The sequence below is a fragment of the Polyodon spathula genome, chromosome 10 (assembly GCF_017654505.1).
Source record: "Polyodon spathula isolate WHYD16114869_AA chromosome 10, ASM1765450v1, whole genome shotgun sequence".
Taxonomy (NCBI): Eukaryota; Metazoa; Chordata; class Actinopteri; order Acipenseriformes; family Polyodontidae; genus Polyodon; species Polyodon spathula.
Window position 1 is genome coordinate 41972449 of NC_054543.1, and position 576716 is coordinate 42549164.

Genomic DNA, 576716 nt, shown 5'->3' on the forward strand with positions numbered 1-576716 from the left:
CTGAATGAATCCTTTAGATGCCAGTAGTATCTTGCAGAAGGCAAGCCAGACAGTTTTGAGTATGCTCTGACATCTCGGATAGAGAACAGTACCGCTCATAAATAAAGGTGACAGGGATCGAAACCACGGACCAATTGAGAACAATGGGCTGTCTCTGAACGAGATTAACCAATAAGAAACACCCCATGTGGACTCGGGCACAGCCCAAAATAAACAAACTGACCAATCACAGGGTGGAAGTGAGAATCATAAAAGCAGCCGTGCAACTTTCAAAGGACGTGTTGCCCATATGCGCTTCCCACACTAAGCAAGCTCCCCACACAAGGAACAGGGCTCCAGGCAAGAGGGAAAAAAAAGTTTCTGAGTCATGGGAGCATAATTGCTCGAATTCACAGATGGCGAGGAAGAACCAATGTTCTGAAGAATGGCTAAAATGAGCTTTTAAGAGAACCCTAGCTCTTTGCCCTATGAGAGACTGAAACAGTAAACGGGATACTGCATTAATCGGAAAGAGGGTCTTTGTTTCCACGTAGCTGCACGAAACAAACTGAAGCAAAGCCATCAGTTATGCTATTGGAAGATCCCAAGAGAATTGCAACAAGAACACTTATAAACTATATAACTGTTCAATTGCAACGCATTATCTGAACTGAGTTACGTCTGATCAACTGAACTATTCCCAGTTGAAAAACTGTTGACAACAAAGATAATGTTGCAAGACTTGGAGATCAACAAGCTTATCTTAATTTGAAAAGAACTATTTGACTATTGCGAGCCTATGCAATATAATACGTTCAGCAAAGTACCATCTTCTTTTATTGGAATTGCAGATCCATAGAGCTGCAGTATTCATCTACAAAGATTGACTTCTTTATATGAAAATCGATAAGTATTCAACATATCAAATATTAAATACTTTATGACTCGAGAAAGTAATTGTAGTAAATGCTGTCAGGTTAGTGGATAAACTGTTCTAGGAATAGAATATAACTTCCTGTTTTAGACTGTGTAAGAAATGTATTTTTTTTGTTGAAATGTGCAACTCAAAGGAGTTGCCACGTAAATGCAGATAATTTGATTATCACACCATTAATTTAAATATATAATCAACTGAGGCTGATGTCATATTATTAGTTTGTTTTGTTTACATCGCATCTAAACTAAGTTAACCCGGTAAAACTAATTCGTTAAATTAGGTACTGGAATGTTGGATTCTGTTCTGAATGGGAAGTTGAACTAATTTTTGTGCATATTGGCATGATCGATTACAACGAGAAACGGGAATTGAAAACACTAGTGTAAAGTAGACACTTTGTGTGATAAGCCATATTTAATATTAGTAGATTAATCATGTATGCTAATGAGTTTATGGTCGTTGTAATCATTTGACTATGCAATCAATAAAATGTATATTCTTCACGCATATATCTAACCAATAGCCTTTCCTTTCTGCAATATATATATATATATATATATATATATATATATATATATATATATATATATATATATATATATATATATAAAACATGAATTAGAAAATTATGTTTCCTAATCTAGATGATGACAGTGTACATGGGGAACCCTCCTGTTACGTACAATATGTATATCATATAGTATGAGTCTCACCTTGGGAACGAAAGTTGTTTCACTTGATACTCTGGAGATGACTAATCCACTGGCCACGGGACATGACCTAATCCTGCAACTCTAATAACATGCACTTATAAGTGATGCACGTTTTTAAAAACAATAATTGTTTTGATGCAAAGGAAGACATAAACTAGTGATATCCCAGTGGAAAAGGGCATTAAAACATCAAAGGACTGTGCGTTTAAAAAAAGGCAAGATACACAAAGGATCTCGTAAAAGTGGCTATTTAGCCGAGTGAAAAGACTATAAATATCCAAGCAAAACTAAACATTTTGCTCTCCACATCAAATGCTAAACAAAGTGCTGTCATTCTACTGTGGGACCTGAAAACCTGAAAACGAACCCAAGAAGAGGAAGCAAACTGCAAGAAAGTCACTACCACAACACTACCGCCATGGCTGAAGGACTACCGTAAAACACTGATTAGCTTTGTTCATTATTTAGTTTACACACTTTGCGTGTGAAATAACTTTCAGTAAAACTTGATGAAGTAACTATAAGCAAGCTACCTCATATTGTTGTATGAAGAATTTCTTTAAAAGTAAACTTGCCATATCTTTAACCCTTTGCAGTCCTATGTCGGGCCAGGTCCGACATTAAAATTTTTCCTTTCCGGTCCGATCAGCGTCAGTCACAGGTCACTAGTCATTATTTCTCTGGAAAAAGCAGAGAAAACATTTCAATGGCTGAGAGAGGCCAAGAGAAGCTGAGAGAAGCAGAAAACAAAAAAAAACAAGGTGGTTCTGAGCAATACACATAATCCCTTCACCACAGACAACCCAGACATAAACAAACAAGATAGCTGCTTCCGCATCCAGTGCTCAAAGAAAATCGTGGACATTTGCCAAACTTTTTGAAGGCTAAATCAGGAGTCAATGATTCTGTGAAAGCAGCAAACCAGCTTTCAGCCTGAAAGACTCGAAGACTGCAGTAGTCTCGAAGCTGTTTTCCATAATACGCTCAGATACTAATGGTTTTAATCCCTCGGTAGGTGGGACTGAGGGCGTCATCCCAGGACGGGGCCTATCGGCAGCTCTGGTATAGAGAGCTACCAGTAGGCAGGCATATCCCATACCTAATGTTGTTGGTGGTCGTCTTCAAATTGAAAGGGAACTAAAGGGAACCAGTTGAAAACCAAGAACCAAGAAAAATATTGTGCCCCAAAAGTAAAAATGAATCGTGTCGAAGCTTGTTTTAATTCACCAAGACCTTGTAGTAATGTAAACAGCTGTGTGTGTAATTTTTACCATTTTATTTTAAGAGTGAACTATATTAAATATTTGCTGATCTTTCTACGGAAAAGAAAATCCTCCTTAAATCATGAAACCATAATTACTACATTTACTAATTTTATTGTTTTCCTGATGTCTGCTCTTATTCCGAGGGTCAAATTTTATTTAAATCTCAGTCCATTAGGAGCTCTAAAAAAAAAATACACATTTTCAAATTTCAGATAAACAGAATCAGCAGGGAAGCCTCTTCAGGCAGGAAATGTTACTTTATTTTCCCACAGACTTTGGTTTTATGTGATTCAAATGACAGGTATATATAATTCTCCTTTTGCTTACTTGGGTGTCTCTTGTAACAAATAGAAAGTGTTGACAGTTTGTATGACAAAACTAGTAATCAAGAGAGCAGTATTGTGAAGGCCATATGGATGGAAAGAATACAATGTAATGTGCATCTACAGACCTCCGAGGGGCCCTAATTCAAGACATTCAAGACCAAACCTTTCATTTTCTTTTACTTTAAGTGGTGTCTGTAGAAGATTTTAACCTCTTTTTTTATTAAAAATAAATAAAATAAAATAAGCCATAGTGAAAAATTTTGGCAATTTCTGAAAGAAAATTGGGCTATATGTTGGGATAAAGCTAACTTTTCAACGGTACAACAAGAAGACAAATTGAAACACATCTTTTAATTCCAATATTGTGTAGATCCATCAAGGAAAGCTGCTTGAATTCAGTCTTTCACTGAAGAGGCCTTCCAAGATACTCCACTGGTAGTTCATGATGTGATCGATTCCTTTGTGTAGTTGGAATGACACTGATCAATGAGTTGTACTATACATTTACTACTGTGTGCATCTGCTCGCACAAAACGTTTTCAATCCTTACAACTAGGTTGCAGTTCTGTTTTTCCCTACTGGTTTTATTTATGTGCTTCAATATACAAAGGAAAAGTGCCAAGGAATTCATTTCTATATCCCTAATTACAGACTGCTAAGGATCTTTCAGACAATTAGAGAGCACGTTTTGGCTGTTGTATTCCATCACAGAAAAACTCAATTCATGACTTCAACCATCCCATTTTCAGTTTTTATCTTGCAGTATTCTTCATATCAGCACTGTTGATGTAACCTGATTTTTAAAAATCACTTTATGGAGCCTCTCAGTATTCCATTCAACTGCAAAGTACATTTAAAACGCCTACATCACAATCGACCACCTAACTGAGCCACTTAAACAGTATTATCTTGCTCAGCCTTTTTCCCCTTTTCAATGAAAATGACAGTGGAATAAATAAATGTTGGTATTGGTTAGAAAACAAATATAGCTGGATATTTTTAACTAACATATTAAGAATAAATAAGCATATGATTTTCTTGTAGCATGTAAACACATCTCAGCTTTCAGCTTCGGTCCATTCACCCCTACTCACGCTGATATTACCCACATACACAGATGTTCGGGATACATGATTGGATTTGAAAACTGCCCGGACAGGGCATTAAAACAATTTGAAACATCTTGAAAACTGTACTCAGCCTCTGCACATTAAAAGCATAATCATTAGATGAGTTCATACTTCTTTTATTCATGTTGTATGGTAAGATGTTTCTGTTTCTCATTGATTTAGTATACTGTCCTGATTGGTTTGTCTTGGTCTGGGTACATGTTATTGATCAAAAAAAATATGAAAATGCTAATTATTTTTAATACATAGACTACAGTGACAGAGTAGTTGTGTGATATGGTTTTTAAGACATTTCAAATTGTTTTAATTCCAAATCTTGTTGTTCTTACTCTTTAATTTGTTTCCCTTTCCATACAATAGTCACCTAGTATTATAATATCCTTTTCAGAAAAGTTGTGCTTTTGAACACTTGAGCCATTGTCTCACCTCATAAGCAAATACACCTGCATTAATTGGGTGTTCTCTGAGTTGCAAATTATTCCCTATTTACATTAATGCATTAATTTCCACAGCGCTGAGATCTTAGAAATTAACCCGTAACTCTTTTGAATTTCACAGACTTGCAAATACACAAGCACAGTTGCATAAAAGTTGCATATATTTGAAGAATCTTTAAATATCTGGCCCTATATTCCTTCTGGTCTGCAAATCTTTTTTTGTGACATGTATGGTTTCATTTTGCTGAGCTTGATCTCTGCTTTAGATGTTGGAAAGTATTATTGTGTTTTAGATCCATTAGTTTTGAGGAGAATAATGAGCAATGTAATTTTAAACTGCACATCTTGATGGGATATCAAATTATTTTGTAAGAATGATAAAACTCTCTATGCTGACATATGATCATGAAACAAATCACAGTAAATCAATCTAAACCAGACTAAAAGCAAGAATTTTTCTGATTATATCAAATGTGTTGAGTCTAGATAAGAAAAATGAGCACAGTAGACTTTATATTGCTGTAATTTGGCAAATAAAAACACTTTATTTGTGGGAAAGATCAGAGTATATATGCAGAAAACACTAACACATAGTTATTCTATGACATGATATGTTTAAAACAGAAAAAAATATATATTATGGTGGGAATGTGTCAACATTTTTTAAATGTTCTTACCATCAGTATTTGCTTTTTAGTCTCTGTTCAGAAGGTTTGATGGACACATGTAAAACAGAGAAAGGAGCCTGCACTTAGTGTTCTGTATACTGCAGTATGCTGTATATGAGTATGTACAATATGTATTCCACGCAGTGTATTTGCATGCTTTGCAATTCCTCTAAAGCTCCCTGTTATCATGCACCTTTGGTATTATGCTCAATACTGAGCGCCAGTTAGTAGCGTGCATGGGTGGATGTCCCATGTAAACAAATGAAGGTCAGCGTGCATATCTGTCACATTGAGGATTCCACCAGTACGCTGCATACTGCAAGACGTTTAGTATTCTGTGTACTCTACCACCTAGCAAATACATCACATTCATATTTTGAATATATATTTTTTTATTTTTGTTTTTGAAGTGAAAATTTCTCACCTACTATAGATATTTTTTTAAATGCTCTCATGACATTTTCTACAAATTCATCCATATTATTTTTTGTTTTTACCAAGCTGTATTCTCCATATGAGCACAGCTGATGTCAACTGCTCAATCACAAATGTGAACCACTATGAAGTGATTCCCAGTACATGAAGTGCAATGTTAATCCACTAATAAAGCCCTTTCCACAAGGTTTTCATTCATGTGTTGTCTAAATAAAATTAAAAAAAAGAAAAGTCTGTTTTTGTGAATTAAATGTTGGTTGATATTGATTAAACTGTTTTATGGTTATATTTGGAATAAATACTGCAGTATATGATAGGATTTGTAGTTAGGGGAAAATTGTATTTTTGGATTTTTGCTCCACGACTTGCTACAAAGCTATAAAATAAAGAACTGAAGAACTATAGTTTCTCTTATGAGATTCATATTGCCATTTTATCTCAAGCAGCCAAGAATCTTTCGCCACACATTGTTAGGTATTAAGAATAGTCCTTTAATGTTTGGCAGGTCTTATTGTGGCGATGCAAACTACACTCCACCCTCATTGTAACATTGTCCTTGAAAACTGAAGGAATATCACAATGAGGTTCATGACATTATAAAAGGGAACTGAAAATAAGGTTTAATATGGTTGGGAGTCAAAATATAACATTCTTATATTTGCTGTAACAGTGGTCTATAATCTGGGAGTGCTGTTTTTAATATAAGACTTGAAAAACGAGCCCATGGTACACAGTCTACTTAATCTTCTAAACTGATTTCGTGTATCCTCTAAACTGTGAACTGACAAATGTGGTTTCCCTGAAGTTCTACCCTGACTTTAATTTTCCAATAATGCAGTGCAGCACATTATAAGACAAAATAGTGCCCCAGTAGTTTCTAAACTGCTTCGTCTTGTACAGTAACTATTCATCTGGGTTGTGAGAGTGGTCACCTAAGGATTAAAGGCTATACTCGTAAGCTCTGTTTTTACCATTTCTATTCTTTGACCAAAAGCTCGATTCACCAGAGACCTGGCATTAACATTGCTAGCAAATGAAAAACAGATTATCCCTGGATATGAACTCCCATGTTCTTCTGTGCTGGATGGCTGTACAAAAATGAACAATAAGCAGTTGACTTAGTGTCCGTTGCTGGTATCATCTGTAGTAGTAGATTACACAGAAAAGAAATAAGATAAGTGACTTCACAGAGCCATTATAACACCAGCACTGTGTGTAGAAAACAGAAATAACCTCATACCCAACAAACCCGTTAAAGACATGTGAAAATGCCCCAAATGTAATCATGAATGACACTCCTTCAGGACAGCAGACCACAGCCTATAAGGGACATCCTTTTGTGAATAAGGTTCAGTTGACATGTTTGATAAATTCCACTTGGCAGTCTAGAGGTTTAACAATATTTTCACTTTGGGCCGTAAATGCATGCCAAGTTCTACTGCATTCCTGTCGCTCATTGAATTTCCTAAGCTGGTAGCTTTCCTTCCATGCTCTTAACATTACTTGTTACTGGGCCTCCAGGCTGATATTTGTCCAAATAAGGGACATATCTTCATTCTCCAGGTACAGAGATATGTTTGACTCAATGGCAGTACATGGTCAAGATACACGTATAGTACCATACAACCTACAGTATGTCCCAATCATTTTTTGAGGGTAGTGTCATTGTAAAACACTAAAGTAATATTAGGTCAGATCCTACAGAACAGTTTACTTATCTCACTTTAATAATAATATGTACTATTTCATGAATGTTAAGTAATTATGAGTACTGCAGTCCTGTTTAAAATTTTCAGATTTTTTTTTTTTTTTTTTTTTTTTATGCAGTGCTGAATCGCTGTAGCTCCCACAATGCCTAAGTGCAAAATGGGAATGAAAACTGAAGTTCATAAAACAATCACCAAAGTATACCACTTTTTTTTTAATTTTAAGCAGCAGCAAACCCTCAAGCTAAACATTTTCAAATAACAAAAAAACTATGTAAAGCATAAAAATAATCTGAATAATTGGAGGTCAGGGTTAAGGGGTTTAAGTACTGTTTATGTTTATGTGAGTTTGTGTCTGTGTGTGTAACATCTTTTAAACCAAGTGACGGGGGTGCAACGGGTCGGAGCTGTGGTCGATCCTCCCGATCGCTGGTGGCGTTGCATAAAACGGGAGGAGACCGGCGAAAAGACAAAGGTCGAACCGTCTGGGAATTCCAGAAATATCGCTCGCTCCGCTCGAATGCAGAAGTCCGCGGCCGCCGAGCCACGTACCTCAGTCGGAGTTACTATGTAAGCCGATTGGGTACAGCGGCGACCGGGGCAGAGGGCTTATGGCGGGGTCGAATAGTCTTTAAAGGACGGTACGATCTAAGCTCGGTTGCTCAGTCCTGGGATCAGAAAAGGAGACGTGTTGCTGAATGGTGATTTTGTGAACAAAAAAGTGTGGGGGTTTTTTTTGTTTTTGTTTTTGTTTTTGGAGTCTGGAGATGCGTTCTAGAGTGGTACCCGGAAGAACGACTGGGACCTCGCCACTAAAAAAAATATAAAGGAGCCCCCTAGAGACCAGCGCGGGAACGCCAATGAAATTTATGTTTATTTGTTTTAATTTTTTTATTGTGTGCGGGACTTCATTAATTGTATCCTTTATTTTAGACCTCCTCCTTTATCATTGTTGATATTGGTGGGGGAATTTATTTTTGATTATTTTTATTTTCATTACTTTTGTTCTACTTTCTTTTTGATTGAATTACTGGTCGGTGGTCATTTTCTTTTCTTTTTTTTTTAATAAAACCCTGCTGTGGGGAGAACTAAAGTCAAGCCTCCTGAGTTTTTTTTCTGTCAGTTCCATTTGACTCAACCCACTACCTTCTTACAAACTATCATCTGCATTTCAGAATATTTACAAAGAGGTTTATAGCCTGGTTATAAAGAGTATACAGACTATATTGTGGCCCTGTAATCCAATTCTTCTTCTTCTTCTTCTTCTTCTTCTTCTTCTTCTCTTCTTCTTCTTCTTCTTCTTCATATTGTTATTATTATTAAGAGAGTGACTAGTTGCCTTGGATACACATTTTTCTTAAGCAGCTAGATGTTTAGGTTTCACTGTATTTTTAAATATTATAGTGTTCTGATATATTGTTAGCTTAGCACACTCTGATGAGTATTTTGTATTGTAAACTATGGTATCAGAACGATATTATGTTTTCTATAAAACACATCTCTCTCTATACATCACCCCCTTTCATTAGTTCTTTTAGAGCTTTTAACCTCATGTCATCTCACCAACAGGGGACAGAATCTGTAACAGCAGTGTATCACACAACACTGCCCATTACAAGAACACCATCAGTCTGTTGATATATATTGACATTAAAGAATTAAAAAAAGAAAGCTATAAAAAGGTTAGTCAGGAAGAGCCTTCAATCCTGTTCCTGAATTTCACGTTTGTTTTTACAGTAATTAGTCTCATGCTAATCTTGTCTGATTTTTGCACAAACAGGCGATTGAAGGATTGATAGGTCTAAAATAAATCTAATGGTACAGTGCTAATGTAGCTTTTAAATCATGTTAGCCACAATCAGTGCATTATAATTAACAATTTATTGAACGTGCAGTATAAATGAACGTCACAATTACTTTTTAAAGCAGCAGAATAAAATGACTAATAAACAGACTAAGCTGGACAAATTGTACCGTAATAGAAATTTTCTAAAGATTTATGGAGTGTAGAGAGATGAGTGTGCTATTAGCAAGAAGACAAATCCTTTTTTGCGTTTCTGCTTAAACTCAGTTGCCATCCATGTGAAGTCTGAGTAAAAAGTTAACTGGTTTATCTCATAAAAATCTGCTCAACAGAGGATTTTGAAACTCCTACCATCTTGCAAATGAACCGTTGTTAAAACTGCCTCCTTTGGCAAAGATGACAATAACAGAAAAAAATACTAATTATTTTTTAAACATAATTCTAAATAAATGCTTTGATATGCTGCTTTATTCAAGTGAGGATTAAATTGTGAATATATACTTCATAAAAGTATCGACCATAGGTATCGCAGATTGGTTCAATTAAAATTGTGTTTGTTCTTTGTGTTCATTAAAGTATTGTCCAAAACCCAAACTAAATATAGTTTTGTTTAGTGAAAGTCACCCAAGTCGAAAAATTCACTCTCACGTTACAGCCATATTTCCAGGAATTTCACTTTTATGTAACCCATATATCATCACATCCAAAGGAAAAGCTGTGATTTAAAACCCATGGGAACCTGTATATTTGAGGTTTTATTCCATTTTGTGGTTTATATATATATATTTTACTTCAGTTATAGTGTAATTATACTAGTGTGGTAGTCCAATTCAATTGTGACTCTTATGGAGGAGGTGTACTTAATGACATCTTTTTGTTGCAATACAGCCAAACAATATCTGGAAAGTCTGCCAGCCAGGGAACACAGCAAGGTTATGAGAAGTGAGCACTTCTATAAATAAAGGAAAATAGTTAACATACCATCAGTATACTAATAACATACCGACTTGTGAGCTTCAAGGTTTGAAATTTTGGGAATATAAAGGGGCTCAAATCCTATACTTATTATTGTATACTTGTGACTTTTTTTTTTTTTTTTTTTTGGTAAATGGTATAATGCACTAATAGTGTCATTTATCGTTCATTTCCCCTGAGACCTCATTGAAAATTAGAGTAGTTCTTCATCTATCTATTGTGCATATCTTAGAACAGAGCCATCTACCTCAATGAAAACATTTTCAATTGTAGTTAATAACGGAATAAGGAATGGTACAGGTGTTACAGCCTGTACAATAGACATAAATGGCATGTACTGTTTAGGCCTGAATGGTGTTCCCCTAAATGTACTTTTCAAATGTGGGCCATGGTGTTGATGAACATTTGATAAGTGATTGTAACATTTTTAATAGGATATTCCTTAAATACTTAGTGAAGACTCATTTTGGAGAGACCTTGTTCTTGTAAAAGTAGTTGAAGATTAGCAGTAATATGAACATTTTCTATTTCTGTATTAAATAATGATCTTTCATGGTATGTTATGATTTATTTGTTTTCTCCAACAGATTAACGTGTATTGTTTAAGTGATATTGTAAAGCAATATATGTACCGGTTTTTAAATAGTAAGTAGCGGGGTTCTGATAAATATAGTGTTCCTTACGTGTTGCTACAACTGTTTAAAAAACTTATCTGTAATTTACACTTATAACTTTGAAGTCTGTTTCAAAGCTCTTTTCAAAATGTCCACTCTAGTGCACTGATAGTGTAAGGACTGTTGCCCACATTCTCAAGCACGTAACTCAGCAATAACGATCCATACTGTGGTACGGAACAGAAAAGCCAGAGCAACGTTTTGTTTTGTTTTATTTTGTTTTGTTTTTTTAAATCGCTCGACAGCTTTAAAGTTATGTGAATGTTAACAATGAAAAGAAAAATTACAGGACATTATTTAAACAGTTGTAGCAACACGTGGGGATGTATAACGTTATATTTTTCAGAACCCCCTACTTACTCTTTACGCAACATGAATCCCTACAGACTTTGAACTTGGGACTTGCTATGATTTAGAAGACAGATCTCAAACCCCAGTGCACTAGAGTGAACATTTTGAAAAGAGCTTTGAAACAAACTTTAAAGTTATAAGTGTAAAAAGTTGTCAAGATGTTAACAATGAAAATAAAGGTCTGCGTTATTATTCTTGGCACTTATTCAAAATAACTGCAAAAGGTTTCTCATTTTATCAGTAGTGTAAACTGAATTTCACTCAGAAAACTTAGAGAACTCTGTTTGGGTCTTGACAACTGTTGCCTTTTAGAACAAGACTGAATTAATTAAACAAAATAAATTGCATTGTGCGGAGAAAGAATTTAATCCATCCTAAAGAACTTTTTACTTGCTGCCAAATTTATGAAATATAGAGTGAATACAGCAGGACACAAATCAGTCCGTTTTAAACATGTGCAATAAAGTTTTAAGCCCTCATTGAATTTGTCATCAGAAAAATAAATCTGTGTAAGACAATACATAAAACAACCTTTAGCTAACTCTATCTTTTATATACACAGATAACGTATCGGTTCATGTTTCTGGGAAGGAATAGTTGTAGTACTCAGGAGTTGAAACAATAAATATATAATTTGCTTCTAATTTGTTTTAAACTATCCACCCTTTTGTTATCAATTTCTGTAATAAACCGGTGGGCTTCAAGTGTGCATCCCTAACTTTAGTGTTTCAAAGTGATGACACAATAGCTTAGCTCCCTCTAGTGTTATCTTTCAGTTTAAAGCCTGCTAGTTCTCACAAAGCAACCTTTGCAAACATAAATAACATTTCAAGGTGCGTGCTTAAATTGCAATTCAATAAATAGTAACTGCACATTTTTAAAGAATATTTTAATTAACTGATATTTTATTTTACTTTTTAATCTTTTTCTTCATCCTTATTGACCGACCTGGCTGATCAAGCTCAATGTATGTTTGCATGTTTGGTACCGCAGTATATCATCTTGCAGATATATAACAATGTATAGAACCTCTCAGATCACCAAAATGTTGATTGATATTGGCATGAAAAGGCAGACTGTGTTGTTGGCCCAATTACAGTTCTGCTAATGAAACATTTTAGTGACCTCAGCTAAGCATCTTAGAGTGCCACAGTCCCCCGAAACATTATCCACCCAGATTTAATCATTTCGTAGACATGCTAAAAGGCTTTATGCTGAAACCAAAAAACACTTCCCTGAGTTCCTTTGAGTAATGCATTCAAATTAATCAGCTGATATATACTCTTTTAAGCCCAGACAGTGACGAATTCTCTGAACTCTTTTGCAAAGTTGAGAAGACAATATGCTCTGTGCACTTAATTTGTCAACAAAACAAAAACAAAAAAAGCTCCATTTTGTTGACAAGAACCTTTGGTTTTGGATATCAGTCAATCCCTTAAAAAAATTAATTAAATACAAAAACAATTTGAGCAAACTCATTCACAGTGGTTCGACAAAAAAATAATGACACCTGGCATAACTTTGTCAACTGGGTATAGAGCGAACTTGAGCAGCCAAAATGCCACGAATTCTACATGACAAGTCTACAATGGGTTTAAATATGGAGAGATACGTGACTATTGATCAATGAATACAGCCTCTAGTTCCATCAAAGGAGTTTGCGGTGAAAAACTGAAATGAAGTCTGTTTTCCAGATGGCCCATAATTACTTTTGATACTGTTCCCCATGAAACATCTGTAATCCATGCAGTCTTGAAAGCCCCTACCAACTGAGTACCTATGATCAGCCCTCTATATAATTCTGTCAGATCTGCTTTATTGCTCATCTTGACTTAAACTCACTTGCAACAAGAGGATGCACCTTTTACATATTAAATACTACAAGTTAATCCTGTGAGCTCAGTCACACATGTTTATTTTTGTCTAACTCTTTAAAAGTATATTGGATATCATTATGCAAATAAAAACAGATATGTAACATTTTAGTTTGAGGTTTGCAAATCAAGCTTATTTACATAGAATTAAGGAAGAATTAACACTCAATATCACACACACACAACCTCAGCTTATGATACTTTCATTTAACTATGCATTAAGCCTAACAGTGGATGACGTTGTGGAACACTATAAAAGAAAAGTTGAATAATCTGTAATTTAAAGATATACTTGTTTATAATGACAATAACGGCCTTGTTTACCAGCCATAACACTATGATTGAAGGGCATTACTGTACCTTGGTAGTTGACTGCATCTGTAATGTAAGAGTTGGCCAAATTATAAGGTAGAAAAACAAATCCCATAACAAAATGTAATGTATAAAGTTACATATTTAAAAACAAAAAGGTGATCCACTTTTGCTTGGAGATATTATAGCTATGGTAACAATAATATCATTGAAATACCCTCTACTACTCTGATTTTAACATAAAGAGACAAGGCATGACAGCTGTTGGCCTATCGGAACACTGTAACAGTCACATTGTTTAAGACTGTGGTGGGCAGTGGATAAAGACAGGAGCAGTGAAAGGAAAGTTGGAAGATGAAGGGTGATAAAGGCCTAGGGAGGTGACCTTGGATAATTCATTACAGGAGCTGGGGCACAGAACATCATCGAGGTCCAAAGTGAAGAATTGCAAAGGCTGGCCTCTCCGTCTTCTACTGAACCCTGAGATTGATATATTAGGCAGAGATGGTATAAATGACCTATCCCACAAAAGCATCCATTTTGTCTTTTGTCAAAGTCAGTTAAATGGGGTGTTTGCTGTAATACCTCTAATGTCTGACTGGGGGCTTTTAATTATGCCACATAACGGACAAACAAGGGGACTAAATCACCCCCTGGACCAGGACAAGTCATTCCTTTCCATACAGAATGAGGGGATATATTGTGGAGATTCCTTTCACTGCAGCTGCCCATCTTACACATATACAGTGATGTTAATTCCTTTGTTCTTAATAGGTGTATGTTTTTTCACTGGAGAATGGTACTAAACTCAATGTTCCTGTCTTGGTAAAACCCTCAGATTACAGACACATATATTCCAGTTCCCAATGATAGCTTTTTGCAGTACACAAATTGAAATGTTTTATTCCAGTCAAAAAAATCAACATCCTGTAATTGCCCCGAAGAAGAATGTGCAAACTGTATCATTTTTTTGGCAATTTTGACTAATGATATTGTAATAAGATGCCTAGCAATAGACTTCAAATGGAAAATATAATTACATGCATTAGTTTGTATAAGCATTTACAGGATCACATATCCATCAGTTTTTCAGAGCTCATCTTAAAATCCATACATCACTGTCAAGATTAGTTTGGTGATGGCAAATGTGTTCATTTGTTAGCTTAGTTTAAAAGATGCGGCTCAAATTCATTTAGCCTTTAATAGGGAAAAGTAGCTATGACAGTACCATTATGAGGTGCAAAAGCCTTAGACAGTATGTTTCTCCAAACCAACTCTTCAAAAGACATCACAGCATCTCTATATTATCAAGAGTTATAAAAATCCAACCTCAACATTTCGACGCATAAGATTAAATTGTGATCATTTAAAAAATATGAAACTAAAAGTATGGTGCATTGGTGGTGAACAACAGGGACATTCGGTCAACCCTGTCCATTCTCCACATTGGTAAACACAAAAAAAAATATTAGAAATATTGTCAATTTAAGTATATGCTGTAGAATCTATAGTGGGCCTAATAATAATGTGCACATAATAATGATGTACAATAAAGCCTGGAGAGACTGATGTTATATGGGCTATACATATATCAAACCCCCAAACTTCCTGTTTACCTTTTTTTTCCAGGCTAACGTAGTGTCCCAAAAGACACCAGCTTCCTTCTGTTCCCTCAAGGTGTCATTCTTTAACCTGGAGCAGGCTGTCCATTTGAGACCTGTATCATTCAACAGAACCAAATGGTTTAAACTTGCATATTTTTGTTTGTGTGTGTGTGTGTGTGTGTGTGTGTGTGTGTGTGTGTGTGTGTGTGTGTGTGTGTGTGTGTGTGTGTGTAAATGTACAACTCCTTTACTAATTATGAATAGGACTTCCGATAACTTGGATTTACGCCTCGTTTTTAAACTAAACCATGAAAATGTCTATGGCGTGAATAAAACGAACTGTGACGTTTACCTTGAGTACTGTATCTAAACACCATTGGTTATGGGAAAAAAATCACTACATAATATTATGAAGATACTGTATATACGTGTTGACATATTTGTGTCATAGTTACATATATACTTGGATAATTTAAACATGGGATAGGTTTCACTAGGAAAATTAAAGTCAACCTTAAACCAGTCCACTATAAAGCAAAACAAATTCCAGCATTAGGACAGAATTTTAAAGGAAGAAGCTTCACAGAAGTACTAAATCATTCACTGTTAAAAAAAAAAGTTACTTAAACAAAAAGTGTAAAAATAAAAACCTAAGTTTTTAAACCTAACTAAGTGTTAACCTTGTGCAATTGGTTGGGTGTGTGTTTTGAAGGATGATGTATAATGTTATGATTTTCATCTTTATCTGCTGGGCATATATATATATATATATATATATATATATATATATATATATATAATATATATATATATATAAATGGAATTTCTTGATAAATCATGAGTTATTGTGTTAACTTGAAGCTTGACAAGATTTAACAACTTTACCATGATGTTGGCCTTATAAGACAACCCTGTTTAGACTTGTATTTTATTTCATGTATATCCAATAACCATAATTGACAAGTTTTGATGTTACAGTCTTCCACCATAAAACCTGGTGTTTTGAATGTAATATGTTTAATAAATATTTTAATACTGTCTAGAACTGCAGTAAAACATTGTCTCATACCATTACATACCAGTGTTCATCTTTAGAAATGTATCTTATCTGTCAAATTGGAACGCCTCCTTCTTGAAATGGTTGGGAGAGTGCTCTCCCTTCTGGCTGGAATTAGAAAGAGCATTTTAATGTCTGATCCTGAAGACCAATTTTTCATATAATAGTTCCCCAAGTTCATGTAAAAAAAAAAACATCAAATGTAAGGACATTTAACACAGACAGTGTTTCAAGTACAGTGTATCTTGCCATGCAGGTGATGCCAACAAATATCGACCCACTGCAGTGTTAATGCTATTTTTGGACAAATTACATTTTAGCAGTATATTTTATGGTATTAAAAGGTTACTGTGCCCAAAATGCAGGACTGCATTACAATACAGTGTATTGTTATATTACTGCATTATAGTTTTGTAAGGGCCCACATTGTATTAACATCAGGTCATCAGTTTTCAAGGTTTCAGTGTTCAAAATGTACCAACTATAGGCATTGTTTAGAGCAAATGACACAGATGTCAGGGTTAATAATGTTAGTGTTTAATTCATATCAATTCATAATTGATGATTTATTATCTTACACATTTTTAGTTACCCACAGTGGGGAAGGGGGGGACGTCTCATTACAAATTATTAATTATTATATATCTGACTCTCAATTAAGAATCTCATTTTGATAGTAATAGGTTTTCACATGTTTACAATAATATAGTTATTAGGCTATGACACAGTTCACAAAGACATGCTTCAATAATATTTTTTAAATGGGCTATTGAACTGCTCGATTTTTATTTGTATTTAATTGAAAACAAAGCAACAATGCAGTATGAATTGATCTTCTATATACCAGTGCTTACACTTAAAAAAAAAAAAAAACATTCACAACAAAAACTCTAACACAAATGTTAATCTGTGAAAACAACAAAAGTAGTGTCTTCTCATTAATGCGCTGTGACTATTGAAAATGACAGTGGATCCACCCTCGTTTATTTTCCCAAATATGAAAAGGTCTACCTGGATTGGTCCCCTGACCCTAAATAAATAGTGCATTCCACCTGCAGTCTAGCCGTGCTGCAGATACTTTGAATTTCTGTGGATTAACATTAAAGAAGCATCTTAATGTGTGTTACTGTACATCACAATAAGGCATGCGTGTGAATCTGTGTCTTCATCAGTGTAACTAGCAGAGAAGGTCAGGGTTTCTGGTAAAGGGTCCACTGGTTCCAGAACCAGGAATCTGGCCAATAGGATTTGACACCGGCAGGTTGAAGGGGTGGTTTCAAACATCATAAAAAGCTAAGGGGGCAGTATTAAACTTGTTCAAATGTAATTTGAAGATGTTAAGTATGTGTGTTGCTAAATGTCCAGCTTCGCCAATGGATGCAAACTGCAAACCAGTAAAGAACCTTGATAGTATCTAAGCTGTGAAACAAAATTAAATGGTAGAAATTACAAAAATAAAACCTTTTACTGCTCTTTTCTAGAACTGCCCCGGGACGTTATAAAGACTAGCGAACAGTGTAAAAAAATAAAAAATAAAGAGAAGCTATAAAAAAGGAGTTTGTTTTCTTCATCACTTATTGGAAGCAAATGCCAAGGTGTAGCAAATGGACTGAAAGTATGGCCTTGTGTTGTGGCCTGGAACATACAGTACTTTAGTGATGCCCCAGCTGAGAAAGATACACAGGTTCCTGGCCAAGGGGAGTTTTTAATGTATAGTAAACAAGATTACTTCTGTTTTCAATTCTACTGTTCATTTTTAAAACATTAGAATGGTTTATTCTAATACTAATTTCTATATGTTTTTAATAAATTGTAAATGTTTATATGTTGCATTGTATGCTTAATGGTGGAGAAGTAATCCCAGTATCCTAACCTATTCTTAATTGCTAGAACTGGTCAAGTGTGAAATGAGAAATGTAAAATATATGATTACAATTTTGATTTATTAAGCACCTTTAATAAGCAAGCACCCCAAACGCACTTGTAAAAAGACATCTCCTTATATTTATCAAAACGGAGCTAATGTTAAAAAGATTTTCTTCTACATCAGGCAATTAGTGGAGCAGCTATTTTTGCCATTAATGAGATTAGCAAATATCAAGAAGACTGAAGGACTAGAAAAAATGTGCATTAGATAAAACTTTTGTGACCGAGCTTACTGAGTGCCCGAGTGACTCATCCAGTAAAAGCACTCCGCATGTTCACAGGTTTCGAATCCACGCTAGTCATTGCTTACCGTGACAAGCGGTTTCTAGGGGCCACCGCACAATTGGCCAAGCGTCGCATGTGAAGGGAGTGCTTAGCTCGGCAGGGCAATCCACGGTTCACCGCGCACCAGCGACCTCTGGCTGATAGGGTGCTTGCAGGTCTATTGGCAGGAATGCGTTTCCGTGGACCTGTGTTTCAGCCTCCATTTCAGCCTCCGTTTCCAAAGTTGCCGGGGGGGGGTTGCGGCAGTGAACCAGGATAAAAAATAATAATTGGGCATTCCAAATTGGGGAGAAAAGTCAGGGTAAAAAAAATTAAAAATCCCAGAATTCAAACACGTGGACATACTGCTTATAAACTAATACTTTAAAGGGTACATAAGGACCTTTTATTGTGTTACATGTTCCAGTGTGTTGCTACAACTGTTTATGTAAGGTGTGTGTATTGTTTTTGTATTTATTTATTTATATTTTGACCATACCATTGTACCCTTTAATATGAATCATGGATTTCTTTTTAATCATGTTTTTTTAACAAAAAGTCACACAGAAATAATTGCGTTTACACACACTAGTTCACTGCTCTTGATCATTATTAATTTTCAGTTCAACTTTTAATTTGCATCCTTGCATCTAGAACACCCAATTAGTAAGTAACTGTTGAACATATAAAATACACAGCAGATGTAATAGATAACAAAGAACAAGCTTTTTAACAATAAATCAGAAAAAATATTAATGCATGCTAGGACAGGAGAGGATGGGGAGCTACACTATGCATGCATGTGTTGGGAGGTATGAAATATGGGTCCCTAATAACAAAAAATGCAGAAGAGTTATAGGACAAGAAAAAGTAAAAATGTAGAACAATGGAGTCATTTGTTCAACCCTACCCATTCTCCACATCTCCAAACACAAATACTGATAATTAAGTACTGATAGTTTTAAGTACTGATCATTTTATTTCTCCACCTTTCATCTTATTCAAAATAAAGGTCTTTTTTTAAGGCAGTAATTTGAACTGGCTTATTTCTTAGCAATTCAGTTTGGCTTTTCTCCTGATATAGGGCTCCTCCCAGGTTAACATTTCTATAAGGAAGTGGCATTTGCCATATGTACAAGCAGCTGCCATGTGTACAGTATTCACTGGTAGTGTTTATTACAGCTAATTTATTGAAATCGATTTCCAGAGTCTATTACAGTGCATAACACTTTGTGGCAAACTATAAACTGTAATTCTATTATGAGGAATTAAATGTCCTGCAGTTAAAGACCAGAAGTATGTTTTAAGCTGGTTTCACTTTTATGCAGCATAAAACAACATAAAGAACTGATCAACATACTCTTCTGATCTGAGCATTAAAGCTGGATTGGACCAAGTGTTGATCCATGTCAGCAGATTGCTTCAAAGTGATTAAGGTCAAACTTGCTGAAAATATTTTCTATAATCACAGTTTTTCCTTTCTGATATATGCCCTAAGCTCATATTATGACATTAGATATCATACACAAAGTCATTTAAATCACCATGTGCAATCACTTCAATTAATCTCTTCAGATATGAATCACATATTGTAATAACTGAAACATGGGTGATAATGGACAACAAAAATTAAATGGAGAAGTGTGTGACAAGAAACCTTCTCAAGCTATTTTCTCTCTCAGGAGGAGTCTTACCATTACCATTAACCAGCACTTCCATGTCAGCAAGTATCTTTTTTTTTGGTAGCTCCGTCTTGCATGATTCATGAAAGACTGGTAAAAGGCTAATTGTTCAAATTAATTTGCGTAAACGACTAAGGAAGAGATAACAGAATTACATCTGCACTTGTTTGGCACAGATTCAACAGCGAAGGACCCCAGACTGCCAGCTGCTTCAAGACAGCATCCTTGCCAGAAATGAAAAGCCACAAACATTAATTAATATACTTTTTTGTTATGTTATTAATTTGCACTGAAAGGTTCCAGGGTGCAAAACTGCTGAGAAGATGAACCAGGATAATTAGAATTAATGGTGTGCATGCACGTTTTTTGCAGCTCATTTTTTTAAAAAAAAAAAAAAAAAAAGCATGAATGGGAGGGGGAACTTTGTTTTGACACCCCCATAAATCTCCATGATAATGTAGTGATTAGAATTAGAAGGATTAAGTGCTATGGTTCTGCTGTTATCCATCACATGACACGGACCACCCCATCTGTCATTGCTTTAGTCAAAATGGCAAGGCTGTCCTTGAGGATGCTGTGAGAATACTCTGGGAATTGTAGTTATAAGTGTCAGAGGCTATGAAATAAATCTCTTAACCCTCTTACGACCGAAAGGAAGAAACAGACAGTACTTTGTACTTGTCAATTTAGTATGTTACCACCTATACTGTAAGTGGTAATGAGTAACCGAGACTTATTAGTGTGGGGCTGTACAAAGTATTGTGAACATCATTTGTTTGCTAATAAATAAATAAAAAAATCAAACTGCCAGCTGTTTCTAATTATCATTGTTTCCAGTTGAATTTGGATTAGATGTTAAATGTTAAGTCCCCAAGCTTTGTCTTGAATTTCATCATTCTAAAAAGTTATGTGACATTGTGACATTTGAACTCCATTGATTCTGCCTGCTCTATATTATACTTAGGTTTCGTCTTTTTTTTTGTTTTTTTAATGTAAATCTGTTTTTTTCAGGACTTTTGCTTTTTATATATTGTATGATTTTCTTACGTTTTTTTTTTTCCTGTCACAATATGTATTGTAACTTAACAGTACTTGCACAGTTCAACTGTACCTTTTTTCATTTGCTGTCTTCCACAACAAAATCCTTATTCTTCTGGGGTAAATCTAGCAAGCGTGTTACAATCCTCCAATAGAAATGTAAGAATTTGCTGCCACTCAGTAGTTGGGGTGGGTTTAAAGTATTCAAAATGAATCAATAATAATGTGAGATACAAGTCAGGAAGAAGGGACATTGCCCAACTGCACTGGGAAATTATTATCTTTTTTTATTTTGTACAGTAGGTTATTTTATTTTATTGTATTTTATTTTTTCACAGGGACAGGGGTCAAGTCAACTTGAATTGAGTTACCACTTCCCTGTTTTTCCAGTGTTCATTGGATATATACCAATTTTATTTGTTTTGTATCTGGGGTGTTTTATCATGTTTTATCAGTTAAAATAAAAAATCTGAGCCCTAATTATATTATATCTTTAAGAATAGGTAAACATGGAATTGGTATGCGTCAATATCTTCCATATACAGTGACATTCCAAAAATCACATATATGGGCTGTATTTGTTATATAACCAAAACCTCACAGGATCGGTCATTTAAAAATGTCATGCCTCATCTACAAAAAGGGTCACATTACAAAATAAACGGGGAAATAACAGCTGTCAATTTTGTTGTGATGAATGAAATGTTGAAAGTTAGCTACTCTTGTCTTGTTTACATCTACTGTAGTAACTGTTCTTTGCTGTATTCTTTATACACCTGATTACTTTTTTTAACTTTTTTTTTTATTTTTGAGTTATTTTATATCTTTAAAATGCTTAATACAGGTAATTTAAGAAAAACTCTAGCTGGAAGTGTGATTCAGACATTGCAATGTTTTAAATTAATGTGCTTATCTTTATACCAGGACTCCAAATGTGCTATTAAAATTAATAATGATCTTTTTTTATTATTATTTATTTGTTTCACAGAAAGCAAAGTGGAATGAAAAAATACATGTTTAACTGGGTGCCAATCGAGGTCACTATTATTTATTTTTCACATGTCGGGGACAACAGCTGTGGGAAATGCACACTTTTCTTTAATGAGGATATTAAAGATGCTTTATTAGTCATAGAACTATTTGCCTTAAATTAGAAATGTACACAATTAACTTGTTGACTAGCATGCAGTCGTTTGGAATATGGCATCCCTTAAAGAAAATCTATTCTCCAGGTATACTGCTTGGATCTTCTTCCAGAACAGATATACTGTACAGTTCTCTTTGTTTAAAAGCTACGGTACTATTTGTTCTTAGCTTTGTATGCCAATTAGCTGGTTAGGAAACAGCAGTTCATCCATCAGTCTTACAGTTACTCCGTGCAAAATCTAATTATTTGGTGAACTAGCAAAAGGACCATTAATTGTTATAATGAAGTTTCGCCTGAATGATTATCAAGAGCTTCAGTTCCCTATTCATTTTATTTATTGCATTTAGCTTTATCTTCTACCAAAACTACTGCCATCTTATTTGCCGTGACTTATATGTAAGTAAACACTGGGTCTTTTGGTCTTTTGGTCTTTTATTCTTATGCCACACTTCATGTTTGAAGGTTTATTTTTCCTGCTTCATTGGACAAATATAAGATATATCTGAAAGCCTCGGTACAATTTATTCTCTATAGAGTCTTCAATTCATTTTCATGCCACCAAGAAGACAGCTTTAATAACTGAAATGACAAATAAACTGGAAATCATTCCAGGTCTTTTCTATTAACTGACAAGTAGAACACTATTCATAATGAGCCACGGGTTTCACGTTTTCTCTCCGACCATAATAGGTTCATTTAAGAGCGTCAGACCTTGACACTTCATCATTTATCTACATTATTTCTCATCTTCTTTCAAATAAATTACTGAATACTAGAGTGCACACATAAAAATAAACTGACTCCTTAGTTGTAAACAGCAAGATAAATTGTTCAGAAGTTTTTGGTTTTTTTTTTTTCCTCTTTGGCTTCCTGGCAAGTGGCTGAGTTTACATTTCAAACCAGTTTTCTGCATTGTACACAGTCATATAATCCTTTCTGACTTTTGGCTATTGTGAAGTCAACTTGAAAGTCTTTTGGGAGCAACAATGACCATCCATGGCATCTGAATTTGAGCAACATGTAGAAATGCTACATTCAACAAGCTACTGTATTTTCCATTCTTCTGATTAACACACATATGCATCTGAAGGGATACTAATTGTGTTCCTCAGGATGTTTTGTTTCTAATATGGTCCTAAAATCCATTATCTTGTCTCCAGCAGGGAGATGTTACCAATAACACAAATCAAGCAAGACCCCCCCACCCCTACTAAACAAACAAAACCAGTGATATTATGTCTTTCTACCACCAATTAAATATCTTCATTTTATTCCTATTACTGTCTCCTGTCCATTTTTGTTTGCACAGTTGCTTCTTTTTCTAACTAGCCACCAAAGATTAATAATCTCCCTCTTCTAGCTATTTCAACTCCTAAGAGATATCTAGTACAAATTTGCCGGAGATGATGGTAAGCAAATATTAGTATATATTTTATTAAACAAAACGAGGAGCCCAGAAAATGCCGCAAGAGTACTTGTTAAATCTCACTGGTTATATTGCTTTACAACAAGTAAAATTGTTCATTTTATCTCTAATCATGCCATTCATCAAAATACTGCTCAAGCATATCCATACGTGCTATATTACTAAAAGATTTATTGAGAACAAAGGCAAACTTTACAAGTTTAGTGGTCATTAAATGTGGCTTCATAGGGCACATGCTGTGCTGTTGACAAGCATTATCTTCCCTATTAATTAGAGGCTGTATGAAGGTAGCTTCTTTAGATTATGAATTATAAAATGATAACTGCCAGGGTGTTTTATAATGCAGTTACCCATTTCAGTTGCTACATAAACAAATTACCTGGAAAAGACCTGTTAATTTATGTATTTTTTTGTATGTATGTATATATATATATATATATATATATATATATATATATATATATATATATATATATATAGATCGATAGATAGATAGATAGATAGATAGATAGATAGATAGATAGATAGATAGACACACACACACACACACACACACACACGCATGGGCTTTTTTGTTTTTCATTGAAATTGATTAGAATATAAGGAACCACGTTAGACGCTATTTCAGTGTATTGCAACTTGTATATGTGAAAATGCATGTAATACATATGCTACCAGATAGTGTATGGCCTGATTAAGTGTTTTGGATAATGCTGACCCTTGCGGCTGAACATTGTTATTAGGTGAATAACTACTGGTGCAAATTAGTCTGACAGTTTTTGTATAGTATATTTAGATAGGGTATGATAATATACAAAATGTCATTACAAATGTAGAAACATAATCCTTACTTAACCAGTTTATAGCTGTGCTCTATAGTGGTATGGATTACAGAAATATAGTCAAACCCCTACTTCATCCTAGTAGCAAATGTATATTCTAATATTGTGCAAGTGGATAATATAAAGTAGATTAATAGTGGAAGACTGTTTAAATAGAAATAAGAGTGCTGGCCTCTGCAGAAACCATGCAGTCCCTGAATTGTGGAGAAAACAATAAGCACCATAACTATTATTCATTTTTAACACAATAGGAATGTCATCTAGTTACATAGTTGCCTATGGACCTATATTGTACAGCTGGTACTCACCATATATAGATATATATATATATATAATATATATTATATATATAGATATATATAGAGAGAGAGAGAGAGAGAGAGAGAGAGAGAGAGAGAGAGAGAGAGAGAGAGAGAGAGATAGAGAGATAGATAGATAGATAGATAGATAGATAGATAGATAGATCAGTGGTTTGCAGGTTTGCAGAAGTATTCACCCCCCTGCAAAGATTTTACAATTTGTTGGCACCTGAGCGTACTCCACGACTCTTTCAAATTAGACTTTACATGTAGAATCTACACAAACTACTCCTCACTGATAAAGTAAAAAAAAAAAAATCTATATAGAATATAAATAAATATGATTTACAGGGAAACACAGATTAATCTCAGTTGCATAAATATTCAACTCCTTCCCTACTGCAACCCTAAATCAGCTCAGGTGCAAATGATTTGTTTGAAAGGTCAAAAAATTAGTGAAATGGTTTCAGCCCATGTGTACTCAAAGTGATTTAATGTGTAGATAATTTCCCTAGATGTGTAGATAAAGACTTTCAAGCTGCATATTTTTGATGGTCATACATTTGATGGTTCTAAAAGTTCTAAAAAAATATAGAATAGAATTCTAATTTATCAAACTACTTATTTTAAAATTTAAAAAATGAAAGTAAAATATAAAAAAAGATTTAGAAGGATTGATGTTTATCAATGTTCTCATGTTCTCAATACAAGAAATATTACATTATTGTGCTTTTTTAAAAAAAGTGAAATAACTGTTTTCCATTATGTGTTATCACAAACACAAAACATGTAATTATCCAAATGCATTCAATGCAAACAAATTAAGATAAAAAATAAATCAGTTCATTTGAGAGAAAGATTTATAGTGTTTCGATGAGACAAAGTTTTTTCAGTCAGTCTCAAGAGGATAGATTTGTCATTTTTGACGAAACATGGTGCTAAATGTCTTTCCACGACTGCTCCACTAAAAAAAAAGAAAGTCCTAACATGTCACCTGTTGTTCTCATTGTTTCTAATTTTCAAATTCAATTCCATTCTTTGCCCTGAATTATGCTGCACTTATATCATGAACTAGTGTTAACAATTACAATTTGACTGGAGCTAACCTGCGAGTCCCGTAAATTAAACCAAGTAGTGTTTTATTAAAGTGCCCTGTTAAATCAATCTAAATCTAAGCATAATAAGTCCCTAATCAGGTAGTAGGAAGAATAATAGGTTGTCATGCATGAGAAAAAATAGGCAATCATGGAATGTTTTCTTTAATTAGGCCCTTTAAAGTGAAAGGGCTGAGTAAGAACTGGCAAGACATTCATCATGAGCAAGGTGGGAAATGATTTCAATTACTCAGAAAGGAGAATGGAATGTGGTCGTGTGAGTTATGTTAACATAAGGAAAACAGCAAACTTGCATCACTTTGTGGGTATCAGTATTCTTTAAGATGGCACATCAATGCCAAAGTGTACCTGTGAGAAGTAAGCCACACACACATTGCATATATTCTTCTTCACTGAAACAAAAGCATGTCACTTAAAAAGGTAGAGTATCATAGCAGATGCCAATGTTGGTGAGTTTCTTAGTTTATAAAGATCTCTTCAGTGAGGTGTGGAAAGTGCTAGCTTTGAGTGGTTTTAAAATCAATAACACAGAAGCACATATGCTGGACCGCAAATGCCTAAAATTATATGTGTTGCTTTGCTGCTTGGGTCAACAGACCTGTGATAGTATTTTGTTTGAGGTCTTCAGGGCATGACAAGATAAATAACCTTCAACACTTATTTGATTTATGGGTCCAATGAGAAAAATACAGACTGACAGAACCACTCAGTACATAAATATAGAGATTATTGGTTTTCATGACTGCAATTTTAGAGTCTGAATGCGCCTAGCAATATAAGCAGAGCTAAGATCTTGACTTAAAACCACAGAGTACCCATTTAGATTCAAGTTGTAGTCAATAGCATCATTCCATAATAATGTTTAATCACTTTGCTCTTAAAGGAACTTAAACTATATTACTGTATTTGGCTATAGTATTTTTTCTTTTTTGTTTTGAGCTGAGCAGATTTAGAATTTTTTTCTTAGCTTTTTTTTTTTTAGATGAAGTGTGTGTTTTAAGATTGCAATACAACTGCTCACTCTGTCACAGTTGTTAGTTATTCTTGAACCCCAACTCATTTAATTGAGAATCCATGGGATGAGCTTCCTACTTCTCTGCACCAACATTCCTGGTAGAATTGCATGCTACACAGATAGACTGATGAAATGGAATTCCACAAGATATCTACAGTAACCGTGTGACATATACATAATCTATTAATAAAGTGGGACAATATACCAATGATGGGTGCTCTGAATATAGTGTCCAAACATTTCTCAGTTGTGAAATTAATTGGTGATGGTAAAAGTAAGACACTAAAGATAAGGCTTTTTAAAGAGAGGAAATATCTTCAGTATACTGTAATTCTGCAATATAAAACAAAAAAAAAAAGAGGTTAAAGATGACAGACTGAATAGGAGGCCCACGTTTGAGGGACTTTCATTTTAGGGCAACCTTAAACTAGAGAAAAATAGCTGTGGCCTGATGCACATGGGAAATTGGCATAAAGAATGCGTTTTATGCAAATTTTCAAGATAAGATCAATACCCTGATGGAAATAACAGTTCATCTTTGTTATTTAAATCTATTAGTGGAAATTGACCCCTGTCCCTGAGAGCTTATATCTTCATTACTTGTGCTTGTCAGAAAGTATTAAAAGTCACCCATAAAGGGATTTCTGAAAAACAAATGGCCAAATGAGGACACCTAGAGCTGGAGAGCCACAAATGTAGAGGGATTAAAACATTCTTATTAATCTCAAATCAGTAAAACAGGCTCAGTTTCACTTCATTACCATAGACTGATTGCAAGCAAGCAGACAAGGTCTGTTTGATTTAGTGGTTCGCAGACTTGGGGCAGTAGAATGACTGCTAAGTCTGCTTCATCACTCATGAAGAACAAGTCCACCAATCACCTGTCAGTAACCTTGATCTACCTTGTTTCAGGTGGTTTCCCTTTTGTCTATTATTCTGTTACCCATGGAAATTAAATACAGACTTCACCCAACCCCCTTTCACTGCTTCAGTAACTCACAAGCTCCATCATAACACCACTGAAACATTAATAAATCATTTCAACTTTCATCTATTGTTATTGATGAATGGGCAATTATTTGTCATCTAATATGCTGAAAATGATGACCTAAGAAATAGATCAACTTTTTTTTTTCTTCAGTCAAGGACAGCATTGATGGATTGCATCCTTAAACTGTTATTACACTTATAATGTGGTGTGCCACAGTGACAGCCCAGCCAGCTTTTTAATCATTTCCATTGTAGGCAACACAGAACAAATATGAGAAAGACTCAGAATTTGTGTTCTTTTTTTAGGGTTTTGGCAGTGAAGCGAGATGAAAATGTTTGTATTCCTTCTGAACAATTTTTACCTGACTAGTCTGAAGATTGCTGTTAAATTGTAAATAAATTGTTGTCTGGCGAGCCAAAAGTGAAGGCTGTCAGATTAAAGTTTCTGGCTTTTTTAACAATCTATTTGAGTGGACGAGGTGCTGGGAAAACAAAATATACTTACCGTGATTGCCTGAGTATAATTCCCCAGTATCTCTTATTGTCTCTTGGGTAAATACATACAAAACCCATTTTACCAGCTACTCCATTAACTGAATGTGTAGGACACTATTACAGAGCTACAGGACTACCAAATTCTTAAATGTTGTAGAATCATTTTGAGGTGTACAGCAGTGGATTTTTTTTTCTTTTTTTTCTTTTATTTTTTTACATTATTAAAGTACATTATTAACTGAATACTATACACTACATGATGCATGTATGACTCTGAATTTTCTGGGCAACTATATTTGAGACTGTATCTGTCCTCAAAGACCAATAACCTAACTGCTGTGCTCCCTTTCATACATTTTCCATATAAAAGGACTCAGAAACAGCATGCTGTCCAGTGTTTATTTGCTTCTTGTTTTCATTTCCCTTGGTGTTTAGGGCTATATACATTTATTTAGTTCATTATATGTAGCAAAAAAACAACATATTTGCAATCAGTGTTTGATATATATGTACATGTGTATGAAAAAACTTAATTAAACAAATGCAAATTCTACATTGGTATGCATGTTGTAAATTTACATATGCATTTGATGTTTTAAAGGAAAATTAAGGCTGTATTTAGTACTCCAGGGGCTATAGCTATTCAATTATTAATAGTATACCCTAGAATCTGTAAGCGCAAAAGACTGAATAGCCAACTGAAATGTTATCATATTATATTTATAAGGCTCTAATAATTATATAAATACTGTTAGATTGTTACTGTATATCTGCTTAATAAGGGACTTTTTCGACCTGAAAAAAGAAACAAGGACCAGGTGTCACAAGTAGAGATTAGATAAAGAGGCATTCAGAACAGAAAATAGGAGGCACATTTTTACACAGCGAATCGTGGGAGTCTGCAACCAACTCCCCAACAATGTTGTTGAAGCTGACACCCTGGGATCCTTCAAGAAGCTGCTTGATGAGATTCTGGGATCAATAAGCTACTAACAACTAAACGAGCAAGATGGGCCAAATGTCGTTTGTAAATTTTCTTATGTTCTTAATACAAATATAGTTTGACAACTGTAAATCATGCCTAATCCATACATTTAATTATTGACAGGACTGAACATAGTTGTTGCAACTTCACCTTTTTAAGCCAGCCATGTACTATGTGGTTTCATGAATGCAACAGGGAATCGGACTACACAGACTGTTGCATGCAATTTGTGACTTGATGTACCCATACTAGGTGTATTGCATTGCCTGTGACTTTTTGCATAAAGGAGAAATGTAATGCATATCAGTTCACACTAATATGTTCACAGCATAATGGCTGTGCTCATTGTTTTTCAATTGTAAGAAACACATGCAAATTGGTAACCTCATTCAAGTCCAAGCTTACGATAACGGTTTGAATAATTTTTAATGCCTGTAAAAGAGCAAGACAATGACAAAAAAAAAAAAACAGCAGGGGCTGACAGTGAACACCCAGGCATAACTATTACAGATGCTACATTGACAACTGTGGCATATTTATGACATCCCAGAATAACTTGCAAGCAACTTGTATGAGACTTTAAAGTACCTAATAGTGTATAGTTAACCAATCAATCAAGAAGCCATGCTGTGTAGTCAATAGGATTTTTACTGCTATGCCTTCAGTTACATAAGAGAGAGGTACACAACCATACTGAGGTGTAATGGTATGAAAACAATACGAAACAAATGTTTTATCCAGTCTAGGACATCAATAAAAATGAGACCTTGGCCTCAGTGTCTTAAATAAATAAACCAGATTACGCTGATGTTGTAGGCTTGAGAGAGTACATTGAAGCTCTCTGTGTTTCAAAATTAAAACATGTTTTTATTCAGATCTGTTACTGTTTTACAGGACAAAAATCCAACCTAATAGTGTACATGTTCATGTCTGTCAAACAAAGCTGTATGTTTCTGGTCACTGTCCACCTAGATTGACTATCCTGTCTTTATATATACGATACAGCTATATATATCATATATATATTAATATATATATATATATATATATATATATATATATATATATATATAGCTTTGTTTATTTGTTATATATATATATAAAAAAAACTTATATATTAGTGCAGGGATTCTAACATATATATAGCATACAGCTTTGTTTATATATATAAATATAGCGCCTTTCACAGGCGACCACCATCACAAAGCACATTACAAGATACGAGACTAGGGTGTGTGAGTATGAGTCAAGAGTGCCACACACGCCATGCAGTACTTACCGTCAGGAATCTCAGCGAAAGACGGAAGCAGTTGTGTTACAGGAGGTTAAGTGACTTGCTCAGGGTCACACAATGAGTCAGTGGTTGAGCTGGGATTTGAACCAGGGATCTCCTGATTACAAGCCTGTTTCTTTAACCACTAGACCAACACATTGTGTTTTTTAATGAACTGTATAATAATGAAGTGGATGAAACAGAACAGTATGTCCGCCTGTCTTCTGGCCTGACGCGGAGTCTTCTATTCCAGCACATTTTACACTCTGGTAAGGTTTAATACAGAAGCCATTGACATTGTATCTGTTGGAAATATATCAGTATTCCATTCAAATTCTCTTGATTTAATGAATTACGCTGATCAAACAGATATTAGTCGTTTAGTGCAGGGATTCCCAAACTTTGTTACCTGAGGCCCACCTGTTCAGTTGCATTAGGCACTGTGGCCCACTATTAGCACTCTTTCAGAAAAACAACAAATTAAAAACAATTTCAAACCTGTAACACTGTAAATTAATCTTAAACTAAATCCTTCTTTTTAATTTGAATCTTATATTTTCTTCATTAGTATTGTGACGACCTGAGCTCTCAACAGGATAGATGACACTGGAGACAAGGTATTCAGGGCTTAGTGACAGTAATTTATTTCTGACCAGAACTCACTACCGTCCTGAGTCCCTAAGTAAATGGTACTTCCCCGTTCCTCACACGCTCTCCATATAACACAGACCACTGATCTCTCTCTCTCTCTCTCTCTCTCTCTCTCTCTCTCTCTCTCTCTCTCTCTCTCTCTCTCTCTCTCTCTGTCTCTCTCTTATCAGTCACACAACAGGTTAGGTAACCTCAGTTTCTCATTCTGTTGCTCTGTCAGTCAATGTCGCTATGTGTCTCTCCCACTGTCTCTCCCACTCTTTCCCTCTGTTTCCAGCGTCCCAGGTAATTATACCCCTGCTGCTCTCCTCGTCTTTCTCCCGTCCAGCCAATCGCAGCTCCTCCTTGCATACAAACACACACAAGCGTGCACACACACACACACACACACACACACACACACATTCCCGCTAGCTAGGTGGCATGGTCTGACCCTAACAATACACAAAACACCAAAGCACAGGACACACAAACAGGACAAATAACCAGGACAACACAAAAGTCCAACAAGGTCACCTTCAGTTCGCCGGGTCACTACAGTATTTTATTGTTGCTTTTTGTTATTATATATCTAAAAAAAATACATAGAATGTCGCTACTTCCACGACCGACTCAGAAATGGGTCTGTAGTTTGGGAAGCCCTGGGCTAATGTATACTACACTGACTTATTTAAGCTTTGTCAATGGGACCCACAGTTTGGAAACGCCTGGTGTAGTGCACACATTAGAACTTCAATGTTTAATAAAAAATGTGTAAAATAGATAACTAACTGGGAATAAAAATGTAATAAAAATACTACTTTCTTCCCTCTTTATTTATCATTGTTAGCTGTGGAACAAGAACAAATTAAACAGAGGTTTAGATCACAACTCTGAATAACATTGGAATATAAAGTCAATATATCAGTATGTATTGTAGACTGCAAGTGAATGTGACCATTCAAAGTTGGGAAAAAAATCTCAATACAAGTTAAACCTAAGAACCAAATCATTACACAGTGTAGATATATAATAATATATGTTTCTTCTGATTTATAATATGCATATTTTCCTTATGTGTAAAACGTAAATGGGTTGAATTTTCTTTTAATATTTAATTGTGCTGTCAAGCCCTGCAGAAACAAAAATGAAGTAACCAAAACTTAAATAAATTAACAATGAGGGCTTTACAAGTTTTACATTTTAATTTGAGCAACACTTCAAAGGATTGTGGAAAATTAGCAGTGACAAACTGCATTTGGCTGCTGTTATCATGTGGAAAGTTTAATTAAACATTGCAGCTGTTTATCTGAGTGCTGATTAACATTTCATATGTAAATTATGTTAATGAAAATGATGATGCTCGAGTAAATGTTACTTGTCTTTCTGTTTTTTTTTCTATTCTGCATTAGAGCGTATTTTGTGTTATGTATATGTCTGAAAACATACAAATATTATTGAACATTTAAATTTATTATTCATAATACAATATGTGCCTCTATAATTCAGCCAGTAGCTATGTTTCCATCAAACACATTTCTATAACATTTCGCACAAAAATATATGCAAATTGTATTGTACAAAAAACAGGCTTCCATCAGAGTGGATGCTAGTGAACAAACAGCTGTAGGTAATGGCGTCACGAGTTTAAAAAACATGGTTATCACCTACATTTTCTATTAGCTCACTAGACAAGGGTATAAAGTCTAGCAAATAACCAACCAATACACACACACACACACACACACACACACACACACACACACACACAGTGGTTTGCAGAAGTATTCACCCCCTACCAATAACGTCACATTTTGTTGAATTACAAATAATTTCTGCACAGTTTTTCAAAATAACTTTTTTATTCAAAACTGTAGTGGTTAAACTGGACACTGTTATATGGGGAGGAGGTTATATGTCAGTAAAACTTGCAAAGAAAATGTACAAAATGAAATCTACTGGCTGCATAAGTATTCAGCCACTTAAGTAAGTACTTGATAGAAGTACCTTTGACAGAAATTACTGCTCTGAGTCTTTTTGGATAGGTCTCTACTAGCTTTGCACAGTAGGATTGCACATTCTTCTCGGGACAACTGCTCCAGTTCTGATAAATTTTCGATTGGATTCAAGTCAAGACTTTGACTGGGCCACTCTTCTTGTTCAATCACTCCAGTGTGGCTTTGTGCTTCAGGTCATTGTTCTGCTGAAATGTGAATTTCCTTCACAGTTTCAGAGACTTGGCTGACTCAAACAGGTTTTCCTCAAGGATTCGCTTGTACTTTGCACCATCCATTCTATCCTGACAAGCTTCCCAGGCCCTGCTGAAGAGAGGTATCCCAGTAATTTGATGCTGCCACCACCATGCTTGACAGTTGGGATGGTGTTGACTGGGCGATGTGCAGTGTTGGGCTTGCGCCAGACGTAATGCTTGGAATTAAGACCGAAAAGTTAGATTTTTGTCTTGTTTGACCACAAAACCTTTTTCCACATGTCTGCAGTATCATCTACATGCTTTTTGCAAACTCCATACTTGTTTTAAGATGTGGCTTTTTGAGTAATGGCTTCTTTCTTGCCACCCGTCCATACAGGCCAGCTTTGTGTAGGGACCAGCTTATTGTTGATATGTGAACACTGACTCCCATCTCAGAGACATAACTTTGCAGATCTCTCAAGGTTGACAAGAGTGACATCCCAAACTGGTTTCCTGCTTTCCTGGCTGCTCAGTTTTTGATCTGTGTAGTGTCTGGGTGCTATGATGCGCCTTCCATTTCTTAATGATGGACTTCACTGTGCTGAGAGGGATAATCAGAGCCTTTGAAATTTTGCTTTGTTGGATTACTATGTGAGTTGCAGCTTGAAAGTCTTTATATACGTGAGGGAAATTATCTACATGTTAAACCACTTTAAGTACGCACAGGCTGAAACCATTTCACTAATTTTTTGACCTTTCAAACAAATCATTTGCACCTGAGATGATTTAGGGTTGCAGTAGCAAAGGGGTTGAATACTTATGCAACTGAGATTAATCTGTTTTTAAATATAAATCTTACTTATTTATATTCTATATGATTTTTTTTTTTTTTTTTTACTTTATCAATGTGGAGTAGTTTGTGTAGATTCTACATGTAATGTCTAATTTGAAAGCATTGTAGAGTACACTCAAGTGCCAACAAAATGTGAACATTTTGCAGGGGGTGAATACTTCTGCAAACCAGCTTTATAAGAGGTGCTCCTTTAAAATCAGCTCAGGTGTAAATGATTAATGATATATATACACCTTCCTTATTAATACAACTGGGACTGCATGTTAGAAAATGTTGCTTAATTAATATGAGGGATGCTTAAATACATGCTTTATTAAATAAAGGTAAAGCTCTGAAAATGGAGATGTTAAATAAAGCTTAAAATAAGATTACTTAATTAATACTGTAAAAGTGTTTTGGTAAAATAGCAATTTGGCATGTTTTGGTAAAATAGCAAGTAAAACTTTGCAAGTTTAAACAAATGAACACAGAATACCCCTCATTTTCTCTCTTTTTTTTTTTTTAAAGGAGCACCTCTTATAAAGCTTTCTAAATCGAAAAGTGTGCAAGTTAATATAATATAAATGAACAACTCCCTCCAAATCAGTGGCTTCTTTCAACAGTAAAAAGTAAAAAAAAAACCCTGCCTCCAAATGTAAATCAATCAATTGGAGAAATGTCATTGAAACAAAACCCTGCCTTCTTTCCATAGTAAACCAATCAAATTGGAGATGTGTTATTCTGCCTGCGGGGCAGATCTGCCACCAGAACAAAATTCATCACAAATAACTGAACTGAGCTCATACAATTAGCTTGGAAAGTATTCCCTTTGCATGTATGGCAGGATGGTTTGGTGGTGACATCACAGAACAGGAAGAGACAGACCACTACTGCGGGTTGAAGTGATGTGTGCGTATTTATCAAGTAACAAAATAAATGTTTAAACAAAACAGTTCTTCAAAACAAAATGGCATGATGGACAAAACAAACAGACAATACTCTTTTAACAAGCAACTATCTTCTTTTAACTTAGATCGTTTCACTTACCTGTGAACAACTCAATCCCGGTCAGCAAAAGCTGCTGGTTTTTATATAGTGGTCGAGGGATTAACTGGCTATCAATTACCTGGTTTCTCCCTCGACCATATTCTGCACAGACATTCTCGTACACATGGTTGACAATTTGTCAATAACTCATCAGCTGTCGACCACGCATTATGACAAGGTTATTGTTTGGCACAGATGAAACGCAAATCTCGTCCCTGCCAACCTACATTAAAACAAACACATTAAAACACACCTGAATGACAACAGTAAATAATAATAATAATACAAAATAAACACAGGGGTGGGAGTACCCCGTCACAACCTGTCATAACACTGGTGTATCATGTGTTGGACCTGGCAATGCAGTGTTTTGCTGTTTCCCTTCCCTTTATAGGAATGCTGGTAACTTCAAGCTAGAAAATGCAACCCAGACCACTGAAGATACCTCAGCCCCTTTAGAGCTGCATTATGACCTTAAATGGCAATCATAAAACAGGGAAATAGTGCAAAAACTGCATTTAAATGAATCCAGCCCTTGGTGGGAATGACAGATGTGTTCTTTATGTGTTACTCATGTGTATCAATATAAGAGGCAGTCGCATGGACAGGGGTTTTAGTTGGGGAGCGTTTGACACAGGCAAATAAGAGAGAACAAGCCTGGGCAAGGGTGGTTGGGTCTGTATCTGGAGAACATATCTAGAGACTTACAAATAAAAGTGAAATTACTGGTATATATTCCTTTCTTTTTTCTTATTTCTGTGCATACTACTGCTTTGTATATTATGTGAAATATGTGATTGTAAACTTGTAATACTAGTGCAGTACTCTTTCACATATGATTTTCAATGTGCGGTTCTTAAGAATGGTATTATTGTCATTGCTTGCACCTCGGCACCTCTTGCTGTACAAATGAATTACTGGTTGAGTGGATATCCATCACATACCCCCATTTGCAACTCTTCTGATAAGAGGAAAAATCCAGGCTATCCATTCAGCTCTGGCAATGTGATGATCTCAAGGGGAACTGCTTGCTGAAGCCTATCTGTTCAAATTTTAATACTGATTCTGCTATCATATTTTGTCAGTCTGTCTACCACATTTAATATTGTGGATGAAAAGAAGCTTGGAACGCTTGGATAAGAAATGGTTTATTTGAGGGTCATGTCACATTGAAGCCTTTATTGCATTAATTTATTGTTTATTGTCAGTGCGATCAGTCAAAGTCTACCTGTTTACTCCAGGGCCCTATATTCTCCACTAAGTTGCCCAACCCACAGTACATTTGCACAAAGTGGAAAACCGGGCCCCAGGTGTCTACTGTGCTTAAAGATGGTTAACTTGGGAAATTCCTTTTCAAGGTTTTTAATTTGTCTTTATGTCGTCTTTTCTAAAGGATAAGAATAGTCTCGTTACAAAATACAATGTACTTGATAATGCAAAGCTGTTTGTTTCATGGATCAGCATGTGATATGTACCAAGTGTACCTGACAACTGAACTTGGCAATAAGACTGGGTATGCTTGACTTCTCTTGTGCCATTGCCTCTGAAGACAGTTCTGTTTGGTGCTATGCAACTGTATACTGACAAGCAGGTAAGAGTGTCATAGAAAAATCCACTGTGCCTAGCTAAAACAAAACACTGAGTTTAAAATAAAAAGTGTCCACTCTCCAATAATCTGAGAATTTACCGTAGTCACAGTGGTGGTCTATCAAAATTAGATTTTCCTCTGGGTTGATTTATATATGTCTGTGAGTTGCTGCCATCCAATATTGATTTTCTTATTAAAAAAGATTTGATTGAGATGATTCTGTTGAAAGTACAGCAGTTGGCTATCTATCCATGTTCCCCTGTAGGATGTTTGCACTCTGAAGAAAGCTGCTCTACAGTTCAAGTGGTCAGCCATACACTTATGTAACATAGCCTTTATGTTAGTAAGTGGATGTCAAGTAATTGCAATGAGAACCACTGAGTTCAAGCATCATAACACTGTAAGGGGAAAGAAAAAAAGACAGATATGCCACTTTAAAATGAGGAAAGCACCCATTTTTAAAAGTGAATCCAGTATAGCACTGTAAGAACTGTTTTCAAATTCAGTCTGTAGTTTTTTGAAGGAGAAAATTTTAGAAGACAAATAGATAATCAAGCTGAAATCCCCAAATGTAAACACTCAAATCAATGCCTATCCAAGTCACACATGGCAATGAGTTTAGAGTTTAGAGTTCGCATTATTTCCCACATTTAAAAATGCCATTAGAAAGAAATCTCTCTAATTTGACATCACATAACTGTGGCAACTTGTGATCCATGGGAATACAGGTCTGCAGCTTCATTTCCAGGGGTATTGTTTGGAAGAACATACATAAGACATACAAAATACTGTAAATACTATTTTCAATTTGTATTCTCTAACAAAGCAATTATGTACATTAGCTGATTTTTTTTCTTGTTGAATTGAAACAGATGATATATATATATATATATATATATATATATATATATATATATATATATATATATATATATAGAGTTTCAGACATTCTGATCTTTATTATGTTTTCACTAACAGCAAAAATAAACAAGAGAACTGATTGGACTGCAGGACAGTACTGAGTGCCACAAGATGGCATCAGACCCATTCTTACTGAAGTTAGAGCTCACAGCTTTGATTCCTTGGATTAATTTAGCAGATAATTATACTTTTCAATCATTGCATGTTAAATTTGCAGCGTCCACCTCATGTAGTTTAAAACTGCATATGATCTTAACAGTAATATTTTCTTTGGCAGATTAAAACAGTTGATTGCTTATTGCCTCATTTACTTGCATTCAGAAATAGAAAGTACAGGTATTACTGTATACAGTATTCAAAATCTTATTGCTTTACTTGCTTTGTGTATACATAAAATGACCACTAGAGGGCAAGCTTTTATTATTATTATTATTATTATGATACCTTTTGTGTTGCAATATCAGAATATAAATAATAATTAACAAAGGCTCGCCCACCTATCTGGTAAAAAGAAATGTACAGCTATTGCCAAAGGTTTTGTATCACCCTTTGTAATTATGTCTCAATCATAAAATTATAGGTGGTGCAAAACTTTTGGCCATAGCTGGATCTCTTCTGCCTGGTCTTGCAACTAAGCACAAGTACAATTTGCCCTTGTAACATTAAATGCATCTATAAAACAATGTTTGGTGGTTTGGTTTTTTTTGTTTTGTTTTTTAATTGTGATGTTGGTGCCAACACCAATCAATCGTTTTAATTAAGATACATTTTTGTGCCATTTTCATTGCTTTATGTTTACTTTGAATCAGGTGACAACAATGTAGACGCCGTGTAGCAAGAATTAGGATTTCACAGGATGTCATCTATTGCCCTACAGTATACTAGCTGCATAAGGAGTGGATCTACAGTTGTAGGTTAAATGATAGACAGGAAACCTGTTATGCTAATGAGAGGAAAGCATATGGCATTTATATCATTGGATATTACTGGAGAATCTAGTACAGTATAATTTGTAAGGTTTCTATTTTGTATATCTTTTTCTAAATATACGGTAGAATAAAAATGCGTATGGAATCCTCCATTTAAAAACAGATTTGAAAAAAAGACAAGGTTCTATAAACACAGTATTCTACTGAAGTATTCTGGATTTGTTTTGATCCAGGTTTAGACTACTTGGACAGAATGAACCTGTTCTTTTTGGATCAAATGAAAATGCTCTACATGAAACTCCCTTTACACTATAAAGAGGCTGTGTACATGTTTGAAACAGAAATGCTATTTAGCCTCCAACTGAATTATTATTATTTCTTCTACAAACCTGCTCAGCTCAACTTCAAACGTGGAGCGTGGAGCTCTCCTCCTCCAGCTGTCTTTGTTGATTTCTCTGCTTTTATAGTTTGTATGTTAGCAATGGCAGGTCTCACAATGTAGAATTTCTGTGCTAAAAGCAGATTCAGGTATAAGCAAAAGTCTTGCACATACAGAAATATATTAAGTTTCCTGTTAAGGTGTTTTTTTTTTTTTTTTTTTTTTGCTTGTTTTTATCTTTCACTTGTTATGTACTGTAATTACCTCCTAGTTCTCAGAGTGGTCAATTATATTGATTGAATTGCATTATTTATTATCAGTTTTTATTTCTTACTGTTTATGCCTGTTTTAAGTTTAATAGTCATCAACCTATTTCAGGCAGCTCAGGAAAATGTGTATTTGATTTTTCTATTCATTCTCTCCTATTTACATTTCTGAGTTTGTGTCTTGTTCTGAATTGTGTAAGAACCCTATTAAAGGGTGTAATCCATAGAGTGGATTCATCTTTCATTTACAGGTAATTAAACTGTAACCACTAAAGGAGTACCTGTCTGAAGTCTTGTGGTGGCTTGGTTTCAGGAGTAGCCTCTTTTAATAATGCATAATGAATTTCATACTAATTCAGAAGAGTAATACTTAAATGAGTCACAGTTATCAATCGTTGACATTTGTATTATTATCACGTTAAAGGATGAAAGCACAGTTGATGAATGAGTGTCATTAGATAGTTTGACAGTGTGTTTAAATGAACGTAGATCCCTACCAGATGTAGACTTGCTGACAATGCATTAGGGAGTGTTTTATGCTAATTACTTTCTCAAGCAGCAGACCTCTTTGATTCTGTAAATATTTTTAAAGATCAGTGGGATACTAGAATCATTTGTTTTTCCATTTTGGACGCTTTCGGGTTTTTTTTACATACTGTTATGCTGCAACTTGTCTAAAGCAGTACTTATTATATGTTCTAATATATTAGTAATGATTAAATAGTTGCATGTAAAGATTGTTTAACTATATACACAACGTATATAGATAACAAGCTTCAATGTATTAAGATCAGTCTTGTCACTGTTGATAAATGGTCTAATAATCCCTTAACAGAGTAAAGACTTTTAATTAGTAAGTTTCAGAAATCTTAGTTTCAAAATCAAGTGCCTGCTTTTTAACGAAACCCCTCCTTTTGAAATGAATGAACTGAGGAATGTAAGTGCTTGAGTGTCATGATCTCATCTCACTATAGGTGTTGTGGAAGGGGTGTCTGGTCTAATTAATCAGTCATATTACATTGCCAGTGATCGAACCGCAACACTTTGCTGGAGAACTTTCTTTTACAGCATCCTTACAATAATATAAAGTAACGTATGACCTCAAACGCATTGAGTAGTAATGTAACGGTTAGAGTTACTTTAGTAAAGGCATAGGACAAAAAGCATTTATTATCCTCGACACTTGTATTGCATTACACACTGTCGATATAGCACACATTAACCTACTTTAGTTTCTGCACTGAGCTGTCAATGGCTGTATCTTGCAAACCACTTCTTAGAAATTTATAAAACTCTGCAAATATTCCACAATCTATCAATTATACTGATTATACATTTCAACAATTCCAGCTGGTGCTAGAGTCATCTAGGCTGGCTTTAAAGATATTCTTTGAAATTCTTACAACTGGTTTCACAGAACCTGATTAGCACTAATCTTGGACTACCCTACCCACAGGCACACACTGTATCTATAGCACACACTGTATCTACATCAAAGATTGTAAATATGAGTCCATGCCCTTTATTTAAAAAGTACTTGGGCCTTCCAGTGCCTCTGAGAATAGAACATGAACCACAGTGTAAATAAACACCAGGAGCTCCCAATGTCAATCAGTTTAAAATAAATATGTGAATTTCAAAAACAAACACCAACAAATGCAGAAGTGCTACTGCAATGTATCTAAATAGAAATGTGGCTTTTAAAATAACAGTTGCCAGGAGCCAGGGGTCAAACCTGACACAAAAACAGACATCAGGAAATAGCAGCAGTGATGTAACCTGGCCCAGTTTCAAACAAGCTGCTTGTGATGATGTGTGGCGCCAGCTTGACTTCTGGCTTTAATGTTTGTTGCTGGCTGAAAACAGCTTTTGCCTCCCAGTGGAGGCTGTTCACTCATAACAGCTAATGATCTTTTATGATGCTGATAATAATCTTCCAAGCACGAACAGTAACCCACTTGAAGCTTATTAATATCACAGAAATAAAAATACAAATACAAATACTGTTACTTTTAATGGATCGAATCGTTAATACCTTGTATTTAGTTTTGCCAGAGAGTTTATTACAACAAAATATGACTGCTTAAAAATAAAAATAAAAATCCTTTCATTGGAAACCTGTTTGTTGTATTGTATTTTGAACACACACATATATATATATATATATATATATATATATATATATATATATATATATATATATATATATATATATATATATACTATCCAGTGGTGGTTCTCCAACGCCAACACTCATGTGGTAGGTGTGGGTATTACACTCCTGCACAACGGTACCATATGAAATGTTTGTATGGTTAATATATAATTGCATGTGGTGAATTATGTCAACTAACCCAGTTATGTGCGACAAACTACTACAGTTGATGTGGGGAATAGAAACAAACATGAGCAGTGCCTCTGCGACAAAGCCTCAAGCATCATAGTATTTTTTCATTTCCATAGAGGAATATGGAGAGACTGGCAGCTGTGGAGTTCATAGGAAATCCGTTGTTGTGGAGACTGAGCCACAGCCAATAAAGCTCTTGATACTGTAGCATGAACAGCACCTGCCATTCAGTTGAGGGATTCTCTTAGGCTGAGACTGACAATGTGGCTACAATGTGTGATGGTTTGGATGTGTACTAATGTCCCATTTTACTTGTGACCAGAGCAAGATTTGGAACCGAGTTTCTACAGTGACACCTATGATAGCCTTCACATTATACAGTATGTGTGTATATATATATATATATATATATATATATATATATATATATATATATATATATATATATATATGTGTGTTTAATGTAATAGGGATACATCCATGCTGTTTATGTGGCTGAAATGGCCAAGCTGGGTAGGATTTGTATTTAGACTTGAATTTACATTCTAAGGCAACAAACCTGTCAGTGCTGTCAGTCTACTCATTTAATGCAGAAACTTTTAGTTCACTTTTAATTATAAACACACTTATACAGCATGCAGCCCTTGTATAAAGTAATTGCTTTTTCTGTTCAGGTTGCATACATTTCTTCATTGCTCTTGGATCCCCACAGTGTACGATCCTTTAAAAAAGATAAAATGTGCACAAGTATCTTATGTTGTCAGGGAAATAAAAATAGTCAAAATGGCTGTAAAATCTTTCAAATCAATTTAATTTATTATTTTTAAAAATCAGCATTAGCAAGGTGGCAGTCTACATGTTTGCTTTATGTAACACCAGTGCCTTCAACATCAGCCTTTTTTTTTTTTTTTTATGTGTTTGATATAATTACAAAGTAAACCATGTTCTTCTAGTAGTCCAAGGTCTCACTGTTGCAAAACCTTCCAGTTCACAGGGCAAGATGATATACGTTTACCATCAAAAAGAGAAAAGTGTATGAGCAGAAATGTGAATAGAGCTCTGTCTTCTTTATATTGCAAAGACAGGCATAACTGCTATATGTGTCTTGCCACACTGATTTAAGAGTTTTTTTTAGCAAAACTTTTTGAATAACTAGGGTTGTTGTTTTAGTGTTTTGGGTTTTTTTTGTTGTTGTTTTTTTTTTTATTAACGAGGCACAAAATAGTGCAATAAAGCCCTCATAATTTAGAACGATGTACAGTATTTTAAGCTGACTTGGGTTATTTACTTAAATATACTATTAAAACCTGTTAATTGGGCAGCAGACTGGCAATGTTACCTTTCATGACCAGCTGAAACCCACAGGATCAATGGGGCAGGAGCCAGGTCAGCAAACAAGCTACAGTGCGTGCCAATTATATCCAACACCCGCCTTGTTAAATTTACAGCAAATCAGAAAACATCTAGGAAGCCGCCCAAGGTAAATAATGGAAGACTATGCCAATAATCGAGGACTGAAAAACAGGAATCACAAATTTATTTGTAACAGTGAAATTATGATTTTTTTTATTATTATTTATTTATTTATTATTATTTTTTGTAGATTCTGCGTGAAGGATGTGTTTTTAATTGACATATGCAAGGGTAACTCACATTCCTGTTGTTAACCTGGATATATCTGTCTGTATTGCATTACAACAGCTTTTATGATCTTTCATAAAGAACCACAGTCTGTTCCAAAAAAAAATATTTATAAAGGTGATTTACTACCATATTGTGTTTGCTCCTCATAAAAGAAAAAACTTCCAAAAAATAAACCTGCAGTTAACATAGTATGCGCCACCTGCTAAAGTATCTATTCCTAAAAAAACACATCATCATAAAACAGTCAGTGCAAAGGCAAAGACAGATATTATGAGTTACTAGTTTTAAATCATACCTATGTTATTCCCCTCTGAAATATTTTGTTTGCTTGTGTACTTCCATACGTGTACAGATTTCCCCCCCCCCCCCAATTTCAAATTCCCAAAACAAATTCAACAAACACTACTGTCAATCACTTGTAATTCATCTGCCAAACCTAAATAACAGGAGTTGCCAACTCTGGATGTCTCTGCCTGGCCTTGTCAGACACCTGACCAGTAGGGGTCATTGTTGTGCTATAAGGTAAACTATCCCCAAACCAGTGCAGCCTTCCCTGTAACCCCAGGCCAAGATCAACAGATTATTCAAATGAATATTAATACACTGTTGCATTTCTGATTCCTCAGGCTGAGTCATAAAATCAAAAATGAAATATGTATATAAATCAAATTTTGTTACAATGAAAAGCTATGTAGGAGTTCCATGTATTTTAATAGTGGTATCCAAGGAGACTCGGGATCTAGATGCTGTTGGGAATATTGCTCCTATGTTGGGTTTCTATGGTTATGTTTCTATGATAATATTTTAATTTGTTTACAATTGCATGTATATGTCTGTAGTACATAAGTATTTACATTGGTCAATTTAAAATAAAATAAACATGTTATTGAAGTTTTTTTGATTATGAACAAGAAATAATGGTTTATAACAATAACATTTAACCATTAAAAAAAAAAACAAAAAAAAAATGTTATATATATATATATATATATATATATATATATATATATATATATATATATATATATATATATATATATATATATGAATCAGTGCTTGGAAATGCTGGCCTGTGGTTGATTAAAACATCATCATAGGAGCACAAATAGATGTAACAATTGCCTTAAAATCCCTACACCACAGGGCAATAGTCTCCCTCTGACATGTGATTGCAACAGCCAGCAAACCTGTCTCCAGTTCTGGTTCCTCAACAGGAAGGTTCTTTCTGAGCTATTCCCCACTGCGATGATGGTCTTCGCAGTGCCTGCATCCAGCTCTCCCGTAGAACGTGTTTTTAGCCATGGGGGAATCATAATGCGGCCTCATGGGGCAAGACTCTGTGACAGAGTTCTATCAAATGTAATATTCTTGAAATATAATACCCTATAAGTCTCTTTTTGTTTTGCTTAAGAGGTGGGGACTTTTAGCTCAACTGCTGCAAGTGGATGAGCTTATGTCATACCGTGACGACTGTCTGTCTGCAGCTTTGTCTGTAAAGACAGCATATACCACCTGTGGCTATATCCTGCTCTGCAAATAAAGCATGTTTTCAAAGTTCACAATAATACGTGAAGTTTCTGTTGCACTTTCTTGAAGTTGATATATTGTATGCGTATGGTACAGACTTGACACTTGACCATTGTAACTTGAGACTTGACTTAAGGCTTGACCTTTGTGACTTGAGACTTGACTATTGGGACTTGGGACTTGACAAAAATGACTTGGTTACAACTCTGGCGCCATAGCACCAAATTTGCACCACTGTGAATTACAGTCAACACCGCTTTGTTTCTTAGTAAAACAAAAATAATGAAATCACATCACATTATGATTAAATGTTAAATATATAATCAGAGTCAATGTTCTTTTTATTCCTAAACAAAATCAATTTCTTCATGAAATGAAAAAGAATGAAATCACATCTTATCACAAAGTGAGGCTCCTGCGATGTTAACACGGCAACTTTTTGTTTGCAACAGCATCCTGAGGAACCACGGGCAACTCCTCCTTCAAGAGCTCAACGTGGCTAACGCAATTTACGCAAGTCACAGTGTAATCACGTTCTCACGCAACCTGACTTATTCTAAAAAATTTCTCTGTTCATCATTTGAAAATACCGATTCCCAATTAAATTGAGTGACGTCCCATAACATAAATAGCATTGGGAATAACTGCCTCCCAGAGTTGTATCCCATTTAAGCAGAAATCCTGACTATCAGTATCCCAATTAGGCAGTGCTGACTGTACAAATATACTCTGTTGAATTCTGATTAGGTAATAATGAGTTCATGATACATTTCACACTTATTAACATATCACATATATTTTAAATGAAAGAAACACAATGGCTTCCATAATAACATTTCTTTTAGTTACATTGCTGCTAAATGTGACGTGTCATACCATGTCCAATACAAGATCTCTGGGGTCAAGCTGACGATGTCACCGATCAGGCATTTCATTTAGACTTTGGAACCCCACTAACATACTTCAGATGGTCAGTGTAGACACATAACCATAGGACAGTCACATTAATCTTTCAATATTTAATAGAAAATGACTAGGTGAGCTAACTAGAATGATTAAACAATGTTCTTTATTTTATCCAGCATATGGAACATTTATGTACTTTCATACAAATAAAGAAACAGAATTATAAAATTAGACATTGTGATTTGTACCCTATCCCTTAAGAGGAATTCTGATATCCTTCCTAAATGTCTTCTGCTGGGAGAAGGCTTCCTTGCAGCTAGTGCCCTGCCAGGATACTTCTTTGTGCTCAGCAAGCTGTGTAGTTGGCAGCCGTCCCCAGGAGGAAAACCACTCTCCAAATGGCCAAGGAGCATGACTTAAAAACAGATTTATTGCATCATTACTGGACTTGTTTTTATATTCCACCCTAAGTTCACAACCTCTTATCAGTTACATACAACACCTCAGGACAACAAAGTTAGTGATGGACCCAAGTTATAATAGTGTGAAATGCTTCAATACTTTCCAAAATTAGCCACAGCTGGACAATAAGTGGGTTCCTATTTGTCAATGTATATCTGTATTGACTGGTTCATTGGGCAGAGTGATGGGCTTAGGGCAGAAAGTAATGGAGTTAGCTGTGACACACAGCATGCCAGAATCTGAGTTGCTCTAGTAAAGGGTAAGCAAAATCCAATATAGCTGTAAAGTGACTCAAAATACAGTTTAATATTCCTAAAAGTGGGGTCCCCAAATGGCTCACCTGGTAGAAGCACAGCCACATGGTGTGCCTGATGAGTCATAAAGCACAGGTTCACATCCTGGCTGGGCAAAGTGGGGAGGTCCTTACTGGGGACTCCTTATTGCACCACAGCAAACCTGGCTGGCCAGGCACACAGTGAACTTAAAAGTACACACAAGCAGGGCTGCCTTTGTCCTTCAGAGCTCAGGGAATTGCTGCAGTGAGGGTTAAAAAGCTATTGGGCATTGGTTTTGGTAATTGGGATAAAATCAGCAGTAAAATAATAATTGGACACAAAGACAAAATGAGGAAAAACATCTATTAATTGCAAAACTCAAAATAATCAAATCAGGGGTTTTGTCGTTTGAAATATTGAGTATTTGTTTATAAATTGTCCCAAGTTAAAATGTTAAATGAACCAGAAATGCTTTTCAAGATAAGTTTCTTGGATTTACAGTACCTTTTCAATAGCAGTCAGACCCTATTACTTGGCCTTTCACTTGATTACTGAACTTAGATGACTTTTATTTTTAAGGGTTAAAGCAATCTTACATTTTTATTTAAACACACACACACACAACCTGGTTTTAGGGACAAAAGGAGCCACACTGGCAAAAACAATTACCTGAAATCCCCTTGGTAACTCATAAACTACCATGCACCATCCTACACAACATCCCAGGGCTACAAGAGAATGCAAGACCCCTGCAGTCTGATATTTGGAAATAACAATAAAAAATAGAATTTATGTAATGTATTCATAATTACATCTTCAAAGCTAAAATAAAGCAATTCCTTTACAGATACTTTTATAAGTCCAGATTGTATCACCTCCTTTGAAAGAGCAAGCACAAACAAGGTCAGCTTTGATTGGAATTGGAAAGATTTAGTCTGTAATTATTTTTTTTATTATTATTTTATGAGAAACTTACTGTTGGCAAAGGCCACATTTCATCTTTTGTGTGTATATATATATATATATATATATATATATATATATATATATATATATATATATATATATATATATATATACTCAAAGCATTCCTGTTTTGCATGACACAGAGATAAAGTTACATATTCTTTCCAAAGAAGGTACTCTCTTCCCCTCAGGTGAGAGAAAAATAGAACTGTCAACCACATAGCACGCCCTTTTTATAATTATAACTTTCATGGAACAACGTGGACTATTCAGCTCAAATCAAAAGTGGGTTTTGGTACAATTAAATACATAGGGTACTGGAAGCAACCTGTCTGTCAAATGTGCACATGAATTTGGAATGAATTGTGGATTCGTTTCAACCGGTCCTATTTTTCACCATGCTGTAATGAAAAGGTATTACTGTCCAGTGGCTGAGTAACAGTCAATGCAGCTGGGCAATTGCACAGGGCCCACACACTCAGAGGCCCTAGAAAGGTCCAAAAGTTTTTGAGAAAAAAAATGAACAGTGATAACATCCTTCACATTTATATTTGTAGATGTCACCTCCATATTCATAACATTGTAGCTACCAGTGCCAGCAATTATGTTTTTTTTCTCTCTCGTTTCATCAGATACTGCTATTCATTTAGTTTTTTTATTATTATTATTTGAATTACAATTAGCTTCCTAACTTTTGAGTTTCTTCTCTCGTCACTGTTTTTGCATGGAGGCTGGTACGTACTGTGTTTTATGTTTCGTTTTATGTTTGCGTCTCTTTTTCGAACTCCGCTACCTCTTGTACTTTAGCCTAGCGGTCTCTCAATTTCGCAAAACAGTTTCCTACTGTCTTCATGGGAGGTATTGGGGTACTGTTCAGCAGTCTTTTGCAGTTATATTCTGTGTGCAAGATTCATCTGTTCATTGAAGCTGTTAACTGGTGCTGCTGGGCACCAAAATAAAGTAAAGCAAAAGAACATGCATGTATTTCTGACTGGAAAAAAAAATGATTGCATTATTGGAAGTTGCACTCAAAATGCAATTCAAGTAGCTGAGTAGAAAAGCATGTAGTTATATACTGTTCTATACATGCTAACATTCTGAGAATAAAATATTTGAAAATATTGAACACTTGACTTGGCATGTTTTATGGTCAGGGTCCACATCATTGTCTTCCTCCGCCACTGTTACTGTCGTCCACTTTATTCACAGGTTTTGATCATGCATTGTTTAGCTAGTGCAAAGAAGTTATTGTTTTGTTTAATGGTTCTACACCCAATCGAGCAGTTGATTTGCATTTTGAAAACCTGAGCGCAAATAGCTGTTGATAGTCATGTTCAAGTGTAGAATGCTGTCATACTGTAGACAAATTTTCTCATTTAGGAAATTAGTGTGAGCAGCATGTTTTCAAAATTTCTCCATTCAATTACAGAGTGCTCACTTTGTCATTACCAGTGTCTTAATGTGATGTCTAATTAGTGTAATTACAATTTACTGCTAATTGCATCAGTCACTTAGACGTGATTTTATGTATTAAGCTCTTTCAATCCCAAATTCTTATTAAGATGTTTATTCAAACAGGATTAAGTCTTGTTGCAGATGTCAAACCGAAGATTATATAAAGCGTTGCATGCTGTTATTAGTTGTGTAGTTATGACACTGAAGACTCACAAGTGAGCTCTTTCCATAGCTGCACTTGAATTAAACAAAGAGGAGAACATGACCTGCAGAAGAGATTACTACAGTACATGCAAAAATGTTTGCCAAAAATGGGTAATTAAAATAAAATATTCAATGAACTGAATGTATACTTGTATTTTCATTAACATACTTTATAGTACAATAGGTAAATCATTTCAGTAGCTAAAACTCCCAAGAAGCTGTATGAATATGCCACTTGAAAATGGCCTTCACTTAATAAAAAAAAATTATAACCCCTTTTATCTGTAATAATAGATTTGTATTGTACCGAATTGATCCATATTGCATTAAAAAAAATGTAAAAAATCAGGTTTACGGTTTTCATTTATTGCAAGCTCATATAATTCAAAGGTAATTCATGCTGAGGTTAATAATGCATTGTGTAATTTTAGGGCCTTTGTTCAGTGAACATCTTTTCAATTGACTGGTGAAAAGGTAATAATAGCTTCACACAGCGATTTATATTTCAGGTATTCATAACTGTAAGAAATGCAGAAGACCTCATTCCTTAGCTAATAGCTGCTCATTTAAATAATTATGACTTTTTAAAGTCAGATGCATACTACTTATGACAATCCAACATGGCAAATCCTTACTATTTTCAGCATTCCATAGCTTACCACGATTGCACTTAGAGCAATACTCATTTTGACAATTATTTCACATATTTTTATCTTATAAATTGTACTTGCAATTATGGTTTCTCATAAGTGTTGGAAAGCTGTAAATGGTTCTGAAAAGTTTTGAAAAACTTCTGGTAGTTATCCAAGCTTTATAAGAGCTTTCCAAAATGTGTTGATTTATTTTTTTTTTCTTAAAATTTAAAGTGACCAATTATTATTTGGATTTATTTTCTTCAAATTTGGAATGTGTAATTATATATTTTCTCCTCTCCGCAGTGAGTCCCCACACAGCACAGACATTCTGAGGGCATGTGAGCGTCTACCTATCTCACAAGTCTAAATCCAGAATTGCTTTTAGGCGGAGCTATCCAGACTGTCAGAGCCCATGTGACGCCTCCTTTGGACTCCCCAGCAGAGTTCGGCCTCATTGGAAAGCCCAGACACGAACTGGCGCCATCCAAGCTGTGTGACTCATCCTGCACTCCCAGCAGCAACGTTTTAACTGGGTGAGCCACTCAGGGATCAAAATGTGTTGATTTTTAAAACACCGGTACACACCGGTCAAGATTTGTTCTGGCATACCTCATTTATGTGTTGTATGGGAAGCCCCACCTTTTTAGCTTTCCTTTGGCTCACATACTCTAATAGACTAATAAGGGGTCTGGGTCTTTCATTATAACTTGGGCTTCTGATTTTCGGTTTTAACCGATAAAACCCGATAAAACACCACCAATACAAAAAAAATTAAATCGGTGGATAGCCAATAAACACCAGAAAACACAGAAAAAACTGTGGAAATGTTTAATCAATTCATGTTGACTTTACCCTTTAACCATTAAAAAATAAAACCTACTATAAAAATAATTATAATAAATACACTCCCCAGTGCTACTGGGCAATGTCCCGCCTTCCTGACTTGTAGCTATCATTGATTCGTTCGGAATACTTTAAACTCGCCCCAACTACTGAGTGACAGCACATTCCTACATTTCTATTGGAGACTAGAATTGCAATAAAGAATGGAGGCTTGTTAGTGGGATTTAAAGATGTATTACAGTTGAACTACGGGGGATTTAAAACAGAATTGTGGCAAAATGTAAAAAAAATGCCTACACACAAAAAACGCAGAAGAATTTGCCTGTGACCATCAGAGTTGCCAGATTTCTGCAGAGTTTTTAACCCAAAGTCATGTCAAAAATAGCCAAAAAAATAGCACAATTATTTGTTTTAACTGAAAGCAAGCTTATTATTAACACATAGACTGATGCATAAAAAACAATCAAAAGCTTTTACAGCCAAATTACAGCGTGATCCCTTTATTGAAATATTAATGCTGGTACTGTATCCCAAATAATATTGCGAACATGAAAACAGTTCAATCATTTAAAGTTATACCACCAATCTAATTACATTATCAACCCACGACTCCTTAATATTTCCTGCGGCTGTGTTTTTAAAGTAGCCCAGTTCCGCGGGAAAACCACAGAGCTGGTAACACTGGTGACCATAGAGATTTTGTTGTGGAAGACAGCAAAGGAAAGACGGTAACTTAAGTGTGCAAGTACTGTCGATTGTAAAGACCAGCTATATATGGTAAAGCATGTTAAAAAACGTAGCAAACCAGGGTGAACTATGATCAATGCACAGTATAACTATGTAAAAGCATGGTAAAACAGCAAAATACTTTACAACAACAGCTTGCTAAACATGTATACCAAAAATAAAGTAATTTTTTTTTAATTGTATATAGCCATGCATATATAGCCATATATATATATCATGGGAACCTAATGGCCCGTTTTCACTTTTAACTTTCACAAAAATTAGTAACTAGGAATTCCCACTCTGCTTTGTTTCACCCATTCCTGACAGAGTCCTTTCCCTTGTTTCAATCTTTGCCTCTAGTCCTACTTCATATCAAAATATCTCTGCTCGCTTTAGAATGCCACTGTGGTATGGTAAAGTAAGACCCCCCCAATAAAGAACTCACCGCCAAAATGATATTTCTGACAGCTCTCAACGACAGCCCACAATGAAAGTTTATTAACACTCTGTTTCAACATTTGATAGATACTGTAAGTAAAATACTTTCTTATAAGTAACAAGAGGCTCATTCCAGAAAGTGTTTTCAAAGATCTGGGATATTTCTTTTTAACAACACAGAAATAGAATTACAGGAAACATCTGAGTCATTTTTTTTTTATTGATTTATTTTTATTAAGTATTCAGTTCAATATCTGACTCTAACAAATTTCAGTATACAACAGCCCAGCAAGTGGATTTGGATGACGAGTCGACATGGTAAAGAATAGTAACATGGTCCACAAAGTTGACTGAAGGGCAGAAGATTTCCAAAACAAATGTCCACCTCTACTGAAGCTTGTGATGCATTAATGCATGCTCTTTTTTTTATTATTTTGGTTGAGCTGTTTGGTGAAGTCATGTCTAAGAGCCTTAGTCTTTGCACAGCTAACAAAAATCTCCAAGATAACTAACATAAAATAGTTGTTATGTGATGCAAGTCATAACCAGTTTCTTTGTGGGTTGCACCTAAACAGCCCTCCAGCAAATTGTCAAACTGATGGATTGCTTTGAACCTGGATTTATAGCACCTTTTTCTGAAAGCATACCTTTATGCTGACTGGGTTAATTACACCCTACCTTTCAAGGCCTAATCTAAAGATAAAGTTAAGAATCACTGCAAAAAAAAACAAAAGTTTAAAAAATGTATAAATAAAACAGCTGATCAGTTAATAAAATCCATTTTATTCCAGTATATATAACAAGTGACAGAAGACATTTTTGCATTATGGAAAATCTGGACCCCTCTTGTAAAAAACCTAGGAATAAGAAGCGGGGAAGTCCTGAGCAATTAATGCATTATACATAACCAACGTTTCTTAAAGTTCACCTACATTAATCATTTACTGTATTTTTACATATGAACACTATGTATCATTTTAAAATGAAAAGTTGCTGATAATTGGTTTCCACCCAGAGTCTGTACTGAACTTTCTGCATCTACTTGTATTGGGCATCAAGAACAGTACCTTAAGAAATAAGCAACGTAAAGTGTGTTTTTCACTACACTTTACTCATTTGAACAACATTCTATACTGTAATGTGGACCCAAAGCTGCAGTTTGCATTGTAACCAGAAGATGGCGCTTGGAGCAGAAGAATGTCAAAATGCTGACTATAGTACAATTTACTGTTACAGTTTAGTATCAACTTACAGGAAATATCAAACTGGGACTGGTGGTAATACAGTAGCTTGCTGTATGTTTGTATGGTTGGCAGTCAGCTGTATTCTTGTGTAATCAATTAATCGTGTAACAATTCTGACGATACATATCTTTTTAAACAAATGCCAGATGTTTTCATAATTTTCCATCTGTTGAAGCTGCAAAACAGGCTATCAAAAGAAGGATATTTTAACTTGAGCATGCTGGGTTAGAACAAGCATGTGCAGCAAGCGTTTCGCTAGCACAGCTTTGGAATGCAGTTCCATTGAATCCAGCATTCTTCAGGTTATTTTCCAGGAGATACAGATTAACAGATGTTTGTATCCTATTCACCAGTCGTCTGTCCCAAGAGCATCAATTCCCATTTCTCTTTATCTCCTCCAACACTTACTGAGAGACTCAGAGATAAGAAGACAGAGCTTCCTGCCTGTAAATTCATGTTTTAATCAATAGTGTTTAGTGGTGCTGGAATGGAAAGTATGGATAGTGTATTGATCTCAGACCCACTCCCTCTCCCAACCAAATATTTAGGTCATCACTGGGGAAAGTGACCTCCTTTCAAATCCCAGCCCATGCAGCCTTGCAGGGATGCTCACTCACAGGCTGTAAACACAAAGACATGAGGTCATCACGCCAGCTAATGAACCATAGCTAGGAAAAGAACAATGGAGGTTCTTGAGGTAAAGCACTGGTTTCTGCAAGTTGTCTGTTTATATATTTTTACTGGGAATATCACTATTTCTCAGAACATTAGTTCATGTACTTGTTGGAGGTTATTGTTGTAAACTACATTTTGTGGATGAGCTGGATGTCCACTGATTATACAACATATTAACGACCCTGGTGATATATATATATACTTTGCGTGAACCCCGGCCCAAACAGGGTTCCATTGTGTTATTAAAAAAAAAATAAAAGTACGTGGAACCTCATCTGGTCTCCCCCGAGTCTGTCTCACCCCCATAGCACAAAACGCTACAATATATATATATACTTAAGTACGACCAGAGGGAGCTCAGACAGAGTGGGGGTATCGTGTTTGCGGTGATATATATATATATATATATATATAGTATATGCTGTAAACTGTATATAAAATGAATACAGATATTGAGAATAAATGTATGGTACATACCATTCTTATTATTCAGTAAACATAATAATAAAAAGTCTTTAAGAGACTAGAACTTGTTTATTTATTTTTGTATTTATTTATTATTTTTATATATTGGCAAAGCTTAAATAACTCACTCTTTTAAGTCAGTGTAGTATAACATTAGTCTAGTTCTCACCCAATAAAGCTTGAACCTGTCACATTTCATTCTAACTGCAACAACTGTTGTGATTCCCTATTGACATCATCATAGCACTTATTTTCTGGCTGTCTTAATTCCAGTACTGTGATTATTTATTTCTTGTACCACTATATATGATATACAACATGTCGCTGTGTATAACATGCTTGGATATATAATATCCACTTTGGTAATACTTTAATTATTTCCATGAATTTCTCTTTCATACAAAATGTTCCCATCAATTACCTGTATTTGTTATTCCTGGAAGTAAAATGTATATAATGGACTATATGATATAAAAAAGGGTTCATTTTATAAATGAGCATTTATGGTAACTTATTATTGGAGCGCTACATACTGTACCAACAAAATAATGTACCTGTCTGGGAAGACAGTAATTGGGACTTTTTAATATCTGCTTGTGTTGTTAATAGCACTTCTTTGTAAAAATAAATAAATAAATAAATGAATGAATGAATCTCCCTTTGCTCAAGTGTTCTATTGATGCCTCGTATGGGGTTGTCAGCAGTGCCAAAAGCATGGATTCAACTCCTTGTTAATAGCACTCAGCTCACAGCACATTCTGTAACTGTTAATGTGCCTCCAACCAGTTTTGGGCAACAGCATAACTGCTATACTTGGCTTCTCTGTATTCACACAGGGCTATGTTTGGACATGTGCCCTACAGTTTAAAGCAGCTTTGTTTAGAGGAAGCAGCAAGGTGACAAAGGGAGATCAATGGAGGGAATAGGATTGAGGGGGTGGGGGTTTGTGACTAGAATAATTTAGAGCATGGTACTGTGCAATGCAAAGTTGTTTTAGTCGTATGATAAATTGCTATTTTAGAATTTTCTAGAATGTGGTTGTCTTCTTTATCAACAGCATTAAACAGTTTTATAAATATTAAACTACAGCCACCTTAGTTAACTCGACTGGTGGATAACTCGACACTTTCGCTAAATTCTGCAAATTTTTCTGTATAAAATATATGCACCTGCCTCTTAATTTTTTTATTTGACTCCACGCTTTACTCGTAACTCGACACTTATTATCGGTACCGAAGAGATAAAAACTATTAAAAAGTCTAGTGGGTAACTCGACTGTCGTTTCACGTGACTGACCTCTGACTGGAAATGGATCGTTCGTTCATTCAAATTAGACAGTACAAGCCAGTACCTAAAAGTGTAGTCAACAGTTTGTGGTTGGATTGTTCTCACAAAAATAACGTTGTATTTATTTTATGAGTTCTTATTTCAATCAAACGTTATGAGTTGTACAGAGTGTGTACAGTACTGTATACTGTAATTGATTCATTCACTGCAGTTCTTTCAACCATTTTCATAAGTACATTTATCCAAAAATATACTTGGAAATACTGTAAACATGTGAGTTCTGTTACTTATATGCCTATTAATGCCATGGCTCATGTGCACCCATGGTTAACACCTTGGATAAGTCAACACTAAATGACATCCCCGTGGGGTGACGAGTTAACCAAGGTTGATTTTCATTCATTAAAACACAGCTATGTGTACAGGGACTTTATATCCACACACACACACACATATATATATATATATATATATATATATATATATATATATATATATATATATATATATATATATATATATATGTCTCTCAGGAGAGATTTCAATCCTAAAAAGCTTTCATAGAAAGTATGGTTGAAACATATCTATCCAGATGAATGGGTAGAATTGGAGTAGAACTGGAGAATGTATTCAACTATGGAGCTGGCTGTTACTTCATATTGATACAGACATGATGCAGATAATGAGATTACTCACAGTCTGCTGCTCTCAGCCTTTCTCACAGTGCCAGGGGTGAATGTGCCACACGTGGAGGGGTTAATACAGTGCCAAGAAGACAGTGTGCCAAGGGCTTTTAAGTGTAAACAGATTGCACCCTTATCTTACACTGGAAGGTGTATACATGCCAGGAAAAGAAAGTTTAGCTAAGTAAAGTTTTTGACAAAAAAGGGACAATTGGGATTCCAATAAAGGGAATCTAGTCATAGTTGCGTGGCAGTTTATAGGCATTTTATGTTTATTTGAATTTTATTTTTTATTTACTAACTTTTGAATTTAACAGTATCTGTAGAGCTGTTATGTATTAGCCACAGAATATTTGGAAATTGTTTTGACAAACTGTTGTGACCAAAATGTTTATATAAATTGAAACCTCATTTGAGCATCTTATTTGAGTAGCTCAGTTAATACCAGTTGGTTTAAAGTTTCACTTGTTTAATTGTATTCTGTTTGAGTCTGCTATCTCTTCTTATTAGATTCCCAATATTTTTAGGGCACCGTTTCATGGTAGCTATCTAAAAATATATAAATGTTGTGTTATCAATCAGCAAAATCTAATCTTAATTTATATTCAGGAACAAAAAGGTATCTCAGATTAGTCTTGATTATTTTATTGTACTGAACAGCACAGAAAATTCATTTATATATACAGACACACACAGATATGTATACTGCTGGTATACAGCTGGTACTGAGGAAGAATGTTTTACTGCAGCAGTATGGCATATTAGTTTCCAGACTTGCCACGCACATATTTTGTATTTTTCCTTTTCTGTTAGTGTTAACTTAAGTATTTTACCATTAACCCTTGAGACCAATAAACCTTGAGAGACTGCTTCTGGAGAGGCAGGGCTATAGACCACTGACATCCTTTTTGCCAATGCTGATGAGCAGCTAAACAGATTCAAGGATTTGTGGGGAGCATGTATTTTAAAGGCTATGGGACAGAGTTACTATGTGCATTTTTAAAAATGACTAGAATAAAATACAAAAGGATAGATAGATAGATAGATAGATAGATAGATAGATAGATAGATAGATAGATAGATAGATAGATGTGTGTGTGTGTGTGTGTGTGTGTGTGTGTGTGTGTATTAAAACACAATGCCCTTGAATTACATTTTGTGATATTTTGTTTTAGTACATGGTATTTATTTTGCTGCACTTCGTTACCTTCATTCATGCCTTTCAGGAAAAGTAAAGAAACCATTGTTGCATTCACATGAAGTACAAAGAGGTGATGGTTCACAAGTAGCACCCTTTGTAGATATGTTTTCTGTTGATTTAGTTTGATTTAAAATGCATGTTTTTGTTATTTATGAAAAAGTTGTGATCTTTGTAGTAGCCCAGGTATCAGTTTTTGTTATATGTAGCACATGATTTTACAGGAAATACAAAAATAAAATAACTGTATGGGGCACTACACATTGCAGTATTGCTGTGAATGTTGTTGTTCTCAAAGAAAAGAAAACTACATGTCACAACAGGCTCAGCATGGACATTTTGGGAAAAAATGTGCTTAGCACTTACAAAACTAAGGAACAGTTGTTCCATATCACTGTGCTTTGGCCTCTGCTGGCTAACATATATTAACTTCCTATAGGTAACAATGCGACATGACGGATGATATCTGATAGTCCAGAGAAGGTTAAGTGCATTTTGTGTCAGCAACATCAGGTATAATTGAAGGTACTTTCAGGAGGATGCAATAATAAGAGATATCCCCGTAACTGTACTTGAGAAACAAAAAGGGGAGGGGAGCCTGAGCTGAGTCCCTATGGTACTATAAACCCATCAGATTTTCTGCTCCCACCTGTGGCCTCTATATTGGGGCATGTGAGCTGGTATTCTCTGGAGAAAAAAAACAAAGCCTGTGTGGACATGTTTGATTCCCTGAACAAAGCAAGGATGAAGAGAGGCATATGTTCAAAATCATGTGTCTTTGTATTTTTATTAGAAGATAACAATCATATTAATTATTTTTATAATAAGGCAGGGGTTATTGAAGGGAAAAAACATGACATAAAAATCTTATAAAAAGAAAGAATAAATAAGAACAATATTTTACAATACAAGGAGGCTTGCTGGCCCTATATTTTTGCACTGCGTTTTGCAGCCTCACATTTCAAACATGAAGCACAGCACCCCAACAATTTTAGTGTTCAGTTAATGTTTTATTCTTTTATATTGTACCGGTAATTTCTCTTTTCATCTACAATCTACAATCACTTATTTGAGCCTGTCTGCACTATGCATCAGATTCAGCTTGAGGGCAAGGCAAAGTATTGACATAAATTCGGCTGAATTGCATACCAACATTTGAACGGGACGCTCATCGCTGGGAGGTCATACGCATCATACACATGGGATGAGTCATAAGTTAGTGATCAGCAGATGTGTCAGCAGCACAAAAAGCACAGCGTGTGGTTTTCACTAACTCTGCTTTGCAGAATAAATTTTTTTTTCTATCGGTAATTATCAGAACCGTCTTCCTATGCATTGGGAAGTGAGAAGAAAAAAGAAATCCATTCACTGTGCCCAAAAATAAATAGCAAACTCTTCACCTTCTAAATTACTACAATTCAGCAGGTGGCTGTGCACCTGAAATTGCCTCACATGGAGAATTTCAGTATCACCTTGTTACTCACCACTAACAACAAAAATGTATTGGTTTCATTTTAGTCAGAAGTGACTCGATGCCACTTTCTGACTACATGTGATAATGGTTAGGAGTTCCTGACAGACACAGTATAGCAGTATCGTAAAGCCGTAAAACAGCTCAATAGATTTGCTCAGTTATTTTTGCTGATGTAAGACTCTGGATTTGCTCTTTCACTGCAGGGTCAGCTTTGTAAAACTAGCAGAAATATGTTTCTTTTAAACAGGGCATTTAGTTTTTCCATACATTGATCTTGCATGACAAGTACAGATTAAAGGTGTAAAAAAAAAAAAAAAATTACCAATATAAATGACATTTTGGAACATGCATGTCATTATTTACTGTCAGTCACCGAGCACAATTACTCCTTAAGAAGTTCTAAACCCCAGGATTAAGTTCCCGAAATACAAACTGCTAATGCTTTTTAAGCAACCGAGCAGAATCAAGTTGAAGATACAGTCACTGATTTCAAGTATGTTCTACTGTGATCGGAATTGAGTTGTGTGTGTGTGTCAGGGGTTATGTTTGGATGACTTTACATGTAAATATATATTTTTATAATAACCTTCTCTTCTATACTCCACATGTTGTTTGGATCTCAGACTGACCACCAGACCACTCCAGGAACCACACAGACATGTGCGTAAAACGGTTCTTTATTGTGTCAAACAAAAACAAAAAAACACACAGAAGAGCTGTTTTTTTTTATGAAGAAATGTCAACAACAAGAACACTTATACCCCCTAAAATAACAATGGTTTTCCTAGGGGTGCTATAATTTAATATCCACACAGTAAGTATTCAGGAAAGTAAACAGTATAGTTTAGTACCACTGGAGGGTTTCAAAATGTCCCACACTGTTTAGAAGGTAGATCAATTATGTCCACAATACCATTATAGTGCTGACCTTCAATGGCCACAGAGTATCTCGTTCCTCAAAGGACAAAAAGAGATCTTCTCCAAAGTGGTCTTCTCCATAATGCAGACACTTTAATTTGCCCACGAAAGTCCAACTGGCTCCTTGCCAATACTTTGCATCCAGATCCCACACCCGCCTCCAGGGGGTGCTTCCTCCCTCCCTCCATGACATTGATCCTGGAGAAACAATAAAAACAATCTGTTGTTAATACTCTCTCTCTCCCCTTCCCGTCTCACTCTGAGCGGGGCTAATTCACACACCCCCTGCATTCGGCCCCTCCCTACAAGAGCATTAGTCTTCCAACCCGGCCACTGATACTTAACTCTGGCAGGCGAGAGCCTCGCTTATCGGGGTGTCTGCAGGTAATACAGCAGTCCGTCTTCTCTGCAATCCTTCTTCTGGAACAGAGGGAGAGAGAAGGCAAGCCCTGAAGACAGACAAAACTACAACCAATACAATCAAGATATCTTCCAGTCCAACAGTATACTTATTCCATTCACAGTCCCTTTGTACTATGAATTTGTTAACAATAACTAGAACATGAGCATCCATCAAATGGGACGCTTACATAAGTAACACAAATTCCACTCGCAGTCAGTTGTGAAACAGTATTCTCTTAGTCACAACAATGCAAAGAGCACTTAACTTTCTTTTCTTTGATGTAGAGCCTTCAGTGCATTATAGTTGTGCTGTTTTGTTTCCTCCTGCTTCTCTTCAATGCAATGGTTGTTTAGACTCCAGTGCTGCTTGTCTTCTTTGTCCAAAATGGCCACAGTCCAGTTTCAATGTGTTTTCTTTCCCTCCCTCCCCCCCTCCCATCCCATCCCATCCCATCCCATCCCATGTTCAATCTCTCTGTTCTTTTGTTTACAGTTATATAGGGGAACTAATCAAGGGGTGCTGATGACTTGCACCCGACTACATTAAATGGCCGTGTTACTTGAGACCATGTTAAAATAAAAGGATAAAACACACACATAAAACTCCTTATTGGGGTCTCCTTTTGGGTACATAAAACATATAACTTTAACCCTATAATGGAATCTCGCTTTGGGTATAAAAATAAATAAAATACACAGCGTAAATAGCGTGACATAGTAATGACAAAAGAATCGAGAAACATTGTATATGCAAGTAAGCCAAGAAAAACTAATTTAGTAATAACTTATCAGTTGAATCTGGTACTATTCAATTCCATCAACAGATGGGCTAATTATATATTATGGGCATTTCTTAAATGATCTGTAGGGGCTTGCAAAGCATAAGCTTTAATCACTGCTGTGATGAAATTCAGTATGCTTAAATGCAAGATCATTATTCTGATGTCAAAATTAATAATGTAATTAGCCCAGGCATACATTTCCTTTAATTATACTGAAAAGCAAGCTCTCATAGAACTAGGAGAACATTCCTCTGAGTCAGCGAAAGGCTTCTACACACACTCTGGAAAACTAATTACGTGGAAAAGGAGACGAAGTTAACCCTTATTTATGCCCCCTCTATACTGTATGTACCATTTAAGCAAAAGATATATTTTCTTCTTTGAAGGACCAAACTTTTTTTGTATTTGTTTTTTTTTTAAATCTAACAGCGTTCTGTGTATAAGGATAATGTAAATGTACACAGGCCTAGTTTTGATTAATGTTAAAAAAAAAATGGAAGGCAATGTGGAACTTCAAGAGTTCTTGCGTTGCATCCTGCCATACCTCCCATGTTGTGAATCTGAACAGATCAAACAAGGGACACTGGTGCTATTTGGTTAGAGCTGGCCTATCCTTAGACGGTGGGAGGTAAAAAGGGTTAGTAAATCAAGAGAAACTGACTTTTCTTTAATTGCATTAATGCTATTATTATTGTAATGTCATTTTTCTTTTTTAAATGTTTGCACATATTAAACCCGACACAAATTGGATATGTGAATATAATAAAACAAAATTTAAAAAAGTCTCAGTGATATATATCTGAATCACTGATGCTTATGTTCTTGTTCAAGAAATGTAATATTCAAATAATCCCCCCACCCCCACACAGCAGTATCATCTGACCCTGTATAACAGATTCATCCTGGCAGACAGCTCTGTAGCTGTCCAGCTATGTGATTTTCATTACAGAGTATGCGGTCATCAGAATAAAATGTATTCTGACTCGTATAGCATTGTATGCTCGCGGACATCTGACAACTTCCTATATATATATATATATATATATATATATATATATATATATATATATACATATCCTGACCTCAGTTTTCACAGAAGTGCAGTGGGGAATAGACCTCAGCTGACCCACAGTTCATGTTTGACCACTGATGTCCTGTATAATCCAGATTGATGTTGCAATTTGGTATTCCCCTTGCAAAGACCACGGTACTGTATCATTGAAATGCTATTACACAACCATATCACTTTCACTCCTTATAAGAAACAAAACACATTTACCCTGTTGTGCTTGCTTTGCGTGAATAGGCAGCTTCTGTCTTGTTGCTCTTTGACAGGTTTCAGAAAGTCTGCGGGAAGTATTGTGCAGTTGTTTTGCACATGAGTTAAAACAGATTCGTGGTTTTCATTAGCAGAAATAAGCATTTTTAGCGGATTTAAGCGTTTAAGTCATATTGAAAGCGATCAGTCATTGAAGTTCATCTGTTCCGGTTTTGTTTTGCGTGGCGAGAGCAAGAAGGCAAGAAAAAAAATGGCACGTATTTTGGCAAGGTGTCCCAGGAGACTGCACAGGAGTTTAGAGATTCCAGAAGGAGATGATTTCACCAGAATCATCACCTGAACTTTCATGATGGGAGTCTGAAGTGAGTGTTTTCCGGTATGGTAAAATACCAAAAAAAAAAAAACCCTCTAGAAAACTATCCAACAAATTAGACAACAGAGGTGATGCAACCCCCAGAATCACAACATTGGTATTTGTCATTTAGGGAGATCCAGCAACATAAAGCAAAGCAGAAACCAAAATGTATCCTGCAGTATAAGAGTGACTCTTAAAATTTATTTAATTTAAAACCACCAAAAAATCTATAATTTTTTAAATAGAACCAGGTCTTCGATTTGATAAAGATACTACCCCTGCCTCACAAACAGAACAAAAAAAAATTCACAGAGCAAACAAGCAATGTCCTAATGGAATCCTACACAACATCTTGTCTTATTAAATACATTTGGAAGATGTGCTGTAACCATACACTGAATCTGCATTATCAGGAATTGGTAACAAGAGCTGTCTGACCATGTTTTTACGAGCCATAGGAGAGATACTTTATTGTACAATTTGTATTCTGGTAACATACACCTAAATTAGAATTGACCATGTGAATACCATTTACATGTGAACATTAGGTCAATTTAGATTTAGCGATTATCATAAAAATATATTAAAGTTACTTACCAAGGCACTTTACATGTAACCTGAAAACACAGTCTTAGATCTCTAAATTGAAAGGAATTTACAAAGTGCTCCTAATAGTGAGATGGTCTTGATATGGTGCTGGAGGGAGGTTTATATATTAACCCTTTTAAGCTCTAGCCCCATGAAAGCAGCTTAAATAATAAATGTTTACAGTAATGCATTTAACAAGAGCTGGTTTCTTAGAAAATGGAAGTACAGTAAAGCAGTATCAGTGGAATTCTTAGGAATGCAATATATGTTTTGTAAACATCACAAGACATACACAAGGTGCGTTTACACTTGCTTGCCGGAATCCGGATGATTCCGGAACTATCTGTTCCGGAAATGTGTGTTTACACTTGTATGAAACAGCAGGGAGTGCTACTTGGGGTACTGACTCAATGACTGCATCCAACATTTATCACTTGGCCGCTTTTAAAATCTTCTTTTTTTTCTTGCTGAAGGGAATACAATTAATATTTCTAGCCAGAATACCTGGTAAACAGTGATTTGTAAAGAAAAAAGGAAACCAAAGGATAAATACTAACTGTCATCAGAATATGAGTACTCCAGTTTGGTCTTGAGGATATTTCTGTCTCAGGGGCTTTTCAAAATGCTATAATCTGTGTGACTATAGAAGGAGATGGATAGCAGCATCTATAACTTTGATAATGACTAATGAGTGTGGCTTTGTTTCAAGCTACAATATAACATGTGTTATTTGCTTTTGTACCACCATTCAGCCAAGAACATATGATTAGTTAACATGAATAAATGTGCATACTAGTATGGACAAAATCTAATATAATAAGGGGACTTTAATATTCATTTTTTTTTTGAGATAGTGTGGTATGGTAGCTTTTATGTTGCGCGTTGCACTGTAATCAAAATGTTGTCCTACATATTAAGCCTGGTGTTAATTTACACAGCTAACACAGTGATCATTATCACACAATTAAGCATTTGTTTCTTAAATGGTAGAAATGGGGAAACAATTGTATTTGCCTCTCTAAACTATGACTAATGAGTGCTCCAAATAAAAATGAAGGCCTCTCTACCTTAAATGCCATTAACTCATCACCTTTTCAAAACCAATACCAAATGTCAAACTAATAGGCAACCACATCTCACTCACAATTCATATTTATGGTAAAAGTGAGGGGGCAATTGATTTAGCAACATCTCAATACTGTACTTCAAATGTGTTTGTGTGATTTGTGTACCCCAAGAACAACGATAAAGTAAGAGTGATTACTACAGTTATGATACGTACACAAGGTTTGTAATATTAAAGAAATAATGTGTTCTTATCATGTACCAAAGAAGCCCCACAGTCCCTGTCAGATATATGGATAAGGCCAATGTTTCCACTTCTGCATAATCATCACATTCTATCAAACTGCCACAACCTTAACATGGATTACCTGCCTATTGTTTTAGGAAGAAGGAAGATCCATCTTCATCATCATGATTTAACTCAATGCTGTTGTATTTTAGGAACCATTTTAGGAACCATACAGACCTGTCCCATCTGCATATATGCTATTTGAGGCTAGGCCCCCCAGATAACAATTTCTTGAAAATAAATACTACATGAACAATGTAGTCGACTCTGAGGATGTCTGAAAGAGCAATTTCCTAAATACATTACCAGTCTAAAGGATTTCTTTATTACGTTTTCCAATGTGGTCATTTCATTGACTACTATGTAGCATACATCATATTTCAGTGCTCCACCAAAATGACTTTCCACATGCATCACTGGCAAAATATAATATTCTGAATGGGAATTATTTCAGACCAACTGTATGTAGACAAAGAACACTAAGCAATTATATGAACAGGAGAACTACTGAACATACATTTGTGGTATACTTACTGTATCCCAATATACTTACCTGTTGTTAATGGCATATCCAACATGGCTTAAAGATCAGCATGGGCAAAAAGGCACATCACTGGATGTTTTAAGGGAAAGGGGTTCTATTGGTATGATCAACTTCACTTTAGTTAACGCTGGCTAACACCACAATGTATTGAACCACAATTTATAGGACAACAGCCAAGCAGGTTACTTACTACACTATCTATATAGCCAAACACTTTATTGTCAGTTTTGATGGCTTTGGCCAAATTGGCAGGCAATCATCCCACAACTGCCCTTAAAACCCTCAATATTGTAGGTAAACAGTAGTAGTACTTGACTGTAGAACACTGTCACACAGTGGATAGCACTGAAAAAAACATTATTGTCATTTTACTGAAGACTGAAGAGTTTGAAGTAATGGAATAGATCCTATCAATAAAACAATTTAATTTTAAGTTGTCTCAATCTTCTGAATTAACAATAAAATGGAAATATCTTTTTAAATCTTTTGATTTTCAAAAACATGCTGATGGAGGTTTTTTTTCTACTTAGCTTTCTTTTGCTCTTTCTTCAGGTTCTAATTGATTTTCTTGACATTTCTGTAGTCTGGTATTTTGCCTGCCTAAGTAGTTTGCTTGATTTTGTATGGGCTCTTTGCCAAGTATTGATCATCCTCTGCAATGGCCATGTTGTGCTTCCAAAAGGCATATTACACCAGCCGCTAACCTACAGGAAGGCACTGACTGCATGTTTTTGATTTCTTGCACAAATTGACCAGCATGGCTATATGTATATAACATTATATTAATTATGCTCTTTTTCCAAAATTTATGGGTGCATGTATAAATACAAAAAAATAGATGTGGAATCAACACAAAATTTAAAATAAATGTAAAAAAATACTCAAATGTAGATCCAAAATAATACTTTCTCTGTTACTTTAATTCAGAAAATAAAATCATAAGAAAACCCTCAATCACAATATATTTTTTCTCTTATTTAATTTGATTACTCTGTCGTCCTCTTCAGCTACAGTAATATTATAAAATACCTTATTATTTATTAATAGTGTTCTTGAAAGCCATGTAAATATGCATGAATAGCATTAATATTGCATCATGCAGCATTGCAAGGTCATGACAAACTAGGAGAAATGAAGCACATGTGGGGCCACTTTTATTAGGTAAAAGGGGCCCTATGTTACATTGAGCTGTAATAAGACAAGTTTAGTAAGGTAAAAAATGTACCACTTTATATGTTCCTCTTATTCTTAGAGTACATTTATTTTCATAGTGCATGCCCATTAAACTGAGATTAAGGAGCAAAGGAGCTGAGCTGTGACATAGAAGGTGGCTGTGCATTATGTAAGGAAGAGAACAATTAGCTGTTAGTTAGTTGCAAAGAGTTTGAAGGGGCATGACAGTGGGTCCCTAACAAATAGGCTGCAATCAGGAAACCAATGAGCACTGCATTAGGTATTTTTAAGAAACAGCAACAACTCATTAATCTACGTGGGGTTCAAATCAGCAGCTGAGTGAGGGAAGAGGGTTGAGACTTGTGCTGATCAATAATCAATACCTCAGCAATGAATGCAAGCTCGGCTGACCAGGGAAGTAGACCCCAGGACTTGTTCAGAATTGAGTTTGTTTCAGGTTTAAACATCTCCTTTTTTGTATTCTTGTTTCATGCTTGCAAGAAAATGTACAAAATGTATATTAAACAAGTATGTGACATTTATCTCCCACCTCTGTGTGTGTTTAAGATAAATACTTTCATCTACATATTAAGTACTGCTACTTTTATGACCATGTTATAAGCAATTCATCTTGTATTTCTAACAGCCCAATTCAATAAACTTTTAGCTGGGTAAAGGGTTTCAGGAAATACAAATCTATTCAATAAACAGAATTTTGATTCATCATTGATGGGGTGTTTATCAAATCAGAATTGATCCTTACTACCTAGGTTTATTGCATTCATTTAAATTTCCAAAAATATCTTTCCCTGGTAAGGTTCAATGAATTGCGCCCTCAGTTTGATTAAAAACTAAACATCCACAATTCCAAACATGTACGTTTGCTGTAACCAAAAGTGCACATTGTTAATGTTCCTATTATTATTTCTATCGACTCAGCAAACTGTTCTCTACTCTCTTTACAGGAACTGCCTCTTGGCACTTTCTTCAAATCTAACAAGTCTTACTGTTGGCCTTTTAACTGGATTAACTGAGAATTGTCTGCATGCAGCTAATTCCCTCCAGCATCTGTCTAGAACAGTTCCAAAATGAAAACAGCTGAAAAAGAAGCCTTCTCCTCACTTGTGTGGGTCGCCAGTATTAAGTGTAAGGGGAAGCACGGCATGCCGACAGTCTCCTGGGCATGAAGGCCTGTTGTATTTAGTATCTCTCACAGGAAACATGAAGAAGTTGTTTATGAGAAACTGATGCCAGAGTGCTTCAGTGGGGGCTCCCAGGAGGGGGTGGGATTTCCTCTCAGGGGAGCCTGGACTATGAGCTTTCAGGCAAATGCAAGATAGCTGCATTAGCTCGTCTTTAGAGAAAAGGAATATTAAATTACATAATGAGAGCTTAGGGTTATTGTCAGGAGTATGAGTTTCAGAGATTTTAGGTTTTACGTGGGATTAGTTCCTCCAAAACAAAATTTGATGAAGGTGTCACTTGGATAGGTCAGAGTGTTTTTTTTTAATAAGAAAAAGGTATGACAATGTAACAAGAGTGTTAGAGGTGGATAAAAGCTGGATAGAAGGATCATCAATAATCATTGATGGTTTATTTTCCATCTGATATGCTTAAACAAAATATAACGCTGCAATCCATCATCAATAAATGGTCCTCACCAGCTTAAATCGACAAAAAATATTTTCCATGATTTGGTAATAGGATATTTCAAAAATATAAAACATCTTGAATGTTGTGTAATATATGGTATTGGAACTTTCTGTAAGGAAGTAGAACTCATTTCAAATGAAGGTCTTCTAGTCCTGCCAGGAATGAAAGTTTGATTGTTTAGCACCATAAAATAGAGAAGAAAAACAAGTCATAAAGCGGCAGTCGTAGGAGGGTCTCTGGTGAAGTGGTGAGTACGTGCAGATGAGTGCAGTGCAGAACAGATTAATCACACAGACAATGATTCACAGGTGCAAGAGTGTTTATTAATGATTATAATGTCCAGAACCTTATGGCAAAACCTGTAAATAATAATAATGAGGGAAGTGGTACAGCAGCGAGTATCACTTCTGTTTTTGTAAATCCCACGGGTTTGACCCGCAACCAAAAGTCACCCACGCAAAACACAAACACAGACACAGTTCTTACAGTGTGTGAATTGCATGCTTGTGGTGAAAAGACTCAGTGAAAAAAGTGAGTGGTGATATCTGGTTTGATGCTGGCCTGCGGCTGTAGCTCCAGATCGTGTTAGTAATCCTGAAACAGACAATGCAAGACAAACAGCGTTACAAGACAAACTAACAAACACTCACGGTTACTTTCACAGTTCATGGTACTCCTTCTAGGTTGTTTATACAAAGGAAAAGATCACTTTTGGTACACCACCTATTTATACCCTCGCTCATGACTCCTAGACTAATGAGCGCATCCACTCCTCCAATCCTCGGATGCCACACTGTCTCCCGTCCGAGTCGTTGAACTTGGGTGCTATAGTTCAGCCCCTTTCCTAAATGACCGACTTCCAATTACCCTAAGGAATAAATTGTCGTGCCATTTAGTTAAGGGTACTCCGTTCCTTTTACATAGTGCCCTCACAGGTCGGAAAGGAGATCTAACACCAAGAATCGTTCAATCTTTGTCACAGTCTCCCATAGAACCATGTGGTTCATTTTAGTGGTAATTAGCTGCACTGGCACCTGTATTTTGCGTATTAGTTTCTAAAGGTATAAGGAGCTCCTCTGTAGAGGTTGTTCATCAAGCTGTAACTGCATGTAGCTCTTGTTAAATTGAATTCCTGCGGTTTTCTGTGGTTATCATTTTTTATTTTTTTACAGTTTAAGAATGAGCGCTGTGTGCTATGCCTGTGAGGTCAGTGCTGATTTATACTAGAGCAAGGCAGTGTCAGTCTTTAACATTTAGACAAGATACAGGACTTTACTAGCTCTGGTTGAGCACTCAGTCAAGCTGCCTGCTGGGAAACGATAGGGGTCCATGCCTTTCTCCAGCTGTTGTTTTTGCAGTGCAAAATAATGTAAGCTCCCGGGGTGGAGTGCTCCATGGCAGGTGTGTGAATACAGCTTCGCCATCCTTTCATTTGTCAGCTTGCTTTACTGAAGCCGGTCTCCTGGTTGTGGGGGACTTGTAAACAATTCCAGTTTCTTGCTGAGTGAGTCTACCCTTATGTGGACTACGTAAACAATACAGAAGAAATACCCCTCAGGCAATATAGCAGTGTGCTCCTGCATTGATAATGATGAGGAATCAAGCTTTACTGCTAATAGAATTAACTGTTTTTAGTAAACCATACCGTATGTGCTTTTTAGTTCATATTCTCACTCGTAGTAGCTTTCAAGCTTTCGTTACTTCTTGTGGGTCAGAAGTGAGATTATCCTCTCATCTTCAAGCGTGTCTCCAGACAGCCCATTAACTGAGGCATGCTTATTATCTTCAGTTTCACCTGAGCTGATGAAAGATAAAATACAGAGCCTCTGGTTAGGGAGCACCCTGAAACTTTTCAGATAATAAATCAAATGAAAAATATAGTATTTTTCACATTCATAGGTGGAACTGGAAAATATGATGAATGGCCAAGCAGAGGATAATAATTAGTGGTGGCTATGAAGGCCTGGCTCCAGGGACTGGCTTGGTTGATAGCCCTGATAGTACTGATAGTACTGGGGGCACACGTCACACTCTTGCTGGTGCATGTGTTGCATTGGTGGAGTTCTGGAAGGATATCATGACAAGCTCATGTGAAGCATTTGTGTCTATGGCCTTAGGTCCTAAATAAGGCTATTTAGTAATTTAGTATAATAGTAGGCTATTTAAAATGAAACACACATATCGTTCCTATTGAAACAAAAAACATTATGGCAGTACCCACACAGAAAGTGATATTCTACAGTGCAATCTCTTTTCTGAAATCATTAATGTTTTAAGTGCTTCGCTCAAAGATGATTTTTTTCAGATGCCTAAATGGGTGTGTTTACCTGAGTTGTACTAAACATCCATTAAAGTTTCATATATGATTTTTTTCATATATGATTTTTCAAAGTTATACATTCTTGTCAAAGTAGCATGTTATAACCTCTGACACTTACTTTCTTTATAAAAGTATATATTGTCACAATTTAGCTCACTGAAATATCATTATTGACCTTATCCCCAAGAAAAAAAATCAACAACAACAAAAGAAACTGTAACTGCTTCAGTATTTTGAGTCGATACCTTCTACCAAAGACCATCAATTTGTTCTTGTATTCTTTAACCTATTGAAAGCCATCAGTGAAATCAGTTTCTTTAGTGATCAGATATTTAGTTAGTATTTGAATGTACAGGTAAGATTTTCATTTTCAGATCTATAAATATAAAGTCAAACCAGTGGAAATGAATTACAGCTGCAGTCCCAGAACTTTACCAAGTGAGAATACTGAGACAACAATAATTGCAAGGTTTGAAGAGCAGAGACAGCAGTGCTTTATTGGGCAAACTTAAACTCTGGTGCTTTCAGTTTGGTCTACTGTCAAGACTTATGTGGCCACTCACTGTGTATGACGTTTCCTTGACAACAGTAGAGAAGCTGGAAGCATTAATCAGTTCATACATAAGGTTCCACGCTGCCACATCCGAGTGGGGCTGTATGGTAAAGGGATACTGCAGCTGCTAGTCTCAACTCTAACCAAGGGGTTTAAGTGCGCCAAGGTTCGATTGGAAATTACATTGGTAGTCACACTACGAATGTGTGAGGGAGGCATCACCTGTGTTGAAAACTGGAAGAAAGTGGGTGGCAAAGGAAGCTGTGGAAGATGAAATGGCTGCCCAAAGGCTGGGGCAAGTATAGCATGGAAGAAGAGGCCTTGGTCTCAGGTCAACACCTCCTAAATGGCACAAAACAGCCCCAGTTCAACGGAGGAGGCTGATAGTCAGTGAGGAGCAAAAGCAGGAGAGGATGCGGTGCATAAAGATAGTTCCCCAGGCCAAGCAGGGAGAATGGACAAGATAGGAGAGTGTGGAACAATGCAAGATCGACTGGTGAGATCTATGGACAGCGAAACAGAGCACGATCAGTTTCCTCATCAGGCCAACATATGATGATCTCCCATCACCACAGAAACTTAATCTATGGATAGGATGTTGCAGGTGTGCATTAGCACTTTTTTATTGATTTATTTTTACTCTGTTGTTGTTCACATGTGTGTATTTGTATTGTTTTTGTAATTTCACTTAGTGATGTATTTAATGTAGAAGCTCATCTCCTGTTGTTTTTCACTGGCTGAAACAACATGTGTATTAAAGCTCCTATATTATTATTATTATTATTATTATTATTATTTATTATTATTATTATTATTATTATTAGCGTTTAATTTCATATTTTGAATAGGCTACTCTACAGATTTTGTGTCTCTGCAAACTTATCTCAAATTGCATTATTTAGGATTAGGAATAAAAAAAATCAGTTGGAAACATTAGTTGTATGTTTAAAACAAATGAAATCAGCTCTTGCCTATCTGTTCCACTGCTTGACAGACCTCAAGGGAATGCAAACTAGCTGTTCACCTAAACACCATCATCCCTTACTTGTCTCCTATAGCTGTGGGCTCTTTAAAACGTATTTAAATACCAGTGTTTACAGTCATTTTGTATTAACTCACACAAAAAGGGCTTAAAGAAACAAACCTGATCTGTTCAGTGAGAAATAAATAAATAAACTAAACAGCCACAAGCATTACAAAGCATTTTCAACAAACAACAGTATGCACTCTGTCCTGAGTAATTTGTCAAAACACAGTGGGATTATTTAATTGAAGTTACCTGTTGATAAGCTGCAACATGCTGTTAATGTACAACCTGGAGTGTAGTATTCGACATATCAAGACAGATTTACATGTCACAGATTTGTTTTTATTATTATTCTCAAGGGCATTCTTGCATTCATAAGCAATGTGTCCTTCAGAGCATGGAACACTCATAAATCTAACAGGCGGGGCTATTCATTTTATAGTTAGTCCATTTGCTAGGACTTTCTTCCTCTCATGTTTGTTTTTCTTATGCATGCTGTGATAAATCAAAATGTTTGCCAGGCTGTCTTGGGTTCTTCATCGAAACAATGAAACCTCTTAATTGTGTTTTTAATATGATAACTGCCATCTTTTGGGGGGCTCATGTTGAATAGCAAATCAGAAAAACTTACAGGATTAGACCACCACAGGTCTTTTTGATTTACTCTAAGCTGGTAGGCATAGACATGAGCCCCCAACGACAGATCCTCTTTGGAGAATTGTCCCAATAAAGCAGGTGATAAAATAGGAGTACAATCCAACTTTACTGCCATCCATTCAGTCAGCTGATCCGAGACACAGATCACATTTAGATCCCTGGTTGTTCAATGAATACATTTGATGATCTTTTAATCTATAACCTCAAAGCAAATACAAATACATTCCCCTATAAAGTGATTTATTACAGTATTTTGGACACTCAGAATTAGACACTAAAAAAAAGTTCCAGACCTAATTCGTCCCAGAAACACTGGTTAAGCATGTGCAGCTAAGTATTTCGGTATTCATTCACTTCAAGACCCTTAACTGTTCAAGGTAACCCCATAAATCAAATTTATTAAGCTAGGGTTTTTTTTTAAAATGCAATGCATAGACAGCTCTTTGTGTGTGTTGATAGAAAAAACACATTAGCCGTCCAGATCCATCACTCGTCAAAATCATGAATCATTAATTGTTTCTGCTTTAATGTACAGAAAGTACGTAATTTAAAATTGTAAGCTAATGCAAGTCTTTCATTGACACACATTATTAGAGCCATCTAGCTCTTGTATGCACTTGAAGCCAAAATGAAGATGCAGGTATTGTGATTTATTTATTTGTTTATTTGTTTAAATATTGCATCACTTTCAGGTAGTTTCACAAACCATGATTAGCATTCAACAAGGACTATCGTACTGGTAGTCCAATATTAGTGCAAAATGGGACCTGTGAAACCAGCTGATAGACTTGTTGAACTATGATTGCTTGGTGAAAGAACTCTAGTCATTCTTCAATAGTAGATATACAATTATTTGAATATCATCATGAATGTAATAGCATATGGGGAACTGGTTCTTACCTTCTATTTAAAACAACATTACTAAGAACCAAGAATTTTGTGTGTCTTACCATGAACTGAACACTAGTATGAGTAGGTGTGATTCTGTGTACATATGAAGCCACTGAACTTGAATTTAACTACAGATGCATGTAATAACAAGAGAGAACAACAGTGATGTAGATTACTAGATCCAGGGAAGCTATATACTGTATTATACAAAAATTGTGTATACATATTTGTGATAATGTTGGAAAAATTATTGTATCTGTGTTGGCTTTGTGTCAAAATCATAATACACATAATCCAAGTGATTTAAGAGTCATTCAAATATGCTACAGCAGAAGTGTGACTTGCATCCTTTGTATGCACATGTAAACGTCTAAGTTTGACATACACACAGATGCCTTCATATACTCCCAGATTCTGATTCTCTTAATAATCTGTGCTAAATAATTTCCTTTTGAAGTTTAATCATAAGTGGAAAAATAGGTAAAAAATGTAAATGTGAAATACAGACAGGCAGTTGGACAGATAGCCTCGATAAATTATACAGCTGTATAGCGCGAGATTCAAATAACTGAGTAACTAGTGCTAAACAATGTTCTTAGCAGGTTTCAAAAGGGTCTCTACACAAAACAAATACACATGTAACAGACAGAGAGACAGTGCTTATGTCTCAGAGAAAAAAAAATCACCAAATAAAAACTAATTTGAAATACACAAACTTTAAAAACATTCTAGTGTCAGATTGATAAATGGCATACATTTAAGTATGGCTGGCAATTAGGCTTCATGAAATGTCTGCATTTGCAAACCCTAATTCATTTGAAATCAAAAGCGATTTTGAAGAACAGAGTAATAGATAGGTAATATTTCACCTCTGCCTCAATCCTACTTTTAATGTACGGTAATATAATGTGGCAGGCTATGAATAAAGCTATTAAAAGTTATGATGTGATCGGAAGATCTTTGCTCAATAATTCCGTATGTGGTTCACAGTGCTTTAGTGTTAGGAACACATTTTTAATCTGAACAGTTGGACTATGTTGAGCACTGACCATGAATTGAAAGCAATGTCAAATGAGTGTTATATTTTTATAAAAAGTCATTAGCTTTAATTTACAAGTTTGTTTCTATCCTCAGATAGCCGGTGCCATCTAGGTCAATGGTCTGTATTTCAGCAATGCAAAAATAAACGTCATACATGTTCACTGGTATGCCTATGGCAGAAACTCCAACACATGAGCACATCCTGAACTGAGGTCAAATGAATTGTAACACAGAAATACAAAAAACAGTTTAAAAAATAAATAGCAAAAAGAACAAGTAAAAATTTTTTAACATAATTTTACTCAAATTTAGGTAAAAAAAATTAATCCCTTTAAATACCCTATTTATATGCACTATAACTACTAAATCCAGATAAAAATCTAAAAAATATCATGATGAAAATAATTGATTTACCTTTTAGTATATATTAAATTTTAAAAAGGAAAAATGCTGTGTACCAAAATGTGCAAAGTCAAAAAGAAAAAGGTAATGTAGGTACACAAAAATGTGAATAATTGATACGGAATCAATTATATCAGGATGTTTGACTACAAGCCCTTCTTCAGCTGGATGGAAAAAGGCTTTCGATTTATTAATTATTCACATTAGCCACTTATTTTCTGCCACTTGGACTCCACAGTAACAACTGACCTGCTCCTTTGCAGTATTTATAGTGATGTCACTTAAGGATAAACAAGCTCATTTACACATGAAATGCGTATTTCCATGCAAAACTGGGCGTGCATTTTCCTGTGATTTTCATTATTTACACGTGTAAATGAGATTCACCTGATCCTTCTTTTTGGCCATTTGTCTAAGCCACAAACCTGATTTACCCGACTTATTCTCCCAGACATGAACGCACATCGCCATTTCACATGTAAGTTGCCCTGCATGGAAACCCCATGACTGACTCTCACTATATTTGTATTTACTATTTCTAACTCCAATCAGACAAACCCCCCCCAACACACACACACACACACACACACACACACACACACACACACACACACACACACACACACACACACACACACACACACACACACACACACACACACCATAAAACTCAACAAACAATGAGACTTAACAAAGGGAGAAAAATAGCTATGTGCTCTTTGCATATTTTATGTTTTTCCCCTACTGGCCAACTATGTGATTCTAAAATAAATGCTGCATTTCAAGTCCTTCTATTCGATCTTATTTGAATATCTTGGCAAACGCTAATGCCTTCCACTCCCATGTGAAAGGCATGCTGTGGAAAAATTTAAGCAAACACCCGCTCAGAGCTTCTTGGTGGTCTAGTCAGAGTTTTACATTTCAAAAGAGCCAAACCGATGCAGATTCGTGGTTGCCTCATAACACCAGCTTTTCAAAGAGCCCTTCAACACATCTAAAGACGCCAGACTTTACTGTTCATTACCAATTATTACAAAACAGAAGGGACTATTAAACCTGAAGTATTTCAAAAGCCTTGGATGTTTTTCATTGCCCATTTAACTCGTATGTGCTTCTATGGTTTAAATAGTTATTATGTATTTTAGAATTATACACAGCATGTAAAAGATGGAATGTTGTGTTTTTAAAAAAATATGTTTAGAATATACAAAAATTAGCATATATATTAGCTTTTTGATTTATTTATTTGAATCTTTGTAATGTCACTATTTTTGTTTTCTTTTAGTTAAACTTTATAATGTCTGTAATTTAAGTGTTATTACTTATGATCATGTAAATGAATTATTATTAAATTAAAATGAAGTAAAATTATATATATACCACCAACATTAATTAAAATATCGTCAATATTATGTCATTATTAGATGTACCCTGAATTGATGGTCCCTTTACAAGAATTCAATAGGAAATATATTAGTTCATACATAATTATATGTTTCATATCTTTCACAATATCTGCTGGTAACAAAGTAGTGTTTATTTTCATTCCTTGCCAAGTTCACAGCTGCCCTTGGCTCCTTTACATCTCACACTTGCCTGACTTTCAATGAGAACTGTGTATGGCCTGTTTTGTAAACTACATACCATTCTCCCAGGTTTTGTTTTTTAACTGACTTCTGCTATGTGAGAGAGGAAGATGTTCTTTAAAGAGAACATTTAACACACTGTATTGTCAAGAAGAATACTACATTTATCATAACAATCATATTTTGAAGATACATATTGCAACATGGTACAAACTGGCTAGTTTGTTTTGAGGTGTAGTGGGCACTTCCCTTATTTGGTAACACTTTACATGCATCATGAGCCTAAAAAAAGAAGCAGCATATATGCTTTCACATGCATTAGTCATTTTCTTTAGAAATGTTGAATAGCTTTAATGCACACATGACCATTTACATAGCTTTACATTTATCAGAATTAGTAAAGCTGTATGGGGTATGATAAACAATTGTGGCCATCTGTCTGATAATCACTGCTAAGTGCACATTAAAGGCTTACTTAGTGAGGGCCAGATATATCAGAGTTATAATGTATGATTCTTGTTGTTTATAAATTTGTATCAGTTTCTATTTCAGTGATCACATCCTGGTGACTTTTTAAAACTACACAATTTATCTTTTTTTTTTTTTTTTAATGCTTTTTATGGAGTCCGTTTGGGTCAAAAACGCATTATAATTTTAATTTGGCCAATCAGACCACTAAAAATTAAATAATGAATTTAAAGAAAATAGTATGTAAATCTAATCAGTGCTACCTCACAGATTTATTTTTTTATTTTTTTTAATGTATTTTTACATTATAATGACTGTGAACTTTACAGATCAGTTGCTTTTATTGTTTTCACCAAGAAGAGAATGAAGCTGAGGAAAAATGTTTCTAGTTTTTTTTTTTTTTATTATTCAACCTCTATTCATTTTGCATTCAAGTCTGCATGCTAGCTGTGCTTTCTACTCCTGGAGCCTCGTGTACCATTCTCTGCTTTTGTTTTTGACATTGCTGCAGACCCTGGGACTGGAATCTGATCCCCTTGTCAAACTCTAGTGCTAAAAGTCTGGTTTCCTTAGTCATCCCGAGGGCTCCTTTGTGGCTCATTAGACACATTTACTTTTGGCTCATAAAATCCAAAAAACATATATATATATATATATATATATATATATATATATATATATATATATATATATATATATATACGTGCTAAGAAACATTTCAGCAGAAGAGGGGCTTTTTGAAATAAAAATGACCATTTGTGATTTGTGTGAAGGGAACTCTTTACTGACTCCCTATACGGAATTCTCTCTCTCTCTCTCTCTCTCTCTCTCTCTCGATACATGCATACATACATACATACATACACACATTTACTATAGGGAATAAGCACTCCTTGATAATGTCCACAAGATAAACAGACATTCTTATAAGAACAATATACTTCCAAATGGCTTGCTGGAATATTGATATATTGATACTGTAGGTCATGCAGTTGGTCCAGGTTATCCAAAGCATGTACCGTACATGTGCAAACACAACTGAGCCACAAGACCATGGACTACAAGATTGTGGTTAGGTGGAAAACTTGATAGCGTTTTGATTTTTCTATTCCAGCTTGAAAAAATACTGCCAAAGTCACGATGAACAGATGGCCCTAAATGAGCCCAAGTAGATAAATTTTTTCTCTTTGGCACTTTGACACTGCCTAGATTTATCACAAGTTTTAGTACAAATTACAGCTTTTTCATTCTACAGTTGGCTGGAAAAGCATAAAGGGCAAATCACAATCCTACCCCAGAAAGGGGCTGGCCTTCAGGTCAGAGTTGTGTCTGATTATTTGAATAACAATGGAAATGTTGTTTTTAAACCCTTTGCTAGTAATCTTTGCTTTTGGTTACAACTGAGGGAGATTAAACCCATGACCAGTTCAATCTCTTTCAAATATTTGTAGGTGGTTATTTATGTTGTTTGTTCTCTATAATTTAAGTGTAAATATTTTTTTGTTAATCTTTTTAAATTGTATATATTTGAATCTACAGAGTCCATCTAGATTTTCCATTGAATTCACAACGTAATTATTTCCATAAATGAATATGGTTAATTATGGAAATAGGGCAAAAAAACTAAGAAAAGATGAGCTTCACTTCTTTGGAGAATTACTTTGGTAGTAAGAAAATCTCACACATTGTGCCATGGAGACTGCTTGTAAGTGAGAGTAATGATGTTGGCAGGGAAGCCAACTGGCAGACTTGGGCGTCAGTGCAAGTACAAAAGAGTGAGTGATAAGTGAGAAAACAGGAGGACAAGCAGGCCTTCGTGGGAGGTGAACTTTCAAAGAACTCACTATTAAAAAATGTGTGAGCTGAAATAATAAACACAGTAATCCTCGTTTAAATGACACAATGTATTTGAATGCATTTCAGCTGTGAATTGAAACCAGCTATATACGTGGATTTGCAGACAAAACAACATTGGCAGCTGGGGGCAGATGGCCAGACCTTAAATTTTTGCAAGGGTCTGAAATAGTGAAGGTTGTCTGAATACTAGATGGTTCAAAGTATCACATATGAGTTACTGGTATGCTTGGAAAATCAAAAAGAAAAAGGTAATGCAGGTACATAAAAATCTGAATAATTGTTTATATATATATATATATATATATATATATATATATATATATATATATATATATATACTTACCAGAAACGTAGGTTACAAAGCACTCGAGTATGTGACCGCGGTCGATAGACTAGCCCTAGAATTTTTAATCCAGATCTTAGGGGGTGGGATCTTAACTATCCATGAATTTCCTGAGCGAAGTCGAGGCATGCTGTAGGCTCACTTTACACTGTACTGCAACTAGAGATGAGTGCCCACACAGGGAAGAAGAAAAAAACAACCATTTCTGGCTTGTTTTTCCTGTTGAAATCATTTTGATGCAAAGCTTGGATTTCACCAGAAGCTGGACAGAAAGGGTATGACTGCTCAATTATTTAAATTGGTATGCCCTGGGAGTACGTGTTAACTCATGTTAACGTTCTGTTATTGAATGTTTCATAGTTCCTTTGTTGACTTTATAAAAAACAAATATTTCTTGCTCATATTTTTTCTAAGCCTTTCATGTTCCAAATTTTGGCAAAATTACATGGTGTCAAGGGTGAACAAAACTGAAATGACATTAACAATAAGTACAGTTCCGTACAAATATATATTTTGTAAATGTTAATGGATCATTTAAGAGTGGGGGAAAAAAACATTCAGAATGTTGCGCACATAAATTATGCAGCTCCATGAGTGGTATGATAGAAAATGCTCCTTTGTGTTAGATATTTAGTAAGTAAGAAAAATCATGTGGTCTTAGAAATCATCTTAGTTACAATACTGCAAAATTGATGTCACTGCTTTTCTTATCTGATAGTGAAACAAAGTGGCTTACAATTTTAAGTGAACCATTTACTGAATGTGAATTCAATAATGGGTATGGGAAGAGCAAAGTGTCTTCAAAACATTACAGTGAATGTAATCAGTAGGCAAATCTGTCACATACCATATATTATAAGTCATTGCTCCATAATATACTCAACAGAGGTTTATAAAGCCATTATTCTTAATGTGTTTTTCTCATTAGCTGACATTCCCTGAAGCTATACAAATCAGTTATTAGGCCATAGTTCTTCCACAAGGCAATATTGTTGTTGTTGTAATCCTTGTGTTATAATTACAAAACCTTCCATGAAATGAAAGCAATTTACTAGACTATGAACAGACTAAATGGATAATGAGATACTGTGACATGATGGTTAAGTGGTGACGTCACAGACCAGGAAGTAAACATACAGGCGAGGTACTATGGGTGAGTTGCAAATGTGCTTTTTCTTTAAATTATACATAAAATTCTTAAACAAAACATAACAAAACACTGCACAAAAAACACTGCACAAAACAAAACTGCATGGTGAGGATGGGAAATTTTAACCCTATCCGTGCTGTAAAACAATAATAACAAAACATCTTGTTTTTAAACTCCAAACAATATCTTTAAATCATAATAATACAAGAAAAGTACAAATTACCACAGGGGCAGGGTGTGCCCCATCACAGATACCTTTTCAGAAATTATTGTTTGCAAGTGCACTTTATAAAACATTTAATTACACATTAAATCTATTTTCTTTGTTTTGTTTTTTTGTAATTTGCCAGACAATTAACTTCAAAGATGTACTGAGCTATACTTTCTTTGAAAAATATTTGCATTTACCAGGTTGCTTTGAGGCTGTTAGTCAGAAGATACTGTTGCTATACTAGTAATGTTAATCAACCAAGCGCTCTAGACAAACCAGAAATTCAAGTAAACGTTTATAAAAAGTGCAGAAAATGCAAAGTGTGCTTTTTACTCTCATTTGCCCTAACAATGGACTAATTTTGATGGTGCCCTTCATTTCCATGACATACACAGGAAACACATGTGTTCTCATGGTACTTCACCATGAAATCTCAAGCAACACACAAGTCAAAGGTTTGAATGATAATCTTATTTATCACAACCCTGGACACACCTTAATAACTCCTACTGTATATGCTTACCATCATACTTTTTACATTGAATTGGGGGTTTTAGTAACATAAACAGAAATTGATTTGTGAGTGAGCATTCTGAATACAAGGAATATATGTCAGACGCCCCACTTCCCCACATGATGAATAGCTTCAATTTAACAGCATGCTGTTGTTTTTTGTATGATAATTACAAGTTTGAGAAGCGTGAATATACCCCCCCCCCCTTCAGCTTGCCTTCAGTTCTCTCAAAACTGTACTATATTAATTTCATTTCTATAAAACATCCATATATTTATTCTTATTTAAATTGAAGAAAGATATAAATATTTAATCAACGTTCTTTTGACTGTGAGTTTCTATTTACCAGCTGGAAGGAGGTGGAATTTAACGGCATCCCTATCCCTATCCGTAATGCTAACTCTTTCCTGATACAATTGTGTACTTACATAGATTGTGCAAGAAAACATTAAGTACATTGTAATTGTAAGTTCACATGCATTTACTAAGTAACTACTATGGAAATACACACTAGTTAGACACTTAATACACCCACTTAATACACACTTAATGTAAAGTGTTACAAATTGTTTCTTAATTATAAGAACTATCACATTTGCATGAATGTATATTCAGAAGATAAATAAATTAATATTGTCTATGATGGTCCTCACTGCCAGGAAGTGCTTTTCCTTCTGCATACCCTATTCTCAAGCAATGAGAGAAACTGTAGCTGTTCACTTAGTTATATGTACATTATTATTTAGTCATTTAGCAGAAGCTTTTACCCTAAATGACTTACTGAGACTTGGGGGAGGGGGGGGGGGGGGGGGTAAACTATGCATCATAAATTCTGCTTACAATAGGACCTAGGTTTTACGTCTCATCCTGAAAATTTTGCTCTGTTTTTAATAATTTTATTGTGTGATATTCCCTGTGAAAATGATGGTATTTGTGATATTTCTTTTTTTTTTCACATTCTCAGTGCTGGGGCTTCTAAAAGTGAAAAAAAAAAAACACAATGTTCACAATCTTTACTCTGCTATTAACATTTTTTTATTCCTGATAGGGAGATATTTTTTACACCCTCAGCCGCACTAAGTGACAATTTTAAAACTAAAACAACATACCTAACAATGGAAAAAATTAATGGAAACATGATCCAACTCAATACAGGTTCATGCTGCCTCAACTTTCTCAGAAGTGATTTAAAAAAATGCAGACAAATAATAGCACAGATTGCAGTGGAAGAAGTAAGATGCTAATGAATAGAGAGAGCTACCAGGACATTTTGATCATTTATCTTTCTTTTGACAAGCCTCAGAGCTAAGTCCCAGCCTCTAATGAATACTGTTGCAGGGTGTAATATATCATGCTTACAGTGAAAAGACAGCTCCCCACCCTTCACCAGGCCTATTGAGCTTTCATAAAAAGAACAACAAGCTCAGAGAGGCTGGAGAGGCTATTTTTCATAGGGACGGAGAGGGTTAAGTCTGATTTTAAATATAAAAGTGTGCAACAAAGCCTGACACAAAATGCTGTGTCTGAATGTACTCAAAAACCATTAACATGTATCAAGGTCTGGGTAATCTCTACAAAGGCCCTATTTGGTTGGGTTTCAGTACATTGCTGTCTGCGACTTTCACTGTGTGCATAATGGAAGCTGCAACTGAATGCATTTTTTGTTATAGAAATGTATAACAGATGGAAGGACTTAGAGAACAAATAACTGTGGGCCTGTGTTTGCAGACATCTTTAAAGCCTATAATAAGGTGTATATGAAACACACTTCTTGGTTAGGTTTTAAAAGTGCAGTGTCCATTTTGAGGGTTTTTGTGGGATAAAACAGAAGCAAATTGGCTTGCTGAGAATTGAGGAATTCTTAAAATCAAAATAGCACGGACAGGACTCTGATAACATTCCAATGTGACTGACATGCCAGCCCCACTCCCCTGTCTGTAATAACAAAAAGCACCTGTTACATAAATCCACATTGCCAGACATTGGCATTCACTTTGTTTGTATTCATTGCCATAGTATCCCAGAGAATTGCTCTCCAGACTGTTTTCATTAAAAAGTTATTTTTGCAGTGTTCACTGCAAATCTTTGATAAACAAAATATTGGTACCATCTAAAAAAAAAACAGTTTCTTACATAGTATTGTTGTATTTCCATTGTACAATATAATAATAATGCAGTGTTTCATACGTGACACAATGTGGCATGGACTTCAAATGGTCATACCTGAAGCACATATTAACCCACATTGCATCAGGCATGACTGTACTTTTGTAGTTTATTACATGTTCACGTTTAACAAATGCTGTTCATTCTATATTAATAATTAGTATATACACCCTCTAATAAACAAAAAAAAGATGTAATTTGCTCAATATTAACATAGCAGCATCTTTAAAAGTGCCTTTAAACTAATTTGACCTAATTTCTATCATATGATAAATTGATAATCTGATGAAGGGATCTGATTTTTGCTGAACTGTTTTCAGCATTTGGAAATATATTAAGTAGTTAGCTGTCAACAGAGAAACAAACAAACAAACAAAAAAACCCTTTACTTAAAATAAACCATGACATTTAAATGACAAGAAACCTCTCGGTTTCTGATGAAAGCAAATATTTTAAAAACCATCATACCTCTAAATAAATATTTCATCGTCTCTTGCTTAAAAACCACATGCATAACTGTCAACACCACCTCAACAAGTTTCAGCTGGAGTCAGAGTCATTTCTGAAATAGTTTTTTTGGTGCTAGAGGCCTAAACCAGGTATTGTAAGACAAGAGATTAACATTCTTTGACGGACTATCACGCTATTTGCACAGATATTGGTTAAGGAAAGAAAGATCTACAGGCATCCCCTAATGTAGTTTTGCACTACCTTTATTTTCTCAGCCATGTGGCAACTCTTCTTACAACTTTTGTGATCTAGATATTGCTATTAGATTTTTGAATCGTCATAGCTTCATTTAAATTCAGATCACTTGACTGGTGTAATATGCATATTTATTTAGACTGGTGTCCAGTTGCACTTGTGTCTCTCTGATCTAACCGTAAAATTATTTGAGACATGTTACCAAGCCGCTGTTTGAGCCGCTGGCTGGAGCTAAACTTACAGCTGTGGCTAAAGGTTTTGCATGACCCCATAGAATTTTGCTTCATAAAGTTGAATGAAACCTGCCAAATAATGTTACGTTAACATATTGCTTTGTAGTTTACCATATACTAATCAAAAAAACTGACAAAAATTGAAAAATGTTACATTTTTTAATCTAACAGGGAATACTGCACCACTATTATGGCTTCCAGTAGACTTTTGTGGTATCATTCAACAGTGCCTTTGATTAGATGATGTTAAATACTAGATGATGTTCATATAGTTTTGTTTGTTTGTTTGTTTTTATGATGGGCATTTATTCTCAATATTAGATTCTGGAGATATATTCTCTACTAACTTATGCCAATAGCAAGTTCAGTCACAATTAGCTGATCAGCCATTTTCCAAAAATAAGGAGTAATATTGTAGCACTGGATGAAATTGCTGTCCCAAAAAGAAGGCAGTCTTGACAACAGAGCACAGTTTAATATCCAGCAGGCTCTTTATTTGCAGGAACAGGTTCACCACAAGTAACACAGTTCAGAGCACACGATTGTCCACCCTCTGAATCTACCCACACTCACACAACTGATGCACCCTCTTTTATCCACCCATACAAAAGAAAACAGAAAGTTACAATTATGCAAGTCTCGACCAATCAGCATCCACTGACCTTTAACTAACAACAAGGAAACAAACTAAAACATTCCTCTCCCAATTAGAGTCCTGTACAGCTGCATGGGGTTCACGTCAACAGCTCCTGGTAGACTGCCTGATCCAGCGCCAAGTCCCAGCAACCTGCCACATGGTGCAAGCAATCAAGTCCCGCAAGTTAACAGTTCCAGAATGCAATACAGCCACAGACATAGCCAGTCCGCCTGCACTACAATATAAAGGGTGACATGTGCAGGTATGCAGTGGATAATACTCTTACACACAACAGTCTCCCTTTTCTTATTTTCTTTTTAAAAGTCAAATGGTTGTTGTCATTCTCATATTTCTGACCTGGAGATCTACCTACTTTAGCTTGTTATATTAGTACGCAGTGTTGCCAACTCTTGCAAATTCTTCATGAGACATTAAATTTCTAACTGGAACGAAGACCTGCTTACAATCTCATGATAGTACTCCCAGATCTCAGGATTTTTCTCTTTCCTTTCCAATGCCACAACTGAGATATATTAATCATGTCAGAAAATCAGAAGAAACGGCGCCAATACAGGTGCAAATACAACCCAGAATGTAACAGTTGTTTTCGGGTAAAAAAAAAAAAAAACTTTCACATGAATGTGTTTTACGTCTCGTCTGTTCTGAATACATCTGCTTTGGGAATTCTGGAGTCAATAACCTCAAGCAGCACCTTGAATCTTCCAAGCACATAAGTCAAGCCACAAACCAACCGCAAACTCTAACCAGAATTTTTAACCCAGCTCAACAGAACTTATCTGAGAATGTTACAAATGCTGAAGTACTAGTTTGCCAAGCAATTGGAGAACATGGTCGCCCCATTGCTTTTTCAGGTCACTTCACAAAGTGCATAAAGTTACTGTTTCCGGATTCAAGTACTGGAAAGGAAGTTCTCAGGGATATCTATGTATTACTATTGCCGTCCTAGGCCATACAGATATTAAGACAATTTGGAAGTTGTTTGTAATGTTTAATTGGTCATTTATTATTTTTGGATTGACTACTTTTGTTATGCATTTTGAGATGCAGTAATAAAAATTATGTAAAGCTTTGAGTGTAAAAGTGGCAATATAAGTTATTAATGAGGTTTTGAAACTAACTCACTGTATTGGTTGTCTCTTAGCATTGAAATATTGGTTTCTATTTGGAATAGCACCTTGCGATTTGTACGCCAAATCTCTTGAGTTTGTCTCATGATTTCTGTAACATATTATGTGACATGATATACTTGGAAATAGTTATGAAGTGTTTCTGAAGTGAAAATGTGGTTCTATGTTAATTATTTAAGCAATATCCAAATAATATTGCTCTTTGATATGTTCATCCGACTGATATTTTATATTCTTCACTAACAGTTAAATGCATAATGCTTGTAAATACATGTAAATAACAGGTTTTATCTAAATAGACATATTTCTTAAAACATAACAGGAATTACAATTGCTTGCTTCATTGGATTTATTAAAGTCTGATACTGTTTTGAATTTCATACATGAACTTATGATAACAAGTGTTCTTCAGGAAGTAAGAATTGTATAAGGGTATGTGGCAAAGTGGTTTCAGTGTGCAGGTGTAGTGGAGATGTGATTACAAAACAAAAGACAGACAACAAAGTTCATGATCCAAACATGTTTTAGTTTTATAATCCTGGTCTGGTGACCACAAATAATAATCCCAGGCAATACACAGCAATGTGTACTGCACTGTTCCAAAACAACAGGTTGCAGTCCCAAAATACTAAGACACAGTTCGTAAATAACAAACACAGTAGAACACACACAAAGACACATACGTTCACAAGTCCAGAGTGAGTGTTGTGTTGTCCAGGTTTAGTGCTGGCCTTAAGCGACAGTTCCGAGTCGTGTTAGCCATCTAATAATAACAAGTAGATTTTTAGACACTACAAAACAAACAAAACACTCACTGTAATTCACAGTACTCCTTCCGGTTCAGCTTAATCCTAAATAAAGGAACAGATTACCTTGCCAAGTCCCCTTATATACCGTCAGTCATGTCCCCTTAGTTAACGAGTGCAACCGTTTCTCCTCCAATCCAAGGTTGCCACATCGCTTCCCTTCTTGGGTGATGACTTGGTGTACCATAGCCCCCCTTTCTAGATGGCTAACTTCCACCTAACCCTGGGAATAAATTGTCAGACCACCCAGTCCAGAGCACTCTGTTCCCTTTACACAGCGCCCTCACAGGTCGGGAGAGAGATTTAAAACCAAGGTTCATTCTTTCTCTGTCACAGGGTATTTCACAGTATGAGAAAACACATTCTACATGTCCAGAAAATTGGACAAATTTTTGCAGTCCTGTAGATTAAACAAGTTTTATAGGATACATCATTATAATTGTGTAAGTACGGTTGTGTCAAGATAAGATAAAGGTTACAGCTTAACTGTGGCTGTTTGAAAGATAACAGGGGATTTTTTAAATTATTTTGTAACTTTATTTGTATCAACTGAGTTTAATAGTTAAATGTTTTTATAAAGTGTATTCAACATTTAAATTGAAATTATACTTTTATATGCTATGACAGTGTAGCAGGGTCAAAGCAGGGAATGCGGCTGGAGCTATAAATTGAATAAATGATTAATTAACGTGTGTTAGTTTAGAATAATAGTGAGATTTAATGTTGGTGATAGCTGGCGAAGGTGTGTTTTGTGGTGTGTAAATATTTATGAAGAATTCTAGTTGGTGTTTAGGGGATTTTCTGAAGCTGTGTTTATTTGAAAGCGGTGGCTTGACCTAAAAATGCTATGCCTTTAGCTATGTCAAATTTCAGTAAAGTTCCTTTCCTTGATGTAAAAAATGCATCCACAAAACTACACTGTACTTGTGTTACATTGTTTAATTACTGTATATACAACAAAAGAACATGATTATTTTAGAAAATACATGGTAATATATGGGGTTTCATCCTCACAATGACATAATAGTTGTAAATATTAGAAAATGTTAACTACAGTGCAACAGAGTGTAAATTACCGGCATTGTGAAATGTCTCCAAGCACTTAGCTAACATTATGTGACCTTAAGTATATACTGTATTAGAAAACAATTGAATGTGAACAGCCAATCAGCTCTCAGATCTAGTGGGCTTCTATTTTGGATAGATGCCTGCTGGAATGTTGAAGTGCTTAACTGTGAATTAAATTTTAAATCAATCAGCAAATCAACATTAAAGACACAATTGGTCCACAATTATGTCATCAGCTGGATCCAAACAACACCCTCCCTCAAAACCAGCCAGTCAAAGTGCCAGCCCTGTTTCAGTTCTTTCCGCACCAGTCAATCCACTCTCTGCCAGCTTGAATGATGCTCCGCAGTTGTACATGTCCAGATAAGTTATACTAAGAAAGAGTATGACCCCAATAAATAAATATGTTAGCCAAATAATAATAATAATAATAATAATGGTTTCTCTGCATGTATGTCATTTTTCTATTCTAATTATGTTAGGGACTATTTTCCTCAATGGAAGGTTACCCAGCGAAATATCAGAAGTTCAAGGTAAATATAGATGCTAAAGTTTTGTTTTTTTTAAGAGGAAATAAAGAAATAGATTGTTTTCTAATAGAAATAGAGTCCTCTTGATGTGGGCTCTATCGTGTTGTAGATGACCTTGACTTTCGTACAGATGACAATAACAAATTTAGTGAAAGCCTACTTTGTAGATTTAAAATTTAGTTTTTCAACTTCAGAATTTAGCATTACATGGCAATGCCTAGAAGTTGGAATACTTGCAGGATGTACCATTTATCCACTGGCTTTTTCCATGGCAATAGAAGTAATTCTTAGCGCATCAAAATAGGTAGTGGCACACCCAATGTGATAGGAGACTTCCCTCTGATTGGTCACTGGTCAGTTCCCTTGCTGTCACTGGTCACTTCCCTTTTTTTGTATAATTGTGTTGTTTCAGGCAATTACTTAAAGAAGAAGGCTACTCATGGAACCAATGATTAATTTCTGCAGTTTTGTAAAATCGTATCTCTGTAATTATTGTAGCTTCAATTAAGGGGTGCATTGAAATGGCAATTTAAAAATACTGACACTGTATGTGCTTAAATTGTCATCTCCTAGTTTGACAATACTACCAACTATATAATATATATAATATAATATATATATATATAGATTATATATATATATATATATATTATATATATATCTGTATATATATATAATATATATCTGTAGCTTATTGTCAAACTATATCCAGACATTCGGATACACTTTACCATTAGATAATAATGGCTCACTATTATATTGATTTTGAGTTATACATTCATTTCAGTGTAGTTATTGACCCAATTAGATGTGCATGCCAGTAGTATAATGGAAGGGGATCGTCGTAGAGTCATATATACTGTAGCTACCAATAGAGAAGGGCTATGGATTTCCATAACACCGGATGACAGCATCATACAAAAATACATTCAGCATAATAATCCACAGCAGTAGATGGCAACAGTGTGCCAGAAAAAAAAAAAAAGTTCACTCTAAAATATGTATATACTAGCAATTGTATTATAGCAGAGCAAAAATTCACAGCAGTGTAGTTCAAGTGACTTTAATAAATCCAAAGTGACATTTTACCTATCTGAAGACAGGATTGATCAATGGAACTAGTGTCCAGGGATGTGGTTTCTCAATTGGGAAATACTTTTGAATATAGTTTACCACATAAAAAAAGTATTTTTCCAGGAAAATTTGACATTTAATTGGTGTTTATAGACCATCCCAAATGAAGTTCCAAAAGGCTGACAATATATAATGACTTCCTTAACAGAACACTTAATGGGATTGGAGCATGTTTTAACCCTAACCCTTACCCTTACCCTTACTCTAATCGTAGCCCTAACCCTAACCCTTACTCTTACCTTAATCCTAGCCCTAACCCTAACCCTAACCCTAACCCTAATCATAGCCTTCAACGTGGGCACCATTATTGATCTGTAAACTATGGTTATGATTTACAAGCTTCAAGGGGCTTACATTAGGTTTATGGGAAACTTGAGATCCTACCCACCCAACAAAGAGCCTCACAAAACAAGTACAGAAGCTCAACAATTAATCAGATCAAATGGCGTGATCAAGTTTTCCACCCCTGACCCCTTCACATCAATGCATTCTTTGATGTATTGAATCTGAAATGACCTCTATAGAAATATAGTTTGAAGCTCAGGAAAGAAATGAAAATGAAAAAAACATTTGACCAGATAACATGATATTCTATTGTGCCTAACCCTGTAGGGAGATCTCTGCCATTGACAGTAGGATATCAACACCCTGTCTCCACGGCTTTTGTTTTTTATTATAAAACTTGATTTGCCAGTTTTCTTTAGTTTTTTTTTTGGTACACAATAAATTGTATAACCCAAAAATAACAGAGGAAGCTGTTCACTGTATTCTCATTGTTCATTTTAAATGACTAAGATAACTCCAACACAAAAATAGGAGGAGTGGCAAACATTGTTGCAGCTGCAATGGTCATTCAAAATGATCTAGACAAGATTCAGAACCGGGCAGACACATGGCAAATGACATTTAATATAGAAAAGTGTAAGGTACTGCACGCAGGAAATAAAAATGTGCATTATAAATATCATATGGGAGATACTGAAATTGGAGTAGGAATCTATGAAAAAGACTCAGAAATGGCTTCATCTAAACAATGTGGGGAAGCTATTAAAAAGGCCAACAAGATGCTTGGATACATTGTGAAAAGTGTTGAATTTATATCAAGTGAAGTAATGTCAAAACTGTACAATGCATTAGTAAGACCTCATCTTGAATATTGTGTTCAGTTCTGGTCACCTCGCTACAAAAATGATATTGCTGCTCTAGAAAGAGTGCAAAGAAGAGTGACCAGGATTATTCCGGGTTTAAAAGGCATGTCATATGCAGACAGGCTAAAAGAATTGACTCTATTCAGTCTTGAACAAAGTAGACTACGCAGCGACCTAATTCAAGCATTAAAAATTCTAAAAGGTATTGACAATGTCGACCCAAGGGACTTTTTCAACCTTAAAAAAGAAACAAGGACCAGGGGTCACAAATGGAGATTAGACAAAGGGGCATTCAGAACAGAAAATAGGAGGCACTTTTTTACACAGAGAATCGTGAGGGTCTAGAATCAACTCCCCAGTAATGTTGTTGAAGCTGACATCCTGGGATCCTTCAAGATATATATATATATATACACACACACAAACACACACACACACACACATTAAGGAGATCACTTTTTTATCTTTCCCCGTCTAAACGTTTTCTGTGTATGATTACCGATTTAAGGAGATTAAGGGAAGCTCCCAACAAAATCTTGCGGTAAGAAGACACTCATTTCTATTCGGAAATTGGGATAGAACAGATGCACGTGACTGGTAGAATAACAAACCTTGCACTAAACTTTAAGTACTAACTAGCTAGCATCATCATATGTGATGCCTGAACCCATAATGCTTCTTAAAGAAATCTAGTGTCTGATAGTTTCCTAATGGGATTAGGGCAAGGCAGAGCTCAGTAGAAGAAACCATCCTGTTCGCATCTTGTTTGATATAAAACAAAAAGTGTAAAGCATAGGGGCCATTTCTAAAAAGACATATAGAAACATGGCTATGAGAAATGGTGAAGTGCTATTTTATCATCTCTCATATTTGATCAAATCTCTGGACAAATGACAGCAAGCATCCTGCCTTTACAATTAAACTGACTGGTCTGCATACTTAGCATTTATATCTAAGTGACACAACTTAATACTTCATAGTGACTGCATTTAACATCTCCTCAGATTAATTTCTTAATCAATAGTTAATCTGGCAAATGGATTTACAGAGAATGTACAGAATGCATACTGTATTCTTTTGTAATGTAATTATTGTTATATTATATTTAGTGACAGTTGTTGATGCCATTTTATGCTTGCATACCTACTCGGCGCATGTGAGACCAACAGGAATCAATAACATTTACAAGGTCATTCTTGACAAACTTTGGATTAAATGATCCATGTACAACTCCCCATTTGATAATGAAGGAACCCATTGTTTGTTTTTTTGTTTGTTTACCTAAATAAAACATATTATTAGATAGCTATACATAGAAGTACAGTAATAACACAACTGACCCTGAAAGGAGAGAAGGATTTTATCCCTGTTGGAGGGGATTAAGAAATATGGTTCAGATTAGCATTTCTACTCAGACCATAGGGCATGGTATTACGTGTGGTAGTCCCCGAGTTCAAAGGTTGTTTGTATTGTAAGCGGGACATTAAAAGTACATACAACCGGATCCTAAAAAGGTATTTAAAAAAAAAAAATCAGAGTACATAATAGCATTGCACAATGATTGTTTTAACAATATATTTTAGTGTAGTATTATTGGCTAAAAGAATAGCAAAGCCATGTAAAGCATTGTTAAGCAAAGCCAAAAATGATAAAAGATTGAGCATGGAAATACATGGTAAACTACAAAATGAATGTGCCGATTTAACATAGTTTTATATTGTGTTGCATAATGTCATGTATCTCTGTATTTAAGCAGTCCAGTGGGATATGTTCTTGGCCTGTTGTACAGTGTGCTGATGCCTTTAACAATGAATAATGCATTTGAAACTGTAGTGAGGAAGCATATGTGTGTGTGGCTGTGTAATACACAGTTACTGGAGAACTTTCACATTCAAAATCAACCACTAGTGTCAAATATATTGTAAATCCATGCCTGTGGTTCACAGTAATATGAGGTCAGACCCCAAATACGTGGGTGGTTTTCTTTGTCACTAAAACCACAATTAGACATCTGTCAAACAAAGGTTTTTGTTTTTTTATAAACCCGATGGTAACATATCTATACATATATACTGTATAGAGAGATGCCAGGATTTTCCATGTATAGCAGTATGGACAAGTGGTTTCCCAATAGTGCCAGTTTGTCCTATGTATCCAGTGCAGAGATGCATGCATATATATTCTAGTTTTCACACAGTAAAAAGTCCAGTTTTTTTAATTTTTTTATTTAGTTCTTCATACTAAAGTGGGAATGGCCACATACATCCCTTCACCTGGCCCCACAAATAAAGTTCAAATTGTCATGCAAGATCACACTTTGAAAGGCACACCACCATCTGTGATTTTTAAATGAAAGAAGATACCCGTCCATAAGTAGCATCTAATAATAACTGGTGCAGCTGTCCAGTGTCTCCAGTGAGAATTATGGGAGATGCATTGAATTCATGGAATGGTTTTACATGCCTTTGTTTAGATAACATTTGTAACAGACTTCTTGACCATTCAATTAGTGAGCGTTAATGAGAGCTGGAAGGATGTACACAGGGTCGATCTGCCTACTCTCGTCCAGTTGGTTTCTGCCCTCTGGAAAGACACCCTCCTGACTGTTTTCACCACCCTCCATAACACTGTCATTGTATGTTTTTTTTTTTTTTTCCTAGAATGCCACTGGCCCTGTTTTGTGAGGAGCTTGTTTGAAATATTCTTATTAACCATGTAATAAATCCTGATTCACTACAGAACTTTGTGTTTATTTGCTGATGGAATTAACTCTAATATACCTTTCCCCAAAAGCTGTAGGGGGAAGTGGATTACCACTGCTGATCATGTGTGAGTATGTTAGTTATATTCACATGCACACTAACCCGACTGCAGCTCAACAGCTGGAGTTGCGATTCTGGAATCTTTGATAGATACTGTACATAACCACGCATCAAACTGGAATCCATCACCCCCGCACACACACAGAACAGTCTTTAGGCTGCGTCCTTACAAAAACAAGATTTTAAACACTTAATTGAGGGCAAAACTTCAGTTGGTTTAACTTCAGTTTCTAATACTTTATCAGTTGAATTTTGCAAACCAGTTTAATCGTTATGGTAGTACCAGCATACCATAATATTACAAGGATATAATTCCATAGCTCAAATAAAAATACATAACCCTTACCATTTTAAAATGTAAACATGCATGTTCATATAATAAGCATGTATGTTCATATATAATTACCTGTATAGAGGAACAGTTCCATGGTCTGTAAATCAAGTGCAGATACAGTATGTATGTATAAAATGCTCAAACTGCATTTTTAACAATAAAAGGAAAAATGTAATGCATACATTAGCAAATGCCATACAAAGATAAAGACAATCAAGAATACAGAATTAGGTTCCCAAGTGTCCACCTAGATCACACAAAGCTGTTTAAAGTGGAAGGGGAGTTATGCCATCTTGGTTCAAACCCTGCTCGCTGCAAGTTGCTAAACTTCGTGTGTAGACACAGGAAGAGCTGGGCAAGGGCTTTATGGTTTAGAGTTACATAACTCTATCTCATCTCCTCATAATAAGCATTACAATGTATTGGAGGTGTAGTTTAGGACAATGTTATTAGAATGTTCTTTATTTCAATTTGAAATATTAATTGTTTTTTTAAAATAAAACATTAAAGAGAATTGAAGAGGTTAAAACCAGAGACACAGCATATAAAGATGGGCACTGTCAGTTAAAGATTTAGCTTTGGATTCAAGACATTTAAAGTAACGAACCCGTCATGATATTTATCAACCACCAGGGGGGAGTTCATTACATTCTATCTCCATTACGAAAATGCTTGCCCTTGAATGTAATCAAGGACATACATTATCTCTCTTGCCAAAATCCCTTATTCTCTGTCTAGAAAGTCGACGTCATGACAAACAAACATAAATAACCGTCTAAGGTCAGAATTAAGTCTCTCTCTCATATATTATATATATATATATATATTATATATATATATATATATATATATATTAGAATATATATATTATCATTTCAATAATTTAAAATATCCACAAATATTAGGACCAGCTCTCTATTGTATTTACTTTGTCTCTTTGGTGGTCATTGTATTGCATTATCAAGGAATGTGTGCATCTTTTTTTTATAAAATGAGGTTATGGTTCCAACTGAATTAAGAGACTGCCCCCTGCAACTATTCCCTTGCCCTCCTTTTGCTATTGTGGACTGGCAGTGCCTGAGTGCATTATTAGGGTTTAATAAGGAAATAGCATATTTTACTTTACAGCAAGGTCCTGGCACAATCTCTTCTACACCTGATAACTAAAAACAATTGTGGTTTTGCACTTGGTTATAAATAGTATTTCTTGGAACATTGTCTCTGCTTAAGTGTTTATCTAATTGTATGTACAATATTAAAAAGTTGTGGTTAATAGGCTTATTACAGTAATGCTTTGGCGTGACTATTTTCGGAACCTGTTTTACAACTTGCAGCAAATAGACAATTCAAATGACATATATTCCTGATCAAAGAAAACGGGAGATGGTAACATTTAACTGAACTCCCCTGTTATAGCGGTTTAGCCTAAAGCAATGGAATATGTCTTAATGAGCAATAATTGTAATACTACTACTCTATTACTTAACTTATTCAGTGTGTACTCCCTTTTAAAGAGATATGCAAATGCATCCTTCCACTCTTAATTTCAACATGCCAGTTTTCTTTGTTATGAGGAAAGTTGATGTTATCAGGACTGGTGGGAAATTGCTGACACTTATTTTCCACATCATCATCTTAGTCTGTATCGGGAACACTTTGGGCCCCATTTAGCTTTATTTAGTAGTTTTCCTTAAGTTAGGCATGTGTAGCTCACCTTCGAACAGTGACCACCGTCGCTGCCATTATTATAAATGCTTTCCTGACACATTACTATATACTACCTGATGCATATGCATTGATCTTATATATATTCCACACCCTCATTATATATATCGGGAATCATTATGGCGCTTGCTCAAACCCAGTATTTAGCTAGCTTTGACTTAAGTTCAGGAATCTGTAGCTCACGTTGGAACAGGGACCTGTACCGTCAGCTTCCTATTCCCCAAACCTAGTATGTAAACTTCCATCTGTAGGTGACAGCATCTCGCTTCCCTCAACCTAGTAACTTTCATCTTCAAGTTCAGCATTCTACATATATACGGATGGTATGCCCTGCAATCCTAGGTAAATGGAGGCCCTTCCTAGTAAGGTTCAGCATCTGCTTCCCTCAAACCTAGTAAACTTTCCTCTGTAAGTTCAGCATCTGCTTCCCTCAAACCTAGTAAACTTTCCTCTGTAAGTTCAGCATCTGCTTCCCTCAAACCGTGTAATCTTTCCTCTGTAAGTTCAGCATCTGCTTCCCTCAAACCTAGTAAACTTTCCTCTGTAAGTTCAGCATCTGCTTCCCTCAAACCTAGTAATCTTTCCTCTGTAAGTTCAGCATCTGCTTCCTTCAAACCTAGTAAACTTTCCTCTGTAAGTTCAGCATCTGCTTCCCTCAAACCCTGTAATCTTTCCTCTGTAAGTTCAGCATCTGCTTCCCTTCAAACCTAGTAAACTTTCCTCTGTAAGTTCAGCATCTGCTTCCCTCAAACCTAGTAAACTTTCCTCTGTAAGTTCAGCATCTGCTTCCCTCAAACCTAGTAAACTTTCCTCTGTAAGTTCAGCATCTGCTTCCCTCAAACCTAGTAAACTTTCCTCTGTAAGTTCAGCATCTGCTTCCCTCAAACCTAGTAAACTTTCCTCTGTAAGTTCAGCATCTGCTTCCCTCAAACCCAGTAAACTTTCCTCTGTAAGTTCAGCATCTGCTTCCCTCAAACCTAGTAAACTTTCCTCTGTAAGTTCAGCATCTGCTTCCCTCAAACCTAGTAAACTTTCCTCTGTAAGTTCAGCATCTGCTTCCCTCAAACCCTGTAATCTTTCCTCTGTAAGTTCAGCATCTGCTTCCTTCAAACCTAGTAAACTTTCCTCTGTAAGTTCAGCATCTGCTTCCCTCAAACCTAGTAATCTTTCCTCTGTAAGTTCAGCATCTGCTTCCTTCAAACCCAGTAAACTTTCCTCTGTAAGTTCAGCATCTGCTTCCCTCAAACCGTGTAATCTTTCCTCTGTAAGTTCAGCATCTGCTTCCTTCAAACCTAGTAAACTTTCCTCTGTAAGTTCAGCATCTGCTTCCCTCAAACCTAGTAAACTTTCCTCTGTAAGTTCAGCATCTGCTTCCCTCAAACCTAGTAAACTTTCCTCTGTAAGTTCAGCATCTGCTTCCCTCAAACCTAGTAAACTTTCCTCTGTAAGTTCAGCATCTGCTTCCCTCAAACCTAGTAAACTTTCCTCTGTAAGTTCAGCATCTGCTTCCCTCAAACCTAGTAAACTTTCCTCTGTAAGTTCAGCATCTGCTTCCCTCAAACCTAGTAAACTTTCCTCTGTAAGTTCAGCATCTGCTTCCCTCAAACCCAGTAAACTTTCCTCTGTAAGTTCAGCATCTGCTTCCCTCAAACCTAGTAAACTTTCCTCTGTAAGTTCAGCATCTGCTTCCCTCAAACCTAGTAAACTTTCCTCTGTAAGTTCAGCATCTGCTTCCCTCAAACCTAGTAAACTTTCCTCTGTAAGTTCAGCATCTGCTTCCTTCAAACCTAGTAAACTTTCCTCTGTAGGTTCAGCATCTGCTTCCCTCAAACCGTGTAATCTTTCCTCTGTAAGTTCAGCATCTGCTTCCTTCAAACCTAGTAAACTTTCCTCTGTAGGTTCAGCATCTGCTTCCCTCAAACCGTGTAATCTTTCCTCTGTAAGTTCAGCATCTGCTTCCTTCAAACCTAGTAAACTTTCCTCTGTAGGTTCAGCATCTGCTTCCCTCAAACCGTGTAATCTTTCCTCTGTAAGTTCAGCATCTGCTTCCCTCAAACCTAGTAAACTTTCCTCTGTAAGTTCAGCATCTGCTTCCCTCAAACCTAGTAAACTTTCCTCTGTAAGTTCAGCATCTGCTTCCCTCAAACCTAGTAAACTTTCCTCTGTAAGTTCAGCATCTGCTTCCCTCAAACCTAGTAAACTTTCCTCTGTAAGTTCAGCATCTGCTTCCCTCAAACCCAGTAAACTTTCCTCTGTAAGTTCAGCATCTGCTTCCCTCAAACCTAGTAAACTTTCCTCTGTAAGTTCAGCATCTGCTTCCCTCAAACCCAGTAAACTTTCCTCTGTAAGTTCAGCATCTGCTTCCCTCAAACCTAGTAAACTTTCCTCTGTAGGTTCAGCATCTGCTTCCCTCAAACCGTGTAATCTTTCCTCTGTAAGTTCAGCATCTGCTTCCTTCAAACCTAGTAAACTTTCCTCTGTAAGTTCAGCATCTGCTTCCCTCAAACCGTGTAATCTTTCCTCTGTAAGTTCAGCATCTGCTTCCCTCAAACCTAGTAAACTTTCCTCTGTAAGTTCAGCATCTGCTTCCCTCAAACCTAGTAAACTTTCCTCTGTAAGTTCAGCATCTGCTTCCCTCAAACCTAGTAATCTTTCCTCTGTAAGTTCAGCATCTGCTTCCCTCAAACCTAGTAAACTTTCCTCTGTAAGTTCAGCATCTGCTTCCCTCAAACCTAGTAAACTTTCCTCTGTAAGTTCAGCATCTGCTTCCCTCAAACCTAGTAAACTTTCCTCTGTAAGTTCAGCATCTGCTTCCCTCAAACCTAGTAAACTTTCCTCTGTAAGTTCAGCATCTGCTTCCCTCAAACCTAGTAAACTTTCCTCTGTAAGTTCAGCATCTGCTTCCCTCAAACCTAGTAAACTTTCCTCTGTAAGTTCAGCATCTGCTTCCCTCAAACCTAGTAAACTTTCCTCTGTAAGTTCAGCATCTGCTTCCCTCAAACCCTGTAATCTTTCCTCTGTAAGTTCAGCATCTGCTTCCTTCAAACCTAGTAAACTTTCCTCTGTAGGTTCAGCATCTGCTTCCCTCAAACCGTGTAATCTTTCCTCTGTAAGTTCAGCATCTGCTTCCTTCAAACCTAGTAAACTTTCCTCTGTAGGTTCAGCATCTGCTTCCCTCAAACCGTGTAATCTTTCCTCTGTAAGTTCAGCATCTGCTTCCTTCAAACCTAGTAAACTTTCCTCTGTAAGTTCAGCATCTGCTTCCTTCAAACCTAGTAAACTTTCCTCTGTAAGTTCAGCATCTGCTTCCCTCAAACCTAGTAAACTTTCCTCTGTAAGTTCAGCATCTGCTTCCCTCAAACCTAGTAAACTTTCCTCTGTAAGTTCAGCATCTGCTTCCCTCAAACCTAGTAAACTTTCCTCTGTAAGTTCAGCATCTGCTTCCTTCAAACCTAGTAAACTTTCCTCTGTAAGTTCAGCATCTGCTTCCCTCAAACCCAGTAAACTTTCCTCTGTAAGTTCAGCATCTGCTTCCCTCAAACCTAGTAAACTTTCCTCTGTAAGTTCAGCATCTGCTTCCTTCCAACCCTGTAATCTTTCCTCTGTAAGTTCAGCATCTGCTTCCCTCAAACCTAGTAAACTTTCCTCTGTAAGTTCAGCATCTGCTTCCCTCAAACCTAGTAAACTTTCCTCTGTAAGTTCAGCATCTGCTTCCCTCAAACCTAGTAAACTTTCCTCTGTAAGTTCAGCATCTGCTTCCCTCAAACCTAGTAAACTTTCCTCTGTAAGTTCAGCATCTGCTTCCCTCAAACCTAGTAAACTTTCCTCTGTAGGTTCAGCATCTGCTTCCCTCAAACCTAGTAAACTTTCCTCTGTAAGTTCAGCATCTGCTTCCCTCAAACCTAGTAAACTTTCCTCTGTAAGTTCAGCATCTGCTTCCTTCAAACCTAGTAAACTTTCCTCTGTAAGTTCAGCATCTGCTTCCCTCAAACCTAGTAAACTTTCCTCTGTAAGTTCAGCATCTGCTTCCCTCAAACCCAGTAAACTTTCCTCTGTAAGTTCAGCATCTGCTTCCCTCAAACCTAGTAAACTTTCCTCTGTAAGTTCAGCATCTGCTTCCCTCAAACCTAGTAAACTTTCCTCTGTAAGTTCAGCCTAGTAAACTTTCCTCTGTAAGTTCAGCATCTGCTTCCCTCAAACCTAGTAAACTTTCCTCTGTAAGTTCAGCATCTGCTTCCCTCAAACCTAGTAAACTTTCCTCTGTAAGTTCAGCATCTGCTTCCCTCAAACCTAGTAAACTTTCCTCTGTAAGTTCAGCATCTGCTTCCCTCAAACCTAGTAAACTTTCCTCTGTAAGTTCAGCATCTGCTTCCCTCAAACCTAGTAAACTTTCCTCTGTAAGTTCAGCATCTGCTTCCCTCAAACCTAGTAAACTTTCCTCTGTAAGTTCAGCATCTGCTTCCCTCAAACCCAGTAATCTTTCCTCTGTAAGTTCAGCATCTGCTTCCCTCAAACCTAGTAAACTTTCCTCTGTAAGTTCAGCATCTGCTTCCCTCAAACCCAGTAAACTTTCCTCTGTAAGTTCAGCATCTGCTTCCCTCAAACCTAGTAAACTTTCCTCTGTAAGTTCAGCATCTGCTTCCCTCAAACCGTGTAATCTTTCCTCTGTAAGTTCAGCATCTGCTTCCCTCAAACCTAGTAAACTTTCCTCTGTAAGTTCAGCATCTGCTTCCCTCAAACCTAGTAAACTTTCCTCTGTAAGTTCAGCATCTGCTTCCCTCAAACCTAGTAAACTTTCCTCTGTAAGTTCAGCATCTGCTTCCCTCAAACCCAGTAAACTTTCCTCTGTAAGTTCAGCATCTGCTTCCCTCAAACCTAGTAAACTTTCCTCTGTAAGTTCAGCATCTGCTTCCCTCAAACCTAGTAAACTTTCCTCTGTAAGTTCAGCATCTGCTTCCCTCAAACCTAGTAAACTTTCCTCTGTAAGTTCAGCATCTGCTTCCTTCAAACCTAGTAAACTTTCCTCTGTAGGTTCAGCATCTGCTTCCCTCAAACCGTGTAATCTTTCCTCTGTAAGTTCAGCATCTGCTTCCTTCAAACCTAGTAAACTTTCCTCTGTAAGTTCAGCATCTGCTTCCCTCAAACCTAGTAAACTTTCCTCTGTAGGTTCAGCATCTGCTTCCCTCAAACCGTGTAATCTTTCCTCTGTAAGTTCAGCATCTGCTTCCTTCAAACCTAGTAAACTTTCCTCTGTAGGTTCAGCATCTGCTTCCCTCAAACCGTGTAATCTTTCCTCTGTAAGTTCAGCATCTGCTTCCTTCAAACCCTCTGTAGGTAATCTTTCCTCTGTAAGTTCAGCATCTGCTTCCCTCAAACCTAGTAAACTTTCCTCTGTAAGTTCAGCATCTGCTTCCCTCAAACCTAGTAAACTTTCCTCTGTAAGTTCAGCATCTGCTTCCCTCAAACCTAGTAAACTTTCCTCTGTAAGTTCAGCATCTGCTTCCCTCAAACCGTGTAATCTTTCCTCTGTAAGTTCAGCATCTGCTTCCCTCAAACCTAGTAAACTTTCCTCTGTAAGTTCAGCATCTGCTTCCCTCAAACCTAGTAAACTTTCCTCTGTAAGTTCAGCATCTGCTTCCCTCAAACCTAGTAAACTTTCCTCTGTAAGTTCAGCATCTGCTTCCCTCAAACCCAGTAAACTTTCCTCTGTAAGTTCAGCATCTGCTTCCTTCAAACCTAGTAAACTTTCCTCTGTAAGTTCAGCATCTGCTTCCCTCAAACCTAGTAAACTTTCCTCTGTAAGTTCAGCATCTGCTTCCCTCAAACCTAGTAAACTTTCCTCTGTAAGTTCAGCATCTGCTTCCCTCAAACCCAGTAAACTTTCCTCTGTAAGTTCAGCATCTGCTTCCTTCAAACCTAGTAAACTTTCCTCTGTAAGTTCAGCATCTGCTTCCCTCAAACCGTGTAATCTTTCCTCTGTAAGTTCAGCATCTGCTTCCTTCAAACCTAGTAAACTTTCCTCTGTAAGTTCAGCATCTGCTTCCCTCAAACCCAGTAAACTTTCCTCTGTAAGTTCAGCTTCCCTCAAACCTAGTAAACTGTAAGTTCAGCATCTGCTTCCCTCAAACCTAGTAAACTTTCCTCTGTAAGTTCAGCATCTGCTTCCCTCATAAACTTAATATCTGATCCCTCAAACCTAGTAATCTTTCCTCTGTAAGTTCAGCATCTGCTTCCTTCAAACCTAGTAAACTTTCCTCTGTAAGTTCAGCATCTGCTTCCCTCAAACCCAGTAAACTTTCCTCTGTAAGTTCAGCATCTGCTTCCTTCAAACCTAGTAAACTTTCCTCTGTAGGTTCAGCATCTGCTTCCCTCAAACCGTGTAATCTTTCCTCTGTAAGTTCAGCATCTGCTTCCTTCAAACCTAGTAAACTTTCCTCTGTAAGTTCAGCATCTGCTTCCCTCAAACCTAGTAAACTTTCCTCTGTAAGTTCAGCATCTGCTTCCCTCAAACCTAGTAAACTTTCCTCTGTAGGTTCAGCATCTGCTTCCCTCAAACCGTAATCTTTCCTCTGTAAGTTCAGCATCTGCTTCCCTCAAACCTAGTAAACTTTCCTCTGTAAGTTCAGCATCTGCTTCCCTCAAACTAAACTTTCCTCTGTAAGTTCAGCATCTGCTTCCTTCAAACCCAGTAAACTTTCCTCTGTAAGTTCAGCATCTGCTTCCCTCAAACCCAGTAAACTTTCCTCTGTAAGTTCAGCATCTGCTTCCCTCAAACCGTGTAAACTTTCCTCTGTAAGTTCAGCATCTGCTTCCCTCAAACCCAGTAAACTTTCCTCTGTAAGTTCAGCATCTGCTTCCTTCAAACCCAGTAAACTTTCCTCTGTAAGTTCAGCATCTGCTTCCTTCAAACCTAGTAAACTTTCCTCTGTAAGTTCAGCATCTGCTTCCCTCAAACCTAGTAAACTTTCCTCTGTAAGTTCAGCATCTGCTTCCCTCAAACTTAAACTCCTCTGTAAGTTCAGCATCCATTATACGGTTATACCTCGACAGAGGTCGTGGGGTTGAGCAGCGGTGTCAGTAACATCAAACCTCATTCAAAAGATAAACACTGGAGATCATGCTAAGGTTTTATTTTTTCACAAAACACATTTAAGCACAATCTTTGTTTGAACAGGAGTGCAATCCTTCAGTCATAGTTTTCTCAGCTACTTTAAATGAAATCTTTTGAAAGGAAAACATTGTTAGATCGTACCCTACTTACAATAAAACTTTTGCTTTCTGTTATTTTATTATCAAAATATAACACAAATATAACACATTATCACTGCAGTTAAACACATATGCTAATATCTGATTTTGCTTTTTTTTTTCTATACAGCAAATGTTATTGATCATACTACATCCCTTATCTCTATGTTAATCCCAGTTGTGTTTGCTCCCAGGAGTGATTGACTGACCCGCTTATTAACATGGGATTGGGATGATGCATGTAATGAAGCAGGTTTATGAGTTCAAGGGCAGCAGAGTTTAAATCCACCACTGTTTACTATTGATCAATAAAATACACTGCTAAAACTATATTGTATTTTTATGTTCTTTTCACAATCATGGCACAAACCAAGGATTTTCCTCTGGCAACACACACTGCTGCTTTATTATATAATGTTCAGGGCTCAATAGTGCAATTATTAAGGTCACTAACGTAGATTTTTATTTTTTACTTATAATATTTATAGGGTAAACGTAACTGTAATTTGAAGAGAAACCTGCCATTTAAAAAAAAAAAAAAACATTTTAAGTGTAGCTATTTTACATGTACCTCTGATCAAAAGCCCAAAATAATAATAATAAAAAAAAGAATCCACACATAGGCATTATGGTTATTTTTCAATGTGCTTCATATATCTTTTATGGTTTTCAGATGTGTAAGCGAAGCTTAGTTCTCTAGGGAATCATTAGCATAACACAAACAACCGTGCTATTGTATGCATCCACATGAAAAAAGATTTTCCTTCGAGTACACTACATGAATCCAAACAGAATACAATAATAAATTGAAACAGAATGCAGATCTCAAAAAGTGTTTGCTTTTTTATCTGACAAGATACCTGATATAACTACATTTGTCTGCCAAACTCTGTTGTCCTTAACCTTTGGAAACAGTCAGGTTTGTAGTGTTCCTTACAAGAGCAAGTCATTATATTATTTACAGGCCTATATGTACAAGAGCGAATATTAACTCACCCTAATATTAACACTAATGCACAAAACCCTAACCCCTTCTCTAAGGCCCCAATGTTACAAAAATAACAGCTATAATAATAATAATAATAATAATAATATGTTTATGAAATGCATATGAAATTATAGCCTTGAGCTTTATTAAGTTTATATTTATTCCAAGTTTTTCCATTTTAATATATATATATTTTTAAGAGGTTGATTCACTTATGCTCTTGGCTTACCAAAAAGCAATTGCAAGACTTCAGTATCTGTATCTCAATTTAAAATTGTAATAGGCATTTCATAAAATGAATTAAATTATTGCTACTTTTTTCCTCCTTTGAAGTATTGTGTTTATTATATGTTGAAATCAGAATCCTGTTAACTCACATATTTTCACCAAATATTTGAATCATTAAACTTAATAAACATTCTCAGCAAAAATGATAATGGCAGTTTTGTAACAATCTGTATTCATGGCTGATATTGTGAAGTCATATTTTATTGAATGTTTTAAAAATAAAATGCTATTTGGTGTGTATCATGCTTTTTTAGTTGCCTGTAAACAGGAGTACATGTGGTACTGATTGATATACAATGTGAGCAATGTAGGGTCAACACAGGGCATTCAGTGACATCATGTAAACTTGTTATTCCCTGTCTGCCGTGACCTGACGCCATATTGATTGGAAAAAGAAGCCATTTGATTACCAGCACGTCATTTCAGCAAGGAGAAAGAAGTTATCCACAAGTCAGGGAAGTCACACCTTCACAGGAAAGCTGCACACATCTTTATTTCATTACACATTTTAAGATTCTAAAAGCCTTTACAGGACAATGGTATTTAACCCTTAAACTGCTGTATTAATGTTCCCCGACAATGCACTTACTGATTCAGCTCAAACTATTCCAGAAGACAGAGCGTTCAGCCTCTGTTCTGACAAAGAGTTCATACTGCATATCCTTCACAATGTCCTTCTGATTAAAAGTAAACCTATGCAAAGTAAAAAGTGACTCCCTGCTGGTATAAATATATGAATCCTGAACCTAATGTTTCACAGTCTGTCAGATTTTGAACATTCGGATTGGGAGGCTTGTAGCACTGCCTATTTACATTTATTTTTAACGACAATCTCTACTGAAGGCATTTATTCCAAGAAATATTAGATTTGCATATTAATCAATCCCATTCAAAACATAAAAAACACACAATATAAACAATACCATGCCACAAAGCATATAACAAATAAAAAAAATATGTATATGTACAGCAGAAATTATTAGGTTCTGGTATGTCAGGTTTTTTGTTTGTTTGTTTATGTTTTTTTGTTTTTTGTATTGTGTGTTTTTTAGACCTAGAATTTAAATTCTAGAATTTCTCCAGATGCGTTATGTCTAGTTTTTGTTTCATGTCTAATTATGTTAACTTGTATTTTGTAATACAGTGGTTTATCATTATATCAAATTTATTTGGCAGACACCTTTATCCAAGGCGACTTACAGGTGTTACACAGTAGTACAGCACACAAGACAGTAACTACCTCAGTGTGCACTTTTACACTAAATGGGGATTAGTTCTGGCCAGACCTTTTTTTTTTATCTTGAGATTAACACCATTAAGTTAGGCAGGTTTGCAAGCTTTGGCTATCTCCTTAGCGTGACTAAGGCAGGAGGTGATTACAGGGATGGGTGTTGCAAGAGCCCAAGTGAAAAATAACACACCTTCTTCTTGTGGGTCGTGGGTGTTTGACACTTTTACCATGTTTCAGAAAAACAGCATAAAATATGTCTTATATGTGTTTTTTTTTTTTGTTTTTTTTTTTTTTTAAAAAAGCTAGGTTTTACCTGGCTAGATGTATACAGCACTTCCGTTTTTTATATATAAAAGTTCCCTATGGATTCTTTTTTAAAAGCCATTGTAATGTTTGTATCCATTATGCTTTACTATTATTATCTCTTTTGCTAGCTCTTTTCATAAAGATTAAATCATTTAGGTAAACTACACCCCGCTATCCACCGTCAAATTCAATGTATGCATACTTGTGAGATCTTAAGGAACAGTCTGACTTTCTTATTACTATTTTTGTAAACAATTTTATTTTTCAAAAACAAACAATGGTACACATTTCACAGTAAATCTGGCCCAGCCCATTAGATATAGGCATTGTGCCAACCAACCACTTAATAAAGACATACAAAATAAATAGAAGTGGTGGGCATAAACTCATGTTATTATTATTTTATTACTTTTAAGTGGAATTCATTGCCATATAATTCAAGGAATTGAATTCATGCTCACATTTTTATGGGTCAAAAGATAAAAAAATACATACATTAGTCTATGTAATCAACCAAAATAAAAATAATAATTACATCTTCTGTGTAGGCAAATGGAAAGTAACCTTGAGCCTGAGGGGAAAAGAGACATACTATTGAACATCCTGTTTTATCCAGGCATGAGTAATACCAGAAAACTTGATACTGTGAATCCTGATGTGTCAAGTTTATAATGGACTTAATCCTGAGGCTATGTATGTGTTAGATAAATCAATCTGCACAATAAATGATGAATCTGAAGTACAATTCATTTGAAATACAGGGTCCAAAATATCAGATTCTGCTTAATAGCTTATTTTGTACCCACGCTGTTAATCAGGACTTTTGATGCCAGAAACTTGATGCACTTTTAGAGGTGCTGGGACGTATTTGTAAAGTATTTAGAAAAACTTCTAAACTAGAACCAAACAACTAAGTGATATATTTCAAGGCCTCGACAGCACTTTTTAAAGATTTTTTCAAAAATTGGAGTTAACACTTTGTCCTTAGCAAGGTAAAGAAAGGTATTTTATAAGAGATATTTCTATGCATAAATCTGGCCAAGGCATGCTGGACAATATTTCTTCTCATCTTCCCTGTAGCTTTGGATTTTTGATGTGCAAAATGCACAAGGACTTCATATATCACTGTGGCACCTTCAATTTGTTAGACATACTGTGGATGTTTATTGGGAGTATTGCCAGATACTGATTTTAACAATGTCTTCATTTAAATAATATCAGTTCTTTAAGTAACCATCCTTACATACTTCAAAGTGACGAATGCTCCTGCTTCTTGTTTCTCTCAGTTCATTCAAATTATATATTGCTAAATTATGACATCATTTGACATTACCGGCAAAGCAGACGCCAAGGACATATGAGCAGATATTGTGTTCTTTAAGGACATTTAATGCATGCTAAACTGCAGCAGTACAATTATTTAAATTGACAAGTGGAATGGTCCTGTTTGGGAGAGTCAGAAGCATACAGTTGCTAGCTCTAAATTATTATTATTTTTTTTTTTTTTTTTTTTTTTTAAATGAATAATTCAAAGGACAACTATGCTTTGTTTCTATTAACCACTGCAAATGAAAGCAAGGAAAAAAAGCTGAGTTCACTGGGAAACAATGGAATGTGGAAAACTAATTGTTCAAGCTTAATTTTAAGTTCCATTTTACAAACAAATTGAAAAAAGGAAGTGTTTCTAGAAGCTTTAGATAAGCAAATAAGTGGGCTTTTGAATATTTGGGGTTTAATATGTATTAGTGTGGAGTGCAATATAAATTCATGTTAATGTTAAATGAATGCAAATGTAAGTAATTGGTAGTTTGTATGTAGTTGCATTGTAATAAATAGAACTTGAATTACTGTATTACAGAAACTAATCACCAAGGTGATAAATGCACAAATTAGAAAGGTAGTATGATTAAACTTTAGGATCGTTATTGTTTCCATTAAAAATCATGTATCTCAGTAAAGGAATGTACTAGAAGCATGAAAACACATATGTGTGTGTGTGTGTCTGTGTGTGTGTGTGTCTCTGTGTGTGTGTGTGTGTGTAGGGATCCATGCTGAGCATTGAATTAACTGCAATTTTACCATGTTGGTAACTTTTACTATCAGCCCTCTTTCATCTATTTGAAACACACCAGTTTAAAACAGATGTGTTTTCTTTCAACTGGAGTAAAAGAAATGAGAGAGCATTCCAAAAATGTTGATTAGTAGATGCCATAAGACTGAAATATAAGACCCTCTGGACTTGAAAGTCTTTTGCCGTATAGCTTACATTTTCTTTTCTAAAGGTTAGAAGCAGGGATTCATTTATTTTACTAAGAGTGCAAGAAATCATTAGACAAAGTAACAGTCAATACATTATTTGGTACTCCATGAATGAAAGGATACATACACACTGTGCCAAGCATTAACATTAATGTGATTTAAGAGATCAGGCTGTAGTATGATTTACAGAAGCTTAACCACAATGCTTGATGAAAAGAGAGGAGCTGAAACCAGAGAAATGACAGAAATGTGGTTCAGTATTTAGAGAAAGAGACGTAGAGGGAAAGGATGTGGTTCGATTTACGCAACTCTGAGTTTATTTCTTCCCGGAAACTGTGACATGGTTTTGAACATGTAACTCTGTATTTATAGATACCAATAAAGGGAAGGGTTGTAGGGTGATTCCCAAACATCTGTATATGACAGATTTTGTCCAGTGCATTTTTTGAAACTACATAGTCTCATCGTGGGGCACAACACTAAAATATCCACTGTATGATTAATAAACTCATAAATACTGATATATTTAATGGCTTCTGCATGCTAGACCCAAAAATCTTTTAGGTAACTTTAAAATAGAAACATTCCTTGTCACAACTAATTATATAAAATTAGAGCTAAGTTTGCCATACTTACAGACAGACAAACAAATTACTCTACTTGTACATCACCAGAGTCTGTAACAATACAATGAATGGTTCTCGAGATATATGGAAACCTCTAAAGCAGAGGTTACAAACTCATGTTTTGATGCAAGTATATCCTAGGGGGTCCTCAAAATGATTAGTCTTGTTTCCCCCGCTCCACCTCCCCCACACCCACACCCACACACACACACAATCCTGCAGCTATTTGTCCATCTGTTCAGGTCAGGATAACAAACTTATCATGCTAGAATTAGTCAGTCACTGCTAGACTGTAACCATGATTTTTACAGCTTATAGGCATGACAATTATATCGAAATAACCTCCTGTATTGTACATATAGTGTGTAGTATTAAGGTATATTTTTGGTTTCATTGGCTGTAGTCCACGGAAACTTCCCAAACACAGAGGTAGTCTTCCCCTTGGACAGGGTAAAATGTGAAATACGTCAGTTTAGATCCCCTCACAATATCCCTATTGCAGGGGATTCTAACCTTTTACTCAGATACTCATTTCTTATGCATTTCAAACTGTTTAAATGTGCTCTAAAAGAGCTGGGAACTATCAGTGTCATGATATTGCCTCTGGACTGGCACTTAGCCCTACAACCTAATCCTTTGGCATAGTCCCCCACTAATCTAGTGTAAATTAACCCAAATTATATTCCTTCAAATTACTTAGCTATGTGCATGTTGGACTGTTTCTTCATTTTCAATGGCAGAAAAAAATCTCTAATGTGTTGTCTGACTCTGGACAACCTGGGTGTTTGAGAAGACATATTGCTCTACAGTACAACATCTAGAACATTCCACCAAAGAAAGGAATACGTGACAAACTGGTGCACATGAACAAAAAACAGCAAAAACATCAGAAATGTGACTATGTGAACATTTTGATTACTGACTGTTTTACTGTTAGGAGTTGTAAGAGATTTGTGATTTAGGATAACTAATACCTCCTGTGTCAGGTTGAGAATTGTCTCATTTAACCACACCACATCTACCTTAGTATTTTGGCTCTCTAGAACAGTTTCCATTTAATCTGTGATAGGGGTATGTTCTGTGTGGAATGAGTGTTCTTCAGAAAGCATTAACATTCACTTTCTCTAAAGCACTTAAGCAGTGCCAGCTAAAATTGTATCCACTGAGCCAAGAAAATGCAAGATTTGTCATGCTGCTCTATGTATTTGTTTATATATCCGATTCTCTTTTCTGTTAATATAGAATGTGTGGCTGTTTGCTGTTAACTGTTTTATTGTTGAAAATGAACACTAAAGTGTTTTATATAATTTTATTTATATAATTATTTAGAGAAAGTTAGTTTGGATTTACAGAAGACATGTAGACTAGAATACTGCTATTTTATATTTTGGTTAACACACTTGGAACACCTCTGTCATACATAGCATATTGTACTCCTAATGGAGTTCTACACAGCTGTGTAGTGAAGCGAATCTATTAAATGCTGCAAGGCCCAGATTAATGAGAGCCGAGATACAAAGTAAAATTAAACTGTATTTGGAAATGCCACTTGCGTCAATTCAAGGACAAGAAATGACAAAAAGCAGGACTAAGTTTAAACAGGTGGCCTGTCTGCCTTTTGACAACTGCTGTGAAGCTTAAGTATTCTTTGAAACCCATATTGATAATCTTCAGAACTTTTAGAACTTTGATTAAAGGTTTATGAATGGATGTAGCATAGTTTGGAAAAACAATGTAAAGAAGCCAAAGAATTTAAAATGCAACTGACAAGTGATGTTTCATGACTATGGTTGAGGGTACAATCATTCCACCATGTATTTATTTTATTCTGACTCACGGTGTTGTCATAATGCAGGTGTAAGCAACCTTGGGAGAATGCATTTCAAAAGACAGGTACAGAAATAAAAAATGAAACTTAATCAATTATTTTAGTTATTTAGTTATGTACGTGGAAGCAGACACTAAATCTCCCACAATCTGTTTAACCAAAATGGCACTAGTCCAAAGGGCTTACAATGCAAAAGGAAACTTTCTTCTCCAATTTTAATTTGGTATTTTTGGCTAAAAAAAAGAGAACCAATGATCACTAAAACATACTGATAGCATGATACAGCATTACAAAACTAAAACAAGGAACAAAAATGCATACATAACTATAACACTGGATTATGTAATACTGACAACCCAATATGTTTTACAACATGTGTGGCTTATTTTATAAGGCGTTTCAAACAGAATATTTTATGCATTATGCATATGTAAAATGCAGTACTTTTTACATCTGCATAGCAGTACAGTACGGTAATAAAAAGGTCAACCAGTGCAAATCTCTTCTTGAGATCTGCTGATGTTTTCAAATCTGTGTGCATGTTCACATAATTGTGTTGGTTTGGTGAGACGTTAAGGCCTTAAAAAAACCACAGAGGTTAGTCCCTACTGATAGACAAGCATTCAAACTACTCTTTAGTGCTGGAAACAAACCTCAACAGTATGCTGTGTTGAGGTGGAATACAAGCTTCTTGCATCAAACAGCATACAAAAGGGGATTTTCTGGGGAAGTGATTAAGCGATACTCAAGTCCCAGTGAATATTTTCATAAAAAATAAATAAAACTTAAAATGTGTGAACAAACTGAACCTTGATCTGTTGTGACACTACATGCTAACTATACCAAGTACTAACACTCCCCTGGTGAGACCAAACACTTTGAAAAGCTTATACATTAACTAAAACAATTGACATAAAAAGCAAAGTGGACTACCGTAGGCAGCTTAAGCCTCAGTTCAACAAAACGCTTTTCTTTGCATGAATAAATCAAATCAGAAAACACCTCAACCCCACTTAAAGTGATTTTTTAAAATATAATCACAATTTTCATAACATTTAATTTCTTATTTATTATGCATGTTCTCTATTGTTGTTCCTGCTTAGATTGTCATTTACCTCACTGACTAATAACCAGTACAGTAAACATTAGCTTCTACAACCACTGAGTCTGCTTCTTAAAGCTGAATTTTTTAAGTGAGATGTTTTGAAAAAGTATTTCAGTGATTTTGTGGAAGAAATTTCTATTTACTATCTCACAGCTGCACATGCCTAGTGGTCATTTCTAAAACCACTTCTCTCATAATAGTATATTAAACATATAAGAAATTAAATATTATAAAAATGTAATTGGTGAAAAGTATCCCTTTAACACAGAGTCTGGCTCTTTTAAAAGAGATGTTGATCTGTAAGGATGAGGATGTCCATTGGATAATAAGATCATTTTCTGTATCATATGCCTCCCTTGTCCAGAAAAAGGTCAAATCTAGACTTTTAATAATGACCATTATCAAATATTTAAACTAATTTGCAGCCCATTCCATTACAGCACCTTTCTAATCATGAAAAGGAATCGTGAATAAATAAACCTGTAGCTCTATTCTTTCCCTTCAGCCTGTTATGGGTTGCTGTGTGGAAATCCACTGCTTTTGGAATTATTACAGGAAGGAAATAGAAGGGTCCATCAGTAAAAAAATGCTAGAGATTGAAAAGACTAAATCATGTTGCTCTAATGGCTCTGAGTGGCCACTTTAAAGTTGAGATAAGCAGGCTTGCTTCAGTACACTATACATCACAAAACCACAACAAATTGGACTAATTTGGTAATCATTGCTCTGAGAGATCACAGTATGTTGACTGAGGATAATATTCACTGTGGGGAAAAGGTTATGCAGATGAATAATGCAGGGTTATAATTGCAAGCTCAGCTTATATATTTACTAACTGGGGTATTCATTAAAGAATGCCAAAAGGTCTTTTTACTATTTTATGCAATATTTAATGTTTAATGCAGTATACTACATATATACTATATGTTATCAATACAATCCATTAAATAATTTACTTGTTTGAGATGCATTTCCCATACAGAGCCTTCTCTTTTAGACATTAATGAGAACCCCACTGGAGTTATCAAGTTACAACCCAGCAACAGTACCAGCTTTCAAATGACGCCAGGTCTGAGAGCGCATTGAACAGAAATACATAGCTAACATTGCATGTAATGCTCTTTTTAGGACTGTGTTAATATTCACTTTGTATGCAATGGACTGTTAATTAACAGGTGATAGAATATATTGAAAACAGTGAGTTTGTAGGTTATGTCAAGCATCAATATATTTTTCTTAATACCAAATGATTGAAAGTGTCTTAACTAACTTTAATTTGAAAGTGTTATAGAAATAATTTGAATATCTAACACAGTTCAATCACACTGACACAACAATGGCGCATTCATTTTTTACAGCTTCGGAAACATAGTGAGCCAGAATTGAACATGTGTGAAAGAAAACGACTGTTAAGCAGTACACAGCGTGTACAGACAGGGCCAACGTCAGGGGTGGGGGGTAGAAGGTGTGCACCCTGGAGTAAATATTTAAATTGTTTTTCTGAACAAACTTTAATAACTAGACATAGAAAATACAGCGGTATAATCTAATGCAAAAGACCAACGCCACTATGACGTCACAAATGTAAACAACCATTGCATTATGGGATTGATTGGGGGAAATCAGCCTCAGTAGTTGTTTTTTTTACCGATGCATTTATTATGAGCAGAGATTACAGAAGTTACTATATCAACGTTTACAGCCATTTATAAACATGCCTAAAGTTAGTTTCCTATTTATTAAATATTCAACTAACTACTTAATTCACAGTCTTGTGTTCATAGTCTTGAACACTGTGTCTGTTGCTCAGCTCTGGGTTTATACAATATACTTGTCAAAGCCACTTTTTTGCATATCTTTTACTCTGAAAATGACAAAGGAACATATGTACAAAATCAGGCCTTTCTTTCACACTATATACAACTTTAAAAAAATTTATATCACTAAGGGCTGAGTTACTGTCCCAATATAAAGATATATTTACTATATATCCTATGAATTAATATACACATTAACCCGCTTAATAAAAAAAAAATGTACAAGATGTCACAAAAGTATACCGAAAGGCCACATAATAATAGTACAGTATTTCCTGCTGGATTTCACAATGTCACATTTTTTTAATTGTCCGTTTTTCGTTAAGCATGGAAACCTACAAAGTGTTTTGATTATATTTCAATATGTTAATGTAACATTATTCAGCAGGCTTCGTTCGACAATGAAGCAGAATGATTGCCATAGCTGTACTGCTACTTCACTGTAATCTATAGGTAAATTACACAACTGTATATGCAATACTGGCAAAATAAAATAAACAGAGCCTTGATTTACGATGGTCTGTACTGTCTATACAGCGAGATTTGTTATACATTTGACAATAATATTAATGTTCTAGTTTAGTACATGTAAGAACTACTGCTTGGAACTTTCTGCCTGAAAAAAAACACAGCACAATGCACAAACTGCATCCCCAAATCACTATCAGCCATAATGCTAGAACAGATAGGCCTACGGAAATAAATGATTTAGCGAACAGGCTAAAACCTGTTCCATTTCCACATTGAACAAGCTGAACTTGTCAGTGTATCCGCCTCACGAAATTCCAGCTTAACAGATGGTAAAAATTCAGTTTTAAAAAAATGACATGCTTTTAGGATATTCATTTGTTAAGGGTGGCGTAATGGTTAACGCTGCTGCTTCAGCGCTCTAGGGTCCTAAGTTTGATTCCGGCCTAGGGGTCTGTCTGTGTGGAGATTGCATGTTTTCCCCATGTTCACATGGGTTTTCTTCAGGTACTCCAGTTTCCTCCCACAGTCCAAAGACATGCTGTTCAGGTTGATTGGTCACTCTAAATTGCCGTCTGTGCTGCCCTGCAATGGACTGGTGTCCCAATTTTGTTTTGTGTTTGATAACATTAATTTAAAAATCCAACTGATTTCTACGATTAATGCATTTTGTGAACATAAGAAAGTTTACAAACGAGAGGAGGCCATGCAGCCCATCTTGCTCGTTTGGTCGTTAGTAGCTTATTGATCCCAGAATCTCATCAAGCAGCTTCTTGAAGGATCCCAGGGTGTCAGCTTCAATGTTTGGATATACTGTTGTTTGATTGATTACTGTATTGTTCACAGTCATCTTAAAATAACGATAGAATATGTTTTGTTGGGAAAAAAACAATGTTTTTGACTGACTTGATGTATTTATTTTCAAAAGGTTGTAACATAATATAAAATAAAAGATGAAGTAGCAGTTCACTTCAATATACACATTGTTACACACACACACACACACATATATATATATATATATATATATATATATATATATATATATATATATATATATATATAGAGTTAGGGAATTCGTTCAAAAGATATGCAATGCACACAATGCTGGTGCCATATAATTTATATTCAACCCATGTGGATAGGATGTATATACTGGTACATGCAGTTAAACATATATAACCAAGCTAGACCATACAGCTTTACCTTTCATAACTTGTCAATTTATGCTAAATGTTTATTTATTTATGTTTTTCTCCTGTAATGTTTTTTTTTCTACAATGTTTTTTCATGGCATACAAACAAAGCTTTTGTTCTGACAACAGATATTTTGTTTTAAACTTGTCTTCCTTGTTCAGTAGCGACAGCCATGCATAATTCCATTGTGTCTTTTTACTACATTCCATTGATTCAAGAGCATATAAACTAGGCCTTGAGCATTAAAAAAAAAATATGATTCTTTCTCATGGATGTACTGTGTGCAGTTCCTGAGACTAACAGATGAACAGCTGAGGCTTTCTTCAGAAGTATTTGTAGCTGTCATTTTACTTTTCCAGTTTTCAAACAGTCTATTCTGTAAAATCTCTTTTATAGACAAGTAAAGAAGCTGTAACTGGAATCAGTTAAGTGCCAGGTGCTAAACAAAAAGACATTGTTTTAGGGTAATTTTTTATCCCGCGGGCACCACAAATGGCATGAACATGGCCACACATGTCAGTGGCAAGAGTTAACACGTACAGAATTATATATAACTTCCGTTTTTGTTTGTCTGTGGCCAACGTTTGTTTGTTTGTTTTTGTTGTTGTTTTTGTTTTGTTTTTTTAATGTCCGTCACCACTCGACATTGTGCCAACCCCTGATCATGACAGAAAAATAGTGCCTCCCTGCTGTGAGCGTGCTAACGAAAGTCAAGGTCATCTACCACACGACAGAGCCCACATCGAGACGGCTCTATCGCTATTCGAAAACGATTTATTTCTTCATTTTCTCTATAATAAAAAAAAAAACAACACTTTAAAACCTATATTTACCTTGAACTTGTGATATTTCGCCAGGTAACATTCCGCTGGGGAAAATAGTCCCTAACATAATTAGAAAATAAAAATGACATACACACAAAGAAAACACTATTACTATTATTAAAATTATTATTATTGCTAACATGTTTATTTATAGGAGTCTTACTCTTTCTTATTATAATTTATCTGGACATGTACAATTGTTTAATACTCCATGTAGCATTGACTCAAAACTTGTTGTTGGAGGCGGGGCGTCATTCAAGCAGGCAGGGAGTGGATTGGCTGGTGCGAAAGAGCTGAAACAGGGCTGGCACTTTGACTGGCTGGTTTTGAGGGAGGGTGTTGTTTGGATCCAGCCGATGACAGAATTGTGGACCAGTCGTGTCTTCCCTGTTGATTTGCTGTCCAGTAACTGCAAATTGAGCCTTCTTTACGGTGTCCTACAAGACATGATTTCCCTTGTCTCTAGACCAGCGACAGAAAATATGTTTAATTAGCTTTTTATGTTATCAGATTAGTTGTAGATTAGAATGTTAAGGGAAAAAAATTGTATTTATGCGCAGATTGATTTCAAAATGTAATTCACAGTTAAGCACTTCAACGTTCCAATGGGCATCTATGCAAAATAGAAGCCCGCTAGATCTGGAAGCTGATTGGCTGTTCGCATAATATATATATATATATATATATATATAATATATATATATATATATATATATTGTATATACAGTGCCTTGCAAAAGTATTCAGACCCCTGACCAATTCTCTCATATTACTGAATTACAAATGGTACATTGAAATTTCATTCTGTTCAATATTTTATTTTAAAACACTTAAACTCAAAATCAATTATTGTAAGGTGACATTGGTTTTATGTTGGGAAATATTTTTAAGAAAAATAAAAAACTGAAATATCTTGCTTGCATAAGTATTCAACCCCCACACATTAATATTTGGTAGAGCCACCTTTCGCTGCAATAACAGCTTTAAGTCTTTTGGGGTAAGTATGTACCAGCTTTGCACACAGTGTCGGAGTGATTTTGGCCCATTCTTCTTGGCAGATTTGCTCCAGGTTGTTCAGGTTGGTTGGACGACGCTTGTGGACCGCAATTTTCAAATAGTGCCACAGATTCTCAATGGGATTGAGATCAGGACTTTGACTGGGCCACTGTAGGACATTCACCTTTTTGTTCTTGAGCCACTCCAATGTTGCTTTGGCCTTGTGCTTGGGATCATTGTCCTGCTGAAAGGTGAATTTCCTCCCAAGCTTCAGTTTTTTAGCAGACTGAAGCAGATTCTCTTGCAGTATTTTCCTGTATTTTGCTCCATCCATTCTTCCTTCAGTTGTAACAAGATGCCCAGTCCCTGCTGATGAGAAGCATCCCCACAGCATGATGCTGCCACCACCATACTTCACTGTAGGGATGGTGTGTCTTGAGGCATGGGCAGTGTTAGGTTTGCGCCACACATAGCGCTTTGAGTTTTGGCCAAAAAGCTCTATCTTGGTCTCATCTGACCACAAAACCTTTTCCCACATCGCAGCTGGGTCACTCTCATGCTTTCTGGCAAACTCCAAACGTGCTTTCAGATGGTACTTTTTGAGTAACAGCTTTCTTCTTGCCACCCTCCCATACAGGCCAGTGTTATGCAGAGCTCTTGATATGGTTGACTGGTGCACCATTACTCCACTCCCAGCCACTGAACTCTGTAGCTCCTTCAAAGTGATTGTTGGCCTCTCTGTGGCTTCTCTCACAAGTCTCCTTCTTGTTTTGAGGGACGGCCTTTTCTTGGCAGTGCCTGGGTGGTGTGATGCTACTTCCACTTCCTGATTATTGATCCAACTGTGCTCATTGGGATATCCAAACACTTGGATATTATTTTGTACCCTTTCCCTAATCTATGCATTTATATAACTTTATCTCTAACTTCTGTAGAATGTTCTTTGATCTTCATTTTCCTTCAGATTCACAGCCTTACCAGTGATCCTTCAACAGTGGGGTTTTTATCCAGAAAATGTGACAGCAATTTGAATGATTTACAGGTGGAGGCCAATGGTAAGGTAATTGTGTCCTCGTTAGGCAATTTCTTTCATCGGTGCAAACTGGGAGCTTCCACAGCACAGGGGTTGAATACTTATGCAAGCAAGATATTTCAGTTTTTTTTTTATTTTTCTAAAAAATATTTCCCAACATAAAACCAATGTCACCTTACAATAATTGATTCTGAGTTTCAGTGAATAAAATATCAAACAGAAGAAATTTCAATGCACCATTTGTAATTCGGTAATATGAGAGAATTGGTCAGGGGTCTGAATACTTTTGCAAGGCACTGTATATCATTTTGGGAGATAGTCCTAAATGTTCTTTGTCAGCCCAGCCCGGAACATGACTTGATCCTTTAGCACTGCCTGTAGATATACCCAGTACATTTTTAAAGCTGCATTCAGTGTCTTTCCCTATACATTCCCTTTTCATTTTTTTTCATTTTTGAAACTGTTGCTTGTTAAAAAAAAAAAAAAAAAAAACTATCCAAGCTATTAATACAGGTATGTGTTAATGCGACTAAAATGTATTATTATCAATTCCTAGACAAAGTAATCCAACCTGGTCCACTTTTGTTGGGGATTATACATGTCATAGTTTTCACTTACATATAAAGAGCAGGATAAAAAAATTAATGCAAACTTCAGTAAAAGGTAAATCCAATGACAGCAGTGGGCTATGGGCTAATGACCTTGGAATAAAATATTTATTTTGAAATGTGAGCCCTTCGATCAGTCTTAATGCATATACAAAAAAAAAAAAAAAAAAAATGCTTGCGGAGTAATATGATCGTTAGAGAAGCAATTGCTAATAAATAAAATGCTGAGGTGGCCATAGGATTAAATTTTTTGTTGTACTCACATTTCACTTGTGGTTGGTTTGAATTTCATCCAAAAACAAATACTGAAAAATAAAAAAAAATAACACAACCCTCCAATGGAGAATGATTTATTTAAAGGGTACACGCATGTAAAACCGGTTTAGATGATAAAGCACTTGAGAATACAAAACAGTATTTACTGACTGACAACTAAATGACAGCAGTGGCTTTACCCTCACAGACTGAAAGTACATTTTATCTCAGTTGACCTAAATGCTGTACAAATCATAGAACATTTGTTTTTACCCTACAATTCTTAGTCAAGTCTAACTGCAGGAATTAATAAGGAGTTTTTAATTGGTTTACAATTTGCATTAGCAAGAAGTGAGCTGTGGGCTTTGAAGTCACGTTTTTACTGCATCAATCTCAAACTAAAAAGTGAAATCAACAACAACAACAACATAACACCGTAGTACTACTATCCACATTACACATTCTCACTGAGTTAAACAGAAAGCTGGCTTATCACACGACAGATCATACAAAGCAGTGACTATCATTTCGCATGCGATAGGACATTGCGCCTATCAATCAGAAACTGTCTTTGAGTGACATTTGATGCCTCGGTGCTTTCTAAACATGTCCTTTGTGCGATTGGTTGTTTCCATGCCTTCTGGCGGCTGGTGTGGTTTTTTTGCATTTCGATTTGACGTGCGGTGATGTCAGTCAAGGGTGTTCGCTGCAGAATTGCAGTTTGCTATCCGCGTTGAAGGTGGAGAGGAGAAGTGGAGGAGGAGATATAATAAACAAAAACAATCCGTGCTGGTCGCCATCTTGAATCTGGTCAGTTTCGCTGAATGAGAGAAAAAAAAAGACAGGAGGAATAAGAAACTGTAACACCGCCAAGTAGATGACAGCAGTAGCGTTCATCAACTTCCCATTCAAAAACAAAACAACCTCGTATTCAAAGCGTACACCTTTTGACCATTTATATTGTGCGGTTTGTTGTATCTACAAGAATAAAGTTACTGAGAGTGGAGTTTAAAGCATTTAATTTAGACTTGACAACCAAGAAGTCGAGACGAGAGAGCGACATCAGGAATGTGCGGTTTTTTTGTTTTTGTTTTTGTTTTATCTTCTAACACAACAAAGGAAAACCAGCTTTCGCTTTTTAAAACGATGAACCCTTTGGTTTTCAATGATTGCGATATGTTTTTTTTTTACTCGTAACTTGTGAAATTGCGGACTTGACAGCAAAAAGAAGAAACGTTTTTCAGGACAAGGACCTCTCACGGATAAAGTGGATTTTGAAAGTAATCTCTTCCAGACAATTATTTACACAAGAAGTGTATCCAGAATTCATAAATGTGAATGTGTGTTGTTATCACCTTACATTGATTAAAATGATGATGTTACACTAGTGTCAGAATCCATTAGGAACTCGGGATATGAAATGCAAATCCTAAAATGCCACCGGACTGTACGGAGATGTCTTTTTAATCTATATTGCTGCTGGAATTAATTCAATACAAAAAAACAAAAACAACAACAAAAATAAAAATAGAAAAAAAAAATGTTTGTTTATTAATGCAATAAAACATTCACCGAATAAGGTGTGTTGTGGCATATTTTGAACGTTTTCTTTTTGCTTGGTTGTATCATCGATTTCGTCTATTTGTAATCGTTGGATGCAACAAGCTACGATGTGTTCTGCAAACGATTCTATCTAGGTAGTATACATGTATTTTGAATCTGTGGATTTGTCAACATCTTGCAATTTGAAAGGGGGGATCTTCAACAAGTGTATATCTGAGGATATTTTAAAACATGCCCAAAATGCTAATGCATTCATCCAGCCAAATGACACATGTCTTTTGAGTTCATTTCTGTGCAGAGAATCCAGAAGGGGGCCTTTCTTGCAAGGACCTGGGCTTTTGCCAACGTCAACTTATTTGTCAAAATATTTTTTTCTTAGCATTGTTTGGATTTGTGGATTTTAAGCGTGATATTTGCATAAAGAACACATGTACCCAGTTAAATTGAAATAAAAACATTGAATGCGGATGGACATCCTTGGCTTTTGAGGGTGATATCATTTTTAGGATTTTAAAACAAGGATTTGTACCGGCTTGAAAATGGGAGCAGCTACAAAACTAGCCTTTGCAGTGTTTCTCATCTCGTGTTCCTCAGGTGGGTGCAGTTTAAATGATTTGCTGTAGTTGGGTCCAGATTTTTTTTAAATATATATATATTGCACATGCAACATTTGTTTTCTTGTTGTGTAGTCAGCACTGTGTGTTATATTTCTAATACAGCTGTTCATTTATTTCACGGTACAGTTAACAAAGCGACGATCGAATTTATTGGCCGCTTACCAATGGAATGCAACCGTCTCTCTCGGGGCTTTGATTACAGATGGTGTGCAGATAAACCTTGAACGAGTTAAAATGTTTCGTAAACGGCGTCTATTTGGAAACTTGCTCAATTTTTACAATAGCATTTGCCGTTAATTATATATATATATATTTATATATATGAATATATATATATTAATATAAATATATTATATATATAAAACTATATAGTAGAATACTGACTGGATTGAGTTTGATTCTAAAGGAATAAAACAGCATGCCATATACAGTCAGATCCTTTGCCTTATATTTAAAGATAATATTTGTTTATTTGATTTAGTTTACCGGTATTTTTCTCTTTTTTTTCAGGAACACCGATCAAATTATGTCAATACAAACCTGCTTAACAGTATTGTGCATATTGCAATAACCGTAACTGTTAGTTAGCCTCAGCGTTCAGTAGAATGCGTTTTGTTTAACATTATACTGTAAAACAAAATCGGTAACGCTAAATTGTTATCTGACCTCAGACTAATGGCACATAGTGTATTTTACTTGTTTTCAAGTTGAATTCTAAAGGAGAAAGCCAAAGAAAAAGCTGTTACAAAATTGATCAGAAACATAATCTTGACTGAAGCCGCTTTATTGTAATAACCCCGTTTTTTTAAATTGATTTAAAGTAACGTTTTTATTTCAAGGCTTTATATGTGTGTGTGTGTGTGTGTGTGTGTATGTATGTATGTATGTGTGTGTGTGTGTGTGTGTGTGTATATATATATATATATATAATATATATATATATATATATATATATATATATATATATATATTATTACAGACAATATTATATAATGTGTGTGTGTGTGTGTGTGTGTGTGTTGAGAGAGATTGATGAAAAATTCAGGTTTCAAGTGAACTGGTGAGAAGTTACCATTTCAGGCTAGTATAAGAAGCGAAAACAAACATGATTTCTCGGTGGTCTTGTTGCATTTTAGGTTACAGTTTGGGTTAAATGATATGTTTAAAATGTTCAAAAATGGGGAGCTTCCCTTACAGAAACAACAGCCAGACCAGTGTATTATCAGTGGTCTTGATCTGCTTTTCCTATTTAGAATACAGCAGTATGTTGTGAAATGGCGAGCAAAGCCAGGTTAGCCCGTAAAAACACGCACTACTTGTAAGGACGGTGGAGAGATCTCATGGTAAAACTGTATTCTGATCCCATTGACGTTAATATCTCGTGTAAGTGCACAGCGATGACACAGGATCTTAATATTAATTATTCCTGAGCAATTTGACGTTGACTAACTCCCAATGTATTAAGTTGCTTTGTAATTAAGAGCTAAAAGTATGAGGCAAAAAAAAAAAAACACGTTAAGAACATCGGCGAATGATTTTGGTAGAAAATAATACAATTTGCTCCTTAATAATGTATTTTTTAAAACTTATATAATTTTATGATTTTATATGGAAAACAATATGATATTCTGAAATGTCACCGAAGAGTATTAATTTCATTGTGTTCAACCATTGTATCAGAAAGGCCCCATGATAAACCCTGAAGCTTATACATTAAACATTGAAATGTTATGTTAATATGGGGGTGGGGAATACTAAAATGTATGATAACAGTATTCTATATCAGGAGGTATTACAGTACATGGCACTGTGTTGGACACTTAAGGCAGGATACTTAATACGGAGAAAAATCACAGCGTCATGTAGCCACTGTAGATGTATTGCTTTTTATTATTATTATTATTATTATTATTATTATTATTATTATTATTATTATTATTATCAGTTCTGATCATTTTGGCCCTAAAAAGTAACCCTAAATAACATACACATTAATTTTGTTACTGTTGTTCACCTAGGGGCAGTTACTGTACATTAAGTAATTTGTTTTCTGAAGTTCTACCAAGCCTGTGCCTGAAGAATGTTATAGTATATAGACTCTGGGACTAGCTGGTGGTTTAACATCCTGGACATTATCATTTCTGCTACAGGGTCCACATCTAATGTTGACTCTACAATTATATCTCAATGTTGTTCCTTAAAATGAAACCCTGCAATGAATTTGCTGGTTAAACAGTCACTCAAGTGAAATAATGATAATTGGGATACAAATACTGTTGAGAATGCTCAAGTGCAACGAATCATATAGGGATGTTGACTGCAGACATACATAAAATAAAATAAGTTGTTCCATTTTAAATAGAGGTTACAGTATTACCTTTTGTACTAGACAATAATACACACAAGTCTATACAATTAATGTTTTTTGTAATAGTTGTACAATATAAACCCTGTGTACTGCAAAAATAAATACAGTACATTTGTAATCTCTTTTTGTTTTTGGTACAGTAAGAAATATACAGTAGTGCACCATTTTTTTATAGAAAAATGGTACAGAACATGTACTGTATATTTGGCATTAGGGTTTTTTTTATTTATTTATATATTTATTTTATTTTAATTACCATACTGGGTTAAAGTATTTTAGGGTGCAAATGTGGCACTTGATGCTAACTTACTGTTAAGTGCTTAACAATGATTTGACAGTTTTTAGAATTGTGCAGTGTACCCCAGTTTGAGTTGCAAGCTGTTGTGCTAATCCTGTATATCTTTCCTTTTTAAATCTAATACAAAATGGTCAGTCAGGGTTGTCCTTAGAAGTCAGGGTCCAGGATGTCACAGTACCACTTATCTTTGAGCTGCATTTGCTCTAGGGCCAAACTCTTGTAGTTAATATCTTAAATGGAACTTGTTTTTATTTATTGTGTTCATTTAGCAGCATATTTTGATTTTTTTAAACAATGTTTTTTTGTATATTTTCAATTTAATTAGTCACCAAACCTTGATGTGCAAGATGAAAAAGACTGATAAAAAGCATATCGAATGCCATGTTAAAAACTGGGCTTTTTGTTTTGTTTCTTTTATTAGTTTCTAAGCTTATTGTACCTCTTGAGAAAGCACTATTTTAAATGCTGGCTGTACACTGCAGAGCACTGTTCCGAGACACTAAAGCTTAATTGAAGACATTGTATTATTAAAAAAAATATGAACAAGTGTTATGCCTTTAAACTGTTCATGAGATATACCGATTCTACTGTTCTGTAAATTCAGTTGTGCAATTGGATTGAATTAGTAGTTCTACCCACTCAAACTCTTGATTTCAGTGCCTACTATACACTCACTTGGTTTGTGTTTGTGTAATTGCAAGCAAAGAGCACAGTCTTTTATGTTTTAAAGAAAAACTGGACGATGAACAGTGAATCCTGAAATGTGCACATCAGGATATATGTGTGTATATATGTGTGTGTGTGTATTAAACTTGAGTTCCTCTTAGCCAGGGAAGGTGAATGAAAGTCTGTCTTGACAACATATGTCTTGGCTAAAGTATTGTAACTGGTTCAGTAAATCCTCAGGACAATCATCATAATGCTACAGTTCAGCCAAAGATTTAAGGATTCTGTATTGGACAAAAATGGTTTTAGTTAAACATATAGGCTGAGCTGGTCAGTTGGACTTTGTATTGCTGCTGTATTGTGGATAAGCCATTTACTTCAGAAAATTGACTACTTTTTGGTTATGGTTGAATAGTGTTTCCCAAATTGGCAAGTGCTGTGAACACAAACGTCACATGTATTTCCATTGTAAGCCAACTATGTTGCTGAGAGGGATTTCATAAGGTTTATACTTCTGACAGATCTGGACTGCATTAGCTGCAAACTACTGTAAAATTAATCTTACTTTGTATTGTAGCTGTACAGTTAACTCTGAATTGAGGTACATTCAATTGATTTAAAAAGCAGTGGTTCTAAATACAGAGAATTTAAATTTGTGTACCAAGGTTGTGAACGCCTTGCAATGCACGCAAGCCTCTGTAGTGCTACAATATTTTCTTAGTCATAACAATCATTTTTAGTTTTTTGAGTAATTTGACGCCATTTTGGATCAATTGAATAGACCACATTATCTTTTTTGTAATGGTGGGAGTGTTTTCGCTTGTTATTGTTTTTTTAGGGTTTTTTTGTACAAAGTTCTGCAAAAAAACAAGCATGCACCTGCTTAATATGAAGCTGCCCAGCTGAAGGCTGTTTAGGTTTTTCCAGGAAAAAACGTCCAAACCTTACAGCATGCTTTTTATTTTGAATGCATTTCTTTCTTTCTTTATTTTGAGTGACCTGCATGTCATGTACAGTACAAGTTGATTTACACAATTGATACAGCCAGCAAACTTACAGTCTTGCAGTAGTTGTGTGTGCAGAGTTGGGATCAAGTCATGTTTTTCAATTCCATTTGTAATTCCTTTTTAAAATCAATGTAAATTCATTTGAATTGATATTTTAGAGACCTAATAATTGTTATGATTGTTCATTTCTAAAAGAGCTTTAAACTGACCTTAAAGTTATAAGTGTAAAACATTGTCGAATGTTAACAATGAAAAGAAAAAAAATTGCAGGGTCATAATTGAAACAGTTGTAGCAACACGTGAGGATGTATAAAGCTTGTACTTTTTTAATTTAAGTAATGCGTTGCCACTGTGAGAAGGTTGTTTTAAAATAATACAGTTAATTGCAATTTAGATCAGTGATGTGATGGAATCGATTAAAAGGGAATTGGAATTGGGAATTGATTTAAAAAAAAAAAAAAAAAAAAAAAAAAAATATCAAAATGGAATTGGAATTGACCACAACCCTGTTTGTGTGTTTAATTTTTTTTGACTGTTCCTTGAAGCATTGCTGTAGATGGCTTTTAGATGAGAGTTTGGCATCCTAAAAGCAGAAGACTGCCAAAAATGGTGTGTGCCAGTTCTACAAATGTTCAAAATGTTTTCCACTTGGCAGATGGCTTTGCTGTGCATTACTTTTTATGTAAATAAGAACACTTGTTTGAGTAGCCTACATAACATTGCAACAGCTCTCATCACTGAGAGTCCTATCATGAAGGAGATCTGTATCTGATCACAGCTACCATCTGTCTAAACTGTCCAATTACATTCTTTAAAGATTTGGTGTTAATTTTTTTTTTTTTTACAGGAAAGAGTCATGCTTGTCACATGCTATAGAAATCACAGACAAGAGAGCATTAATAACCGCATCTATAGACTAGCACCAAACCTGCCTCCACAAGTGATTTTTCTAAATAGACCCTAGACTGAGGGGCTGCATTTAAAAAGAGACGTGTCTTCAGTCTACATTTTATGTAAATTTTTCAACAGATCCTGACCTTTTTGTTGGTTGGCTCCAGCCCTTTGGGCAGATGGCAGGGTAGGAAGACCCTGTGCTATTGTGCATTTATCATCATTTGCTTTGATACTTTTGAAAGCCAGAATACTGGGAGTTAACATAGAAATATAACTAATTATCTCAAAAACACAAAATTTGAGAAATAAAGAAATGATTAGTGATCCAGTGGAGTAGCTACTGTATTTGTATTTATTGACAACTAAATTAGTCATGGCCTAATGCTTCAAACAGTCTGAGTTCAGTGAGCGTTATTACCTTTACTTTTTATAATATGTTTTAATAAACCTGGTGTGTTTTTACTGTAATTTGCAAAATCTACAACTATCTCTGACTAATATTTATAGATTTGTCAATTAAAAATAACAGATAAAAAATAACTTACACTGTAGGCATAATGTAATGAAATTCATCTGACATGTTTCATTACTGTAGGATTTTTCTCTTAAAAGGAAAGTCAAATTCACTTCACTAGAAAAGTATAAGCTGCAACACAATTGAGTTAGGAAATTTGCAAGTCTTTAATAAGAAAACTACAGTATTATTAATTAATTCAGTGTCTTTATTGCAGCAATAAAGCACTTGAAACACAAAAACAATATTTCACTTGTTATAGTATATATATATATATATATATATATATATTATATAATATATATGATTAAATTGTACTACACTAACATACAGTTGAAGTACTGCAGTATGGTCTGGAAACACTGCTTTGTTTCTATGATTTCTGTTTCTGGAGAAAACGATGTTTTTTTTGTTTTTGTTTTTTTTTTCAAACCCCACAACTTGGTACTGGTGAACAGCTGTCCTTTTTAAATACAAAAACTGTACCATACTGAATGGATCCTGCTACTGTAAATGTTAATTTAGATGGTATTGAACTATAACGCTGAAATCCCCCTCATCTGCCATGGATAGTAAAACAGTCCTTTAGCAACTAGAATGATTTTCACTTTATCTGGCCTACATGCAGTAGAGCTTTAAAGACTAGAATAACTGTTGTTCTCATAATATACTGCAGTAGCCTATCTTACAGTAAACTAATATAAGTTACTAATATATATATATTGATTGCAAAACCTAATACACATACAACTGTATAAGTCTATGGTGGGAAAGTTGTTGTTTCTCCTTACTTAGTACTGCCTGTCCCCTCCAGCATTACACAAATATACAGACGGTTACATAAGCACAGAACAATGGGGACTAGGCTGTGTATGCTACTGTACTGTAATTAAAGTTGTGGTTGAAGTACAGTATGAGGTGGAAAGATCAGCATCATGATTACATATTTGATCTTCAGGATTTACAACAGAAAGAAATAGAAAGCGAATGTTTCCATAGAGTCAGGAATGCCTGTTTCTCTTCATACTGTAAGTGCAAGACTTGCTGGGTCTGCATTTAATACCCTACGTTTGCAGTGACTGGTAAGCACTTTAAGGGGCAAGTTCAGCATGGAAGTGGGGGTCTTGGTCTCAGTTCAGCTGCTCTTACATGGCATAAGGCAACCCCTGCTCAACGGAGGAAGCTGGTAGTCAATGAAGTGCAAAAGCAGGAGGAGAGGATGAGGAGTGTAAAGGTCGTTTCCAGGCCAAGCAGGGAGAATGGATGAGATGGGAGAATGTGGAACAACGCAAGATCTACTGGCAAGGCCTAGGATCAGTTTCCTCATCAGATCAACATATGATGTTCTCCCATCACCACAGAACCTAAACCTCTGTGTGGGTGAGGATCCCTCATGTCCTTTATGTTCATCACCTGAAACATTAAGGCACATTTTGACAGGATGTAAGGTGGGCCTTGGCTAAGGACGATTTATTGGCACCGTGACCAGGTGCTGCAATTTTTTGGCAATAGCATTACACACAAAAGACAATACTCCTCTGTCCAGGAGAGCAACCACCAAGAAAAGGGTCTTAAAACCAAGCCTCGCCTAGGACAACAGAAAGTTGCTAGAGACTGGAAAATGCTGGCAGATGTTGGTCAACGGCTTATTTTTCCACCTGAGATTGCCACCACTAACCTTCGACCAGGCATTGTCTTGTTCATCTGGTAGAGTTAACAGTGCCATTGGAAGATGCTGTGGATGAGGCGTATGAGAGGAAGAAACTTCGGTATACTCAACTAGCTGCTGAAGTGGAACAGCGAGGATGGAGGGTCCGGGTTTATCCAGTGGAGGTGGGTTGTCGAGGATTTGTGGCATTCTCTACGACCCGGTTTCTCAGAGATCTCGGGTTCAGTGACCAAGAGTTGCATCGCACAGTGAAGAACTTATCTGACGCAGCAGAAAGGAGCAGCAACTGGCTGTGGTTGAGACGGAAAGATTCTAGCTGGGGATCTCAAGCACAATCGAAAGAAAGCAACGCTGATGTACAGGTAAGTAAGCTGGGATGAGTTTAATGGGGAACAGATGGACGTCAGCATCACTGTCGAGCCCTCTTGAGATATCGTGGTCTAGTTGACGAAACACCGAGGATGGAAGTTGCCCACTTGTAGACCCCAGAGATGGATCCTATTTAGCGCAATCCAGATGGTTGTCATGCTGATGCACTGGGGAGTCGACACGTTGATCCCCAGAGCCAGCATCGCAGCCGTTGTGTGTGCTGATGTGCTGGGGAGGCAAAATAAGCTGATCCCTGGAGCTAGCATTACACTTCAGCCATCAACGCCAGGTAGAAGGATAGCTACATAAGCACTGTCAAACTATGTTTTTGATGGTGCTTATCTTGCCGAGAGCCGAGTTGAAATGAGCATGAAGTTTTAACACCTACTCTTATGTGATGGAAATCATGTACTGGGATGTTTTGTTAATTGTTACTCAACGCTGCAGGGGAACTGTTGCCACAGCTCATATAGTATCTCACATGCCATAAGAGATGTGCCTTCATAATTAATACAACATATTTACACTGTCATATCCTCATATCACGGAGACCATAGGAGGTACATTACTGACTTTATATCTACGGGGTTATACACTGCAGGTTAATGTGTGAAAAACCTTGGCATTAGCCTGTGACAAAATGGTGACTTTTAGGTTTCTGGATGATAGGGACATCTTGCTTTGAAATACTGTCTTCATATTAGATATACAGTTGCATTATATGATTCCCTCAATCCAGTTTTATTACTGGTTTGTGAACAGACTGACTTATGTGGTGACATCAGGCCAGGAAGGAGTAGCACACACAGAGACAGACTGGAGTATGAAGCCGCTGCAGCACGCTTTATTAATAAAATGTTTAAATAAAACACTTATACAAAACAAAAAGGCACGTTGGTCAAAACAGATAGACAAACAGACACAGAACACACACGTATCGCACCAGTATAAACCCAGCACGGATAGCAAGTGTAATGATTTAGCTTCTCTCTCACTCACGTCTGTTTCTGCCACTAAACACACTCCCCGATCAGCCAAAGCTGTGGGTTTATATACATGTGATCGTCTACAAACTAATAATAAATTAATCAATCTGGAAACGGTCATGTTCTGCATGCGTTTAGCATGGATGGGAAAGTTTATCCCAAAAACAACAATAACAAGTTATTGTGTTTTATATAAATCAAAAATACATTTTAAATAATAAGACAACAAATACAAAATAATACACATGGGGGGGATGTGTACCCTGTCACGGTGTTTTCAAGTAAAAAAAAATGAACCTCCATGCTTGCAATGCAAAGAACTCTGGAACCAGGCTGTAGACTTGTTCCAGTTTTGCTCAGCATATTTTCTCTAAATAATAAATGTAAAGTAAAGCTCAGGGGAGTGGAACTGAATCTGATTATGGGTGAATCGATCCACATGTTAATGTGTGTTCCAGCTTCTGAACCTAAAATTTCACAGTGAGTTTTAAGACGAGAGCAAGGTTAAGTACAGTACTATACTGTGTACTGTATTCTTAATTGTAATTTTTATCAGATGCTCTCACAGTATTTTGAGCATTTACAGTGTCTATTTTTTGCAAACACTGTAGAGATGAGGTGTCAGGAACATTGGCATTAACTGAGTCTTGGCTCAAACTGCTCCTTTACAGTAGCAGTCGTGGGTCACATGCTTGAGCTTTGTATGCTGGTTAAAGTGGCTGCTGCTCTGGCAAACTGAGGTGGGGGTGGGGATTTGCAAAGTACATTTAACAGCAAGGATTCCGTTTTCCTGGAGAGGGTTGCATGTCCAGGGACTGTATTATGAGGACTAGAACTGTACAGTAGTTGCTGCCTCCGTGAGAATGTATATAATGGTACTTCCTCTATATAAGCTGGCTTACACTAACATAAATTTTGCCACTGAGTTATTTTCACCAGCATGTCATTTCCTTTGTGATTGCTAAAGCTTAATCCATAGACCTAGAACATTGTTGCTGTTGCCATCAAAAAGTAATATTAAGTTACAAAATATTAAGAAAAAGCAATATTATAAAAATATCTTTTTGATCAAGATTTAAAAATAACAGCTGAGGGTGAATCTCTAATAGAAGACGGTATAGAGTTCCAGAGTGTGGGAGCATTAAAACAAAAAGCAGCATCAACCATCCTTTTATGATTCGCCATCGGAATACACAGGAGGCCAGCATCAGCACATCTAAGAATGCATTCTGGCTGATATGGAATTAGCATGTCATTCAAGTAGTCTGCAGCTAATGCATTGAATGCTTTAAATACTCGTAATAAAACTTTCAAATCAATCCTATAAAACACTGAGTTATTCAAATGAAATATTGTTTAAAATTGGAGTGATTGACTATTTTTATCTTGTGGTTGTGTAACAAAATGTGAACAATACTGGTGAAGGGTTTTATTGTACTGTGATAATACTCTTTACATCAGTATTGTACCTTACAAGATTTCACATACTGTGCTATAGCAATGTATCATAACAATTAGCAGTTGTAAAATATATTTTGCAAACAGTTATTGATTTGTTTAATTTATGTTAGGCTTTCAAATTTCAAAACATTGTGAAAAATCACCACACCTGTACAGTATGCATTGGAAAATTATGTTAGACAACAGATCATGTTTTCAAACATTCAGCTTGAAGCATGCAAGTAAACCTTTAGCAATCTCATTCTTTTGTATAGTACTGTATGGTGTGAAATTACAATATACTGTACATGCATGTTTCATGGTCTGCTCCATATTGTAAAGGTGCACATGCTTCCATAGCCCCTCCCAAATCCAGTAACTTTTCAGTACCTGTTTGTTACTGTCATTACTATTTACAAGTAATAATATAATTTTTTCTACGGTGTAGTACTTGTCATAAACTATGACGACGTAATACATTTTAGTGAAAGTTTCTTAATGTACTGGAGCCCCAGAAGAAAGGACTGAGTGTGATTAGTGTGCCTTGCAGATGTTGTTTTATATGCTACAGAGGCTTCCTGAAGCAGACTCCAGTCTAGACAGTGTGGCTGCGCTCTACTCCTGCTTTGATCCTTGATTAAAACTGGTCATCGTACATTTATCATATTCTCGTTTTAAGTCTCACAAGACTTTTAACTTTGGCCTGTTTTTTGTGTGCTCATATGTTTTATTTATTTTTTTCCATTTTTGTATTTCAAATGTTTTGGACAGTAAAAAATAAAATAGACTTAGTTATTGATTACATTATAAACTTGGATGAAACAAATTAATATAAATCGAGACTGATGGACTGCTAAACATTCCACCACTGATTGAAGTATCAGTTTCCATTCCTGCATTCTATTGTTAGAATGCATTTGTGGAAAATTTCCTAAAGGTGAAGTTGGACAGTAATAACATTAGTTGGAACAAAATTAGGATCCTGGTTTAGGTCTCACAAAGCTTGGCAATTCAATACCTGTTCATTTTTTGTTTCCACAAGCCTTGCCATTGTAAAGTACAGTGAAAAAACACCCAATGAGCGAGCTTAGGCTCTTTCTCTCCTCTTTAAGTTTTAACCAACATTTAGAAATCTATTCTCTTAGACCTTATTAGCACCAGCAGTATTATCACTGCCCCTGCTTTTCTTCTTTTGAAGATCCTTTTGGTTCTTTGTTTGTATTTTATACTTTGGTTTGAAAAATATAGGCCTAGTATTTCAACTGCATGGGAAATACTGTATGGGATTCTCACTAGAATTTTTTTTTTTTTCATAGCCTCTTTGCTTCAGACCCGTAATCTCTACCTCTTGTACATTTTTAGTTCCTTAATATACTGTATCTGCCAATTTGTGTGTATTTACAAATAAGCAACTCATACTCTAAAAGTATAATATTATTCAAAGCTGTCCAGGCACTGGGTTTCTTGTTAGACCTAGTAAACTTGTTCTGTTATATAAATTGTATTAGTTTACTTTTAAAGAACTGACAGCAATGACATATCCTATTGTATAAAACACCACTGCAGTATCTGCTGTGACAGGGTGATAAGGGAAATAAATCCCTGATGCACTTTTTGTCGTAGCAGATTCAGTCAAGTTTACAGAGACATCAGTTAGCAGCATCGGACGATATTTTTTCTTTGCAAACAAATGCTTTGTCAATTTCAGTTAGCAGTAATGTTCTGTAGGGGTGTAGATTGTGATTAATTTCCTTAACCTTTGAACTTTAATAAGTTAGGCCCTACATGTCTGTCTATGTTGGGCATGGATTTATTTTCTGCAGTAAATTTCTTCCTGCAAGTTAGATACTGACAGAGCCATTTCTCCATGATTTGCAGTGCAGTAAATACAAATACAGTGAGTAGAGCCAGGGTATGAAATTGAGGATTCATGAGTGAAACATGCAGATGGTGAGTTCCTGCAATAAATATTGTTGAATTTGAGTTCAGAAACTATGTACGAGTGACTCAGAGTGTACAAATAAATGAAACTATGACTGCTGATTGATAGTGACGGGGACAATGAAATGCTAAATTTGTAACTGCAGGGTAGAGTAAAAGAATGCAGTGTTAACAAAAAAAAAAAGTAGGGCGTATTCATTTTTTTTTTGTTTTTTTTTTTTTGCCAAAATATTTTAGCAGCACATTTCCATACTACAATATTTTAATAAATGGTCAGGTCACATTTAATCTTGAAAGAAAATGTTGCATTGATACAAAATATGATGGAATTGCAGTTTTGTAGAATACATCCACAAGAACATGGTGAGCACAGTCCAGTATCATTTCACAGCAATGGCCATTGCCAGTAATCCTCTAGTCATCAAGTGTGTACTGTACGTGTAATAATTAGTTTTGTTGTGTTTATAAACAAATTACTATATAGAGATACTGTAAGTACTATACTTTTGTCACACTCAGACCTAAAATGAAACACACATTAAGTTTGCTTCCATCGATCTAAACAGTGGCTGATCTAAATGCTGCCATCATTTAAATCACCATTAAAATGGGCAGTAAAATATGAACCTTCATTTTTTCAGATTTTTACAGAGATCAATCAACCAAAGGACTAATACACACTGTTGGATTATGTCCATAGCCTTGGGCACTTCATTCATTATTTAAACAGTGGTGGTATTTACATCAGTCACTGTTTAGATCAGCTGAATAGACCCCATTGTCTTAATGCTAACACATGCCATGACAGCTGTAAAAAAAATCTTGATGCACTATTCTAAGTTGTGTATTTCTGTAACTTCTGGTAAGCTTTGTGCTGTTGCCAGTTACATCACTGTTGTTCTGGCTTGTAAATATGATTACTACCTCCCTCCATCACATTTGGCAACAATACAGCAAATGGGTGTGTAGGGTTAATGGCTGGAACAGTGGGGTAAGTCTGCCAAGTCTAGATTCTGTGGAGTCCATGTCATTGTCCTGTCAGTCTCAAATGCCTTTATAACTTTTAGACATTTGTGGTAGCAGTGAAGCATTTTCACAACCCAAATACTAATTAATATTTTCAGCAGTAGTGTTTGTTTTAGGGCACTGAAAAAAAAAAAAAGAGTGTTTTTTATAGTGGAAAGAAATCTATAAAAAATATGCTTCTGAGAACGGTCATGGTCTGTTAGCCTTTCTACGGTACTGTAGGACGATTTGTATATTCAGTATAATATTCTGTATAGAAAGTTTTTTTTCAGTGTCCAGTGAGGGGAATCAGTTTTTTTTCCTGTTGTATTACTGTTTACTGCACAGTTTCACAGTTGTAACATTTTCAAAAAAGCTTGTAGCACTTTTATCATGCTCTAATATTAATACTTCATCTTAACCAAAATTAGATGTGCCTTATTACCCAAATATTGAAGGGATTTTTGAATGCACTATGCACATGAAAAATTTGACTTTGCCGAGCACTCTTTTAAAGGTAGCCAGACAGTCTCACACAAGAGAGACAAGAAATCGAAGTATGACAGTAACAGCAACTGAGATCCTTGCAGTAAGTCTTTGGCACAACCCAGCCATATAAATATTTAAACGTGCTGTAGCCAGCACCTATACAGATGCAGTGCTGAAACTTTAATTGATGTCTTTTTACGCTTCTGAATATACTGTAACCGTGCTGTCAATTGTACTGGTAGTATTATTACTGTATGACCAGCAGAGAGTAACCCTGAAGCTATAAAGAAAGAAATCAACACCTTTTTTGTTCACCAGCAGATGCTGTTTACTGATTGTATTATGTACTTTAGGTACTGTTGCAAATTAAGTTCAGTTGCCTTCAACTGGTGGATAATTTGTAGCATTTTAAAGACTGAAATTTGGAAGAAAAATGTACTTTTTGCCTCTTGTCTTTACAGTGACCGAGTTCATCCCCATCTCACCCCCACATTATAGAGCAGAATTAAAGGATTACTCCACATTAAGGCAATGTGAGAGCTTATTCTTTGAAGTAGGATTGCATGTAAAGTGTTTTGTGTTAATAATGTTTGGTCACATTTGCAAAATGATAACTGCAAATGGTATAATTATCAATCCAAATGTTTGCGTCATAACCTTAATCTATTGTAATATGTGTTTTGTTACAGAGTAAATGCATTCTTTTAAATTGTTGTTTTGGCTAACCACAATACCAATTCAAATTGCAGGGATTTGCAGTGCCATAGTTGCTTAAGGCAGTACAGTACATAATAAGTAGAACGATTCTTGGTGTATTTATTATACATTATAAGTCTGTAGTCTAATAGTTTGCATTTGAACAGAAAGAAATTAACATTGCTGTAGTTACTGAAAGCCTACAGTATTTTGTATTTTATGTTTGTGGTTTTTTTTTAAACAGCAAAACAAGAATTAAATCAACAGATCAGTTTTCTTTAGATAGGCTTGAATTTAAATAGGTTTTTCATAGATTTTTATTTTTTACTCTGATTGTAGTCTACAGGAGTGTGAGTGTAGACTACAATATGTACTATACAGTGGCATTATTTAAGTGATAGTGCTTGTCGATGAAGGCTCTACCATGTGGTAGTTGACTTCGACATTCATTAGCGCCTTCGCCTTTGGCGATTTTTCTCATTTTCCAAAAAAAACAAAAAACCTTTAAAACCTACATTTACCTTGAACTTGTAATGATTGTCGGGTACCCTTCCACTGAGAAAAGTTTTAAGAAAATAGTCCCAATGTTTTTTTTTATGAAAGATCACACATAATTACACTGGAAAAAATAACTAAAACTAATTAAAGAAATAACTGTTTTACTTGTCAGAGCTGTTTGTAGTTTATCTGAACCTTGCCAGATTATGTGAATAGAACAATATTACTGAACTGTCCCTGTATCGGTTTGTTGTTGTTGGAAGGTGCCCTGTCTGAGCTGTGATTGGTTGACTTTGACAGTTACAGGTACAGGAGTGGTTGCTTTTGTCAGTGCAGAGTATTGATTGGCTGGTTTTGGTGAATAGTAAAATACATTTGGACCAAATGTGTCTTTGTTTAGTGTTTGCTGTCCAGTAGATGTGACCTGTGACCTGCTGTAAGCTTAAAAACACAGCAAGTCAGAATGAAAAAGCTGGTGCTTGCACGGATTGATTTTAAATTTGATTAATAAGTGATGCGGTGACGTTCCAGCAGTCCTCTACTATGTATTAATGCCTGCTATAGCTGGAAGCTGATTGGCTGATGATACTGAATAGTTTTCTAATAAATTATAAATATACTCTAATACATGTTTTTTTTTTTCATGTTCTTTGCATAATGTGGACACAATAAGGTATGGTACTGTAGTATACTCAAATTTACCATAGATCTTACTCTCCTGTGGAGATCTGCAAGAAGCAGAAGGATAATGACCAGGCAGAGGACCAACATTAGAGGTATTAAAGAGCTGTTGCAGGGCTTGACACTAATGGTTGCCCGGTGCAACCAAAATTCAGCCTCGGGCAACTTGAAAATGGAGACAGAGAGAATTAGTTGCCCGAACCGGCCAACCACAATTGTGTTCATTATCAGATCAGAAACTATCTAGATATAAAAATAAAACTTAAACTGACTTCTGCTGCTCCTCTCTCGCTCCCCATGTGGACGATCTGATAATCTGATTCGATTAGACATGCAGGACATTGACGGAAACACAACATTCTCACGGTTCCCTCCAGTATAACCGTGTATGTAAAAAAAAATCAGAAGAGGCTTTTTCAATTTGGATTCACCCCTTCCAAAAAACAAAGGAAAGCGGTGAGCAAGAGTATTGTATCCCCTCGACATCATCAGTCTCTGCTGTGCCACAGGCTGCCGGTAAAGGGGATGAAGGCGATTTCTTATGTGGAGAAACAGCAACACAAATTCCAGGTTAAGTGGAAAGATGAGTTTTCGTGGCTTGGATACAATGAAGACGATAACAAAATGTTCTGCAACATGTGTCAAAGCTATCCTACACTGGCAGAGATTGGAGGTCCGTTCTTGAATGGAACCAAACATTTTAGAAAACAAAATGTCCAAAAACACATTCAGTTGTATGAAGCGAGTGAAAAGTGACTGGAGGTGGACCAAGCCAGAATAAATATGACGCTGCAGGTGCAGTTAACACATGTTGGAGAGCAGGGGAAAGGGCTTGTCGGCCAGACTATATGAAAGTCTGAACAGATGCAATGTATATCTGTGACTGAAAGTGATGCTTTATATGTTCCGTGTTTGTTGGCCTGGATAAGGGTGTCTGCTTGGTAAATAAACATTTTCAGAAAATAGCAATGTTGTTTTTTTTTTTTTTTTTCGGGCAACCTAAATTTCACTCTGGGCAACCTGGATTTTCTTTCTGGTTGCCCCACAGTGCGGATTGGGCTGGTTATGGATTGGTGCCAGAAATGTGTGCAGCCTTTCTGCAGGAAATGACCCAGGCCAAAGCAGGGCAGACAGGTGAATTAAGAGTTCAAACATCGGTTGAGTGAACACTTTTGACATGTGCAAGTTTTCTGATGGACTATTTTTAAATGGTATCTAGAGACCAATGTTGAATTAAAATGTATTTATTGTGCAGCAAGTCTGTTTTGCTTATTGGCACTGTTGCTATGTAAGTACAGTACAGCAGTGCTGTTTACAGTGTGATGTTGGGGAGCTGTGTTTATGTTTACGCTTCCCCGCAGAGAATATATATATATATATATATATATATTTTTTTTTTTTTTTTTTTTTTATGAAATGCATTATACAGTATTTATTAATTGTGTGTAGAAGTGTTCAACTCAAATCGTATACAATTAGCAAACCACACAGTTTATTAGTGATAGAGTAAGTCTGTGTTACAGTACAGTATTGGCAATAATGCTAATTATTTGTATTTAACCACATCTACTGTACTTTAATTTTTTTTTATTTAAAAAAGAACCCCACTTGTACAGTATCAATTAGGCCAGTATAAATTTGTGCGTCAAAATAATGGGCACTTTATGACAGTCAGTAATATTTACAGAAATACTGAAAAATGCACTCTATCTTATGGTATTGCCCTATGGTAGTGCTTTAAATAGAGTATGCTTTTTATTGAAGCCTTGTTATCTTAGTATAGTGATCTCTTGGACAAGGGTCAGGGGGTTTATTCTACCATCTGTTTAATTAACAGCACAGTACTGTAATATGTTAAAAAGGCAATGTTCCTATAAAAGCAATGCTGTTCATCATGTTACAGTGTTGAAACACAGCCACTGAACTTCTATTTAAAGACACAAACATGTATTCAGATGTTTTAAAGGGAAACTGCAGATCTTCTACAAGTGCTACATAAGAAATTATTTTGGCAGCAATGCCCCAGTTGGTTAATACAAATATCAAGGCTGCTGTGGTTTTGTTGCAGTGTTATAGAATTCATGGACTCTTGTACAGTCAATGTGGATTTTCTCAAGAAGAACTACTGTACAAATGTTGACTGATCCGTTTATTAGGCAGCACCCAAAAGATTCTGAGTTCAATTACTACTCTTTTGCCACCAAGAGTTAATTACAGTACACATTCATCTGCTCTGTGGAGCAGAATAGGAAATATTTTCTGTTAATGATTACTGATGGACCTTGTCCTGTACGTGTTGTGCTTTAGCGTGTGACACATCTTAACCACAGTGGAACTGTTTCTGGGAGCAGTGCCAGAGGGTGTGTTTGGCTTCAGTTCATAGCAATGTCAGCTGGACAGATGAAGGCGCTTTGATTTAGAAAGGCAGGCCATGTGAATATAGTGGAACAGCGTGCATGCTGGGACATGGTGTTGTACATTAAGATCAAATATAGTTGGCATGTGTGAACAGTAAAGCATGCATAATAAAACAAAAAAAGAAAAGTATTTTGGTTTGCCCTTATTTTAGGCCATATGGAAGTTCAAATTAGTCTCTGTCAATGGCATTTAGTACAACAGTGTTCATTTATTAAAATGCATTTCATCTGGTGCAGGTGCATTTATTAAATCAACTTGCATTGTTTTTTGCATCCTTTTTTCAGTGCTTGAATTAATTCAATTTCGATTTCTGAAATCAGTTGAGGGTTGAATTACAGTAGCCAACTGTAAGGAAAACAAACAAGTCGTTTACTTTTATTTCTAAAAAAAAAAAAAAATACTTATTAAAATATTTAGTGGTAGTATTTCCCAAAAGATCAAAAGAGCATCACAAACTTACTATTTTGATTTATAATCTTTCTTACCATATGTTGACAAGACTTGCTTCTAGATAATGCACTATTTGCATTTGTTCGTTCATTCGTTTTTTGATTGGATTTTAATGTACTTCCATTTGTGGGTTACTGCTGTACTGTACTTTACTGTCAGACTAAAAAACAACTTCCAGGGCATGTTCGAAGTAAAAATCAAATACAATGAAATGCAACTCTGTACAATAATATAGAGCATGCTTGATAACAACATTTGACAACATTTCTCTGTGGGTGATTGTTTATTGTTTCATACTGATGAGATGCTTACTAATTCATCATTTTAAACATGTACGTCACTGTGACATTTAATTTCGCATATTGTTATGGAGCACAATTTAAAATAATAAAAAAATACAAATTACTGTATTTGTACATGTGTACAATTACTTTGTTTGTTTTTACATTATGTAGCCTAAAAATGACCTTAATTTTCATAACATCAGATGATACAAGTCTGCCAATTCTTGTTACAGTATCTTGTAACTGGCCCATTATTGGTGTCACGTTTAGTTAACCAGTCAAAGGGAAAGGATAATGCACTAGTCACTTGAAACACAAAACATTTTAATGTTTACATTACTACCCTTTTTTTCTCCTTGCTTATAGGTGCAATCCTTGGTCGATCAGAGACACAAGAGTGTATTTTCCACAATGCCAACTGGGAGAAGGACAGAACAAATCGCAGCGGCATTGAACCTTGTTTTGGTGAGAAAGATAAAAGACGACACTGTTTTGCTACATGGAAAAACATTTCCGGATCTATTGAGATCGTCAAGCAAGGCTGCTGGCTGGATGACATCAACTGCTATGACAGGTTCATTTTTTATTACATGTAGCTAAGTAGTCATGTTTTTGTCTTATTAATGAAATACTCTATCTGTATACTCGAAGCTTGATCAAACATGTTTTAAACAGCTTAAAAGTGCATTGAATTAGATGTGAAGTAAGTGTAATAATAATGTATTTTGTAGGCTTGGTACAGTTTTTTCAATTAATCGATCGATTGCTTTTCGTAAACGCAACATACAGGCTGGAGGTACACATTTACCATTAAGCAAGTGTGTACAGTTGGATTGTCCAATAACTGAGTAGTAGCCATCATACAGTAGGTCCTTAAGGCCAAACTCAAAAATTAGGATGGGATTTAAAATAGAAAATCTTTCTAGTTTGATATGGAAGGAGTGTGGTTCAGCCTTCCTTTCTTTTCAACAGACTACCATACCAATGAAAGAATTCTTCATATAGGGCCTAAATAGAAAATGTTGATAAATATACTAAAAATCCTCAAGCAGATGCATTGCTTTGCTACCGGTACAGCTGTACTGAACAGTCTTAGAAGACATGGAAACTGTAGGACTTAGAACACATTTTTGTGGTTTAGTATGTAAACATTACAAAAAAACCCATAGGTTTAAAGTATTTTCTGAAGTGTAACTTTGGTATCTTAACATTGACAGTTTTAACGTTGGTTAGCAGTGGGGTATCCAACAACATCCATGAAGGAAAAAGTATGTTGTTTTTTCTAAATATCCGAGTGAAGTGCTAGTTGTTCAAGAACTTTAGTAGATCCTCTAGCAGGAAAGCAAGAAACCGATCGCACTACTGGAACCTTTTTACTCCAGCAATACATTTGTAGCAAAAGAAAATTTGAAATGTATTTTGCAAAAAAAAAAAAAAATGAGTACCAGTAGTCTGTTTTGGGGTAATCATCTTGAGTACTGCTTAATTACATCTCTTAAACTTTTACAGAAATGACTGTGTGGAAAAGAAAGAAAGCCCGGATGTGTTTTTCTGCTGCTGTGAAGGCAACATGTGTAATGAGAGGTTTTTTTATACCCCAGAAACTCTGGGCACTCAGCGTAAGTTTCAAATTCTCTTATTTCAGAATCAAACTGCATGGTTATTTTAGCACTCCTTAACAAAGACATGTTGTATACCTACAGTAACATGAGTTCAAAAGTTGGGGATCAATACATTCTACTCACTTTATCTATTTTAAGACTTTCCCATAACTTCAAGAGAATTAGACAGTATTTAAAAATACTGTACTGATAACTTTTCTATAAAAAAAAAACTCTACTTACCTGATATTACAACCTTTTAAATAATGTAAAAGTAAACATGAATGGTGCACAACTTACATTATAATCTGAAAAGTAGATATGTTGAGTCTCAAAAGTGAAACCGCTACTGTACTGTAACGTTCACTGTGTTGTACTGACGCTCTAGTTTGCTGTAATGTGATTGGCTGTTAAAATGTCTGTTCTGATTGGGTCATGTTCAGGTGTAGGGCCAATAGCAGGTGAGTGGGGTTCCACACCATCATTTGCGTATTAGGGGGTGGAACCAAGGGAATAAGAAGGGGCTGTGCCTGCCAGTTTGGGTCTTTGTTCCTGGAAGCAGTGTTGCTGTGAGAGTTGTGGACTCTGAAACTGCCTCTGAGAATGGCATAAATAAAAGATTGTCTCTGCTGATTTTCTTCTGCCTTGCCGACACGCTACAGAACTAATAGATTTATGCAAATATGTTTTGTTATGTTGCCAAGTCTGCCTTTAAGATAATTACCATAAAGTGCTTGGTATTGCCAATACAGTCAATTTGCTTTCACTGCTGATTTACTCTACAGCATATTTCAGAAATCAGTACTTTCTTTATACAATCATATAATAGTCATTGTAGCTGGCATTACCATCCATGAATAAAATTACTGTATACTCATTGTTTACTTTATTTGTGTTTTCTCATCTAGGGGATTTGTTAGTGCAAGCTTTATGTCCAGTGTGTGTATATCAGTGTTGTTTTGCATTTTTGTGTACCTGCACTAACTTGCTCAAAAAAAACCATTTAATAAGTCAACAATTATTTACAGTACAAAGTTAGTTATTGATTTTCCAACAATTCAGCAAAATACAGTATTAAACATTTGGGGACTGTTGAATATTTTGGCTTGTAATATTTTCCTGGCCTTTCTGGTTTTTAGTAATGATATCTTAATAGTTGGTTTCACGTTGCATTCAGTCACCTGTACTGTATCTTATTATAATGGCACATTCAATTTAATCCTACATTTAGATTTAAGGAAAAAAAGTGCACTTTTCTGATGTTACCTAGTTGCATCTTTGTATTCTACTGTCAAGTTCACTTTTAACAAATGCATTATTATTATGTGTAGCGCTTCCTTACACTGACAGTGTTAAGAAGTTTTCATTGATCAGGAACATTTTGTGGATGATGAAGAACCTGACCTAAATTCTGAAATTTTATTCTCTGCTCCAGGCGTATCATTTTATGTTTAATTCAACTTAGTCAGCAGTAGAGAAAAAATACCTGCCATTTCAGGTATTAACATATTAGAAACGCTGTATATTTCTTTCATGTAATAATGTTGCTGGGACTGGGACTGTTAGTTCAATGAGGTGCCATCATTTCTTGCAAAAAGATCTAATAAAACGCTCAAACAATCATCTGGATATTTTTCTAATGATTCTAAACAGTGGCCTTTTCCTCCCCGAAATGCCTTCATGTTGTTGTTTGTTTTTTAGAACCTTTATTGCTGATTTTTGCCTGTAAGGAAAATCAAATTACTGTACTGGTTTTATGTGAAAGGTAATGGGATCGTTTTAAATAGAGTTAACATTCTGCTGTGTATGTGAGAATATTTTAAAAATGCTGACTCCACTGCCCTTGAAGGGGTTCTTATCAATTAATGTCTTAATCCAAATCATTTAAATATGAATACTGTGCATAAAATATGAATTTTCTATCAATTATGGATCATTTTCATGAATACCAAAGAAGTGCCCTTCAGTTTGCATAAAAACGGTGTCTGATTTATGATGCCATTAATCATTAAATATCTCTGAGGTATATTTATGATGTAAAATGAGTAACTTGATACTGTAGTTTTGTGTTTTTCACAAATGCAGTTTATTTTTTTGTTTTTCATGAATGCATTCTGTCTTTGCCGCATACTAATATTAATAATATAGATTTCATATACTGTAAATATCTTGTTATATGTCAATTAGTCCTTTTCCCAATTTGATTAATAGCAGAAATTGCCAGTGTTCTCTCACATTGCCTTTTTTATCTAGAGTGCAGAAGGTAGCATTTACTGAACACTATCTGAACTATCTGTAAAAAGATTGCAGACCATTTTCTGAAATTACATTAAGAGAAAAAAAGCTGATATGCTAATAATATTAGTTTACTTCATACAGACTTGTGCAGGTAGTCATTTTAGGTGTCACCCATTGTATATACAGTAGTTTAATGTGATTGAATTACCAATTTGTTTTTTTTAATATAGGAAGCTGCATGATTAATCGAATGTGTTTTTATTTTTTTATTTTATAGTAAACATTGAAACTGATTTTGTATTGTATTATTTTTTTTTTTTTTTACTGCCTCTTGACTGCTGTATTAGTTCTCCATACAGGTAGAGTGTCTTGGAGTTAGTTTCAGCAAATGGTTGACAGCCCACATTGCAGTAAATAATGCCAGATCAAAGTTCTCTCCACTGCAACTGAAGTTGCAGACCTGTTGCAGACTTGGCCTCTTTTCAAAGCTGGCAAATATGAAAACATAAAATCCATTACTTACTGCCTGTTTACAAATCCAGTTAGCGGAACAAGAGTAGAGATGATATGCACCAATTTCTCAGTGAAATCTGGGATAAAATAATGTGATTGTGTTTTAAAATTCTTAAACCCATTACACCGTGTAACACATTTTTTTTTTTTTTTTTTTTTGTTCCTGGGTAGTAAGTGTTATTTCCTAATTGCTTATGCCTCAAAAGTATAGAAAATGGCTATTATTACCCACAAACTTTGCTTTTGTGACCAGGACAGTGATATTTTGAAATGTACCTATTTTCCAGAACATTCCAGATAGATTCAGCGCTGAGTAAACTTGGAGTAACTTCTAGAACTTTCCAGTAATATAAATATTAGTATAAATACAGGGGCCTTAAGCCCACCAGTGGAGTTTAGTTCCAGCTGCCTAAGTGGATACATATCTGCATTTTTCTGAGATGGCATCAAGAGGCTGCAATGGTGGCATTCCTGATGGGCCTCAGAGGAGGTTTTACCAAGTTTCCCTGCTATCTTTGCCTTTGGGACAGCAGGGACACCAAGGCGCACTACCACAGGCGGGACTGGCCACAGCAGACCGAGTTCTCTGTGGGGAGGAACAACGTAAAGTGGGAGCCACTGGTGGACCCCCGGAAGGTGCTGATGCCACCACTGCACATCAAATTGGGCCTTATGAAACAATTTGTCAGAGCTCTAGATAAGGAGTTGGCAGCCTTCAAGTACCTTCAAGACTTCTTCCCTAAGCTGTCTGAGGCAAAGGTCAAAGCCGGTGTCTTTGTCGGACCACAGATAAAGAAGATCCTGGAGTGCAATGAATTCCCCAAGAAACTCACTAGTAAGGAGAAAGCAGCTTGGAACAGCTTTGTCGCAGTGGTTCGGGGCTTCCTGGGCAATCACAAGGCCGAAAACTATGTGGAGCTGGTTGAGACTCTGGTGAAGAACTACGGCACAATGGGCTGTAGGATGTCCCGCAAAGTCCATATCCTTGATGCTCATCTTGATAAATTCAAGGAGAACATGGGAGCATACTCGGAGGAGCAAGGCGAGCTCTTCCACCAGGATATACTGGACTTTGAACGCCGCTACCAAGGGCAGTATAACGAGAACATGATGGGAGACTACATTTGGGGGCTGATTCGTGAAAGTGATTTACAGTATAATCGTAAATCTCGAAAAACTACTCACTTCTAAATCTTTTGTAGTCATTTTTGTATTACTTTAGTATAAATACATGTTAATTTGGATTCATGTGTTGTTTGTTTCTGACTTTATGTGAACGAAAAGACACAAAGTCGCCCGTTTTCTCATTGGAAATAGGTAAATTTCAAAATATCACTGTCCTGGTCACAAAAGCAAAGTTTGTGGGGAATAATAGCCATTTTCTATACTTTTGAGGCATAAGCAATTAGGAAATAACACTTACTACCCGGAACAAAAATTGTGTTACATAGTGTTATTAATGTGAAGAACAGATTGATATATCATATACTGTAGATTGCATAATCATAACTGCTCCAAATGGAATTGGTTTTATACTATACACTGTACTCCCACTTAAACCCTACACTTAACCAGAATATTGGAGATTAACTACTGCTGTAAGAAATGTAATAGTGCTGTAGTTTTAGCTTAGTTTCCAATGCCTAAGTTATCTTTCTGGGATAAATTAAACAACACTTAAATTGTGTTGTAAATAGCACTTGTCTGAGCCAGTCCTATGATTCTCTTTAATAATCTTTATTATACACATCACAGCCTTTACAACCGATCAGATTATTTCATTGTCGTAGGACATGCCATGATACACTACAGCTTTTGATTACTGTATTATAAGTCACATATCAGAAATCAACCAATCAAAGTAAAATATTTGCTAAAATTCCAAAAATGTGTACAGATGTCAGCTTTGCTTCACGGTCCTGCAAACGGCACAAGATGACATCTCTTATACAAAGACTACCACAAACAGAGAAAAGTAAAACCCTAAAATTTTATTCTAGATTTATTGAGGTATCAGAACAAAGAAAAAATCAAAACAAAGTAATCTGAATACATTTTAAGTTACTTTTCTGTAAAATAATGGTGTATAACAGCGATGATTTGCTTTTAGGTACAGTAAAGTCATAGGTAAACATTCCATATTCAACATTCAATAGGCAGGCCTCATTGTTTATTACAATTTGGAATGTTTACCTCCTGGTATACTGCCCTTAAAAACAAATGATTACTGTGTTACTACTGTGATTACTATTTTATTTATAAACAGTATCCCAGATTATTTGTAATCCTTCATATTTGAATGCAGTGCATTCTCAATGCTAGATTTAACATCACACGAGAACTTTTCTTCCCTTCTGTTTAACAGGACTACAGTTTATCATCTGCCTGGTGGGATTCCTTCAGTAGTAATGTCAGGTTGCCAGTGTCTTTTCTCAGTATATTGCTTTGAAATAAGTGTTTTCAAACCTTGCATGCTGGGATTGAAATAAAACAGCAGAGGGAAATGTAGGGCCTACATTATTTAGTTATGCGCCTCACTGGGGATAGTCAGTTCTGTTTTTAATATAAATAATTATTTTTAAGGTAGAAGTTAATTGAAATATTAGTGTGTATATATATATATATATATATATATATATATATATATATATATATATATATTTTTTTTTTTTTTTTTAGAGTATTATTAAATGTGTAACATACTAGATGTTTAAAGTTAACGTTAAACACATTTTTCCGATGGTTTAGGAAACATACTGTACAAACTGGTGTGTTTTGTGCATATTTGAAATAAAACAAATATACATTCCATTGTGACTGACAACAAAGCACATCTCTAATCCCAGTGTTAAACATAGAACATTTACAAAAGAATATCTTATGCTGCTTATTTTGTATTGTTCTGTCGATATCTATTTTCAAACAGCATCTGCATGTTACAGTACTGGTCAATGAAAAACCCACCAGGGGATTTGTGGGGTGCGGGTGACTGCTACAGTAGATAAAGCACCGCGAATGGAGCAGTGCATAGATTCGATTTTGGGTTGGTGTTATTGATGGCTTTACACAGCTTCAGGTCAGGAGGGAGATGTTGCAGAACCCTGCCAATACAGTACTTCCAGGTTGGACCTTTTAATATGGAAGGTTCCAGAGTCATTGAATGTTCTCTGTGTGTATATAGGAAAAGACTATCTGTAGTTGTAGTTATGTCAGACCTCAAAAGTGTATGCTGTACCATAAATGAATAGCATACAAATGTTGATAAACTTTATTGTAATATACTGTGTGTATAAAGTATTATATGTATATAGATTATCTGTGTAAACTATGGGAAAATGAGAATATACTTTTAAGGGTACTTTAGCATGGTTTTTATTTAGATGGCTTAATTTTCTATCTGTATGTGAATAAAAATGTAATTTGCGTAAATCCTTGTGTTTTTACAGCAACATCCAACCCGGTTACACGGAAGCCCCAGCTGTTTAACATACTGCTGTATTCATTGCTGCCCATCATGGGGATAGCCATCATTGTCATTTTCTCATTCTGGATGTACAGGCATCACAAACTGGCATATCCTCCAGTACTAGTTCCGACTCAAGTAAGTGCCTCTCTTGTTTATTCATGCATTTATTTTACCAAAAATATTAGCGTTTCAAATTTTAAAATATTTATGTTTAACATTAAATATTTTAATATAAAATACTGTGTGTAAAAATATGAGTGCATAAGTAGCTTTATAATGTCATTCTGTAGCTAAGAACTCTACTAATATACTTCCTAGTAATAAAGTACATGAACATCAGTCTGCCAAGAAAGGGAAAAAAGCCTAACAAGTATTTGTCTTGTGTGCACTAATACTTCATTTTACATAATGATGTTCAGTTTACTGCAAATAAAACATGACATATACATAACATTTATAATGAAGCACATTAGTTTAAAAAATATATTATTTTGCCGTTAAACTATTATTTAAAAGGGCATTGTTTATTTGTGAATGTGAACAAAAAGGCTTTTGTGTGTTATTGTCTTCATCAGTAGATTCACGTAAGGCTATTTGGTTTGCATACCTGTCAAGTCTCCAGATTTGACCAGGACCCATCTCCCAGTCTCCCGGCCGAGACTCGCTTAATATTGGGACCCGCTGTTATGATTCTGACATCAGTGACAGAGTCTTGAGTGACTGCAAGTCTGCCACTTATAACATGCACCACAAAACCAAGAATCAAGGGTGCCAATGGTCATCTCAAAAGACACCAGAATGCATCACTGAGCCTCTATATTTTATAAAAATTTCCAGACCCCCTTGCAGCAGGTGGTTCACCCAGTCCTGCACCCTCCCCCCGTGCCTCGTTACTCGCTTAACACTATCCGTTACACAAAATCTCCTGGTCAGCTGTCCTGGGATCTTGACAGGTATGGGTTTGATGCACTGATTGTTTGTTTATTCCATCAAATAAACTACAGCACAGTATAACATATAGAAACCTAATTTTATGCATGTTTTATGCATAATAACACAATAATGCTTTACAAGTTTGTTCTCTGTTTTAAATTGAAAAGTTGAAAAAAATACCATCTTAGAAGTATAATTGTTTCGTAGAAGAGCACAGTAAATAAATAGAATTGTAATGTGTATCCTGACCGAACCACAAATGTGAGGTTATGAGTTATTTACAGTATGCCTTTTTGTTGTTGTTTTCTCAAACTAAGTTTGGACCTTGCAATTGTAAAGTATGCTATGATTGAATTAGATAAACACTTAAAATGGCTGTTGTTGCATTTAATACCCAAATTGAATTTAACAGCCAAAGCTGTTAAAGTTGTTTGTTATGTTAGTGATATCAGGTTTACACTAACATTTTTTATAAGCATAAGTTTAATAATATTCTAGTCACTAGTGTCTGAATGTGAGCGTAGTAAACTATAATTGAACTTCCAATATTCGGGTAGATAACATGATGACTACAATACCAGTGCCAAACAACAATACTAGCCCTCACAATATATTCTGAATTGTTATTTCTAGTGTTTTGAGGACCATGCAGACCATTCAGCTGATACACAGTATTTCATGTTTTGCTGATTTTTTAGTCAAAGTTTTAACTTACCAAACAGGTGAGATCAGAATTGAGATGTACATGCTTAACAAACCATTTACATTATTTAATGCATGCGTATACATCCATATTAATGTATATTACTGCTTGCAGTAAAACATTAAACCCATGCAGAGCATTCAAAAGTAGCAATAGCTGCATTCCCATCTGAAATGATTATAAGCACATTTATGAGGGTGTGTTCTTAGTTAACAAAGACACAGTATTATGTTTGGTGTGGAAACAGCCTGTCTCTAATGCTGTGAAATATGTAGGTTGCGCCTGACATTTTAATAGCTCCAGGGAAAATGGAGGTTACAGAACTATATACAAAGAAGCTATTTGTTAGCAACACTTTTACAGATATAGCCTAATGTATTCCAGAAAATGTTGCTCTGTCTGTTTATTATACTGTAATATGCACTTTTCAGAAAAGAAAGAGGGAAGGGGATCCTTGAGTTCTTTTAACTTCAACCTTACTTTATTTATGAGACAGTTCAGTTCAGAATTACCTTTCCACAAAGCTTTAACTCATTCTATTCTTTAACTGATACTATTTAATTAGGGTAGTCATTTTCTGCAGTTGGGTAAAATATAGAGGCTCTGTGAGCTGGATGGCTGCAGGGGTGACGTCAGACCAGGCAAATTAAATCAAAACAAACAGGTAGTGGCAGGGCAAGACTGAGACGCTACGGCGCTCAGCGTTTTATTAACTAAACAAATAAAAGAGTTAAACAAAAGAAAACTGCATAAAACCAAAGGCACATTGCCAAACAACTAAACAGTAAACAGCAACAAGTAGTATGCTGGTTGCAAAACCAGCATACGTAGCAATTGTTCTCTCTGTTTCCTCCTGTCTCCACTCTCGTTCTCAACTCCGAACATACTTTCCATGAACAAGAAGAGCTGCAGGCTTTTATATTATAGGTTTACAAGCTAGTAATTATCTTATTACCCCTCAGCCATAGTCTGTACGAGTTTAATAACTGTGCGTGACTTTCAGCTAGTTAAACAGTCGAGAGCTGATCAGTCATGCATCTTCACAAGGTTTTTAAAATAAAAAACAATAATAATGTAACAATAACAAATAATGTGGCGGGCAGCACCTCGCTCGTCCTTGCTAAAATAAATCAAAACATGGTGTGGAAGGGTGTGGGTATTCACTGTCACGGGAGACAGAAAAGTGTATTTGTAAACACTGCACATGTACCTAGTTTTATTTATTTATTTTTCTTTTTTAATGATTTGTTTTAGCCTGCAGAGGGCGCTGTTGTCCGTGGCCTGAATACCAGCAACGGTACAGGTCCACAGGAATACCAATTTTGGTAGACAGTTCAGTGCTGGCGCACTCACAGGTGCTCTAATAATGAAACCAAAGATGAAAGAAAAAGGGAAAATAAAACACAGTACTAAAACTACAAAACAGAAGTGCTGCTCACGTAATGCCTTCACTGCCGCTATGCCAGTCTTCTTGGGTCTCCACCCTACGCTCGGCTATTGTCTATACACTGGGGTGGCCAGATTTCCGTGTGTATCTACACACGTCCCCTTGAGTACGTAATACTTTATTTTAATTCTTATTTTATTTGTTTAAGGCGGGCTGTCTTCCTCAGCCGTGCTTGCCAGTTTCGTCCTCTCTTCAACCGCTGGCGTTCCTGCCTTGTCTATTTACACTGACTTCTTCCACCAGTGTCACGGGGTATCTGCCCTCTTCCTGCAGAACCACACATGCACCAGACAGTCAGCACAAATCTCCTCCACTACACATGGCTTCTCGCCACCATATATAATTTAAATCATAATACAAATACAAAAATAATACAATAAATCATACAAATAGCACACAAGTATACATAGGGGCAGGGCTCTCCGTCACCCCCTCCCGTTTCTGACTCTGTTTTCTTCATTTTCTGGAAACCGTGGTTTAAACGTCCTTTGCATTAGGTAATGTCAATGCATTTCTGAAATAAATAAAATAGTATAATATTGGTAAGAGACTTGTTTGTTGCATATATGAGCAGTTTGTTTACTATTCCAAATAGTTTTTGCTGGTTTTAAACTATTTTAAACTAACATGCTCTGGGTTTAGGCTCAGAATCGGAATCAGTCACTGACATCTGTTGATCACTTACACATACAGCTGAGATACATTATCATAATACCATCCTTTTTTAAATCCAACTCTACACAAAAGTGCAACATATTGACACACACCAGTGCCTGTACTATGCTTTATGTCTACAGAGCGAACTACTATAATGCACTGCGATTTTTGAAAGCAGTTACAGTGAATTTAAAATTAGTTTTGTGTATAAAACTGCACAGAAGAACCCTGGCAGAGCTGCCGATGTTTGATAACGTGTGCCTCACTTATCTCTTTAATCTTAAAATATTCAGACTCTCTTCTAACAGCCACACAGAGTGTGGTCTGTAAACCGGTTCCCCTGTATCTTCATGGCTACAAACAGAATATTGCTAAAGCGACAGATATTCACCCAGGTTGGCTGAATAAATGTAAGTAATGAATGAATTGCACAGCTTGTCAGATGGATATTCTTTAAGCATACAATGTATTACTGCCCCTGCTGACCAAGTTTTCAATTGTAGAGAATCAAATATCATCATACTTGTAAGATATGGGAACTATGTACACTACTAGACAGTGGCATAGCTAGGGAGGTGGTTTTAGGTGTTTGTTTCCCCCCAAAATTAAATATTCAACAACGTGGGACAATAAAAAATATCAGCTATATGGAAAGATTCTCAATCCATCACCAGCAACCCAACCCCACTGCAAAACAAAATCCTGGTGATCATTCACCAGACTCACCACCCCGAGCACAGTGTTAGCTTTCTCGTGAAGTCGTGTTGCATTGAACAGTAGAAATTGTAAATTATATTGGAAAGAGTCTGCCTTGAAAGAGTCCGATTTCTGGAAATTGCAGTAATTGCTTCATTTGTTTATTTTATTTTATTTTTATTGTATATATGAATTTCCAACAGATTTCAAATGTCTATTGTAATTTTTTTTTTTTTTTCTCAAAGGTAAGACAGCTTTCACACCGTCTTCCCAGTAGTTCACACAGAATCTCTGTGGAAGAATATATCAGTGGAGCTGAAGTTCCCGTAGCTTTATCTAAGGGTTTACATTTCGGAATTTTTTAACTCACTTCTACTAAGATTAATGTTGAAAGGATTTTTAATAGATATTATGTAAATAATGAGACCAGATCAACAAGCAGTGTCAAACATATATATGGTAGGAAGAATATGATGCCTTTAATAGTTTGACAGAATTATTTATAGCTGTTTTACCAGAAGCAATATTGAATATATTTATTTATAAGCATGGCAACAACCTTTGAAAAAAGGGTATTTCAAAGTACAGTACATTAAAAGTGAGAGTGTAAATCAGATGGTTTTTGGCATGAGGGGGTGGATGTGTAGTATAGAACAGGCTATTTAAGCAAAAGGTCATTCATGGGGTTTTTATTTTTATGAACCCTGCACTTTGAGATGTTATTGTTGGATACAAGGCAAAAGGATCCATCATAAGTCATGGGGTTGGGTTGCTGGGGAAAAAAGAGCCAAGGCAAGACTTTAATTTAATTACTTTAGTGGCTCTGCAGCAATGTTGTTTACATGCCGATTTGAATCGAATTGTAGCTTGAAAGTGGGAGTGGGGGTCCTGCATGTAACCCAAGTCGAGGTAAAATCCAAGTGCCGTGGTAGAAGTGTATAGATTGTTTTGAATCCGATTACATTGGGCATTTAGCCAGCTTTTAGACTGGTTTAGATTCCTGGAATGTACGAATCTACGAATCATTCTAAGCTAGGACATCAGGGCCTTCAAAGCACTGCATCATGTTACGCATTGTACCGTGACCTGCATACCGTCACACGCATTGTATTGCAAGTTCAGTGTAGCACTACACCAGTAACAAATAAATAGGACTTTAAAATGTCTATACAGGGAAGTCTGGATTGAACGGTCACCAAAGGGACTGAACCTTTGTGGCAGCACGGTACAGGTGGCGGCTTATTGAAGGTGACTCTGTCATTCACAAGTATTTCACAGGTTATTGGCTGGAAAGAGCAAGTGGCCGCAGTGCAGGTAACTGGGAAGACTGTATATCCAAGGAAGAATATCTGTTTGGTCAATGGCCTGTCTTGTATTGTACATATTGTATTGCTACTTTTTTGTAATCTTTAAACAGCAACCAATAATATTTTTTTAGAAACAACTTTCCAGACATTGATTTCATAAAGGCAACATACAACTTTATAAATGGTCTTTTTTTAAGTGATAAAGAGCATGGATTTATGGCTCTGTCTAAAATAAGATTAAAACACTTTATTCTCCATCTTTCATTCAGTTCTGTGTGTCACTTCTAACAATATTCTTTTCTCCAATGCATCACATTAAGCTGTTTTTCCTGTGCATCTACAACGAGGCTGAGATATTTGTCATCGTGTTTCAATTTTTCATACACTAAACTGGGGTCAGGGAGTTGGAATTGATTCAGTCGAAGACTGTTTCCAACCCAGCTCATCCATCATCTACCTAAGCCATTTTAGCTACCTTAATTTCATCCTCACTTGAAACAGTAATTTCTTTTGCCTCTTTTTTTCCTTCACAAGCACGCCTTTCATATAATGATAGAGGTAAGATAAGTTTAATTAACTCATGCACTTTTCAGTGGGTTTGGGAAGCCTTGATAACCTGGCTATTGCATTTCTTCTGTTCCATTATTTTCTTTATAGACCTGTCTCCTTTACATTTGACATTTTTTCTTTTCTATTTTATTGAAGCAATTAATTTTTTTGTTACGCTATTTGCATGGATGTCTTTTAACCCTGTGTACAATAGACTGCAAAACATAATTTAAAAAATGCATGTAGAACTACAGAAACGGCTTTGTATCCCAATACATTTGTGGCATGGTTTATAGTCGTGTACGTTGTACACTGCACTGCATTGTTCTGTTGTTCATGAAATTAAGAAATCTGGGTACTGTAGTAGTTTTATGAAGACTTGGATGGTGATGATATATTAAAGGATCATCTACTGATGTGTACTGTATATGTGTTGGGTATAACTAGTCCCCTTGCAGCTCATCTTGAAGCAGTGACTGCAAAGTGGAGTGATGTGCTTGCTTACGCGGAGGAAGAGAGGCTGCCGTATTAAAAGGAAACTGTTGATAGATTTTTTTTTTTCATTTCCTGTGTGTATCGACAAAACACAATGTTCCATGACGGTTTCATTGCTTGATTAAAAAAAAAAAAAAAAATGGGCTGGTGACATTTTGATTGCCTACCTAAGTCAAGTCTGAAGTCAATTGCCTTTAACAGTGTTCGCATAAGCCTGCTGAGAAAGAAGTTTAGACACTATTAAATTAAAGTGAATGTGCTTTTGGGATCTTTCTATGGGACTGGCCTTGGCTTACTCCCATGGCAAGTGACTTTGCACTGCTGTCAAAAAGGAAGAACTTTGATTAGGTCACAGCCCACCACACTGCCCAAACTTTGTAAAACAGAGCTGTTGTATTGTAATTCTTCCTTCATAGGTCAAATCATGTACATTTAATTTTATATTATTATCTTTGAGCGAGATCTGAATATCAAAGGCTAATGGGGAGTATTCACAACTGTTTAACTGATGAGTTATTTTATTGAAGGCAGTTTTGATTAATTAGCTAGTGTGCAAATTGTGCCTAATGGATATCTTATTTCCATACATGTAAAGCATTATTATTTAAACAGACGAATAGATTTTTTTTTTTTTCTGTTTGCTGTAGTTGAGTTATTTGAGTTCTGAGTTACAGTTTTACTCTAGACACTACATAATTATTGTGATACTATTATATAGGACAGAGTTCTACAATAGACTTGTCACGATAATAAAAATATTTTTTATCCAAAAGTATTGAAGACTTAAACTTAAAACCTATTATGAACACTCGCTACATGTGTCCACTTGCATCCTGTAGTGTGTTTGTACGCTAAGACTTCAGGACAGCAGCTACATGTCTTGGAAATAAAGACAACTACACTTGCTGTAATGAGTTACACTGTGTGGCATTTCTTATTTATTCATTTATAGACAGTTGCTGGTCACACACACTACATATATATAGAAATCTTATGTATGTGTGTGTGTGTGTGTGTGTGTGTGTGTGTGTGTGTGTGTGTGTGTGTGTATATATATATATATATATATATATATATATATATATATATATATATATATATATATACAAACACAGACACTACCAGCAACTGTCTATAAATGGATAAATAAGAAAATAGAGAGAACTTGGTTTATAGATTTGTAGAAAAAACAATACATTCTCTGTCTCCAATTCCCAAACCATGGATGTTACACATTAACATTTTCCCTTGAAGATTTTGGTGATTCTCATGTATGATATCCTCATGTAAGTATTCTATTTAAGCTACTTAAACTTATCTGCTACATCCAGAATCCGTAAGACTGTGAAAAACGTTTCTATTTAACTTACCTGACTATCGAGGGGCTCGCTTCTTCATACATTTCTGAATTAATTTTACCCTACCGGTGTTCCTGATCTCTTCACTCCTCGAATATGGGTTTGCTATGTGAGCCCAAACCAGGAGGTGTATGCAAGGCAATAGGGCATTCGAAAAAACCCTGCCACAGCCTATTAGGGAGTCTGAGACCGTGTCCATTTTTAAATCGCATCTTAGTACATATTTGTTTGTTTTAGCTTTTAAATAAAATGTATTTGTAAATCTTTGGGATGGCCTTGTTTGTGAAAGGTGCTGTGTAAGTCAAGTGTCAAGAGAAGTACTGTATTGTCTGGAAGTACTGGCCCTTTTTCAGTAAACTTATTGTATTAAAAACATATCCTTCTATTCTGTTCCAGGATCCAGGGCCACCACCACCTTCCCCTATACTCGGACAGAAGCCATTGCAGTTACTGGAGATCAAAGCAAGAGGGCGCTTTGGCTGTGTCTGGAAAGCACAGCTATTAAGTGAATATGTGGCTGTCAAAATATTCACAATTCAGGTACAATAATGCTTTTTCACTTAGTATTGTCATATTTGTGTAACTTGAGCGCAATTAAATGCCATTAACATGCTTAGAAACCCTAACGTTAGCAGTAAAAAAAAAAATTTAAAAAATGGAATTTTCATACATAAAATTTAAATATTGTAATGTATATTCATTATTATATAAAACATGCTCCGTATTGCTTTTCTGTGACATAATACTGTATTGTTAAAATATTCTACTGTAAAAAAATGTAAAATTTCTGACATCTCTGGTTTGTACCATTGTTGCTGGCCAGGATAATGCCAGCTTTACTTCAAAATATTATTCGGTTGTGTTTCCTTTGTGATTTTAGGATAAACAGTCATGGCAGAATGAATATGAAATCTACACCCTGCCTGGAATGAAACATGAGAATATCCTTCACTTCATTGGTGCAGAAAAGCGAGGCACTAACATTGACGTGGAGCTTTGGTTGATAACAGCTTTTCATGAAAAGGTACGACTGCACAATTATTAAATAACTATGAAAGGTGCATACATAAGAAAGAAGGTTCTTTCACCAAGAACAAGTAGAAGAATGCTGAGGAAGATTATTAACAATCCGAGATTGTCTTCCAAAGATATTCACAGTGAATTTGCTGCAAGGGGGACTGGGGTTTCCATTTCAACCATAGGTTGAGTATTGCATGGTGAAGGTCTCAATGGTCACAGGTCAAGGAAAAAGCCACCTTTAGGAAAACACCACAAGGACAATCACTTAAAAGTTTGCAGAACGGCATTTGAATGATGGATATGAGTTCTGGTGAAAAGGTTTTGAAACAAAAATCGAGCTTTTTGGTCACACAGATAGTCATTACGTTTGGAGAAAGTCTTGTGAGTCGTACAAAGAAAAGAACACCATACCTACAGTCAAACATGTAGGTGGTATTATCCTTCTGTGGGGCTGTTTTTCCAAAATTGCACAGGACATCTATTTTCAATACATTTAAGAAATGGATTCCATAGCATACCAAAAGATATTATATGGTTTTTATTATATTTATATAATATTTATATATATATATATATATAATATATATATATATATATATATAATTGCACATATATATATATATATATATAATATAATTTGAATTCATAAGAGTACAACATGAAAAATGCACATACTTTCACATAATCTATTTCTGTACATGCTTTTTCTTTTAAGGATTTGTAGGACTCAAACATTTTTTTCCTTAGGGGATTAGTTTCTTCCATAGTAAAACTTTGTTCTTATGTATATTTCATATTAGTTATGTATGATTTTGTAAGTTAAATTTTGGTATTAACCTACACACACATTCTACATAAGTTCGAGTACGGTAAGGTTGGGTAAATCTGCCCCCTGGTGTTTCCTCGTGGTATTTGGATGAGCAGTCAGTGAGAGAGCCATAGCTGCATCCAATTGCATGTTTTTTTTGTTTTTTTTTAACATAAAATAATAAGTAAAAATGATAATATAATGTTATCTTCCTACAGAGTTCATTGACTGATTATCTTAAGGCAAATGTTGTCACTTGGAATGAGTTGTGCCATATTGCTCAATCCATGACAAGAGGACTATCTTATCTTCATGAAGATATACCAGGCCTAAAAGAAGGGCACAAGCCAGCCATAGCCCACAGGTATGTTTCAGTTTACAGTACCTAACCACTGAATAGTCCTTTTGAATCTAATGTAGTTAATATGGTTTGTATGGTTCATTTCATTTTATTGAACAGTGCAGTACAGGTAGTATCGTGTATTAAGAGTATTTTTTTTAGTGATTTAATTGTTTTTCAGGCATGAACCTCAGTAAAAATGGCATAATGGTTAATACGGGTAACTTAATGTCTCAAACGAGTTATGTAAGCAGGCGAATCCAACATTTGTGGATCATTAAATAACCCTATTTTTGGGTGCAAGATTACATTCCTGCCAAAGTGTTTAAAATTAGTTTAAAAGTTGATTTAAATTAACATTTGAACCGTTTCTCCGTTTCACTTTCTGTTTAAATTGTAAAGCCGCCTTTTGGATTTGTATTTTTATACTTCTAAAAATAGGGACATCAAAAGCAAGAACGTGTTGCTGAAAAACAACTTGACAGCCTGTATAGCTGATTTTGGGCTGGCTTTGAAGTTTGAAGCTGGGAAGTCTGCTGGTGATACTCATGGTCAGGTATGAAGCTTTTGTTTTACAGTCTTGTTAATCATATTAGGTCTGGGATTGATAGAAGATAATCAGCTTTATAGTTTCTATTCTGGTACAAAACAAAGCAAGAGACTGTTGTCCTTTATCTGCTTACTGGCTAATACAAAGAGCTTCAGCTCCTTACAGCACTGTTGATCCAAGTGGGCTACTTCTTCAAAATCACTTCCATCTTTGGAAATTTCAGTGTGAACTGTTTAGTAAGGTGAACCAGTGAAATCTCAACTGAAACAATCTGTAAAAATAATATTCCTACAATTAATTCAGATATATATATATATATATATATATATATATATTTTTTTTTTTTTAAAAAAGAATACTAGCCATTATGAAATTACTGTCTGGTGTACAGACTTTTCTTCACTTCTTCTTCTCAGGTCGGCACTCGCCGATATATGGCTCCAGAGGTACTTGAAGGGGCAATAAACTTTCAGCGGGACTCTTTCCTAAGAATAGACATGTACGCAGTGGGTCTGGTGCTGTGGGAACTGGCATCGCGATGCACAGCTGCTGATGGTTAGTCCAATAGTGTAAACAATAGAACAAAAGCTGAATGAATACAATTGGAGATGGGTGTGATACTGCTCATCTGTAAAACATATAGTATTAATGCGTTTTAAGGCATTTTTACATGTTGTAACCTATGAATAAGTTTGTGTTTGTCATAACATCTGTAATTAATTAACATTGTTTTGCTTACAGGTCCTGTTGATGAATACATGTTGCCATTTGAAGAGGAAGTGGGCCAGCACCCATCTCTGGAAGATATGCAGGAGGTTGTGGTTCATAAGAAAATTCGACCCATATTGAGAGAGTGTTGGCAGAAACATGTGGTGAGTGAGTTTATTGTAATTCATTGTAAAGCAAAGGTAATCTTCTTCTTAAAATTGAAGCTAAGGTTCATATGCTGTACAAGTTTGTGGTGTTTAAAATAAATCTAAATCCATAATGGAAGGGCAATATTTCCACTGGTGCCAGCAAAAATATGAAATCTCTGGAAGGTAAGTGCAGCCATGCTAAGGGAGATTTGGTATTTTACCATGGGCTCATTTTTAAATACTAAAAATATATTTTCTCTAACATAAAAGTCGGCACAAATGATCACTAATTGTAATATGTGTTAAATGTGACATAAACAGCTAATAGAAGAAATAATAATAGCAAGAACATGAAAACTATTTAGTACATTGCACAGATAAGAGGCTTGGTACGTTGGCTATCGCTGCATCTGATACAGTATTACCATAGGAGTCAGCCTAAATGTTTGGCAGTCTCAGCAGTAACTTCACTCTTTCTTTTCAGGGATTGGCAATGTTGTGTGAAACTATTGAGGAGTGCTGGGATCACGAAGCTGAAGCCAGGTTGTCTTCTGGCTGCGTTGAGGAACGAATCATTCAGATGCAAAGACTGACAAACACCATTACCCCAGAGGACATTGTTACAGTGGTCACTATGGTGACAAATGTAGACTTTCCACCAAAAGAATCTAGTCTATGATGGCTGCAGTGGTCAAAACAGAAGTATACCCTGACCAATCAGACTCTAGTCCAGAGCTGCTAAACTAACTCAGCCGGTTACCATTATGACTTAATATTGTGTTCTTGTGTGCAGCACAGTACTTCAGCCAGTGCAGACTGAGGGGGAAAAAAAAGAATGGAGACTTTTCTACAATGGAATAGCACCAGAAAAACATGTTTGCAGTTGTGTGTCTGAAGACTTACACTTGGGTGCTGTAAACCAGGGGGGAAATCCATTCAGGATCCTTTAAATAAGAAGGGCAAAAATGGCCATCGCCTGCATTGCAAGGACCTTGTAATTTAAATAAAGAAACTGTCTTCAGATATTATTTTGGTATCTGACTAAAAAAAGACTTCATCAAATGGACAACTGCTAGTTTTTTAAGAAAACAAAAAAAAACGAAACAAAAATAAAACCACCACAGATCATTTCATTTCAGTATAAAAAGGACAACTTGTTTTTGATGCATTTGCGGTTTTGTGTTTATATAAATGACTATTGTAATGCCAATATGAAACAGCTTGTGAATGTTTAGTGTGCTGCTGCTGTACGTATATCAACAAAAATGGTAATTAAGGTTATTTGGTGGGATTTGCTTCTAAGCATTACTTTAAATAACCATAAACCTCCCTCAACAAGGTATACCTCAGTTCCACATCTGACGAATAGTAATCTTGTTAACACTAAAACAATCTGAATATATCAGTTGATCTCTGTTCGGTATTTATGCATTAAAAAAAAAAAAAAAAAAAAACACATTTTAAAAGAGTAAGCTATACTCTTTGCCAACAGAAAATGGCCATTCATACAACAGTGTTTTTGCCTTTTTTTGTTTTAGCTTCTTGTATATTAATTTGCCCTGCTGTTTCTAAATAATTATTTCATTTGTGTTTGTTTTAGTCAAGTATATTTTTTAAATTCCCCTCAATTTAACTTAAAAAAAGTTGTGAAAGCACTTTCCTTTTTAGGTTTCCTATGTCTGTGAAATATTTAAGAATACGTGCATGCCTTTCTTTTCATCCCTTGTGAGCTGTGACAGCGATATTCCTAAATGTTTTTTTCTTTGTTTTTAAGTCGTTCCTTTTTTCCTACTGTTGGTGTGTTGCTTTTTCTCTACCTTTTACCAGATTCACAGTTAAAGGTCTTCTGGTATCACTGTATCAAATACACCTCAGGAAGCTTTGTTTCTAAAACCCCTCTCTCTGCTTCGAGCTACAAGTGACTTTTTGGCACGCATTTTGATGCCAGTAAACATTCAACATCTGTGGTGTAAATTATACACAACAAATGCATTAATTGATGGGACTAGAACTGGGGGGAGGGGGGGGGGGGTACACTTGTGTGTGCTTGTGTATTGAAAACTGTTATTAGAGAAACCGTCAAACTCATCTTTTTAAACTTAGGTAGAAAAAGAAAACACAACCTACGGAAAATATAGGAGTGTATCCAGAAACATGTTCATTAGCAGTTAATATACTGCATTTTATCACATTTAATACTTGCAGAAAATCCTTTTGTATTTAAAGTTTGGTTTTTTTCCCCCCACAGATGTTCTACATTGCTTTTTTTTTTTTTTTTTTAAAGAAGTTCAGGGATACAATACTATGCTTTACTAAGTTAATTATATGCAATCAATGCAGGTACAACAACACACTGACATTGCCAGTTTGGCAAATTTGACAAAATTGTAGCATTTTTAAATAATAAACTTTCAAGTGCTGTTGTCTTTATTTCTAGACAATAACATTGCCAGGTCTGAGAGGTTAGGAGCAGGTGCCAACTTTATTGTAAATGTACACTAACACTACATCTGCTTTTCTTTTTTGACAAGATCCGGATGTAAGAAGATAGGTGTGCTTATTTGCATTCAGATAAAATAACAGAAGGTAGTTATATTTTAAATGTGGGTCGTTTGTCTCAAACAGTATTCATATAAATGAAAGGGACAAAGTGTTTTTTCTCAATATCAACAAATATAATCTTAACTGTGAATGTTTTTGCATATTGCAAATTAGCAGCTTTAGAAAAAAATCAGTACACTAAAATAAGTAAATATATACTTACTGCTGAAATCTGTGAGAACATTTGTAAAATAGGTCACCAGACTCCAAGCAGGGAGGGGTGGAAGGCGTATATGCAATTGCCTATGTATTACACCTGCCATTGTGTTCACTGTAGCTATGTGACTCTACCCTATTTCAGGTTACTGGTACTACTGGATGTGATTTGTCTCCATTATAAATATTAAAAAAAACAAAGGCATCTTAAATACATCAGAGTGCGCACTTAGCTGTTTTGTTTGCAGTTGTTCATAGGGTTAGTCATCTTTTTCAGCCTCAGGCATCAGATTTTAAAGTTGGCTCTTAATCTAAGCAACTTTGTTGTGTGAAGAATTGCACAACCAAGTTTTCTAGCAACAGCAAATAGTACACCTGGAAAACACCCAATCAGGCTGAAAGAACCCCACACTACTCAGTGCCACTGCTTACAAAGAGCAGGAGCACAAGCGGGCTGCTCATAACTAGCTGCACATCCAAATGACATTGGTATGGGCCTGGCTTTAGAAAAACATTACTGTAATTGTATAAAATCACACTTATTTCTGGTATTATTTAAATTAATAAAAGCCAAACCCTTAACAAAAGACTGTCACCAGAATTTATAGATAATGCACATTATGTAAATATTGATTTTGTTCTAGAATGTGGATAAGCATGAGTTTTTCAAGTTAGCATACAGAAATAGCCTGCAGTAGCAAGTACATGTTTTTTTCTTTTTTAATAATGCATTTGTATACATTTATCTTTAAGCTCAAATATTGTCACCTCGTTTTTTCAGTATAAGGTTATTTTTTTAACTTTTGGACAAAACACTACAATTGACACCTTGGATCTTAACATTGTTTACCTCAGAGATCTGACCAGCAGTGTTTTATAATGCAGTTTCAGTTCATGTGACACACATTACCTCTCAATATGCCAGAAAGCTATTATATTAGCTTTAGTCTATGTATCTCTGCTGATGTTTTATGTGTCTTGGGCACAAATGACTGTACTACTGTCAAAGTGTACTTGCCGTATTCTGCAAGTATTAACAAATGACTTCAGAGGCTTGGTTGGAAGTGATTGTTAAATATTGTACAGATAAATCATATGCTACCCCCCTTAACAATAAAGTATAGTGAGTGCTCAATGTTTTTTGTATCATTCATTGCTACATTTGGTTGTTCCAGAAAGCATCATGGAAACAGAACTGGCACAACTCTCCGTCAATATGACTTCAGTGTCTTAATCCTATGATGTGGACTGTATGAATATTGCATGTACAGTAATTCTTTAACAAAGCTAGTCAAGCACGGACCTCCCAGAACTACGTTTCCCATCATCCTCCTGCGCACTGGTAAATCCAGCTCGTGGATGATGGGAAATGTAGTTCTGAGATGTCCACACAGATACATGGGAAGCTATCTTGAGGCAGGGAATGCAATTTAGAAGTTGAAAAAGTGGTCAATGTAAAAAAAAAAAAAAAAAAATTAAAACAATACAAACACCTTACGTAAATAAATAATTGTAGCAACACATGGGAACATGTAACAATAAAATAAAAAGGTCATTATGTACCCTTTAATTGTGCTTATCAGCTAACAGCGAGATAGCAAGAGAACTATAGCAATGACAATCAATAAACGCAAGACAACAAATTGACCCATAAAAAAAAAAAAAAATGCCAGATTTGTTCAGTCCTTTTTTTTTTCTTATGACAGATTCTACATATGAAAAAGTATAAAACTAACGTTTCGGTTAGTTTCATCTTGCCTGCAATTTTTGCAGGACCCTGGTAAAGTTATCTTTGCACATGTCTCAGAGTTTTCTGAGTGTACAGAGTGACTGAAATGCTACTTAAAATGTAAAACAGGAGAAACGCTGTGTGGAGTACTAGCTGGGGGAGGACCTGCCACAACACACGGCATGTTCTTACAGAGGCTCCTTCCATTGGCTTTATTAGTTCTAGCTGGTGTAAGTGCTCAAAAGCCTAACAGACAACAGGAAAACATATTTAGCCCAACTGTTCTTTAAACACAATACTTCTTACAATTCAACATAAAATAGGCCAAATGCATACTACTTTGCTCCAATGAAAATATTTTTAAGAGAGAAATGTGGTTAAATTTCAAAAGCAGGACAGCTGGGTGCCGATAGTTCTGATGTAAAACATTTTCACCCTGTTATTTTGTGAGGCAACTGTTTGTTTTGAAAATAATAAAAAAAAAATTTGGAGTGTAAGCTTAGTGGATCAAAAATAACTTATACTTTTTTCCAATTTCTTTATACATTTGTGTAAAGAAAAGTGTTTAATTTGATAAATATTTCTACATAAGGGTATACAGTATATAGTAGTATTCTATAGTTCAATTCCAATCAACGCATGTGATTTAATTACCAGCAGATGGCAGCATAACACCATTTACTCATCTCAAGTTCAGGCTGTTCAAGAAAAAAGGTTGGGCCTTAAGTCATACTGAAATGATTCATTTAAAACGAACAGTGCGCGATACACATATTCTTGACAGTATACTTGAACCATATAACAAGTTAAATTGGGTTTGAAGATAACTTACCTTAATAACTACAGGCTTTTCAAAGTTATGTACTGAATGTGACTTTCTCTGAATGAATTTTAGGAATTCTGCAAGGGAACAAGTACATTAATTTCAGGAAAAAAATGGTCAGAACCAATACTGACCGATGTATATGGTTTGGGACGTTTGAGAAGTCTGGAACCACAGGAACCAGAAGGCGAAATGGAAAAACATGTTCTTCACAAATCATTCATAAATGTTCACAATGCTGCACCCACCATTTAACATATGTGTAAACAGCAAGGAACAGAGGGGGCTGACAACAGATTTAAAACACCCTGTAAATAGAGAACAATTCAGGCCCTAGTGCTGGAGAACCTGCAGGCCTGTAAGACATCATGATTTAATTGGACAACTATACATATTGTATAAGTTGAAGTAGATGCACCAGTATTTCCTCATTTTCCACACACACACACACACACACACACACACACACTAAACTGCAGTGAATATTTAACAAAGGAAGAATGCTGTGGCACTGCATGCCATGTTCCTCACTATGATTTATGCAGTCAGATTTTTTTTACCGAATTTTAAAAAAATGAAACAAGTTCTATAAAAGTGTAGACGATTGTTCACATCACAGTTTCTTTAAGACTTTACAGTTATTTAAAATGTGAAAAATGTTGAAACAGCATGATTTCCTTACCATTATGGACCATTTGAAAATTGAAGGGCTCCCCATCATAAATGTCACTTAAGTGCTTCACGCTATAATCAGACAGAGCCCCAACAGACAGACAGACCTGCACCAAAAAAAAAATGTTATAACTACTGTACATTTAAAATGGTAAAGCAACACACATTATTTCTTGATTTTTTTGTTTGTTGTTCATTTCATGGCTTTGAGTCATATGAAGGTTTACAGACCACTGATACAAGGTCTCTGTGTTTTCTTTACAAACAAGGTAATTTACCATGTAGAATGTTGGCTTTGGAATCCATAGTGCAGAGACGGCTGGCTTCCAGCAAATCTGTCGGTTTGATGGCTGGGTGAGATACTGTCACTCAACTCAGGGCAAGCATCTAGAAAACAGATTTCCTTCAATAAGTAGATTGGGCATCGATACAGTGATCTTAACATGCATCGACCCACAGAAGAAAGAACCAGGTCTTCCCAATAAATAAAATATTGGTTGCACATGCTGTTTATGGTACAACAGCTTTTTTTGAGTTATGTTTTTTATGAATAAAATACTGTTTGACATTCGTGAAACTGTGATTGGCTATTATTAAAGAAGCCAAGGATAGTCTTTGAAAAAAATGTATAAATACAAAATAAACACTACACATTTAAAATCAAACAATATGAAAATGAAAATAGTACACATAAGCAGGCATCCTAAAACACCAGCTCCTGCAGCTATAGTAAGGAACACCACTTATTATCAGATACTGGTGACTACTTTGGGGCCCATGTTTTATAGTACATTGAATTCATGTTACAGCTTTCAACAGCAACTACATCTGATCTTTTGTATTCGGACAATCATAGTTGACAAACATATTCAATATAGCAAAAAGATATGGATTATTACCGAATTTAATATGTCTCTACAAAGCTGAACCGAAGGACCAGTACCAAAAGAATATTAATCATCCAAGATAATCTTACCAGCAGCACATGCAGCAATCGGAAATCTTTACTGGAACAAAAATGTTTCTGCAAGATATCTTCCACAGATCTGTCTTCACATAAAGACTGTAGGGAAAGAAACAATAAATACAAATGTTGTAAACAAATGCACGTCTTTTATTGCTAGGAAATGTTTCTCAATCCAGAAAAATCTGCATTTTTTTTTTTTTAAATGAAGCGTAGAAAATAATGAGATTTTTCAAGATGATTTCCGTGAACGCAGCTGGTATTGTTAACTCACCTTAATGTTTTGGTTCCATTCTTCAGCAAACCTCCTGTCTGTAAAGTCCTCGGGTAAACTTAACTGCATCTCGAAAATCTCCAGATACCTTGAACCTAAAAGAACCGAGTAAATGGATCTGCCTGTGGGAGAATCTGGACTTTGCTCTATTTATCAACAGCTCCAAGACATCCTGGAGTTAGTTCACAAGACATTTTATTTTATTCCCTGCATTTTTGTGATAACTTATTCGTATTTTTGCTTTAAAATAACCAGCCTATTCCCAGTTCAAAAGGCAAACAATGAATACCCACATTGTTGTATTCAAGTCAAAACAAATCTACTTTATGCCCTCAAACACTAAAAACACATATTCTCAACTGTTACAGTAATCATTATAATGGTACATTATATAATGAACTATACAGTTGGTCATCACAAAGATGTCTTATTTTTCACTTCGGTGCTCATTAGTGAAAACATCAAGAATTATAGCTCCCTCTAGTGGACTCAACACCAACAAATGTTTGTCAGGGCGTATACACTCTTTTTGTCTTTATCAGTCAAATAAGCTAACTTTCTATTATATTCACACAAGTCTAGGCTTGATGACAGGCCACATTCCAGATATTTAAGGCACTGAATAAATATGCACTTACACTATACTGTACAATAAAAGTTTAATCCCTGTGCCAATTTGTCAATCAAGAATGGAAATCAGCCCCCATTGCGTAGCAGTTTGAGTCATGGCAGGATTTACTGTGAGTTTGAGACTTTTTATTCCCTATGGTTTGCCTTTAACAATCTTGTAGTAAAATCTGCTTCACACAAGGGTGAAACTACAGCCATTTTTTTTTAAAATAAGAAATAACAGTGCTCCAAAACCACATGGTTAATATCTCAAACTGCTACGTAAAGGGAGTCTTATTCCCTGCCCTGTCAGTAGACGTAAATACAGAGTACAATTTAAACCTATTAATTATTATAGAGTGTGTGCCTGCAATGGCATCCTTAATAAACACAACCACTGAAATCTGTGGAATTGCAATGGAAATAATAAATGGCTGGCTAATGGTAACAATTACAAGTCAACATGTGAGTCCGATCACAGCAACAGGAGTCTGGGCTGACTGGGAGACGTCAAACAGGTTGTAAAGAAGAGTCTGGTTCTTGTGGTGAGCAAACAGATCAAATTCATCCAGAATGAACATCACCGGTTGGCTGCTGCTACGATCACCTAACAACAACATAAAACAAACACAAATATGAGCTGCTTATCAACGCTGGTGCAGCCATGAGCACACATTAGCACACCATGTTTTCAATTTTCAAACAATACAGGTTTAGGTTATCAGATAATACTCTCAAAGCAAAGAAAATACATTTGGGGCTTAACTGTGAGAATTATTAAGCATAGAAAGGCTTAGTGCAACTAAGCTCATAGAAAAACCTACAATTGCTTGAAGCCCTATGCAATGGGACTCTGGTCTGTTACAAAACCACAAGAAACACTGCTAATAGTACAGATGGTTTTAGCTGAAAGGCATGTCTACTTAACTGTATGGCCTGGTTATGTAATTAGTTGCACATAGTGCCATGTACAATAAACAAATTAGCAGAAACTAAATATTAAGATTTATTGTAGGGGGAGAGCCTACAGCTACTGCCAAGAGAAAAACGTCTGCCACTGAGCCAAATGGGCAATCCAACTGAGAGAAGCTCGACTGCAACTAGGAATATAGGAATCTGGAAATGCCGATTTCTCAGGAAGTCATCCAGTCCTGCTGGGTCCCAAACGCAACATCTCAGCTGATTATTCAGATCTCAGTAAATCTCTGATATGGTTAACTCCTTTCATTCTCACTGCAAGAAAACAATATTCTGACTGCGAGTTTAAACATACAACAACAAAAAATGGCTTAAGACCTTAATTCTAAATATGGAAAAGGATGAAGTAATGTAGCTATCAGTTTGTGACAATACAATTGCATTTGCAGGTCACATTGGCACCTGTGGACTCTCACTAATGTGGACCCACGAGGCTGAACTGGCCATTAATCCGAACCACTATGATAATGATAGCAGCTGTTGAAACAGAATGTCCACACAGGTGAATATCCATATTACAAGAATAGAACAGCACAGGTTATCAATGGAAACATTTACAGTCATCTTTTTGTTTCCCCCCTCAAAAGGTTTAATGAAACATAAGTTAGGAGAATATTTAAAAAACAAAGACTAGACCATGCATTTGCAGTATGGTACTGATTACTACCAATACTGAACAGGGTCTGCTCCCAAATGATCTGGATTACTTGACTACCTTTTTTCAAAGCTTCAAGAAGAAAGGTAAGATTTTCTGCAAAGCTCCCTTAAGAAAATAAAAGTGTAATTGAAAATAAAGGTTATTTATTATTTGTGTATATATAAAAATGTCCCATTGCTCACTTGCAGATAAGAGTAGTAATATTAACTTTGATGAACAGGCTAAAATAAACAGTGCGTTCCTGTAAATTAGGGTTATGTTTGTGCTACCTAGTTAGAAGAGCCTGGTATGCTTGGATATTGAATGTTTAGTTCTTAATGCCATACTCACACTCTCTTGTAAATGTACTGGGAATCTCTAACATTTATATCATATCCACATATATGTTAAACTACTGGATACATTTAAGCAGAATTGATTATCCATGGTTACCACTGTACAATATGAAGGGTGTGGTGAGTATTGTTTATACTGTATTTTATAACAGGCATAGTGTGGTGGAGCAGATGGTCTTAGACATGACCTACATAATTTAATAGAACAACAAGGCTTTCAATGGTAAACAATACAGAGTCAAAGGCAGAACACTGACTATCACAAAGCTTCTGCTGACCTACATACATCATGTACGAGGATAAATACAAAAAAATTCTTTGTCATATTACACACACACACAACAGAATACTACCAACTTACAAAAACTTTGTCCCCAACAACATTTTCCAGCTACAGTTGCCTAGTAATTTCTTTCAGAGCAATTCTGTCATCAGTCTATAATAAACCTACAGCAGAAAAAAATAACATTACAAGCATTTAAAAAAAAGAGAGGGGGGGTTATATGTTTGTTTGTTGTATGGTCTATTCAGCTAATCTAAATGGTAGCAGATCTTAATACTGCAGTCATTTACTTCATTTAATCAGAACCCACCCTGGGGTTTTACAAATAAATGTACCAAAGAGACTCCCATGCACCGCTGGATTTGCACTGTTGAGTTTCTTTGTTTTTCAAAAACTTGCCATTTAATTGAACCTGTAAAACATTCTCCTGCACATGTTTTACTTCCAGTAGCTCATTCAAGACACAGTTCAGCAGCTGCAAAGAGAGCAGATCATCATTTAAGAACAGACAGGCAGTGAGGTACTACTGTAAAAATACATTACATTGATTCACCATACTAACACAATCCATAAAACATGGAAAATAATCATATTCCTTTAGCACTTCTGATTGAAGTCATTTTTAGTAAACTAAAATAAGTTTAAAACCATTTGAATTGCATGATTTTTAGATCTAGTACCTTCACAAAACTCCTCAATTAAATCCCATAATTCTTCCGTGTGAATGTGGAATCGAGTCAAAGGCAGGGGAAGTATTGATTCACACAAGGGTGAAAATACAACCACTTTTAAATATTAAAAAATAAATACATGTGTAGCTGTTACACTGCTCCAAAACCACAAGATGTCAGATGTGAGTCACAAGATGTGAAAAAAGAAAATGTACGAACAAGGAGGCCACTCATTTATGCTCATCTGGTTCCAAGTAGCCGATTGATCTCAAAACTTTGTCAAGGATCCATGTGATTCGGCCTCAACAACATGACTGGGTAACCCATTCCATACCCTCACCATTCTGTGCAGTCTATCTGTCCCAAGTCTAGCTCCACTTAATTTCCAACAGTGTCCTCTGGTACTGGTTTCTGTACTGCGCTCAAAGTATTGGATAAAGTTAACTTTGTCAACTCTCATGATTTACAGCACTGTATTTATAAGCATGCTACCAGTTTTATTTCAATAAGAAAAACTAACACAAGTAAAATGTTTAAGCAGGAATGATATGTGCATTATTTGACTGACTATTTGAAATATGCAGGAACATATGAGAAATATGCCATTGCACTATTAGACACCACCTGACTGATATGGTCTTGAAGTGTATGTTACAAGAAGAGAATCAGAGACAAACAATAGATCTTTAGAAGTCATTAGACTGAGTGTTTCATTTCCAATTGATTATTATAATGCTGTAGAGCAAAGTACTGCATGTTAAGGAAGACTACCATTCTTTATTTATGCTCTTTTCAGTACGGTATGCAAATTAGCCATGTGCTTTTGTAGTACAGATGGGCCAAGTATCCAATGCAGGGAGTTAATGGCAGCTGAATCTGTACTTGCACGCAACAAAATGTATTATGCATATATTATTTGACTTTCAACTTAGTTATACGGTACACACATATTCAGCCACAACAACACATGACTACATGTTAAAATAAGAGACTAGCTGTCACTAAGTGTTGCTGGTACAGCAGTTGTTTGTTGGACAACTGGACATTTTCATGAGTGAAAAGAGTATATGAATTTGAAAAGCGCAGCTGAGATTACACAGACCTTCAGGGTCACATTCACTCTACCCTGCAGTTGTGGCTCCTTGAAAACCACAATTTGAAGTGATAGTCTCCAGCAACTGAGTTGCCGCTCCAGACAATTGCATGCATATTCTATTGAGTTCATGAACAGGCTCTGTGAAAGTTAAGGCAGTGGGTTTAGTCTGCCAGCTCTATGCATTTCAGTGTTGGTCATTCTAAGAGTGGTTGCACTATCCTTGCAGCGGGTGCTGCCCACTTAAACTAGTCTGGTCCACAAGATGAAGATACAACTGGGAGCATTTCGACTTCATTTGAACACCACAAGCTCAGTTAAGACACCATAGCCAAAGGCCAATGCAAGAAGTGCACAGAAGAAACTAAACAAATACATATTTAGCCTCATTGAACAAATACATGTAACAACTGAACAAAATGCAAGACTCAGAGGAGTACTTCTATATACTGTCTCTAGTACACTATCTGAATTTTACATATTTATTTTTCATTACTTGTAAATGTTTACTATCTCATGACATGTTTTTTTTATTAATACATGGATATTTAGTATGTTTAATAAAAAGTCACCTGATGTTCTATCCTTGGATCACTCCCAGAGCAAGTCTGAACGCGACAGCATTTCTGTAATGTGGGCTATAAGAATTGATCACTGGGGAAATATAGAAATATATAAATAAATAAACCAAGTAATTTCAGTACATTGTACCTATGTATTACCATCACTTTGCAGACTTCACATTTTTTTTGTATGAAACATGTACATATTATACTAAACGTCTGTTTGAATAGTTTTTATAGCAATTAGTGAACACAAAATTGTCAACCTTCTGTTTCTAGAATATAGCTGCATTTCCAATCATAAAGGAATGCATTCGGAACTGAAAAGTGTGAGTCACAGAAAAGCAGCGATTGGTTACTGGCAGAGCTGCAGAATCATTTGTCTACTAGAATAAAGAGGTTCTTTTGCTTTAATCCTCGCATCAAGTTTCAAATGGGAAACAGAAGGTCTTAAAATGTCAGGAGCACAATGTAGCAGCTGCTGTAACACTCTCTACCTGAACTAAACCTCAATCTAAGGACAGTGCTGTTTATAGTCAAGCTACTTGGAAAAAAAGTAAGTAAGTAAGGTAAACAAGGCAGACTGGGTTACAGAAGAAACACCAGGTGTGGGTACAAAGATTCACAGAAGAACTGGTTCCAGAGATTCGTACCATTGTCTTTCCAACACCCCTGGGACCCACAATGAGGACAGAGTTATTCTCTCCATGGACAGCTGTCCGCTTCAATAGCTCTAGCAAATGTCTGTGATTATTTAAAAAAAAAAAAATGGTTTTAGATCTCCCCAGCCTGCACTTTTCAACTCAGAAAAGCATTCTGGGAAAAACAGCAGGAGGTCTACAGTGAGAAACATAACCCAGCTTCGCTTCTGCAACAAGCGGCACCAACAACCTGCCGCGCTGTAACACAATGCAAGGCAAATATGACAGCTGGTGTACCCGGAATAGCTTTGTCATGTGGAGGAACTAGAACATTAGCATTACTGTCATCTTCCATGCAAATATCTATGCGACGACATTCAACTCTTAAGGGGTTATATCTTCTAGGGCCTAACTAATGGAAGAAATGCATAAACTTTGCCCGTCCTACACTTCACTATGTGCTGTACTAATGCTTTTGAAAGAAGCAAGTATAGCTTGCATGTATTTTAAATAAACACATGCACTTCCAAAACCTGTCCAACCTGAGAAGCACAACAGGGTTTTAAAGTGTTTTCATACTCTCATTTTTCTATGCCATTTAGTAGGGTTGAATCAATAATCTACAGTATCGATACTTTTTTTTTGCAGCAATAACTTTACCGCGTTGAAAAATTATTATCGATAATCATAATTATCGTCCGTAACCTAATGAAGCAGGAAGCAGCTAAAAACACAAATATTGTTGTTTGTAAAATAAATAAATAAATAAAACGCTAGCTCGCTATAAAACTACTGTAGAAAAGTGGAACTTTTGACATTTAGATTTGGATGCAGGATTTTTTGTATTATTTTTTTTTTTTTTTTTTTTTTTATACATAAATTAAATTTAATTGTAAAAAGAAAACAATAAAAAAAAAAACAACCATATGGCAGTACATGTAATACAGCCTAAACAACTATGATGCTTCGTTACTTCTTTATTTTAAACTACAGTAAACATGAGTGCTATACTGCAGCCTGTCGCACCACATGGAAACAATAAGTGGGTGCTCAGAACCCTTGAGTATGTATATACATATATACTGTATGTGTGTGTGTGTATATATATATATATATATATATATATATATATATATATATATATATATATATATATATATATATATATAAATGTCATGTCAGGATGTGAGGGGTGTGGTGTGGGTGGCGACCTCAGAATAACTAATAAATAATAGATCGAAACAAAAGTAAAACAAACAAAACACAAAAAGGGGCACGTGGGCCCAAACAAACGCGAATCAAACAAAAAAAAGACACAAGTACCTTTTGCACACAGATACTGGTAGCAATCACGCTCACTCCTGTGCTCTTCCTCATGCTCAGGGGCCAGTTGTACTAACGAGATCAAAAAACAGGATCCGGGCTCACTGAAGCCAGATCATGAAAAGGCATTGCACTAAGCTGATCAGGATAAAGCTCCATTGATGTGAAATCTTGATCCTGGAGCTGCATAACCGTAACTAGGGAAACTTACAAATTAGAAGTGGGTATGCGTGGCACAGAGATTGAAGACTCTGAATGTAAGAAAATGAAGTGCATTTAATTTAAACGACATAAACCAGAAGCAACTACTGTACATGTATCATTTAAAATGATTCTATAACAAAGTACATACAAAAACAGTGTATATATTAATACCGCTGTCTGCTTTTGTTATGTTTTTTAACTTCTAAAAAGCTTTTAATAAATGTTACCATAATCACGGTTGTGTATATTTTTTGACAGACACACAAATTTTATTTTACAGCGGTATAGCCACCACACACACAAACAGCTAGCTGCATCGTTGGTTCAGGGCAAATTAGCAACACATTCTGAGCAAATGTAATCAAGTGCTGACAGACAGCTGCAACTAGACCAGGGCTTCTCAAACTCGGTCATGGGGACCCCCTGTGGCTGCTGGTTTTCATTCCAACCGAGCTCTCAATTACTTAATTATACCCTTAATTAAACTGATCATTTGCTTAAATAGCCTTTTTTTTTTTAACTTGTTTTCAGCTTTTAAACAGTTGCAGTTCAAGTTACTTATACAATGTTATAGCTAACTTGAAATCTGCAACTGTTCAAGAGGTGAAAACAAGTAAAAAGGTCCAGTTAAGAAAATTACTTAACTATACCCTTAATTGAACTAATAATTTGCTTATTACAAAAAATACAATGTTAAATCTAATTAAATCAATGATTTAGCTGTAATCGAAAAAATGATAAAGCCAGTACGACTGTCAACACACAAAACATAGAAATAATATGTCAGATATAGTGAAACACAACTAAACTAATATTGTACAAAGTTTTTTTCAAATTGATTTTATCTTAATACAGTACTGTTACAGCTACTTTTAAATGCATTGCTGCTTTATGTTTTCTAAAACATTAAATGATCTCTGTTTCAATCTGAAGGAAATAGTTTTGGATATCTCTGCAAGCAGGTTTTAAACTTTATTAAGTTATCATTAAAATTATCAAAAGTCGGTATAGTGCTTATTTAAATATTATTTTAGCGATTTTTTTTTTTTTAACAGAGTTTTCAGATATGTATTTTGATGCTGCATGGTCCATTTTAAAAACGTTCGATCAAGTTCTGATCCGATTCTGATCTTGGTCTGAAGCAAGATCAAAACAGGATCAGATTTTGAGCCGAAACTGAGCTCAGGATCAGTGCTGATTCTTTCAGTCTAACATACGTCATAGGAGCAAGACCGGAGCCTGGATCCAGGATTGGATCCGTTTAGAACTGGCACCTGAAGAGTGAGACCTTTTATAGCACGTGGTCAGGCGCTAATGAGACAATTGATTATCAATTATCTCCAGACCACCTACATTCCACACATCAAAACAATATTAAACATCGGACAGCTTTCGTCCGCCCGCATATAAACAAGCACAAAATACAAAATATACTGACCAAAAATATAAACGCAACATGCAACAATTTCAAATATTTTACTGAGTTACAGTTCACATAAGGAAATCAGTCAATTGAAATAAATTCATTAAGCCCTAATCTATGGATTTCACGTGACTAGGAATACAGATATGCATTTGTTGGTCACAGAGATCTTAAAAAAAAAAAAAAAAAAAAAAAAAAAAGGTAGGGGCGTGGATCAGAAAACCAGTCAGTATCTTGTTTGACCATCATTTGCCTCATGAAGCGCGACACATCTCCTTTGCATAGAGTTGATCAGGCTGTTGATTGTGGCCTGTGGAATGTTGTCCCACTCCTCTTCAATGGATGTGCGAAGTTGCTGGATATTGGCGGGAACTGGAACATGCTGTCGTACACGTCGATCCAGAGCATCCCAAACATGCTCAATGGGAGACATGTCTGATGAGTATATCACGATTATCGTGATAATTTACAGACGATAAACCGGTAGCTGAAAATGTCATTATCGTCCAACCCCAGGGTTCTCCCCAGGCCTTTTTAGCTTTTCAGCTGTTGCCGCCCGGCTGACAAAAACCCAATGCTACTGTGCCTTTAACAACAAGGATTGATTTCGCTTCCAGCAGACTAGATCAGTTGCACGTTGATCCTGGACCCACATGACAGCTGTGTTATGTCTTGACACAACATTTAACCAATCAGAGAGTTGTTTTCAAAGCAAAAATAGTTACAATGAATGCAGGGGCTCATAATAAGCCAGCGATCGATGCAGTCCACCGCCTAATACTATATTTGCGCCGGCTACTTTATTAAAGTAAGGCAAGTTTATTTTTCCGTTAAAAGTGCTCCTGGATATAATATTGTGCCACCCGGCTGTATAGAATTCTTGGGGAGAATCCTGCCCTACCATTTAGCAACTTAAACAAAACAAAAATAAAAAACTGTACACCAATATAAAATTATATTTATAACAGATTTGTTTTTGATTGCTTTTCCCTAAACTGTAGACGAATATAAATCTTATTCTTGATTGCTCTCCAGCAAATGGAAAAATATGAGTGCATTATCTACTGGAAATGCTTGAATCGATTAGGTCAGGGCTCTGTGTAGGGGTTTTATCTTGGGCGGCTCACAGAATCATAGCTGAGACTGAAGTGGCTCATCATAAGGGTTCTTCACATCTGCACTGAAATATATTCAAGCTGACTCAACTTAGTCTGCTGTAAGTGCACTGTCTGCACCACAAGGTCCACTCCTAATTGGGCTCCACTCAACAATACAAAGTTGAAACTCAAGAGCCTTTTTGCAAGGAAGAAACACTTGCGACTAAATAACCCAGCCTTACCCCCACCCAGAATATCACCACAAGCACATTTTAACAAACAAACTAATATTGTATGCTTCCTTATACTTACAGGCATAATTTCCATCCTAACTCGACAGGTACTTAGCTTAGACACTTTACGATAAGACAAAGCTGTCTTATAGCATCAGATGAAGTACCAAAGCTTTGATTTCAGATCCCACATACACTACATGCAGGCTAACATCCCATTATTATTCTGAAAACTCATACACAGAAAAATAAATGTTTACACTGGGCTTAAATCTTGATAATTACAAATAAACAACAGCTGGCAGGTTGATGCTGCAGTACAAGACAGAAATATAGCAAGTACTGCATGGAAGAAAAGAATGAGCTCCCTTGTAGCTTAAGTATAATAGTGTATCCACAGTGTTGGGTTGACATTTACCTTGCTTTGTACTTGAAAATATTACAGTTACTTCTGCAGGTAACAATCGGTCTAATCAAATTATTCATACAATGGAGGCAGTGTGGTCCAGTGGTTAAAGTCTAGGGCTTGTAACCAGAAGATCACCAGTTCAAATCCCATCCCTGCCACTGACTGACTCACTGTGTGACCCTGAGCAAGTCACTTAACCTCCTTGTGCTCCATCCTGCAGATGAGACGTTAAATCGATGCCCTACTGTAAGTGACTCTGCATATAATGCACAGTTCACAGCCTACCTCTGTAAAGCACCATGTGATGGTGGTCCACTATGAAAGGCACTATATAAAAATAAAGATATTATTATATCGCAACTTCTGCATTAAATCGATAAATATCTTCATAACTGATTAATCAAAAATCCATGTGAATCTAACAATTGATCCTAACATTGCATGCCACATAATACAGCAAGAAAATGTTTTAACAACCTACCTCCACAGTACTGAAGCTGTTTGGTTAAACTCAAGGTATTAGATACAACCTACTAAGCATGAATAAGTTTAGAAAAAAAAAATCTGCATGAAAGAAAAAACCTGCATCACCTCATTGGATAAAATTAAATATATACTAAAGCATATGGGTTAATTATAAATGTATTATAATATAATAAATTTATATTATCAGCATTTTGAGTTCAAGAAGCAGAGTGAAAAAGTAGATCATTGTTAAATATAGATGTAAAGTATATCTCGATAATCCAGTCAAATATGCTGTAACCAAGTTATATCACAATTGGTCGAGCAGTTTTCTACTGCAACTGCATTTATTTAAATAAACGTAAACCAATATTGAAATACAATTGTAAAACAAAATTCAAAAGAGCTATAGTATTTAATGCAGTACAAGTTGTTTTGTCATGGTTTTGGTCAGGTAAAAACCTTTATCCCAATACCACATAGCATGAAACAAAGTTAATTTCAATAATTTCATGTATTTCTGTCCTAGACCAATGTTCATTGTATGTTAACAATGGGGGTCAATAATAAGTCACCCCTCAAATCACTAGCAAGACAAACACAGAGTTAAAGGGCTGCTGTATTTAGCTTTGCCCTGTTTTGATCACCAACAAACAAGCTAGTGGCAACAGTATTTTAACAACTGTGCAATGAAGTAGGTTACACAAATTCAAGAGCATTTTTGCCGAGCTGTCTAAATGAAGCCTCTGAATAATTTACCTTGGATGGAAGCTTAAGTATTTTTCATTGATATTAATTAAGGCACATACTTGTGCTGAGATTCAATGCCAAACAGTTTACCAGGAATCTTCTGGTGACCAAATCTTTCCTGTAACATTCTCTGAGCCTAGTAGAAAAAAAGAAAACAAGAAAACAAACAAATAAAAAGCTGTAAAGCAAGTTAACAAATGCAAACAGCTTGAATTGTAGGCTATTTGCTTTAGGCTGCTACGGTTTATAAAACATGCATAAAATAAAATCACACATCTGTCCTGCAGGCTTTTATTAATAATGGAATATTTATAAGCAGAAGAGTAAGGCATTGCAAACTAATAATACTGGGCAGCTCATGTTTGGCATCTTGTTGGCATCGTCTGTAACTATATTTCAAGTGTGTAATAAATAGCCTAACAGTCTCTCAGAGTAGCAGCAATGGTCCTGCAGCAAAACATTTACATTTGGTAATCAAATTTTATTTTATCCAGTAAATGATGCTATTTTAACAGTGTTTCGTTATTTTTGTGTACTTTTTATCCCTCTTTCTTTGCCATCACCTATAGGAGCCATGATGACATATGAATTATATTACAGTGTGCATCAACATTGCAAGTCATTATCCTAATGCTCTTGGTATCTATCAAGATCTGAAATTCTACAAAGGTTGAAAAACTGCAAAATGCTTGCCATATTAAGGGAGAGGTCAAGATCATGTGTCATCACAAGTGGTACCCTCGGTGGCTTACCTAATGAAAACACTACTGTTTGGAGTACAGTCATGCGAGTGCAGTTACAACCGTGTTTGCACCACTATAAACACTACAAACCATTTTTGCATTACCCATTTTTTTGGGCTATTTTTTATGGACAGTTACAAAATTATCACGTTCTAGTATAAAGATCACATCATCATCATAATAATAATAAAAACAACAACAACATTTTTATTCAGATATTTATAGAAGACATATACAGACCTGTGAAATACATTCTTCATTTGTTAGGCAGGTTTCTTTTGCTCATGATTTTAACCCACTCAGTTCCTGAGTATAAAAATGTATAAGAAATCTTCAGATATTTGGTTTTTCAATACCTGGACTGTGCGGATAATAAGAGCCAATAAACAGTACAAACAAGTCCTTCACACATATTCTGGACTACTGCACACACTGTGTAGTACTGTATATCAGGTACACTGTGTAATAGTATAGTACTGTATATCAGATAGTGGTTGGTGTCAGTATAAGGGGTCGCGGGTGTATCCTCAACTGATATTTCCTACAGTACCTGGGTTTGCGTAAAGGTTTTATGCCAAATTACCGACCAATCGAATAACTGCCCAGCTTCTATCATTACCATAAAAAAAACACACAGTTGGATGATCTATCCAGCACAGCCGGTGATAAACACATTGGATGTTTTTCACCAGTTACGTAAAGAACCCCCCTTTGTTAATATAGATGCCATAACACAAAACAATACCCTATGCCAGGGCTTCTCAAACTCTGTCCTGGGGACCCCCTGTGGCTGCTGGTTTTCATTCCAACCGAGCTCTCAATTAGTTAACCAAACCCTTAATTGAACTGATAATTTGCTTAATTAGACCTTTTTACTTTTCAGCTCTTGAACAGCTGCACATTTCAAGTTAGCTATAGCATTTGATAAGTAACTTAAACTGCAACTGTTCGAGCGCTGAAAACAAGTAAAAAATGTCTAATTAAGCACATTATTGGTTCAATTAAGGGTCTAGTTAAGTAATTGAGAGCTTGGAATGAAAACCAGCAGCCACAGGGGGTCCCCAGGACCAGGTTTGAGAAGCCCTGCTAGTAGTCGCAGAATGACCCAAACCTGTATTAGGCATCCCTACAATTGAATGTGCGAGATGACAGTTTTAACACGAGCAGTAAGAGTATGGTATAATCAATATATTTAGGACCCTACTAGATCATGAATAACTTTCAGATATTTACCACGCTCCAGTTCCAAACTTTCTGTTAATCACCCACAGTTTTACACTCCCATTCGGGTTAAAGACATAAACTTCCACGGTGTTACCTTTCATCTCTCACCTCCAACCTCAGGGTAATCTAAGGCGACTTCCTGAAGTTTCATCCCTAGCTTCCTGCCCCCTCGCCTTGCATGCCGGGACACCCCTTCTACGCCAGGCGGCTGACTGCGGCGCAGGCGCGATGAGGAGCTCCATCTTTCTATCCCAACAAGCCCAGGGAGAGAGCCAGAAGCAGCAGCTGATGGGGAAGCTTTTTATTTTTATTTTTAAAGGGACAGAACCTCTTTTTAACCAGCTCAAACCTGCCGTATCTCAAACCTTAACCTTCCAAGAACAGAACTGGGGCATGAAAAATGGGAGCGAAGGGCCTTAGACATTTAAATTAGGGAGAAATGCAGAAAGCCCCTCTTTTCTCTCGTCTCCTGCTTCTTCTTGCTTGCATACACAGCCCTCTCCTCTCCCTCTGTCTGTTTTGGCCCTGGCTGGAGACATTTCTGAGGAAAGAGACCTCAGTTCACAGACTGAATAAAAACTTATTATTTTTCGGTCACCCCTTCGTGATTTTTTTTTTTTTTTTCTGATGCAATGGAAAAATATCCAACTGGTAGGTGTGCGTTTTTTAAGACTTAACATTTATTTAAAAGTGTTTTTCAGGATCTGTTTATTTGCCTTGGTTAGTACTTGCTAATGCATTTTATTTATCTGTTATACTAATATTTGGGTCTTACCGTTTTGTTCGGTTATATATTTGGGTATATTTAATGCGAAAGGCCCTTTTTACATAATTTTGACAGCTGAGGTTGTGGTTTATTTTGGTAAAGTTGACATACGAAGGCCATGTTTATTTGTGCTCATTAGAAAAAAAATATGCTGAGAAATAAACCGTTAAAATATAGAGTATTTTTATTCTAAATATGCTGCCGTGTGTTGCGGTGGGTGGGTGGATCAAGCATCAGAAAACGGTTTTGAATACGCCCGTCGATTGATTAAAAAGTTATCCATTCGAATATTACAATTCGCTTTTTTACGGTATGTGTACATATTTGACTGGTCAGTGACTGCACTACTGTTTCGCAGTTTGGGTTTCAACTTCCAAGCCATTGGTGCCACCAGAGAGAGAGGATGAGAATAACTGGTACGTAGTGGATTACCTGTAAAAAGTAGCAGCATTATATCATTGCTGGATATATTGGGATTTTTTATCCAACTTTTATTAACACATTTTTTTTAGCAAAGGGCCCGCTGTGCATTGTCATGTACATCATTTGCAACTGATATTTGAATACCAGCTGTCTTGATGTTTATTCTTACGATACTTGTATGTATTGTGTCTTGAATACAGTATAGCGGGTGCAGTGATATTAAGAGTGTAAGCAGATCGGCTGTATACAGAATGAAATGCGCAAATCTGCGTTTAGTAGCCATTTCCCTCAATGCTACTGAAACTGAGAATTCTTACTGAAGTTTTCTGTCACACTATTTATATCTTAAAAATTAGGTTGTATGTTTTCTGTTGTGTTATTAATATAGTCTTTCGGTAGCTTTATTTAGCACAAAGGCAGTGAACTGAAACATGTTGAACTGTTTCTGTTCTCTTGCCAGGAATAATTACAAAAGATTCAAACTGTAAACTTTTTTTTTTTTTTTTTAAATGCACCAAATAAGGTATTGCATGACATTTTATTACATCCATTTTTTGTGTGTGATTTGAACAAAAAAGTCCAAAAAAAAAGTTTTATGAACACACATCAGTCATCAACCTTTATGGCATAACTTAGACAGGAAATGCTGAATGTCTACAGTAGGCCTAATTTTAGAGATTTCTCATCTGATATTACAGAACAGTAAGTAAGCTATCAGTGGGAACTAACAATCACGTGCTGTAAGCGATGCATTTTCTAAAAGGTTCATACTGAGAATAGAGTTGTTGAGACCCTAATATAATTAATTAATATTTAGATTGTGGTGTCAGTGGTTAAATGTTTATCTGTACACCTATGGCTGGAATGTAAAAGTTTGCATATCCCGATTTTAAAATTGAAATGGGTTCCAGTTGATGTTTATTGCCCTTTCCCAATTTGTACTACTCTGTACATTCTGGCTAAAGGCGGTACCACTTCTGTGTAGAAAGGTTGTTTTGCATGTAACTGTCACAGATGAGATTAGCTGAATATTTGTAGTGCTGTTGGTGATTTATCATTAAAGTGCCATTTGTGTTTTTCCCCACTGGCAGAGTCTAAAGTTAACGTTTAATAAGTTAATACCTTGTTAGGCTGATGTGTTTTCAGTAGCCAATCAGTAAAATGGTTCAAATGTATTCTATCAGGAAACTTGTTTTTATTTTATTTTTAATTAGTAGCCTGCTACAGTAACAGGCTCTTTTCGTGGGCTGGCAGTTACTTTAACATTCCCCATTCAAAACAGTCAAAAAAGTCAATTGCAGTACTACAGTACTGACATTTGTTTTGCATTGCTTGTTATATATTACCTAATTGTCAAAGTATGTATACCAAACTATAACTTATTTCTAAAACTGTGATGTCACAATAATGCTACACAGTAACATTCTGAACTTGTCCTCGGCATCTTGTAGGGATAGGCCATTGTCAATTTAAAGATGTACTTTTCCCTGGAAAGAGTTGCTGTTGTCGCTTTTATGCTTTTACAGTCAGAGTTCAAATCCTCACCTTGTAAATATTTTCTAAAGGTCCTTCAGCAGTGCTGCAGGGATATTGAGATGTGTTTTACAGCATTTGCTTGTGTAATGTAGGTATTAAAATGTCCAAAATACTTTACAGTAGGTGCACATGCAGTACTGTAACAAACACTAATGAATGACATATTTTCCACCAGCAGCACATGTGGATATTATATTTCTCTGAATTAATTTGTGCAGCAACTTCCTAAGAAGGTTGGAAAGTGTTTTGTAAAGTACATTATCATAATCAAAGTCATGGTCTTCTGCTTTGCTTGAGTTCTGCCCTGATATGTTTGGCTTCCTAACTGCCCCTAGCCCAATTTGATGAAACTTTAAGTGGACATTTGTACAACAGGTTTCAACTTTGGTAATATATATAGTGTGTGTGTGTGTGTGTGTGTGTGTGTGTGTATATATATATATATATATATATATATATATATATATATATATATATATATATATATATATATATATATATATTATATATTTTTTTTTTTTTTCAGTGCCCCATCTGTTGCTGGATGAGAGACAAAATTGAAATATTTTAAAAGAGTGACACTTGCAAGAACTCATGCCACCTTTAAAGGCTCTAACAGAAACCCCAGACCAAAAGCAGGCCGTTCTAGAGCGACTATTTCATCTCATCCACCACGTCACAAATTTGTAGAACTCCAAGATAATCCTTGTATTTGTTATACAAATAATTTGCTGCCATTGCGTGGTACTGCTGAATATTCTCTGTTTCTCCTACAGCCTGGCATTACTGTTTTTCTCTATAATGAACACCTCTATACTGCCCTACCTGCCTGGACAGTAGAAAGGTGAGGGAAGACATTTAGCCTGAACTTTATGTTCACCCAGTGCTGGGCCTCCTGTACAGTAGCTCTTTTTGGAACTGCCTACAAATGATACCCAGTACCAACTGAGCTGAATTGAATGGTGGTTATGCCCCAATTTTTGTATGAATGGTTCCTTAAGGTTGTGAGGCGGTTTGCCATTAATATTGTGAATTTTGTTGTGTTTTATTTTTTACCATGCTTAAGATTGAAATGCGTGTGGGGCTGTACATAATTATTTTACTTTGAAACAGAGTAGAGCATGATTCTAAGGACCATATCACTAATTTCCAATTCTGCTAGTCTCTTCAAAAACTGCACCATGATCCTTTTCAAATTTTTCCACTGAAGAAAGGTCCAAGACACACACTTGTGGGATTGCTGGTCAGTCTGCCACGTTCTGCTGTTGATTCAGCTTTTAGTGACACTCCTGTTCTTATTCCTCATATAAACTGCAAGGTCCTTCAAATTTCCTATCTTGGAATTTGGCACCCATTTTGGTTTTCATACCAGTCACCTGATGCCTGATTTACAGCAGTCTGCACTGTGGTGCCAACTTCCCTTGGTGAAAATTAATTAACCAGGCAGTGTATTTTGAGCCCAATAAGAGATGTACTGTACAAGATCAAAGGTCAAATTAAGCATGACTACAGTGTACCTGTTATTGAGTTTTATGCAAGCAATTTATTTTTAATACAGCCTAATAACTTTGCAGTATGCTGTAGTACAGTATAGTTACAGTATGACTGCATTAAAGTTGTTTTTTTACATTGCGCCAATATACTGTAATGCTGAAAGCTAAGCTTTTCTATAAAATTTAACTGCAGAAAATCATTGATGGTGTAAATCACAGTTGTAATGACTCGAGTCACTCAACTCGGAGTCAAGTCGCAATTTTTCGTGACTCGAGTCATTGCCATCAAAATACTCGACTTAACTCAAATCCCTGCAAGCAAAGACGACTCGAGTCATGCAAAAATGTCTCATCTGACTTGAGTCATTGTCTTTATGATAAAATCAATAACAAACTTATTTCATTTTCAATACATGCAGCCCCTCTAACGCACAGTCATCTTTTCGTTTTGCACATAAACAGATTCCTGCAGTGGTTGTTAAGACCATTGCTAAGGAAATAGAAAACACCTTTCTAGCCTATAGCACCGCTCTGTGATTATAACGTTACAAGCAGCAGGGAGCCCGGGGAATCTAAATGTGTAGGCGGGAAGCAAAGACAGATTTCTGATCACTGACCACAGAATATACTGAGGAAAAATAGTGATTTGTGTCACAGACACGAAAAAAACAAAAGGACAACAACATGGAGAGTACACTAAAAGTACCTGCGGTGGTGGAGTTCGCTCTTAATAATTATGCAGTCGACAGGGAGAAAAACAAGCAGACTGCATCCTGCCAGCACTCTAAAGCGACAATATGAATAAACTGCATTGAAAACATAGCACCAGTAACTGCCACTAATTTATACCGGTAGGTTTTTAGTTTTTTTTTCAACGGCTTAAATGTGAATCTGAATTAATTAAAAAATTAGTAGGTAGTCCATATTTGATATTTAAAAATAAATAAATAATGCCAGAGCAAATTAAACAACATGACAGAAAAAGCACTGATTAGGAGTTATTTTTCAGGTTTTGTTAGCACACAAATAAAAGTAATGAATGCATCTAAAACATTTCTAAATTTTGCCTAGTGAAAGCTTGAAAGGTAAATAATTAGGGAAGTATTTGGTGCACACTATTCTCTTTATTAAATGTATATATGGTTGTATGTATTTTATCTATTTATTTATGTACACCATATCTCTTAATGGAGTTGGTGCTTTGTAGATCTTTTTAAATTTCCCTTTAAATCCAGTTCTAAATAAAACATTGTTTGCAGCACCCATTTGTTAAACTAATGTAAGCTAAAAATTCCAAACATTGGAAGTTTACCTAAACTAATATTAGGTAGCCCAAGGTCAGTGCTAATCAGATTCTGTGACTTTAACTAAGGCCTAAAATGTTTTTATTTTCTTTCTTTCCAGTCATGTCTTATACTTTAACATACATATACGTAAAACTTTAACTTAAACATATAAGTATAAGATGTGACCGGAGAGAAAGTTTAAAAGATTAATTTATTTTTGTACTTTTTTCAGTACAATGTTATGTTTTGTTATGCCATTAGGACTCCAAGACACCTTTGTATTGTGCTTTTGTGAAACAGATTCTGTTACTTAAAAATGCGTAGTTGACATTTAATGGAAAAAAAAGGCACTCCATCATAGCTCAGCTTACTCCAAGAGGAGAGATATGTAGTACAGATTCTATGTTACCTGTAAATTATATAAAATGTTGCCTCATTTTCTTTATTTTTTGATTTGTCTATTTGTGTTAAAACCTTGAAGTAATATCTCAACATGAAATTACATGCCACCAAATTTCCTTTTATTTGGTTCATGTATCTGAAACAAAACCTATAAGAACGATTGTCAGTGTTGAGAAGTGAGAAAATATTAGGTATGTTCTTTGTTTTGTGGCATCATTCATTACTAAACACCGAACCCAATTGAGCATAGAGAAAGGGGTCTTTACACAGTTGCAAAATGTGCTTGTAAATAGATTAAGGAATCAAATTCTCTAAAATGAAAAGATGAAAACAAAGCAGAAACTGTGGACTTTTAATGGTGAACATAAGTGGAGCAAGTATGACCACATTATTGTGCATCCTAATTTTGTACTTGACAGATTTTTAAAATATGTAGAGATTGCTAATCTGCTGTAAAACTAATATCAAATCAAGATATCCTGAACTGTCAGGACCAGTGCTTAGTTTGTGCCAGGGCTTGTTGTGGGACATGTTCCCGGTACCTTTTAGTTAAATCTACTAAAATGCCTTCTTTTTAAATTCAACACAGTTGTGTCAAGTCTCCCAAGTTCTTGCGTCAGCGCTAAAGAGAGACAGTCCGCTGCTACGTTTGTAGCCTACTTTTAAATTACTTTACGGTTTCAGCATGAGCACCTTTAAATAAGATGACACTGGCTGCAACTCTGTTATCGTTTTTTTATACACAAATAAGCTTACTTGAATTGAAAAACTTCTTGAACGATACAAGCAACTTCTTACACTACTTGGTTTGATTAAATGAGTACTACACAACACAATATGAATGCTGAACATTAATTTCAACAAAGAACGACAACTTTTTAATGAACAATAAATACTGTAGCCTACAGTATCAATAGGAACATTACCCTGCTATATTAAACCAAAACAATAAAAAAAAAAAAAAATGATCTGGTTCTCTCTTGCCTTTTTTCAGTGAATATAATTTTAATTAATAGAGAATAAAAACATACTAAGATAACAACTACCTAGCCTAAATTTAATTAATCGTTTTTGTAATCTACAGGTGGCTTATGTTGCATACACATTGCTGATAATAGTGCAGACTGTGGGTCAAAACCAATGTTCGTGTTGAGGTGCGTATTTTTTTTTTTTTTAATCAATGTTGTCCTTCTGGAGTCCTCTGAATGCCTTTTTAATTTGTTTGTTTTTTTTAAACCTTTTTAAATGCAAAACCATAACAAAACATGTGTACAGGCTTTTTTTTTTTAAATTTATTGTCCTGAGGTTGCCTTTCATTTTTCTGCACGCACTACTACTATGTAGAACATGTGAATGTAAACATCTAACCCTAATACGTACAATACTCGCTCAAATAAATGTGTTATGATTTTGAATGTGTGGTTCTTAAGAACGGTATTATTGTCATTGCTTGCTCCCTGGCACCTCTTTCTTTACAAATTAAGTACTGGTCAGAACTAATGACTTGAAGTGACTCGAGCAGTTTAGTGACTCAACTTGACTCGAGCTTGGCATGTCAAAGACTCTACTTGAGTCCCAATTTTGGTGACGAGTTACAACTGTGGTGTAAATGCATTTCTTTTACTGTGCTGCGAGTTCTCTAACTTTTAGTTAAGGCAACAATTAACTATTGGTCAGTGACAAGTCAAACTGAGTACCGAATTCTATCTTTTTTTTTAAGGTATTGTGTATATTGATCTGCTGTTTCTATTCCTCCAACTTCAGGTTGTATTTAACACAGCCAAACTATTACAGTATTGTGAAATTGAAAAGGTAGCCAGTTCAAATAGAAGTATTGCATGGGTAGGCTGAAATAAACTTGCATGTTACAGACAGGCGCTTGTCAGCCGGCGCTAATATATATATATATATATATATATATATATATATATATATATATATATATATATATATTAGAAGGTTGGTTTATCCGCCCCCTCATCTCTGCTGATGGTGCCATACGTACAGTAACAGACAAAAACCAAACTCGATACTCAAAGAAAAAACATTCCTTCTTTAGCATTTGTACTGCTCCCATTACAGAAGGGAAATGCCTGCTGTCTTCTTTTCTCCAGAAGTAACATCACCCAATCCAATTTTGGGTATTACGATGTTCAGTACATTGTACTTTGCAGATTGACACCTTGTGGCTTTACAGATCTAGTAAATGTGTGCTTCTGAACTCGGGTAATTTGTATTTATCAATTAAGGTTGAATCATTTTCTGCTGTGGTACAGTATGTAGTTGGATTATTTTGGTATGCTGTTGCAAAGCTTATTTTGAGTGGAAGTCCCGCTGTTTTCCTGGTACAATAGTTTTGTTCATTATAAGAGTAGAAAAACAAGTGATATAAAGTTAGTTGCCTGCTGATACTCAATCAAGAATCCAATAACCATCCAAAACAGGAGTACCACTCGCCTTTCAGTTGAGCCTGCTTGCAGAGTAGGGCGAAGAGCCTTCAAAAGAGCAAGTGGATCTACTGTATTATACTGTAGAATGCGTGTTTTATTAAAATAAGAAATGAGATGTGCTTTTAGAAATGCCTACTGTGTATTGTTTAAGGGAGAAACTGAAGCCTGAAAAGTAAAGTTTAAAAGTTGCTGTAAAATAATGCATTACTCCTTTGCATACAACATCCCTGGCAATGAGGATATAGTGGAGATACCATAACGAATAAACTTTCACCTTGGTTATGACATTATTGATTGTTACAAACTGATGTACTCTAAAGATATGTCTGTCTGTCTTATCCGTATACGGTAAATGTGTCAAACTTACATTTTTAAATGTTCATACAGTAGCAGGTGCACAGTAGGTCATGGTAATCTCTTTTTTCATGATACTGATTGTTCTCATTTTTTATTCAACTGTGGCAGGGGATTTTGTAACCTGTTAGTAATACTATATACTTGCTTGCTGAGATTTGATGGACAACTAAATCAGTAGAGGAAGGTGCATGGTGGTTTATTGATTCTACTTACTGTATAGTACAGTTGGTTGCAAGCAATGATCCAACATCATCTTATGGCTGTGGGTGACGTTGTCTGAGAAGAGTTTTGAAGGTCTGTCCGCATCACATCGATATGGCTGTAATCGTATTCAAGACCGTCATTAGGGTGAGGCAGAATACTGACTTGATAAACCTCAAGCACTGGGATTGAGCTGGGGAGTATCACACTGCTCCTCTACCTGTACCTGTTTTGTACTAACAGCACAAATCCATACCCTTACGGGTGCATTGCTGTGTTGTTTTTCTTTGTTATACGTTGGCCTATATTTTAGCCTTGGCAGGTTCTCATCTGCTCTTCCTATGGGCAATAACTATTCTGTATTATTGGGTTAAATTCCTAATATTCTTTACTACAGTAGATGGAAATTAGTCATTTAAGTCTTGAATGTCTGTCCTTTCAGATAAGCTAATGGTGAGTCAGCTTTTGGATTTGTGATTGGCTGCTGACTTAAAGCAAAGCTCTTGGAGCCAACATGTACTGTAATGCTGTGGTAGATTATTTAAAAGGAAAACACAAGCTGTTTAATACAGAAATCAGTTCTGACAACCTGATTGTTTGTGCTGTCAAAGCCTGGAAAACTATATAAGCTTATATTTCATTATTGCTGAAATAAGGTTTACAATTCACCTGTTTTGTTACTATATTATAAAAAATCAAGTACATGTTTAATGTAGCATAATTATGCTTGCTACTTTTCGATATTAATCAGTAAAGCATGTTAAGCGTCAAAAAACAATATGAGTTTGACTGAAATAAATTTATATACGATAAAAATCAGTAAAACCAATTGATACTTGTTTTATATTTTCTTACCAAAAATAATTATTTAGAAATCCTCTATTTTGTGTAGTTTTTGTACTTGCTATCTGTCCCGTCTCTGTTCCGCTCTGAATGGCCTAGGGTCGCTGTTAGTCATCTCGGTGGTCCATTAGTACTGTAGTTTCCCCCTGTTCTGACAGATCTCGTTGACTGAACCAGTGCTAGAATGCTCATTTGCCAGCTACAGCGCCTGTCAATCTAAGCGCCTACTTTGAAATTAGCAGGTTAAGGTGTTCATAAGCTTTTGCTTTAGGTATATGGTGACGTTTACTAGTATGATTTCAAAATGGGGTGCAAGAGAAAAACACTCTATGAATATTGTGTAGATTACCTGGGTCCGTGAACCCTGCTTTCCAGTGTCTCTGAAAAAGTGTTATTCAAGCACATCATGTCAAACATCTGCACAGCTGAAACACCGTATTTTAAATGAACAATTATACATAAACGGGGTTATTTTCTAACTTACCACATATAAAGCACTACTTCAAAAAATGAAAAACTATAATAAACATTTCAAAATAAACTAGTGTGTAAACAGGTATGTGTACATATGAAACTGTAAAAACAAAAGTTTAAATAAAAGTATATATATATATATATATATATATATATATATATATATATATATATATATATATATATATATATATATATAAAAACAGTGCCTATAGAAAGTCTACACCCCCTTGAACTTTTCACATTTTGTTGTGTCAGTGCCTCAGAGTTTCATGCATTTAAATGAGGATTTTTTTTCCACCATACTCCACACTGTTGAGGGGAAAAAAGTTATATATTAAAAATACAAAAAGGAAAGATCATAATTGGATAAGTCTCCACTCCCTGAGTTAATACTTGGTGGAAGCACATTTGGCAGCAATTACAGCTGTGAGTCTGTTGGGATAGGTCTACCAACTTTGCACACCTAGATTTGGCAATATTTGACCATTCTTCTTTACAAAACTGTTCAAGCTCTGTCAAGTTCCTTGGGGAGCGTTGATGGACAGCACTCTTCAAGTCATGCCACTCATTTTCGATTGGATTTAGGTCAGGGCTGTGATTGGGCCACTCAAAGACATTTACCTTTTTGTTCCTTAGCCACTCCGGTATAGCGCTTGCTGTGTGCTTTGGGTCGTTGTCATGCTGAAAGGTGAACTTCCGTCCCAGTTTCAGCTTTCTAGCAGAGGGCAGCAGGTTTTCCTCAAAGACTTTTCTGTACTTTGCTCCATTCATTTTCCCTTCTGTCCTGACAAGTGCTGCAGCCCCTGCCGATGAGAAACATCTGCATAACATGATGCTGCCACCACCATGCTTCACAGTAGGGATGGTGTTCTTTGAGTAATGCGCTGTGTTGGGTTTGTGCCGAACATTATGCTTTGCATTTAGGCCAAAAACATCAATTTTAGTTTTGTCAGACCACAAAACTTTTTGCCACATGGCTACAGAATCTCCTGAGGGTTTTTTTCGTACTTCAAAACGGGATTCAAGGTGGACTTCCTTCTTGCCACCCTACCATACAGGCCAGATTTGTGGAGTGCTTGGGGATATTGTTGTCACATGCACACTTTGAAAGCCTGTAGCTCTTGCAAAGTTGCCATTGGCCTCTTGGTAGCCTCTCTGATCAGTCTCCTTCTTGCTCGGTCATCCAGTTTGGAGGAACGGCCTGATCTAGGCAGTGTCTTGATGGTGCCATACACCTTCCATTCAAGGCCTTTTGATGTTTTTTTTATTTTTTTTATACCCATCCCCTGATCTGTGCCTTTCAACAACTTTGTCCCGCAGTTCTTTTGACAGCAAAAGCACCTTGGTGCTCATGGTTGAGTCTTTGCTTTGAAGTGCACTACCCAGCAGAGGGAACCTACAGGAACTAGTGAATTTATCCTGAAAAATCATATGAATCACTACAATTTAACACAGGTGGAGGCTACTTAACTTGCTGTGTGATTTTGAAGGCGATTGGTTACACCTGATATATATTAGCTCAAAGAGCCAGCTGCCCAACGTTTTCATATGTTGTACATATCTTTCTCAAGGTAGCCTGTGTTTGAATCAACTACATTTACATGACAACTACTTGTTATTGTTTATATTCAAATCCATGATTTATTCTTACATGATGTAATGGTGTTCTGTATGTGACATCACTTTTACTTATGTCTTAAATTTTTATTAATTATAATTAACATTATTTTATATAAACTTATATTTCTATTATCATGCAGTGCTGGATCTGAGGATCAGCCTTGATATGGTCTCCCCAGCGCATCAGCATGCACAACTTTTGAATTTATTTTATTTAATTATTTTTAACTTTTATATATTTATTTGAATTAATTAGTTCAGTCTTTTCTGTTGAGTCCCTTCTGGCATAATTGTGTTCAGTCTATTATATATTATATAATGTTTTAAAAACAAAAACTGAGTTTTCAGTGACAGTAAGAGCTGACAAAGCCGAGAAAGATGTGAAATTGTTAGGTAAGTCCGCCACTGCGCTCTTACTTAACCCATGTTCTGACGAAGCTTTCCAGCACACATTGCTTAACTGTTACAGTATCTGGGTTCACTTCAGACAAAATAGGTAGTCACCACTACTGGGCAGGTCAGTGGGTTGCTGAGGATTCAGAAGTTCCCTGAAACAGCCTAATATGCCTTAGATCATTGGTTCTCAATCCTGGTCCTGGGGACACTCTGGTCTGGTGTTACTTTTTTTCCAACTCAGTTTCATAATTGAACATTCAATTAAACAACAATTGACCTAATTAAAGCTGTTAAGTGATTTAAAAGAGATGAAGATTTCAAATTATGTATGAAATTGAGTAGAACATGAAATCTGCAGCTTGTTATAAGCTGAAGAATAGTTTTAAAAAGTGAATAACCAAGTGTGACAAAGATGGCTGTAGTGGAGACGTCAGACCAGAAGAAACACACAGTACTGCGAGATGAAATGATAAATGGATGCACTGCTGCACGGTTTATTATTATAAAATAACAGTACAAAAAAACAGGACACGGCACTGGCAGCCAAAACAAAGAGACAAACAAAAAACAAACTACACAGACAAACACGGTGAGCTGATACTTTGACTTTAACTATTCTTATCGTTACCTTAGTCTCCAATCCCGTTCTCCACTCACCGAACACACAAACCCGAGTGAGTGAAAACATGCTGCTTTTATGCAGCTGTACCGGGACTCTATTGCTAATCAATCATTCAGTTGGAGTCGCAGTACAACTGCCGTGAATTAATAAAGTGCAATTCCCCGTGCTCGCATATTATTACATTTTATTTGCATGTGAAGTGCTGTGCAATCCTCGTACCTAAATACAAATATACATTTTAAACACTCGTGTTACACAGACCCGTTTATGACCCGTTTATATCCCGTGTACCAATGACTATACACCAACATTAACACACAACATACAACACAAAATACACACAGGGGCATGGCACTTTGCCACACCAAGTTATTAGTTCAATTGAGAGTTAATTTAAGTAACTAAGAGTTGGAACAAAAGCCAGCAGGCACAAGGGGTCCCCATGAACAGGGTTGTGAACCACTGCTTTAGAAGTTAAGAAAGATCACTGTGACTAACCATTGACATGTGAATTGTACAAGGCCATTAGAACTATTCGAATATGAACACATGTGAAGTGAGACAATATATTTCTTTGTATTTCAATGTGTACTTTTTCTTTTTTGAAGTATACAAACATTTCTAACAGTAAACTTTGTTTTAAACCCTTTGAGCTATTTTTATTTATTTTGTTGACAAAAGCTATACTGTGTTTAATATGCTGAAAAATAAATTTGATGTATGTGTGGCATAGTAATGAGATGAAAGGACATAAAATAGTGTCAATTATCGGGTTTGTTTTGTTGATTTTTAACTGAGATTAATGTTTACTGTTTTTTTTTTGTGTGTTTGTTTTTTTGGTTAAGTAGAAATGGACTCTGCTTGAATGTGTATGTAGGTTGTAACCAGTGGTTTAGTCCTAAGTCCAAAAGTACCGGAACGCCACCGAAATATAGGTTTCTTAAACAAAAATGATACAAATTCCTGTTTTATTTATTCATTGAGCTTGAGGTAACATTTAATAGGTAATGCGCGTCTCGCATGAAGTTTTTATAGACTATTCCCCTCGTCATTGATGCCAGATTGGCAGTTTACCAGCCAAATTGGTCTTGTTTTGAAAGCTTCTTGCGGGTAAGTACTGTCTTTGGTGGTTTGGTTATTTTTATCGTGCATGTTCTTTTCCTGTTCCTTTGGATTTTATGAGGTCATCACCAGCGCAGAACTTCAGTCGCCACAAAGTGCTGTGTAGTCTTTTCTGGAGCTCTGCATCCAATAAAATTGCGAATCACACAAACTTGTTGTTTTTTATTCGTCACCAATTTCAGAACTGTACAGTTACAATTGTTTTTCAGTTTTATTTTTTTTTAAACAATGTATCCACTGACAGTCCTGTCCTGTCGGTCTTCTATCTTCAAAATGATGTGTACAATTCTGATCATGAGCAAGAATTTGTGTATTTATACAGCATACCAATAAGGTGGTTTAATTTTACGGAGACGGAGTACAGAACTTGTTTATTCCGGTTGAATTATTATTATTATTTATTTCATGCCAGAAGCCTTTACCCAGTGCGACTTAACTTTTACAGTTGTCACAAAAAGTACACTTTTCAAGAATCACAGAATGCCAGTATTGTGCTCAACTTTAAGTTTGAATTGTAACTGTAGGAAATAATACCCAGGGTTTCATTTTGAACAGAACAAGATATGCTTACCTCAGTATTGCAGTTTGTGTTTTGAACTATGAAAACTGCCACTGAAAAATTGATGGATTTCATTGACAAGCTGTTGTTGAATACTGCTCTGAAATGAGTGGACTTGCAAGTCTTTTATTCACACAACACTGGATTTTTTTATTTGATGTACAACCAACGATGAGTCGTAGATTTTGTGTACATTTATATACGTAGTTTGTTTAAGCATGGGTATTTATTAAGGATTCTGAGGCATTGTTGATCAATGAAGTTTTATTTAACCCGAAATAAATTCTACAGTCCCATGCAACAACAGTTCAACCTTGTTTGCATTGCCATCTTATGTGTCTGTCTCCAGTCTAGACCACAACAGCAAAGCATTGTGTCATATAATGCAGTAAGTAAACAACTTAGCTTTTTTAGACTAAGTCCCCCTAGCAAAAGAAACAAGGCTTATGCTGTATTACAAAAATAAGTTACTGATTCTTAGATTATACAAATAAAACATAAGAAATGCGGTTCATCTGTTACCATAAACACGCGTTGCTGCTGTACGTTGTTCAGCTTTGTCTGCTTACACTAGGATGAACAATTGATAAGTCTATTATTTTTTATTACAGGTTTGTAGTTTTGTTATTACAGTGGCTTCCGAAAGTATTGACCCCCCCGCCTTGGCATTTTTCCTATTTTGTTGCCTTACAACTTGGAATTAAAATGGATTTTTTGGGGGTTTGTATCATTTGATTTACACAACATGCATACCACTTTGAAGATGCAAAATATTTTTTATTGTGAAACAAACAAGAAATAAGACAAAAAAACAGAAAACTTGAGCGTGCATAACTATTCACCCCCCCCCCCCCCCCCCAAAGTCAATACTTTGTAGAGCCACCTTTTGCAGCAATTACAGCTGCAAGTCTCTTGGGGTATGTATCTATAAGCTTGGCACATCTAGCCACTGGGATTTTTGCCCATTCTTCGAGGCAAAACTGCTCCAGCTCCTTCAGGTTGGATGGGTTCCGCTGGTGTAGTGCAATCTTTAAGTCATACCACAGATTCTCAATTGGATTGAGGTCTGGGCTTTGACTAGGCCATTCCAAGACATTTAAATGTTTCCCCTTAAACCACTCGAGTGTTGCTTTAGCAGTATGCTTAGGGTCATTGTCCTGCTGGAAGGTGAACCTCCGTCCCAGTCTCAAATCTCTGGAAGACTGAAACAGGTTTCCCTCAAGAATTTCCCTGTATTTATTGGCATCAATCATTCCTTCAATTCTGACCAGTTTCCCAGTCCCTGCCGATGATGTTCTCGGGGTGATGAGAGGTGTTGGGTTTGCGCCAGACATAGCGTTTTCCTTGATGGCCAAAAAGCTCAATTTTAGTCTCATCTGACCAGAGTACCTTCTTCCATATGTTTGGGGAGTCTCCCACATGCCTTTTGGCAAACACCAAACGTGTTTGCTTATTTTTTTCTTTAAGCAATGGCTTTTTTTCTGGCCACTCTTCCGTAAAGCCCAGCTCTGTGGAGTGTATGGCTTAAAGTGGTCCTATGGACAGATACTCCAATCTCCGCTGTAGAGCTTTGCAGCTCCTTCAGGATTGTCTTTGGTCTCTTTGTTGCCTCTCTGATTAATGACCTCCTTGCCTGGTCTGTGAGTTTTGGTGGGCAGCCCTCTCTTGCCAGGTTTGTTGTGGTGCCATATTCTTTCCATTTTTTAATAATGGCTTTAATGGTGCTCCGTGGGATGTTCAAAGTTTCGGATATGTTTTTAGAACCCAACCCTGATCTGTACTTCTCCACAACTTTGTCCCTGACCTGTTTGGAGAGCTCCTTGGTCTTCATGGTGCCGCTTGCTTGGTGGTGCCCCTTGCTTAGTGGTGTTGCAGACTCTGGGGCCTATCAGAACAGGTGTATATATACTGAGATCATGTGACACTTAGATTGCACACAGGTGGACTTTACTTAACTAATTATGTGACTTCTGAAGGTAATTGGTTGCACCAGATCTTATTTAGAGGCTTAATAGCAAAGGGGGTGAATACATATGCATGCACCACTTTTCTGTTATTTATTTTTTACAATTTTTTGAAACAAGTTATTTTTTTCATTTCACTTCACCAATTTGGACTATTTTGTGTATGTCCATTACATGAAATCCAAATAAAAATCAATTTTAATTCCAGGTTGTAAGGCAACAAAATAGGAAAACTGCCAAGGGGGGTCAATACTTTCGCAAACCACTGTATTTTGTTTTTTAATGCAGCTCTTGCTTTGTAAAAGGGAGGTACTGTGTAGCTGCTCTCCGGATCACTTCACTGCTCAGATCAGACATAAGTCAACAAAAGAATCAATTGGCGACTGAACGTTCTAACATTTGACCAAAGTATGCAGGCTATTTTCATAGTTATGAGAACTAACCACGCATGCGTGAAGAAAAGCCCAAATATCTTGGTAATTAGTTGATCGATTTTGTTGGTTCCACAAAAAGGTACTCCTTGTTAAGTTCTACAAGCCTAACAAAGGAGGTATTTGAACTTGCAGTCGTTTTTTTAGTTATTTGAGCACAAAAAATGTTCTGAATAATTTGTAAAAACTAATTTTTACACCGTTCTGTAACTTTAAAACTACTGAACGGATTTTCGCAATCTATACCAAAATAAAATTATCCGTGACACAGAGACTATGCGTGCCAAGTGGCATCCCGATCAGTTTTGAAATGGCCGAGAAACATACCCCTCAAAAACGGGTTTAAACAAGAAACTGTCAGTCACTCTTACTATAACGGTATCACTCGATTTTCAAGGTGTGGTAACCGAAGTATAATCAACAAGTACAGAGAAACATCATCTGTAATTGACAAACCCAGGACTGGAAGACCCAAAAAGCTGTCTAACAAGGATGCGCAATACTTGAAAGTAATATCCTTAAGGAATAGAAAGAAGACAAGTTGAATTGACAACAGAACTGGCAGAAGGCACAGGTGTCGTTGTCCATCAAATCAACAGTACGAAGGTCACTCTTGAAAATAGGACTTAAAGGATGTGTTGCAATAAGGATACATCTGTTAAGAAAAAGGAACAAGACTAAAAGGCAAAAATATGCACAAGAACACAGAAATTGGACTATGGAACAATGCTCAAAGGTGTATTGGACTGTTGATGGATGGACCTGTGCCTTTTGCCAGTTCTGTTGTCAATTCAACAGTTGCCTTTAAGTATTGCTCATCCTTGTTAGACAGCTTTTTGGGTCTTCCAGTCCAATTACAGATGCTCTCTATGCTTTGATACCACACCTTGAAAATCTGGTGATGCAAGCTATTTCACTCAATGTTTTTCATTGTTTATGCAAGTCAAGGTTGTTAATAGTAGAAAACACTACTGGAGGCTGAGTAACTTGTTGATGCTCATAATGCTTCATAGTAGATCAAATGCAGGTCTAGGACTTTTGCACAGCAGTGTGTCTGTGTGTGTGTATATAAAAAAAAAAAATAAAATGTTTCTGTTTTTATTTAAGCTTTTCCAATCAGTGCATGCTGCCAGATTGAGTCTGTAGTTTTAGATTGACAGTGCTGAATTTATTTGAACCCACCATCACTGTTTTGGTGGTTGAAGCGTTTTGCATAGACCACTAATGTGACCTGCATTGTTTATAGGATGAATTAACCTGGCACCCACCAATCTAATTAGACATTATGATGCATTTTAGTTACAGTGCATCCTTTTAAAGGCCTGATAGTCTCTTAAAATAGCAAAAATGTTCTCTATGCAGTAGAAAGGTTTGGGGGGGAAGTGGATCATGGCTGACAATAAAATGGACTGTAAATGTTCACTGCCAGATGTCGAGGCTTTTGTTTTGCCTAAAAATTATAGGCTAATATTGTTAGTACTTTCAGTCATTTTTCTTTTTTAGATGTATGATATTTTCTATGACATGACATTCCCCAATTTCTCCTTGGAGATATTTAAATGCAGAAGATAGTACTGTATTATTGAGTTGTGTTTAGCAACTGTCTGTATCACCGGTGCCTGCTTTATGCACCTGAGGGACTATGGGGATGAAAAGTAAAACTACAGCTTCCAAAATACTTTGTTGAAAAGGTATTTCATTTTGAGGTCCTGCTACTGATGAGGACATCGTGCCTTCATTTAGAAGTGTACTGGAAACAGCGTTCCCTCTAAGGCTAAAATGCGTACGTCTTTCCCAATAGCGCAGTGCCTTTCACACTTGGTTTAATAACTTTCGCAGTAAATTGTGGAGTACTGTACATATGATTACTCTCACATGACATTGCTGGACTGTTTCATATTTGTGTTGTTATTGTAAATGTCAGCAATAAGCTAAACAGGTCTTTTCAAAACACCTTTATCTGTAGACTGAACTACTGTGTTAGTGGAAAACTGTAAATATGATTCTCACAACTATGCTGCACTTTTGGTTTCGTGAACTGTTATAATATAATTCTTCGGTTTTCCTGCTTATTTTAATGCCAGCAATGAGCCGGAGGGAACAAATGGAATTGGCAATTTTTGAAGAACGGAATTTGGTATTCCCCAGAATGGAAAATAAGTAGCCCTAAAGGTGGTTACAATTGAAGGCAGTGCAGACACAGTGCTTTAAGCGGTGGTATAAAGCAATTTTATGCAGGCCACCAGTTAAGCATGCAGACTATATCTATGATAACAACGACAGGGTTGCACAAGATCAGAGGATGATTCAGAATCAGAGGCAGAGTCACAATAAATGTCTTATTTAAATTTAAAGTAAATTGTAAAATTGTTGAGATACTTGTGTTGGAATATTGTTTCAAAATTGTATAATGTGACATGAATATATTAAAAGGGTTAATGCATGGCGGAAGGTTTCTCGCTGATAATTTACCCTTTCTCGGTCAAAACGGCAAGTTTCTCAGTATCCGAAAAGCTTAGAGGGAACTCTGACTTCAAAGGAATGTTCAGTAGAAGCAAAAAAAAGCACCTTTTAATTCTTAGTGTGTCCTGTAAATAGTGGGAGTTTCCTGTAATTCCCTGCACAATCTGGAAATAATTTGACTGGCTTTGTACTGCTGTACTATATATTTTAAGGTGAAGGCTGATGATTCATGTTGGATATCCAAGCTTTTTGGTAGCTTTGTTGTGAAATATATGAGCATAAAGTGAGAAATCAGTGGTGAAAATGAAGATTCTCTTTGTGCTTTTTAAATTTCTCTTTTTAAGATCAGTGCAGAGTTTTACTCCACACTACTCTTCTGGCTGTACTTTGGATTTTAAAGGCATCAGCAAGTAAACCCTTTTGTATTTTTTTTTGTTTAGTGTTGGGTTAACTGTCAATTTCTGAGTATTTATACAAAGTCCAAATTACCTACAGTCTTTAAACCAGCTTAATTTGAGTGTCTCTGAAATACATGCAGAAGAGGCCACATTTCTCTTTTTGCTGGTAATCTTTTACACTGTATTTGAATGTTGCAAAGAAAAAGCTACAGTACTTCTTTGTGTATAGTATATATTCAGACAACTTGTTGATAAAATTCAAATTATTTTCTTCTGGTATAAACAAAGGTATTATACCAGATTTGCTCAAACAATTATCGACGTAGCTAAATATATATCTTTTTTTTTTTTTTTTTTTTTTATTATTATTTACATTTTCAGTATACTTTAGTAACAGCTTGCTATGCTTGTGTCATGCCACACACCAACATGCTTCAGTACTGTTCCATGTTTCCGGCAGGTTTTTCCATAGTTCATCCTTAGATTTAACAGTTCTTCTCTTCATCCTGGAATCTAGTTAATTGCACAAATGTTCAATGGGATTGAGGTCTGGTTACTGTGGGGGCAGTGTTTCATCTAGCTATGCTTGTTTTCCTCTGCGGAATATCCCAGTACATTTTTCCATTTATGTTGCCTTCTGTTAGTACAAGTTCACCAACACCTAAAGCTGCCAAGCACCCCAAGTGTTGTCTCCTCCATGTGTCACGGTGGGTTGCAGATACTCCTCTTCAAGTTCTTCTGTTGGCTTTCTCCACACCATCACTCTCCCATCTCAGTTCAATTCGGACCCATCTGACCAAATGACTTTCCGGAAAAAAGGCTTCTTGCTTCTGGAGGTATTTTTTGGCAAAGCTAATCTTTTGTACTTGTTGACTACACTGCTGAAGGACTTGCTCTACTATAGCTACAGTACCCAGCCACTGAACCCATTCTCTTTAATTCTGTTTCTTACTGTTTTGTGCTGAGTTGGCACCTTAAAACCATATTCTTCAACTAGCTCCTGCACAATATCAGAAGCGCTTGCATGTCTTTCTCCCAGTCTTGTGGCTCTGTGGTGATTCTTGTGTTTTTGTTTAGTTTTTTACTTCTGTAGTAGTGTTGTATTTTCTGTTTCTCTTTGGCTGTAACCATGATTGGATAAGGTTACTACTTGTATGTGGAACAGATCACTACTCTTTTTCACCGTTTTGACATAAAATGACAAATTATTCTGAAAACAGTGACTCTGTAACCTGTGTCCTTTTTTATTTGCATAATTTCAATTAACACCTGGTAAAAATATTTGAAACAATACATTTTGTACTATATCTCTGCCTGATTGTTTTGAGATTGCATGAAACACTGTTTGTGAACATCTGGCATTATAATCTTTGTTTAAAACATGCATTGTGAGAGAAAAAAAGTGTTTGAATTTTATTTACAAATTGTCTGAAATATATGCTAAATACAAATAAGTAGCTTTATTCTTTGCAACATTCAAATTCAATATAAAATATTTTTTTTTATAAAATAGAGAAATGTACCGTAGCTCTGCCTGAATAATTGTTGTAGACACTGTAGGTGTGTTCAGATTTGTGAGGTACAGCAGCCTGGGCTTAAGGAATTGAAGTCTACATTTGTTATGCACAGGTAGAGTTTGCCACAAGTTGACCTCTTGTGACTGTGTGATGGGTTTATTCTCTGTGAATCCAGAATGCACAGCAGTTCCTGGTTTTACTATGAGTTTAATTGCTACCTTTACACTGTGGCTAATCAGGCACATTTTAAAACCTGGAATGGGGAAAACTAGATCACTTTCTCATTGGGGAATACCAGATTCAGTATTTTAATGATTTTCACTCCCTCCCCTGCCCACAGTTGAGTTTACATGATACACAATGCACCATGTAATGTGTTACTGTAGCTCACTCAGAGTTTTAGAAGCATTATGTTTTTGTATGATATTAATCTGTAAAAGCATGCTGCTTGTTAATGAAACACCATTCACCTTTTACAAATAGATTTAGTGCTGAACTGAAATTGCTTAGGTTTTAAATAAATTTGTATTTATATAAACTAGTTGCACCTTTTGCTATACTTTAAGTACCTGTATTAAGTGTCAAATAAGCTTAAAAAAGTACTGTACAGCACCTTTTTATGCCACATGATCCATGGAGAGTGATTTTTTTTTTCTAGATTTATTTTCTGTAATTTTGAGGTTTCGTAGTAGAACTGTTATACAATTTGTGCTTAACCGATCTTGTATTTATAAAATTCAGCCATATTCTCTTTTTTTCCAAACCTTAATTACTGGGTTTTTTTGTGATTTGTAGTTGCAGAATGCTGCTCCTACTTTGTTTCCTTTCCCTGGTTTGGATTTGCTCACAGTCTGCCTGCCCCTCCCCCATTAGTTATTTTTCTGTCCCTTGAAATCTTAACTGTATATCCTTGTATATAGACAGTAGACCCGTAGCCTAAAAGTTAGTGGCAGGGGAGGGTGGAGGACAATGTGGTTCTGAGCTGTATATTACAATACTGTACAATTGCCAGAGTAAACAAAGGTCTTTTTAAGCAACTGATTATTTTATTTTTTCATAACCTCTGTTGAGAGTTTGTCCTAATTACAGTATGTGGCTTGCTTTTTGAAACTTATGCAGTCGCTTGTGAGAAAGCAGTGTCTTTTTGTCTGTGTCTGCATGCTTTTGAATATTGATTACACCACTAAGTAGATCAGTATTTTAAGGTACAGTATATTACATTAAGCCTCCAGCCCCAGCTCGGCAGTAAAGCATGCTACGATGCAGTCAGCAAAATAGAAGTGCAAACCGAAATGGCAGGCAATACCATCTTTGTTGTACATTTGATGCTCCAGCTCCTTATATGTACTGACTTAGGAATCTAATGCATCCTTGTTCTCTTCATATATCAGTTTACAGTGGGTACATGCAAAATATATATTTTAATATACTGTATCAAAACAAGAACAACAACTCAGGTAAGACAACCATTAAATGTATTTATCTAAATGCTAGAAGTATCAGAAACAAAATTCTAGAACTTGAAGCTACTGCACTAACAGGTAACTATGATGTGATCGGTGTTACAGAAACGTGGTTGTCTGAGAGTGATGGGGACGAATATAATATTTGTGGGTATACACTGTATAGGAAAGACAGGCAGGACAGAAGAGGAGGAGGGGTAGCGCTATACATAAGAAACAGTCTTGAAGCCCAGGTGTTAAACCTGGACAAAGAAAATAAAACCGAATCAATATGGGTCAGAATAAAGGACAAAAATTCAAAGGGCATAATAATAGGAGCATGCTATGGACCGCCAGATTCAGACGATGAGCACAATAATCTGTTATACAATGACATTAGAAATGCATGTAGCAAAGGAGAAGCCATACTAATGGGGGATTTCAACTTCCCCCAAATAAAATGGGAAAACCCAGTGGGTAGCACGAAGGATGAAATAGAAATGGTGGAAATGACAAATGACTGCTTCCTAACACAATTTGTCAAGGCACCGACTAGAGGGGAGGCATGCCTTGATTTAGTCTTTTCAAATAATGAAGATAGAATAACTAAAACAGAGGTCAGAGAACCACTGGCAAACTCAGACCACAACATGGTCTCATTTGAAGTGTTTTTAAAACCCCAAAAGTAATGACTAAAGCTAAGGTTTACAATTTTAGAAAAGCAAACTATGAAGGTATGAAACAGAGACTAACAGAAGTAGATTGGAGTAAAATAGAGAAAACACCCACAGAAGAAGGATGGTTTTTCTTCAAAAATGTAGTACTAGAGGCGCAAAACAATTACATCCCTAAAGTAGACAAAACTAAATGTAAAACTAAATTGCCAAAAAGGCACTTTACAGAGCATTAAAAAAGGACCAAAAAGAAAGTACGCAGAAAGAGTACACAGAACTGCAAACGCAAGTCAAAAAGGAAGTTAGAAAGGCCAAGAGAGAAATAGAAATGAACATTGCTAAGGGAGCTAAAACCAATTCCAAAATGTTTTTCCAATATTACAACAGCAAGCGAACATTCAAAGAGGAGATTAAATGTTTAAGAGATACAAATGGCAAAATTGTAGATGAAGAAAAAAAAATAGCAAATATATTAAATGATTACTTTTCACAAGTTTTTACAAAGGAATATACTGACAACATGCCCCACATGTCATCCAGTTCCTGTCCAGTTTTAAATAACTTTAGCATAACTGAGGCAGAAGTGTTAAAGGGACTAGGAGCTCTTAAAATAAACAAATCCCCTGGGCCGGATGAGATCCTCCCAGTAGTACTCAAAGAAATGAAAGAAGTAATTTACAAACCGCTAACCAAGATCATGCAGCAGTCTCTTGACACAGGGGTGGTACCGACAGACTGGACAATTGCAAACGTAATACCGATCCACAAAAAGGGAAACAAAACTGAACCAGGTAACTACAGACCAGTAAGCCTGACTTCTATTATATGCAAACTTATGGAAATTATAATAAGATCCAAAATGGAAAATTACCTATATGGTAACAGGGTCCTGGGAGACAGTCAACATGATTTTAGGAAAGGGAGATCGATGTCTAACTAACTTGCTTGATTTTTTTGAGGATGCAACATCGATAATGGATAATTGCAAAGCATATGACATGGTTTATTTAGATTTCCAGAAAGCTTTTGACAAAGTCCCGCACAAAAGATTAATTCTCAAACTGAACGCAGTTGGGATTCAAGGAAACACATGTACATGGATTAGGGAGTGGTTAACATGTAGAAAACAGAAAGTACTGATTAGAGGAAAAACCTCAGAATGGAGTGTGGTAACCAGTGGTGTACCACAGGGATCAGTATTAGGTCCTCTGCTATTCCTAATCTACATTAATGATTTAGATTCTGGTATAGTAAGCAAACTTGTTAAATTTGCAGACGACACAAAAGTAGGAGGAGTGGCAAACACTGTTGCAGCAGCAAAGGTCATTCAAAATGATCTAGACAAGATTCAGAACTGGGCAGACACATGGCAAATGACATTTAATAGAGAAAAGTGTAAGGTACTGCACGCAGGAAATAAAAATGTGCATTATAAATATCATATGGGAGATACTGAAATTAGAGAAGGAATCTATGAAAAAGACCTAGGAGTTTTTGTTGACTCAGAAATGTCTTCATTTAGACAATGTGGGGAAGCTATAAAAAAGGCTAACAAGATGCTCGGATACGTTGTGAAAAGTGTTGAATTTAAATCAAGGGAAGTAATGTTAAAACTGTACAATGCACTAGTAAGACCTCATCTTGAATATTGTGTGCAGTTCTGGTCACCTCGCTATAAAAAAGATATTGCTGCTCTAGAAAGAGTGCAAAGAAGAGCGACCAGAATTATTCCGGGCTTAAAAGTCATGTCATATACAGACAGGCTAAAAGAATTGAATCTGTTCAGTCTTGAACAAAGAAGACTACGTGGCGACCTAATTCAAGCATTCAGAATTCTAAAAGGTATTGACAGTGTCGACCCAAGGGACTTTCTCAGCCTGAAAAAAGAAACAAGGACCAGGGGTCACAAATGGAGATTAGACAAAGGGGCATTCAGAACAGAAAATAGGAGGCACTTTTTTACACAGAGAATTGTGAGGGTCTGGAATCAACTCCCCAGTAATGTTGTTGAAGCTGACACCCTGGGATCCTTCAAGAAGCTGCTGGATGAGATTCTGGGATCAATAAGCTACTAACAACCAAACGAGCAAGATGGGCCGAATGGCCTCCTCTCGTTTGTAAACTTTATTATGTTCTTATGTTCTTATGTATGCCAGCTGACAATAGTGACATCGACACTGATCAGTCAAAACAAGGGTGGCGAGAAAATAATGACTATTGCAGTTGGAATTTATCGGTACATTAAAGAAAAGAACATAAAAACTAAATTACCGTACAGTTATGTTTACTGCAGCTTCGAAAGTGTAACCATACACCCAGTATCCAACGGAAAATGGTGATAGTTAGGACATATAATGTCTACTTGTTTCTGTAACTTTTGTAATTGTTTTCCTGAAATAGACCAATGACTTGCACTTATTCCTATTTTCAGTGTGAGAGTTGTTAAACAAACTAAAACACTATTGTCTATTTATGCACAAAATAGTATCCATGTCAAGAGCAAGGTGCTTGGGGCCTACAGTACAAGTAAGGCTACTGATTTTCAACAATCGCGGAATTGGCATTTTGGGAATGGAATTCTGCTTTGCAACAAATAAATTTAAAAACTTCACAAACAGTCTTTTACCGCTGTTATTCTCCTATAAAAAAAATTATTGATTGCTTTGAGAACTACATTACCCAGAAGCCCAGCAATGACGCTTGTGTAAAATGTTTTTGTATGTTTTATTTGGATTATTGGATAATGAGAAAACAGGTGGTTTTGTGGGCGTTATGCTGATGCACTGTCTGTCTCTGTTGTGGCAGTGTGCTGTGTGAGTAGAGTTGTTTAAAAAAGCAACTAGCTGTTTTATGAGAGTTCTAGTCTGTGAAATAATTTTGGAGTTGTGTATAAAGAAAAGTACCTGGAAAAAAAAAAACAATCGTTAACCCCCCCGATTTTAATAAATAAATAAATAATTACTCCGTCACCCGCTCAAAACAAGGAAACGACACGTGGTTGAGGCGATAGCTTTAGTTTTATAACTTATTATTTCTAATTTATCATTAACTCCTTAATAATGCTACGTACTCAGTGATTTTTATTAGTAATTATTAAAACATTCAATCTATTTTGAAATGTCATCTTTTCATGCATTTCTATCTTCATCATTGCTGTCAATGTATCAAACACTTGTGGTTATAAAGAGCAAACTAACAAATTGCAGATTTTTAAAAAAGAAAAGTCCAAAATCAGGAAAAAATAAATCCGAAAATTCAAAAAAATAAAACTGATTTCATCGGGCCCTATGAATGCGTCAGTAGTTAAGGAATACAATATGAAAAGGCATTTTGAAACCAAACAAGGAGCTTTTGGAAACGCATATCCAGAGGGCACAGTAGTAGAAGCTCAAAAGTAGAAGCGCTGACCTCTTAAGTTATACTATTAAAGTGTCACATACTTTTTAAAATGTTTGTAATGATAACTTCTCACACTATTCTATTATTAAAGTACTATTCATATGTTAAAATATGTAAGTCGTGTTAAATAGATGAACGTTTAAGTTATATCATATTTATTATTGCTTAAAATGTGCAGAGTAAAATACTCTGGCCCGCCTACTCCTAGCTTTTTTTCCAAACTGACCCCTTAAATTAAAAACTAGTTGAAGAGCCCTGCTCTAACTAAGGCAGCTCTGTTTTACAGCAAGTACAGCATAAACCAGTTTGCATTGTTGCAGATGAAACTACAGATGGGAGAGAGAAATCTGCTGAACATTATATTTCATTTGTAGTTTTATGAAAATTATGTATTTTTGTAATAATCCCTCTCTTTTTCGACTAGTCTATATTGTAATGCCAGCAAGACGCTGTTTTTTCAAAACACCTTTATTTGTTGACTGACCTACAGTACATTGTTACTAGTGGATTGCTTTAAGAAAGATTTTTATAGAAATCTACAGATATCAGGGACTTAAAAAAAAAAAAAAAAAAAAATCAATTCAGTAGATTTTTTTTAATGTAAAAATGTTATGTTGAAATTACGTTGTTAATTCTTAATAAATTGGTAAAAACGGAATTGGTCATTTTGAAAAACAGAATTTGCCATTCCCAGAATGGAAAATCAGGAGCCAGGATTAAGGCAAAGCCTTTTTTGAATTGCTTCTAGGCTTTATTTTGTGATTCATCCTTGCTACCTTCTTACACTGATGGTGTACTATAGCTTTATTTTTACTGGAACTCAAACGTCAGCTTTTGTTTCAGGCAAGAGACAGTTGCCATTTGAAAAGCTGTTTTATCCTTTTTATGATTTAAGGCTCTAACATGAATGCATTTACGTGTCATCATTTTTAGAGCCTAATGGCACATCAGCTTTTTTTTAATCTTAATGTTACGTGAGCATCACAAGACTTCATGTACAGTAAAGGTTTGATCTAGGATCTACCCTAAACAAAGAGCCGTGTTACCATTAAGGTGTTCCTTTTTCTCTATACTGCAGAGGGGAGCATGGCTGCAGAACTGGCAGTCTGACTGATAATGACATACTGAACTCCATAACTGTATATGTTTTTATTTTATTATTTTTTTTAGAAAGTGAATTTGGCAACGTTTTCAATACATTTTATAAGCCCCATGGTGATTTGCTACAGCGGTGTGTTCATTATTTAAAAAATAAGCACATTTATGTCGGCTTTAGCTATTCTTTTTTTGCGTTGTGCTGCATTTTAGATTGTTACAGTGACGACAGTGTCATTTGTAGAGACAGCAAAGTACACTATTCCATACTTTCATCTGATTTATTGGAAGACTTAAAAAAAAAAAAAACACTTGCATGCAAACTGCAGGACGGTGTTTTTTGAATCTGATTAAGCTGATAAACTTTGTAACCTAATGGCAATGTGTACTGCAAAACTTAGATGTGGAAAATAACTGGAGTACTGTTGTCACAGCAGAGATACTACAGAGATTAAATGCAATATATAAAAAAATAATAGGTTAAGAAGTCTTCAGAGGGGGGTTGATAAGTGCTGATAAGTGTATATGTCCACCCTGTGTCTGTACTGTAATGTATAGCTCATAGGCTAAATACTGTTAAGCTTGTACATGTAAATTTGTGTACGTACATGTACAGTGCCTGAATGACAATGCTGGTTAGAGTGTGAGTTTATTTCCTATCCTGTCCAATGCTGTGTTGCAAAACAAAACTACAGCTTGAATTGGCTTCCTGTCGCAAAGCCAATTTTTTGCATCCAAGCCCAGACTGCAGCCCTCAGTACACTACAGCAGCAGCATGGTATGATAAGTTGTGATGGCTTACAACAAAATGTGTACAATAAACTGCAGGACAGAAAGGGGCTTGAAATGCATTGTTTTGATACAACTTTGGTGTACAATACATTTGAAATCAAACGTTCTATTATAGTACACAAATTATCTGAAGCAGTGTTGTTGTGGGTTGTAAGAATTGGGTCTGTGTTTCCATGCTTCATGGAATACCTGACCGCTACAGCTCAAAATAATGCAATTTCATTCTACAGAAATCTCCTCCTCCTGAATATATTGAAAATGTGTCCCTACAGTGCTCCCTCATTACAATATAAGGTGGCCCTTTATATGGGTTATACTGTAAGGTGGTATGATAATGGCACCCATTTGCCTCATAATTCCATTACACTAGCAGTTGTATTCTTGTCAGGAGGAATGCAACAACAGTTTACAACGATGAACACTGTCATCCATTTAATCATTTGTTGGCAAAACAAAAACTGTTCTGTCAATTTTATATTTAAAAACAATAGTTTCATCGACTACTGTAAAGCCTTTTTTTTTAAAAAATCAGTTAAACCTATTTTAAAGTAACTTTTTTTTTTATTTACAGTAATGGTGTTTTAATAAAATTAGTGTTACATTTCGTGTTTTTCACGTAAGATCTCTAATTAATATTAATCCAGTGAGCCAATGATGCTGGTGGGGTCACAGTCGTCTAAGGAACGAGAGGGTAAAGTACATGGTTAAAAAATAAAAAACAATGGAATTATTACTATCACAACTTTAGCACAGGTTATTACCATATTTTATTTATTTTATTTATTTTTTTTTTTTTTTTTAGTTCTGAGGGAATCTTAAGGGAAACAAATAATTACTGAACCATTCTGAGTAGTTTTTAGAAATCTGCTGCCTTAGCTCTCTACTATACCTCCTATTTTCATTGCAGACCTAGTACAAAGAACATGTGTAAGTAAATGTGAAAAAGCAAATGGAGGTGGTATATAAAGAACGATGTGTTTTTACAAGGAAGCTGGCAGGGCTATATGTTTTTAATTCTTTATTTTAGGAAGAAATATAATCTAACCCATTGGATTGGGAAGAAGGTACCATTTAGGTTTGTCCTCTCATTTTTACAAAAAGCCAGGGTGAATTGTATGATTTGGAATTTTAATTTGCTGAATAAGTCTTGAATATGATCTATTAAATTGAAGTGATTTGTTAATTTAATTCATGAAATAAAATTTGCATAATAAACAGCTGCTAATCAACTATACACGTGCTGCTTCCTGTATCTTCTCTGCATGCTGCAGTACTACTGCTGTTTTGGGCATCTGTTGTCAACAACAGGAAATTAATACTGTAAGACAGGTGACTTCTGTAAAAAAAAAAAAAAAAATGTTTGTAATTTAAAATTGGGGTGCTACTCATGGTTTTGAGTCACCCAATCAATACCTTTTTATACTTCGTCTTCTGCACGATAAAAGAAAGCTTCAAAAGACTACCGATCATGTGACGATTGCCCAAAAATGTATACGGGCTCTGCTGACTGTCTTGTACCTGCTTGACATACAGTACAGACATCAAGAAACATTTAAAAATGTTTAGACCTGTGTTAACTGGCACCTCCACCGTGTAAAAAGGCAACTCGCATTGTTTTTGTAATTTAGTTCCATGGAAGTAAAGCAGGCTATTTCACACAATTTTAAGGTAAAACGTATAAGGAACTAAGACCAGTAGGCTTGCATATTATTTATTTATTTTTAAATCAGTAATTCGTAGTTTTGATAGAGAAAGAAAAATATATGCAAAAGAACTGTGTAAAAAACCGAACTCAGCAACACAGGATCTGCTGATCAGGTAACAGGGCAGAGAACATACAAAGTAAATTGTGAGATATATACTTATGGAACACTGAAATCAGCCCTGACCATCCCTCAGAAAGTTAGCTAGTGAAGAAGAGGCTAAGTGCCAAGCCTGAATCTTTGTTGGTTGAGCACCATCTATCCTAGCAGTGGACAACTCCATTGAGATTATATTTCTAAAATTGCTTATCCAAGAGCTTGTCAATGGAAGTCCAGAAGACCACCATGACTGTAGTATAGTTTTTTTTTAGCAGCCGTGAAACCTGCCAGTACAATTTTACGCTGCAAGCAAGATAACTTGAGATTAGAACTAGTTTAACAATCGGAGAGGTGGACCAAGCGTGACCTGAAAGAGTCGATGCCACCTGGTTCCAAAGACTCGAAATAGTTGGACATTCCCAAAACGTGTGCATGTTTGTCCCTGTGGCACCAGAGTGCATGTGTGCTCAACAATGAGCGCTTAAGTGGTGTGGCATATGAACAATGTAGCTGGTGACCAAGTTTTTTTGGAAAGGGGGGGGGGGGGTGGGTAGCGAAGTTTTCTACCTGCTGTACCTGTCGTTTTCTTGGGATGTCCACTTCTCTTCAAATGTTTCAGTTTCGTTTGTTCAGTGGTACAGTGATTTTGGTTTTCCCATATTTTTGATACTGTTATGTAGCCATTTCCTTTGTTGTATTGCTTTTCTCAAACATGATTGGCCATCTTCTGATGTGTTGCCAAAACATTCTTCTTCAACAGATGTTGGAAATAATGACCTCTCTTTCCGTCTATTGATTTTATAATTCATCTTAATTACTCTGCAATGGTTTTCAGCCAATGAATATATTTTTTAATTAATTCAATTACATTTTTACAGACTGTCATGTCATTAATAAACATTTAAAATTGCTTAACTGCTTTCATCCATACATACATGCACACACACAACTTGTATACTTGTTTATCAAATACAACTCGCCAGATCCTAGATTTAGAAGCAAGAAGTTCTTTTGAGCTGGCTTTGTCAGTAGCTGAGCACTGTTTTGTAGATAGTTACACTGTCCCTAGAGAGTTAACCCCCTCCCCCAGCTGTATATCGTGGTCCATTGTTTTGGTGGCTGGTGTCATTCTGGATACAGTAAGAAGGTTTACTCATACTGCATACCACCACTGTCAGATGTTACTGTTTTTATTCTAATCACGCACTTCAGTAGTAGCTTTTGATGAGATCTCTTTAGGGATGAAATGTTCTCTGCATTTACAGTAAATAGTTTCCTCTTTGTTGTAGATAGTGATAACTGAAGCACAGAGTAATATTATGGTTTTAGTTTAAATGTGTACAGTTTAAATTTAAACTAAATTGTTGGGCACTGCAGCTTCTTGTGGAAGTTAGTTAGTCCTGCTGTTAAATTTAAACAAACCCATTCAATGCTAGATACTGGATAAAGACTTAAAGAACAAGCGTTTTACTTGTCAAGCATAATATGGCAGACAATGCTATTTTAAACGAAATAAAGACATCAAACAGAACTGTTCAGAAGTCAAGGACTTATTGTCTGTATGTTTACTATGATATATGAGAACAGGAAACGTGCAGACATAGCAACACCTTATGGAGAGACCAGCCTGGCACTGCTGCAAGTTCTTGTGAGAACCCTGGTTTTAATGTATATGCAGAGGTTCAAATATTTGTCAACATACAGTAGTGTTTAAAAATCCTTGTATTTAAGCAGTAATTTGGACCTGTTGTAGTATACTTTCACAAAATACTTCAAACTGTACAGTATATTAAATATTTATTTAGCTGATTTCAGGTGGAAGAATATAGGGGTAACAATGGGCTATTTTTCTTGTGTTGTAGTCATAGCAAAAGACATGGTGACTGTAATCATACCCCAAGGGTGTAGTGAGTCCTGTATACCATGTGAGCCTGTTGTTCAAGTACAACATGTGGAGATAACTGAATTGCACTGTTATACATCATACTGCCATGTACTGTACCTTGTGTAGGCTAGTTGGTCTTGAGGGGGTAGCGGGAGCATGTTCGATGTCTGCTCTCAACCAAAGAAATTTTTTACAATTATTATTATTTATTTTATTTCTTTTTTTTCAACTGTCTGGTTAGCTTAGGTTATTGATTTAAATTCTATGCAGCATGGTATTTTATTAAGGTGGTCTTTTGGCCTTTTTTCCTAAAATGGTAAAGGGTGATACAGGACTACTACAGGTAATCCCTTTTTTTTTTTTTTTTTTTTTTTTTTTTAAGATTCAGCCATCTTAATTACATTGTTTTAAATAAGATATTTGTTGGGTTCTGGGGTGACTGGAAATGGTGCATGCAACGCATGGGAAAAAAAAATACTGCAGTGTTAGTAGGCTCTAAATCTATGCTGCCTACAGTTCAACACCAGTTACAGGCTGGTATTTTGCAGACTGTACTGAATTTGATATTGTCCATTTGGCTGGTAAAAGTTAACTACAGAAGCCTACTCTGAACCTGACTTGGCCTACATAGTATATTCCATTAAATATTAATTGGTTTTCATTATTTGTTTTTTTAACCATTCCTTTATGTTTTTCTTCTGCAGGTAAACAGTCATGAGGATACCTCACTTTAAACCCTCATACATGTTGCATGTTTTATTGGGAAGTTAAAAATAAAACATGGGAAACTTGAAAGAAGTAATGCTAGAGAACATTGTCTTTGTTTCACTTTATTAGAAATGAGAGTCCTCAAAGCGAAGGTCAACAGCATTCAGCAATCTTGAAGAATTGTTGCCTGCTGAAAGAATCAAGTTTCCATTCACAGAAAAGATACGCCAATCCCATTTTTACTTGAATCGTGTTTATCCTGAGTTGTTGGCAACCAGTTTCATCAACGTAGAATTCATGTTTGACATTGTCGATTCTAATTCACCTGCCAGCGATTGTTTAATGAAGGCTATAATGGGAAATCAGCTTGGTGTTTAGAAGGGCCCAAAAAAATGAAGCATATCAAAGTCGGTTCCAAAGTGAGCCGCCTCTAACAGTTGTGTACAGTTTAAATCTGTACCGCATGGTCCTCTTTTGGAAGGCCAAGATGACATGTAGTCCAAAGACACTGATGGGCGTTTGATATCTTTTGAGACGTCATTTATAAAAACTAAAAAATGAATGGAGGAAAGGAGTATGAAGGCGAGGACAAAGGAGGGCCACCTCCCACCCAGGTTCCAATAGGATGGCAGCGCAAGGCGGACCCAAACAGAGTGGTTTACATAAGGTAAGTAGTTAAAGTATAGTCTTCCATCACTGAAAACCACTAAAACATTTTCACACGCCTGTGAACTTAAAAGTTTTACAATATTATATGACCCTGTACATTTGTATGCATATTTACATTTATACATATATCCAGAGACAACATGATACTAATGTTCTATCAACAGCCATAGAGGGGTTTCTGCAGTCTCAGGTTTATTAAAAATGTGTAGCAATACCTGACAAATTGCAATCTTTTTTTTTTATTTTGTTTGAAAGGTCACAAAATTAGTGAAATGGTTTCAGCCTGTGTGTACTCAAAGTGGTTTAACTTGTAGATAATTTCCCTCAGGTATATAAAGACTTTCAAGATGCAACTCACATAGTGATCCAACAAAGCAACCATGAAGACCAAGGAGCTTTTGAAACAAGTCAGGGGTAAAGTGATAGAGAGGCACAGAGCAGGAGAAGGGTACAAGAAAATTTCAAAGGTGCAGATTATTCCTCAGCACAGTGAAGTCCATCATTAAGAAGTGGGAGATGCATCATATCACACAGGCACTTCCCAGATCAGGTCATCCTCCCAAAGTGAGCAGCCGGGCAAGCAGGAAACTGGTTCAGGATGTCACTCTGAAGCCGACAGTGACCTTGTGAGATCTTCAAAGTTCTATGTCTGAGGAGGAGTCAGTGTTCACACATCAAAAATAGCCAGTCCCTGCACAAAGCTTGCCTGTATGGGCAGGTGGCAAGAAAGAAGCCATTACTCAAAAGCCTCATCTTAAAGCAAGTATGGAGTTTGCAAAAAGCATGTAGATGATACTGCAGACATGTGGAAAAAGGTTTTGTTGTCAGACGAAACAAAAATTGAACTTTTCAGTCTAAATTACAAGCGTTACGTCTGGCGCAAGCCCAACACTGCGCATCACCCAGTCAACACCATCCCAACTGTCAAGCATGGTGGTGGCAGCATCATGTTATGGGGATGCTTCTCTTCAGCAGGGACTGGGAAGCTTGTCAGGATAGAGGGGAGAATGGATGGTGCAAAGTACAGGCAAATCCTTGAGGAAAATCTGTTTGCATCAGCCAAGACAAAGCCAAAGCCATACTGGAGTGATTGAACAAGAGAATTAATGTTCTTGAGTGGCCCAGTCAAAGTCCTGACTTCTGAATCCAATCGAAAATTTATGGTGAGACTTGAAGATTGCAGTCCATCAACAATCCACAACAACCTTATCAGAACTGGAGCAATTTTTCCATGAAGAATGGGCAAAAATTTCACCATCCTACCAAAGCTAGTAGAGACCTAGCCAAAAAGCAGTAATTACTGCAAAAGGTGTTTCTACCAAGTACTGACTTAAGGGGCTGAATACTTATGCAACCAGTAAATTTCATTTTGTATATTTTCTTTGCAAGTTTTTCTGACATTTAACCACCTCCTCATATAGCAGTGTTCAGTTTAACCACTACAGCTTTGATTTAAAAAAAGTTTGTTTGAAAAACTGCATAAATTATTTGTAATTCAGCAAAATATGACATTATTGGTATATAACTGTATATAAACATTTTAAAGCAAGTAAGTACAGTAGTAATGAAATCTTTGCTGGTGAACTTTTCAGTTGAAGTGCTGTTAAATGGATGCTCTCCCTATTGTGTAGTCTTTACCAGCATAAAGAGTAACCAAATAGTTTTTCAGAGCCTTTCACTATCACTTTACCACCTGTGGTGTGTGTAGAAAAGTATCTTGCATTCCTTACTCTTGGCTAAAATATATTCATTCATACTGCTATAAGTGTTGCCCACTCCTTATTTCTTTTCTTGTAGTCCAAGTGGCTCAGTCCTATCTTGCCTGGAGCAGCTTAAAACATACCTGCTAACTGACGGAACCTGCAAGTGTGGCTTGGAATGTCCTCTTATTCTCTCCAAGGTAAATACTACAGTAAGAATCACTTTAGAAATAAATAACTTGGAGGTCTTTGTTGGGGATTTACATTTTCTGGATAAATTTAATGGTAATATAAAGTTGGTCGCCCTTTTTACTAATTAAGAATGAAACATTTATTATACTAGAGCTGAAACAGAATAGTACATTTCTGCAGAAAATATAGCAGTTAGTGTGTATAATCTCGAGACTTGGATTAATGTATTTCAGTAATATAGATTTAAAATGGTTAATTGATTTCCTTTAATTGCAAAAAGGGTGTGTATGTCTGTGTTTATATTGACTAGTTGTGGGTCAACAGGAAGGTGCAGGATTTCTGTGCATCTTATTTAGGCTTAATCTGGGGTTCTCAGCTCCAGCTTTCTGCAACCACCTGCAGTTCTGTTTTTGTTTTAATAGCAGTGCTTTCCAGTGCACATAAAAACAACACTAACAGCCTCTGAGAATTGGCAATTGTCTGTGTACATAATCAGCCTGCGACACATTCACGTAGACTAACCTGAATGGAATATATTGGAAATCAGTGGACAGTTCAACACTAAAGAAGACAACAAATTATACACAAGTATGCACCAGAAATAGATCTTAATGGTTCAAAACTGATTAGTTCTTCAACAAACTAAGAATCTTGACTGAAAAATAATTAGCTCTTGTTAATTTATCTAAATGGTGGCAGATGTAAATAGCATTTTGTATTACAATTATTATTAAAACAGGATAATTCCTGGTATTTCATAGTTTTCCAGACAGAAATACACTATATACATTTACATGCACTGTTATATGTTTGGTTTATATATCCAAACGGTGGTGGTGTTTGTATATGTTGCTTGAGAAAAATTAACAAAGGGAGTAAGTTTTGCTCCTGAAGATGAGCCAAAAGTTTTTGTACTAAAGTTTGAAAAATGTCCAAGCATGTTCAAATAAAAATAAGTCATTCACAAACAAAGTAATCAACGTCTAATGACTAATATATGTTTCAGGTGTTTAATTTTGATCCGGGGGCAGCTGTCAAACAGAGGACCGCAGAAGATGTCAAAGCAGATGAAGATGTTACTAAGCTTTGCATCCACAAACGGAAAATCATTGCAGTTGCCACTCTTCATAAAAGCATGGAAACACCCCATCCTTCTGTAGTTTTAACTAGTCCAGGGGGTGGCACAAGTATGTATTATAGCTATTGATCAGTAAAAACTAATACATTTAAGTGCACCACCTTTGAGAGAGAGATTTTAAAAACTCAGTCATAAGATTAACACTATCTGCAGTCTTCCATGCATTTTGCTGATAATGCACCATAGAACTCATAATTTAAAATGATTTACATTTAATTGATTTTTTTGTTGTATTGTTGTACATTATTGCAGTGGTTCATATAAGCCCTCAGCTGCATTCAGTACAATGCATAGAATCGGTTCAGTTTCTATAGATGCAGGACAAGTCCTAGAAATTGAGTGATGTGTGTAATTCCTTGTCTACAAGGATAACTTATTTTTTAAATGCATTTTATTTCCCATTTTGAGAAACTAGGACCAGCTGATTACTGTTTTTTTTTTTATTATTATTATTTAAACTGTGTTTCAGGTGCAACTCCAGTGGTACCTACACGATCAGCAACTCCAAGAGCAATAAGGAATAAATCACATGAAGGAATGGTTAATTCTGTGGTCACAGAATGCAATAACCCTTTCAAGATGATGGTGATGGCAGGTCCTAGGCATTATCAACAGGAACTAACTTCAGGCCAGCTGCAAGATATTCACGCTGGCTATCCAAGACAAAGGCTTGGGAGTAATGAGTATGGACAGAAGTCTCCATACCGTGGCAGTCATGGTGGATTGCCCAGCCCAGTGTCATCAGGATCTCAAATATATGGTGACGGGTCCTTGTCTCCAAGGACTGACCCTCTGGGAAGCCCTGATGTTTTCACACGGAACAATCCTGGGTTTCATGGTGTGTCTAATTCTAGCCCCATTCAATTAAACAACCAGACTCCATTATCTCCCCATGCAGTAATGCTCCATAACTCTCCAGCACAGTCATCTTGTGCCTTGGCTGGAAGGACTAATATACCTCTTTCTCCTACAGTGACTACAAAAACTCCTATTATAAAACAGCCTATGTGTAATTTTTCACCCAGTATGGACATGCCTCGAGCAGTATTTCACCATAAACCCCCTCAAGTTCCACCCCCTCCCCCACCACCACCCTTACCACCCCCCTGTGCTCTTCAGAAAAAGCAAATTACTTCAGAAAAGGACCCCTTGGGCATCCTCGATCCAATCCCCAGTAAACCAGTTAGCCAGAACCATATGTTAATGAACCCCTCCAATTTCCAGTCAAATGTTCACTCTCAGGTGCCTATGATGAATGTAAACATTCCCCCTGCTATTGTTCCCTTGCCAAGTAACCTCCCCTTGCCAGCAGTCAAACCAGGACCCGTAAGTCATAGCAGCCACATGCAGAGGGTCCAGCATGTGGCCTCCACCATATCACACTCCCCAGTAACCTCCCCAGTGCACATGATGGGACCTGTCATGGGAAGGATAGAGGCATCTCCTCAAAGGTCACGCTCATCTTCCACTTCTTCAGACCATGGAAGCTTCATCATGCCACCAGGGCCTCAGGCCAGCTGTGGTAGCATGAAGGTTCCCCCAAGGTCACCTAGGTCATCCATTGGATCGCCAAGGCCATCTATGCCTTCAAGCCCCTCTACAAAGCTAGATGGTCTTCATCATCAGTACAAAGACGTCTCCAACCAGTTGCTTGTTGGCATGAGCAGTGTTCTTAATGCTCAGTCCAACTCTATGTTTCCACCCACATCTGCTGGAAATGCTCCACAGAAGAATCACCCAGGGCTGCTCGGAATGCCACTTAATCAGATCTTGAATCAACATAATGCTGCTTCGTTTCCTGCAAGTAGCTTACTGTCAGCAGCAGCCAAAGCACAGCTAGCAAATCAAAACAAACTGACTGGCAACAACAATAGCAGCAGTAGGGTGAGCAGTAATAGCAGCAGTGTCGGGCCTGTTGGCAGTGGTGGTAACGGGGAAGGACATACCACTTTAAATACCATGTTTCCCCCTAATAACGTGATGCTGACGATGAGTGAAGGGCATCAGAGCGGACGAGCTGCACTACGAGACAAGCTAATGGCTCAGGAAAAGGATCCCTTACGTAAACGAAAGCAACCAGCTTCGGTTTTCAACATGCTCAAGCAATTGCCGATGGGAGCTCCAGGAGCCTCCAAGCCTGGAACCGACCACCTGAGGAAGCATGGTCAAAATTCACTTCCTCCAAATAACTCTATGGCCCATTTGCTTCAGTCCATGAGCTGTCAAAATTCTCACATGAGTGGAAATAATGGCGTTGGTTGTGGTATCTCTAATGCTAGTATACCTTGCTCCTCAAATCCGCTTCATTTTACAGACAACAGTTTCACATCCTTTCCACCTCAGAACCTACAGTTGCAGCATCACTCTTCCAGGGGGGAAGGAATTCACTGCCAAAACGTAAACACTAACTTGGTTCACAGCGGAGGCCATGTCTCTCACAGCCAGTTTGCAAGTCTGGTGAATCAGATGCATGCTGCTGGGAATTGTGGGATGCTTAGTCAGACAGGAGTAGCTTTAGGGAGTCCCTTACATCACCACCCTCCCCCTCAACACCACCACCATCCTCACCACCAGCATCACCCTCCTCCTCCTCATCATCCTGAGCAACATCATCATCATCATCATCATCAGAACCAGACACTTTCCAGGATCCAGGCTGCTTCAGTAGCAATGGTACCAAATAACAATGGCAGCAACTGTGGCCAAGCAAGTTCAGAAGCAGGTAAGAATTTTTTTTATTAAAACGTACAGCATAGTTTTCTTACGACCATGTTCAATTTTTGGAGGCTTGACCTACAGTACAAAGACTAGTTGCATCCTGTACCTGCAACAAATCTACTCTCAACATCTAGGCAAATACTGTGTCTGAAGGTGCCTCCACAACGCAGCTTTTATGATACCTGTTAATTCTTATTACAATCAGAAACTTGGTGGTCAGAAATGCTGTCTTGGTTTCATTGGTGTGGTGTATGTCATTAAATACATATTTTAAGTAGTTGGTACTCGAAACTGGCTGGGTCACCAATTAAACACCTAGATCCAGTGTAAGTTATATTTTTAATTAATGTGAAAGAGATTGGCTAGCCGACAAGTAAGTGTACGTATGTATGCACATGTGTGTATGTATGTGTGAGTGTGTGTGATATATATATATATATATAATTACATAGATACATACGTCCATAATGTATTGAGCCTTGAGAATATGTAGGTATCCTGAAATAACCTCTTCCAAAAATAATGGTTCGTAAGATTCATAATTATTGTAAACTGACAGTAGTCAAATCCAAAGAACATTTTGGTAATTCTATGATCAGTTAATATAAAATGTGGTTTAATCACACTTGCACTGTTATGACCCATAACAGCACACGATGCAGTAGGTAAATCAGAATGTATGTGTTTTAAAATTAAGATGATACAGTGCTTGTAAAGAACAATATCTCCAGTATTCATTCATTGAGAAATAATCTGGAATTTACATTATGTAAATACATATTTGGTACCCTTTTTTTAATGTTTTTGCTTTTACATTAGGTAGTCTTTGATAGATAGGAAGTCCTGCCATATGTAGCCTGAATTGGATATGTGAAAGAATTTAGTACTGGTTCCAAATGTGAATTAACAACCACAAAATGACCCCAACACTGATTTGTATTTTTGTTTTGATTTGTTTTTTGAAAGTTTATTCATGCTAAGAGGACCCAATTACATTTAGAAGATTGTTTTTGTACTGCGTCTTCCGTGCCAGTATTGCGGTAAGTAACACAGTGTCCACCAAGGCTGTTTCCTGAGATGATTACAACCTATGTCATTTTAAAGTTTATACTAAATGTACAATATTAATATTGGTTTTAAAAACATTAAATAAATAGACACTTCATTGCATAATATTCAATATCAACACTTTTGAAAATGATTTTTTTAAAATACAAAAAATGATATCCACCAGAATGACTCTTGATCTAAACCCAATTGTCAATGCTCTGCAACTTGCCAGTACTGAATTCTTTCTCATATACAGTGATAGAAAGAGTCTTGTCTTTGTATAACAGTAGTACAACTGTTGGGTTTATTTTTCGTTCTTTTGGTTCCTGTTGGGGTTAGCTGCCTCTCTTCTTTCTACCCTCTCCTTGTCATAATAAAAGGAGGGATCTTAGCAGCACCTAGTGGTGGTTGTTTACAGTGATCAAGTGATTGTCACCCCTGTGTTAGGGTTATAGAGCGGGGTTGGTTGTTTCGCTGCAGGTTTATACTCTGGTTGGGTCTGTTTTGAGGGGCGATTAGAATATACAGTACAACGTCGCATATCCGACCCCTTGTGGACTGGGGTATAGACGGATATGTGGAAAAGTCAGATTTCAGAACATCTATAGAAAAAGCATTTACATATCCATAAATAGGTTAGTGATCAAAAACAACACGCAAACTGCTTTAAACATGGCAACATTTTGTGCTTTAAAAGTAAGCAAATGTAAACATGGTTAATTAGGCTACAATACACAGTGTTGCTCTGTGGTGTGCTATAAGCCATCTTCATGTAAAACTTAAAAAAAGATACAAAACAAACAGTAAATGTACAGTAACCTGCAACTGATGGCTTCTTAACTCTAGAAGTCGCTGCCTCCCTGGTTCTCCTTTCTTAATATCTCTGCTCGGTTTGAATATTGCTTCATCTATTTTAAACAAACGGCTGGTAAGCATTGCATTTATAAAGCTTGCTTTGTTTAATTCAGATGCATTTTAAAGCTACAACAACCCCCTGCCAATATCTGCAACCGTGCACTCCATCATATGAACACATTGCACAAAAAAAGAGTAATACACAAAGCTTTCTCAACTGCTGTATTGAAACGTCACTGCTACACACAGCTGACTGACACACGCACACAGCCCGCCTCTCTTACAGGGGAACACACCTAAAGGCTGATTGCTATAATGCTTTCTTTCTGTTGCTGCCAATGCCATTAATCTCATAGCTTCATTTTAATATTTATTTATTTATTTTAGCGAGGCACTTAATTGATCAGGGCGGTTATGTGACGGTCGGATATGCGATGTTCCACTGTGTTGACTTTAAAAATATGAATCTGTAAGTTTTTGACACAGACCGTCTAGTCTCTGGAAGGCTTTTTTGTTAAACTGTATTTTGCTTCTGCCTATGGATGAAAACAGTCAAATTAGTTAAGCTAAGAATCTGATGGCAAGGCTTAATAATTCTGCTTCCAAGCATGTTTGATAAATAATAACATTGTCATACATGTAGCCATTGTTCTTATATCCATTAAATAGTGTACTGTGCAAATGTTATTACTTATCAGCATTGTGAACTGTGCAAATTAAATTAAAGAAATACCAAAGTGCAGTTACTTCTGCCTTAACAAGGATTGATGCTAGCAGTTTGTTTTTAAATACTTAATATTGTGTTAAATATATAACTCATTTCTGGGAATAATTGTGTTAGTAAGACAAGCATACTTTCAGTGAGCCTTTCATTACTTGATATTCAAGACAGTTGAACAATCTCGCAAACATTTTAATGTCACTCCAATAGAAGATAATAGAAGTAACATTTAAAGCTACAGTAGTATTCTAATTATATATTGTTTATTAAGTTTGCCAGGCTGTATTTTTGGAAGTCTGGTTTTGGTTTGGGGGATATTGTAATCCATATTCAGATTAAGGTTAATAAGTAGTCCCTCAAAACTGGTATATTCTGCCTTTTATCAGATCTTCTCCGGGCAGTCTATTGTCTAGCCTAATTTAAAAACTCAAACATGAATAGTCCATTCTTGCTACTACTATGTTGACTAAATGTATACAACATTAAAAAAAATACACATTAAGTGGATTTGCCCATTAATGATTATATTAATGATGCTAAGAGTAGACGCTTCCTTTTGTAGAGGAAAGTTTCCTTGGTGTCTGTTTGAGAATGTAACAGAGATAGCAGTATTAAAGAATAGAATATCAAAGTTATGCAAAAAGAACACTCTTCTTAAATATTCATTTCTCTAGGACACAGTGGAACAAAGCATTGTGCTTAACCACAAACACTCTACACAAGTGGAACCTATTTATAAGGGTGTACTAGTTACAATGATTTTATGTCTGCACAGTATGTAAAGGTTAAGATTTACTTTTATGTTACTCTAATAGCTACAGAACACTAATACTTGTCTTGTGCCATCCAATTACATTTTGGCTATCATCTGTAGATCATGTGTTTGTTTTTGTTTTTTATTGTACATTTTGTTATTTATAAACACATGAAGTTGCCTAAATCAAGGATTCTCAAACTTTTTTTGTTGACATACCTTTTTTCAAATGCAATATTAATCACGGACCCCCAACTGAGAAACTGATTGACAAACATATATAAATGTATGTTATAAAGATTATACAGTACTTAGCACCATCTGTGCAAACAGTAACACTTCTCCCAATTCAGCTTTCATGACGTCATCCAATAATTTGAAGATTTCCTCACTGGTTGTCCATTCTGGTAACTCCTGACAAAAAAGAAAATCTTCCAAAATTTCCCCCAGCCAAACATAATGAACATAAACTAATAATTGCACTGCATTACCCACGTCATTTGTCTCATCAAGCTGAATTGCAAACTGTTCACATGTACATAGCCTTTTAGTTAGTTGGCATTTTGTATCATTTGAAAGCTCTTCAATTCTCTTACTTACTGTGTCGTTAGAAAGTGATATGTCCTTCAGTCTCTTCGCTGCATCTTCACTTACCATCACTTCGCTCATTTCTACAGCAGCTGGAAGAATCAGTTCTTCTCCAATAGCATAAACAAAGCGTATTTTTGTCCGTTTTACTCGGACATATCAACTGACCTAGCTACAGTACATTGTCATTGATGCAGCTATTCCCTTCAGTTCAGTTTATCCATCTTTTCGATTGTTTTCTGTAACGGGTGAAAACCTGATTATAGAACAACGCAATAGAAGTTTTGAGGCACCATGAAATGATGGAGAAGGCTTCTTTTAATTAATTTATCTGTAATAAGTGTTTAAATTTCTAATGAATAAGTAATTGGATGCACAGTACGTTTAATATCTGTCGCTATTTTTTATTTTCTAGTTTGTGTAGTTTTTGTACTTCCTGGCTGTCCTGTCTCTGTTCAGCTATGAATGGCTAGGGGTTGCTGTCAGTCATCTCTGTGGTCAGTCATCAAGACCTGAACTGACTGTGCACTTTAATTTGGCAGCTACAGCGCCTATCATTCTAAGTGCCTCTTTTGAAATTAGCAGATTAAGTTGTAGGTAAACTTCTGCTATAGGTATACAGTGACAGTTATTAGTTTGATTTAAAAATGGGGTGCAAGAGAAACACTTGAGTATTGTGCACAATACCCTGACCAATAGCTGAAGTCTCCACGGCAGGACTAAGTGCCCATCTGCCTTGCCTTCCAGTGAGTCCAGCTGTGCTGAAGCAGGAGAGGGACGGAGCTTAGACTCCGAATAAGTGCAAGCTAGTTCTTTTCAACTATCTAATGTTTGTTCTGTGCAGATTTTTACTTGTAAATTTATGCTATACATTTATGTAATACACTTTTATATGCTGCTTTTTCTATTAGAATGTTGGTAACCATGTTTTTGTTTTTTCGCTAAATGAGACGTTTCTCAGTGGCATCATTTTTTTAAAGCATAAACGTCGATTTCACCCATTCTCTGCTTATTTTTAAAATCAAAGATATAGAAAAAAATCAGTAAATTCTTTCTAAAGTAAACGTTGATATTAATGGTCTATTTTTGAAAAAAGTAAAAATAAAATAATAGCTAGCCTACTTATAAGTGTGCATATGTACACTGTAAATAGACATCATTATTTTAACCATTTGGAGCATTTCAAGTCCATGGTAACTTTTTTCTGTCGTGCTTCAGAATATTTGCAGGAATAGTGAGGGGGCTACCTAAAAGAATTAGAATGGCAAAGTTAATTCCAGTTGTTCAAAAATGTCAACAAATGTAGATATGATTCAGTAGTTCAAAAGTATTTCCAGTTCCTAAAGTACGAGGGATGTATATACTACATTCGCGGAAAGCATAATTGTACTATACATTTTGCTTTGTATTTTAACCACTCCTAAAACTGATTCCATCCGGTTTATTAATTTTAGGCATGTCTTAAAAAGACCATAAGATTTTTGGGTTGCATTCAACACTGACTCATTTTGTGACCTTGATAAGTCACTTGACCATCTTGTGGTTCCATCACCTTTTAAAATCCTTAAAATTGGATGACACTGCCCATTTGTAAACAAGATGGTACTTATTTCTAATAAAAAAATGTGTATGGTGTCATTGTGCAAGGGCATAGGATTCCTTAACAAGACAGATCTGCAATAAGATAAAGCAGCTGCCAACTTGTTTGCAGTTGCAGTAATTTACAGTATAATAGTGTTAGTATTGCTACATACCATTTTAAAAATAAACCCTTCAAAAATAAATCATTTACCAAATCTGGCTTTAATCCTGCATACATTATATTTTCTATATAGTGGACACCTGCATTTTACGATTTCAGGAACCAAAGGTAAATGGCCTTTGCACGTAAAAGTTGCGTTGTAGCCAACATCGAAACGGGTTTAAAACCTGGATATGTTGCCCTCCAGCCCTTGGCTGTAGCCAGTTGACCACACGGCCACCTGATTATGTTAAGCATCCCAGGCAAAAATCATCTAATCAGTCTTTATTTCTATATATTACAGGAAGTTCAGGCATATCGTCATCCATGGCAGTAGCCGGTGCCAATCAGCCTGCCATCACCAAGACTACATCTGTAATGCAGGATGGAGTTATTGTTCAAACCGCGAGTGGCAACCCACTGCAGGGCCAGCTACCAATTGGTTGCGCCTTTCCATTCATAGGACAAGAGCAGGTGTTTCAGGTCCCACAAAATAACCTGGCCAGCAGCAGACTCCCAAACCCCTTAAACACAAACCTTATAGGTTCCCTCTCCAACCCCTTAGCCATGAACAATCAACAACAGCTCCTAAACCAGAATCTGCTGAACATGTTAGCAGCTCCTTCAGGAGACAGCAACCTCAACCCTCTAGACATCCTAAACCCCAATCTTAATGCTGCTTTGGCTTTACTCTCTAATGGTATGGATGGGCAGGCATTGCCTCCTGGTCAGCTCCAGCTCCTAGCAGCTCTACTTCAGAATCAAGCTCAGGTGGCCGCAATGCTTCCTCTCCCCCCTTTCACCTTGACCCTCCCAGATCTGTTACAGCAGCAACAACAACCAAAAAACAACCCTTTACCTTCCATGACACCAGTCCTGCCAGACCATTTACAATATAATCAGTCAGACTGCAGTAGATCAGAGCCCTTGCTGGCCCACGCTCTGCGGAGCTCTTTAGTGAGAGCCGACACTACTCCTAATGCCCTACTCCTCCCTGCTGTCACTGGGGCCTCTGGGCTAATGTCCTTGAATCCCCAGCTGTTGGGAAGCCTCCTGAATTTGTCAATGGATAGTGCTACTAATCATTCTGAGGTACCCATAGCAACCTCCCAGGCAACCACTACCACAACCAGTGCATCATCATCCTCCTCCTCCTCCTCCTCCTCCTCGTCAGTGGCATCCATGGCTGTCTCCTCGCTGGGTGGGTCGGCTATATCTTTGATGGCAGAGACGCTGTTGAGCCTATCAAACAACCCCGGGAATGCGACAGGACCTGCTAAACTCCTCAGTGGTTCAGTGGTGCCACAACTTCTGAACCCTGTGCTGGGGACAGGTCTGCTTAGTAAGATCACATTGTAAAAAACATTCCTGCATGCTTTTCTCGCAGAATAGGTAACCAGTTCTACTGTTAATGTGGGCTTTTTTACGTTGACATGCACTGAGGGAGGCAGGGAGAGGGAGCCTTAACACAAGTGTACTAGAAATAATTTGCAAAGCCTCTTATACTACAATAAGTTTATAGATATCCAGGTGCAATATTTATTATCTCTTTTTCATATTGTTTATCTAAAAAATAATTTTTAGACTTAAACATCAAGGAAATCTGTGCTGATCTGTATTTTAAAAATGAATGATTTATCGGATTTCTGTAGTATTAAACAGTTAGGTAAAAACTTGGTTCCTATTGCATTCCAAGTAGGTCAAAATATCCAACAAAACTGCCAAATTCTCTGTTGTGTTTTTCAAAGTAGGAGTAGAACTAATCCTCTGATTCTGGATAAAATTCTGTATGAACTCACAGATAAATATGAACTTTGCGCATACTAATTTACAAGGAAATATTTGAAACTGAAATAGGTCATGCTCAACATCTAGTTTTATAGTTATTTTAGATATGGGATAGTTTTACTTTTAATAGGTTGGGGAAAACACAAATCTTTTAAAAGGATCTGATCTTTCATTTCTCATTGTGTTGCGTAGTATTGCATTGTAAGTCTAAACAGATATAAGTCGTAGTATATATTTATCAGTAAATAATGAGAACATTGTTTTAATAGCCAGTTAGTTGACAGTAGTTTCTTAGGGATTTTATTTTTTTCTGTTAGTTTCAAACTACCAGTGAAAGTTAAAAGAACTAACCAGTTTGATAGGCTTTACTGCTGTCAAATTCCTAGCAAAGATGGAATTAGATGGAATTATACAATTAATTGACATTGTTCTCAATGAAAAAAACAATTTTAATATACAATGTGCAATACCTACTGAGCAAGCAATCGTTCATTTTTGTTGTTTTTTTATAAGCTTCACAATATACTTTTTGATTCACCTATAATATACACTAACAAAATGGCCTGTAGCCTACAAAGAGGGAGCAAGTGGTTATGTTGCACTGTACCATAATCTTGCTGTTTTTTTTTTTAAATGAATATGTGAATGGCAGAAATAATTAAAGAAAGTTGATTTGAAAGGGATAACAGCACAGTGTAGTTTAAGAAAATGAGTGCAAAGTACTGTTTTTTAATAAAGTGCTATGGTTCTGTCAATTACATTATTTGTTAATGGGTGATTATCTAGTTTGTTGTTGTAAACTTTTGATGATAATTAGTCCAACTGTCATTATAGTTTCTAATGGATTACAGTTATCATGGCCTTTTACTTATTTGCAGTCAATCCAAATGACACGTTTTTAAACCCTGTGTTGGTCTTTTGTATGGGCATGCTGGAGAAAATATGGATTTCAAGTTTAACCAAACTACTCTATCAGATGTATGCTAGGACCCTTAATGTCCTTATTGATTCCTCTTTATTACTCAGTCAGGGGTTATCTTTTATCTAAGTAGAGCTGTGATCAGTCTGGTGTTAGAGTTGCTCCACTGAGCAAAATAATGCTGTCTTGCAAAGTGTCACACCATCACTGATACTGTACCATTACAGAAACTCTCTTGGGTTAACTCTTAGACCCGGAGGCCTGCTTGAATTAATCGATTTGCACGAATGTGCAGCAAATATTGAATAGGTGTGCTGTTCATGGTAAATCTGATCAGTACTAGCATCCTGCAGTTATCCAGTAACAGACAGGGTTTGAAAGTAGAAAATTTTACTGGTATTTAACAACCTTAAATTAAATAGACTATTCTCTGCCTGTCTCTCTATCTTTGCTTGTAGTAAAATATATTTCTGGTACATTTCTGTTCATTTTTGGATTTAAACACAAGCTAGCAGTTTGTGCACAAACCAGCACACTTTGTAGTGATTCAGCACAAAATAAATATTTCTATATCCGCTAAGGATCTACTACTCAGTCACTAGATTTAACAATTCAATGGGTTAAATACATTTACAAGTTCTTTTTAATGTTATTTTCCGTTTGATATTCAAATTTGTTCAGATTTGTATGTGCATATATTTTGTTTTATTTGAACAGTAACTTTTTTTTTTTTTTTACCCAATAGGTGATGTCTCTTCATTAAACAGTCTGAATAACCCACAGCTGAGTAATCTACAGTCACTGATTAACAACAACCACCAGATGTTTCATCAAAACCAGCAGCAGCTGCTTCAGGGACTGCAAGGGGTCCAGGGTCTCCAGGGGTTCCAAAGAGAGCACCCCTTCTCTAGCCCAGCTGACAGCTCCAGCCCCATGGCCTGTCTATTTCAAAATTTTCAGGTGATGTATTACCTAGCAGCCCAGTTTAAACCCAACATCCTATTCACAGACATGGTTTTGTTGATACCAGGGTTTACAGCTATTCAAACTAAGGTCAAGTTAACTGTCTTTATTTTAACTCAGTATTAACTTACTTAAAATACAGCGCAATGAGGTTTTAGGATGACAGTATTCAAGGGAATGACTCATAAATCTTTGGATTTGCTTTGCATGAATTCTGCTTTGCTGTTTGAGCATTCATATATTTTCACATCATGGTATCCTCTTCATTAAGCATCTGTGTGTGATTTATTTAATTTATTTTTCAGATGAGTTTACCTGAAGACATTGCTGTTTCTAACAAACCGATGAACGTTCAGTCTGGGATGACATCACTTCCTGAGAATCCCAGCGCAGGTCTCCCTGCTTTCCGAGATGGCCCTTGTGAATCACAGCCACAAAGAACCGAACAAGCTGCAGGCCAGCAGGCTGCAGGTAGCCTCCCAGGAACAGGTCCCGGGGGGAACTCCTCTGTGGATGCAATTTACAAAGCCGTGGTGGACGCCGCCAGCAAGGGCATGCAGGTGGTCATCACCACATCCGTGACTAGCACCACCCAGATGAGCCCCATCCCAGCTCTGAGTGCCTTTACTGCCTCCATTGCAGACCCTGTCAACCTCTCCCATGCCGTCAATGCAGTCCTACACGGCAGAAGACCTTTGTGGCAAGAGCCAGAAACCCGCGCCAGAAACACTAGGGGATCAAGGATGCGGAAGAGCTCCGAGCAGGGAAAAAGCACTCCAGAAGGGGGGGAGGCCTATGAGTACTTCAAATCTCCAGGCTGCAAAACCCCTAGGAAACTGTGGGAGGGAGACCAAGTCCCAGGAGCAGATGGAAATCCGTGGAAGTTTGAAGAGTTTTTAGGGCGCTCTGCCCATGTCCACAGCAGCCCTTGCAAGGAGAGGCCTAACAACATATCACCAATGCTGCCACTGCCTATTGAGAATCAGCAACACCACCATCATACAGTATTAATGCCAAATGAAAATAGGTTTCTTGAGGAGAACTTCAGATTTAACAATTGCAAAAGAACAGTGGTGAATTTTAAGGGGAGACAGGAGAACACAGTGGAAAGGTGTGCATACATTAACGGCAACCAGCCTCATCCAGGCAGGGGTTACAGGGAGTTCCTGAGCACCCCCAAGCAGGACCTGGCAACAGAGGATCAATCCCCCAGCTCCTCCACCAGCTTGGAAGGTTCTTTGGTGAAAGACTACATTCATTACAATGGAAACTTCAGTGCAGAGAGAATTAATGGGTGTGCCCCGAGCCCTTCAGACACTAAAAGCATTAGCAGCGAGGAGGACTTGAGGAATCCAGACTCTCCTTCTTCCAACGAGTTAATACATTACAGTTCTAGGACGTTTAATGCAGGTGACTTGGTCTGGGGCCAGATCAAAGGTTTCACTTCATGGCCTGGTAAACTGGTGAGGGAGGAGGAGGTGCACAGTTCCTCTGTACAGAACACTGAGGAAGGGAAGGTGCGTTAACACTCGTTAATATTATTAATAGGAAGGGGGAACATTATCAATGATTATCAAACACACTAAACTGATAAATTTGTATAATTTTCTTGTTGTCTTATTTTCTGAGTTCCTAATAGGAAGGGATCCTTGTGATGAATCAGCCGCTTCTGAAAAGCTAGCAAATTGACATGTGTTTACTAATATGTTGTATTATCCCATATTCTGCCTTGGATGCTTTTTAAACTAACAGTCTAGGACAGTGGTCGGCAAGTGGCAGCCCACAAACAGGTGTTGTCTGGCCCACGCATGCCTCCTGGCATGACTGTATCAAGGGCTGAGCAAGAGCGGAACTTCATTTTATTATTATCGCAAAGGGGCTGTCATGGGAGATTCTCCATATGACCTTCATATATTTATTGCGAGTAAGCAGAAAATTAAGTGTTTTGCAATATCGATTCCAAAGTACAGTACTTGCTGATTGTGATGGTACTTTTATGCCTCGTAATGGTACTGGAATCCTCATATGATAGACAGGAACGCAGAATAACAAAACACAATTCAAAAGTAGCGTACATTTTATTTTAATACTTCATTGCTTTATGACAAATTCAATGAGAAATGGCACTTTCCTACATACAGAAATACAGAATAACATCAAACAAAATTCAAAAGTAGCATACATTTTTACTTTAAATGCTTCATTGCGTTATGACAGATTTAATGAGTAAAATGGCAGTTTCGTTCTGCGATCAGCTTTAGAACACCAGGTGTGTCAGCCTGTTTCGTGCATCTCTTTTAATATTGAATTCATTGTGAAATAAACTGCTTCGCATCCAAACATGGAGAGCACAACAGAGCCAGCGGTAGTTGTCTGGACATATACAGGCGGACTAGAATGATTCCAGATTTGCTTTGTTAATGAATTCTGTTTTCAGCAATGACGATGCATGCAGATATACTTCTAGTTCTAGTTGCTGCTTCGTTGGAAGCACTTGCTTTGCATGGGATGAGAAATCACCATCGGGGCTGATTGAAAACGGATCACAGACAAAAACGATACGTCCCTAGGAATGCTGAAGTGGTCTTTCAGCTGAACAATAAAGTCTATTATCGTTAGGAGTCATTTTGAGTTACGTTTCATTTGCAACATATCGGAATGTTAAAATAAACTAATTTGTCTCTTGATAGCTACAACACAGATGCTGTATTATTTTACAAATTTTTTTATTATTATTATTATTATTATTATTACGAGCCAGGGCTGGGGAGGGGTGGTATTGCAAGTGACCCGCTCTGCGGCTGCCATTTGGCCTGCCGTCAAATTTAATTGCCGACCACTGGTCTAGGAGCTGCAAAATAATGTTTCAAATTACATGAAATAACCACTACAGCAAGCGATTTTGCTCACTTGCAATACATATTGCACATGTTGGATGTTACTTGGGTTTGTATTGGTCTTAAAACAAAACAAAAAGTTAAGGTGTTATTTTAAATATTCAGCTTAAATAAAACTTCACTAGACCAAATGTTAAACAAATGACAGCATCAGTTGTTCAGATTAGAGTGTGGCCACTGTGCAAAGAAGTACAAGTTTAGCAGTGAAGTAAAGTCCGTGTTTAATAATTGCAGGTCTGGGTAATGTGGTTTGGTGTTCATACCTTCACTCAGGTGGAGCCAGGGAAGTTGAAGACACTAACTGAAGGTCTAGAAGCCTTCAACCGAGCCAGGAAGAGGAACAGAAAGTAAGAATCCATGAGCTTTATATAAAGTGTTAGTAAGTCCTGGTTTTATGGGTAAAAGATAGCACAAATGGTTCTGAAGTAGTTGTTCAGTGCTGATGGTTGTAGGAAATTTGTCAGTTAACCCACAGATTATCCAGAAACTAAAGAATGACAGGAGGTTAATCAGAGTGAACTCTTGCCTTAGTTGAGAGTGTGGCATCATCGTCCTGCTAAGTCAGAACATGTCAGAGAGCCATTATCCCCAGCCGTGTTCTCTGCATATTGAGCAGAATTTATTTCAGAAGGTTATAGAATCTGCTAGTCCTCATTTTCAGCTAAACTTACTTTATTTATGCTATTCTACCAATGTAGTGAACGCTTTAAATTAAGATTTACAAAACATTCCCTCTTTTTGTATGATACAACTTTGTACTTGAATAGAAAATATTGTCACGCAAAAACTGAACCAAGAAAACTTGAGTAAGGAAAGGAGATACTATCTGGGAATATGTGGAGGAAACTGTCTGTAGATCTTATTTTGTATTTACTGTGGAGGGGGTGTGCAGTATATTACTGACACACTAATTTTCTGTCAGTGAGCATCAATAAAACCTTGATGTTATGTGTAAATCCACCAGTACATAACCAGCTGTTGTAAATAATGATTTTGGGGTGAACTATATCATTTTAAAGTAATTTCACATGGGGAAATCTGTCCGTTCTGTTTTGAGTCAAATGCTTAACCAGCAATAAAAGGCTCCTTTTTAAGGTATTCTCTCTTTTTGTTATAATTTCTGAAAGGTTCTGTTTTTTTTAGAGGTGGGAAGTTGAATCATCACTTAGAAGCTGCTATTCACGAGGCTGTGAGTGAAATGTCAGGCAGTGTGAGTTTCTCTTTACTTTTTCTTAACCCTGTATCATCAATACAACAAGAAATGCTAAAAGATGATATTATTTTAGATTGCCTTCAAAATAGGTCAGATATGTAGAGATCAAAAATAAGACTGATTTTGTACATTTTATGCAAGAAATAAGGGAATTAGTTCAAATTATTAAAGATAATACATTAGAAATGGGTGTGGACAACTATGTTTGTTTAATGTTCATATACATTTTATTAGTGATTTCAAAACCATGTCTCAAATTAGTGAGAAAAGACCATATAATTCTCTGTTAATACATAGTCTCTTCATCCATAGAGGGCAGTCTTTTTTACTTTATGCTTTCTTTTTGTAAACCAGGAGCTTTCAGCTAAGAAATAAAACTGTGTTCACCCACTAGCCGAGCTGCAGTGTGGCAGCTCTGTTGCTCAAAGAAGCTTCTCTGTCTGTTGGGGAATTGAAGTTAAAATATTGCATAAGCTAGCACTCTGTTTCTTAATGATGTTAATTTTCATAGAATTCAGTAGTTTTAATGTAATGAATGACAGATAGAAGGAAAGCATTTAGTTGGCAGGTGGTGATTTGTTTGTCCTAAACACTATTAATAATAAAGTAAAGCTGATAAAATGTAACTGATGTGCAGTACTTGAGATTTACCAATACCAAAATTTGAGAGTCAGAGCAGTTTATTAAATCTTGCTCTCAGCAGTGGCCGTTAAAGCAAAGTTGTCTACAACTTATTCATATTGGTGTTTAAAAAGATGACTGCATTTATAACCACATAACTACGTTTTGTTTTTCTAATATTGCATTGTTACCGGTTTATCATTGTTCAGCTATGGACAAAAGTTTTGCATCAGCAAAAATTGAATTTTAGGACTGAGACATAATTTTAGACCGAATATTCTTCCAACCTTGGCGTCTGTGTATAAAAAGGTAAATTTTTGTTTTGGGAAATAATGCTATGAGTGTGCAACTGTAAATTCTGCCCATTTGCAAGTATGACTTATTAAATGGAAAATCTGTACAAAAGTACTGTTTGAGGGGAAAGAAATTACAGCTGCACATCTCTAGTGGTCATTTTTATAACGTGTCTCACCTGGCATGACCTTGGCAGAAACAACATTTAAAGAATCATAAAGAACACACGCACACACACACACTCCTATGCAAGGTATAATATTGTGCACATGTTCTTTCTAAAAACTTTTCTTTCTAATTTTACAGGTTCACCAGATTCCACAGATTGGCAGACAGGTGAAACTACCGAAACCTAAAAGAAGGAAGATCTCTAGATAGCATTGAATGTCTTCATCAGCAGTCCAGTACCTATCAGTGGAGCTGTGTATATACAGAGTCTTAAACATTAACACCACAAGGTGCTACATTCAAACTGTGGTACAGTATTTTTGCAATCAGGACGACAATAAACATGCTGGATAAGCCAATCAGAAAACGTTGTGAGATCATGGTTACAATTTATCTACAGCTTGCTGAAGAAATATTTTTAAAAAACCTAATAAATAAATTAAAAAATATATATATAACACTGCATACAAGATAAATACAGTCCCAAATATTTGATACATTTTCAATATGTATATAGATAATGCATAATTTCGTGGTGATATTCAGAAAAGATATGTAAATATTGTACAATATTGTCATGTACAAGCGTACTTAATGCACACTATTTTATTGTACAAAAAATGTACAAATGTCTTTGTTTTTATTCAGTATACAGTCAAGAAAGCTAACAGTGTAAACAGGATAAATAAAAAAGAAATACAGCCTAAAGGTTTTATATGACTATATTTAAATTGCTGTTTTTGTATTAAACAGCAAAGGAAAAGGCATGATTTATGTAATCCCTTGATTTATGACTGACACTTCACACCAGTAAGTGTTCATTTATGTATGTCTGAATGGAATGAACTTTACCAGTTGCATGTGCTTCCGAGCAGTCACGACGTTGGAGCAGATCCTTGCATTAGATTTTGGGGGAGCAGGTTGTGCAAATGGTTGTCTAAAGTGAGAGGTAATTTTTTATTTCAAGTCTTTTTTTTATTATTCCTTAATTGCACTAGTGAGATTTGTAAACATTCAAACTCATTATTTGCATATTTTCAGAAAGTGGATACTTATTGATTTGTTTTCACACATTTGAGGATGTCCTAAAGGATGCCATCAGAAGCTTAAAAAAACTGGTAAAAGTAAATCACTATTCTTGAAAATATTTCATACATAATATTAACAGGTGTTTACAGAAGGACTAAAAGAGTGAGTTACATTTATAAGACATTCATAAAGAGTTTTAATTCCACAAAGCTTCATCAGTGGTACAGATTTATTTAATTTTAGAGGCCTTAAAGATGTTTTTGTTGTAAACATTAAATGTATGCCATATTTATTTATAGTTAATTTAATTAGTAGTATAGTTGGCAATAATTATTGTAAGAGTTTTAAACTCTGAATGGCCTATTTTTTTTTTATTCTTCTGTAATGAGGTATAGCCCATGTCTGACCCTTTGGTATGCAATCAGTTGCATAACATGCTATTAATCTACTATCATATTAAAAAGTAACTGTTTGATGGGGGCAAAAAAGTTTGTATCCTCTTACCAAAATAGATAGACAAATAAATGCAGAGTTATATTTAAACATGATAATGGGAATTCCATAAAGAAATATTACTGAACACTGCTAAACTAATTTTGTAATGATGGATCACATATGTGGAGCACTAAACAGTTAGTAGCTAAACCAAAACTAATATATATATACACACACACACACACACACACACAGCTGTGCAAAAGTCTGACGTTGCATTTTGATGCATTATGAGCATTAACAATTTTTTCTACTGTTATAACAACTTTGACTTGTGGTTGTCGTGTGGTATCCGAAGCATAATCAACAAGTTCAGAGAAACATAATCTGTAATTGACAAACCCAGAACTGGAAGAACCAAAAAGCTGTCTAACAAGAATGAGCAGTACTTTAAGATGATATCCTTAAGGAATTGAAAGACCAGTGTTGAATTGACAACAGAACTGGCAGAAGGCACAGGTGTCGTTGTCCATCCATCAACAGTCCAAAGCACCTTTGACCATTGTTTCATAATCTAATTTATGTGTTCTTGTGCATATTTTAGCCTTTTAGTCTTGTCCCCCTTTCTTATAGGTATTCTCACTGCAACACATCCTTGAAATCCTCATTTTTCAAGTGACCTTCATACTGTTGATTTGATGGACAGTTCTGTTGTCGGTGCTTGTCACACAGCATTGTGTGTGTGTGTTTTTTATATATATATATATATATATATATATATATATATATATATATATATATATATATATATATATATATATAATGTTGCAGTGTACAAAATTGAAGGCATATGATTATATATAGATAGATAGATCTATCGTCATTATTTAATAGATAAACTCATATGCACAGTATTGTAGTATGATACTATGGTCAGATTTCTAGTCTTATGTGTCCAAAGGAACATTACTTTTATTTCTATAAAGATGTATTTCATGTCATATTAAATTATATTCCTTCTTTTTAGGAAGACCTAATTAATGTATTCTGAGTATATAATGGTATTGAAAGTGCCTATATTCCATTTCTTAAACCAGTATGTGAAAGAGGTAATCATTATTGTTTGCAATTTTCGTCTGAAGGTTGGGAAAGTTAAATTATGAAAATGTAGATTCAAATAGGACTAACCAGTTGATCAGGTTTGGGAAGGTAACTGACAAGAGCCTCTTTATGTATGTTTGATCATTCACAAGGTTTCAGTTAGGCCATTTTGATAATGAATAGTACACATGTATGCTGTTAGACTTTAAATGCAAAGGGCCCATAACTAATTCCCTGTCTTTGATATTTCCCTATTTTTATTTGTATATGCAAGGCCAATAGTTAAGTAGCAATGCAGTAATAGAAGTTTCAAAAGATAGAGATGTGGTGTTAACTAAATTAAACAAGAAACATCAGCTGTTCTACAGTCAAGCACTCAAGAACCAGTGGCTGGGTTCCATAGCAACTAGGAGAGGACATTGTTCTTAATTAAGTGTATCCTTCAAGGAAGTGCAAAAGGCAGGCTGTCAACCAGTTTTCCTGCACCTGCATGGAAAGTGTTGGGTGTAAGAGCAGCACCTTAAAAGCAGATTGCCAAACAGCTGAGCACTCTTTATCAGGAGTGCAGTGCTGTGAAAAGTGTTTTATACTGTTGCAATAATTTAAAGTGCTGCACATGCATTGTGTTAAACACAGAATTCAAGAATTTCAAAAATGCTATACATTTCAACTGTTTTGATGTGTGTGATAGATACTGAGCCCAACCCTGCATGTTGCAGCACAATTTTTTATTTAGTTGTGTTTTGAGAGTTCAAGCTGTTGGTGCTGTTTTTGCAACCTGTCTACCTAACCTTCACATAAAGATGTAACCAGCACCATTGATAACTGAATTTTCCAGTGTATGACATAATACGAATGATCTGGTGCATTTTTATACTCTTGCTGACCCTCTTGTAAACATATCTTAGCTATACATTTCAGCTTTAATGTCAATAGGAGGAATAGCCATACTTTTAATTGCTGTTTTAGCATGAACGCCATTTGCTGTCCATAAGTAAACATTCTAAAGGAGAATGCTGGAGTTACAAAATGAACTGTAATGTAAAGTTATGTGGGGGTCAACGATCTGAGCTTCTGTAGATCCATCAGTTAGAATACAAGAGTTAACTGTCCTCCAGCCATAGGTTTTCACCGTGAATATACAGAGGTGCACCAGCACCATGTTACCAAGTCTAAGAAGCAGATGCTCCCGTACCATTGGTAAAGTTCATTCACCCCTTTGTGCAATGACATGGAGGCCTGTCTCAGTCCCATGTGCAAACCCATGTGAAATGTTTGTGTAGTTCGAGTTCACTTTATTTTTGTTACAGGTTAATGTGTTTTTATGTTTGAAATGGTTAATGTTGTTCCATCACTTTTGTACCCAACCTGCTTTCCAATTGTGTGTATGTCTGCTCAGATGTGTTTTTTACTCATTGCAGGTGTGTGTGTGTTTATATTTAGTGTTGATTTTTGCTTTTCTGTCCTGAATCTTATTTTGTAAGACCAACTCTGTATTTTTTGCTGATGATGTTGTTTTTGTTGTTTTTCAACTTGTAACTAATTTAGTTTTTATTTTACAATAGTAGGCTCTGTAAAGTATTTCTGCGCACTTGATTTCATTGGTTGCCGATAGCATTGACGTGGGTGCTAGGAGTGGTTTGTTTTTAAGTCCATAAAGTCGTCGTCCGCCAACAGTCTAATGTAAATATTGTGAGCATTACAGGTCATGCAGTAACATTTTAATAATGTTGCACATACTTTACAATTAAAAACTGATCACTCATACTTGAAAATTCCCATGTTGAGGCATTTTGGTTTTTGCTTCTCTTTTATATGAGATCTTTTATATTATTGTTGAAAGACTGTACTGTACATCTTCTTTTAAGAAGACTCATTAACTGAATAGAGAAACAGCGCCCCCAGCAGAGTAGGAAAGTTAGATGCACAGTATTGTGACTCAATCAACACACCCACGTTTTAGTCTTGAACGTATTGGAATAGTTCAGCAGTGAAAGAAACCCCTTACTGATTGCAGCCTTGTGTCTGAAATCTGTTTGATTTTAAAGGTGTTCTGAAGTTCTCTTTGTTGCTTAAACAGAACACAACCAATTGCAGTTTTAATCTAATTTACAAGGGGGTTCCTGAAAATGACAAACACATTAATAAGAATACAGTTACCACGGGTCCAGGCTCCCTTATACAAACTGACAGACAAGCTATGCATTTACACTTTCCTGATAATTTAGTTTTCCCTCGTCATTAAATCTCAGTCACTTTCCTCATCCTTGAAGATATTGCCTCAATATAGCAGACACAGGATCTCATAATTAGTGAAGTGAAACTACCTCTGGCATATTATACTACACACTATTCCTTTTTTAATATTTATTTGTAGCTGTTACAAATTCTTACTGTGCGTGTTTGTTGATGAGATCAACACAGATGACAAGAACTCCGTTCACACGAGTGCACCAGGTCAAAATGATTCAAGTGTACCAGGATTCAAAGGCAAGTGATCTAACCACAGCACCACCTACTCCCACATGAGTCACAGTATCTTCTAAATAGTACAAGATAATATGTTTGTATTACGTCTGCTGGTATCAACTTTAAAGGTAATCTGCTAATCACATCTCATTGTCTTTTAAAGGAGATTTAACATTAGAAATGTAAGGTTTAGACCCCTGGAAGCATCATTTTGTAAGTGCTTTATATAATGTGCCCTCTGAAATTTGGAAGCTGGATTTGTATTGTTTTTAGAATTCATCACAAAGTATCGTTGAAGAATTTATGATTATTGTGCCCAAAATAATTTCACACAAGCCAGTTTACACAAGAGATTCTTAAAAAAAATAAAAATTAAAAATTAATGGGATGGGAAGCTGTGACCACAATGCATCGACCAAGGTTATAGATTTTTTTTTTTTTTTTGCTTTATTTTGTTGCCGATAATCAAAAAAGATAAAAATACATTCATGTGTTTACTTCAATTTACAGGAAATAGGCATAATAATTGTTGCATTTTATAAATAATGTGTAATCTACAGCAAGCTAGGTATTTTCATTATTGGTTAACTTCTGTACTCCATTGAAAAACCCACACGATAGCAGGCTTGGATCATTGCACACTTACTTATAGTAAAACTAAAAGTGCATTCCTTAAATGTGAAGTTTCTCCAAACGGACACATTGCATTTCTTTATTTGATAGAAACACTTCAAAAAGAAAAGTTCAAGGACACACAAGAAGGGCCATCTCAAATATCAAATAAGGAAGTTGTGCTGTGAAAAAACAAATGTGTACGTTAAAAATACCTAAGGCTAGAATAAAAACAGCATTGAATTATTCCACATCCAGCACCCACTGCCTGTTCTCAGTGTCCTTCCTCATTTATACCAGTAGATTTTAAATGACTTCATTGCACTGTTTGAAATTAAAATAGCAAATAGTGAGGATTGCACTAAACAGACAAAGCATAGAAGTGCATGTATTTGTCGTTCATAGTCTTGGGACAAAAGTACACTTTGAAATATGAATGTTTCCGTTGTAGCCCACAAACTCATGGTACAGTTGTCGAGGTGAAGTCTGTCGCCTGTAACCAATGTAATACTTTGTGGATAGTGGTTAATAATTATAACATTTATATTTTGATCTTCCCACCCATCTTATTTCACACATTGTGGTGTTCTGTGACAATTTGTAGCAGATCTATATTCACTCAGGGATAGTGTGATATTTATTCATTTAAAAGGAACACAAATCTAGTCAAGGAAGTGCTTATTATTGCTATTATAAGCTGTCTTTCTTTTAGTTTTACCTGTGTTACATGTTTGTTTCATGAACTTCTCTTTTTACTACATTTTGTAACACATTTTTTATAGAACTTGAAATGGCCAATTCGAATGCCCTCACTCAGCATCCTTACCGATCAGGAGTACTGAAGAGCTTTGGGCAACCCCTGTTCCCATTATCAAGTCTATTTTCACATAACAAACTTAATGTTCCAGCACAGTCTACAAAGTCTCCTCCTAAACTCAGTGCCTGCAGTAGTACTCACTGAAGAGCAATGCCATGGACTAGCCATCTTTCCTATCTAGCCTAGCAAGAAGTCAAAGGCCAGACTTGGTGTCAGCAGGATTTCTAATTGCACCCCCCTTTCCAATTCTTTGCCAGCCTTGTAGCAGTAAATAAACCAGTATAGGATATATTTTTTAACGCTTTCTTACATATTGTTGGGCAGGTCTCCAACTTATCTGAAGCTGGGGTCTACACCTAAGTCTTGAATTTAAATCAAGGGAAATAATGCAGACCTCGTCTAGAATATTGTGTTCAGTTCTGATCACCTCACTACAAAGAGGATATTGCTGATCTAGAAGGAGTGCATAGAAGAGTGACCAGATTCATTCCTGGTTTAAAAGGCATGTCCTATACCGACAGGCTAAAAGAAGTGAATCTACTCAGTCCTGAACAAAGACAACTACGAGGCGATTCAAGCATTCAAAATTCTAAAAGGTATGACAATGTTGACCCAGGGGACGACTTCGACCTGAAAAAAGAAACAAGGACCAGGGGTCACAAATGGAGATTAGATAAAGGGGCATTCAGAACAGAAATAGGAGATGCTTTTTTTACACAGACAATTGTGGGAGTCTGGAACAAACCCCCTAGTAATGTTGTCAATTCTGACACCCTGGGATCCTTTAAGAATGATGAGATTCTGGGGTCAATAAGCTACTAACAACCAAACAAGCAAGATGGGCAGAATGGCCTCCACTCATATGTAACCATTTTTATGTTCTGAATTGACTTTCTTGAAAAAAATTGCTTCCAACAAAACTTCTTGACTGTGTCTGTGTGCTTTTTTTGTCACAATTATTTCCGCAGTTCTACTTTAATTTACAACATGCAGGAATATTCATCTCAATGCACAGAACAGCAATCCCCCACTCTATTTACCTCTAGTGTCATGTCCTGTAGTAGAAAATGGTCAAAATTCAAACAGAGTAACACTTTTCTCTCCCTGTATATTTCCCTAGTGTTATTACAGTTATTATTTCTCTATTCAATTCTTCAGACATTTTATGGAAAACTTTTTTTTTTTTGTCATAATGCAGAAAATGGCAAAGAGTGGCATTTAAACCATGACCTTTAAGAAGTATAACATTTCGATTGCAAAATGAATAACACTCATTTTATTTTATAGGTTAATAGTTTTCATATAAATTAGTAATGTCTCTTCAAATGTAGTAGACTTAAATTGCAGCCTTTCTTGGAATGCAAGAAATACAGTAACTGTGTAACTCTAATAATTACAAACAAGAAAAGAAATGCTAGGACAATAATCTTAACCAACGTACCAAAGGATTAAACTTTGTCTCGCCCACATGGATTACAGAAGTGTGTAACTTGTAGGCACCAATCTACACGTGGTTATTATAAATAGGTCACTTTAGAATGGCATGTCAACCTGTTAATAAAGGAGCTGTTAATCCATCTGCTTCTACCACCATGTTGATCCAGGAGCAGCATATTGCCCAAGTGGAACAATTGCTGCCGGCCAATGGATGGATCAACATACCCTTTTCAAACAGTCCTGACTGAGACGGGTTGGTGGTGATCCCTATGGGTAAAGGCACCATCTACAGGATTAAATCTCCCACGCTGCCCTTGTTTCCTGCAGGTTGTATATTCATATGATCGATATAGCTTCTGCTGTGCAACACACATCTTCTATCAGCTCTGGGGCAGTATGAGAAAGTTAAATCAATTACTGGTATCTGGCCTACAGTCCATGTCTCTATCAGGATTGTAAAATGTTATAGTGAATAGGTTTAGGTCATTTAGGAGAGATAGACAAGACAGAAGAGGAGAAGAGGAGGCTCAGTATATCAGTGGATGCAAAACCTGTGTGACTCAAGGAGTATGCCACAAACCTCCAAACATGGATACCAAAGACAGCATCCTTTCATACAACAACATTAGAGATTTATGCATGGAAGGGTACACCATAGTGATGAGGGTCTTAAACATCCCAGTGATCAACTGGAACAACCCCCAGACTGTGGAGCAACAGAGCTTCAAATGGTGGACGTAGCAAATGATTGCTTCGTAACACAATTTGTAAATGAGGGAAAGAAAAGGCTAAAAAAATAATCTATTTAGCCTAGAACAAAGAAACATGTGCAGGGTCATGATTGAATTCTTTAAAATCTTAAAAGGAAAGCATCCAATACTTTAAGCACAGTGCAGAAAACAGAATCAGAGGACACAGTTGGAAATTAATTGGAGCTATCCCCAGGACAGTTGGAAGGGGACACTTCTTCACACAAATAGTGAGCTACCTAGTCATGTTGTCAACACTCAAGACCCAACTTAACAAAGTTTTGAGATCAATCAACTACAGTACTAGGAACCAAACAAGCTCAAATGGATTGAATGGTCTCCTTCTGTTTCATATGTTTTCTTATGTTCTTAAGATTTGTTTATTTTTTCATGAACCAATATGTCCATCTCTTAAACCTGTATTACAGTTGTTCCAACCAGTGTACTATCCTGCAAACCTGCTCCACAGCTGGTAATAAGATCATTGCTGTTATTTCTAACAGGATATATTGTCTGTTCTCAAATAAAACACTCCTCTGCTGACTCCTTAAAGATATCTCTTATTATTTACAATAAATCTTGAAATATAACTAGGTCAACAAGAAAGGATATGACAAAATGTAATAAACAATGCATAGTTTTATTTTCACAAAATAAAAAAATAAAAATGCAATTTGCATTGGAGTGAAGACTTTGATTGTTGTGTTAAAGTGTGTATTTTAACTAAGGTGGGTAAACAGACCAGTAAGGATGCTCTGATGGGTTTTAGAGTTGAAAGTGGCAGATGCTCTGGACCTGGAATCCATATAGGCAAAGGTGAAGATTTCAATATGAAGAGAGGTACTCCACAACAATAGGCTTTTCTCAATGGCTGTGGCAGTCTTTTGTGTATACAAGAAAGACAATGATCCACACCTACCTCAAGCACCATTTGTTAGAAGTTCCTTGATGCCTACTATGATGTGTAACATTTATCAATCTGTACAAAATACAAATAGTTGTACAGTTCTTCCTTTGATTAATGTCATAAAAAAGTTTTTTTTTTTTTTTTTTTTAAGCCAAAGTTGACTAATTATTTTGGTTTAGAAATGCTGCCTTTAGTATAATATTTTTTTAGGATCTTGCTTGGATTTTATTTTTTTATATCTTGGAATCTTGTTGAAACACACCAATGAAAGATATGTTGATTGAACGCATTGATAATTTGGACTTATTTGGCACCTTCGCTTTTTTTAAACTGAACAAGAAACAGCTAATGTTTCAGAAGCAGAGGCTCCTGTACAGGTTGTAACATTAACAGATATACTTAATTTTTAGAGATTAATAACTGTGTTATTATGTGACTCACATGTAAAATGTTTGTGAAGCCTATGTAAGCTTTTGCATTTAAGAGAGAATATTACATTTCATCAACTGAAAGCACATTCTGTCTATGTTAATCATCTTATTTAATTATGTTCATCAATTTCTCAAGCCCTCTCTTATAATCAATCAAACAAAAATGTTAGGCATTCCAGTATTTATGACCCCACTGACTCTGGAGGTAATGTTAGATTTCTGCTGGTTCATTCCGGCAAGAAGATGCCCCTTCCCCAAGAGGATGCTCCAGGATGTGTCACAGTGACTCACTCAAAACTGCACTAGAGAATGGTCCAAATCAATACATCTAAATGCAAATGTGACATACAGCCGCCCTCTGTCCTGGATTCATATGCACAGCCTTCTGTTAGCTCGGCTTAACCATAGCGCAAGAAAACAATGGACAATGTGTACCATTCCTGCTTACGCCTAAAACCTTTAATTGGTTATGTCAGATTCTTGGTTTAATTTGTGTTCACTTAAACTCATCCATTTTCACCACCATCTGCAGCATTCTTCAAAATAATCACAAGCAAAGGTCTCAGGAGGGTTACAATTACCATATTGATGGGCAGATTAAAGCTGTGTCTTTGCTGAAAACATGTTTAATTACTAAGACAGACACTATGCTGCTTCACCAGGCGCTATTGAAACTCACACTTCAGTTATTAATGTTTTTTTTATTTTTTATTTAGGCATGTTTGTTAACTATCGGTAAGCTCAGCTAGTGTTTTGAAAATAACAAATATTGTTAATTATTCACACATTGTCTGGATAGATATTGAACATAAGTCTAAATACAGTAAAACCTCCAGCATCCGAACCATTGCTCTATTATGCTCTATTAACTATTATGTATCAAAGGGTTAGTTAGCCAACACCATTTACTGAGGGGAAATTAGTGTATTCATTGAAAATTAAATAATAAACACGTTGGTATGCTTTCTAGTTTAGCCTTTTTAAAATTCAGCATCCATAAAACAGAAGCACATACTATGCATTAATGTGCCATATTTAAGCAAGATTTAAGGTAGGGTCTTACTTATATAGTAATAATAACACTTATTGTTTATATTCATTAATTTGTTTATTTATGTATTTTTAAATTTATATTTAAATGTGTACTAGATATCTGATATGTTTGATGGATTTAAAAAAAAACCATTTAAATTATGAAAGCAGACATAAATTTACACCGGCACACTGGAGATCATCACAAGGGAATAATGGCCCCTGCGTTCCTGTGGTGTTCACCTTTTGTTATTGGAGCTGTGGGGAAAGTGGTGTATGCAGACAGTATTTGTTTTGCAAGTATAATCTTACTATTGATTGTTTGCCTGCAATTTAATTTAAAAAAAACTGAAGTTGGTTTCTTGAAACAATTATTACCTTATTTTTTATTTCTCTCTCTCTCTCTCTCTCTCTCTCTCTCTCTATATATATATATATATATATATAGTATTGCACAATATATCAATAGCATATACTGTACTAAACAGAACAAACTTACACAATTATAAAAAAATAAATATGAGTGGGCGAGAACGAGAATAGTTATATCCAAGGAGAACCAGGATTCAGTACTGTAAGAAACGCTGTATGTGTATAGAAAACAATATATCAAATATTTTGCAGTCTCCATCACCCAATTGTCATTGTTCTGTGGCAATGTATCTATCCCACAGTAGTACAGTACCACAAAGTAGCCAATAGCAAACTTAACGCTATCAATTAGACTTTTTCATTAGTTCAGTTAGTGATAACAGATCATTCTGTATTTTGTGTCTTTTTTGTATGGCGAAAGTTCATGTATCAACTGTGATACCACTGCACACCAGCTCCAAATTCTACTCATTTGTGCAGTATGTCAATGAAAAGCCTTTACAGGCTCTGTTTCGTGTTGCATGTTGCTGGTACACTCCGGTACTGAGCTGAAGCATGAACGCTGCTGCTCTGCGTGTTGCGTATAATCGTTTGTGGGGTTTTGTGCTGCATGTGCTATGTATGAGCTGCGCGCGCACAGCCACGGCCCATGTTCTCCGGGTGTCTCGCGCTGGCTGTCGGGATCGCTTTGCCGCTGTGTGGTAATGTCCGCCATGTTTGCGATGGCGCAGGGAGCGGATCGACCGAGCAAAAAAAGGCTTTAAATTCAATAAAACTCATCTGAAAACGGCTTCCCATACAGGATTCCGAGCCAAAGAGGGCTCATGAGTCCCTCAGTGGTGGAAAGAACCGGGTCCCTATTGGTTTTCAACCGAGTTTTTGAGTGAATTTCGGCGGATGCATGTTTCCTTCGTATTTTATGTTATTGTGATCGGAGACAACAATGAGTAAACTCTCGTTCCGAGCGCGGGCGCTAGACGCCGCCAAACCTCTCCCTATCTACCGCAGCAAAGACCTCCCGGACCTCACTGACTGCGTCTCTATCAACCGGGCAGTGCCGCAGATGCCGACGGGGATGGAAAAAGAGGAGGAATCGGTATGATCATACACATATTTATTATATTTTGGTATTATTATTGAGGGAGTACAGTGGGGTGTTGGTATTCTGGACCGCCTTACGTAAACTTTTGGACGTAGGCTCCGGTTGAACTAAGCACAGGTTGATTAAGAAGTACGTAAATTTCGTAGGAAACGAGTCGCTTTGCCGCCATTTTTACACCATACCCATACGCAAATATTTTGGAGTAAGCTGTTTTTTTAAATGTGTGTGACTTACGAGCTTTGCGTATCTGCATCTGTGCATGGTTGAGTAGTTGTTTTGTGAAGCGCTTGTTAGGCCTAGCTTGTTTCCCTTGCCTTTGTCCTTACGTAACGTAATTTGCGCAAGGAAGTTGCTCAAAATCAATGTGATCTTAAGTCGCGTTAGAAGACGTACGTACGTTGATTTTAAAACATGGTTTGGTCTGAAATTCCCGGCATTTCTCAAGTGCAGTTATTTTAGAAATATATTGATCTACTGTTTCTAAACTGTATAACAAATAAAATATAACAGCAAATAATGTAATAATAAAAATGTCAACCTTTATTTCCTCTGTCGGCAATGACATGGCTAGCAGATTTCACCTGCATTTTTATAATGCCTGTTAGCAAGACGCCGTTGAAAACCGACGGGTGTCTTGATGTTGGCATGTTTGACATGAAAGTAAAGTTTATGTAAAACAACGCCAGTTGCGAAATGTGATTGTTGTAAATGTGTGCGGTACTGGTTAGTCCAGGTTGCTAATATGGAGGTTGTTCGATACTTTAGCATTTTAAGATATAGTCTATGAACTTTAAAATACTAGACAATATTATAATATAATATTTCCATGCTGTTGAGTGGTCATGTTAAACAAACATTTGTGTCTAGCTGTAAGCATGTTGTGCAAGCAAGAAATTATCAATGAAATGCCTCTTTCACCTGAAATCACGCCCAGCTTTGCACGGATTGGACAATATATATATATATTTTTTTTTTGCAACACGCAGAAACATAACTGATAGGCGTTTTATATAGAAGGAAACGCCCATCATCACTGAGATTGGACTATGGAGAAAATGTTAAGGTGGGAAAATCTGACATGCTAAAGTGTAAGCGATTGTGTTAGACCGTATTTTAAAACACATTTGTTTTTTATTAAAGTAATTTCTCTAAACATCTTGGCAAAATTAGTCTACCTGTTATATTCTACGTACTAAAGTGCTCTCAAATCTTTGAAATGATTGGAAGTCACTACTGTGTTTTTCATCAGATTTATATTATGGCATTCTTGTTTACTGAATTGCAAAACTTTAATTTGTACCTATTTGTTGATGGAGCTGTCTATTACAATAGTTACGGGATAGTTATAGATAGAAACAAATTAAACGTATTATAATTTAGATTTAGGTTTATTTGGCTATATGATATATAATTAGATGAAATTAGGATTTATTTTATTGAATGACTATTTTGTTTAAAGACAACAAACAGATGAGTTAGGGAGAGTGCAGTTATACCAACTATAAAACACACTACATTCAAGAACCACTTTATGAACTACAATATGCTTTTGGTCTTATATCATGATACAAACACTACATACCTCTATTACGATACGATATATTGTGCAAAGAAAGTATCACGATTCATCAATACACAATGTTTCTGACAGGTACAGATTACAGAAGGCTAAACTGGGAAAATATTTAGCATGAAATTTGGAATGTTTGAATGGCTTTCACAAGTATAAAGAGGTGGTACTGGCATCCAGAGCTGTGATATTACAAGTATCTAAAAATGTCTAGTCGTTCCCGTGTGAGCTATTCCCTGCTGGAAATGAAATCCCAGCGAAAGGCATATAGTGGAGGTGGATGTACATAATTATATTTTAAGAACCACTAATCAAATTTTTTATGAAACAAGGTATCCACATTATTTAACAAGTTATTGACAGTATCAGATCCCGGGGATATACTGGGGTCTGTACATCTATCCTATGTAGTACTTACATTTTTGCTTATATCTGGAGAACCACTTATCCAGTTCTGAAACTAGATAGAAATTTGTATCTGTTGCTGCATAACAGTTCATTTGTGTTCAACATTTGTTCACTGCAAATTAACTTAAAGCTGCAAAATGCAACAAGATAATTGGGCATAAAGCTTGGTATTATTACAACCAATGGGCAAAATGCAGTAATTCCTTAAGGAGATAAACCGTGGTGTAAGTCATTGTTGTGGTGGCGGAGAGAGAGACATTTCTGACAATTATCCATGAAATGAAAGGGGTTTCTTCTGTTTTCCTGACACAATTTATGGTGACATTTACTTTATGATTTATCAAGAGCTGTTATACTTTTTGTTTCCCAGATTCATTGTATCATTAACCAGGGATTAATTCAGATAGACTAGTTGTCCTTATTGTGCCTGAATTAATCTAAATATTCATAGAAATCTGACAGATAATTGGCATTGAAGATAATGTAAAACTAAAGGTTAATTTAGAAATTGTAGATATTTAGGATGCTTTTGAAATATGCAAAGTATTTTGGTTTGCGCACGGCAACAGTGTGTGTGGGGGTGTCTAAATTTGAATGATTTCATCAGTGATGCATTGTTTGTTGTGTTTAGTGCAACTTATAGTTCTTAAATTCAGTTATTACTACAGAAAAGTTTCCAAACCCGGTGTGTCCCAAATATCAAGAATGAAATACATTTAAAATAAATCAATTTCTTAGCCCTGTCTGTTATTTCTACATTCCATGTAACAGTATTTTTATTGAGAATTAATTAATACTACTGAGACAGGTATATGTATGGGCAATTTTACATTTCTTTGTCATATTCAAAGACATAATACTTATGTTTTCCTTCCCCTGAAATTAAAATTTGATTCTTGCATTTCTCAGGAACACCATTTACAACGAGCCATTTCAGCACAGCAGGTTTTCAGGGAGAAGAAAGAAAGCATGGTTATCCCAGTTCCAGAGGCAGAGAGTAACATCACTTACTATGATCGCCTCTATAAAGGAGAGTTTAAAGTCCCTAAACAGTACATTCATATTCAGCGTAAGTCTCCTTTGATTGAATTTCTTTTTCATTCTTGGTTTTGCAGACAATCCCATTTGAACTTTACCTTTCTCATATTACGTCGGCCAGGGTGTCCTGGGCTCACGACGCACCAGCGACCCCTGTAGACTGGTCGGGCTCCTGTGGGCTTGCTTGCCTGTAAGCTGCCCAGAGCTGCGTTGTCCTCCGACTCTGTAGTTCTGGGTTGGCTACATGGCGAGCTTGCAGAGTGAAAAGTGGTCCGCAGACGTCGCATACTTCGGAGGACATTGTGTGTTAGTCCTTCCCACTCCAGAGTCAGCTCAGGGGTGGTAGTGGAGAGCTGAGCCTAAAAATACAATTGGACATTTCAAATTGAGAGAAAAAACAGTGTAAAATCAATTGGCGACTACTAAATTTAAAAAACAAAAAAATTCTAATTCTACCTTTTTTATGGCTATTGCTGGTAATCGATAAAGGAAGAAAATACTCATTTTACCTGTGTTTCACTAAGTAATTTGTATGGATAGATATTGCTCTTTTAAACTTATAAACTTTCTTTGGAGTGTTGTATTCCATGTAGGCTTTTGACTGACGAGTCAAATTATTGGTCTATTAAGGTTAACACTTAATTATGTTTTTTAATTAATTTATTTTTTACTAGTAATACTTTTAGTAGATAAAATCTGTGTTTAGCATGAATTCTGTTGCCTTTAATTTCTGTTGATCAATTAAGTGTTTCCGGGATTGAAATGAACATACAAACACAGGGATGAAATAACTCCCTTTGCATAGCAGTTTCACCCATTCTAGGTTTTACAACAAGCTTCCACAGTGTATAGGGTGTGTCTTATTACTTGTAGTAAAACCAGGAATGGATCAAATTGCTATGCAAAGGACGTCTTATTTCTATCCCTGTGTTTTGTATGTGTTCCTGTGGTTAGATGTTTAACAACGTAATAATTGCACTATTATTGACTTGAACATTGAGAAACCATGCATTGCTGGATATCGGCATTTCATTTTTTCTCCTTTTAAGGTTATGTGGTAATACAAAGATGCATTTATTTTTTACATTTTTCTTGCAGCATTCAGTCTCGATAATGAGCAACCAGATTATGACATGGACTCTGAAGATGAGACATTACTCAACAGGCTAAACAGGAAGATGGAAATTAAACCAGTTCAGTTTGAAACAATGATAGACAGGCTGGAGAAAGCCAGTGCAAACCAGGTATTATAACCTGAAATGTGTACTATTAAATATAACTGCTATATATTTAATTGAACCTATTATGATATTTCCTCATTTATGTAATTATTTCCTAGCTTGTAACTATTCAAGAAGCAAAACTGCTGCTAAATGAGGATGATTATCTTCTAAAGTCTGTATATGACTATTGGGTGAGAAAAAGAAAGAACTGCAGAGGGCCCTCTCTCATTCCCCAAATTAAACAGGAGAAGAGAGATGGATCGACTAACAGTGACCCTTATGTGGCCTTTCGAAGGAGAACAGAGAAGATGCAGACAAGAAAAGTAAGGATCCTCTATTTATCCTGCTGTTCAAATATTTGCATAATCAATCCAATTATTTTTGTATTGTTACATCCTTCTGGTTTAGGGAAGATGTCTTATTTGAATGATCCCTGGTACAGTTAAAACCAAATCCAAACATGGTGCTGCAAAGAAATAATTAAACATTTTCAATATACTTGTTGTTTGGCTTTGTTAAAAGCTAGAGAAAGTAAAACAGTCTTTTTAAAAAGGCAATTTTGATGCCACGTCACCATCTCGGTTAATATTTACAGTCAGAGCTTCGTATACTAACTTGAAATTGGAAAGATTATACTGCATGCAAAATGTGTTTGTGGCCTTGACGTTATCTTCTGTCCAAATTAAGTTCCTTTTAACCCTTAGTGGTCCATTTATTCAGCGCTTGTCAGGCGCGTCGGGTCCAATTTATTTTCACACACTGTTTATTTTACACGCGCTGTTTAAAATATATATATTTTTTTCCAGAGTGTTATGTTGTATGTATGTAACTGTGTGTGTGTGTATATATTTATATATATAAATGTATGTGTATTTTTTCTGTTTTCTCTTCCAGAATCGGAAAAATGATGAAGCTTCTTATGAGAAGATGTTAAAATTAAGACGAGAGTTCAGTAGGACAGTAACCATTCTAGAAATGATAAAAAGACGAGAAAAATCTAAACGAGAATTGCTTCATCTTACATTGGAGGTTGTGGAGAAAAGGTAATGGACTTAAACACTAAGTTTTAATATTTGATAATTGCAAAAAAGCCATGAAGAAAACTCAATTAGAATTTTTAATTATTGTGTAGGTATCAGTTGGGTGACTTTGGTGGTGAAATTCTGAGTGAAGTGAAGATTCCTCGACCAGAGAAATCTGTCTACAGCACTCCTATATCTCTTCATAATGGGAACCATCACAAAGTTCCAGAATTTAAAATTAAGGTAAAAAAAAATTGTCATGCAATGTTTTTTGTTTATTTCTGTTTCTAGATCAAAGTGGCATTTTATACTGGCATTAAAAAAAAAAAAAGCGCAATATCAGAAGTTTTGTTTAACTACAGCTGTTACTGTTATCTGTGGATAGGCCAGTTTTTTTTAGCGATCTTGACACATTTTATAGCAGAAACTTACTAACCAAATGCCTGTAATTTTGTTAAATTCCTAATGTAACAGCATCCCCACCACATCTCAGTCAAGGAGGACGGTCGTGATTTTGTCCGACCAAAGAAGAAATACCTGAAGAAAACTAAACTGGACATTTCATACCAGCAGCCTCATACTGAGCCACTACCTGCCATTAATAAGAGTGACTTAAAACAATATGACTTCCACAGCTCAGATGATGAGGAGTACCTACAGGTAGGATATCTTTGGAGGGGGGGCTGGGGGGGATCCGTTCTGGGCTTTACTGACTGGTAATAGCAGATAAACATTTAATTCAAATGATCCAAATGAGTATAACCCTATTGTCTGTCTAAACTAATGTCCAGCAAGATTAACGAAACTTCAGTTTTTTATGCTGTTTTTTTTTTTTTTTCACTCAGGCTTTATCCCCTACATCAGAGCCAGATGAAGAAAATGACCCAGATGGTTCTTTTGCTTTCAGAAGGAAAGCTGTGTGCCAGTACCATGCAGTAAGTAGAAATCATCATCAGTAGAACTGATGTTGGATAGAATTAAGTATGGGAACCTAATTAAAAGTTGACCAGCTAAATATTTGCATGTATTTGAGTTATTTATCCAGGGTTTTGTTGTAAAATTAGTTGTAAAATACAGAATTGTTTTGCTATTTGCTGTAAATTCCTTCATGTCGATTTTTCTTGATCTCTCATAAATAATTTGTTGCCCTACATTTGCAGCCTCGTTTGGACCAAGCTAACAGTTTCCCCTGGGAGTACCCTGAACTTGCAGGGTTAGAAGAGTTAAAATACAGGCACTGCCTCACAGCCCTCTCTGTACCCAGGAGATGTATAGGGTTTGTGAGGCGGCGGGTTGGGCGGGGAGGCAGGTATGGAAATCTAGTTGTGATTTTCTGATCAGTAATGTTTAAAGCGTACCATCTATTTTGCCTTCACTGACTTCTTCATATCTCTGGAACAAGTTTTCTAGTTGTTTTAGAATTGCTGTTATTTTTATTTTATCAAGGTTATAAAACTATCTGTTCTTGTGTGTTTATTTCTCACTAAGTAAATGCAAAACTCCAGTAAGGCACTATTTTAATGACGTAAATGACAGTATTCAGGTTTAGCTCATTTTGGGTGTATACATGTAAGTTAAATGAGGCTGTTCTTACCTTGCAGGGTTATTTTGGACCGAGCATCGTCTAATCAAGACAACATTTTAAAGCAGTTGGACCCTGAAGTGTTTAACTCCATTCCCAGTAGTTCAACCTCAGACTGTTCTACATGGACCAATGCTTCCAAAATACATTCTGGGAATGGAATGTCCCTTAAGGAAGTTTTAAGCAATATTAAAATGTGTCGGTTGCGGTGTTTTCGGCCACAGTCTATACAAAATCGGGAGAGTGAAGATGGTAGTACTACTAGGAAATTGGGACAGACTATGAATAACAGACGGGTAACTGGAGCCTCTGTTGCACTGTTGAACTCTAACAGGAATGGGATTTCAGGTAAGTATCAAAGTAAACCATTTTATATCCTAAACTTTTGGCTGGCTTTCAGAAAGGAGCAAATAGTCTGGTGGTTCTGGTGCTACAAATGCAGGACAAAACAGCCAAGTCTAAAAACCTTTGTTTACCTATTTATGTATTCATATTTATTGGTCTGTCTTTATATGAATGAATGAATTATTTAGAAAACTTCCCGCATTTGCTCCAAATGGAATCAGTTTATCACTCACTATTGCATTTCAGATTAAATTCAGTAAACTGTATATTGTCAAAGTATCCTTTTAAGACTGCCACACCGGACACAATGGGAGTTTTTATCTGGCAGCAAGATACTTTCACAGTGACATGACCATACACACCAGAAGCGACACAGAGTCGATGCGACAGATTTGAAAACTGCCAGATCTATACAACTATTCAGAGTTGCTATTGACAAACAATGATCGACTGGTACATATTCAACAACATGATGTGGAAATTGAGTGCCTTCTCTGACGGTATTTCAACATGTATGGCAATAAATCGTACACACACAACTTCCTTCGAAATGGACAATGTATTGTCTTTCAAATCTGTGTCCTTACAATTGCGATGACCTTTGTCATAAAGCTCTTTACATTTCCATGGCAAGTATTATTGGTTCCTCCGTCATTTTGGAAACTGCTTCACCCTGCTGGACCATGTGTATTTAAGCTGTTCTCTGAATGGTCAATTCCTTAGTTGTCCTGTGACAAATAGCTAAAAATAGGATTCAATTCTATTTATTCCACGTAGCTCCAGTGTCACGTGTCATGTTGCCTGTGGTGTGAAAGATAATTATCAAAAGTTGTTGCACAGTATCGCTTGTCCTGTCGCCTTTACCCATAAAATCTTGTTTCTGATTGCTTCGCCCTCGTATTGACGCCGCAGTCATATATTAGCTTTATAATAGTGGCCTCCCTCGAATAAACGCTGCTATCAATAAAGAAACATTAAGGTATTTGAATTGAAGGCCGAATTGAAGTATAAAATAGACATATGTATGTCTTTTTTTTATTCAGAATTGGTTATACTGTCGTAATAGATTGAATCAAGGGTTTGCAGTGTTCTTGAATTTCTAAGAGTACTCGACGAAATTGACAGTTGTCTTTTTATTATTGATTTTGTTGTTGCAGGTAGCAAAACTGCTAGACCAGTTTGTTTTGAGAACTGAAGGCATGTTTAGCAACTGGAACTCTGCTTCACAGTAGACACAAGTTTCATCTTCATATACACTGAACTATCAGTTAGGGACGGGAATTTTAAACTTTTAAACATATAAACGTTTTAACAGTGGTTAAACATTTAATAATATGCTAGATGTATAACCAGTCACATGACAAACGTCACCAAACGCAAATATTTTTCTGTATTAATTTTAGTAATTTATCATCAGTGGACCGTTGCGTATGAGACTGCTCTTGTGCCACAGTTATGGCGGATATTATGATAAGGAAGGGGTTTGGCAATTGCCTCAGAGTAGCTTTTCTAATTGGTGCAACAGAAAGATTTAGGTCGATCTGGCGCTTCATTGGTGCACTGTGTGTATGTACCTGGTATGATGTCAATTCCAAGGGGGGGTTGAAGAACGTTAAAGACAAGTGTTTTTTTCTCTGTTTGATCAATATTTAAAATTGCATCACTTTTCAAAGGAAGACACATTTGGAAATATTTTGAGGAACCGTTCAAAAAAAACATGGTATATAATAATTATGCCAAACAAAATTGCCGTAACAAAAAAACACAAGTTCAGTGCTTCATAGTTTGAAATGAAAACATTTCATAATTGTTTTGGATGAAGCTACTGATGGCAATAAAAAGCATAACATCTGTAACAATGTTATCCCCTATGAGGACAGTCCGTGTGAATCGTGAAAGCAGCAGTTTTGAAATCGATGTAAGATTATCCCACTACTGTGCCGATCCAAAAAACAATAACAACGAGGCCGGAATAGCTTACAGAAAATTGTGCTGCAGCTGTTCATACAAACTTTGAAAGGGAGAAAAAGTTGCAATTACCACAGACTCATTGACCCCATTCTCTAATCTTCCCATAGGTAGAAGGCTTTTTTCACATGAAAATCTTCTTTAAGCTTTTGGGGCAAATTGATGTTTGTTTTGTACAGTTTTTATTTTTATGTTGGAACTATTACACTAAAGTAAAAGACCCCTTTGACACAGTTCAAACAGATGAGCCAAAATCTCTTTTTATAATTTAATGTAAAGTTGTGTGTATAGGTGAATTTGTCTACTTTATTCAGTCATACTTGACCATATACAATTAACTGCACAGGAAGGCAAACATTATATTAATATATTACTTGATTGTGTTAATTTGGCATCTAAAATAGCACTTGTGGCAATGTTTGGAAGGTTTATGTACACTAGTACAGTATGTAGACAGGGCTCCTGATTTTCCTTTTTTGGAAATGTCAAATTCTGTTTTTCAAAATGACCCAATTCCATTTTTACCACTTAAGAATTAACAGTAATTTCAACAACATTTTTACATTCAAAATCTTATTTTTTTACTGTAGTTTTCAGGAAAAATATTTATTAAAACAGTCCAGTAGTAACACTGTACTGTAGGTCAGTCAACAAATAAAGGTGTTTTGAAAAAAGCTTCTTGCTGGCATTACAATATACAGACTAGTCGAAAATGAGGGGCATTATTACAAAAATATTAAATTCATAATTACAAAATAAATACAATGTTCAGGATACTTCTCTCCCATCTGTAGTTTCATCTGCAACAACGCAGACTGGTTTAGTATTTTACTCTGCACATTAAGCAATAATAAATATTATATAACTTAATGTAAAATGTGTCTGATATATTAATAGTAGAACTGTTAAAGAGAGCAACACTTCTACTTTTGAGCTTCTAACTATTGTGCCCTCTGGGTACGCATTTCCAAAAGCTTGTTTATTTTCAAAATGCCATTTCATATTATGTTCTTTAACTACTGACACATATTCCTTGCACAATAAATACCTTGGCTTTGCGTTCAGTACAGTTGGTAAAAATAAGTATTTATTGGTCCACTCGCTTATGAATCTATAATTTACCAGTACGAGTATATAGCATTATTAGGGAGTTAATGATAAATTAGAAATAATAAGTTCTAAAACTAAAGGTTTCGCCTGAATCACTGTGTTGTTCCTTGTGTTGAGCGGGTGACAGAGCTTCTGTCAGTCTCCCTCGGCCATTTTGATGGTTTTCTCGGCTTTTTCCTGAGAAAAAACAACTAGAGACCTGTGCTTGATGTGTTTGACCGGAAAGGGAAAATTGTAATATCGGACCTAGTCCGATATAGGACCACAAAGGGTTAAATACGTTATATAGAACAGTAATCATGTATTTATAATTTAAATACCGATAAAAATACATGTTGTTTATTTACACGTAATTGATGCTGCTACAAGTAAGCTTGCATTGCAGCAGCATTAACTGCAGCAGACTTGGGCAAAAAAAACTTAACACTCGCTGTTCCAAGCAGCTTATCAGTCAGTCACAGTTTACTGCTACTGAAAATTATTATTATTATTATTATTATGAATAATATGAATTTTACGATTGTAAAGTGACCCCAGAGATTGGATATGCGACCATGGTACATCAGCAAATTCTTGCACAGTTTGCATTCAAATTTTTTTTTGGTCGTCAGGGCATTTAACTAAAAAACAGCAGAGGGGTTTCGAGACATTTCTTTTATACAACTGACACTATACAATGCTTTGCTGGCGAATGAAGAAATTTGCCTCTGGTTAACATGAGCTGGAGCTGGAGGGGGAGGGGCGGATTGTGCTCAAACATTCTACCATAGCACATCTTACACTGCCTTGTACACAAGGTATTCAGTACATATTTTATTGAAGCACTACAACCGCGATAGGTACCCCCCTCACCCCATGCTTTGGCATCATAATATACCCTGCTTCATACATGGCAGTGGCGCCATAGAATTGCTATGTATAACGATTTGGTAGTTGATTTTAATAACTTTTTAAAGTAATATGCATTACACAATTCAAAAGATCTAATTTTGCATGAGTGACATTTAATATGCAGTTTATAGTATTCACATTGTCAAACGGTTTCTGTTAACAGAAGAAAAAAGTGTGTGAATGGCGTCTGACGAACCTTCGAAGGTTTAAAATAATCTTCGAATTCCTGGCTAGTGAACTAACCTAATGCAGCCTTAGCAGATACTGAAGATGAGAAGGTCCAAGACTGTATAAGACTTTATAGGTAATAAGAAGAACTTTAATAATAATAGTAGCATCATTAATTAAATGAATGAGATGGATGCAGTAAGTGTATCCATGGAATATGCGATTCAAACCCAAGATGAACCAAGACTAAAGTGAATTGCAAGATTAATAGTGATTAATTTTTTTGCTGGACGCAAGTAATTAACCATAGCTAGAGTATAGACCCATTGGACTACTTGGTTCTGATTTCACTTAACGTTCTATATTATCACTAATTATATGCTATAAACGACCTATATATATTATAATTATATTATCTGATATATATATATATATATATCTATATAATATATATATATTATATATGTGTATACATATGGTACATATATGTACGTCGTGGTTTGCCGAGTTCATTTAAGTGGGATGGTGCATTCTCAAAAATATTTGTTTCAAAAAAACAAAATTTTTTATTAAGTTGTAGTGGTTAAACTGAACATTTGTTATATAAGGAGGAGGTTAAATGTCAGCAAAACTTGCAAAGAAAATGTGCAAAATGAAATAAACTGGTTGCATAAGTATTCAGCCCCTTAAGTCAGTACTTGGTTGAAGCACATTTTGCAGCAATTACTGGTGTTAGTCATTTTGGATCGGTCTCTACTAGCTTTGCACAGTAGGATGGTAACATTTTTACCCATTCTTTAAGGGAAAATTGCTGTAGTTCTGATAAGTTTGTTGGGGATCATTAATGGACTGCAATCAAGTCGCGCCATAAATTTTCGATTGGATTCAAGTCAGAACTTTGACTGTTCCACTCAAGAGCGTTAATTCTCTTCTTGTTCAGCCACTCCAGTGTGGCTTTGGCTTTGTGTTTCGGGTCATTGTCCTGATGTGAATTTCCTCCCCAGTTTCAGAATCTTGGCTGATTCAAACAGGTTTTCCTCAAGGATTCGCCTGTACTTTGCACCATTCATTCTGCCCTCTATCTTGACAAGCTTCTCATTCCCTACTGAAGAGAAGCATCCCCATAACATAATGCTGCCACCACCATGCTTGACAGTTGGGATAGTGTTGACTGGGTGATAAGCAGTATTGGGCTTGCGCCAGACGTAATGCTTGGAATTTAGACTGAAAAGTTCAATTTTTGTCTCTTCTCACCACAAAACCCTTTTCCACATGTCTGCAGTATCATCTACATGCTTTTTCGCAAGCTTCATATGTGCTTTTAAGAGGAGGCTTTTTGAGTAATGGCTTCTTTCTTGCCACCCGTCCATATAGACCAGCTTTGTATAGGAACCAGCTTATTGTTGATATGTGAACACTGACTCCCATCTCAGACAGAACTTTGCAGGTCTCTCAAAGTCATTGTTGGCTTTAGAGTGACATCCGGAACTAGTTTCCTGCTTGCTCTGCTGCTCAGTTTGGGAGGGCGACCTGATCTGTGTAGTGTATGGGTGATAGATTGCATCTTCCACTTCCTAATGATGGACTTCATTACTGAGAGGGATAAGCTGTGCCTTTTGAAATTTTCTTGTACTTTTGTCCTCTGTGCTTCTCTACCACTTTATCCCTGACTTGTTTCGAAAGCTCCTTGGTCTTCATGGTTGCTTTGTTGAATCGTTATGTGAGTTGCAGCTTAAGTCTTTTATATACCTGCGGGAAATTTTCTACAAGTTAAACCACTTTGAGTACACACAGGCTGAAACCATTTCACTAATTTTGTGACCTTTCAAACAAATAATTTGAACACGAGCTGATTTAGGGCTGCAGTAGCAAAGGGGTTGAATACTTAAGCAACTGAGATTTAATCTGTTTTTCTCTAAATCTTACTTATTTATATTCTATATGCATTTTTTTTTACTTTCAGTGTGGAGTAGTTTGTGTAGATGTCTACATGTAAAGTCTAATTTGAAGGCATTGTGGGGTTTGCTCACGTGCCAACAAAGTGTGAAAACTTTGCAGGGGGTTGAGTACCGTGTGTGTGTGCGTATATATGTATATATATATATGCACATGCACTAGATAATTAGCTTTTATATTCAAGCCAATATCAGTACTTTATGTTCAAGCCAGAGCCAGTACTTTCATAGAGCATAAATGGTAGTTTTGGCTGTGTTCAATATTAATGTCCATGTTGAAGTTTAAGAGGAAACCAATGTTAAATTCCCCCTGAAAAGCGTTGAAAGATTTCCCAAACTTACTGATCATGGCTGTAATCTACAGATTTGGAAAGTTTCCCTGCTGCCTTCCTCCACTTCTTATGTCTAATTTAGAACCATCTGGGATCCTTGTCTGAAGTTATGCATAGCTGTCTTCATGCTGTTTATGGTGTATTTTAAAGTCAGCTTCTCACTCTTTGTATTTTTGATTTGTGTATTTTCACATTGTCAGTTTAATATTTTAGTGTTTCTCCAAATTAATGGATATGCTTCAAGGTTCTAAAATAGAATTATTGTTACTGTTTTAAATTAAGGCATGTTAAAAAGAAGCTGATTTCCCAAAGGATGTAAGGTTGTAACTTGATTGGAAGAATGTTTTCTTACAGTACTAAATACTTTTGGTTTTCAGTTGTGGTCTAACTCTTTTGCTGTGCTGTTACAGGTGGCATTACAGAAGAGCAGTTTCAGACACATCGACAGCAGCTGGTTCAGATGCAGCAACAGCAGCTGGCACAACTCCAACAGAAACAGCAATCCTATCATTCCACATGCCCAGCACATCCAAACTCACAGGTCATTTTTAGATTTGTTGTGTTTTGTGAAGCATAAACAACGTGTGTTGAATCTGTAAAAGTAACTCACTGTTTCGAGTCCATGAGTTATAATGAAATTTCTGCTGTTCCTGAACCTATCCAGAAGAAATATGAAAAATAAAATTAGAAGGGTGATGTTGATATGGAAGTGAATTTATTTTTTGATTATGGAAATGAATTTGAAAAACTTTTTTTTTTTTTTTGCATTGTTAACCCTTAGCGGTCCATTTATTCGGTGCTTGTCAGGCATCTCCAGCCAAGCCCCACCCCTTGTTTGCTGTATTTTTTGCACACCTCTTTATAGACGTGCACTTTATAGTACATACTAATAAATCCTCTCCTAATCACTCCATCACCAAACTCCTCAATAATGTGATTTCAAGTCATTTATGTTATTACTACAACATTGGACTGGAAAGGGAAAATTGTAATGTTGGACCTGTTCCGACATAGGACACAAGGGTTAATGTATAACTTTTCATTAACACTAGAACCGCCAGCAATAGTCATTTTGACAGGTACATTTTAAACAGCTTCAATATGAAAATGAAACACAAACTATGAGACTCCTCAAAAGTTTTGTTTATGAACATCATAGGTAACATTTGCATAGTAGAAACACCGTATATAAATGAAAAAATAAAAGGCTTTATTTTCGAAATTAGTGCATATAATGCATGATGTAAAAAAATGAAAAAGAAAATATTGTAACCAGTCGTAAATTGGTTATATGTAGACCTACGTACAGAATTGTAAAATCAAAATAATTTGTAAAAAAGAAAATAACTCGGTTCACATTGTGTAGTGTAACAGGAATGTGCATTCAGGGAAACATATTTCAAAGTAGCACCCATATTAGCACAGTCCACACAGATGTAACGCTTATCAACTTGTCGTGTGCATTTACCATCTACCGCTCTTTCACACTGGGCACAGATATGAGACATTTTATTGCATTTAGTTACCTGGCATTGTTTTCTGTTGCGTGTGTCGCTTGATTCACACTGTATCCAGGTTAAGCTGTTTCCCTGCCGCTTTGCCATTTTCTGATCGAAATGTTTCTGCCAAAGCTCCATGGCTAGAATCATAAGGTGATATTTTCCCCGGTGCGTTCATTATACAAAACGAAGGAATTGATGGCTGCCATGTCCAGTACATTGTAAAATATAGCAACTGCTTTCAGGGAGTACTAAGTTTTTGTGCAGATGATGGAAACTATCTTCTCGTTTTGTTTACTGTTCCAACCAGGCTTTTTTTTTTTTCTTGTTCAGCTGTTTTGCTAATTACAGTGAAGTAAAAAGCTGTCATTGATAACATTGATGCTTTTTCCTATTCATGGTTACATCAGCCTAAGTACCACATTGTCACCTAGTCTCTGACCAGCTGGGCGAGTTTCATCTTTGCACAGGTAGGTGTAGGGTCCGCTGCCAGCCAACTTGATCCCAAATTTGACAGATTTGTTTGACATGCATTGTGTCCAGCGACACCGTTCTTTTGTTGGAAACAGCTGCTTGTCCATGTAATGTTTTATGTTTAGTTTGAAACAGGCAGTTCTGTTTTCAGTGAAGTCATTACAAATTCCTGCTGCCAATGCAAATATATCTGTAGTTGCTGTCAAATCAAAACGCAAAAATATCAAGATTTCTCGAAAAATTCTTGTAATAGTAATAAGACATGACAAAATGACTACTTTTGGTGGTTCTAGATGGAACTTTTTATGTTTATTTTTGCGATTCTGACTTTCAAACGCCGTAAGGGTATTTAATATATGTATTTAGGAAAAGTTAAGAACAGACAACTGCGGATCTCCAGTTCATACAGAGTAATTTCAATTTTAAAAGTGAAAACCGTCAATGACTACCGTGGTGGTGCTAGTGTTAACAATATGAAATGCTAAACTGAAATACCAAGCCCTTTTCGTAGTGTGATATTTGAAATGTGTAATGTTATAACTGATTGTTGCATAACAAAATGGTATTTGATTTTTTGTTAAATTGTTCTGACGGGGGTTTTGTTGACAAGTCAACTGTTTTCTGTGGATTTGTAGCATAAACTGTTGATTATTTAATTAATAATATACCAGAGGGAATTTAAATTAGTCTTCAATGTTCTTCCCTGAAAATAATTTCCATATTAAGATTAAGCGTGTTTGAGTGTATGATATTACATTGTATAACCCATGTCTAGTATTTTAACTGCTTGTTTTGTATTTTATAGGTATCTGGCACTTCAGACTGCATGTCAAAAACTCTGGATTCGGCGAGTGCCCATTTTGCTGCATCAGCTGTAGTCAGTGCCCCAGGTCCAGGACGCATGGTGTCCAAGGACAACAGCGTTCACAGCAGCAACATCAATGGTGTCGTCCAGTCTTCGGGTGAGTGCAGATTCTGCTTTTTATTTATGATCAATTTGGCATATACTTTATCATTCTAGTCTAGTATAAAAAAAGAGTGATATTTATGTAGTCTTTACCTCCCTACCTCATCATCTGATCAAGTTTAGAAAAATATATATTTCATACCAGTTGTCAGAAAGTAAATGTGTATTCTGTAAATAAAATCACTATGAACACTTTTTATTACAGATCTGTGCTGTTATGTAAAGAATAATAACTTCAGTTGGTTTGAATTGTTTATATAATTTTAGCCACGTTAGTGAGCTGAAATGGATGGCTTAGAAAAATAAATTTTTACTGACTTACATGGAGTAAGTGAAAACATGCTAAGAAACAAAGTAGTGATCTATTTTTTGTGTTACATTGAAATGGGATTTCTGTGGATACCCACATATAATAAAGGGAAACATTTAATAGCCTAGATGTTCAACTGTAAAATGGTTGATTATTTCAAACATTTAATGTTGTACAGGTACCTCTAAAACTCTTCATTCCGCCAGCACAGCTTTGACGCCCAGCCCAGCAATCTCTACAGTACAGCTTGTAAGGACTGTCAACCACACCACCACCAACCACCACCTCATCCCAGCAATGTGCACAAGTAGTCCCCAGTCGTTGCCGGGGAACAGTTCCTGCCTAGCAACTGCAGTTCACCTCAACAATGTTAGTGTTGTTTCCCCTGTGAATGTGCATCACAGCACAAGGACTTCAGCACCCTCGCCATCTGCCTTAAAGCTTGCCACTGTGGCTACCAATCTGGACAGGGTGCCAAAGGTGACACCCACTAGTGCCATCAGCAGCATAGCAAGGTGAGTAAACTGATAGAAATAGAAAAAATAGTAAGGTTGTGGCAATGCATATTTTTATTTATTTTACGATTATTTTTTCCTTGATGTATTGATGTAATGTTGTAAATAAAATAGCATAAACATTATTTGGCAATCTAGGAATACAGGTTTTTTTTTTTTGTTTGTTTTTTTTCTGCCTGTTGCTGTTTGAAATGCTTCATAAATAAAGCTGATTTATTGTCTTGGGTTTTTTAGTTATGCTTATTTGAAAATAACATCCCTTTTCAGAAACTCATGGAAATATTCAGGAATGTTTAAAAAATAAAGACTTTAAGTTTCTTGTGGCTATAATGTATGCTTTAAGTAAAGTTGCTAACTAGTATTATCCTACTGTGTAATCCCTTCAGAAACAATGATTATAGGAATGATGTTTCTTTTGCAAAGCTCCAGCATGTTAAAAACATCCCTACCTTTTTGGACAAGAAAAAGGTAATTTATACAGATACACTTTAATATTTACCAGGGCTAACATTTTAACAAAGGGTGTCTAAATTTCATGGTTCACCTTAGAATGGAGGGATGAAATAATATTTAAAAAGTCATTAAATAAATTGAAAGTGTTCATTTCTTTTAGGGAAAGCCATGAACCAGAAAGACTTGCTTTAAATGGGATTTCAGAGACCACTGTGGCAATGGAAGTGACATAACCCAAGCCAGCTGGACTTATACTTGTGAAAAACAGTTGTGGCAGGCCTAAATGTCCCAGAATAAATGCAAAGTATATGTATCCCCTAGAATGTCAGGGGTGCTCAAACATGGACCTAATAAATCGCAGCATATCAAAATATTAGAGAATTTGTCATATATATGTACATTTTGTAAAATTGGGAAGATCACTACCTTGTAAAATAGTATATTTGTATCATTAGTATGTTATTTCTGTTACTTGAATTCTAGATATTTGTCATCATGCTTTTGCACTTGAAATGCAACCGAATGGAGAGGAAAGAAACGTGTAACAGTTTGTTTTAGGATCATGAGCATGAAAATGGATCCTATGTCACTTGTTTTAACTATTTATTTTGCCATGTTTACATTTTGTATCTTGTACAAATAAATCAGACTTTGTCTACAAAAATAGAGATTTGCATAGTTAGCATATATAAAGTTCATGTATTTTTTTTTTTTTTAAGGAAATGTAAGTATTCACTTGGTTAATTGTTTCACAAATTGAATAGATGGTCTTTTGGTAACAACTTTAGAGGCATATTTCATTATTAAGACAAAAGTATTTTCCATTACTTTGCAGGGGAAATGGGGATTGATCGATTTTATTTTTTTTAAGTTGTAGGCGTTACAGTAACATTTTTTTAATGTATAAATGTCGTTGTATCCATTGAACCCTTTTTTATGAAACAAAAAATGTATGCATCTGACAGTCCAGTTCTACAAATGTTTAAAAAAAAAAAAAAAAAAAAAAAAAAGACAAAACCAACTTTTTTTATGAAATATTTGCATTTTAAAACATACTGGGGGTAAAGTCAATAAATCATCAGGTATGGATAATTTTATCTGTTGTGTCTTATATAATCTTACAAATTATTGGAGACTCACCAAACCATCCCTTGGGAGAGGGGAAGGTAAAGCTACATATCAAAAAACATCTCTTCAGATTTTTAGCCTACCTTTACACAGTGTAGTATGTCCATGTGTTAGTTATCCAAACATTAGTTTACGCATTAATTCAGACAAACTTTCCTTGTTACTTGTTCTTGGATAAATGAAAAATAAAAAAAAAAAAAATGCAGGGAAATAAAAATATATATATACATATCAAAACTTTGGTTTTGATGTCTGAATTTTTTTCTAACTGAAAGAACAACATTTAAGATGGCTTCCAGTTATTTATTATTGTCTTAATTTCAAAATATGTCTGCAGTATTAAATTACAGTATGCAAATTGAAGAAACTGCCAAATTCAGCCCCTATTAATACACAGATGCAAGAATGTTATGCACCACCTTCCTGCAATGTGGATTGATGGACCTTACAGCTGGGTAAGGAAATGGTTTTTCAACAACTGAAATTGCTGCCACCTATTGGTTCTCAGGAAGTTTACAATTGTATCCTAAAGAAGCAACACAAATATTTTTTAGTTTGAAATACGGTCTTTTATTGCTTGTACGTAATGCATTGCACCTAAACTGACATATCAAATGTCCCAAGTGCTGACTGAAATACCAACTTTATTTGTTATTTGCATCTTATTTTGCATAATGCCTGACCAAAAAATGGCATTGTTTTCTCTAGGGATCCCCAAGAATCTTGCATTCCCAATATGGGGATGAGGTCTCTTTGTAATTAAGCATGTCCTTGTGCAGGGGTCCTTTTTCTGTTGATGCTTTAAAGTATCGCTAAAAAAACCATTGCTGTTATAACATGCTCCTTGGGGGGTGGGGGGGGGGATTTGTTGGTTGAGTGTCAATGACTATTTGATTAATGGATTTTTTTTGGGGGGGGGTAACTGCAATAAATATTAATTTCCTTTATGGATATAATTTATGGCACGCTTGTTTTAGTGTGTTTTTTTTTTTTTTGTTTTGGTTGTTAAAAATATATTATCCTGCGTGTTCAATTTCTACAGAAAAGGTAAATAGATTTTCTTTCCATGGACATTGCTTAGCTGAATGTGTTATAGATAGGTTGTTATTTTTTAAAGTACCAACATTTAGAAATTAAAAGCTAGATTTAAGGAATATGTACTTTTAGTACGGACACTTCAATAGTAAATCCTTACATTTTACTATTTTGGAATGCTGTTTAATCAAAATATGGCCGTGTAATGTGCATGCTTCCCGTTTTACCAGAGTTAGCTGAATTTTTGTTAACAAAACTTCTGAGACACAAGGTTTTAGAAGTAGTTTTTTTAATGAATGATTGGTAACTTTTCTTTATGTGGATGTTTCAAGCCGTTTTTCTAGTATTTAAAAAAATGCTGTGTCTTTGACTACCATATGGCACTTTTAGAAGAGCTGCAAAATTTTTTTTAACAAAGCCCATAATGTCCATGTGCTACTACATGCAGTAGACTTAATACATTTATTTTTTTGGTTTTATTATTCCTAGGATAAGTTTCATAAGCATGTTAACAGCAGTATAAAATAAAGCACAGTAATATGCATTAATTTGGTGTTACTGCTTGAATTCCAAGTTTACACACTGATTTTTCCATATGAACCAATGTTGAGAATACAGTATAATGGAGACTATTGTATTCTAGAATTGTTATAGAAAGAATGATCAAAACATAATTGGAGCTATAATTTCATTGACTAATAACTTGAATACAAATAGAGAGGGTCTTCCTTACATTTAGTTGATATGTTTTAATTATATAGAAATACACACACAGACATAGTGTCTTGCAAAAGTATTCAGGTGCCTTCAGTTTTCACATTTTGTTGCTTTAAAACTCATGACAGTCATGACACTTTGAAATAGGAATTAATGTGTTATATACACAACCTGCCCCACACATTCAAAGCAAAAATAATGAAGTAAATAGATTATATGAAATAAAAATGGAAAAGTGATTGCAGAAGTATTCAAACCCTTTGCTGTGGCAAACCTAAATTAGTTCAGTTGCACAAAATGACCTTGGAGCCACACAATTAGTTGAATAGCCTCTGTGTGCAATATAAATGGTTCTCATAATTTCAGAATAAAAACACCTGTCTCTGTGAGGTTCCTTGGTCAGGTAGTGAATTTCATGAAGACCAAGGAGCTTTCAAAGCAAGTTAGGGATAAAGTCATTGAAAAGCAGAGATCAGGAGAAGGGTACAAAAAAAAAATATCAAAGTCTCTAAATAATCCTGTGGGCACAGTCTACTCAATCATCAAGAAATGGAAAGTGCATTGTACCACCCTGACACTCTCTAGATCAGGCCATCCCTCCAAACTGAGCAGCAAGGAGTAAACTGGTAAGGGACGCCACTGTGAGGCCAACAACAACTTTGAGAGCGCTTCAGAGTTCAATGACTGAGATGGGAGAAAATCAATCAACAATATCCAGAACACCTCACAAAATTAGCCTGTATGGCAGGGTGGCAAGAAAGAAGCCATTACTAAAAATAAGCCATCTCAAAGCCTGCATGGAGTTTGCAACAAAGCACCTGAGTGATCCTGAAAAAATGTGGCAAAATGAGTGGTCAGACGAGACCAAATTGGAACTTTTTGGTCTAAATGCCAAACATTATGTTTGGCGCAGACCCAACACAGCACATCTCCCAGTCAACACCATCCCTACAGTCAAGCATGGTGGTGGCTGCATCATGCTATGGGGATGCATCTCCTCAGCAGGGACTGGAAAGCTTGTTAGGATTGAAGGAAAAATGGATGGAGCAAAGTATAGGCAAATACTAGAGGAAAACCTGTTTCAGTCTGCTAAAGACTTCAAACTGGGGCGAAAATTCACCTTTAAGCAGGACAATGATCCAAAGCACAAGGCCAAAGCTACACTGGAGTGGCTAAGAATAAGAAAATAAGAAAGGAATAAGAAGTGGCCCAGTCAAAGTCCTGACTTGAATCCTATTGAGAATCTGTGGAAAGACTTAAAAACTGTTGTCCCCAAGTTCAACTGATTTTTCAAGAAAATGTACAGTAAGTATGGTAAAGTCATGTGAAAGTTACCTTTTAGGTCAAAGATGAAAATAAGATAAGGTGAATCAGGTCCCATGCCTGTTTTTTGTCATTTTTTTCTTAATTACTGTCTTCAGCAAATAATGCTTATGGTGGAAACGAATTTTCTGAGGTGCTTCACTCTAAACATTGACCCACAATAGCTGCATAACTATTTTCTTGATTGGAATACACTGGACTATGTAACCACACAGGATAATAGAACAAAAATACCTGCTTGCAGAAGTGTATGACTCATCATCTGATGTGCAGTTGGTGATTTGATTCTCAAGATCTCACAAGGTATTGTGTACTAGACAGTAAGAGCAGAGGTCACAGGGATGCATGTGGTGATGTGCTTTTTATTTGGGTATTATATCATTGTAGAATTCTGATTGCACCTTGTGCTGGCAGTTAAACTGATTGACATGTATTGCCTGTTAGCCATTGTTCTGCTGCTAGAAATACTGTAATTTGGTACTGGCAGCAGATACATAAAGCATGCTAAAACAAGAGCAGTAGTTGAACAGGTTCATTATATTAAAGGCACTGTATGCCCACAACTCCAGTCACTCTGTGACATTGGAACACAGTACCAGCCTGATATTATCCCAGTCATATCATTATATGCATTAGTTTGATAATCTTTCCAAATGTGCCTTGGATATCACATGCCAAAACTGGACTTCTTTGCACAGACAAGGCCTGTACAATATCACAATATGACAGCTCAACAGCAGATATAATTGGAATGCCAATACTGGCCTAATATATTTTATTTACATTTCATAAAGAAACATTTAAATAAAGTTAATAATATTGCAAACAAATAATAATAACGTTGTGTTAAACAAAAAAAATTCAGCTCAAGCTTTCAATAAATGAGTAAAAAAAAACTTTATTTATAGATCTACAGCATATACAACCAAACAATCTTTATTTTATATAGCGCCTTTCACAGTGGACCACCATCACAAAGCACTTTACGAGATGCAGTAACAACAAGAAAATCCATAATGCTTTAAATACAGAGAAATGCATAATACATGATATACAGTAAAAAAAAAATATATATATATATAATAAATAAATACAGTGGAAAGTGCATAATACATGAAATAGTAGTAGTAGCTAATATTAGGCTTAAAGAGCATGGAAAGCAAGAGAGAACAGGTAAGTCAAGAGGGTTGATTTAAAGCGAGCTGAGAGAGTTCCAAAGAGTTGGAGCCATGAAGCTAAACGAGCGTTCTCTATGTGTGGTGCATTTTTGCAGTTCTATATATTGAATGTGTGGAATGAATTTGACATGGAGCTGCAAAACTGAATTGACAGAATAGATGTCAAGCTTTCAAGGCTAATTTCTCAAGCATGTGCTCATTTCTTTCCCTACTCCCTAAACGTGTTGCTCAGAATGATTTGTAACATTGAGAGATTTATTTTTACTATTAGGTGCCCTTTGGGTTTCGGCCAAAAACGATTTAAACTAGCAGCCAATATTACACCCAGCTCCAGATTATTAAACAGCTCCAGGTTATTAAACAGCTCTATGTACCTGAGGACATTATTCCAGTTTCATTAAACCAGCTACTCCCGGAAGGACCCCCTGCTGCATTATTTACCACCCCTAGGAATGTATGTGACCATGGGCATGTGATTGGTAATCAGAAACAAGGACATATTGCAATCGTCTGATCACTGTGGTAGTGTAACCTGAAGTCATATAAAACAGAGCTCCAGCAGCTGGCGGTTATCTGACATAAAGCTATTTTCAATTTATATCAAGCAATAAAACTAAAAAAAAAGGCAGTGCTGTTATTGTGTTTCAACAGCAACACTGCATTATGTATTCAGTTATTGACACGCATCAGTTTGGATGTGTTGGTGGTTTAGTTACTAAACTTTGGTAGATAGATTTGCCCTTTGGCCAGGCAATCAAAATATTGAACACTACAAAGAGACAACATTTCCACACCTCATTGTGGTATCCGGGGGCAGTATGCTATTAATGATTACAGCCTTTGGGATGTTATGCAAAATATAAGATATTATTATTATTATTATTATTATTATTATTATTATTATTATTATTAAGCATCCCCAAGGATGTATAAAGCAAATGGTTTAATATCACATATAATCAACTTATTTGCCGTTTTGGTTAAAGGGCCTCAAATATGTTGGGTATATGTTATTCCCACGGTCTGTGTTTATTATGAATCTATGGTCATTTTTCTGTATAATTAGAAAACGTAGAGGAAAATAACTACAACTACGTTTCTATGCCTACTAGCAGACCTCTGAACTGATTCTGAAAATACATGACTGTGCTTTGTTTGGCTTCCACTATTTTTCTACTGCAGGGCTAAAAGCAGCAGATCTCAAGCTTTCAAAACAGCACTGGTCTGTCTCAATCATCTGCTTGCATTTTAACTTTAAACATTGCGATTTACTGTTATTATGCAGAGTGAAAATAGATTTTAACTTCAAACTTTAATCACTGAATTTTAAATAGTGTACCATGCAGATACTTGTCCGGATGGGAAGAACTACAATCCCCAGCATGCGCACGACTTCTCGCGGGTTTGAGTGTATTAAGAACGGGTGATGTAATGCAGCGAGATCAGAAAGCCCAGGGTGGGCGGTTAAAAGTAGCTGATGCTGATGCTGATGCTGATGCTGGATGACAGAGCGAAGAGGAGGATGCGATTTCTGAACTCTAAAGTGAAGATTGGCTTTTTAACAGCAGGGTCTGACCACAAACAATCCTGTTTGTGCACAACTATAAAGAGTCAGTGCAGTATTTAATCTGAATTGTAAAATCCATTGTCAATGAACCGAACAGGGCATCTCTCACCGAATGGAATGCGCTGCAGCATTTGACTGCATTGCCGCTGTGACGGTGGTTTGCAAAGGTTTCCTTCATTCTGCTGAATTGGCTATAGAAGTGAATGTAGTATTTTGATTTCTTTTTTTTTCTCTCTCTCTCTCGTTGGAATAGACTGAGATGGCGGATCAAGCTGAATGCAGCATCAAAGTAATGTGTCGTTTTAGGCCATTAAATGAATCGGAGATCGTAAGAGGAGACAAATATATTCCAAAATTTAAAGAAGATGACACAGTGGTTATTGCGGTAAGTTTTTTTTAATTTTTGATTTTTTAATTTTTTTTTATTTGTATGTGTATAAACGATCAAAATGCTGGTTAATTTCTTTAAGAGTGACGTGCTCGTGTTTGGTTGTTGGTTTTACAAAATTACTTGTTTTGCTGAAAACATCTTATAAAGTGAAAACAGGTAAAAATAAATAAATAATACAGGTATGGTATTTCAATTTTTTTCTGCGTCGGATGTACAGTTACTGTATTGGGACCGTATACATTTTTTTAAACAAATTTCACAAACAGTAAGCAGTTTTATTTTTTAAGTAGATTTAAAACTGCTCACTTTACTTCTTTGCACCTTGCGCAAATTGTACTGTTAAATAATTTGCTATCCTTATGGGCTTTCGGTGTCCAGCATCAATTCTGATCGGGTGTTTCCAGACGTCAATTCCAGGTTTCTTGTTATTTTTTTGTTTGTTTGTTTGTTTGTTTAAAAAACAAACAAACAAGCAGTGTATGATTGCACATACCGTATATTGTAATATTGTAAAATAAATAAATAAATAAATAAATAACGAAACCCTTAAGCAGTTTTATTGGGTAAAAATATTATACAGTATATTAAACACTGTGTTTTCAATACGCACAGCGTGTCATCAGCTTCAACTTGTTCGCTATATTATGATGGAAACACCCTTTTAAACTTATGACATTGATTACTGATATTTGACGTGATGTATTTCTGATCCGATAGATCTGGCTGTGGTTTTGTTTTATTTTACAACAGTACTGTTAGGTATAATAAGCCTTTAGGCAGCAGGGTAGCTAGACAGGTTCTAGTTTCTATTCGTTCTAGCTCGCCTGAGTGATGTCATAGAGAACACTGGGCCTGCGTGTATTGGTGGGCTATATCACCACTGATCCTGGTATCGATGCAATAGCAAACGATATCTGAAAATGAAGAGACTGGATCACCACCACTCTGTTTAAAACGAAATAAGGCCCAGAATTATATTTCTAGTTGTAGCTCAAGGGGACCAAATTCTGGAGAGGTGATTTATCTTTCCTCTTTTGGACTAAACTTCCATAATATTCAATTTCAATAGCAACTGACTCAGGTCAAGGTGTACTCTGTAAATCCATTTAGACCCCAATTTTGGCATTGGGGTCTAGTGAACTGCTATTCCAATGCTGAATAATATATGCATGCATATTGCAGAAGATGGATATGCCTGCCTATTCAAGCATTGATGGATTGCATTTCTAACATGTAATATTACATTGAGATATTCAATAGTTTTTCTTCCCATTTGTTTTGTTTGAGTGAAATATTCCAGATCAAGCCTGTTAAAATCACTACCCCTCATTCTCCCTGTGCTCTGTGTTATGGATGTTACATGTAAGGCCTTCACATTATTTTTATGGATGCCAAGGTCATCTGTTGAAATCTCTCAGAGATTGAAGAGTAGTTCTTGCTGAAACAGCTGATGATTCCATTCCATGCCCCCCCCCCCAATATGCACAGGCACTGCTGTCTTAAATTAGAATTGGCATTTAATGAAGAGCCCATGGAAATGTACAGCTGGTGAGATGGGGAGACGGAGAGTGAGGAGAAAGGACATTCTGTAGAGGGAGTGAGGGAGTGAAGAAGGGAAGAGAATACCTGTTTACAAATGTATATGCTTTATTTTTCAAAGGCTGTGTAGACATAGGCTTCCAAATGTTATACTTCACTGCCAGAATGCTGCAGGAATGAGGATGCCATTTTTTCATTATGGTTTCGTTGTGGTTATCAATGCAAATGTTTCTATAATGATGCACAACAACATTTTGACCATCTTCTTCCTTTAAGCCATGTACTTGTTCTCTGGCATATCAATGAACAACCCAAGTTCTGGACCTCCCTGTAGAAAGAAAAAACGAATGCAGTGATTTCTGGAAATGCTGGCCCTATTCATTATTTTTAAGGTCTATTTTTTAAGCCTAAAATAATATTATTGTTGTTGTTGTTGTTGTTGTTGTTGTTGTTGTTGTTGTTGTTGTTGTTGTTGTTGTTTGTTAATAATAATAATAATAATAATAGCAGCATCAACATCATATTTGCTTTGGATATCAATTCCTCTTGACTTTGATTATGGCTAAATTCTTCATACTTCAGTGTGATTGTGTGATTGTATTGCAATTAAAATCTGTTGAATTTACACAGCTATCATAAACCAAAAACAAAAAAAAAACCCAGGGAAGGGACTGTGGAAATTAGCAGCCTGTGCCCTTAAAATTGGGAGCATTTGTTATGAGCAAGCAGAATGCAGGTGAAGCTGGTGGGATGGATTCAGATGAGTTATTCCAAACTCCCTGTAGTTTTTTTTTTTTTTTGTCCTGGTAAGATTACAGTGAGACGCTGCTCTTGTTATCAGAGACTCAGTAAACTCATCCCCTTGATTCCCCCTCCAGCTTTGCAGCAGGATGCAGCCAGACCCAGTTGTAGGAAGTCAAATCAAAAAGGCTAAACTCCAGCCATCCAGCAAGTAAAAGCCATCCTGTTATTTGCAGCAGGGCCCCAGTATTTTTTTTTTATCACAGTCAAAATAATTTTTCCCTTCCAGGGGCAGTCGTTCCTGCCACGTTTTAAAAGGACATCTGATTTGTGTTCCAGGAAGATGACTGCACAGTTATAGGGATTTGTATTTAATTTCTTCCGTTTTTGATTTAATTCAATACATGATTTTAACAAAATGAACTACTGTTTGAAAGTGTAATCCACAGGTAATATTAAATTACATTTTATGTATTTTTTTTTTTAGATTCATTGATTAAGTGTTAATTATGATTTGTAAAAAAAAATTAAAAAAGGTTCTAATACGTGCACATTTTTAAGATGCTTTTAATGAGTGTTTGCAACGGAAACGAAATCCGTCACACAAGAGACACAACTATAAACCAAAATCAAATTAAAAGAACAGCTAGTGTAAATTGAGATGATGGAATGTATCAGGTCAGTCAGTCAGGCAGTCATGTCTGCCTTAATCTTTTGTCCTACAAATGTAATTAAACAGGGAATTCAAGACCCGAAAGTGTCAGAGTGCACTGTGCAAATGGCTAAAGATATGCTCAGTTTAATCCCTTTTCATCAAGAATATCACGTTTATTATGATGCTTGCTGTAACAGAAATTGTGTTCTTGTAGCAAGGCATGTTTGCCATCCTGATCTGGAAATTATTTTAGCTTGTAAGGGACTGGGTCGAATTTGTACGCAAGGTAATTCAATTTCGCATTGTTCTGAGAAGCCAGGTGGGGTACAATTCTGTTTATTTGAGGGACTAGAATAGGCATTTGATATCCTTCAGATCTTGTTGTGGTTCTGAGAATACTTTCTGTTTCCACCTTTTCGTTGCTGGGAATGATGCTCTGATATTGGCATCTCCGTGGAGATGTAGCCTTTCGGTCATTAAATATAATTGCAGGGTATAACCTGAAATTTCATTAAGTATTTTTGTGTGTTTTTTATAATAGATTCATTCCATTGAGCTTCTTGAATTCTTTAAAAAGGGAAGTTACTAGTTACAGACAGAGAGAGTAGATTGGGAACCACAGATTTCTGCAGGCGCTGTGTAATAACACCCTGCAGTGAACTGGTGTTGCTGTGAGCTGTCAACATGGTGAAACATTGCTTAAACATCCAATTGTATCCATTAAGACTAATCTGTAGGACCAATGGACCTTATTAAAGTGATAATGCTTTAAATGGTTTGAAGCACTATCCAGCCTAACAGCGTGCATTGTTTTGGTACTCAAAGCTCATGTAGTTGGTTTGCACACATCTTTATTATTCAGAACAATTGTCTCTGTACTTTCTGTGTTTTGTGTGTGTGTTTAATTCCGTGTTTATTATTTCGGGACTGAACCCTGTGTTTATTGAACTGTGCAATACACATCGTTGTGTATTTCCAGCCCTCCATTTCTTTACTGTTGTCATCAGACTTTAGGTTATAGATAAACCACCAGTGCTTTGTTGTTTGCCAATGTCTTGAGAACTACATCACCTCTACACCTGTGCACTGCAAAACACTTTGCCCACACGCCCCCTGCTGGTTTGATTAGGGATTGGCAGCTGGCCACACCAGCTGCTTTTCCCCACAACCAAACACATCAGGTAGGATGTCGTAGACGGAGCGTCCGGTTCTATATTAATTATTTACATAAACAGAAACACAATTAAATACATAAATAAACACACAATTCATTACAATAAATAAACACAATACTATTTACAACAACAACAACAACTCAAAAACACATTTTTTATGCGGAGGGCTACACCGTGTTTGTAGGAATTTGTCTGAATTATCAACCTTTGTTTTGGACTTTGATCTTTTTGTGTCCGAATTAAAACCCATTGTTTTACTAATGCACTCTGCCTGCTGTTTTGTAAAGATAGATGGGATTCACACTCAAGGGATAATAACAGATGCTTTTTATTTAGTTCCCTGAATTTGAAATCTGTGTGGTTGGGGGCATTTAGTCTTTCATACTACATACTCTCTTGTTTTTGTTTTTTTAACAAAATTGTGACCCAAAATATTGCTATGTGCCTCGTATAGCCTATACAGATGTAGCATATACAATCCTGTATTCAGAAGGCTTACAAAAACATGAATCTAAAGACTGAGACTTACTCCAGAGAAATGGAAGGAGGATGTAGTGGATAATACAAGGTTGCATGAGCCTTCCGATTCTGTCTCAATAATGTCTCTTTGGGACTTTAATTGCTTAGGAATAAGTGGAGTCATCATGTGTCATGCCTTACTGACTCCCTGTGAGGCATGGTTTCTATGGCAACTAGGACCTAATGTATACAGCCTGCTCTGTTAACTGTTGTCTTGACCTCCACCATCACAATTAGCATAAAAATGCAGCCTGCTCCTTATTATTGTGTGGAGATTTGGGACAAGCAGAACATCAGTGATTTTGTAGTTTTAAAAAAGCATTTATTTGCATTGCATTTAAGGGTAAGAAAAATGCCATTTTTGGCATTTGCCTACTTGAGTTTGTTATAGTATTATATTAGAATTGTGATTGAGCGTTTTGAAGTTTTGAATGATTTATTCAGTGTTAGCAGGGTCAGTATATAAATAATGTATCTGATTGTTTGTGTTCAACGTGTTTCTGTGTTCCGAGCTCAGGATTATTTCAGTCATGGCTAAGTCCGGTCGCAGGCTTCTTCTTCATACAGAAATGACAAGCGTTTCATGATGCTGAATTAATTGCACACTGGGACTGGAGTGGATTGCTCTGCCTACCATGTCCCTGAGCCTTCTTACTGGTTAGCACCCATCAGGTGCATACGATTTTCAGTATAATTTGAGCACAAATTACGAGTTTATAAACTTGAGGGGGTTCTTGGTGTCACCCAAACCTGATAAAATGAATACATTCATATTCTGAGCATAAAAGTGTGGAACCTTCACGGAAGTCATTAAAATAGCTTATATCTTAGTGCCACATGAAGTGATTCTGGCGATGCATAACGGATATTGTTTTCAAAATGTTTAAAAAATATCCATAATGAAAATATATGGAAATACTTGAAGATTACATTTATTTATTATTACAATTTGTATTATTATTATTAAATAATTTGTATTAAGCCGCTTGTAAATGTTCAGAGAACCATACGAGACAGGATTTAAACTGGATTTTAATCCAGTGTGATGGGTTTGTGGGCATAGAGTGGAGCCAGTTACTAAAACTCATTTCATAGATATGCTGTTTAAATTCTAGAAATGTGACTATACCCCCAACTTAGGAGTCCCAGCTAAGTTGTATTGATTTTGTTTTTTGTTTTCCTTCAGCTGATGTGCGCTCTAATTAGATATTTCCCCTTCTATTTACCTCTTGCCTATGTACAGTGTCTCTGTGTTGCGGTGAAGCAAGCCTGCAGTGTCAGCTTTATTAGAAATTGAAGCAGGTGACTGATGACTCACCTCACCAGAGACATTATTCACCTGCTGGCTGCTTGACATGTTGTTTAAATGAAAACCTTATGGGAGCTTGCCATTGGGCTTGGTACTTCACTAATGAATTCATCAGACACTGAAGCACGGTGCTGGAAAACGACAGGGCAAAACTAAACATTAAAGGGACACTTTCCCATATAAAATGGTGTATAAGTCGCACCGGTGTATAAGTGATCCCCCCCTTTTGAGGAAACAATTTCAGGAAAAATGTATAGGTAACACCAGTGTATAAGTCGCTCCCCCCTTTTTTGGACCCCCTAAAAATACCTAGAAAATAGAATTATTCAAAGATTTTTACAGTACTCTATATAGTATAGTATTTCTTACCTGCACCATATAATATGTGTGTTCCCTATCATTCTCAATAGTTTTTGCTTCGATTATTATCTACCATACCTGCTAACATTTTTAGAAGCAGATAGCTGGTGGTTTGAAAAATGCTGTGTGCAGCTGTAATGTAATAATATCTTAATTTTTATATAGCGCCTTTCATAGTGGACCACCATCACAAAGTGCTTTACAGAGGTAGGCTGTGAACTGTGCTTTATATGCAGAGTCACTTACAATATTCCATTTAAAACAAGAACAAACCCCCAACCTACATGTAATTGACCAGTACTTTATGGCTTAGTTTCATTCTTTGTTAGAATTATTTGAGCATGTTTGTGTTCGAGGACACACCAGAAGGTACAATATGTGTGTTGAAAGTCAACACGCATTGATTCATTTTCAGGTTGATAGTTTCTCTGATGTCAAGTATACAGGGTTAAAAATGGGTGTGTGATTTAATAATGATTTATCCTTTCTCATTTGACAGGGCAAGCCCTATATCTTTGACAAAGTGCTCCAACCTAACACTTCACAGGAAAATGTTTACAATGCCTGTGCAAAGCAGATTGTTAAAGGTAGGTCTACATTATAAATAAATGGTGATTGAACATTTAGTCCCAAATTCATGTAGAAGGCACACCGTCCTTTCAACTCTATCAGTGGCACAGTAACCATGAATGGATGACATTCATTTCAAACTCATTGACTGTTATTTCACATTTACTTTCATTTAACTTGGTTTTGGCCACTGGGCACTGCAAATTGAATCCCAACTATTCATGCTGGCACACGATTCTAAGATGTATCACAGAACCTTCTGAGATCAGAACTAAATTCTATAATCAAATTTGACCAAAATAACAAATTATGTTTTTCAGTTCCCTCTTGCAATAGTTAGAAAGTCAACATGCAGTGGCAGTATTTGGGCTGGTGAGGCTATAGTGGACAAGCCTATACAGTATGATGGAATATATGTAAGAAATAATACATGACATGCTGTAAATTCCTACTGTAATTTAAAAGTGCATTCAACTACCCAATAAGTGTGCATATTGGTATGTTTTATTACACTTATCAAATGAGTATGTCAAGAAATTGTACAGAAACACTAATGGATTGTTGCTAGCCGATCAAGTTTGCCGTCGCTGGGAAGGAATCCTTTCTGCAGCTGAGCTGCCATGAAGCCACTCCCTGCATCCCTTTTGTTTCTTATTCGTTAGTACTGGCCGGTATAAACTTTGCTTAGCTGCTGTATGTGCATTTGCAGCTTACAGTTTTAATGCTTGTATAGGAGTGTGGTAGATACCCTCTCTTACTAGCCATCCTCTTTTCCCACAGATGTTCTTGGAGGTTACAATGGAACCATTTTTGCTTACGGTCAGACCTCCTCAGGGAAAACACACACCATGGAGGTAGGTGCAGGCTGGCAGCCTACATTTGTTTTAGGTAACAACAAAAACAAACAAAATGGAAATAAAGTGAAGGTGTTTGTTTATAGTATGTGGAATAAGTACTGTTGATCTAACAGTGACAGTCCACCTATAAAACACAAGGGTGATGGGGAGAAGGTAACCATAAATAATAAGGGCTTTACATAATATCATGTAATTTGGGAAATAATCCTTAAACTTTTCAATATGTAATGGGAACCTTGCTTCTTTTGTTACAATCGCTGATGAGCAGAATTGGTAGCATCTTTTGTGTGAAAGTCTCCAAGTTTCTTCTTAAGATAGGCTTTGCTGCTACCAAACTCCCTTGCATGGCAGTGCAAAGGGGTTTCCCTGGAGATCAGTTGTGATTAAAGCTGAACATTTGCAGGACTGTTTCTGGTGTGTACTGCACTGTACTGCACTGTAATGCACTGTACTGCAGTGTACTACACTGTGCTACACTGCACTATACTGAACTGTACTACACTGTAATGCACTGTACTGCACTGTACTGCTGTGCACTATACCACACTGTGCCGCAGTGTACTACACTGTGCTGCACCGTACTACACAGTAATGTACTACTGCGCTGCACTATACTGCGCTGTACTACACTGTAATGCACTGCACTGCACTATACTGCACTGTACTACACTGTGCAGCAAAGTAATGCACTGTACTGCAGTGTACTACACTGTGCTACACTGTAATGCACTGTACTGCACTATACTGCACTGTACTACACTGTACTGCACTGTACTGTACTGGCTTTTTAAACAATTTTCAATTTCATTTCTGCGGCTCAGAAAGGAGATTTTAGAATTCTAAGAGCATTAGAAGTTTAAAATAAGATTATGATGAGGCCTGTGCATTGTGAGTGGGTGTTAGCTTAACATCTCTCAAAATCGAAAAAGGTCAGGTTTTTCTTATATTTAGCAGTGATTAGCGAAGTACAAGAAAGCTGGAACCTTCAGAAGCTGAAAATAGCACCAGACCAAGGATTAGAGATGCATTTGTTTCTGCTTGAGGTATAATGTTGCAGGGTCTCGGCTCTTAAAACACTCCTGAAACTCCAGCATGCTTTGTGAAACCGAAGGAATATTGCCTGACGGTTATTATTTTTTGTGTGCGTTTGCTGTGTTTATTGTAACTGCAAATGACCAGATTGATACAAAGCAAAGTACTGGGGGTTGTTGTGCTAATAGCTGGTGTTCCCAGCATGCATTTCAAGTTGTAATTATCCCTTCAGGTGAAACTTCAGGGATTTCAATTTAATCACCATGAAGGGTATGTTGGGTTTAATAGAAAATATTTTTACCTTTTCTGAAAATTGAATACTGCTTGAAATTATTTTTCAAACCCTATTTTTAAGTCCTTTTTCTCAGTGTTACTTGGCGCATACCCACTCATATGGAAAGGTGGCCCCTGCTGAACGGGTTTTACATTTTAAAATGGGCTAGAATGAGTCATGTCTGAACAGGTTGGAAAGCTTCATTGCACGGTGCCATATTGCCTCCTTCTCAGTTTTCAGTGGGTATAGGAAGGGCTCTGCTTAAAGCCTCTGACATTTCACACAGTATGAAATATAGATGTATGAGTATAGACCAAGATACTCCATTCAGTATATGTAGTATTTTGCCATTTTATGTTCTTTTAGGTGTACGTTATCAAACATAAACATATATTGAAGACAGTTAACATGCCATTGTATTTTGGTTTGCATTGGTAATACACATTCTAAATTAAGGGTAGTGTACTGGTCTATTAAGCCCACAGACTCCTCTTTTTGAAGACAGTTGTTTTGCTCTAATAATGTAATATAAACCCCTTTTTCTTTCTAGGGGAAGCTGCATGACCCTCAGCTGATGGGAATCATTCCTAGAATCTCACACGACATCTTCGATCACATTTACTCCATGGATGAGAACCTAGAGTTCCACATCAAGGTAAATGCAGACTGATGGCTTATATAAAGTGTCTGGTCCAGCAAGGGGTGTGTGAGGGCTGAGGCAGTTATCAACAAACAGCAGGGCTAAATAGCTCTGACACAGCTGCCCGCTAAAGACTGTCACTTAGACTGTCATTTAGAATCACCCTTTGCTAAGTGACACTAGCAGTAGATTTTAGGAAAAGTTCAAATTCTCTAAATATTAATGTTAACGTTACACACATCGGTTAGAACTTGGGAATAGCCAACTTAATTCTAGCATTAGTTAGTAGAATTTGATGGATACTGTAATTTTATAACTGTAAAATACTCAATAATAGGATATGAAGAATATATTTAGTCAAAATGTTTGTCAAGGCATTTCTATTAAATCTAGCATTACAGTATAAAATCATGTATTTTTGGCAATAGGTTATCTATACTTTAATAATGTACCATATGCTCCTCTACAGTAACAGAGAGATATGGATGTAGCTAACTGTACCTCTCTGCACCAGGTTTAATCTAATTTGTTACACGATAGGACCATGCAACTGTTGATTTGCCTGCGTTGTAGAAAGTCTAGACCAGACCACTATCTAGGGGAAGACTTACAGATCATTCCATTATATGATAACTTCTGCTTATTTTTTTATCTTTTTCATTTATTTATTTATTTTTCAGATCTGTATCTGTATGAATGCCTTACTTACCTGTTCTAATTCTTATTGAAAAGACTTTAAATTGCTAAATGGGTTTGATTTGAAGGTGTTACTGTAGGTAACTTTGATAGGCTTGTTGATTAACTGAATGATTAATCTCCCATTTCTCTCCCCCACTAGGTTTCTTATTTTGAGATCTACATGGACAAAATTAGAGACCTGCTAGATGGTAAGTGGTTCAGACCCCTAGCACAGTTATCTTATGATTCACACTGTATACAAAGAGAGTAAACTGAACTCCTTTATGCACAAACAGCTTATTTGATAATGTCTTCCTATTGAAGTGCTTCCTTTCCCATTCATTCACAATGTGGAAGTCTGGTTCAGGGGTGATATTGTGATCTTTCTCCGTTACTTATATCTGTGTGTTTTTGTAGTTTCCAAGACCAACCTAGCTGTACATGAAGACAAAAACAGAGTTCCATATGTGAAGGTGAGATGACAAAGGGCGATCCTGTTAATGAACCAAAAATATTCTAACTAGCAAAAAACAAATTCATTTAACTCCAAATAAAATAACAAACTTTGTTTGCATGATACAAATGTAATGTGCTATAGCAGTATTTTTTTTGTTGTTTTAAATGCTGTGCACTGCATAGATATCTTCAGTTTGTAAATCCTTTTCTCTGGTGATTGTTTGGTAGGGCTGCACAGAGAGGTTTGTCTCCAGTCCCGAGGAGGTGATGGATGTTATTGATGAAGGAAAAGCCAATCGCCACGTTGCTGTTACAAGTATGTATCCCTCGCGTACATCTCTCTGCCGTTGAGTTGAAAAAAGAGTTAGCACCATTCATTTACAATTATTTATTTAGATATCTGCAAAAAGGGTTTTGTTTTAACCATCGTGCCACGATTAATAGTTATAGAAAATATAAGTTGTATAATAAGCTAGCTAATGAATTGCTGTGTATGTAATGTGTGATTTGAATGACTGCAAGATATTGAAACAGTGCTTGAGTTTCTAAACTGACTTCAGTTTGAAAGTCACTGCAAGCTTATGGTACAATAATTAGTGCTGCTAGGACTATCTGTCTACCTCACATGCTGCAAGAGGGTGATGTGGAAAGTGTACTGATGGTACACATAACTTTTCTAGTGGTACACACCAAGTTAAAGTGATTTACATTATTGTGGTTCTTTTCTTTGTTTGGGCTTTACTCACTATACAATAGAATGCTGTTGTACCCAAGTTTATACTCAATCTACTGTCCCCACACAGATATGAATGAACACAGCTCCAGGAGCCACAGCATCTTCTTGATTAATATTAAACAAGAGAACGTGGAGACAGAGAAGAAGCTGTGCGGGAAGCTCTATCTGGTAGACTTGGCTGGTAGCGAGAAGGTAAGCATTTATCTTCACCCACTGTGTCTATTGTAGCCATTGCCTCTGTATTAAAAGTTTCAAAAGTTATCACATAATGCTGAAGGGTCCATGTAAGCAATGGTAAGGGTCCGTATTCACAGTCTGTTCATTTTTATTGGATTGAGATTTATTGTTTTAATACATTAAACACGTGGCGATGCACGTAAAAGGCCCATTGGCTCAGTGTGATGTGGGCGTGGAGGAGGTGTGTGTTCTTACAGAAGTAAGTTCGTTCTTTCTGACTAATCCTCTGCACTCTCTGTTGTCTGTGTTCTTCAGGTCAGCAAGACTGGAGCAGAAGGAGCTGTTCTAGATGAAGCTAAAAATATCAACAAGTCTCTGTCTGCTCTGGGCAATGTCATCTCTGCACTGGCAGAAGGGACTGTAAGTTATCTGACTATTCAGTGATCCACTTTAAAATTACTTTCCTTTCATTCGTTCTAAATCATAGTGAGGTAACGTTTGCAGCTTTTTGAAGAGTCACTTTTGCTTGCTTTTTTACGCCTTTCTTCAGGGGTGATGTGTGTTTGTGTGTGATAGCAAAGGTGTACTAAGGATCTTGCCAGTAGTTTAATATTGACGACTTGTCCAGTTTTACAGTTTTAACATTTTCATGGAATGTCCCTTTAGCATTCTGCTGTCTGAATATTGTACGGGCCTGTCCACTGGTTGCCAGGGTAATAGTGCAGAGCAGAATCTATTAAATAAACTTCTTCATTTTGCCCCAGATTTCAGATACATTGAGGCTTGGAGGCAAATGAGAAATCCTAAATCTAAGTAGTTTAATGTTACAAAAGCAATAGAAATGTATACAATTCAATGACAACCGTTTATCTAGCCCCTGCGTTTCCGCACCACTGTTCAATAGCCTGACTTACAAGATATATTTAGCCCAGTTGTTACCCTCCTAAGATCATTCTAATAGAAAGTGACAGGGGAATCTTTTCTAGCTGAATGAATAATTGCCTAAGTGATTTTTATGTCTGTTCTAATTTTCTTTTTTTTTGGAGGGGGGGGGGTTGATAGAAATATTTGTTAAGAGCTAAAACATATACATACGGAGTAGTAGGGGGTTGAGGATGAGTCACAGTATTATTGTTATTTGTATTCACTGTGCTAATGTATTTCCTAGAAAACACACGTACCATACAGAGACAGCAAGATGACCCGTATTCTCCAAGACTCTCTGGGGGGCAACTGCAGAACCACCATCGTCATCTGCTGCTCCCCTTCTGTCTACAATGAAGCTGAAACCAAGTCCACCCTGATGTTCGGACAGAGGTGGGAGCGGACCATCTCTCTGTGTTCAGCCACATTTATTATGTCTTGAGGAAATACTTCAAAACTAGATTTGTAACCCTTAGTGATTTTCTTCTGGTATGACTGGACTTGCCTGTTAAGCTGAGGGAACACAAAGCCACTTTGTAACTTGGCATTTGGCTTCAGGAGACTAGGTTTCAGGCCACTGCATGGCACACCAGGGGAGACACACCCTCAGACTAGGTCTCCCGGTCTCCTTGAACCAGGTTTTAAGCCACTGTTCTTGAAAAAGTGGCTTTGTGTTCCCTCTGTATCAGTATGTTCATATAAATTGGAGCTCTGCAGTTGATTGTTGTCGTGTCTATACTTGTTACTGGTAGGTGATTGCAATCCGTGGATGGAAATCTACATTTGAGCTGGATAAATCTAGTGTTGTGTCCCCCAGCTCTTGTTTTTATAGCCACTCCACCCTTCCCTGAGGAGAATGATGCCATTTTGGAAACTTGCTGTGTCATACATCTGAAAGTAGAAGTTACTGCTTATAGCACTGCTTACCATTGGTTTAAAAATATAGTCCTGTGTAGCAATCCAGTAGTGCGTTGTCGAGACCAGATTTCATAAATCTTACTCTGCTGAATCAGGCAGTGGACTTTCCCATGTATGGTTTTGTTTCTAGCTTGCACTAAATCTGCTGCTGTCAGAAGTCACAGTGGCGTTGTTGTGTTCATAGCCTCTGTCAGCTTTCTTGCACTGTTACTGTATAAATGAATTAACTAGAATCCCTGGCTCTTTGCTGTTGTGGTGTGTCATAAAGCGTCACAAGTTGTTTTTTTTTTTAAATTAGTCCATAGTATTACCGCAATGAATTGTGCTGTATTGTAGTATTATGGACACCTTAACCCAAGGGCAGAATCACCTATGCCATGGTCTCTTAATTATGAATCGTTTGGTTGGGTAGTTAGTGTTTCACCAGTGAGATGCAGAACAGAACTCAATTAGCATAATGTAAAAATAGCATTCTCAGAAAACTATTCTCTCCAATATGAGTTTTAAAAATATATATTATTATATTTGTATTTGGTACAGTGTTAAGCCTACTGTCTTCATGACCGATCCATACATCCTTGTGTCATGTTGTGTGCTCTGTGCTGTAACCCCTGTAGGGTAGCAACAGCTTTTCTGTGGTGTAGTGACCAGTGCTGTCTTGCCTTTTAGTGTCATTACTTTTATTTATTTTTTCATCCCTCTACCAGCACAAAACCTGTTTTTTGGCATAAGAAAAAAAATATTTATGAAAATATTATTTATGGCACTATAACATTTTATAGGAACATACAATATCATATATATATATCATGTCATATAAGTTTTATATATATGTTTTCATATATCATTTTCCATTATTTATGTATTTATATATCATTTTCCAGTGATTTGCTGTAGCAGCTTGAGAAATGTTCTTGTTTAACATGCTGTACATAACATTCTGTAAAATGACAGGAGCTTTGATAAGATGCAAAAGATAGAACGTGGGTTACTATTCAGTTGTAAACTGCTTTTTTGTGCTCTATATTTAAAGCACTGTGCAGTGTTAAGCAAGCCCTCAATGAGGTTCTGCGTGGGGATTCTTAGTAATTAAATCATTCAGAAGCAGGCCTTACAAAACCAAGACTCCCCTGTGAGTGTAGAGTTAATGTGGAGAGCTACTGAACTACCATGTTATGGATGTAACTCTCTAGATATTTGGTTTTGTAAGATTAATGGGATAAATGCAGGGTAGCTGGACCATTTTTTATTCAGTAACCGAGAAGGACAAGAAAATGAACCTTCATTGTTATTTAATCTGCTACAGTTTGAAGAGAAAATTATTTTGATTTTATTAAGCAGTAACAGCAGGGATCAACACTTTTTCAGCAGAAACATTGTCTAAACAACAGATATTGCTCTGTATACAACATGTGGTGTTTCATAGATCCATAAAAAATGATTTAAAGGATATTGGATGAAGAACCCACAGTAGTATTGTCTGTGTCTTAGGGGCCTTTCACACCTAGTTCGTTTGGAGAGGATAATTCACACTAGAGTTCAGTTAACACCTAAGTCTGTTTCGTTTGTGCAGACGTGAAACGTCATAAATATTAGCTTTGCATCAGTGTTCGCACCAAAGAGGACTGGGATTCACCTGAAAGGGTGGTCTCGGCTCGATTGAGGGGGAACGGAAATGCGTTTCCCCCTCGAAGTCGGCCAGTATGAAAGCAATTGCGTTAGAATTCACAATGCAGCAGAAACCGAACCAACTGGGGGTGATGTAATGCATTATCATCTTGTAGCAACAGCTCCTGGCTAGTGCTTAGCCATCTAACAAAGACAAATGACAAACAGTTAGCACATCAAACAAACAAAACACGAAACACTATAATTAACAATAATTAATTACTTCCGTTTCCTTAATGGGTCCTTTCAGAAACCAAATCAGAAGGAACAGATTATGGTGTCACGTCCCCTAAAATACCCTTAGCAGTTGACAGAGCTTTGTTAGGGGCACAGGAATAAGTGTTTGCTGTTTTACAATCTGTTTGTATTCCAATCACTCAAAGAGCCATTACCCACCGTATCTGTGAGCGCTAATTCTTGCTGGTTTTCATTTGGTTTGTCATTTATAACTTTTCTTACAGCCACATTTCCTTTTTTTCTATAAGAAAGCCAATTGGTGACATGAAATCATTGTACTGAAATGTAAAATACATAAATGTGTGCCTAGTAATTTGTCAGTCATGTGTTTCCTGTTCAGTTTATGCCTGTTCATTTAATCTGCTGTGTTCAGTGGGCAGAAGAATGTGGCAGATCAATTATTGAGCTTTTTTCTAATTTAATTTATTCTGCTCTATTTGTTCAGATTTTAGTTTTCATTTCTTCTTTATTTTTTTTGTCTCTGTGAGGTTGGGTAATTATTTTTGTGGGTGTCAGTATCAAAACAAGGTAGATCGTCCATAATGAATTGCTTTGAAATATTCCCTCCAGGTATGAAAATGTGCTGAACTGGTACAGTGGTTTGATCCCAGGGGGCTAAACAAATACCACCCAGTTATTGAGGCTTTACACTGACCAGAACCACATGTGGTCAGAGACAGACGCTCCCTAGGGCATTTCAGATGGGCACTTATCACTGAAAGACTTTTTGTATCAGTTCTTCACAAGGAATTAATTTCTCTGAGTGGATTTTAAGTCGAAAGTGCTATAGATTAGATTTTTGCTGAAGAACAACAGTATCTCCTAAAGCCATAAAAGATTTCTGATGCTAAGAGTAATAAAGACCATCTGAATCATGTAATTAATCATGTCAAAACTGTTAATGAGATCCTAATTAATGAAAGTTTTTAATTAAGGAGCATAGACAGCCCCTTCTATTTTCATGCTTACCACGGTGGTCCAGTGACTCTCTAATATCTCAATGTGTGTCTATACTGTAAGTTCTGTAAGTAAAAAAAACAGACCTTAAATCAGTAGTTATAGTTTTGTGAGCTGAATCACAATATGTATTTTCTTATCTGTATTTATATACTGTGACTTGATCCTAATTTAATTGTTTGTGACACCGATGGGTTCTTGGGGCTGCTTCCTGACTGAAATTCCTTGTGATTTGTGTTGGTGAATATCCTACTTCTTTTTTGCCTGCAAACAGAGCCAAGACCATTAAAAACACAGTATCAGTGAACCTGGAGCTGACGGCAGAGGAGTGGAAGAAGAAGTATGAGAAGGAGAAGGAGAAGAGCAAGAGCCTGAAGAATGTTATCCTGCAGCTGGAGATGGAGCTAAATCGCTGGAGGAACGGTAAGACAGGGTGCTTCTCTTGCTCGTGGTTGAATTGAATTGATGTGAAGTAAGCCGAGTCTGCTGCCTAATGGGCACTTTTATTGGCCATTTTAGGATGGGATTGGCATTGGAACTCTGGGTTTATTGAGTTGTAACCTTAATATCAGCAATTGTTGTCTTAACTGATAGCTCTGAACTTTCCGAACCTGAACCTATTAAAACATACTCTGTCCATGTCCCTTATGTGCTTGCTTTGAGACATTTTTATATTAGTCTTACTATGATCTCTATAAAGATTCTATTGCTTTGATGAAATAGCTAAACTTAAAAATGCATCTATTGTAGATTAAAAATTCAGGAAGAATGTCACTGATCTCAAAAAAGAGTAACAAATAGATTGTGTGTGTAATCTAATCCTGTGTACCCGAGTATTGGAGAATTTGTATGTAAGGCATATGTTCATCAGTTTGTTGATAGTGAAATGTCCAAATTTTTTGTTCTTGTTATGGTTTATAATGTTAAGGCGGTATCAGACTGTTGGTGCGCACCCATGGTGTCTTCCATTGCCGTGTAAGCAACTGAAGCAGTACAGCAGTGCAGTTATTATGCAAATGTCTTTCAGTCTTCAGTACAGATCGAGGCCCTCGGGGAATAGCAGCGCAGGTTATTGGCCATTAGGAAACTCTGAGCTGAGTGCTGCTGATGTAATTGCTGTAATGAAGTTTATAATAGAACCATTGCTCCTTGTTTTGAATGAAAGCTACAGTAGTTTATAAAAGTGGACAGAAAAAATTGTAAAGTCATATGCAGTTATAAATCAAATCAGTAGGAACTGTAGGAGCTTGGACTAGAGATTACTATTGTCAGGTAATTGGTCACATTGGCTTTAGACATCTGCTTTGTATAGGAGATGAATCCTTAAGGAAAGACTCAGAGCTGTTTTTCTTAACTTGTTTAAATAATTGAATACTTACCCATACCTCTTTAGACCTTGTTCTAACCCATTTTGAAAGGGGCTATACGGTGATGTGCAACACTGATAGTGAATGAAAGACCCATCAAAGCAGGGAATTGACAAACTGTGTGAGTCATAATTTAAAGCCCTTTTCTCATCGAGGAACGCAGGTGTCAATCAGACTGTAATTTCTTACCTCTAGACTCTTTGGAAGCAGCAATGTTGAATTACCAGCCCACTGCGAGGCTTCACTCCCAGTCTCAGTATGTGTCCGGTAGGAGCATGTTACTGGCTTTCCAAATGTGACATGGCACATGCCAGTCAGCTGCAGGCATTTTATGAGAGAGAATGTCTATCGCTGACCCTGTTTGAGGTGGGTGGGTGGTTTAACATTTAAATATTGTCCCATGGCTTTTGGCTGTGGATGCTTACTTCACACATATATGCTGAAAAAAGTAAACAATTTAAAGGTTATTTATTTATTTATTTATTTAGTTATTTATTTATTTCTCTATTTATGTATTTATTTATTTTAGTGTTTTAAGCCCTAAAAAGTAATTACTGTTAGATGTATGACCATTTAGTGATTGCATTTAGAATATAGTTGGAAGCATGAATACTACTGTACTATATATGGAAACTATGATTATTAATGAAAGTGCTGTTTCCACTGTTTGTGGGGCCATCAGCTCTTCCTTTGAGTTAAGGTAGAGGTCTATTTATTTTGCTTAAATACTTTTTTAAAGTTTATGGAGTGTCTGGTATTCATTTCATGCTGTCCACTTCAGCTGTAGTTTACATTGTAATGCTGACAGGCCATGACTCTCACACTCGGCCCAGAAACACAGATCACTGCAGTACATTGATTTACATCTTGGTTACAGTGCTGCAGGGTTACTGTGGAAACCAGAAGAATGTAGAAGCCTTAGGCCTAATATGACGCCATCAATCCTTAGCTGTTAATGAAGTGTTTGCTACCTGTCTCATTGCAACAATAATGGCCCAAATGTATTTATTTTTTAATAACTTTTATTATTGTTTTGTTATATATTAGAAAACAATTATATAAAGTGAAATTCTTATTTACAGCATTTACACATTTTGTACACATGTTGTAGTGTATTTGTTATTAAGCTTGAACTCTAGAGCGGTTGTTATATATTTTTTTCTCCATCTAAGGTCTTACTTTTTAACCGTTTTTTCTAAAGGATAATTGCGATTTGAATCCCTGCATCACAAAGCATGTCAGTAATAGCATGTTTATAAAAGCTCTACCTTTTGGTATTGCCTGCTGCTCATCCCTGATAAGAAGCAGACCGATTCACAGACATCTTTGTTGTTTCTTCAGTATAAACTCTACTACTAGGGGTCATTGCGTCTTAACATCGAGTTGAAACAGGGGAGCAGTACTGCGCACAAAGACGTTATTTCTTGAAAGAGTGAAGTTTGGTCCAATGATTTACTAAACAGACTGTGAATCGAGGAATCCTAGGTTTGAATCATTACTGTACCGCTGCACATCTGTCACCTCAGTTATCATAGGTGCATCTCGTTTAGACTATTCCAGTCACACCTATGTGTAAAAATGGGTTATACATTAGTTGGAATATTTTTTTCAGCAGCACAAACACACTATGAGATTTTTGTGTTGTATCTCTGGACAGGACAGCGGATAAGGCTGTGATGTTTATTAACAGCAGTCCAGGTTGCTGCTTAGTGGTACAAAACACAACTAGGGTTTAAGGTGTCAAACACAATCCCAAACACAAAAGGGGAACAGTTGGCTTTTGTCCTGGCGTTTCCACAGCGTTTCTTCAGCAGCTTCAGGCCTCAGTTAGAGCGGCAGTCTCTGTAAGATAAATTGAGGACAGCTGTTTTTCTTGAAAATCATTAACCCCCTTTGCGTGAGAATGAATAATCTGTCTGATGCTCTACACAATAGAAGCCTCTGAAGGCTCTGCAAATATGTGTCCATGCCCCTCTGGTACCTTTACACACCTCCACATTGTTCAACTGTACAGACATTTCTTATCCCTTGGCAGGTCTGTATCCCTGTATATTACAGATGCACAGGGCTAGACTTTAGAAGCATTATTATCATTGCTCTTATCATGTCTTCTATTGCCCTAGATTTTGGGCGTTTTCTGTAAAATTACCGTTGTTATTCATGTTGTGCTTCAATTGATGGTCTCAGTTTAATTTTTTTCCTCCAATAGGTGAGGCAGTACCCGAAGATGAGCAGCTGAGTGCTGAGGATCAGAAGAACCTGGAGCCTTGTGATAACACTCCCATCATCGACAACCTGGCCCCTCTCATTGCCCCGGTGTCAGTGGAGGAGAAGAGCAAGCACGAGGAGGACATCGCAAACCTGTACAAACAGCTCGACGACAAGGTATGATCTGGGGGTCAATGTGGCTTGTTGATCTTTGACTAGGTGTACTCTACTGGTGTGGTGATGTGTAGGTGCCTGGGCATTGACATCTTACTGCTGTGTTTGCTTAAAGACCTGTTATGAACAATTCCTAATTCATCGATGAATGTGTTATTAGTAGGGCTGTCATTTGATTAAAATTTTTGATTGGTTAATTTTTGAGCATTAGTTGATTAATTGGTTGTTTCATCTCTGCACATTTTTAAAAATGGTAACGATCTTATAGTAGCTGTCGTGCATAGTAATACATAAAACAAAATCAAAAGAATCTAAAATAACATTAGCCCAATGGGAATTTGGTTGTTTTAAAGCGTTTTTATTTCAGTAAATGTAACACATTTTCACAGAACAATGTCAGCACATGAAAGAACTGAGAATGGATTTTTTTTTGTCTTTGATGCAAACATATCATATATAACACTTATGGCTCTTTATGAACAGCCTTTATTTTAATTTTTTTTTACATTATATTTAGGGCTTCTGTTTTTTTGGCATTAAAAAAACAGTTTTCAGGAACATGAAACAGAACTCTCCTACCCATACTCGACAATATAAACTAGTAAAAATTGTTATACATAAACAACTTGAACAGCAATTTTAATATTAACAGCACTAACATCAATAAAACAAAACGTTATAGTCACAGATTGTGACTCTAGTAAAAGACATTTACTCGCTTAAAGCCATGCCAGGCCAAATGAAGGAATCATGAAAAATACATGCTGCACTACACAGTGAACTCTGTTGAAATTAACTTTGTAAATAAATCTGCTTTGATTGTAGTAAATGCAGACATTTACAGCAGCAGACATTGAGAATCGTTCTAGACGTTGTAGAAAATGTAAGAAGTATGTGTGTAGCAACAGCAAATCAGATATGAACTGACGCGGGACTCGTGCGCATTCTTTGTCAGCAAGGGATGTTGGGAAATGGAGTTCAAAATGCCCAGCCAAAAAAAAAAAAACCTGTCCGATTTTAAATTGCTTTTTTTTTTTTTTTTTATCTGCGACCAACTATTAATCTGTTAATTGGAGCAGCCCTAGTTATTAGTTATGTTTAAAAGTGATATACAATTGCTAATAATGGAAGGTGTTTTGTGGAGGTGAAGGAAGGTAGAGGGAAGGTGGTCTTTGCTTTAAACTGAATTGGTTTCTCTTGTACTGCAGGATGATGAGATTAACCAACAGAGCCAATTGGCAGAGAAACTGAAACAGCAGATGCTAGACCAGGATGAGGTAAGATAACCAACAAAGCTAATCTTGTTTCTGAACCATGATTTGATTAGTAATGATAACAGGATTGCACCCCGATTCACAGTATAAAAACATGATATCTATCTATCTATCTATCTATCTATCTATCTATCTATCTATCTATATATATATATATATATATATATATATATATATATATATATATATATATATATATATATATATAATACTGGAACAGTTTAAATATGTTGGTACATGTGCCTATGCCAGTGTAGGGTTTCAGGGGCGGTTGCAAGGAAGTCTGACCCCTGTGGTGTAAATGAGGTAGTACACAAGAAAGCACCTCATCAGGTGACTGCTTGTCTAGAGAGCCTGGCTGTGTTGTATGTGGTCGAGCTCTGGGCTGGCATGCGCATGGTACTGGGTTCCTGGTCACTCCCTTCCCTTAAATTGCGTGGGTTCTGTCGCTCCCCACATCTGTGCTACCATCTCTAACACCTGCTGGAACGTTTTGCGTTCAAATAACAGCAAACAATTGAGTTTCCTGTTTATCAGAGAAACCTTGTTTTAAAGTAATAGCAAAAGCTCTGGTGATGGCTAAGCTTTATGACGACCTTTATTCTTATGGTCTTAGTTTTATGATAACATTTATTCTTATGCTCTTAGTTTTGCTATTGACAGATATTTAGTATGCTGGAATAATTACTTTGGCAAGTGACCGCGTTTTCAAACTCCAACCTGATCTAAAAATAAATGCAAGGAACTATGGATCATACCTTTAGCTTGTAAACCTTTTACTGAGCCAGTAACTCCAGGCTATCATTTTACTCATCCAATATTTCGCTCAGAGGAGCCAAACAAGGACACAAGTCAGGAAAATTGCAACATGAATAGTAAAGTTCATTACGACTTTTGTCTATCCCTGCCCTAATGTACACATAAAAATACATGATACAGTAATACAGATGTACAGTTAATACATAGCTGCAGTGCCTGCAATAGGAATAAAGCTCTCACTCATCTGATAACAGCTCTTTCTCTAGTGGTTGAGGTAAGCCAATTTGTGGCACATTTTATTCTCTAATATTAAGGCTTTAGGACAATTCATCAATTTGGTTATACTATCATTTATTGTTTATATTTAGCCATTGTAGTAAACTATAAATTATGAACATTTTTATTAAAAGCTAAATTGAATTTGTGTATAAAAAGCAAGCACTTGTTTTTTATTCTCAAATTTTTGTTAAATATAACTGGAGGGATTGGACCTGCATGCTGTACATTATTGGAACTGCATGCTATACTTTCCATTTAAGAACTGACGTTTAGGATCTAGGTTCTAAGTGCTAACAGGTTCATCAGGTTTAGAACTGAGTGATTCTGGAGTGCATCTTGACATCCCCATTCATGTGTGTGTGTGTGTATGTGTTGCAGCTGCTGGCTTCGACGAGGCGGGACTATGAGAAGATCCAGGAGGACCTGGCGAGGCTGCAGATGGAGAACGAGGCCGCGAAGGACGAGGTGAAGGAGGTGCTGCAGGCCCTGGAGGAGCTGGCTGTCAACTACGACCAGAAATCCCAGGAGGTGGAGGACAGGACCCAGGCCAACGAGCAGCTCGCCGATGAGCTCGCCCAGAAAACAGTGAGCAGCGGCGGGGTGTGATCTGGAACGCGTGGGGGCCACCTAAACTAAAACATCAGAATAAATGGTGTTTTGTATGTGCTCCCTCTGTTTGAAATCCAGAAAATCAAGGACGTCCTTGTGTGCGCATACAATCGACTACATTAGGGATAAAAAAAAAGCTGTTTCCTATTCTCTCGTTTAATCTGATTCTAATGGAAACATGTAAACATTTTTGTTGTTTTAGACCTTTCTTATTCCAGATGCATTTCTGGTTCTATTTCTATCATTTACACATTGATATCGTACCTCTAATGTACCCATTGCTTAAACAATAAAGTAACAATATATGAGAGCATTCACAAATCAGTGGTTGAGATTGCAGCCTTTTATCAGACTCCCCAGGATGAGTTTTGATATATTCTTGCTTTCTGTCTGCAGGTCAGACCAGGTTTTTATCTGATATCTGATATCAGTACACTGTGTTCTGCTTCTGTTTTTGTAGACATGCCTGTTGGCCGTCCAGCGCGAGCTGAACCAGCTTCAAGAACTGAGCAATCACCAGAAGAAGAGAGCGGCTGAGATCCTGAACCTCCTGCTGAAGGACCTCAATGAGATCGGGGGCATCATCGGCACCAACGACATCAAAGTGGTGAGGCCTGCCATCTGCTCTCTAAACACAAGAGCTTCCCAGTGTCTGGAACCACAGGCTAATAATTCAGACCTTGCTGCCTGGCCTGGCCTGGCACAAGTAGTAGATTATAAAAGCAGCAACAGCCAAGTAAGAGAAATAGTGCCCTCTGCTGGTAGCAAGTTAGACTGCAGCACACACTTGCAGGTAAAAAACTGTAGAGAGTGTTTAAGTTGCTTTGTCAATCACAATTTAAATTAATATGTATTCATATTTAAATAAATTAAACAGTTTAACCATTGAAGCCCAGAGAGTGATACAGTCCTGTAGTTCTTCAATACTGGTGTTAGAATATTTCTAGGATGCCTATATATGGTAAAGATTTTAACAAAACTACTAGATTTATTAGAATCAAAATTTGTGTTTGCATATGCCTTTCTTTAGGATATAGTGATTTTTTTTTTATTATGGCCACTCACCAATTAATGTCCATACAGTCATCACTGCGTTGTTCATCTGCTGTCTGTTACCACTTATCGCTATAACTTGCGTTCATTTTCACAAAGCAAACAGAAACCGGGAAGATAGAACCAAGGTCCAGAACCCTATTGAACAGCAGTTGGATCACAAGTTTCTTAGTGTATGGAAGAGGAAGAGGCCCCCTCTGCAGTGAACAGAGACTAATAAAGTACCTGCTATTCATTGCTAGAGAGTAATAATTATCACATTATTTCCTTTGACTTTGTTGGGATGAGGTTAGCAGTCTGACAGTTAATAAACCAAAATTAATTTCCCTTGTTGAAAAATCCTCGCTAGCACTTAAGCCTAGATAAAGATGAACTATAGAGCTGAAGATGGGTAATGTATAAATTCATTTTAAAAGGATCATGGTGCCGCATGTGTTAAACATTGCCCTTTTATCTTAGGGATTAGTAGAAACCTGTCAATTATCTCAGCCAGTCAAGCTGTCATTATCACACCAACATACAATAAAGAGCAAAAGAACAATATTAAAAAAAAAAAAAAAAAAAACTTTCATACCCAAAACAGTTTTCTGGTTCATTGAGGGAATAATTACCTGTTGTCTGACCTTGCCAGTACACTCTCAGATATTCCCGGTGCCAGGCCAGGAGTGAGTCATTGTGATGTCATTGTGATGTCATTGTGGTGTCTCTATTGGTATTTAGATGACCGAGGTGAACGGTGTCATAGAGGAGGAGTTCACCATGGCTCGTCTCTACATCAGCAAGATGAAGTCAGAGGTCAAGTCACTGGTGAACCGCAGCAAGCAGCTGGAGACGTCGCAGATTGACACGACCCGGAAGATGCAGGTCAACGAGAAGGAACTGGCTTCCTGTCAGCTGCTCATCTCCCAGGTGAGGCCAGCAGCACAGCCTGCAGGAATGCCAAGGGTTTTCACCCCCTCTAGTGGCTGAGGAGGGGTACTGTGTGATATACCAGCATTAGTCTGCTCAGAGAACCAAGTGATTGATTACCTGTCTGGTTCCAGTAACTGCCCCTTAATGTCTACAAAATGGGAAGGGCTGACTTCAACCGAAGAAAGTTAGCATTCACTGGGAAGTTGGAGATCCGGTAGATTTGAAAGCTATAAAAAAAAAAAAAAGAAAGCGAGTGTGGTACTTAAAATGTTCACTTAGGTCGGGCATCCATTTCCAGTTAGTCTGATGCATTGAAACCCCATTAGCTGCTGTGCTGTTAATCTGATTTTTGTATTGGTTTACTCATGACAGCATCAAGCTAAAATCAAGTCCCTGACAGATTACATGCAGAATGTGGAGCAGAAGAAGAGACAGCTTGAGGAGTCGCAGGATGCGCTCACAGAGGAGCTGGCCAAGCTCAATGCCCAAGGTAACAAAGGGGAACTGAGGGGATGTTGGCTGTTTGCATGTGGGTTAATAAACTAGGCTTTCACTCTGGAGCCCTTTGGTCACGTGTTAAATGAGTATTCTCAATAATTATCACTGGGGACCTTAGATCGGATAGGCATGCAGAATGAACTGCTCCCTCACCCCCTAAGAAGGTTGTCCCTGTTGGGGCAGGTCTAAAGTGAGCTCTTGGAGCAATGTGCTTATGCTTATGTCCCTTCTCTGAGGACAAAGAATAAGCCCTGGTTGGATTTCCAAAGTTGTCGTAGGGTTTAATTTAGTGGCATTAGAAATATAAATATAAAGCTGTAAAGGGTTTCAAAGCTGAGGTTATTGTTTTATTTTAGCAGATACAATGCATGAAGTGTCAGTTATGGACAAAGAGAAGGAACACATGACCTTGCTCCAGGATGCTGTGGAGAGGAAGGTAATATGAAACTAAAAGGAAATCACTGAATACATACGTAATAGCACATAATCCTAGAGCTTCTGTTTTAAATAATTCAAAGAAAAAGCTTTCTATGACCATTAATAAAATGTACACTTTGAGTTACATCAACCTCTCATTGACCCCTTTGTACTGGTATTCTTTGTGTTCTAGGTTCAGGGTTAAAACATTAGTGACACTAAGCAGTGGTGTACAATCACCTCATTACCTTATTAATTCCCATGGCAGAGAGGCTGAAAGTGTTGTCTACTGTAATTCCTGAACATATTTCACTGCTGCTGGGTGGTGTTGGGTTTGACCCACCAGAGCTGACCAGCTGTCACTCTACTCCTCTTCAGGAGACCCTGGAGAAACAGATGGAGAGTCACAGAGAGGTCCACCAGAAGCAGCTGTCCAGGCTGCGTGATGAGATTGAGGACAAGCAGAGAATCATCGATGAGCTCAAAGAGTAAGAATCGGGATCTGCTTTACGGAAATGACTACCAGTTGAAAGTCAGGCCCCCTTTATTCCAGATGTTTAGTAACAAAACCGTCGTAACCCGTGTGCATAGCTTATGTTTTGCTCTACAGAAAATATCCCAGTTTTCTTTTTTTATGAGTGTATATTATTCATTTGGCATGTATACATGAATCAAAATACATGTTCATACAAGATATCTGTTTTACTTTGTTTTTTTGATTCCAGCTTGAATCAGAAACTGCAGCTGGAGCATAAAAAACTCATCTCCGATTACGATAAACTGAAGATTGAAGAGCAGGAGAAGGATATGACGCTGCAGAAACTCATGTTCGTGTTTACAGATGCATTTTTGTCTCTTGGGTGTATTTGATACCCTTTACATAACTTGTAAAAGGAATAGAAAAAAAATAACAATAATGTTCTCCGTCAACTCAATTCAATCACCTTAGTTCAATCACCAGATCAACAGCTGCTAGAATAGAAATGTTTTATTATGACCTGCTTGTGGGAAGAAAATCTGTACCATCTTTGTGTTTCTCATGTTGAAGAATACTGCACGGTCCAGTAAGTGATAGTTAGGTGTAAAAACAACTTTTATCACATTATATCTGTTTTGTTTTTTTTCTTTCAGTATCCTTAATGACAAAAGGGAGCTAGCGAAGCAGGACCTCAAAGGCCTAGAAGAGACTGTGGTAAGAAGGACACAAAATCCTAATATTCTGGAGTTCTTAAGATCACAGCTGTCTGTCAAACAGGACAGGGATTAGCTTTGACATGAATTGGAGAGGAGGGAAGGGTTTTCAGATTAAGGTTGAGATTTTAACCAGACCCATAACATCAAGTTGGCAATCTTTAAATGTTCAGTCTGTGAATGCAATTATTAAAAACTTGAAGCTTGCTGAGAGGTAACCTTTGTTCCTCTACCCCATGAAGCAGCTAACTAGCTCTGTCTTATTCTGTCAGGCCAAGGAGCTCCAGACACTCCACAACCTCCGTAGACTTTTTGTTCAAGACCTCACGACTCGCGTCAAGAAAGTAAGTCACTATTTTCTTATGGGTTTGAAATAGGATGCCAGACTTGGTAGCTATTGGCTAGCTGGCCAGTGGCTTTCACCACTGCTTTGAAAAGATCCCTACAATATCTTACAATTAAACTTTTTTCATCACAAGCTAATCTGTAAGTAATTTAAAAAAGCCCCTGGTTATTTCTGTTGTTTTGGTATTATTGTTATTGTTTAATATATTTGTATTGTTATTTTAGTTAAATATAGTTGACAGGGATGATGTTTGCTTGTCGTCTCTGCCAAAATACATCCCATGTGCAGTCGGGAGCTAATAATTTTTTTTGACAAAATGGCTGCCAACCACAAACCAGTTAATTCCTCGACCACGACATAAACCAGCAACTTTTGTTCGGTGTTAGGAGGAGTGAGAGACAAGAGTGAAAGATTGCTGACAGTTAGAGAGAGAATCTTAAAGACAGTTGCTAGGCGTGCTGGTTTTAAACCCACATGATACTTGTGTTGCCTGTCTGTCCTGGTCTGACATAACCCACAAAGCCATCCGTGACAGGAATACTGTTTGTTCATAAGTTCAGTGCCGAGACTGTTCAGATAATTGTTGACAGTCAAGCCCCCCACACAGTGAGGCATAGTAGTTATTGGCTAGCTGGCCACTAAAATAAAACTATTACAGTTTTATAAATCCACATAAATTACATATCCCTGAGACTCAGTATTTCTCAGTATGTGCTGACGAACATTTAAAGGAAGAGAGTCGGATATACTAATACCAGCGAGTGCATCAATTTAGTCGACTTTAGTTTTCTTTTCTTGCACCTCTGCTTTGAATTTCCTACTTCTCTCCTCAGAGCACTGAACTGGACTGCGATGATGGAGGGGGGAGCGCAGCACAGAAACAGAAAATTTCCTTTCTTGAGAACAACCTGGAGCAGCTTACAAAAGTTCACAAACAGGTTTGAAGAAAGAGGCATCGCGTGACGTGCCCGTACAAGGGGCACGTTTTGTTTCTAAGTACCTGTGGGTAGTTTTTTCCAACATCAGGTTATAATAATTATGCTAACTATACCATGTGGCATAAACATGTGATAAGGTACATGCAGCCAAGTAGCTATTCAATCAAAGTGCCAGCTAGACAACAGTGATAACCTGGTGTAATTTGTTCCTGAGGAATCGTTTCTAGAAATTTCTTTTTTACTGGCGATTGCTAATTGTTAGGACAGGAGCACTGCAAAATAATTTTGACATCTGCTACGTCAAAGCTAGTGTTATTTTTATACTGCATTTTCTGGTTTGCTGTAATCTATTCTTTTTACAAGTGGCTACAGGACTTTCAATCAATACAGCTCCTGTTTTATAAACCCTTTGATTTGGTGCTCTACTGGGTGGGCTGAGTCCTGCCTGAAATAGCAATCAGAATGGTTACAATGTAACCTAGAATCAATATGGTGTTTGCTAAATGCTTTTTTAATGCGACAGTGGCAGGAAAGCCAAGCCAAGTGAATTAAAGGGTGATAAATCAGTTAACGAAAGCTTTTTTGATAAATAAGATAAACAACTTGTGTGAAACTAGAAGATGTATTTGGATTTATTTAGATTTCGACTGCGTAGATATTGAACAAGTGATCAGTGTTCTCATTGAATTCTAGCTGTCTCACAATCTCTGTTTTGATAACTGTGGTGTAATCAGTGGAATGGATTAAGAACGATGCCACCATCGCAAACACTAAAAAGACCCACTTCGCTATACATTTACAAGAGGTTTAGCAAAATCCTTGAATACAACTGTAGGACCTCTTTAGGCTAGTAGTTATAACTAGAAGATACAGTAACCATGCATATTGCATTGTGCTATCTTTTTTGGTATCATCTATGCCAGTGTTTTAAAAAGGTGTGTATCTGTGCTTCAGCACAACAAGCAAAGGCATCAATTTCCACTTCAGTCAAGAGCTGAATCGCTTCTGGGAGGATTGTTTGCATGTCATGAACTCACCAGATATTGAAAATCTGCCTTCACAGATAAGCTTGCTTTCCGGTGGCACAGGCCTTTTGAGAGTAACCGTCTTTTTTTGTTGTTGTTGTTTTGTCGCAGCTGGTACGTGACAATGCAGATCTGCGTTGTGAGCTTCCTAAACTGGAAAAACGTCTCCGAGCTACAGCTGAGAGAGTCAAGGCCCTTGAGAGTGCACTGAAGGAGGCCAAAGAAAACACTATGAAGGACCGGAAGCGCTACCAGCAGGAGGTGGACCGGATCAAGGAAGCCGTGAGAGCCAAGAACATGGCCAGGCGAGGGCACTCCGCTCAGATCGGTAAGACTAGCCAGCACAGCAGCTAGCGCTTTCTATTGACTCTTGCAGGTACTGTCAGGGACAACATCTACAGTTTCTAGATAGGGTCCCCAATAAGAAATGAGCACCTCTGCGAGAGCTGTGTGGATGACAGGCTTGTGTGTAAGTTTGTGGATCTACAAGTTTCATGACGCATCCTGCCTCCTTTGGGTGCAGGTTGCTGTGTTTTTTCCAGTACCTTCATATGTGCAAGAGCAATAGCAATCATAGGGCACAGACAAGTAAATTATGACAAGCTGCTTGACCCTTAATCCATAGTAAAATATGGATTGCTATGTGTGTAAAACACATTAAAGATGTTAAGTGTAGGTGGTTTGCTTTATTGGCTTATTTTTGACTTTTACATTTTTGTACTCTAAAGACCTAAAGCATGGATGCAAAACTTGAATACAACACTTAAGCCAATACACAGATTTCCATTTTCACTTCAAACTAGGTCCTGTAATGACTGCTAATCACTGCATCTTGAAATTCGTAATGAAGAAGAAACTCTTTTTATATGGTGATGGTTCAATCTTAGAAAAACCCAAGGAGTTGTAACATGTTTAGCTTTTACTGAGGACAGTAGGAAAGATATACTGCTGGTGCTGCGCAGTACACAGTATATTTTCCTACAGTGTTGAATTTGACAATTGCTGTTTTTCTTCTGTTCTGTAGCCAAGCCTATTCGTCCTGGGCATTGCCCAGCATCCTCACCGACAGCTGCCCACACCATTCGTGGTGGTGGAGGAGGATCGTTGATCTCCAGTTATCACCACAACATGAAGTAGGGGATGAATGGTTAGTACAACTCATCTTGCTCTGGGGGAGGGAGTGGGATATAGATATGTCAGTCTGCCTCTTGCGCGCAACGTATTCCTGGCCTCTTCTCCATGTCACTCCATAGCAGAGAACATGTAATTGTATCTGTTATATGGGACAAAGCCCCACCTATACGAAGTGACTGAAGGTGCTGTGTAAGATCAAACAAGCGCCTGTTTACTAAAAAGGAGCAGCTTTTAAAATCTCGGTATATATATATATATATAGAGGTATATATATATATATATATATATATATATATATATATATATATATATATATATATATGGGATACCGAGAGGGTCACGGTGTTGTCACAGTCATCCACGTTATGCAAGTAATCTCCTGCTGCTCCTGCAGCTGCTGATAAGGCTTGTTATTGTGTCTGACTCCGAAGGCTCTTTATAAGCACTGATACTCAGGTACTAGGCCTTGCTGTTTAAACAGGAATTACAGCTGAGGGTCTGAACATGGGTAAAGTACAGATTAGAACAGCCCAACCCCTGGTGATTGATTTAGGTGTTAAGTGAGCATAGGTACATTCTTATTGGGGGATCAGTGTGTTCACCAGCAACTATGTACAGTAGTAGTCCAATATGATTCTGTAGTTTGTTCAGTAGGGTTTGCATTGTTCTTGCGTGATTCTAGGCATGTAATTCTATAAATTACCACCAGTGGGCAGAATGTCTCTGTTCATCCAAAATTGCCAAGTTGCTATAAAGGGGTCCGTTGATATTTATAAAAAAAAAGGAGAGGTTACAAAAAAGAATCAGCCTTATACATATGTTATATTTAAATATTTAAAACATGTTGGCTACTGCACCTGGTGTGATGATCAACTAGTAGCACACAACTGGGCCTTTGAATTCTCTTGTATGTGTATATTTATTTCCATGTTAGGAGATTGAACCTGTAAGTCTGGCAGTACTACATTGAACCGTCAGCCTCATTTATTTTGCTTTCTTGTTTATTACCAAGTCCTGTGAAGCTGATATGTTAACACAGAATCATTTTACCTTTTGCTTGTAATTTCATCATAGTAATGTTATTCATTGATAGTTAAAGATACCACTCAGATAGAACATGAATTAATATGTGCAGAAGATTAATCCAGCTGGCCAAGCTTTGAGAATGTACACTGCGAAAGTAAGTAAAAATCCCCTAGTCTTTAATGTAAGCACATTTATGTTTATATATTTAATACACTAGATGTGCTGCAGTGGCCCAAATCACCAACATCTTCAACACTGTCAAGACATAGCTGTCTATACTTTGGCAATGCACTGATAGCTAGGACTTATTAGTGGAATCCAACAGTAAAGTCACTGCTTTCATGCTCTTTGCCCTGGGCCTCAGCAACTTTCTAAAAAGCTAAACATGAATGCATATATATTGTCAGCATTGCAAACATCTTCCAAATCTAAAAAAGTTCAGGTCTTATCCCAACAGTGGTAACTTGCCAACTCATCTTCTGGTAGCACTAGGTCTTGGTCAAGCCACTGCAACACATACTGTACTGTATGCAGAGCTAGTCAAATTTGTTTATTTGCTGATCTGAATGTTCTAGAAAGTACTGCAACTACAGAGCCTTGTCTTTTTGACAGTTGTGAAAACAGTTGAGCCATAGTCACTATTTGCATTGGGGTGCTATGCATTTACTGGAACTTTAATACTTTATGAATATGGCCCTTACTGTTGTGTAGGTACGCTACAAGATTTGAGTGAAATATATGTGGTGGCAAAATGTTTTGGAAGAGGTTTAAGAGCAGGATTGTTGGTAGTTAAGGCTTACTGGTGTGCAAGATGAGCACAGTTTACTTGTGTGGTCAGACTGGATCGTTATGTGAATACACTAGAACTGCAGTACCATTAAAAGCCATTGGAATGTAATGCCATTTCATACGCCAGAGAGGCAATGTTTGTGTTTTCTGCAAGAGCACTGAAGCTGTTCAAGCCAGTTTAATGTCTGCCCAATTGTGCTGTCTGATTTTACTTGTGCCTAAAGTGGATTAAATAGGGTTTTACAGCTTACTACTATTAAACAATGTACTGTATTTGTAGTAGCTTTTTAATGGGTTTTTTAGACCTTAAAAAGATTGCTTAACTTGAATTGAATTACATCTCTCCTCTGCAGAGCCCAAAAAGCAAGTACAGAACATCTGAACATCTGATCACTGTCCCTCCTACAGGACCTGCTATTCATTTTCAAGAGGTTTCACCTGCAAGCTTTTCAGAACACTCTTTGCATTTTCCTTTTTACTGTCTGAAAGAGCCAATATGCTGTATAGGGAAAAGCCTTTAGTTGCTGAAACAGTGCTTTTTCTCCACTGACTTTGTTAACCATGAACCAAGTAATGAAGTAACATCTTTAGGCAGGCTAATGTCTTCTATTGTGAGTCTGTTTATTGTATAATATATTGTCAATGTATATGGGCGGAGGGTGGAAAATGAGGTCAATAACGCTGCTATACGGTATAGTACTGCACTCCATACTGTTGTATTATATTGTGTTACGTTGTGCTCCTGCCCATTAACGATAAAATGTAACAATAAAAATGATTAAAATAGCACTTCAGGTAAGAGCTTGTATTGAGTGTGTGGAGAAGACCTATCTGTCAAGGGTTGTTTGCCTAATGAACTGTACAGGTAAACAACACTTAACCTCGTAACAGTTATCACTAGATCAGATAGTACTGCTGCTGGTAAACAGGCTTAGCTCAAAACAACACAATTGAATTGTTGTTCACTGTGTACTGAGTTTAATAACGGTGCAATTTCATCTCTAAAAAACACATTCATGTTAGATTCATTAAGATCAACACAAAATGCTAAGATATTTTCTAGCACCTGATTTTTGGCAATTAATTTTTTAAGTATACTGATTGCATTATTTTTGTTATTGTTATATCTTATTTAAATAAAATATATTATAAAGTATATCATATATATAATATCATATACTAAAGTATTATATAGATATAATATATATATATTATATATTATATATATATCTTTATACGGACGATCTGCTTTGTGTTTCATTTTTATCTTTTTTTCTTTACCATCATTTCCTGGTTAAGGTTAGAAACACCTTCACCAGTGGATTTCACTATAATAGTGAACAATTGTAAGAATTTATTTTTATGTTTTAGTGGAAACAAGCACCATTCAGTTAAGGTTTGCATTGTTTTGAGAAAGCTTTATTATTGAACATTGTGAATGTATTTATGTGTACATGTACAGTTTCTGTTTATTCTTTTGGGGGATGATGAAGGCATAATATTGAATCTTTGTAGTGTATCTCACAGGGGGTCAGGTAAAAGTTTGTACTGGGTATTTCAGGTGTCTGGAAGCAGAGATTGATCCACCGTGCCAGCATACCTGGGCTAGTCCTTTACACATATCCTTAGGGTGGATGGACACATTTGAATTGTAAATAACATACTGTTTTATTTCTGTGGCTCTGGGACCAGACTTCTGAAACATTCTGTACTTTAATGATGTCCATGCATGGATTTTATAGAGATCCATTGAATAATGTCAACTACCTTCATTACGTCATCATTGTGACAACATTTTCCCAGTCTCCAGAAGTGCCAGGTCTTTGGCTAACTGGAGACAGGGTTCTCCTCTGTCGCAATCTAGTTGCAGAGTCACTGGGTTGAGATCTAGCAAGAACTTCCCTCAGAGCTGAGATGCTGATCAGCCAGTCAGTCCATCTAGCACTTAACCGAGGGGGGATTTTTACAGCTCACTTGGCGAATTCCTAAAAAGACGACTTTTCTGTAGTGGTTTGCTGCAGAAGAAAACCTCAGCCATAATAATTTTGATTCAGCTGTTGTTGATATCCCTGCTGACTGATTCAAAGAAAGCTTACCTTGCAATGACCTCTCACAGTGTACCACTCCAGCTGTTCATACAGAAGTGCTCCAACAGGCAGGTTGCCCTTGGTAAAATACAAGGGTTCATAAGGCCCAATAAAAGCTGGTGGCCACAAAGCAGGCAAATACTCTGCAACAAATTGAACTGATTGAACTGACTATTCTTTATGTAAAAGACAACTTCCTAGAATTATTTATTTTTTATTTATTTTTTAACATTTTTAAATGTTTGTGTTGAAATAGATTTTTAAAAATATCCTATCTTTGGTATTGCAATTCATTGTCCCAATACTGCAATGTTAGTCCAGATGTTGGTATTTTCCTATAACCTATAAACATTTCATGTTTTCAATGGTATTTTATGTATAAGAAAACAGTCCAAGTTAATATTGCAAACTCCAGCTGCAATGCATCCCAACCAGCATGAATGATATCACTATTTGAAGGGGGGGACTTTGTGTAAACCTGTCTCTTGTAATGCAGCTTTAGTGTGTTATGCATGGGGGGGTATGAAGAAATCTGCAGCTTTCATGACTATCTGAACTACATCCCTATGCTTTAAAATGCCTTTTCATGAAAGGAGCTCCAGTGTCTCCCTATAAGATCAAAAATAAGAGAGCGCAAAAACCAAAAGCTTGTCTACTGTCTGCTCTAGGAACTGCTTAGGAACTGTAGGGTAAGAAAATCAATGTGTACTATCATATGCGTCTGTAAGATGTGTACCTGTGTATTGCAGATATGTCATCACTATGTATCTGTAGAATAACTTTTAAGGAGGACAAAAAAAGGCCTGTTAAAAATGTTATTTTGTTGTAGAAAAAAAGCATTGCTAGGCAAGTGATGCTGTAAGTTATAGCTTCACAGCTGAAATATGTAATAAAAATACAAAACCATGAATGGCTCTTAATCCTAATTATAACCATGGTGTTCAGTAAACTGTTTGACTAATGACTGCATGGTGTATAATTTATTTTAAAATGCAAGAGTGCTAAATAAAGTTTAAAATAAACTTTATACTTATGATTTCCTTCTGGTGTTTTCAATTGTAGAAATAAACTGTGTATTTTTATATATATATATATAAAATATAATATTATAATCAATAGGTGTTCATACATATATTAATATTATATAATATATATATATATATATATATATATATACATTAAAATGTCCTTCAGTTTATTCATTTTCATCACAGGCTTATAAAGAAAGAAACACTTAAGAAAAATTATATGTATATAATTTTTATTAAGTGTTTCTTTCTTTATAAGCCTGTGATGAAAATGAATAAATCCTGTAAAATGTTATCCACATTGGGAAAAGAACTGTTTGGAAAAGTAAATAAATAACTTGATGGGGATTTACTCTTCACACCCCCCTCCAAACAGAAGATTCATTTAATTTTAGTAGTGTAATGTACTGGGTTCTGCCTTACTGTATTTCTATAAATGGTACTTATTTAACATTCATAAACCAGTGCTCTTTCATGCCCTTAGTAATGTAACATTAATAATACAAGTTTTATAGTTGACTATGAGTATGTACAATTTGAAGGGAGCTAGCAGCTGCGTCTGGATTAAGAAACATAAACACGACCGTGTAATAGTATACAGATTACACAGTATATTGTCAGTATTTATTGTGCGTCTCCGACTCTTCCAGTTTTGAGACTGCTGCGCTTCATCAACCCATATATGGTGTCATTCTACTGAGCATGACGCAGAAACTTGCTATTACATTGTTTATTTTAGTAAAGGGTCCGGAGTAATAGTTAGACTGATTGCGGACAGACTTCATAAAGTTGGCCATTTTACCACTTATGGCGTTTTGTTGTAAAAAGGTTGACAGCTATGTACAACATTCTTCGTGCACGAAAGATTGCGGCGTCACAAATCTCGTTATATAAACATATGGCATCCGTTGCAGATTAGCAGAGCAAACAAACTGCATTCACCGTCTGGACCTACAGTTTACAACCGATACAACCGTTGGGAATACATTTGGTTTAAATGGCTGAATTGCTTGCTCACAATAAAATATTACTTTTATTTATTTATTTTGTTTCGACCAATATCAGCAGAATGCTTGTTGCATGCAAATCCGTTTCTGATCCGTTTTATTTGTTACCATGTCAGCGCCAAGCCTACACCTGCCACTACACCACGCCCACACCAAGTCTGTGTCAGACTCCGCCCTTTGTGGAGCCTGGTTTGAAGCTCCTTGACTGCTTGTGCAAGGGAGGGAGAGAAAAATTGTCCAAGTATTTAATAAGTTTAGGTTTTCTGGAATTTGTTGTCGTTACGTTGATACGCCTGGGGATCTTTGTTTTAAATGACTGATTAAGAAAGCATCTGAAGACTCTATTTTGATTGCAACATAAAAGTAGGTAAGAATTACAGAGCATTTCTTGCAATGTATAATGTTCAGTAAAATAACTATGCTATGCAGTATTTTGTTTGAGTACTAGTGGTAATGTTTTGTATTTTTATTTTCTTTAATTCTTTATTAGACGTGTTTTGTGTGGAAATATATTCATAACAGAGTGTATTTATTACCAATACATAAGCTAATTAAATTTGGATTTAGAAACATTAAACTACACCATTGTTACCTAAGCAAACCCAGGATCTAAGTCATTAGCATTAGAGCTGTACTGCAGTATTTTACGATAGTTTTTGATAGCCTACATGTTCATTTTTAACGGCTGTACTAATTAATTAGAACATAGTTAAGAAAGATAAAGCATTCTTATATTCTGTTTAATCATTTGTGGACATTATTTTAAACAGTTACCATATTTACTGATAGACTACATCTGTTCCCCTCTAAAGATTGTCTTGCCTAGCGGTCAAATCAGACACAATTGACACACAAAGCAAAGAATAAACCCGCATTTTTTTGACTTGTTAAACAGTTATGATTTTTTTTAAACGTAGATGTATGAAAAGTAGCAGCTTTATTAATCAATTAAACTGTCATACCAGCGGTTATAAACCACTTCTCCAGATAGCAAAACACGGAAATGTTTTTGGAATTATGTGAGGTTCAACTCCAAATGTCATGGCGGGTTTTTTTTATGTTTCATTATCCCCTTAATCCTGGTGGTGTCTGGAATATAGGTAGTGCCCATAATTCACATTTAGATATGTCATAGCAATTGATCAGCTATTATGCTTGTTTTGAGTATTGGTTGAAGATTTTAAACCTGTTTTGACAATACCTTGGCAACATTAACAATGTTACTCAGTTGCCAGAGTCGGTACCCTCCGATTTGTCAGTAGGGTTTGTTTTATTGTAAAGCATTTCAAGGGATTTTCTTCTCTTGCTCTGTGCAACAGGCTTGCTGTAGAGGCCTGGCACCCATTCTGCTATTTATTTAGCGTTGAGTGAATTGTCTGTTTCTCTGTAATGTACTGTACATTCTCCATTTGATCTGTGTGTCCTGGCTGCTGGACAAAATAACAAACCATTGCCACTTGAAACATACATATTTAAAGAATCTTAACAATTGAATATCTATACTGTGAAAGACGGGACTGTGAATTACTTTTATACATTGACTTATTTATTTTTACTTTTCTGTCAGCTACACACTGGTGCCTCAGCACCTCTATGCTGAATCGAAGAGCATTACCATGGGCTGCTTTATCGACGGTAACAACAGCAAATGAATTGCAGTCTAATTTTTGTATTCCACACTTGGCAGCAGCTTTACATTGTTAACACCATGACCAGCAGTTTAGTGTAAATTCAATTTCAACATGTATATGTGTGTTTTACCAGGATTTATTTTAAATGATGCAGTCTCCTTTACAAATGGGTCCTTGCTATTGAAGATAGCGTCAATAATAACAAAAGAAAAACAAAACAAAAAAAACAAACAAAAAAAAAAAAACTAGTACATAAGTAGAATCCACAAAAAAATGTAGAAAACACATGACGCAGAAAATGCCCTGTTGGGGTGAATGTAGTGGAAATACAAAATCCTTACTTTCTTTGTATTCTATATTTGTACAGTACCAGAGACAGCTGAAAGGTTTTACACAGGGTGCTGCCATCTTGGAATGAGAGTACAAACTATAGGCAAGTCAGTGATAATTTGCATACTGGTAATAGTTCTTGCCCTCAATCACTGCCTTGTGCAAACTGGCCAAGAACCTTCTTAAATAATCTTTTACTGTCATTAGTTGCAATTCAGACTGGTCCCACAGTGTTTTTTAAAGTGGTAAAGGTTAATAAAAGGTGAAAGCTTGTATTACAAAAATATTCTATTAGTGTACTTAACAATTCAATTACAGACTGAATTGAAACTTTATTTAACTGTACCCACACACACACACAGACACACAGACACACAGATACACATGCATAGACAAAGATGGATCACATAATGTGTGTGGGAAGACAAAAAGAAAAGGTTGATTTGGCTAGGATGCTACTGTTTAGTCCTGAAGCACACTAACAGCTCTGATGAGATTATGATCAGGATTGGCAGAACAATTCAGACCCTTTGAAGCACTCATTCTCAGTACTGTGCCAATTGAGCAGCAATGGAAAGAGACAGTGGACAAGAACTACAGCTGAACCAACATGTTTTATTAAATTAATTGTACATTCTGTGTCAGTGCTAGTTAAAAAACAATTCTAAGCATTGTAACTCCTTCATAAACTGTACTATCCTCAAGTGATGACAATACAAATACAATTTTCTTTTTCCCAGTATGCTCTCCAGCTATTAAGATATATTTAAGTTTTTTCGTTTACAGTTTCGTATCCTATGTGTGTTATGTATGATCATAATTTATTTTTCAATTCAACTATTAGGAGTCTTTTCAAACTAGGACCCAGTGGTAGAAACAGCAATAGAGAATGAACACTCTATAATACTAAACAGAATACAGCAGAATACAGCCTTTAAGTCTAAAATATTATTCATCTAAAAGCTTTCTGAACGTAATTTTAAAAAGTACTTTTAATATCTTACAAGCTCATTGTGGAAGTAAACCCATTATTCAGGAAAGATGTTTTCAAGCTGATGATGCACATAGTTAAGATTGCCTTGCATCATTTTAGACTGAAATATTTGAACTGCACGTGCATTTGTGGTAGAAGCGATAATCTGTTTTTGGCAGATATACAGTTTGCAACATTAAACCAAAAAAAAGACTTGGTCTGATTTAGTAGGTGAGTTTACTGTGTTTAAGAACATGCACTTACTTTTTTTAATGTAAGTGCATCTTACCCTGACATACTTTGAAAAGCTAATTTACAGGGCAAGGAACACTTAAGGGTACAAAGTGGAGACTTGCCTTTGCATCTACATGTGACATTATTGGTGTTTTTTGCTCCTACTACTAATCTTGCCTGTGTGAAAGGTGGTTTTGCACTAGCTTTGATGGAACATCAGTTCCCTCCATTACAGGTGACCTACCTATCTGTGTGCATGTATGACTAAACTTACCGAATAAATTCTTGTCACTTATAGGAGACTTCAACCACTGAATTAAAAAGTCAGTCCAGGTGGCTGTTGGTAGAATAGATGCCTTTGAAATGAGTATGATGATAATAGCAAGCTTCCGAGGTAAGTAACTCCTACTTGATTAGGAATCAGTTACTGTAACGAGCGAGTTAACTAATGGGTCCTGAAGCAAACAGCATTCACTCCAAAGCGGATCTCTTATTACTGCATGCCCTCAAACACCAATCACAAGTAATCCACCTAATATTTTAAAGAACAACGTTTTGCATCTTATACTCTGCCCATGGTGAAAATATTATTTTTTATAGGAGAAAACATACATAATCCTGGACTGGACTAAAGGATACAAGGAATTTCCAACAATCAAATGAACGAACAATATCATTATTCAGTTTCCATATGTCATTAGAATGAACCTGTAGCAGATACAATTTCATCAGAGGTTGAGGGAGCTTTTTTACACCAAGGCTGTTAAGAGCCAACCGTTTCATGTTCTCCTGTTGGTAGATCCGAGGTCTGTAGCTTTATTCTGACAGAAGGTGCCTGACAGACATACCCTTGTTTTCAGGTATTTTGATCAGTGAACCTTGGGTAGCAGTGCCACAAGGGACTAGGATACCAGGTACCCTAACAGCCATTTCTGTGATTAGTCAATACTATGACTTACCTGTGTTACGAGTCAGTCAGAGTGATCGCTGCAATTTATTGTTCAACCTGGAGACATACTGATAGAGTCATATTTAAAGAGTAGGTCTCCAGATAACTGGGATGAATTGCATGAAAAATAATGAACATTAACCTGTATTGTTGACTAATTTTAGTTTAAAATTATTTTTCTTTGAATCAATGAATAGATTTTTATTGTGATTATTTGATCAAGTTATCATAAATATCTTCGATTTCAATATAATGATAACAGACCAGACATTATGCATTAAGCAAACATTACATATTATGCATTAAGGGTTTGTTTAATTGACCTGCTCCACTTGTCCATAATAAAACATAGGACATTTGCTGGTACATTATTGTCAAATATCATACATTTGCAATAAATAATGTACTACAGTATCTACTGGCTTTCAATATAATTTTGCTCCAGAGCTGTCTCTGACCTTAATGTATATTGGTATACACACATTTTTCTGCCAGTATAAACTTAAAAAGGAGGGCATGGCTGTGACTGTGTCGCTGTTACATTTATTAAGGAGTATCAGAAAACCCAGCACTGTAGATACCCCCAGATTGTATCCAGCCCATTTCAAACGCCCCATGGACAGTACTTGTATTCAAAGTGAACATGTTAGGTTAGTGAAGTAGTGGGTACTGTACTGTACCTAAATGCTCTTTATCCTGAAAACATTTACAGTGCTGCATGAACTTTGAATAATTGCATAGAGGCAAGTAGAAATGGGCCCTTTATGAACGAGATGAAGTAAGACCTATTCTATCTACTTTTAGGAATCCTCATTACAAAGGCTCTGTAAATGTTTAGCAATAACCGTCTCTAAATAAAACCTGATCTGCGTTTGAAACACTCAGCTCTATTCAAAAAGCTCTAACCCCAGGAAAAAAAAACAACTTTTAAACACCTACTGTCACATTTTGTTTTTATGGTCTATTATGTTTTAACATCTTGAACAAATTGGTAGACATAGCTGATATAAGTTAGTAATAGGCAAATAGGCTAATAGGCAATGACTATACAGTGCTCTGCAATAAAATATTTCCTTGCCCTGTTATTTGTGGCAACTCTACAGTGTCTGTAACCTACTACGCAAAACCCTCTGTACTTGTTTCCTGCTGATAAATCACATGACTATTCCCACATTGAGCTGTATGCAACTGTTTCCAATTCATTTGCACCATCTACTCGCAGGGAAATAACAAAGCGTGGATTAGATCAGTGATGACTGACTTGACATCACCTGAGGACGCTTACAACCATTTACAGGACAGAAACAGACAAAAAGCCAGGTTACTTCACTGGATGAAAGCAAGATCGGAGTCATGCACCCGTTTGATGTATTAAATAGAGACAGAAGCATGCAGGAGGGGAGAGGCTTGTGACTTGGAAATGCTGCTTTGCGGTTTTTTATTTTTTTTTATTTTGTGATCCAGTGGTTTAGGGTTGAAGGTATTGACAGCATCTTTCTTTTAGCAATCTATCAGATCTGCTTGTCGTCGTTTGGAAACCAACATCAAACTGATCCTGTCTGATTGTTCAAAGAAAAAAAGAACATTGTTTCAAGTTTTTTCTCTTTGAATATTTTTAAAAGGTAAAAATCAGAGCATTTTCTGAGTGACAGCTGTACTTGTATGATCAACACTGGCGACAGACTATTTTGGACCAGGAGACATAGGTGGAAGTTTAAAGAAGAAACAATTCAGTGTTGGAATGAACCAGAGCAGAAACCTTGCATTTATAGGGTCTACATGTTGCGCTGCTCTTTGCCAGAAACTGTTGTTGGGAATAATTACATTTAAAACCATGCATAGGTTTAAACAGGTATAGGGTCATTTAGGAAACCATCCTGGGGGAAATGATGTACTAAAAACATACAGGCCTTCAAGGGCCACATGACTCGTTTCGCTTCTCAATTAAGCATCCCCTATAGGGATGTGGACTTCATATTCAAGAGTTTATGAGAGAGTTGTTAGACCATCATTTCTGTGTATCCCCAAACGGAACTGTGTGATACTTTTATGCCGTGTTTTACACTGAAAGTGACTCTTCATGTGTTCCATATTTCCATAAGTTTCTGTCTATATGGCCTTCACCAGCTTCACATACAAAAGTAAACGTGAACCTGGCATTATTGTGTTGCAGTTTGCAAGAAACACTCTGTCTTCAAATTTTGTGGAGAGATAATGAACATTTACGGTACCATATTACTTAAATTTGGCACTGCAGCGTTTATTTTAAATTGATCAAATTGACGCAAAAGAGGGCGGCCTTTATTAATACTATGATTTTCAAATGCTGCAATATTTTATTACATGATTTATGACATTTCAGAAGTATCGCGGTTGTTTATTTTCTGTAATATGGTAGACTACCTGTATGTAGCAGTGTGTGTGGCTAACCTACTTTGACTACAGTACATTTATCGTGACAGTTACCGAGAGTCTGTTAGGTGGGAGTTGGAAGTTCTGGGGAGTACTGTACCAGCGAATCAGGAGTGTGTATTGGTTGTTAAGGGGCGGAACAATGCTGGTGTGTCAGTTAAATCCAAGAGTGTGACGTAATGTTTTTCTGCACCAAAAATTACCTCAGAAAATCAGTTTGATTTCTGTAAAAACTACAACTACACTGTAACTTCATGTTTGTTATTTATCAGCAAGAGAAACCGAAACTAAATCTTCTCACAGATAGTAAGCACATTGTTTTTATTTGTACGGGAATTACAATTGAACTAAAAACAAAACAACAAAACCGCCTATAAGAACTTCAGAAGGACTGCTGTTCTGAATGTAGTTTATCTTGCATTTTCTTTCAGAGCTGTACTACCATAAAATTAAATGTGCTTAATTTGTGTGTGTACATTAGTTTGTAATTTACGTGCTAGACTGAGGCTTTTGTCTTTTTGGGAGCGTTACATGTACATAGTCAATATTGCACGTTTATTTGTTTACTGTGTGTTTTTTTAGTCGGGGGAGAAAAAAATACCTTCATGTTTCTGTATTGATAGCAGCGTTTATACGAGGTCGGCCTCTATTATAAAGCTGATATATGACTGAGGCGTCAATACGAGGGCGTCTTTAATTCTAGGGCGACGCCAAACTGAAGTAATACGTTATTTAAATTCAGAAACTGAGATGAAATTTAAGTCTTTCAAATTTAGAGATAATAAGATGGCAATTCAGAGCGCTAAATGATAGCTTAATAGACATAATAAAACCGTGGCATTAAAAAGCAGTTGAAATGATGTACAGCACCTTTACTGTATATTATATTTAACACAGGTGTTTATCCCTTATTTTTCCTATTGCTGTTCAGCTTCCCTATTCATTTATTAATTGAATTGCTCCCTCCTGTTGTGAACTTGAACAGTCATTTTTATTTTTTATTTTGCGTAAGTTGTTAACAGCAGCTCACAGTAGGAATGGAACATCAGATTGTACTTGGAGGCAAGCAAAGGCAGCTGTGTAGCAGTGTCAAATATGTGTTCATGGTGTGTCAAACTCGCTTCAGATCACTGAAGTGTATGTGTCTGTAAAGCATTATGTTCATTCATTTGTAAAGAACACATTGTTTTATCTTTCTGTTTTCAGGTCTAGGAAGTTTCTGTAACTTAGCTGCTAAATAGTTTACAAATGGTAAGTACTTCTCTAGAGGGCTGAATAGGATGCTTTTTAAATTACTGACAGTTATACAGTATTCATGTGACAGGCTTAAGGTAGTTGTGTCAGTGATAAAGTGCAGCTCTTTGTGGTTTCTGCACAGGTCTGGTCATGGTATTATCTCTGAATAGTAGAACGTTTAGACGGTGTCTTTTATTCTCTGTACAAACTTATTGTAGCACTGTTCCCATACCCATAACTGAATAACCACATTACCTCTCTTGAAGCCTTCTTCAATGTCTGATTAGTAAATTGGTTTATCTTTAAAATTGCTTCTGTTTCTTAAACAACAGTAATGCAGTTGATGGTTAGCATTACATTGTGTCTTTCTGCTACTAAACAAAGGTGTCAAATGTAAAACACAGAGGAAGTATTTTTGTTTTACATTGTGAGTGAAGCATGAAGAAGGATTTTAGTACACTAGTGGAAGTAGGATTTTGTACAGTAATAAAAAGAGCAATAAGTAACACCAGCACTTAAACTTAGAGGAGAACTAATAAACACTTGTGAGTTTTGTTTTCGTAAGTAATCCATGCGTCTGTTAAGGCACTCGATATGTGTACAAAGCAAGAAAAACAATGAAACACATTTTAACACTAAAGAATAAAAATAGCATACTAGTGTTCTGCAAAGGTTTTAGCTTTAAGAAGTGCTAGATCTAATTTAAAGTTTGTCCCTTTGAGTGTAACAGTTGAAAGACTCCACCTGGCTTCAGGGAGCTTGATTATCAGCTCCAGGGATCACAGATAACAGAGGTATCTAAAGAAAGTGGGGAGCAGGGCCTGAGCTCCTAAAACAAAGAGCAGTTAGACAAGGTTCATTAGTCAGCTTCTGCAACCCCCAGCCAATGCATGGAAATGGGGCAAAAAACTTAGACAAGAGGAACTTATAAAAGTTTGTATAGCTTAGTGATGGAATGCAAACAGATAAAATAAGAAATATTGTCTAATGCGGTCTAATGGAAGGGATGATGGAAATACATGTCCACACATGGATAAGGAAAGTAACACACATGTAAAAGAGGCTGTTTGTTGAGTGTGAATACTCATGTCATAATAACCCATCACAAAGTGCACGTACTCTACCAGTACATGTCATGCCTTAATTTTAGCTAGTCCTTATTGCTGGCTTGTTGGCTTATGAACAATGTGTATGCAACGCTGTGGTTTTGCTTATACCTATATTCTTTTTAGATTGAAAGCATGGCCCATTCTACAATGATAATGATATAATTATGTGCCTTATAATATCATGAGTCACTCAGTGTTTTACCCACAAGAGAAGTTTCCCATGCTGCTAACTCCTAATTGCTCACTTGTACACGAGCACAGTAGGCTATTGTTAACTGGTTATGCTTGGGTTCTTCAGCAGTTACTGCTGGTGACCGTGTTTCCAAGAGACCTCTCCGTATTTGTCACCATAATCTATGGTTCAAAACACTTGCTTGGTTAATTGAAGCTGACAGGATATGGGACATAACTGGGGGAATTTTAATCAATTGATTGTATCTACTGTAAGGCAATTGAATGTTTCTAGTAAGCAAACTTTTAAAACTGTTATTGGTAGTGTACCTTTTGTACATTTATTTCCAAATGTAGCTTACTGCACTTAATGTTTTGCATTTGATGTAAATACTAGAAAAGCTAACAGGAGAGAGGGGGAAGGGATATGTACAGGTTATGTTATTAGTTGTTGCATGCTGGGTCAAATTAATGTATACGCAAATTACGCTATAGCAGAGACCCCAGCAGAACTGGGGCCCCCACAGGGTCTCTGTTTGTTTGAGACATTGTACAAAAACTGCATGCGGGTGGACAGGCCCACACACACAGGAAGAGAGGAGCACAGAAGCTTGCTTTTGGTTAATTTTGTTCTTTCATGAAGGCTATCCATTTCTCTCAATTACAGCATACCTGGTCTCCGAGTCTCTCACACAAGCAGCTTCCTGCTATACGCCAAATACCCTACACCCTCTATCTCCTGGGAAAGATCCGTCCCTAGTCCTATTACGTCACAGGCATCATTTCATTTGGGGTTGGAATTTTAGAAAAAAGGGTGCGTAAAGGTAAACGTGTACAATGCGGGAGGCTGAAGGTATTTACAGTGTGTTTACGGTGTAGTTAAACATGGTTACAATCAGTTGTGTAGTCGAGCCGGAACTGTGTTCCGGTACTTTTTTCAATAGGCAGAACCTTGGCTTAAGAGTTAAGAATCAATTTAATCGTTGATGCGTGAGCTGCTTACGACTGATGTTGATGATACAATTTGGTGACTTCTTTCTCTGAAAATCGCTGTTGTCGGCAGTGAAAGTGGCTAAATTTGTTGCTAGTGGCTTTGACAATGTTATTGTCACTAGGGGAACCGAAAAGTCGATAGATCTAGCGACAAAATTGCTAAGTTGGCAACACTGCTGTCTAGCAACTACGCCGCTCTGCTCACACTGTCCCCAACGCAGGGCTGGATTAACCAATACACCAATAACAGTATTCGCCATAATATGCATAGGACTCCAAAATATGTGTTAGCATAGGGACCCCACGACCAGCCCTGATTGCATTGTAGTTTCAACCGTTTCAAGTTTTGTAGACGCCTTAGTGACATGTCAGCTCCATAGAAGGCGCATGGTATGAAAACAAGGAAAGTGGCACACAAATATAGGGTAGAAGTTATATTGCAACGACTACGTACATAGGGTTACAAAGCTCAGTACCTTATTTTAAGTCAATCTGATAAACTCTAGATTAAATAAACAAATCAAAATTACCATTTTTACGTAAACAACATAACATTACTGAGTGAAATATAACGATATATTTCAATTGAATTATAAAAAAGCAAAGCAGATGTATACATTACTCTTGAAATAGTGTTTTGAAAATCAGGCACATAGTCTATCAGCTAGCTTTCATGACTGCAGCGTTATATATATTTTTTAAAGTAAATAACTATATTGATTGCTGTGAAGTGTTATAAAGCCACAATAAATGTGTAAAGAGCTAATGTTATTTATCCTGTTGTATCCATATGGATATAAAAGTGTATGCTTGTGCAATTTCATATGCTTTTCAAGAGAACCTATGGCTGAAAAATAGTTTTATTAATTCTGGAGAGTGATGGGCAGCTATCTACCTTATTACCTTGGCAAAAAGCCCATGCGAGACAACTGAAAGGGTTATTATTTCATTGTAAAAGTTAAGAGAATTTGAATAAGGTTACAACTTTCTATCAGTCATCACAGCGATAAACTACAACTTCTACAGTCTGAGCTAAAGGCTAATATTTTAATGTAAAATGATGCTACGGTTTGCCAAAGAAGTCAATATAGATTGTATTACTTACACTTGCACATATTGTTTTTAGCATGAAAGTCAGACTTTAAAGTGAGAAAAGGTGTTTTGCCAGGTTTTCTTAATTCACAGGGTTTGGATATTGTTCAAACCCACTCATCTGTATAAACTATATTGTTTGGTTACTTACCATAACCCTGGTTCCCTGAAAGAGAAGACGACCACCAACAGCATTACGTATGTGATATGCCTGCCTATTTGTAGGTATTTTCTGAGCTGTCTATACCAGAGCTGCCGATAGGCTCCTTCTTGACATGATGCCTTTGGTCCTGCCTACCAGAGGGATTAAAACCATTATATTGAGGAAGCCATTTCTCTTTTTGCATTGAACCCATGAAGGCAACCGATGCGACCTTGCGGTTGGTGATCGTCTTCTCTTTCAGGGTACCAGGGTTACGGTAAGTAACCTAACATTCCCTTTCAATACAGAGATATCCACCAACAACATTACGTATGGTCAGACCAAGCACCGTGCGCACCGAGGCATCAAAGTACCACGGGCTGAGTGTGCACCCTAACCGAGCACCGTGCGCACCAAGTGCACCGAGGTAATGCAAGCACCGAGCGCCATGCGCATCGAGTGCACTAAGCAGTGAGCTACTGTGTGCACGAAGCGTCGAGTGCACCAAGCACCGGGGTAACGTATGCACCGAGGGCATCGGGCACCGTGCTCAATGGTTGCACTAAGCACAGAGTGCACTGAGCAACATGTGCACTGAGGTACCGAAGCACCTGAGGGCAGCTGAAGCAGCGGTGCCTACCCTAACCACGTATAGTCGCACACCTGGATAGCGAATAGCATATACCAGGGGGGACACAGGCTGAAGCCGTGGAGGGCGGATCTGTGGAAGGAGTACAAAACAATAATACAATAACAGCAATATTACAGGGGAGCACACTGCTACTGTTGGTGATTTTTCGAAATATGAAGAGCTCAGAATATACCTACCAATTGACAGGCATATCCCATACGTAATGTTGTTGGTGGTCATCTTCGAATTTAAAGGAATCTGCAATGAATCTAAGACTTACTTTGTGTAAGTAATTCTGAAAATTAATATCTTTGAAATTTAATTAAACCGATTTATCAGATTTATTAATGTACAGCAATGAAAGAGGTGAGCATTATACAGCCCTGTTCAGTCATACGCATTCAAGCACTTACTGTACTTGGCACAACAGTTACTGCAGACTGAGAACCACTGGCAATTTAGAAGAGAATCTGATTCTATTGAATACCACACGAAAGTTTTATATATTATAACGTGCAACTCAGATGCCCTTGCACATTTTGCTTTGAGCAGATAAATCTAAAGCAGTAATCTAAAAGAAGAGTTTGTCTCCCCTTAAAAAATTGCATTGATTCTGAAATGATATCTTCCACCTGTGAGAGGCAGACCTTTTATATTCATAAATAATGTATCTTTTATTTAAATGCTCACCTGAATCCATGCTCTGGTGTTCAAAAGACTCAATAGGCTGGTGTGTTCTCGGGGTGAAAGGCTGTTTTGTTCCACAGTCCTTTTGCTTTTTTTTTTTTTTTTTTGCTTTCTTTTTTTTCCCTTTGTCATCTGTCTATAAGTAGTCTTTGTTTTTTTTTCTGTTTTGTTTTCTGATTTCAATAAAACATTATTGCTTGCTCTTAAATTGTAGCTCTGCCGTCTGATATGCATTGAGGCTGTCCATACCTGCCTGACCTGTGTTACAGGTAGCAGAGTACAGTTATCCATACACATTCTGAGTGTGTTTTGGAAATGCTGCACCACTATAAACTCAGGGGACTGCTGGCCCATAATAAAGAAGCATTTGATCTTGTGCAGTGTGAAGGGAGTATATCTGCTGTTTCAGTTAGCGCCAGGTTAGTGTGGTGCTCAATGTGGCATGCTTGTATATGAGCTCTCATTTTCAGGTGAGAACTCTCTTGCCTTACCACAAACTTGGGTCGCTCTCAGGCTCTCTTTACTATTCATTAAAATACTCTCTTTCTGTGGCAGGAAAATAAAACTGTTCCTAGCAATGCTTTTAAGATCAAGCTTGATAGCAAAAGGCCTCTCCATGTGCCCAGTCTTTGGAGTTGGAGGGGGCTGCCACTGGAGCAAACAGAGCCCAGATTTACCTGTTTATTAGCAAATGAATGAAAGCATCTCCGTTTCCTGTCAGGCCTGGCACAAAGAGAAGACTTGTGTGGAGTGAAACCTGCAATGCTGGTGACTTTCATGGTTCTCAGTTTATTTCAGGTTTTCCATTTTGTAATCAGGCTTCCAGTTAAGGCAATCTCATCTCTACCTCTTCTTGTAATGATGGTGCTGGAGCAGTCAGTACATTTAAGCAGAAGATGTAAAGTTGTGTTAGAAAGGGGAGTGGGGGTTAGGTGGTGCCAGGTGATGAAGGCAGGACTTGGGTTTCCTTTTATCCAATGGGTATTAAGTCCAATTTGAAGAGGAAGACGACTTTGTTACAGAGTGGAAGACCTATCTGTTTTTGGAGGAGCAGCTGGCATTTATACCCAGGTCAGCTAATACGATGTCAGAAAGGGTGTCTGGTCTTATAAAGATTACCTGTGCTTAAAGGAACATCAGGTAAGCATTGTTTTAAAATTATACTTTCCAAATTGCTTTTATAAAAAGTTCCCGTGGTCTCTAGGGTAGGCTAAAAAATGACTGCCATCTTTGGTGTTTGTAAAATCTTCTGCAGAACTATCCTAGCTAAGAAGTTATTGGGCAGATCTGATATTCAGATCTGATAATCAGATTTGAAGGTTGTCATGAGCCAAAGGGAATTCTCCATACAGCAGAAAACTACTATTTTTCATCAGAGAAATGTATTAAGATGCTCCAGCATTGACTGTTTATTGCATATAGCACATTATATTATTTGCATGGATCTAACCCTATCTTTGGCCACTCAGACAATGTACTGGCATTTCTGCAAGTATAAGATGATCCTAGGATAACTGGGGGAATTATGCCTGTTCCTAATATGTGTGATCTATAAGAGCTGAACATGTCAAGCCTTTACTTGGGAAACATGTAAAGCAACTTTTGATTGATAAATATTTTAATGTAGTTCCAATATTATATGCATTCTTTTTTGTGACATGTGCTGAGAGTGAATTGTTAACAAATTACATTTAAGAACTTAGTATGTATTAAGTGTGAAGTTTTTTAGAGTTTGATAAGTTGAAAAGGTAGTCGACAGACTTAGAGATTCTGTCTCCTAAATGATCATGGAAAATCACTGACCTTCTCTTAAAAATTGAAAATTAAATTCTTCATCTCAGCTGAGCTCAGGGGAAGTCCTGTCTCATCAAGCACACAAGTAAATAGAACTGGAAATAAAGTTACCCAGAGAGCAACCTGTGCCACATATGTATGATGGGTTATACTGTGTGTTTCCATAGTGGTTAATGTTCGACCAGTATTGACAATAGGTTTGATAGATGGGGTCTCTTTCTCTGACCTTTTATCAAAGGTTAATGTGTTAGATCGTTGCTGACTGAATGTCAATTCCTGCCAGTTGATGCATACATTTATTTAAATTTACAGCTACAGGTGTGACATAGATTAGACAAATACATTAGAATGTGCTTTATGATTATAATACTTGGGTGGGGTGGTAGTGTTAGTGGCAGTGTCCTGTTGTGCACAGAAAAAAAAAAATATTATGCCATTGAATAACTTGTGAAGCATCAGTACTGAATTGCTTTCAGCAGACAAGTGGCTTGTCCTGTTGTAGAATGTATAGGATGTTTTAAGAAGTTATATAAAAGGTACTTGACTCTGTCAGGGTTGGCAACTTATGCCAGTGAGCCAAAGTGTAGTTTACCTGGTTCTACCAGTAAAGGTTCATCATGTGTGTTCTACACTTTGCAGTTCTCTGAACCAACGTTTGTGACGCCAAGTTTATGTTTTAAGTTCCCCCTCTTTTTAACATGTGTTATTGAAACCTTTTTCAGGTTTCGAGTCTCAAGGATGCTAATAGCAGAGTCATTTGTCAGATTCCATGCAATTGGGTCAAATTGGATTCCTGAAATGACAGTTCTGTCATATTGTATTTACTGTGTTAGCAATGACTGGAATGATCCCAGTCAACATGGTTTATGTATTATTTTAAAACAGTGACAGGGGGAATTAAAGTGCAGTAAGTGTAGTAAAATGAAACTTTGTGACTAAAAGCATGTTACTGTAGTCAGTAGCGTGTCAGCAGGTGTGTACAATGGAATGTTTTAGCGGATCGCTTACAGTAAAAACATTCCCCTTTGTCCTAAGGTGCAACTGAATAGAAAGCTACATCCATGCATAGTAACATTAATTAGACATACCTGCACTAGTATTTTTCTCTGTTTTATATTTTATTTTTTGTGCCAAATTCCACGTTACAATAACTGCCCATGGTGAAATACCAACATCAGTTTTCAACACATATAAGATTCATGGCCCTACAGGTGGTTTGAAAAAGATGCAGAACACTTTAAAGACAAACTCCATTATTAAAATGACTTTAGTCAAGCATTAAGTGGATCAGCTGCATATGCAGATTGTCTTTCTGGACATTATTGATCCAACAAAAGGCGCTCTTTATTAAAATACAGATTGGTTGCAGAGCTTGCAGTGTTGTTTCTAGATTTCTCCTCCTTTGCCAGCACTAGGCCTACAGCAGTATCATTAGGGCGATTGGCCATTGTTTATATTGCTGTGGCAGGATGACAGTAATGAGATAATCCTATTTTAGGAAGAAAACGAATAAAGACAAGTTAAGCTATGCTGCTCTTTTGCATCCCGTGATTTAAGTAAGCTATCTTTGAGAAGCAAAGCGGTTAAGAAATGGAACACTGTCGTTTAAATTATAGTCATATTTCTTCTGTGCTTTCTTTGTTATTTTGTTTAAACTGTAGAACATTCCCAGGTAATTCAGTTGGGCAGAGCAGCAATTCAGCAGGGCATAATAATTAAGACTTGTAGATCAAGGTGTTGAGATTCATCCCCAAGAGTCAGAAACTGTTAATAGGGAAGTGTACAATGATCATATATCACATTCCAATATTACATTATATATGTATACAGTGCTCACCCTTTATAATGCTGCGGTCAGGAACCACAGAGACTGAGCACTTAGTGTTCAGTCATATAAAGAAAATACAAGTGCTAGTGTAATGGAATGGAAATTGGACATGACTGCCTTATAAGGAAGGAGCACTGTACTGTATTTACATACATCACTGTATAGTAGGTGGTTATTAATAGGTTACTTTATTGGGGGGGGGGCATTTATTTTCTTTTTTATAAATATAACAAACATTTGCCTCAATTGTACCTGTTTAAAGATCTTTCCGTTATTATAATATATTATTACAACATTTGAAGTTCTCTCGCTTTGTTGGGAGTTTTATTGATTTATTATTGGCAAAATAATCAATATAAATATAACTTTTGTGATCCAGAAACATCATTTAAAAGAACATTTGGGTGTGCAGACTGCATCTTTCAGTAACTAAATGGTATTTGCGTTATTCCAAACTGTTTTCAAGCTTTCCTCCTTATCTAAGTATTTAAAAAATATTCAATGTATCAGCTGTTAAACATTACTGATTTATATGGCCTGTGTTATTTGCTCTTGAGTATAAGGAGAAGTTGATTTGTCTCTAACCCATTCTTTTTATCTTTTTATCTACTTCCAGTGACAGGCCTTCTCTGTTAACAAACAAGGGCAGTACTGTACTTCATTACCTAGCGAGAGCAGTGTGAGGGCAAAGTGCTGTTAGTGGCTGGACCTCATTGTAGAGCCGGGCTCATGCTAATTCAAGGCAAAGTTGCTTGATGAGGAGAGGAAAAGACTGGGACTCGTCACCACAGTAGGTTATCATAGCTTAACATTTGATCTTAGCACAGTGTAAACAGTAAAAAAAAGTAAAAAAAAAAAACAAAAAAAAAACCCAAACAAACAAATATATGTGTGGTAATAATATTAATAATGCAAAAATTGTCAGAAATATAAAGCCTTCATTGACAGATTTATTACGAGCAAGACACATATTTGAAATACCTGGATACCAGTAAAAAGCTACAGCATCTGCCAATTATGCATCTAAAACATGTCTGTGTGGTTTGTTTACATATTCATATTCACTGAAAGAAGTGCTCTGAATTTTGATATGCTTATTCATGTCGACGTGGTGTGTCAGCCAGCCTGTGAACAAAGCTTCCTAGCAGCAACACCCACAACAGTGTTTCCAGTGAACACTCAAATCAACACTCGCGCTCAGCAGGGAAGCCTCTCATTACAATAGCAAAGGCAAGTGTTTTTTTTCTTTCCTGTTGTATTGTTTGATTGTGATGCGTCCTTTACAGCTGATTCGGAAGAGCTGCGGTTAACAAACAAGGGGGAATGAGCTTGGGGACAAAAAAGTAATAAAACCTGAAGAGTTTTTATCTGCCATAACCTCTCTTCCTGTCGTAAGGAATTGCCATTATTGGTTAGCTGTGAGAACGTCTACTTTGTGTTGCACTGTCACAGACTCCAGAGCACCCCTAACTAGTTTTAATGAACAGCTTTACCTTTCACCAATTGTTTTAACTTGCAGATATTCAACTAAAAAGCTAACTTCTCATGAGAAAGGTTCAATGAGTTAGTAACGGGGCAGGATTTTCAAAAGTTTGTAAATGATAACTAAATGTTAGTCAACAAATCGTTATGTAGCATTGATTTTGGTGATTTCCGAAATAATGTTACTATCTTAACGAGCAGTGCTTCTTTTATGGGAATATAAAAGCAAATTCTTGTTAATTGTCATCATTTATCAGGAGTTAATTTGCACTTGGAAAAGGAGAGTTTTAATTAACAAAAGACTATAACTCACCTTGAAACAGAAATTTAACAGACCGTGGCTGTGACGCCGACAATACACAGACTACCTAGACAATTCAGTATTTGTAGTGATGAAAGTATTGTAGACTTTTATATACTAGTGGTTATGAATGAGATTTTTTCACTTGCTTTAACAATTTGTAACCTTCAAAAAGATAAGACTAATGGTAGTAATAAATATCTACTATTTTGGCTAGAACTTAATGTGACGTGATCGTGAAAACCACATATGACTGGAGACATGCATGTATTCATTCTCTCTCTCTCTCTCTCTCTCTCTCTCTATATATATATATATATATATATATATATATATATATATATATATATATATATATATATATATATATATGTGTGTGTGTGTGTGTGTGTGTGTGTGTGTGTGTGTGTATATATATATATATATATATATATATATATATATATATATATATATATATATATATATATATAACACACACATACATACACACAAGATATTCCATTGGTTTATATGTAATGTCCATGCTGATTATTTTTTTGAAAACAAGACCTGATAGACCCACATTGTACTTTTTAACTATTAGACGAAATATTTACAGAATACTTCAAAACTGATGAATGAAGGTAACCTATACTGTGTCGCCCAAATATTAAAAGTCAGCAAAAACATGTTTTCCCTTCGTTGTAAATAAAAACGTGATTTGGTATAGTTTAATTAGAACACTATTAATAATAAACACATCATGCAGCATGGTTCTAATAGCAGCTGTTAAGTATTCTTGAAACATTTTGTCTAATAGTTAAAAAGTGCAATATGGGGCTTGCTTTCAAAAGATATTGCCACGGACATGAATGCAATACCTAATGTGATCGAGATCATTGACATGGATTTTGCCTAACATATTGGTAATATTGTCAGACTCCCCCCCCCCCCCACTGTATGTACAGTGTACACTCTCACTGTCACAAGTTTGTATGCACATATTATAACATCTTATAATACTGTAAGTGTTTGGTGGCTACTTCTATTCATTTATCGTTCTGTTTATTTATCGAGGAGGCGAGCAAACAGTACCTGAGAAAATGCATGATTAGAGGAATTCACTGAACAATTAACTATACACAAATTGTGTATTGGTCTGGGGAGTTCTACCGTAATTTTAAAAGCTTAAATATATAATGAAGTGTTACATACATGGTATACATGTACAATAACTAACAACTGCAAACACAAATGACACATCAAACATGTATTTGTAGCCTACAATCATACATACTAAAATACATACAAAAGAACAACACAAGAAATTCCAACCAATATAGATAGATGGCTTACCCCCCACGCCCCATTCAAAAATTATTTATGTATTTATTTATGTATTTATTTATTTATTTAATCTGTGCCGTCCAATTTTTACAGCACATTTACGGCCACTGACACATTTCACTGTAAGGGCTCGGTGCGATACGGGAACAAGTGCTTCTCCACGGTCTATTTGTAGAGCCGAGCGAGAACCAGACCGTGAAACTCCAGCCTCACAAGACATCTGAATCTGGCCAGGGGCAGGGTTAAGGATTTTCATCATTACATTGCATCAGTCAGTACACTCCAGAAAGACAAACAACAAACATGGCAGGCAGCGAGTGTGATGAGAGAAAAGTACAGCCTTGCTGAGGAAGTGCAGGCTCTAGTTTCTCTGTGGGCAGATAGAAGTGTTACTTCAGGAAGATCTGGAGTCGTGCATCAGAAATGAGAGTTTATACCCAAATTTCTGACGATTTGATGCAAATGGACATAAATCGTGGGTACAATACACTTAACTCACACTCAAAAACACAAAATGCTTCAAAATTTCTCATCTTTGACCTTTATTATATTACTATTAAGAAAAAAGCGAAAATAAAACAATTCTAAACTTATTTACAAAAATATAGTCAAACAAAATAAGTTGATATAATCAGTCAAATTTGTTGATTTATAAAGACATTCCTAAATATATTTACAAAATGTAGCGATACAAGATGCAGCTGTACCGTTGGTCTGTTAATTTTTGAACAGTTTGTTTGCGCATGTTTTGGCAAACCAAGTTAATTAATAACAATAATTATTAACAACTGTCTTTCATTGCGTGTGAGGTCAGTAGCATGGCTCGGCTCTGCAGTAGAAAAACAACCCAGCCTCCCCTTAACCGCACCGAGAGGGCTCAGTACGGACCCGGCACTGCTAGGTTGTTCAGTGGAAAAGAGGCATAAGTTTGCAAACCTGCCTGCACAGATAAATTGGGGTCAGATTTCTTCTTTTCTAAATCATGGGGCTGGATGAGTTCTGATCGGGGTAGGTTACAAACTCCCACTACTCTCTGTTGTTGCCACATGTGCTTGAACTTGATGAGAAAGATTTTCCTATGGAAATGTGTAATATAACCCAACCCTACCCTTCCAAGCAAAATGAAGATCAAGAGTCTGTGTTATGTGCAACATTTGCAGGTCTGTATTAATATTACCCAGATATTTTGAGCAACTGCGAACTTTAGCATATTGTTTTGTACATAAGCTGTAGATCCTTTATGTAAACTTTTCAATTTCAAAACAGCGGTGACACCGACAGATTGTCTTCATGGCGTGCTTGGCATAGCTCTAGCTACAGCTAGAATAATCATTTAAGAGTTTCCAGGTGCTAGTTTTCTTAAATTGCCCTGTAAAACCAGGCAGTTAAGCGCTGTTTTTTTTTTTTTTTACTCAAAAGGCAGAAACAGGCTAAACTGAACCAAGAAAAAAATATAGGAGAGTGCCTCCTTGTAAAAAAGAATTATGCCAACATCCAATTTGAGGATTTCGCTGTTTTAAAAGAAAGAGCAGTTGAACATAGGGTAGTGCAATAGATGGCTCTTGAGCCATACAGTACACAGTTCATTGATCTAAAAAAAATATGCCTCTATTTACAGTACAGTATACATATTTTAGATTTTAAAAAATGTTTAGATTTTATTTTTAAAACAGACATCAGTATGGCTGTTTTAGTATGTTGCTCACCTCTGCTGAATAAAACATTTTTTATAAATACCGGATGCTGCCGAGTCAAAGCCCAGGGGTCGTACAATTGTAGTTAAGGCAAAAGTGTGTGTGTTTGTGTCGAGGGGTGGGGGGCGTTGACTCAGACAGGGTCGAAACTACGGCATTATTGCAGAGGGAGTATTTTCATCATTTGGTAGATTACGTTTATAATTAGACATGCTTAAAATTCAAAGGTAGAGCACAGCACACAATCATTCTAAAGAATCAAGAAGTGTAGTTAACATATTTAATGACTGGTGTCCAGCACAAAACCACATCATGAAAAACCACACTTGTAGGTGAAAAATGCTGAAATAACTTTCAACATTTAAAAAATATATTAACATGTTACGTTTTCAGTCCGCTAAAATAAAGGGCTTTACATAATATATGCAAGTAAGAATTTGCAGTGTCCAGTGTGAAAACAACCCGAAATATTAAATTATCATCCAGAGTAGCACTATAGCATTAAAAATGTTCATTACAAAAAAATGGTGCCTGAGTTACTTGCTGTGTCACACATTTAAAAATAAATAATTTAAATATGAATTGTAGCGTAACAACAGGAAAGTGTAGTCAGTCAGACTGCAGAGCCTGTATCCTCTGATCCTACACTACCAAACTCGACATCTTCTTTATCTGAAGCGAAGATAACCCTGAATCATTCAGTGCACAGAGCTAACGACTTCTAGGAAGTTTTTTTTCTATGTGACTTTCAGCTAAAAGTTGGGGTGGGACGATTGTTCGAACCGGGACGGGACTCAGCATAATACGATATATAAAATAGTTATTTTTTTAATTCTTCGGAATATGAAAATCCATTATTAGAAAGCTATTTCTGTGTACATTTCAACAAATGATCACTTTAGTGTAAATTCTTGTTTGAAAGAATGGGTTAAAAGAACAGTAACTTTAACAAAGAAAATGATGGAACGTGAAATATTTTAATGGAACCAAATAAAACCCTAACTATCGGAGTAGTATTTTATTTCATTAGCCTTGTTAAATTAGTCGCATTTTTGTGCTGCTGAAAATATATGAGCTTTCCAACCCCAAACCTAAAGATAGCTGACCCAGAATTTCCTACTATTAATAGTCTCCACTATGGACAACCTGTGCCTTATAAGCCTGGGGTATTGTGCCAAGTGGTGCTCTTTCCTAAAAGATCACGCCAACCACAAATAAGACAAACCCTTAGTTGCTAAACAATATTTGGTGTGCTCATGCTTGCACAACAACTATTATTTTGTACTTACAAAGCTGTGGGTGTACATAATTCAGTAAATATTATTATTGCTGCTGTCATGGAATCAAGCTAATTTACCATTCCTTGTGAATTTGCTAGATGGTGAATGGCTAATTATTTCATGATATGATAATTCGCAAACGTATTTAGTTCACGATTAGGCCATGTTGACAGTAAACTGTACTTCAATGTGTAAAGACCCTTCTCTACTGTAATTCACTGCCCTCCGTATAATGAGAGTGCATGGTAGGTACTGCCATGTGCTCTCATTAACTGCCGCTTGAGACAAAGTTTGCCTCCAAATATTTTTCTTCTTTTTACAAGTGGACAACGATTTTGAGTCGGAGGTTTGTATTTGGAGTATTTCAAGATGCTGTAGCACAAGTAACTACTTCACCAGCACACTTTTACTTTATTGTTCATCATTGTCAAACGTATTGCCCGGATGCATGCTTGATGTGAACAGTTATGTGACTATGAGGAATATGTTTCATATTTGGCTAATGATCAACAGCTACACAGGTGTGTATGAACTGTACATTCTTTAAGTTATTTCTGGGCAGCTCATTTTATAACAGTTTACTTTTCAGGATTGCAATAAATAACCATGAACTTATACAGTATTGACAGTTACTGCATTCAAGTGGCTGGTCTGGGATTTTTCAGGTTAAGTCAGAAAGTGCTGGAATACACTGTTAGCTTTTAGGCTAAAATAATGTATCTTTCCATCCTCCACGCTTATCTCACACTGTTAGCTTTCAGGCTAAGGAAACATACATTTCCAACCTCTGCACCTATCTTCTAGAAAGAAAGCTTTGGAATTACTAAAACAGCTCCACAGGCAAGGTTTTAATCTTATCGACTAGGTAAATAGAATAACATGGTATTACTCAATGGGCAAACTACCTCCCTTCCCTTTAATGTACAGGTTATTTACAGAAACACAAAAGAAGCAAATACTCAAGGGAAGATATGTGCGTACTTGAAAAAAAAAAAAAAAGGCTAATCTGTCCTGCCTGTCAAAAATCTGGAACTCCCCAATAAAGTGTGAGTCAGGTGGTAATCATGTGACCAGAGGCTTGACTTAAGGTGGTGTCCTGCTTGCAGCAGTTGGCTGATGCAGTTCCGTCTCCTGTGTATTTTATTTTTCTTTTTTTCTGATTTCTGATTCCGATTTGGTTTGGGTAATTAAGATGACATTCAGTGCGTTTACATGGCCAGTAATATTCCACTAGTGTTCGGAATACTGAATAAATATATATATATATATATATATATATATATATATATATATATATATATATATATATATATAATATATATATATATATATTATATATATATATATTGAAGGAAGCGTAACCCACGACAGGACATGCACATGTCACACACGAAACATCACAGCAGTAAACATGATGGCACGTGCGAGGAAACACAGCTACTTTTGGTCTGATGAGGAAACATCACTTATATTAAGGATTTAAAGTCGTAAAGCAGCTTAATGGAAAGAAACAGAGATGTGCAGAAGTGTTTAAAAGGATGGTGGAAAAATGAATGGGGATTTGAGAGAACTGTGGATGAAGTTCGTCATCGATGTAAAGTTTTAAAAGCACAGTACTAATAAAGCAAAAAAAAAAAAAAAAAAAAAAAAAAAAAAAACAGAACAGAAATAAGGTGAATCTATCCATTTTTCCTTCAGTCTTATGAAGGACAAAAGATGTGTTTTTACTCACAACTTTTTACTCATATTACAAAATTGAAGAGACGTGCATAAAAAAACTTTATAAAGGTTAACGCTGTATAAATTGGTAAGCAGCATATATATATATATATATATATATATATATATATATATATATATATATATATATATAGAGAGAGAGATATATATAGATATATAGAGAGAGAGAGAGAGAGAGAGAGAGAGAGAGAGAGAGACACACAATATTTGCTTCATTTAATTTATTTATTTGCTATGGTTATTGTTCTACTATACTTTTGTTGGCTAAATGGGCAACTCATCTTCAATCTGTCTGTCTCCTTGTTATATTAAAGCGTTCATGTCTGCGTGAACACATTGCACTGAATTAAGACCCACAAGCACCTACACACTCAAAAAATCAGATTCCATATCTCAAAAAACAAATAACAGAACTACGTCCACACCACCAGCTCTTCACAATAAATAACATACTATTCCACTACAATTAGCACTCTTTTGGTTTAGAGTCAGAAACAAGGTAGGCATGCATCAATGGCATAAAATTAATATTCCGTTTACCATGTAAACGCAGAATATGAAAGGAATACGAGGATTCTGCCTGCATGTACACAGAGCATTTGGAATATTCTAGCATTCTGAATACTTAATATTCTGAATACTTGTGCCATGCCTCATACTGAACGTCCCTTCAGCATGGTTAAGTAGTTTGTAGTTAGGGAACTGTTCTATTTGTGTTATGATAAAGTATACTAATAGGTACTAACAAAACAATTCTACACCTCCAAATCCCATTATTACAATCCACCGTCAACCTTCCCATCAGCAGCACAACAGGATTTCCTAAACCCAATGGAAATAGAAAAGAATGAACAATTGTTACTACTTAGAATTTTATTGTAATTTAGAAAAATTCTAATACTTTCAAAAAAATTGTTCAGCATGCACTAATTTGCTCTCCTCTTAGTTTTTTGGTTTTGTTGTGATCAGGGTTAAGTTGTGTAAAAAAATGGGATTGATTTGTGGATTGTTTAAGAGCTCGGGGTTGTAAAGTCACGTCAGTAAGTGAAAACTGTTGTGATGGGTTTTGATACAGATATCTATCCAGGTAACTTGATTCCACCCACAATCTCCAATGCAGATGTTTAAAATGTTATGTGGAGCTTAAGCATCTGGACTCCTATGTTGCAGGTGATTTACTGTTTGTTTTGAAATGTTCAGAAACATGATACAGTCTTTTAAAAGACATTTTCGCTTGTTAGACACCTATGCATGCTGCTGCTGTGTCTTTAAAATCCAGTAAGGCCTTTTTGTTATAAAATATTTTATATCTGATTGAAGTTAGATAACCGTGACCCAGAGGCAAATTAAATTAAGTGTGGACCGAGTTCAAGTTTTTAAGATGACTTCTAAAAAGCCATTTTCAGTACAACAGATAGGACTGTAGTGCACAGTATCATTGGGATAATTACTATTATTATTTAAGTTCAATTTATAATTTTATTTTACAAATGAAATTCCAAAGAGGCATGCTCAATGTAAGTCTCTGGAATGAACTACTGTGGTGTGATTTGCTTAATTTAAAATGCTGTATTTGTAAATGAACAGATACATGAAAGCCGTTATGATTTTTGAGTCATGCTGGACATTCTTTAGTGCAATTCAGTAGTCGGGTGGGGGGGTGGGGGGGTGGGGGGGTTCTGTGAAGAACAATGGTAAATCATGGTAATTTTATTGGTAGCTTTAATTTTTTATTTACAGCTATGGCTGGGGGATGTATGTCAGTGACATACATTTGCGTTAAAAAACAAAACAAAAAAAAAAAACCTTTCATGCATGATTTCAGCAAACAGTCCTTCAACGATATTTTCGTACAAATGCATGCACAGCAATCCCATGGAAATCAATAGCTGTAGTATCAGTCACGCCAGTGTCATTCACTGAATCCTGAGGAGTGTGGGTCTTGTTGGCAGGATTTATGTATTTATTTTTTGTTGGTTAGACAGTACTAGAACTTCACTTGGTGTTATGGAACTTTGTTAAAATAAACAAGAGGGTAGCTGATAATGCCAGGTGCTCTGTGCCTGCATGGCAAGGGGCCTTTGGGTCAGCGCAGCACCTGGGGCTGACAGAAGGAGGACAGGCTTCTTTCTAGCCTACTCCGGCATGGTAATAGATATGACACAGACTTCATGCCAAACTGTTTCGATAGCTTCACAGATTCATACGTCCTTGCTTTCATTGTATTCTCTACAATAACCTAAAGAAGGGGGTGAAGTTTAAATCCATGTAAACCCTTACATAAAGTTTTATATTTACCAATTCACTAATGGTTTCACCCGGAAAACATCACAATCTGCTTGAATTCTACAGAGCTTTAGAAGTTTCATCACTAATGGTACAAATTCTCAGCAACGTATCTGCCTATATTATTATTATTATTATTATTATTATTATTATTATTATTATTATTATTATTATTATTTAAAGATTTGCTTATTCATGACCTGCCCTCTTACTTCCACTCATGTTTTATGACTGGTTGTCATATTTAATATACAGAGGGGTCGTCTCTTAAACCTGCAGGATCAGGTGCTGGAGGGTTTCCATTGCTCTGTAGGTCTAAACGGGTAAAAAAAAAAATAAACAGCTGTCTTAGACATTGTCACTAGACTGAAACTCAACTGAAGGGTTCAGATTCAGAGCTGGTTTTAAAGTGAACCATATCAAGGTAATTGCAGCCATCAAACACTTTATAAATAAAGCAAAATAAATTGTTTGTGCATATATTCATTTAGTGTATGTATATATGATCAGTTGACGTTGCATTATTTAATTGTAATCGAATACAAATGGACACACACTGGCCCACGCAAAAATGTGTGTGTGTGTGTGTGTGTGTGTATGTGTGTGTGTGTATATATATATATATATATATATATATATATATATATATATATATATATATATATATATATAAAACAAGCTGTAACTTTTTGGAAACTTCCCAAAACAAAGTTATGTGTTTGTGCTGTGAACCTTTCAGAGCTCTGTCATTAGTCTGTCGCTTGCTGTGCAGTCTTGTTAGGTAGGAGGTGGCAGTCTGTGTCTGGGTCTTATTGTGGGTATCAGAAGCTCAGGTTCTTCCTGTGACTTCCCAACGGGGCTCTGTGCAATCGTACTAACTCTTAAAACCATTTTGAAGGGAATGAGTTGCATGGTATGCCAACCAGTCCATTATTGGATTTCCCCTTGAGGTTTTTATTACAGAGTTGTGTAACAAAAAAGGGGGCTTACTGTATAATTACTGCTCTTAATAGTTGCTAGGATTTGTTTAGGCTTGACCCCTAAGAATCTAGGCAAAATGTTTGAATTCATTCATTTGACAAGTTTTTCTTTGTGAGTTGATATCTTAAAGACGGAACTGTTTTTTTTTTTAAATAGTTGTCTCCTGTTGAGTATTATGAGAACTAAATATCCCTAGCCAACCGTGTTAGTGATGTCATTGATGTATACAATCATCTGAAAGGAGCACTTATAGGAGGATTGTGATTCAGGTTGAATATAATAAGGCTGAGAAAAAAGCAGGACAATTTGTGTTTCTGATTATCCTGGGGGAATATGTAAGCGGTATTAATTTTCTTCAAATGTTCTCTGTTCTTTTCTTTTCCTCTGTTGTCTCGAAATGAGCCCCCAGTCTGTGAAGTGATGGAAGCCAGGAATAAGTCAGCTTGGGGTGATAACTGATATCTTGGCTTTCTTAAGGAGGAGGAGCACCACCTATATTGGCATATACAGCTGATAACCATGTATTTTCTCTAAAACCTTTCCCATGGCTACCTCTAATGTAATCTCCTAGCAAGGAGAAAAGGTTCTGCACTCATGATAGGCATCCAATTCGAGGGCTGAAAAGAACTTCCGATTCCTGATGCACTGTGTGTCATTAGAGGTTCATGTTGCACCTCTAAGTACCTATTATGTTATAAAAAGGAAAAAGTAATATCTGATGACAAAAAATATTGTTCAAAAACACGTAACATAGCTGCAGTAACAAACTTTATATGGAAAAAGCCAACCTGGTCTCTGAAAAAACCATACTGGCTGTATTGTTGAGCTGTTTAGTAAAACAAAACAGCCAATGTCAAACACGCTGCTACACTGTGCTCGATACTGTGCTGGGTAGTTTTGTGTTGTTTTGTTCTTTTGTCAGGAATTTTTTTTTTAAGAAAGGACAACTTTTTCTTTATTTTTTATACATTCTACAATATATTAGATTCATAATTGTGCACTGCTTTGCACAAGCTGAAGTTGGCTTTTTCTAAGTTTAAGATAATACCATAGTCATGTAAGGGTTATCTTATCAAAGAACATACTGTTTGCTGTGCTCCATATGTACAGTAGGTGTGGTGTAAAAATACATTGTTTTTCAAACTTCACAGCTTGAAAATCTGTTTTGTTATAGAAGGTTCAGGGTTAGGGTACACATTTCTCAAGGTCTTTACACCAAAATGAAATTTGCACAAAGAGAAAATCTAACTATTAATAATACATAAGTATCAGCTTATAAAAATGGCTCACTTATGAGTCATTTTAAATACACTTCTGAGTTGTTTCTTACTCACTATTTAATAGTGGCAGTTTTAGTTTCACCAAAACAAAAAATACAAATTGCATTTGGATGTAAAGAACATGATACATCAGGCCATAAGAGTAATAAAAACTTCAAAACAGAAAACAAAAAATAATACATTACATGTCTTAATCAAAGTTGTCTGTGTTTATTTGTTTGCACAGTAACCTTAGGCTGAAAAGAAATTCTAATTGGGCTACTGTGCTGGGCATCCTAATGGTTTAACTAATGCTCTTAGTCACCCGTCACAAACTCCTCCCCAACAGGTAAAAAGATCTGTAAACTGGGAGGTACAAGCCAATGCTAATTGCCTAGGCAGGGAAGGCTGCTTACAAACCATTTCTCACACAGCCTGGAGTTGTCTGAGTTATCACCTGTTGGCCAATAGCAGTGGTGTGCAAAGTGTCAAGACTGAGGTCGCTGACCAGAAGCTGATAAGCATGAAAAGCAGTTAGACTGTCCAGACTCCCAGAGCAGTGGCTCGCAAAAGAGCAAGGCAGCCAAAGCAAGTTTGAAACAAGGTAGGACTAAAGCTTCATGTCTGATTAACATGGTCTGCTTGTCTGTCTTACATGTCTGTCTAACTGTACTTGCATATATCTACAATCATAATGAATGTACTGTGAACAGTATATATACACATATAACTGTAAACAAAAAAAAAACAACATTGTGGTGAGTGTAAGGAGTAGACCGCTTGAATGTTTGGAACATTTTAAGAAAAATTCAGCTGTCTTTTCTGTTTGTAGCCAAGTATTTGAAAGCTGTTTGGCCTTACACAGGGAGTGCCATCACATATAGCAGCAAATGGCAATTTACACATGGCTATTTCAGGTCCATCTGAGGTCAAACTCTAACTCCATTTCAACAGCATGGGTCTGTGAAATCACTTCTTATCACACTGTAGGATCCTAAAACTAATTTGTATTCTGCTGTAACTGAGGGGTCAGTGTTTGGGGTTTCACAGCCAAACCGTTTGGCAATGGGAAATAATCTACAGCTGTGGCCAAATGTTTTGCATCAACCTATGGAATTAACAAATTTTGCTTCATAAACTGGAATGAAACCTGCTGAATAATGTTACTTTACCATATTGAATTACATTCCGCTTTTGTAATTGTCCATGTACTTTAACGAAAAACTGAAATTGAAAAATCTGATATTTCAAAATCTAACATGCAATAGTTTTGCGATATCATTTTGTAGCTTGTTTGATTACAACGTTTTTATTTTTTTTAATTATGTCTCATTTGTAAAATTCTAGGTGATGAAAAGACTTTTGGCCAAAACTATGAGGAGATATCTGACATAACATACAGTTGTTAGGTTTCTGTGCAAATGTATTTATCTTATACAGTTTTCCCTTGTTATACTGCCACCCTTGCATACTGCCAGCTATTCTCTCTGAACAAATGTCACCGTTATAAAAACAGTGCTATGTTTACCTGTTATATTGCCATCCCGCTGTCCGCCACCCGCCAACTTCCCCAGCCAAGCAAACGTAAATATAAGCATTGTAGTTTCCCTCTTTAAAACGCCAGCGAAATAACCATGGCCAATTAAAACAACAAAGTTATGCAGTTAACCTTTGACTCGCTTTCCTAATTAGTTGTTAACTGAACGTTCATACCAATGTCATCAACACAGCAAAACAAAGTACAAAATGGCGAGTCAACCATACATTTAACACCAGGGCAAAATTAGCAAAGTAAGTCAGCAAGACATTGCAGTGTTTTTTCGCCTAAGTGAGGCATATGCTGTTAATCGAAGGACAATTTGAGACATTCCAATGTATAAAAACAAATGGCTTACCTTGATGGAACGGTTTGATTTGTTTAACCTGAAAAAGGCTTGACACAATCTAATATACATGACTTCTGTAAACCACAGTAAATGTTAAAAAAAAAAAAAAGTATGTTAAGAGGTTTGTTTGTTACATGCAAGTTTGTCACAAATGAAGATTGGCTTAAACTAAAACATCAGTTTTGTAAACAGCAGAGTAGTTTATTTGTTTTTGTTTTTTTAACTTTTTGTTTAAAAAAAAAAGTGTTCGCCTTTACATATTTTATCTGCTTAAAAAAAGAATGCTGTTGAACTTAAATTGCTTTGTGAAATTGCTTTGTGAAATTGCTTTGTGTTTTCTTTTTTTTTTTTTTTTTTTTTTTTTACCCTCACTATAACGCCACCCTCGGCCCTTACCTGCCGGTATAAAGAAGGTTGACTGTACATCGTTAGTAGAATACACTCAGGTGTGACATGATGCTTAATACAGCTTGTTGTATCAGGTTAAAAAGTCAATGATTCAAGAACAATAGTTAACCATGCATGCCTTCGTGGTTAAAGTGGGGACAGAGTTTCTTTTTTTTACATTCCCACAAAGAGCTACAGTTTTAAACAGGGTCTAGCAGAAGGATGTGGAATGAGGTGTCTTGTTTAGCCGTGGCTGTTGTAGTATCTGTTCCCACGTTGGTATTTATGAAGAGGGGTTAAATTGTAGGAAATTGCATTTAGGTAAGAAAAGTAATGGGAACATGCAAACAATTTTATTGGCCTTTCTCTGCAAGAAAACACTGGGCTCTGAACAATGTCTTGGGGGTGTGCCTGCCCTGAAGACATCCTTCATGACTAAGGCTGGCTGCTCCAAGTAGCTGTAGTAGTGTACTGTAATCGTTATTGTACAGCGGATATAACTACACACACTGCTTAAATGTTTAGTTTCCCTGTGGCCTTAAGAGTATTAACAGAATCAAAAAGGTAGTCACCTGTATTCTGTTTCTTTTCAGATGCCGTGAGTAGGCCTGTAACAGATATACAGATTTTCCTTTCTATTTTGCTTCTTGAGCTTTAACAAAGCTTGAGGATGACATTTATAAGCCCTATTGGCTTCTAATGTGATATAGTTTTGTCTTTTTTTTAAGGTGGTAGGGAAGCTTATTCCCTGCAGCTAAAACTACGTTTGGGGAATGTAAACATACTCGGCTGTCAATTAAGTATGCTTTCACACAGAAGCCAAGCAACGAAAATAATTAATCATTTATTATTATTATTATTATTATTATTATTATTATTATTATTATTATTATTATTACTACTACTACTACTACTACTACTACTACTACTATTACTACTATATTTTTTGCAAAATATAAGACAGGCTTCCACATTAAATATTCTGTGATTTTTTTTTTTTTGTTTATTTATTTTTGGCAACAAACTCCTAATCTAGATGCACATTGCATGAGTTATCTTAGGTGCTTTTAATAGGCAAATTTCAGTTGATAATGATATCCTTCATCAATCGATCAAACCTTTTATCACACTAAATTATTCCTTTTTTTGTTTGTTTTATTTCCCCCTTTCCTGGGCAACTTTGTTTGAAACTTGGTGTTGAATCTGGTGTGATGCGTAACACCTGCACAGCTCTTTCAACAATACACCTGAAATCTGCAGAGTGGCTTTCAGCACTCCCTCAAGAGCTAAATGAGGGCCTGCTCATAATCTTTTTAGTCATCTGTTTTAAAGAATGCCTTGCCAAGGTGGAATTTATGACTTATTGACCACTAGAGTCCTGAACAGCAGTTAGTCATCGAACACACCACTATTAAAATAGACACTGGCGCCATGTGAGCTCCAGATAATTGTACATGTCAATTTGTGAAAGGTGCGGACCAAGTCTCAAACTTACAGTATCTACCTCTAAGATATACTGAATTATGTTATAAGCTTCACAATGGATCTTAGTGTCCTGATTTACTTTATTTTAGAAGATTCACTTACTGGGTAAGGGCAGAGTTCTGCTCATATCTACGCCGGTCTTATTCAGAAAAGCTTCTACCGGTACATGTCTTGGTTGAGACAGAACAATTTCTATGGTTTTGGTCTTAAAGCTTCTGGTGTTGGGGATAGCAGATGTGAACCTTAGACTAGCAATCGCAGGCTTTGTCCGTGGGGCAGATCGGCTCCAGAGAGTTTCTGTCCCTCTGGGTGAGCTGGATATTGCCTATTTACTAACAAACTTGTTTTAGAATAATGTAAAAGCCTGTCTAATCTCCTGTCTGCCTTGCAGGCTTTTGGAGTGAAGTGCTTATTTCTTCCTTTCATTATGCCTGTGGCTCATTTGAAAACCAGCATGCATGCTTGAAGTGTAACGTTGCACAAATACCTATGCACGGAACAGCTCTCCATTCCAAGCTGGAACAGCCCATTATAGTCAGGGCAGGTTTCAAAATTCTTCTAAATGTCCTATTGTTAAATACAAAGAGTACAAGGGATTTGCTGTATTTGTAAACAGTGGCTGAATATTGTGTATATGTAGATTTGATACTACCTATCAAGCATAGTATTGAAGAAGACACAAGAAGTAAAAATCTTGTACAATTCTTTTGTACAAGATTTTCAATAGAGTTTAAAGCAATGCTGTGCTGTCAGAATTGTAGGCTGATGGTAATACACTGTATTATCTGGCACTGTCTCTGCTTGGGTCTGAGTTTACTTTCCCATGCTAGGAGGTACCAGTGTGTCAGATATACTGTACTGAGGTAACCTTTGGATCTCAGCCAGGGATCACATCATGCAACTGTTTTTTTAAGATGAAATGTATTGCCATGCAAATAAATAGGACACCTCTCTCAAAACTACCCAATGGCAAGGTGAGTGCATCCCAAGTTCCATCACAGTTTACTTTAAGCTGAACTTGCACCAAAATAAACTAACTTATTTTTAAAATATTCAAGGAAAAATATTGTCTAACTGTCTCCATTACTTTAAACCTACAGTATAGACTAGAAACCACTTCAGTGCATTATTATATTTTTTTGGTCAGTTACTGCTCTGTTGATCTGTGTCCAGATGACTTAGATTAGGGGAAAAGTATATAGTCATTTTCAGCTCTGTTATTAAATACTGCACTTTGGAAGACCTTAGCAATTTGTTCTCTAAATTGTCCAAATCGATTACGCCCTTGTTTCTGGCATTGTATTCTTACCTGGTCTGTTGTTACCTGTCAGAGGATTGAGGAGTTTATGGAAGGCATGTAAAGTGAGGCTACAGCTCTTTTTCCATTGTGACCTGAAGGATATGGTTATCCTGCTTTCAACAACAATGATAACTTTAGGGCTCCAATTAACCATAATAAAGGATTGGATGCAATAGATCTCAATTAACCAAACTCCTCAGGAGACTTATGTACATTTTTGTTCTGATAACTGATAATCAAGTGGTTGGCTTAAAAATAATTAAGGGCAATTCTTTAGATAGTCAAGTGGAAGCTGCAGTAGTTTATTTGGATAGAAAAGGTAATTAAATATTGACATTACCATAACTTTAGTGAAAAAAACATGATATGCTATTTTAATAAAAGTAGAAGCATACGGTATTTGAATTTACCAAGTATGTTTAGGCATTGTAAAGCAAGATCAAATGCAATAGGTCCATTCATCCTCTTGCAAAAGTATAGTGTAAGCTCACTGTAGACAGTATTTATTGTTTGTGTTTGCAGAATGCTGTGACAAATTAGAACACTAAAACATTACTTAAGTGCAGCCAGAGCTTTAATCAGCAATAGCTGCTTGACCATACCTGTCTTCTATTCCTGTGTAACACCAGAATGGAGCTCTCTTGCTTCCCTTGCTGGGTCGTTCTCCTTCATGTCCTTGGCATCATTATCTTGGCAGACTCTGGAATGGCCAGAAATATCAACTTTCACAACTTTTCCCCACCAGTCGATCGTAAGTAATGATTTTTTTTTCTCTAGTTTGAAGATCTAGCATGATATTGAAACAACATTATAGATGTCAGTATCATGAAACTGTAGATCACAGTACAAACAAATACAAATGTAAGTGTGACATAGAGAAGGCTATACAGGCACCTCCATATCTCTTCAGGATCATGATACTCTCATTGACTTGTGCTATTGTGCTAAAGATTGACTATTGGACCCAATAGGACAAACCAATTAAACATTTGATCTCTGGCAATAAAGTTGAGACAACCAATAACATCCACCCTTGCTCTCTTTGGCAGCAACCCCCTTCCCAAACAGCTTCAAGTGTTTCACTTGTGACCACGCAACAGACAATTACTATTGCAACCGATGGGCAGAGGATAAATGGTGCCCCCAATGTGAGTGTTAGAAACAACAGGCTTTCATTGCTGACAAAGTAATTATGTAGCTTAAAACTACATTATAACTGTTAAATATCCACTTTGTGCATTGCTTGCAAATGAATCCCATTTATTGTGTAAACATAATGTGTAAAAAGATAATAGGGGTCCAAGAATACTTCTAGGTGTGGAAATATCATAATTATTTTGTTCTTGTTGTCATCCGTAACATGTATTGACTACTCTGTTCCAGTGGCCTTTATTGACAGCATAGTAAAAAGTTAACCACCATTGCATTTAAAATGTATCCGAGACCTTAAACCCCACATCTTCAATGAACCTTTTTTATTATATTGTACAGATACAAATTACTGCATGACGGTGCATCACTTTACCAGCCAGGGCAGGAGCAAGTCTGTCACCAAAAGATGTGCCGTGAAGGAAGATTGCCACGCGGTGGGTTGCCGCCACCACAGGGACACTGGGCACACGGTGAGTGGAGGTTTTGAATCTTTTATCAACATGCTGTACTCAACAGCTCTATAATATAGTATTTTCAAAGTAACCTCTTGACTGTATAGATTGGAACATGAATTAATTGATCACCAGAGGGTCTGAAATGTACCTCCTTATTGGGCCCTTGAGTTGATAACTGGCACATGTATTTATAAACACTGAAGTAAGAGTTTAACTTATCACAACGACAGAGCTAAACAAGGGAACTGGGTGTGATGTGTGATGAGGCTACAAGCATTCCCTTATTTGTATTTCAGGAATGTATCTCTTGCTGTGAGGGGATGGTGTGCAATGTGGAGGTCCCTACAAATCACACAAATGCAGTGTTTGTCATCAAGCAGTCTCGGAGCTCCTCGGGGGACAAGGGTAGGACGTTGAGCTCAGCAGCTTTCTCACTAACATTTCTGACTGCTTTGCTGCTGTTGTGACATGTATGAGACATCTTGAGTCCACAAGAACAAGGAGAAGTATCTTCAGTGCGTGCAAACCTCTCCAAGAAGAAACTACTGTATGAAAGAAAACTTTTGGCATGGTGTGTAATGTATGGACTGCTGGATCATTACATGCTTATACAGAGCCTTATCAGGGCTGCATCCAGGAAAAATGACCACTGAAGGATACAAACTAGCTATTAACCAAGGAGTTACAATACCCAAGTGATTGAAGTTGAAAATGTCAACTAATCGTATTTGGCCTCGCGGCGGGTCTTACATTTGTTACTCAGCACGTTAACAATTCATGGCTGCTATTTTAGATAAATTCTATTCATTTTACAAGTCGTCTTGAAGCCTTGGGTGTCAGGAGCTTATTACCAACATATACAGTAACATAAGAGACACTGGATTACTCATCCAATGATAGGAAGCTGAGTCCAGCAAAATGTAGCATGTGAAGACTGATGGACTGGTTGCTATGGAGGACTTCTGGACTTGATGCACATTTCTTCAAATTACTTTTTCTGCACTTTCCTCAAAGTTATTTATTTACTATCTGAGGAATCAACGACCCCATCCATTATGAAAACTGTAGATGGTGCATCTACTTCTGTAATTGACAATTGCTTTTGTAGGCCTATGGCCGATATATATATATATATATATATATATATATATATATATATATATATATATATATATAAGGGATGGGACGAAAGCCGGCCTTAATCTTTTGAATCACACAATTGGGTTGTGCTGTGTGTATAATCTCCAAAGTGCTTTCAATTAAAAACAAATTGTCGCCTTTTACGCCTTATGGTGTGTAAAGTCTTCAGGTAGGGTTTTAAAAAAAAATCCCTCTTCGTGCTATTGATGGTGAGTTTTAAAAGTTTTAAGTTGAGATGAGGCAAAACATACATGATGATAATTGGCCAGATTAAAGCCGACAATCCCTTTGAATCGAAAGCACTCTGCAGAACCTAATGACATATTTTAAGAGCGTCACCATGTTCAAATTAAATGTTGGTTCTGTTGTGGTTTTTTTTTTTTTTTTTTTTTTTTTTTTTTAACCTTACCTGAAGACGTTACACACTATTGTTATGCTCATGTGTTTCAGTAATGTGGATCTGCATCGGCCACGCGAAACTCACCTGTTTACAGATTAAAAGGCGACAGTTTGTTTTTAATTGAAAGCACTTTGGAGATTATACACACAGCTCAGGCGAATTGTGTGATTTTAAATTTCTAAACGTCTTTCAATTGAAATGTCAGTTCAGTGAGACCTTAAAGGAAAATTATTCTGAACCGCTGTATTGGCCTAAAGGGAAAAAGTAAAATGGCATTTAGCACTTCCTTTATTTCAAAGAAACTGTGTAATTATGGCAATGGTATGTATATTGCTATATGTTTAAATATAGTGTTTTTTAAATATATAAAATCAGAACTTTTGTAGTATTTGTATTTTGATCTAGTATTTACAAGTTTTTACAAGTATTTACAGTTCCCAAAATAGCACAAGATAGCATGCACAGTACTTAGTAAGCTTTAAATGTTTGGGAGGTGGTTATGTTGGGGGGGGGGGGGGGGTCAATTTCACATCACAAAGTTTACTGTAACCCAAACCCCTTTTCCTTTGTACATATTTTATTTAAAAAAAATAGCTAAACATTGTTAATTTTCTATGCTTCTTCTGAAAACTAGTGTAGTCTCTAAATGTAATTCAAATGTTAATGTTTAAAGACCAGTTTGGGAAAACTATCCAGTTGTATACACTTACCACACTTGTGTACCAGTGTATTTGAAGATTACTAGATTTAGTAATATTTTGAAAAGCACTGCTTGCTTGTGGTTTTAATGTCAGAGCACCACTACCTTATTTACAGACCATCCCTAGCTTGTTTCTGCCGTGGAGATGTGGACACTTGCGTGTTTCCCAAACAGGTAATTATTTAGGTATTTATCAATACAAGATGAAAACTACTCATTTAGTACAGTATTACATATTTGCAAAATAACTTGCCTAACTGCATTTTTTAGGTCTGTAGCTCTGTAGATTAGGTAGGCCAGCTGTACCCTTCAAACCAGTCCCAAATGGGCCATCATTGTAATTAATGTTGCTATTGTCAGATTAATCTGTCAGAAGTAAAACGCTTCTTACAACATTATTTTTGCTGTTAGGATTCAAATACTGTACAGAATGACCCTGGGGCATCAGCACAGTCCTGAACCAACATTGTTAATGAACCTCTTTTTCCTCTGCAATGCGGGGTCGAAGAGTCAAATAAAAAGATGTTTTTACAGCAAATCTATTTTCAAAATAATTACCACTGTTTCATCTCCTTACCTCCTGAGCTGAGCTTTTGTGCTAACGATTACTTCAAGACAGTCCTTCAGACACATATGATACCAACATATAGATGAAAAGCAAACAAGGACTGCAGTTTTGAATGGAGTTAATAAATTCCCAGAACAAACAAAAAGATTAAATGGTTGAAGAATATATGCTATGTTCCAGTGCTATGCTATGCTATGATATAATTTGAAGGTTAAACATGTGAGTGAAGCCTTTCACCACATTTTGTTGCAATCCAAAGTGACAGCTACGTGATATGCCAAATACAATGTTCTCTATAACCTGTGTCAGGTACCATACTAGTCAAAGCAAGTTGGGTAGTAGTTTCTTGCAGGCTTTTGCCAAGAATACCATTTTCAGAGTAGTATTAGAATGTTTGATAATCAATTTAAGTAATGCTCACTTTAAAAGATAAAGTTGACAGCCATTTATTTTAAGGACAAAATAATAATTTCAAAAACAGTTTAACTTGTTTGATTTGGCATGATCTGAATTGTGAGACTGGTGTCATGTGAGACCGTTAATCGTGTGCTCAATGTAGACTACAGTTTATCTTTCTATTCAAACAAGTCATACTTTGCTATACCCCTGTAAAACATCACAGGCCTTATTTCACCTGTGATACACAATCAAAATTACCTGGATCAAATGTTTTATCTTTAGGACATACAGTACACATGAAAAATCTGTCATTGTTGAAACAAACTAGTGCTTTTTTAAGGACTACTAAAATGCCTCTCCTGAAAAAACAAAAGCTTGTCCGTAAAATTTGTCATTGTCAATGCATCTCGTGGAATTGTGTTTTAAGTTTCCTGTAACTACACAATTCTCCTTTACTTGCTTTTGGCCTGAGCCATATCCATGTGTGATATGTAGGTTATAATCTGTGTTAATCCTCAATAAAGATATAAACCAAGGTGATGAACCGTGAAAAACACAGGTATTGACCCCTAGATCTTGCCAAATACCCACTAAAAAAGTTCTGTGCCAAGGCCCCAGCATAGACTGAAATCCCCTATCAATCTTTTTTTCTTTCTTTAAGCACCAAGCATACACACTTCCTGTTTTTGTTCTTTTTAAACTGGTATTTGCATATTTAAATTCTGTGACTTTAAGTTAAGGAGATCCCATCACTTCTATGCATACACAACAATAGACTTTCTGTCATTTATTAATATGACATAAAACATGTTCTTTTGAAATTGATATACCAATAATTTGTTGTATTAGTATCACAATATGCTTTGGGTAAATTTGTAAAATGTTCACACCTTTCTGTATGAGAGATTGACTTTCTTTGGTGGCATTGTGTTTACTTTTCATCCATATGAAAGCTATGCTTTCTGCACCTGGCTCACATATGCAACTGAGATGGATTTACCAATGAGCAGGAGGATGATGGGAAATGTACTTCTGAGAGGTCCATGAGGGTACATGGGAAGCCATCTCGGGGCAGGGAATGCAATTTAGAAGTTTAAAAAAGTGGTCAAAATGTAAAAAAAAAACCAAAACAACAACATAACATTTTAAACAATACACACACCTTACATAAACAATTGTAGCAACACATGGGAACATGTAACACAATAAAATAAAAAGGTCCTTATGTACCATTTAACACGCCCAGCACAATTTATACAACAGAACATATTATAGGGTTAGATTAAGTGTCAGAGCGCATGGATAGATTGAGAGGTGACTTTTTGACATATAAATGTTTCTGTTGAAATTCCCAGAGATCACAGATGTGAGTGCTGTCGTCACAATAAATTAAAAAAGTTGTGGAGGCATTCTTAGTTTCTTTATTTAAGTTAGTTACAGTTCAAAACAACCAGTGACCTCTTCAGCAATATCTAATTCAATTTAATCTGAAACATGTGCTTGTTGTACCCCTGTTACTCATTTCCTCTTGCCATGTTTGATTCTCGAAAAGAGAATTCCATGCTTTGAAGCATCATATTTATTTGCCTGAAAAGTTGTTTATTAAAGTACTACCCTTGTTCAGGGGATTGTTATGTGTTGGTAAATGACCAGGAGGGCTGTAACCAAACATCTTCCAACAATCTTGATGAAGTGAAAGGACTGGGGCTTGGTGGTCTCAGTTTAGTGTTTAAGAACCATTGTCCCTATCTTACTGACAAAATACACACATTTAAAAAAAAAAAGGATTACCCAAAACTAACAAAGATCAACCGATGTTTTGCAGATAACCTCTGATTCACCCCAGACACGAGGTCTGGAAAATCCATAACCTGTCATGTTCACTCATCAGCAAATTGAAAAAGGCATGTCAAATAGCCTGGGGAACTGCTCTTGGTCAGGACAATTATGTGACTAGAAAGACAGGTGCTGAGAGATTTATTGTCAAGCAATATTTGCAGAATTTATATAATGTTAATGTTGTTTCTTGAAAGTGTATGTTCCAATTGTTTTTATTTACCCTTTATAATGAGTTCATTTATTTGTGATAGAAATTATCATTTTTCCAGAGTAACAAGGTAGTACAGAATTAGTGCTAATCAGGGTCTGTCAAACCAGCAATGAATTGCATTACACAGGATTTTATCCTCCCTGTTTTCATAACTGAGATGGTTATCTGAGAGATCTTGAATTCCCACAGAAGAGCAGGACTTAGTTTAATGTCCTGTCTGAAAGATGACTCTTCCAACCGCACAATGCACCTCCAACACCACCATGCTGGGCCATGGGATTGAGTTTCTGTCCTGAGAGTGCCCCCCTACTGAGCCACCAACACCACTCGTTTCTCACAACACCTGGCATTCCTTGGAGAACTCCCACCCATGTACTGACCCAGCCCAAACCTGCTGCCACACTCCCAATTGAGACATTACTGAACATTTACAGTCAATAGATGTATTTCAGATTTAGGTTACTCTAGCCTCACATAAACTATTGATAATGTAATTAAGTAATTATGTAGCTACAGTTATGTTAAATGTGGTCTGCCAAATGCTGATTTCATCTGACCTAAAACACAGCGTTCAAACTGCATTCTTTGCCAAATCAAGTGACAGTCAGTGCCAACTGTTGAAGGGCTTTAATAATGAAGAGCACTGTCCTAGACAAATGGAATTTGCACCATTTCTTGCTTTGCCCTTACCCTGGTTTGACCTTATTTGATCTGCAGCTTGGAACACATGTCCCACATATATTCAGAGCAGCCCATTCTTCTTGCATTAAGTTCCTTATGATTCCGTTCTTTAGTTTTTACTGTTTGTTTTAGCTCTTGATAGATTTGTTGATTTGGATTAAGATTTGGTAGACAATACATCACCTTGACCATTGCTGGGGACATTCTGAAAAAGTAATTTCAGCAGCACCTCAAATAATGTACAGGGTGATTAGAAATGCGTTGATGTGGTAAATTTACTTTCTTACCACTCTATCATTATACTTCAGTTAACTCAATTTCTTTAACATTGAGCACCAAAAGCATACATTGATGGCCGAAAGGTCCTTTCCATTGATTCTTATATGTTTTTTCTAAATCGGGGTTTGGCTTAAAACACCAGATCACCGTGATTATCAGACACCACTGACAGTTGTATATGCCTGACTTTCTCAGCTCATTTGCAGTAACTCACACATTTCATTTTCTTGGTACTCTTCTTTATTAAAAAATGAATACTGGATGTTCTCCAGAGGTCTTCCAGCTGTTGTTTTGTTGTTGACTTTAGTCTTGGTAATACAGTACACAATGAAATAATTATTTGGCACCCCAATAACTTGACTGTGTTTATACATAAAGTCTTGCTGGACTGTTTGTTTGACCTTGTTACTGTCATTCAGAAAACATGTAGCACATTTAATTACACAGTTCTCAAGCCACTTCAGGCTGATGAATGGCCCAGGTGGATAGCAAGTTAAACACAGGGTGTTAATACCTTACCTGCCACCAACTATGTCTCAGACTACCGGATTTAAACATCCAGTAGTTAGACAAACTAACTACTGTCAGAATGCTTGTGACTAATAATCTTTCAGACAGTAATAGCTACAGAGAGAATAGATATTCAGCTGGTGTAAATAAAGAAGTGAAGATAAAATTTACAACAGTGGTAAACAGGGGCGTCCATCTTTTCCAGAATAAGATGCCATTTGTATGTTTGATCCACAGCATTAAAGGTTTATGACAAATCTTTTATTTGTTTGGAAGATAGCCAGATGTGAATTTAGACATAATACATAAACAGAATGCTCTTAGTGATGTGGTTTATGAGCTAACTGCACTATAATAATTACACCTAGCTTATTGTCTGTGGTTATACCTTTAAAATGATCTTGTGCTCTTTATTGTATTTTGATCTTGCTAGCAGTTGTGGAGATGTAATTTGATATATACACTTATTTGTTACTGTGCATTGCCTAGTTTCTGTTTTGTGTTTATTGTGGAAAGGTACAGCATTAAATAGTTGGTATCCAAGGTTTTAATATCCACACTAAAAGTTGCTTCCTGGTACAACGTTATTTCCTGTGATCTAGCTCAGTTTCACTCTAATTAAAGGTTACAACTCTTATAAAATATACAAAATAATTATATATTATTACTGTATATTAATCCAAGTTAGCTGGAAGTAATTTGAAGCCTGTTTAACTGATTAATATGGAAGTATGAAATAGCATTTTACAGAGGAAGCCTACAACATCTGATTTCAGAATATGACACAGCTTTTATAAACTCTGTTGGAAGCTATAGGTGTGCTTCTCATAGTCAAAACCATGTATGTAGGTATAAACACTTAGAAGTAAAAGTTCCATCTCACTTTTAAAAAGAGAGAAGGATTTTAATATATGTGTCTTTTTTAATGTTGTGTTTATGGGACATTTGAGAAAGAAAAGTCACCAGATATCATATTGTCAGTGTTATCTTCAGAGCTAAATTAACAAGCCTCTTCTGTGGTCTCTATTATTTCCATGACGGTTAAACGTTGAAGCTTTATTTGACACTTCAAGCTGTCAGAGCGAGCTGAATAGTAAATGTAGGTTGTTATCAAAGTAAAGGTCAGGTCTTGCTGTGGAAGGATGCTGAGATCCAGAGAGGGGAGCCTACTGGCTGCAGACTGCTAATTAGTGCCGTCTGGAGTCCGATACTCAATCTGGGGTTTTTGGTTTCCCCTCACTGTGGGGTTCCCCTTAGCTGAGAATGGCCATCTCCACCCTGACCACTCCAGTTTTGAGGAACTTGGTGTGAAATATACCATGGCTTCCATCCCTCACAGCATGGCTGTCTTTTTTTCACAGAACCTGTGTTCAGCTTTACTGATTCATACGCCATATGTGAAGGACCTCAGCTAAATAAATACCGAAGATACTAGTCAAATGAAGATGTGTCTTGGATGTTTGGGGGTTTTATGTATGTATGTATATATGCATGCATGCATGCATACTGTAAGTGTCTATAAGTGTATGTAACTTCCTACATTAAACTTCTGAAGAATTAACTCTTACCAGCCACAGTTAACTTTCAAAAGTATACATCAGAGTGGTCATTAGAACCAGGTGGCCATTGAAACAAATCTTTTCATGCAGCTTGCCAGAAAGACTACAGGGTGCAGCCTTGAAAGCTGTACAATAGGAATGAGAGCATGAATGTGAAGAAGGGAATTATATAGGCTTCCTGATCACGCATTATGACATCTCTTACGGTTTCTTGTTTCAGAAATTTCTATAATAAAACTGTGATCTTATTCTAAGCTTCTGAAATAAACAAAGCTTAGAGTGTGTTCTTTGCTTGCCAATAAAGTGTTATATAAAAAGTAAACTAATCTAAATAATATTACAGTTACTGTCTATTTTCATTCTAGCAGCATTTGACCCTCAATTCACCCCCTATACTATAAAGCATTACTAGCAAGGCCTCCATAATTGACCTTGGCGTCGACATCCAATGCCACTCTATAAATGTCTTACTTTTTAATACTTTTCTTTTTTCTTGTGATGATTTCTTTTGCATTATGATCACCACATATGTCATTTATTATTGAGTACAAAAAGGGATAATATAGAAGGATTACTTACTAAGACATTTTAAGCCATGTTCAGCAGCCATAAAAAAATAAGAAAGTCCCAGATGTTTTTTTTTATAAGGTGCTCATGGTGCACTGTGTTAGTGAAAGTTTGGAGGCTTCTTTGAAGCAGCTTTGCTGATGGATTGACGGATGTTATAAACCTGCCTATGAGATCAGAGCCCAGGCTTGTTTAGTTCATTCAAAGGCATCTCTTTTAGGGCCATTAAATTGCCAGAACCCTTTTAACTTCTGTGCAAATGGTTTCCTTGGATTTGGACAGTGATGACATATATATATTATATATATATATATATATATATATATATATATATATATATATATATATATATATATATATATATATATATATATATATATATATATGTATATGTTTCACATGTGTAAATGAATGTAAGGGTTCAAAAACTTTCCTGCATCACAAAATTATCAGGAAGCTTTGGAAAAATACTGTAAATCTTTGGAACTGCTGTAATCTTTAGCCAGTGAAATATTCATCTTTCTTTTTTAGTATCAAAGTGCTACACTGACAAGTTGGCCCAGTGAAAATGTGTTTAATTGTAGCTCCCAGGACTTTAACAGATGAGAAATGGCAGGGGAAGTTGGCTTTAAAAAAAATGCAACAGGGTGATTAAAAACCTTTTTGACCTTTTAGACGCAGCAAGTTGTACTAGTTTGGTCATTAATCCATCAGCATAAGACTATGAATAGAATTTGAGAGACTTTAATTCCTTGAAAGGTTGGTCAAGTCACATTAGCAGCAAGAACTTAACCCCCAAAGTGTGTTTTAGATGGAATTCCATGGTTTGTTCAACTGAAGGAGGCTTGCAATAGATTACAAGTTCATTTCTGAAAATCACTGCTGGATCGCAGAGCTTCTTCTTGGGCAGGGTCTGTACTGTACGTTCTTTTCCTCTCATCTGAATTTCAAACTATGTCTGACACCTGTCTTTTCCTGCTAAATCTATATTCAACTGATTAAAGAATGAATGGTCTTTACTAATGCTGCTATAGGGTAGGAGCCATTTATTTAAACATTTCTTAAAATCATTTAAAATTTAGACACAATTGAAGGTAGTTCTGAACGTCAGTCAACCATACTTATTAACTTTAAAATGAGGCGAGAACATTGGAATATTGTGTATTGTGTGTGCATAGGATATTGGTAATTGTGCACTAGTTTTTGCATCATTAAGACATTTTATTCATTTTCTGGCCTGGGTCATTTGTCACTTGCCAAAGATTAACCCTTGATCATCACATTCTGCTTGTGTTTATCTCCTGGGTGCTTAGCACATGTGGACGATCTTAGCTGGGATTTAGGATTTCAGAATTAGAGAGGAGTCAAAGTTTAGGCAGCCTTTGAGGGACAAGGTCACATGCTTCCCAGCCATAGCTTATTGCAGTAAGACTTGATAGAAATACTGCAGTTATCAGAGAAATGTTGGCAACTGCTGCAGTATAAAGTACAATTAAAGAGGGAGGACAGGTTTCAAAGTTCACTTACTGTTTAGCAAATGTCAAAAGGGAACAGCAAATCCCCCATGAAATTCATGCGCGCCTAAACTATCCTTGATCAGGATTATTGAGTTGCAGGATGGTCTTGTTTCTATTGCGTGGATTTCTATTTTTAACCCATTGTTATTGTAGTATTAATGACATTGTATACTGCTGGGTACTAGCAACCTTTCGTGCAGCATTAAAATGTTTAGGGAGGATGTCATGTAATAAATGACCCGTGGTGCTCTACAGGAGAGAGGGTCTGAATGAAGTCTCAGCTTTCCTCCAAAAAGATGCATTACATCCTGTTGATCTGTGTGTGTGGGGCCAGTTGAAAGATGTGTAGAGATGGGGGTGAATGAAATAAGCCGTGTAATTTGAGCTCTGTTTAATTCTAAAAACTAGAACACATTGGAGGTAGGTGTAGTATGAACCTACAAATGCTGATCACGGTTTGTTCGGTGGATTTTCTAAATCATAAAAGTGGAAAATATATTGACACCTATTCCTGCATAATGAAATATTTCCATCAAACCTGAACTGATATTTAGGGAACTACAAAGGAAATAATTATTTAAATTTGTATTCTATTAGTAAATGCCAAAACCAAAACGTAAATTTTTAACTATAGCCTCATACAATAATAGAATAATAGGATCATAACAGCTTGGTTGGCACTGGCAGGTCTTTATCTAAAGCTCCTTTCACGCTGGCATGCACTACCTGGGCCGGAACCTACCTGGGTCAGGACCCGGTGTCATGTGGGTCGGCTACTCGATTTCACACTGCTTTTGATAAGCAGGGTTGACCTGAGTGACAGATGCAAGTACACAATGTGTGTATCAATGCCAGGGAAGCAGCTTGTTGTGGACGCTTCCATCCAAGCTTCTCTGGATTGAACCATCAGCCCAAATATTGATTAGACCAAATGTTTCTTCATCCCTTCTGCAGTCTGGCTCATGGTGTCTCAAGCAACAAAAATATGGCTAAACAGAAACGTTCCTTGCTGAAGTGAAACCTTCACGCAGGCGCGGCTGTTTGTTATTTTGTCGTCTTACAAATAGCCGTCATGCATTTTGTCTTGCTCAACCCAGGTCAAAGAGTGTCAACCCACATCCTGAGGTGGGTCGCTGGGACCCGGGTCAACTTGGGTATGACCCAGGTATGTAGTTTCACATTACGTAAGATTGTGACCCGGGTAGTCAGAACCCAGGTCAGGACCTGGGTAGAAGAAATCATATTTCACATGAGCAACTTGCAATTCTGGTTAAAATGAACAGACTTTACAGGTAATTTTTCCACCCCAAACAATTCACATAAATATAACACACAAAATAACTCTTACTGCCAGGTGACACCATTTGAGTTGCAACTACTGATGACAATATGAATAGTCACCATTTCTGTCAGCTATACAGGGAAGTCTGCCAAGACACCACCTGTTTGCTCTGTGCTGTTATGAAACCTACTAATTAGCTCATGCCCAGTATAAAACACCTCTATAACATAAAACCATAAATATAGCGATGGTGTTAGTGGGGCAATTGTCACTTTTGAAGGCGCCAATTAGAAGATGATATATGACAATTTTAACCTTTAAGGGATGAACACAACAGGAAAACGTGTGAGGGAAATATTTTATTGTTTTCATTTTGTATTATTTACATTAGAAGCACAATCCATCGTTTTCAAATAAATCTTTTGAACCTGGTAAAGTTAGTTTTACAATGCATTGGCATGCAACTGCTGGATCTCCCGCATACAGATATACAGTGGTATTATAGTCAAAGAGTCATTGGATGAAGGTATTTATAACACAGTACACATGAATGGCCTTGCCTGAATGTCTCCTAAACACATTTGTATTTTAGTTTTTAAAGAATCAGTTAGGGAAAAAAAATCCCTTTGATAGCGACTGAATTTTGTAGAAGTAACTTTGAGAATGCGTACTTTGAGTAAATAAAATCATTGCGGTTTTCTGTCCAGCTCCACAAACATGTGCGTTACTGGTGTTGTGCCTTAGACTAGAGCAGAGGTGTCAAACGCCAGTCCTCGAGGGAAGCAGGGTCTTCTGGTTTTCATTCCTACTTAAGCTCTCAATTAACATAATTGATCTAATTATTCAATTTGACATATTTAATTTTTTTCAAGGTCTTTTACAGTTGATGGTTTTAAACATGCACTTGATTCAAGGTACACTACCAATGAAACATTTCGAGGCTTGAAGAGAAGTGTTAAATGAGTTTGACACCCCTCGACTAGAGTATCACTCACTAACACAAATATCCTATCTATAGGATAAACACTAATGATTATCTTTTTGAAAACATGGTGTTAAATTTGCACTATTGTAGGTTTGTTATGTAGTAGAGACAGGTTGCAATTATGGCACTGCAGGGATTCTGTTATCAGACATCCAGACAGTATTATTTTTCAGCGCTTAACAAGATTATACTATATGAACACCACACTCTGAACCATTTTTCAATGCTTAACAGGATTATACTGTATGAACACCACACTCTGAACCATTTGCGCATCCACAACCCAGCTAAAGTTAACTTTTTCCATGTATTTAGTTGGTAGGGTAACAGGTCCAGTAATGTTTCAAGTGAAATAATTACCAGTAATTACAATTGCTGGTAGACAAATAATTCAATTAAACAACCAATTTGAACAGTTAATTTAGGGAAACAGAGACAATAACAGACCTTATTTCTTGATTATGTCTGTAATTTCTGTTAATTGCCCAGTTAATATTAAAGATGACCACAGGTATACATAACACATGTCTAACACAGACGAACCACACTTTAAAAAGTGTTCAGAGCCCCTGGATTGACTTTCCCATTCTTTTGAAGAGTTTTTCTACATTAGAGCATGAAGCCTATTTAAATGCTAGATTAACATATAGGTATGATAAAGACCCTACAGACATTTTTAAAATGCACTTAACTGGGTGTTTTTTAGGGTTTTTTTTGCAATGTAAGAAAAAAGAAAAATACAGATGAAGAAATGCTCTTGATTCCAGCAAAGATATTCCATTGAGAAATGAATAGCTTACTGTCAGCACTAGTAAGCTCTTCAATATTGCCATTGTCTCTCTCAGGGTGGAGCACATACAGATAATGCAAATGGGGGGGTGGGTTGGGGGGAGGGTTTCTTCTGTGTTTACTGCATACAAAACATTAATGGGACTGGAAGCTTAGTGCAGCCTCATAACCTAGGTTTTTATTCTAACTTCATTGCTATATATACTGTATCACAATATCCACTGCAATATTTACTAAACTATAACTATAATGCAAATAAACCCGATCTGTGTCTCGTCTTTTCATTTAGAAGCTGTACTGCCCAGATAGCCAGATCAAACATTGTGATATGGTACAATACCTCTATTCATAATGCAAGCACTGGGGGCAGGCAGTCCTTACGAAGTGCTTGATAACCAGCAATAAAAATATGAGTCTGTGTGTTAAAATGAAGAATATGACAGCACTGGGGGCTTCTCTTTTTGTTGAACTCATTTTTCATTCAAGAGGCAGACCACATAGCTTGTAATGAAATTGATAGCCAGAGGAAATCTAGTAATGTACTGTATTTCATCCCACCTGAACACTCTTCATACTGCATTCTATTGCTATGTGTAATAGTGTAACAGCTTCCCCTCTGAACTGCAGTGTATTTGAATACCTTGTCCAGTGTACCTTGTCCAGAATGAGTGTTACTTCAGTACTAATATATATATAATTTATATTAGTGTGTCTAGCAAAGCTTTTATTTACTGTCCGATACAGTTGCTTTGAGTCAAGGTACTCTGCAGCAATGTAAGAAATGATCCCTTCACATAAATATTTTGTGTTTCCCTGTTACCTCAGTTTAATACACCAAACATACACGTTGGGAATCATTATTTTTATTGAGGAACATTTTGAAATAAGTATTGATTCAAAATAAATCAGGAGAGTTGAATATATACTTCCTTAGTCAAACTAGTTTGTGCTGCTGGTATAGTGTGCCAGACAAGAGTTTCCACAGCACCGACTTTCCTGGCCTATTCAGTAGGAAACTCACTGGAGCCACTATGGAATCTCAACACGTAATTATTTTTCATATTTGTAACCAGTGGCCACATCTGTGGGTGGTGAAAGCTTGAAAAATTCCAAGGTTGTAAATAACAACAACAACAATAATAATAATAATAATAATAATAATAATAATAATAATAATAATAATAATAATAATAATAATTATTATTATTATTATTATTATTATTATAGATTATAGACCTGGTATAGACAGACTTTGAGTTTATGTGGTTATTCAAATTACAGAAAGGTCTGTGTGCTATTACACATCTCTATATCTGGTGCAGTGTATCCAGTTCAATTGTGTTTTAAATAGAACAGTCACAAATTGAACAATACTGGAGGAGCGTTTTTATTTTCAAATTGTCATTGTACTGCAATATTGAAATCTACATGGTAGTTTATGTGATAAATACCAGCATTTGTACCAAAAAGTTACAATTTTGTACAATTTTGAAATGTGAGTAGGTTTCTTTGTATTTGTCTCTTTGTGTGTACTAATTTGAAATTGTTTTATAAGGATTAGTCCAAACACAAAGACACCAAATAGCAAAGGATTTATTCTGAAGAAAGGTTTTGAGTTGATAAGGTGTCCTCTTAACAACAGTATAGCACATTATAGCATCAGCACTTTATAAGGCTGCCTTTGTGCAGATCGAGGAGTGTTGTTAAACAAAACACTACTACAGTTTATGGGTTTAAGACATAATTATGTTGGTATCTTCTCCATAAAAGATTACAATGTGTACAAACCCTTATAAAAGTTTCCCATAGTAAACGCATAGCAAAGTATAATAAAGCACAGTGAAAGCATGGTACAGCATTGGTAAGCATTGTAAAGGCCAGATAGGTATGGTAAAGCATAATAAAAAAACATGGCAAAATAGCTGTAAATGCATTGTATAACCAGGGAAAGCTTTTATAAGGGATGGTCTATTGTTTAATCAGCATTGAATCTTGTCCTAGGCACATTTAGCGTGGTTGTTGAGGTAGGTCCCTCCCTGTGTGAGATTCTAAAACTCAGACCTCTGTAACTTTAAGCAATCTGGAGCAGTATCTCTTATCATTTACTCTTAGACAATGCTGAAAATGCTCACATCTCTACTGTTGAAGATAAGGCCAGACACTTAATGATAAAGATTAGAATGTATGAAACCTGAATCCTCCAGGAATACAAACATACTGTACCAAAATTGGCTGTGATTGGATGCTAACAAAAACATCAGACAATCAGTCCTTATAGGACGTAATTCCATTTTTTGCTTCAGCCAAAATGAAAAGCAAAGTGTGGTTTCTGTTAAGTTACAAATCTTTTGTCTGGTAGTTAACCCTAAACCTTTCAACCATTCCAAATTAGTATTCAACCATTAACCATTAAAGCAAGTTGGCCTGCCCCTAGCTCTCCCTTATCATGTTGGTTCTCCCTTGGTGACTCCAAATTATGCCACACCTACATGCTGTACTGTATTTCATTGTATTTCATTATCTTTTTGACAGCTTTGTTTGTATTTTGACAATATCAGTATATTGTAGTTGTGATAAAAATAATCTTAAATGATGGTTTAAGATATTTACACTAGCGCAGTGATTGATTCCTATATTGGCATACCAGTAAGATGCAAGAGGACTATGGTCATTTTATCAATATCTATATACGAACACTAAATGGTACAGTTGTGACTAACTCACTGCAATATAATTAGTTGGAAAAAAAAAGTATTGCAGGCTGTTTGTTTTTCACTGATAGAGAATATTTTTTTTTGTTTAAATTATTAATCACTGTCCATGTGATTCATTAATTTCATGCATATGACTTTACATTCAACTTGATGAGAGCCATTGCTAAATCACTTTTTTACTGTGTGCGTTCCCATGTAAATGGATGAAGTCACCAGTTTGCTATGTTAATGGGTACTGCATGTTACACAATTGATGACAAACCCATAACACTAAACATTGTGATTAGATGTGTAGACATTGAATTGAAATTAAAATGTTCATAGAGCACAACAATAAAAAACAACAGTGCATTGTTTGACATGCATATTACCTTCCCTGAAATGATGTTCCCAACTAAGTATGATAAGCTATTGTCTGTATACATGCCGAGGAAGCAGCCATTGACTGACTGAACCAATTATTCTGCATTGACTTCTTTACGACTCTCCACCTATACACCTAATACAAGACTCTCAACTTTTCAAAGCTTTGCTTTAAAATCAATTCTGTATTTAACTGGGGACCAGACCTGGTGTAATATGTTGTCTTGCACAGGCAATGTCTGTAAAAAAAAAAAAAAATGCTGTTTATTTTGTGGTATGCAAATACATTGATCAGCAGACCAAAGTCTACTGATGTACTTATAACAAGCCTCGTCAGTGACAAGGATTCAAGATAAAATAAATAACCCCAAGGTTCTCAGCTGTGCATTTGGTTTGAATTGATGGTCATCAATGAGCAATGTTAAAAAGGCAGATCTTTTTTTCCGAAGACTGTGGGCAGACAGACAGGAATTGTAATATATGGAGATAGTCTGGAGTCGCTGTACTTTCTCCATACCTTGCCTTGCCTGTTTATCTGGTGTTGTGTTACATTTCAACTGTGAAAACCAAGAAATGAAAAAACTGTGGTTACTAAAATATACATCACCGATGTTATAGAAAACACTTGCTATGCCTTAATGTGTATGTGCTGACCCATGCCAAACTGAGCACCAAAAAGTCTAAAGTGGAACCAGGATTTGGTTTTCATGATTAACTGTTGCATGATTATATCTTTCCTTGGTGTTTTAAGGCCCATACAGTGACAGGAATACCAGCTGGAGTATTGTGGCAAACTCTTAAGGGTGCTTGTAGTTTGTTGGTTTTGTTAAAAGCCCTTTTCCCAAATTAGGATCAAGTTTCCTTTACTGCTACTTTCAAATGTTCTATTAGGAACACAAAGCTCTTTTGGTTGCTAATTGAAATGTATATAAAAAAAACTAACTACATGAAGAACTGAAGGTAATTTGTGGTACAGCGTTTTTAATATGTCTTTGCCCTAAACTCTACCCTCATTAGTCTTTTCTTCCACCCTTTAAGAGGACTAGCCCCCCTTCATCAATTACCGATGTCTTTCAATTAAATGGGTAATTAGAGTTTACTTCATTGGACTTAAAAATATCTTTAATCTGTTCTTTTTTGTTCCTATTCTTAAATAGCATCTTGACCAATGTGAAGCCTTTTTTTTATTACTTTGTAAATCTTGTAATCCTTTTTTTGCCTTGTGGTATGGCTTGCTCAGTGCTTGATAATTATCCAATAATTCCTATTGGGTCACTGGAGGAACAGGCTTTAATTTGGGGCTTTGGTATCCCCTTAAAGGCACTACTAGCCCTTTGGTTAGTGTAGAGGTTCTAATACTGAATACCAGACTCAAACTTCAGAAGTATAACATTTCACTATCGCAGCTCCTTGGGGTGGGGAATTGATTGTAGCAAAACAGTAAGCATGTTTATGGTAACAATATGGTACTGCAGCTAATGACTGTGTGTGGGCTGGGCTGGTTTCAGTTTGACTTAAACGTCCTTATGATCCCTGTGCAGGAGGGCTGGAAAGGTAGAGGATCTGTTACTCTTATTGATATTTTTCACCAACTTCACCATCCGAACAGAAAAGTGTGACGTGATGCATTTACCAATTATTGCTCCAAATTGGCTCCATTAATTGAATGCATCTATAATTTGTCTCCACTTCTCTCCAGCTAAAATGTTAGTGGTCCATGATTTCCTGGTAAAAGTTGCTGTTCCAAGTACTAAGGCACACATCAACCCTCACCAATACACAAAGGCTCTAGGCCTTATGCACTGTTATAAATTACAGCTTTAAAAGGTATGGTAAATGTATGTTACAAATTTTACATACAGTACATCAGATTGTGACCTGCATGCAACCAAGTCTTTGGCACAGTAACGGCACCTTCATTAAATTTATGCATGTTTGTTTATGTTTGTTACTGTTAACAAATGTCTCTTTACCCCTGATCACAGCTAAATTAACATTCATGTTTTGAATTTGGAAGAACAATGAAGCATTTTTACAAAGGTTCAATTCCTTAAATAACTGGTTTAAAAATGCTGGGGCATTCTTTAGTGAGTAGATGTTATTATACCCTGCAAAGAATACAAAGAAAAGTGATTTTATAATGTGATTTTTATGTGCTACTTTTCATTGAAAAGGTGTTTTCTAGCATGGATGATTACATTTTCAGAGGAGCACTGACATGGTTCACAGAATAGGTTAAATAGGCTGATCCTTTAAATCTACTGCAGAGCTGTACTTCAGTTTTCTACAGGACTGGTGTATTGGTTTACGGCTTGATCTATTTAGAAAACCTCTTGGCTGTAACAGCTGTAATTGTGAGCCTACAAAAAAAGTACTTCAAAACAGCTTTAGCTTTTATGAACTTAGAGAGCTATGTGTTAATGTCCTGCAGAGTTTCCATTCCAGCTGCAAAACTAAACTAAACTCCTGTATTTAGTGCAGAGCAATCTTTATACTTTATTTGCATTTCCTTGATCCACCTTCTAAGTGCATGACAACAACTTGAAGGCAATAGTGCATCACTTGGCAGGTCTCCCTTTTCCAAAACAGAGAAAAAAACATGTTTGACACGTTGATTCTACCATCTGGTTCTTGATCTGACAAGAGTAAATACAATACTGTAATGACAGGGGCCTGTCATTTAAACCATTTAAAAAAAAAAAAAAAAAACCTAGAAAACTCAATATATAGACTCTTCAAATGATGACTCTAACTGTTCAATTAAGCCCTAAGACAATTACATCTTAATATGTGGTGTTGATATATAACAAAAACCACAAACTTCACTAGACCTTTCTGAGGAGAAGGTAAGATTAATTTACAGTAGGTACTGTATATTTTAGTTAGTTTTTACTGTCTATTAGTTAAAAGAAACATATTTTGTATGCAAGTTGTTTGTTATTAAAACACTTCAAATGGTATACTATACTAAATGTATCCACTGGGTGCAGTTTTGAATCTGCTTGTTTTATTAATGCATGTAACAAAATAAGCTAATTTATTATTAAATTGAATAAGATGTTATCATTTCAAATTATGTCTTTAGGCAAAGATGTATTTGAATGTAAAGAACAAGTATTTCCAATAATTAGATTCCAGATTGGAGAACACAAGCGTTCAAATAATATTGCTAAAACAGCTTGGCCTCAACAAGGCCTTTGACACTCTTTGAAAGTCTGCAGGGTTTTGCTCATTCAAAACAAACCGTTCCTGGCTTGAGGGAGGACCGCAAGCATGGTTGACCTCATTCCTTCATGACAGGGAATAATACTTGTAAGTAAAGAAATTACCAGATATGTATCACACTGATAGATGTCCTGTTTTGTGTCAGTATTTAAACATATGTTTAACTCTGCTAGGATCAGGCTATGCATTCTGTAAACAGGACAATTTAACACTAATGATCTACTTATCATCTGTAACATGCTTTTGCAAACTATGCAATTTGACAGATACTTGGATCTAAACCAGTCTACCATGTTCATAAAAATTAGACTAATTTTTCTAAATGATTTCTATTCATACCAAGCAAACCAGCAAAAAAAAAAAAAAAAAAAAAAAAAAAAATGGCACCCTTATTTTATTTTTGCCATAGTATTACAGTCCGTGCAGAGACTATGGGGTCTGTTTTAATGTTGAGTTACTATCTCTCGCCAGTAGAGTGCGATGTCTTTAGATCTCGTTTCTGTCCAATGGCTGTCATACAATAGTACTAACATTTGAAATAAAACACCCACGCAAATAAACGGACAAATAATCACTGTGTTCAGAGCTTTAAATGCGGTAGGATTAAAACTGGACGTGGTTAAATATCATAAAATATATTGAAATATAAACTAACTGGGATGCATATAGCTGGGATATTGTATACCTGGTAGTTCGCTTTAGGTTCCGAAACAACACCTAGAGAAAAGTCCTAAAGCAGCACAAGCTAAATTATCCTTATTTGCTTACCCGCGTATTTCTGTCTGTTGATACTATCTGTCTTTTACAACAGTTGACATGTTTTTGCAGTTTTATCCAACGTTCACAGATAACTATCACAATATTGCCAAAAAAAGTATTCGTATTTAAATGGCAGCGAATAGAAACAGAACCAAAACCGAATTATCATCATGCATTACAAGTTAAATGACGTGTTGTGAATGTAAACGATATTGTATTTAATTATTAAGATATACATTTCTGATGAGAAATGCGAGGAGGGAACTTTTCTTTGCGTATACATTTTTGTGTAACCCAGCAGAAGCAGCGCAAGATGAGCTGGTGGGCACAGAAGCGTGCGTTACGTTAGTACACTTATATATATATATATATATATATATATATATATATATATATATATATATATATATATATATATATATATATATATATATATATATATATATATATATATATATATATATATATATATATATATATATAGATAGATAGATAGATAGATAGAGATTGAGATGGGGTGTCCAAAATAATTCCAACACTCCGATGACTAATTTGCCTTTTAAAAAATATTTAATCCAAGACAAATTCGTAAACTAACTCTGTCCTCTTGCACGGAGTGCGATGGACTGCAGGTTCGTGGGTGTGTCGCTACTTAAGATCCTGAATTTCATAGCAGATGTGCCAAAGGCATCAGTTATCCACCAATACAGACGCTCTACTCCAGCGATGGTCACGCCCAGTTGGGATCCTCATTGGTTAACCTTGAAAGCAGCCAGAGAGCGATTGATGATTGCGTGCCCTACTTGAATGACAGATTCTGAAAGTAAAAACCTGAGACACCTCAAATAACAGCCCACAACAAAACCAACGCACGCAGAAGTGGGTGTTTGTTTTGACCCGTGAAATACTAGAAGTTGTATAAATAAGGTTGAAAAGCGGGAGCATTTATAGGTAAGTCATTGTAATGCATCTCAAATAGTTTTATGTGTGGCAAGATCGAGTAAACGCACGCAATGTTACTTTATTGTTTGCATTGTCTGTGTAGGTTAATGCATCAAAGAACAATGGATACATATTACTTAGTTATTACTAGTTTATTTTTCTTGAGCAAACACCTTTCTTTGATAATTCAAGTAAGGCGGCATGGAGGTACATAATACAACATTGAACTTGTTATTGTGTTTTTCTTGGCAACCTCAGATTAACTACAGTAATTAGTAATTGATCAATATATTTTTGTATTATTTTGCACAATATTTGGTTGCGATGGTTACCCTTAGCATATTTTATAGACGTTTACTTTTAGATAAGGAAACAGGTTACAATACACTTTTTTTTTTTTTTTTTTTTGCATCTTTACATTTTTTTAAGTGTATGAACTAAAATTTGAAAGTGAATTTGTTGAAAGATGGGTAAGGCATTAGTTGTTTGAACAGCTTAATTTTGGAAAGTGCTGCACATCTTAAAATGTGCTGGATCACAATATTGGCGTATAAAAAGTGCCATAAGTTTTAAGTTTCTTTTATGCCATAAGCATGTCAGGGTACCAGACAGTGAGGGTCAGTTTATATACGATACTGTGACAGGAATTTTAATGTAAATATATCTGTGAACAAGCAAATCTGTACATATAAAACTGATATTTACATTTCTATAATGTAACGTCAAATCACAATACACTCTTTCTGAAGCTAAAGCCTGAAAATGATCAATTTCTTGGTGTTTTCCCCACAATGATGATAAAGCTCAATTTTCTATGTGTTGAGCTTCATAGCCGGCGTGAAATTTCACTGGTCTGATTACAGACACATCTAACTTGACTGGACGCTGCGAATCTATGTTGTAAATATTCCTGTCAATATACACGTCTAACAGATTGAAAACGTATAGAATGGTAGCATATTCATTTAAAATGTATATATTAAATTATATAAATACATCCTGTGTTCAAAGAAAAAAAATATTTTATGCTTAATGGGTTAACATGAACCCTAACCTTAACATCATTTAGCTGGCATTTATCAATCAATCAATCAATCAGTATTTATGTTATATAGCACCTTTCATAGTGGACCACCATCACAAAGCGTTTTACAATATTAGTGAGGAACAATGCATAATACATTAAATGCATTTTATGTGAAAGAGGCTTTTTTTTTTATTGTGCTGTAAATCTTCTTGTCATCTGTAACTGAACTGACAATGATAATGAGAAGAACCAGGTCATCTTCCATGAGAGCCCCTTGGTGTTTATTTCAGTGTTCATGTGATGGGGTAACGTTTATTGTTCTTGTTCATGATAATTAAAATAGTAACTTTTCATAAAGATATTAAGGCTCTCCACATTTTTGAAAGTGATCCTTTCAACATAGCATGAGAAGCTTTTTTTTTTTTTTTTTTTTTTTTAAATATTTTTGCTACTAACACAATTAGTACTTTCAAAGCAAAAACAGCTTTTGTTTTTACAAAATGAGACAACTCATAAGGTTAATTTATGTATGCATGTGACTTGTTTTGCTCATTGATAAAAAGGTGAATAAACATCATTTAGGTTTCTTGCTCTAAGCCAGAATTCTATGTGTCTAGTGAGAGGGTGCATGTCGGGAGATAACAGATTTATGAAAGTGTTTTAAAAGCAGCGGTCACACATATTACTCGTTCATGTCTTGAAATACATCCTAGTAGGAAGCGTGGGAGCTACACAAACAGACAGCGGATTGATGCATAACACCTACAGAGGAATAGTGTGGAGCAGCTGAGAGGTGAGAAGCGTGTAGCTTGCCAGTTGTATTGGGATGCTTGTAAAGAACAGCTCATAATGGCTGGATTTTTGTAGAGCTGTGTTTGATAAATGACAACAGTGCTCAGGCAGCAGAGCGCTAACCTCTAAGTAGATGTTGGAATCCCTGAGTGGGCATTCTAGACCTATCCAGCTTTTACTTATCACAATATGTTCTACCTTTATGTGGGATCAGCCAGTCTGAAGTACAGTACATTTGTTTCAAGGGATTTGAGCCCAATTATACATGGATTTTTCAGTAGTTTTGAAAAAATAATACACAGGCATATTAAAGATATTTTTAACAGCATGGCATTTGGATCAGGGTCCAGTTTAGCCTCAGGTACTGTATGCAAGATCCTGAACAAAGGTAAATGGATAGCAACTTGTAAACTCAGGTTTTAATCTAAGCACATTGTATTTTTTCTTGTAGTATGGAAACTGTTTTTTTTTTTTATGTGTGTGTGAAGATACCCTCATGTGGATGAGTGCCTTGTGAGGGAGGCAGGCTTTTATAATACTGCACTGTACTTCAAAGCAGAGATGGACAGACTGATATACAGTAAACACCTACTTACAGTATACCCTCATTCTTTCCCCATTAGTAGATTTTGATGTTTTAAAAGAAAAACCACGAAATGTTGCTAAATGTTTTTACTTGACAGCTCAAGCACTTAACAAGAACATTCCTTAAATGACAGATAGAAATCTTTCGGATACCCCACGCACCACTGAACAACACCAAATGCATGGCATAAGACCCTGAGGTGTGTGGAAGGTATGTTTAGGTCAATTTAGTTTCAAGATACATGTATCACCTGCGTACACTGCCCTGTTTTGATAACTGATAGGACAGTTATGGGGGGGGGGTAAGGCTCAGGAGACCCTAAAACAGGGTCAGCTGAAAGGGTTCAATGACGATGCATCCATAATGGTAAATAGTGCATTACATTGGAAGCCTTAGCAAAGTGGCAGCACTTCTTTCAGAGTGCAGGGTGCAACAACACTGCAAAACAGAGTTATGAAATATTTGTCTTTAGATGTGGGCATTGGTACATCAAAAGGCATAAGTGCACTGCAAAACAGAGGGGAAGAAAGAAAAAACCACTAACACCCACACAGTACTCTACCAGCAGAGACACTGATAAAGGCAGGGTGGTTATCAAACCTTGGTCTGGGCTATGTGACCTTGAATCCCCACTCATTAACACAGTGCGAAGTACAAGGATTGACAAGGATGTTTTTCTCAACAACACTTTTCAATGAATACAATTCCAGACCATCCTACAGAAATTAGTGGAACTTCTTCCAAGTGGTTTTGTCAAAGATTTTAGAAGCATACTGCTACTGAGTTAATTATACACATCTTGATAACCTATTGATATTCCTTTTATTGCAAGGATTCTTTTTGGCATTGCAGGCATTTCTCTATACAGTACAGACAGGACATTGATTGTGTCTGGCTTCTTATAATGAAATATCGTGTTTTATATTAAACATTCATTTGCAGTCAAGATTTAGGTGTCTTGTACTTTAAAGTGAAGGTGTGCGTACCTAACTTCAACAGTACTGTTGAGCGTTGACTCAACAAAGCGTCACTATTGTCACAACACTTCCGGGTATTTAGGAACGCTTCGTTGCATTCCTAAACTAAACGGTAAAATTTAAAATGAGCGATTCTGCATATCGGCCTGCAGCTTCAGAATCTAAAAAGAATATTACAAAATCTTAAATACAAGTTTTTATTAAATATGCTGCATTACTTCGTATATATATATATATATATATATATATATATATATATATATATAATAATATGTAAAATGTTTTGTTTTGATGGCAGATTGCGGTATCAGTATCTACATTTAAATCCCATTCATACATTTTGTGGGTGTCGCCATCTTTCTGTTGATCAGCTCACCAGCTCTGAGAGTCGGTAAGTTCGTTGAGTCAGAGTTGAGTTGAGTCACTAGCTGTCAACGGTGAGTTTAGGAACGATTTTGAGAGTTGTTGCTTCTCAGCGTTGAACTTAGGAACGCAGCCAAGGTGTTCATTTTTTTATTTTGATTGCTGCTCTAGGCTGAAAAAAAGGTCTCTGTATGTATTAGTGCATGAACATGACAGAACTTCAAGGAATTTAAATACTGGAAAAAAATATTTCTGTTACTGGAGTTTACCCCCAGTGTATCATTATGAAAAATTGGTTAAAGGACTGCTGGTTGTTAATTACGACAAAGCATGACCTTGAATAAGCCAGAGCTCTGACCCAGTGCTTTAGCTGGTCTTCAGGGTGAATTCCTGTAGCTCCAATCAGTTTGATCTGCACTCTTCCAAGTAGTAAATCTAGCTTCCAGAGTTCAGCTGTGCATTGCAGGGAGAGGCTCACTCTTACAGTTCTGGTTCCTGTAGTGTGGGGCTCAGAGCAGTGACAGTAATTCATACTGTAGTCATTCTGAACAGAAAACCCCACAGGTTTCTTCTCTAAAAATCTCTCTCCTTGTTGTGTGAAATGTGTCTTAGCAGTATTATCCAGAGGATTAATATCTATTTTGGCTGACCTGGTATTTATTTATTTATTTATTTATTTATTTATTTTAATACCCAGTAAATCTTTGTCTACTTAGTTAACTTAGTAAAAGCAGCCAGTCTGACATGAAACTGATGTTTAGATTTAGGGTTAGACAGATCATCTGGCAGTGAGTCAGACTGTACTAACCCAGACCAAAACTCCAAGTTTACAGCTATTTGGTTTGTGTTTAGTTTAAATTCATAAAATTGTCTTGATTTACTTGGTTTGATTTACTGGCCTTGTGGCGTTTCTAATTCTGGTGCTAATTAGTTTTATTTTGCGTGCAGTTTTTTTTTTTTTTTTTTTTTTACATATTTGTAGAGTAGATGGATTTAATTTGTAAGGTTAAAGGTCATTTACACCCTGGTGTGCACCTGCTGTTTGGATATATGACTATTTTTATATCAACACATGTAAATATAAAAATCAAGCACTTATGAATAGTAAAACAAAAATATATATTAATTTAATTTTTATTTGTATTTGTGCTTGTCTGAATGAACTGGTAATTCTGACCATCTTGATGTTTTTTTTGTTTTGTTTTGTTTTTAATATATAGATCAAAGCATAAGATGCATAGTTAATTGAGGAACTGCTTTGAACTCCTGCATTTCCAGATGAAAGTGGGGAATTGATGCAGAGTAGAACATAGTCAGCTTCCAGGCTTGGTACTTTTGTAATTAAGCTGAAAACTGTCTTTAAAGTCAAACATTAAATGGTTTTCTGTGAGAAACCACATGGGTAGACAATCACTTGGGTTCATGCAACTGACCTGAATATATAGTGTTTAAATTATTTATACATTCTGTCTGGTGGCGGTCTTTACAACTAAAACAGTAAGGTGATGATTCTCAGTACAAGTTTAGACAGAAAGCTGGATGCGTACAATAATACTTTTAAAACACATGGAAGAGCTCCTGGGAGTTAATACCTGGGCTGTTTGGTGAAATGTTTAAACTGAAACCTCAAGCAACCTGATCATGAAGATTCCTCCTGTTCTGTTTAAAACAGACATATTGACTAACATTTCAGCTCTCCTCCACTTATCTGCAAATAGACAGAGGGAGAGACTTTACTTTTTTTTTCAAGTCTGAATACCGATGAAGTTCAGATGGAAGGCTTGCTTTAACTGCGGTTATCCACAAAGAGCATTATCTTCATATGTAACAGAATAAAAGTAACCGACCGCACTGCTAACCTGTAACTGGTTTTATTATCTCATTGAAATCCCAGTGAACACTTTCTTTAGATTGTATGCTTTGTCTTTTTGAAACTTCCTACATTCTGCTTCATCATGGTTTGGTGTGATTTTGTCCCCTACTTTAAGCTTTCTTAGTTAATTTTGGGGAGAAAGACTTTTTTAGATATGTAATTGTCAGCCACACTTATAAAGAGGGTGTTCTTACATTGTAACTCTGCCTGCTGTTAGACTGCGAAAAGCACAAAAGAATATTGGCTGGTTTCACAGATCCTGATTAGCTCTAATCTTGGACTTCCTTACTTTAGATCAGGTACTGTAGTCCAAGATTAATGCTAATCAGTGGTTATGACATCAGCCATAAGTGATTGCTAACAGTATGAACCCAAATGACCCATTCTTGGATCTGTTTGTCGTTTGTTCTAAAGCAAAGAACATAAATATATGAGGTCCATAGTGCAAAATGCACTGGTCCCAGCAGGAAACATGTGAAAAGGGTTTTCCTTTAGTAGCTCATTGTGTCCAGTCAGGTTTCAAGCTGCAGGAAAAGCATAATTAGCTCTTTTGATTTCTAACACGTCCATGGCTCTCACAAGGGTACAATTCCGTTGGCACTCGCTGAGGCTGTAACAGTATAGCACTGCTTTGACTGTCATTCTTCTTTTCATATCTTCAGGGAATTCAGATGCCTTATGAACCCTTCAGAAGGATTAAGCACCCTGTCTTTTAAGAAAGGATTCGACCCTCAACAGCTGGCTACCAAAAAAGTGACTGTAAAGGCTGCAAAGAGGTCAGTGATAATGAATTCTTGTTGCCCGGACACTAAATTTAAAACGTGGTCCTCTTGAGCTAGTTAGAAATTGTAGACAGAACATCCTGTTGACATCTTAATCCTAACTCTGGAACTTTCAGTTGTGTCTAGTTATGAGACCACCATGTGATTCCTTATAGAAACCAAGGGCTTCGCTAAAGCAAAATGCCACAGGTCAGGATCTGACTGTAATACATCTAACTGTGTCACAACAGTTACTCCAACACAGTTAGCCTATAAACCAATGAAAAATAAAGGTTGGTTTGACAGTTTGTGCATTGAGATGGTCTTGCAAGACAAAGGTGAATAAGGAAGCATAGAAAAAATAAATATACTGCGCAGTACCACTGTTTATAAAAACAACAGCTAGTGGAATTTTTCATTATTTCCCATGCCATTATAAAAGACATGGGTTTTTTGTTATTTATTTTTTTGTCATGACATCTCCTTTTAAAGGTTTGCATAGTAGTTTTGCAGTTTAATATACTTTTACTATGCCATAGATAACCATTTACCATGGTTATCTATGGCTATTACAATGCTTTACCATGCAGGTGGATTCATAATAAATAATAATTTATTATATAGCACCAATATTTTTATATAGCACCTTTCATAGTGGCCCACCATCACAAAGCGCTTTACAAGATACGAGACTAGGGTGTGTGAACTATGCATCAGCTGCAGAGTCACTTACAACAACGTCTCACCCGAAAGACGGAGCACAAGGAGGTTAAGTGACTTGCTCAGGGTCACACAGTGAGTCAGTGGCTGAGCTGGGATTTGAACTGGGGACCTCCTGGTTATAAGCCCCCTTTCTTTAACCGTAAGTGATATGGGGCACTTCTTCAATTAAATGAAGATTTGGCTGCAAACAGTGAGAAAACATAATAGTTTAAAATTCTAATAGACTTAAAAACATTGTGATCAATTCCTTTTATGATTAAAGGTAAAAAGTAACAGAATCTCGTAACGTTGTCAGAGTAACAGACATCATGTGCACATACCTGCTGCTGAACTCTGCCAATACATCTGAATGACTTTCGCTGAGACAGATTTCTGTGTCTAGGGAGGCTGTGAGGATTAGTTATTCCTTCTGCGTGGCTGAGATAAAACTACTTACTTTTTTTCTTAAAACCTTTTAGAACCATTTCCCTCTATTATTATTATTAACAATGCTGAAGTGAGAAATATATTTATCAAAATGATGTAAAGCTACTAGATAGCCGCAAAACACGCTTTCCATATTTTAATCCATCAGGTGTTTTATACTTTAAAAAAAAAAAAAGCGTAATAAAAAAATCTTATTTTATTATGTGTTCATGTATGTGTGTGTGTGTATATATATAATGTAATATAAACAAATAAACAACAATCAGGCAATAAACAACCACAATCTGTGATACATTAACAAAAAAGGGGGAAAGAACCTAATAGAAAAACAAATAACCCACAAGTTATTGGTTTTATTCTTTATTTGCTTCAGTAGGACTAAGTACATCTTGTTTTTCCAGCACAGCATATACATCTTCATTACCATTGTACAGTGAAGAGCAGACTCCTAAGCTCATTAAACAAACACAATTAGCAATGCGAAGTAAAACTTGGTTTAACCAGTTAATCTGTTCCACGTTTTTTTAATTGTTATCTTTAAGGTAGATTAAATAATACATTTAAATAGTTTCAAACTTTCAGTTTGAAAAAAACATACCTAACTTCATGGTAATGAATCTGCAAGAAACTAATAAACTCTGAGTTACTCAAGTGATAGGAAATTCTGAACAAAATATAATTGTAACATAGCTATCTGTTGCTGGTTTTCTTTTCTTTTTTTTGTCATTAAGCCAGGATATTTATAGAAATATAAAACTTTAGTAGCTGTATTTATATTTTAATAAATGCAATAGACTTTCTTGGTTAACACAGTTAGTAATCGTAGTATAAAGTATCTTGCCCATTTTAATGCATCTCTACCAAACACAAAATAATAATTCCTAAAACAAAATAAAAAACCTGACCCCCTGCGTGACAGAGTTACACAATTAATCCTTCTAATCTTTGTATTCAGCCACGAGGGGTTTAAAAAATTATACACGTGACTTAAAGTACATCAAAGAATGAGCCAGGACTCAGTGCACAAGCAGAATTTCAGTCTGGTCCACAGTGATTGGAATTGAAGTGGACTTTCGTTTTCAAGAGGTTCAGACACTCAAGCATCATTAATTGCCATAAGGAAGTTGAGTGCTTTGGTGTAAATTGCCTGTGTTATTAAAACAATAGTAATTCCTAGCAGCAACATTTTGTATCTTATGTAGTATAATTAGGTCACTTTTTTTTTTTTTTAGAGAAAAAAAAAAAAAAAAAAAAAAAAAAGAAAAAAAGAAAAAAACTAAACAAAACCCCCCACCTCTCTCTCTCTCTCTCTCTCTCTCTCTCTCTCTATATATATATATATATATAATAGTGATGTATTCTTTCACGTTCGTTGCCCCTTTCAAAGTAGACCCAGGACACAGAAATGGAATTGATTTAAGCGCTGACACACACTTTTAATAAACACCAATCAAATAAATTAAACAAAACAAACAAACACCTAGCTCCTTCTTGGAGCACTAACTATACCGTCTGGAACCTAACTGAACCAGGACAGCTAAGCTGTTTACCTGTAACCCAAACACAACTCGCATGGTTTAACACAGCACTTTACCTTGACTGCTTGGAAGCAGACCACACCTTCTGCCTCCCTACACACAGCAGCCCCAAACAAACTGCCTGTCTCTCTTAAATACCCTGCACCTGGCTCTAATTTACAACTACCACCAGGTGCAGGGGATTACTAAACAATTAAGCAATTAAACAATTAGACCCAAATGTGCATTCTCACAAGTTTTAGCAGGGAAGGATTTTAACCCCCTCCCTGCTACCTTACTATATATATATATATATATATATATATATATATATATATATATATATATATATATATATATATATATATATATATATATATATATATATATATATATATATATATATATATATATATATATATATATATATATATATATATATAAACAGAAGCGCCAGATTTCATGCAATCTCACTGTATGTACAAATGTTATTTGTAATTATCTTCCTATCACACTTGTACATGTATATACCAGCTGAGAGGTTTCTTCTTTCCACTCATTTTGCTTGTACAGAATCCAGTTTTACAGCTGGGTGGGACTCCGGCAGCTGCAGGTAAAGTAATTTGACTCCCTGAAGTGATTTAGATCAATATGAGAACTAATCTGGATGCAGCGGCTTTATGATGTGTTTCGGGTCTAACAGTGTGGGATATTAGTGCACGTTTGAGCCCAGTGTTTGAACATCTGGGTGTTGTATTGCTTGTGGCTGTGTTGCAGAATTTACTATAGATTTACATTTTAGTTTTTTTACATAATGCTTTTTAGCCTCAGGGCTTTTGCAGAGCTGAATGGTGGTGTCATATCCTCTGCCAGCATCATATCGTATCAGGGACTTGTCCTCGTTTGAGTGCAAGGCTGAGCAAACCTGTTTTATAAAGGGCCATTGTGAAAGGATCACCTCAGCACAGATTCATCCAGCGCTGAACACTGGTGTTTGTAGGAAAAAAATCTCGCATAGTGGTGCAATTATCCCAGTTCAGAGATTATTGCACCACTATGCGAGGTTTTTTTCCTACAAACACCAGTGTTCAGCGTCAACTGTCAATCTGTTCTTGGTAAAAAAAAATAAAATAAAAAAATGCATTGACCAGTCCCCTTACCTTTCATTAGCATTACATTTACAAATAAAACAATGAAAGTCTATTAATTGCTGAATTGTTTAAATAAATAAATAAATAAATAAATGTTCAAGCAGCTGCAGTAATCCCTGGTTTTACCTTTGGGTGTTACCTTTCTATACTTGGCTGTATAACACGTGAGGGTGAAATAGTTTCCATTGTGTAACCTTGGCCATTTTTAAGACCCTTGCTCGACAACTTGCTAACAGGTTTTTATTTATTTTTTGATTAAGTTTTGGTTTTTAACAAGATTATTTTTTAACAATCTTAATTGCACCTTTTTTTTTTTTTTTTTTTTTAATAAAGTAGCATTACTTGCAAGTGAATGTGGTATTCTTTTTTTTCTAGGCAGAACTCCAAGCCCATTTCATTCTCATCTTAATAAATTCCTATGGCTTTTTACTCTTGCCTGGAGCACATTAGTAAAATGTAGGGAACTGTTTTCAATTTCCTACCCTTGCATCATGCTCTCTTGACTTGTCATACTGGCAGCTTACAAACTGGGTATTGACACTGAAGTGCTTTTTGTTGCCTTTTTTATTTTTCAATGTGTTGGCATAATGTAGACCTGCATGGATAGTTAAACCTGCCTGAAAACAATCCATGTCTTTATGCTATTATTAGTGGCAACAGTCCAATTACATTTTCAAGAATGTAGAAGAGAACCAGCAGTTACTATTCAAGCATCTTTTAAAGGGAGCATTATGTGAAAATACTTGTTTTAAATCTTGCATCCACTTTGGCTAAACCCAATTAAGATAAACATTCTATTTAAACAGCAGCTCCATTAAAAACCCAATTTACACCACTAGCTCATAAAACCTGCAAATTGCGCATTGTCCCAGTAAAAGGGGCTTTAGCAGGGAAGTAGCATTCCCCAGTTGAACTATGAGAAGGTGTATTAAAAGCAGAATTGAAGGCATTTTTAGACACGTGCCACACTACAAATCTATGTGAAGTTAATGAAATTTAATTTAGGTAAGGTAAAAACATTGTTATTAGCTACATTTGTAACTTTTATAGGAAGACTACAACTAAAGTTAATGGTAATCTTGGAATACCCCTATCTACTTGTAATTGATTTTACATCAGTTGTTGAGTAAGATAATCTGGGTTGTATTGACTTCTTTATCAGTTCATTTTTCATCAAGTTAACTGTGTGAAGGCTGGTTTACATTCTCACACATTCAATAATGAATGTTGTAGACGTCTGTCAGCTGTAGCTAGTGACTCAATAACATTATTCCGTTTAGATAACACCAGTTAAACTATTGATTGAAATGTAATCTGTTTAAAAATGTTAGTGCTGGGACGAACATGGGATTTTTATGTTTGCATGTTCGCTCATAATTTAAATATTCGTTTTGCTGTACGTTCATTTTGAAAAAGCAATAAAAACTATTATTTTGCTCAGAATGCAGGCAGAGACAGCATAGCAGCAGGGGCAGGGTGGCGTGGCCCCTGTGTGTGTGTGAGTCTTTATTTTACAGCAAGACGTTGCAATATGTAGCACATTAAAGTAGAAAAATATCCCAGGAGTAAAGAATACGTTGTGTAGACCTTACTTTACCCCAGTGAATTAACTACAAAACAAAGGATGCCATATAGCAGTTCAAGTTAAACGTTGTTTTGTTTATTCCCGAAATAAATAGTACATAAAGTTGACAACCAATTTTATTTTTTACTTTATTCTTTAATTTTTTGCCATTGCCATTTCTTTGCAGTAAACAATGAACATAGACACACTTTCATAAAATAATAACTTGAGGTTTACTTGTGCCTTTTTGCAGCTGAACAAGCAAACGAAAACTGAAATTTAACTTTAAATACTTCAAATAAAGCAAACGTAGAAATGACGTAAAATGAAGGGGGAAAAAAATCACCGTTTTCATTCTCGTTTATTACATTCCACATAACAGTAATCCTGTGCTGATCCTGTTTTTTTTTTTTTTTTTATATATTAATCTCACATGGTGCTCCTTTTCATTTGCCATATTTTATAATAAGCCTGTCTCTTTCTTTCTTTCTTTCATTCTTTCTTTTGCTGCAGGCTTTTATGCTGGTGACCATCTCCAGACTAGCAATAAATTAATGAATGAATTAATCTGGAGATGATCACCTTCTGGGTTTTTTTGTTTGCATTCACATGAGCTGTCTGGCAGAGACGAGCTGCAAGCACCACCTCTGCCAGACCACATTTAAACCAAACAATAAAATGGTTTGTTTTTAACTAAACACGAAATACAGTATTGACAATACAATATTTTAAAGACTACTACACCAATACATTCGAAATCATAACAATACATTCACCCGTGCTTGATAAACAAACATATATACAAGCAGGGCTTTGCCCCGGCCTCTCTAATTATGTGCAGGGCTTTTCCACCGCCCTGCCACAGGGTCAGATTTCTATTATCTCTGTTGGAAAAACTCTGGATAATTACAGTATGGAGAACTGGATGTCGTTATGTTTCACCCTATGTTTAGAACAAAGTAGTGACCCATGAGTTCAGTAAAGCTGGAAATGTGGTAGGTGTGGTGGTTGATCCAATATCACTGTGGCGCACACGTGAAAAGCTTTATCATTCTTTCATTCAGCAGCAGCAAATGATGTCACATTAGGAATGCTGGTTTTGGTATTTTTTTAATAGTATTTCACTTGCTGTAAAGAAGTTGGCAGCTCAGAATTAATTCCATTTCCCACAGAGATAATCACAGCAATTTGCAGTGCTGGAATAGGAAAGAAGCCTCGATGACATCCATACCATAATCAACAGTCACAAACACTCGCTGGAACAGGCTAGGACACTATGCAACTTGTGTCATGGAAAGCTTTTAAATAGCTCAAAAGCTTACACAGGAAAAAAAAAAGAATAAATTCTGTATCTGCGTCAGTTCCAACCTTCTCTTTCACGTTCATCAAATGTTGTGATTGATTGAGACGGGTAGAAGACCTCCTGAACAATGTAGTATTAATTGGGGATTATAGATAGATGAGCTCTGGTTCTTATCAAGATAAACTTTCAAAATCTAAATCCTCCTGTTCACTGTGCTTAGACACAGTTTCATCTGTACGGATTTCTTTTTTCTTAATCCTTTTTTTTTAAATGATGAGGCTGCAATGTGTCGTCACGTGGTTATTCAGTCTTTAAGATAATACATGACAGCATAACACTTACAATTCTTGTCTAGTGTTTGAACTGTTTCATTCATATCAACAAGGAATCAAGACTTTTATTCTCTTTTTTGTGGAAAATTAATCAGTTCTACATACTATTTCTGTGCTTTGCATGATTTCTTTAAAAAAAAAAAACCCAAAAAACAAAATAAAAAAACACGTAGCAACTTCTAAGCCGTAAATAAACCTAATAAACTCAACGTTTTCTTGGAAACCATACCAGAAAAATGTATAATTATGTACAGTTATCTGAATTAATTATACATACTTTTAACATGTACATTTTTCCTACCAGATCTGAAAAATGTCTCCAATTAGAATTATAGAATTTTATGATTACAAGTTGTTGCAGGCAAATTATATTCCTCTGAAAACCAGACCCTTTTGAATTGGTTCTTCCTTCTCCACAATCCGAGCTGTACAGCTCTCAGCATCTTAACTGAAACACCAGCTGCTGAATTTTACGTCCAGCAGAGGCAAATGTAGAAATGGTAGAAAACCACTTTTTTTTTTTTTTTTTTTTTAAAACAGGAAGATTATTTAATATTTCAAAGCTTTGTTTTTCAGTTACTGCTTCATTGGTTTTGAATACCATCATAAATACGATTTCTGACTGAAATTTGAAGAAAAAGACACAAAACAATAGGTTGGTTGGAAAAACAATTAAGTCAACATTTCTGTAACTCTACCCTCTTAAGAGTGTCTATCTAAAGTGCTTTTTACTACCAGTGACCGGTAGTTATGCTTTCAAGTTTGACTGACTAGGTCTCTAGTAACCATCACACCTGTTCCAGAGGTCACAGAGTTAGCCTTAACTACTCCACCAGGGCATGCAGCAAAAACATTAAAAAACGTAGAACCTCTGAGAAAAGTGATACAAATCAGAGGTCCCCAGGCTTTAGCTTACGCACCTGCAAATGTGAAATCAGACCCTTATCCCAGCTTCAATGGAAGCCTTTTTTTAGTTCCAGCATATCAGTAGTAAAGCTGTGGCCAAGTTTTGCATCACCCTGTAGAATTAACTCATTTTGCTTCATAAAGTCGAATGAAACCTGCTGAATAATGTTACGTTAACATATTGAAATTGTTTTAAATGTCTAAATTCTAAAATTCTAGGTAATTCAACACTTTCTTTAAACAATTTCCTGACACACATTTCAGAGCCAAAATGAAGATGGCTTTAGAAACTAAAAGTCTGCTGTATGTATTCAGTGGCGAATTTAATGATAGCTATGTTTTGAACTTGCAAGGTTTGTACATTACTTTATTCCCAGATGTAGGGGGGATATTTACAGAACTACGGTGTTCATTTAAGAAGACCCTACTATAATCAAGTTGATTTGGTGAGGGACGAAAGCTACAGAAAAATTGAGATTTGTTGTCACCATTGGGACTCTGTCTTCAGATTTATTTATTTATTTTTCTGGGAGGCACTTTGGATTTTCAGTAATGCCAGTGTTCTAAAACACTTAGATTTTTTTTTTTTTTTTTTTTTTTTTAAGGAAGAGGGGCAGTTAAGATGAACTAGCATACTGCTAACCGGGCCGTTTTTAGGTTATTTCAGTGACCCACTTTGTACAACAGTCAGAAAACAATAGTGAAAAAAAGGATGCTGGCAAGAAATATTGTGGTGGGTCTAGGAGAATTGAGGTTGTTAAGTTGACTGCCCAAAAAATGAGGAGAAAAAATGCAGTTCTTGGAGAATGTTTATTCATAAGAGCTTTGTTTCATAGTTACACATTATAACCAAGGTGGCCTTTTTCCAATTCCTCTACACAGCCAAAAGGCACATTGCTGGAGTTTAATGACGTGTATACTTGTAAATCTGTATCAGGAAATAGACTAGGCCTCAGGAAATAGTAACTTTATTGACCTGGCAACAGGATTGGTTGACATAGTTTTATTACGCTCCTTACAGAACAGTAAACACTAAACTGACAGACTGCTTTGTAGCTATAAATTCACATAGCATTGTCTTCACTGAACAGTGATGGAATATACCAGGATACAGTAGCTATCAGTTTTGGAGACAGTAGATGGAGGGGTCACATGGTTACTCTAGAGCCTTATTATAGCCTTACTATCTATCTATCTGTCTGTCTATCTATCTATCTATCTATCTCTCTATCTATAATCTGTCGACTATCTATAATCTGTCGACTATCTATAATCTGTCGGTCCGTCGGTCGGTCATATCCCAACCATGAAAAAACATCTCTCTGTTGTAGTGCAAGTCCTGGGGATTACTGCAGGTCCATGATTTTCATTCTCAGTTCTTTCAGCTCTTAGCCCTGGGCTCTAACTGATAAAATCAAGCTGCCCCCATTAGCTCACTCACAAGAGACTTTAGGAGGGAAGTGCAATTAACAATACCAGGGACATTAGGTAATCTCCATTCAAGACCAGTGCAGCACACTAATTATGTTTGACAATTAGTAGCATGGCTTAATTGTAGAGTGACCACGAACCGTGTAGCAATGCCTGCTTGATACTAAGAGTAAATGGAAAGGAAGCTCATGCAGCTGTTGGACCTCTGAATGTATGTGACCTCTCCCAGAGTTCAAAGAACTAGTCTTATGATTAGGCTGCTGTACAGGGGTCATACAAGTGTGGGAAGAATATGGTGTTGATCTGAAAGAACCTAGTCGGTCGTGTTTTTTAAAATAGACTAAAACGTGGCTTTGATAATTGCATTTCTTATGAAGTATTAAACTCCTCCATGGTTTTAGTCAACCTGGGTTCTCAAACTTACTGTTTCTGGAAACCCTGCGTGGCCCGGAGTGGGCTGTGAATGAAACCTTTTTCAATATTTTCTACTGATAGCGAGATGTAGTTTTGCACATAGTAAGGAACCATAGAACAATTGTTTTTCTGACAAGTGAAATCAATACTTGTGAATAAAATTAAAAGTTAAAAAGTTTCTTATACCGCCCTGTTTTTGTCTCGGTGACAGAATTAAAATATTGCCTCGGACAGTGCATAACCCAGATATAAACTTACCGTAGCAGAAGTTTTAACAAGAATGTTCTTACTCAAGTGTTTTCCATTAAGGGTATAGTTAGCCACTTGGTGAACAGACACAATATAGGCATGTCACTGCAATGGTGTAATAATGTTTTTGTTCTTATCCTGGCATTCTCACTGACATGTTTAATAAAAGAGTAAATTCTATTGACGCCCAAGTGAGCCATGATCTCACTGGTTCACTTAAAGGGAACTTATCAAGGAATACTCTCTTTTAGTCAGAAAAGTGGGCACAGTGCCATTGCTGGCAGCTTTTACTTGTTGAAATGTTTTGTACAGGTTCGCCTGCTTTGAAAAAATTAATTGTCAAAACCTAGGTATGTTTTCTTATCTTTATTCATTATTACAGAACTTCATGGAAAATAAATTACTTCACAAGAGTGGTAATAAAATAATAAATAGTCAAAGTACAGCTGGATTCATATAGTTTTATAGGATGTCGGTTTTAGGGTGCCGCTGTTAAAATCAATACAAGGCAGAAATGCAAATTACAAGTAGAAGTGAAAGACCGAAATATGTAGAACAGCGGTCAGACAATTGTCTTTCATGAACAGCAACCAAAAAATACCATTAAAAAACTGAATACATATTTACCATAATAATTGCTTTTTTTTGTGGAAGATGTGAGACATCTGAGGTGATAGTAATTAATATATGGTAGGATGTACTGTATTTTTTTTTCTTTGTGCTTTGCTACCAGTCTCTTATAGTTATGATTGAAACTAGCAATGGATAAAAGATGTTCTTGCTCACTGTGGTTTAATGTTTGACTGTGTTACTAGTCACAGATGAGCGTATAGTCACTGGTTGGACAAGATAGCTGTTTCATGTAGCCCACTGGTTTTACAAACAAACACACACTGTTTAACAAGTTCTTTAATACCTTAATCATCTTTTTGTTGCACAATGCTTGACATTTGCCACAAGGGTTTTAAAAGTTTAGTGCACAGTTCATCGAGGGTCACCATATTTGTGTTAGATTTTTTTTTTTTTAAAGGACAAAAACATGTTAATTTGACAACATGGAACATTCTCCTTTCAGATCAGTAGATATCTTACTAGATGTAAGCAAAGGTGATTGCAAAAGCCTGGCTTGCATCTTGAAAGTGACCTCATGGTCTGTTCGTCCATTTTTTGTTGCCGCAAAAGTGGAGAGGCACAGTATGAATGATGGGAGTTACAGGCAAGGCGAATGCTAATCCTATGCTTTCAGCTCATAGAACATACTCTAATCCGAGAGAATCCGTCCCTTTTACTGCAGGCACTGGCATGGAAGTAAAGAATGGTAGAATTTGCAGCTCCCCATACGAAGTAGGACTGCTATTGTGCTTTGGTCTTGTGAAGGCAGGGATAACATGTCCCCTTGTTAATCGAGGTTCTGCAAACTCTGTAATTGGGTAATTTCCTGGGTACAGCAGTCAGTGGAGCAGACTGAATTTGAGAATAATGTTGATTTAAAGCTGAATACGATTTTTTTTTTTTTTTTTTTGGAAGTGCTGTATTGTCTTGGATAGGGAATACAACCTGATGTTATAGGTTAAATAGCCTTTGAGTTTCACTCTAGGCTGCACAAAAAGTAAAACCTGTTGATAAAAAATAAATGTAATCTTCGTTGTAGTGAGATGATATATGATCAATGCTGTGACTTCTTTCTGATTGGTATCCTTTACTTCTGTAACATTCATTTCTGTGACAGATGAAAACCCAAGAGAACAGTTTCCTGTTTAGTCTGAAACCTGAGGGAAAAGAGACTTGCTTTGTTTAGTCTTCTAGGGTTATCCTGTATCAGTGGCAAACACTCTTTCCCCAAGACAAGACCCCGATAACCACGAAAATGTAATAAATACTAAGTAACTGACATTTTCTTGCCATATAAATATATAGGCTACTTGCATTTAAATGCCATTGTGATCACTAGGGCTGTATTTTGTTTCACAGTAGAACATTTTGTTTCACTCTTTTAGTTAGTTTAGTTTCTTAGCAGATTCTCTGTCCCAAATAGGAGGCAGTGTGGTCCAGTGGTTAGTCCAGGCCCTGTAACCAGAAGGTCACCGGTACTGACTCACTGTGTGACCTTGAGCAAGTCACTTAACCTCTTTGTGCTCAATCAATGTCCTGTTGTAAATGACTCTGCATATACTGCACAGTTTACAGGCTATCTAGCTTTGTGATGGTGGTCCACTATGAAAGGTGCTATATAAAAATAATGTTATTATTATTATTATTATTATTATTATTATTATTATTATTATTATTATTAGTAGTAGTAGTAGTATTGTTAATAATATATAAAGACAATATTCTTTTCCACATTGTAATATCATTACAAATGACTTTTTAATGACTTCTGTAATACGATATAGCACACTTCAAATTCCTAATAGTACTGTATTACTTAATCCTCTGATTATGATTAAGACCACTTTTTGTCTCTTGCACCTGCGATCTCGAAGACAGCCATGTAGCAGTTTTCTCTTAAGTTCACTGTTTGAAAAGATTACAACTGCATGAGCTTGGAGATTTAACATGTCTTTAAATGTGCTGCTGTGAGAGCTTTGCTTGTGTTTCTGAAACAATGTGGGTACACATATGCCGTCTTTTAAAGCCAACAAAACACACTGTTTTATACTGTCTGCAAAAAATAGTGCTATTGACAATTTAGAGTAGTTGCTTTGAACATATAGCCCTTTTATTGTTAGTTAAAATAACTGTTTTGTTTCATAATCTATTTTCAACACATATAATCCCATTAGATAGAAAGTGAAGACGTGCAGGACTGCTTATTTCCTGAACTAATGCCACTGAAGTGGAAAGAGTAACAAGACAAAGGTATCATCTTTGCCAAAGTACACAGTTATATCTGCATGATTGTAATTCCCCTCCCATTGCTGCTAATGTGAACAATACATCACAAAAAAGCATACCAAAACACTGGTTTCCTTTTAAAAGGCACTTTGTATTTGATAGATTAAAATGTAAGCCTCTTTAAAGTTAGTAGCGATTAGTAATGACTGTGGCCTGTTATTAATGAGTTAAGGAGCACTACATCAGATTACTGAAAATAGGTCATTTTAATAATTATGAGCGGATTGTCCTCTTGTTCTGAAGGACCTTTGGACAATTTGGAATCTTTTATTCCATTTTTTTCACTCAGATGTTGCAAAAATGAACAAAAGTTTTACAAATGCATTCTCTCTTAATTTAGTTTAGGTATTAGAATTATTTTATCCTGGGAGTGTTAGCATCAGAGCTTGCCATCTTCACAAGGTAAATCAACTAACCGTAATAAAAAAAAAGAAAAACAAAACCCTCCATATTGGAATTTCTGATCCTTCCTTTCTTGTTTGCTGTTTGCTTTAAGAATATAAATTGCAGTGCACTTGCCTGTATCTCATGGTAACTCTTTCTCGGTTTAGGTGCCCAGGTATCCAGCAGTGAAGAAGGTGTTGACTGACTGAGTAGCTGTATGTGTGAGGCCACACCCGGCAATGGAACCCTGGCCTGCAGTGGCCTGGGTCCTGCTGCTAAGCCTGATTGCTGATTGGCTGAAAGCAGTCCACTCACGGGACTTTACAGTGCAAGACATCATCTACCTCCATCCTTCTAGTAAGAGACACTCATACCTTCTCTGAACGTTGTTTCAACTGTTTTTTTAATTTTTTTTTTATATTTAAAGCACATTTCTTTCAGCTCTATATTATGGTGTTAGGTCAGTTTATCAACACAGCTGGTTCAAACCATTTGTGTCATAGCACACCTGCTACAGAAAATCAGCTCTTGCAGTCATTTAAACATACTGGTTTCGTTACCCTACAAAAGTACTGTGAAAAGACTCCTGGGTTGGCAGAAAAATGATTTTAGTCATTTGCCTTGGCTGGTCATTTTAAACCGTGTCAGTGTAACACCATTTGATTGTTGAAATCCTGTAAGCCACACAGGCATGAATGCTCAGACCAGAAGGCTCCTTTAAAACTAGTGATTAGCTAAGGATATTACTATAGCCTGTTAATGGCCCCTGTGAATCTGTGAAGTTCATCGTTTCTCTGAAGGACTGCCCACACTGTTGGGGCTAAGGCCTAGGAGGAGAGACTATAGGGCTTACGAAACTTCTGTGATCAGCAGCCAAATGAGATTTATCTACAGCTGCGTCAACAACTGTGTGCAGCTCAACGGTGCTCCAATCAATTCTTTGATATAATGAAGAACAAAATTCCAAACATCTCCGTGGAATCTTCACACAATCTCTCCCCATCTTACCCCTTGTCAGTTGTGGGTGGGAGAGTGAGTGGCACATAGCAGGTTTCATTCTAATGTCTAGGCCCCTTTATTTATCCCCCATCACATAAACAAAATGCTTCAAAACTAATGGCTATTTCCTCTGCTCCTGAGACTGGCATCCTGTGGCAGTAATTTGTTATGGACCACGGGTCATAGAATAGGGTAGCTAGTGAGGGCAGTTTTCACTGCTTCCTATTTCAGTCCTTTTTAATTCATGTAACTTGGCTCCATTTCCAAGTTTAATTAATATCAATGTTGATTTAATTAATGCTGGGACTTATCAGACCATAAAGGAGTTGTTGCCTAAATTGTAGCAATTACAAATCTAGTTAATTAATTGGCAGCTCCCTTCTAGTTTAGTTGAATTCTAACTGGCTTGGGCACAATGTTCTGTTCAGCCTCACACAAACAGGACATGGCTGGGCTGTTTCTAATATGAATTAGATAATGTGGCCAGACCTCAATTCCTAAATGGACCTTGAAAGCAGACTAGTTTTTTTTTTTTTTGTATGTCAGCTGCTATTGGTCATTTTACACACAAAGACATGTTAGATTATGTTTAATAATGTTACAAGCAAGTCTGTCCCAGCTACTAATTGAGAGATCTGGAATTATGGGAACAGAGCTTTTTCATTTTGTTTGCCTAAGTGCAAGTACCATTTACTGTGTTTTCTGAGGTCCAATATGCAGTTAGACTATGTTAGATATAGAACATAACTTGCTGAACAAAATGAACATGTATTTCTCTTGCTACTGTAGTTAAGGCAGTGTGACTAGGTGTAAAATATCTCTATGGTTTAAACTATACTAAACTGTAGATTACCATAATCTAATTGATAATAACACGATTAGGGGTATCATTAAAGCCTCAGACAAGAGGGAAGTCACTATATTAGAGGTCAGGCTTTCGATCGTACAACTCTTATTCTTTGGAAAAATGTATCTGCTAACCAGCTTTCTCATCCACTAATCACTAATGAGTGAACTGTTCTGGTCACGCAGCAGTTTCGCAGCTCAGCGGGACCAGTGTAACCTTGTGTATTTCTGTTTTGACTACGTGATGGTACATTTTGCCAGCTGCAGTCGTGCTGTAGCTATCACATTCCTTTCCCTGGCTGGTATGAAGAGGGTTTTCTCTTTAATATAAGAGAAGTTTGGACCACACCATACCCCAGCCCTACTGGAGATGGCATGGCTTATGTTACAGATTAAAATGTGGCTATTAAAGATTTTCATAAAAGAAAACAGCACAGATAGCTTCATGACAGCAATGTCAGCTTGCTTAGTGCGGGTCTTTGTATAGTGACTGAAGTTTGGACGACCCTCAGACCCACAGCTGTCAGAGCTACAGGGAAACAGGTCTTACCAGATTAGTACATTGACTCTAAATGAAAGAGCATAATGACCCGCTGTGTGGTGGTAACAGATGGTTTATCCATACAGTTTCAGTTCTTTTGAAACTGTTCAATGAGTGTTGGGTGGAGTGTTGTCTTTTCTTGCATCAAAAGCATCAGGTTCATAACCTGTGGGAGACATTCACAGTCAAGATTGACTTTGATTACATGATACTGTATGTTGCACTAAACCATTTACATTTAAAATCTGTGCAAGTCCCAATTCAATAAATGCTTGGATGTTATGTGCCCTACACACAGTTTTTGAAAATGAACTCATACTCTAAAATTCTAGAGCGCTTAATGAATTCTCTGATTAACAGTGTATAATTTCCTTTTTGTTGTAGCCACGCCATACCCTGGTGGGTTCAAGTGTTTCACGTGTGAAAATGCTTCAGATAACTATGAATGCAATCGATGGGCACCAGATGTTTACTGCCCACGAGGTGAGAACATATGTGTCTCTTTCTCTCCTGAAAGCCTGAAACAGTTGGTGAGAGTTCTAATTCCTGCTGTATAATGCGACCCTGTGTAGCGCTGGATCAGCAAAATATGGATAAAGCAAAGTGAGAAGGGTCTCAGTCTGTCTTTTCATGACAGTAAATGAAGAGCATGAAGAATATTTGGTATAAAAGTCAAATTGAAACTGTTTGCACAGCTATGAAAACACCCATAAACAAGATTTCATATGAGAGGCCATATAACAGCCCTGTCTTTGCAAAAAGGGTTGTTATTTGCGTTGTTGGAATGAAACGTCTCAGAACATACTGTTGATAGGAATGTATTTTGGTCTGATCGGACTGGAATACTTTAGATCTGTTGATATGATGTCTTTTCGTCTGATCGGATTGGAATGCCAGTTAAAGGCCAACATTTAATTCTATTTAGTGGAAAATAAAACCAAACCCGGACATATTTGGAAAATTACTATCATATGGAGCCATTAAGATTTTTTGTTATACTTGGTGGGATTTTTATTTGCTTCAAATACCAAGGTTTTATTTACATGAGGTTACATTAAGTACAGGAAATGACCACCTCTGTGTTGTTTTTATTGGATGTTTCTGCTGCGTATGCCTGACAGTAGAATTTCTATTAAAAACAGCACCTCCAGTAAAACACAGAAATCTCCACCCAATCCTGACAAAAGGGAAACACACTGTATAGTAATTTCCATTGAATATTAGGAATATCTGAGTATATTTAACAGTTTAAGCATGCTAAGCAGTCTGTGCATATGCCTCATGAAAGCTCTACTTCAAAAATGTCTTCTGAAGGCACTAGTGTCTAAAGTCTTCTTGACTTTTACATAATGAGCATTTGCACAACTTTCTAAAATCACAACTGTTTGTGTTGTGTCACCGTGTTTATTTGAACACTGTGTGAAATGTCTGAGGAGTTATGTTTCTAAATTTATAATATCTTTTGATGTCCCCAACCAGCGACAAGATATTGTTTCACACGTCACAAAATGGATTCCAGTGGGGACAGTATATCAGTCACTAAGCGCTGTGTAGCTCTGGAGGATTGTTTGTCTACGGGATGCACTCAGCCTGATCATGAAGGACATGAGGTGAGGAACACAAGGGCAAGACAGATAGTGCAAATGTGAGGCAGCCTCTTCAGTCCGATATGAAACGTTAAATTGACACATTATTAAAAAGAAGCTGGGATATATATTCACGAAATTACACCAAGACAAAGCAGAGAAGTGTTTCACGGTTTTAATAAGACGTAAACCTGAATAAACAGAGACCAAAAGCAAAAGGGAGGTGCTTTTAAAGCAAAGACAAGGCTCAATGGGAATTTATTCAAAAAATGTGAAGAATTGTTTTCCAGAACTATGGAAAGCATTAATGTAAATGTGAGAAATGGGGCCTCCTAATGATAATATATATATATATATATATATATATATATATATATATATATATATATATATATATATATATATATATTATATATATATATATATATATATATATATATATAATGCTTATTGTAATACTATATATCAGACTATAAAATGCATTGGGAATTGTCCCTGAATAACTGTTGCTTTTGCTGTACCTCTGTTATAGTAATTTCAAAGGGCAGAAAAATAATAAGAAACCTAAACCTTAACACTGAACCCATCCCTTAATCTTATAGACATTTCACAGTGACACAGGGTGGTAGTTTGGCTTCTTTCATATCAGATTGTGACAAACTGCTGTTTTTGATTCATTTTTTTTTCACACAGGTCTGCACTTCTTGTTGTGAAGGAAATATCTGCAACTTGCCATTGCCAAGAAATGAGACAGAGGCAATCTTTGCAACAACTTCTCCACTCAGCGGAACTGCGCAGCATCTTCACAGCAGCTCACTCGTTTTAACCTGTATCAGCATCATGTTCCTGATGCTTGTGTAGCGGAGGTAAAACTGAAACAGGCTCTGTAAAACACCCTTCGTATTATTTCAAAGTGTAACTTTATTATTATTACTGATCATGTGATGGTTTACAGTATTTACAGTAAGGATGAAAATGTAAAGCTCAGGAAAGCACATATATTAAATGATATGAAAATAGAAACAGAGCCATGAATTTCCAAGTCAGCCACTGTGAATCCCTCATATGTAGTGCATTAAAGAGTTGATCACTAATGGACTGTATAACAGTCACTGGAACCCTGTATTTTAAGGCAATTTTTGGTCACATTCACATCGGCACTTTGTGATGGGTCAAGTCAAATGAATTATAAACAAATACTGGTATGCCTGTTTCATAGTTGCATTACTATTTGTAATGCAACTGTTTAATTAAGTGAGTTGTACATTTTCTTTCAATTTCTCCTGTACAGTTTATATAGTATTTATTTTTGTATAATACATTTATATTAGAAAATAAAATATACTAGAAAAACAAAGTAAAACATTTTTTTTTTTTTTTTTTTTTTTAATGTGGAATCACTGTTGTATTTATTAGCAATATATGTACACGAATGTCAACTAACATTATTTCTGTAATGCCATCTTCCCCTTTTTGTGATATAAACAATATGAAGAACATTTTAAGCATTGCTCCAAACACATTTCTATGAAAATGCTCCTTCTTAGAGGCTATGCTTGTTATCTGCCAAAAGCCACTGTGAAATTCTCTATGTCAAGATACTGCACCTCAGCACTGGGATGTGTGGGACATACAGTAGTGGATTCATTACTTAAAGATCCCCAGTCAAGTCTGCAAGCAGAGTACCAATCTCTTTATCAATGTGTGGGTACCTGTATTTAGTGAAGCTGCACAGTATATACAGTATCTGTCTAGGACTGGTAAAGTTGTAAATAATAAGCACAAACTAATTTGTTTCTTCGTGTAACGTTAATGTAAATATTGTGGACATTGTAAATATATGTTGATACATTGCCAGTGTTCACATTACAAACATTAAAATAATATTCTAAAAAAACACTAGTTGTGGTTTTATTTGAAATAAAAAGGTGCTAGTTGAAGAACAGTTGTCAGTGAACTGTTTTAACTGAATCGTTGGAAAGAAGACCCATGTACACGTGCAGTGTCAGCAGGCATGTTCAGCTGTGAATCTAGTTCAAATAGAGCTTATTTTTGTATATTACGTACACCATCTGCCACTACTACACCTACAGCATGGTCAATATGATCATGTAATTGAATAAGGGACGTTGTTTCACTTCAAATCTGAAAAGAAATTCAGGTCTTGGATTGCACACATACGGTTCTTCGTCTGATGGCAGTGCTTTAAATAGACCGTACATCTAAAGACTGGGTGTTAAAGGGTTTTGCTCTTTAGACATTGCAAATGCATCAATCAACCAGAAACTTTTAACAGCCCAAACATTAATATAAAGAGCTATATTAATGATATTTTATTCAAAAGGCAGAAGACCACAGTTGGTTATTATTCATGTAATCTGGGTATTAGAGAATTAAAGTTCTTAATAAAGTAGATGTAAAGCCCTAGTGTTAAATATGGGCAACAAAGCCTTGGTTTAAAAGCAGTAAGTGATACAGTGTAAAGTGATGCCATCTATTTAACTACCTGGGAAGTTCTACCATATCTAAAGCATGTTAAAGGAGGATATGTGTTTGGGAAAAAAGACTGAAGTTGCTTTAAGTTGTCAATATATTAAAACATTTTGAGAAACCAATGAAGGCATCTGTACTATACAGTGTTGCTACTGATTAAAATGTTTACTTCACATCTAGGATTCTGCATTCACTCCAAAAAACAATATTAAAATGTTTTTCAAAGCTTTTTTTCTATATAAATCAACATAGAAAAGAGGTTTGTGTATAGTGGCTCTATTTGATGTTATGTTTTTGTCGCTGGTGTTTAATAGGAAGCCTAGTATCTGCATGATAAGCTGTGTGCCAGCTTCAGTAAATAATGCTCCCTGCTTGCCATAGACCTACGCTATTCTTCAAACGGTTTTCAAACTCTTCCAGAAAATATACACACTGGTCCTGTTCCAATGCAGTGTCAGCAAGTGAGAAGCATAAACGACATCAAAGAATCTGGTCCTTGATTGTTGGTGTTACTGCGGTCTCATTACAATCCTGTTATGTAAATATTGACCTATTTGAATAATTTAAAGTAAATGGAGAATGAGGAATGAAGGTGATTTAACTTCATCTTTCAGCTTATTGAAAAAACTTTCCTTCCACAAACAAGCAAAAGCAAAGGAGTTTCTGTAAATATTGAGAACCTGTGCAGTGAAAGTGAAAGAAGGTAGCAAAACAGCAACTGAAAGGAGCTAAATGAGCCAAAGCACTTCCTTTCTTTATTCTTCGTACTTCCGGTTTCTGCAGAAGTAGTTTCATCTTTCCAGTGACTTTCCTTAGGGAGTTTGTTTTTATTTAAATGGGTTAATGTCAAGAACATGCCACCCATTTACAGAGCTGTCTATTGCTGGTTTATGTTTATGTTCTGGAACACTGGTTCATTGAGGTACTGAACAACATTTAATGTGGGTCTTTTAAAAGAATAAATTGGTTGGAGAGTTCAAAGGTGACCTATGAGAACCAGGGCACAGATCACTTGGGATCAGAATGGAGTTGTATCTGAGACCAACACAAACTTCAATGCTCATTTTGATATCTCATAGTATTTATGGGTATCTGTATGCAAAATGGTTATATAGGATGGCAAAGGCAATTCAGTGATTGAGTATATTTTCCTTTTGAAACCCTAAACACAGTGAACCTAATACAAAGGTCTTTACAATGCAAAAATGCTTGCGTTATACGTTCTTCCCAATCATTCCATCATATCTGACTCTTCAAAGCTTGGTAAACTAAATCCACATTGGCTTTGGGCCCCTGGACCTGCTATATGAACCCCTAAAATACAAAATGTATGAAATCTTGCTGTAGTGGCAGTTGTAAATTAGAAAGCTTTTATGGGATTTTGTGAGGATTTTCATTGCTTTACAAGTTCTACAAAATGTGTCTGCATTCAGAAACATGACCCTGGAGGTTGTAACAGCACAGGTCAAAGGGTTATTTTCATGGCTCTTTGTCAGTGCTTCAGTGAGTCCACTGATTGAACGAGTGCATGAAATTCATTTGACTTTGTAGAAACTGTAACTGCATTCGGTTACACAAATTCAAAGTAGATGAAAGATTTTAGATTTAAGAGATGAAATAACACAGTTTCATTGGCGTTTAAAGCCGTGAAGGGATCTTATATTCAGAGGCAAAAATTATTTATTTTTATTTATTTTTATATTTATTTTACTTTTTTTTTTTTTTAAGATCTTTTAACTGGTGTTAATAAACCAAAGCACAATTAAAAAGTCCTTCTGAAATGGATTAGATTTCATCGGCAACTGGGTGTTCGTTTTTAAGTCGACCTTTAGCTTTCTACAGTTTCTCACAGTTTTGCTCCATCAGTACTGGATTAGGTCCCACTGACAGCTAATTTCCTTTGAAGTACCTACCCCAGCTATCATCGCATGTGATTCAATTTGGAGGTCAGACACGTTTGCACAGCGTTATGGCCTTTTCTTCACTGGATGGCTTTTCATTAATGATTGCACAATCTGGATGCATGCACTGCCATAATCTGAATTAAACTAAATTTGTTTTTTGCACAGAGCTTCAGAAAGTCCAAAAAAACAAATGAGTTAACCATTAGCTACACGAGTTCAATGGTTGTGGTCAATTGATCTAAATACCGCCACTGACATCATAATAATAATAATAATAATAATGTGTGTCATTCCCTAGTAGTAGTTACGGCTTAAAGCACTGTATTGCAATAACAATAACAAGGAATACATTAATTACTGAATAATGAAAGCAACTGAATGGCAGCTAACACTGTTTAGCAATCAGCAAGAGAATGCACAGGAAGGTTCTCTGTCAGCAGAAATGTTCTTAACACGTTTCACAAATAAAAGGAACACACTGGCCATTCTCCAAGGTGAAGGGAGGTTGTGATAACCCTGTTGAGCTTTTGATACTTCCTGCTGCTTAGATCAGAGTAAATCATCTCCATGCAGCAGGTTCCCGTAATGAGTAGCAATTTCCTCAGATTCTGTTAGGGATTTCACAGTCTTCCAGCTTACAATGCACAGCCCTAAAGTACAGTGATAACCAGTAGTTTCTGGCTGGCTGCTAATACGTTTTTAATGATTATCTGCAGTATGGGACCAGCTAAGTTGGGCTAGTTTCAAAAACTCAATTACAGAACTTACAAATAACCGGTATGGTGGAAGTGTAATCCTTAATTTCCAATTCCAATTTCACTTGCTGCTTCACGCTCAGTACCCCCAGCAGGTTACTGCTATTGTCAGCTTTTGGGTCACCAGTGTAGCTAGCTGATGTATTTCCTCACTAGTAGATGTAATATAATAACTTAGATCATAAAGAATAGCTGTTGTCAAATATTTTAATGATGTCATCCTCATAAGTGACTGTGACATGATTTTAATAGTGCCTTCCAAGTCCACAATGAAAAAGCAATAAATATAAATAATAAAGCCATTATAGACCCCTACATATCCATCTTTTTTACCATTCAATAATTGCTTACTTTGCAATAAGAGTAATGTACCACAGCCAGTGCCTGCCAATACCACCTGTGTGAGTGTGCTGCGTGGTTGCCAACAAAAAGGACACTTTTAAAGCAGTCAGTCTTCTGATAAATAAAACATCTATTACTTGAAATTATATCAGAAACTAATCAACATCAGTATATAAAAAGGGAAATTCATTTTCATCTGTTACTAGAACATAATATCTCCATAGTCTATGGTAACTTTTTAGTCTGACATTTTGAACTCCATGGTAATTTTTGTTTTGAGTGACCCAACAAAAACAATTCCCATAATTCTGTTACTACAGTGTATAGTGTAACTTAATGGTCCATTCAAACCCAATCACTAGCACCAGTATGCACTCAGTTTGCTGTTGAACTAAAATTGCACCAGGTACTTAACGGTTAATATACTAAGTTCTAACTTTGATTGTCTTCGGGCATCTGTAGAGAATAGATTCTTGGATAAGGTCATGCACCTTGTTGAATGCAATTTCTTCTATGGCTAGCTAAGAGGTAACTGATACAAGCTGTTCCTAAACACCGGCAGCTTCTATTTGTGTTTTTGTTTTTTTTGTGCCAAGCATCTGTCATCAAAAAAAAAAACCATAGCCACTATGACCACCTTAATGTTTCTTTTAGCTGTAATCCAGACATTAGGTATACTATATTAATATTTCTTTATATATATATATCCCTATATATATATATATATATATATATGTGTGTGTGTGTGTGTGTGTGTGTGTATATATATATATATCTGAGAAAGTGCATATATATATATCTGAGAAAGTGCAATACATGGTACTGTTAACACTACTTGTTCTACACTGCTTGTTGCTGTTGTTGAAGGAACTGATTAAAAAGGCTGTTTTACAAGGTGTTATACAGCATTAAGAGAATAATGCATACATGTCATCTACCAATTACAGAAATAGTGACAGAACTTTAGTTTCTTCTGTTGAAGATATATTTGTTTGAGATGTCTTGCAGGCAGACAATGCAAAGGAAGTGATGTATTTTCTACCCTTGACATTTTTTCCATGATTGTGAACATATGGAAATTCCACTCTTGTCTGTTCAAAAGTGTTGCAAACATATCGCAGGCACATGTTCAGATGGTGGGGGAGCTTATGGAGGATGAGCTGTTAACGCCTGATGAGGAAACCCAAAAACTGTTCGATCAAAAAGTTAAAATTATCTTAAATTGGATTTGACCCCCAAATTCCAAAATAAATCTGATGGGTTTCAGCACTGGCAAGGTGGGACTGTTACATACTTTTATATTAAATGTGTAACAGACACATTTACCAACCAGTAATTGTCATAGATATTAAAATATATCCAGAACATGTATTATACATATTAAATGAAAAATATTATTTGCTTATAGCTCTGTAGTAAGATTATATGTTTTGCTTCACAAATGCCCAGTCAGTTCCTTAATTACATCAAATTCCTGAAGTCAAAATCAAAAAGGCTTATTTGATTATTGGCCATTTAATGAAACTGTATATTACACTCCATCAGAAATATAAGCAGGCGAGGTTACACAGGGTAAGTCTATAACGGGTTTGCTGAATTCTCATACTTCGTTTGCCACACGCCAAAGTGTGTCACAGATTTCTGGACTCATTAGTTTCAACAACCTTGTGACTGAAATGCCTTTATTCCTCATTTGTTATTTCCAGGTTCAGTAGAAACGTAGTGAAACTGTAAGGAAGATCTAAAGACTGCCTGGCTTGAGGTCTGGATCCTAGTGAGATTGTTAACTTGTTCCTCATAAAGAATCTGTGTCGTTTCATTCAGGGGGGAAAAAAAAACAACAAAAAGAAAGGCATGCATAAACCCAGGGTGGTCTATCCGTGTTTTGTGTGCACTTTATTGAAGTATGAAAGAAAATAAAGTTCCCCTTTTCACAAACTGCAGTACAAATGAATATTGCTCCAAGCCAAGTCCGTTTAGGGTTATAGTTTGAAGTCGTTTTGTAATTTATTTATTTTTATTTTCAAGTTGCAATGCCATCTGCTGACATAAGAAAAGTATGAAACTTACAGAAGTATATAAAAAATATAGAACAGATATTTTCAGATTTTGTACTTTTTTAAGTACTTAGTTTCTTCCCTTTCATTTGAATCACTGTTTCACCACTTATGAGAGTTTGTTGAAACAGTACAATACCATGTTCTTCTCTTGGTCATCATAGTGAAGATTCAAGTCAGCACAGGTGTTCACAACAGCACAGGTAAAGAATCTGACTTTGTTTTCTCATTTCTCAAGTGTTGAAAACCTGCACAATTAAAATCATCACCCACCCCATTGTCTATCCTACAGAGATATGGAGACGAATCCCCTTCTCAACAGTTGTGATGGTCCCTTATTTTCTGTTCTGCAAAACGTCAGACCAATGATGCACACTGCTTTTATTAACCTTCCCAAAAGATCCAGGTACACAGTCATGTGAATGCAAGGAAAGGAACTTTCATTGACAACCTGCTAATGGATTCTTCTACAGTGTTAGGGAAATGGTGAAGTATGAAGTTCTCAATAAGGCATTTACATCTTGTACCCAATGGATGTCGAGAAAGAGCTACATGGCAACCTACTGTATAAAACAGTATCCTTCGAGAGGGACAGAAAGCTGCAGACAATTGGATTATAGACTGATCTGAGGTTATAAAAAACACAAAATGTGACCCAGCCCAAAATACTATAGACCTCATTGTTATTTTTAAATCTAAAGTTATTCATTCAACCTACATTCACCCTTTACATACTACATTGTCCACTGACTGGTTCTAGTGAATATAAATTATAGCAATAGCCTGCTGCCCAGGAGGCAGGGCAATAAAGGATACTTTTTTTAAAGCTCTTCTGGGCTAGACTAGTCCCTGGTCCTTTTGTATATAAACAGACATGTCATGGGTAGTCCCCCTTTATTTTCCAGAGACCTCACACACACTGCTTGTGCTTTTCCTCTAAATCCGTGCCTACCACCTGACCAACATTAACATTTACTTGGTCCTGGCCTGCTTACACCATCTTCACTAGTGCACTCAAATTGTGTGTCTGTGTTATAATCAGGCTGGTCTGTTAAATGCAACGTGCTAAAAGTTTAACACATGGTTAAGTTTTACCACTGTGTGTGCTTAGAATGTCTATGTATACCTGTATATATATCTTTAGTAAGCTGACTCAAGGGTCATAATAACAATCAAACCATTTAGAACAATGAAAAAGCCATTAGGTACAACATGTCTGCCTATAGTTTGATCTCAACTCCACATGCCTGCTTCAAACTTCCACAATCTTCCCTGGTAACTTATTACACCTTTTGTTTAACTTTTACAAATCATTTATTTTTGCCAGTGCCTGGATCTAGTTAATCAATCCCCTTAGATCATTTCAGTGTCTTTTCCAATGAGGATCATCCCATCTGAAGGTTTTGGCAAAGGTAAATCACTCCTGTTGTGCTTTTATAACAGTCAAAACTTGCATATAGTACCAGCATACAGCATGCTCAATAATAATAAAAAAGCATGTAGTTGTTTAATGTTTCAGGTTCTTAAGAGGGATCATTTATAATCTTACTGTTGAGGATGTGACTGTACGAGCGTCTGTCAAGATATTGTTATTAGACTACTTGGGATGACTGCGTTCCAAAAATAACAGTATCCAACCTGCAAAAAAAAAACAAAAAAAAAAAACAACAAAAAAAGGCCTTTGTTGACCTTTGTCCATTTACAAAAACAACAGAATAATAATATGAAACGTTAACACTTACAGATGCCAAATTCAACAAAATGTTAGTTTTGTTTAAAGCAATCATATGACAGAAAAAAATGTAACCACCTACTTGTTTATGAAGACACAGGTAGCCAGAACATAAATAGTACAGTATACTGAACACAGCAGCAGATGGTTTAGCTCATAGCACAAAATTCTGTGGGTTTAGTTCACAAAACATCTTTTTTATCTTAAACTGACAGGAGTAATTTTGAATGTGCCTAACCTTGTATGATCAGTTCCTCATCCTGGAATGTATTGTTAATCATTACATGCATTACATACTATACATTTATGGAAATTACAGTATGATGAAAAGATGACTGATGCAAACCATGCACTTCAGCCTTCCAGTAATTCTGATCGCCCTAAATAGCACAGTTTTCTATGGAATAATTGTTTAAGCTAACATTTCTTAGGAATGAATGCATACAAATAACTATTAAGGTTAATACACAAACCACCAAAGGGCCTGTTTTTCTACTGGTTGATCTACTATTGGGTCCTGCTTTAAGCAAGCGCCATGGGAAAGAAACGTGTTCTGAGATTAATAAAAACACAACAATCAGCATTGTAAAATAGTTGTTTTGAGTAGTTTTCTTCAAATAATTCTAATTGTGTTAATTTGTCTTTACTATTAAACCTTGAAAATAGTGCATTTTATATTTTTTTTCTTAAATGACTTTTTTTTTTTTTTAATATTACAGTACCAATGTGTTTCAAATTCATCCTGTATTGCTGACATTGATATAAAAAGGTTGCTTTAGAATGCTTTTAGAACAGCAGCAGAAAACAGAGAATGGCTCAATTTTGGTAACTTTTGTTGAACAAAAGTTGATAGTGTTTGTTAAACAAAATCTTAAGGGGAGTCTGCCTACTCTGCATGTTAATACCAACACCTGTGTTTTTCACTTTGAATCTGTTAAGAAAATAATAGAATCATGTAGTTCTCATGAAGAAAGATTGATAACAAAGGCAGAAAATCTGATTAGATAGGCTGGCTCTCCTAGTCTGAGAAGGTCTGTATCTACAGAACACTGGATTTGCTGTTCTTATCCTGTTGCCATTGGCAAGAGCTGCACACTTCTTTTTGCCTGCATTCAATTCCTGCTTGTTTAATTTCAGTCTTAAATTTCTGTCCGTCTAGATGGCTGATAATCGCAGACTACTTGCTCTGTAGTGGCGTTTAACTCAAAGCTGCTCACTACAAACTGTTCTTTTTGTGAGTGCTGTGGCCTAACAGGACTGTGGGACCCCAAAACATAATTTTAATCAGGTATCTCAGTAAAGAACCAATACTGGATCCTGTTGTCTTTTTAAAAATAATTTATAAAGATACAACTTCATTGATTACACAGTGAACTAATAAAACCAAAAAAGGGGATCCACCACATTTATTGTCAATAATGTGTTCTGCATAGTTTATCCATTTGGTATTTATATCATAGATCAATTTTTATTTTCGATAAACTGTAGGGTTAAAAAAAGCAACTCTAGATTCAGGAGTTGTAAACGTCACTAAAAAAAAATAAAAATCCCAAGAGCTCAGTAATATCAAGTTGTAATGATTTGGCTTTTGGTCTGGTTTCACAGACCTTGATAAGCAATAATCCTGCTCATGCTAATTTTAGCCACTGTAACAAATATCAGCTTTCTCAATCCCCTGAATGTTTGTTTTGTTCTCTTCAGTTAAATATACATGACATAAAATGTAATAAGCTTTTCATAATATGTAAGTGGCTGTGACCTGGCTGCCAATTTAATCTGTTTACCTGATGTGCCTGAGCTGGGCTGGCACAGGGCCTTGAGAAATGATTTGATAATGGTATAATAATCTGTAGACTGTCTTATTACATCTTGTTAAGGCGTTGCCCAAATATTGCACAGAATTACTGAGTTTCAAAACATTGGTGCGTGTGACAGGGCTTTATCAAAACTGGACTAAGGGCTGACCGGACAGGCTTTGAATTTGAAACCATGAGCTCTTCACTAAGCATCTAAATAGTGCCACCTGCTGGATCACATTGGATCCATGTGTAGCAGGGTTAGACCATTGAAATATCACGTTAAATTGTATATATTAGAGTGGCCTCTTGTGTTCAGCCTTTGGAATTACAAACAATGGTGGGTGTATAGATGGACTGATCCATTATAGTAGTATTAGGGGAACGTACAGTAAAGACAGACATCCAAAGACCTGGGTTTCTTAATTTAAAAAATACTGTCCAGACAGTGGTGTGTGTGGTGGCTGTATTGTGATGGGAGATTTGGTTATTTCTTCCATGCCTTTTTATCTTGTTAATAAACTGGCTTAAACGTTAGTTGGACTATAAAGGAATGTGTCATTCCAAGCCTCAAGAGGAGACAGTTTTGTAATATTCAGAGTCTGGGTTAAATCTATTGCCCTCTTCAAATGTAATTCCAATCAGTATTGATCTGCTAATATTAAGATCAAGTATTATTAGTAAGTGATACAGGAGTCTGAAGTTTCAGCAAAAAAGAAAATAACACTTCTTTGACTTTACACAGTTCACCTTTATTTTAATTCACTCAAAATCACCTCCAGTGTCCTACCTTCAGCACCTGTCAGATGCTGAATAACTTAACTAGAGATACATTGTATAGCTTGGATTTTCATACATTGCTTCATCCCTTTCTTTGCTTGATCTCTAACTCACTGCCTTTTAACCAGAGACAGGAATCTTGAGTTCGGAACTTTTTTCTCATCAGGAGGCCACTCTACACTTGCTGATCTGTTATACCTTCAATATCAAATCTACACAAAGACCTTTTTGGAAACAATGGCACACATTCTTAAAATAAAATGAGCCCTTCAGTCCACCGGGGGCAAGTGCTAATACCAACCCCAAACAGCATAAATAAAAGAAGCACGTAAACTAATTTCATTTCATAACAAAGTTTCTTTCTAGTACTACTGATTATCCTATGAATGAGCGTTTCAAGTTATGGACAAAAAATAGAAAACAACAGTATTTTCTCTTACAGTGCTGTTTATCTGTGCTTATAAATAGTATCCTTGCCAAAAGACTTTTCCAATTAACAGTGAACCCCCAACATTTGTATTTATAAATAAAACACAGTTTCCTCAATGGGACAGAGGTATGGGGGTCTTCAAACCCCCTCTGGTAATTGCACTTATGTCTGGTCTAGCTTTCAGCTTCACTCTGTAAAGGTGGTGTGATCTTTGCCCTGTGCTGTGCTGTTTGTAATGTCTGGTCTAGCTTTCAGCTTCACTCTGTAAAGGTGGTGTGATCTTTGCCCTGTGCTGTGCTGTTTGTAATGTCTGGTCTAGCTTTCAGCTTCACTCTGTAAAGGTGGTGTGATCTTTGCCCTGTGCTGTGCTGTTTGTAATGTCTGGTCTAGCTTTCAGCTTCACTCTGTAAAGGTGGTGTGATCTTTGCCCTGTGCTGTGCTGTTTGTAATGTCTGGTCTAGCTTTCAGCTTCACTCTGTAAAGGTGGTGTGATCTTTGCCCTGTGCTGTGCTGTTTGTAATGTCTGGTCTAGCTTTCAGCTTCACTCTGTAAAGGTGGTGTGATCTTTGCCCTGTGCTGTGCTGTTTGTAATGTCTGGTGTAGCTTTCCGCTCCACTCTGTAAAGGTGGTGTGATCTTTGTCCTGTGGTGTCTCCTTTATGTTCAGTATTTGGCAGCACATATCCTGCTTACCTCCATTCGGTCTTGAACATAACTGTCAGGCATTTGTCACATCTAACCACATTCTTGTCATCTTCCTTCACCTGTCATGTCTCTCTGACATCTCATTCTTTGTGCTGGGAACACAGTCTGCTGACTCGGAAACCAGAAAGCAATCAAGCATGCATTGTTCTGCAGAGCCCCATCATGGAGATATCCCCTATTGCTATTGCTTAGTGTCTGTTAGGTGTCTTCTTGGAAGCATTTTGTTTAAATGTCACTAAACAGTCAAATGAATGAACCCAAGCTGTTTAGTTAACAGCAAGACCCAAGCGCTTTCCATTTTGCAGACATGTCGGTGTCAGCTTCACTTGATGCAAACACTGGTGCAATTTAAGTGAATTATAGGCTTAGAGAAAATCAAGATAATATGAAAATGTATGTCATAATTATTTTTCTCTGTCGAGGACACACTGGAGGTTAATACAATATATGAATATAGTTTTATTGTGTTGATGAGTAACATAAGATGTACATGTAATACTCTTTCTTTAACGCAATCTACAACAATATGAATATGTCAAATATATATATATGTGTGTGTGTGTGTGTGTGTGTGTGTGTGTGTGTGTGTGTGTGTCTTACTGGCAAAACTACTGAAATGTCCGGGGTCATCCACCTCAAACAGTCTGAAATTATAAGATCTCCTTCTATTCCTATTTCTGAAAGATACTTTCATTACCAGTGATGGGTGGCAGGCCTAAAATCAAGATGGCAGACATGAATGCCTCTCATCCTGGGCATTTACCATTAACCTTTCCGTTATTTTTAAGGATGGTATGTGGATGAGACTCTGATTTTACTGCAGGAGTCACTGATATTATGTCTGGTAAGCTGTCTGCACTGGTGGAGCAGATGATGGACAAGGTTTGGTTTGGGTGATAGGTTTCATTAAAGGGGTTGGGTGTCAATCTGTTGCATGGCAACAACTGCAAGAGACACCACTGACATTAATTGACGTTACTAACATTCATATACACATGCATGAATTTTCAAATCAAGCTTATATAGCAAAGTGTATTAGCCAGTTTGGAATGTGGTGGTTGGTGATTTTTTTTTTGTTATTGGTTTATTGATAAAGTATGCACAGGATGTTCTGCTAAAAATCACATGTTGATAAATATAAAGATAAAGTTAATGACTTGCTTTGCTTCTAAATTGATAAACTCAAAGATGCTATGAGACAGCAATGCATTTTAAGGCAAATTAAAGACAAATAAGACTAGTTTGAAAGAGTTGACCATTTGGATGGGTCAATAGGTTATGCTCTTTCATACTGATGATGGTACACATGACTAGATAGATAAGGACATAATTGTATCAAGTTTCCAAATAAGCCCAAACGTTATTTCCCAAGTAGACCCTTGTTAATCATGCTTTTGCTTCAATTATACTTTCATAATGATTCTTTGTTGGTAGTAGACTGGCTTTACAGAGACAGCTCTTTTGGTCGTTGCCTGGGAAAGTTTTTCTCTTTTGTTGATGAAGAAAATTTATGATCTGAAGTTTTAAAAGTTGATTTGAAAAACAAAACAAACAAAAAAAACACACTATTGCTGATATCCATTCAAGTCAGGAGGTTTTGAGCCAAAACACATTGAGCTAACAGTTAAAAATCTGAAAATTTGTATCATATATTGTATAAATGACAAAGTTGGTATTTCTATTTTTTTATGAAATGGGTTAAGGGATTTTAACACTAATGTTAGCAAGCTATGAGAGTATTCTATACATTATAGAATAATTCTACAATTATCATTATTCTGGCTGACATGCCTTGTAAATGGATAATAAAAGGGTGTCAACATAAGCTGGGTCAACAAGTGACTTTCCACAGCCATGTTGCTGTGAACCACATCGTCCACACATCACTCACTTTTTGCTTGAGGGAAATAACAAAAAAAACCTGTAAAACAACCTCTCAGCAATAGGACACAGCTTTTCTTGAGATGCTTGTACAAACCCTGTTCTAGTTAACGAACTCAGTTGTGTAACAGTTTGCAAAAATAATTTTCGTTTCTTTTTAGAATGGCACTAGAGTACATGGTTTAATGAATTTATAGCCATTCATAGTAAATAAAATTCATAGTTTTAAAGTTATCTTTTGCTAACACTCAGGTTACAGTAGATGTAAGACTGGAATCTGCTGTCTTTTTATTTTATGAGTTCACATTTTGGACATTTTTGTTATTCTTGGCAAAAAAAATATTTCCAGTTTCATTAGACACTCATCACCATCAGCTACCTTAATTGCAACTTGCCCAGTTTCCCAGTAGTAAGAAAATGCAGAGGAAGTTTTTTGACTTGAAGAATACGTTTCTTATTCAGGGTTTTTTTTTTTTTTATAACAATGAACTTGACCTTTATTCTTTCAAAAATAACTTTTGAGAAAATCTGGAAAAGTAATCTTTTTTTTAGTTTACTGATTGAAAAACATATTATTTAATAGCCAGTAATATTAAAAAAAACTATAGATTTCCTTCTTTAAATCATTTCAAACAGTAAAGTACAGAAAAAAGACAATTTATACACTTAAAAAAAAAAAAATAATAATAATAACAATCATCCTAATAAAGTGGCCACGTCATGTAGCACAAGATGAAAGGGTTCCTTTTTTTCCAATATGGAATCTCAAATCAATTCGATTTTAGGGAAGTCTCCCTGCCCCTCCCCCTCCACTCTTCTCATGAACTCTTATCTACTTTCCCTACACTTGAACCAAGTGGTGCAGCACTGCACAATTAAAGATACACATTTCCCAAACAAAAGTAATGCAATGCAAAGTCCTGGGTTGTCTGATGCCCATGAGGTGTTGTAACAATCCTATTAAACCTAAATTGCTCCTGGAGCCAAGGCTAAGCATACCAAACTCATGTCATATCTGTGTGAATAAATATTCTTGATGTCTGGTTCACTGCACAGACCTTTCATTCTCTAGAAATGTCTGGTACAGAACAAAAAAGTCAAAGTGTTATCTCATGAAACAATCATGGAACACAGGTATAAGAGATTTAAATCCATTTTTTTTAAGTTAGGAAGGCTTATTATAGCAGAATGATTACTTCAGCCCCAGGCCTTTGTAAGGTAATTAAAAATTGTCTGGGGTTACAAGCCCTCGATTCTCCCAGGTGGTCATTAATCCCCAGGAAATGCTCTGGACCTTGTGACTGCTTAAGTAACACATGCGTAATAAGAATTTCCGCTGCTATAATAATAATTATAATAATGAAAATAATTATAACAATTGTAATAATAATAATAATGACATATTTCAGTCATTCATTAGGTTCTTGAGAGGTATGAAAAAGACCAAGAGAAAAAAAGCAAGAGATACAAAAAAGACATGTATGTACATGCATGTATATTTCATTGTAACTGTTTGGAATGTAATCTCGCCACGGGAACCACACATGAATCTAACTAATAAAACATAATAAAACACATGAAACATCAATCCTTTCAATAAAGTTGTTAGTCAGAACATAAAAATTCTTCAAGAAAGAATGAAGCATGGTATTTAATGCAACGCTGTTTCAATGTACAGCAACATTCTTGACCCCCAGCAACTTGTATTGATTACAACAGGCAATGAAATGGTCACAACAAGCACAACACTTAGCTGAAAAAACTAAATCCTTTCTGGGTTTACTGGCTGGTAAGAGAAGGAGACAACTAAGTGCAGCTGGGCTTGCATTAAAAATGCAAAAAACAGGAACAACGTAAAGTGAAATTCTAGAATGATAGCCTTTCACAGAGCTTGAACCTAAATGATTAAGAAAAGCCAACAGAAAAAGGTATTTACTAAATGGAAATGAAGTATCGCTGGATCTCTAATCAAACCCCTTTCTGCCGTGAAGATTGTGCTGGATCAAGATTTTAATGAAAGGCAGATTTTTGCTCCTGAGATTTTGTCAAACTGTTTAAAGATGGAGATGAGTCCTGAGTCCACTTGTAGGTTTATTAGCACTAAAAACTCCTCTTTTATGTGTATCTGTTTACAAACAGCTGGGAATAGTCCACCTGTCTGATCCCTCAAGAACAAAGCTGAAAGACTTTTTTGAAGGCCACGTCTTTGAACATGTCAAACATGCAGTCTTTCAATTGGTAGATTTTTGTAGCATTCACGGATGAGGAAATACACCAAGATTTATGAAAAAGAGACCCTGTATAAACCCTCCTTCAAACATTAGAAACAGAGAAGTAACATAATCAGATATTTGCTAATCCATATTAAACCGCAAGCCCAAGGCTTCTCTGGAGTAGAACAAGGGCAAACAACACAAATTGACAGTTTATAGGTTCTGAAAAATGCCAGCAACCCGATATGCTAGCTTGCTGAAGGTGTTCCATTTCATTTAAAAGTTAAACCACAAGGATAAACGGCCTTTTCCCACAACCTCAAATCTTAACCCACCAAAGTCTCAAGGCCAAAATCTCCCAGGGTTTTAAGAACTTTTTTGCTTCCCTATTCAACATATTTGGAAACAATGCCTAGAATTTCCAAATCTTTAGAGCAGCCAGACAGCTTTTGCTAAAGGAGAAGCACATTCCATTTTTTCTTTTGTTCAAATCTTATTAAATTAAAATTGATTCCTTTACCGCTGGTTACATCAAGGCGTGGCACTTTACCAATCTTGCGTAAACAGTTGATGACGTTTGTCATACAAGACAAAGGCAATACATAATCATAAACCGTACTGAAGTGACAGTTCTCTGCCAGCCAAGTAAATCCAAACTATTTAATAACCTAGACCTTAAATACACTTTCTATCCTCTCATTAGCATGACAACGCTTTAACTTTTTAATTTTTATTTTTATTTTAAGTCGCATTAGGGCTGTCAGATGCCAACGTGTGAACACTGCTGTTTAGTTTAATACTGCTAAATGTTAAAATCATATCAGAGATGTCAGACACTAAATAAATTCATCACATCATTCATTTTTTTGTGACTTGAACAATGTATTTCAGTACATTCTTTAATGCTTTTACTTTTTCATTCATCCCTGCAATGTGCTCCTTTGTGAATCTTGCACAGTATAACCAGTACAGTTTAGTTTGCTACAGTTAGTGCACAAATGAAGTACTTGTAAAAGCACTACAGTACTTTAAATATAGAGATATTGGGCATGGGAAGGTGCTGTGTCATCACATTTATTTTAAAGACGTATAGTACCACTAGAGTTAGAGTCTGTGTGTGCCATACACAGTATAGTGTTATTGATCCCTCAGAATTCTTTCTTATCTATTTATATCATGCATAAACCTTTCTATGGCAGGGTGAGTGGACCCTGGCATATGTTGTTATGGTACAGACCGTGAGGAAGCCTCTACCAAGCCTGTCCATTGCTTCCTTGGGCAAAATAAGTGCACTTCCCCCATATGAAATTGTACATATTGTGTTTTGGCAGGGATGGGACTAAAAACCCACCCCTGCAGTATGCATTGCTGTTAATTCCCTTCCAGCTGGGCAGGCCAACCATACACGTCTGTCTCACTGGAAGACCTGACCCATTTGGAGAGGAATGAAAAAACATGTGTGGAATGTTCTCAGATTAGATTGGATAATAAATTGTCTAACCCGACCACATGTATAAAAAGCACAAGCTGGGTGATCAAGAGAACAGTACCTGGTATCCTTGGCTAACAGTGCATCAAGCACTGCTTACACCTGATATAAGGTTACTTTTATTTCTAAAGTGTACCACCAGACACTAAAACAGCAATTGTTTGTGTGTGACTCCTGTTTTACTGACATGACCATCGGTCACACTTTCATTTTTACATTTCTAACTATATCATCTGAGGGTTGAACTATATAATTTTAAAAATAAGCAATTACTCTATATAGGCTACAGTATAATAGGGTAGAATGTTTAGAAGCAAATGGAGAGTCGAGTACTTAATCCTCATTATTAGAACTAATTTACAATCGTGTCAGTCAAAGCCGGTGAAGAATGACCTAGGTCAAAATGAAAAATGTGATCCAAGAGGTCAAATGATGGTAATTTCTCAGGCACGCAGATGAATAGAAAAACTCTCTTATCAATGAGTTGTACTATCAGAAACTAAGATGGCTCATCTTCAAATACGAATGAAAAAACTGAATAAGCCAATTACAGTAGTACAGTTCATATTCAATATTAAATTGCAGCGATCCAATTGTAGTGTCCATATTTTTCCCTTATAAAAACTCAAATAATGGTAAATTAACACAATAAGTTTGGACTCCCCACACATTTTGTATAGTGCTCCAACATGGCTAACCATGGCTTTTGCAGTGCTTTTACCACATTTGTGCACGGTGCTATAGTTTTACCATAGTATACCACAACAAACGTTTATAAGAATTATCCATAGTACATTATGTTTTTAACTTTCAATGCATTTCCAGTTTTTGCAAATTATTATCAATACAATGTTACTTTGATAACGGGCAAGCCATTCAAAGTAATATAAATATGTAAATTAATCTCAGAGGCAGTTGCATAAATGCATAGCCTATAGAATGTTTAAAGGTTTTGGGCTGCAAGAATCACGAGTTAGTAAATATTTTTAAGAATTCATTTTCATATTACTAATTTGAAAGATAAACAAAATGGAGACAGTTGAAAAATATTCTGTTTGTCTTTGTCTTTGTATGTCAGCTAAGCAATATTTACATTTCATTTAACAGGTGTGGCATTCTAGAGAAATCAACTAAGTGACATAACTTATAATTTTCATTCTCTTTGTGATTGTGTTGATAATGCCAATGATGAAATTTTATAATCCCATTTACAATTTACTGAACTTTCCAGCTCTACCCTGAACCCATTTCATTGCCACTAAATGCATTAACCCTCCTTGTTTCTTGTCGCTATGCTAAAAATGGACAGATCAAGGTTCACCCACCCATGCCAAGGTTGTTGCTTGCCATTCACTTGTTAGGTTTGTAAACAAATTCCTGTCACTTACTGACTCCCCAATGGTCATGGTTTGGAAAAGGTGTGGAAAAGACACCTGCAGACTTCAACTTGACAACACTACCTGGGTCTCAACCCTGTTTTATTAATGCTAGATAAGAAGGTATCCCTGAAAGAAAACATGGCTTTGTGAAATGATCATCTGCCAATTCAAGCTGAACTTACACTGCTCAAACTTGTTTTGCAAGACCTTCATATGTGGATAATTTCAGATCACTTTTCACTCGAATGGAATTGTTTTGGTGACCCGCAGGTGAAAATTTTAAGTTTGCTTGTAGGATCAAATTCTTAAATTGTGAAAATGAATCACATAATTAATTGTGAAATGGTAATGCATTTTTTTTCACAATTTTTTTTAATTCAAGGTTGTTTTTTTTTTATGTATCACCATAAACCCATCAAATGCCTGGCTGTGCACTCCTGTGCAATTGATTTATGAGTAAACACACATTGCCTTCTCAGTATGTTTCCTAATCTCCTTGGGGGTGATACAATTTTCTATTCAGTGACCTCAGTGCTCATATCTCAAACTGTCAACATCAAGATCAGGGCACTGGCTTTACAATTCAGTTAACATCTTCCAAATCTTGGACAAAGTACAAATGTGAATGCATTTGCATTAATTTAATAGTCGCTGCTGTAATGGCTTAGTTAAGCCCTTATACTAACCTGCTGTTCGTACATGCACTTTATTTTTCAGGTTAAGAACACCAATGTGTTACTGATACTACAAAAAAAATGTATTGGTTTTCAAATTATGGTGCATGACTATAAAAGTCTGAGGGCTTAAACCATCTAACGGTCCTTACTGGCAAGATCACACAATTATTAATTATATAGAACTTTGCCTTGGACTTTATCTGACATCCTTGTGTACATTTCAAATGGTTTCATAAAATGGAAATTTCCAGCTAATGGTACCCCTGAGACTGATGAGGCAGCTGCTGTGGGTAAAATCGATGTGACCCTCTAGTCAATCAGAGTTGCCATTGTACACCTTTAACAAAGGATTAAATGTGATGTCCACACATAAGGTACTTTTGGTTTGTATCAAATAATACTGTAACTCAACATTTTATACGACATAGAAAACTAATTTCCTGTAAATCCTTTTTTCCAGTATTGATCTAATTTCCTATTGCGATAATCCATCTGTTGCAAAGGAGCTCCTGATAGGAGGATAATTAGCCACAGATTTTCTTTATGGCAGTTTGTTATGTCGAACAGTGAACCAAGCAGTATAAAATACAAAGGGTTAAACACAGGATGGTATTACTTTATATATATATATCCTTCTATCTCTAATAAAATGCTAATGCTTGTCTATAATTAAAAAATAAGAAAAAGCCTTCCCCTGTGAATACCAGCTAGATTCTGAAACCACAATCCCTGGTGGCTTCTCTTTCAAAATTGGCAGAAGGTTTCAAGTGCTTCAAGCTACACCTTAGACTGTAGGTTCATATTTACTCAAAAAGAGACACATTGTTCATGGGCACAAGGAGAGCATATGTGGTCTCCAGCTTCTGTGATACAAGCATTCCCACATGACAAGCTTTGGCACACTCGCCACCTGGTCACGCAGGAAGAAACTATTTAAAAGCAACTGGATTAGTCAATATCATGGTGGGTTGTTCAGAGGAGGAACGTAAGCAAAGAACTGAAAATATAAATACAATTGCTACTCGTGCTGGATTTCAACCAGCACGGTACCTGTTTATTTGGCCACTGTGCCGTTTTTGTTTGTAAAACTCTTTTGTTTAAATGTGTATTTAATAAATAAATACGAGCACATTTGCAACTCGCCCCGTAGTACCTTGCTGTGCAAGTTTACTTCATGGTCTGTGACATCAGCACTAGACCATCCTGTCCACGTGTGGTGTTATTGTGGGATCAACAGCGCCACCACATATCCAGGCCAGGAGAATTGCTACTGGTGAATTTTTTTTAGGCTTTTTTTTAAAATCTTTTTTTAAATGATAGGGGGAAAAGGACTGGTGAAGTGGTACTATTGTGAGTACTGAGGGAAAGAGAACCACCACCAGTGAAAGTCCAGGATTAGTGTGAGTTGTGTACACGGCGCAGCCATGTACGGCAGCAGTGCCCGCAGCCCGTTGAATTCTCCTGGGAACTGGTGGAGGTGGTCTCTGTTCCAGAGTAAGTGCTTCCATGGTGCCTCGCCTGCACTGAGCCTGGGCACCACACCATATGCTGCCTTGTTTATGCCCCCCTTCAGTCACCTGCACTAAAGAGAAAGGGGAGGAGTGACTATCCTCGGGAGAAGGCAAAAAAGCCAGTGTGAGCTCCAGAACCCACTACGGGGGAGCCCGAGCATCCAGTGCCCAAGAGGGGGGAGCTCAGGTGTCCAGTGCTCATGAGGGGGGAACCCGAGCCTTCAGCGCCACTGTTGCCACCGCCGGAATATCCTGCATCCCTGCCAACTGCATGGCAAGCGGGCAACTGGGAACCCTACCTCTGTGTAATTAAGATCTCGAGTTGGTGTCCCACCTGCGAGGTGTGGACACTTTCCGGCCCTCCAAGGCAAGGGGGAGAAAGAACAGCTGCCAGAGTGCCCCACACTGAGGTCAGTGTTGCTGTTATCTCCAGCGCCACTGGGAGAAGCCCCACCACCTCCACCCGCATCCATCACCTCTCAAAGGCCAGCACCTGCCATCGCCACCCGAGGGTCAGCCTCTGCCGTCACCTCCCAAGGAACCGCTAATGCTCTGTCCTGCACCGCTTAGGGATGCCAAGCCCGCACTGCCCAGGGGTGTCGGTGCTGTGGCCGCTGCCACTGCTGGTGTCACATGCTGCTGTCAGTATTTCCACTGCCAGCGTTGCCAGGGCTGTAGAACGCTGCACCTTGGTCAGCATTTCTGCTGCCAGCATTGCCACTGCTGGTTTCACGTCCGGGGGAGCCAGTATTTCCACTGCCAACTCTTAATAACTACACAAAGTATTTGGGACAAGAGGTTTATTGTTTGTTGTTCAAAGATCTCCAGATAAAAAGCAGCCTTAAAAATTGCATTAAACTAGTTTCAAGTTAATCCATTCTCATTCAACCATATTGTATATTAATTTAATACAGCTTATGACCCTAAATTAAAGATTTTTCTATCTCACATTTATAAAACCCCCATGAAATTATTCTTTTTTTTACTCATTGAAGCTTTAAGCTGAATCTCATATCACATTTCCATTACAGAGACAATATGGTCTTACCCAGATTGTAAAAGGCAACACCAAATATTGGCTTTAGAAATTGTGATCCTATCTGTGCACACTTCTAGTACAGTTGAATCAACAGCAATTTCACTAAATTAATGAGAAAAAAAATTCAAATTGTTCCGATTTTACTAGATTGAGAAATGTATTTGTCAGCCAGTTAAAGCTTCCATGAGTGTTCAGTGCACATGTCTATTTTTTTTATACTGAAACCAAGACTCCAGTCAGTTGCTCCTTTGTATTAATACGGTTGATTTGTATAATATATTAAATCCTCCACCGATTAGTAGTGGGTTTCTTTATGTACACAAATGGTTAGACTATTTAAATCTCAAACATTTGATTTGTGTGTATGAGACTCTTGGGATACCTGTGCTCTTTAATACAACAATGAATGCATTCATTTCAAACGTACATATAAATACCTTTTGTCCATATTTCTGTAAGCAAAAATAAATATTACTTGAGTTTTTTTTTAAAGCTCAAGTCAAACCCTAAGAAACATTCTCCTACATTATGGATTGAACAGGTGTTTGAAAATCTAAGAGGAGGAGAAAAAAAGTGCTTATCGCTTGCTTGTCAAGAATATCAATTACTGAGGATGCACAAAGGGATATGCCCCGTATCCATCACAAAGCAGTTAGTTTCCTTGTAGTTTCTTCATGACAAGGCTATCTGTAGGTGCGTTTGTGAACAGACTCCCCACAAACACATGTGTTCCCCAAAGTGAGTGCTGAATGACTTTGCAACAGCCCAGGTCCTCAATGTGGAAGCCCAAATGACGGTAACGTTCATCCGTTTCAAAGAGTGTGTTGTTTGTGTATGATCCAAAGAACTGTAAAAAAAAAAAAAAAAACATACATATATATATATATATTTTTTGTTCAGTTATTTGTCGATGACTTAACATACAGAGAACTGTTCATACAGTGGATATTTAAAATGTAAATTCGTACCATAATTATGGTTCTTTTAACTGCTCGTACCATAAAAAAAAATCTGATTCTGGAGCCATCTGGATAGGATTTCTCAAACACATAAACTGTTTTAAAATTTGAGGGGGATTCACAGTTTTTCATGCATGGGTAATTAGTTATGGTAAATGCCTACCGCTAGGCCAGATGAAGGGTCTATGAAATCAGCCCAGTATCCCTCTGTCCGCAGGGCGTAACAAATCTCCTTGGCACCATTGACAAACTAAAAAAAAAAAAAAAGTTCCTTTTCAGCAATGCAAATTAAATAATTTCGTAAGGACACAAAACACTGAATTTTCAAAGAACAATTGTTTGTACAGGTGTCACGAATGAACGAGGCGAGGATAAATGAAGTTCTACTGTACTTACATGTAAAAGAAAATGCCATTGTTTATTTTGAAGAACATTTAAGAGTAGGACTAAGGATACCGATAGCACAAGTTAATTGTATTAGTCTTTTACTAACTATCGTGCTAGGTTAACCTTTAGAAAACCTTTTCAATTGGCATATTTTGTACTTCAAATTTATAAAAGTTTGCCAAAATCCCTTACAAACTCACCAGAAAAGCATTATGACAGGTGATCAGCTCATATTATAGGTGGGTAATGAGGGGCATGAAAAAAACGGGTCTATGACAATTTATCACCAACAATTCATCACAAACACTTCATCAGCAGTTCATTACCAGGTACAATTCATCACCTGCGACAATTCATCACGGAGGGTACATTATCATTTCGGCACTTCTAGTGTTAAACTAAAGGTTTGAAAAGCAAACTTGTTATTTTTGTTTTGATTTTTTGCTTGTTTGTTTGTTAGTTGGATGGTCACAAACTAGTAAAAGTTAGTACATTATGGGTTTTATTTATGTAATTTGTAAGTGAATATGTACTGTATCTGTTATGTATGATTTATTACAGCTCTATTTGTTTTTAGCACAGCTTTTATGATATATTGTGGCCTTAATCGGTGAGTTATTGTCTGTGATGAATTGTCGCTGGTGATTAATTGTTGGTGATGAAAAGTCTGTGATGAGATGTTTGTGACGAATTGTTGGTGATGAAAAGTGATACCGAAAAAAACGGGATACCGAAAAAAAAAAAAACAGGGTAAAGTGGAAAGGTAGTGTAAATATACAATGAAACATGAGAAGGCAGCTCATTTCAAGCACAAAAGAATAAGCTCTAACTTTATCTAGTAGCTGTTCTCGTTCCTCATCCACTTCTTCACACCAGGAGGTCATGTCTGCTTTGGTTTTCTGAGTTACTGTTACAACAGTCATACTGTTGGAAGGGGCCTCTGGAAACATTGATGCAAAGTCTAAATGACAAACCAAAATGTAACGATAATTAAGGTGAGGAGACAAATACTGGACACAAGATAAGCCCAAGGAAACGCAAGGTTTACCATTTGTTATGGTATACCCTGCCCTCTAGTGGCCTTCATGAAAAGGTTTAACAAAGATGAACACTTTTTTTCATTCCTGCTTTATTTTCAGCAATGTAGTTACATGCACATGACCTTAAAATAAACATTTCCTTTTGTCAGTGATTTATACTATAGTATGAGTTGAAATGAGTGTCATTTACCTTTTTTTAGCAGCTCTGGGCAAGTTTGTATTGCACATTCCACATGTGCATTTTCAAAATATTTTTCTGCCTTGTTGACCTGCTGGGGTCTGGGAGCAGCATCATTTTCCTGAGCAATGCAAGGTAACATAAAATGACCATCAGATCTTACAAACCTTTGTGAGTTTCCATTGTTCCATAACTGCATCAATCTACACATACTTAATACGAGTCTTTCCTTTTAGATTTAAAACATGTACAATTTTGCTTATCAAAACTGTACTGAATCATGCTCATGTGACCTAGACCAACATGGCTGACTTACTCATAATAGGTGCTAACAGTCTGTAGACTTCAGATAACATGTTATTTACTTTAACAAACGAATGGGTAAAGATGTCCCAAAGTTTTCACTACTGTAACTAAAAGTGCTAAATATCTTTTATAGAAAGGTTCTGGATAAACAGAGGACAAGTTCAAAAACTGGGTTGGTTAGGCACATCAGCTTGGCACAGCCTCTTTGCAGACTACTCAATAAAGTAATGAGGATGTGAAGTGCGTTGGTGAACTGAGGGTTCCTGCAGAACTGTCAGCATGTGCCAAAAGATACAACATTCTAGTGGTAAAGGTTTCTGCTGATGTCACATTTAACATTCTGTGCTCAGAAACTAATTTAATCTTCATTTCACCTGAAACCCATTGACAAACTGTGCCAATATAAACTCGTGTCTCTCGCTGTTTGAGGGCTCAGCTAGAACATCCGGTACAGTCTTGTGCACTCTTTTTTTCTGATCAGCAGTACCCTCTAGGTGACTGTCAAACCCTACGTTTCCAGGCAGCTGAAAACGCTTGTCTTGAGGTCCAAACGGGCCCATTTTCTCATCAGGCCACACTGTTCTTTGACCTAGCACAAGGAAATAAACATTTTAGCGCAACCTCCCAGCACCATGTGACAAAGGGAACTCCCATAGTATGCAATATGCATGTCTAAAGCAAGAACAGGAAAGACTTTCATACACCTATGCTTACTGTACTATTTGCCGATGAAGTGTAAAGAGATGAATTAGTCAAAGGTTCTCAGTAGATTACAGTTAAACTGGTAATCTTATTCATGGAAAGACTGTGTTGGGTATTTCTCAGCATCAGTCTGTTCAATCTGACATACACAGGACACCTGAACAGATACCATCCTAATAAGCATATTAAACTGCTAGTTTGGCCATCCAGAAATACAGAACATCAGAAATGTTTGTAGTGTCCCTCTTACCCATGTCAAATGGTGAAGCAGCAATATAAGGTTCATCAGAACCAGACGATCCTGCAGCAGAAAAGGTTCTGGCTCCGGCTATCCTCCCAACCAGTACATGAAGCCCTGGAAGGTAAGTCACCAGCCTGGCTCTATTACAGAGCAACTGAAATCAAAACACATACAATTACCAACAGCAACAAACAAAACATGGTACAGTATAACACATCAATCATTCTTCTGTTATCAGAATAAAGACACTATTTGTTGCCAGTGAAATAAACATACTTTTGTTTTGTTTTTGGAATATGGAGTATCGTAGCTTATACATTATACTCACACTGGCCATCCTGATAGGCTTTTCTTATGTACTTCCACCTACAACAAGATCAAGAGAAAAGACCTTTGATTATTATAAGTGAAGCTGTTAAATGAATGTCATACTAACTGTACAACTGATGCCAGGCCACAGGACACATTCACAAGTCAGGCCAGCACCAAGCTTATCACAAACAGGCAACCCATTGGAGAGCTACTTTTGTGAGAGACAGTTACCTTTCTATTACCATACATTTATCAAAGAACACCAATTAACAACCTGCTGGGAACCGAACCAGGGACCTTTAAACTGCCTTCAACATTAACATGTCTGCATCAATCCTAATTGTGTTTATTTTCACGTGGAGCAAAGCTCAAATGTGCATTCTCCTGTTCATGTATTGTTCCTTCCGCCCGCCCCCCATTCAGGACAGCAGTTCTCTTGTCAGTGACAGTATATTCAGGGTAGATGGGATGACAATATTTTGCAACAGGCTTTTATAATATAGTTGTGTAGTTTATTTTATTACATGATGTTAAATAAAATATCTAAATTATGTTCGTTCGTTCATTATATATATATATATATATATATATATATATATATATATATATATATATATATATAACAGGACAAAAAGGCTACCGTAAGAACAAAACTTGTACTGCACGTTTATGGCTACTAAAACCAGAATATAACTTGGGATCTGGCCCCATTAAATATAAAATAGTACTACTTTGTAGTGTTAACCTGTTCAAAAACAAAACCGTTTAGGTTTTTTTTTTTTTTTTAACAAAACATTATATAGAGGCTTGTCAGACAAAAACAAAGCCTTATAGAATATATTTGAGTTTACACCAAGTCACTGCCTATAATAACTCCAGATTACAGAAACTGAGAAAAAATAAACAGCTTGGGGAGTCGACAAAACAGCAAAGAGAAAATGGAGATATGAGAACAGAACACGGAATGTTACTATCTAACCAGTTAACGAAAGTAAACAGGTGATGTAACGTTATTTTTCAAAATAATTTCTATACATATACAGCACTAATAATAACGACAACTAGTCAAAACACTTGCTTGTTCTAGCACAAATTGTAACGCGTTCTGTTTTTGTGTTGTTTTATTCCTTACCTGTATTGTTTGTTTTGACCTCACATTTACCAATTCATTCACCCTTGTCGCGTCACCACGTTACGTGTACGTTACCAAACACGCCTCACCACGTCTACGGAGTGCCATTTGGGTCACACAGCGGAACCTCTTCTTTTCTTATTTTGTTTTAGATGTTTTATCGTTTGTGAGTGTTTTTACATTAGCAAAATAGTATAACTGGTCAGTGAAGTTAATACTCCATATTCCTGGACATAACAATGTATTATTATTATTATTATTATTATTATTATTATTATTATTATTTATACCGTAATTCAAAACCTACATTCGCATTTCAACCAAACTGAAGGAGTCAAAACGAGAACATCAATATCGTTATTGTACCACTAGGGGGCAGCAAAACGCAACACGTGAAAATCCTTCCTTCCTTTTTTTTTTTTTTTTTTAAACAATAATTTAGAATGGCACCTTAATTTACAAGCTCTGATTTCAAATCTGTTGTTTGTATAATATTACTAGCCACTTTAGTATTAGCCAAGTTACTGGCACATAGTGTTTTATTGGTTACAATTGTCAATTTGCACTATATACTGTATGCCAGCCTTTCAAATCAAACCAAACCTTTGGTTTAAATGTGGTAGGCACTGTGGGAGGTGAGGTTGAACTGAAATATGCAGGCACTGCTGTTTTCCAGTTCTTGTCAGCTATTGTCTTTTGGAGAGTCTTGCTTGCTGTTTATTAGTCATCCATCAGCAAGCTAAGATAAAATGTTTTCGATCAATGACTGGAGTTCTCACCAATAAACACTAGATGGCAACAAAGATATGCAAACATATGTTCAACAGGAGTTCATGCTGCAGGGCTGTAATTATTCTTCCCACGGTAAAAACACAGCAAAGTGTGATAAAGTCGAATGAAAGCATGGTAAAGCATAGTTAAGCTTTTTGAACCCCAAAGGGGTATGGGTAAAGCCTATTAAAAACCATGGGAAACCATGGGAAATTATGGTAAATGTATAATTGTGAAAGGCATGGTAAAACTGCAGTTACCATGTAAATTTACTGGTAATTTTTTTTTTTTATAAGGGCCTAAAGTCATTTTACAATCTGATATTAACCCATCACATACACGTCACATGTTACCTTGTGTATGCTGTAATGTTTCCAGCAGCTTTCCATGCATGCTTCTGTCCATGTATAACAAGCAGCGATGCGTGATGCACTGCCATTACAGATTCTGAACCCATGCCGGTGAGATGGGTTTAATATCTCTAACTCTATCTCTAACAAGCCTTGCTGTTTGGGCCAGTGGTTAGGATGCTCGCTTGAGCAGCGTCTATTCTCGGGTGTGCTTCCCACCGACAGCTTGTTACGCATGCAGAACTCAAATACATTACAGTTATGTGAAACTGCAAGAAGTGGGGCTTAGTAGCAATCCAGTGATCATTAAACAAGATATAATCATTTTAAAAAGCTGTCCCATGCAAATAATGATGATCAGTCATTTTGGAAAATATACCAGACTTAAGGTAAAGGTCTAGAGGCAATGAAAGACTATAATAAGAACACTCAATGCACTGTCTTTGTAGAGAATGGGGGTCTTTACAGACTTGCTCTAGTCTCTCACGTTTCAGAAAGCTACAAAAACACAGTAACTTTAAGGTGATGCCGTTACTCCTACTCTCAGCTGGTACACAGAAACAATAACAGCTTCTGATTTCCATGAACTCTCAATATTACATTAATTAAACCCAATAAAACCTTTCAGAATGGGAAGTGAAGGAGAGGTAATAATTATCATTCTGATCCGGTTTCCCGTGGAGACCATTATTACAGTCATGATGCCTCCTGTAGAGATTTGTTATTACTAACAAGCTTATCTGTCTGCCTTTGCCTCTTGCAAATTTCAGCTGAGCATTTTACAGTGAAGTGTTTAGATAACCAATTATGAATACTTTCTCTATGTTCAAAAACGACTGGAATGGAACTTGCATTAATATATCACACCATTCATCCAAGCAGGATGTCACTAAGCTTTACAAACACTGTGGACCAACAACTAAAACTCCCCACCTTCACATAGAAATGCATGCAGCATATTGAACTTCAGTAAATGTACTTGCAGTATAGAGTACCAGTAGATCTTGAATCAACAGCAGTGAATAACTAAGAACACACATTATAAAGAGATAAGCAATGAACTATTATGTAAATGTAGAGGAGATACAATTATAAACGATCCCTTTAATATGAATATTTAATATAAATGACAGGATTTATGAGCAAGTGATTTATGTATAGTTGTCGTACAAAATGTATCTGTCGTGCCTAATAAAACCAGACAATATGACAGCTTTTTGGAACCATGTAGTATGGGAATATTAATAATTCTGCAGGGTTGGGAAGTAAGCAAAATCAATTACCATTATTAAAGAAAAATCGAAACTCTTGTACCTCACTGACAATGAGACTTTATAGTATAGTGTGCATTATAACATTATAATGGCCAGGATTTCAATGTGCGCACTCAGCCATCACATCTCAGCAATATAAAAAATATTACAAAATAAAACAAATCTTTTGTATAGTGCAGCATGACTCGTGTTAGTCATAGGCACTGACACCTACCTCAAGTCCTCAACAGAACAATAATTGGGACCACCCCAAGGAGTAATTCTTAGCCCTTTATAATGGCAGCTGCTGATGAATGAACTGCCATCTGGCAACGGCAAACCACCAAAGAGCTATACTGTGGATCTGTGCTAGGCATATTACATTATTTTCATTATTTTACATACAGTTTTGTCAAAGAACAATGTCTTCTCTCTCTTTGAAGAAACCGGCAACATAATGAGGAATCTCTTGTACAAAAGAACATAATTAATAGCACAGCACACTTTTTTTATTAAGTTAAAATACTTTCTTTTATCATGATTTTATTTTTAACAAAATCGTTACAGCTCATCTATAGTATTTCAAGGATGTATGGTATGAAGGCAGTCAGCACCAAACTGTAATACAGAATCCCAGTAATAATCAATTTCTTCTGTGTCCGAATCAGCTCTGGTAACAGGAAGGGATTTTAAATTCCTCCATAAACTTCAGGAGTGCAAGGACTTCAAAGAGCGTTTCTCCACAGCCAGCATATTTATTGCTAAAGCCAAACAATGCACCTCCAATTATTGGTTGTGTCATTTTCCAATGACTCTCCTATTTCCCTCCAGCAGGTAATGCTTCACACTTGGTTCTTAGTGTGCAGAGCAGCTATTGTTTAAATAGTTAATTTCTCTTTATTTTTTAAATGTTTTTTTTTTTTTTTTTTTTTTTTTTTTAACATAGGTACAGGGATAGGGCCTTAATAGGGTACAAACCTACCAAAAACTATTAATTCATCTGTTTTCAGGTTTAGGGTGGTAATTTTTTAACTACCATTAAAACATTCATAATAGCCCTTCTTATTCTCTGAAGTCACCATGGTGAAAGCCATTCCAACTTGTACTGTACACTGTAGTATTGGCTATGACATATACTGCTATGTCATTTGCAAATCCCATTCTCATTATAAGCCAGCACAAATATAGCACAGCCAGACTAACTGTCTTAACTATGGCTCTTCTGTACCATTACTATCACCACTGTTATAGCTGAACATACCACTTAGATGCAATTATCTTTTATGAGGGATGGTATCCACAAGGCAGACAGATTCATATCTCACCCAAAACCACATCCTGCAGCATCTGATTCATTGGAGGTATCCAATTCATGTATTGGTCAGGTGCATCTCTGCTTAGCCTTTGACATCTGACACATGTGTATGGCTGGGGATATATATATATATATATATATATATATATATATATATATATATATATATATATATATATATATATATATATAATATATAATCTGCAGGCAAACAAGCTTCTTACCTGAGATTCTGTCACACTTTGAAACAAACAGCTGTCATCCTGTGACTGCCTGCAGCATGTGACTGTCACACGTAAGCTTGTTTTTGCTCAGGAAAGCAAAGCAAAACTATGATGGCTCATCAAGTATTAAACAGAAAATGTGTAGAAAACTCATTTTTTTCACATTTCTTAATGTTTTGTTGTTTTTGTATACATACAGCAATTTACAACAAGAATATAAAACTATTGTTCTCAACATGGACTTGTGAGGTATCAGCGTTCTCAAATATGGAAGAAAAAAAATAAATGAACCTGTTTAATAAGCCCAGAACTGATAAAAAGTTAATTCTACTCAACATACCCCCACCACAGCCAGCACAAAAGCTCTAGGTTATTCATTTTTTAGTGGGAATGCAGAAGCGATAGGATGGGGGGGGGGGGGGGGGGGGGTTAAATTGGAAGTCCAGGATACAACTCAATTGAATGATGTTAAACCAAGAGATCATATTCTTTCAATTTGTGCCACACTTGACCTTGAGAACACAGCTCATTGTATTTCCACCTGAATCATCTGCAGCTTAGAAAATCACAGAGCACAGCATCAAACAGAAGTAAACAATATGTTTACAAAAAACCTTGCAATGACCTTGCTGCAATGACATTTAGTTGAATACAGAGAATTACTGAGCCTTCTGTGAAAGACAAATCACTGTCAAAACTAGATGTGCTTCCTTTTTATTTTCTAAAACAACATACCATTAACAATATGAAGCTGGCTTTTTATTCAAATTATGTTTAAAAGCACTAAAAAGGGATTTATCTTACACATTTATGTGTTCTTTTTTTGTCAACTCTATAGATAATTTAAGAGAATATGCTTACTACCATGCAAAACCAAACTGGTATTTAAAACTGTGAACATATTGCACACCTTTATTTATACCATCAGGTGTATGTGGTCTGAAATGTATGTGAAGGTTTTGTGTGGAATTTCACTTTAAGCAAAACGTTAAAAATATCAAAACACAAATTTGCTGTTGAGTTTGGTTTCTGCACAAAAGTGAGACTGTGCAAATAAACATCCAACATTTTGAAAATATTTTTATGCCCATATTATTTTGAAGAAGTAAAGTGCTTTCAAAGGCTTCTTTTGACCTTGAGACATCCAAACTTTCAAACTGCCCTGCTGTATTGCTTTTCTGTTAGGTTGCAAGTCAAAGGAATAAGCACTTTTTATGACTTTTATTTTTTTTAATAAGACAGAGCACGTTCCATAATACACAAGAGGATCTGCAATAGTCCTTCTTCACAGGTAATTAAATAAACAACTTCACTTTTAAAAATTGCCTCACAAGAAAAAATTTGATGTTTAAAAAAAATAAAAAATAAAAAAAGAATACAGTATTGCTACAGCCACATCATAAGTATTTAAATGGGGCTGGGCAATCGTTTCCTTACTTAAGTTCATTGTACACGTCAACAAAAATGATCAAAATTAGGCAAAACTTATACTGCAAAAGAGTTTTAATAATACAAATTGAATGTTTTGCAAGAGAAACATAGTGATAAACGTTAAAACAATATGAGCATATCTTACCATAAAACACCAGGTTAAAATAAAATAATAAAAAAAAAAAAATCAAATTATCCCATTTAGTTCAGGATTTTATACAAATGGAATGACTGCACTGGTCAAGGTCTCTTGTGTGTGTTCCTATAGTATATCTAGGTAGCAGGGCTTTTTAAAACATCTGGGCAGCATTTAGAGTACTAAAAAAACAAATGTGATGTTAAAACAATACTGAAACTAAAAGGCTGAGTCTGTACTTCTGGGGGTTTATTGTGGGAAATCAGTAAGTCAATACATGCACATAACACATTAAACCCCTCCCTTTGTTATTCTTGGTATCAAAAGTCCCACATCAATACATATTTTTTTTCTAAAGCAGTATTTCTTTTACTCCAAACAAGACATTTTCCCACAAACCAAACTCATCGCTTCGAGATCTGCCAACCAACTGGAATGAGGCCAAGTGGTGACCGGGGCTTCCAGCATGCTTGTGTTTTACAGGCCGATAATTTAACTGTGGTTTTCACAATCGAAAATCAGACCAATTAAACTCAACAAAATTGTTTATGGAATTAAAGGAAAAATCACTGAGCATATTTTTTATTCCATTCAACACTTTTGTATCATAAGCTTAAAAGAAAATGTAAAAAAACCCATAAACAACAAAAACCGCAGCATATAATATTCAGTGAGTTACTTTTAATTGTTTACCTCTACCAGTGCCCAACCACTTCACAGTCTGTGCTTGTGAAGACTAGATGATTTGCTGGCGAGCTTGCACAGTATTCTTATCAAGGAACTGGACTTCACTGTGTTAGTACATCACTGTATAATTAAGGTATGTGCTATAAAAAATAACTGCAGCAAAAAGTGTTTTAAACCTGTGATCTTGCGAGGAAGCAACAAAAGCTCGGTAACAACTAACTATTTATACTGTACACACTTCTTTTTTTACTTACTTATGTCAGTTTAAATTTCTTGGCCTCTGGCTTTCAAACCTGACAGCCAGCACACCTCACCTATTTTCCTTCAGCAGCTGCAAAGGTGGCTTCTCTAGATATTCATGAAGTGCATTTCTTTGTTGCTGTTGATATTCTAAAGTCTGTTGAGAAAGCTGCACATTAGCCAGTGCTAAATAAACAGACCTATCCATCTTTTAAAAAGCAGTCTGTGCTTTTAAATATCTATCTTAAAACAGAAAGTGTCTGTAGCAGTTATTAGGAATGGTTAACATCTCTTGATTTTATGTTTCAAAATGGTTTTATCCACATCCTCTCCAGTGTGGTAAATTACTCCTGGAGCCATTTAAAAGTATTCAATGCTTTTAATTAGATTTTCTGTACTTATTTAAAGTTATTGAATAATAGCTATTGTATATAGAGTATTTAAGAGTAAAAGGCAATTTTCTAATTTTGCTTAAAAAAACCATTGATTTAAATAGTCCTCATTTTATTTACTCTCTGCCAGACTAATGCTCACATGCTAGTGCAAAGGGCGGTGTTGTGTGACACACTGCTGTTATGGATTCTGTCCTGTCCCCTCTTGGGGAGATGAGATGGGGTTAAAAGCTCTAAAACCATATATATATATATATATATATATATATATATATATATATACATAATATCACATATATACATACCTATAACATACATACATACATACATACATACATACATACATACATACATTCATACAAACACACACTGTATACAGGGTTGGCAGAGAGGGAGGGTAAAATCCTCTCACCCATAATACACAAGAGGATGTGGCTGGAGCCTTAATTAAATGATTAGTGGTTAATTAGGCTCCAGCCACATGTTATGTAAGGAAGTTAAAACCCTTTGTTCAGGAGTTGGTGTTTGAGTGGAGTGCTGGGGAGTGTTTAGGAGCTATGTGTTTATACAGGCTCAGTAAATGCCCTGCCTGACAGCCCAAGTGTTTTTGTTTAATCTTTTATTTTGGCCCTTGTCCCTGTTTATTTGTGTGTTTTTTTTAATAAACATGAACATCAGCTTTCTGGTCTCTGAGTCTCATTCCTGATGCGATCCTGTTACAGTTATTTTCAAGGATCTAAAGTGCATATACACGTTTTCTTCTTAGTTTGAATAATTAAAAAAGTTGTTTTTTTTAAAGTTATTAATAATTAATGGTAGGATAAACCTCCTGTAAGCACTGATGTTGTTCACGATGGAAACTGTGACTATAAGACCAGGCAATTTATTCTTTAGTAGCAATGGAACAGACAAAACATCTACAGACTTATTTCTACACATTCATAATCTGTTGAGATCCTTAGAATAGAGGTCAGGTAAGCATAGAAGTATTTTGAAACACAGCACTATTTTTCTTTAACATTTCTGGGAACACTATTTTAAGCACTACATATTAAGCATTTATTATGTACTTATTTGTGACTAATTAGTACATAATACATGATGTATAGCCTCCTAATAAGGGTTTGTTAGGTACTTATTATGCTTTTTCTTAGGCATGCCTTACTAACAGGTTACTGGACATCAATAAAGGATTTGCATACAGTGAAGACTGTTCTTGACCATATTATGTCCTATTAGCTGCTTGTATACGATTAATAAATTGGTAATAAAGCATCAAAACAAAGGGGACCATGCATGGTTAACACTTTCCCAGAGTTGGACTTTGTTTCCACTAAAGAGCTTGAAGTGAAGGTTTCATTTTCATTAATTTGGAGCTTATTAGAAGCATATAGGTCATTACTAAAATAAGTACATAGTAAATGCCTAATGTATAGTGCTTAAAGTGTTACTCACTTTCTTAAACTTCTAACCTGCTGCCCAACCTTTGAAGCATCTTATTCTGTTGCAGATGTTGCCAATCATGCTCAATCAGCAGGTCTTCGGAGTGGTGCTGTCAGTAAGACAAATCCACAGAGACTGCTGTGTCTAGAATTTTAGTTATGGGAAAAGACAGAGTAAGATGCATGAATGTTTTTAATGCTGCCGTTTGCCTTCACTATTAATAACCTTTGAGTTGCTCTTTAGGACAGCTGCAACTCCCAACCTTTTCATTGGAAAGAGACTGAAGCACAGCCCCCCCCCCCCCACCTAAAAAGTTTACTCCAGTATACTGTACCACCGTGATTAAAACCCAAGACAGTGTATGTTGTGAAAGCATGTTGAAATGTATGATAACCCCAAATTCCAGCTTTTATACATAATAATTGTTTTTGTCAATATGCATTCACTATTCAGAGCTACATTAGGTTTCATAAAAGCAGCATTGGTTATTAGTTATTGTTGTGAGGTTTAAACTTTTCTAGGAGTAGAGTATCAGAAGTGCTCGGTGCTGATTATTCAGAACCAATTTTCAGTACTCCCAGGCACAGATAAAAAAAAAACCCAAACCCCTATACTGATATGTAACGGTAAATAAAGTTCTGCTTCTGTGTTCTAAGTTGGGATCCCATACGTGTCACTCAGCTGGTTCAGCACCATGGAGACCTACCTTAAATGGATTCAACACCACTCACTGGACATCCAAGTGCAACCAGGATGAAGTGCAAGGCATGGTGCCTGCTAGCTGAAAGAGAGGCTAATAAGGGAGGTCTTAACACGGCACTTGGCTGTGCTACATCCTGCTTGCTTTAGCAAGGCAGCAAAAGCAACTACTGTAGCTGCAATTAAATAGACAGAATAAAACCTTGAGAGCGAGCCATCCGGTCACAGGGAACCACACAAATTTGTTCAGCAGGCCGCAGGTTGAGGGTTTCTGGAAAACCCTTTTATTGAATAAAAGTCACATTGACAGGCATGAATGTTTTTAATCTGACAGTGCATTTCAGGGTCTTAATTATTAGTAACAATCAAAGGTTTTTTTTTTGTGATGGCTGACAGGTAGTGTTACAACAAGTTCAATAGAAACTTCACGTTCAGCCACACTCCTACCATGTCTATCAAATTGTTGCAAAATATACAAAAAACATACAGTAGTGTACATACACTATATTGTATTTGCTGTGTGACAAATGACATAGATTCTGTGTAAGGAATACCTACCATAAGTAAACTTGACAGTTTGCAACTGTATTTATATATTAGATACAGATGCAAGTGTCACATGCATTTGATCTCATCATGTAGGGATCACAATCTCATCACTCTTCAGCGTTTATCCAGATGATGCCACACACCAGTGATAACACAGCACATAGCGCAAGTCTCCAAGAGTCATTGGGCCTGATTATAAAACATCACGTTTGTCTTATGACAATTCAGTGCTGTTTTTGGCTGCTTGTTTTGTCTTAGTGAATGTGGTAAGTCATAAATAAGTTGTTTTGCCTTAATATTGTTATAGTATTTTAACCTAGCACATTATGCACAAATTACTTTATAAATATAAAATAGTTTTGGTTAAATGTGTGTTATCTAAACCCAAGAAATGGATCATTTTGAGATTTGATCTAAATGCTGAATGCTGAAATTGAAGAAACTGTGAGTGCCAATGGGCTCCTGAAAAATAACGACGCACACACAAACATACACACACACACACACACACACACACACACACACACACACGGACACACACAAAAAACAACTTGTTATACTTTATTAAAAAAAACTTATTTATTTATTTATTTTTTTTAAAAATAAAAGTCCTCAATAATATTGCTGGTTCAACAGATACCTGATTTCCTGCGTGTTTGCTTGATTGCTTTCGCCAAACCCTTATAGAATTCAAAGGATTGATTATCATCATTCTTTTCAAAAGAATCCACTTTTTTCAAAGCATTTGGTTTGTCACCATAAAAGTGTCTGAAAGGGAAGTGGGGGGTGTAACACAGGGCTTGATGTGGTCAGTGGGATGTAATAAATTCAGATGGCAACATAATGTCCAAAAATATCTCCAGCAGCATTTGAGAATGTTACATTGAATGTGAAAACAACTCAAAAATCACATTACAAGGCCACAGACTGCATAAACTGTCCAATGATATCAATCAGTTTTAGCAGAATGTAAGAAACATAGCGAATGTCACTATGCTCACATTGAAAATAATTCGATATTTTTTTCCAACTCTATGTATGGTCGTTGCCATGTTACATCGAATGAATTAAGAAAGACTATATTTGCTGTATTGAATCACTCATAACCGTAAGTATCTCTGGTAAATATAATTAGATGTATTTTTAAATTGCAAATAGGTAAAATGCTATTATGAAGGGAACTGTACAGCATGAAAAGTAACTCAGTATTTCAACTGGAAGGCTCTGTGAGTTAAGATCTTAAACAGAGATTGTAGACAGTAAACATTTGTGGGGGAAAAAGCTTCCCCTGCAAACATGGCATTCACTGTCCTATACATTTTAAATGTACTTGTCTTACTTTCTTATCAATGATGCACCTTGTGTTTTTGCAGTCTATTTTGCCTGTTGTTACAGTTCTTGAAGGAATTAACTTTCTTTTTTCAAAAATATCTGGGGCAGGATAACGTCTGGGAGTTTCTTGTGAATCTCTTGCAAACACTTTCTTTATATTTGATTGAATATCAAACATCAATGAATTATCTGGTAATGCATAGTCAAGGCATATTATAAAACTGCCTTGGTAGTTATATTTTAAGCAGTGTAAATGGAAGCAGTCATTCCAAGAACAAAGAAATGAGCACAGGAAGGCCCAATCTCTTAACACAAGTTTTTTTTTGGCTACTCTTAATTGCATTTTTCCTAGCTATTCATTTATATGGACATTGTCCTTTTTATGTGGTCATTAACTGCCCAGAAGAAGGAGTTGGGGATGAAAAAAAAGCCACAGAAAATATGTTTGCTTTGGCTGGGGATGGTTACATTGACCCAAATGTCCTCGAGAGTGTTGATTTTAAAAGGATCCGGGATACCAAGGACGTGGAATGTGCGCTTGGAAGTGCAATGTCTGGAGCTAGATTATTATTAGTAGCAACCCCACAAATATATAATGGGTAAAATGTGTAAAGATATATCTGCTGAAATACCATGACACATTAGATTAAAGTTAGTACCCTGAACGTAATGTATATATCACTACAAATGGTACAGTATGCATTTTTGCATCTTTGTATTATGTTTGTAATCATTCTGAAATGACCCTGAATGGCTCACTTAAATCAATGTTCTCAATTGTTCAATCTAACTGGCCATCTTTCTTGCAGGCCAGTGGTTTTCCAATGTTTTTTTTTTTTTTTTTTTTTTTAAATCATGTTGTAATACATTTCAACTGCTGTTGACTTCACCTGTTCCAATGAACAGAAGTATAGAGACAGTTCAAAAGAAAAGTTATAGGGAGGTCTATCATGAAATTAGATGTACTGTACTTTTTGTACATAAGAATCTTTGGAAAAAAAAATGACAAAATCTGTGTCATGACATTTATGCTTGTCTCTCAGCACTGACATATCCAGCATTGTAAGGATATTTAAAAATGTCTCATTCAAGTCACTGAGCAAACCTCTGAATGGTTTATGTACCACACAACATTAATTGATTGCTTTAACAGCTCCATGCATGGCACTTTGGTTATCAACAGACTTGTAACAAGTCAGGTAAACATGTGTCAAGAAACCTGTAGCTAGTCTTAACTCATGCTTGAACGTTTAGAAGCCCATTCACATCTTGTCTTAGTGTCTCTGGGCAGCCGCACTCTCTGTAACCCAGCTTCGATACTGTACACAGGAGTAGACGATGACTGCTACTTGGGACATATTCTGCGCAATTGTCTATCAGCTGAATAAAAAACATGGACGCCTCCTAATTCATGAGTCAATTACTATGAGAAGCTGGTTTAAAAACTTGATATAGATATAAAAATGCATTCAATGATCACATGTGGTGTGATACATTGACTGTGTCACTGCTGACACACAAAACAAACACGCCTCAATCAGCAACTGGTATTTTAATAATGATGCAGAAGTCTGCTGAATTTAAAGAGTCCAAATCTGAATTTAAAGCATGTGCATGTAGTGTTCCTTGGGATCTATAGCGTTTTTCTATTTTCTAAATTAATTACAGGAACATTGAGTGATTGAGTAGGAATGCTGTGCTAAGAAATCATGCATATTTTATTGGGAAGGGTGTATACTTATCTTTCAGTTGTATCTGGCTATAAAATAACTAACTTGGAATTTGCAATCTGTGTATGTGTGTGGTCTAGTGATAAAATCAAAGGCTATTAGGTGATTAATCTGAAGTAAAACTTCTACCCATTGGACAGCTTCACACGAAAAAACACAGTGTTCCAGACGTTTTCAGAACAAGATTTTAAACTCTTCCTGCTTGTCACATTTCTTGTGCCGGCATACAAATATAAAGATTATTTGTGGAGAACAAAAACAGCCTAGTCTGTTGCTATCTGCACATTAGTAAAAAAAAAGTCTGATACCAGGATCATACTGTTAAGAGTTGCAGTAAAAAGAGTCTTTGTGCCAGTAATCCTCACTGTATAAGTAGGATATCTCTTACACCAACTTGAAGTCCATTTAATTTAATTCCTAAAATGCGTATCACAGTTCTATAGCGTTTTAAATTAGTTCAGAGGTTAAATACGGTAGAGATAACTATTCTCTTGGGATAAGCTTTCAATTCACTGCCAAAAACATCCCAGCTATCCTGAGTGATGTATTAATGGCCCCCAAAAATGTTAAAGATCAAGAGAAGCTGACCAGAAAACATCAGGCTTTTATTAAAAAAAAAAGAAGAAGAATAAAGTAATGCAGCTAACAGGGATAGACTATTTTCACATGGATGCATACTTTCTGAGGTGGAAACAAAACCTTGGAAACTTGAGTCTTTTAAGAAATCCAGTAGTGCATTTTACATTGTAGGCACTGTGTGTGCAATAAGAGCTGTGTTTCGATATACTGCGTAATGGAATTAGCTATAGTTATTGAGGATACTTTTGGAAAAGAAAACTCTTTGAACACTCCCAAACAGTCATTTAGTCACTTGTCATTGTGTCAGGAAGCAACACAGTAAAGGACAAATCAAGAGAATTGATCACATGTTTTCACACAGGTACAAATTACTCAGGGTTTGTTGATATACTGTAAGCTTCACGGTACTATTGTTAGAGGCTGGGGACCTTAATCGCCTGGCAAGCTCAGAGCAATAATAGCCATACACAAAATATTGAGCTCTTTTCTTTTTAACCACCCTCGTAAGATGCAGACAGATATGTATGACAGATGTAAGATATATGTGTCATTGTTTAAGTGTCTTAATATTATAAGGTCAAAAGATCAGAAAAGTAATTATTTTGTATAGACTTTGATTCATTGCTCCAACCAGTTCCTAAGTTACATTATTGATCTTGTTTTATACTGTCCACAAAAGGAAAATAAATGACCTTGTCTATGTAGTTTGACTGCTGCTGAAAATACATTTATTTCTATAAAATCCTGAATAAACTAATATGAAAGAGCTGAAAAGTGAAATTAACTAATGCTATGTCTGAAAGAACTGAACCATTGTGTGTCTGTAAAATCTTAAATGAAAAGGAATCCATTTTGGTACATTTATCTGAATACAGTGAATACATATAGCAAGAAATAGTGCAGGCAACAGTATAAGTGCCATACAGAAACCTACATTGTTTGTGCAGCTTTGGAATAAGCCGTCTCGATGCACTTTTCCCCCCTGATATCAACAGTTTAAATCCCTTACAGGAGGTGATTCAATGCAGTTAGAATATGAGATAAAGGCGGCAACAGGAAGCCTGTGTTTTGGATGTAGGTGTGTGTTTCCCTAAAGAGGTGCTGAGATAACATTACTCCATATTGTGATTTTAATAAACAATTCCTACATTACTACAGTAGGAATGTTAGGTACGTTGTAGGTCCTTAGTGACAGGCAGCAATGGCAGCAAACCCTTGCCTTTTTAAAGGCGCAATTATTATACTTTATTCTGAAATAAGTTTATTTGACACACCTGTTGTGTATGTTATGCACATAGATATTCTATATTGAAACATTCATTAGGTTTCTTTTTTCAAACTGGCACTATTTGGACAGGAATGGATTTAAAGGGCACATAAGGACCTTTTTATTTTATTGTGTTACATGTTCCTATGTGTTGCTACAACTGCTTAGGTAAGGTGTGTGTATTGTTTAATTTTTAATTTTTATTTATTTATTTATGTTACATTTTGACTACTTTTTTAAACTTTTAAATTGCATTCCCTACCTCAAGATGGCTTCCCATGTACCCACATGGACCTCTCAGAACTACATTTCCCATCATCCTCCTGCTCACTGGTAAATCCATCTCAGTTACATATGTGAGCAGGTGGATGGTGGGAAATGTAGTTCTGATAGGTCCATGCGGGTACATGGGAAGCCATCTTGAGGCAGGAAATGCAATTTAAAAGTTTCAAAAAGTGGTCAAAATGTACATGTCATCATTATTAGAAAATATAAAAGTCATATTCTGTTATACTAATGAATTTGTGACCAGAACACTAGAATTAACTGCACTCTATTAAAACCCTTAAAGATTGAATATCTAGATTGCATTTTTAAACTGGGGACACTACTATTTGTAAAACATTACAGTTAATTATTTTGTTATCCAATAGGTTTGAAACTGGGGACACTACTATTTGTTTAAAACATTACAGTATCCAAGACGGGGTGGGGGGGGGGGGGGGGGGGGGGGGGGGTGAAATAGAGGGAGTGGGGGGGGGGGGGGGGGGGGGGGGGGGGGGGGGGGGGGGGGGGGGGGGGGGGGGGGGGTGGGGGGGGGGGGGGGGGGTGAAATGATTGACTCATTGGCTCCTGAGTTTATTGCCAAAATACCACTGACCCTCAGGGCTTTGTTTTTCATGTCAGTTGAATGTATTTCTGCAGACTTGTCATGGAAGTGTTTATTTTGGGATTGTCAATGTGCCATACTTTGCTCTATCCCATGAGAAGCTCAGGTCACAGTCTGCAATGTTATTCCTGGTCTTTCCAACAGTCTATTAATTATTGATTTTATGATTTTATGAGCTTTTATTTTATGATAACAATTCGTCATGAACAGATGCAATTTTTAGTATGACCATATTTTTAAGCAATGTGTGACATAAGTCTTATGGAGTGACTGGATAGTTTGGCAGTGAAGATTGTCTTTTTTTCAATATTCAGTATACTATTAGACATAGCGATTATATGATCATTGAAATTGATAAAAGTATGTAAAAAGTATGATGTGTAGAATGTTTTTTAAGATCCTTTTTTAATGTTATGCACGTTTCATGACTCTGTATTCCGCAAAGAATTCAAAGGGTCAAACGATACCATTGGATTTTATTTAGCAGAATGCATTATAGAATTGTTTCCATGTAATTGTTTGGCTATTGTGAAGGTTAGAAATACTGTACTCCACATACTGGGTAAGCTTCCACCTTCTTGGGTAGTTTCTAAGAAGATCATGGTACTGTAATATATATTACAGTACCAAGAGGGACATATTCTCCAATGCTTGTTCTGAAACTTGTGGGACAGGACTCTGGGCCCTGTTAGTTTTAATTATGTGTTTGAGGTGCTAATAGGGTGGATTTAAAAAAATAAAAATGTTACCATCTCCCACCATTTACTGTAAACCAAGGATAAACTACATCATCACTGAAAAAAAAAGATCAGACTTGCAATAGCTGGCTGTGTTTCTGTTTATTTAAAATGGTAATATCAGAATTACCAGTCAATTCAGAAAATAAATACATTACAAACTAGTCTCTTACTAGTCAACTTTATTAAAGAAAACAAAAAGAACAATATTCTGGAAATGGCTATAATTAAAATGAATATTAGGTACGTATATTACGTGTGATAGTCACTAATTATGATAAAAAAAATCCTGCTTATTGTGTTAGCATTAATCAAAAGATTTCACTAAAGGGTATAGAGGCTGCTGGGCAAATAAACAACAAACTCTTGGAAATCAAATGCCAGGAAAGCATCTGGATTGGAGTTATAGCTGACCCCAGTACAGCAGAAAACATAAAAAAAGTAAACATCAAACAAGATTTTAATTCCCCGATGTTTCAAGAGTAGCTCATATGAAACCATGTGGCCTTTGACAACAGAAACGCATAGTCAAATAAATAAACAAATAAAACAAGCACACATCTGGTTCGTATGAAAGTGAGGTCAGCCTTCAAATGACATCATTCACTCTTAATGACCACTTTCTTGCTGAGCAGCATCGGGTGCCTATTTAAACATAGGAAATCTCATTGTTGATTTCATACAGCTGGTAGAATCGCAAAATGAAGAACAAACTATCGGTAAATTCACTCTGAAGATTTTCAGTGATGCAGACTAGAAAACCAGTGCTAACAGATGTACCTTGGTAAACTTCGGAAAAGAATAATGACAAAAATAAATAAATAAATAAAAAAGATACATTATTGACCCACTATTTTAGTCCGATATGAAATAAATGGTTAAAAAAAAAAAATTTAAAAATGAAAATACAGAGATCTAATTTAGAAGTTATTGGAGTCTTGTAAATCCTGCGTTATATTCGAAAATTTGTTTGGGGGGAAAAATATAACTGTATAGAATACTGGAACACAATGTGTTCATTTTGAAGGCATGTAATTTTTTGGATCTTACTGAGCTTACAGGTATATTTGATATTTTGAGGATGTTAATGAACACCAAAAACCCTGCAGCAGCAATTGCTGAGTGAATGATTGGCTTAGTAATTATATATATATATAATTATATATATATAAAGAAGTAAATTAGCAGACCTAGTGCATTCTCCTTTGTCATAGTACTGTGCTTTTCTTGTATATAAAGACATTATGGTTAAGCTGCTACAGTATGATTCATTTCTGTGGGCTGGCAGCTTGGTTTTGTACCAAATAATGCCCTAGCAAGACTAGATGATATGTACCTTTCTGTGAAACATGTGCCTCAGTAGGGTATGAAACACACAAAGACTCCTGCTAATGGTTCATTGTTAGGAAAGTCAAATTAAATTGCTGTAATCATATATAGCACAATGTTGCTTTTTGGTATTTGTTTTATGTTATTGTATTTGATTTGATTTTACTGAAATATGCCCCACGTTGAATTGTGTTGCTATAGAGAAGTCAGGAACCACATTCGGCACATTACAGTAAAGAAATATTTAAAACTAAAACATAGTGTGTTACAAAAAAAACACACCTTTGATTTATTAAAAGGTTAAAAGGTGCTAGGGCCATTGGGTCACCGTATTGACCAGTGCAGTCTTCCAAAGGTCAGACTAATCTTTATAATATAAGTGCCACTGTTTGGAGGATTTTAACTACACACAGTAGAATAATAGAAATCGACTCTGGGCAAGAATGGGCGTGATTGAAGGCGAAAAATGAAGGGTCATCCCATCAACATGTTACATAGCAAAGGTTAATTGAAGCAAAAATTACTTATTTTTCTTTTTCATTGTAAACTGTGTATGTAAACAAGGGAAGTTTGTGTCTTGGCCTACTTGGTTTAAATGAAGCAAACACAGGAAATGGAATCAATTAACCTTAAAAACACTGAGCCCATCTGTTTGCATTAGATAACTAGACTTGTTTGGTGTTATTTGGCTCTTGTAGTGTAAGTGCCCCCAATCCCACACACATAACAGAGCGAGTATATATCGGAGAAAGGGACAGTATTAGGGAAAGATAGCTCAGTCAAGACTACTATCCAGGGAAAGCATGGGGAAACTCTGGTATTTGTTTTAGTCCAGTTAGATAATAAAATGGTCCCTGGCAGCAGTTTTGTACTCGTCTGAGCAATGCCGAATTTATTTCCAAGATTATTTAGTTTCCCCATTGATCAGGGTAGCATGGTAGCTCTGAGAACACCCAGCAGATTCGGTCTAATTAATACCAAATGAACATTCTAGTGACCATCACCGTCACAGTGTGCTCTGTTCACATATATCTCAGTTCTGACTCCATTAGGTAAGTTTTTAAATCCACATTCTTATTAGAGATCTACTTGCTGTCTAATTATGAAATTCCTGCTAGGAGGGTGGGCCTGACATAGATGCAGGTACAGTCTTACTCTGGGTTCAGTAGCGTGTGCTTAGTGAACCAGATATAGGGCATCTTAGATTTATTTTTTTCTTATCCCCAGGGCAACACTCTCCTCACTGATTGACAGTCTTGAAACCTCAACCTAAATGAAATCTGAAAACTTGCCTAATTCTTATTATGAGTGCACAACCTTTGCTAGCTCATGAACTCACAGCTGTTGATGCCCTAAAGGGAAACATCAAAGTAGCCCTTTCACCCCTGGAATCTGGACTTAGACTAATTCAGTGTACATCTAGAGTCTTCAGTATTCTAAATTCTAAATAGTGCTATTGACTGCTGCACAAACAAGACAACATCAGAGTGCCATGGTGACCTTTTAAACATGCCTCTTTACAGTTGAATTTTTTAATATACATATATACCCATGCGCACACACACACACACACACACACACACACACACACACACACACACACACACACACACACACACACACATATGCACACTTGAACAATGCTTTCTTTACATTTATCATATGAAACCTTTCTTGCGTGAAAATCTGGTCTGCAAGTGCTCCGTTCTAAAAAATTGGAGAAATGAGAAAGCAAGACAGATCGTCTTGGCAAAGGTAGAGGCACGTTCATTCAAATTGGACTGATCAAATTCAGAGCACATTGTACAGTGTTTAGAATTAGGGGATGCGGTTAGCATTGTTGAAAGGGTGCGCCAAGGCTTTACATGGTAGTAGAACACACAGCATGAGTGTCTTGGCAATTGACACTTTTAGTATTCCCATCAATAATAATTCTATTTTTATTGTTTTTATTATAAACGTGTATTATATTATCAAGATAATATGTAAAGCAACTTCAAAATCACCTTCTGTTACTGGGTCTCTGCCACTATGACTGATGCACATACATTAGTATTTGCTATGTAAAAAATGAGGACCAGTGCAGTCAGGGAATTAGTATTTAGGCTGATGGATTGAATCTGGCTAAATACAATGTTTGGTTCAATAAGCTGTTCATCTTCCTCCATATACTTCAAAATGCATAAACAGTTTTTATTTATTGATAAGGCACTGCTCTACATTATAGTTCCGAGACAGCCCAACAGCTGAACTAGAGCTTATACCCTGTCCAATATTTCTACAATAATTAAAAAGTACTTTAATAAAACAGCTGCCAGTGGTGCTGATCGCCTTAGAAGAGTAGCAATGACAAGCAACTACATCTCTTGACACTGTGGCAGATCATGCATAAACTTTACTCAGTTGAAAGTGAAGAAATCAATCTAGATTGCTTGTGTATGTGTCCACTGCAAAAAACTAATAGAGGTGATGAATGGATTTTTGATTTAACAGCAATTTGAAAATAATGGTTCAAATGTAAATTAATTAAATAGACCACATTTTTTATTTTTGTACAAATTTGTTTATTTTATTTATTTATTTATTTTTTATACCATATTGACTTATACGTTAACATATTTGCAAGGATAGGATGATAGAAAATAACCATACAATTCAAATAAATAAAATATAAAAAATGTCCAAATAAAACGATTTATCAAAATAAACAAATCTTGTCATATCCGCGGAAATATGCACTGTGTTAAAGGGTCAACTCCCCTAAACTAATCTTAAATCTCATTTATGTTTAGCACAATAAAACACTGCCCTTTGGAAAAGTGGCTTAATGTCAAACATTTCCATTCCACTTTACTGGGGCTGATTTAATTCAGTGTTACAAATGAAATTGAAATTAACAAAATGTGATTCTACTAACCCTTTGACCGAACCTAGAAATCCATGCTGGTTTTTTTTATTAGCGTATCACATTAAAATCAGAAAGCTCAATCACAAAAAAAAAAATGGAATGGAATGGTAATATATACCTTCTTTAGATGTATGATCATATTTTCCAGTAGAAATGAAGACAAAAGGAACGGTAGATGGGGTATTAACATGTAATATTGCAGTGTCGGTAGCTAATTATAGTAGCTTTGCATATGTTTTAGCTGAAGTGTATAGCATCTCTTTTTATATTCATTTTTGTCTCTTAGCGATTAATCAAATGGTAGTAATATGTAAATTTCCACACAGAACCCTTTAAGCTACAAGGGACATATACAGTATGTCCCACAAATAAAAATTATGCTAACTTTCTTATTTTTGCAATGAGTTGCACAAAACAGAGTTTAAAACGTACTGACAGGTTGAATCTGCTCACCCAAACTGTCAATGTCCTCGTGATACTTGAGTCACTATCAAATGTATTTTATTTTAAGAAGAAACTGTTTGAACACCGCTCAATTTCTTGTGTACCTTAAGGGGTTAAAAAAAGTTTTTCTTTGTCATTAGATGAAACTTCAAAGGCACTGGAGCTAGTAAAATAAACCAACAAATCTTAATATTTATATATTATTATCTTGTTTAGAAGATATGAGAAGCCTATAGTGAGATTCTGAAAGTTACGTTTTGTACTACAGTATTCCACAAAAATTATGAGAAGCAGACAGGAAAACAGTTCAAATACTTCCTGGAGGTCAAAGTGTCCTGCAAAGATGTTCTGGTGTCCAGGTGTACTTTTACATTGAGTGTAAATAATATGCACAGACATTTCTAATAGACATACTGTTGCAATTGGTTTGTAGTTATACAATATAAAAAGTAAATGTTTTGTAGAAATAGTTTAACTTTCAACATCATAGGTTAACTCTCCCTATAAATATCATTAATTACAGTTTTTGATTGCTCATAAAAAGCAGCATGTAATCTTTGATGGTTCTGTTTGCTAAACAAAATAATATCTGTTACATTTTAATGGGGTACATAAAATGTTGAAAACTGAACTGAGTGGCTGCTCTTTCTGTACTTGTCCTCCTGGACCTAACTGCTGCTTTTGACACCATAGATCACAGCGTTCTTCTTGACCTCCTTCAGAAGTATGCTGGGATCTCTGGAACCTGTCTCTCCAGGCTGTCCTCTTACCTATCTGGATGCACGCAGTCTGTTTTCTATGATGTAAATAGTGGTGACTCAAATCCGGTTACTTGGGGTGTCCCTCAAGGGTCAGTTCTTGGGCTTCTTCCCTTCAACATCTACATGCTTCCCTTGGGTCACCTCATCCACCAACATAGCCTCATGTTTCACTCCTATGCAGACACCCATCTCTACCTAAAAGTAGAACCTTGATGTCCCTCTGCCAGAGTCTGGCTCCCAGCTTGCATCCAAGACATATTGAGGCCTGGATGTCTGCCAGTTTTCTTCAGCTCAACACTAACTTCTTCTAGTAGGATCGAAAACTCAACTCTAGAATCTCAATATTGCTGCCTTAAACCTCAGAAACTGTCTGCTGCTGCCTTCCCCCACTGTATGAAGCCTTGGTGTACTTCTGGAAAGTAATCTCTCCTCTGTAGTCAAATCCTCCTTCTACCACCTCTGAAATATCTCAAAGGTCCGTCCCTACCTTTCCCTTCTGGATGCAGAGATACTCTGTCATCCATTTATCTCCTATTGAATTGACTACTGTAACTCTCTCTATGGTGGTCTTTTGTCACACGTCATAAACCGATTGCAGCTCGTTCAAAATGCCACTGCTAGGATCCTTACCAGATGTAAAAATACATGATCACTTTACCCCCCGTTTTGCCCAGCTGCACTGTCTACCTGTAAAGTTCAGGATTACTTTTAAAATTCTCCTGCTTGGCCCTTCATCACACAGGTCCAGAGTTTCTGTCCAACCTGCTGAGATCCTCTGACTCTTGCTTGTCAAACTCGGTGAGTGCTTTTTTAGCTTCATGTTATTAGCTGTTGTCTAAATTGCTATCTCAGGGTTTTCACTCCATCTTATTCATATAATTCTGTATGACACACGCATCCACAATGTTTGAAATTCACATCCTAGCCTTGTATTTAATGTATTATGCCTGTATTTTATTTATATACATTGATTTTTACTGTTTGTATTTAATGTACTATTCCCCACATTTCACTGTATTTAATGTATTATGCATTGTTCCTCACTAGCTTGTAAAGTGCTTTGTGATGGTGGTCCACTATGAAAGGCACTATATAAAATAAATATTGATTGATTGATTTTAAATCTAGAAATATGTCAGACATTTGAGGCAAACCAACAGTGATACATTAGCATAAACACAGTTTCAACTGAATACACACAATTACCATTGTGAACTTGCTCCTGTCCAAAATTGTATACAGTGGCACTTTGATAACAGATAATAGAACCCACTACTCTTTTAAATCTATTTTTTTTAATATAACTTATTTTAGTAAGACAACATGCAACAGGAAAGTATCACCATGCTTCAAGCACCTTTGAATTACAAGAATCTCCGTAACGTGTCACTACTGTTTTTTTTTTTCTGTCGTCTAATTTTAATTGTGTTTGCGTTTTGGTCATCTTAAAGTATACTTCAGTATCTCTTATAACCCACCAGAGCTTTCTTGTTTTTAAAAAATACATTTTCAAAATCTATAATGCGTTAATTCCTGAAGATGCAAACAATTGTACAATGCTGCTGGTTAACAGCCAGAATAAATCAGTATTTAATGTTAGTGTCTTCAAAAAGCCCTTTTGCACTGGGCTGCTTTGTGCAATCAGGAATCAAGCTGACATACTGCTGTGAACTGCAGCCTCGGAAACCTGCCTGAAGAGACCGGGAGTGACATTTGGCAGGAGGAAGTGTGAAGCCCACTCTCAATCATCCGCCCCTGGCTCTGATTTCAGCCACTTCTGGCCCTCGCCTGACAGAGAAAGCGGCATTGGGAGTGAAGTAGAGGGGGCGGGAGGTAATAGGTTTTGACAGGGCATTAGAGAACCCTGCAGTCTGGTTTGTGACAGGAGGGCAAATGGCATGCATTCAGTGGGAGAGGCTGAAGGACACATGAACTCAGTTCATGCTCCATTTGTTTCCCAGTCCTGATTTTATGGCTGATGTTAGACGTTAGAAAACTATTTCAATTAAACTGTACCTACCTATAACAGTGGGTCTAAAATAAGGGAACTTCAAATTGTTGTAGTACTTTTTAGAGTTATTTGTTTTTACTGTCTAACAGTTTTTATGGCTGATTGGGCTATGCACTCTTTGCCACATCATAAAATTAGATTCAAATTAGATTCATGCAAAGTTAATGATTCTAAAACAAATCAAATTTGCCTATTAATATATTTAATTTGCATGTTTGTCTGAATAATAAGAGACCACAGTAACTCATAATAATATACCAATGCAATGTTGAAAAAGCAGAATGAGTTGTCTGTCAAAGCTTAGAATTTTGCTTTATAGATACTTACATTAAGAGATAGTGAAAGACGGTAGTGAATCAAGATTTGCTTTATGCAGGTTTCTTGTCCCTTCAGGCTTAATACAGTTTTGGTCTAGCATCTAGTATTGTATTATATTTTCATAATACGTTTTGTTCTCTCCTTACTATTGCTGTTGGAAATGCAACATCATATTGCTTCAGGGTTTCCATCCACAAAGGTATGCTAACATGCCTTTAAATCTTAACATGAAATGACTGGCTATGGCAAGAACCTAAAGGTTCATTTTTTTCTCCTTCCGAGAGGCAACTGTTCTCCTGTCAGCAAAAGGCAATGACAATATTATTGCACTGTCTTAAATCTTTCCTTAATGGTGATGTGATTGCAAATTGCAGTTCCCAAGCCAGCCAGCATGCCAGACAGGGAATATGGTATTTCATTGGCACACTGCTATAATGAGCTGCAGTCATGTTCTCATTTTGGGAATCAAGTCTTCTGGGTAGTTTTGCGATCTTTAAAATATGCAAAGCACAACTGAGTTTGCATAAAATGCTGTAGTTCAGAATCTGCAGATTAAAATAGTGTATCAGGGAGGGAGAAGTAAAGAGCAATACAAACTGCAAGGGCAGAATCTAAATCAATGGCGAAGATCCCATAAACATTCTTTGAGTCTTATCCACGTTAAGCTGATGTCACTATTATCTGAAATATCTGTTGAACGTCATTGAAATTGAAACACCTTCACGTTATTAACAGTAATTCATTTAACTGTAATTTAGAAGAGTAAAGGATACTGTAATATATTTTAACTATACAAAATTGTTTGGAACAGGAGAAGAAAGATCCTCCAAACTTCATTGAAACTCGCTAAAGGAAGCATTAGGTGTATAGGTATCAGGAATTCTCAGTTTAGCTACAGAAACCATTGTCCAATTCTGACGAAACCTGAAAAAAACACTGCTTGCTTTTACAAAGCCTGTGCTAGACAAAGGACTTGCACAAAGAGTCTAATGTGGAAATGTTGGCCTTCTGTTTTCAAACCCTATCAACTTCACCCTTGATCAAAGGACCAGGTAGAGAGGCTTTTGTATTGTTTTAATGGTTTGATTAGGCACCCTACTGGTGCTTTTCTCATTTCATTAAAACACGCATATAACATTATATTGAAACTTGCAAAAATTGTTTGATGTACCTGGTATAAAACAACACCTCCTGCCAGGTATGGTAAATGGATAAAAGATCTGTTCATTCTGCAAAAATGGGGATGCATTCAATTAAAGTTTTAGATGGAGGGAAATGGTTATAAGTTCAAAAAAACCAAGCCAATGCACAGACTATTTAATTGGATTCTGTTAAAACATAATATAAATACTGTTCCATGTTTTATTGGTTCCTTTATTAACATTTCCCAAAGTGTGAAAAATATTTTAAAACATTTTTAGTAAACTCATAACAATTTGACCTTTTGTGTGTGATTGAACATGTGCCAATACGACTAAAAACAACTTAAAATAATAATTTAAAAATAAAAAACCCTGCACTTCTACAGGTTATTTGAGGCAGATAATATTTCCAATACTGTCTGTAGAAAGCCGTCTAGTTTTTAAAATGTTCGTTACAGTTTAAAGGTCAAATTGGATGAGAAGGCTGGTTGTGAACTGATGGCCTGTGTTCCTGAAAGTGGCCAGACAGACACACTGTGCTCAATCATAATAAGTTTATTTCTAAATCCACACTGTGAAACCATATGCATTTAATTTAATACTGCTCAGATTGGATTAACAGGTACATTGTGACTGTAATGACTATATATATATATATATATATATATATATATATATATATATATATATATATATATATATATATAGTGTAGCGTGCATGGTGGAAGGCAGCAGGGCTGGTAGGTGGTAATCTCCTTGCAAAGGAGCTGGCTCTTTTAAATTAGACTTTACATGTAGAATCTACACAAACTACTCCACATTGATAATGTTAAAAAATGCATATATAATATAAATAAATAAGATTTACAGAGAACAACAGATTAATCTCAGTTGCATAAATATTCAACTTATTTGCTACTGCAACCCTAAATTAGCTCAGGTGAAAATGATTTGTTTGAAAGGTCACAAAATTAGTAAAATGGTTTCAGCTTGTGTGTACTCAAAATGGTTTAACTTGTAGATAATTTCCCTCACGTATATAAAGACTTTCAAGCTGCAACTCACATAGTGATCCAACAAACAGCCATGAAGACCAAGGAGCTTTCAAAGCAAGTCAGGGATAAAGTGGTAGAGAGGCACAGACCAGAAGAACAAAAACATTTCAAAGGCTGTGATTATCCCTCTCAGCACAGTGAAGTCCATCATTAAGAAGTGGAAGATGCATCATACCACCCAGACACTACCCAGATCAAGTCACCCTCCCAAACTGAGCAGCCGGGCAAGCAGGAAACTGGTTTGGGATGTCACTCTGAACAATGACCTTGAGAGATCTGCAAAGTTCTGTGTCTGAGATGGGAGTCAGCGTTCACACATCAACAATAAACCAGTCCCTACACAAAGCTGGCCTGTATGGACGGGTGGCAAGAAAGAAGCCATTACTCAAAAAGCTCTTAAAGCACATATGGAGTTTGCGAAAAAGCATGTAGATGATACTGCAGAAATGTGGAAAAAGGTTTTGTGGTCAGAAGGGACAAAAATTTAACTTTTCGGTCTAAATTCCAAGCGTTACATATGGTGTAACCCCAACATTACACATCACCCTGTCAGCACCATCCCGACTGTCAAGCGTGGTGGTGGCAGCATCATGTTATGGGGATGCTTCTCTTCAGCAGGGACTGGGAAGCTTGTCAGGATAGAGGGGAGAATAGATGGTGCAAAGTACAGGCAAATCCTTGAGGAAAACCTGTTTGAATCAGCCAAGACTCTGGGGAGGAAATCCACATTTCAGCAGGACAATGACCCAGAGCACAAAGCCAAAGCCACACTGGAGTGATTGAACAAGAAGAGAATTCATGTTTTTGAGTGGCCTAGTCAAAGGCATGACTTGAATCCAATCGAAAATGACGATCCCCAACAAAATTATTAGAACTGGGGCAATTTTCCAGTGACAAATGGGCAAAAATGTACCATCCTACTGTGCAAAGCTAGTAGAGACCTATCCAAAGACACATGGCAGTAATTGCTGCAAAAGGTGCTTCTACTGAGTACTGACTTAAGGGGCTGAATACTTATGCAACCAGTAAATTTCATTTTGTACATTTTCTTTGCAAGTTTTGCTGACATTTAACCTCCTCCTCATATAACAGTGTTCAGTTTAACCACTACAGCTTTGAATAAAAAAAGTTTGTTTGAAAAACTGTGCATACATTATTTGTAGGGAGTGAATACTTCTGCAAACCACTGTATATTAGTACGTTGATACTTATGACAATATCTATATATATATATATATATATATAATATATATATATATATATACGCAAAAAAACAAAGGGAAAGTTTACACCAAAAGTAATAACATTAGCAATTGTGGTGACTTTTTAAAAAAAATGTAATTAACCAGCTGTTCTGAATTTGAAACGTGATGCCTTGGCAAGTGTCATTGACATTTGGATAGACAAGGCTGATAATGTATTTCTAGGCAATGGCAGATAATTTGCTGTTAATAATCTGCACCGTACCTTTTTTGTAAAACTCATAAAAGTCATGTCCAGTTCCAAAATAAAACTCCCATTTGCAGTCTACAATCCTGGAACCATATTTCAAACAAAGGTCAGCTATATTTACCATGTACCTCCAGTATTTCCCTGATAGTAAAATGGACTGAATACCACAAAAAACTCCCCTAACCAGTTATTTAGACTTTATAGATGAAGCAATATTAAAGTCAACAAAATATAAAATACTAACAACACTGATACATTTTTATATTTTGTATGGTCAAATTACAGCTCACTAAAACACCCTGAATCTACAGCCTTCAGTGAATGGTGCCAAGTGTACAATGATGAATGCTAATGGAGCCTACACAGAACTAAACTAAAATACTAAACACACTAAAATAAGGGTTATATTGGGTTAGCAGCAGTGACAAAAAGAATTGTGAAGGGGTGGCTTCAGATGTCTTTTTTAAACCAATGGCTCTGGTTTAAAACAAAAATGTTAGGATTTAGCATAGAAAACACATTAGGAAAAGCTGTCAGGGTCCAGAAACCACTCAGAAGTACTGACATTTCTGTGATTAGACCACAAAATACCCCATAATTATGGTGCTATGAATCCTAAAGGGAAATTCCACTTCTTCTCACAGACTGTACCGTACTAACTGTCTGCCAAAAACCTCACCTTGTAATTTATCAGGTATGGACCTGTCTGCTACACAAACAGAAAAGGCATAGATCATACTCTCATTGACCCCAAGGGAAAGGAGATGATTTGTGAAGCATTAATAGATTTTTGGAGCCATTTTGATTTTATTTCACAATAAATCTCCTTATGTAACATGATATTATAATGTCTGCTTTAGCACAAATGTTCTAAGAATGCACATTCTAACATGATTTGACCTGTTTTAGACAGCTTTCATCTACAGTAGGAAGTAGTCATTTTCCACATCAGGGTGTATTTTGTTTTTGTTATTCAGTACCTGCCTTAATAAAAAAAAAAAAAACTTGTCTCAAGAACAAAGCTATAGTGCTTGTAACAAGGTTCTTAAAGCTTTAGATAATATTGTGAAATTGTAACTGCCTGGTTCAATAGCACTCCAACAGAACAAAAGGCAAAACCAAGGGATACAATGAGACTGAAAACATGACCTCTCTTTGAACCGAAACCTGTATGGGAGATCAACTGTTCTGAGTAACAATACTGTAAATACACAGCAGGAAGTCTAGGAATAAGCTTCAATGTCTCCTCAGTGTAATCATGGCAGCTTTATCAAAGGCCAAAGGTTAGCTCCGATGGACACAATAGACCAAAGATGAATTTCAGGATATGGGATTGGAACATTCCACTGCCTTTGTAGCCTAATCAAGGGCAAAGAGTACAAAGGCTTTGCTACATCTGATACAAGTGCCACTTTAATGACAAATTGAGACTTGGTAATAGAGGCATGGCCTTGCTGTAGCCCAAAAAATATATTTTTCAGATTCACCTGAAGGGGATATTGTCCAAAAGCATAAAGGACATAGTTATTTCAGTTCAGAAAGATCTGTAAAAGCTTGACTCTTCAGATCCTTAATATACCTTTTTTCCTTTAATAGGTGTGTTTCACTAGGTAAAATTGGTAGCTGAAGTAGGTTACTAGAGTGCATCAGATGATACGATGGATCCCACCTTAGATAGCCTTTCTTCCATCTGAAGACTGTCTTCATATGGCTGAGCTTTGCACTGTAGTAATACATGTTCAAAAGGATTTCAATGCATCACAAGCACAGATGAAAGGCACAATAAAATGGAGGTCAAGGGCATGACAGTAGTAAGGATACTAAGTATTGTTGAAAGTTGATGGGCATGCAGTAATGTGTAATGCCAGGGTCGGCTTAGAGCAAAACAGAGAATTTACAGAGCAAGCCTATCAAAGACCCAAGAGAGATTCACATTGGCAGGTTAGTGATAGACTATTGCAGGCAATCACAAAGGAAAGCCTTGCTGTCAGATGCGTTATACCTTTGGGAACAAAAAAAAACAACATTATATACCCTCTAGAAAACTGCATCGTATACAGTTACTAACTATTTCTGGTGTTTTATCCTACTTGTGATATTAAAACTACATGCTGCTAGGTTGTGATCCTTTTATATATTGTGTGATAATTACAGTATATTGTCAAAAAAGTGATTCATGGTCTTTTAATTGCTGTCTTTTTAGTTTTCTTTTCCCTTCATGTTTTTTACTGGGGTTAAGAGAAAGACTCTAACGCTGGTTATCCTGAGGAGCTCAGCCCAACAGCCAATTCAGGGATCTGACGTCACTTTTGAAGTGAAGGAAGATTGGATACTCACTTGGATATGACAGGGTCCATTCTCTCCTGTGTTGGGGGTGCCCTGTCAAGCACAGTGACGTTGTTTAAAGCTATAGGGAGTTCACTGCTACCGCAGCCATGTTGTAGTAACAAAATAAATGATGGCATTTAGAAGCAGTTATCTTAGGGTGTGAACAGGCTGGATGGTTGGGAATGCAGGCCAGAAAATTTATGGAATTCACAACAGGCAAGTACTAAGGGGCGAGATGCAAATGCTCTTGTTTCTTTATTAAATAAAATAATTAAACAAAAACAAAACACTTTACAAAACAAAACCGCTTGTTGGCCAAACAGACAAAACACAAAACTAATCGAACACTAAATCAAACAAGTATCGTTTTGGTTTAAAGCCAGCACGAGTAGCAATTGTTTACTTTCAGCATCTGCTCTTACTTGTCTCTTTCCTCCTCTGGACAACCAACCCAGTTCAGCCAAAGATGCGGGTTTATATACATGTGATTGTCTCCAAATTAGTAATAAATCAACCAATCTGGAGACGTTCACATTCTGCACAGGATTAGCATGGATAGAGAAGTTTAACCCCATCAATTCTGCAAAAACAACAATAATACAAATACTAAGTAATACATAATACACACAGGGGCGAGGGCTACCCCGTCACATGGGGGGTATGAAAAAAAAATCTATTTTTTATGAAGAAAATAGTATGTAATTCTCACTAGTTTTAATGAAAGTACAAAGTAGAAGTTAAAAGTTCCTTTTAGATTTTTCATTCATGGCCAATGGGCTGTTTTCTTGCAGTGCCTATCCATTTAGATTTGGTTGATTTGTAGCTAAATAGTTTAATAAAAAATAAAATAAAAAATATTGTCTGGCATTCTTTCATAATTTCCTGGAATTCTGACTTCAAAGGCTCTACATAAAATAGTAGGGGGTATGGAGTCTGGGCACTTGACTTTTAGAATCAGCACATTTTCACATCGCTGCAAGAAATAGAATCACTGTAAAAAAAATATTTATGTTACAAAAAAGCTTTTAAAAAGCATAACCTTCTCTTTGGTATCCGGAAGGTAAAATGTATGGGGTGTACAAGCTGTTAAGATGAAAGAATTCATACTCAATTAAGGTAGGTTACAATGTATTATCCTTGATGTGTGTGTGTGTGTGTGTGTGTGTGTGTGTATATGTGTGTGTGTGTATATACAAAAGCAGGAGGAGTGGCAAACACTGTTGCAGCAGCAAAGGTCATTCAAAATGATCTAGACAAGATTCAGAACTGGGCAGACACATGGCAAATGACATTTAATAGAGAAAAGTGTAAGGTACTGCACGCAGGAAATAAAAATGTACATTATAAATATCATATTGGAGATACTGAAATTGGAGAAGGAATCTATGAAAAAGACCTAGGAGTTTTTGTTGACTCAGAAATGTCTTCATCTAGACAATGTGGGGAAGCTATAAAAAAGGCTAACAAGATGCTCGGATACATTGTGAAAAGTGTTGAATTTAAATCAAGGGAGGTAATGTTAAAACTGTACAATGCACTAGTAAGACCTCATCTTGAATATTGTGTGCAGTTCTGGTCACCTCGCTATAAAAAAGATATTGCTGCTCTAGAAAGAGTGCAAAGAAGAGCGACCAGAATTATTCTGGGCTTAAAAGGCATATCATATACAGACAGGCTAAAAGAATTGAATCTGTTCAGTCTTGAACAAAGAAGACTACGTGGCGACCTAATTCAAGCATTCAAAATTCTAAAAGGTATTGACAGTGTCGACCCAAGGGACTTTCTCAGCCTGAAAAAAGAAACAAGGACCAGGGGTCACAAATGGAGATTAGACAAAGGGGCATTCAGAACAGAAAATAGGAGGCACATTTTTACACAGAGAATTGTGAGGGTCTGGAATCAACGCCCCAGTATTTTTGTTGAAGCTGACACCTTGGGATCCTTCAAGAAGCTGCTTGATGAGATTCTGGGATCAATAAGCTACTAACAACCAAACAAGCAAGATGGGCCGAATGGCCTCCTCTCGTTTGTAAACTTTCTTATGTTCTTATGTTCTTATGTTCTCTTATATATATATATATATATATATATATATATATATATATATATATATATATATATATATATATAGTGACAGGACGGCTGAGGGTGGAACTGAAAACACAGACTCAGTTAATCAGATGCAAAGCTAACTGCGGCGCTAAGTTTATTTTAACACAAAAAAATGACAATGATTTATAAAACAACTGCTCACAGAGCGATAATAAACATTTAACAAAAACAAAACCACGAACATGAAACAAAACAGACCTAAAGTCAAGCTGGGCAATTGCCTTCACTGATCCTTTGTTTACTTTCATTTCTTCTCTCTCTCTCTCTCTCTCTCTCTCTCTCTCTCTCTTGTTCATCCACATCACCCCACCCAGAACGCAGAGAGCTGCAGGCTTTTATGCTGGTCACCATCTCCCGTTTACCAACAAATTAATCAATTAATTCAATCAGAAGATGGCCACCTTCTGCAAAAGGATTTGTTAAGGATGCGTGCCTGTCAGCTAGTTAACTATCAGTCACGCATCCTCACACGGTATTTAAAAACCCACAAAATAATAACAAATACATGAAGGACGGCACCTTGCTCATCCTATATAAAAATACATAAATTATGTAATGGGGGGGGGGGGATCACCCCGTTCTAAAATAAACAATATATTTAAACATGTGCTGGGCTTTTCTACTGCCCTGCTACATATAGGAGGCTGTATGGTCTAGTGGTTAAAGAAAAGGGCTTATAACCAGGTGGTCCCCAGTTCAAATCCCAGTTCAGCCCCTGACTCACTGTGTGACCCTAAGCAAGTCACTTAACCTCCTTGTGCTCTGTGAGATGTTGGTGTAAGTGACTCTGCAGCTGATGCACAGTACACACCCTAGTCTTGTATCTTGTAAAAGTGGTTTGTGATGGTGGTCCACTGTAAAAGGTGATATATAAAAAATATATACTGTATATTTTTTCTCCATTTACATCCCCACACTGCAAATAGTACCCAACCACATTGAGAATGAGATCTGCAAGGGAAGTCTTTCATCTTCCATGCCCCTCCTATCGCCCCTCTCCCAAACAGCTGATGGTACCCCACAGCACCTATAAAACAGACAATACAGTCAAGTTGATATCAGTTGTGTTTGCTAGCATCTAACAACAGTGATTAGTGATGACCTAGCGGAGAACTTCAAAAAGAGTTTAAAGGCATATAGCCTGAACCCAGGGTAATAAAAACCTCATAGACACATGATATCAATATTAGTGAAAGCCTTAACGAAAATATCATGAAGAATTGTACTTTTGAAAAGAATCATCGAAACAGAACCAACCATAAGCAATGCTTTTTAAGGATAAATACCTAATTAACATAACAGTGAAACCATGGTTGACAACTGACAATGAAAGTAAAAAAATACCATTCTTTGGTCAAAGCCAGAGAGATGCTTTACATACATTAAATTACTGGGCAGGGTCACAAGATGTATTAAGTTACCTAATCCTATTCTTTACAGCATGTGATATGAGCTTTTGAAAATGAGTTCTAGTTTTCACTCTCTTTCAGAGATTTTGTCTACAATCAAGAACATAAACCTTACAAAGATAGAAATTACTTCTACCAGTGTGGGTGATTGCATGCTGCAAAAAGACATAGACATTTTTGTTGCATAAACAGTATCAATGTATTCCATCATAATTCATCTTTGGGCATCAGAATCACGTCTTTCATTTTGCCACAAATTTAATACATGTGAGCATTTTCCGGTCAAAGCATGATCATAGTTTTTAAAAAGTTGAGTAGAATCAGTGTGGCTTTAAAAAACTAAATCATGACAAATAACACATGAATATAAGACATAGCTGAGAATTCATTAAATTCAAGATTCTCATCTGTTTTGTTTGAGTGTAAATGTTATAAGATACTTGCAGTCAAACCTTGGCTTAATGCAGTTATCACATTCTCATCTTCACTTTTCATTCTGTGTTTGATGGATATAATTCCAGTGACTACTAATGAGCCCAACTCTGTGCCCTAAGCTATATCTTGTCATGTAAATCTCACAATTTTGCGGTATTGTAGTTGACGCTCACATTATGTTAAAGACTGAGACTGTGGCTCAGATATGACAATCGATGCAATTAGGTTTGTCAGAGGCAAGCAGCTCTCAGGTGAACACCAAATGGAAGATAACATTCATCTCAGCAAACCTCCTAATGGAATTAACAGAGTTTAATTGCTGTGACCTAAAACAAGAATTCTACTTTGACAAGTTTTCTGAAAAAGGCATAATTGAAATGAACCACAGATCAAACTTATCCAGAGCTCACACTATTTTATTGATTGCTGGCATGGGGTTATTTCTTTCCACAGGAACTCCTTTTCAAGGATTCATTTTTAGATGGTTTAATAATGTAGGTGCCGCTGTTAATATAAATAGCCAAAGCCCAGACTGCAAAAGCAATTATTACTACAGAAACATATATGTACCTACCCATAGAAAGGTTTGTGTCTGGCTGAAGATGTTATATAAAACCCAGACACAGGTCTGTGCCTGCCTTAAGGGTTTCATTGAAACTCATTTGCAGGTATAACCTGCCCTGAGCAATTTTACTCAAACCCATATCTGTTGTTATGGGTGCCTGGAGGAGTTTTACTGAAAGATTATGCCTTCCTTGAAGAGTTTTACTCAAGCTCATATGTACAGCAAACTGTATGCTAGGATTGTTTGCCTGGAAGAGTATTTCTGTATTCAGGATAATGCTCGGTTAAAAGGGTTTTGCTTACAAAAATACACTGAAGATTCTGGTTGAAATTTGGAAACCTGATTTTAACACATTTTCTATCGTAAAAATAATTTTGCTGTGTTAACTTGAGCAGGAATGAAGAACACGGAGGCAATAAGACTGTGAAACAGCTCTTTAGTTCTAGCCACAAGAGTAATATAATTAATTACTCTAATTTTAACACAGATAGGAAAAAGTATTTTCAGTGGCATAAAATGCAAGATTACCTTGAAGTCATGAGTAATCTCGATACATACTGTACAATCTTTAATGGTAATGGGGCAGGCATTTAAAAAGAGCCTTCCATTTTAACTGCAATGAAGTACTATACAACCATGCATGTGTTCTACAAGGCTCTTTAACATTAAATACTTAAACTCAGTGAACATGTTAAAACTTCAATATAAAGCCATTCAGATAAATAAAATAATGAAATACATTAATGAGTTATAAAACAGTTTGTTGAATATTACAGGCACCTTTTTTTACTGGTTGCTTCTGACAATGGTTCCAGTTGGATTTATAGCTGGACTGGTGTTTTTGTTTATGCTTCAACTGGTGTAGCTTTGAATTTTTCTTATTCTTAATGCGATTGGCTGCAAAGACAACAGTGCTTGCTAAAGATTGGATAATGTTTGTTGGGTTTGTTTTTCTTGTGTACAGTTTCCTAGTAACTGAAGCCATTGTATTCTGGGAGATGTAGTTGTTAGTGGAAGTTTTAGGGGAGGTGGGAAGGAAGGTAGAAAAGCTGTGCAACAAAATGACTGTATATTTTTATGCAGTAATTTAAAATTTAGTGTGTATGTCGGATTTTTTTAATGCGCAAAAACACAAGTTTATGCAGCTTAGGTGGACCGCTTCCTTCTCTTTTTATCCTTAAATGGGTACCAGCTATGTTTGAAGTAGTCTTGGTTTTAGAAATAATAGTGACCAACTCATCTTGGCGCTATGATTGAGGAAAGTTACAACTACACAAATAAACAATATCTTCTTGCATACCTACAGTACATTTTGGAAGCATTTTTCTTGTAGCAGCTTTTCCAACGTACCAAATAAAAAAAAAAAAAAAAACAAAACTATGACAATTGTGTAAAATTATCTAAGGTTGTCACTGCATACAAAAACATCAGTTATCTATATCACAGTTGTTTTGTTATTTTGTACTTTTAAAAAGTTGCTATAAGGGTAGCTCCACCACAGTATTATTACTACATTTTAGTCATACTATCAGTTTTTTTTTCTTTAAAAAAAATGTTTTAAGTTTGGTTCATATATCAGACTCTGGCCTAATTTCCAGTCGGAGTTGAGGGTCTCCGACCCTGTGTGACATGTCGAAATTACATCATCCACACTCTTGCGACGTGTGTCTTTTTTGGAACATACAGCCCTTTTTCATGAGTCTGCAACCTGAAATTGCACAGGGTCAGATAATGTTGAAAAATGTCTACATTTACTGCATGGTCGGAGTGAGCTGCACAGTTTTTATAGCTATCTCCGCTTGGCTTATCACATTCATCTACAAGAAAAGTATAAACCAACCCCTAGGCTGACAGTAAGGATATCCCATGCATTTCCTACTTGGCTGTTCCCCATCTTCAAAGTAACCTCTTGTATGCTCCTTTTGGAATAAAACATTCTGCCTGATCTTTTCTGACAACAGCCTCTTGCCCAAGGTATTTTCTTCCCTAACCTTTGATTTCTATTTACATTGCATTTTACATTCGACGTGCTAGATTTATCTTCATGCTGGGTGATACCTAAAGTGTCACAAATGGTTAAAATAACAAATTCATTTCTATATTTACTTAGTGTTATTAGTTTTTTCTTCCATCTTGAACTATGTAGACACCCGCTCAACAACCTGAGCCCAATCACATTTGTTAAATTCAGTTTTCTTTTTTAAACATAACAGGAGCTTGATAGTTTTGCTTTAGAAAAAAATTTACCAGCTGCATTGGGGAGTAGCATTCTATCTCTTAACATTAATAGCAAATTAATGCTTAAGATCATTCAACATTCTATGGTTTAACACCTGCTGCCTGAAAATAAAAGTTTGAAACTGCAACACATCAATTACATATTGCCTGTCTTGAAGTCATAGTGAATTTAGTTGAAACCTGAAAGGGTCAGATTAATATGATGTCAAGTGTCAAGCTAGCATGCCCACAAGGAGAATGTCTAACTCAGGGCACATAGGGAATTTAAAGTGTTCCATTGCTTATACAAGCTCAGCCAGCAGTCATACTGTTTCTGTAGGCGGTTTTAATTAAGAGTACAACACTCTATGAATACTTTTGGCCAGCTGGACACATCGGGCTGCTTGCAAACCAACCTGGTGTGTTCAAGTAAGAACATAGAAGTTACTTACTGAAGATCAGAGACAAGTGTCAGCCACACAGCAGGTCATAATGGCAGGTAACTTAAAAAATTGATATAGGAGATGTACAGTTCTTCAGGCAGGTGGTGGTGGACACACACACACACACACACACACACACACACACACACACACACACACTTTCTCCAGCATAACCTCATAGATGTGCCTCAACAGGACCAGAAGCAAAATGGGTGAACCAGTTTGGGATTGTACTGAGTCAGAGTACAGACACTGTAGAAGAAATTAGTCTGGAAATCTGCCAGACAGCTAGCTGAAGCTGAGTGGGTTATAGCAGTAAGATGAACAAAAGGGTGTTGAGAAAAGATCCTGTACTCCATTAATATAACATGATCTTTATATTTTTTAGATGTTCTGTTTTCAGATAAAAACAACCCCCCTGTATCTTTTTCTCTTTATTCGAACAGACTTCGACAACATGAGTCTTGCAATTTGTACATTAAAGTACCCATTACATCAAGATATTTGTTGTGGAATACCTTACTTAAATACCCACGCAAAACTACAATGAATGAATGAATGTACTATATACACCATGTTCCAAACAGAAGGAGCATAAGTTGTGTTTATTTGTTCTACATATTTACTGGCTCCTATTTAGAAGACAAACATTTTTTCAAGATAAAAATACTTCATTTTGGGCCAATCATTGATCAAAAATGCATTAACCTAGCATTTCAAACAGATTGGATGAAAAAGAAATGCATATTTCTTCATGCAACTGTAGTGGACAGTCATGGGTAATTTGCAAGAATCTGCTGTTGCATCAATCTACTCTTTGACCCTATCTGATTATTTGATAAAGCTGTTTAAAAAAAATGTTTTAAGAAAACATGGCTGCTTTAAATGTTCAAAACTGAAGTTTGTTAAGTGGCCTAAAAATCAAAATAGCACTTTAATATCTGACTGGCACTCCAAACTATTTATACAGAGCAGTTTGGGTGCTGTCATTGTTCTGAGAAACAGAAACCAGCAACAATGTCATTTAAACAAGCCTTGAATATCAAAAACATGCATTGTATCCTTCTGAAAATATAGAAAATGTATGACCTTTTATTTAGTCACACATTAACTGTAATATAAATTACTTATGGTTGTAATTAATTAGTGAATATGACTTCCCTCAAGGAGATTTTAAATTGATTTTCAGCAAGTTACAGAGCAAGTAAAATGTGTTGTTATGCTTCAGTAAAGCTTTTAATTTAGCCTGGGTTTCAAAATAGTATGATAATGAAATACAGCTGTTAGATTTATGCATTATTAAAAAGACCACTGCTGTTCCTTATCACCGAGGAAAAATATTAAACAAAGTGAGCGCCAAGTGGACCTACTAAAGTTATTTTAAACAAACAAAAGGCAATCAACAAGAACGAGACAGGGCACCTGCTTGGAAGACTCAAACGTTGTGCAGGTCAAGAGAACTTCATTCTGGGACTAGAATCTTGGAAATGAATATTAGACAAGTGATGTACTGTTCCATGATTACATACGCTTGCTATGGTGAACACACAAAGGGGAATGTCCAAACATAAAGCCATTTTATTGGCAACTTAGTGCACAAAGGTCATCATTCACTGCACTATGGGTGTCTATTGTGCATGCTCAGCTTGAGGCTATTTATGATTATAACAAGGCCAAAGATCATTTTAGCCAGGCAGTACCATACACAGATAGTGATTAATCTAAGCTTAAGCATGTAAATAACTGTATAATGCACCTCTGTGTAATTAATTATACAATGCAATTATTTCCAAAAGCCAAAATGCGCATACACTACAGTTTGTGTTGTAGCTTACTACATATTTCTTACTGATTTTCTGCTTTCATTACTATACCAGTTCCCCAAATATAAAAATGTGGTAATTCAACACTGTGAAGCATTTAAAAAATGTTCATTAAAGGCCATATAACAGTGTATAAGAAAGCAATAACTCAACTATGGTCCAATATCCGTATGCCTAGGGGTGTTGTTCAGAATTCAAACCAGATTTAAACACCCTGGAGTGTGTTATTGTTCTTATAAAATGGCATGCTACCACATCCCAAAGTGAATTGGTTGTTAAGTGAATCAGGCAGAATGGTTCAAAAAGTTCTGTCAGGTTGGAACACTTGTTAACCAATGAGATTTTGTAACAATGTTAATAATCCTTCATAAGATATTTGTGACATTGTTGTCAAATGTGTTGTCATAACATTTTACACACTACAAAATTATAATATTTAATTAATCATAATAATTACAGTGAAAGTCATAGACATTCACTTGAAATTCTTGAATCATATAGTGTCAAATTCAAATGAAGCACAAATAAATGTTTCTTTGCTAAACAGATCCCACCAAGGATCCATTGATTGTCTTTCCCTGGTCTAGTGTTGAGTTATGTCTAGCTTCCTAACTAGGGTGCTGGTCTGATCATTTCTACCAACAAGGAGGGGCTTGAGCAGGTCAGTGACAGATTAGCTTCATCAACCCCCTACTGTGGAATCGCACTTTATAAATGCAAAATATTAATAGTGAGCTGATTACTGTTTCATCCCAGAAGTAATTGGTTACACTGATCTCCGGTCACAATTGAATTGTTAATACAATTTCAATAACAGAGGAATACTTAGTGATGTTTATTTCATTTCCTTGATGAATGATTTAATACATATCTGAAAAAGTCATGCTGCTGATCTACTTCATCCAAAGCCAATAGCTTTTTTTTTTAGGTATGATCAAATGCTTACTTTGCAACTCTCGGTTTAATTTAGAATAGATTTTGTTTTCATAAAACTCAACACAATCACTGTCAAATGTAATATTCTTTATTATTCTTCAATTCTATACAGCAAATTAAAGTCCCTGCTCCTCATCCAACATCTGCACTTTGGTGTTTAGCTTTAGAGAGATTGATAGTGTTCATTATTATTTGTTTATTTTGCAGATCCAAGGCGACTTACAGAGACTAGGGTGTGTGAACTATGCATTAGCTGCAAAGTCACTTACAACGTCTCACCCGAAAGACAGAGCACAAGGAGGTTAAGTGACTTGCTCAAGGTCACACAGTGAGTCAGTGACTTAGCTGGGATTTGAACCGGGGCACAACAATTATTATTTATGTTATTTTCTAGACAATAGACGAGATAGAAACATGTTTTTCAGCCTTGCTGGAAAATGTTACCCAAACTTCACTTAAAAACCTTTGAAGTACATTTTATTACAGTTTTTGGTAAGACTGTTTATTTGGTATTGTGTAACAATACATATGTTTCAGCAGTGATCAGCCTTTGAAATTCATTAATGCCTTTGGCCTTTGTCTGAGAAGAGTTTTCAATATGTGTTCTATACCTTCTTAAATAGGACACATGGGGCACTAATTTTACAGCTTGGCCCATTTGCCTGTCAGACAGCAAAGTACTTTCCAATATATTCTCCTTGGTGACTGTATGAATATTTATACTGTAGTGCTGTACAGTATTTTATAAAGCATCCTTACTGCGGGATAATCAACAGTCATCTCGATCTGCACAGCGAATAGATTTCTGTCATAATACTGTATAGAACATTTCTTCTGGTACAAATAAGAAAACATATTTATTAAAAATTATTAAGCTTGTCAGGAACCAACTAAGGTTTTTCCCACCCAAATATTAAAAGCTATATGTTTTCCATGTTGCTATCAAGTGATCTCCTTCAAAGTTGGTTTCATGCTTGCTTAAAATAAAATAACCCTTTAAAAGATGCAATTATCCTCTTTTCTTCTTGTTGTCCTTTCTGTGTCCTTCATACTGCTGTACTGTTATACTTTCAGTTGCACATTTTACCTGTAATGACCTACTATATATTAGACTGGTTACTCAATCTAAAAATGTAATTCTGAGCAGCTGTCTATTTTCATCTTTAATTTTCAAATGTCTTTCATATGTAGCTATTTTGGGTTAAGCAATGTAGGCTATAGGGTTTTATGTGTATAAGTCATAGCAGGGCAGGCACCCTGCAAGTGTAAAAGTGTTTGTTTTGTGGCAGGGAATGGGTGAAAAGCCTTCCTGCCAATCTAATTGTTTTTGTTTAGTTTCATTGTTTCATTGTTTAATTGATTTAATTGTATTGTTTGATTTAATTATTATTTGTTAATTGTTTTATTGTTTTGGCAGATTGCCTCATTATTATAAATTGAAGCCAGCAGTATCCGTAATCACTTGTAATTTTCAGGAATTTCAAGAAGTAACCCACTAGACAGGCATTGATTTTCACTGTCAGAACAAGAATTTAGTAAGTTAATAATTTATGTGAATTTACAGTATTTTGACAGTAAATACCAAAGCAAATAAAACTTGTTCAATTCCGGTCTCTGAAGTTCTGAATCGGTACAAAAATAAAAAACTGAATTTTGCCTATCACATGACACTGGCAATATTACTAACCTGTAAACAGACATGAAATACTATTTAAATGGAACCCGTCTCATACAAGAGCTAAATTCAGCTGCAAATTTATTTAGAATTTTTTGAAACTGACTAGCCAAGGATGAGCAGATGGCTCTGTGTCACTTGTGAGACACTTTTCTTCTGAAGACACTAAAGCCCCTTTTACACTGGCATTACTACCAGGGTCCCGACACAGGTTATCTGGGTCACAATTGTTAGGATGTGGATTGACATGCTTTGACCCCGGTTGAGCGAGACAAAATGCATGACGGCCGTTCACAAGCAGACGAAATATAACAAACAGCCACGTCTACATGATGGTTTCACTTCGGCAAGGAACAATTCTGTTGAGCTTACACCAAGAAGCGTGGGAATCTGGAACCAACTCCCCAGTAATGTTGTTGAAGCTGACACCCTGGGATCCTTCAAGAAGCTGCTTGATGAGAATCTGGGATCTGGGGCATTCTTACACGCATTGTGTGCTTGCGTCAGTACTTATATACGTTCAACATGCATGACACTAAGTTAATGGCTGCATGATTGTGTATGACCTCATTGCATTCGACTCATTATTTCAGTGATTAACATTGTCAAAACATCGACAAAGGCAAAAAAAAAAAAGTAAATTATAGGGTATGAGCTTCCAGAAATATTTTCTGTGCTGCCTGCTCTCTAACCCAGTATAAATTCCCTTGGTAATTTATACAGTACAATAGACATGTGGGGAAATGACAGCTGACTAAAGTGTTTTTGTACCTTATTAACATTTCAGTTGAGCCGTTACGTGCAAGACTGTTAACAGTTTCTGCTAATTAATTATTTGGCATGTTTGAAGGGTAATCAAAAATGCCGGCCAGGAAAACAAAAGCTGAGCTCCAATGTTAATTCAACAAACAGTAATGTCAATTCAAGAGCTCTGATCTCCTTGAGAATGCAGTGGAAACGTTCGACAAATGTCAGCTTTAGTGCTGACTGGCTTCCCATTATAAATTTGCTGTACATGTGTAAAAAAAAAAATTAATACAAAAGCAATATATATATATATATGTACAGCACAGTAACAGTATGTGAGAAGGTGTAGTTTCAGGGTCTTAAGCCCCCAAAGTAAATCCGATTTAAATACCCCAAGCATAGAAGTCATTAAGCAGGGCCCTTCTTAGCATTTCACATATTAACATACAATAACCGAGCAGGCAAGCACTCTTTGAAGTTTGATTGTCAGACTCTCAGAACATCAAGTGCTCTGTTTTGATGATCTAGAGTCAACACTTTCTAGATCAAATGAATAGACCCCAAGTGTTTTGTGGAGTTTGTTTGTGACTGAGTATGTGTGTGTGCTGGTGATGACAGATTGACTGCTTTGAACAAAGATTGTGAATGTGTTCTGCACCCACCAGGAACTGTAGAACCACACCCTCTGCTGTGTGATGGACATACACTAACATTGCAGATGTCCTTATGTATCAGGAACCCACGATTAAAATAATGCAAATAAAACGATGGAAAATGTTTTTACATTATGCTCTAATTGAAAAGTGCCTTGAGGGTTAGTTATATTTTGGTTGAACAGAAATAAAATTTATTCTGCTGTCTTAACAATGAGTTTTTGGTAACACGTCATTTTAAGTTGCATTGAACAGTGAAACTGCATTTGAAATATCACTTGATTTCCTGTTGGATTACTCCATCCATAATTAATTCTTATGAATTGAATGTATGGTACTATACAACCCTATAATTTTCCTAACCTTATTTGTCAACAGCTCCCTGTTGATTGGGGTGCATTGAAAAGGGTAGTTAATGTAAAAAAAAAAGAAATGGATTTTAACCTCCCCTAGGACCTTTATAAGTGAATAATGTAAGTACCTTAATGCATCTAAACCACTGATTTTAACAAAAACATTAAAATGTCAATCATGTTGGTGTTATTTTGCATATAATTGAATCATTCATTTAACTAAAATCCTCTTTGAAACCCTTTTTTAGGGTATTAGGTCTTAAATCCTAGCCATCATCAATGAGTCTGAGCTTCTGTATGTTATTACTTTGTTTATTACATTTATGATTTTGTATCTGCAACTGGAGTACCTGAAAGTTGCCGTGTGTGTTGCTAGATCAGCCATCAGCACATCCATTAGCAATTCTCTGTCTGCTGACTCATTGATAGTCACTAAAAGACATGGAACATGATCAGACACTGGCAGGCATTCTAGGATCTCTAAGACAGTAGCCTTGGGCTTCTAGAATCCATAGGGTTATGATACTTCCGGGGCCTCTCTGTGAAGTAGACATGGGGTCATATTACAGAACAATTTCCTAACTTGCTTTCCTATATTATCTTTCGTGGCTTGGTATTTACAGAAGCATTTCCTAAGTCAGCAGGGTCTACGATTTCTTATGTATCCTAACATCCTATTTAACGCCAGTGTTATCCGTAAACGACTGATCGAGTCTGAATAGAGCAGGTTACAGCTCAAGCCTCAGGGACCTGACACCAGAATATACCTGTTTTTAAATGATGGCGTCTAAACTCGATTCACTTGGGGTAAAGAAATGCAGGGCTCTAAATTTTAAATGGGAAAAGAATAAAGTTTTGATCACAGAAAAAAAATCTACAATAAAATCTAGTTAACAACAATAAATAAATACCGCTTTAAAAAAAATAAAAAATAAGCAATTATTCAATTTCACTCATGAGCACCATTTTATTTTAATTAGGAATGCCAACACACAACAATATCTCACAGGCTAAAGTAAAGCTAAAAATAAGAACAGTACTGTGATTTTCAGGCCTCTGGTGTGAAAGAAAGTGTGTAAACTGTGTGTAAACTCAGTGGTAAATCCGTCTCAGTTACATATGTGAGCAGGAGGATGATGGCAAATGTAGTTCTGAGAGGTCCATGCTGCTACATGGGAAGCTAGCTTGAGGCAGGGAATGCAATTTAAAAGTTTAAAAAAGTGGTCAAAATGTAAATAAATAAATAAATAAATAAATAAATAAAACAATACACACACCTTATGTAAACAGTTGTAGCAACAAATGGGAACATGTAATAAAAAGGTCCTTATGTACCCTTTAAGCAATTATGAAAATACAAAGTTGATCAACGTGATGTTTGTGAAACACTACATTTTTTCTGAGATGTTTAACCCGATCAGTTTTTCTTGAATAAATGAACTGTACAGTAGGATCCTTTTACACAAGTTCATGCTGTCCTGCAAGCGAGAGCAGGGATATGTACAAATGTCCTGTCATGTGTTTCAGTGTCAGCTGTGATTTGGAAAGGCTCTTGGGAAGAGTTTGTTGTGCCTTGACCTCCTGAATCCCTCTGTTGTCCTTTATAATTCATAAGCACTGAAATGATAAAAAAGATCATACATTATTAACAGATTTATGAAAGAAAAATCACAGGCAAGAGAAGCGCTTTTCTCTCTGACAAATACTAAAGGTGAGGCAAACCCACTGTGCAACATCGCTGTTTGCAGATTACCTGGCTCCTGCTAATGCACATAGTAACATGAGTATGACTGTTAGGTTTACACAGAATGTATACCAACTGGTAATCCAACAAGGTTTGATTTTTCACAGGTAAAATTTTGAATTATATAGTAAATAGCCACCAGGTATTATTTTTGACTAAAATGAACATCTGTTGGGGATACTGCTACTTTCTTCTAATTTACTTTACCTTCATTACCTTGCAGTAAACAATACATTAATTACAGCTCCTAATCCTTTCTAATTAACACATCGAAATTATTTAAATATCATATGAAACCCTGACGAAAAAAAAAACATCTACATCAGCAATGCATGTTAATAAACTCCCTACTGGCTGTCATATCATTATGTTTATTTGTTAAATCACTGAACTTCTCCACAAATCAAATGAGTGCATTTACCAGTTGTGTGTTTAACTGCTGGGTTCACAGTCCCCAATTAGCACTAAACCTGGACAATCTGATGTTAATTTAGGTAAGGTAGTCCAAGATTAATGTTAATCAGGGTTCATGAAACCAGATGTAAGGCTGCAGCAGCCTTCTGTTTTGTGTTCCCTACCCAGCAGCAAAATGAAGCTATTCAACCCTGGAGGGTTTGGGTTTGGTTTAAGGTTAGGGTTAGGGGTAGGATCTTGTAAGTTTATAGTGTAACTATAACGCCTTTAAAAATTGCAACCTTATTATGACCTGGATATTTCTTCACACGATATATGAGTTGTTAAAATATGGCTTTACTTGCTGCCTTTTATTGCTCATGTGATAACAGAATCAAACATAAACTATGAGGGGGCCCAATCTGAGATGTCTCTGCCTGGACTTTTTGGGCGCCTGACCAGTAGAGGTCACACAATGAAGTGAACAATCTCCACTATTTTTTATTTCATTTTTCACACTAAATTACTGAAGTTTAATAGAGGCCTGAAAGATGCAACAATCATACATGCTAAAAAAGAAAAACATTTTTTTATAAACCAGTTTTTCAGTTAAGTGCTACCTAGAGTTGATCATTTTAAAACTAAAAATACTCATATGCTCTGAGTTATGAGAAAATTGCAAAACAAATTCTGTGTTTCATTTACAGAACATATGAACATTTCTAGACATCAAAGAATCTCATTATGAGAAAACGATTTCTCCTGAGATGCAGATGTGGGAATGAAAAAATATTTACACAGTTAGAAAGCGCTTAAGCAGGGACTCGAACCCAGCACCTCTGTGCTGTTGTACCTCAGCTATCCTCATTTTCATTAACCTTAAAAGCTCTTGACATACTGTATGTATTTCCCCTGGGGCGTTAATTATAAGACCTGATAAAAGTCATTTAGTGACACTTTTCCAAGTTGTCTGCAACTTCTCAACGACATTATAATTAGTACTGAGACAATGAAAAGAGTTTTTACCACAGTAGTGGCTGTGTATTGTGAGCATATGGCTTATTCATGTTGGTACATCTAGGGAGTTGTAGCAAAGTATTAGAGCAGTCCCAATGCACTCACCCCTCTGGAAATGTACTCTTTGCTAAAACATTTGGTAGAATGTTTAATGTATATTATTTTAAGAGCCAGTCTACACTTTCAAGGTGGATTAAATGTCAGTACGAGATGGGAAAAATTGTGGTGGGACAGGATGGGAACAAAAATTAGAAACATTTTTCCAGAGATGGGATGGGACAGTAAAATTTATGATGGGACGGAACTCAAGTTTCATTCCTGTGTCAGTCTCTAATACACGACACTGTAATGATTATGTGCAAAAAGGCCGAGAATAGATTACTTTGTTTATATCCTTGTATGTTTTGCTCTTAATTCAGTCATATACAAAACTTTTTTTTTTTTTTTTTTAAAACAGTACCCATGGGTACAGACCATTTGGATACAATGACAGTCCTGAAGGGTGCTTTTCTCACATGTTTCTCCAAGTACTATGGTCAACACCAATGCATATAGACAGCAACATGCAGACACATGTGCTGAGGAAAAGTTCTTTACAGCAGTACCGTGAATTAATGATGCCTGTCCCTACCTCAGTGTGGGTCAATAATACATAACTAGAAACCAGGAAGGACCTCAACATCATCAAATCTGCATGGGGTTCAGATTTATTTTTACAAATGATGCAGTGCCTGTAAACTCATGGGTGGCATTAGTGAAGGCAGGTTGGGAGCACATTTTCTGTGTATGACGCCGAAAAGCTATGGAACTGGACCAGTTCATTTACTGAGCTATGCAATCATGTCAGGAATGCTCATTTGGTGTAACCGACTCTTAATGAGACTTCAAATATCTTCCAGATGCTGCCATGTACACAAAAATCATGTGATGAAACCTGCATCCTGAAACATTTATTTTCTGAGCACTTACATTCTATTAAACATTAGTTATTCCTAAATAAGTCTTTAAAATATTGCCAGGATCTGAATATGATCACAGTTCTGTATTGCAGTTGCTGGAAAAAAGGTAGCATACATTAAAAACACAAGGCTAAGCTTAGATGTTACCATCCACTCCGCTTTCCCTCTCAGGCCACTGATATTGAATCTGGGTCAGCCACACAACACAAATAGTATCAGCGACACACTTTTTTGTTTTTAGAACAAGGTGGTGAATTTGGAATAGTACATGTCATTCATGAAGGATTTTACACGGACCTGGTTACTGCATTCAATTAAAAAGAGAACCATTTCAATTTGTACCTATTTTATCCATTCATCCATGGTTTAAATTAAGCGGTAAGTTGCTAAAGTCATAGTCAAATGGTTGTCTCTCAGCCAGCAGGTGTGGCAAAAACTTCAGTCATGCAAAAGGTAATAAAGTTTAGGTAAGCAAACATCTTGTCATCTTCAGTCTAAAATAATTGTAGAGAAATTGATGCTTATTATAAGTGAAGACAGACCAGGGTTTGTGTTCATTGTGTTTCAACATTTTTAACTTCAGGTCACAAATTCATCAAACAGAATGTAATAATAGATTGTTTTTATTTGATCTATTCCCTCAAGTCTGTTCCCTCATTGCCAAGTCAGCCTCAGTCTAAATGCTCTGACGAAAGAATATCATTATTATAATATTTTTTATCTTGCCAACTAAGACATGAATAGAGGTAGATGTAGGTTAATAATACCATAAGAGCAGCATTTTTAACTGTTGAAAATTGAAATCCATCTTATTTAATAAAAAGTGAATGCAAGATATGGATTGTCTCTATAATGGAGTCAGTTTGCATTCCCTAAAACACATGAAATAAGGCAATTTTCTGTCATCTGACCTCAGGAAAGCAAGCAGTCATCATCATTTTAGCTTGAGGATTCTCATGAAAAGATAACTGTCTGGGGGGAATTGTAACATGTTTTAATGGCTGTGCAACAGACAAGGGCTGAGAAAAACACCAATAAAGAATATCACTGTGCTCATGCCACTATAGAAGAAAATACACCATCACGATTGTGTGTTGTGGCTTTTAGAAAAAACAGGAAAATAATTTCTTTCAGACATATCAAAACTTTATATACAAAAAAAGATTCCTCATAAGATCTACTGTATCTACTGTGCAACTAAAGTGAGTGAGTTGCAGTGGGGGTGTAGACTCATGTGATGGTTACAGCCATGCTGGATTTCAGTCACGTCCATCCCCCAAATTTTAAAGACAGGTTGATTTGATTGCAGAACTAGTTACAGTACACGTCCAATGCCATTCGCCTTCCTGACCACCTTAGATCTTGCTTATTCTACCACTAGCTACTTTATTCACTGCGGTCATCAGAAGGAAGTTAATCAAAACCTTTCCACTCTGTAAGGAATGTCTGACCATTGAACTCTCTGCATTCTGACATAATGGATCACTCAATCTCTCTACAACACATTACAAAGAAAATCCATTGCCCTTTAAAATTGATTAGTCATAAAAGGAACACAGGCCATGACCTAATCTATGTCGAACATAATCCCCTAATAAGATTTTGGGCATTTGGGGGGAAATATGCATTATAAACATCAACAACACATGGAAACATCATTAAATTAGGGTTCCAAATCCAGTAAAGTTTAACAAGATGTCTAATTTACTGCAATATGTCTTTCAATGTAATTATGTCATATTAAAAATACTTAAACCAGAAAATCAACTGGCAGTGCAACAGACCTTGATCTTGTTGTATATATTCTTTTGCTTTAGTTTTTACATATCACTACATCTATGCATGTCTTTCACTGTGCCATCCCATTGAGAGATTTCAAGTGCAAAATCTCCACTGATTGAAATAAGCACTAATGCAAAAAAAATTTAAAAAAAGTGCTAATCTAGCAGTATTTTTCTCAATAAAAACAACAGATTTTATGCTGGTGTTTGAAAACACTGCTGAGCTCCCTGTATGTGGTTATTAGGCTCTTTAGAATGTCCTTCAACTGGGGTATTGTTATGCAATAAATCATAAATATCTGGTCATAGCACCTCTAGAGGTTAACATCTCTGCCAAACACAAGCCATTTCCACATCTGTTTGGCATCAGTTTGGGAAAGTTAAAGCTAGAAGAGGAAAGAAATGCATGAAACTGTTGTTACACCACAAAACGGGAAACATATTTTTGAATTCCTGTGGAAGGGATCAACGTGTATGCTATCTTTAACTGTAGCAGATTTAAATACTGGATTCATAAAAGAGACAAATACTGTACCTCATTTCCACTAGAAAGAAATATACTGTAATGTAGGTTTTCCAGGTACTTTGTAGTGTTTTGAATTTTTGAAGAATCATTCATGAGATAAATATAAATATTTAAAAAAGAGCCAGAAAGCTTGAGAAATGTGATATTGCAGTACAGTCGTCATATAACAATTGCATTGCTAATCCATATCCGAATGTTAGAAGAGTAAATGAAAAATTTGAGGCATTTATAATGCAATTGTTATAGTGATGGATTATGATCTAGGAAAGGTAACTGAAAATGGAAAAGCTAATATAATTACATTTCCTTTAATAGAAAAATATATATTCAGTAACAGCTGTTGATTGCTAGAAAATAAAAGAAAGGATTGAGAACAGTTTAATGTACACTTCTGTTCATTAAATACAGTATGATCCCTATATTGAGATGTGATGTTGTGAGCCACTTGATTAAAGACTGTCAAGCTTGATATTGATAAAAAGATGCATTTTAAATGGAGTCAATTTCACGGTAAAGTGACATTTTCTGTTTTCAAGTAAACAATAAAATTGTGTTTTGCTGAACAGTGACTATTAGATTTGGTAACTGTCACAACTGAAACATATATTTTTATTTATTGTACCTTTTTGCTAGTTATGATTCATTGTTTAGTTTATAGTTGGTTCTTCAACAATTGTAGTTTTTAATAAAGTGCTTCTTCCTTCCATGAATGATACCAGTCATCATCTTATTCTTGCTTGATGTGTCTCTTTATTGCAAGTCTTTGATGCATTAAATAAAGATTGCTCTTTTTTATTGCCTTGAGTCAGAAATAAAGAAAAATGAGCAGTTCTATTTTTTTACCCCTTTTATATATGGTCACTGATTGCTGTTTCACATCAATCCATTTCAAAAGAAGACACAGCATGAACAAAAGAGAGACCAGCTAAGGGAACTCATCACAAGCATCTCGTCAACAGCCAGCCTGATAGCTTTTGCCTCCTACAGATCAGTGAGTTCGTATTTGTGGGGATTTTGAATTGAGATGAGTCACAGGATTTTTGGAAATGGCTCTCATCTTTTGTAGATTAATGTTAGAAGAATGATACCCAAAGGAAATTAAGAACGGACAAAAGTAACACCAAAAGATATACACCACCCACCCATTAAAAATCCACTGTATATCGAGGAGCCACGATATAGCAAGACCCATAGAAAAACAAATAGGCTAACAAATACTGTACAACGGGGGCGTCAGGGTCCAATATAAATCCTCTATGCAACCCAAAAGCAGCACATCATTTTTAATTCATACTGCGGAGGGTGATTGAGTCTCATCATTCATTTCATGAATCTTCCTCTCCTTTCTCAAATGCCCAAGCCCGCTGCATTGAAAGAATCCATTCCCAACATAGGAGGCTTGTTGCTAGGGAGGAGTGGGTGTAGTAGTAAAAACAACTCCTGTGACAAAAAAAGAAGAATCCAAGCAAAGCTTTTGTATAAACCTATCATGATTTTCTGTAGGTCATTTGTTTAGGAGGGTATTTTACTATATATGCCTGCATTGCTGGATTTTTGATCTAGTCATTGATGATTTTTGGAGCTGATTGGACTGAAGATATGCAGCTATAAAAGTACAATAGTATTTCATTTCACCGACATAAGCTCTAAAATATTTATATAGAGAAAATAAATGATAAATAAATAATCATCATAAATCATAAATAATTTATTATTTCGTCTCTAAACAAATTTGTTCACTTTTGCTAAAGCATTTTGCTCTACGCGAACGAGTAAACAGGAGTGTATAATTTAAGTACTGATATATTATATTTCTGACTCTCCAAGACTCATTTGCATATTGCATAGGTTTTTACCCTTTTTTATGGTTTTACACATGATAGAACTATTGCAACATTACAGGTAAATAGAACAATGTGAAATTCCGTTGCCCCGACACACATCTCTATAACTTGTCTTATGTATGGATTTAAGCAAAGAAAGAAAGACAGAAGAGACTGAAGGATTGAAATGCATTGGCAGAGCTGTGTGAGGAAGCTTGTCATTGTGCCTCTGTGCTGTAGCAATCATTTGCGTTACAGTAAGAGTTGAAGTAACCATATCTGTCATTCATTTTGCTTGACAAAAATGTCAAAGCAATTTAAGATACAGCAAACAGTCAGAATATTCAAGCCTAGTTTAATCAATAGATTTTATTTTAAATAGCTTTTGTCAGTTTTAGTATGTTGAACCAAAATGGTCTGTAATGTATAATACTGTACACATAGCATAACATAGTGCATAGATGTGCTGCATTTAAACACACATTGATGTCTTAGCCTGTGCTCTATAGTTCAATAGTTTGCAGAACCAGTAGAGTTCATTTGCAATTTCCTTGGCACAGTGGTTGGTTTATGTGGAGTTGTTGAATAGTTTTAACAGGTGACATAATAAAAACACTTATTGTATCAGGATTAACAAGGGCAGAGATTGAATGGTTTGTGGCTACTGTATTGTAGGTACAGTACATTAGGTAGGATCTTTGTACAAAGACAAGATAGCTGTATTGTTTCAAATAAAAATCAACAGCAAAGGGTATCGATCTGTTTATTCTCACTTGTTTTTTTGTCACATTTTCCTCTTGTTTGTCTTATAGCTAGTACTGTATCCTTAAACTGCTTGAAGTTTATCTTCACACACCCAGCTGTATATTAAACTACTGAGAGTGTTGAAACATGCAGGACTGACCTTTGTCCTCTGCTAGCTTTCCAAAATCCGCTGTTGAGCTCCTGGGTGTAAAGAGCTGATTGGCTTGGTGGTGGGATCAGAGAATGCCCAATGACCTTCAATTATCCTGAGCTATGGGGCATTGACGTGGTGATGAGGCATTATATACATATTTATACTACAAGTTTTTTTTTTTTTTTTTCTTTTAATAAAGTGTCATATTAAAACAGAAACACTGGAAAGAATTATGGAATTGTGGCAGAGCAGAGCTCTGCCCTTTATAAATTGGCAGGGATGGGGTTAAATTCCCCTACCTGCCTGGGTTTATTGTGTTCAGGTGGCTGGGGTTGATTAGTTGATTAGAGTAATTAACGATCAATCAGCACCCAGCCACCTGACATAAAAGGAGGCCTCAGCTTTCCATTAGAGAGGAGGAGAGGAGAGAGGAGGGAGGAGGGAGGAGGGAGGAGGGAGGAGGAGGGGAGGTGGGAGGTGGGTGGGACCCAGGTTTTTTTGTGTTTTTTTTTTTTTTAATTTTCTCATCCAGTGAAGGCATTGCGCAGCCTGGAAACCTTTATTTTTGTAAGTTTAGTTTTGTGTTTTGCTATTGGTGTTTAAATATCTTTGTTTTCACCCTTGTGCCCTTTTATTTTGTGTTTATTTGTAATAAAAGTATTATTTTTTTTAACTGCAGTCTGTCTCTGGGCCTCTATCCACTCGCCAGCCTGCCACAGGAATATTCTATGAATTTACGGTAAATATATTTTGTAAACTAATGCGTCTGCTCTGCAAGAATGGCTTACTCTTGGGATCCAATTAATTCATTGAAATTAGATTTTGTTTCTGAGAGCCCACAGTGTGATGTGCATCCAGCTGATTAAGTTTTGGAATCAGTTTGGTTTGTTAAAGTCTGAATCTGAATGATTGTTATAGTCACACACAGCGTTAATTGCTATTATGCTGTGTTGCAGAGGAGAATTATTTTTTTTTGTCTAGTCAGACTTTGCATTAATGGCTGAATTCATTTACTTGTACAGTATATCTCATGGAGTTAAATTGTACATTCTTTCTGGAAAATAACTGTAAAAACATGACCTACTTATTCAGTGAAATACGGTGAACTATTATAATCCCAGCAATACCAGCAGATATTAGCAGATATTTTCCTTTGTAGGCTATCATCAGTTAACAGACAATAACAAACTATATTGTTACACCAGTTACTATTATGAGAAAACAAGGCATGTCTATCACACGTAACATCCTTTCGACCAACTGAGTAATTTATGTCCCAGGATAATCAAAATCTCTCAAATACAATGTCCCTTGAACAATGCTAACCAGCAATTCAATACCAGAACTGTTAGACTATTCTAATGACTCATTGAATAAAATAACTTCATTAGTATTGAGGCTTGGCAAAGAATGCATTTCCTTCAAGTTTGAATCCCCTCTTTATGTCCATGAGGTCTGGCATTTTAAAGTAATTCATTCTAGGAATTCTGAGCGATTTTATATGGTTCAAGTAGACAGCAAGAATTAAAAAAATAAGTCCTGTCCAGTGGGGAGTATTAATTCATGTATGCCCAATGATACAATTAACTAAAAAATTAAACTTGAACAAGTCACTGTATAATTAAATTAAAATGGCTAACAAATAATACTAATTAAAAAAACAACATTTAACTTGCCTCATTCAGTTGTTTTCTGCTGCTTTATAAATACAGCCCTCCCTTTTGTGTCTAAGGAGCTGACAGTCCCAGTACGCTGCTTCATGCAGACTGGCTGGATGCCAGTAACTTGAAAAATGTCTGCACTGGGAGATCCTGTTTACACTTTCAAATCTGCTCTGTGTGCTTTGCCTGATATGTTTGGAATTGTAATTACACCATGACCCCTATATTGGTGCCACCAATGGCCATCAGGGGATGATCTGTATATAGGATCATTGTGAGCTGCTCTTGTAGGTTGCCTGTGGCTGGAGAATGGAGAATGAGGTCTGCTCAGTTGATTTGACAAGAGAGCAGAGAGGTACATGGGAAGAGCAATTAAAATACATTAGTATGTTTGGACATCCCAGCATCTTGAGTTATCAGCACTAAACTCATGTTATACACTTAATGCAAATGACCAGATGAGCTTTCAGACAGCCCATTGGAGTTAATGATTTTAAAATTGATACAATTATTAAATGTTACCTGTAAGTATGGAACACATACCAAATTGGTGCTGTGGCAAGGGTAGCAGTATAACAAAATACAAAAACTACACGGTAGCGATCTAGAAGGTAAGAGTGTCATTATAATGGTGCAATGTAGCGAGGGGGGCTGTATGCTTTTTTCAGACATTTAATTTAAAGCTTGTCTCAGCGCAGCATTCAACATTAACCTTAATACAATTCAGACTACTTTATTTATCAGTAGATTTCAAACTGGCGTTCCTCTGAGTAACATAAGAAGTGGAGTGTTGTATTCCTGATGTTAATGGGGGGCTCATTTGAAATCAGAAATACAAAACCAATTGGATACAACATGGATGTGTGACATGTGTGTATACTATATAAAATATTAATTTAGGTTAACATTATGTAATGGTTTGAACTGGCCTTGCATTTGGGTTATGTTCAGCTATGCCTACAATATCCCACTGAATGCTACTGGGGAAAATATAAATATTAAATGACTGTCACTTTCAACCAGATGACAGTAAGATAGGCAGATGGCAGGCAATGGAGGAATGTGCATGTAACAAGAAACCAGTTACATATTTATGGGGTGCTTTTTGTAGCATAATTTAATGGTCTAAAGTCTTAGTCATTTTATGTCACAAATGATAACCTGTATCTGTTGAAAAAAAAAAGAAGCACATATAATGAACTGGGGAAGATAATCGTATATAAGCCAATAGTATATTTCACTCAAAAAGAAACAGTTTTTTTCTCTGCCTTGCCTTTTGAAATATTTTCAGTGACAGTGATACATTTTGTGCTGGCTTTGTGACTACTATCCACTAGGGGGCTCGATCCATTGCCTCATTTTGTTTGTGATCTAAGCCAGATTCAACCCAAGTGAAGGTTTGTAAAAATGAAAGCTCATTAACTCACTGCACCACCTACAATATCGTAACCACCGAAACTATACACATTTAACAAATATACAGTTATGTATATGTTGACATCTTTATTCTTATTTTATTTTTTTGCGAGGGTTCTAATGACATTTTGAGGCTATCCCTTCAGGAGGCCTTGTCTACACATGCAATGTACTGTAACAGTAAGTTCATTCCCAAGGATATTGCATCTAAAACAGCTCAAGTGAAGCAAACAGTTTACAGATGTGCACAGCAGGTGCCACCCTGCCCCCTTGCCCCCCATCCCCCTCTAGGATGTGGGGACATGTATTGTTTAGTGACCCTGCACCAGTGATTCCAGAGCTCACTGCCCATCAAAGCTCAATGGTTATGGAGCCGCCTAAAGCAAATCCTTCCCTATCATAAAGGGTCCATGTGTGACCTGCTTTTACTGTTATGGTGTACTCATAGTCTTCAGATTAATAGATACATCATGGAACAAACCAGTGCACCCACTTACAGAGGAGGGTCCTCATAATCACAGAATAATGGCACAGTACCTGAAAGGTTCAAAGAGTTGTATAAAATCATGAGTTTAACCAGGGAATTAAAAAAAAAAAAAAAAAGTAACTTCTTAAATGAGATATTCTCTGGGGAAAAAACAAAACAAAAAAAACCCATTCAAATCACAGGGTACTTTTATCAGAGATTTTTGTTTTCCTCTTTGACCCACATTCAGTAACACAATATATTCCTTGATATTGTCACATTTATAAATAGGAAGCTTTCATGCTGTCAGATTAACATTGTTTCAATTCTCATTTTCTCTTTACTAGAGTTATAGTAGTCATCTTTTTCTGAACCTATTGTTATTCTCCTGGGATGAGAAATGCAAGCAGTTTGCTTTTAATGTGAGTGTGTAACAAACAGTAACGGAATGGGAGATTAAATACGCCACAGGGGAATTACATCCCAGAAATATTAATAAAATACATTTACTTAGAATATATAGCACACAAGTTTTTTTTATTGGGGGTTTCAGTATGAGTCCTTCCTATGTAACAAAGTCCTGGGAGACTGTATTAAAAATCAAGGAGTACTTTTATTACAGAAAAGGAGTCACAACAACAATCAGACAGTCAATAAAATAGTTGAGAGTCTATAGAGATAGACAAACCAATTACAGTTATAACCGATTTGCTTGGTTTACTAAGCAGGTCAGTTTTGACACTGTATAATTCGACTGGCCCTTCCCGCTGTATCAGTTGTGTAGTGTCTCCCCTGTGAACGGTCCCATCTGTCCATCATTGTGTGTTCACATTTTCAATGTGTTCTCATTGGCTCGAAGTGTGTGGCTGAGAACCAATGGGATGTGTAAGTTTTGAATAGAGTAGTGGGGGATGGGGCTAGGGTGATAAAAGTGTGTCTTGGTTGCCATGTTTCCGGAGCAGCTGACAGGGAGCTGTGTGTGTGACCGAGTGTCGAATAAAGCTTTTGGAACAACAAACCAACATGTCTGACTCTCTTGTTTCCTGGCTGTTTGTGAAACGCTAATACGCTCCAGTATCATACAATATTGCAAACTGAAAGTTAATGACCAGCCCCTTCAGGATCTCACAAGGTTAAGCAGTTGCTCTATACATATACACCCCATATACAACAGAAATACAATACAAGTTTAAAACCAATGTGCTGGCCGTGTACAAAGTAAAATGCATAAAACATACATACAACTGGCAGCGCTGATAGAGTGGAGCTGAGAGCACAGACAGAGAGATCAAAGACAAAATTCTGTTCGTAATATAATTTTACTGCACATAAAGTATAATGTCCAAGCAAGGGACTGGCTCACCACATTCATTTACAACAAACACTATCCTACACAGGTGCCAATGTCGGTGAGTACCACATTCAAGTTTCTCTCTGTAAAAGAAGATTAATTCTCGTCCACTCTCAGCTTCTCTCTTCAGTCAGCGAGTCCAGCAATAAAGACAGCAGCTTTTCACAATCAACCCGCTCTGCCATGTTCTCTCCGTATCTCTGTTTTAAAGGGGATTAATCAGTACATTGCAACCAGGTAAGCAAGGTCAGGTCATACTGCACAGGCAACTGACCACTGCATGCGCGGGTGAAGGGAGAACTGCAAGAGAACAGACAATAATATTAGCAGGCTGACAGTGTGCTAAATCAGCGAGCTCCACAAACAGGATATTTTGCAGATGCTTCCAAATAAAACAGGCATTTTGTCCTCAATGATGTTACCAGCTAGTAACATTAAGTTGTAGTGGATTTGACCTCAACTTGCTATAAACCCAGAAGGTCACAAAGCAAGTACAGTATGAAAAGTCTGATAGCTATTGGAAAATAAATAGCATTTAAGCTTGGCTTGTCATGTGTTCACATGCCTATGATATGCAATTGTTTCTGGAGCAAGAGGTCATAGTGCTGAACTATAACGGCATTAAAGAAAGCAAGCGTGAAAGGGTGAAATGATATGTCCAGATATACAGTATGAGAACACTGCCTTTGGCAACCCTCAGAAAACAATATATTAGATATACTGTAAACTCTTTATATATGTGCCCTTTTGCTTGATTTTTAAGAATGTGTTATATTGGATAATATACAGAAATGTGTAATTAGCAGCTATAAACTTTACTTTCAGACAAAGCAGTCATTATCTACCGCTAAATAATTTACTTCAGTGACAGTTAACTATCAATGGTGAAGGAGAATAACAGAGTCAATTATCGACAGCCCCAGATGATATTAATGCAGTTATAAGTAACCTTGTATTCTGTATGAAGAAATGTTTTGGTTTTAAGTTAATGTTGGAAGGAATCACTACCTTACTTGAAATGTGTATTCCTGTTTACAGAGTGTTTCAAGACTCAAAAGTCTTAGTATAATGTTTTATTTATATACCCATTTTTCCAGGAGGTAAAGGTAAAGCCCCAGATATATCATATATGTAATATGTAATATGTTGTAAGAAGATTATTTTACAATATGTAGGCACTCCACTGACCCAGAATGTATCCACCTTGGTAGATTATATATTTGCTTGTCACATTGTCTGATAAGGATAGCCTTTACCTGCAAAACAGTGAGAAAAGAAAATTATCAAAATTACATGATAGTTTGTACTGTACAATATTCTTGTCATATCACAATGCCTCGGGTTCCATTGTAACATAACAAATGTGTGTACATTGCCACCTTTGTACTGTTAGTGGTTAGGGAGTAAAGTGTTAAAAACACTGGCATGGAATGGTTTGGTAGACTGGTTGTATGTAGACGTTTAATGTTTTTTTTTTTTTTTTTTTAAGGCAACACAGGTATGGTAAGGTAAGTAGAATGCACTGCATTCAACAACTAACAATGATGGGTGTCTTTTTTAAAGGGAATCCTTGCACATGGAGATGCTGCTGGTGTATTGTAGTGCGCTGTGCCTATGATCTTATTGAACTGGGTCCCACCTAAGTCTTAAAATGCATGCCTGAAATACTTGCTGTATAATACATACTTAACTGACTGGAAACGTCCAGTGGTTATAAAAATGTTACTTTACCCTAATGTCACCATTACAATAAGCATTGGTGATGTATTAGTAATTGTATAGCTTACCTCTTTCAGCACAAAGTAAATGTACACTACAAGTCTGCAGTGTTGAATTCAATTCTGTAACTGAAGTATTTAATCTTCACATCCCTAAATGCATCAAAGTGCAGTGGATGCACCACTAAAGTAACATAAAAGATGGCAACCCTATTCTAAGCTGGTGTGTATTATTTAATTCTGAGACTCATTGTTTATTATCTATAGAAAGCTGGTGCTTGGCAGCAGACCTTAAATCATCTGCTGGTTCCAAGAGCTCAGAGAGGACTCCCTCAAAGATAACAGTGCCAATGGTAAGAGTATGTAAGCAGAAACGAGTGCACTGTGTCCCTTGACGTATTTTACAGTCTGTTGCCAGGACTGTGGTGTAGTGGTCACATGTGGGATAGTTGGTAGCTTCAGTGCTTTACAAATTGTGATGCTAATTTGTGAACAATGGTGTGTAATTTGTGTAGCTGGTAACTAATATATGGCAAGCCAAATTATCACTTAGAGATCTCTCAAAATGCATTTCAAGATATCTCAAATTGAATTGCAGATACCTCAAACTAACTCATTTTCAAGATATCTCAAACTAATTTTGAGATATTCAAATTCAATTAAAGATATCTCAAATCCAAATCAAGATATCTTAAATTCAATTTCATATATCTCAAATTGACTTCCCGATCTGTTTGAGATACCTCGAATTGAATTTGAGATATCTCAGATTTACTTGTTGTGAAAATGCTATATGTCTTGAATGGACTTCCAGCCCATTTCAAGATATCTCAAACAAGACAAGAAGTCAATTTGAGGTATCTCAAATTGAATTTGAGATATCTTGAAATCGGGGTTAATTTGAGATATCTCAAAAGAAATTTGAGTTATATTGAAATACATTTGAAATATCTCATTTAAAGCTCCAACTACAGATATCTCGAAATTGAGCTTTAAATGAGATATCTGAAATTAATTTTGAGATATCTTAAATTCAATTTGAGATATCTCGAATCGACTTCCTGTCCAGTTTGCGAAATCTCAAATTGGACAGGAAGTCAATTTGAGATATCTCAAATTCAACTTGAGATATCTTAAATTGAATTTGAGATTTCTCTAAGTGACCTCCTGTCCAGTTTGACAAACCACCAGTGATAATAAAATCTAAGATGTGACCACGATTATGTGTGGGAACATTTACATGCTGAACAAGTCCAAAGCAATCCAATAAACTCAAAAAGTCAGCAGCAACTGTACAGCTCAAAGAATCCACGTAAATATTAAAATCACCTAAAAGGAGAATTCTATTAAAAGTTGGAAACAAGAATGTAAGAAGGTCAGAAAACTCTTAAGTATCTGTATTAGTTTTAGGAGGGCAGTAAACTAGAGTTATAACCAAAGGCTGTGAAGATCTTAATTTAAGAGCAAGACACTCAAACGAACTCCCATCAGGAACAGATACTAAGCTTAATTCAATATCTGAATGGTGAACAGCAGCTAGATCCCCACCCCGACCAACAGCACACAATTTTTCCACATAGCCATAGCCAGGTGGTGCCATTTTATTTCATGGAAGATAGTTGTTATGTTGATGCCATGTTTCAGTTAAGCATAAAAAGTCAAGCTTCTTTTCGATATAAAATCTTTCAGAATACAGCTCACATTTGTAAGAGATTGTGTGTTAAAAAGAGCTTCATAGGTTTTGTTGGTGGTAATATCCTTGCTTGCATTGGCTCTTGTATTTCAAGTTTACACAAAGAACTAAAATCAACACCACAGCTATCTAACAATGCTATACTGATATCTTTTCTCACAACCTGATTGGCTGAGATGATTAAGGTTGATAACAATGGAAGGATTCAAGCTGTAATTTATTGAAACTGTTGAAGTTGTGCATCCAGGTTTTCAGAACAGACTTGATGAAGATCAGATAATCTGAACCACTAAATCACACAGTTATTGAGGAGCAGGGAGCAGTATGACTGTAATCTTTTCATCTTCTCTAAATTCTATTGACTAACTATCTCATAAAGACCACTCATACATTACCCAAAATGTTCTGGAAGTGCCTTCCCATCTCTTCCTTTTGCAACTGTATTTTCCTTCTATCAAGGAAGACTGTGTCGATCTTTCAGTGTCTTACTGTATAATAGTCTATTTGTAGTTTCCTAGGTGATGTTAGATGTTCAGTGGAAGGAAACACCACAGGTCCCATGTCAGGATCTATTCTGTTTGGTATTAGAACAGGGTTTGTACAGCTGTGTCTCATGGGAGCCCAAAAGTATATCCTGTTCACGGAAGAGACAGTGGGTTCCAGAGAGCCGCTCGGCTTCACAGCACTGACAGCTGGTCAGACAGGCTTCATGCAGGAAAAGAGTGCATGTTTTAGTGGCTAAATATAAAATCACCACATGTATTTGAAAAGATTTAAAAAGGGAGAGGAAGAATGTTGACCTGGATTGTGTGCAAGGCTTTACTAAATGTATGCTAAAAAAGGAGGTGCAAGTATGAAACAGCAAAACAGGGTCTTTATATGTTTAAATTCAAGGTTTATATGCATTTAATGCTGAACCCAATCCGAAAGAGGCAAAATGTTGTGTTAATTGGGGTAATTAACTTTGGCTTGAGCATTGTACCTTCTGACCAACAAAATTGCAGTTTTCTCCAAAGAAAGATTATACTGAGTATGTGTAATTGCTTTATATTCCAGTGAAAAAAAACTGCAGTGCACATTCAAATTGTTCAAATTGTGAGAGTTCAAAACGTATTCTTAAAAGACAGCAAACTGATTATCTTCCGGTAACCTAGTCTTTACTTCTTGGGGAAGCATTAGGTAGCGGCTCCCTTCCTCGTGCTGAGAGGTGTGTGTGTGTTAGAGGATGGAAGTCAGTTCATAGTGTCATCTGCTATTAGAACTGGAAAAACCCTGTGTAATTTCCAGTATCAGGAAGGAAGTCACTTGTACAGGCCAGTGCCGGTTCAGGACACAATTTCCATCTGTCAGGTAAACATTTCTACATAAACACATTTACCTGAATATTGATTAGTATAAAGAAGGCTGCAATGACACCTAAATAAAACAATGCCCTGCATTAAAACTATTATAATTATGCATACAAACATATCTCTATGAATGTTATCAATAAAAATCTTTTTATTAAACCACTTTTCCAACAGAACATTTGAGATTAAATTATAAGTGAGTGAAAATGTAAAAGCTTAAACATATCTACTGTACAATTATCTAAAATCATCCGTCATGATCTGATGACAGTCAGTTTTCCTGCACTTCAATGTTTGTGTTGAAGTTCTAATAAAAACAACTGGCCGACTTAATAATTACCTAGAGCTAGCATTGACAGATCAATCAAGACAAACCAAGGTCCATGCAGATCTGCTTAGCTAAACCTTTATTCTGGTACCAAAACAAACCTTAAGCTGCTCATACTGTATAGAGCACTGTGGCAAAGTGGTCTGCCGTGCTCAAGTGTATGGATAATGCAGTGCTGAAGGCAAGGACTAACAACAAAGTACTGGTGAAATGATGGTTTATTTTGTAATCCAGAGTCTGATGACAACAGTAAACAATAATGATAACAGGCAATACACAGCGTTGTGTGTTGCTCCGTTTAATCTACGGGTTCAGTCCCGAAATAGTAGTCCCGGTATTTAAACACCCACAAATAACACAAAGACGATCACAAGTCCACAGTGAGTGCTATAGTGCTCATGGTGCAAATAGAGTTGATCGTTACACAAGTGCAGTGTTGTCCTGGGTTTTGGTGCTGGCCTTAAGCGACAGCTCCAGATCATGTTAGCCATCTAATAAGAATAAGCAACTATATTTTAGACACGACAAAACAAACAAATCACTCATGATAGCAATACGGTTCTCCTTCTGGTTCAGCGTTAACTATAACAAAGGAACCGATCACCTCACTACATCCCCTTATATACCATCAATCACGCCCCCTTGATTAACGATTGCAACCGCCCCTTTAATCTGTGGCTGCCACAACATCTTTTCCCTTCTGGGTTGATGATTTAGTGTACCATAGCTCTGTACCCTTTCTAGATGGCCGACATCTGCCTAACCCTGGGAATGAATTGTCTGGCCAACCAGTCCAGGGCACTCTGTTATTTAGCACACTGCTCTCATAGGTCAGGAGGGAGATTTATCACCAAGAATCATTCTGTCTCAGTTATAAGCACACACAGTCATTTTGCACTTATGAGAGACCAGCAAAAACAAGTCTTCACAGGCAGGTGGTTCTAATGTGTAGTTTATTTAAGATGGGCAATATACACCCACAGGGACTGACAAGTGGGGCTTTGTATGTTTAATATAGTTTGTTTCCTATACAATATTCAACTACCAGAGACAGATTGTTACTTGACACATAAAAGACATGTATGTGTGGCAGCTTGGCACGGGGACTGTGATATACAGAGGGGGAGAATGTCATGCACCATAGGAGAAGAACATTTGCCTGGGATTTTGAATCACTCTGTTGCTGGCAGATGCTGTATCTGCTGCTTCATAAGCGTGATGATCTCCAGCCAGTACTATAATTATTTTATAAATTCCTTCCTGTAACTGGAACTTTGAGCACAGAAGGTCTTATAACTTATTTTAGCAGTAATCCCTTGATACTGTAGTCTCTGCACCAGGCACTAACAAGAGTGACATTTTTTTAAAAGGAAACTAGCTTGCAATTGTAGCAAGGGGATGCTTTTATAGGACGAACCCAATGGCTGACTGCACAGTGCCTGTGAAAAATATGTCATGTCCTCTACAGTTCTCTCAACCTCTACAGTTATTATTATTATTATTATTATTATTATTATTATTATTATTATTATTATTATTATAATATACATGTTACATGCAGTTAATATAAAGGTGTTAAAATGGTAAGAGAAAGCTGCTCATATTACTGAAGACAATGCAAAGCAGATACGAAATGGAAGATTTAGGAAATTTGCATAGTAAAAAGTAGCTGTTAAAAATACCTATGGGAATACAAACATCAGTAAATACATAATGTTTTTGCCTGTCAGCTGGAAGTCATTTAAGTGTGTTTGAGCTCTAAACACCCCTATTCAGCCATGTTTGCATTCTGGAAACCTGATGCACCTCGAGCTGTTCACACCCGTGTGTCATCACTCAGACTTGTACTGCAAATAGACAACACATTCTTCTACTCCGGTTTCAGCCTTATCTTAATTTTGCATTCATGGTTTTGTTATTGTGAACTGTTTAAAGCTTTGTGGATTAAATGTATCATGCTGGCCTGATGTGATATGGAATCCTTGCGCATCAAGGCAATACATTAAGCAGGCTTTTAAATATCACTGCTCCCCATAGGAAAATAGTGAAGTACAGTTTTTTTAGTTTGGTGCAATCCCAGTTTTGTAAATCACTATTGCCTCTGTGGATTGAAGGCTAGATTTCTGTGGAGAAAACACATCTTACCCACTGTTGGCCCTGGTATGGACAGACACTTGATGTCCTTTACATAGAGCTGTATAGAGCTAGAGGTACGTTTCTGCTCAGTTGGAGAGAGCGGTATTTGGGATTAACAGTCACTGCTATACTGTTCTCTGATCTGGATCGAGAGAAGGTTAAGCAGAGATTGGTAAGTGTGTTTTTGTGTGATATTTGTGCTGTTTGAATCAGGAAACTTTGTTGGACAATGAGATAAATAAATGTTACATGAATTGTGAGCTGCAGTCTTGTGAGTGTTTTGGCAATTGCCTTTCACCTACCAACGGAATATCAAACTCTATCTTTTTCAATGTCTGAATAGTAATTGAAGTTGGTCTACTGGGGATGTTGTGAAGATTGAAGCCCAGTGCACAGACACTAGCATACGTACTACATCTTTTATACTGGCTTTTGGCTAAAATAGAAAGTAGATAGGATAAAAAATATATACATACAAAAATGTAATTAAACAAACATAAAAAGGTGACCAAGGAATCAGGAGGGACATGGAAAACAGAAACAGAAAATGAGTCAGAGAGGTCAGGGAGAAGGTTGGGTGAAAAAGATGAGGTTAGATAAACTTTTGGTTCAGACATTGAAAACGACACCTTGCTGAAACATTTGTCAAATAGATTTGGCTTCTTTTGTTTTATTAAGGCTTGCAAAGAACATTGCATATTCAGAGAACAGCTCTGAAATGGCCAGTTTAAAACTAGGGCAAATGCTTTCACCCGCTAAATCTTGATTTGACAAAAAGTCGTACAAGTAAAAATGGAGAGAAGAGAGAAATTAAAGCTGTCAGCTTACATAAAGCAGTAGTGGTCGTCTTCAACCCTGGCTGCATGGTTAGGTAATCAGAGTGTGGAAATGTTGCTGTAGAACATTGGATAGGAATGTATCTGTTATTTAAAGACAGTCCCCTGGATTTCCTTTTCCTTAGTGTGAGTCAGGCTTGCTAGCTGTTCACAAACCCCAACTTCCCTGATTCCATGAAATAATAAAGGGTTGTTGCTTGTCAGGAGCCAATAGACTTCTTTCAGCAAGATTTAGTGTTTATTGTTGATTGATGTTATGCAAAAAAATGGACTAAGCATGTGGAAAAGAGAATTCCCTGATTCAAAAGGAGGTCAAGAGCATGAAATGGTACAATTAACCTTTTCCTCTTCCCTTATATAGGACTGGCTGACTTGGCATCAGTATCTCATTTTGTGTGAATGTTTTTTTTGATAGATGCTTGTAGCATAATTATCATATTCTAAAAAATATCAAATGGATGGAAGTTCTATGTTTTGTGCTAAGTAAGGCAATACATTCAAAAAGAATATTAATGGTTCTAATTTAATTTTCACAAAAGGGCCCAATAAAATTGATTAAGGTCACATTACCTTAGTTACCTATTGACAGCAGGATGGCCAACTTCTCGTAATTCTTTATCATGTTAAAGTGCACTGTCCTTATAAAGGTAACATGAAATTCACCCGTCAGGACACTGCGCTCTGATTGGATATCATATTGTCACTAAAACAATGAATAATCCTCTCCCTACACCGAAACCCTAACCTTAAGGTCAGTATCCTGCACTGCAGTCATTACACATCTTTAGTAGTTTATGTTTGGCGATGAATAAGCATTTTTGTTACTGTAAAAAAAAGTGGTGGGTTGGAAAATACAGCAAATTGCTTTATTTGGTTTTGCCTGTGCTTCAAACACAAACAGGGTTTAACACAATAGTTTGTTAATTTGCTTTACGTCAGGTTTTTGGGATGCATTTAATTTATTATTAAGTCTTTGAAGTACAAAAGAACTGAGACTCAGCAGGTGGTACTTCCGCAAGCAATATTTTTTAACATTTTTCATGCTGTTCACCATTTCACTAAATACATTTCCCTCCAAAATGCTTGCTGGAACAGGGCCAGTTAATGTGTTTACCCTCAAAGCCTCATGTTTTCATATTCATATTGTTGATGCAGGCATGTTTTGGATAGCCATACCAAGGCAAAGCTGTAGTCTTTACCATCACACTGTGCAAAGGCAATTCCCTCAGGGTTAACTGTGGGTTTCTGAAAAGGATGTTTAAAAAGATTGAACAAATATTTTTTTTAGGCTTGTATTCTTTTCTCAAGATGTATTTATGGTTTCAGATTAAACAGATTTTCTACGAAATCTTCTGATTTAAAACGTTTTCTTAAAAAGGACACCATTTACTTTTCAGTCATTTTCTATGACTCATTTGTTTACTTTTTGCCAAATGGAAGGATTAGAAACATCCTTTGTAAGGTAACCAAGAAATTAAGTTGACCTTTGATGTTGTTTTTCTTATCATTTATGTCTCAAAGCCTTTGCACAATGGGAGAAGTAAACATTCCAGCCCAGTCTGGAAGGATGTCATATTCTTGGGGCAATGTAAACAGTTTTGTGCTTGTAAAACAATATTAAATAATGTAACAAGCTGGGGACAGGTTATAGCACATCAAATCTCCAAAAAAAAAACCCCAAAAAATAAAACAAAGGGGCATTGTACATTTTACAACATTAGAACCATAAAACTAAATGATATAATTTAAGGTGTCTTTCTTAAGCTCATTCACCTGCTGTTATAATACAACATGTCATAGACACAAAATTGTTCTGGACTGCTGTCAAAGAACAACATCTTTATTTATTCATAAAAACAGATGTTGAAAAAACATTATTTTTATAACTAAGTTAAAGCTTTGTAAAGGGGGACAATTAATATTTAATGTCTCTTTAAAAAAAACCCAGGAGTTAATCATTTGTGGACGTATACCCTATGTGTTGATTGCTACCACTGTAACTTCCTTTATTAATCATGATGACCAAGACAGTGAAACCACAACTCAGATTACCTTTCTAAAACCTAAAACCTAAACAAGGTTCTTCCCTGTACTGTATTGTAGTGGTGGGTGCAGAATTAAGTAACATTTCACCAGCGGTTTGTCAGTGACATGGTTAAAACCAAACCATGTAAGCCAAAGGCAAGGTTACTTCATTCATACTAACTTCAGAATTAAGTATTATTATTGTTTGCTGGAGAGACCCACATTGGCAAAGTTAATCACAGATTAATTATGCAGGGCTTGTCATTTAAGCTTCTCAAAAGCCAAATGAAATTGTTTAGGGAGAGAGAGGCCTGCGAATTGTACAGATTTCCATATTCTGAAACTAAACCAAGCATTCATTCATTTCTCTCATTACACGCTGGGAAGGAGTCATCTTAAAAATATAAACAACAAAACCATTACATTGTTAACAATAGGTAAACTCTAGCGCGTAATGTTCAGAAAATACATATTGTGCCACATTTTTGTTGGATTGTGTTTAAAGTAGATTGGTGTATGAGGGCACAGATGTAAAAGCCAGGATATATACTGCAAACTCAGGCTTTTATGTCTGTTTAGCTGCTGAAACTTATATAATACATTTGCTGAGAATTCCGTCAAACACAATCCACAGTATACCTTCATAAATCATTCATAACACTAGACCACGAGGGGGTAACCGCATATATTTTAAAATGAATGACAGTTACTGATTTTCTTTCAAGTAGACTGCTAGCAGTTGGGAAATGTATTTATATATCTACCATATTTTTATAATTGAAGTGATGACTACAAAATAGAACTTATCTCATTCCACATATACAAGTGATGTTTTCAAATCTAGTACTAGGAACTTGGTTACACAAACCTAACCCAATTTCTCTTGCTGACTGCATGACACATTGTAAGAGCAACAAGTCAACTTGCTTTTTTTTAGGCCAATAATGAACTTACTGTATGGAACGCAAACTTAAATTTTTTTCTGGAAGTCATCAAATCTAATGGTAAGTGACATCTACACTGCTCCCTAGACCTGACTTGCAGAGGATTAAGTCAGCACTATTGAAAGCTCTTTCTAACTACAAAAGGTAAATCGGTGCATAAAACATCTGCTGAAAAACCAAGTTAAAATGGCATGCAAAGAACATCCAGCTGCACCGCGGGGTACAGAAAGCAACCTGCTGTTACTGAATACAAAAGCCACTGTAGTCCATTGAAGGTTGAGAGGATTTTTTGTTGTCTTGCGAAGTTCCTACAGCCATAACGCAATACATTTGTGTTGCTGATTAAATTGATATACTGCATCTTGGTAATGTAATTCAATGCCACGGGGCAGCATTATATACTCAACTTCACTCAAGTGAACACAAACGGCTGAGACACAGTAATATGTTGATGGAAGTGTGACACGGTAATATTGATGGAAACCCTAACAGAATGTTTCTTGGGGGATACATCTGCACTCATTGTTGCCACATAATGGTAGCCCACCTTGAAAGTAGAAAGTTTTAGATCTGTCAAAGAAAGCTCCTCGTGGGTGGTCCTATATATATATATATATATATATATATATATATATATATATATATATATATATATATATGTATGTATACCATGCTTTGATGCTGCGCAATGAAGACATCATCAACGTACATGTACTGCATGATGCTCTTACCCTTCACTGCTCAATCTCGGGATCATAGATAATGCAGTTTGTTCCCTGAGTCAGGCATCATAGGCATAATTGACAATACGGGTTGTCTCTCTATTTTTTTCAGCTGTAAGATACCTTTAAGCATTTTAAAGTCAACGGCTTGTGGCCATTCGATTCTATGGTGCCTGACTTATTGGACACCCTGTATTTCTACATACTGTACATGCATTTATCGGACAGCTCTGACAAACAGATTTTTTAAATGAGGTTTTTTTATTTCTATTTATTTATTTATATGTTTAAAATGTAATCAGCCTTAAGCTCAACTGCAGCTTGAATTGCTTTGTGCCCTCATGTCAATATTGTCCTTGAGCGCTGAATATTTTGTGCGGTATGTTGGAGCGATTTAATGAAATTGATTTCAGAGCAATCTGTGTAGATCACGAAGGCACTATTAAATGACAGAGATTTTAAAGAAAACAAGTTGACTCTTACACTCTTCACAGGAGCCCGACTATTTCAGTTTTATTTCAGGATGAGAAGCTTTTATTTTATTTTCACATTTGTCTGCTCTACCTGGTTATTAAGGTTGGTAATCAGTCTGTACCAATAAAATGCATATTATTTATTTAAAACTACAGTGCACTCTCATACACAGGTCTACACAGTGTGGAACCGTAAAATATGACCAATGCACACTCCTTGGGAATGAGTGGCATCCCAGTGGATTTGTCCCATAACAATTGCACTGAAATAACATCTTGTTCCCCCAGCTTGAAACCATTGCTATAATATTACATCAGCTTTCACAAAGTTATCCTAAACTCGCACCTTCAACTTGTCATTTTTTAAGCATTCATGTAATAATAACATTGACCTGACGCAAAATCTTATGTGTTTTATTCTTATTTGAATGATAATCATCACCTGAAACAATATTGTTGGACTGATCGAGTCAAATGTAATTTGTGGCCCTGGAGCAGTAAGAAGGTAAACATTGCCGATTAGTCCAGGTATATTATATTTCACACAGCACATTTAATCCAAATCTTTGAAAAGCTCCGAATGAAGTATTAGATTTACTGTATATCATTCGGTGGAGCGTTCCATATGTCAGCTTCACTTAGGAAGTTTCCTGTGGCCTTAACTTTCTTTCATCACAGTGACATGCTGAGGAATTATTGCAACAAGCTTATTCAGTTATGGTGACAATCTTTTTTTAAAGTATAACCATTTAATCAAAATTTATTTATATATTCTGCTTTGGCACCATTTTACTTTTATCTCATTTCACCAGATATATTCAAAATATTTTTTTCCTTCAAATAGACATTGATATGTATACTCCTGTGACAGTAAGTGTCTTTTCTTGACCATTATTTGAGCAAACATGATGGACCAGATTTGAAAAGCTATTTACACTCGATCAATTATAGTGCATTTATTTTGAGGATGGAAAAATTACACTTCCAATTAAAAAACAAGCAAAACAAGGCAAATGTTTTTAAATGTTTGTTTCTGTTTGGATAACTTTTTGGATGCATTTTTTTTTTCTGAAGAGATTGTGTTAAGATGGTCGTTACTTTCTTAATCATCAAGATTGTGGCTAGAAAGGACAAGATGAGAACTGTGGTTTACAGATTCAGGTTAATCTTAGAAAACAGCACTCCCAACATCTGTGATGACAATGTGATAATGTCCATAGCTTAGGGAGGGGTTATTTTATTTATTTTCCTGAAGTTTCCTCTCCATCCTGTGCACTTGCAAGTGATTTCCTAAGTGAGTTACAATTATTCAATCCTGTTCTTACTGGATCAAAACAATCTGGCTTGCTCTACATTTATAAGTGGAAATTTCAAATTCCTTAAACTGTAGAGATGAGGAGGCAGAGCCTGGACAAGCCCCTACATGTGTCCTGTGTTGCTCATCAGGGAGGCTGGGATAGACCTTTTCCACCTTCGACCTTCATGTGGATCTTTCACAGAGGTCACCGGATCATCTCCTGCTGCTCCCAGGGACCAATACTGAGCAGAGGGAGGAAGTGAAACCACTTGGACAAGGGGAGTCGAAGCATTTAAAACCCCCTGTACTCAAAGGACCAAGGAAGGCCATGTCAGGAAGTCATTTCTCATGTATCGATCCCATGTCCTCCACAAGCCTTACAATTTACAAAAAAGAAAAAGGAAATTCAAGCTGGTGTGCATTTGTTTTTCATGTTATAAAAAATTAATACAAACTGAATCAATTTGCAGCTGCAAATCATTTTTAAAGAATCCAGTTGTTGCACAATCCTTGATTAATGTTGTCTTTTTTAAAAATGTCTTTAATAATTTGGTTAGAATTTCAAATAATGGTGGATTAGCTGCTGCCATATTATTATTATTATTATTATTATTTATTATTATTATTATTATTATTATTACTTTTTAGTCTTCACAACTAAAACATGTATTACAAATTAGATATTAATTCTATGAATTTCAATTGAAATATATATGAATGTGTTACTATTGTTTGTGGCCATATCTCCATATTGACCATGGATGGTCTGTACAGTTATTATATTATTGTTTTTGTTATTATTATTGTAAATTAATAATAAATAAAACAGTACTGTTCTTAGTGATATTTATTCAGATTCATATAATAACATAATATTATGTTTTACTACTAATAAAAAGGTTCTCTATTTCATGTAAACAACAGTACTGAGTTGTCTAACATGCTTTACAGTTCGTGCTTCTGGATGATATTTCAATACAAAACCACCAAAGCAAAAACAGAGGCCTTGTAAAATCAGTGTTAGCTTTTACATTTAGTTTTAAATAAATAATACATTTGACAGTATGCTTGCAATTCATGATGGGTTGTAACTGTCTGTTGCTATGACTGCAAATCCTAATAAACAATACAAAATGACCTCAGTCATCTTTCATTGTGAGAATTCTCATTCATAACAATGATATGTTTGTTGCCAGGAAGAGCTGGTGTCTAACACAGCACTTGCAGTGTGTGATCTGTTCCGTTTCGGCACCATTGAGATTGAATATGTTAAAGACATTAGAACAAGTCAGAGGAAGTTCTGTGGAAGGGGTGACTATTACTGATGAAAGCATATTTCCAATGCCGTAAGCCTGTTTATCCAGCAATTCTCCAATCAGCTGGATTTCACAGATTAATTGTACTATAATATAGCACTCAATGTTACTTTGTTTCTGTATTGTACCATTATAGATGGCATTTACTTGGTACACCAGACTGACAATCCTGATTTGGTCAAAACCTGAAGAATAAGAATATCTGTGTTCATAACAACCAGTTAGGGTTTAACCATGAAACAATAACAGTCAGCAATGGTACCATGGTTTACTGAAGGGCTGGGTATGGGATTGGTGAAGTTGGCCTTTCCGCTCCAGGTCTTTGCTCTATATTGTTAAATTGCTCCATCCATAAGTTAAACCTGGATGGAAATGGCCCTCCAGAAAGCAGAACTGCTGACCACTAACAGGAAAATGGCTTATTTGACAGTATAAAATAAAGCATGGGCATGTATGGTATTGTTTCATGTATTGTTTCATTGTATTGTAATACAGTAATTTGCCATGTTAAACGCTTGGGAAAGACATTTATATATCAGTGTAAGAAATATATTCCAAATGCCATCCCATGTGATGATAATGTCAAAATGTCATTCCATTTAAATAAGTAGATAAAAGCATTTAATTCAGCTTTCCTGAAACTTAATTATTCTGCAGGATTTCTTATTGTGAAGAAGATATTTGGCTAACTCAGTGGTCCTCAAATTGGTGCCCACTTTTGCATATGGAAGCCAGGCCATCGTGCCTGCAGCAGCTGTTCTTAAATTATGGGTCGTGAACACATTTCTGGTGGGTCGTAGCGTGGGAAAATAAATAAAGCTTTAAACACGTCTTTCAACAAAAGCATTGACAGCTCGCTTATGCTGTGCTTGTAGATACTCAACATATTTATTTATTTTTTTCCTGAAGGGCTTCTGCGATATGATCAACCAATTGAATATCTGCATTTTCTCTGCGGTAGCCCAATCATAAGTTAGCTGAGTGGGACATAAACTTTGTCTGTTTCAGTTGCAGGTACTGGCTGTAAGTTTAACCAATAGGAGAGTCAAATATCTGCCAAGTTTTAAGCAGCTGTCCAATCATAAGGAACCAGAGGCCATTCACTGTATTCTGCATAAAAATTGAAGGCGAGTGAGTAGCCAATGGGAAAGTAAAAGATCTGACAGCTGTCCAATCATTCAAGAGCAGAGGTGGGGTGTTAATGTGCCAAGATCAATTTATGCCCATGCCCAAATTACTTTGAGGACCACTGGGCTAACTGCTAAAGTTATATAGTGCATATTGATTAATATAATCAGGCAGTTGCTCTAAATATTATACACATAGTGCACTGCTGTGTTAACGTTAATGTCTACTTGCTTTACATTTCGGTATTATTTCTGCACTTTCTCTTGATAAGCTATATAACAAAAATAATCTTCGATAAAGATGTAGCAGATGTTCATTGTCTTCTTCATTGCCTTACCCTTTATTTATATATTGATCATATTAGCAACATGCCATTTGTATTTTTGACTGCAAAAAATGCATACTATTCTTCTTATTATCCTAATATTATTTCAGTCTTTGAATGGAAGTTAATATTTAAATGTAGCCTGTAGCTTGTGTACATGCTTTGAATTCATGTTCAGTTCAGTAATGCCCTCGGTAATTCGAGACAGAGAAAATTCAAAGGAAACATGTTATCAAGTCAATACAGCCAAACCAACTAAGAATGTGTGCTTATGCTCATCTCCATCAATTAAATCACAAATGAACCAGCAAACCCATCTCAGTACAAAGAAGGGTGATTGTGATAATTGTCTTCTGACCTTTTTATATTGAACAATGATCATTTCAAAATGTTTCATATATTTTATGTGCATGCAGTTAAGGTCAACACCAATCAAAAAAGTTTAAACGGTCTACTCATGAAAATAACAAGATCTTTAAACACTATTAAAGTGTGATTTATCAGTGTGTCTGCTGACAGCATTTCACACTAATAGCACTCCCTTAATGCAGGGATATTTGAGAAAAGAAAGGCATTACATTTAAAAGAATGTGATTGTTAGTCATATCCCATGGTACAGACAGTTCCATCATTAGGTTCTTAAAATGTTCCTGCATTTCAGGCCACATATTTTTTATGGCTAAATAAGTTTATCATCTGTAGACCGACAAGGGTGGTTATAAACAACAACAGAAAATGAACACTGAATTGGCCCTAATATATGAAAGAATGTTTTTCCTAAAGCATATTCTCTCCTTGTCCTTGGCAACTATCTTAATGAAGATAAAAACGTTGCATCTGCCACCACTGTAAAACTTGCATTTAATATGCACTTTATAATTAGCTGGCGCATAAAGCCTGGCTTTTTCACAGGGTCTGTCTCGTATCAGATCATTTGTAATCTGGGACACATTCAGCTGCGAAAGGCTGATAAGCACTTCTGAAATCTCCTTACATGACAGAGATTGCTTTAATCTCGCTTCTCAATTTTCTATGTGCTAGTTACACAAATTCCACTTTTTGGAACATTGCTGCATTTACATTATTTATGGTGGAATTGATTTATTTAATCTCTTTTAGTGTGCAGTGCAGCTGTAGAACCAGAAATCACTTTGCAAGAAGTGCTATATGGAAAACAGTACCATATTAGAAGATAACTCCGCAAAACCCATACAGAGAGAGAGAGCATGATTTCCCCTCCACTAGAACGATGCTGTCTCTTTGTTTGGCATCCATCCATTTCAGTCGATGTCATTACCTCACACTGTGGCTGGAGCTGTTGGAGGACATAAAAAGTCAATAGACAAGGAAACCCTGAGGAGCTTGGATTTCAGCCGGTCTCAACGCACAGAACAAGATGGAAAAGCTTTGATTTGCAACCATTCATCTGTTTGCATGATTTATAATCCATCATTGCCATCTGAGCAACCTAGGCTTCCAGACATTGAGCCATTTTAAGAATAACAGGAAGCCGTGGTTGCTAATCTTGTCGTTGGAAACAACATAAGCATGGCAGCTGTCTTCTGTTGGTGTATTATTTATAAAATGAATTTGGTACCATGTGCTTGGATCATTGGTGTTTACATGAGAATGCTTCTTCACTATGACATCTATGAAAAATTCATGTAAACACATAATTTAAAATTCAAATAAAATTCAGATAATCCGTCTGAGGCATTTAATTAATCTGATATCCTCATCCATCAACTTTTCCTGGTTCATTTAAATTTTTCATTAACATCATAGTTTTTGTCACAGTAGAGAGAGACTGTTGACCTGACAGAGATGTACCTTCCCAGCAGTTCCATAAAGTCAAAAAGAAAATCACAGATTAGCTGCCATGAAGGAAACTTAATAAATCAGATCACAACATCACAGAAATACCCAGCTAGGATTTTGATGAGTTCTGATTACATTAAGTCACCCACTCAGCCTCAGGTCCTTTAAAACCCTGCTGCTACCTGGAACCTGATTGTGTATGTTAATGCTGATAATTGATGGTGGAATCTGAGTCTAATGGAACGGCTCCATTCTGCCCTTCTGTTTCTGCTTGTAACATCTTCTGGATGACACGCTTGAAAAAAACAAGGTTCATGTCCATGAATTTCTTTTCTTGAAGTAGAATATTTTAGGGTAAAAAATATAAACACAGTATTCTCAAATGTCATGTATATTTCTGCTTCTCGCTTTGGTAGTCTGTGACCTCTTAAAAAATATATAATTGCATTTAATCTTTATGATCAAAAGGCTTAAATAAGGCTTGTTAAGTTTATCCAGTTCCACTACTGTGTCTATAAACAGATTAGATAATATGGTCCTGTGACAGTCTAATATCTTCGTCTATGTTACTTGCTATTCAAGTTCTCGTGTGATTGCTTATAAAAGGGGGCAAAAGAAACAAAAGGCATCCTTCAATTAACCTCCCAGTTCTATAAGTACCCAATAATGTCTACTGTATAAACCCCACCTAGTCAATACAAACTATAAGGACATGCTGGAAGTCTAATCCATAAAATTGGCCCACATTCGTAGATGCAATTGCTTTTAAATTACGTTTATTTTTGATATACTGTAGAAACATAAAATGGAGAACAATGAAACATTACAATGCAGTCGTAAACCTTCTAGTAAATACATTAATATGTTAAGCTATAGAAATACTTACAAAAAAGAATATCACTGATTTATTTACTTATTTATTTAAAATATAAAGCAACACATATGTTCATGACAATCAACATTATTATTATTATTATTATTATTATTATTATTATTTATTATATATTATTATTATTATAATAAATTATAGTCTGCAAATGTAAAACACCATTTTACCCAACATTCACATTTAAATTCACATGTACAGGTTAATTATGTAATCAACTGAACCAAATTATATATAATTGTTCTGATATTTACTACCATAACGGCAAATGTACTTTGAGATGTGTACTCAAGAGTACATGCTTTCCCTTTCTGCTGGTAAGTACAGCCCAATGGCATGTCCTTGCATTGCAGAAAAGAGTTGCATTGTTTCTAATGAGTCTATTAAAAATTATAGTAAATCCATTACGAAAAGCACACGCATTTGCACTGCAAAGTACTTAATGCACCAGGTTTTCCAGTAATTTAAATAAACAGTCTGCTTTCACAGAGATAATTACTCATCTGTCCTCCCTGAAGTATTACATAGTGACTTCTGATAGCAGACTGCCAATCAAATTATTTAAACCCTTTTGCATAATATCTTTATTCCTTTGAGATTCATTATTATTATGACTCTTTTTACAAGACACACTGGCATAACTGAATCTTTTTTATTGTTTTTAGTAAAGTGGAGAAATTACCTTTCAAAGCTCAGCAGAAAAAAGATTACAGCAACTGTTTCAAATCATAGAAGTATTAAAGAGCAGGGTTTGGTCTATTGTAAGCAATTGATTATACTATAAAATATCTTCGGAAGGGGTGCACTATACACAAAGCCCTAATTCAATAGTTATTTAAAGAATATTTTTTTAAAGAATGATCTTATGAATAAAATAGCTTGGTATTCATTAAACATTCCTGGCCAGTTTTGAAGAAGCTAACAGCAGTGTAGAACAATTTTATTAATATCAAAATGTATTTTATTAATTACACAAGAGTGACTTTGAAAATGATTTATGAGTAAACATTTGTGAATAGGGTTCCATGTTTGTGGTAAGTCTTTAGCTAGGTTTTCAACCAATTTAAATTTAAATTCTGGACCCTAGTTGTCAATTGGTGTGTTGATTAGGAACTTAGTGATGCAGATGTGTTTCAAGCACAGTGGAGTGATCTTGATTTAGATGGACTGGTTTCTTCTAAATCACAAGAGCACTACACAATGGGCATTATTTGTCTGAAAAGGATTGGGATGGAACTGGAATGGAAATTCAATTAAGCTCTCCCCTGGACAGGGGATGAGAGAGAGAAAAAAGAGAGAGAGAGAGAGAGAGAGAGAGAGAGAGAGAGAGAGAGAGAGAGAGAGAGAGAGAGAGAGAGAGAGACACACTAAAGTTATGAGTCTATTTTTGTGTTCACATTTTGGAAATTAAATACAATGGAGGGATTCTTTTTAATATAGATGGAGGGAGGGGGCACTGTTTAATATAGAGGAAAGAGGGATACTGTTTAATATTATATACTATATATATATATATATATATATATATATATATATATATATATATATATATAATGTTTGTCTTTTGTGTATTTTAGTTAAAAGGAAAACATAAAATCAACCGATACGGTACATAACTCGAAACCTTTGTGTTAATAAAAAATAATTGTCAGTACCAAGTTAATTTCGGACAAAGAGAGAGAGAGAGAGAGAGAGAGAGAGAGAGAGAGAAAGAGAGAGAGAGAGAGAGAGCAGTGTGTTATGTTTGTCGGAAGAGTAGCACAGAATAGCAGAATAATGTAAGTCCCCTAGTGGCATGGTGGGTTGATAACTCCTGGGGACATCCCTCAGCCATTGCTTGCTTGTGCTAATCCCTATTGATGATCAACAGCCAGCTGCCTGTCTGACTGTGAAGGCTATGCATTCATTTCCTAGGTTTGAAAACTGTCCATCACTGCGGGATGTTACAGTAGTCTAGTCTTGGACAGGATGCACAACAGTGATTGAAAGCAGACAGCATGCCAAGACAGGTGTTGAAATGGTTACCATTTGGATGGTAACCACAGGGTAAACCAAGAACCAGATGGTTTGGAAAAAGACAGAACTGGGGGGGGGTCAGACTGTAAGCCAGCTCCAAGACACAGCATATGGTTAGAGAAGATGGAGGAAAAGAGTGAGCTGAAAACTAAAACACAACAACAACCTGACCTGAATATTTAGACTGCATATGGTTCTGCATCACTTTGTAATGTGTAGATTCTCTCACAGTTGAAGCTACAGTACGGCATTAAAGCACTGAATGTAGTGCTGCATTACAATGGAATGTTATAGGTACTGAATAGGCTGAACAAAATAGAAAATAAAAAAAACCTAATAAAACAGAGGTTCATGTTTATGGAATTTACTCGCTGATTGGTTTAACCAGCATTTATGTCTAAAAGCACTATAATTTGTGGGTAAACCGCCAACTGTTATGCTGTAACTTTCTGAAGCCATGAACATTCTTATCATGCAAAAGGACCAATTATAGCATTTCCTCTTGACCTATTGTACAGTGTGTGTTTCTTCATTGGCTATGCCTGTCTCCGTTCACGAGGGAACTCTTCCTAGAAGAACTGCATCATTGTTCGATCAATTAGCAATTATCAGACATTCCTGATAACATTGCTTTTTGTAACCTTGTTGTTTCAGCAAATACTTAATAAAAAAAGATGAAGTCTTCAACGCATGCATTACAACTGCTTGTTTACATCAGTGTGGACAACCTGTTCGAATAAAACAAATAAAAGAAAGACACAGGTCACATGTTTCTTGGTGTAAGGCTGCATTATGAAGGTGTATGTGCAGGCCCAATGCAGAGCCTGGTACAAACAGCAGGAACAATACTTCTTTACACATGTATTACTCCAAGGACTGTTCTGAGCATCACACGATTTTTCTTTTTATTTAAAAGAGTGCTCCTGGTACAAAGCTGATGCTGTGGTAAACTAATTTAGTCTCTTTGGTTCAATATAATGTAAAACATAACTTATTTTTATAGTTGGCCATGTTGTAGACAGTGACAGATAACAGTGGTACTAGAAGTTACTCTTCAAAATACAGGAATATTAATCACATGAGCTAAACTGCCCTTTTCTGTATCCAGTATTGTCAAATTAAAAACAACAACAATTCAGTGCAATTTAAACATTTATTTTCAGACCAGTCACAGTGCTTTTTAAAGCCAGACAAATATGTAAGAAAGACACATGAAAACAGGAATTGAAAAAAAACATTAAATGAAATATTGTGTCATGCAAACAGACTTCACTAAAGATTTTCACCCAACTTGCCTAATGGAATTAGAAGAGGTAACCAACTATGTACAGCTGAGGTTCATTATGTTGAACTAGTGCAGTTCTGGCTGTCTGGGGTGGCCTCATACACTTTTGATGGTGTTAAGGCAGGTTTTCCTGTTTTAGTGTACAGCTACTTTAAAGATTTTGTATTAGTCACATACAGTAGGTCAAAATGGCATCGCTGGAACAGTGATATATGTCTGCCCTACAAAATATCAAAAAGAGGTAATAAATGAGCCAAGATCCATACAAATCCTGGCTCCTGTGTTTGAAAACAGAAATCACTATAACACAAGGCAGCTTGATTTAGCACCTGTCTTTAATCTCTGTGATAAAACCAAATTTAAATCAATCCTTGGTGAGTCAAAAAAAAGAAGGGGTCTTGGTTTTGCTCATGCAGCACATCATTGAATATGTATAGAGACTGGACTACAGATACAATTAGTGACAGTGGATTTTGCTGGCGCAGGAGGGGATGCTGAGATACCAAAATCCCAGCCCATTCATTGTGTTCAGTTCAAATTGTATGTGACAAGAGAAGCCTTCAGGCTCTCGTTCAGTCTATTTCTCACCTTTTAATGGGAATGAAATATATGACCAAACATATATATATATATATATATATATTATATATATATCCAATGTATAATATATATATATATATATATATATATATATATATATATATATTTTTTTTAAAGAACCTTGATCAAGCCAAATTTAAACTAGACTGGCAGGCTCTGTATAATGTACTTATACATCAGGAGGTATGAATGTGTCTGTGTTGTGGCAGGGAATCACTGCTCTGACAGTCTGCTGTCCTCACAAAGCTTTCATTGCCCAGCACTTGTGAACACTTTTCATTTTAATAAGGCTATTTAACAGCAGGGGTAAAGCAAACCTGTGTTTATAAGATCAGACAAAAAAGCTATAAAACAATTATCAGTGATAATTAAATCATTTAGAGAATTTCAATTTTCTATTATGTTAAAAGAGAAACTGATTAATGCCAGCTTTAAGTGTTCATGCCTCCTAAATATTTTCCATCAGCACAATTTGTTAAAAACTCATGGAAGCTGCAGAAAAGCATTTATGCATTTTGTGAAAAGATGCTTTTATTTGGAGTAAATCATTCACATGATGGGCTGAGGCTGACAAACTCATGAACTTATTTAATGAATTGCTGTCATGTTGTTCTTGTATAGTCATAGACTCAAGACTATCTAGACGTTAGTGACAGGTGGACTTTGTAACCAGGCAATTGAGCATGGGAAGCCATGAGACTGGTCACTATACAGATGGTCACCCTGCAATGGTTTCTTAATGCAGGTTTGACTGTATCTATTCTTCATCCTTGGTGCTAACTCTTTCACTGCCTGGAGGGTGTCACTTCACTCCATAGACACTGCTGTTGAGAGAGTCAGGACAGGAGCAGCAGGGAACTCCCAAGGCAATGCCCTGTTCAAGAAGCCTCATAATCAGCTACCAGCCGAGCCATCAGGGATAACGCTGAGAAAAACAATCCCCTGTTGTCTGAGACCCAAGAGCTGAAACCCAGCACACTGCTTAAGCTTTAAACGAATCCCACCCTGATGTGAACCGCAGGGCTCTGAACTGCTCACCTGCTGATGCAAAGGGTCACCACACAAGCAGGCTATTGTCCTTGGCCCACTGACAGATTAGTACAGAATTTAAAAAAAAAAAAAACTAAAGTGTCTCTCACTATGAACACTGTATAAGTCATATAATTGAGCAGCTGCATCCCTTTCATTTGTCTTTTGAAAACCCGGATCTTACCTAGAGCATATTGTCCTGTAATGTTCACACTTATAGTTGGTCATGGTAAATTAATAAAATACATTAGGCTTTAATAGGAGTGGGTATAGAATGAAACATACAGTGTTTTTGTCCAATAGTAAAATGTATCAAAGCAACCATTGCTGCACATTCAACAACTCATATCACAGAAACCAAGACAAAATGCAATACTGCAACTTTAATTCATATTCTTCTAGTCTATGTAAACCTGCTGGAACCATTCATTTAAATAGGTTTATGCAACAGCATTCATTATCAGATTACTAATTGTTTGGCAAGTGAACAAACACCACAAAGAATTTGGCACCACACTGATTTCTGTGAGAATATACTTACACCAGAGCTCTTTAGCACCTTTCATCTAAACAGTTCAGTTTATCTGGTTTCATAATGACAGTACTTACAAGACAGCTCAATCACTATGAGCTTCTATAAGGGAAGAGAGTGGGAATGTGTTTTATAAAAGCAGGTTTTCTGTAGACTGCTGGGGCACCACGACGAGGAAGGTATGTAGACAGGTATTCCTTAAAGCTTTTCTGTGCCTCGTCGGAAGACTAAATCCCATGGCTGGCTGAAGCTAATACTGTCCCTACCATCAGAAGAAGTAAACAGGATTATTTTAGATGGGGAAAAATGAGTTGCGGTATTTAACATAATGCATTTCCTTTGAAGATGTACACATACAAAAAAAAAAAATGTAATTTATGATGTGCTTACAGTATCAGGATTTAGAAATGCTTCCTATAATCCACAAATGTATATGACATTTTTACACTTCCATTAAGCATCCATTAAGATTCAGTGAGTGCTGCAGTATTTTTAAATTGGTATTTTTTATTTTCTTTCAGTAAGGGATGGAATCAAAGTTAAGTCATGAGATGTTTGTGTGTGTGTGTGTGTCTTTAAACAGCAGTTTTTACCCTGCGCATACAGGAATGTTGCTTCAATGGATGCTTAACAGCTTTTTCAAATACTCTCAAATATATATTTTTTTCTCTAAGCAAGACCTAAAATGGCCTTTTAGGTTTGAAAAGATTGTTCTCAATACACCGCTGTGGCAAAACATGCTACTGAGTGGAAGCAGAAATATAAAAATGGAAAAAAATGTATTACTGTACTGCACTGTATAGTTTTACTTCTTTATTTATTTGTTTGTTTGTTTGTTTATTTATTTATATATAAAGAAAAGCTTTAATCACTTAAAAAAAGGTTACAATGTGGCCTTACCAGTCAGCTCCAAGAAGCAACAAATTGCAAAGCTCAATCAAAAATAATCATTCAAATGAATGACAACAGTAAGTATATAACCTATACAGTATTTAATGCTTGGATTTTTTTAATGACAGTAAGGCAGATTGTGTCTCAAGGCATATTTTTAAAAAATTAATTGACCAATTCCTTAGGTTATGCATTAAGATCACATCATTATTGGAAACAATCTAAATGATCTCATTAATTCTTCTTCTTCTTCTTCTTCTTCTTCTTCTTCTTCTTCTTCTTCTTAAGAATAAATACTGTTTCTCTAAAAAAAAGTTTAAATGTAGAAGTTTTTTATTTAAATGTATAACATTTTTGGGAGTTAAATCTTGTAAAAGCAGTAATATTTATTAAAATGGTCCCACAGCCAGACTCAAGTTTAGCTTATTCATTTTCATACCTTCTGAAATCTATTATACCCGAGTGTTGATAAAAACAATGCAATCAGGCTGAAGTTTAATTAAACACAATTTAAATGGCCTTTTAATAAAAACTCGGGATGAAAACATATTCACAGCTTGACACATCATGTTTACTTAAACAATATTAATTTAGCTTTTTAAAGCTCTTTATTATGATGCACACCCTAAAACCCAAATCAAAAATCCTTGAAATAATTCTTACTTGGATGTGGTTGGAAATATGACTCTTCACAATGCAATACACGTTGTCTGATTTGTTCCCCAGAATTATTTTTCTCCCATAGGAAATTAATCCAATTTATTTGCTTAATAACTCTGGAGCAGTTTGGAGGTCAAATATTAAGATTAATTAATGCTCCCTAACTAATGGGTTCAGGATATCAGAGATCATATTGATCAGCGGTTATTGATTCCTTAATCCCCAAATCCCAGCATTTTCCAAAGTAGTGTTACATAATTAATTCAGTGCTTGGAAACTCTGACGCTGTAATAGTGGTAATTGTTAACGATATCCCATGCATTAGTATTTAAATAAATCTCTCTGTAGATCTTTCTATTGCCCATTATGTTTAGTATGGTAACCCACAGGTCTTAAAGAGTTTGGACAGCATATACCCGTCATTGATGACAGAGGTATTTAGCCTAAATTGTCTGCAGCTGAAGCCAAAGGTCTAATGGGATGGGGTGGGGTTGCTTCTATCTAGCAAATGTATCCATATAGTATGGAAATGGATTTGGATACAACTGAAAAGTGTTTTTATTTTTATGAAAAAACTGCAGTAGATGACAACATACATAACTGTCCAAAAATAAACACTGGCATTTTTTTTGTCATTGATTTGTTGAATTCTTTACACTTAGCAGTGTAAACAAAAATAAATGTGCATTATACCACTGATTTCTGATTGTAATTCCATCAGTTTGCTAAAGTAAAAAAAAAAAAGTTAAAAAAAAAAAAAAAGTTTCTATTTCTGTTTCTATTAATCTTGACAATTAAATTAAATCAAGGTTATTTGTGCCATGCATGGGTTTTAATATATTCAATGTTGTTTTTTTTTTATTGTATTTAATCATTTGAATGTATATTAATTTACAATATGATTAATCCCCTTTAATGTTTGCAGGTAAAATCTAATTAGTTTTGCACAAATTATGAACAAAAAAAAAGCATGATTTCTTGTAGTTATTTGCAACCTGCTGGCTTTATATGTGTTGATTTTTTAATCTTAAGCAGATGCAATGTGCGGGCCAGCAATTATACTCTATGCATGCCGTTACTTTAACAGCTGCATTTTTTCTAACCTGTATGATCCTTGTTACCTGGTACCATGGTGTACATTTTATGGCAATCATCAAAAGCCATTTCCATTAAGTTTATGCACAGCTTTTACATTGTATGAAAAGGCTTTGTCTCCTTGTGAACATCAAGGTGGGTTAAGTTACATTAATGTATTGAATTGTTGTCCTTTCATCTGATTTATTCTGCTGTCTGTTTTTCAGTGTCCGCTATAAAAAATGAATGGAAACATGGCCTGTGTCACAGTTATAGCAATCTGACAGTGCTGTTATATATTTAATATTCCATGTGCTGTGTTCTCTGATGCATTTATTTGTGTTTAACATATAGCCAGGAAAACTCAGGAAACAAAGTATGCATGCAAGTAAACCCAGAATTGATATGAAAAACAGAAGTAGGTGACTGCCTTAAATACAAAATGTTGTTTTTCTTTTTTTTTGTTTTTGTTTAAATAAGGTCAATTAATTTAAGCCACATGTATTCAAATTATTTTCATTGTAAACATAAATAAAAAAGTACTAATAATAATAATAATAATAATAATAATAATAATAATAAATAATAATAATAATAATAACAAATGTTCAATTGTCCATCAACCCAAAATAACAAGAATCTTAAAAATGGCCCTACAGTCAAGTGTTGGACCATGCATATCAATACCTGTATTTAAAAATATGTCATTTGTAAGAGTTTCAACAATTAATTGGAAGGAATATACTGTAGAAAGCCTCCTGGACAATCATCACCTTGACTACTGACATTAGTCCTGCATACAAACTACATATTGATTTCTATAGCAACTTCTAAAAATAAACTCACTATGTTTCACTATAGATACTCCAGACTTAATAAATAGTTTATACTTTAGGTTTACGATTTCTTGAACTACGTTGTGAACCAATCTGACACCAGAAACTGAACCACTGAGACCTGGAAGATAGCTAGTCTTTGAAGAATGCTGTTATTTAAGGCGGCAGTGATCTCAAGCTGAGAATGTCTTTCCTTCTAGCATCATATAATTACTTTAAGACATGCAGTCTGCTGGAAATCCGCTGTATCTGTGCAGCGCTCTGTGTGACCTTGTTTTCATAGAAAGTCAGGCCTTGCCTTACCATTTCAGTTAATTTAACTTAACCAATTAGAGCCCACTTGCATAAAATTCACAGAAAATAAACATAGATAAATTAGTTGTGCTCAATGAAACAGTTTATTTTTTATACTGTACAATGATGTCATTTTTGTTTTAGTCACTGTCCATATTAAATTTATGACTGATCTTACTTTTACGTTTATTGAAATGATCTTCAATGGCAACACAATGTTTCAGCAGTAAGGGGCAATAGTAGCAGCTATACTTTTATGAGCTTTTGAATCGTATGTTTTGACTTTAGAATTACGTATAATCTGTGCCAGCATACTTACAATTTGACAGTATTTTGCATCAGTAGTAGTTGTATTGAGCACAAAAATCGAACGCCTTCTTTGTCTCCTTCACGGACGAATTTAATTATTGCCACTTGTTTGTGTTGCCGATAATTATGAAAGGTACAGATATTAAACCATGTAATTGATGGTTCATGTATTTTAGAATGATTAAATTGTTTTTAGTGTGTACCAAGGGCAAACTGCATTAGTCATTATGCATTCAGAAATCGCAAGTGACCATATCACAACAATAAGGAGGGCTGTGAAAGAAGGACAATGCTACAAACAGCTTGCTATCAAGGACCTGCACTGGCAGATTTACCACAATTAAGTCTGTTGGACGAAAAATGATTTTACCTGCTTGGATTGGTTGCTGATGACTTCATCTGAAATTGGAATGTCCACTTCACAGGTTCCTGACCCTTGAAATATGCCACACTTAACCTTTCCATATGGCTCTGCTAACTGAAGGCAATAAGGACACTAATCTAGTGCTTATATGCTGGCAAAATAGTTCACTAAAGTAAAGCATTATACATTAAACAGTGTCTCAAAGGAAAGATGTATTCCTTACCTAGTTTCTCAAATTTAAACATTCTCTAATCCGTGCAATCAAACTGTTTGACATTCAATGTTAAGCTTAATTAGTTTTGTATCAATTGTATATTGTCACATACATAAATAAATAGACACAACATTCTCTTTTCTTATGACAAGTGTATATTTACTAATAAGTCTGAATGTAACATCCCTATTATGTAGATGTTGGTCAAGCACAGGATACAGTATGTAGGCCTGGTAAATAACCGGGGGGGGGGGGGCTTATGATGGTTAATACATATTCTACTTTTGGAGTAGAAACAAAATGCAGTAAATGTTTACTTTCAATTGTTCTTCATACATGTGTCTACATGGGTCTACAGCATGTTGTAGGGTAATGAGGATTAAACCAATGTAAACAAAATTAAGAATTATTGTGAAAACGGGTTACAAACAATACTTTACTTTTGCTGTGTTATTGTTTTATATTGTGTTATTGTTTTATATTGTTCTTAAATCATGTGGGGAATAAAACTGAAATTATTGCTTTACTTTCGCTGAGAATGAGGATTTGTCTTAGGAACACCAGTAGTGTTTCCAGATCATTCTCCCTCAGGCAACTGCTCTGATACTCTGATTGAAAAGAATGGCTATAACTTTCTCTAGTTATTTTTTATTTTTTTGTTTGTTTTGTTTTTTTACCAGGGGGAAAAAAAAAAAAAAAACATACTGCAGTTTTCTTTCAATCTTCATCTACATCATTAAATGGCAAATGGTCTGGGGTTACCCATCTTAAAATGCTAGAATATCAGCAAGTCATAAAGGACCAGTTCCTCTTTCCCCCCATCCATACCTCAATCTGTAACAGCTTTCCTTTAGGCCAGCGTCTCAAGTACACCTGGTTACTGCACACATCACTCGTTTGGATTGATTGTCTGGAAATTCCTGGACAATAATGTTTGGCCTCAGCTAGAGCGACCTAAGATGACCAAAGGGCATTACTGAGCAGATAATGTCTATTGCAATAGTAGCCTACGGTTTTCTAATGGTTAGGGACTTCGCTGTAGTCGAGCCGGAAAGTGCCGGAACGTGCTGGAACTGTGTTCATTTTTCAATAGTCAGAACCTTGATTTAAGAATCAGCTTAAGAATAATTTCGATGCATGTACGCCGATGAAGCGATCTCTTTTCCGTGTGGAAATCAAAATAGTCTTTCTGTACCATGCTATTGAATAGGCAATAGGAACCAGATTCCCTACGTGCCACTGCTGACGGGACACGAAGCGGAGCCTCCGTCTTCGATAAGCGGCACGTATTTTAAATGTTTTCAAAGAGTCGCACACATTTTCTGATTCTTGCACAATTGTATGATTCAGTCAGTCGTCCTTGTGATGAAATGAATAGAACGTGTCAAATTGTGTTTTTTAAAGCAACCAAAACCACACTTACATTCAAAAATTAATATATATTAGAAAGCATAAATAAGTGCTACAAATGTATTAAAAAAACAAAACAAAACATAATGTTCTTAACTATGTATTTATTTATCAGCTTTGCTTGCTTTTTTCCTTACACTTTACAATACAGGAACCGCTGTTTTTTTTTTTTTTTTTTTTAATGAGAGCAAATGCTGTAGGTCCAAGGAAAAAAAAAAAAAAAAAAAAAACATGTATTCAGAATATCGTGTAAAATTTAATTGTCCAGAACTGATACATTCTTTAAAAATAAATTGAAAAACAATGGTAATTGTACTGTTCTGAAAAAAAAACAAAAAACAAAAAAAAACAGGTTTGTGTGATTCGTAAATTTATTGGATGCAGAGCTCCAGAAAAAGGACAGGGGGAGGATGTAATATACCATACAGCACGTCGTGGTGATTGAAGTTCTGCGCTGGAGATGACCTCATAAAATCGAAAAGAACAGAAAAAGAACATGCAAGGTAAAAATAACCAAACCACCAAAGACAGTATTTACCAGCAAGAAGCTTTCAAAACAAGACCAATTTGGCTGGAAAACTGCCAATCTGACAGCATGACTAGGGGAGTAGCCTATAAAAGTCTCATGCAATACACATGCATTACCTAGTAAATGTTACCTCAAGATCAATGAAGAAATAAAACAGGAATTTGTATTAGTTTTGTTTAAGAAATCTATATTTTTGTTGGTGTTCCGGAACTTTTAGATTTAGGACTACACCACTGGTCGGGGTCATCCTTCTTTGTGTCCAAAAGGTCCAAAAATATCCCTTCCACTGCGTTTGTCATGATGAGGCCATACGAAACATGAATAGTTGCTTTAACATGTCCATCCCTTGTTGGAAAACTCTAACCTAACACCCAAGAAGCACATATCCATTGTTTTACCAAGGGGATGAATTGCTTAAGAGCTCCAGGAGGAAATAAAATGGATATAAAAGGAACAGTAGCTGAGAAATAAGTGTATCTGTTGGAGGCTGGACACAGATGAACTGCCATCCAGTCCCCACACAAGCGACAGATGGTGCAAAACTACAGGTAGTTCATAGCTTTTATATCCCATCATTATCTTTTGTTCACTCACAGGGGTCAGTATTATTCTAAACATAAAGACCATGAAAAAAAAAAAAAAAAAATCAGGAAAGTGACACATAATCCACTCAGTATAATTAAATATCCCATGAAGAGTTGAGTAGCATTTTATATTACTGGGCACATGTACCCACGTAATAACATGGTAATGACTGGGTAATACCCTTGGTTTGTGCTTACATTGTACCTGCTGTAGTATGTGTGTATTTACATGGAAATGGTCCATACCATGGTGTTACCATGTAACTGCATCAAGAAACACAATCTTATTCACAGGTCCATTATATTATATTATATTACAGATCCTGTGTAATTACACTGAAGTTATGTACAATTATTACTTTGTAACTAGACAGCTAATCATACCCGTAATCTAAAGTGCTACCACATTGTTTTTTTATTTATTTATTTGCTTCTAGCTCTTTATTTCCGCCCTATATTGGTATATATAATATATAATATATATATAAAAAGATATATTATATATATATATATATATATATATATATATATATATATATATATAATGTTTAAACTGTTAGGCAGTAGCTGATGTAACATTCCACAAAGGAAAAAAAAAAAAGTGATTCCAAAGCTGTGGGTAAGAGGAAAGTGACAATGCTGCACTTGTCTGCTATGTTTAAAAAGTTGAAAGCGATGCATACGTCAGTGCCTGAAGCTGTGATAACGTGAAGCTCCATTTCTTTTCTAATAGTCGTCCCGCGGGTAAATATTCTGTTTGTGATCACATATTTGTTGAAGCATCTTTCTCTCACCAGGACAACATAGAAAAGACTGGCTATAATCCCAGGGAGGCTGAAAGTAATTAGTATGGCTTTATTAGGCTAGAAATGGCCTGGATTTTAATCAGTGACCCTATTCATGCTCTGTTAAATTGTACATGCATGCACGGCCTGTTTTATGAAGTAGCCACTGTTGTTGTTCAAAAACAATATTTGGGACCTGACCATGAAAGTGAAAATAAGTGTTTAAATAGATAGTTAGTACGTTTTTAGAATACAAACTTCTTATGAAGAATTCAACAATGTATAATAATTCAGGACTCGTTGGTTGTTAAACCATTGCCATTAATGGAAAACTAAGAGTACTCCGTGAATTTTCATGAAGTATCCTATATTCATAATTCACTGTATATTTTCTGCATCTGGGAATGACTTATCTAAGTTCAGATCAGATCATAGCATACTTAATACTGCAACACTGATTAATGAATATACAGTAAGCATTGCTGACTATATTGTAATTCATAATTACATGTAATAATACAGTAGTTACATATGTGTAGTGTGTAGTTACAATGCAACTAAATGTTTAGTAACAAAAACTCTTTCCAGATAAGGCTGTTTATTTACAGTGTAACTGTCGTGCAATCACATGCACATTTACAGTAATTAAAAACACTTCACACATGTATAAAGTTCAACAAAATATTTCTAATATTTGTAATAATGGTCATGTTTGGAAGCTGAAATGAATGGCTATGAGGTTAGAGGGTCCTAAATCAAACAGAGCTAAAGGGAATGCTTCCAGTGTGGGCTTGTATTGTTCTGAACCTGTACCAATTATTGTTTGCAACACATCTTGCTTGTGTGTGTATGCTGGGGCTGCCTGGTTAAATAATGCAATGTAAATGCCACTAAATGACAAGACACAGCACACAATGAGATCTTTCCAATAAAAATAGTATCAACCAGATTTACTGCACCACAGTCTGGTTAAATGTCACACACTGGGAAATTCGCCAGTAATTTCATCATTAGGGAGGGAAGCATAATGCTTGCTGGTTTTATTTTGTATCTATTGTATTCATAGGTTAAATAACCATAAAACCATATTGTATGAACAGATAAACAAACATTTAATGAGTCTGTGCAGTTTCTAAGTGTAGATAGAATGATTCATACAGTACACCTGGGGGCAGAGAAACTAAAAAATAATATAAAAGTATTGTTTATATTTGGTAGTTTCTATTTGGTTGTTTAGTTTTCTTTACCTTGTAGTTTTTCTTTCCTGTGTGCCACGTTTTCCATTGACTTGCAAATATTTACATACTCATCGACAAACATTCATCCAGAGCCAACATGGTAAACTATTGTTTTCTTTCGCTCGCTTACATTTTCGCTAATGAACAGTTACTGCAAGTATTATTAAGGAAGACCAAATAAAAATCAAGAACAGTGTTTTAAAACATATGTACAATATCTTTCAATTACATTCAGTTTTAACTGAACGTTAGGTTTATTCTGTGTGCTTTTAAAAATAATAATATTTGGAATATTTACAAAATTAGTGCTTGCGCTGGCAAGCTTCTTTTTTTAAGTACCTGTCACCAGACATCACTGACAAGTCTAGGAAGTGAAAAGACTTTGTAGTGCCTGCCAACAGGTCTGGAGGCAGTATTGGTGAAACAAAGCACCCTCACTGAACTTCACTGAAAAGACTTTTATCGTTAAGAAAACATGCTGCCAATGGTGTCCTGGTTTTGAAATATCACTTCCTTGTAAAGTGAGAAGATTTAAAAAAGCCCTGTAGACAAAACAGTCATTGATGAGATATGAACCCTCCACAATGGAGTCTATGAATCTGTGTAAAGCAAGTCCACTTTGATTGTGCAATCAGAGCATTTTGACAACCTAAGCAGAATTCATGAGTTTATAAGGTGAAGCAAGCGAGCATTTATTACAATATGTATATATTATTGCTGTTGTAGTCTGAAACGTACAGATTTTTTTTTTAACTGTAGATACTGTATGTCTGTGGTTTGTCAGGCAAAGTATATTATTTTTATTAATCTATGACAATTGAACATAACAGAATACATATTCAATGTATACATGGGCATGTATATATAATGAGGCAATCTCTCTTTGTGGCAATGGACATTGAGAACATATTTCAAAGATAATTTTGATCAATTTAGAACGTTTTTAAAGAGCTAGATTCTAAAAGATATTCTGACACTTCGTCATTAGTGCATTTTTTTCTGAAATTAACAAGCCCACTTAAACACTGGCGTTAATCGAGGATATGACACACACGTGCTCCTTAATCGAGGATATGAACCCAAATAAATATTGCTCTTCAAAAAAATCCTTGCTTTTTTTAAGATGGACTCCTCTCCTCTTCTTTTTTTTTTTTTTTTTTTTTTTAACATGTGAAATATAAGCTCTATAAACAGATCAGTATAATTCTGCACTAGATCTGGCACAGATAAGTACTAAAGTGGAGGTAAGACAACAAAGACCTAGTAATCCCTATGTTTTAGGTATGTAGAATTATTGTGATATGGTAAGGTTACAAGTACACTACAGTCATTTTAAAGCTGTATTAGACTAAGGAGAGGCTTTCCAATTTGCATACAAAATAACATTTGCCAAAACCAGGTCAGTTGTTTGAGTTCTCATGCCCATGGATTCTGAATGAACTTACTGCATCTCTTTTCTAGCACAGTGACACTCTTAAAATAGACAGCACCATTACTTCATTATAATATTTAATAAATTTCGCCTGCAGCGGCATTGTGGTGGAATAGTGAATAAAGTGCATTGCGGTGCAACAGAGAGGGGGACAGGACTCTGCAATAGCATTTTCCTTGGACTTGTTTTGTACCATGTCAGACTGCATTTTATCCCTTGAATGAGGCTCTACAGTCCCTGATTTGAGCTGGAAAACCAGTTTTACAAACCCTGTCTGGTAGCACTCTTGTGCAAGTGTGTGTACTTTTCCGACTAGCAACTTGCTTATAACCTCCTACATTAAGGACTGTCCTGCAGCTGGGCCTCTAGATAAATGCACTTTCCTCCTTGCAGGTACATGGGTGGTAACTGAAAAATAAAACAAAAGATGACATTTCTAATTTCAGCAGCCTTGTTTTACCTCATTAAAGTTTGCTTTCAGCTGGGTGATCCACAGAAGAGCAGATGTGCCAAGACAGAAATTCCTTGGTTATTTTCATAAGTCCTTCTATTACACCTGCCATGACATACCCAGGAGGGGGTTACATTTATGTAGCCTGTGGAATTTGCTGTCACACTACATGTTATTGTATTTTAATAAAGGATCCTTCTAAAGATCAACAGCATCAATATTGAAGTCACCATTCTGTCCAGAGTGATTGGTTGGATCCTGATCTGTTCATGCTGCTACATCTCTATGTTAAGTTTTTATTGCTTGCATTCCAATTTTGATTGTTTTACTCCAACCTTTCCTCTTTAAGGATTTCCTTTTTTCTTAGGCATCCGTTATAAGTTTCCATTTATTTATTTTCTAATCCAGGAGGATTACTACAATACTCCCAGGGTTTCCTGCTTTAGCTAGAGTCTCGACGTGTCTATCAAACAAACTTTACGACTTTCCTCTTTTAATTTTTCACAAGGTTTTTGTGATAATGTGAGTAAAAGGTACCTTCTGAGTGTTGGTTTCCGCTGGATATAAATCCAGACCAGGCTCTAGGCTGGTTGCCCTCTTAGCACCTGGAGGGGCAAAGTACAAACAAAAATGGAGTTTGACCACAAATGTGTAATTAAATGTAAGCTTTTGTTTTTATGCTCTGTTGTTAAGCATCTACTTTTTAACATATAGTAAATCCCGTCCAGTCACATCTACACAGGAATTTAAGCCTTAACTACCATGTTGCAAACACTCACCTCACTATTAATCAGTGACACCTATTTAATTTCATCCCTTCCTTCAGTCTGTCATCAGTGTTTGCAAGCCTCCACATTCTTTTCCCATGACCATCTTATTCATACTGTTGGGAAAGGGAGCAACCACGTGTATTTGAAACATTCCACCGGTCAAATGACTTACAGAAAAAGAACAGCTGCATCAGTAGGTGCTTTTAGATTTGACTTGTTACTGGCAACACACTGACAGCTATGAGTTCAGTTTCTTTGTATACCCGTTTTATAGCCACTTCTATTTGCAATAATGAGAACAACATGCAAGACACTGGAAAAGCATTGGCATCAGCTTAAGATTCATAGATTTGTCAGCATGTTGTCAAAACTTACAACTCTCTTGCAATACAACAGCTGCACAACCAACTAAATAGCATGCAGTAGCAGCACTAAAAATAACATTAAGAGGGTATTACTGAATAGCTACAAAAAAATAAAATATGGTACATATGTCCCAGTAAGTATCCTATATGGCTATAATGACATGTTACAACACACACACACACACATACACACACACACATATATAAACATATATAGGTCCGCTACCTTTAAATCCACATTCTTATGCCTTTCTATGTTATACCTGTGAACAATATACTTTTTTAGCCCAAGGTCACAATTATGTAGTGGAAATTTAGTACCTGCATTTCAGTAATTATATCTATTGACTGATTATTTACCTTAAACAGAAATTACTCAAGCATGTGGGAAAAACTTGCTGCCAGTTGCCTGCTGTGAATATAATTTATATATGTACCAGTGTGTATTTATGTATTGGTAGTTTTAATAAAGCAAAGCCAAGCTACAGTAAAACCCAGCCACTTTACTCGAGTTGTTTGTTATGAAGCTGTAAACCCCCTCCACACCTTTTGTTGAGTAAGCCTGCAGCTTTTACCTTGCAACATTCCACCTATGGACCTTATAATAAACTCTGAATGGATTAGACTCCAGGTTAGTGACTGATTAAAAAAACAACTCCATTGTGCCCCAAAGATGCTCAATCAGCAGCTGTGTAGATGTCCTCAGTAAAAATACCAACAATCTTACTTCAATCTTCGGTCATCTTTTCCATCGTCCCCACTTCCTCCTGCAGATTTGTTAATCTGCGGCCAATTTGTGCTTCAAAGAGTCCCAGCACTCAGTCACACACCGTGAGTGCATGAGTGCTGATAGCATAATACTGGCTGGTTACAATTTTTTTTTATATGTTACCCTTGGGGAGGGAGTACAAAAGCAGAATTGTAAATAAAGCGATCCAGCTGCAATACATTAATTTCCAAATATACAATCTTTAATAATACAGCTACAGAATAAAGGACCATTATAAGAAACATGGTTTCATATCAGAAATTTAAAATCATTTGTTTTTCCTTGTACTGGATTCAGCAAGAGCAACATTGGACACCATGAATACAGTCCTCATAGCTGGAATTCTCAAATAGATAACTGCATGGTAAACACTTCAACAGCCATATAAATTAGCTTGATTTAGCCTGTTTTGAAGGAAGATTGACCTCTGACCTAATATCCAATTGTGGTCTAGACAGCTGCCACAAATGGAATATATTATGCAAATTTCATTGCAAATTGAAGCCTAGTCATTTCCTCTGTCTTTCTATTTCAATGAAGTGCTGACCACACGTGCAACAGCTGTAATTATCCTAAAAAAGCCATTTATAGCGGTTGACATAGGTCCAAAATGCCTTTCAGTTGAACAATGGATGATGAAAAACATGCACCTGTGATGCAGATGGTTATAAAGAGTCCACCCAACCGTTGTTGTGTCAGAAAGGCAGAACACCAATAACTGAATCCCATCTTCTGTAAATTTATGAGTAAGATCGCATAAAACATTTGCATTTCAATTATTTCTTCTTTCTGGTTGAATGGCCATGCATGGTTTAGTAAACAATCAGCACCAGAGAAATGAAATTGCACCTTTACATTTTGTTTCTGTTTGAACCCTTAAATTACACAATTTTATATACTTATTTATAATGCTGCAATAGTAGAACCTGTTGAAGGAAACTGGTTTGAATGATAAATTACTTGTAAGATATAAACCCTAATTGACCAAATTACCATTGTAATGTACCTGTGTTTTCCAAAAGCTACTACCACATAATGAAATAAATAACTCAACTAAATGGTCCTACAGGAATGTATTGTGTTACTTAAAGAAAACTGTGGCAGCTGACATATAGCCATGGTACACACTGTCAGAACCATGATGCCAGTGTGAACCCACATTAAACCTCATCATTGTAAAGGTTCTTCTGCCTGCTTCAAACTCATTCCCCCTTGGCTGTAATTTGACATTGTTTATTCATCTCGCCTACAGCGGTTTTCCAAATAGATAATAATGTAATACATGGAGGTGGAATGGGTTTGATTAAAATAGATTGGATCATTTAAAAAAAGAAAAAACACAGATTTGATTTCACTAGCTTATGTCAGTGGCTGCATTTTAAATAACATTGTTGTACAGTATATAATATGAGAAAACAAGAGTAATTCGTTTGACTTTCATTCCCTGGGGTGAGTGCATAACAGTTATCACATTTTACAAAATAAAAACGATATTAGAAATCAAAGCATTCTTGTCAGACATGGCCATTTAAATATAAAAATTTAACTCCTGGAAGTGGTAGAATAAACTAGCCTACACTTGTAATTACATGGACTTTTAAAGACTGATTACAACATGCCTGCTCGCTCAACTGTTCTCTTTAATAATGAATTGCAATGCTGATGACAGTAAAACAAAGTTTTCTATTTCCAGCTCCTGTACTGTATAACCTCAGAGGCATGGTTGGTGCTTGTATCATGTCGCGCCATGCAGTTTATATGAATAACATTATATTTGTTCCTGTCTTAAAATGTCACTCACCTGTGATCCCATGTACATTGTGCTCATTCCACTCAATTGTGGTCTTACCTGCATTTGCACACCGCAACACAAGCTATAATGTATTGAGACCACAAACATTTGGGGCCAATGCAATAGCTGTTTACTTTTCGTACAACCCTAATAAACTTTTTTCTTTCTTTTAAAAAGATAATGGGTAGTTCAAAAGCCACTTACTGAAAAGAGTTACTAGCACCCTTTTTAAAAGAAGAAAAACACAGTTGCAAAACTTGCAATAACAACTTGTGAATGAATTCTTAGGTATTCTTAAGTGTTTATTTCTAGCTTTTGTGACATTAACAATCATGTTTCCTATTGAAAGAAAAAAATGATGCAAAAGGCATTGTAATTTACCCCATTGCATGAACCACTCACTCATCAAAACTGAAAGGTTACTTCTGCCAAAAAGAAATGAAAAAATACATTATAGCATTTTTATTTTTAATACCAATGAGTGAATCAATGCACCTTCATGTCATTATCAAACAACAGTGGAAAACGGAAACCGAGACTGCAAGGGGAATAGTTTTATATGCACACGTTATTATTTTTCTGGGACACCCTGAAAAACTAAATCACTTAGTTTTTCATTAATGGTTGTGTGGATTCTGCACTGTTGCCCCACTGATATTAACAATAAAACCAAGAGTATTCCTCAGCTGCAATCGTCCCGTGGGTTTGTCTCAGGCAGTGTGAATTAATGTGCTGCCTTAATGAAAGAGCTTTTAATCTGTGAAGCTCATCTTCGTTCTTGAACAAAGACACTAAAAAACCTCTCCATCAGCTGCTTTGGCTTGTCCTTGCAATAAGTGCTGTTATCTCATTTGGAAAAAGACTAGTAACCAGATTTTTTTTTTAACTCTAGATCCAGAGAAAATAGTTCTAACCATACCACTGATAGTTATCTGTTATTTTATTTATTTATTTATTTATCTGGGAGCCACCGGTTATTTGAAGATCCTTAGTAGTAAAAATAAAGTCATAAATCAACTAGGGAACCAACTAAAATGTAGATGTTAAACTGATTTCATGTTCTTGTGGTTTATAAATCAGTGGTTTGCAATGAGGGGAAAGTAGTGATATATAGTTGTGGGGTGCATAATATCAAAGTACATTCATTGCAATTCAGGATAAAGAACATCGATTTCCTTTTCACTACACTTGTTCTGTCTTATGCCTTTTTATATGTATCATTTACTTTGAAATGTTGTATTTTTATCACCCTGATAATATTATAGAATCATATGCATTTTACTAATTCTTAAAACACTGGCCAGACAGTGTTACACAGACCGTGGTTGATTGATATATTTTTCATATGCAATATTTAATATATTATTCTTTAATGTCAGAATTAATTCAAACATTGAACCTTTAGGCTAATACAAGTTTGACACAAACCCCTTCATGCCTGAAGTTAAATATATTTTTTTCTCCCTGGGGGTTATAGCAAGACATCAATACTTCATCAAACTTGTTCTGTGCAAAGTTGAATATGAAAATAGACCAAGCATTTGTTTTCTCTATTTATTAGTGGGCACTGGGATGCATGACAAATATACTATTAACATGACTCAATATAATGCCATTACCATTGGAAAAACACAACAGTAAATTAATAAAAGAAGAAAAAATGGTTTCTTACAGATGGACATGTGGTGGAAAAAAAGGCTCAACCACTACAGTGAGAGCTGTCATGCATCAGATCCTGCACTCTTTATGGAAATTAGCAGTGGTAGGGGGCTTTTGTTGCTGACAGCCCCCCTTCAATAGGAATCTGGCTGAAATGTATTTTCTTGTTATGAACTATCATCTCTAAATAGAGGGGAGCAGATGTTCCCCCTGAGTTTGAAGCTAATAACCAGTACAGACGTTGTCAGGGGCCCATCACATGGATGCCACTCTTTAAGAAATTGTCATGAGGATTCTAGACAGACCAGTTAGAAAATATGGAAATACCTGATTAGGGTAAAACTAACAACAAATGCCCAAATGTCCCTGCACCACAAACCAGCACAGGTTTCTAATGTAATATATACATATTTTTTATTTATATATACATACAGTATCACTGTTTTACAGGACACTCCTGCTGTACTGTGCCTTACAGCTACCGGTCCTATGTAAGCCTTGTCCAGGTTAAATAACCCTGGGTTGAACGTAGGACTGTAGTGTGACATCTACTGACTTTATGCTTTCCCTCAGACAACCATTCACCCATCATCTTAAGACAGAAAATCCTCGACATAGGCAGTCAAGCTCAAGAGACAGATATCTAAATTAAACTAATAAACCTGAAAAATAAACTAAGAATGTGCTGCCTTAACACACCAGAGCAACAGCTCACTAATCAATATTCTCACGGCTTATCAATATTGTGCTGGTGCGAGCCTTTATACTGTAGTGTTATTGCTGCACACTGTATATAAAAAGAATTGTAAAAGATTTTGTGTTTCTAATGATCTCAATTGTTGGCAAATCTATAGTAATTCCTCTAGAATAGCTGTTACAGTATACAGATGACATTTCAAATGTAGAAATGTGATTTTTCAAGCATTATTTAAAAGTGTGTGTCCTGTAGTATGCAATAAAGAATATATGGCTATTAATATTTTTGCCCAATTTATTTACCTTACAATAAGAGAATGTGTGCATTTTTATTTTCTATTTAAACAACATTTAATGATATAATCATTTTTGAATTTGCAAACCAGGCACTTCCAAAAAATCCTACGTCAAATATTTCATATTACTTCAGGTTTTTTTTTTTTTGTTTTTGTTTAAAGATGAATTCTTTGAGTTCTTTGCTGTATATAAACACGTCTCTGATGCCTTTGTCAGGCCCCTGTGCTTCTAATTTAGGATATGAATTTTTCTTTCACTAATCTGGTACCTGTGGTGGATAACTTCTTGCAGCATTTCATCAAGGTAGCCTCCATCACATTTTTATTGCCCTCAGGCTCAAGCCTAAGGTCACATGAGAAATGTAAATTCCTTATTAAGTGAGAGTGCTCCATTCATATTTAAAAAAATAAATTAAAATGAGATTTTCTTGTGAATGATTTAGTTAGGAAACTAAATCATTCACATGCTTACTTTAAAAAAAAAAAAGTCAAATCTATGAGCTTTTCAGGGATTGCATTTTTTTAAATGTTATAGTTAAATGTGTATATCAAGCCTATGTTTCTTTGGTCAGTGGTTTGCAACAATGATTAATTTCTATCACCAGATATTATTTTTAAAATCCTCCATAGTTCACATAATAATGCAGCCAATGTCAATGTCAGGTCACTTTGAATTCCTTCTATGGCATTTAAAATGTGAACCACACCTTTTTATTGGTTTAGTTGTTGCAATCATGCTTGTTTTATGAGGCTCATAAGAACATTAGAACATAAGAAAGTTTACAAATGAGACAAGTCCATTCAACCCATCTTGCTTGTTTGGTTATTAGTAGCTTATTCATCCTAGAATCTCATCAAGCAGCTTCTTGAAGGATCCCAGGGTGTCAGCTTCAACAACATAACAACTATCATCTATTCTTGGAAAGTGTCTACATTTTCATTTCTTTTTGTATTGGAAATCTAACCCTGGTGTATGTGTGCCTCAACTTATGTCAGAACATTCTAGGTTGTGTCATAAATAAATATCTGGTTTCACAGATTTGATGTCAATGGAAAGCTGGGGGAAAAAAAAAATCTTGTAGTGGTTGTATAGTCTTGCCTGTCTGAAGAACACTGTTTCACATTTTAATTTAATTCCCAGTTTTAATTTTCAAAGTAGCTGGCAAGTCCAGACTAATTTAGATATCTTTTGAAGCATTATGAATACAGTCAATTTGAATTTATTTTTTTTTCTTTCTCTGGCAACAAATATAAATTGTTAACCTCTTACTTTTCCTAATGTAGGGTTGAGCACATACTGCACATACAACAAAGTAGCACATTTTCTGTGAGACAGTGCCTTTGCCAAAATAAACAAATGTTATTGTTGACCAATGGCTTTTGGCAAATTAAATTATTGTTTGAAAATCACAGTTACCATTTTGATAAAAAAAAAAAAAAAAAAAAAAAAAAAAAAACAAAGAATGCCAGATATCGTTTTGACAAATGTCTCCATTCTTTGGCCGAGACTGTTGTGCTAAATATTCTGATGACACAAAGTTCTCGGTTCAATGTCTTGAAAAACAGTGTTGCAGGGCAGACCCCCACATACAGAGAGTTTCCTTATTGCCCTCAGGGGCTTCCTTCCCTGACTAGAAATGCAGATTTATCTTTGCCTGATGAGAATTTCGACCATCAAAATCTAGTACAGTCCGCAGTTTGAGCTCTTGGAAAAGGCAATAGATATCAGTAATGAATACGCTAGTCTGGCAGAATTTGAATTGCACTCATTCAGCATAAAAATGAGCAACTGTATGGCATCTATTTAAAGGCAAGTTTTGTGTATGGAGATTGAAGCAATGAAATGTTGTTGTAAGGAATGTTGAAATGAGTTAATTATATTCCGTTATTAGCCCCCTCAGCCCACACAACATGCACGTTTAAAGAAATACACCCCGCAGCAACCAGCACTCATTCTACTTCATGCATTTAACAGTAATTATTCCTGAAACAACCACAGTTTTTAGCGGTGTGTGCGTTTGTGTAAGTGTATGTGTGTGTGTGTGTGTGTGCGTGCAAGCTTGTGTGTTTATAAGTATGTGTGGTATTCGAAGCATGAATATACCTTGACTTGTGCAACAACAATCCATTTTTAGAGAGCCATTCTCAAGGAAAGACCTAGAAACAGAAGAAGATTCAATATAAGGTAGTAATAGTGTCTCTTATTATTATAAGAGATGTTATCTCATGTGATTTGGGACAATGTTAAGGCAGTAATATGCATTATGCTTTATATGTGTAGTAGACTGCATGCTCAAAATCCATCTCTTTTTTTAGTTTTCAAATGATACAATTCAACAGGCCTGTTGGCTATACTGTAGCCCTGCACACTCATAATTGCAAATTCAATTGGGACCTTCTAATGTGCCCTGAGGATTTGACACACTGCTAAAATAAATTAGAAAACAGAAATAGTATAGCAAGCAAGTAGAACATAATACACCTCACAAAATGTTATTGGTAGCATGAGACTTTCTATAAGCAAACAAACAAACTATTGGTTAATTCATGAATTAATGTGTGTACAAAATGGTTGTGCTTCTAAAGGCTGCATTATATAGCACCAAAATGAAAGATTTGTGTTGTTTTATAGTTATGAATATTAAAGGAATCAAGGGGAAAGGGGTGGCAGCAGTGCATTTATTTAAACTGTATTGACTAATTTGTGCTGCAAATCATTACTATGGAAACAAAGTTGAGAATGAATTATCCTTGTCTAAAATTAAAGGCTCCTTTATCAGCAGTTTACTGGGCAGCACCACAGAGTCCTATCCGTACCACGAAGTAAAATAAAAAGTGGTAATAATCATATTGTTGTTTTGTTTACTGCATTTCTTAATCAACGTTCTGTTTTATTGAGATTCAGTCTATATCTGCTCTAGGAAGCTTTCTCGTGTCTCTTGTCTCCTTTAGCAGCTTAAATTTTAAATGAAAGTAGTGTAGTGTTCTATTGATAAGACATAGTCCACTGAAGAAATAGCTGAAAACTCAGCAAAGAAAATAACTCCATTCTAGTCATTCATTACCAGTCTTATTGGATTATTGGTACATATTGAGTGTATGAAGGTTTGTAGTCACATATTGATTGGTACAATAATTCAGTGATTCAATGGGAACCTTTATTTGTGCTCATGTGCATGATTTTTTGTTTCCAGTTCATACAGTTTAAAAAAACTGTCAAAACATCTGTACCCACTTACCATACATGGTGACAGAGATGACACATGTACAGTACGGAGTGATGTAGTGTGATCTTTGACCTTCAGTGCCGTCACTCGATTTTAGACTTGGTAAGCATGTTCCATATCATAGATGCATTTACACAAAATAATTTAACATTAAATGCAGATAAAGTGACTTATGTCTTCTTGGGGTCAATGCTTAGATACTTCTGTTTGTCATTCCACCTAGATCTCTGTCCACCCACCCATCAACATTTTACTTTTAGAAGTCCAGTAACCTGGGATACAAATGTCATGTATCCTTTGCACAGCAATAGGGCTCACTGACATGTGTAAACCATGAACATTCAGAAGTTTTATCTAAACTGGTAAACATAAGAACAATCACCTTTATTTTGGTATATAGAATGAACTGTTGTTTTTTACATGCTGTTCATCGAATTTACTTAAAGTAAATGTTGCAATTAGAATGTAGGTTTGTAGACAACGAATGCACACTTTCAACTTTGCTATGACCGCCATTGTTTTGCTGACCACATTTTAAACTCTGAAGTTTGCATTATGCACCCAGGGCATATGATTTGCAGTGCTATTATGCTGTTGTGACACTAGTTAGGTTGAGATAAACATACAGTACATGAAAAAAACGTTCAGGTGGGAAGCTGCATAGGATAACTCTACAGGAACCACATTCTACTGTATTAACTAGAACTTATGTACGCAGCATGTGTTTTGGAATTATAGCAATGGTCAAGAAGTACTAGAAGGATGTTACTCTTCTGATTTGTTTCTGTAAGAAGTAATTAAAACAGGTTTAGAAATCAACTTAAGGATTGTACTGAAGACTTCACCTGGTGATAATTAGTAGTATTTTATTTTCCTGTTTCCTGTAGTCATTTTAATCATGTTCACAGCCAACAAATATAATTGATAGTAAAATGTTTTAGCATATAAGGAATGTTATACAACTTTGACCAATATTCTTTTTCCCATGTTCACAATTATGTGATGAAAGCATATGATGGTTAATATAATTATGCGATATATTATTCCTCATTAGCAACACTAAATGCAACGTGATTGTTAATAATTTCTGCATTTTCTTTCTTTCTTTGTATGAAACATATGCCTTCTTTATATTGAAAACAATACATTTTAACAATGAAAGAAAAAACAGAGAATACAGTTGTTGTTTTTTTTTTTAACTCTACATTTATACATTACGCACCGCTGCTGTCGTTCTTCAGGTTTACTTTCACAGTGTTAACATGTAGTATGTTAATAAAGTGTCAGATGCTTATCTGATCATTTTCCAGCTTCATTGGGTCTTTCTGCATAGCAGTAATTATAAAACCCAATCATAATTGCCACTAAATGTATAATCTTAGCATGCTCAGTTAGCTTTGTAAATGCATTTATGGTTTATCAAGGTATTATCCTGGTAATTTCACATATTAATTTGCATTTGCTACACTTCGCTGTGCTTTCCAATGCCTTCACAATGATTTACTACACCTTTGCCCTTGTGTTGCACGATGCGTTGTATAATGGAAAAATGTATAAATAGTATCATGAATGCATTTTTATTTAAACAAATTGCTTTCCTTATATTATTATTTTTCTGTTTTTAAACATAAACTGCATTGCAGCCAGGATAAGCTGGAACTCTCCATTTGAAATGTCCATAGAGCTATAAAGGTTTAAATGGTAAAGGTACTTTTACTATGTCTATACTTATATTCCACAGTTTATGACATGACACGAATCAAGGCCATATTATGAACCACAGATAGGCATTGCTGTAATCCCAGTTTAATGAATGAATGCGGTCCCTAATTTAATCAGGTGGGAGTCTCAGAGAGCTTGTTGTATAATCAGGTGTGAAGACCTGTCCTGTCTTAAACAAGGCATACTCGGGGTAGACAGGCCACAGTTGCCTGAAGACACACTGGTTTCATCTGTCACTGATATGTTTGTGATGGCTGCACCCGACAACTCTGCCAAAGACATGAAAGATGTGGGCTCGGCACGTTGTTCAATCTGGAGCTGTTGGTATTTATATTGATTCAAGCAAAGAAAAACTCAACTCAATTTATTGCCATTTTTTAGCAAGTAAAGCAAAGTCAAATTTCCATGAAGTTGCAAAAAAGGTGCTTTAATGTAAGCACATGCATAATATAAATATTGTTTTGGATTTATTAAAACAAAATTCAGTAATTGATATTGATGATGTGTGTTGGAATCTGAATGTCATCTATATGCAGATGATACATGCTTTATATTACAGGACAATCTGGCTCAGACACAATTAAAAAAAGTTTTTTGGACCAAAATTTAAAATTTTGAAACCAGATTTAATCCTTCATTCACTGACTGGAGAGCCTCTTGAGGTGGTGGATAGTTGTAAGTATCTTGGGATCTGAATGGATGTTTTAACTCTCAAAGAAAATAGCTAGAAAAATATGCTTTAAAGTAGAAATCGTGTTATAAAGAGCTGTATTTTTCCTTTGTGCAATTTTTTTTTTAAAAAGTGGATTTAAATGAACACAGCAGCCACATTTGTATTAGAATGCTACCCTCAAACCCATCACTGCCAGTTAATGGCTTCTTTAAATTGGATGTCTCTTAATTGTAGAAGGCAATTAGACTGGATACTTTGTGTGTAAAACTGTAATAGGTTTGTTGCTATAGGTAAATACAGCCAAGTATAGTTTATGATCTAGTCTTGCACTTATCAAGTGCCTTGGAAAAGGTTCTGGGTTTGCCAATCAGCATTTAGCTACAGCGCTCCCTATGGCATGGAATAGTCTGGACAAGAGTATCCGGGATATGATCGAGCATCAGATAAATAACCCATATGTATCAGTTAAACCAAGAATAATGACAAAGATTAAATGTATGGTAATGAGTAGGTTCCAAGAATTATTGAAGTGTAAATGTTTCTGATCCCAGAGTGAATGTATGATGAGATTGTCTTTTAGAGTGATGTTATTTTTAAGGATGTGAAATGACTGCTGTCTGTTTCTGGTCATCTTGCCGGGACACCATTGTAAAAGAGGCCTTGCTCTCAATGGCTTTTTTCCTGGTTAAAGAAAGAATACATACAGATAAAAAAAAAAAAAACACCACACACATTACCCCCCCCCCCCCCCCCCCCTTCCCTTGTTATTAGAGTTAGACGCATTGCAGTTCTTAAATCCTTACCTAAACACAGCCCATAAAAGCAGCGAAACAGAGACCCTTTAATGCCACATGAAATATTATTTCCTCAGAATGACCTCTTACATTCCAAGTCTGGTTATGACCCTCCCAAGGCTATTAAGAATGCTATAATCAAGAACAGCCTGTATTATTTTATATTGTACATATTTGCCACTATTATCTCAAAAGACTGTGCTCCATCTTTCGATTGTTTTTTTTTCCCCCAGATTCTCTCTTCAGTTCCTAACTCTTAATGTTTTTGTGGATTAAAGTACATATCCGAATTTATTTTGTTTTAAATTACAATTTAGGGTTACCACAAATCTTTTCCAATGAAAACAAGTGAGGAAACTGTATGCAAATCCCACTGAATGTCAGCTTTAGTGAATGCCAGTTTGTACATTAGCCCTGCAGTTTACCAAGCTTTAACCAATGTACTGTGCTATACCATTTCCATACCTTTACCACATTTCACAAAAGAAACCTCACACTGAAAGAAGAAATCTCAAAAATGTATATAACTTTTTTGTATTTATTTAGTTCAAGGGAAAAAATATTATACTTCAATAAATACTGCAGAAACACTTACAAATGGACTTCAACATTAAAAAAAAAGTAATGATGCTCAATGGTTAATTTATTATTATTATTTTTTTATAACTTAATTATTTCTTCTTTACATTTAAATACAGAAAGCACTTGCCAGCTAGTTTATAATACTGCCCTTAAGGATACTGATGCACCAATCTGAAAGCATAGTTTAGAATTAAACATCCCCAGTCAAGTGGGGTATTATAAATACAGGAACGATATTGTTATTATCTTCTTGCAAAACAAAACAAAGTGCAACTATGAGAATTGTTACATGTTGAATATTGTCAGGCTTTTTTCTATTCAGTGCCCGGTCTATGCTTTCTAGTCTGATAACCCCAAATAAAACCCTTCAAAAATTAAGTATTATGTAACGATATATTATTAAAATCAGCCCATTTTCTTTTCAACTGGCTTTTAAAACGTGCCATAGGCTGCTGTGCCCTTCAACCAATGGAGTGAAAGACTGAAAAGATACATTTGTTTTGTCAAACTACTGAGCCATACAGATATGCTATTGTTGCACAACAGAGGAAACCATTATATAAGAAATAGAATTTCTGGCCAACAGGTGCAAATGATTCTTTAGTCATTGTACTAGGAAGGATCACCCATTTGTATATAGGCAAATGGCAGCAATGCTGATTGACTTGAGCAATGGGAATGGATGTGTCTAAATATGCACCCATGGTATTACCCTGTAGACTTTAACCCTGAAAGCTCTTTGGGTACATTTAAGTTATCCATGCTTCCATAAAGCACAGTATGATATGATAATTTTTTTTTTCCTTAAAAGCTTGTTGTGTTTTGTCTAGTAAATTGGAAGTGCTTTCAGACATTTTGTGATGGTGCAAAATGTAATTTCCATACAAAACAAATACTTAAGACAACTTTTTCCATATGAAAAGTTGGTTACAAAATGAAGGAGGGGGAACAAAATCAGTTTTAAACCACAGTGATGTTCTGCCATTTGGCATCTCTTTCCCTGGGTCCTGCACCATCGGGCTGCGGAACCTGCACATAGAATCCACTCTGTTGAAGAGCACAGAAGCCTACAGTGTGAGGAATCATCCGATCAGGAGAGAGATGAAGCAAAAGGTTGTGCTTTTCACATTTCCTCCAGGAAGCTATGCTGCTTAGAGAACATCAATCCACACCTCTTCCTGAAGAAATCGGCCATACTTAAATTTTCCTGCTAAACTCCCAAACGGTAAGATATCACCTCCAGAAGCTAGAACAGAATGAGGTCATTTCCTGTTGATGTAGGAAATTGGGTCAGATATGACTGCTCAAGTAAAAGGCAGATATATTTGGAGTGGATTACAAATGACTACTTTTTAGAGTTCATATAACTTTATATTTGAGGCCTTTTAAGGTTTTTTTTGTATTTGGCTTTTTTGTTTTTTCAGAAACCGTGAAGACACTTTTTTTTTCTTCAATTACATCCTTAAAATTCCAGCTCTCTGCTCTGGTTAAGCATATAAAACCACAACTGAGGGTGAAGAATATTCTTTAAAGTGCTGACAGAGCCCTTGTTTCACACCTGTGGGGCAGTGCACCTCATTGAATCTTCACCAGCTACCTTTCTTGTCCATAAAAGTATTGGAATTCCATCCCTCCAGTTCAGATTCCTCACATTACTGTGCAGCTCTTTGCTTTGTCCTTCCTCAATTCTGAGGTGACTGCGGACAGATCTGGCCTGCTTGGCATGTGTGAAATTCTCTTGGTTGCCCTTGTTGACTTGTTGCGTTTGACATTTTTGTTTGTTTTGTTTACACATGCCAGGGTGGCTACATGAAAAATGTCCCTTACGCTGTTCTCCGACTGCAAAGATGAACACTCTATGTATGGTGCTCCAATCTGCTTGGCCATGTTGGAACCCTGGAAGAAGACGGCACAAAAATAGGTTTTAAAAAATGAGGTAAAACGGATGTTCTTAGCAAGCAAATACATAATTTTTTATAAGCTGTACAAACTATAGCTACTGCTTTGCAAGGGAATCTCAAAAAGGTAATTTGAAATACCAATTTTTGTTGCATTAGAATGTTTAGTGCCATTGGACTGCTTCAGAAGTCTTAATATTTTGACACAACTTGCATCACTCAAAATGTTATTTCACAAAAAAAAAAAAAAAAAAAGACACTAAACATTATTATAATGAGTTGTTTCTGACTGCTTTCTTTCAGTTAATCAATAAGAGTATAATGCAGTGTACGAACAATTCCACTATGTTAACTAACTAATTTGTTTCTCATCTTTCCCCTTCAGGCAAGTTGTAATTCAAATCGTTAATGTAAAAATAAAATTACTGCATAACTGAATTCTGATCAAATATAACATTGCCTTCACTTTTTTTAATGGCATGGACCTAAATTTGAATTCCTCACCGTTAAATTAATTTCCAAAAAAAGATAATAAAATAAATAAAAAGAATGAGAATGAAGCAAACCAGATTTAGTTCAAACTTCATATGTCATATGTCAAATTATACAAATTGTGTGATTAAGATTAATTGCACAGGCTGCTTTAGACATGCAGTTTTTCTTCTGCAGATCAATAGCTGCCTCAAAATATTGTTCTTTTTTTGTAGAAGACAACCTGTCAGTGACCATTTGTGAGAGAGATCCTGATAGACTCTCCAAACATTCATTATGTATTGTATTTGACTAAATACAAATGCCTTTGATACATTCAAAATGTACAGTTAAAAAGCCTTAGGTATTTGAAAACTGTCCGATAAGGAGTAATTAATTGAACACGCAGAGATCGTTAACCTTGCTAAGCACTACTGCTAACATACTAAGCAAATAGACATCTTGGGTGTTTAAGTATTTTTTTTAATACACCCATGAAGGAGCAATCCTTAGCTGCTAGAAGAATAATGCTGCATCAATACACCACAGCCATGCATTGAAATTAACCAGTTTGAACTGAACATAAGCCCTGTCTTGCATCAAAAAATATAAAATAAAAAACATCACGTATTAGTAACATCATGTATTTATTTTTAAACCAGAATGTTGTGGCACTAAGTGATCCAGATTTGTACATGCCTGTGTGTATTTTTGGCTTAGTCCTGTCAGATTAGTCAGACAGATGGCAGAAACAACTTGTTTTTATTAGTCATGTAAAATACTGGTGCTGTGAACAGAAAAACAAAAACACATACCTGATCGTACGATACTGGCGTTTGTCTGTGATTGGACAGCTCTACCAATGTGCTGAGAGCGGTGCGGAGATCAGACTTGCACCCCACTAGCAACATTTTAGTATTAGGACAAAACTCTTGGATCTCACCTTTCCACTAAAAAAAATAAAAAATTATATTTTCACATCCCATTAAATCCCAGGACAGCTGGAACCCAGTTGTCAAAACTCCATTTGTGGCAACAGTCATTCTTTTCATGAAATATAGTTTGTATAATTTCAGTATTTGCTGAATTTCAGAGATCTAGCTCAACTTCCTCCTTTATTCACAATGTATTTGCTTGAGATAATTGCAATCTCTAACCCTAAACTGTATGTACCTTCACACAGTACAGTGACCAGACCACAGTGTTAGCAGAAGTGTAGTCACCACTTGGAAAGTTCTTATCAATTAAAAACAAAAACTTGTAATCTATAGTTTAATATGTACATTGTGCTTGACTCCACAGCATAGCATTTGTACTGTGCTTAGTCTGGCAATTGTTTTCACAGGCCAACTGCCGCTCTGACTTAAAAGCTAGGAGGAACCCAACCTGAGGACCTGATAACATATGGGCTAAACATTACAAAACACTGGGAAAAGGATTCCACATTGCGACAGCCACATTTGTGTAGAAAACATGCTTTATATATTATTCCCAGTACTCACCTTCTTCAAGACGCTGTCAAGGGTTTCAGGCCTGCTTATATCAAAGCAAATGAGAACAGCATCAGAGTCCGGGTAGGAGAGAGGCCGCACGTTGTCATAGTAAGGGGACCCTGCGAATGAAAAGCAGACGAGATCGTTTACCTTTTCAGAAGGTTCATTTTCTTGCTTTAACTCTATCCAGATTTGTTTTTTTCAAAAGCAAAGCAGAACTTGATTAAACAAAGTCTAACGGAGTGCTTATCGTGAAACAAAAACATACATTTCTGCTCGATGAGACCACCAATAAGCCACCTGAGGCCAAAAATAACACTTTTCTTGTACAATATCAAAACCCTGAAAAAAAAACTGCTACCATGGCAGGAATGTCCTTCACACCAAGATCTGTAATGAAGTTCCAGCCATTTCCAAGATAAACAGCATATGTATTACAATCTCACATAAAATAATACTACAGTACTATACATCTTCAGATCACCATCGCTGCTGCAGGACAAAGGGAGCTTACTAATTATTTGATAATGCAGTTGGAAACAGTAACCAAAGTGTTTCAAGCACTTCCTTTCTTTTAGAAGCAGTTAATATTTATGGGTTAATAAAATATCTAAATTATAATGTACTAATACTCTCTAGCTGGAAATACCCCCTTGGGCCTTCCATAAACACATACATTTTCCAGCAATCATACAGGGGTACGCAACCTTGCCTTTCCTAGTTCAGGTCTTTGATCCAGTCATGTCCTTCATTATTAAAATGGACCAGGTCTTAAAGTCATTTAATTCTACATATTAAAAACCATTTAGTGGAGGCCCTGTCGAACCACAGCTGTGTGGTGCGGTCTTAATTACACATGAGCTATTGGAGTTAGCTATTTTTTTCAAGAATTACTTAACTACAAAAAACCATTGGTGAGGTATTACAACAAGAACAAGTATTGGTATTTGTTGCCACTGTGTACCGATGGATTTGAGGCTTAAAAAAATAAAATAAAAATTTAATAAAATTGCTTCATTGACCAAAGAGAGAACACTTGTGTTGCTGGTCTTCTGAGAGATTAGAATTAACTATTTTTGACAGAAGCCCATTACCAAATCTAAACATTGAGTGAGCAGCTGCTTGTATTTCACAGCTATTTTATAGTACCGCCTGACAGAAGGTATTGATTATATTTTCAAGTCTATAAGTGCATATCAGTTTTATGTTGAATTTTGGTCAAGTTCAGCTTGTCAAGTGCCATTACTTTATTTAAAATAAGTAAACGCGTGAAATCAAGAAGCAGATTTATGAAAGACAAAAAAAGTAGACTATAAAGTCAGGCATGTTAAATTTATTTTAAAAAGTCTTCTTGACTAGTCAGATATTTCTCCTTGTGGTACACAGATTCCCAGACTGAAATAATTCCAAGATCTGTAGTCTGGAATATGTATAGCATTACATCAAGGTGGAAAGACTGTTCTGTGGAAACTCTGAGTGCTTGTACATATAGAAACAGTGAGGAATCTATGGAATTTAGTTTTTGAAGTAGATGGCCTTTGGGAGTTTGGCAGTTGAAATAAAAGGGGTTTCCCTTCCTTATGCTTGAAAATGAATTCACAGCAGTGCAGAAACAAGAGTTTCCCATCTCTTTGTCTCATTCTTCTTAAAACAGTTGGGGTACTGAGTATTATTAATATAAAAGCAAAATATATATATTGGAAGGCGGCAGCATATAGGAGTTTACAAAAAAAATTCCACAGTGGTAAAAGAGAAAAATCAATTTGAGACAGTAACAATTGATATCCTTATGATGAACATATTCAATGATTGAGGAGATTGGCTCGTTTTTAGTTGGAACCAGTGCTAAGCAGGTAGGTTTGGCCAAGTTATATGAATCACTTGTCAGCAAAAGAGAATTACTCAGGTTTAGAAATGATGTTTAAAAGAAAGCTTCTTTCCAAGGTTTGTGGTTTAGTTTTTCTAAGAAGGAAATGACAAATCGATAAATAAAAACCAAAAAAAAAACAAGTGATTGAAAATTATTTCGTGCTTATCCTGTCCTGTTGGTTTCTTATTAGGGACATTTCCCTCGACACTGGTTCTGCAGCATCCAAGGATACATTAATCAAAAAGGCGAACTGAATCCTTAAGCCTGTTTACCAGCCGTTACAGAGGTCTTTGCTAGTTTTAAGAAAACCCAGATAGGCTGAAATCACTTTTACAAACATCCCCTTGGTTCTGGCAGCCCTGCATTGCCCTTACCATTACTTAAGCAATTAGTGATCTGTGGTATCTAAAGTGGACAGCTGCCACTCACATGCATGAGGTGGAACTACTGATGCCTGAAACAAACGCTGGACAGAGGAGACCTGAAACAAAATGACATGTATTGCCTGTTGGTTGGAGAGTCGTAGTGTCCCCCCTCCTGCCTGCTTTGCTTTTTATTTCAGTAGAATTTAGTATTTTAAATTTTAATTTTTATTCCTCTCAGTGTTTTTTTTTTTTTTTTTTTAAATAAAAACAGGGCCTGACAAAAGTGTCAACAGTTTCTGACATACTTCCACACTCCAATCTGTCAAACTGACAGCATGCCATGAAGTTTCACCGCAGGCCTCTTAGGGAAACGCACCCCTGTCTTTGATTTATGACTTTGTTTTTTTTTTTAAAAACAAGTCTATTAAACTGGACTGGAAGATACCTGCAAAGACATCATCTAGTGTTTTATAACCATTTATTTTCTCAGTTTAAACCTGGTAAGTGTTCCAAAAAATAAATAAATAAATGTAACTTTCAGGTATTAATCACGAATTTCACCAAGGAAGAGAGGAAAGGTACTACACCCAATTCACATTTAACAAGCTCAGAACAGCCCCTTTATACAAAGTTCAAAGTGAAATATCAGACAGGATGTCAATGGTAAACACCAAGCAGTACTGGATCTGACACTCTGGAGAGCATACCTGATGCTTCCAAACCACTTTTAAAATGTATACATGTTAATCATACCATAAAAGGATTCTAAAGTGCTACACCACTCATGTTTATCATACGCAGCCATATGGCTCAGTATTGCGTGCTAGCATCAACCGCTTAAAATAAAAAAACATGCTCTTTTGCTATGGCTGCTAGACACTTGTCAGTATGAGGTTGTTCAGTTTTATGTTTCATTCAATTAAAGGGTCTCGTTTGAACAATGAACAGTAGATGTTTATTGTGTTCTGTGGCTCTCTGATGTAACGGTATCCATTAAGATAACTAACTAAAATTATATATATATATATATATATATATATATATATATATATATATATATATATATATATATATATATATATATATATATATATATATATATATATATATATATATATATATATATATATATATATATATATATATATATATATATTACACACACACACACACACACACACACACATACATACATATATATACACACACTTTAAACTGAAGCCAGACTGAACTAAAAAAAAAAAAAAAAAAAAAAAAAGGTCTCCAGCTGGAACCTGAACCACTTTTCCATTGCATACAGCTTGCATTGAAAAGCTATGAACAAAGAGCCTTGTTTGACAGTGTATTTTATTTTTGGAATTAACCAAAATGTGGATAAGTGAAGATTAAGTAAAATGTGTGTTTAATTCCCCAAGCAAGGCACCTTTCCAGCAGACCCCAGTTGAATTAATTATGCAGTTCTGCTGACACCTGGCATGTTGTGCATATGTCCTTTCATTACTACTTATTTCTTAGAAGACGCCCTTATGCAGGGCAACTTACAATTGTTACAAGTTATCAGAGTACAAAGTATTGTATTTCACAAAAATAAATCACAATACAGAATATCCTACACAGGGTGCCATATAGTCCAGCATGTTGTAGTGTTTACAGATGCTGTTTGAACAGGTGTGTCTTGAGGAAGCGCCAGAAGGTGGTCAGGGACTGAGCAGTCCTGATATCTGTGGGTAGGTCATTCCAATACTGAGGGGCAAGGGTGGAGAAGGAGCGGGCTCTGGAGGTGGGGGAGGGGCACAGCTAGTCTGCCAGAGGTGGAGGAGCGGAGGGGGTGTAGGGAAAAATGACAGTCTGGAGATAGCAGGGAGCAGAATGGTCAAGACAGCGATAGGAGAGTACTAGAGTTTTGAATTGGAAGCGAGCAGTAATAGGGAGCCAGTGCAGAGAGCGGAGTAGCCTGGGAGAAATGGGGAAGACAGAAGACAAGGCGAGCAGCAGAGTTTTGGATGAGCTGGAGTGGACGGGTAGCAGAGGCAGGATGGCCGGCTGGCCAGGAGGGAGTTGCAGTAGTCAAGGAGGAACAGTACCCGGGTCTGAACTAGGAGCTGGGAGGGGGGAGGGGGGGTCAAGGGTGACACCAAGGCTTTTGATGGATGAGGAGTTGCAGAGGGTGGTGGACTCAAACAGAATAGAGATAGATCAGCAGCAGGGGAGGAAGAGGTGGAGGATCTGATTTGGAGAGGTTGAGTTTGAGATGATGCAAGTGCATCCAGGAGGAGATGGTCAATAGACAGGCAGAGATATGGGAGCATATGTTGGAGTCAGAGGTGGAAAAGGAGAGGAAGATCTGGGAATCATCAGCATTGAAGTGATACGAGAAGCCATGGGAGGAGATGAAGGACCCAGGGAGCAGCTCTAGAGAGAAAAAAGGAGCAGCCTTTAATCAACCTCCTCGATGGTAGCCTGGTAGAGGGGAGTGGGGAGGGGGTCCAGATCACACATGGTAGAAAAGGAGGGTAGCATAGTAGGGGGTGCAGAGGGTGGTAGGGAGGGAGTGAGCAGACATGGGTATATGTGGGGAAGGAGGCAAGGTAGTGAAGAGTTTGCAGATGTCTGCGATTTTGGAGAAGGAGACAAAGTCAGTCGAGATGAAGGAGGGTGGAAGGGAGAGAAGTTTACGAGAATTGTTAGTGGAGGACTAAATGATAGAATGGTAGTAGAAGCATTTAGCAGAGGCGAGTGTAGAAGAGAAAGAAGCGAGGAGTGAGCAACACAGATCCAAGGCAGTAGGGAGATTGGTTTTCTTCCATTTCTTAGCTTTACTTTTGAAAGCTTGAGGTCCCAAAGGCATCCATTAATTTAATTACATGCTAATGCTCCAGAAGGTCTACATTTTTGGGGCTTCATTATTTTCTATATTTTAAAAAGATTTTAGGACGTGACATGTTTACTGAGAATAATTCACCACTTTTTTTTTTTTTTAAATCTGCTTAAAAAAAACCCACACATAACACTGAATCTTTTCATAAAAAAGTAGAGTGTATACATTTTACAGTGGTCTGACAATCCAAACAGATCACATTACTATGTAATCCTACAACCCTTACTAAAAGAACCAGTGAAAACTCTAATGTTTACAGTCAATAAATGACAAAATATCAACAGCATTTAAAATGATCAGATACATAGATGTCTGTCTCACCAGCAGGGTTTTTTTTTAAACAGTCACTGTAATGCAGTAACAATAGTTCCATTGTACTGTAAAAGTTGCACCCCTTACGAGTAGTCCATGAAATCTCATCAATGCAGCTTCCATTTACTCAGCAGCGAGTTCTGTAATGAGATACCTAACAATACCTAATCATTGAAAAGAAAACTAATTCAACATCATGTTATGTATGTTCCCCATAAGCATGACTATACTAATTTACTCCAAGGTAACTAAGTTTAGACTAGTGTATAATTATTATAGAGTTATTGTAAAATGTATGAGATTTTATATAAAAAGAATGAGGATTTCATGTTTGTCTTAAAATAAGTTGTTCAAGGAATTTCTAAGATTTAGCAGAACCAGTGCATTTTTCTGTTTTCCTTTAAAAGGGATTGAGGGGTTTATGGGGACTAAAGCAAGTAACTGAACCCCAAACCAGACCCTGCTCTAATGACAATACAGGTCCATTAACCCAGGAGGAGAGAACCGGAGAACAAAGGCATGTGAAAGAGCCTTCTCTAAAAGGGTCAGCAGGCTCCTCAGTGGAGCTGCAGAACATCATTCTGCCCTACAGTCTCCGCTTGCCCGGTGATAAGCAGAAGCAGGAATTGTTTGGACTGGATGTTTGATGGACTCCTCAAAAAGCCTAACTAACAGCTGCTCTACCAACATACACCCAGACCGTTTTCTCACTAAACAGTCACTTAAAACACAATCGCAATGTAATATTCAATATTTGTATTTACCAAAGTTAAAATTATCTAAATGGAGCTATCACTATACAAGAGTGTCACTTCTTTCTTTTATGGTTTAAGAAGCGTCAATTTGACAGGTACAGTCCTTTTTCCATTCAGTGCTAGTGCCATGGCCAACGTTATAGGGCTGCTAAGAGCTTCCTCAGAAGGATAACGTGCAGACATGTCCACACAAATGCAAATTGTTCTGCATCCATCTGTAAAACAGACATTTCTGGATCACCCCAAGCTAAAACTGTAACAGCTACTGAGAACACAAGCCTTTCCCACCACCGACACATATTATAAACCATCAAGCTACAGTAGCACTATCCCAAGGTGCTGAACGACAGCTTCCCAAACTTCTTTTGACTAGAATATTGGGTGTTCTTTTGTTCCCAGCGATATGCAAACACAGGACAAAGATACATGTAAACTGACATGGAAGAAAGGACACACCCGCTGAACCGTTCAACTGAATTTTCACAAAGAATAAATCACGAGTGCTTCTGCAAACAAAAAAAGAAAAGAAAATTTACAATAGAGGAAAGTCAGCCCTCGAATACATTCTTCGCTCTGAGCAGCTGTTCAAAGTTTATCCATTGAAAACAAATGAGTGAATTATCATATTTCTGGACATGTAGGTTGTCGGAGGAATTTGCACAAAGATCTATCCACCCCCCCACTTTTTTTTTTTTTTTTTTTTTTTTTTTTTTTTAATCTTTTACAGTTTGGTTTCAGTTAACTGCATCATAAACATTACCTCCATCCCTATTAACCAGGAAGGGGTAGGCACAGAAAATGGCAGCGAGAATGAGAAACCAAGTGGGGTTGATGGTCCCATCCAACACTTTAAGTGGCATAAAGTGTTGGAACACAAGAGGTACCATCTCATGAAATGGTCACGCAGATTAGTTGTGTTACTGGAATATCCCAAACATTACTTTCTTTACTTTACTTTCTCACAGTCTTGCTTTAGAAAATTGCCAAGCATCAGAAGGCATTGTATTTGTACCTTGGTCGATACAGTACTTAATTCTAACACAACGCTCTTCACTTGCTCTGCTACTTTGAAGACTCCTGCACAGATGCAATCCCATCAGTAAACACTCACAGGGGGTGGGGCAGGAGGGAGAAGGCGAGTTCAATCGCATGCAGATTCAGCGAGTCTGACCTGAGGTCTGTGCTTAATGCAAAAGAGAATTGCCTATTCCAAATTTAATTTAAAAAATAAATAAATAAATTAAAAAAATAAACTTTTGCTTAAACCCTTTACACAAAAATGATGCACAGGTTTGACAGTTGTCCAATGAAAGATACATACATTGATTGCCTCAGTCTTAAATAAACCTGCCTTAAGTTGAAGGCTACCTTGCTACCTTGGCATTTAAATGATAGTGTAATTGATTGGTTGAAAGGTTTATTGCTGGTCCAGTTGACCCAACAAGTAATGGGAATAGATTATCAGAAAAACAGTAGCTGGGGCAGACCATAATGGAGACCAAGTTACAGATCAAGGTCGAACCGAATTAGCTGCCCTTTCCTTTGGGGTTGATTTGGGGTTTTATTAACCCAAAGTGGAAGTGGAATTTACTTTATTTGACTTTTAGATAGCAGTTCAAGTCTAGATAAAGAATAGCACAGTAAAAAAAAAAATAAAGTCATTGGACTCCTCCTATAACAAATCCTACACTTTAAAGACACTCTCCGAAAGGCAGGTTTGGTTAAGCGCAGGAAATGCCTGTTTTGAAGAATGAAGCGCCTTTAATGGCTTGATGCGCTCGGGCAAGAACAGCAATTAACTGACAGACGTCTGCTGGCCTGCCCTCCAGGCCGCCATGGACCCCAGCTGTACATGTCCGCTTACAAGCAGGTTAGATGGCTGAAAGCAATTCAGCCAATTATGGGAAGTCCGGCAATTTTGGCAACAGCTGTTAATTATTGCCAGACCTTGGTAAACTGATTCTGTTGGGGTTTATAGTTTCAAACAAGGCAAATTGAAAAGCCTGAAATATTTACTCTACTGATTAGAATCTGGCTTTTTTTTTTTTTTTTTTTTTTTTTTAAACTGTAATTTGAAAGAACTAAAAAGCAGCTTTGCCTTTTATGATTTGCAGAGGGGAACAAAAAAAAAAAAAACATTGAACATGTGCCCTAGCTATATCAAGCATGCTCACCTCCCAAGCAAGGGAATACAGCACACAAATCAAACATCTTAATCCTATGCAGTGCTAGTATAATGTGTATGCATTGTCATCTAGCCTAGCTCCAAAAAAGTACAGAGCTAGAAGCTGATACAAGATATAATCCGATCCAGCTTGCCTGCAAGAATTTGTATGCATCCCTCTGAATGGAGTGTTTCAGCTTGTAAATGTATTTGGTTGTTTTTTTTTTTATATTTATATATAATTCTAATGCTACCGATACAGATTTAACAGGGCATTTGCATTGCAATGATCAGCGGGATCCTCCTCTGTATCTGTTGACTGAGTCTTGGGGTGGGGTGGGAGAGAGAAGAGCAATTTGCTGCTGTTGCCTAACTGTGCACTCAATCACATTCATTACCCACATGCCAGCAACACAACCTCAGCTAGTTTCGGATCTTAAATAAAAGGCAGATCCCAGAAGTGGAAAACTGTTACAGAAGTATTGCACTGAAGTTTGCCAACCCTCCTGAACCAAAATTTCATGACTATAGATATTGCTCCTTGTGGACTAGGTCCTGCTTTTATTGTGCTCTGCAGAGTTTCAAATTGGTCGGCCCTTTTTAAACAACTTAAAATGATGAATAGTCCGAAATCGAAATACCCCATTACAGTATTACTGCCATAAGTGCAGTGCTTCATTAACTCTGAATGCAGTATAACAGTAGTAATGCAATTCATATTACTGCATCCAACATATAACTTATATTTATCTCATTACAAACAATGTATGCATTGCATGAATGGGTGGCGTTACATAAAGTACTACACTGATATATCCAGTGCTTAGATTTAATACATGGGCAATTATCAAAAAACTGTGTAGGACTGTCCCTATCAACGCTTATTGTGTGTGTGTGTGTGTGTGTGTGTGTATGTGAGGATATATATATATATATATATATATATATATATATATATATATATATATATATATATATATATATATATATATATATATATATATATATATATATATATATATATATATATATAGCATCTCATTTTTCCGGTTAACATTTTGCTGCAAGACTGGGCTAACATATACCAAATGATGTAGACTACAGTAGTGTGAGTAGACGTTTGGAAAATACAATACATAATGGATGTGTACAGACGTCATAAGGCAGTGGTACATGCAAGAGTTAGTATTACGGTAACATTGCATCCTGAAGATAGGCTACAACTAACTAGACTGGAATGTCATTACTCTGGCACAGAAGTGTTTGGGCGAGTTTGTTGTTGTCTTACCTGAAGTGTCCCAGAGACTCAGTTCAATTCTCTGAGTGTCGATTTCAAAACTGGCAGTGTAATTCTCGAACACTGTAGGGACGTAGTTCTAAACGAAAAGGAAAGCACATTTGAGTACCGTCCTTTGAAATAAATAACGGCAGTAACACAGTAAAGAGAAGCAATGTAACAGTCAGACAGAAGCCTAAAATACGACTATATTAGCCCGGCAACTCGTAAAATACATTCTCAAAAGCAAGGGACCTTGTACACTGCCGATGAATTACATTTCTATCAGACACATGACATAATATTGCAACTATAGATTTCGGTCTACCAAAAAATAATAATAATAATAATAATAATAATAATAACATTAATAATAATAATAATAATAATAATAATAATAATAATAATAATAATAATAATAATAATAATATGAAGAAGAACGAAATAGACAAAGCAACACAAGTTCGAAATAATACATAATACAAAGCCAGGTTACTGTATGCTATATGATCATATATGAAATACATCTTTAATTATTTTTTTTAATCCATAGTAGGGCAAAGAAAACGGGGTTTCTTCGCAGGTGAAAAGAAGTTTGCGTATTATTATTGTTCCAAATTAGGCGATGCCAAAATCCACAACATACCTCAGGAAAGCAGTCCTTAGCAAACACGTGAAGTAAAGCAGTTTTTCCACACTGGCTATCTCCCACCACTACTATTTTACACTTTACACTCTGGTTAGGATCCATCCCGGATGTATTAAATAGTTTCTGGCTTTGTCTTCTTTCCTTCATTGATTTTATTTTCTAAATCGTCCTTGAAACCAACAAACTATTACGATACCAAAACAGTTTGAAATCTCCTAGACGATGAATCAAGGCAATTGTTCTTAGTAATTTCCCTTCTATAGTACGTTTGCCGGTTTATATACGACACTGTAAACCAATCCCTTTCTTTCGCATTCCAAGCACACACAGGGCCAGCCTACTTTTCCAAATATGGCAACAGGCGGACTTAATGAGAGGCACTGCAGACAAAAAGCGCCCCCTAGCAATACTTTAGGTAAATACCGAGCAAATTAGATCACTTTGGTATCGTGGTTGAAATACTGTCTGAACAATGCTGTCTGAACAATGCATACAACTTTGGAAGTGCTTGACCTTACCATGCGTTGTAAAATTAAACAAAAATCATTTGGTTCAGTGCAAGTCAGGGAATATCAATACACATTTCTGGGGAATGACAAAAAAGCAAGCATGTATGTGGGTACACACATGATGCTACACTTCTGTGACTTGAATATTAGTCTTTGCTCATAAAGGAGCACTGACAGAGGAATTATTTTTGTGAGCGCAAAATTCAATAACTTTTTTTTTTTCAAAGAAATAGGAATTTAAAGGAGCACAGAGCAGACTCGCCCTGTTATGGTTCTTCCGTTTATCACATATGAATTGTTGTTTGTTTGTCACTTACAACAGCGCCTCACCCAAAAGACGGATCACAAGGAGGTTTTAGGACTTGCTCAAGGTCACACAGTCAGTCAATCAACGAGTGAGCCGGTTTTAAACCAGGGACCTCCTGGTTACAAGCTCTTTTCTTTAATCACCACACCACGCAGCCTCCTATGTATATAGTAAGATTGTCATTATTTCCATAACGTTGTCCATGCATGTGCATAATAACCAAGGGGACCAAGAATCTGTGACATTAGGCTAATATTCGGTAACACAGCTGAAGGCAAATACTTCATTAAAATGTAAATTACTTGTTGTCCTATTTGACTTATTGTCTTTCTGGGGTGGGGGGGGTGGGGGGCCCAGACTGGCATCATCGAACCAGGCCCTAGCACCCTTGGCCCGACACTGTGTCAGTTAAACAGCTATATTACTGTGATTCAATAAAATGAAGTGCTTACAGAATTTTCTCTTTTTAAGTGGTCAGATTTAACTGACCTGAGAGGACAAGCCACTCCCCTCATACACGGGTGGCTGAGTTAAATTAAGAATCAATGAATCAATGACCCTGGCCACATTCTCACATGTCAATTGATCAATGACCCTGGCCACATTCTCACATGTCTTCAATTCCTCTCCAATCAGATCAGACATAACATTCACATCTGACATGCCTGCCTGTTGGAGAGGAAATAAAGAAGAAAATACAGCATCTAACCATGATCCCTACTCCAATATATAATACATACAATATTTACAGAGCTTTACAATTTGCAGGGTCTTATTCCTGCCACGGAAAGATTTGTGGAACATAATATATAAGCTTGCTGTTGTTTAGTGTCTTATAACAGTTTAATTGGTCAATTTCTTGGCATATTACATTTAGTATTTTGTGCTGCCTGCTGAAATCCAAAGGAAAGATCCTTGCAAGCAAAGTATTCATAATGACTTGGCCTGTAGGCTTTTGCTTTGGTTGTCATAGCAATGCAATATTAATGTTGATGCTATGCGTGGAGAGTTGATATCTGCAGGCATTTGGCCCAGCTCTCCCACCAGCAACCTCCAGTCAGAGAAGGGCAGGAAGAGGTGTTAACATCGTGGATAAATGTACATCTGTCCTCCTAAGGGGACATGCTTGCATGAGACAAATGAAGCAGAATCAGCAGATTTTTTATGGTTTAACACCTCATTCTCTGCAATTCACATGAACAACAAAATCTTCATCCGACTGTGCTAATTGACGTTGGTCTGAACAAATGTTGGTTTAAAAGTGGGGATGTTGCATTGAGCTTGTGTTTTGTTTTTTTTTAGGCCGGTGACAGCATGGTGATATATTCTAATCACAGACCCTATCATAGTTGAGTTAATGCAGTTCAATTTAAATAATGTAGTTCTTTGGGTGTGGTCTCAACCTAGGTGGCCAATGAACAAAATCCTATTCCTTGGGAATTCTGACGATTGGCCTTCTTTTTGGTCACTTGTTTTCAAAAGAAATTTAGAGATATTTACCTTTGAATAAGTAGTGCATGCAATATTTATAATATGAATATTAATCTAAACAATAAAGATTTTTAAACATTGACAGCACTTAAAAGCATTGGGACACAGGGGGTGGGATTTTCAAAAGGTCGTAAATGATAACTCCAGTGTTAAACAAGAAATTGGTATGTACATTGATTTTGGCATTTCCAAGCGGTTGTTATGCCTATTGTGTTTTAAAGTAATTGTCCTAATGTGATTTTCCAAAATTATGTAGATTTATGAAATATCGTAATACTTTTTGAAATTTAGTGTAGGTATTTCATTTTATGGGAAACATGCTATCTGCAATCCAATCTAAAAAAATACATAAACATACTTACATCATGATAATGATGATGATGATTTTATTATTATTATTATTATTATTATTATTATTATTATTATTATTATTATTATTATTATTATTATTGGTTTTTAAACACATATTCATGTGAGAAAGGTTGATAAACTATACCAGAGCAAATTGACTTTCCTCTGGCTTCTCTGCAGCAAAATGAAGATCTACAGCTTTCTGAGCATGTTGCTGTTTAAACAATTAGAGTATAGTTTAGAAAATAGGCAGCTGGAATTTCCTGCCTTAAGCATGTATCCATGGTGACTGGTCTATAATTCTTGTTTAGACAGCTTACAAGAAGGCGAACACCTGAGCATTGCTGAGGTGAGAGATTTAAAGGTTTTACTTCGCTTTCTTTCTTTACTGTTCCACGCAGCTTGTTAAAGGAGCATAGAAGTTTTTTTTTTTACTCACAATGTTCAGATGGTTTACACAGCCTTTGCACAAAATGCAGATAATACGGTATTGTTTATAATGGTTGGTGGTAGTGCCTGTCTCTTGTATTTTATTGTACACCGTTTTCTATCTAAAAGGTCAAGTTACATCTATGCTGAACTAATGGTTTGGAACGTTTTCAACCCTGTGACATCAGCATTGTGCTGGCAGGTTGCTGTTTTGTGAAGTTTCGGTCAATGGAAAGAAATAAGACCATTACGAATTGAAATGGATAGGCTTTTCAGACCTGAAAATCACTACCAACGTTGCACATGAAACCTAGCCCTTTTCATCTACTGGCACAACACAGGTCACAATTTAGGTCATTTTAACATCTGGACCTTTTGACCAATGCAATTTGGAATCCAGCAATGACTATGAACTATAAGCTCAAATGTCAGCAGGACAATCACGATTTAATTACATATTATTTATACTTCTCTTTTTCTTTTTACAATACAAATTATTGCAAATGACCACATGGATTAATTTGGGATGTTATTTATCAAAACAATAAATGTTCAAATTAGTTAAAAATAAGGTTGAACTCTAAAACTACCCTGGATCAAAACCTTGTAATCATTCACCACGGCTCACTTGTTTCAACCTTTGAAGGATTAAAAGGTAAATTAAAAAAAAAAAAACACATTTTGTATTATTCTATATTTTGGTTTGACATTAATACAGATATGGACTGGAAACACATATAGCTGTAGACGGATACTGTATGTCTTCCACAAGGGGAAGCAATTTGTAAGTGAAACACTGCACCTGTGGTTCAGCTTATGCAATAGGTTACACTTAGGTCCCAAGTCTGCTGCCTGAACAGGAATGCGAAGTGCATTTATCGTTGAAAACACATTCATTGCTTAAAGGATAATTAGCAATTTTCATATACAGTACTGTATAATTCAAATGAAAATATTTCTGCATTCATTTTTTTATATTACCATTTGAATTTCAATAAGTTTATGTCTTCAAAAATGCTTAAGGGGGCAGTTGTAATAAAATATGCGATCTATAGTTTAGAGCAATACAAAAAAATGGATTGATGACTGTGGTGATGTCACCATCTTTATAAGGGAGGCATACATTTTATGCTACATCTACATCGCATCAGTCTTGTTGCTATTTAATTATATAACTTACGCTATTTATTAATGCTTGACTAACTTGTTGTAAATACTTTTGTAAATATGTAGTTTTACATAGACACTAACCCATTCTTAGTCAGTTAACTAAGCATGAAGCATAGAGTACTTGAGCACATGTTTTAAGTTTGACTGGCAAGTGTAAATTCTGTGTTTGTGGATATGGGATGGGTTAAGTGGATACCAACCATGGAAACACCAGGTGTACAGTACCAGCGACGGGCAGGTTATTGTCTGTATGTAAGCTATTTCTATTTATACAATAGGTCAGTGAAGGAGCTACATTGCCCACAATAATACTTAATCATCAATTGTCCCCAGCTGTTCTAGAGTGTTTCAATGCACAAGGCTACAGAGTCCCTGGACACAGCAGGTTTATTTACACGTACATTAGACATTAAGTCACACATTTACAAGTTAACAAACATTTGGTTCTCTGTTACTATGCCATGACAGACTGATGAGCTTTGTCATCAGTATAAAGAAGCAGTTCAGAACACAAATATTTGGCACATTCCACATCTCAGCACGGCAGTTCAACATGATCAGTGATGTGTCACCGGTCAACCCTGAAGTCAACTGCCAGACTCAAAAACTGTTTAACAATGTTGAGGTTGGGGACCCCAAAACCTCAACCTTTTTTCTGCCTTCTCATTTTTTATACCACTGGTATAAATGTCCTGGTCCATGCGACACTTTTGAGCTGGTGTTGTAGGTCAGTCAGACTTTTAGTAACACAAAATCCCACCATATAATTTAATTCAAATATGTATCATGTTTTGTATGTGAATCAAGTAACATTCTACTGTGCACAATATTAGGCTGTGCACAACAGAGCTTGAAGTATACATGAAGTACATTTTTGAAATCTCAAATATACTTTCAGTGATTAAATGAACAACGACATGCTCTTTAAATTAATCTCCCAGAGTAAAAAGGACAATTCTACTTTATTCTATTTAGTGTAAGGTAGTTGTATTATTTATATTTAAAAAATTGCTGGTGAACTCAGCTTGGTACTCATCATTTTGTTACTAATCTTAAAGAGTAGGTAGCGGAGTTCAGAAAAATATAGCGTTATACTTTCCCTTGTCTTACTGCACCTGTCTTAATAACACACCTGTCATTTTTTATTTAAAATGTAATAATGTATATACTGTACAGTAGTGCAGCTATCTGTCAGCCGTGATACAGAATGATGACATACAAAGCTCAAGATTTGGTTGCTTGAAATTGTTCCAGAGTACTCTGTGAACAAAGACGTAGAAGTCTTTGAAATGTGTGGAGCAAGCTGGGTATAAGATGTCTATTGAAGAAGCTGTACCTTGAAGAAAAAAAAAAAAAAGACCATTGGGAAAAAAAAATAATTGGTGTAAATCTTTTATGTTCTTTGACAGTGTTTGAATAAAAATTCAAGACATGATCCTGAGCATTAATTCCAGCCTGCATTAAAGTCGCCTCATTACTGCCACAAAGTAATACCTTTATTTTGTGCCACACAGTAATGCCTCAATGTGTTGGCATTTAATGGATAAAACAATGGTTATTTATAGCCATGCTTTACACAGAAACAACTGTAAGCTTAAATCAGATTTTCACAGACATGTTTTATGTAGATGATCAAAAGCAATAGCTGTGAATCCAAGTGTGTCTTTCTGTAGTCTTCTCCTTTTAATTTAACTACAAATATTTGTGCATGGCTATCTTCAAAATCTCAAGGCTCAGGTGTGTTACCCACCCCTGAAACATGTTGAAATGCACACTAGGGTGGATTGTTCCTCATATAAGCATGTTTAACTATAGGTGTTACAGGTCATTTTAATAATGTAGTATACAGGATAAAGATTTCAAAGAACATTAGAGAGTATATTTCAGACAAGCATTTCCCTGCTGGGTTTTGGTCCGAGATCATCCTATTGATTGAGTTTCCTGTGCCTCTGCAGAATGTTAATAGTGTTTTTATTTTGCTTAGTAATTAGCAATGTTGAAACAGTCCCAACTGAAACCGAAGCTTAACTGACAAAAAAAAAAAAAAAAAGTAAAATGTCCACAACATCCCTTTTATAAAATTTTCGAATTTCATACAGTGGGGCAGATTGGAGATGTGAGAAAAAATGTATTGTTCAAATGAGTTCATCTATTGTACAGTATTCATTCTAAACCATTTACAAATATTTTACAAAGCACCTCAGTTTTCATATGCAGGTTCCTAAATTCCCAGTGCATGCCCTGGGATTTAGACCTTGAACCCTGCTTTTGGTTTCACCCAAGAATACTACTTGAACTTCTTGCTTTCTAGTCCTGTTTGAAGAACTCGCTCAAAGTTTTCACTCAATTTAAGATGCATCAGGATGCAATTGCAGTTTTATCATGGGCTACCATTTGCACAAGCAGTTAACTGCAAGGTTTATGTCCTGGCTTTAAAGATGTTAAAAAGTTAAGCCATTTGTTCCTGAGCCATAATCTGTCCTTTAACAATATGTTAATTTTGCAGGCCAATCCTATGGTTTTTACACCCCTTCCATCAGAATACTTTGCAAAGTGGTGTTTGGGAAAGCCAGACTTTCTCCAGACCAATCCTTTTTATTTATTGTTGCATTTCCTGCCTCTTAATTGGAAGCTAAAGTTCTGTACTGTGCCTGAGGACATTACATTACCTTTTAGGCTTTGTGGGTTTTGCATAGTGCCTGCCAAGTAGCACATCTGACTGTATAGGTTACTATTAGCTGTAGTTTTACGTATTATCATAAAAAAATATTTTGAGTGACAGGGTTACCCCACTATGATGTATTCTGACTAGTTTTCCTGTCTGACTTAAGCAGGGTTGGGTAGGATGAGTTTCTAAAGAGACAGTCCATCCCCAAAGTGACTTGTCTGATGGGGAAAGTGAGGGCCACTCTGTCCCATTGTTAAAGGACTGGGGGTTGGTCAATGTCAGTATGCCACCACAAAAGCCAGAATGTAATTCTATAAAGTTAAGGAGCCTGTTGTGTTTTGTTTTGTAACTGCACTGCATCTTATTTTTATATCCTCACCACAAATATGCAGCATGTTGTCCTAAAAGACCCAAGAGAAACTTTAAGATGGCATTATTTCTGCCGCCAGCATTGATGTGTCAGGTTTTTTGTATTCTGTCTTTTATTCCCAGACATGTAGAAATAAAGAGAACATCCGTCTTGGCGCCAGATAACTGTATGGGTGAAATAAAATAAAATTTAAAATGCAATATATTTAACACAAACACATTTCTATTGAACTTCCATTCCAAAGATGTCGTTTTCAACAGCACAGTTACCCTCGAACACCTCTTTCTACAACACAGCTGGTATTTCTTGAATGATTCCTTTCCCATTCATGTGATCAGCCATCACCAGGCCCAGGCTTGTTTATCTGGTGAGATCTGGGGAATCCAAGGTGGCACGACTGCAGGCTGGTGGAGACCTCTGCACACATTAAATCAGCCCTTAGGATCCTTAAAAGCATCTTGACTTTTTCATGATGCTCAACACCTTGACACCATCTGTTTTGAAATTGTGCAGAGATACCCTTAGAAACAGGAAATACTTGAGTGTGATTGCTTTAGTAATTCTGTGTTTGGGTTCAGTGAAGCAGGGCTAATCTTCAATGCAGCTACTGTTTAAGCAGCAGGAGAATCAATCCCTGCAGGTTGGCAATTAGCACGGTATGGGATCGATGTTTGCATAACAAACAGTGACCAGATTTCTTTTTTATATACGCTACAGGAAAAGGAAAAGAGTCCGGTTTATGTTGTTGTTGATTTTCAATATTTGTATTCATCAGAAAAAGTAAATCACATGTTAGCACAATGCAACAGTATATAGTAATAGTATGAAAGAATAATGACAGTTTAAAGAGGTTCCTTAAAGTTAAAGAATTTGCCCTACTTAGATCTTTATAGCCTGCTATTATACATCATTTCTGGATAGCATCTAAAGTTGAGACTTGAGACTTGCAGACTGTATTAAATGACTTCCACTGATAAAACATGTTTAACAAATGTCTATGTAATATTTGTGGTTGTCATTTAGAAGGCTGGTGCTCTAGTGTGGGGGTGGAGTGCTATAATATAGCTACATTGATCCTGTGCAATAAACGTCTTGTGGGAATGTATGTAGCAACCATAGCACAGTATATTTAATATTCAGTAACTTTGAAAAGAAAAAAGAATAGCTAGGCTGACATTATTTTGTTTTACTAGTTAGTTTTCACATAGATTTTGCTTCTGGGTGCAAAAAAGATTGTTCTTTTCCAAGTTTTCAAGGTTGCTTACTTGATCTATTCACAAAGAACAAGCACACCAATAAATACAGTTACTAGAAGGAATACTTTCCACTGTTCTAAAGGAAAGCAATATTGCATAGAAAGTGTAATTGGAATAGGCTGGGAATTAGAAGGAAGGTCTGACATCACTTTCTTGTTTAAAAAAGGAACTACATGTAAAGCTGAATACAAAGAAAAAACATGAAAAACAAATAAATATTGAGAAATTGTAATTGTAATCATCACAGAGTTCTGGATATTTTTAGTCTGACATTACAAATAGGACCAAAATTGAATATTTGCCTATGCTAGTGGCAGCTTGTCCATAACCCATAACATGCTGCTGAAATGATGCAAACTTTGTGACTTTATGAGCCTGCATACACTAGTGAATTGGTCTCAGTATCTGGAAAAAAACTAGATAATTATATCCATGTTACCATGGATGGTCAATCAGGAGATGGATTTGACAGCTAGTGTTGGGGATGCCTGTAGCCTTATTAATGTCACTTCACAAATTCTGCACCACTTAGAGTGCTGTGGCTCGCCTATCACACATTAGATTGACAATGTACATGTTTCTACAATACTAACAATACTGTATACAGTGTGGAGCATTCAAACTATACAGTGTGGCACAGCAGTTGGCTTATTGGCTTATTGGAATAGTGAACTTAAAAAAAAAAAAAAAAAAAGCCATTGAATATTAGGTTCAAGCCATTGAATAATACAATGGTGCTACATTTTTACTTTTTTTTTTTTTACATTTTACATTTTTTACATTTACATAATACATTTTTACAGTATTAACATAGCTTTAATAAACTCATTTTGGCACCAATGTCCATAATTAGAAACATAATTAGAAAGCATTGTACAGTAGACATTTTAAACCATATTAACATTACAGTTAGAACTACAACAACTACAATATTTAATGTATAGATTTGGCTGCTAAATTTCTATCAGTTGCAAACTCAGAGTGAAGACCACAAAATATTTTTTCTCCATTTAATGTGACTAACATGTGGTTTCTAAATGGTAAGGATCCGTCTTGATTCACATGGAAAAACATAAAAAGAAACAAGATATGGATCGTTTCTTGAGGTCTACTGCATATTCACAACAAAGAAAAGCCTTGTGTATTTTCAAAAAGAAAAATACTGCACAATGATTACCCAAAATAATAACAGCTCAGGTATGTGATATCAGTGTCAGCTAGCTTGCCATGTTTCATGACAAAATCTCTCTTTATAGCTGAATTGCTTTTTTTAAAAAAGGCACATCATACTTCCAGAATCCATGTTTGTTTGTCTTAGTAGCCTATTTAAATATTTTCATTTATGATTCTTTTTTTGTTTGTTTTTGATTCCTGAGTTTCCTCATCTAGGAAATTCCAGGATTCATCAAGCAAGAATATGAAAAAAAAAATTGTCTGTGATCCACGTAGTTGTGCTTTAGTGGCTGTTCAGCTTGTCAGTTGTAGGTTTTTTTATGCTTTTAAGACCTAGGACTCTCTTTTTGTTTGTTTGTTTGTTTTGCTGACATTTAAATAATTAACATACAGCATTCCCTGTTATTTTGCATGGCTTTAAAGACAATAATACCCTGGAGAGCCACATATGTATTCTTAGATATGTTGTTTTTCCTAACCTGGTAAAGAAACAGTGTTTATAATAACCTAAACATTAGCTGTATTTAGTTCTGCCACTGTTTAGATTAACTGAATAGACCTCCCCTAAGTAGACGACAGTACCATTCCACAAAGAGGCATTTTCCTTTAAGACATTCAACAAGAACAGAACCATCTTAAAAACAAAAGTAAACACAGAAGCCAAGGAATGCTGGCTTTCCAAACCTGCCCTACTGTGGAAAAATCTCTAATTGGAGCTAATTGTAAGCACAAGCTTGCTGAACTGAAATAAACCAAGCCTGAGTAGTGAATGATGAGCATTCTTCATGGCGAATGGTTCTGAGCAGGGCATCTTTAAGTTCTGCACATGTAATGAGAAAAGGGGTTTAAGCCAAAACCCACAGGTCAGTAGATAGTTATCCTTAGGATGTAACCGAGGACCAGATCAGGTCAGTGGGTGATGAAAATGGCTGGCATCCCCAAACCCTTTCATTAATTGTTTTTTGCCCACAGTGATCCATGTCTCAATGTATTCACTCAGGAAATCAGTGACATTTATTGTTGGATTAGGTGGAGGGTGAAATGCATTTTTTTATGATTTTGAATTGCAATAGTATTTCCAAACCAAGTATGGAATATAAGAACAGATGGCCCTTTCATTAAAACGTCAACTTAAAAATAAGTACATAAAATGCTAACTCTTTTTCTAACCTGTCTTAATGTTCAGGTACAGTACACAGTGCAGGTATAAGACTTTGAATTCAGTTACAGAAGTTTCCATTTGGAATTTGAAACCTTCAACATATAAGCTTCCACTTAAGCTATCAAGCAAAATTCCCTTCTACCTGCATTCTTTCTACCTGTTTCAAGACAGAACAACATAGTGTTGCTGAGCTCAGCTAGTCTAAGTTATTAAAATATTCTTATTTTCTTGTACAGTAATAAACTAGATTTAATAAACTATTACCTTTGTTAAACTGACCACTGATGTATGATGTTCATCCCTTAGGTAATGGAGTATAATCTTATGTGGTTCAGGCTGGCCCTGCCCTAGACATAAGGGAAATACATTTGACACCTTGTAAAAAAGTGATATACAAATGCTTCTAACACTCAGTTGTTTTGCTTCACCTACTGGGAAGAAAAAAAAAGGGTCAAAGGCCACCTAGGAAAACATCCTCTTCAGCCTTCAAAGTCCAATGGAATGCCTGTTTTTATTTTACAGTTTACACTACAGTATGTGTGGACTGAAGATGAAGTTTCCCTATCAATTACCCTGTTCTGTTTAAACAAGTACATTTATGAATAGGTGTTGTTGTAATAAAAGCATCACGTAACACAGATATGCATACAGTGCTAGATATATTATTACTGGTGAAAATGGACTCTCATTACTGTTTTGTCTTGTTTGTCAAAGTCTGCCACACTCAAAACTGCATAATGACATTTATTTGTGTGCGTTTGGGCCCTGTAAAATGACTATTCAAAGTGTTATCACAGTTTTGTTAGTAGTTCTATGTTTGTTTGAAAATCAGTCTGGCAGGATTGTTTTCTTTCAAATAGGATAAGCGGCAGGACCTATGAAGAAAACACCTATAAGAACCATCACTAACCATCACTTACTGAGAGTGACAAAGAAACTTCTTTCTGCTTGTAATAGCTTACAAAAAATGAACTTCTGATTTTATTTGAAATAATGTTTAAGTTAGCACAGTGCTATACTGTTTTCCTTTGGTATTTGCACTTGACAATTCCCATGACCCTCAGATATATCCACAGCTGTACAGTACAGTATGGGTTTCCTCTACAGACCAGCCTATGAAGCCTTGTTACCAGGCATCGTGTTGTCGATTAGACGAGGATGTTATTTCAGGCTAGCTGGGACTCTGTAGCTTTCATCAGAGAAAGGGTCTAATTGAATGGATCACAGGATCAACCAGTCAAATAGAAGTTTTGTATGTACTGATTATTTTCAGGGGAGAAATTAATTAGCTCCATTAAAATTCCACTGAAACATTTATTTTAAGCTTAACGCTTACAAGATTATGTGTTAGACTATTACGCAATTTAAAAAAGTGAAAAAAACAACACAATCAGCCATATGTATGTTTTTTTTTTTTTGTATATGTAATTTTTTTACAGCCCATGAAGATTTAAATAATTTTTACTGTTTATATTGCGTTAGGTGTAGATTTTTTTCTGGGTGTCTTACCTGCTGATTCCTTTGATTCTCCAATTGTACTCTTATGTGGTCTGAGCAGCCATGCTGCTTGAGAACCCTTTGATGATGCAACCAGATGGTTGGAAGGTGAGCTGTGCGATAAGGGTTTGATGACAAGAATTTATCAAGGTTTTGTTTAAGACATATCATTAACCTTTGAAAAGCTTCTAACTCTTTCAGCTTGCCTGCTAGCTGGCCTCTATTAGGGAACTATTTCTGTTTTACCGAGTTATTCTAGTGTGAATACACTATTACAAGCACCAATGAATACTAAAGATTAGAAACGACAACTGTGTTTGGAGTATGTGTCTCATATACCAAAAAAAAAAAAAAAATCACAATTTTAATTTACAAAAATGTACAAATACCCCTGTAAATGTCATTTTTTTAAGAGGTAAAGGAAGTGGTTTATTAAAATCTAATCTAACTACAATAGACAGATGTAGGTTTATAATAAGAGACTGAGTCCATTAGGATTACCTGGACAATGAGCCTAATCAGATATTTGAACCGTGAAACGTCTCCTTTGTTATTAAGGGAACATGTCCCAAAGTAATACACCGCTATTAACCTGTAATCAAATGGCATCTGTGCTTTGTTTGCTTTCTTTTTTAATAATTATCCCAACTCCCACTTTCTCTCTTTTGTTACAGCAAGATGTTCATCGTAAGGCAATGGCCTTTAGAAATCAGAATGATAATGGCATGTCATCTGGATTTGAACTCGCACAGTATTCAGAAAACACACCTGCAGTGGCGTAGACAAACAAAAAGAACCTTTAGAAAATGACATCTTGATCTGTACTTAATGTACTGTAAGTATTAGAGCCCAGAGTGTATGAAGGGAAAAGACAACTGATTCAAAATCTTAGTTAAAACACACTGATAATACAAATGCATATGTGTTTGTTGATTTATATGTTCTGATGTGAAAGCTATATGCAGTACTGTATCATTACACACTGTGCAAGGCTAATAACAGGGTAAGGGATATCAGCAGCAGGAATGTTTTTTTTTTTTTTTTTTTATTTTTATGGCTATACAATGTGTTTTAGTGTCTCACAATGTGGGACTGCTGAAAGGCTAGTTATTATGTTATACTTTTAATTATGAACAGCAAATCCAGTTCCTGTCATACTTATATGACTAAGCTTTACATCATACTATACATTATATCCATGTGTCATTGTTTGTGTACATGTACAATAAGGGCATGGCATGGTTTGTTTTAAAAATGAGAACAGCTCCTATGTCTATGTTGTCAAACAAACTATAACAAATTTGAAATAGATTTCACTGGAACCTGATTGTGTTGCGCATTTGCTTAATATTGTGGACAGATCACTGTTCAAGGGAAGCAAAATTATTTTCTGAGTTTAGTCATAAAAACAGCCTGAATCCAGTCAAAGCCATCACACAGATAGATCAGGTCATACTATACATTTAAATATCCTTTAGTTTTAATGAAAGACCAGCTTTTACTACATGGTTCATTGAGAACGAAGGCAACTGAGCCCAATACAAGCAGAACATAATGAAACAACTAACCCAATAATACATTCCTTGTATCTGATTAATTGTGACGGTACATTGTGGAGATTGAGACAAGCTTCTACTGCCACATGACTATTCATTATTACTCCTGGAGTCTAGAAAATAATATTAATGTAGCCCTTGTAGAATTAATACATAACATAATAGGCTTGAATAAAAAGCACATTGCAAGATCCAAGGTTGCACAGTTTGTAGTCCTCTTAATAGAATGGACGATGCAGGTTATTTGTTATAATTTGTGAAATGCACTCCCCTCCAGCAAGTCTTGGCTGAGGTAGATACATTCATAATTATTATCTAGTTTCTATTTTACCCCACTTAGACCACTTCCTAAATAGATTGGTGTCCCGAACTAGATCTTCCCATCTTCAAATATATTCTAAAGATGTTAAACAATCAGCTTAAGGTGTCCCATCTCATTTAACCTGGTGCCCTAGGGCCAATATTAATTGAACTGAATTAAATGTACATTTCACAAATAAAGACTTCCACAGAGTGCCTGGGGTACAGTTGCAGCCTGCTTTGAAGAGCTGTGTAATATTTATAAACTGTATAGGTTGCACACATAACTCTGGAATCAATTAGTCAAGCAATGAAGCATGTGTGAACAATATTTGGCAGTTGAATAAGTCCCGGCCATACCTGGTGAGTCAGTAACAGTGCTGTCAGTTTTAATCATTTCAAACAAACTGAGGGGTAAAAATAAAGAATCTCTCATTTATTATGGGATTTTTGCGAGAAATGATTGCATGTCATGTATTAATTAAAATCCAATTTGGGGAGCCAATCACTGACACTGTTTCTACAAAGCGAGTGTACCATCAGACTTGAAGCGCAGCTTTAGTTATCAGCAAGGTATTTAGACATATGCACATGTTTAACCACACCTGGCACTGAAATGTCATTGTGAAAGTAGGCATCTCAGTCAGGTGGAAGACACGCCTAAATATTAATAGAGCAAGCTGAAGTTTTTTATCAGAGGGTTCAATCTAGACACACAACAGTAAATGTTAGTCAGTGTACAATAACAATGTGTATACAGCCAAAGCCCATGGGTTTGAGCTCAGTCATTTTTTCCATGACCTGCTAACATTGTCTATGTTTACTGCTAATATAGAGGTACAGTAGCATGCTATGATACTACTGCTATTATTCCAGAAATAAAAACCCTGCCCTTTTTAATTTTGACATGGTTTTACAACAAATATCTAAGTACCACACCTGTGTGGTTCAATGTATTTGGGAAATGTTTCCATAAAGATTCTGACAAAGCATTAAACAGGGATTTGTTAATGTGCTGTGCTAAAGTTTCATTGGCCCTTGCCCTTAACTACGATAAGCCTTTCTTAGTATAAGATCAGACAGTAATTTGTCCCATGAATTTGATACATTTTGACCCATGCAACAGTGTTAATCATTCCAACCTGGCACCGGCTTACCCCTTCCAGGCATTCTGCACTTGGGACGCACATTTCCAAAATCTGGGAAAGTATAGTACAATGACTTCAAATTCTATAAAAGACTTGTTCATTTCAAAGCCATAGAAAGTTAAAAATGATTTTTTAATGTGTAAAGCCACATTGCTTAGATAAGCCAGAACTAACCAAATCTTTGATAACAACGGAGAAGAGAAAGCATGGCAGTATGGATCCCTTGAGAATACTCTTGCAATAGTATCCAGTGTGGTGTTGTTGTCAATAAATTCAAATTATGAATGGTCCACTGGGAAAGAAGAAAGCCAGATCAAGGTGGCAATTTCCAAACCTGAGGCAGAGCATTTATTAATAAAACATGGTCCACAGAATTAAAGGCCTTGGGCAAATCCATAATACATCACCTAAGACCCTTGTAAGGAACAAAATATATCCCCTATATACAAATGCATTGGCAGGGCCAGTAAACATATTGTATTCTGCTTTACACCACAGGGAAATTCAGACTAGAGGGTTGAAAAAAGAACTAAAACAATTGTTTTTACGAACTAAAAAAGCATTATTAAAAAAATGTATATGAAACATGCTTTTTAACACATAAACCATGAGGACTGGTCACATTATTAAAAGTACCTGTTTTGTGTAGATTCAGCAAGGATAGACAAGGTATATCATTTATGTCATGTAGGGGTTACACATTACTCTTATTTTCTACCTTGGTCCCTTGTGAATGGCCAAACATTACCATTTATATAAAACTCTTTAAGCAGGATAATATTGGAATGGTAATTGTAAATCATTTCTTTCATAGCATAGCAAATTGGATAATATGATGGAAACTGTAAAGGCCTGCCATGATATGTAACCTGGAATCTCTGAACTGCTATTTAAATTCAGCGTGCGTGAAAGGGTAATAGTTACACCGATCAATAAAAAGCTGGCAACACCAGACTGGGGAGATTGCACATAATTGTTTTTTAATGGACAGATTGACTTTTCCTCTGTGTCTGTAGCATTAATTAATAAATGATAAGAACACATGTTAATTAACCATAATTACATGACACCTGTTCCTCATTTACATTACATATGTGTATTATTGTTGAATAAATACAACTGCTAGTAAACACATATTCTCAACAATATAGCAGGTTGTAATTCTTTATTTAGAGATGGGCCAGTTAATTATCAGGGCTCAACGGGATTAATGCAAGGGATCATTAATAAACCTTGCATTCCTGAACATCGGTAAGAAACTCCTACAGGCTCATGCTACATTCTCCTGGTCATGGTCGTTGTTATTCACACTTTATAAAATCATTATAAACTTTTTACCAATAAGTCAATCTTGGGTTATATATAGTCTCCCTTCGAACAGTAATTTTACTTATAAGAAGTCTAAGTGAGTTTCCAGTCACTCACAGTGGTTTTTGGTGTTTTGCTTGAATCAGATCGTCGCATAGTATTCTTTGTTCAAGAATGAATAGATTAAATTCCTTTAACCAGAAATAATTCTGGTCGCTCTTCTTTGCACTTTTTCTAGAACACCAATATCCTTTTTGTAGCAAGGTGACCAGAATTGAGCACAATATTCTAGATGAGGTCTTACTAATGCATTGTAAAATTTTAACATTACTTCCTTTGATGTAAATTTAACACTTTCCACTACATATCTGAGCAGTTTGTTGGCCTTTTTTATAGCTTCCCCATACTGTCTAGAAAGATGAAGACATTTCTGAGTTAACATAAACTCCTAGATTTTTATTGCCTTCTTGCAGTACCTTACACTTTTCTATATTAAATGTCATTTGCCATGTGTCTGCCCAGTTCTGAATGCTGTCTAGATCATTTTGACTAACCTTTGCTGATGCAACGGTGTTTGCCACTCCTCCTATTTTTGTGTTGTATTTTCTAAACATTCACATTCACTGTTAATACTCATAATCACTGGAGTGTCTTATGATAAATACAGCCGATTCTGCTTATTATGACCACTCAAGGTACCGTTCAAAAGTGGTCATTATAGACAGCTGGTTTCCTTAGAAAGGGGGTTTAACATGGAATATATCTAAAAAAATCTGTTTGCATTCTCAGTATACAGATTGACTGCATTTGTCTAATGAGTTGAAGTCAGTTGAAAATCATTCAGGTTATTTCTACCTCTAATTAATACACATATACAAATTCTAGGAACGCCAACCATAAAGATATGTTATTATTTAAATAAAACCCTTATTGAGACAAAAAAACAAAACAAAGAAATATAATCAAAGGGATTTTTTTGAGATCATATATTGATTATTCTGGCACTTCCAAGGTCTTATTTGTAAAAAAAAAAAAAAAATGAAAAAATACTTAATTATAGTGATGTCAGTCATATACTTAATTTATCATAATCATAAGAAAGTGTCGTCTTTGTTTTGCCTTAGGCTATATCAAGCTCACAAGCAGCATTACCTCACACACAAATTACAGCCATGAGGGAAAGAATTCTACTGGGGTTTTTGTCACTTACTCTGCGTTGTTTGCTGCAGGGTTTGTGAGCTCTCCACGGGCACCGTCGAGCCGACTGGAGAGGAAATGCAGACCAGATGAGGTATGTTTTCTAGCTCAGGGCGTAACATTTGGGGAGGTCTGGCACTTGCAGGAGGCTTGGGCTATGAAACAAAACTTTGCAGAGATCAGATTCAATGAGAATACGTTTGGATTCTCTGGCCACTGGGAATGCAGCTAATGTATTATGGAACTGTGGCGAAACCCCTTAATGTAAATAGTGTGTGTGTGGGAGTGTAAGGTTGGCAGGGATTGGGTTAAATCTGTCCCTGCCAACAATCACAGGTGATTTTGAAACTTTAGTCAAGGATAATGCCCAGCCTAAGGGGAAATATTTGTTTGATGTTTTGTTCTTTTATTTAACTCTTTATTTTGACACTCATGTCCTGTTTTGTTTGTTTGTTTAATAAACATGTGCATACGTGCTTTAACTGCAGTTTCTAATCTTGATGCTGTCCTGCAACATATGGCGTCAGCAGAGAGATAGAGACTTAGAGCAGGACTGCAGTTTTAAAAAAAAAAAATCACCAGACAAACACTCACCACCACTTCTCTGAAACACCTTCACCAAACAAAGGATTAATCCCCTTTCATATATGAGGCTTTTGCCCTGCCACAGGAACAGTTAAAAGTTAATGTAACAAGGAAAGAATATACAGGAGATATCCTTTAAATAAATGCAACCTTCTCTGAGGTATTTATATTAAATATTTACCAGGTGGCCTCTTGAAATATATTTGCATACAGTATGAGGTTGAAATGCCTTTAACAATTCCCATAATAACAGACTGCTAGTAAAGTTCAAGTGTGTTGTAATATTTTAACTGAAGCCACAGTCTAGTTAATGCTCCCAGGAACTTTACTGACTCCCCTCTCAAGGAATATTGTGGATCCCTGGCGTATAAGGGTAACATAATCTCAGCCTGACTCTTTTAACATAAATCCAGACAAACTAAACCGCATGCTATAATTTCTACTAGCTTTTGCTTTAATGTGCACTCTCAGTCACTTAAATTGTAACTTGCTTACTCAAGTTTCAGACTTCTTGAAACTGTTACAGCGCTTATAAATAAGAAAATAATTGACACTAGGACAGGATGTGCATGGATGAACTTACATTAAAATGTTGTTGAACTGATTAACAAAACTCAGTTTATGTTGAGTGAATATTTTTTTAAATTCTTGTTCAAATGTGTTTTGCAAAATAAAAGTTAGAAAGTTAAAAGTTAAAGTTTTGCACATCTAACCTGATCTATTAAAACAAGCAGAGTAGACCTTCCGTTTTCTGTATGGTGTCATTAAGCTGTAATTCCCGTTTGTAAGCATGATAAACTAATAACATTTTTCTCCACTCCACTTTGGCCTGCCTTCATCAGCTTTTACACTAACCAGACTGTAAGAACTCTTGTTAAGGAATTCTGTGTTTGGTATGCGCTTCACAGTTGATTATTTATCAGTGGCTCCTAGAAGCAACTTTTGTTTGTGTCTTGCAGAAGTCAAATGCAGACTGTTGGAGGCTTTGAACTTGGCTTGCTTGTTTTAAAAAAACTGACTCTTGTGCAAAAAAAAAAACAAAAAAAACAACATGATCCAGCTGCAGTTTACAGAAATACTGCTGGCATCCATTAATTCATCTAAAAATAAAGTGGAGTGTGGCAAACTGGAGCAAAATGTTCTACTGGACCTGACTTCTGACCTATCAAGTTTGTTTGGGGCTTTCCTTGTACCCCTTAAAATAAGCTTATAGATTTGGTCGAATTTTTAAAGAAAACATTTGACTTAAACGGTCATCTTATATCAATCAATCAGTCTTTATTTTATATAGCGCCTTTCATAGTGGACCACCATCACAAAGTGCTTTACAAGTTAAAGTAAAAACAAAAAGCAGAATACACAATACAGTAAAAAAACAAAAAAACAAAAAAAAAAAACATTAAATACAGTGAAATGCATAATACATTAAATATTGCACTGAACTTGGTGTTAGTTGCTGTGTTATATAGTTACAGGATATTCTTAAAAGTCATCAGTTTCATAAGACCTTGTCACTTGCTTTTCCTGAATGAGCCAGTTAGTGGAATCACTTCAGCTCAACCATCACATCCAAGATGTCGTCCATAATGGTAGTTTTGTTTTTTTCACAGAACGCATTTACATGCCTGCCTCACTAAACAGACTTACCGACTTTAAACTGTTTGGGGGTTTGAAATGCAGCCCAAGTACTAACATATTTCTTTTTTCTCCTGTCTGTAGGCTATGCGCTGCACCAGTTGAATACTGCACGCGATCCAGAAGGCACCATCAAACTACAGTGTTCCACTCCACTGTAAGCTACGTGATGCACCGGCTGTGCCTGCATTCTAATGCTATTATACAGTGCTGCAATAGTGTGACAGCATGCACTGCACTATCTGTAGGCACCACACCATTGCATGCCACGCGCTGTTCCGGTTGTGTGATTGCATAAGCCACAGACTGGACATACAGTTCAGTACTCTCGGTGCTTGAAGCCCTCAGTACTTTGCGCTTCGGAGCCCCAGTGTCTTGGCCTTGACGCCCTTGGTACCCTCAGGTCCTTGGTGCCTCAGCCTTGGTGCTCAAGCGCTCCACTGCATCGGTGACCTCGGTGCCCCACAGTGCATCCTCGAGGCCTCGAGTGCCTTCATTGCTCCTGACGTCTCAAAGCCTCTGTGCCTATCCCTCAGTGCTTAAACACACTGACAAGCAGGCGTATCCCAAAAGTATTATTTTGGCGGTCATCTTCTCTTTCAGGGAACCGGGGTTACATCCGTAACCTATCATTTCCAATACTGGCAGCAGAAGCATGATAACTTGTAATGCACTTAGAGGAGAACATTTTTTCTATGATTAATTCAACCCTAGGCAGACATTAAATTGAAATGTGTTAAATGGGTTCCCAGTTCCAGTGAGTACCTTTAGGAAAAACCCTCCTGTTTTTCCATGTGAATATGGACATATCCACAGAAAGTGTATTTTAGTTTATCTTTTATCTTTAGGTATGGCAAAAAAATGAAAATTTGAAACAGGTCCAGGAAGAGATTGTTAGAAATATCCCAGGGATGTGGTTTTGGGAATTTAACAATGAGATGTTACTTGTGTGGGTCATCACTGAATAATACTGAATCAGACACAGAGCGGTTGGTGCTGACACGCTACACAGGCTCCTACATTTAATAAACAACACAGGCCTGACATATAGGTTAACAACAATGGTAACTCTAGTGTCGCAGTTAATAAAGAAAAGTTAAAAATAAAAGTTTGCCACACACAGTGAGTGCTAGCCTCACTAAAACAGACGTCCCGCTCCAGGAACCTACTGCTCTACTCACTGAATGCAACCCTGGCCTCTCGGCAACTCCGGGTCTTCGTGACAGTCCTGGCTGGGCAGTGCCTTCACAGGCACCATCTCAAATGCTGATACTGCTGCATTCTTAAACAGACGTAGGCTTGCTGGGCACGCCCCCTCCCCCCAGGCAATCAGGACCTCCTGATCAGCTTAGCTCCGGGCATGCCTTCCTATTTACTAAGCAGCAGCACAGCTGAACAAGCGACAGGGTCCTCACTGTCACAGGTAAACACCCAGTTGAAAGCCATTTTCTTTTTCTTTTTTGTATTCTACTCAAGTAAACTATTTAACACCCAGCCATTTATCAACCAGGAATGTACATTTCCATGATGTGATGAAACAAAGGATTCACAGGACAGATGTTGTTTGTATGTGTATATGTATTTAAATTACATCCATTTTAAACTGATTACTTCTGCTTAAAATTAATCTGTAAACTGTTATCAAGCAAGAGAAATGACACCTCTTTATTAAAAAGGTATTCACCTCAATTTGCCTTGCCTTGCACAAAAGTAACTATGAAAGTGCCTGTCACATCCTGATATTTTATATCAATTAGAACTGAGGCTTATAGAGAGAGAGAGAGAGAGAGAGAGAGAGAGAGAGAGAGAGAATGCTCCCACGCTATATGGCTCTTGATTATAATGCAACAGGTCCCCCAATTCCCTATACTAGTGATCCCTATACATGCAATATTTCTACAGTAAATACAGTACCGGTGGTGTTCAAACTGTAAACAACTTCTCAGTCTAACTTCCGTTTCGGTCTCTTCCTTTTGATACAGTATTTGAACTGAAGAAAAGCTGCGCTGGCATCTTATTCAGCATTCGTTTTATAACTAACGACTATTACTTGGTTATCGTTCCTATTTTTTTTTTTTTTTCTGTGACAGGAGCTCCAGCTTTCTCCGGGAGACGAGATGATTCAGCTTCGCTCCGGCAGCCGAACCTGGAGTGAGTCCATTCCCTCTTCCCCTCGCTCTCCTTCTCACACTTGGTTTGGTCTGTCACTTCGACCTCGACTCCCGACTGCCGTTTAGCCAGGTTATTTATAGTTTAAAAACTGCTAATTAAAATGAGCCACGAAGGGGCTCCTGAGTGGAACATCTGGTAAAGGCACTCCGCGTTTGAGTCCAGGCTATTTTATTGCCGACCGTAGACGAGTGTTCCCAGGGAGTGTCTGGCCAGGCACCTGCAGGCTTGCCTGTAAGCAGCCCAGAGCTGCGTTGTCCTTCAACGCTGTAGCTCTGAGGTGGCTGCAGGGTGAGTCTGCAGTGTAAAAAAAAGCGGCCGGCTGACAGCACACGCTTCGGAGGACAGCACGGAGGTGGTAGGGGTGAGCTTAGCCTAAAAAAATAATTGGATATGCCAAATTGGGAGAAAATAACAAAATAATTTGCGATTACTAAATAAATAAGAAATACATTTAAAAAAAGATCCACGAGTGTAAATGTTATCTTTTTTTTAAATTTTATTTTAAATATAGCGTTGATTACATGGTTCTTTATCAATGGTTAATTCATGGAAAGTTACATTTTTGCACAACTATTTGTGCATTTTAGAGTTATTTTATTTTGTATTTTAGTCAAACATGTGTTGTGTCCCATGGTTCCGCTCACCCCCTCCCCCGTTTATAAAGCTCTTATAATGATCATATTGTGTGTCCTCCAAAACCCGCGTTATAGTAAAGGAGCCTTGCTTATATATACAGTGTGTGTGTATATGTATATATATATATATATATATATATATATATATATATATATATATATATATATAGTACATAGTACCAGTACCAATGAAAACTATAACTTACTATTCTTAGATACACCTTCAGTTTGAATTACCTGTGATTATGTTCAGCCTAGCTGATAATTGCTATCTTCAATAGTCAGCTATGACCCAGGTCAGTCAATAGTAATATTATAGTAACTGCTGGTGAACACTTATCCAAAGCTTTCCAGCAATGTGCCAGCCGGAAACAGCCATTTAACTGGCATTGATGGATATTCAGGCAGTGAAGCAGTATTGGAAACCATCAGATGGAAAATGTTAAATCTAAAAGCACAGACAGCAAAGCCCCATTGATCATTTTTTATTATATAATGGCTAGAGCTGACTCTCGTGATAGTCTTAGCATGTGTTGCATTAACCATATCCATACAGACAAAAACCCTTAACAAAAACATTAGCTGGGGTAATTGTTGCAACAGAGAGTTCAAGGCAGCAAACAAGTTAAAACACTCTACAATCTGCAGAATTGGTTCTGTGGGCTAGATTTATAAAGCAATAGTCCACCTGTAACTGCATATAAATACCACCACTTTAAGAATTCAGTCATGTACTGTATGTTTAATCTGGAAACAAGTAATCTTAAATTCCAATAACTACAAAGTAATTACATAATAATGTAACTACTTAGTAATTACAGTTTACACAGCACCCATTAATCAAGCTTATTAATTATTACCAATTATTCATACCAACCTTCAAGTTACCTGCTTTTCATAAATATTTGTCATTTTATTATAGTTGGGCTCTTTTTATCTGTTGCGAATGAAGACAATGGAATAATGATACTGTAAATACACGTTACTACTGTAAGTATTTAACAGAATATGATGCACAGATTGTGAACGGAATAAAAATGATATTGAGAAAACAAAATGTGATGTCTTCTCAATTCTGTCCGCATGAAAAAACAACACTTTTCTGTGTGCTATATTTAATGTTGTTGTTTTTATATTTGTTTTTAGTAAACTTTAAAACAAATACAGATCTTTAGAAATGTAATTTTGTGATAATTGCTCTATAAATTAAAAAGTCCTTTCAAATTGTCGATTATGTATGTTATACAGACAAATTGCTGCTATCATATAAATACTTACTTCTATGAATCACCTTTTGCTGTACTCTGCTACACATAATTAACAGGGTTAATTAATAGGGTTCTAAAGACTAATACTGTAAAAAAAAAAAAAAAAAAAAAAAAAAAAAACACCTGCTTTGCTGACCTGTGATTAGACCAGATGATTAGAAAGAAGGTCCAAGTATTGAAATTTCTGCATCCTTGGCAACAGAGATGCTGTCGGTCACAAGCTCAGGATTCCTCAACCCCCAAGTGTTCATGTCTGATTAGCCTTGACATTTCTATCACAAGAGAAAGGTTACATGTTCACATCGAGGCACCTCTGTACTGTTTTAGACTGGGAATAGTTTTGCTCCCCAGGTAATTCCTGTCTAACTTCTTCCTTTAATCTGAACAAGTCACATGCATTCTCCAGTGGACCTGCTGCTGGGGGCTGAAGCATAGATAATGAGGTTTGAAATATAAAGATTGCTGTAGGAATGGAGTTCATATCCATTTATATTTCTATATCCATACCTCAAGTATATATATATATAAGATATATATATGATATATATATATATATATATATATATATATATATAAATAATGCTCACTGAATTTGTGTAAATCACGCATAAAATGTACAAATGCCTTTCAACAAAAGAAGAAAAATTAGTTACAAAAACTTGATCATGCTTTCAGTTAACCCCTTCAGGTAACAAGGAACTGAGTGGTTGAAACGGATTCTTTTTAAAATACATTTGAGAGGGACATCACAGATTAACAAGGTATTACAGCACACATTATTATCTGTAGTAACAACACATACACATTCTTGGATGGTGCACATGTGACCAAATGCTTTGTATTGTTTTACATTTTCTGTAAAGTATACAGTAAAATGCCCTTAATCCAGACATCCCACTGGAGTTTTCTTCCAGGAGTGATTTCTTGATCCTCTTATTACATCAATCCTCTAAGCTGTAACAATGACTGTGTCACAGAGCCTTCGAGGAGATGAGGCCAGGCACAGACAGGTTGGAAAGCTCAGCCAGCCCCAGTTGTAAAGGGACGAAGGACCAGGAGGAGGAGCAAGAAAAACAGACACAAGAGAAATGCTTGAATCAGCGTAAAATGAGGGCTCCAGTAATAATTTGGTAAGCAACCCATTCTTCACCTACTAGGCCCGGGCAACAATCATTTTAATACAAATCTTTTAGAAAATGATTGTAAAATTTACAGGTTTTAGGGTTGTAATACAATTTTTTCATTATTAAAATAATTAAAACAGACCTCAATGTGTTGGATTACAATCAGTTTGTTAAATTAGTTTTCTTTTTTCAAACGAACAACAATAAAAAAAACATGCCCAACACGATGAAGCATAGCCACCTTAAATATCAATAGCTTTAGTCTGAGATTCTTGAAAGGTTATTATGTGTGGTAACCAGTGGTGGAATTAGAAAAAAAAATCACTGGGATAATCCTAGATGGAGCGAAGTGAAAATGCTCGGGGTCAAGACACCCCAATTTAAGGTTTGTGAAATGCTTATAGGAGATTCAGAGGTACTTATTTATAAAGTCCATTTAATATAAAGCAATACAAAGTTTAAAGGCAATGTAGTAAATACAGCAATTAAGAAACATTTAAAGTAATAATAATTGTTTTAAATTTCTATTTTAATATAGAAAAAGTATAGAAAAAAAACAACATAGTTTTCTTTACACAAATACAGCTGATCAAAATGCTTAACATTTTCATTTGTTCAACAAGGTAGTCTAAAATACCATTTTCAGATAGCAATCTCATTTGAAGGCATGAATTGAATCCCAAGTTGTTCTTTTAAAATTTAAAACAAACAAATTAATAATTAAAACAAATGCAACAAAGTGCCAGGCAGTGTGTGTAATAGAACTGTACACTTGCCAGGCAGTTCAAATTGTCCTGTCTGTCACATTAAAGGAAAGACAAGATACCTTTGGTGTCAAGTTCCTCTTTATGCTCCCTCTGTTCTGCTCTCCTTTTTCCTTGTAACAACCAAGCTCTGACATAATTCAATGGCTGAAACTGAGTTATTGGTGGACCATTACAATTCAGGAAGAGAAGATGGCTTACTCTTGGGATACTAAGAGAGTTCCTAATTGGTTTGAGAATGTTGTTCATTGAGCTAAACCCTTTTTCACACACAGCTGTGGAAACTGCTACAGTCTCTAGTGATTTTGATGAGCCCTGCCATGTCTGCTGGGATCTTCTTGCCTCCATTGTTCTTGCACTCCCTGAATCCTCCAACAATCTGTTTTTTCTGGTAGATGAAATCTCCTGCATTGTGAGATCACCTCACTTTCACCATACAGAATGTCAGGGTCATCTGGCCAGTATCAGGGGTATACAGTCTTGCAAGCTGCCAGCAGCTTCTGATATTCAGAGACGTTTCCAAGTGACGTTGATGAAATATGAGACGATGATGTTGTCATTAGTTTGCTCTTCAGTGAGGTTGCCAATTTTAGCTGTTGATTTCCACATCTACTTTTCTTCCTTTATGAAGAGCAACACCCTGAAATTCCAATTTCTTTACTGCTTCAGTAGCAAATCTTGTGAATTCTGCTTATCTTCCACTGCCCAGTGCTTCAAAAACTTTGATCTTGCAACACACCAATGTATGAGCCTCAGGGAGCGTGATGCAGTCATCATGGAGTTTCAGTCACAGGTCAGCCAACTCATTTAAAGCATCTCTCATCAATCCTAAGTTTTTTTTTTTTTTTTTTTTTTTTAACAAATGCCGTTGCAGTCATACAGAAGACATCTGTATTTGCTATTTTCTTTGCTGTCTCTGTTTTGGTCTGCTGCAGCTGCTTTGGAGTGAGCATGCAAGGAAGCATAAAGAAGCCAAACAGCTTTGACAGTGCAGTGCGACCACTGGATGCAACCCACTGGGTGCCAAGAACTCTGCCAGTTGTCAAGAAGATGATTGCCAAGTCTTCTGGCCAGAAATGCAATTCACATTGTTTTTTGGTGAAGTGTGGTAAAGAGCATACAGCTTGTCCATTAAGCTTTAAAAATTATTTATTCCAAACATCTCTTTTATAGTGTCACCCACAACAAGCTCCACTCTATGATTACAGCAGTGCCACACCACAAGATCTGGGTACAATTCTGCTCTTATTTGTCTTACAACTCCAGAGACACGGTCCGTCTTTGTTGATGCTCCGTCGGCAGTAAAAGATATCCAGTTCCTTTTTAAGAACTCATCAGGAAAATAGTGAATCAAATTTAAAATCAATCCAAGTATATAAAGGTTTTTTTTTTAAATAGCATTCCTGCTTACAGCTAAACAGGCTTGTATCAATACCAGAGTGGGTGTATTTACCATCCTCACCTACAACACCCAATCCAGCTACTGCTGTTGAAAACCTACTACAAAACCCTAGTACTACAAGTAATAATAAAGAAAGGCATATAAACGTATCGGAGAAAGAGCATGAAAACCAAGAACTGCAAAGAAATTAATTATGAACAAGACAACAAACCAAATGGTCAGGTATCTATTTTTAAGAATTGATAAGCTAAAACGTATTTAGAGAAATCATGTCTGTAATGTGACAGGGTTCAATTCATAGCTGTTGGACAGCAAATGTTCAGCAAAAACACAATTGGTCTACAATACTATCCTCTGCTGGATCCTCCAAACAAGACTCAAAACCAACCAATCAAGCAGTGAATCATGTTCCTGTTACTAGCAGCCAATCCACTCCCTGTCAGCTCAAATGAGGTTTCAATAACTCTGTCGTACACAGACTGTTGAGTAATTTCTGCGTTCATTTCCAAGTCAATGTCCAGATTATAAATACAGGTTTAAAACCGTAACAAGGTAATACAAAATACATATCGATGTACTAATTAAAAACTAATTGTTTTTCTCTTTATATGTATGTGTGACAGAAATACAATGATTCTTGGTTGTAAATCTCCCTCCTGACCTGTGAGGGCACTAAGCAGCGAGAACAGAGTTCCTTGGATGGGCTGGCCTGACAGTTCTCCCAGGGCTCAAGGAAAGTCAGCCAGCCTGGAAGGGGGCGAGACCCTGTTGTAATAACACATTGACCTGGAAGGGAAATGACGTGGCAGCTGCAGACTGGAGAGGCGGTGCACTTGTTTACCAAGGGGTCATGTGTGACAGCATAAAAGGGGACAGAGAATCGTAATCTGTTCCTTTGCTTTGGTTTGTGTTTGTGAACTGAAAAGGACTGTGAGAGACCCCACACACCACAGTTTCAATATCGTGAGTGTTTTGTTTGTTTGTCTTTACGTAATTCGTCTTGTTTGTAAATCAGTAGATGGCTAACATGATTCCAGAGCTGTCGCCGAGGGCCAACACTGGCCGGAACAACACTGCACTACTGTCACAAAATAAACTGCATCACCCACCATGAGCACTACGGCATGCACCCAGGACTGGTGACCGTGTCGGTATTATTGTGGGGCAGATACATATTGTTTACTGTTTAGGGTCTAGAAGCCCATTATTGTCAACCCCATGCAGTACACATTGCCTTGTATTGCCGGGGTGATTGTTGTTTATTGGTCATCATTGTTGAAATAGATTTTCCAAAGACGGACAAGGCCAAGTCATCTGCGTAGGCATACATTTTTGCTGTGGTAGGTGGAATATCAGATATATAGATGTTAAAGAGTGTTAGGTGCTAGCACTGATCCTTGTTGTAACCCATTGCACAGACATTTAAGTCTGCTTTTCTCTCCTCAGTTAGTAGAGAAGATAACGTACCTATTTGATACTATGTTAGGGATCAACGCCACCATCCTTCTATCTGGGACCATCTTGAGTAACTTGTGCTCTAGCCCTTTCAGCCATATGGTATCATATGCTGCTGTTAGATCTACCAACACAGTGCCTACTTTTTACCTTCTTTGAAAGGCATCCTCAATGTCTTGAGCAAGCATTACCACCTGATCAGTGGTACATCGGTTTTTACGGAACTGGTGGTAACTGTGGGTCAGCAATGTCAACAATCCTTTTAGGATCAGTCTTTCTAACAGTTTGTAAACAACTGATAGTAAAGGATATTGGGCTGTACGTAGCAGGCTGTTTTTTTGTTTTTATTTATTTATTTATTTTCAATTAAGGCCAGTCTTCATCAGTCATGAGTTTAGTATTCAACAAAAGCAAAATAACTTTTTTTTTTTTTTTTTGTGGATGTTCTACAGCTGTCTGTGATACGTCATCATTTCCAATTTTTCTTTGATTAACACAAATTAAGATAATTACTATTAGATTTTACCCACTTTTTAGTAAATTACTTTCTGTTGTGAAGAACGGTCTCTTGTGAGGAAAAATCAACATCTTGGGAGGGGAACCTTCATTGCAGTGCACTGTTATTTAAAAAATCTCAAATAGCCTTTTGACAGCGATATAGTAAATAAACAAACAGCAGAAAATTAAGATGTAAAGAATAATATATCCTGTGGAAAAATGACCTTGCAATATATGTACACATTTGCAATGAATTTCATTTGTTTAATTAAGAATAACAGTAAAAAAATAAATAAATAAATAAAATTTAAAAAACGGTTTCAAACTATAATTGTAAAACTAAAATTTTCACTCCTACCACATTCCGGCCCAATTGCACCACTTGTGGTAACCTAATGTTATTATTATTATTGTTTTATTATTATTAATGATGTACAGATATTATTTAAAAGCAAAGGATTTTGTGAACTTCACCGTTCTTAGAATGTAATTTGAATTAAGAATGATTAATGAGAAATATACATGCTGCATTCTAGACAGCTTCAAGCAGGTCGGGTCCTGTCAGGGCAGGTGATGTTGACATTATTCAGTGGCAGATGATTAATACCATATTCCTTGTGCCTGTGATTTTAATCTAAAATAAGTGGACTGTTTTATACAGTCTCTAAAAGCCGGAAAACGTAATTCAGGCACTAGAAGTGGAATATAATTTGCAATGTTCAATATAAAGGTCATCAGCATTAATTTGCAGTGTTCAATATAAAGGTCATTGGCATTTAAAGGATTCCTGCTGGTATCCAGGCTTTTGTGCTTTCAGAACATTTTTAAAGTAGATTAATTTTTAGAAGCCACAATTATGTTATATCAGTCACTTATTTAAAAACTTGCAGTTATGAAAAAATGTGACTGAATAATGCTGTAATACTGAACAATCAATATGCAGAGCCTTTAAAAAACAAAAAAAAAACAAAGAAATTATAACTATTTTTGCCTCTGCCTGTCAAAAAAGAAAAACAAAAAGGATGGGACTCTGCGTTTCTGGTCACTCAGACATTGGTATTGCAAAAATCATGCACGTTTTACTTCTGCACTAGCTTTGAATGAATGCAGGGAATAGTCTGTAGCGCCCAACGTCCCAGCTTGGGGTTATTAGTGTTAAGCCTTACTCACTTGCACCTGCCTGTCCTAATGACCAGTATCTCCATGAGCACTCACATTGCCTATGGAATTAGAATAATGTACAATATACCAGTGAAATTGCAGCTGCCCTGTATCATAATTCTTATAACATTTATATGGCTGTGAAATATATTATTGCCATTGAAACAACCAGTACTTCTAACATTGCCAGAAGGTTTTCATTTTTGCTCTTTGCTTCACCTGAGTAAATTAATAAATCGTTAAAGAAACACATCAGCTCGGTCTATTCTGGATAATTTCACACTGTCTGGTTTTGAAATGAATGGAACAAAAGAGGCAGCATCTGTGTTTTATAACAACTGCAAATTACTCAATCTCCAGCTGGAGGATTTACAGATCTCCTTAGCAAGTAGTGCGAGCACAAAGTCACCCATTCCAAAAACGCAACCCAAGCTCAGTGGAATTAAGACAGGAGTTACTGGTCCACTGATTAAATCCAGACTGGAAAGTAGGAGTTACTGGTATTTGTGAATGACATTTCTTTACATTTGTTTGTAGCATGTTATTAGAATAATAAACATTTTAATATGACAAATCCTTAATATAAACAAAGGAAAACATTTAAAAAAAAAAAAAAAAATTTCAGTGGGTATTCCACTGTGAGGCATGCCATGTTATTCACGGTGCTGTACTGTACATATTTATTTGATAAGGTTTTGTATGGTTTATTCTTAATGCGTAAATTTGTCATGGAATTGTATTAAAAAAAAACTTAGTAGTAGAGAAGATGTGTGTTTGGATTCCCTTCACAGCCAAATATGCAGCAATATGATTGAATGCAATTGAATAATGCTTTATGCAATACAACATATGATTTAATGATGATATTACATTTGGCAGGAGGCCCTGTCCGAAGTACACAACTGCATCCTGCATTGCTGGCCGGCCAGGCGAATACACAAATGTTTACATGCAATGCCGGTGCTTGGAAATGATACGTTGATTAGTGGCTGGATTCTCCTTCTGGAAATAAAACCAAGTTTACAATTCTTGGCTGATTATTGTATCGGGTGTGTTTCAGGATTTGGAGTAAAGAGCTTTGAGAATCAGACTCTCAATGTTGCAACATCTGTGGATCTGTTACAGCCTGCCTCATTATATTTTACATCAAGAACAAACAAACAAAATATCATGTACTGTACAGCGCACAGGTAAAAAAGATATTAGATTGAACCAATTTTCCAGGAACGTATTGAGGCTTGTATTACAGGTGCATTGCCAGCTTTACACTCCATTGTATTTCTTGTTGATGGTAATGTGATGTTTTACTCTTTGAAGCAGTTGGCCCTGCCTCCCAGACAATACAGTACATACTTGCAGGCTAGCAGCTCACAGAAAACACACTGTGAAATGAAATGACAAGCCCAGATGCATAATGCACACGTTGTTTTATTACCTCCACTGAAATCAAACACCACCTGTTCTGTAATCGCTGGAGTTTATCATTTTTTCACACAAAACCAGAGCCCATATGCCAGCTGTTTAATTTTGATGATGCCAATGTATTTTGATTTACTTGATTGTGACTTGATGCATTTGGAATTAATTTAATAAGAATTTCAATGACATGTGTGCAGTCCATTCCAAGTATAGATAGACTGTTCATATAAATGTGCCATTGTGGTCTGGTTTCCGGTGTGGCAGTTCCAGGTTCTAGTTAGATAATGCCTGCTTCCTCATCTTTACTGAATAAATACATATATATATATATATATATATATATATATATATATATATATATATATATATATATATATATATATATATAGTAGAGAGATTTGTTTGAGTATTTAAACCACATCCTCTTTCCCCCACAAAATCTTTCTATATATAGACTAACTCATTCTAGATATTGTCATATAACCTTCCTGAATGTTTATCAATACACTTTTGATCTTACCCTCTTTTCAATAATCTGTCTGAGATGTGACACATACTGAGATTATTAAAAAGGTCTTGTTTTGAGTGGGAGTCTCTTCAAAGACTTCCTTCCTGTAGAATAGTAAGGCATGCCAGATGCATTATTTTGTTCGCTTCCTCAAGAAATATTACCTTCCTCAGAATAAAAGGCCCTGACATTTGGTAAACAGATGGGTATTGCCATCGTTCATCATGGTAAAGGTATTTAAGTGGTTTACAGTAAATGAACGTAAAAAATAATAAATGGAAAGTACAGAGTTGTCTAATGAGTCTTTTAACTACAAAATGTATCCAAGGAAGATCCTGCTATTAGATAACATTAACCCTTTTTTTCTGCATTACATGCATGCCTTTACAGTTAGTCTATGCACTCTTTTTTGGTGTTTCAGGGTGCAATTAAATGAATTAACCCTAGAATACGTATGATTAAATTTAAACACTGTAGAGAAATATGATTCACACAGAAGTTATACAAAATTCCACACAGGCCTATTTACAGTAATCAAGCACAGCTTTTTGTGTTTCAAGGTCAAATAAGCTATACAGTATTGTCTACAATTGGGGGATGGTTTTCAAAGTGTTTAGCCTAGTGTGTAATTTATTCCTATGTACTCCTTAAGGAGAAAAATTCACAAAAAGAGAAACGAACTTAAGAGTCCAGGTCAGAAGACTTTGGAACATGTTAATTACTGTCTGTACACTTTCAATTGCATTTTAATATCACATTTAGTATAGTAGTTCTGTAGTATTTTTAGAATGCCGGGTGTTTCTTTCACTAAGAAATTAATGCACATTGGTTTTGTTTCTACTGAAATTTACAGATATTAAGAGTGGTATATAGCTTCTCCATGAACATGTATTGTGCTCAATTCATCAAACTAACCACTTGTGTGGCCTGCCTTATAAACACACCAAAGCACTGTAACATTTGAATATGATTTTAAATTTGAGGAATAAAATCTTAATCAAATACTTACATAATAGGTTGTTTACATGATTTAAATAAACACGTTTTAGATTACTGTATAAAGTAATGCTTCCAAGCTAATTAAAAGGAGATTCAAACTGAGTGCATTGTTTGTTCTTTCTAAATAGCACTATTAAATTAGAAAAAAGTCAAACAAAGATTTCATATGCTTTTTTACTTTGTGTCCTTTAAATTATATTGAATATTGATTGTCAAAAAGAAGTTGACAGTGATGTGATGGCTTATGACCTGGCAGAAACTCTCCCAACAACCTGACAGAACTGTTCTCTCCAACTTCTGTGTGAAACTGCATTCTCTGTACGCACAGCTTGTAAACTGGTCCGTCACATCAGGTTAGGTACTATGCGTGACTCTGCACGATCAAACAGTGCTCCAAGTCTCTGGAACATCCTACCCCACCTCTCCAAACAATTGCAACTTAAGTCATTCTCAAACAGTAACATATCGCCTTTTATTCTGTTATTGTGAAAACACAGCCAAAGCAAATTAAAGTATTGGTGAAGTAGCCCATCTGTTCCAACAAGGTCTCTGCATCCATGACAGTGATCCCTGGGAAGGTTGTGCTGATTACTGTGAAAGTATAATGTCACTGAAGCTGGTCCAGCCTTGTAATGCGTGAATGTTACAGAGATGTGTGAATGTAGATGTTGTACCACATTGTAAATATATTAATGATAGCTGTGCTTGTCCTGGGACATCATACTTTAGCAGTCACATTTCAATAGGTCTTGAGATCGAAAGGAGATAAATAAATGAACCTTATGAAATGTGAGATACTGCCAGAGGAAACGCAAGCTAGCATCTAAGGCATTTCAAAACAGGCTGCCATCACCTACATGATAATGTGGAGAAAAAAAAAAACATGAAAAATCTGAAAAGAAAATGTAATATAATTTCCATACAACATATGTACTTTTGAACTATCCCTCTGTAAGAATTAACACGGTAGTCTGTTTGAAGATATTCCCTAGGATTCCTTTTAAATTATGGCACCTCTATCTTTATTGTGGCTGTTCCAAAAGAAACCAAAAAAACAAACAGCTGTGACAAGGATAATTAATGTGATTTTTCGCCATTATTTAAAATAAAAAAATTGCACTCATACAGTAGTCTTTTTTTTTTTGTAGTACATTTTAAAATTCGCAATAAGCATAACAGCACCACATTTAAAATGTAATGCTGAGGATTATTTCAGAGCTGTGAGTCGAACACTACTCTTTATAAACTCTTCAACATTCCAGCCAAGTCATGCGGAGTGCAGCCATTCCCATGCAAGCAGCTGGTGGCCAGCAATGCTTCTAGTGATCCCTCCCTGCCCTGACGTTTTATCTGCCCTGCATGCTTGTTTATACTCGACTGTATGAAAACCAGAGCAATTACACAGGAGGGACCTTACATATGTGACCCAAACTGCAGAGAAGTGGCAGGAGAATCTGAGAGAGGAAGATGGAAATCAGTGAGTTGGCAGCATGCCTTAGAGAATCTGTACACCCAGGAGTGTTGTGCAAGGCTCAGCCCCAAAGGTTGTATTTGTTATTTGTAAGACTGGCAGACTGTTAAACTGTGGAATTTGGTACTCATCAGTTATATTCAATCTCACCTTGCCTGCTCTCATTTCTTATTTAGTCATTTAAACAAAGCAGATTTCCTGTCAATAAAGGCCATTGTTGTATGTGGGGGGGCTTATGACTGACAAATGCACTGCTGTGCTGTACTTAAAGTATATTAATTTAACTCAATAAGATGCACGTCTAAGTGAACAACGTGAGTTTTGACGAAATGCATTTTGTGAGGTTGAAGTATCAGTTTAACGGTTTAATAGTTCTCCTCTCTTTTTATGATGAATGATTTTGAGTCCTGATGTTTCTGTTGCACCAATATTGAGCCCCTGCTTTTTTGTGTAAGAGCCAACTTTGAGGATGTTATTTTTAAGATAAAGGATTATTATCCTTTGACAAACTCCAACATACTCTGAACACGCCTGAGAAAAAGAGGAGACGATGCTGAAGACTCACAAGCATTACTTCAGACCTGGAGTTTTATAATCTGTGAAATGCAATATTTACAGCATGCTTTCAAAAACAAGAGTTAGAGGAGAATGCTGCATAAGATTTCGATTAGGATATTTAATATCCCTGTAGGAGCAGTGAAATCTGCTGTGCCTAATTTCCATATTAATCACATTTTAAAATATTTATGTGAATCATTTTGTCTTCTTGAAATGCAAGGCGGGGGCATCGCTGCTGTACGAAAAAGGCATTTGGGGCTAGATGCATGAAAGTGGCAGTGCCCCTGAATAGTACATTAGTGGTCCTTAAAACGACACAGTATCCTATTCATTCATGTGAATTACTGTGGACATAGCACATTTGTTTCCAATATTACAAGCTCTAGAAATAAAAGCACATCAGATATTGCCTAGTTTATAAACCAGTTGATTAAGTGGTGCATACCATCATGTTATTTATCACACCCTAAGCCCACTTTCCAAGCTAATGTAATTTTTTTATTTATTTATTTTTTGTATGTGTATGCCACATAATTATTGTAACATGCACATGTTATCTGTCATTTGGAATGCAAAACACATTTTTCAATAGGATTTTCTTTTAAGATGGAACATTCATTCAATCCTGTAGCACAAATACATTACTTTTGAAACAGGTAAATGTATTTTTGAAGGCTGAGAGGCTGTGTGTGTCACACGTATGTTATTTCTTTTTTTGTACATAGTTTAATCTTTATGCATTTAGCCCTTGGGTCCCCTTTCAAATTCAGTGTTGATGGTGCATCTTGCTAAGTCAGTGCAACTTGTGATATGTGATATTAAGATACAAATGCCTCAGAATCAGTCTCAAATGATGCATATATTCTTTGCTAGACTCTATATACTTGCTTTCAAGATGTATTTTTTGTTTATTTGTTAAAAAACAAGAAAGAACATACAAATAGATAACTAGAACATAAGTTCTTAAGACTCTTTAACACCATTTGAAATAAAATGTTTTACACTGTGTTTCATTACAAGTGAAGAGTTGCAGCTAACAAAAGTGATGCATAACATACAGTACTTGCGTAACAGTAAAAGCTCACTCACAAAATTGAACAGCCACTACAGTACTTGTAAAATGGCAATAAACCTTCAGTCACAAACTTTAACAGTAAGTAAGTACAGTACTTGCATCACGGCCCACACTTTTCTTTCTCGTTGCTAACCATAGTCAACAAGTACAGAGAAACATCATCTGTATTGACAAACCCAGGACTGGACCCAAAAAGCTGTCTAACAAGGATGAGCAATACTTGAAGATAATATCCTTAAGGAATAGAAAGAAGACAAGCATTGAATTGACAACAGAACTGGCAGAAAGCACAGGTGTCGTTGTCCATCAGCTCAACAGTACGAAGGTCTTGAAATAAAGTCTTAAAAAATGTGTTGCAGTAAGAATACCTCTGTTAAGAAAGGGGAATAAGACTGAAAGGCTACAATATGCACAAGAACAGAGAAATTGGACTATGGAACAATGGTCAAAGGTGCTTTGGACTGTTGATGGATGTTGACAAAACAAGTTAATTGTCATTAAATTCGGATGTCCGGTAATATATATATATATGCATGGATAAAAGTGCCTGGGGTCTGCAAAAATCTGCAAAAAAATGGGAGAAAAAGAAGGAGGACATTTTTACCTTACTTTGGTGACTTCTCTTAATGTATGACAGGTATTGACTTTGTGTTTTTTCTACATTTCACCTAAGAGTATTGAGAAATACAAACACACACCCTGAGGTGGGCCAAGGCCCACAGTTCATCCTCACCTGAAGGTTTCAGTGTATGACAGGCTGGCTGGTTGAGTTGTTTCATTAACCCAAAAGGATCACTCATTTTGCAGAAATATTATTCTATGAAGATTCAGTTAGACAAGGTTAAAAGGTTTGTAATAAGTGTGGCTCTTTTGCGTAGTGGTTAAGATGCTCTCTTGCAGTGTGCGTGGTCATTGGTTCGAGCCCAGCCTCCACCTGTTTATTGGTGCCGTGACTTTCATCTCATATACTGTCTGTAGCTAGTCACCAAGGTTGAAGCAGGAGAGAGAGTGAAACGGGCTGTGTTGTGTGATGCACTGTTGCTATGGATTCTGACCCCTGTCGATGAGATGCAGTTAAAAGCTGTTGTTTGTTTATTTAGCAGATACCTTTGCCCAAGGCGACTTACAGAGACTAAAACCATGAATACAGTCATGACTGCCTCTATAGCACAGCGATTAAGAAGTTTGTTTGCAGTGTGCATGATTGCTAGTTCGCACTCAGCCTCTGAGAATTATGTTAAAAGCCAGTATGGTGAAATAATTAAAATAATATAGTAAATGACTCATACTTTACATATCTATTTAGCATATTTCTGCTGGTATTCAACCAATTAAGACATCAAAGACTTCTAGATTTCTAAGCTAAATTAATTTGGCACTGACATAGTTATTACCTAGGGGGTGTTCCAAATAAAGGATGCCTTGCAATGCTTTGTTTACATGATTTTACAGAATATTTCACAGCCCTGTGTCAGGTAATGAACTGGCCTGACAATGATCAGCTATGGTTTGGATTACACTCCGACAGATTTGGCATTTACCTGATAAAAATAATTCTGCTATTGGCTCTCCAGCCTGATAGGTGTGTGTCAGGAATGTATCTTTCCAAAGCCAGGACAACAGGCAGGATGGAAGCCACATAATCTGGCAGAAGAAAGGAATGCCACAGTATGATACTCATCTCCATATTACTAGGAGATGTGACAAATAAACTATTCTTTAATCTGGAGTCAAAAAGGCAGATAAGAAGAACATGTGTGCATCACAAGAATGGTGGCAGAACTATCTAAAAGTGAATGATGTTATTCTTTTCTAACTACAGATAAAAATCTATGTCATTTTCACATACCAGTCATTTTTCAGGCTTATTAAACATACCAGCATTGTTTAAACAGGCTAATCTTACTGAGCCAAAATAACCTGGAAATGTGTAAACTTAAAACTGTGGCACGTAGTTTTTGAATTACTGAGTGACTTGTAGGAGCAAACAGATTTCAAAATGCGGTGTATAGCTAAACTAACCTTAGACCGAGGATGGAACCAACTGGCCAACAAGTCTGTCTTTCCAGTAAAGTTCAGTTTACAAATTGGTCAAATATAGTAAACCGCTATCGTTGGAATACTACTTTAGTGTAAAACTGAACTTTGATTGTAGGACACTGCATTAAATTTCACCAGATGCTTTTGTAGACTGTAATTTCAAAACCACCTGAACTCTAATAAGTAAGTATTTTCACACCAATTGATATATTATATATTTTAAAAATAGCACAGGACATTAAAAAATTGGCCAGGGTGAAAGTGTTATTACAGTGCAATGTTCTGGTTATAATGTTATCTTTGACAACTTAAATCTTCTCCTGAAATGTAGTGAGTCCTCTGAGGGAGAGGCGATAGTCTAATGCAATGGAGCCGCTGTTCTGGGACACTGTCATCTCTCCTGAAAAGATTACTGTGATGATGGAAAAACAAACCTCACATTTGCCCACGTTTCTCATAATTCTTCTATGAGCACACTTGCAGTTAAAGGGGTAATTATTACATTAGGAAAGGACAAAAAGCAGGTTTTATAAGGAAAATGTTTCAGGGCAAGCATGGTATATTATCTGTATTTACATAGCTGAATAATGATTTTGTTTCTGTTGGGCTCAATAGTGAGGGGGTTTTCATGGGATGAGGGATGTTTACTGTTAATTCCAGTTTCCATTTCATGCTGTAATATTTAAGTACTGTAGTGTCCTGTCTATGGGATCTACTTAAAAAGGACTGACTTATATATTTGAATAATTCATAATAATTGTGACTAATAATTAGTAGGCGATTATTAATTCCATGTATTGCGAAACACAAAAAGTTGAATCAAATTGTAATCACTGATCACTCAAAGTTACCTCGTTAACAATGAATGCTGTTCAACTTGTAATAGCTACTGACAATATTTCTATTACATTTTCAAG

General features: G+C 36.2%; 8 protein-coding genes, 2 long non-coding RNA genes and 1 pseudogene across 21 annotated transcripts; 6 read left to right on the forward strand and 5 right to left on the reverse strand.

Annotated features, from left to right (window-relative positions):
* Nucleotides 1-59449: 59449 nt before the first annotated feature.
* LOC121322245 lies at nt 59450-63502 on the reverse strand. The gene is made up of 3 exons (XR_005951009.1): nt 63318-63502; nt 60248-60322; nt 59450-60100 (listed from the first exon to the last, which is right to left on the reverse strand). It is a non-coding gene; the product is annotated as an uncharacterized LOC121322245 (long non-coding RNA).
* Nucleotides 63503-118682: 55180 nt separating this feature from the next.
* On the forward strand, nt 118683-162868 carry LOC121322327 (activin receptor type-2A). Of its 2 annotated transcripts, XM_041262140.1 has the most exons (12): nt 118683-120742; nt 139805-140012; nt 140948-141057; nt 147237-147391; nt 153534-153557; nt 155798-155941; nt 156282-156425; nt 157448-157593; nt 158011-158125; nt 158536-158674; nt 158861-158991; nt 159461-162868. In XM_041262140.1, exons 1-12 carry the CDS (start codon nt 120688-120690, stop codon nt 159653-159655), a joined length of 1566 nt encoding a protein of 521 aa, XP_041118074.1. In that variant the 5' UTR covers nt 118683-120687; the 3' UTR covers nt 159656-162868. The 2 variants fall into 2 exon arrangements, with proteins under 2 accessions (XP_041118074.1, XP_041118075.1); XM_041262141.1 differs by lacking the exon at nt 153534-153557 and having other exon boundaries at nt 118685-120742.
* Nucleotides 162869-163251: 383 nt separating this feature from the next.
* On the reverse strand, nt 163252-168229 carry LOC121321961 (annotated as a pseudogene).
* A 1227-nt stretch (nt 168230-169456) lies between these two features.
* On the reverse strand, nt 169457-180005 carry LOC121322328. Of its 2 annotated transcripts, none has more exons than XR_005951026.1 (6): nt 179907-180005; nt 178914-178979; nt 177990-178066; nt 172039-172129; nt 171395-171476; nt 169457-169533 (listed from the first exon to the last, which is right to left on the reverse strand). It is a non-coding gene; the product is annotated as an uncharacterized LOC121322328 (long non-coding RNA). The 2 variants fall into 2 exon arrangements; XR_005951025.1 differs by having other exon boundaries at nt 177940-178066.
* A 134-nt stretch (nt 180006-180139) lies between these two features.
* On the forward strand, nt 180140-235758 carry LOC121322329 (methyl-CpG-binding domain protein 5-like). Of its 6 annotated transcripts, none has more exons than XM_041262142.1 (11): nt 180140-180548; nt 213017-213687; nt 215487-215589; nt 216588-216768; nt 217189-219441; nt 225451-226488; nt 228599-228813; nt 229122-230333; nt 231948-232060; nt 232857-232923; nt 234148-235758. In XM_041262142.1, exons 2-11 carry the CDS (start codon nt 213578-213580, stop codon nt 234217-234219), a joined length of 5364 nt encoding a protein of 1787 aa, XP_041118076.1. In that variant the 5' UTR covers nt 180140-180548; nt 213017-213577; the 3' UTR covers nt 234220-235758. The 6 variants fall into 6 exon arrangements, with proteins under 6 accessions (XP_041118076.1, XP_041118079.1, XP_041118078.1 ...); XM_041262145.1 differs by having other exon boundaries at nt 231987-232060; XM_041262144.1 differs by having other exon boundaries at nt 225451-226479.
* A 10334-nt stretch (nt 235759-246092) lies between these two features.
* Nucleotides 246093-265424, forward strand: epc2 (enhancer of polycomb homolog 2 (Drosophila)). Of its 4 annotated transcripts, XM_041262151.1 has the most exons (15): nt 246093-246496; nt 249390-249549; nt 250617-250762; nt 250858-251064; nt 251636-251784; nt 251874-252006; nt 252238-252423; nt 252609-252698; nt 252924-253072; nt 253365-253693; nt 260525-260655; nt 262893-263049; nt 263543-263879; nt 264266-264347; nt 264493-265424. In XM_041262151.1, the coding sequence occupies exons 1-15, from the start codon at nt 246344-246346 to the stop codon at nt 264502-264504; spliced, it is 2421 nt and encodes an 806-aa protein (XP_041118085.1). In that variant the 5' UTR covers nt 246093-246343; the 3' UTR covers nt 264505-265424. The 4 variants fall into 4 exon arrangements, with proteins under 4 accessions (XP_041118085.1, XP_041118086.1, XP_041118088.1 ...); XM_041262152.1 differs by lacking the exon at nt 264266-264347; XM_041262154.1 differs by lacking the exon at nt 264493-265424 and having other exon boundaries at nt 263576-263879; nt 264266-264456.
* Nucleotides 265425-271182: 5758 nt separating this feature from the next.
* On the forward strand, nt 271183-305026 carry kif5c (kinesin family member 5C). 2 transcript variants are annotated; one of them, XM_041260340.1, is made up of 27 exons: nt 271183-271323; nt 271534-271665; nt 278469-278556; nt 279320-279393; nt 281253-281357; nt 282181-282229; nt 282438-282493; nt 282705-282792; nt 283280-283404; nt 283705-283809; nt 284558-284706; nt 288368-288516; nt 291670-291845; nt 293051-293119; nt 294533-294739; nt 295224-295370; nt 296537-296725; nt 297101-297218; nt 297583-297662; nt 298022-298131; nt 298369-298470; nt 298775-298835; nt 299107-299178; nt 300014-300118; nt 301255-301471; nt 302168-302290; nt 304446-305026. In XM_041260340.1, exons 2-26 carry the CDS (start codon nt 271540-271542, stop codon nt 302278-302280), a joined length of 2880 nt encoding a protein of 959 aa, XP_041116274.1. In that variant the 5' UTR covers nt 271183-271323; nt 271534-271539; the 3' UTR covers nt 302281-302290; nt 304446-305026. The 2 variants fall into 2 exon arrangements, with proteins under 2 accessions (XP_041116274.1, XP_041116275.1); XM_041260341.1 differs by having other exon boundaries at nt 297586-297662.
* A 3397-nt stretch (nt 305027-308423) lies between these two features.
* Nucleotides 308424-344548, forward strand: LOC121321612 (ly6/PLAUR domain-containing protein 6B-like). Its single transcript, XM_041260619.1, has 5 exons — nt 308424-308581; nt 342466-342587; nt 342886-342984; nt 343328-343458; nt 343740-344548. The coding sequence occupies exons 2-5, from the start codon at nt 342467-342469 to the stop codon at nt 343908-343910; spliced, it is 522 nt and encodes a 173-aa protein (XP_041116553.1). The 5' UTR covers nt 308424-308581; nt 342466; the 3' UTR covers nt 343911-344548.
* Nucleotides 344549-364713: 20165 nt separating this feature from the next.
* On the forward strand, nt 364714-389798 carry LOC121322089 (ly6/PLAUR domain-containing protein 6-like). The gene is made up of 6 exons (XM_041261602.1): nt 364714-364881; nt 371153-371266; nt 384717-384906; nt 387320-387418; nt 388415-388545; nt 389215-389798. The coding sequence occupies exons 3-6, from the start codon at nt 384789-384791 to the stop codon at nt 389380-389382; spliced, it is 516 nt and encodes a 171-aa protein (XP_041117536.1). The 5' UTR covers nt 364714-364881; nt 371153-371266; nt 384717-384788; the 3' UTR covers nt 389383-389798.
* A 21651-nt stretch (nt 389799-411449) lies between these two features.
* mmadhcb (metabolism of cobalamin associated Db) lies at nt 411450-417029 on the reverse strand. Its single transcript, XM_041262156.1, has 8 exons — nt 416961-417029; nt 415845-415882; nt 415526-415670; nt 414948-415162; nt 414280-414388; nt 413880-414010; nt 412826-412912; nt 411450-412550 (listed from the first exon to the last, which is right to left on the reverse strand). The coding sequence occupies exons 2-8, from the start codon at nt 415851-415853 to the stop codon at nt 412356-412358; spliced, it is 891 nt and encodes a 296-aa protein (XP_041118090.1). The 5' UTR covers nt 415854-415882; nt 416961-417029; the 3' UTR covers nt 411450-412355.
* Nucleotides 417030-522994: 105965 nt separating this feature from the next.
* Nucleotides 522995-537293, reverse strand: LOC121322334 (rho-related GTP-binding protein RhoE-like). Its single transcript, XM_041262157.1, has 5 exons — nt 537136-537293; nt 536502-536589; nt 526879-526988; nt 526192-526326; nt 522995-524903 (listed from the first exon to the last, which is right to left on the reverse strand). The coding sequence occupies exons 1-5, from the start codon at nt 537283-537285 to the stop codon at nt 524655-524657; spliced, it is 732 nt and encodes a 243-aa protein (XP_041118091.1). The 5' UTR covers nt 537286-537293; the 3' UTR covers nt 522995-524654.
* Nucleotides 537294-576716: the final 39423 nt, after the last annotated feature.

Excerpts from the sequence above, each read along its gene's own strand:
- LOC121322327 (XM_041262140.1), top strand. The coding sequence starts at position 120,688 with ATGGGAGCAGCTACAAAACTAGCCTTTGCAGTGTTTCTCATCTCGTGT. Across the intron at positions 156,426-157,447 it reads TAACAGCTTTTCATGAAAAG|AGTTCATTGACTGATTATCT; the intron begins GTACGACTGCAC and ends ATCTTCCTACAG. Across the intron at positions 158,675-158,860 it reads GCGATGCACAGCTGCTGATG|GTCCTGTTGATGAATACATG; the intron begins GTTAGTCCAATA and ends TTTTGCTTACAG.
- LOC121322329 (XM_041262142.1), top strand. The coding sequence starts at position 213,578 with ATGAATGGAGGAAAGGAGTATGAAGGCGAGGACAAAGGAGGGCCACCT. Across the intron at positions 215,590-216,587 it reads GTCCTCTTATTCTCTCCAAG|GTGTTTAATTTTGATCCGGG; the intron begins GTAAATACTACA and ends TATATGTTTCAG. Across the intron at positions 232,924-234,147 it reads TGAGTGAAATGTCAGGCAGT|GTTCACCAGATTCCACAGAT; the intron begins GTGAGTTTCTCT and ends CTAATTTTACAG.
- epc2 (XM_041262150.1), top strand. The coding sequence starts at position 246,344 with ATGAGTAAACTCTCGTTCCGAGCGCGGGCGCTAGACGCCGCCAAACCT. Across the intron at positions 252,007-252,237 it reads TTCCAGAATTTAAAATTAAG|CATCCCCACCACATCTCAGT; the intron begins GTAAAAAAAAAT and ends CTAATGTAACAG. Across the intron at positions 260,656-262,892 it reads CAGCACATCCAAACTCACAG|GTATCTGGCACTTCAGACTG; the intron begins GTCATTTTTAGA and ends TGTATTTTATAG.
- kif5c (XM_041260340.1), top strand. The coding sequence starts at position 271,540 with ATGGCGGATCAAGCTGAATGCAGCATCAAAGTAATGTGTCGTTTTAGG. Across the intron at positions 288,517-291,669 it reads GCTAAATCGCTGGAGGAACG|GTGAGGCAGTACCCGAAGAT; the intron begins GTAAGACAGGGT and ends TTCCTCCAATAG. Across the intron at positions 291,846-293,050 it reads ACAAACAGCTCGACGACAAG|GATGATGAGATTAACCAACA; the intron begins GTATGATCTGGG and ends CTTGTACTGCAG.
- LOC121321612 (XM_041260619.1), top strand. The coding sequence starts at position 342,467 with ATGGAGCTCTCTTGCTTCCCTTGCTGGGTCGTTCTCCTTCATGTCCTT. Across the intron at positions 342,588-342,885 it reads CTTTTCCCCACCAGTCGATC|CAACCCCCTTCCCAAACAGC; the intron begins GTAAGTAATGAT and ends TCTCTTTGGCAG. Across the intron at positions 342,985-343,327 it reads GGATAAATGGTGCCCCCAAT|ATACAAATTACTGCATGACG; the intron begins GTGAGTGTTAGA and ends TATATTGTACAG.
- LOC121322089 (XM_041261602.1), top strand. The coding sequence starts at position 384,789 with ATGGAACCCTGGCCTGCAGTGGCCTGGGTCCTGCTGCTAAGCCTGATT. Across the intron at positions 384,907-387,319 it reads CATCTACCTCCATCCTTCTA|CCACGCCATACCCTGGTGGG; the intron begins GTAAGAGACACT and ends TTTTTGTTGTAG. Across the intron at positions 388,546-389,214 it reads CTGATCATGAAGGACATGAG|GTCTGCACTTCTTGTTGTGA; the intron begins GTGAGGAACACA and ends TTTTTCACACAG.
- mmadhcb (XM_041262156.1), bottom strand. Across the intron at positions 414,389-414,947 it reads AGTTTGTCAATGGGTTTCAG|GAAAATGATGCTGCTCCCAG; the intron begins GTGAAATGAAGA and ends TGCATTGCTCAG. Across the intron at positions 412,913-413,879 it reads GAGAACAGCTACTAGATAAA|TTTGTCAATGGTGCCAAGGA; the intron begins GTTAGAGCTTAT and ends TTTTTTTTTTAG.
- LOC121322334 (XM_041262157.1), bottom strand. The coding sequence starts at position 537,285 with ATGAAGGAAAGAAGACAAAGCCAGAAACTATTTAATACATCCGGGATG. Across the intron at positions 536,590-537,135 it reads CTAAGGACTGCTTTCCTGAG|AACTACGTCCCTACAGTGTT; the intron begins GTATGTTGTGGA and ends CTTTTCGTTTAG. Across the intron at positions 526,989-536,501 it reads GAGTCTCTGGGACACTTCAG|GGTCCCCTTACTATGACAAC; the intron begins GTAAGACAACAA and ends TTTCATTCGCAG.